This window comes from Pithys albifrons, chromosome 1 (assembly GCF_047495875.1).
Source record: "Pithys albifrons albifrons isolate INPA30051 chromosome 1, PitAlb_v1, whole genome shotgun sequence".
Lineage (NCBI taxonomy): Eukaryota > Metazoa > Chordata > Aves > Passeriformes > Thamnophilidae > Pithys > Pithys albifrons.
The window spans coordinates 16,947,305-17,512,246 of NC_092458.1; the positions used below are offsets into that span (position 1 = coordinate 16,947,305).

The 564,942-nt window shown below is 40.0% G+C and overlaps 5 protein-coding genes across 15 annotated transcripts; 2 read left to right on the forward strand and 3 right to left on the reverse strand.

Moving 5' to 3' along the window:
• Positions 1-4,011: 4,011 nt before the first annotated feature.
• On the reverse strand, positions 4,012-31,642 carry IRS2 (insulin receptor substrate 2). 2 transcript variants are annotated; one of them, XM_071567203.1, is made up of 2 exons: positions 27,754-31,642; positions 4,012-6,434 (listed from the first exon to the last, which is right to left on the reverse strand). In XM_071567203.1, the coding sequence occupies exons 1-2, from the start codon at positions 31,259-31,261 to the stop codon at positions 6,430-6,432; spliced, it is 3,513 nt and encodes a 1,170-aa protein (XP_071423304.1). In that variant the 5' UTR covers positions 31,262-31,642; the 3' UTR covers positions 4,012-6,429. The 2 variants fall into 2 exon arrangements, with proteins under 2 accessions (XP_071423304.1, XP_071423218.1); XM_071567117.1 differs by lacking the exon at positions 4,012-6,434 and adding an exon at positions 25,994-26,420.
• A 144,840-nt stretch (positions 31,643-176,482) lies between these two features.
• COL4A1 (collagen type IV alpha 1 chain) lies at positions 176,483-299,020 on the reverse strand. The gene is made up of 52 exons (XM_071567708.1): positions 298,711-299,020; positions 247,142-247,192; positions 228,090-228,179; positions 227,955-227,999; positions 226,358-226,402; positions 226,187-226,249; positions 226,048-226,101; positions 225,878-225,904; positions 224,445-224,528; positions 224,269-224,331; positions 223,620-223,655; positions 223,040-223,081; positions 221,401-221,490; positions 220,761-220,796; positions 220,552-220,611; positions 218,369-218,413; positions 218,095-218,148; positions 217,606-217,647; positions 216,344-216,434; positions 215,684-215,719; positions 214,034-214,198; positions 212,094-212,189; positions 211,080-211,163; positions 210,307-210,377; positions 206,245-206,436; positions 205,243-205,411; positions 204,799-204,891; positions 204,595-204,699; positions 202,991-203,088; positions 202,538-202,688; positions 202,083-202,196; positions 201,505-201,672; positions 200,867-200,956; positions 200,123-200,275; positions 199,159-199,257; positions 198,978-199,067; positions 198,208-198,347; positions 197,173-197,299; positions 196,991-197,071; positions 195,835-195,933; positions 195,290-195,340; positions 193,257-193,442; positions 192,461-192,594; positions 189,045-189,117; positions 188,338-188,409; positions 186,840-186,968; positions 185,363-185,461; positions 185,002-185,214; positions 183,364-183,541; positions 180,443-180,557; positions 179,642-179,814; positions 176,483-178,006 (listed from the first exon to the last, which is right to left on the reverse strand). Exons 1-52 carry the CDS (start codon positions 298,771-298,773, stop codon positions 177,925-177,927), a joined length of 5,007 nt encoding a protein of 1,668 aa, XP_071423809.1. The 5' UTR covers positions 298,774-299,020; the 3' UTR covers positions 176,483-177,924.
• On the forward strand, positions 298,432-442,242 carry COL4A2 (collagen type IV alpha 2 chain). Of its 4 annotated transcripts, none has more exons than XM_071567578.1 (48): positions 298,432-298,688; positions 299,408-299,511; positions 299,649-299,709; positions 341,525-341,608; positions 389,927-390,061; positions 390,144-390,188; positions 392,207-392,323; positions 393,060-393,131; positions 394,638-394,673; positions 394,765-394,827; positions 397,039-397,074; positions 397,742-397,783; positions 398,288-398,362; positions 400,471-400,515; positions 401,513-401,575; positions 402,310-402,354; positions 404,700-404,753; positions 405,001-405,067; positions 406,334-406,435; positions 406,823-406,978; positions 407,656-407,748; positions 408,043-408,209; positions 409,918-409,990; positions 410,078-410,184; positions 411,350-411,551; positions 412,314-412,373; positions 413,663-413,725; positions 417,165-417,272; positions 418,423-418,644; positions 422,051-422,212; positions 422,799-422,969; positions 424,052-424,195; positions 425,173-425,298; positions 425,643-425,824; positions 427,252-427,315; positions 427,690-427,764; positions 428,359-428,466; positions 429,411-429,518; positions 430,731-430,802; positions 431,206-431,331; positions 432,745-432,861; positions 434,069-434,230; positions 434,368-434,466; positions 435,189-435,335; positions 435,864-435,980; positions 436,779-436,970; positions 437,253-437,539; positions 440,548-442,242. In XM_071567578.1, exons 2-48 carry the CDS (start codon positions 299,468-299,470, stop codon positions 440,800-440,802), a joined length of 5,151 nt encoding a protein of 1,716 aa, XP_071423679.1. In that variant the 5' UTR covers positions 298,432-298,688; positions 299,408-299,467; the 3' UTR covers positions 440,803-442,242. The 4 variants fall into 4 exon arrangements, with proteins under 4 accessions (XP_071423679.1, XP_071423592.1, XP_071423432.1 ...); XM_071567491.1 differs by lacking the exon at positions 298,432-298,688 and adding an exon at positions 298,950-299,031; XM_071567331.1 differs by lacking the exon at positions 298,432-298,688 and adding an exon at positions 299,042-299,130.
• A 2,896-nt stretch (positions 442,243-445,138) lies between these two features.
• RAB20 (RAB20, member RAS oncogene family) lies at positions 445,139-478,801 on the reverse strand. 2 transcript variants are annotated; one of them, XR_011699072.1, is made up of 3 exons: positions 478,437-478,801; positions 447,776-449,343; positions 445,139-445,860 (listed from the first exon to the last, which is right to left on the reverse strand). XR_011699072.1 is itself a non-coding variant. In XM_071569709.1 (2 exons), the coding sequence occupies exons 1-2, from the start codon at positions 478,606-478,608 to the stop codon at positions 448,823-448,825; spliced, it is 693 nt and encodes a 230-aa protein (XP_071425810.1). In that variant the 5' UTR covers positions 478,609-478,801; the 3' UTR covers positions 447,368-448,822. The 2 variants fall into 2 exon arrangements, 1 of the variants encoding a protein (XP_071425810.1); XM_071569709.1 differs by lacking the exon at positions 445,139-445,860 and having other exon boundaries at positions 447,368-449,343.
• Positions 478,802-514,305: 35,504 nt separating this feature from the next.
• NAXD (NAD(P)HX dehydratase) lies at positions 514,306-563,084 on the forward strand. 6 transcript variants are annotated; one of them, XM_071567983.1, is made up of 12 exons: positions 514,306-514,580; positions 515,907-516,484; positions 517,678-518,049; positions 521,449-521,599; positions 522,835-522,880; positions 524,543-524,631; positions 538,263-538,371; positions 550,972-551,022; positions 551,104-551,208; positions 551,570-551,690; positions 560,116-560,236; positions 562,677-563,084. In XM_071567983.1, the coding sequence occupies exons 2-12, from the start codon at positions 515,926-515,928 to the stop codon at positions 562,825-562,827; spliced, it is 1,875 nt and encodes a 624-aa protein (XP_071424084.1). In that variant the 5' UTR covers positions 514,306-514,580; positions 515,907-515,925; the 3' UTR covers positions 562,828-563,084. The 6 variants fall into 6 exon arrangements, with proteins under 6 accessions (XP_071424084.1, XP_071423938.1, XP_071424255.1 ...); XM_071567837.1 differs by having other exon boundaries at positions 514,394-514,701; XM_071567910.1 differs by lacking the exon at positions 514,306-514,580 and adding an exon at positions 514,827-515,263.
• Positions 563,085-564,942: the final 1,858 nt, after the last annotated feature.

The following is a 564,942-nucleotide window of genomic DNA, read 5'->3' on the forward strand; positions in this document are numbered from 1 at the left end:
ATAAAGTCCAAAAAACAAAGTATCATAAATACATAAACAACCTCCCAAACATACCCTATCAGAAATACGTAAACAACGTCCCAAATGACTCTGAGTCAGCGTTTCAGCTGCAGTAAATCACCATGAATGCAATGGTGGCATGTTCCTAATCTGTGGCAACTGGGACCGGGGCTCCAGAGTTTATCTTTGTGTAATAGCTTGTGATATTTAGACTACAAATTAGCAGCAGTAAAAGGAAAACTGGTGGTCATGTTGTAGGTGATCTTGGTGACTGGTGTGAACTCACTTCCCAATGTCTGTATCATCACAATACCCTGATCCCAAGTGCAAGATCATTTGATGTAATCACTGGTCCATTGGGAAGATGTAAACACCTCACAGTTACCTCTGGGTTGGATTAAGTGAAATGAGAGATATAGAAGTGTTGTTGCTGTATCCCTTATTTCCCCTTTATCTACACAGCTTGTCTAAGTATATACACATTTATATGAACCATGACACCTTCACCTACGTTCATCACATAGCTGAAATAATGGCCTAATACACCCCATGCCCCCTGCACTTTCTGGTCCTTTTGCAGAATGGTCCATTTTCTTCAACATCTGCATCTAAATCAAGTCAATTGCCAGTAAAGGGCCAATGTTACAGAAATTGTAAGTTATTTTCAAGGAGTAACTGCTCTGTCAGATATGGATGCAATGTATTGTAACAATAGAAATTTAGATTATGTCTTGGAGACCTGACAGAGAATACTGGGAGACCTTTCCACAATCATTTAGTGTACAAATTTGTTCAAAAAGCTATTATGCCTTAGTGAAACAAAATATTTTAAAGTAATTAAGAGCATAAGAGCATATATTAACTCTACCATATAAATGAGATTTTCACAGAAAAATATTCTAGTGGAGATGTAGTAAATTCAACTCTTATACACAAGTTTCATCATTTGATCTGATATTTTGAATTAAGGGTACACTTCAGTTCACTTTTTGGGGGGGAGAAATCTAAGTCATGTTACAAGCTCTAAGTATGGATCCTTTTGCTTGAGCAAAATTTCCATGTTGGAGTTTTTCTGAGGTAGAAAGGTAGGCCTGGATGTTCAACTCTGCAATATAGTATTTTTCTTAGACCAAAGAATGAACGGGGAAGTAATAACTGCATTGTTGTGCACACCCACATTTTCAGACAGAATCATTACTTAATGAGAAGGAAAACTATTCCTAGGAGCAGCAGCAATTTCAAAGGTTGAGACAAAATAATATAGTAACGTTTAACTCTTGTCAAATGTGGGAGTTCAGTTTAACTGGTCCATCTGCAGCAAGCATGTTTCTAAATAAGGGAATCCTGTTCCTTTACCTAATCCCTCCTCATATTGATAGTAATAGATGTTTCAAAGTGCATCTAATTCCATCTTCCGCCTCCTCCACTAACAATATGCAAACATATCCTGATATTTATATCCTCTTCCCTATGTAAGAATTAGTATTTCAGCAATAGTGTTTCTCACCTTCAAGATACACCTTCGACATTCAGTTCAGCACTTACCAATGCATTTTTATGACAGTGTGTATTAGTCATTTTAAGCAAAGAAGAAAAGAGAAAAGAGAAGACACAAAGAGGCCCTGCATAGAAATACTGAGAGTCAAGTGAACTTTCAAAAAACTTTTGGCAGCCATGCATTCAACACATGACACGATATTGCATAATAAAATGAAAAAAATATAAGGCAATAGCTCACATGAAGCCGTATCATGTGCCATATCCATTCCACAGGCCATAGTTTCCCCATCCCTAGACTGAACATCGTAACATATGTATTTAGTCTGATATATAGATTGGACACATCATGATGACAAAGAAAAAAGGTTAAAAAAAAATCAAACCAACCAACCAAACCCCATCCACAACTGGGAACTATATTTTCAAAAGAGAATTATGACATTTTCTGTCCCTATAACTGTCGTAGGCCACTAAGATACTTCAGAGAAGTCCTGTTTTCAGAACTCAAATTCCCACTAAATGCCACAAATCATATCTTTCATCAAGAAGTATCTCTTATCAACTGGGAGTTAAATAATTACAGCTCCTAAAATGAAAAAAAAATCCCATTCATTATCATATCTGTTTGTAGACACTATGAGAAACTCGTGCCTCCCAGAAAACACCCCGTGCAAGTCAGATGAGTCTTGCACTGCACCTCACTATCTCTGCAAGACCTGGCTGAAGCTGAAGTTCCTCAATGTGGAAAAACCATCTGAAAAACACTGAAGCTATAGTAATATACTGAAAGATTTGGTAGGTGATCTCCAGCCAAACGTGTTCCCTTTACACTCTTCAGTAGTGGCTCTACAAGAGCAAACTACAGAATACTCAGGAATTCAGAATTTGCATAGCAAAGACACAGAACCTTTCCTCTTCCAATGGTCTTTGAGAATGGAAAGAAGCTGGGGTGACATCTGGACACGTATCAGCCTTTCTCTGACCCACGTACCACAAAAAAAGTAAACCAAGGCTCTCAAGGAAACTAGAAGCCACAGACTGCTTATCATTGAGAATAGTCACTGGAAAAGGACTAAAAGAGCACCACTCACAACTCATTGCAAATGTTGCTCTGCCTGAAAGCATCCTACATAACAGTAAACTGCTGTGGGGATACTGAGTATCCAAAGGTTTCCTTTATTATCTGATTATCAGAAATTGTACCTGTCAGAGAAACTGACACTGGATTTCCAGATGTCTTAAAAAACACCCTCTTCTAAGGTATCGTAAGGTACCACTTACCTGTTGACAGCAGAAAAGAACATACCCTTGGCTAGCTGTCTCTCTCCAGAGCAATTTCAAAGACTAAAGCAATTGCTTTTTCTTTTCAAGTATGTAGGCACCATGAGATCCACAACGTCCCACTTTCCTCTAGCAAAGCCTACAGCTAAGAAGGTCAGGACAAATGAGAGAAGGAACTGAACATTCTCTCTTTGGCAGTATATACATTGCCTGTGATTTACTTCTGGACTCTGTGGCTTATATAGACACTCTGGCAGCCATGGGACAATCCTACTGCTGCAAGAAATAGAATTGGTCTATTCCATTCCAGCCCCTTTCAGAGAAAGGATGTCACCACAGTGAGCCAGGTTTTGTCCTTTAAAGGCCAAGTTGTATGAGTATGGTCCTTCATCCATCCCCGAAGCATAAAGTAAACATGAAAGTACCAGCCCACTTAGTGGCAGATGTGGCCAGAAGAATATAAGGTACGTATCTCAAGGGAGGACTTCACTTCAAATTACTTTAAACATGGTAGAAAGATCATGTCTCCTCCTTGCACCAGCAGGCCTTGCATGTGATCGAAGATGTCAGTTAGACATTCGTGAGCTTAAGAAAAGGAGTTCTCAGCAAGAACTGCAGCAAAATGGACATCAAACTTTTTATGAAGCTACTGTTGTTGTTCCTGACCCCTCATCACATTTCTTGTCATGATCCATGGCACTCACATTATTTGCCTGAGTGCAAAGAACATCAAAAAAGGGTGTAGTGTCAGGTATAAGAGACATTCCTACAGACCAAAGCAGGCTACAGTGACCCCACAGTGCCTATGATTGCAACCCAGGTGCCCTGTATGCAAACTAGCAGCTGAAAGTAACTGCACAGAGCATTAGGTTCCCACTTACCTGGTACCAGTGTGACTATACAGCTTGTATAGAGCAAGTCTGTTCCCACTAAATAGGCTGCCAGAAAGACCCACAGTTTTCCACTAATTTTTAAAATTGCAATTAAAAATTAAGACCAATTTCCAGTCCTAGTTATTTCCTCACATACACAAACTTCAACTTTATAATACCAATCTTTTTAACCTTAAACAAGATTCAAAATTATTACATGAGTTTCAGCATTACTATACATGTTAAAAGCAAACAAGAATGTACAGAGCAGTTAAGATTTATTCATAGAAAGTGTGTTTCCATTTAAAAGAATAAACTGATTTCATGTAAACAGCAGAAAAATCCACTTCATCCCTAGTGAAAACAGGCACACAAATACTTTACTCCTTTCATAAATAACATATTTTATTGCATATGGCTATTAAGGAGAGCATCCATGATCAATACAGACTAAATACAATACACTACTCTAGTTCCATTTATTCTGGTCTCCAGCAGCATCACATTTATCCTTATATACAGCGTGTACATTGGAAGACACAGCAAGATAAGTTAAGTCTCTTGTCATATCACAATAGCAAGAAACATATTTAACATCTTGATATCCAGAAACAATACGTACCCAAAAAGAAAACACTGCTTAATAACTGTTAAGGTTATATAGCAAAAAATATTTTAAATTTAAGGTAAGTCAGGCAAAATGTACAAAGACCCAATATACACTGTGAAGTTATAGCAAACATAACATTTATTTATTTTGGTTCCATTCTGTAAACTAAATTAAGAATGTAAGTATTGCATATGCCTTTGTGAAATATACAAGATAGAGAATAATTGGCTATATTGTCAAGTTTTTTTTAAAGTTTCTGTATGCATTTTAGCCATTTGTTTTAGTGGCATGATTTCTTAATTGATAAGGGATACTTCAAACTAGAGATGTTCAGCAGGTACCACACTCAGTGCTGGTGGGGGCAGGGGGCAGGAGGGTTCCAACAGAAAATGGTAAATGTATGTAGGGTTTTTTTTAGTTCCAGACCTGAACAAGCAGCATTTTAGAAATTCTTAAACCATTCATAGTATTATTGTTAGAAAAAAACCTCAAACAGATCAGATATTTAAATTGATTTAGATGTAATCTTGTATTAGCCTATGCATTGCTGTGATTTAAGACTCCAGAAATTACACTGAAATACAATGTGTGTCATGGGGTAGGGGAAGAATTAGTTTACATTCATCTTTGTCTTGTAATACAATCCTCAGTTCTAAAAACTCAGCATGTAAGCAGGAAGATCGCATTGCCATTCACTGTATTTGTAAGACATTGACTCTTCTCTTCCTCAGAAAAACAAAATTCCAAAGATAATGCATTGCTAACCATGAAGTACAGGTTCCACCTAGCACAATGATTTAAATTAAAAAGAAGTCTCACATAAATCATAACTTAGTAATACTTACATGTCTATCAGAGCAGGCACTGGGAAGGTACCCTTAAAATGTATACAAACTCTTCAACAAATTTATCAAAAGAGAAGCAAGGTGGCATGACATTCTGCTAGTCTGGTGCAACAGTTGTACGTGACTTGTGACGGTAGGTGCCACATCACTCTTCAGGCCACTGGAAATGCAATGCACAGGTAGCCTTGAAAAGAACTCAGGATAAGTGACTGCAATGGTTCTTCTTCCCTGTTATAGTGCCTGCAGCTACAATGGTGCTTTCCTGGTAAAAGGCAAATATCAGGACTTTCTAGATGGCAAGATAATACTGTGTTAATATTAGCACTTGAATCTGCCCAATACCCTTTATCATCCCTGCATTCCTAGCATGCCTATGTGGATTTTTGGTTACAAGAAACGCAGCTAAGAACAGGGTTAGCTGACAAAAGTGAGCTTGTAAATAGAAGAAAAGGCTTTTGCAATCTGAAGTACCTACATAAACACCTACATAGAGAGGATTAAACAAGTGTGTCAAAGGTACAGAGAGATACCCCTAATACAGTTTGATGTTTTTAACTTATGTTGCTTCAGTTACACATTTTATACTTCTTAACTACTCTGAATCCTCTGTCCAAGTCTGATTCACAGAGTTTTATCCCATTTTAGACTTTTCAATGCCCTACTTAGGCTTTGTCTGAGAAGTAAACCCTGCGGCTAGCGATTCAAGATCCAGCAGCAGCAGCAACTGTACGTGTTGCAAGTTCAGTAAGGCTGGCGACCATTCTTGAGAGACTCAGCATAGAGATAAAGGAGTTCCTGTCGTACACCAACACCGCAAATCCGGCTTTACTTTGATCTGAGGTAGTACTGTCGTAGGCTTGAAATTATGCCAGTAAATACCAGATCTTGCTGCTTCAGCAGGTGTTACAAAATCCCCTAATATGCCAAAGAATAAATACAGTTGTCTTTCAAGAGAACGAAAATGAAGGCATTGGCCATTAGTTTAAGAGGCCAGCAGAAAAGTTCCTACAATATAAAGAGCATCTCCAACTTCCGTTGAAACAGCAGCAAAATGAGACCATAGATGCCATGGACAGGTAATGAGTTAGGCAAGTTGCTTTCCCTTCCTCCCAGATTTGTTGCACAGTTTGGCCCACAACAGTTAAGTAACTGTTAGGACCAACAATAACAACAATAAAAAGTAAACCTTAAGCAGCTTCAGTTAACAAAACCAAAACCAAAAAACAATCCCAAAAAGAAATAAACAAAAAGGTAAATGCCAAGCAGCTTCTTTGTATGTTGTACTCTGTCGTTTGAGGTCACGGTGAGAAAGCTAACTCCTTCACTCTGAAAAGAAAAATGAAAGAAAATCAATAAAAGAGGCATAAAGGATTTCATATACATGTTTTAAACAACACAAAAAATACCATAGAGATATTCAGAAGAGATCATCACATGAAAAAAAAGCTATGCAATAATTGCTTTCATATTTGTATATACCATAAAGTATCGCAGAGGCAATAAAGAAGTACTCTCCAATCCAGCATCACCTCCTTGTTTTCAAAACCTTTTAACTGTGGCTCTTCAGATCAGCAAACTACAGGAGACAAAACTGGTTAGAAAACCTGACACAAAATTCCCTCAGTTCAAGTTGTGACCATGACAGTTTGCGTCAGTGGAAAGGAAAAGGGGTTGCAGAAAGTAGCTACAAGGTCAACTGCCTTTTTTTTTCTTTGTCAGCTTGGTGTTATCAAAAGCTTTCCATTTCCAGACATTAAAAACATGTTTAGAGACTATGCTGTCTTTGGGGAAGGAGTATATTAAAAATGTAAGTATAGAAAGAACATTCTTATAATTTAGTTATTTGATTTATTAAATAACTTTTATTCCAGACGTAAAAAAATGGGTAGGTATGCAAATGGAAAGAACCTTCCCCCAGCTACTGATTATAAAGCTGCTTTAAAGAGACAAGAGAATAATGCAGTAAAATAAAGACTGAATATAATGAGACCAATCCTATTTTAAAGAATGCATCTGAATCCTTTAGTGTTTCTTCACTGCAAAGAATTAAGCAATAGCATGTGCCTAGTCCAAAAAGGGACATTATCATATTGATTAACTCACAACATTAAGATGATTTATTAACATGATCATTGAAAATCAAAATTTAATAGTTTATAGCAGTTTTCTTTGTTGTATGTTGTTGTATCCAAGTTTACAAGTAAAATGAAAATTTTAGTTAGATGATGTATTACACAAGTTTTTTCTAAAAAATTCAGGTATTTGGAACACTTGGAGATTGAACACTATCACTTAAATAAGTGTATAAAGAACACGACCTTTTTTACTGAGCTGATACAAGAAGTCTGTATTCCTGGGTATTTTTAATTCCTTTGAAATGATAAAGCCAAAACAAATGATATACAAAACCTGGATGTCAAATGAAGCACAGGGCTTATCTGTTCAAGTTTCAATCCATATAAGCCTCTGATAAACCAATACAAAGGCTTTTCCCTCAAGTCTACACAAAAACAAAGGCTGATGTATCTTGGCATGTATGTGAGAATTGCTAAATCGTTATCGAGTGTCTCAGAGTTAAGGTTTACTTAAGAAATTAGTCCTGCTGGAGTCAATAGTAGTCACTATATGATCAGATACTTAGGATATTGCTTGGGATTTTACTTCTAGACAGAGCTTGATTAATTTATAGCTCGCCAAACCAAAAGAAAAGCATCTCATTGCCCCCACCCACTGCCATTTATTTGCTGCCACTTTTTTCATCAGAAACTAAGTCAAATCTGTACAATGAATCTTCAGTTAACAAGCTTTTTTTGTTTGGTCTGGAAGAGTATTTTGAGTTAAGAACTTGAACTGGCTTATGGTCCAATCAGGGGAGTCCAAATTTGCCATCACTATCCCAAAAGCTACATGGGTGAACACATGGTAGGACAGCTCTCCGATAGCAGCAGAGATCCCTTATTTAAAGAAGAGACACCTAACAAACCCCTCTGTTCCAATTTTTGTTCAGGGAAGCAGCATAAGTGCATCATGTAGGCAAGTTAAGTGAGCATTTAAAGGTACCTGCTGACTCTGTGTTACTGCTTTCCTCCTTCAAATGGAAACAAACATGACAACTACATTTACATTCCCAAAAGTGGATAGATGATATTGAAAGCCAAATAAAGTTAAAAAAAAAAACATTAAAAAATCATATCTTCAGATAGGAAAAAAAACATTGGTGGAAAACGCAGAGGACACAAAACAAGTATGTTTCCAGAAGAATGTCAGCCTGGGGTAGACATGAGAAAAGATTATTAGCAACTGAGTAAACTTCATGTTGTATTTACAGTACAGCAGATACTGTCTGGACAGAATTAAACTGGAGTAAGTGAAGTGGCTGATGCTTCAAAGCACTTTCAAACTTAGTTAACAGGATTTTGTAGGTGGATGAGAGGACTGTGGACACAAGCCTAAGAGCCTATGAAGCAATAAATACACCATCCAATGAGTATATAATGCTAATGTGTAACTCAAAATCTAACCCAAACAATCTTCAATAATGAAACAATTTCCCCTGGCTTCAATAAGCTGTGAATCAGGTTTAGAATTAGCTTTGAAGCAAGAAAGCAAAAATAACTACTGCTACCACCTGACCCATGTAGCAGCAATGTCAGCTTCAGAGGAAGCCTATTTGCAAAAAAAAAAAAAAGTGAAAGTTCCATGCTAAAGTGAAAACAAAAGCCAACCAACAAACCAACAAAAAAAATCAACGTTATTGTTAATTTGTACCTCAGTGATTAGTATCTTTTATATATTTCAAGCCTCAGGTCAACATTTCACTCACACAGCAAGTCACACCAGCATACACCTTTTTCCAGGAACTAAAAATTCCTACAGAACATGAATATATTCTTTGGTAACTTCATTCTCCATGGGCATGCATGAACCAAAATATCAAGTCCAGCACTGCGTCAATCCTGAGGTTTCCTCTTGGTTTGGGGTTTTATTAAGAAAAGCATCCATGATAAGTGCCAAGTTTTCAAAATAACTTAAGTCACTTGGTTCTCCTACAACTGCTTCTTGGGGAATAAATCAGAGAATAAGCACACAAAACAAACTGCTAGGGAACTACCAAATACTCAAACTTTTTAAATATACTGTCAAGAGAATACAATTGTTACCCAATTAAAGAAAATCTACTCTGCTTATTAATTTTCAAAGTCAGTAAGCAATGATTTTTTTTTAATTCCTAAAAATAATTCTCATCCGCTAACAAGCACACAGGCAGAAACAGTTATTCATGTGGCTTATGGCAAAACACATTGCTGGTTGTTATTCATAATCAGTAAATTTATTGCACTGGCAGTCTGACTGCCAGAGCAGATCAGGCATCGGACGCAGAAGCCCCAGCTCTGCTGCAGGCTTCTGCCCTGACTCCAGATAAATCACTCAGTGGCTTTATTCCTTTGCTTCCCCACCCCATGGTGTCTGCCAAAGCAATTTATGCTGTGATTCTGCTAACTAACTTTTCTTGAAAGAAAATCCTACTGATACAACTGAACCTGGAGGTTAACAACACATAAGTCTGTGGGGCATTAGGCCAGGCCATTAGACAGCACAGCCCAAGGAACTGAATCCCACCTGTGGGGAGATGTCTTTGGTACCCCAGACACCTGGGAGGAGATGCATGGCCCTGGGCAAGGTAGCTGGCCACCTTGAAAGGGCTAGTGTATCCCCAATCAGGGGGTTGTACTGCCCTCCCAACCCTCCATCTTCCTCCACTATATATTGTAGCTGGCAGGGCACCCTGCTGGAGATGGGCCTGCATGGGTTGTGGGCTTTTGACTCAGCAGTGCCTTCTTCATGCCCAGAGCAGTCTGTGTCAGCAAAAAAAGTGGAGCAGGGAGGCTGGGGCTGAGGGTGGGAAGGGACAGGACGGATCCTGATGGTAATAAACGTGTGTCGACCTGGCACTGACGGCAACAAGAGATGGTCTGAACTACAGTCTCCAAGGGATTCTTTATAGGAGGGATCACAGGATACACACACACCATGAGGGTCATAAACTTGGCCAAGCATCCAAATGCAAATACAGCCTGCCTGCACCCAGGATGCTACACAGTATGAGCCAAATCCTAACCTGGCTCCAACTCTCATTAAGCAATGTAATGAATACTCTACTTAACATTATAGCAAAGTCTGCTAAAGATAATAGAACAACTCATGTGCTCAGGGTGACTCTTCACAAGTAATTCCCGGAAATCTGAGCTGCACTCAGTGGGACTCCACTTACGCAATAAAGCTGAGTACAAGTCAGAGGGAAAAGTTTCAATCAGAGCTTAAACACTGGCTTTACCAATACTTTGTAGGGAAACATGAAGTAGTAAGCTCAAAAAGTTTACAAAGCCCATGAATAATATCCATCCAAAGTAAAATGTTTTCATATTTGATGAGAACAACAAGTTTAACCATGGAATGAAAAAGACATATTATTATTTAAACAAGCTGTGGCTGATCATAATTGGAGAAAAGCTGTCCCAAGTAACTAGGCTCTTTTGATATGGTATTCCACTAAGAAACAGTATGTAATGTTATTTAGATACATCTCTATTGTTTAACAAATTTCGAAAAGCAAGCATCTGGCCAACACAGATTCTCCCTAACAAATAATAAAAAACCCCAACCAGACAAACAAACAAAAAACCCTCTAAATTTCTCTAAAGTGGTAAAGTAGGGAATTTGCAGCCACAGTTATCTATATTAGAATGAGCTTTACAGTACTTTTAACTTTTGTGTCAAATTGTTAAAAATCATATCATCTTGAATTACATTAGGACAACAACGGGGAAAGATTATCTTCTAAAATGGGAAATAAAACAGATAATCATCTGCGAAAAGATGCTGCAAGAACCTTTTGATTTTTTTATGCCCTAGCATACACACAAAAGGTTAGTGTTCATCTGATGTTATGGACAAATCATCAGAATTTATGAGTGTTGATTTTTAACCAAAGGTACTAAAAATCAGAATAATCTGTATTTGATGACACATATTTACATGACTAACACTTATTTTACCTACAATCTTACAATGGAGTTAAAGCAATTGAGTGTCTAGTAGAAGTACAGGTGAGAATGTGGGCTATGCTTAGTTGACTTCAGAATTTGATATAATTTGTGATTCATGTAATTTTGCAAAGGTTCTTATAGATTTAGTAGTACTAATAACTAAACATTAAAATGTAATTATGTAGAAAATAAAGGATTAAACTTAGAAATGTCATTATAATGAATTTACAGTGCTGGTCCAGAAATACATTTTCCATTTCAATTATAATAAATATATGCACTTCAAATTTAAAATTGAGAAACCAGACATGCTCATTTTTCCCAGGATTAATTTAATACAGCTGCTCTTGTATCTCTTAATTTGAGACCTACAGTCACTGTATACTATTAAACAAGTTTGTATAGATGTGATTTAATCCCATGATAAGGAATAAAGTAAATCAGACAAAAATCCCTCAACATAGTACTATCTAAAATACGTTCAATTTTCCTCTCTCTTGCAAGTTTGGTATACAACCATTCAAAAGCATTACATGAAATTAAACAAAATCAAGTTCCTTCCTTTGTACGAACAAAATGCTAGAAAATACACATTGAGTCATTCTGGCCTTCCACTGGGGTCTTAACAGAGGGACAGAAACATATAGGCAGAAGCAGATGTGGAAGCTATAAGGAAAATTTGCCACTGAAGAGATTAGTCTGTGGCAGTCAGCCAAAGAGCCAAGAGCTACTCCACAGTTCACACACACAGGATGCACAGGATTTAACCACTGTGGAACAAGAAGTCACATTCTTGGTTGATGACCATGTGCAAGTGGAATTGCCTCCCACCTTGCAACTGTCACACGATTCCTGTATCAGTTTAGATTCAAGACCAGCATCGCAAAAGTGGCCTCAAGTGAGGTGGTTGGCTTAAATTTTATAGCTCCTTTCACTACACCAAGGAGAGAGAATAGCTCTCCCAGGTGCAGCCTAACAGCAATATTTGCATAAAAAGTGAGACTGAAGTTTCTTAACAGACAGATTTTTTGCAAAACAACATGCTTGCTTCCAAATGACAAAGGGCAAGGGTGGAAGGGATTGGTGACTAACACACAGAACTACCTACCAATCCTATCTCTGGAGACACAACAACTGAATTAGAACACCTGCCCCAAAAGCATACACTAGGCAATACTCAGCTAAATTCCCCCAAGCCCTGTGTGTATGTGTATCTCTACATCCCTGACCCAATCACCCTACAAGGAGCTAGTCATCCTAACTCCTTAGAGTCAAGGGGAGGAAAGAGTCACTTCTAAGCAACAGTTCTGCCCTATTTCATACTGGACTCTGATGAATAAGGGTTCTGAAAGACCTCAAACTCTGTGAGGTGTACACTTGGTATTCATTTTAGGAGAGATCATATCCTTTTGCAGATCTTTACAATTCCTGGGAGCTTTGTTCAGCTGGCATGTAAAAGGCGTATTTGTCCCTCATCTAATTTATATTGGTAGACATTAACACAGCCAACAACAAAGAAGAGCTCTTGTAAGTAGAGCTTGATATTCTCACACAACTGTCTACTGAAATGCCGTCAATGTTGGCTTTCCTATTTCAGGCAGGTAACAGTGAGGTGAAAAACAAATGTACAATCAGACTTCTGGTTAGGTCCATAAGTGAGAACCTGAGTGCCATTCTAAGTATCAATGGACAATACCAAAGTTCAACAGCTTCTCCTGAGCTACTAGGTTATCTCCACCCATATGCCTGAAAACACAACACTAGAGTGCTCTCCAAGAGCTTAAAAGCATGCTTTTTTCTCTCTCACTTGGGATAAAAAGCAACCTTTTCCACTGATTAAATTCAAGAATTATTCATATTAAAAATTTAAATATTCATAGAACAGAGATAAGGACTCATGTAAGTTGTGGGAAGTCATGTTCACTCTCCCTTTCCATTACAGCGAATACCTAATTTCACAAAAACATCTTTAATAAGAAAGAACAAGAACACTCTACCAAAGAAAATATGGCAAAGACATGCTGTAAGATAGGGCGGGAGGCAAAAGGACTGAGATTGTTTTTCCAGCCAAAAAGGTACTGGACACTGGTCAGTCCTGGGTGCGTGCTCTAGCCATGCAAATATTGTGGGGAAGGGAACAGAAACATGTCATCCAGACACTCTGAAAGACTGATTCCTACCTCCATCACTACATGAGCTTAGGCACCTTGTGTCAAAAGGAGGCTTCAGATTCACTAAGCCTTGAGAAGACTGGAGCATTCCTCCATCCTAGAGGAAGACATTGATCTTCTAGAGAGCAGAGTGCTTTAAAACATAAGGCACTCCTCAACTTTCACAGTCAACCACCATCCTATTTTGCAAACTGACTTTCAGACAGGTCACCGAGGAGACAAACAGCCCTGGCATGACATACATTCACTTACGCACCTGACCTGCCATCTAAACATACTGGATGGTCACACACTCAATGTGTCACACACTAACTAAGGCCGGTTGCTGCAACTTCTGGACTCTTGAGTTAGGAGATACGTCCAGAGAGATGCATGTTCTTCCAGAAGAGGTACATGGGGACTGGAAGGAGGGAAAAAGAAAGCAGGAAAGGGCTAAGAGGAACAACTTTGCATGCACGGGAGGGCAATATTTTCCCTACTGTATTCTCTTGTTGCTGCACCCTCACTTCATAGTTCTCTCTCTACAGAAGCCCACTACGTCTCCTCAAAACCAGCCACTCTTTCTCTAACACAATCCTCCAAGAGACATTTCCCACTATTCCTTCAATAAACAGTCAAACACACTAGTAATCAAGCCAAAATGATGTGTCAAAGAACAATATTTGTAGATTTATTATTTAAAGATTGTATTCTATTCTCCCTCGTATAAAATACATCTTTAAGAAATGCTAAAAAATTTAAAAAAAAATTTATGTTGCATTTCTAAAACAAACAGAGGCACTGTAGCTTCTTATTCTGACTTTAATATCAAGATGAATTAGTGTTTCTTTCTGAAGCTGGTATGGATTTTAGTGCATACAGAAGTTAGAATTATGTTAAGACATGAAAGGAGATAATGTATTTTTGTCACATGCACATGGTAAGTATTATCCACCTATCCCTCCTGGAGGCTAACTGATACTCTGTTGGAAAGTAGAGGCAACAAGCTTAGCAAACTGTTTAGAGAATTAACTTTGATGGTTAAAATTTATCTTCTGAGAACACCAGTTTCAAAACTGGAAGCTGGTCATAAAATAATTTGTGACAGCAGAAAGCCTGTAATTACCTCCTCCTTCTTACTCGTATTTTACTTTCTTTCACAAGTTAGAAACACAGATTATACTGAATGAACGAGATTGTTCTCAGCTCCCCTAGATGCACCTTAAATCATCCCCACCTAATAGCTTACTGTAGAAAATAAAAAAAAAAAGTGAAGCAAGGCCACACTGATTTCTTCTGCAAGACAAAACAGATTCTGAAGTTTCACTTTCAAGAAAGGTAAAAGTGAATGCAAAGTGCCAAGTTTGACCTACCTTAAGGAACAACAATATCTGAGACATGCAATGAATCTCAGTTTAGCAAACAGTGCTTATTTAATTGGTTTTTCAGCCACAAGACTGATACCTTTTTCAAGAAAAAAACCCAAACTGTTAAAAGTATGAAAATACTATGCTGTCAGAGCACACTGTGCTTTCACAGCACTTTTCTCAAAACTTCAAAGGGTTTTTTTTTAAAACCAGTAAAAAAATTAATGTTGATTACCTGCAACATTACCAGCTCCAAAGCAAGATGCATTTTCTTCTGTAATTACAAGAGTTCTCAGTCAATATTTACAGAAACAGGGTTGTACTCTACTGTTTCACCAGTTTTTTCCTCCTCTCTCAAGTGCTTTTACACACGTCTTTCTTTTGTTTTATGGCTCCCCATATCCATTGCCATTATATATATTTATAAGCAACCAATTATACATAACTTCCTTAAAAAGGCTCATCAGTACCTGATACAGCATTTTTGAAAAATACATTCTACTTCTAGAAATATATCTGACCACATACCTATATAACTGACACTGTCATCATCTTTTTGAGATTGCATCATGTTGCCAGGATTGTTTCTATAAAACAGATTAAAACTCATCTTTGGCACTTAAGATGGAATACTTTAAAGTTTGGCTCTAGTCCTTCAGTTCTCAGCAGAGAATTCCTCAAAACTTCAGGGAGGCTTTCCAGTACATCAAGACCTGCACATCTTTTCTCCTATTGCCAGCATCCTAGGTATTTAAAGCTGCTTAGGATATCTCAAATAGGTATGATGAACACCTCAGGATATCCTATAAAGGAACTATGACTTCCTTTAGGATACCATGCAGTGGCTGAAATTTTATAAAGCTATGATGATGTTGCACAAGGATGCTCTATGAAGAACAGAAAGATCGCAGACAATGCCATGCAGAAACACTTTGCAAAATACCAGTATTTCCCCCAAGGCATCTGCACCTTTAAAGCCCAAGTCTTCTTGCAAGTGCTAAGGCCCTGATACTGTTGCACATATTGGGATTGACCAGGAAATATACTGAAAAGTGTTCAGTCGACAATGCAGCAGCTGCACAGCTGTGGAGGAAAAAAACCAAAAAACAAAAACAAACCAAAAACAAAAAACAACAAAACACACACACACAAATCCCTTTTAATTTCACATTTACTGAACAAGTACAATACATCATCAACTAACCAAAGTACAGTCTGGGTCAGGCTGGAATACTTAGCTACGCCAGCTGATCCACATACAAGTACCAGTCTCATTTCAAGTCCTTCTGCTTAAAAGAGACTTTGCACACAGCAAGGTTGATCTCACAAGCTGCAGATCTCTGGAAGTTAAATGTTCCATTTACGCCAAGTATATAGGCTCTTGCTATGGTCAGGGAAGACAGTTTTGTGCCCATCTCCAAGACCAGCTTTGACCAGCCTCTTCAATACTTAAAAGGCACCCGCATCCTTTTAGTGACTATATAGAGAAGCCAGATCCTTATTTTAAGAGGACTCTTTCAGTAGGCTCCTAATAAAGGGCAAGTGAAGTGACTACAGACTGGGCCAAACCTCTCAGTTCTGCATAAAGTGCAAGAACAGTGGCTAGATAAAAAAAAAAATCACCATATATGTAGAAATCTAAAATAGGAACATGGACGCTTAAGACATACTGGAGACACTTGAGCTGGAATCTGCAACACAGAAGACATTAAGCAGTTTCACTCAGGACACCTACATGAAGGTTCCTTAAGATTTGGTCAGCCTCTAGCCTCTACCTTTTAATTATAGTCTTGTCCATCAGAGCAAAACAGGAATCTAGCTGAATTCCACAAAATTTGTCAGGAAAAACATAGATAAATGGCCTCCTCTGGAATATCCTCAGCTTGCAAATAATCCCATTCCGTCTGTGCTAAACAATCCTACCAAACATTTCCGCAGCAAACATATGATGCCTGTTTATAAGGAGGAAAAAACAAGGAACCTGAGGCGCTAATAAAAGGCACAACAATTTTGACAGTGTCTTTTACTTTGATGCCTCAGTCCCTGCAACTATCATCAAAAAAGAAGGCAAAAAAAAAGCCAGAATCAATCTATCAAGACACCACAGATACACTTTCCTATACAGCAGGAATAAGACTTGAGCAAAATCATTTAACCATGTCCATAAACCACATAAAAAATAAACCCAACATGAACAGGCTTGTTCGTCCACATCACAGCTTTCCAAATTACAGTAGAAAGCATCCATGGACTGTATCAGAGGTCCTCATTTCCAGTAGCTATTTTTACTTAAAGTACATTGAAAAAAAATTAATTGAAGCAATTAATTATTACAATTCCAAAAAAATCCTGTGTAGTGACAAATGGCCTGAAAAAGAACCTAAGATGATTCACAAGAAAGAAATGGTTTTAAGCCTCCCCTATTAATATCTCATCATTGCTATGAAACACCTTGGAAACCTCTGTCAAATTAAGAGTTACCACATTACAGAAACAGCAAAGTTAAAGAATGGTGTTGCCATATACACTAAGACAAACACGCCTACTAGAAAAAATAACTCCAGTAGCATCTGATCTGATGAAGAAACAATTTCAGACTTAAAAGATGGCAATGCTGTTCATTCCAACAGCCATACCCACACTATGCTATATCCTGTACAAACATGGGTATCACGTATTTTCAATGTTTTTCCTAAACTAAATCATGAAATTTGGACAAGTTTCTCCTGCTCAAGGACTGAGAGGAATAGAAAATGCTGCAGCATTTTCTTACAATATGACAACATAGCATCCACATGGCCATTATGGCAAGATGAAGTTTGGCACATCCATGATAGTTAAACCAGACTAAAGACTTAAGGAATAATTTCAGACTCCAAATACTCTCTAAATGATCTCTCATAATTAATCTATCCCACAGCAGGCTGTTATACAAACATCCTGCGTAGCTCATTCACAGCACTGTCCTGCTCCCTCTGCATTCAGGTACAACAGTTTGACTGTGCGCAGTCAAGCGGCAACATCTAAGCAATTGTTTCCACTTCCTAGCATAGCCAAGTGTACATTTACTAAAATAAGAGTCCATCAATTTATTTCCTAATATTTCACTACTATCCAGTTGCGACGCCTTTTTTTTTTTTTAAATAACAGGTATACTATCTCATGTTACCATATCTTAAACACCTTTCAGTTCACTGTCCCTTGAATACCCATACTAATGAGGGGGCGGGGGGTGGGGGGGAGGGTAAGGAAAACAGTTAAGAGAGGACCCAGCTTAGAAATCACTTACAGTGCTGAAATACATCAGTGCATTTGTATCTGGAAATCATCCTACTGGCTAACAACCAACCAAGTACCATCTATTTAGTTATTTAGAACCCACAGAATCTACCATTTATTTAAAAACACACTGGTTAAAGTTAAAATTTTATCTTTATAGAATTATTTAAAAACACATTGATTAAAAGTTTATCTTGATAGAATTTTCGTTTGACATTTAAAGATTAAAAAGAAAGAACAGTATACTAAGTCACCTTTTGGTAGATATCCAAAAGAAAGCAATATTATCCTAGCACTTATTAGAGCATGTTAGAATCTCTTGCTGGTATTTGTGAGAGTAACTGCTAGACTGTTGGGATAATAAAACAGTAAGTAGTAACAGTTTTAAGTTTATGGCAAATTTTTTCAAGTATTCTGTGCCTTGGGATCATATATATGTTTATTCCTAATGCTCCACCACACAGTTAATTCTCTGTAACTACTGTTAAACTCGAGCACTAATTCTGTAACTTCACCATTCAGAGAACTATGTAACTTTGCACAAAGTTATACAAGATTGATACCAAATCCAAACATAAATGTCCAAAGTTTTATGCTAGATAAAAACTAATTAGTTGTAAATAATTTTATAATAAAGTGCCTTTTCATAGTTCACAAACAACTTTCATATTAATCACCAACACAAATCTTTATTGTTTCTGTACAGGACTGTTACAATGAAAGCGTTACTTTTCTTTTTGTTATGTTAAAGACACAGTATTATTATAGTCGTATTTCATTAATTTTGGCAGAACTAATTGCTCAGGACTGAAACCTCTCGTAGAAGCTGCAGGTACACGTTCCTACAATTTTTTCCAAACATTTATGAAGTAAAAATGCATGATACTAGAACACAGTTGAGTACAACTGCCTTACACAAGAACTTTCCCTCCACCTTTCAGTTCCAAATCTCATCATTTCATCACAAGAAATCTTTCTGAGGTATAAGTGAAAATGTTGTGGCGAGACATAGCACCTGACTTTTGGTCTGCCTTTTAAAGTAAACTAAAAAGCACTCACTGGAATTTTTTGTTTTAAAATCAGTATAAGAGAAACCAGTAAAAAGACTACAGAAGAAATTCACACCCTAACTTCTCAGTAATTCAAGCATAGGACAGACAGACCACAATAATTGAAGCAGTCAACTTGGTGATGTAAAAGAACTCTGCATTAACTAGGAAACTGATGAGGTTTGCAGCTATTTGTCAATACTACTCTTTTTTAAATAGTGCTAAAATGTAACATTACCTGTTCTTGCAAGTAAGTTTCTATAACCTTAGTTATCTTCATCAGTGAAGGAGGACTGAGCCAAAATCACTTCTCTTTTCTTGTTCTTGAGCAACTATTCAACAACGCTGCTTTCTATGTAAAAGTTAAGCCTAACTCTGCCTCAAAAGACTGTCAGATATCTTGTTCAATCAATCTTGTGACTTCTGATGACCAAAACCTGAGATCCAAAGCAAACAAAAAATCTTTCTAATTCTCATTCCATACAATAAGACATTTGACAATGCTACTCAGTTTACTGAGGGGTTAAATTGGACATTATGACTGCCTTTAACTCTGATATTTAAATAATATTCTGCCTCCAAGGACACAATGCAAGAGGCAAATCTAAAACTGGTTAGATCTTATTTCACTGACATGATTTTCCCACTGTTACTGGAATGATTTATTGATTTCTCTTTGACTGAAGAGAATCAAAGTCCTCTGCCTCAACATGTGCTTACAGTGGTGTTCTTAATATACTTTAAAGTATCTGTAAAACGAATTTGTAACTTGAAACTCAATGGAACAATGCATTTCATACCTTACACTCATCATCACAGCACATATCAAAGAAATTTTACTAAAGTATCACTTGGAAAATTCTCCACAGTGCTCTACGATTTCTAAGAAGATTCTGCTGTTTCTGATTATCAGCAAGTTTGCTATTTTGGCATCACACTAAAGCCCCAGTGCCTCCATTTCTGACCCCTTCAAACAAAAACAAGCTGCTCAACAATGTCTAATCCGTGCGTCATGTAATCCTGCTTAATACCCTACAAACTCTGGGTAATATTTGGGTAGTTTTTAAATTTAGCAAAGAACATCCTGGCCTAGTTCAAAGATACCGTTGCCTTGGGCAGTGTCCCCTAGAAACATCGCCCACACTAGTTTCAAAGAAAAGCAAACACACACATATGCATAAAAGAACAAAAAGGAAAAACAAGAGTTCCTGGTCTAATGACATAATAAAAACACAAAAAATTACAAATCAAATTATTGAAATGGGAATGCATTATGCAAGCAACAAACACACCACTCAAACAATTAAAGAGATATTCTGACAGTCTAACACCGCTTATGGTCCATTTACCAGCACAAGCACATCTGACTCCCTGCTTCCAGCGAGGGCAGCCTCTGCTGCAGAGGACAGTGGCACGGCCAGCTGAATCACGCAAGTCCAAGCCTTCCTCCCACCAACACTGAGCTATTAATATAAAGTTAGCTATCACTCCACCAGAGAAGCAGCAAATTCCTTCTTTGAGACATTGCTTGCTTTCTGAAGCATCATTATCTTAAAAGTGGTTCATACTGCAAACACTACAAAAAGAGGTCTAAACTAAATTCCACCATAATTTTTCAGCATAATGTCCTGACTGTCCTGCCTAAGATCTCTCAACCCCTCATTGGAGGGCAAATATGTTCCTATTTTGTTTAGGCTGTCAGGCAGACAGTCTCCAATCATTAGCCTCTTGTCAACAGCAATGCCGGGGTAGATTACTACTGCGTGGTCCTTGTAATGGCAGGTGCATGGCCCTGGGGCTGCCATCTGCCAGGAAGGAAGTGTCCTCCTCTAGGATGCTGAAGAGATTGACAAATAATGTAAACAAAACACTGAATCATTCCTAATCTAGGCAATAAAGTTATTGCATTACTCTTCTGCAGCGTAGATGCTACCATCAGAGGGGGGGGGGTGGCTTAGGTTTGTGGCTTGGGTTGTTTTGTTCCTATTTACTGAAATAAAAATACACAGTAAGAGAACTTTTATTTACCTGAGACAGGCAATTCTATATTTAAAAATAAAAAATTCTATTATCAAAGACAGTTTTTCTGGGAAGTATCTCCCCACTGTTAACTTGTAACATACCTCTTTCCAGAGTGTACTGCCCTTTGAAAGCAAGAACTGGATTTTTTAAAGTTACTATTTTTGATAAATCTACACAAAATTTGGCATCATCATACCTGATTAAAAAAATTGAGAACATCTCTTTTGAAATTTTTATTAAAAAAAAAAGAAAAATAGTAACAGAACTCCTAGTATTGTCTTTGGTCTTTTCAGTCAGTTTCTAAAGGGATTTCTCATGATCAGATTGAACATCTCTCCTAAACAGTCCTAGTTCAGTGCCTATTTGTCACCTCAGCTACCAAGCAATTGCACAACTCCATGAAAATTTGCAGGTACTTTCCTATTCTCCAGGAAAGTTACTCATTACCATTTAACTGGCAACACAAAGATTACAAACTACTGCTGTCTTTGAGTGAGCCTCAAACATTACTATATGTGTTAGCACTTTAACACTCCATGAAGTGTATTTTTAGGTGACCATCTGTAAAGATGTAAAAAATCTTTGCATTAATTTCTCTGTAGTCTGAATAAGGCTTACAATATTGAAGCCTTAAAAGCTTGCTTTAACTACAAACAGAACCCTGCAACTGAGGGATTCATTCTCCCTACATTAGTGTGGAAACCACAAATACAATCTAAACCTGTAATCCTGGTTTCCTCCAAAGCTGACAGAGATGTAGGGGAAAATCCATGCTGCTTTATAACTTTTATTTAAAAGACAGTGGGAGCAATCATCTTTGCTAGCTAGCTGTGTTTACTGCTGCTGGTTCTCCGGAGCACCTGCCAGACTGACTAATCCAACATGCTGGATAGCTAAAGGCAGTTGACACAAACAGAAGCATAAAAAAACCCAAACAAGAAAAAAACCACACAACACTCCCCATACACACACACACAACCCCCCACCCAAGAATAGTTTTCCTTTGAAAAGTCTGCCGCAAAAAAAGCCAGTCTTTTCAACAACCAGAAGTAAGGAGACTCCTCAGCTGAACTTGGCTTTTCAAGGCTGCCACTCTTGACCTCCTACATACATATGCACAAAAACTTTAAAAATAACTACATGTCAGATAACAGACACACAAACAAAACATATCTGAACTTTGGGGTCATTACACAATCCTCTGCAAACTCACAGGACACTACTGATTTTCATGTATACACAGACCCCTTCAAGCAAAAATTTTAAGACACTACAACAAAAAACAGTTGTTAAATCCACGTGCATCCTAACTTATCAATCAATATATTCACTTTAAATTGCTATTACACATACTCCACCAACTTAGTTTAAAACTTTGTTAATGTTAAAACTTTCACAAACACTGCTGGACTGCATCATGACTAAAACAACAAACTTAGACAGAAAAAAACATATGGAAAGCCAGTACAAAAAGCATACTGTACTTCAACAAAATCAGAAGAAAAAAAGCCACAAATATAGGCATTTCTTTAGGTGTTTATTACTTTAAAAGGAAATATATTAATGGTGCTTTTACTATAAATACTGATACAGACAGAAAATACCTGGATGTAACAATATTACCATTTAACTGCTGAATAGGGAGGGAAGTTAGATTACATGCACTAGCTAATTTTTTCAATGGATGCTTGCTGTGTTTCAACTTATAAACCACTTCAGAATTCCAGTGTAATTAATGCTATTTAAAAATAACAGTAAATCAAGTGCAGAGAAACATGTTACTCTCTCCTTATTAAAAAAAAACAAAAAAAAATCCAAAGCCCCCCACCATATAAAACATGTCCTAATACTATTTCTGCTCAAACACTCCTTTATTCTTTTTACTTACAAATGAATGTTAGTCTCTGGAGCTATCTTGAAAGAAATCAAGTAATCAGAAGCAATTATCAACCTAAGCATTTCCTCTGCCTTGAGCAATGACTGTACTGGTTCATTTTAGAACAAACCCACCATTCAACTTTGTCTATAACAATTTATCTTAAATGACTCAAAGTAACCATGACATTCTTTCTATGAGCAGTATAGCTAAACATAATTTAAAGTATAAAGAATAAAAGTCTAATAGATGTCATGTGTTTTCATACTCTATCTGCTTGTAACAAGCTGACATCCGTATAATCAACATAATTTAAAATATCAAAGGCTTCATTTAATCTTAGATAATTTCAGTTTATATTTAATATTTCACGAGTGGCACTGCTAGGTTCAGATCTAACCACTTTGCTTTGGTCAGCTGAAAAATGCAATCTGAAAGATAATAAATGAATTCTGAGATGTTGTAAAAGAAAACTTCAAATTTTTAATTCTAAGTGAACGTTAAAAAAATCAAACTATATAAGTTCTTAAACGTAGTTCAGTTCTTTCTCCTGTTAGTTTTGATGTTTTCACAGAACTTAACAGGAAGAGAAACTACTACAACTGATCTATTAAAAAAGACTTTGAAAGATGTACAGATTTCTAACACAGCATACAGTTATCTTAATACTTTTAAGAAGTAATTTTAAAATTGGCATTAGTTTTGTTAAAAAGGCAATTAAACATTCTCATGTCGCTCAGAGAATGAAAACTTTATGGCAGCTGGCATATGAAGAGGAGGAAAAAACCCAACGATATAATCCATTGTGCAAAGTAATCCCAAAGAAAAAGGAAACAAAGGTTATGTTTTCAACAATCTAAAATGCTATTAGAAAGACACAAGAAGAGATTTCTTCAGATAGGCTTTTTATTGTTTAGGTGCAGCCATAAAACCCTCACAAAACTAAAAGCTAATTGACAAGGCAGGGGTGGGGGTCACGATTATCAAAAATCACCTTATTATGATCTTAAGTAGATGCATTACAGATGATGAGTTCTTTAAACAAATCAAGACAAAAGAAACTAACATGGGAGGAAAAGAACTCTCAGCTTTTTTTTGCACCATTACACATAGTATCTGTTCACTTTTAGAAAACTAGACCAACTACTGAAACATTTACAAGTTAGAGCTATAGAGCACTCTGTGAAAGGCAAAGAAAACAAATTAAAGATCAGCCGCCCAGTTCTGGTGCTCTCAATTAAGCAAAATTCCCTACTATATATAACCACTAAATTTAATGGGAATCTTACTTAAGAATTTCAGGATTACACAGAAAGAGTAAAAACCCCATTGAGACAGACAAAACTACCATTTGACTTCAAGAGAACTAAAATCCACTATAAAAAGTCACATCATTATTGAGTGTAATCTGTCATAAATATACTGGAATAAATAATTCACACTACATGAAAATAATGTGTAAACATCTCCATAAATAATTAAATCCATATACAGTTCATATGTTTTTAAGCAAAAAAGCAGACATAATTTCAGAACAATGGCTAATTATTAGCAAGTAACAAGTTTTAATCAACCAGTAACAGTATTATTTTATTTACATATCAGATAAAGGCAATTGTTTCTCCAATTCTTAAATATTTGCACATTTTCAAAACAGAGTAAAACTAAATGAAACTACGATTTCAAGCAACTGTTGAGTTGTTCTGTTTTGACAGCAGCTGTGGATGCACTCCTTGCTCCTACCATGCCAGGTCAGTATGTGCAGAGATTTCCAAAAGCACAGCACTCCCTGCAGCAGAGGCAAGTTACCAATAGTAGAGACAAGCTACACGTGAAAGTTAGCCACCTTTAAATGATACAAATAATTTCTCTTAAAACATTTACCCACATGAAAATACAACTACTGCTACAGACCTTAAGGAAGAATTCAAACTGAGTTTTTACATGTATCTTACAAAAATTGAAATATTCATTTACTGAGAAGGTAATTACAAGGAACTTGTTAGTATACTCTGTATCTCAGAGTCTCCTGTTCTAAATATTAATTATATGTGGATTCTCCATTGTTTTAAAATTACTAGGAACCACTCTTGGGTTTTGAAGAAGTAAAGCTTCTCACTTTTCTAATGTAGTTAAAAACAAAATTTGAAAAAGTCCAAACTAAAGAAACAATTCTGACTATATAAGCTCTCTCTTGTGCAAACCACTAATTTTTACAGAATTAGATTTTCTCAAATCCACCTAAATTACTACTGTTAAAATAATCTTGCTTAGACAAAATAGTTTTCTTTAAATGGCATTTGTTTCTTTATAAAATGTGAGATTTGTAGTAGTCTCCCAAATCACAATGTTTGAAATTCAAATACATTAGCACAATACTGGTTGACCTTTTTAAACGGTGGCAGAAGTCTTTCCATAAACGAACTCTGGTGTGAAATCCCAATGAAAACCAAAAGGAAAATTAGGAAATTTGCAAAAGTTTATGATTTGATCCAGCTTAAACCCATAAAGTTCTTTGTGATGTATTTCTCCTTCCCTGTGCTGTGAGTTTCCCAGTTTGATGGCCACAAGTGCAATTAACCTGATGCCCCGTTTTTTGTACCCGACCCTGCACACCATTGGCTGACGATGCTGGTGGTGTGAGGTTCTTCTTTACCACCTTCGGCCTGACTCTGGTTACATCCATCTATCCCTGAGCCCCGTACACCTCCTACAGAGACGGTCAATCCCAACAAGCCTCCCCGCACCACTTCTCCACGTGATCTGCGTTTAGAAGCTTACCGGAAAGAGGAAAAACAAACACGCATGCAGATTAAATATTAAAATAAGGCAAGCCTATAACCATCCTTGGACAAACACACGCAGCAGCACTGAGCTCTCTCCGCTGTACGCCGAGTACCACATTAACACGGCTGCATTATCCTTTTGTTTACTAGATGGGAAGGACAGCGGTCGTTTCCCCCCTCCTTATCTGACCGACCGCCTCTCCCATTCCCGTGTGCCGCACGGATGCCGGCCGCGGTCCCGCGCCGGGTTTTCCCGGTAACCAGTGCCCGCCCTCCCCCCCGTCCCCTCCTCCCGCCCCCCTCCTCCCGCCGTAGGGTCAGCAGTTTGGGGAATGCTGTGGAAATAGCTCTTTCCCAACACTGGGCTTGGTTTGCAGTTGGGGCTGTAGGTGGCTCAAGGAGAGCTCCTCGTTTCTGTGAAAAATCCGTTTGCAAAGCAAAGGGCCGCGATCGTCTGCTGGAGCCCGGGAACGCCATCCCCGGGCCGGGCAAGGAGAGCGGGGGCTGCAGCATCCGCACCAGGCTGGGGCAAACCACAGGGATCCTGAAAACGACCCCAGCAAAACTAAAAGCAAGTGACAAATAAGGCTCTGCCCTCAACCTTTCCAGTCATTCAGAATAAGACTTCATCCTTTCAAACTCTGATATTGAATTCAACAATCCTCTCGTCTTAATTAGGTTCAAAGCTTGCTCTGCAAACGGTGAATCTCTCATCTTTTCCATCTTCCCGTACTTCCTATCAAAAGAGAAAATATTTTCTTCTTCAAAATCAACTAGCTAGTCAGAAAACACAAGGAAAAAAACCCCTACAGGTGGCTCTTACAATCTGTTGCTGTTCGCTTGTTAGTGATGCCTCTCTCAGCACTGTGAATACAGAAGCAATACCGACTTCCTCTCCAAGCAACTACTTTTTCGTGTATCATTTCACCCAGCTACACCCACAAACGTGTATTACATAGAGTTTTAAACGTGTATGCATAGAGCTTTAAACTACCATGTCTAGCATAAATTCAAGAGCCAAGGGAATCCTTATGGTGTCTCACCATGAACTTTTTCTGCTTGACAGATTGGCTGCTCAGTGCCCTCCTCAAGCAGCCCCCGATTGTGTGCAAACCCTCACACGTTGAGAGGAGGTGGGCTGCTGTTCTGGAGAAGGGAAGGTATTTGTTTCCTTCCTTTCTTTTTTCTTTTGTATTTTTTAACAGCATGACTAGCAATGCAATAAAGGAACAGCTACATACTTAAAACCTAAATTCACCCCAAGTTTCTTATTTCTTCAGTTTGCTTTTATCTTTGAACACCTAACATTTGCAATCCATATAAAAGCAAGCCAACGAACTGGTCACCCAACGTGCGACTAAGTTGTCACCTGGAATATAGTGACACACCACTATAGGGTGGACTCTTCAGTGAAATGTGTGATACAACACGCAACAGCTAAAGCATACAGGGATTTATGGAAATAATTATTACAATTTTTCTAATTCACATTTCATGCTCACCATGATTTACTGTTAAACTTCCACAAGAGACAATGTATTTCAAACCCATGATATTAAATTTATCCTTCCTATTTTGATATTTTAGACTTTCTCAGCTAGAGAGCCAAGGATCGTTTCTATCATCTGGTGTCCTCAGTAAACAACCCTGTTTTTGTCAATCGTTTTACATTTTTAAGCAGTATTTAGAAGCTGCATTAACATGAACTATTTTGGTCACATTTCCCAAACACTTCCCAAAATCTTATATAAGAAAACTCTGAAGTACAGCACAAACATAGTAACTGTGTAAACATCAATTTCTATTGGTGTAGACAAAAGTGTACACTCATAATAATGGCACAGTAGAATTGAAACATGAAGAAATATCCCAAAATTAAACCTTTTTTCTCATACAAAGAGCCACCAAGTTCCTCCAAAACTGCTTTTTACAGGACGTGTAGAAGGCAATACAAGTGATTTTTAAGAAAGCAAGGAGGGATGGTGCTCTACTTGACAACACACAACACTGTGGTGGCAAACACTAAGCACTAAAATGCATAGCAGGCACTGTCAGACATAGCTACTCACCTTTCACAGCACTTGCTTCTTTCAGGTTGTGAGACAGAAAGTCTATGCTGGCATAAGTGCTCATCTCTACTCCATTCATACCCCCGTTCAGGAGGTGCCTGGCTTTCAACCTGGATTTGTCACAGTTTGCCAGGGACCCATCCACCACGTCAATGGCGATGTAGTTGAGGCCGTTCTGGAAGCCAGCAGAGGTCTCTCGGCACATTGGACTGCTACCCTGCTCCTCCTCCAGGCCTTCGCTTTTCCTGAGGGACACATTCTCCACGGAGGCTGAGTTGTGTCGTTTGGGGTTGTGTGCGAAGGAGGGGGACACTGGGGTCACAGTGGTGGTGGAGGAGAAAGTTTCTGAGCTGTGCCTCCTCCGCCCCTGAGGATCTGCCCGGATGACTTTGGCCCCTCGGTTCGGGTCTGGGGGAGGGCTGGAGAGAATGAAAGCCTCCACCCCAGAGAGGGTGAGCCTCTTCACCCCAGCCGTGGGGCTAGTGACCCGGGCACTTTCTGGCTTCTGAACGATGGGTTGGGGTGGGGTAGTGGCCATACCAAAGGTCATCTCAGTGTAATCCCCACCATCTGACGGGCTGGACGAACAAGCCACCCCCACAGTCGCTTTCAGGTAGCGCCCGTTGGGCTGACTGGTGCAGGAGGAAGAGCCTGGAGAGAGAGCTTCCAAGGAGCCCACTGAAACCGTGCCCGACTGGGAGGGTGACTGTGACCCAAAGTCAATGTTCATGTAGTCAGAGAGAGGGGAGCGCCTCTGCCCTGTGCCTGAGCCGAGGGAGGAGGCTGGGCTGTCTGCAGGCAGCGACGGGGGAGAATAGACAGCAGCATCCCCGAAATCAATGTTGATGTATTCACCAGGGCTCTTGGGCTCAGGCGGCAGAGGGTGCTCATTCATGCTGGGCAGCATCGTCCTCAAGGTCTCCAAAGAGAGGCGGCTGGGCCGGGTTGCCCGCTGGCACCGCTGGCTCAGGAAGCTCTCAGTCCGGCTGTGCCGCAGGGGCGAAGGCACCGTGTGGCTGGAGGGAGCGAAGGTGCCAGCAGGCGACTGGCCCACTCCACACACCGCCTCCTCCAGGATCATCCTCCCGGGGGAGTTCATGAACACATACTGGTCACTGTCCTTTGCCAAGCCCTGGCTCTTGTAGGAACGGGGTAAGGAGCTGTATGAACAGCAGCCAGGCTTTGAGGGCTCACTGGACCCGTGCCCTGAAGGGGCAAAAAAGAAGTCTGGGGGGGTAAGGGAGGGAGCTTGGGGCCCATGCTGGGGGTCCCGAGGGGACATATTGATATAGTCGCCATTACTCAGCCTTCCATCTGAACTCTCCACAGACAGCTTGGAGCCACACCACATCCGCATGTACCCACTATCATCAGGTGAGCTCTCCCCAGGCGAGCTGGTCTTGTAGCTGCTCCCGTTCCCGGGGGATCCACCACTCACACTTGCCCGGGGCTGCAGAATCTGTTTGGGGGCAGACACGCTGGTGGGACTCATGGGCATATAATCATCTCCACCCCGGCTACCCTGCCCTAAGCCTGCGGCAACACCAGGGGTCATGGGCATGTAGCCGTCATCATCTCCCCCTCCTCCCACCGCTGCCGGCGGCCCCAGATTGGTACTGCTGCTGCCGGAGCTGCGGTGGGAGCCGATCTCGATGTCCCCATAGTCCTCGGGATAGGGGGTGTAGGTCACTTTGGGGGAAGCCCCGGATTGGCAGGAGGGGAAGAGGCGGCCGGCGCTGCCGGCGAAGGTGGCACGCATCAGCGTGTACTCGTCGAGGGAGGCGGAGGAGACCTGCGGCGGAGCGGGTCGCTGCCGGCACGGCGTGGTCAGGGAATAGGTCCGCTTCCGATGGCACCTGTCGCCGGTGGCGTCGGGGCAGGGCCGGTAGCAAAGGCGGCCGCTCGGGGGCCGCTCCATCGCCATGTAGCCGTAGAGATCGGTGCCGCCCCCCGGGTCGCGCACTGGCGGGGTCTCGGCCACCGACTCGGGGGTGTTGCTGCGGTTGCTGGCGGTGGAGGAGGAAGAGAAGGGGCGCAGGTCTCCGCCCGGGCTAGAGCCGTACTCGTCGAAGGACATGAAGCCGGCGTCGCTGGGGGAACCGGAGACGGAGGCGCTGCCGCTGGACGGGCGCTGCGGGTGATGCGGGTGGGCAGGCTCCGAGCCGAGGCCGCTGCTGGAGGAGAGGCTGATGGGGCTGGTGGCGGAGGGGGGCGAGTGGGAGGCGGGCATGGACATGGAGCGGCTGCTCTGCAGCCCGCCGCCGGCCAGCATCGGCATCAGCTTCCCCGCCTGCCGGCCTCCGCCGCTGCTAAGTGTGTGCGAGCGGCTCAGGGGGGTCCGCACGGGGCCCGGGCTCATGGGGCTGCCGGCCGCCGAGCCCACCCGGCAGCCGTCACCCTCGCTGGCCGTTCTCACTCGGCACGGCGTGCTCTTGGTGCCGGTGCCGGCGCTGGCGGCGAGGCTGTCAGTGCGAGAGCGGCGGAGGAGGCCAGTCTGGCTAGGAGGCAAGTTGACCAGGTGGTGGTGCCGGCGACCGGGCACGGTGATGGGGTGAGTGGCGGAGGCGCCGCTGCCCCCGGGCCCGCCAGCCCCCCCAGAGGAAGAGGAGGAGGAAGACTGGCTCTTGCTTCGGGGCCGGAACTCGGACAGCTCCTTCAGCGCCTTCATGGCCTCGAGGATGGTCTCGTGGATGTTCTGGGCCACCACCGAGTCGTCTGCCTGCATCCAGAGCTCGCCGGGGCCAGTGGCCGCCGAGCGCCCCACCTCGATGAAGAAGAAGCTGTCGGAGTGGCCGCAGCGGCGGATGTTCATCAGCTGCAGCGTGACCGAGGGCAGCTCGCAGTTGAGACGCACGAACCCAATGGTGCGGGCCGAGAGGCAGAGCCGGTGGACGCCGGTGAGGTTTTTACTCTGCCCCAAGCCCTTGGGCTTCAGCGTCACCTGCCAGACCTCCCGGTAAGCAGCGGTAGCAGGCGCGATCAGCCCGTAGTTGAGGTCTTCCCCAGCGGCGGCCAGGGAGGCGGCGGCCGCGCCGCAGGAGGCGGAGAAGGGGGAGGTGAGGTGGCGGTGGGGGGACCCCTGGCAGGCCGCCTTGCCCTCGTTGAGCAGGTCCGTGAGAGCCCGGTACCAGCCCTCCTGCTCCTGCTCGTTCTCGGCAGCCACGGCGAAGTACTCGTCCTTGGTGTAGAGGGCGATGAGGTACTTGTGCTTGGCGTCCGCCCGCTTGTTGATGTTGAGGCAGGAGTCCAGGGCGATGACCCGCTTGGGAGCCCCGGACTTGTTCCTCCATTTCTTCTCGCTCTCATAGTACTCCAGCCGGGCGCCCCCCGCCTCCTCCCCGCCGCCGCCCGGGCCGCGCAGCACGAAGAAGCGCTTGTGGCCGTGCTTCTGCTTGCGCAGGTACCCGCACTTCCTCACGCCCTGGTTGTTGTTGTTGTTGTTGTTCAGGTTAGGGCCGGGCGGGGAGCTCAGGGGGGGCAGCAGCCCCAGCACGGCGGGGCTCGCCATCCTCAGCCCCGCGGCGGGAGCGCCGCCCGGCTCCTCTCGCTGCTGCCGCCGACGCCGAGCGGATCTGGCGACCGAGTGCCTCGGGAAAAAAAAAAAAAAAGAAAGAAAAAAAAGGATGTAAGGAAGCGAGTAAAATAAAGTTATTCCTCCGCAGAAGAGTGCGGCTGCCCGGAGCCGCAGCGGGATCCTTCGCTGTCGCCTTTAGGCAGCGGGTAATACCGGCGGCCGCCCGGCGTCCTCCCCGGCTCGGATACCGGCGGCGCCGCTGCCGCTCCCCGGCCGCCGCTGCTGCCGCTGGTGCTGCCGACGCCGGCGGGAGTTTCGCCGTAAGTAACACATCGCGCTCCGAGTGCCCCAACTAAAGAGCAAAACAACACGTGACCGCCGCCTCACCGAGGCGCTCACACACCGCGGCGGGGCGGGCGCCGCCGCCGCCGGCACCGCCCCCATTGGCCGCCGGCCGCGCTACGGACGGCCCCGCCCACCAATGGGGCGGCGGAGCGGGCCCTCGGGAGCGAGGCGGCGCCGCGCCATTGGACGGCGAGAGCCTCGCCCCCCACCCCCTGCCCGCCCCCCCGCGCTCCCGCCCACAACCCCGGAGCCTCCCCGAGCTCAGCGGGACGCGCCCCCGTCGCCCCTCCCGCCGGTGCCCTCAGCGCACACAGCCGGGAACGTGCCGCGGGCACGGCCGGGGCAGCCGGTGCTCCCGACGAGCCCCGGTGCTGCCCATCGCAACCCATGGGGACGCGGCGGGGCGCCGGCGTGGCCCTCAGGTGCTGCGGACGCGCCTGCCGGAGCTTCCGGGCGCGCGCGTGCGGCAGGAGCCCCCCGCACACCCTCCCCCGCACACGCGCGTGTGCGTCAGCCGTCCCCGCACACGCGCGGCTCCCCCGCGCGCTGTGTCACCCGCGGCCCCCGCCCCGCCCCGCTCCGCGCGGGGCTGGCGCTCCCGCCCCGTGCGGCGGGGAAATGCCACCTAGGAGGGCGGGGGGAGTGCGCGCCGCTGTTAGTCGGGTTTAAGCAAACAACGTCAATTTATCCGAGCGTTTCGCCTTAGCGGGGAGTAAGGGCAGCGTCCCCGTTTCCTCTGGGAACGGTTCCGGCCCCGCTGGGAGATTGCGGCGCGGGGATCACGGAGCGAGCGGCGGCGGGGACAGAGGGGGCCCCCTGTCCCCGCGCTGCCGCAGCTCCTGCGCCTTCACCGGGAGTGCGGGGGCTCAGCGGCGCGGAGATGTTCCGCTTGTTTACCGGGGACCCGCACGCTCCTCACCAGGCGGGCCGCGCCCGGGCATCAATGGGAGCCTTTCTCTTCCCGCTGCCGGGGGGAGGTGACGGACGAGGGGCGGCGGAGGGGCCCCGGCCGGGGTGGGCGGCAGGAGAGGCGGGGGTCTCTCCAGCCCGTATTCTGTGTGCGGCAGGAGCGGGGGAAGGAAGGGGGAGCGCAGGGGGCCCGGGAGGGGGCTGCGAGGCGGGGATACTGGCCTCTTGCCCCCGGTGAGAGCGGTCGCGGCGCCCGACGAGGCGCGCAGCGTGGTGTGGGGAGGACAGCGATAGTAAAAACCGGGGGGTGAAGGGAGAAGGCTGGGCTCAAACCGCCCAGCCTCTACCTAACCACAACCGCATCTCAGCCCGCCTCGGGAACGGCTGGGGAAGCCTCTCTTTGCACATGCCCAGGAGGAAAAGCGAGGCTGGGGTCATGCAAACATCGTTCCGTGCTTTCCCGTCTTTCCACCCCGCGCCATGAGTGCCGCCGGGACACGCTTTCATTTGTTGTCCTGCGACGAAGCTGAAGCAGCGGGGTTTGCGTGTAAAGCCGAGAAGGAAAAAATAAAAAAAATTAATTAAAAAAACCCAACAAAAACAATCAAGGGCAAAAATACGAAAGCGATGCGGCGCCTCCAGCTGCGGCCGTGCCGGACCGTGTCCGAGCGCTCCCTGTGTCCCCGACGCAGGAGGCGGTGGGGCCGCCCGAAGCCCGCACGTACCGCTGCCGCCGCTCTGCTCCCTCCTGCCCGAAATTCTCCGCGGTTTGGGTCATAATAACCCATTTAGAAATCAAGAGCTGTAGCTCGGAGGGAGCTGTGTGACTGGAAAAGTTCACTTCACTGTAAATACCGGTACGTTGCAATAAAGCAGCTGTTGACGAAAGGCCTCTCCCTTCGTCCTACGGGAAAATATTTACATACAAGGTAGTAGTTACCTGCGTTTATTTTTTTTTAAGAGGATGGGGGCGGAGTTAGAGAAGTAATTCGAGATCTGAGGTATTGACCTCTCCGCAGGAGCAGGAAAAGAGTGTAACCTTGGGCAAGGTACCTGTGACCTCTGTGTACCCGTATGACTCTTCACAGAAAATGATGCTGACAATCTTTACTGTCGTGGTGATGTTTTTCAATTTCTGTATCTGAAAAAATGGTAATTGTAAACTTAGATTATATGTCGTGATTGCATAACAGATCTCAATGAGAGCAGTTTCATATGAAAACTCGGAAACAGTTAATTTTCTGGCTATGGCTGTAGGGGACCAGACTGTACTCACACCACTCTGAGTGATCTGCACCCATAAACACAAACTTGTCAACAAATCCCTTGGGAATTTGGAAGCATTTTCCAGACATTTATGAAATATGGTTGGTGATCTAGAGCAAGCATTCTTAGGTCTGAAATATAAAAAAAAATATTAATTCACCTACTCGATATTTTCATATATGTTATTCTTGACCTTGTGAGCAATACATATTTGATATATTGGCTATAGCAGCAGAACTAGGTTTGCAAACAATTTCTGTGACAAAGGCATTAGGATAGACTAGAACCCAAGGCTGCAGTTTATACTTTTTATTTCTGTAATGACATTGATATAAGAGGCATCTTTATCAGCTCATTTTTAGCAGTGGCCAATTCATAACAAGTATTCTTTCTTCCATAATTATGTTTGGGGTTTGGTTTTTAATGCATAACAGGGGTACAGAACACAGGAAGTGGGTCTCAGGTATGTATGAAATTCAGGTTAAAAAGCCCTATTGTTTCATGACCAACACTCTGGAATGAATGGCACCAGTGTACACAGGTGATCTGTCTTATTCGGAGTTTTCTCTGAACTCCTTTGAATCGCTTTTCAACACTATACTGCTTTTGAAATATTTTCCCAGCCAAATGTAATTGCAGGGGCATTTAATTACAATAAATTCAGTAACAGCATTCATCCATCCCATCTCTCAGCTACAGGTAAGAGGTTCTACAGACTGTCATGTCTTATGATTCAGCTCTTCCTATCTGTTGTGTAGCATGTTGGCTTTAATTTCTGAAATAAACAGGTTTCAGAGATTATACAGAGGGCTGTGAATTGGGATGGTTAAGCATAACATATTCACCTTTGTTCCACCAAGCATCTTCAAGCAGAATACAGGGGTGGAGAGATATGGGCAGCAGCATCTTCAGAAACTGCAACAGATTTGCTTAAGTTAATCTGTAGAATAATTTAATCACAATGAAAGAAAAAAATCATCCTGTTTTACCACTCCCACTCCTTTTCTTTGGTCATATCACCCTGCCCCATCTCTATTTCACTACATTTACCTTCTAGTTTGAGGTCTCGGCTGGGAATGTTTTGCTAATGTACCAAGTAGACTGACCAAATAGTACTAATATTAGCATCTTTTCTGACTGCTAAACTATGCCTTTGCCAGCACACCATGCTTCAGCCATCTTCTTTTTCCTCCAAGAAAAATAAACTATCTTGGGTAATGGTCAGATTTATCAAAATATACTATCTATGTGAGGGGCATTTGACAACATTATGTCAGTCATAAATGTTACTTCTGTCCACCCTAAACTGGCAAGACATGCCTAGAAAATTATCAACCTTGCTTTTGACAATGAAGTTTAGATATAAGAAATACAAGTTTGCCAGCACAGAGTCCTACTGATTGCACTTTTCCCCAAGTACTTGGGCTTCCTTAGCAGCATTAAAAAAAATTGATAATGTAATTTATGCATTTATGTATAAATGTATTTAAAGTTCCTGGTTTTCTTACTGAACTATATAGATGGATGCTAAACAGTGGTCAACATGCTGTTTTGCAAGCCATGAATTTCTTGAGCTGTCAGTGAATTTTGCTTGGGAAGGATATCTGAATAAGGGTTAAATGCTTGAGCTTATTACTTCTAGGAACATGCAACTGGTTTTAGTTACATGTGGAAGCTTGATGCTACAAGCCCAATACACACTGGATCCAAATGCGAGATTTCATTTGTTATATACACACCCCCTACATTAGGGGAGATTGAAGCACAAAGGCCCTATGAATATGTAGCTATATTTAAATACCACCCAAAGTCACAGCCAGTTACTCAAAAAACACTTTCTGAGAGACTGGATGCATGAGTAGATTAAATTTCAAAATTTGTGACATCCTTTAAAAACATGTTTTTGTTTGTTCTTAGTCTAGATCTCATTTTGAAATACATTTCAATTTCAGGATAAGAAGTAACCGTTGAGAGGGATGTGTTTCATGTTTGGCTTGGCTGTTGCCTTCTACCTGTTGCCAGGATCACAAAGCTGATGGTAGTGGAGCCATGGGAAAAAGGTGCAGCAAAAGATTATGTGCGTCAGCAACACTTTCTTATACTATCAAGAGCACAGTTATCGGTTCCAACAAAACAGAGTGATTTATATTTTGATGTCCTTGAACTTCTACATAAACAGATGAAGTCAGATTATTCCCTGGTACATTTATTTGCATACTCCTGATACAGTGTCATTCTGGTTATATATTTCATAACCTTACTGTAAGAGGACATGAACTCCTATCCACTTCTTTCCCTCTAACCTTTTTCAACTCCTTTGAGTGGCACTGTACCATGACTACCCAGTAATGGAGTATGTGTTATTTGGAAGGAAAGACAGGCCATCTTTCCAGATAGTTTTACAAAATAGTTCGTTGATACTACTCATTTAGTAACTCCTAACAGCTGGCTTTATTCCTCTGTAGCAAGAGTAACACTAATAGATACAGTTGCCCTTACTGGTGCTGCCAATTTTTATTTTTTTCCCCGTGGTCCTGAGTATGCAATTATGGGTGGCCTTGTAGACAAGGGAAAGATATTCAGAAATAATAGATTCTAAAACTACTTTTGTCGTAAGTAAATGTTACTTGCCTCAGTGAGTTTTGCACCCACAGACTTTCAGGTTAAATAAATAGGGGGTACGATTATGCAATTTTGTACATATTCAGTAATTCTTGAAGCTACTACTAATTTTATTAGTTATTTGAAATATATACCAAAATAATTTTGAAGTCATTAGCTTATACATTCTTATATGGAAGGGGGATGAAGAAAAATCTGGAGCATGCCTTCTTTCCAGTTCATTATTTTTTCACTAAGGCTTCGATATTTTTTCTGCATTTGGATCATTTCTTCCTCAAAATTTGTCTCTCAAGCGGCAGTTTCAGAACCCCGGAGCCCACAGGCAGGCAGATACGTTGGCAGCATTTTGGAGAAAACCCTGACCAAAGTTCTCGTGGTTTGAACAGGGAGACAGTTCTTTCTGTGACAGGTGAACCGACAAAAAGGCAGGTTTGGGAACAGCGCGTCCCCAGGCCGGCCTGTGCTCCGGGCTGCTGGCTTGGGGGGGTCGGGGCAGTCCCCCCGGTATCCCCCGCCGCGGGGACCCACCGGCACCACTGCCCGGAGCGCGGGGGCTCCGCGCCTTCGCCGCCTCTTTTTGCCGCGGAAATCACTGCCTTTGGTAACGAAGCCGGGAGCGAGCCTGGGCGGAGGGGTGGGGGCGTGCGGGGGGTGTGGATCAGCTCCTGCCCCGCTTCCGCCCCTCCGCAGCCGGTGTGAAAATTACGCACTGGGAACTGAGATGCGTCAGCGCTTCGCAATCACCAGGAATTTCTTCCTGGAACATCTATTTTTGTCGGTTGCGGGTGGTATTGTGGTTCGGCTTTTTGTGTGCGTGTGCGTGTGCATGTTGTATTGCTGGGCTTTGTTTTTTCCCCCCATTCCCGCCTCCCAAACGTTCCGGCGGCGATGGCGCAGTCGCGGCGCGCCCGGAGTGGGGGGAAGCCCCGGGACGCCCCCCCGGCCCCGCGGGGCGGGCGCCGCGCCGGTACTGCCCCCCACTGGCGGCACCGCGATAGTGCAGCGCGGGTGCACCGCGGGGGCTCGGGCGCCTGTGGGAGCACCAATAAATAGCTTTTAAGATATGGGGTGGTTGTTGTTTTCTGCTTGTTTTCTGGTTTGGTTTTTCGGCTTTTTTTTTTTTTTTTGGGGGGGGGGGCAAAATCCTGCTTTCGTTCCTTCTGGAGTGATTGCTATTTTTAAAAGTATCATTATTTAAATAAAAAAAGCCTAATAGAATATAACCAGTCCTGTCCTAGGAAAAACAAGAAAAAGTCTTCATGAAGCAACAAAGCCAAACATTTTCGGGCAATAGTTGCAGTCAATGCACCTCTTGCTTCTGAGAGGAACATATAAATATCTAAAACAATTTTTTCTCTCTTTTTTTTGTTTTGTTTTTGTAGAGAAGTTTTGTAATGTACTTTTCTGACCTGTATGGATAGCCAAGACCTAGAGTTCTTTAGAGTATTTCTCTCCTAGAAGAGAACAGATGATAGAATTCAATATTTCTTTGATGTAATATTTACAGAAAATTTGCAAAGGGTTATTTGCCCAAACATCATAGGACTCCAACAGAAGTGGTTTTGTTTGTGTGTTTGTTTCCTGCTTTTTCAACTCTATTTCTTTCCAGGTACCTTTCTGTTTGAAAATCTATTCGTTTACTTTTTTTCTCTAGGCAGTTACTCCAGACTCATTTTCTGTTTGTTTTTCACTCCTCTTGGAGTCTGTTCCCCAGCAAAACCATCCCAGGTATTCAGCTTTTTCCTTTGCTTTACAATTCATTTGGCTATTTGCCTTTGTTTCAGATAGCCTTTGCACCTGCTTTAGGTAGTAGCTCTTTTTCATCTGTGGGTGCTTTTTGTTTTGTTGTTTGGGGTTTTTTTTGTTTTGTTTTGGTTTGGTTTTTTTTTTAATTTCAGAAAGGAGCCTAATTTCCTCTGTCAGTTATCTAGACATCAGGATAATTTTCCTAACAGCAGGGGTAATGTAGTCCTGGAGTAGACTGTCAAGAGATTTTTTTAGAGTCTCTATCACTGGAGCATTTTAACCTGCAAGAATATTTCTCAGGAATGACACAGGTACAGTTGTCCTGACTCAGGGCAGTGTGGTAGCCAGGATGATCTCATGTTTACTTTCTCCCTTTCCCTTTCCCTTTCCCTTTCCCTTTCCTTTCCCTCTCCCTTTTCCCTTTCCTTTCCCTCTCCCCTTGCCCTCTCCTCTTCTATCCACTTATTTGATTGTGCAAAATAAAGAGAATAAAACTTACTATGAAGCATTGCTTACTGTTCAGATATGTTATTGGTGTCATTCTTACTCATAAGACCACTAGGAAGATGAAGAGACATTTGGGGAAATAAAGGCACTACAGAGGAGAATCTTGCCTGCTTTTCTCAGTGTACCCCTTCAACGGAAGTTTTATGTAGATAATGTAAGGAAGGCTTGCTCTCAAAGTGGGGCTTTCTGCTTTCAAGGAGAATTATAATCTATCTGCATTACTTAGACAGTGTCTGGGAAACTCACTGGAGCCTCAGGCTTCCATTGTACTAGACATTGTGTAGATGAGTAATTAATGGTGGGCCTCCTTCTGTTTTGTTTAATGTATACCTTGTGTATATGCAATGACTTGAGGAAGATTGCCGATGTGCAGAGTCAAATGGAAGAAAGGCGATTCTATAATTCCATGAACAGTGTGGCTGACAAGCAGCAGCTTCAGCCTGCCAGTTGCCTAACTGATGGACACTGCAGGCATGCTCAGCATGTAAAGAACTAAAAAGTATCAGCCTTCCATATTTTGGTGGGCTCATATGCATGGGGAAAGCACAAAAGGCAACACATGTGCTGAAGGAAGAGGTGGAGGATATTTTAAAATATATTTTTGGAAGCATATTTCTTCAGACATGCAGCTTAGGTGTTCATGAGGTAATCATGGCAAATGAACATACTTTTAATTTCATCTCTTGTGTTTAATCATACAATAAGGGAATGTTTCTGGATGCTTCACTTCATTCCTACATGCTTCTCTTTTGAGATACTCTTTCCTCACCTATAAAAACTTTCAAGGTTACGGAAATAGATTTTTTTAAAGATGTGTAACTCCAAATGCAGATGTTGTAAGAGCTGCTGTTCATCTCTTAAATGCAGCTGGTATGGAAGTGGATCAGGGAGCTAAGATTCAGTCCACTACCTTGCAGTGACCAAACCAAAGTAAGCCCTTTCTTCAGCTGGAGTTTTACAAGGACCTGAAGCCTTCTGAGGGTTTCTTTTTCTTAGACCCTCCAGTGAGCTGAAAGGACCTTTTATTTCTGGCACAAAGTGCTCTGACTTTATTTGCTAACAAAAATTCCTGTCCCAACAAACTCGGACCTGGTGCGAAATCCCTGCACTGCACCTTTGTTTTAAGCTTGCCAGCCAATGTATTTACAGAAGTTTCCTCTGGAACTATTTCCTGAGAGGGTGTCCCTCTTTGTAACAAAATTACCTTTTTTTTACTTTGTTTAGAATGGGATAAGCACAACTAAGGTGCTAAACATGTCACTGTATCACAGTAGTATAAATTACTCAGATACAATTTATTGATCGTGTAAAGATCAGATAGTTTTATAGTCAATGGTTGTCTGTCAAGCTGTTAATTGAACATTTGCTGAAAAATGCCTGTGGGTAAGTGATCTTGATATTCTTGCAAGATAATCAAGTTGAACAGTTGTCTGCCACCCGCCTGTGTTGGCTATATTTAAAGAAATACCTACAAGTTAAAAATCACAGTCCCCGAAACATTCACACTCAGACATCCTTACATTACCAATCCTTTACGCTGGTAATACTGAAATAATTTTACAACCCAATTTAATGGCTTTTTTACTTTAAGGTGAGGGGAGAAAAGTAGGTTTTCCTGTTTCTCACTTTTGAAGGCTGTGTATATTGAATTAATTTTTATTGTTGTTTTTTTTCCAAATACATGTTCAGCTTTGTAACCACACTGGACACACATATCAAAATAATGTATTACTCTAAACAGATATCTTGCCTCTACTTGGATTTTAATATCTCGAAAAATCTTGAAATCTTAGAAGCCATTCACTGAATTATGGAATCACAGAGTAAGGTTGGAAGAGACCACTAGAGGTCATCTAGTCCAACCTCCCTGTTCAAGCAAGGTCACGTTGAGAATGTTGCTTGCCAATATTTCCAGGGAAGGAGACTACACAACCTCTCTGGGCAACCTGTTCAGTACTCAGTGATTTGCACAGTAAAGAAGGAAACAATTAAGCAGAGATTTGATGTAAAACTCACCCATACCAACACTCATGAGGAGATATCTTTCTCTCAACCTGAGGAGTATCTTTGGAGAGTGTCCCCAGGCAAGCGAGGAATCTCCACCCATACACCCAAAAGAGTTATGTCAGAAGTACCTGACCTCATGGAAGTGGACTGGACTTTTTGTATAAAGTGATTGACTAGTAGTCACAGATTTACAAGCTTGCACACTAGCTTATCTGTCAGATCCTATTTCAAAAGTAGGATTTGTATTCAAGGTCTGGTGAACCAGCATGGTTTTACCATAATTTAACACCAAGACAGCATCCTGGCACCAGCAGTTGAGCTTGCAGATAGCCTGCATGATAGCTTGCATAGTATGCATTATCTGATTTGATTTTAGATCTTATCAGAGTGGGCCTATCCTGCCACTGATGTCATCCCCTCTCAAGCATGCCTCACTTCACCTTCTTGCCATTTAGGGCATCTTTGGATCTTCTGTAGCATAAAACCCTGATGCCAGCATGGACTCAACATTGTGTGCTCTGATCCTTTTCACAAAAGCATTCAAATTATTTTGAAATAAGTGGTCAAGATATGCTTAATATTTCTGGTGTTCATTTATATGCAGTTTTGGTATCAACAGTCACAATACAATGGCTTAAAAATGTATGACATACTTCCATTAGAAAATAACTGTCCTCCAGTTGCTGTAAAGGGACTCTACAGAACTAGCTTACACTTGCCCTCTGTCTTTTACATGGCCAAGATGAATATATGCATTTGATTGCTTGCCTGCCTGGACACAATGTGACCATTTTGGAATTTATTGGAAATTTTCAGGAAACATTTTAGGCATTATGGGGTAAAACACTGATGATTTTCCTGAAAATCAGAAAACTGCAAGACATTTGGACTTTAAGGTTACTCATTGGTCTCCAAGTGCTGTGTGACAGCTGTGGGACAGATGCTCAGCCAACAAGGGAAACCAGGGGAGAGCAAAGTATAGACTTTTAATTTTTTCCCTCTCCCTCCTCACAGATGGTTTGTTGATGATGGGAGAGGAAGAAGGAACACACCAGCTGTTGGGTCATTGTTTTAGAAAGGATAGAATTACAGGCTATTTAGAAGAGGGATTAAAACCAGAAGCCCACAATATCCTTGATGGTGAAGATGCTGAGGGGCATGGATGTTATTCATCAATGCTTTATTTATAGCCTGTTTTATCCCTTTTTGCCTTTATTGATCTTCACATTCCATATGAATAGCAACAGCTATTAGATTAGGTAATTTTTTGACTCCTGCACTCTCTGAGCACTGGTATCAGTCCTGCCCCAGATTTGCCTCTCAGCTCGCAGTCTGTCAGATCTCATGCATCAACCATGAGATTTGTACTCTTGCTCCTGCCTGACACTTCTCTCCATTTGGCCCACATTGCACCCATTTTTGCTGCAGTCTCTTCTGCTCCATGAATGGATGTACTAGATGCAGCTGATTGACAACCCCCTGGTTTTACTGATCAGATATAGGATCATGTGTCAGATCAGAGAGGAAAGGCTGCAGGGCTGTAAGGTAGTAACTCACCAAAGACACTTTGCACCCTTAGCTGTGTGGGATATGCACCTGCCTGGCATAAGGGCTGCAGCCTCACAACATGGCCTGATGCACTAATCTGATTCCTCATCATATCATCAGCCATTACTTCTGTCTTATCCACAGACACTGAGCAATACCAAGAGATATGTATCTCCCAGCTTTTTTCTCTTCAACTTCACCTCTGTTTCCCTACAGCAGCCTCTATCAGGTTACCAAGTTTCTTCAAACTTCAGGTTTGGCTCCATGCAGAAATGAAACCTTAACACTGAGTGGCCCCTTATCCTGATCCATAGTTTACATCTGAAACCCTGGCACTGGAGATTGGAGAAGACTAAGAGATCAGGGTCCTGTGGCTGGCTGCATGCAATCTCATATAACTTCTCAGGTCAGAATCAAACTTCTTTTATATATGCTTTCTCCTTCTTGACTACCAAAGTGAGGTGAGACCTAAAGAAAGTCTTTATCATCTTTCCCTTTTGAAGTATGCCAAGAAGGAAAAAAAAAAGAGTGGAAAATTAGCGTCTTTCTGTCGTATCCCTGGAAAAGGGAGACTGGAGGAAGAGGAGTAATTGGGGATGGGGGGAAGGGGGGGGCACGGCGGGGGGGGGATGTGTGTGTGTGTGTGATGTGCAACAGACAGCTCTGTCCTTCTGTGCCACTGATGACTGCCCAGAGAGGAACCAGAGGAGCATTTCAACTCTTACACAGAGAACACCTGGGGACTGGGAGACAGGAAAATAGGTTCCCCATTAAAAATCTCAAAAAATTTCACCACTATCTCAAGCTTCTTGATTAATTCTTGCTTACTAAAAGCAAACAACGCCTCCCCCCCTCCCCCCCCCCCAAAAAAAAAACAAACAACAAACCACCACAAAGGCTAGGAAAATTGTGCAATGTTATTTACAAATAATGTAGCCAAAGTCTTGTTTCTGCAAACACAGCAAGGAAAAATGCCCTACTGTTCTTCTGTGCCTTATTTATGCAGATATACATAACCTCTGCTAAACATTTCTTCATCTGCAATGTTTCCAATATATCCTAGAGAAATTGCTGTTTGTATAGTCCAAAACAGAGTAGCTTTTATTACTTCTGCCTTTCTCTATATAGAGCTTAATTTGGTCTGACCACTGTATCTATAAGACCAGCTGTCAACCCTGTCAGAGTAAAACCATAGATCACATTAATTAACTTTGTGCTATTTTACACTGAAGAATTGACCATCAGACTTTGTGTATCCATTTTTTTAGACTCATGACACTCAGTCCTACAAGTGTAATCTGTGTCCTCCTCTAAAAAGAGCTTTTAATTGCCAATATTTATCCCGATATTGTTTCTACTTAACTACAAAGTTGTCTGAATCCCTTCCTATTTGCCATCTGTCCTTATAATTTCTGTCCTTTTGTCATTTAGAGGTATTACTACCATTTAGCTTATGGCTTTTTTTCTCATGCCATAGGTAAAGATTTTGAATAACAGTGTCTAAGGCATGAAAAGAACTTTTCAGCAGCACATTGGCAATACTTGGTAAGTTTTAGTTAACAATTACAGATTGAATTTCTCAGTTATACAGTTTAATCTAATTTATTATCTGTTGTCTCGGTTTTGTTCTGGTGTACCATTTAATCAGAGTGTCATGTGGTATCAATGCTTAACAGAAGTCTTAAAAGACATTCTTTTGTCAACATAGTTACTTTTATTAAACAAATCAAATAATCAAAATTCTTACCTCATAAAAGTACTATGCAGTTTGTTTAACTTGACCTGTTTTGCATAAAGGTATGTTGACTGGCAGTAATTATGTTATCATTTTCTATTTCCTTATGGAAGAGTCCCATATCAGCTGTTCCTTTCTTTCACATGGATCCAAGATCAAGTTAACTGATCTACAGTTATCCTGGTCATCCTGTTTATGTTGTTGAAATATCAGCACGGCATTAGATTTTTCCCAGCCTCTTGGACTTTTCCAGTATGCCAAAGCTTTTTTGCCAATGTGCAGTGGTACATATTCTTTTAAAAGCCTTTAATCGAGTTATCTGGTCCTGACAATTAAAACAATTAATAAATGCTCTTTACCATCTGCTTTGGAGAACATCAGAATACATTTCTTTCTAAATGCAAACCAGAAGTATTCAATGAAGGCTTTTTCTTTTCCATGGCTAGTGATGGAACCATGTAATCAGTAAGATTTCTATTGTACTAAGTAGTCCTTCAAAAATTCAGAATAAAATAAGGACATGTTTTTATTGTCTTAATTGTTACATTTTCATAGTTATATTTAGTTTGCATACCAATATACTGCATGTATTAATATATGAAACTACCGCTGTTATCTATAATTGCCTTTTAATCGTTCTATTAGCACACATATATACACACATATATATATGCTAATATACTGATGTACTGCTATATGCACTAATTATAATACACATACTAATCAGCACTGAATTCTGTGTGCACAACTGTAATTAGATCACTGCTATGTAGTTCTTGGCATGAGTTAGTTTTAAATTTAGTGAGCAATCGCTTTCACAAGTCAGCATGAAGAATAATGCAGTATTATAACATGCTTTCCTTTGTGATACAGATTTCTATCCTTAAATTTTATAGGATCTAGGCCATTTTAGGGAATGTGGAACAAGAGCTTTAGCACATTCTATGAGAAGCCTTTTTTTTACAGAGGCAGTGTTTCATTCTTTATAGATATTTATTCTTGGACACAAAAGTTACATGGGGTGGAAATCATCTCACCTTATTTGATAATATAGGTATCCACATCTAAGCTAGTGATTCCCTAGGGTGACCATGCTTCTGTCCTTAGAGAAAACCAGACATTTTAGACCTCAATGAACCTGACCTATTTTAGATGCCTACATTAGGATGGTATGAATCATGCCTTAAAGTGCTTTTTCTCTCTTTCTCTGTTTTCCCCCTACAGACAATAAAAGGAGCCCATGGTGATTAGTCCTGATCCATTTCTTTTGCACAGCAGAATTCTACATCTGTCCATCCATAGTGCATTTTTCTTTTCTCCCTGGAAAAAAAATTGTTATATAATCATAAGGAAAAGAAGCAGCTGAGCCTCAGAATCTCTAAGATACAACAATTATTTAAAACCATTCTTTTTCTATACTAACTCTGGAGTTGAACACGAATGCCTCAATGTACAGGACCTCAGTCCTGCTTATGTAAAACAACTTTTAGATGAAGCCTGCTGAACAGCCCTTTGTCATTGTTACCTTTCCCATTCTACCATTCACCTCGGAGTCATTAATATCTAATGGGGCAACATCATGTGGTCTAATGAATAGAAGGTAAATTTATTGTAACAGCAGGTACAGGATTTTATGGCTTATTTTTATTACACTTTCAGCTTTGAACTGAGTTGTTACAAATCAGCCAACTCTGACTAGAAAAATATTTTAATATCTGCAGAGATTCTCAGAATTTTATATCTTTGGTGATAGTAGAATCCTGTTTATTTGAAAGATGACTTCATACTGACCCATAGGTATTAAAAAAGAAATATTCAGGCAAAGATAGTTCTCTATTTTGGAATGGATATTGTGCAATTAGGGAAAGAGCAATATTTTATTATTCTTGGCACAGAGGCCATTTCTTGAGTAATGACTACCTGTTCCTTTTTGTCTCTCCCACCCATGCCACATTATAGCAATCATGGCTGCAGGTGCTTACAGTGGATACACATCCATCCAATCTACACAAAAACGAAAGGAAATCAAGAGGTAGCATGTTTACTGATTCTCTGTATACAGCAGAGTGATAAAAAGATAAAGAAATGGAACAAAAGTGAAATTTAGGATGATTAAGAGGAGAGAGAGTAGAAGAGAATGGTCATGGCTTTTGCAGAAGACAGAGAGCTGGTAATGCTAAATATACCTTTTTTTTTTTTAAATACAAACCCCCAATTTTGTGTCTCTCAGCCTTTCTTTATCAGTGAGGTAGCACCTTTTTACAGCAGATTGCAGGCACAAGTTTGTCCCTCCACATTGCAAAGTAACAAATAGCATGTGCAGTGTGGGATCCATGATCTTATTAATCTGCCCAAAGTACAGCATATTTCTACAGTTTCACAGAATATTTTCCCCTGCTCTCTTGCCCTAACTAACTCATAACATCTGAAGTGATTTTTCTATCCTTGTTTGATTATATTGAAAGCTTTGAAGAAGTCAATAAAATCCCTGTTTTATTATACGAAAAACCTTCATGTATAGGAATTTCCCTCCTCCTGTCCTGGGAAAGCATCCATTTTGTTCACTAATCTGCACTCATTTCACCACTGAAATGTAGGGCATCCCTGACTGTTGTCTTCCTGATCAGATGGAGGAGTGCACCTTCACTACTTTTTTTACTACTCAAAATGTCTCAGTGCTTCTCTGTTTACTTTGCTGTGAAAGAATCTGCATAACACAATTTTCATCAGGTAGATATCACCTATCAAGCATCCATTTTTTGAGTATTATTAATGCTCAATCTAAAATCACCCCACTTGGCTGGGTATAAATGAGCTTTGCTTATGTTAAGCTTTCAGTTAAAATCTTCAAAAACAGGGAAAGCATGAGTGAATGGGTATGCTCAGTCTTTTGAACAGATAAGAATAATCACAGCACTATTGTTTTCTATATTTGCCCTTAAAGAGAACAAATAGCATTAAATAGTCCAGAGTTTCTAGAAATGTAGGCTTCTTGGACCTACTCATCATGTCATCCTAATATTAGGAAGTCTCGTACAGTGATCATCTGCTACATCATAGAAAAATGTTGCCTCTGAAGTGAGAATAATCTTATCTGTCACATTGATTATAGAATCACAGAATGACCTAATGACTTAAGCATAATTAACTAACTTCAAATACTTAAACTCATCAATAAGTGCCTGTGTGTTGCCAATTCATGTAAGCCAAAGTTTCTTTGTTTTGCATATAACCCATTCAAAATAAACCTGACCATTTTTCCTGTGGATTTCTTTCTGCAGAAATTGTTACCACATGAGAGCAGTGAGCCTTCAGATGAAAATGGATAAGTATATTTCACCAAGCCAAGATGAATTCTAAATACGTTTTCCCATTCTTACAGTTGTGGGGCAATTTCTCAACTTAAGGACCTTGAAAGTTAATATTCCCAAACACCATTGAAATTGCTGGCTGTCCCTGTTCTGCATTACTACTGAGCCTTACCATTTTATGCATTAGTTCCTAGTCAGTTGTCTCCGCTCAGCTTCAGCTGTGTGCACTTGTCCTTGTCCCTAAAGATATGCAAGTAGCACCAGGAACTTCTCTGGTCTTCAGTGCTTCTTGTCTGATGATGAGTAGTCCTTTGAAAATAGAGCTCACTTCGAATGTTGTGATGAAATGAGAGAAATCATGGAAAATACTCCACTACCTTTTGGTAGGATCTTTCATGATGAGCAAGCAGCATGTAAAAGACAGAGGGGCAAAGCAATAAACCATGGAATCTTCCAAGAATGCAAAGCATGAATGTTGTAACAGCTGTGTAGACAGCAATTTCAGAGCACTGTGTGTAGAAATGATTATTCCAAATGGAAATTGCATCACCAAGGACAATAAAACACCCTGGACATAGTGCTCCCTGTTTCAGAGGATTTGTCATAGATAAAACTGTCCACAGCAAATTTCAGCCACGTGTAGAATTTAGATCTCTTTGATAACCTTTATGCTGTATGAAGACTGGACTACATCAATGCTTCTGAGGTAGCACAAGAGTAGTTTACAAAGTCTGGGGCTTTGTTGCTTAAAAAAAAAAGAATACTTTTCCACAAAAATCACTTGTATATGTCAGATATGCTAAACTGGTAACACAGTCAAGTGTTGGATACTGTACCACAATGTTACTCTGTCATCTTGGGCTGGTGCTGACCTTGGAAAATTCCCCCCTAAGCATCTTATCTCTTCAACGGGTATCTCTGCAAAATCAGTGTGTTAATGATGTTTTACACATGTTACTATCTGTTACATATGCTCTTCTATATGCTCACTATTGCATTAGAATAGGTTTTGCGATCATAGTGGAGATACAACATTGCATTAGTTTGGCTGCTGATGTCTTTATGCAGGACAAGTCTTGAGAATGACAGTATGAAATAAGGTAGATGTGAATTTAAGTAGACATAGAGGTTGATATAACAGCTAACATTGGTAGCCATACAAATGGCCAGTGAGGTGCTTTGTCTTTCATCCTTTATACAGATAAAATCTCAAGGGGAAACACACTTATCATTGCACAAAAGTGGTAGAGCTTATTTACACTTCTGCACTGGTGCATGTTACATATCTAAAGCACTTTTGTTGCCCATGCAGGCTCTCCCTGTCTTAAGAGAGCTTTCTGGGAAGGCTATTCTGACAAATCTTTCCTGACATGGACTTGGCTCTAGCTTAGTATCAGAGCAAATGTTCATGTATACATTTCTATGACAGAGTAAGAATGATTTTTCCCAATTTTCTTGAACACTTTAGTGACAGGTTGAAAATGAAAAATGCCCTCCTCTATGAAGAAGGTACATAACATGGGCAAATGTTGCAGTAACTATACTGGCTCCACAGCTAGTTAAATTTACCATAATAATTTCCCCCATAGACAAACCCACAAGTGCCAACCCTATCAATCATCACCTAACTCACCTTACTGACCTATATTTAAAACTAGAAAAAATAGCTGATCAGGTTCTCTCCATTTCAATTTCGTGCTTCCCACTCTGAGATCTTTTTATGTCCTAGCTTCTGGCATGATGCCTTCCAGTCACTGGTCAGGTTCAGCAGTGGCAGCTGCTAGCAGAAAATCCTCCCATTCAAGAGATGACCTTATGTGATCCAAACGCTGCTTTCTCATTCTGCCTAAGTTGCTTCTGCATGTTCAACATGCCTGCGCTAACCCCATGATGCAGATAGATAGATTGAAAGTGTTCTGGAGAAAAAGGTATTATTTAAAAGGTAAGAGATTTTAGATTTTAAATTCAAAGTGGTGGTGAGATAGTCTTTTTTATTACAAGAAATTAAAAAAATTTCACACATAGCATCCAAATTTTACTTTGAAATCAATGTCACAGTATCCATCCTGACTTCCTTATGAAAGATCCACTCTGGAATCCTTGTGAATGCCTTGTGAATAATTTTAGTGATTCGCTCCCATGCAAATCTCTTATTTTCCAATGCAAATATTGCATAAGGGTAGCACAGTACTCTTATATGTGAACAAGACATAAACCAATTTCGTTCAGATTATGTTTGTGTCATAAATAAGACTCTGTATCCAGTCAGTTCAAATCGGCCTCCTTAAGCAGGCTTGCACTCGTTAAATCCTGTCTATGACCTCAGGCTGCCTGTTTTAAATGCAAGACTCTTGCATGTGAAGAGAGGAGCTTAGAAAATAACACTGAACTCAGCTAAGGCTAAATCTATTTGGATTCATTACATCTATGACTGGAGTGCCTTTGTAAATAGCACTTATTTACATATGTTTTAAGAACTGTCAGGTTTGCATATGGAAAATGGAATCATGAGAATATGAAAAACTCATTCAAGTATAGGTGACCCATAGCCACAAAAAAAATACCTGGGTCCTTATCCTTCATATTTTACAGACAGTAAACAGTCATTGCATGCCTACTAAAATGACTGAATTTCCCTTCCCTTTTTTTTCCCCACACCATTCTTTTTTTTGTTTTCTGCTCATCATACTCACTTGAGTATTGAGTAGATTTTACATATGCAATTTACTCTGCATGTGTATGTCTGAAATGACTACTATCACGGAGTGACAAGCCAGTATCCAGGCATATTTTGGTGCTTTTTTTTCTATATGTAACCTGTGTTTCATCCTGTTTGAGAAGGTTTAGTTCTGATAGCCATTTAATTTTTAAGCATAGGGTTTTAGTCTTTACTTAGGAGCCTCAATAAAGTGTCATAGCTAGAAATCTCTTGTGGTTGTGTTGACACAATTAAGGGATTTGACTCATACTTACACAGGACTCTGACTCAGGAGCTAGGATTGCTTATTCTGTCATGACTATAATGTTTTCTGGTGACAGTCACCTATTTTGGTTTAGCTTTCTCCCCTCTTTTTGAGTTTATTCACTCCACTGAAAGATGGGCTAGCCTCTTTTGGAAGCATCCATAACCCCAAAGTTTTTAGTCTTGTCAAAATAAATCAACACGGATATGTGGTTCTTAAATTCAGCACCATTAGCAGCTTCATTCAATGCCTTAGTCACCCTGCAATAAAGATGGCAATGGAAAACTGCACCTGTGAAATGGTCTCTCTTGCCCAATGGTTGTCACATTTCCTCCCCAGTTTAGCTTGTGGATATGCATATTTTTCCAGGGCTGTCCATGGTGTTTGAAATTACTACTGTTCATAGATGGATAACACAACCATCATTGACAGGTTTTGTCAACCAAGACAGTTTTACCTGAGAAAGATTAAAAGCGGTAATGGGGTAAAACAGTGGGATGTCTCTCCTGAGAGGATAATAAGAATCCAGGAGATTAAAACATTATCAGAGTGTGCTGCTGTTTGCAAACTATTTTGAAGATTGAGTGCTGTCCTCCAGTTCCCTGGATAGGAAAATCATATACTTCTCTTCACATTTAGGAAACGGGAATTTTTAGCTCAGGGGTCCTTCCAGGTGTTGCTTCAGAGAAATCAGAAACCTTCTCTAAAACTACAAGGTAGGTTTCAATGAATTAATTAATTTCAATTCAGTTCAATGGATTGGCAGTCTATGAACATAAATAAAAGACTTTTCTTGCGCAGGTCCTATTACCTTCAAGAGAAGGGCTCACCGATGCATTAAGACTCAAGTTTGAAATTCCTCACATGATTAGAGAAAGTCCTGTTACCACATCAAAAGCATAAGGTATCAGAAACAGTCTAGTGTGAAAAGTCATGGCCACTGATGGAGCTAGTTCCTCCCCCTTGCCCGTGGCCACATTTGCCTGCTGTCCGTGTCATGCTGGCACACAAGGTGACATGGATCCATTTTCTGATATCACTGATCTTACAAAAAATAAAAGTTTTTGTTTCACCTGGATCAGAAAAGGAAATATGAAAGCATTTTCAAGACAAAATCACCATTTCTTTGAGCAGCATAATCTTAGATGGCGTCCTCAACACAATGACTGATTAGAATCATAGAATCATAGAATCATAGAATCGATTGGGTTGGAAAAGACCTCCAAGATCATCGAGTCCAACCCTTGGTCCAACTCTAGTTCACTTACTAGATCATGGCACCCAGCGCCACGTCCAATCTGCATTTAAAGATCTCTAGGGATGGTGAATCCACCACCTCTCCGGGCAGCCCATTCCAATGCCTGATTACTCTCTCTGTAAAAAATTTTTTTCTGATATCCAACTTAAATTTCCCCTGGCAGAGCTTAAGCCCGTGCCCCCTTGTTCTATTGCTGACTTTGTGTTCAAGATCTGGTCTGCCTATGGTTAAAAGTTCTTTTGAACACTTAAAAAAAAAACGCTTGGTATATTCAAGTTGCTTTTTATAAGTCCTATGCTTTCTAACATAGTTAGAAGATTTGTTAGAGAACTTGTAAAATTTTCAAAAAATAGCTAGAATTCTAAATATTCAAGTTGTGGAGTATTTATCATGTATTTAAAATTAGTTATTTCCTTTACAATTTCAATCATTTAATAAATAAGCATGTAAAACTTCATGTAATCATTTGTATTTCATTGTCCTTCCTTTTCAGAACTAGATAAGAAATAATTAGAAAGCTATCTGCTTTGAGGCTCCATTCATTTTAAAATAATACCTATTATTACATATCTAATCAGAAATAGACTGGGATAATCTTAAATACATAAAATGAAATTACATCTCAGATAAAATAAATTAGTAAAAGGAACACTATGACTTTTTTGAAAGGACCCCTTAAAATTACTCTACAACAAAAACCTCAAATGAATTTTGTCTTGTATTTTATTATGTATCTTGTATTAGAAATATATACAATTTTTTTTAGGTTAGTTTTGTCATATTGACAGTATTGGCACAATAAACTGCCACAATAAACTGCAGAACACAAGTATAATTTTTTTTTGTTTCTCATAAATATATTATAAAATATAACATTAAAAATCTTTTTTGAGCTAGGAGTAGTTGTGACTTCAAATTTATGAAATGGAAACCTTTTTCTGAAAACGTGTTCTAGTTTCAAAATGAATGCAAAATGATTTTTTTGTATAATTAGCACACATACTTGCAAAGGTTCAGATAAAATTAGAATTCAGTCAAGATGAAAAACTACTTAAAATGCACAGAAAGGGACCCACAATTAGAGACTGGAAGGGGGTTAGGCACAATAGTGGGAATACATAATTCAAAATGTCACTCAGCAATCTACTTTGGAATAATTATAGTTGTACACTGATTCACCTGTTTGGCAACTCAGAACATATTTTGGCTCAAAATAGGAAAATAAAATGTAGTTCAGTTTGGAAGGATAGTGAAAAGTGAAACATTTTCTGACTGTTTTAGAAAACATCCTTATCAAATTAGATAAGGTTGCTTTACCTAGTTATGACTCAAAAACATAATTCATTTTTGTACAGTACTCAGTGCAGATTTGTTAAAGTCTTTAACATACCTGCCCTAACATCTCAACTCATTAAGTAAAATTAATGCAGCTTAACATGGACTAATTTGAAAGAGAGGGAGAAAAAAAGAGGGGGGGGAGGGGGAAGCAGAGGAAACAAGTTAAATGAACACATAGACATTTTAAGTCTTTTCAGGAGTCAAAAAGCATCATGCAGTTAACTTATTCTTATCTTGGAGTTTTATACAGAGGTTTCTTCAAGGCTTTCAGAGATGGAAAATTGAGGGGGAGAAAGAAGCATGCTGTGGAATAGCTGGATAATATAGCAGAAAGGACAGCATATGTGGCATGGTTATGGAAACCTGGCAGACAGTGATAGAATAGTCAATGGACAAGGGCAAAGGTCAGCATAAAAGAAATCAGTATAAAGGCCCTGAAGCACAGATAAAAATGTCTACACACTAAACAATATTGTTTACATTGCTTTGATTTATAGCTGCTGAATCATGTATTTCAGTTACTGCATAAGACAACATTTCTCTTCAATCCAGACCTTGGCAGTAAATGAAAATATCTGAATTCCAAACAAGCTTTCAGAAAGACAATATTAGGTAACACAGAACTGATGAGTATCTATAGTGTTGTTAAAATTAATCTGATATAATATACACCCAGAGTCTAATATAAGTATTAAAGTTCATTGATACACTCTGAAAAGCTGAAACAAAAAATGAACAGACCAAAACACATTTTAAAAGCCAAGTTTAGAAAAACTCAAAACATTACATAGCTCTAAGTTTTGCCTCATGTTTGACAGTAGCAATGAGGTTATTTGTTTATGAATGGCCAGTGAGGTATCTGACCCTTAGCCTTCCTGGATATTCTACGAGACATTGAAAATGCCTTGAATCCTGACTATTTATCATCAGGTAACAACATCTGACAGCTCTGTAGTTTCTTTCAACCATTCCACATTAAACTGCTCTGCAGTCATAGATAGTTGTTCAAGCAGCAGTTCTGGTCAGGGTTTGTCCTTCCTTGGTTAATCGTTTTGTGAATTTTACCCATAGCTACACACAGAAGTAGCTCTGGGGTGTTGCACTATCCAGGCTGACTACCTAAAAGTTATCTGTTTATAGGCTGAAGTTGCCTTGTGCATATGGGATCATGGTAATAATTTAATAAGTTATCAAGGTTATGTAAATATCCATAGATAATGGCTGAGGGAAGGGTAGTACAGAAGTCTTTGTCTTCATTTTTGCAAACTTGTGAATAAATGAGAATATAGAGAATGCCACTGCATGTTCTGGACTTCGAACATGTCCAATACACCTCACAGACCTTCAGAAAAATATGAAAGAAATTCTATCATTTAGAAAGTGTTTCTTCAGCACATTATCTGATGTGACTGGGCCCCCTGGCACATGAGGAGATGTTCACTGCAGAACACATGTACTTAAGTGTGTTTGACTTTGCTTAGCATCAGCTCTCTATCAGATATCATTTCCATGGCAGAGCAAACTATGTGAATATTCTACTATTGCTGAACACTAACTGCCAGTAAAATTTTTTAGCAACAGAAAGTAGCAAGTTTTTAAAATCAGTTCATTGGAATTCTGTTCTGGTTATCCAGACTACAAATGATCACTACCTACAGGTCACTGCAGAAGTCTAAAGCTAGTCATGTCTTAGCAATAGCTAAAAGTAAGGAATTTACCTCTTTAGGAGTTTCAGCTCTACTCTTAGTGATACCTGAGATGGCATTTGGAAACTGCCTTGCCTCTTATTAAGGTGACTTCTAAAGCTGTAGTGAACCTTATTCACCAAAGAGTTATCTTTGTTAGTGTCTCCTTTGGTCAGCTCTTTGATTTGTTGATTTCTTTTCAGCACAGGTTATAGGATGCAGTAGACTTTATTGTGGCAAAGTATTTGCCTGATCAGAGATACAAGTAACAGGAGTGTTTAGCAAATAAAGAAAACAAATAAAAGGACCAGCATAAAACTGCTATCTTGAGTTACAGTCAGAAAATAAAATGCAGAACTTCACCTACCATGAAAATTTTATAGAATGAATATTAATGTTATGAACAGAAGTAGGGTGGATTTGCATTATGTATTTGACTTGTCCCTGGAGCGCAGAGGCTGACACAGACTTGTGACTGCATTAACTATAGCCAAATTTTAATTGAAGATGATTGATTGCTGAGTATTCTGTTAATTAACCTCTTATTCTGTATTTTCCTGAAATGGCCTTTCCAAATAAGTTTTTAATTTAACCATAAAAAATATGGGCTGTACTTCATTTACAAAAGATATCTTGAAATAGCAATCCAGGAAAAAGAAAAGAATTAATAGCAAATAAAATACAACTGGATTTGAGCTCAGAAAGGGTTTAATGGAAATGAAAAATTATTTAAATCCAAACCAGTTATTAATAATTTCAAAACTAGAAGCCCAGTACTCAAAAACTCATAAAGGCTTGGTCTTCATAATGCAGAGGTAAGCTCTCACAGATCCATTTTAATAATAAAAGACAATAATTTTTTTTTTAAATTATGCCTGAAAATTCTCTCCCTCCATCTAAATGCAACCAACTTTGTTTTCTTTGAGCTTTTGTTTCTCTGAGTTGTCTTGCATTTAAAATGAAATACATATTCATTCACAAAATAAAATTCCTTCACCAGTTTAGTATTATATGCTAACAGGTTTGTTCAATATGTATAATTTCTCACCCCAACATAATACGAAGGTCAGATTTGTGATATGAATGATTAAAATAATTTGCCCAAGAGTGGATACTTGCCTCCTATTGGAAAACAGCTTCTTTCTAAATCATATGATTTTCTCAGTTGAGTGTACTACAAAGGAACCTTTACATACAGTGATGTAGAGAAAGGGAGGGATTCTTTTCCAGTCAATACAAGTGTAAACAAAAACAGCTGTTCTACATCTAATCAGGCTCACTCCATCACCCTCCAGCTGCCCCACAAAGGCATCTTTGAAGCACCTTGTCAGTGACAGTCTAATGCTAATTTCAGCACCTTTACTTTACAGTGCAAACCAGATCATGATTCACAGAGAACTAGAAGGAAAACAAGGCAGTTAAAATGATTTAGCTGTTTTGGGATGGCACACTGTACCATTCAGATTGAGATTTAGGGCAGGATTAATCTAAACAGTGAAGTCATTTCAGTGCTGGGGTACTAAGCTGAATTATTTCTCTGCACTCTCTCAGTGTGTGCCCTGGAAGAGATGGACACCACCAAACAGTGATCACCCCATTCTAACCCAGATGTCAGAGACAGTGTGATGTATTGCTTACTAAGGTACCTATCTCTTTTCATTGACTGCAGAAAAAGCACAGACCAGACATCTTATTCTACAAACTAAAATTAGGTGAGATTAAGGCTACCCAGCTGCTCCAAAGCCAGACAGCATTTATTTTCCTTTTACATACATCATGGGAGGTGCAGATAGCAGGATCAGAAAGGATGAACAGAGCTCAGTGAGTGGGTAGTTCTTCAATATTTCTTTTTAGACTAGTCTCTCGATGTGTGTCCCATCTATTATTTACTGCTTACCACCCGAATGTTGCACTGAATAGAGAATCACTCATTTTCTCGAGGGCTTTTCCATGGTGCTCTCATTGTAGTACTCCATTTCTTGGCAAATATTAATGAATTTATCTTCTCGACAGCCTGGTGGTTTTGTCATCTTCCTCATGCATGTTGTGAGTAAAGATGCTGAGAAAAAGGAAAAACAGTTCTGTAATCTTTTCTCCCATGTAACATGCCTTCTACCTGGATTTTTCAGAGAACCTGGCAATTTTAGGGTTTCATAAGGTCAAAGTACAACTCCTGTTCACTTGTACTGTAATTACTGGCCCTTAGCATTCAGATGACTGTTTTAAGATGGTTACCCAGAGAAAAATGAAGGGAAAGCAGGGACCTAAACTTAAAGTTCTCTGCCATATTTATGAAACACTTTTCAACATTTGTAACCAAGCAGATTCAGACTTTTTTAACTGTTCAGCTGTTCACTGTTCAGCTTTGACTCACTCCCTGTCTGAATATGGTTCCTGTATTTCCCCTGCTAGCTGAGAGAACTGTGGCTTTTTGAGCTGCAAATAGTTGGACTTCATGATCTTAGAAGTCTTTTCCATACTCAATGATTCTATAATTCTATGCTTTGTATATCCTCAGACATAAACAGTCACAGTCAAAGCCACGTCCCAGGCCCCCTGCTGATGTGAACAGGCTCTATAAGGCTGGTCCTAGACAAAGCGGAGGGTGTGGGCTGTACTGGGACAGAAGGGGCAACAGACAAGTTAAACAAAGAGGCACATAAACCAAACTTAAGCATTGGACCCCTGATCATCGACATTGCTGCTCTTCTTTCCCTGAAAGAAATTCCCAGATGAACGGGGTCATCACAGAAATCACAGAACAATTTGCGCCTCAGCACTGACACCAATCCTGATGGAGGATCTGTGCCTGGGCAGCATGGGCACAAACCTCTCAGTGCCGCTTGGTTTCAGCAGCAGGAGCTGGTCCTTGATTCTCTTATTTAGCACAAACATTCCTCCAGGGCCACACAGTGAGAGTGGCCCCACCGTAAGACAGAATGAGCTGCTGAGGGATGTGACTCCTCTTGCCAAATCTCTGCCTGCATGGTGTCAGGCTTGGAATACATGCATTGAAGAGGACATGCTTTTCCACTACTTGTTATGAAAACACTGGTGGTAGTGTTATAGTTGAGATGGGCTAAAAACACAAGAGCAGCACAGTTTGCAGGCAGAAATGAGATTTTTTATTAAGTATGGAATAATGAAAAATAAATTTTTCATCACCTGGCTCTAAGTAATGTTTGCATTTCAAAAATAAACTTTATTTTTGGGGTTTTTTTTCTGTTAAACAACTGCGACTCTTTAAAAAAAAAAAAAAAGAAGCCTTTTTTGTTTATGAAAGGATTCCTGCCAGGAAAATTTTTTTTGCCAGTGCTGTGATCTGTCCAGGCTGTGTGGCAGGAGTACATCAACTTGATACGTTAACTGAGTAAGCTTTATTATTTTGGTGAATTTCAAGTAGTCTATCAAAATAAAGCAGACTGTTCCTTTTAAGAGTGAAACAAAAAAAAATTACAGAAAAAATTTAGAATAAAATTCATCAATAACATGGTCTGATTTTAATTTAATCAAAGTTAAACCATGAAAAGCAGAAACAGTAAATTAAGATAAGAACAGTTTTTATAAAATTAGCATAAGTTTTGGCTTGTAAGGATGCAAAACCAAAAAGTGAATAGAATATTCAGTGTTGCTAAGGTAGTAGATTTACAAAGTTGAATGTGAAATTAATCAGAATCCATTGATCTTAATTTTCTTTCTGGCCAAATATAAAGAAATTTTATTTTGTCAATGTCATTGATAATTTTTACCATTTATATTTCTCATTTTGCACAGAACACTCATGTATTGCTACATTCCTGCTTTTAATGGGAATATTTTCTGTAGGAAATTCTGAAAAAAAAAGTTTGACATTGCACTGCTTCTGCCTTCACAAGTCCTTCTTTATCTCTGCATCCATTAGCCCACTGTTTGCAATATGGATTTATTTCAGTCTGCTTCTTACACCATCAAGCTCTTTAAATGAAGCTCTGCCCCTGTACATGAAAAGACTTCTTAATTTGCAGTTTCACATTATACAGAGATTAACAGTAGAAGGTTATTAACAGTGCAAGGTTATTAAGAGCATGTATAATATTATTCAAACGATAGCAGAATCCCATGGAATCCCATTTCAGTATAACTTCATTAATGACAGAAGTATCCAGCTAATTCTGTGCTTTTTCCTTGAACGATGGATAATAAGTTATTGCAAATCAGTATGCATTTTAATCTCCTTTTCAGCTAGCAGTTGACAATTTTGCAGTCTATTAGAGGCCGTGGTTGCTTGGACTAAGTGTTGAGAAATGAATGTACTTTACCACTGGCAAAGCTAATAATAGTATTACTATTATTTCAAAGAAATTTTTCCATGGTTTACATAAAATCCTTGTAGACACATTTGGATAATTTTGAGTTTAAACCTAGCATTCAGTACACTAATTTTCTAAATTCTGATGAGAGCCAGATCCTGTAATGTTTTGCTTCCGTGTAATCCAGGAAGGAGAACAGGGGAAGCACAGAGGCTATATCAGTTAATTTGGTTTGTTAGCTGCTAGAGGTGATCATTTCTGGATCCAACTGGGGCTTATAATTAGCCTCTCTGAGCTTTGTTACTAATCCTCAGCAGAAGGTCTGTGGCCCCAGAGCTCAGCTGACATCACGGATAGCCCAGGAGTGTGTTTTCCCCTGCTTTGCCAGAGGCACACAGATGGACACCAAACCGACCAGACCTGACTAGGAAATCCTTTCAAGATCCCTCACAACACCTGTGCTGAAGGATGATTCCACCATGAAACCACATGGCAAGTGAAACATCTTAAACTGCTATGACTTTATAAAGTAATCATAAAATTCTAAGCTCTTAATCAGCACCTATGCTGAAAACACCAGAGACTTAGAGGAGTCAGCTAATGTGCATTAACTGCATACACCTACACATACCAAATAAAACTATTCTCCAAGCCAAGATAATACTTCCCCTGTAAATTCTCTCACAATTGGTCTCAATTCTTATTCCTTCATGATTTTGCCACAAATTTCTTGCAAGATCAACCTATATGCAAAAAGAGGCACTTTAAAAACCCTTGTTCTAGTTTTCCACTAGAAAAATAAAAGGATTATTTACAGTTGAAGGGTAGACGAATTTTAATTTTGTAACCAAATTATCCTTAACTCTAGGAGCATTGTTTTAACAGCAATTTGTTTATATAAATTCCCTGCTGTTGTACAGCATCTATAGCATCCTGTGGGGTGCTCATATAGATGAGCCCCTCCCTGACTGCTGTAAGAGATTTTAATCTGCATATTGTCCAGCCTTACTTAGGCAAGGGTTGTAGTGTAGTTCCAGACTTCATTTTCCCTGGTCACAAAACCAATTTCATAAATTTCTGTCCTTTCTTATCCCAGTTATTCATTCCCTCCCTTGTACCACCTTGTGCCTCTTTAGTTGTGCCTGTGTTGCAGGACAATGTGTGCTCAGTGCCATACTCTTAATAAGATTAGTGAAATAATCTACATTGAAAATACCTTCTTTTTCTTTCTTTTTTTTCTTTTTTTTTTTTTTCTGGAGGATTTTTCTTAGCTTAGAACATTTTGTTGATCCTATTGAGTAAAATCTTGTCAGTGACTCCACTGGCAGAACTGAGGAGATAAATATCAGTAAGGGAATGAAAGCAAGCAGTGTGAGAGAAAAATATTGTCAGAAGGAAAATTGTTCACAGACCTCCATCCTTAGATGCTGGAGAACCAGAACTCCTGAACTCTATGATATGGAAACCCTGCAATGCAAAGAAATCTTGAAAACAAATTTAGTCATAACTGTGAAATCCACAGATACCAAGAGCTCTTAAATTCTAACAAATACTTTGGAATTTTTATTCAGAACAGAAAATTGTTATGTGTTTCCTAATTTTATTGTCTATTCAGCTCTCTGTCTGGGTCTGGAATTTGCAGATCTTTAATAGCTGACTTTGAAAAGCTACTTTTTTCTGATTCCAAAGAAGGTTTTTTTCCCTCATCACTCACAACTTTTTGTTGCCTAGCTTCTTTTTAGCTTAAGAGTGTGAGATAACTGGCACGGAACAGAAAAAATCTTGAACACATAGCCTGTGACAGTAGTGAAACACACAGTATTTCTCTACACAGTGCTTAGGAACAGCCAAAAAAGAAATGGTCCATGGCTGTGATCCCAGCCAGCAATGAAAACCCTGGAGACACCTCACTGTTAGTCTTGGGCAATAGGTGTGCAGGGCATACCTCCTCCAGCTCAGTCATGGCCACACACAGCAGGACTGTGGGGACTGGACTGTGACATCACTAGGGCAGGAAGTAAAGTTCCAGGAAAGTTGACATGGAGTCCTGGACCCTTGGCAGGGTAGGGGGAGCTCCGGGTATGGGCTGGGCAGGGAGATTCTCCATGCCCTTGGGGCAGTGAGAGGTCAAGAGTCAGGCCAAGGAGTGATAGGGTGAAGGAGCATAATGTCATACAATAAATCTACCAGAATGCATTTGTCATGGTGAGAAATAGCAATGAAAAAACCCTAGCAGATTTAACAATTTGCTGAATGCAATTTGTTATGATATTGATATAGAAATAAAATATACTCTATGCCTCCAAGCCACTGAAAAGCAATCGTAAAATTACTGCAACCAATAAAGATATCAGAATGGAAACAGAAATGTAAAATAAATTTTTAAGGCCTTGTCTTGTCTGCTGTGAAAGGAAGGGAGTCTGCTCTATTGTTAAAAAACATCACAGAAAAGAATTTAGACAAAAGTTATTGTAAATACGTTCTTTCGAGCCTGCCTGATCCTGCCTCCTTCCTGCATTCCTTATTTAAAAAGACAGGTTTTGATATGTGGGTCTCTCATTGCTTGCCTTTCCCTTTTATCTCATAGGTTTCTGTGGGTTGTTAGTACTCAAGGAGAAGGTAAGTATTTTTCCCCCTTCTGCCTTATTTCATGAATAGGTAGAGCAGTTGTTTTTTTTTTTTAAAAAAAGTAAGTAGGGAGCTAAAGAGTTGATTGGGTTTTTTCTATCTTGAAAAAATAGTTTGATGTTTTTACTGAAAGATTTTCTGAAGGACAGAAAAGCACTGCACCCTTGCCAGCAAAGGGACAGACAGAAAGATTCAGAAGGGCAGTGTCTGGGTGTTTGGGCAGGCATACATGCCCCAGTCACCCCACTGCCCCTTCCCATTCATCCCACTCACATCTCAGTCACTGTGGAGCAAAGACTGAGGAACCAGAGAGATTTACTTGCACTGTTATGTCAGTGTCCCTAACAAGCATGTCCATCTACAAACCTGTAAATGGGAGGACTTGGTCAGTAGAGGCATTAAGATGTGGGAAGGACTTGTCATACCTGCTACACAACAGCTGACTTTATTGTGCTTTCTTCTGAGCTTCCTTCATTTCAATTCTTTCAGCAAAGAAAACAAATGTTGCTTTGCTTCTTTATAAACCCCACTGTACATTGTTTGGAGATGGTTATGAGAAGAAGCACTTATTCTAAGCTACAGGGTTTAATGTTTTATTTTGTATTCAAGTAAGTGTGAGTCCTCTGTAATTCTCTTACTGCTGCTTTTGGACAATTTATATTTTATGTGAGGGTAGATCACATCTAATAGCTGAAACATACATTTTCCCTAGGTATAGTTTCTAATTACTGCTTAATTATAAAATTGAATGAGGAATTAGATGGGCAGTCGAATTACAGAGTTTGACATCAACATTCAAAATGAAAAATAAACTCACCCGGGAGTGAAGGGAAAGAAAACAACATATGCAACCCATTTTATCATTCAGGCCAGTCTTGAACATTTCAGCTGTTGCTTCAGCTTGGCAGGACTAAAGGCAAAAAAAGGCAGATTACCAGAACACCCCAGCTTTAGGGTTTATATGAGGACAAGGTGATTTATTTTGTTGACTTTCTCTACTGGGTTTTATGTTCTGATTTGTTGTTGTATAATTATGATAATGGTTTCATAGGTCTAATTCAAAAAGTCTTTAATTTCCAGATATCACTTTCAAGCTGTCATTTCACAATGTGCCATCCCTAAACACTCATTCCTGCCTCCCCATATTGTACCACCTCCACAGTTGTGTCAACACAACTGTTTGTGAAACTGCAATCTAAACTGGATCACTGAACTGATTTGGATTAAAAATAACATTTGCTTTGAAGGGGACAGGGCGTGGGAATGAGCAACTGAGGGCAAAAAAGGGCTGGCTGAGATGGAGGGGAGGAGAAAGGATGGGAACTCATTAAACTTGTCTTACCACTGAAGCTGATCTCTTATGAAACTGAGTTCATGCTCACCTTTTAGCTAGCACAGCCATGCTTTTCATCTAGTATTAATCAAATTAGAAACATCAAATTCATGTTCCCCTTACATTTAATAGAAACAGGCGGACAAATTCCATGAAGAGTTTATGAACCATCAGGCAAGACTACATTAATCCCATGTACTGTTCCTACTACACCAAATAAATCAGAAGCAAACAACGCTACTGCAAATGTCTAACCCAAATCTCAGGGAGTTCAGTGAAGGTACACCTGGCTAAATAAGCAGGGAATGAGTTCTAGCCCTGGTCTTAATCACCACCACAGTGATTTGTTAGTTTACTCCCTAGCTCTGCACTGGCTTGTCACATCTTGCTTGTGCAAGACAATGCTTATATAAGAAGGACTAACCTAAAGCAGTGTAGCTACAGGTCAGAGGAAACACGTGGACTTCAAGCCAGTCACTCATTCCTATCCCATTTTTGTTATGCAACTAAGACACCTGCCCTTCCTTTGCTTTCAGAAGGCTTTAGGTCAGGATTCAGAAAGTGACTTGCCAAACCAATTTATTCATATTTTAATGAATCCAGAAGTCTGGAGAGGCGCTTTTTACAAGGACAATGGGACAAAGGGCAATGGCTTTAAACTGAAGAAGGGTAGATTTAGATTACATATTAAGAATAACTTCTGTACGGTGAGGGCAGTGAAGCACAGGAACAGGTTACCCAGTAAAACTGCAGGTTCTCCATCCCTGGAAATGTTCAAGGCCAGGTTGGATGGGGCTTTTAGCAACCAGGTCTAGTGGGTGACATCCTTGCCCATGGTTGGGTGGTTGGAAGTAGATGACCTTTTAAGTTTCTTCCAACCCAAACCATTTTGTGATTCTAAGAATTTCACACAGGGATGTAAGAACACAAATACACTTGTAGCTCCTATGAATATTTTGCTTAAAATAAATCTGGTACTAAAGAAATTCAGGATCTGAACTAGAAACTGACTCCATGAAAGGATGATTCCTTCTTGTAAAAATCACTGATTACCCAGTGACCTGGAATAATAACTTAATGACATCAGTATGTCAAGTAAACAATTTCATAACCCAATGGTTGAGTGACCCAGATCTAATTCCCTTATTTATAGCACAAGTATCAACTGTACATAGAATTGTAATTAAACATACGAGATTGTTTCCCATAGGTTGATCAAAGAGCTGCTATAATAATTATTAATATGTTGTCATCTTGCATAATGCTTTTGACAAATCTTAAAATATTATTTAATGTATTTATGTCAGCTCTCTCCTAAAGAAATCATATCCCAGATGCCCTATCAATCTACATAAATGAAAAGCCAAAAAAATTTGCTACCTTGGAAGAGTGAGAATATAGTTAGACTTGTTATCAAAACACCCTTTGAATTAAAGCTAGAAACAAAAGGGACTCTCTTTAATAAAGGAGATAAGATCTCATGTCCTCTTGAGAAGAAAATCAGTACCAGCAAAGTAACATTATATAATTTATAATAATTATTATTTTACTAGCCATAGACCCACAAGTAGTTGTGGTTTGCAATCTATCCTGTTCTGTATTAGGATAGAACTAAGCACAATCTAAGTTAACATATCAAAGTCATGTTTGATGGAGAAAAAAAGTCAAGATTTATGATTTCTCTGAGTGTTGTGCTTGTGAAAACTGCTGATAGTGGATAGTGTTTATGGGCAGAGATATTCAGATGCTCTTAATCCTACTTAAGCAAAGGTCATTTTTTTTAAACAAAGTTATAATTGTCACTGTTATAGGCCTTTTAGGGCCCCATGTATTATCTTTTGCCAAAAGTGCTATGTATTTCTTTGTGGACTCTGGCTTCCATAGGAATAATTTGACAGTGAGTGGCCATCCAGAAATATTTAATAAGGCTTTAATTTACCAGGGGACCTACAGAGGCAACAAGTTTCCTTCTAGCACAGGATGCTGTGGTATGTAACTTTTGCCTCCTGTATAAGAGGCAGAGAAATATAACTGTGCAACTTTTGCTTCTGATCATGAATATATTTATCCTCTTAAGAAAAATCTTCACTTTTCTCATTCCAATTGTACCCATAGGCAATGGACAGATAAATAATATAATCAGAATTTACAATAGAAAACTCACACTGCAATTTTTTAGAGAAGTAATTTCCAGATTCTAATCAGGTACTGCACAGCCTTTATCCTTTTTAAGGCATGAATCTACACCCTCTGCCTCAAAGAAGAGTTGCAGAAGGGAATACAGTTTTTGCCTACCTACAAATGCCTTCACATTTTATTAGATCTGAACACAGCAGTCAAAATGGAAGTGACAATCCAGTGAGCAATAGCTCTGTAAGTGTGCTGTATCACAGAATCACAGAATCATTATGGCTGGAAAAGACCTCTGAGATCATTGAGTCCAACCTATGATCTAACACCACCTTGTCAACTAGACCATGGCACCAAGTGCCACATCCAGTCTTTAATGTATGAGGAGATATGTATGAGAAGTTCAGACAATGATTTAATTGACTCTTGGAAATGGAAGAAACAGAGCAAGATGATTTTCCAAATTCTGAAATGGGAAGGCCTTCAGTGTCTAGAGTGACAAGTAATTTCTGGGCCACGGTTTCATACTATGAAGAATTTATCTGAAAGATTTTCAGTTCCATGTTCAACCTCACACTGTGGTGCCACAAAAGTTTTTCAGCCGAGCTGAGGGTCCACTCTCAGCTATGTGGCATAGTGCAGGGTGGCAGGAATAAGAAAAGGAAAAGGGTATGTAAAGACAGTGTTTTCTTTATGCCATGAAACCACATCCTGAATGTATTTCTTTTCAGATACTCATGTTAGGCAAATCAAAAGACTAGAAAACAAGTCCTTCTCAGAAACTTCGACCTTTTAGTGACAGTTCAGACTAAACTGCCAAAGACTGACACACCAAAATTCATTAGGAAAAAAAAATTATATTTATCTCCTGGAGTTGTTGATCTAATTCCTAAAGGTAAGGCATGCCAACCAAGGAGTACAAATATTATTCTTTATGGATTTTGGTCTGGTTTAGGTAAGAAATTGTGTTGTAATTACCTTTTCTTATGTACAGGCATCAGTTTCTTCCTGCAGGCATTGAAAAGTTTTGTAGAAAAGTGGTGGATTCCATAAATAAAACAAAGAAATTAAAACCTGCAAAACATTACTGGCAAGTCACCAGAGAGTGTTTAAAACTGTTACTAAATTCATTGTAGACAACAGCTGAATTAACTGTGAAATAAATTAATTGTGGAGACAGATGGCAGAAATTGCATTCCCTTATACATGGAAAAACAAAGTGAGAGCTATTTGTTACCTAGAAGCTGTGGATTTAAGCCAGTTTTCCAGCAACTTTATAACTAATAAGATTTGTACAAATCATAGGATATCCTGTGTTTCTAAATTTATAACTAGAAAAAAAATCAGCAATACTGTCCAAACATATATATATTTTGCTTCAAAATCTATCTGAAAGGTAATGCTACTGGTTTAGATTCAGTTTAACAGTTACATTTAAAAACTCCAGCATACTGAACAGGGGGCACCACAAACTCCATTCAAGTATCAGTGAAAAGCTCAACACAGATTTATTAGTCATTAAATAGTGCTCTCAGTTTCCCAAGCATGAGTCATGAAGCCAAGTAGGCAATTATGTAAGACAGCTTTTGGGAAGTATGGAATGACATAAAATGGATCATTTTAGTTACAGAAACTTCAGACCATTTCATGAAATGCTACAGTGTTGTCTCCCATCAGCTTCTGCAAGTATTGTCTGTATCTCAAAAATTAAGGCTTGTTTTGCTATAAGTTATGTCAATAATTTTTTTAGGTAGATTACTCTTTATTGCTAAAATTTATTAAAAGTAAATTGCAAGATACCAATAAGAATACAGGAGAACAAAGGGAACAAGATGCTCAAGGATGAGTTTCCTGTTTAGTGTAAATCAAGAGTTTCTGGATTTCAAATACTGCATATTAATCCATATCTGCCAAAGACTTAATTCTGTAAGTACACAGATGTAGACAACATTTTTGGTGAATTTACTTTTCTACTGAGGGTCTACATGCAGACTCCTGCTCATCCCATCCATTCTCACCCACATTAACCTGCATGTTCAGAACCTGCCCAATGCAATTAAGAGTCAGGAAAACAAAGTCATTAATTATCAAGAATCAGAGACCTGGAACTCTGGGAAAGGAATTTTCGTTCCCATGATTTGTTGCACTTGAGGACTTACCTATTGAGAGTATTTTTCCATTCTTCAAGTAGGAGCTTGGTAGTTTTCTTTCTGAGAAGCAGGAGTTTGGCTAGAGTCCTCTGACAGCAGGAACATGATTTTTGCAGAGCACAGAGAAGCACTCAGAAACCAAACCATTGTGCTTATTTCCCCATGGACAATGAATTACCATCTGAAAGGTCCCAGACTGACAAAACTAGAAGTCCAGGTAAACAAACAGTGGGCTTATAGAAAAGCAACTAATTTTTCACTGCTTTTTACAAATATATCTGGAAGGAAATTGTGCCCATGTATGTCACCAAAGACTAATTTCTCAACAGTAAATCCTATAGAATATAGCAGCTGGTAGAAAGAAGATGAGTTTCATGTCTGAAGAAGTTTGGGAACAGTAATGACAAGGGTAGGTTGAACTATTAAGAAATTAATGTATTTCAAAGTACATATATTTCAGACATCAGGTCATTTCAGGAGGGCCTCAGGAGCAGGTTAAATAACTTCACTGGAGAAGGAGGACAGAGAAAGCTAAGTTGACCTGAAATATGTGGGTAAGTTTGTACATTCTGTCCTCTCAAACTTGCATCTGGTTAAATAAAAATAACTAGCCAGAGTCTGAGAAAAGTGGTCTCAAACATTTAGGATCAGATCTCTGTTCTTAACACTTAAATATTATTTGCAGACTGCTCTATGCTCTTTTATTATGGAAGTTCATGGCAAGAAGTTTAAATGGTTCCAAGGACCAGATGCAGACAACTTACTACAGTCTTTCATTACATAGTCTGTGAACAGCATAATTTTAATTTACTGTTGATTACCATCTAAAAATGTTTTATTTTACAGAGAGCTTATTAGACTGCTATCAATTGTCCTGAAATAAAATTGCAGTGACCAGTTCAGGTTAAAATCTTGAATAGTAGTTCATGTGATAAGGACTATTTCTACAAGGAAGTCTAGAAATAGCTTCCTAATCCCACTCCTCCAAACCACCAACAACTTTGTAGCTGACATACTAGGAATTTTATTTGCTGCCTTTGGAGCTGAGCAGGTCTTTTAACCCTATTGCTTAAATTCTTAATAATTTTAAACAGCACTTCACTAAATTATTCTTTATAAATATCTTAGCTATCCACCAGATGAATCTATCATAGAAAGGTTCATCTCTCGCTTCTTTGCTAAAATCATGACAACAATTATTAAGAGATAAAGTGAATTCTGATGAGCATTTCTATTTTTTATATCAAAATTTTTCTTCACATTTGGTAGAAAAACTAATTATTTAGTCATTCTGAGGTAGAATAGAGAAGGGAAATACACAAAAATTTGAGAAATTGAAAAACAAAATAAAATAGTGAAATTCAGTTAAAAGGTACCAACATCATGCCAGGCAGAGGAGCTGGTAGGGGACACTTTACATTCTGCATTAGTCATCTGCCACGTGTCAGCATCTTCAAGGTTACCCCTCATCACATGAGAGGCATCAGTTTCCACTCAGCATGGGAGCTACTATTACAGCAAGCTTAAACTCAGAATGCTGCCCAGTTTGTAACAGTGTTTAAAGCATCTCTGCTTATCTCTGTAGCTTTTTCTGGCCTTAAGTCTTGCTGTTTTACAGTCCAGGGTAAAGTGTGTGCTGTGCTCTGGAATATCTACTATCTGTACTTCACATACAGTTGAGACATGAATCAATCCATAGCATGTCAATTACTTACTACATTACAGGTGTTCCCTTTTGTATAGATTTCTTTCTACTGATGTTAGAATAGCTAAATCTTTGTAGCTACCTTTATGAAACATAAACCCTGCAGATATATTGTCTTAGTTGTCTTATATATTTTGTATTAAACTGAGGCCTAATAGTAATAATAATAAAAATATATTTTTTATCTTTTCTGAAAATTGATGCCCCCCTCCCACTAGAAATATACATATTCTTAAGAGACACACTTCTGAACACATGATCTTGAAAGATATTTGGCATAAAATAAGAGCATTTGAACTCTGAAACATAGTCACCTTACAAAGTCATAAATTATTGAGTATTGACATTGGCATCAAACAGCCAGTTTCTGAAGATCGAACAAACAGGTCCCTATATCTTTTGAACTCAAGTATCTTTCCACTACCAAGTTATCATAATATATTGTAGGCTATTTTGTGGCAATCACTGAAACACAATAAAATCCACAATTTGCAAAAACACCCTACCCTATTTGCATGTCATTAATTGAAAGAAGGCAATGGACTGCTTTTTAATGGTGCTTACCACCTAGCAGCATCCAGTCCCCTCCAGGTAGAGTGGAAAGATCTCTCAATGAAGTGAAAATATGACTTCAGAAGCTAAATTGTATGTATATATCCCTTAAGTGATCAGTGACAGCCAAGTAATAACCCACTATCCAGAGAAAGTACAAATTTACATAGCATTTTTCACCAATACTGAAGACAATTTCCTATATTTCTTGCTATTGTAATCAAGAATTTTACATTTTAGTTAAGGAACTACAGTTCACATTTAAATATGGAGACGCTTTGAAAACCCCCTGGTGAAAAGACAAAACAGAAGTTTATTGTATTTATTTATTCCCTTTAGACAACACAAGAGAATTCAAAGAAAATTTTCCACATATTTTGCACTGGGGTGTGATATTTCTGCCGTGCTTTGGCCCACAGATTCCCTCATTTACATTTTTATTGGTAAACCAATAGAAGGTTACTGAGCTGTGATAGTTTCCAGCTCAAACAAACCAAAAGCATTTATGTATGAGATGTATCTGTGGCTTTTATGCATGGTTTTATCAGTAGGAATTAATAAGGGGAGATATGGTTTCCCCATGCAGAGCCAACATTCCACTCATACCAATGGAGAGTAATGCTACTGAGGTTACAGACATCCCTTCTGATGTTTCAAAGCTTCAGTCTGAGATACAGTTGGCAGGCAGCAAAAGCCCAAGCAGTATAGAAGCCCCAGAGCACTGGTATAGGAGTTTAAATTAATAAAGGGTTTCATTACATTGTATTAACTCCTCCTTTTCATGGTGAATTCATGGAGCTCCTTGTTTCTGTGGAGAACAGACTTTAGCAGCAAAACTGAGCAGTCACAGTGTACAATGTGCATCTCCCAAGTTTAAAATGAGTGACATCATAGCATTAAAATTAGGAATAGTCATGAAATACAGTTGTGGATTTATGTGGGAGCAGTAGGAAGATTGTTCTGGCAGCAAGTTTTCTCTATAAGGCAACAACAAGGTGATAAAGATTAAATACATTTGTCAATAGCCATTGATGCAAACCAAACATGGTATTGTTTGAAGAAAATATACACTTGGCTGGTGACAATAGAACCCATCTTCAAGGAGTGCTGCACTTAGGTACTACACCGGTGTACAGCATTATGCCACAACACTAAGTGACTTGGAAATTTTTAGTTCCTTTTCCTCTCCATGTTTGCACAGACTTGTAATCAAATATTCTCCCTGCAGTGACCTCCATGTACAAGTTTTGTGCATTGTTTTCACTTTAGTGCTTAGATGGTAGTAAGTTAACAGCTGTAGTAGCATTATAAACAAAATGAAAAGGCTATTCCATCTCAAACAAAAACAAAAAAGCCCCAAGCAATGAATATGAGGTGAAATAAAGTCTGCAGACCATGAAGATACTATTTGTATGAAATTATAAGTTACTTGATGATTTGAAAACCTATTTTTGTTAACCTCAAAGAGCAGGCATCTTTAACATGTCAAAATACTAAATATACTTTCTGAAGCTCTTGTCCTTAGTCCAGTATGTTGACAGCAAAATTAGAGAAGAAAACAAAAATTAAAAGACTTCTGTAACTTTCATGATACAAGAATTTCAAGAGGAACAGGAGAAACTTGAAGTCAATGAATTTCTGAAATAGGTAGAAGCTCTGTCAAAATGTTGTAACTTAGAGAGAAAGGGAGAGGTACTTCTAGTACAGAGTGTAAGATACTCTTTCAACCAGGACAGGCAGTAATGATGTTGCCTGTAATGAGAAATATCTCATTAAATTAAAGTTTTCTTCTGTATTATCTGTAGGAAGTTGAAACAGAGTGGCAAATTCCTGTCCCCGCTAATGTCTAACTGTACAAGCAGCAAAATATCAATCAGAACTTCAGCTTTCATGTGATGTTTACTGCCCTTTGGGACTCAGAAGAGTTGCCAAAGGACAGTATTTCTCCATGCACTTTTTGGGCAGACTTTGGCCTTTTCCTGCAGTTCTTGACTTAAGCAAGGCTCCTGGTAGTGCCAAAATGTCAACCATGCTCATTCTGAGGGCTAAAGTATGTCTGAGCAGCTGCTGTCTTTGAGGGATCAGATCCTCTTTTGCTAACAGGACTTGTATGTGAGAGATAAAACATTTGTCTGGGTAAACAAAAATTTTCTTCCTGTCATATAGACAAAGTATCGGTGGCCAGATATCACCTTAATAAAAATAATAAAATGTGAAATACTCAGAGACAAAAAAGTATTAATGACACATTTTTGGGGGTGTCAAAAAAAGAGCTAGAAAAAGACTACAGAAGGCTTTTAAGCCTCAGTTTCTAGCAAATAATTGGCAGCAAATGTCTAACAATTTATATGAAGGAATAAAAATATTCATTGTGTGTGTATGTGTGTTGGCTTTGAATACATTGGTCACCCTCCAGCTGAGCCATTTACATCTGCCAGCCAGCAGCCAGACACCAGTGGGGAGTTGACAGAGCCCTCATGGGCTTATTGTGTGCAAGTCCAGCCAGGGGCCAGAGCCAAGGCTCCTTCTCCAGCTCTCCCCAGCAGCCAAAAGCAGTGAGCTAAAAATGACCTCCTTACCTGCTGCCTGAGCTCAGAAAGGTGCTGAGCTCAAATTCAGACGGATGCCACTCCACGACGCCTATGCAGTTCCTGTGACTGTTGGTGTACAGTCTTGCTTGGAGCTCTTTGACGGAATCTCATAGATTTCACTCAGAACTTTTCACTGCCTCAATGTTTCAGCCTATGATTTACTTGCTTTAGGTATATTACTGCAGTCTTGATACGTAAACAAGAAAAAATTATCAGAAGAGTATCTCCTGCTATTTTACCAGAAGAAAAAAGAAGCCTGGCAACCAAAACCCTGAAAACCTAGTGAACTACCTTTTTTATTATTTATAGACAAGAACAACTCTTGTCCTAGGGCAAAGTTAAAAACTCTGTCTCACAAAGCTGTAGCAGAGCTAAAAAAACGGGGTGATACCTGAAGGAAGATGCTCAGCTTGGCCCACCTGGTCCATTGACTCCACTGGACAGTTTGCTTTGATATATTTTCTTTCAGTGAGAGAGAGTTGCTGGATATAAGATTGGATGTGGCCACTTACATATGGCTTGTGTAGGGGAGCACAGGCTACAGCACAACTGCCACCTGTCAGCAGGGAATAGGGAAAAATAGATGGAGAAAAGGCCATCCGTTGAACATAGGAGATGCAGCTGCAAAAGAAGATCTTATTCTCTGCCCTTAGGCCACTAAAGGCAGCTCTATGGTGCATATGAGACAGTGTTGTGAGGAAACTTCCACAGCAATCCAAGGCCTGTTGACCAGAGTCCAAATTCAGCAACACAGACCAGCCACCACAATAACAAGATGTGAATGGGTTTACCTTTTCCAGGGAATTTTAGAAAAATCTAGCTTTTTTCCTGTTCCTTAGATATTGTCTGTGGTCACAGAATGTGATCCCTTAGCAAAATTATGATCTAAAGCAATCATAAGTATAAACATAAATATAGCTGTAGAGATATACCTGGAAATATAAAACAGCCAGGGTCCACCTCTGTAAACATAAATGCATTTTGTCAACAGATTTACAGTGTGTCACAACATTCACAGTGACAGACTTACCTGCTTCAGTCACTCAATACATTGATTGTAAGCAAACATGACTATTAAGAAGGCTATGGCACATGCCAGTTTGGAATTCAGATGTATGATTTTTTTAAACAAGTCAGTGGGACTATATTTGCATTTTGCAAGTGGAAGATGAAATGGTGACAGCAAGTCCATAATTATCACCCTTACTTGATTCAAATTTGATTTTTTTCTCTCATTTTCTTAAATCTCCCAGAAAATTTCTCTTGAGCTCAAATATGCTGCCAGATGATAATTTTCCTGCCCTATTCATTTTATTCAGATAAGTCCTTTGGAAGCAAGAAATGAAAAATAATTTTTAAACTCACTAGGAAATGACGTGGAGATCAGTAAATTGAAACTGAGATTTTAATAACTGTGAAAAATTTGTGTATTCAGAAATGGAAAAAAGCCCAACTCATATTTCAAGATTATTGGTAGAAAAATGTGAAGTTTAAATGCATTTTTATTTAGTCTTGTCAAGCACAACCGTCAAGAATCAAGCAAAAATGAATGAGATTGGCTTAAACAACAGATTTTACCTGTCATAAATTTGGAGATCTTTCAATAACAATGATGTCTAGAAAACTTCTAATAAAAAAACCAGAGACTCTTTGATGTCTAAGGGAAACACATAATGTTAAAGAGAAGCATAAAGTTACAAAACTCTGTAAAATGAAGTATTATCTAAAGTTTTGGAACAGTGTAGTAAGTTCAGTACTAGAAATTCCTTTGTGAAAAGAAATTTATAACTTTCACCACCGAAAATGCTGTTGTCAGGTTTAAAAGTCTAAAAAGTTTCATTGTTAAGGTTTTGAGGTTCACCTATAAAACAATTTTGTGCAGGGCACAGTGCAGAAAGTTCCTGAGCTCCAACATGATTAATAAAAAAGTACTGTGATTTACTTTTGTGACTAACCTTAGTGATACAGTAAGTCTAGTGTGCTTCAGAACTCAGTGCATGCTTTGTAAGTGTGGTGAGTGAGAAATCTTGTGGAAGCAGGGAAGTTCACCCTGCTCCTATGACATTTCTGATGTTCAGTGGTAACAGGGAAGAAAACAGAAAGAAAAGGTCAAAAGCTCTATGCCCTGAGGCATTTCTGGGGAGTGAAAACTATCCCAGGAGTGAGCTCCTTCCAACTTCCACAGGTTTCTGCAGTTTTACCTCTGAGAGAAATTCTTCCAGGGTGCAGGAAAATAAGCTCAAAATGGAAAATAAAACTCCTTGAGCTATCTGAATCCCTCATTCAGTAAGTGATAAGAAAGATAATTTTTAAGTAGGTAATGAATGACATTAGCAAATGGATAGATGTGAGTGGATGAGTGATGAGGGAATGACTGATAGGTGCAATTTGAAAGGACATAGCCCAGAGCTATCTCACAGACTTAACAGGACTGTCTAGGAAAAGATAAAAAGAAGCAGAAGCACCTGAGTCATCTGGAGGATCAAATGTTGTCAAAGCTTTCACCTTTCCCTTTCCCTTTCCTTTCCCTTGTCAAACCTTTCCTTCCTTTTTGTTTCATGTTGTTTGGTTTTTTTAAACATCTGCATCTTTTATGCAACAATAGTAATGATTAGGCCTCGGAAATATACTGTCAGCCCTTATTCCAGTCCAGCTAGGACTTATCTACTTGCTTGTTTGGGAATTTATAATCTCTGAATGAAGCTTCTAGATAAGCACATGGACATCTCCATCTTCAACAAACTTACAACACAATTCCTAACAACCCTCAGGCTTGTGGTTATTGGCCAACTTACCTGGGATAGCTGAGGCATCTTGCACCCACTACTATCCCATCCTTGTCCCAACATGTAAACCTCTGTTTACAGTTTGTTCTACAGTCATAAATAGAAACTGATAGTGGATTTATGTTAATGCTAACTGTACAACAATAGATCATGTTAGAAATTACAGTAGTAAAGGACTGGATGTCAATCCCATTGAAAGTTCTTTGTTATTATGGTTGAAACTTTGAGCAGGGAGGACAATTGGGATAATGGCCACTTCCCAGCTACATCTATTTCTAAATGAAAGTCAAAGCCCAGATTTAAGCAGTCTTCAGCTGAAGTCAATAATACTGAAAACTTAGGAAGTTTCAGGCTGCCTTGTGACTGAGAGATTTAGTTGCATATTACCAGAGACGGCAACAAGCACTTACAAATGATTTTAAGTCAATTCTGAAACAAAGATTTGTGAGACTGGTAGTGCAAATAATCCATGTTTATTCTGCATCAAACATTCCCATGGAAATATGACTTTTATTTCTAGCATAATTTACCTGAAGTACCATTTACTTGGACTGTGAAGTGCATAAGACCAGTATTAGAAAGCAGTGTAGTGTACTGAAACTGTCCAATTCTTTCACTGATTTCCAAAGTAGTGAAAACTACTGATAGGCTTTTATCTTAGTCCTGTGTTTCTGCTCTACTGTTGACCACCAGAAATAGAGTGCAACCTCCTTTGTAGCTGGATAGCTTACACAAAAATGTCTAAAGTATTTAAATGATCCAGAAATTCCACTGTCAAAGGTAACACCTGTTCCTTTTCTTTCTAGGTCTAATTAAATGAGATTTAAGATTTCAGGCTTTCAGAGAATAAGATTTCTATGTGAGTGTTGCCATTCAGGACAAAAGTTAACCTGAGAAGCTGCCTAATTTGGAAAATAAAGATTAAAATAGAATCTGAGCAAAAAGCAAACAAACAAACAAAAAAACCCCACAGCAACACAGTAAACTGCCAGTGTTACATGTTTTGGACTACCACAAAGTTTTTGAAGGATGGGGCAATATCACTGCACAGAGGTAAAGTGAGGATAAAATCACAACTGCTCAGCTCCATTGCTCGTTCTGTGGTCTTCAGTAACAGTGACTGTATACTCCTCTGTGGAAAAGTAGAGAGAAAAACAGAGGGAGTTATTTTCCTCACAATGGTCAACAGTGAAATTAAAACCCTTAAATGTCTTACTTTTTCTGATTTTTATGACCTCACTACCTCACCAGTGCTTACGGTAGAGAATACTGTGTATAATGTAGTCCTTCTCTGGAAGCTGCAGTGTTACTCAGGTAAGATGTTTTTGTAAGAAAGTCAGTCTGGCAGTCGTATCACATTACCTTGTGAAAGTAAATAGAAACCCACAGCTCACCATAAAAAAAAAATCCATTCTGCTACTTGAGCTTCCTCCATAAGTAAGAAAACAGAGTATGAAATAAGTCTTTTTGTGACGCACAGTTCAATATGGTTGAAGTGTTATAATGTGCTGCTTGAGTCATAACTGACAGGGTGCCAGCCTTACATTTGTTAGAGCAAACAGAGATCAGCTTTAAATTTCCGTACTGTTGCACAACCATGCAATTACTTAAAGGACTACTTGTACTCAAACAAGAAAGGCCATCTACCTTTCTGCTACGGTGCTGATATAATTGTCCCTACTACAGGCATATTGTCATACCCACACATATATATTTAAACACACACACTGCAGCATTTTAACTGCTCTTAAGGAGTGCTCAAGATCTTTCCTTTTTTTACAGAAGTTTGAGACTTGGGGTTGCTGCAACTTGTGAGGGAGAAGGTGGTCATGTAGCCCAGCTATCCATGTGATATTCTTCCCCATAAACCTCAGTAATCAGCAGGATTCACACACTGAAATGTCAGAAAGCAACAATTGTATTTGCTGCTGCTAGTTTTCCAAAAGCTGGTGCCATTATAACTTGGCTCTCACTTTCATTTATCAGTCATTAGCACAGTCATTGTATTTACCAGGTCTTTATTGGTCTTGTGGGACGTATCTGCTAATAGTACAGAAAAAACTTTCAGTAACATTGTTTGGAAACCTGTTAGCAAACAGATTACTACTGAGTGTAAGTTGGGCTCCAGGTGTCATTGGCTAGTTGGTTACCTCGCAGTCTAGAAATGCCAAATCCTAGGGTCTATCTCCAGGAAAGCCTAAGAAATGGTAGTGCCTAGGTGTCAGAAGGCAGGACAAACTGACAGAGCCTCCTGAAATCCAGAGGGGTTGGTCATGGGACAGCTGCTTGCCTTTAGGTGCTGCAGCCATCCTCTTACTTTCTTTCAGAGCTTGAATCAAGATAGCAATGCTATTCTATCTTAGCTTATCAGAGTGAATCAGATGACTAGTGATTAACCTTTCAACTATTTATCACTTCAGTAGAAATTCTTCATACTATTATTGGGATTGCACCTTCACTGTTGTGGCTCAGGCATGATTGGAGCTAACACTTGGGAGGCATCTTTCAGCAATGAGCTTAAAGAGCTTGAGGGCCTGAATACTGACAACAGGTGAGGCTGCTGCTGGCTTGGAAGCAAGCAGAGGAACAAGCCACACCAGCTGTGAGAGAAAGCAAAAGTAACACAATTTGATATCATCTCCAGACTGCCCCTTCAGGTCATCTCTGCAGACCCAGGGCTCTTCATCCATCATGATAGGAGAAGGAAAGAAGGCTGGTGGAAGGGACCTAATTACTTCAGCATTATGAAGTAGATTATAATAAATATATAAGAAGACTGTATGGCTTTTGTGGGCCATTTTAATGGGTCTCATTGAGGGATAAGGTTAGATATGGCTCTCTCCTGGCTGCTTTACCAGCAGTCTAGCATCCCATTATTTTAGTACTGTTCTTAGAAGATTATACAGGATGTGATTATATAGGATCTTTCTTGTGTGGTCTGGCCTAAAGGCAGTTAACAGAGAACACTGTCTTCTGCAATCCTCTGAATAGACATTTTTCTATTCCTAAATTCTTATCATAGAATCATAGAATCATAGAATCGATTGGGTTGGAAAAGACCTCCAAGATCATCGAGTCCAACCCTTGGTCCAACTCTAGCTCATTTACTAGATCATGGCACCCAGCGCCACGTCCAATCTGCATTTAAAGATCTCTAGGGATGGTGAATCCACCACCTCTCCGGGCAGCCCATTCCAATGCCTGATTACTCTCTCTGTAAAAAATTTTTTTCTGATATCCAACTTAAATTTCCCCTGGCAGAGCTTAAGCCCATGCCCCCTTGTTCTATTGCTGAGTGCCTGGGAGAAGAGACCAGCCCCCACCTGGCTATAACTTCCCTTCAGGTAGTTATAGACAGTGATGAGGTCACCTCTGAGCCTCCTCTTCTCCAGGCTAAACAACCCCAGCTCCCTCAGCCTCTCCCCATAGGACTTGTGCTCCAGTCCCTTCACCAGCCTTGTTGCTCTTCTCTGGACCCGCTCCAGCATCTCAATATCCTTTCTGAACTGAGGGGCCCAGAACTGAACACAGTACTCAAGGTGTGGCCTCACCAATGCAGAGTACAGGGGAAGGATCACTTCCCTGGTCCTGCTGGCCACGCTATTTTTGATACAGGACAGGATCCCATTGGCCTTCTTGGCCACCTGGGCACACTGTTGACTCATGTTGAGCTTCCTGTCAATTAGTACTCCAAGGTCCTTTTCTGCCTGGCTGCTCTCCAGCCACTCTGTGCCCAGCCTGTAGCGCTGCAGGGGGTTGTTGTGGCCAAAGTGCAGGACCCGGCACTTGGCCTTGTTGAACTTCATCCCATTGGAATCAGCCCATCTCTCAAGTCTATCCAGATCCCTCTGCAGAGCCCTCCTGCCTTCCAGCAGGTCGACACTCCCTCCCAACTTGGTGTCATCAGCAAATTTGCTGATGATGGACTCAATCCCCTCATCTAAATCATCAATAAAGATGTTAAACAGGACTGGACCCAACACAGACCCCTGGGGAACACCACTGGTGACCGGCCGCCAGCTGGATGCAGCTCCGTTCACCAGCACTCTCTGGGCCCGACCCTCCAGCCAGCTCTTAATCCAGGAGAGGCTACACTTGTCTAAGCCATGGGCTACCAGCTTTTTCAGGAGTATATTATGGGAGACAGTATCAAAGGCCTTGCTGAAGTCCAGATAGACCACATCCACAGCCTTCCCCTCATCCACCAGGTGGGTCACCTGACCGTAGAAAGAGATCAGGTTGGTCAGACAGGACCTGCCCCTCCTAAACCCATGCTGGCTGGGTCTAATCCCTTGTCCAGCCTGAAGGTGCTGTGTGATTGCACTCAGGATGAACTGCTCCATAACCCTGCCAGGCACAGAGGTCAGGCTGACAGGCCTGTAGTTGCCAGGGTCCTGCTTGCAGCCCTTTTTGTGGATTGGGGTGACATTCGCCAACCTCCAATCATCTGGGACCTCCCCAGAGAGCCAGGACTGTTGGAAGATGATGGAGAGCGGTTTGGCAAGCTCTTCTGCCAGCTCCTTCATCACCCTGGGATGGATCCCATCTGGTCCCATAGACTTGTTAGGATCCAGCTGGCTCAGTAAGTCGGTCACTATTTCCTCCTGGAATACAGGAGGGGTATTCAGCTCCCTCTCCCTGTCTACCAGCTCCAGAGGCCAGTTGTCTTGAGGGCCACCTGTCTTACTGGTGAAAACTGAGGCAAAGTAGGTGTTAAGTACCTCAGCCTTCTCCTCATCTTCCTTAACTATATTTCCCTCCAAGTCCAACAGAGAATGGAGGTTTTCCTTGCCCCTCTTTTTGTTATTAATGTATTTATAAAAGGACTTTTTGTTATCCCTAACTGAAATAGCCAAATTTACTTCAAATTCCACTTTTCTTTCCCTAATTTTTTTCCTGCATGACCTAGCTCTATCTGTAAATTCTTCATAAGTAGCCAGCCCTTTTTTCCATAGTCTGTAAACTTTCTTTTTATCCCTGATTTCTTGCAGAATCTCCCTATTTAACCAAGCTGGCTGTCTTCCCCTCCGGCTGGCCTTTCGGCACACTGGGACAGCCTGTTGCTGTGCATTCAAAATCTCCCTCTTAAAACATGTCCATCCCTCCTGGACCCCCTTACCTTTAAGGGTTGTTTCCCAGGGTATGCTCTGAATCAGTTCTTTGAATAGGCCAAAATCTGCTCTCCAAAAGTCCAAGGTAGAGGTTTTAATGGTGACTCTCCTTACATCCCTGAGGACTGAAAATTCTATTATTTCATGGTCACTATGCCCCAGGCGGCCTCCAACCACTACATCATCTACCAGCCCCTCTCTGTTTGTAAATAGTAGGTCTAGCAGGGCCTTCCCCCTGGTAGGCTCATTTACCAGTTGATGAAGGAAATTGTCCTCTATACACTCCAGGAACCTCCTTGACTGCCTCTTCTCTGCAGTATGAAGCTCCCAGCAGATATCTGGCAGGTTAAAGTCACCCACAAGAACAAGGGCTGGAGATTTTGAGACATCTGCCAGCTGCTTGTAGAATAATTCATCCCCTTCATCATCCTGGTTGGGTGGTCTGTAACAGACACCCACAAGGGTGTCAGCCTTGTTGGCCTTGCCCCTGATTCTGGCCCACAGGCACTCAACCTTGTCACTGCTGACCTCAACTTCAACAGAGTCAAGAGACTCTCTAACATATAAAGCCACCCCTCCACCTCTTCTTCCCTGCCTGTCTTTTCTGAAGAGCTTGTAGCCCCCCATAGCAGCACTCCAGTCATGTGATTCATCCCACCACGTTTCTGTGACAGCAACTATGTCATAGTTTTCCTGCTGCACTATGGCTTCCAGCTCCTCTTGTTTGTTTCCCATACTGCGTGCATTGGTGTACATGCACTTCAGCTGGGCCATTGATTTCATTCTCAACTCAGGCTCTATGCTCTTAGGCCTGTCTCTGGAGAGCCCAGTTGCCGTCCCTTCCCCCTTCAAACCTAGTTTAAAGCCCTCCTAACTAACCCTGCCAACTTATGGGCTACAGTTCTTTTGCCCTCCCTAGATAAATGAAGCCCATCTGCTTTGATGAGACTGGGCAACACGGAGTTCGTGCCATGATCAAAAAACCCAAAATTTTGACGATAGCACCATCCCCTAAGCCACCTGTTGGTAAGCTGGGCTTTCCTAAACCTCTCCTCATTCATCCCAGCTAGCACAGGAACTGAGGCAATTACTACCTGTGCTCCTGTCCCCTGAAGAGATCGGGTCAGTGCCTTGAAATCTTTTTTAATTACTCTGGTACTCCTTTTATTAATGTCATCACTTCCAACCTGGACAACCAACAGTGGGTAATAGTCTGAGGGTTGGATAAGTTTAGGAAGTTTTTTGGTAATATCCCTCACCCTGGCCCCAGGAAGGCAGCAAACTTCCCTGTGGGACGGGTCTGGCCGACATATAGGGCCCTCAGTTCCTCTCAGAAGGGAGTCACCTATTACAACAACCCTTCTCTTTTTTCTCTTACCCGTCCGGTAGGCTGGGGGTAACCAGAAGATCTTGTAGATAGATCCTCCTCCTGACTGTCCTCCAACAGACTGCCCGAGTCCAGGGCCATATACCTGTTTTTTAAGGGCACCCTGGCAGGTGAAAGGGGTCGAGAGGGGGTGTTTTTGCCTCTCTGACCAGGCACCTGTTTCCATTCATCCCCAACCCTATGGTTTGTTCCGTCTGCCTGATGGCAGGAGGGGCTGGGCTTCACCACCTCCTGCTGGGCTTCCTTAGGGGTGGAAAGGGTGTGACTCCACCAGTCAATTTCCCTTTCACTCTCCCTTATGTTTCTGAGCCTATCAACCTCTTCCTTTAGCTCTGCCACCAGACCCAGCAAATCGTTCACCTGCTCACATCGTATGCAGGCACTTCTCATACTGTCCTCTGGTAGTAGGTCCAGGCTCAGACAGTCTATGCAGCCGGAGGCCTGAGTGGCTGCATCCTTTTTAGAGGGTTCAGTCTGTATTGACACACCTCTACTGGTAACAGGAGCAACAGCTTTCATTTTTCTGGGAGGCATGACTGCCTTAAGCTGGGGGGAAAGGTAGAAAGAGACAAAGAAACAAATGAACAGAGGAGAGAAAAAAAAAAAAAAAAAAAAAAAAAGCTGCAGAAATACCTAGGCTTCTGCCCTGCCTGTTTGCCCTGCCTGTGCGAACTGCCGTGCAAACTGCCGTGCCACGCCCTCACAGACGTGCCACGCCCCTGTTTGCCCGCTCCTGTTTGCCGCGCTCCTGTTTGCCGCGCTCCTGTTTGCCGCGCTCCGGGTCGCTTGCGCTCCCTAGAGATGTTCTTAAAGCCTTCTCACTCTCCTGCTAACGAGCAAGCCCCGCCTCCAACTCCCCTCTGAGTCACCTGCTGATAGCTGAAGGAGCAGCAAACAAAGCCTGCCAGGGAATGAGCCAAGCAGCTCCCTTCCCTCCCTTTAAAGCCTTCTCACTCTCCTGCTAACGAGCAAGCCCCGCCTCCAACTCCCCTCTGAGTCACCTGCTGATAGCTGAAGGAGCAGCAAACAAAGCCTGCCAGGGAATGAGCCAAGCAGCTCCCTTCCCTCCCTTTAAAGCCTTCTCACTCTCCTGCTAACGAGCTATGTTATCTAAGGCTTTAATAAAATCTTTTATCTTTAAAATTACACTGTAAAAGTAACTTTGAAAGTATATGTTTGGCCTTAAAAAGACTTCTATCCTTACAATAATTTTTAAATGTGTATTTTCACAGCCTATATATAATAAACAAATAAATGGTGTTGATCACTAATGTCAATGTCATACAATTCTCAGTTATCATAATAATTAGACAAAATATTATAAATTACCTTTAAAATATAAAATGTGGACACACAGACAGTATATGTGTGGTTTAACGAGATTAACATGAAATTACTTAAATTGTTTTTTCACAAAGTGAAATCTGACTAATATATGCATAGCCTATTAAACCAGTCACACATAACATAACATAACAGAGATGTTTCTGAACAGATTAAGGCTTAAAAACTGCAAAGAAAAATGTGGCATCTTTAACTGGTTGAAAAGTAACCGTGATGGTTCTCTACACATCTCCATATTATTTATAAAATATTTTTATAACTACATTTCTTTAGTGGATTTTTCTGCTACTTCCTCAAGAAGCAATTGAAATATTGGGATGTGTGTATGAAAGCTCATGGATATTTTTAGGAATTTGCACTTTTCCAGCTGAAATCCAATATGGATATCATAAAAAGTGTTAGAGATTTATTTCTCTTGCTGACGTATTTTCAACAATTTTCATTCTGTGTCTGTACAATTTATATGATTCTAGTAAACAAAAGGTTTTGAAACAGATAGATATCTCAATACTATCTCTGTGCAACAGGATACTGAGATCCTTTTATAATTTGATTACAAATGATGTGGCTGAATAATGTCAGATGGCCTCATTTGATTTGGAAGTAACTGAAATAGAGACAAATGTAAAGATATATCTGTCATCAGAAGTGGTGTTTTCTGATGAAACAGCTTAAATACATCTGTATAGGAAGTCATTAAAAGATATATATGTCTACAATCACAATAACTTTTGAGAAGCACCTTTTTACAAGCTGTTACTAAGATGTTTTTTTATGAGAAGATTTGGTTTTTGTGCTTCTCAAAAATTGCTGGCAATGTCACTGTTCTTATTTAATGCTGGAGAAACCTATCAATAATTTCAGGTTAGACCATGGTATTGTCAGTGAGTGAAAAAGGGAATATGCTCCTGTTTATTAAAGAACCAATGAGGTCCAATTCTGATCCCAATTACACTACATGAAACCAGAATAATTCTGGAATAAGTCCTCAAATAATTCAAGGAAGTTTCCAATCAACCCTGCAGTCTGTGGAGTAAAAACTGCCAAAAAGTTGTTCTCTTATTCAGCTGTAATCCTTCAAGTTGTTCTTCTGAGGTGAAATAAATTCTTTTAAATCTCCTTGAAAATGCTTTTGAAATTTAATGAATGAAGTTTATCTTGTTCCACTTTCAATAAGACTCAAGCCATTTGCCTGTTCCTATGACTCAAGTTACAACAGACTTAAAGATACCTCATAATCTGTTAGGCGTTTGACTGGTCTCATTGAATAAGAAACCATTCACCATCAGAAAGAGAATCACAGTTTTTATCAAAAAGCTTTGATTATTTCTAAAATAGTTTTCAACTATTTAAAATGGCATATTAACATTTATCTTTTAAATATAATTTTTCGGTTTATTTTAACATGTTGCTTGTTTACATATTCCATTCTCATGGCTTCTCATTAGTGTTTATTACCCAAATGCAGACTGCTGATCTTTCCCTGAGCCAAGGAAATCTAAAAGAAAAGGGAAGTCCAGAAGACAAGGGAGAGGGAAGAAGCAACTCTTATGGAGTGCAGCTGCATGTTAACATTAGTTTATGTTTGTACAGTTTCTGAACCAAAAGTGTAGGGAGAGATAATTTCCCAAGTACTTTTCATGCCTTTTAATGCCTTCATAAAGGTCTGGCCATATCAACATTAATTATATGAGACCCTACCACAGTATATAAGGTTATCTTCTTCACAAACATGATGCTTTCATGCCATTCTTTCATCCTCTCCTCATTAAAATATGACATGCTTTTCAAATCTGGTCACCTTCCTTTGCCTCAAATGCCAAGAAATCTCTCCATCCCCCTAAGTCCACCTTTCCTGACGAGGGCCAGTCCTTTCTCAGAAACAAGGTTAATCAGCAAGTAAAGTATAACTTGCTCCCTTGCTGCAAATAATCCTTCACAGTGCCATTCCATCAGTGCAGCTGGCCCTGGACCCACCATGCTGTGCCAGCTGTGGGGTTCTGCAGGCAATGGGCAGCCTGCCAGCTGCCATCTGGGGAAGTCAGCAGATTTTGGGGCAAACGTAAAGTTTCTGTGGAAACTTCCAAGTTCTTCCTCCAGCCATCACTGCATTTCCATCTGTGTACATATGACATGTAAGTTTTTAATTTGACAGAAAACGTATCTGTTCTCAAGGCACCATACTGTTTGCAATGTAGGATGTCTTCATTTTTTTCCAACAACAGTTTTGTATGGCTCAGCTCTGATGGTATTCTGAAAAAGATGCTGGTGCTAAACAAGATGGTATTAATGAATGCACAGGGGAAGTAATTCAGGATACACTCTTTTCTATTAGTTTCAAGGGAGGCATCTCTCTCCTTACGTGTCTCTTTATTACTGTACCTATTGTGTAAACATAAACTCTTTCATGTCTGGTTACTTTGTTCATTACATGGTTGCTCATATACTTACACAATTTTTTTTAATTAAAAATTGCAAAATCTTTACAGTTTCATCTCCCTGGTCCTGTCTCAAAATTAATCTGATGAAAGAAAATCTGTCATGCCAGCTGTGTGCCCCACAAGGGCTTGAATAACCAAGGTGGCTCTGTTGCACACTTCCTGCAAACTTGCTAAAGCAAAACAGGTTGAACAAATACATCCTCAGTTGCCTGTGAAATGCTTCTCTTTGCTGTGGAAAAGTTCCTTCTCTTGGTTCAAGAATCCAATGCTGATACTTGAAACTCCCAGAACAGGTGTGGATGGAGAATTTCTTTGGTACAGTCTTTAAATATTTAACACTAGGAAAATAAAAAGTTCAGTTCTCCTAAGCGTGTAATACTAAGGAGGAGGCAGCTTCTATTTTCAGGATTTCAGACAACCTTTTGGTTAGTACTTCCCTGACAGAAAACATTGTTTGCCCAAATAAGCACTGCCTGAAGGCAACAGGATTTGGATCTCTCTTTTCCTTCTGGTATTGTACTCGTTTTCTGACTGTCTCACACCTGGCTGCAAAAGAGATCAGTATTGACAGATCCTGTTTCTGCAAGCAAGGCCCTGAGAAACCTAGGAGTTCACATAACTTTGGCTTTGTCTTCAATTTTTTGGGCATTATCTTAGTTGCCACTGATCAAAAGAATGTTTAATTGCTGCTTCAGTATACACTGAAGGAAAGATATTTAGTATATGTATTACCTTTAAGCACACCTGTAGCTGTTGGTAGCTTTTACCATCTTTCAGCTGGGTTTAAATCTACTCTGTTCCAGTGCACAGTGTTGTACATTAGTCCCTTAGACTGGAGCTCCCCCTTCACTTTGGACCTCCAGAACTGGAAGATACCTCATATATATGTATTGTAGGAAGGGAGAGGTTTAGATGTGAGGCTGGGAGGATTTGACTTTTTCAACACATATTTGAATTCCTTTCTGTTTCTAGTACAATTGTCCAACTGATCATAGAAAAGGCAGACCAGTTAATATTGGTAAAACAGAGAACGTGCATAAATTCATGGGATAGGGCCTCAGTGGTGGGGAAAGTGGGAATCATATGCTGGAATCAGTAAGACTTCATAACCCTTTATGATAGACCCCCGTGTTTCACTTTAGTAAGTCATCAGACATACTAAATAAGATAACATTTGCTTCTTGCCATAGGATTATTCATATTTCACTTTTGGTCTGAACTGCAAAGTAAAGTCACCCTCAATGTTGCCAATTATATAATGAAGTAAAAATGTACATATACATATAAACACACATACTTATCTTGTTGGGAGAAACATCTACAGAAGAGATGAGGCACACCCCTAGGCACCTCACATCTCCTTCCCTCTTCTGTAGGGATTCTTTCTGTAAAATGATGAGTGCCTAATGAGTTGTCTTTCATTCTCACCTATGGCAGAAAAAACTTCCCACATCTATCCAACACTGATGTAACATTTACTGAAGACAAGAAAAAAGCTTTGATTTTAGGCCTCAAGAAGGCATGCTTATCCAAAAGGCTGGTTGTGATTTGCTGACTGGTTTAATAAAAGATATTACATATAATTACAAGGTTTCCCCAACGTACCTTTTAGCCATTCCTTCTATAGCAATATAAGAACAGCTGTGCTTGACATATACTCAGGATTAAGGACCTATGCCCCTTGCAAGTGCTCTTCTTGGACTTGAGCATCTAAACATCCCTAAGCACAGTTAGGCTCCAAATGCAATATTAAGTACAAATGGTGCATAGATAAACATACAAAAAAATTCTAGAGAAACTTCTCAGCTCTTTCAGATGCAAAATGAATTCCTCAAAAGATTTTTCTAGACATCAGTTCTTGTTCTAAGTATGGTAAACACAGAATTTCATTCTCAGTGCATTTACATTTTAGCTAGACCTCTGTCACTAGTTTACCACACTAAAATTAGACTGAGAATTATAACTTCTGTTTTTATCAACTAGGTTAACTATCAACAGTCATATTTTTGTGGCTGAGCTTTCCCAAAAATACACGTTTATGTTCTGTGCAACTACTCTTATGCAAATATCACCAAGAGGAATTAATTGCATGTGTTCCTCTCTCACACTCCCAGGGTAGAGCCTGTTAGGTAGCAACAGGCTGAGCACAGCATAAGTTCAGTAATAGAGACCTCCACTTTAATGATTTCTAGGTCCCCACAGATTTCAGCTTTAAGAGGCTGACCCCACATCCTCTGCTGACAGCAGCAATGCTTCAAGTGGGAGTACCTGGTAATCCCTACCACTGTCCCCTGTGAAGATTCTCTTGTGCTAGCTCTTTTTACCCAGTTTCAGCTTTAACCTGGCTCATTTTGATGGATGTGGGTCAGGAACTGCCTGTCCAAGTAGCTCAGCAATCAGGTCCCTAAGATAATAATGTCTAGCAGTCTGGCAGTGACAACCCTGAAAGTGGGCTCTTCACCACCACCCTCTGCAGCTGCCAAAGAATGTGGTGACCTAATCATTGAAGGTCTTGGTTGTCTTTTCCCTTCTTTTAACATTTTTGCCTTTGAATCCTCTTTAGCACAAGAGCAACCACTGGTATTCTAGTGGCAATAAGTGCTAGGGAAAAGATATATGATTTTGTATAGGAAGGAAAATAAAAGGAAAAATTCAATCTTATAATATGGAGGGTTTATTTTTCCAGGCATTAGTGAGATTATCCGGCTGTGGAAGAGAACTGTTTTCATGCTCCCCCTGAAATTCTTTTCTGCAGCTCATTGAGTTTCTGAGTCATTTATTCTGTGCAAAACAGAGTGATTGCAGATTTTAAAAGCCTGTATCTTTATTGCTCTGTGTGTGTTCCCTTTATATTTTTGTTATTGTGGTTGTTGCTAAGCCAAGTGGGTAAAAAGAGTGATTTCTTTAATCTGACTGTTAGTCCAGAGCTCATTATGGGCAAATACTGAACAGTATTACATAGTTTTCAAAAGATGAAGCCTTTTTATCTCAGGTGTGAAAATGTGTGCCTTAACAAAAGTGTCCTTTTTTTTTTTCTGCAGGAAAATCTGACATCCTGCTACCTGGAGATCAGAGGAACTCAGATTTCTTCCTGCTTGACCTACAAGGGCAGACCTACATAGAGACCAGTAGACAGTTCCCTGGGAGAAGCTGGCAGCTTAGGCATGGTGGGAAGACCAAAATACCTGCTTAACACAACAGGGAAAGAAACCCCCAACAACAGACATCAACCACCACCACCACCAACAAACACCATGGAGAAAATAAATGATTCGTCAAAGCAGCATTTTCATGTCCCCATTACAGTTCTGTAGAGAGAATGAGGCAAGTGGGCAGGTGATGGCAGCATGTGATGGTCCCATTGGCCTTTTGCATTGGAGTTTGACTGGCAAGTCAGCACAAGGATGCCAGGGAAGGAAGCTACCTGGTGGCACTGGTTAACAGATGCAGAATAATTCTCCCTGTAGGTTTTCTGCCTCTGAACAGAGGTCATAGCCAGGTGAAAGGGGTGTGCAATGCAAACTACTTTGCAGCAATCTGATGCCAGCTGCTTGAGCTGGAGCTGCATAGCCCTGTGCTTCAACTTTGGCTGATACCTGAAAAGAATGAGGGAGGACAGAAACTCCACCTCTTCTCCATTATATTTCCTTTCTCTGATCATCTTTAGTTTCCTTATTTTCTCTCCACATCTCTCATATCATTCCTATTTCTTCTCATGCCAAGTGGCTACTGGGACATCACATAGCCAATCTTGGCAGTGTCTTTATCACTGAGGTTGCCCAGGACTCCAGAGATCTTTCATTATTTAGTGAAAAGTTTCAACATCTTACATTAATTTTGAATGGTATAACTATACTAAATGCTTCACACCAGCTTAGCACATTCATCAGGGGTTCTGTAACTATTTTCGGTAAGGATGGCAGGATTTCTATCATTTCTACTTTTCTTAAGGCACAGCTGAACTGAGGAAAAACCATGCAATTTGTCCATTTCATGAAGCAATTTGTCCAAGATCACACTGGACTCCAGAACCTTTATAATCACTCAAATTGAAGTTGCAATAAGATAATAGTGCTACAAATTGACATTAACACCTCTCTTCTTTTAAAACAAGCTAACAAAAAGTATGCAGATGTTTGACTTGAACATGAATTGCATGATCCTGAGGTAGCCAGGCTACAAGACAAATTACCCTTCTGAAGTGGAAGGACTCTGCATGCACTCACATCCACCAGCATAAACTTGTCTTCCCTCTTCAATACTGTTGAAGCATGAGGCCTCAAAAGCTTTGTGCCAATAAATATCCCCAGGATAAGGCTGCTTACAAGTCTCCCATTCATGAAATTCTTTAAATATTCACTGTCGTATGCAATATTTCAAAGGCATAACAGTAAGAAAATGTGTGCTATTTTACAAGGGTGAGATAAATGTATTGCTTTTGCCCTGTGCTTAAGATGAAAAGAAACCAAGGAATTAAATAAGGAAGTCTGGGGCTCATTTTATGGCACTGTATGAGACCACAAAAGGGAGAACAGTAATTGCCACTGGTGTGTGATATCCAAACTGACTCAGAGAATACCTCTGCATCTTTGAGTGCCAGTGTTTTATAAAGCCTGCGGGCACATCAGTCTTCAATAAGAGATCTCACCACATTAAAACATTTAAAATTAATTTTAATCCAGGGAATTCAACTCCTGTCTTTAAACCTTTACAAACAAGTTTAAAGCTGCCATGTGCCATAAATTCATGGTGGTCTGTAGAGGATTTTTGTAAGCTGAACAAAGCATAAGAATTGCATGGGGTATTCAGCAAGGCCCAGTTGGTGTGTATAGATAATACACTTAGAGAGGAGTTCTTTCTACCTTTTGTAATAGCTACTGTATGTATAAAGTCTACAGGAAAATGTCACTGTGATAACAACTATCCCTTAAGTCAGGCATGTTATAATGAAAAGGCAGTGCTGCTCCTTTACCTGTGTGACAATAAAAGAGCAAAGTAGGTATCCTGTCCTATAGCCAGCACATTGTAATATAGGTGAAGTGTTCCACATATCAGGATGCTGAAATTTGTCTCATTCTGCTGCAAAATATGGGAAATTCTGCTGCCTGGCCTGATGTGCTCCTTATTAGTGAAGTATGCAAACAGATAGTGCATGTTCATACCTTTAAGATGAAAAAACACATAATTTCAGCTCTTTTCCCATTTGACTTCACAATCATGAGATATTGTGCTGACAATGGATAATATGCAGCCAGTACCTAACTGAGCAGGCTCTGTCTTTCAGAGCAATTTTCTTCCTCTTTGGCCTCATATAGTAAGGCAACATTGACTCCCACGTCTTCTTTATCAAAGACTCTGACCTTCACTACCTGTGATGCTTCAAGCAAATACTCAGTGCTTTCACTGCTGTTGTTTCATTTGGTAAGACACCATAATACTACTGAGACTCTCCCCTAGAGCTGACCACTGACACTGCTACTTATTGAGCTGCCCCCTGTAACTCTGATGTGTTGCTCTTTCACAGCTGTGCCCTGTTGCAATTCCCAAGGCATCAACTCCATTGCCACCAGCAAGTCTCAGGCTGAAGCACCAACTGCTCATTGGACACTACTTGGCATCCTCACGGGCTTTCTGATCCAACTCCCTGCAAGGGTTTGAACCAACACTCCAGACCTGAAAAATGAAGTGAAAGCTAACAGCCCCCTAACTCTGCACTAAAAGCAGTGGTGGTGCTTTTTAAATGGAAACACTTCTTCAATCCTAGAAAGAAGCAGCTGACATGAAAGAAGATGGGAATCTCTTAAACCTGCTTCCCTGGGGGAATCTTAAGTGAACCCTTATGTTCATTTATTTTCTGTGGTATTTACATGCTGATTCCAGGCATAATTAAACTGTAAGTTCCTTAGGGCAGAGACTAGCCTTTTGTTCCGTGTTAATTAGCAGTTTATGCAACAAGTCCTCAGTGACTTGACTTCTGAGTGATACAAAAATCAATGTGTTATATTTTTCAGGTTTGGGGGAGGTTCTGGCAGTCTTCACATAGAGTAGATTGACAGCTGGTTGAGAATAATAATGCATGCACATTAGTGGAATGCTGCTTCTAAAATGATAAGCAGTTATGATTCAGTTGATGTTAAGCCTTGAATGATCATATTAAGGATTTTGAGTTAGTAGACTACTGTGATCTAGTCACTCCCATCTCTCCAGGCTTTATTTCCAGACTGGCTGCACAGTCGGTAAAGGAACAATGCATTGATTTACTCACAGTTCATATTTTCAGTGTTTTCTGGTGTGCTTAGGGTTGAAAACATATTTATTTTCCTAAGTTAAAGCTTGGAATCCTGGGGGATTTCAATGGGCTGCTAACTTTGTACTGGCTGCCAGGAGCAGCTACTGACCAAGTGTCTGCTCTTCTGGCTTGGGTCTCTGGATCAGTTAGAACACAGCGAGTATTTTCCAGAAAGATTTATGAAAGAGCTACAAGAACTTCTCTGAGGGGAAAAATAAATAAAATAAGGTATAATTCAAATTTTCTGTGTAATACCAAAAATTTTTAATTCTGAACACTAGAATTGTTTCAGTTGTTTAACTGGTTCCTAAGAAAAAGTGAAAGAAGAAAATACGCTACATGAAAATTTTCTTTTCAAAGTCAGTTTTTCATTAAAACATTTAAATCATCTGTATTTGTGACAAATAGAAAACACATGGAGATTTAAGTTACTGTTTGCATAATATGTCAGAGGAAGAAATTTAGAGCTTTATCCAAGCATCAGAGAAGTAATAGGAGTTCACAAACTGTCACCAATCTCATTAATCACTCTGGATTTTTAAGTATGTATTTATAACAATGCTAAACAATTAAATCAAAGTTAAGGCTAAAGATTGCCTGTGAATATGCATATGCAGTATCCATTTAAGTCAATGTGAGGACAAAATCTAGCTCTTAAGCCTTTTAACTGATAAAGTCCTAAAATAGCCTTACAGGCAAGAATTTCCTGCCAAGACTAGAGTTTTGTATATCTAAAAGCATGCAGTCATATTTCAATGTAAAATAACATATAAATATCAAGCCGCATCTTGAATTGTCGCCAAATGCAACACTACATCAAGCATGGCTCAGAAGTGCCATATACAAAATTTATTCTTTGTCAAGTTTCTGTATTGGTATATAACAGAAATTTGCAGATACATACATATCATTGTACAAAATTAAAAGCTACTTTGTTCTTTTCATCTCAGTTATAAGCTGATTTGCTAAAAGGAATATAACATTAATTTTTAATGTCAGAACAGTATGTAAGTAAAGAGCATTTCAAGGGTAGTTTTATGTCCAAGGCCAGGTCTCTGATTAGCTAACTGCCACTGTGTAGTGTCATATCTCTCCTGGTTTCTCATGAAACTCAGTCAGTGGCTTTCTAAGAATCAAGGAAAGTATAAGTTTGAGTAGCACAAAAGTTTTTATAAAAGCCTTTTATCCCCACTGTTGCTCTATCCTCAACTTGGCCAAGTCTTAAAATACAATGATAAAATTTAACACATCAGAAAGTAATAATATAATTAATCTTTCTCAGAAACTTTTCAGTTCCTATTTGGCTATTACACTCAACCTATGTATATCTGTCCTTATTTAACATTGTATACACTATAACTTCTCATTTCCTCTCCTAAATATGAAATTTAGTGTTATTCATGGCTGGAAATGTTTAGCTTGTGGACCAAGTGATTTCTCTATAGATGAAATTTGAAGACAAGTGCTTAGTCACTGATGCAACGGACAAAGCACAAGTCAAGTTGGGATGTAGCACTGAGGGTGATGTCTTCAGAGTGATAAATCAAAGCCATCTCTGCATCAACACTGTGCACAGATGTTAGGGTCTCTGGTTGAAGTCCTCTAGAAGAACAGGACTTTGTAGCAGTCAGGGTAATACGAGCCAGACTAGTGCTTTATAAGAATGGAAAACTACAAGAGGCACAAGACCAAATGGGAATAAGCTCTGAAGCCAGAGAGTACCTGCTAGAGTACCTTCACATAAATGAGCTTTCTTTCCTTGACACAGGTTACCTGGTATATGTTCACATTGTCATTCTGTATGATCACTGAAAATACTGATGATGCCCACAGTTTAGCAGTTAAGAATCCTAGAGAAAGAAGACAAAGACAAGGGACATCAGTGAACCTGTTTGGGCTGTAAACTAACTGTGAAGGAGAAGCATAACTGCTGAGATCTAAAGAGGTTACTTAACTCTGATGCTCAATGAGCTCCTTCAGCTTGAGCCCACTGATCACTTGGGTGTCAAACTCCCTCAGATCACTTCCTAAACTTCTCAGGTAAATCAAAGCCACTGACAGCTACCTAGAACCAATCAGCAGTGCTTCCAGGGTAGCTTCACAAAAGGATCTGCTGTCTGTTTGTTAGCAGAGGGTAGAGGATGGAGTGGACTGCTGGAGGTAGTCTCTCCCAACTCATCTGCTCAAAACAAGATCAGGGTTTTGGTTTGGATAAGTCAAGCTTTGGATATCTGAATGGATGGAATGTCCACAACCTTTCTGGTCTCCCATTTCAATGTCTGACCAGCCTCATGGTGAAAATATTTGTCTTGAATTTCCGGTGTTACAACTTGCATCCATCAGCTTTCCTCCTTCCACCTCTCCTCTCTGAGAAGCGTGTGGCACAATCTTCTTTATACTCTTCCATGAAGCAGCTGCAGACAGCAGTAAGATATCCCCTCTGCCTTCTCATATGGATGAGCAAACACAGTCTTTGGAAGCAGCCTGGCAGTGACCTGAGTCTAGTCACCTCAGATATCCTCAGCTGTGCCATCCCTACTAGTAAATCAGAGCCCATAATGCTGCCATGTGGGAAAATAGCATCTTGTTGCTTCCACTCTGTTTACTGAAACAGGACTTCTTATGAGACTACTTTGTAAACTAATACTTTCCTAAAACAGATGAAAAAGGCCATCGTATGAATGATCAAGTTCTTATTCTAGGTAGAACTTACTCAAGATACAGAACAACTGCTAGTCTTTCCATCAAATTGTAGGAAAAGAAAGCAATTGATTCCCATAAATCCTGCTGCTTATTTGTAAAAGCAGTAGTATGAAAAACCTGTCCTTCAGTGAAAAGGAAGTTAAAGCATATTTTGATTTATGAATGTCTTTCTCTTTCTCTCTTAGAAGAGAGAGGGTTTTTTTGCATTCCTGCAAAACAGTATGCACCAACACACTGAGAGGCTTAAAACATATATAATAATTCTGGATTACTTTCTTCTATTCTCTTTGAAAAAATAGTATCTTCTTGAAGAAGCTTCTATCAAAAACACTGGTCACAGTTATGTTCCATCTTCCACACACACATATTTGTTCTTGCATTCAATATTTAGAACTTCATAACTTCCTTAAACAAATGCAATTCATTTTATGGAATAAGTGAATGTTCTTCTCTATTGATTAGTTAGTTAATTGCATTGTAAATTTGTCTGCCAACTGACCTCATTTTAAATACCAAGGCATGGAGGTTTTTCTTTGTCTTTCACCACTGTTTGTTTAAGAATGGCTTAATTCTGTCAGATCCACTGAGGCTTTCTAGTCTAACTCCAGTGAAAGTGAGAAAAAAATGCACATTTATTGAGGCTGAAGGCTTGTGCAAACAATGCAACCATTGATGAAGATTCATGCCATTTATAAGTATACATCTATATATATGTACACACACAGAGAATATGCACAGAAAACCTTTAAAAAGGGTTAGGGAAAAATTGCATTTCAATAAGGTCTAGATTTAAAAAATCACTTATTAAAATTTGGTTTGATAACATTCAGTTTTAGTATTTTTATTATTATTCAGCTTTTAAAAAGACTTTTCAGAAGGTCTAATAATTCAAGAAGCTATTGAAGCCCCTGCATGTTGTCCCAGCACAATTCACACATCTCTCCCACTTACGACTTGGGACATTCATAGGTTTGTTACTGTTATGCAGACATGTCATCATATAGCTACTGTTTTTCTTTACTGTTTAAAAACATGTGAAGGTTTCTGAGAAGGACACTTTCTGATGGCAAGCTCAGTTATGCCCTCAGTCTTGCTGTTCTTTCAGAATCCAGCTTGGTCAATGTGTTGTCTCAGATTCAACAGCTGGTTTAAAAACTCTTCCCTTCCTCACCTTTGGCAGCTGGTTTCTATTGCTGAAAAGCAGGTCACTGCCCCCTCAGAAGTGCTGAAACAACAGTTACATCACTGTTATAACCCAAGTGCCATTTTATAACAACTTTGTGTATTGGTGGGGTTTTGTTTGTTTGTTGTTTTAAGGTTTTAAACCCAGTTTAGTGGGTGGTGCACCTCCAGAGAATTAAACAAGCACAGCTGAGGAAGTGATCGGTTAGAGCTATGGGGCAAGAATAAGCAGCAAATGCAGGAACCTCTTAAATTAGCTGTCACCTGAAAAAAAAAGTTCCTGTAACTACATCGCTGTATGATGTGCTGGGGGAGTAGAAGAGTATTTTTATGAATATAGCTGCGGTGATTCATGTGTTTGGTGTTCTGGAATGTGTTGAGCATATGGTATTGCAGGCTTTATGTAAGTGACCTTGCAAGTTTGTATTTTTTTAATTCTATTATGGAACAATTAATGAATAGGTTCTGATTTCTCCTTCCTACTGGTATAAATCTTGAGTTTCTGGTATGCACACTGTTTGGGGCAGATCCCATAACCACTCCTGTAGGAAGATGAGTTTGCCACATCTCTTGGGAGATTTTTGCTCCTAGCATATGTTTCTTTGGGTTTTTTTTTCTGTGGGAAGAAAAGATGTGAGCCATGATAGCAATGAAGAGATGTACTGTATACAAAGTCTCATCATTTTCCAACAGCACAAATAAAGTAGGAGTCATCCCACTGTTCTTATTCCTTGATAGATATAAGGCTGTGATGATATCAGTGAGTGACAGGCTACCAGGGAGAATTACTGAACCCAGAAAGTCCCTTGTCTCTTGTGCTGTGCTAGTGGACATTTCCACTATAGGATTCTGTCTTGACATTCAGAGGGTGCTGTGCTGAAGAAAACAACTTGATCGGGATTTATCACTTATCTTTTCGACCACCTTGGCAAAACCTGGTGCTGACACCCCAGGCCCAGCTGAATCTTTCTCCTGAATTTTCACTTAGCAGCAGAGGACCCATGGCACAAAAAACTTTTTGTCATGGCACAAAAAACTTTTCATGGGAACTATAAAGGCACTAATGGCACTTTGCAGGCAATTACATTTCTTTTGTATTGCACTGAAATTCCTACACTAGGCACTTAATCATTATGTACTGTGCTTAACTTGCTTGTAAATAGTGCCCTAAAAGTGTGATAACTGTATTTATTTCACTATAAATAGTTAATTCGAAATATCACATGGAATGGTGTTGAACGCTTTTAACTCAAAGGCCTCAGTTAGTACTTTGTGGAGTTCTGGACTCCTTTTGGTGACACATATGGTCTGCAGGGCCTCAGATGCAGAAATTGATCAGAGGAACTCTTCCAAAATAATTATTCCTCTGAGCCATTTTGCAGGCACTTATCCAAAATGTAAATGAGCATGTTCCAGAATAATTACTCTACTTACAAAGCAGGGTAAATATCCTAAAATGAAATAATTTCTATGCCAAATTAGATTTTCTTTATAGAGAAGTCATTGTGTAATACAGGAACAGCTAGAAAATATGTAGACTGTGTGAAGATTTTGATTACTCATATAATCCTACTGTCAGTAATTTCTCTAAAAAAATCTTATATTTCTACATTCATACAGCCTTTTAGAGTCTGTTAGGTTGCTAGCAGCACATCTACAAAATTAGATGATTATGTCAGATGTAAAAAATAAATCAGGTTTGAGTCCCCATGTTTGCATATTTACTATGGAGATAAGGGTTTTCTTTTTAGTTTGAGTACTGCATATCTAATGTAATGAACTAGTTTACTTGCTTGAATGAAAAATTGACTAAGGCCCTGTTTAGTTGAACATGTATTTTTGCGGCAAAGTGAGTTCACATGTCATATTTCCACATCTGTATGCTCTCCCATTGTACAGTTGCACAGTGAATCAGACTGAGAAACAGATAACCCAGAAATACACACTGAAAATTTATATCTTTTCAATCTGTATTAATTTCTCACTCCATTTTAGGAGTCCTGTTTGGCACTTCACACAGTTGTAGCACATGTGGTGTGCAAAAGGAAATGAATGGCAGATTGGCAATAACAACACATGTTTCTTCTATTTTCTTGGAGCCTTCCATTGCTTTAACTAAATGTTGAAAATTTCCTTCTGTTAAAGGTGGTCATGAACAATTTCAAAAGCAAAAATCAGTGTGTGTCTGTGTGTGTGCATATCCAGTTGCTGTCAACCAGTTCAAAGGCACAATTGTGAAACAGGATTATATTACTTCATCCGCTTGCAGTATATATATTAATTAGTGTTGTGTTTAAAACTATGTTAGCTTTTATTTGTTTTCTTACAATGTACTATGCTGACTTGTCAGTATTTTAGCTTCTTTTCCTCATGTCCTCTCAGAGTTTTGTTCAGGTCTCTACAAGTAGAATGCCCTGCTTGAAATTATAACACAACAGTTCTAATTATTTGCATGCAAAATTAAAATGCAAGAGAATAATTATGCCAAAAATGTTCTCTTGTCTAGACAAAACCTTTTAAGTTTGTCAGGATGGGGGAAGGCCTCTGTATTTGTCTCCAAGAAATTCTGCACAGCTACCATGAAGAACAAGCACCCCAAGTACAGTGCCTCTCAGACAAGTCAGACGTGATGATTATCGCCACACATGCACCAAGACTTACTTTTAGATGGTGTCAGACTGACTACTCACACATAAGGCCATCGTGTTCTGATTTGTGGCTTTGTTTCATGCCTGACTTTTGCATCAAAAATGACTGATTATTATTAATCACATTTTTCTTCAAACAGGCCAAAACTTTTAAGTGATAAAAGACAACTGGTCTGGAAATACGTGGATATAACAGGTCCAGTCCCACTGTAAATCTAATATTCAGAGAAGCCTTTAAGATAGAACAGTTGCCTGTGGAAAGAACCCTGAAAACGTCTTCTCTAAGGCCTCTGGCTAATTAAAGAGCTGAAATTCAAGCAGCTACAACCTTAGAAATGTTTCATGAACGTCGAGGCACATCTTTGTGCATGTGCCAAATTTTTGAATATATAACTTTTCCATTTCCAGGGATGTGAATGTGAAAATGCCTAATAAGTAAGCCTTGAGCCAAGTGTAAATGAGACAGATGAAAAAATCTGGCTGACTCAAGACGCTTTTTGATATTTCTCTCCAGAAGACATCTATAAAACACTGCATTTTAGGACCAAGGCTTTTTATCGTTCCTAGAGTGTTAGCAGGAAGACCATAGTAAAAAGCTGGCCCAATAAATCATTATGAAAAATCACTACTGAGCACACACAGAGGCTAAATTAAAAATAGGACTCTCATCACTTTATTAAGAGTCATATTTCTTTAAATGCCTGCAGGGCAGTGCTTCTTTTACTTTTTTTCTAAGACTAAGTCTTGGTTCTGCACACAGTTAACTCCAGACAAGCACACGCAAACGCTTACAGACAGCTTTATTTTAATATGTACACATACCTGGAACAGCAGAAATTTTACATGCCATGTCTTGTGTAACGTATTCTGTCCTCAAGCTTAAGCAGTCTTTCCAGGAATGCAAGTACAGACTGTGAAGTTACTTCCATGACTATAAGATACCATGAACTGGGTCAAATGATGGGTGGCCGTGGTCCAGTGTGCAGGAATCATATGCCTGATGTGCATGCATGTAGCTGTGTTGTGGGGGCATCTAAGGGCACTGTATGTCACATGCTGAGAGAGCTAGAGAGAAGAGAAGACTGTGGTGCTGGTCTGTGAGATCGCCGTGGAGACACGATGTAACCGGGGAACTAAATAACTGGCTCCTTTCCAGCTAACAAATGCCAAACACCTGCTATATCCTGAAGTAGGGAAGTAACCACGGCACTGCCCTCTATGTTCATCATGTTGGCTTGTTCAGGCAAGAGATCATCTATGTACAAACTCAGGGCTGAAAATTTCTGACCTTTAAATCATACCAGAAAAATCCCTCTTCCTGCTCTGTCCTTTTTTAGGGGGGATGTTCTTGAAAGAAAAGTTAACCCTCTGGTCTCGTGGTATTTGAGAGCATGGACTTTGGAACAGTGTCTGAATATGACCCAGAATGATGAGACATTAGATTATCTAATAGAGAGGACTCAGTTCTGAAGGGTATAAGAGGTAGAATTTGAAATTAACTTCCTCCTATGAGGATGAGCAGTTAAACACCTCCCTGACATCTGATCCCATCAGATCTCAGAAGCTAAGCAAGGTCAGCCCTGGTTACTACTTGGATACAAGTACAAGGATAGTATAAGGATAGTAATTTTACAATTTTTTTTTTAATTTCTGTTTTTATTGCACCTTTTAAAATAATATCCCAGCCTTTTTAAAGACTGAAGTTCTACTCTTACACTGAACAGATCTGCATCCCATTGTTATTGAGAGTAGGTCAGTTTGTTAGTTCTGTGATCATTGCAACACTTTTCGGGCAGCAAAATCACTGTAAATACTGTAGAACTGTGGCCAGTCAATAAAAAGATTCTTCTCTACAGGTTTCCTTGGTAAGGTAAAAGAAAACTAGTGAGCCAGAGTAGAGAAATTCATACCTCATTGCGGATGAGACTGGAGCTATAACTTTCTAATCCTTTTAAAATGAACTAGTTCATCTCTGAGAATGTCCATCACCAGATCAGTGATTTCTTCCCAATCCTCAGGGTAGGGAAGTGCTTCAGCCAGACCTCAGTTCTGCTGTGAGGTGAAAGAAAGAAAGCAAGCATTGTTCTTCCTCTTCCTTGCTTTCACAGAGAACACACCAATGTTTTGGGACTGGAAGAGAACCCAGAGAACCAAGACCCCAAGATTCCGTGAGACCCTCAGTGAACTGGAGTTGTCCACTGAGCTGTCATTGCCTCTGCTGCCAGACAGTACATTCATCAGTCCCAAGTGTGCCCTTGCCTAGAGCTCATCTGGATCAGTCTCAGGTCATTGTTGTTTTTGAAAAAGCCTGCTTAAACACAAAAGCCTATTCTGATCCTACCAGACTTTTTTGGGTAGGCATCAGTTCATTTTGTCCAAGGTCCATGCAGAACAAAAGGCTTCCAAGTTCTACAAAGGACTCAGCAACTCTAAACATTTTCTGAAGGGCAGAGCAAAATTTTGGCTTTGCGCAGGTTTCAGTCTTTCCCAGATCTCTCAGATCTTACTTGATTGTATTTATGGCATGGGAATCACCATTTGCCACCACAGCATTGATCCACAAATGGTTTGTCATCCCAGGTCTGAGAGAAAATGTTTCAGAAAAAGGTGAACAAAACCCCAGAATGAACAGATGGAGAATAATCTATCCATGGGGGTAATATCAACCTAACCCCCACTATCTGATAGTTCTCTTATGCTGTTACATGCCATAAGTATATCCTGTACATTACTTATCCTGTCTAATTAACTGTGAGTGTTCCTATTATCTGTATAAAAGTTGAATCATCTTTCAAATCCTGCTGAGCCCATTGCTTCAACTATCTTTTAGCAAGCAGTCCTAACAGATAATTACACCTTACACAAAGAGTATTTCCTTTAAGCCATGTTTAAAGGTGTTGCTTCCCAATTTCACATGCCATCCCCTTTCTCTTCTGAGATTCATAAGTCTCCCCATTTACACTCCCTCTGTTTAAATTTCCAATATTTTATTTCTGTCACTTGTTATCTCTCACTTGTCTCCTTCCTAGCATGAACTATCTCACACTCTCACAATACAGAGATTTCCACTTAATCCTCATGAGTTTAACTCATTGCTACAAAACTTCAATTCAGGCTTTGTTTTGTTTTGCTTTGTTGTTTTTAGATGTGACTACCAACCTTTCGCATACTCTCAGTTTATATAACTATATTCCTCTCCATCTTCCTGTCTATCTCAGCATTGTTTGATATCTACTATTGATGTTGCATTATGAGTAGAGATTTTCATTGCAGTGCAGATGGTAAAAAAAATGTTTTTCCTGCATGCTGACAGGAACTTTTGTTTCCAGCAGTCCCTAGAAGCTCTGTTTAATCCAAAATAGATAACATTATTTGTTATACATAGCCAGAATTATAAAAATTCTGTAACAGCCTTTAATAAATACACTTTGGATCTCAGGACTGTGTGCTTTTCTATTAAAGATTGTTTGGGTTTTCAACAAAACATTTTTATATTGAAATTCAACATTTATTTCAAATTTTCTGCCCTTCTAGAAAATCATTCAGTGGTAACCTTTCAATCTGTAGTAAGATCACATGAAATTGTGACAAAAATAAGTGTGTGTGTTCATGCCTGTCTGTGTGTGAGAACAAGACAGGGAGAGAGAGAGATTGCCAGTGCTGTAGAGTTGGATCTGTTCCCCAGGATGAAGACTGCTGAGACTCAAGACTCTGCTCAGAGTGCCAAAGTCCGTGAATGGTTCTCCTGTCCACCTGGAGTTCAACTAGAAGCCGAAATGATCTAAACTGCTCAAACATCAAATTTTCATATAATTTGCGATTCTCTTTTCTTTTTTGTCAGTCTCATCCCCTGGAATCTGCTTTCAGAAACAGACAACTTTTTTTTCAAAGGCTGCACTTATTTTCCCCTAATACATTCATCACAGCATTTTATAATTCTAATTTTGACTATTGCTTCAATTAATTCATTGGTTAATGAAGAACTGCTTTCTCTGGTTTTGATGTCATGAATATCCCTATGATATTTATGAAAGAAATATGCAACATTTACTGATGTCACATTGGCTGGTACAGAAACTGATTTCAGTACTTTGTGTCATGTTTCTGTCCTTCTTTTCTTATATACCTCACAACTGCTACCCCAAATCTAGTTACAGAATTGTGCTAGATTTCATTTATGAAGGTTAACTATTATTTGTAAAGAGAACACAAACTTCTCCTGGGAACCTTCTTGCTTTTCTATTAGAATTATATTTCTATAGACATCCTAATTTTTACATGCTTCAGGGACCACAGTAGCATATTTTTAAAAAGATTTTGCTTTGTAGCTGGCTAAATAAGAATTAAGGGAAAACTGGCAAGGTATGTGAGTTCATGACTGTTTGTTTAGAGGGGTTATACATGGAGAAACAGGCTGCTGTACAGCTGGTAGCAGAATGGACATGATTCAATGAGTCTCTGTTGCCAAGAGAGGGCTCAGCAGCAGGGATGGCAAAAGTCTGCCCCAGACATATGACACCTTTCAAGAAGGAAATACCCTGAGAGGACAGGATGGGAGGAAGGCAAGCAGCTGCTGAGAGTAAAGAAATTATGGATCAACAAGTATGTATAGCTCATGCCACCGGTTGTCTGGGGGTGGTCAAATGGTGATGGAGGTGGGTATATTACAAGCTTAATTTGCTTTTGCTAACAGTCATGCAAACAATATCTGTAACTGTAACACAAAACAACTTGAAGAGGGAGTTGTACTGCAGTGGAAACCTGAAGTGTCTCATGCTTCCTCAAATGCCTAGGTAATACTACAAATACATTTAGAGCACAGACTGTGTGGACTCACAAAGCCCCTGAACATGCCAAATCTGCACACTTACAAATACAGAAGGAATTTCCTTAAAATTTTTTTCAAGTTGTACTTGATAAGCAAGAGGACAAAAGCTGACATTATGACCTTACAGGGTGTAAGGCACCTTCCTCTTTCCAAGAGTACTGTTACATGATGTGAGGCCTCCATGAGTTCGAGCTCAGCAGGTTTCACCTGGTGCGTTCACGTGGCGCATGTTTGGCATTGCATCATTGAGGTTTTTAACACTTGTGTAACAATATCTAGTACACTGCTATGGTTAGCTCTGAGCTGTCAAGACAGTTCTCCGTGGAAAGCAGAATGCCATGTTTCCTCCACATCATGCTGGGATTTTCTCCAACAGCATTTTTCTCTAGCTCTCAACAAACCCGTGCCCTCAACCATCCCAGATTTTGACAATGTGTGTCTTTATTGGCATAACAGTGGTGGCTGTTCCTCGTGTCTCCAAATGCGCACATGCACACATACAAGTTAAGGTTGAATTTTATCTTTCTAGAGGAGAATTGATGAAGATTTCATCTTAACTGATGGTCGGCTTGCCACCCTCACTCTTGAAAGAGAGAGTACCAAAATGAAGACAGTAGAACATGAGCTTCTGGATGTTGTGTATATTATATGTATAAGCAGCACACAACTTGGTTGATTGGACTTCAGAAGCTGAATCAGCCAAGTTTTGCAGCTGCAAACCCTAATGTAATTTGATAGGAACATACTGTCCTCTAACTTCTAACCTTTCCAGGTGCAATCATACCCTGTAAATGGTAAACTGGTTGTGCTAGTTTAAAGGCGAACTAGCAGGGGAAATGAACTCACCATGAGAGATTATAAGTCAGAGCTAAAATTTAATAATAATATTACAATAAATACACTGACACAAAAGGGAAATTGCTTTCAACTCACAAAACCCCAGCAGTATAACCCAGTGTCCTGGGGCACAAACCCAAGGGAGTTTGTTAGCCCTTGTGCTGAGACCACTGTAGCTCCCCCAAGTCCGGAGCTAAAGGAAGTGAAAAACCTGTTGGTGCGGGCGAGGGCTGTGGTCTGGGCGAGAGCGGGGATCTCCTCCTGTCGAGGTCCCGCTGCTTCTCTGGATCTGAGGAGAAGTTTTCAAGGTCTTCTTACCCACCACTTATGTACCCTCAGGGAGCACCCAGTCCCTCCCCCTGGGCGGGGACTCACACAATGGGTGATTAACTCTGGGAGCCAGGGGGTATTGTTGAACTGCTGATGGCTCATTAGCAGCCACACCCCCTCAGGCTGGGTGTTAAGGTGCTAATGACTCCCTGGGCAGCTGCTGCTAATGGTCCATTGTCCTTGGGGAGTGAATAGAGGGGGTGGAATACGCAGCTTTGATCACCCCATAGACAGCGTTAACTGGTCCCTCCTGCTGAACTAGGACACTGGTGTATTGCAAGTGGACACAAATTCTTAACCACCTCTACACCAGCTGGGTGTACTCACTATCTAAATCTGCAGTGCTAGTGGGCCTTTTCAGATGCAGATCTTCTATCTGTGTTTTCCTTGTTTTTCCAGGCTCAAGGGTACATGTGGTGAGTTTGTTAGAGCAGAATCTGCTATTCTCCTTTGCCCCAATTCTTTATGCATGAAGCTTTCATGCTATAAGTGAACAAGTCTCAACTTCAATCCTTGATTAAACCTGGCAAAGGGACAAAAAAAAAAGAAACTTAACTGGAATTTGCTGATTACTAAAATTCTTTTATATATATATATTCTTAAAATTGAAAAAATTCTTTTTATATGAAGCACCAAAAGGTTAGTAAAATTCTCCTAGTCTGGCTTTTGCTCTTTCTCTATATCAGGACCTCAGAGCTTTGAGAACGAGTCCTTTCTGTTCATGTTCTGCAGCCACATCTGGAAGGTTTAATATTTGCTCAGGTATTTTCTGTGCACAGTCAGAGACCACAAGTTCTGGCCATCAATGAGCACTGGTTTAATACTGCTGCAATTTTAAATAAGGAAAATAGAACAGGTGCAACCCAGCTTTTGAGAGCAAAACTGGGAATTGCTGGGACATGAATACATAAAGGCACCTTAATTTTCTCACTGAAATGGTCAATTACAAAAAAAACCCAACAAAAATACCTTACAACAAATGAAACTTTTTACTTATTTTAAAGTAAAGTAATTAAAAGGAACAATAAGGTAATGATAAAGAAAAGATAGATATAGACATAGATTGGAAAAATGGCATGGAAAAAATCTATCATTACTTTTGCATATGCAAGATTTGAGAATCTTGATGTGTCTGAAAGGTTTTATTCCCTCCTCCATCTGCAAATGTTTGAACTCTTTTCTCTCATTAGAGAAAAAAATGCTTAAATACTCATTCACTTATTCAGAGAATGAACTCCTGGATGTTTTAGCAGAAGTTTATGCATGGCTTCAAATTGCAGGTTCAGTGTGTTTCAGGATCCCATATAGATAGGATAAGGCTCAGCTATCAGCTAGAGGGAGTGAGAACAACTTTTTTCAGAACATTCACTGCCTGTGGGGGTGGAGGTTTTTATGAAAATCGACTTAAACAGGCAATAGAGCCAAAGCTCTTACTCCTGGAGAAGGACTAAAAATGTAAAAAAGTTCATTTATTTTCTTTTTTGAAAATAAAAATTAATACAAAAACATCAGAACTCTCTTTTTGTGCTCAGCTATATTTTCTTAATATTTGGGAGGTTAATTTTATTTTAGTTTTTAACTGTTTGGATAAGGGAGAGGCTTTCTCCATAAAAAATTTTTCTGTAAGTTATTCAGAAATGGCGACAGAATGAGCTCCCATGCCAAGCTAGATGTTGGCAAGTTGGGGAATCATTTCCTTAAATACAAGTAATTTCTGGGAACACCAAACTTCTACCATTTCAAACCAGCTATGTGACTTCTCCTGTAACAAAACAAAGTCAGCCATCTTAAGTACTACCATTCACCTGTAAACATGCATGATACTTAAAAAAACCCAACAACAACAACAACAAAAAAACAAAGTAAACAAACCAAACCAAACAAAAAACACCGAACCAAAACAAAACAAAAGCAATACTTCATTTGTCACATCATAAAGGACCCTGTAAACAGCAATTATAATAGTGAGGCTGTTGGAAAATCCCAAGCAAGTGAAATTTCACTGTTTATGGGTTGTGGGTGATGATTACTAGGGTGGATGTTCTCAGACATGTCTGCTGGTTGTTGCCTGAAGCGTGGGCACTTTTACTCATTCATTCTAAACACAGTGTGAGTCACTAACCACTGTATTTACACACATACACACACACATATGCACACACACAGACACAGACACAGACACACACATACATACATATTCACACACATACCCTGAACAGCTGGGCTTCAAAAACCTTTAAGCATTGAATATTAATCATTAATTCCTTTTTGCAGCTACAGGCTCTATTTCCTTCTAAGTATTTCATAACATCTCCTAAAACCCTCCCACTGGCCTTTCTCATCAATAACAATTGTTCTGCAGGCACACCCACACATGCACACTCTCACACACGTACATAAATATGTGCAGAGTAAACTGAAAATGGCAGATATGCCATTCAGAAAGGCTGTCATGGAAATAAAGTTCCAGGGCACTGGGCAAGTCATTGTTTACTAAAACAACAAGGGGTTGTGCTTTTACGTTGGCTGTAATGTCCCAGCTGTCTGCTTGCAAAGACAAACAAACACACAAAAAGTGAATAAGCCAAAGATGGTGAGACAACTTGTGAAATATTTGTCAATTCAACTCTTTCATTAGAGAAAGTACTTAAAATAATTATTTTCAAATGTGGAAATACTTTTCTTAGGGAAAAAAAAATAAAGGAACAGGCACCTGACCAGCTGTGACATACGTCAGCTGAGAGCTTAAATCAAATTTTAAGTCTTCAAGTGTCTTGTTTCACCTAAGGTGGTAATGCATATTCAGCAAGGATTCAGAACCACAGATTTAAAGGTATTTGGGTGCTTAACTCTCATGTCAGAGATTCATATATTTAAAAAAACTATTTAAAATTGAAATGAAAAGTCTGATAATAACTTAAAAACACCATGTCTCACACTGAAGGGCATCTTCCTTCCAATTTCTGAAATTACTGCAGAGTTATTGGTTCTCCTGTCACTAGTGTATTTGCATGATCACAAGTCATAAAGTACCCACCATACACATAGGAAATCCAAAGAGAAAAGTAACACGAGGACTAGTCATAGGAGGAAGGAGCTTGTTTTGACCATGGGTCTCATTGCTTCATCATGAGAAGAGAAAGAGACATGACAGGACAGTGCTGGAGTCTGCAGCCTCCTCACCTCTCCCAGGTTGGCATTGCCCTCTGGCCTCAGCTCCTGCCTAATCTCCAGCATTTAGCATTCTTCTCACATAGGTGTCTTCTTTAAACAGTTTATGAGCCATGTGCAGCTGGCCATGCATGTTCAGAAGCTGAGAGAGGGAGAAGCAGAGAAAGAGAGAGAAAGCTAGTCTCCTTTAGTAGGCAGATAATCTTGTCTCCATTTAGTGTTTAGAGAGACTCATCTTGCAAGGCTGTGATTAACCTACATGAATAATTCCCTGTATTTTATTAACTTGAAATCATCATTCTTTTTTTTTAACTGGTTAATGTATTAAATAGTAAGATGGCAGTTGTACAGAGGAAAACTGCACTGTTTTGAGTTCTGACATTTGTTAATAATGTTGTAGGTTTATACTTGAGTATTAATAATTGTTCTTTATTGTTTGCAAATTAGAGAAGACAACCCTTTCCTGTCTTACAGAGGTTCAGTGACACCTAAAGAACTCTTGAGTTGCATTTTCAGCTGCAGGTTAAAATACTGTGTATATTGGACAAAGATATCACATTCAAACTTTTTTCTGAAATTGTGAATGTTTTTGCGGAACATTGTTTTAAGAGAACCCGAGGGCTGCGATGATGAATGAGCAGATACAGGATGTATAGATGTAGGTGGAAGGAAATAATCAGCTTTTCTTTTTTCCAAAAAGCAATGCTTCTTTTTTTCCTCTTTCATACATCTAGTTGTTATTGCTTATATCTTTCCTTAATGAGGTCACAATGGAATACACTGCTGTAGGTTCCAGCTTTCTCTACAAGGCTGTCTTTTCCCTGGTTACCATTCTAACTGTTAGCTGATATATGGATGGACAGGTAAATTCTTCTTACCCTGTCTAATATCTAGTCTGTGCATCACCATGGCTTCACACCATACACCTACTCTCTTTTTCACTTCGTATGTTAGATAACTAGTTGAGTCTACTCTAAGCGTTAGCTCAAGGGATCAGAAAGAACAGTGATTATTTCTAAATAGGATTGAGGAATTGGACAGCCATTCAGAACATCTCTAGTTATGTTTCTGTCCCCTGCCTGATGCTCAGATTTATACTACCCGTGATTGTGTAGAGGAACAGAAAAACCTCCATGGCACACTCCCAGTTCACATCTGGTAAGAAAAGTTTTGATGCTTTCACTATGATAGCCACAGCAAGAAACATGAGGACTGATGGGCAATTTCTGTAATTGCATGTTTTTGTGGAACTATGAGCCAGCAAGTAGAATTCCTGCTGTTACAAATGGAACAGGGGGAAGAAGTGTGCTGTCAAATTAAATTAGACACATCTCTGGTTTAATTATCAAAGTGGGACTGCACTGCTACTATCCAAGACTTTCTACTGAACATGCACTTTAAGTTACATGATCTAAAATAGGAAAAGGCCTGTTCACTTGAGCAAATGAACATGCAGGCCCCAGCTGAAAAGAGCAGAAGCATGCTACCCCTGCCAAACTACTCAGCAACAATGTTTTACTCATCCTCACCTCCAGCCCACAAGAAGAGCATAAAAAGATGCCTCGAGGAGGGACCTTACCACCAGTGGGCATGTTTAGTCCCAGAGCCTTGACTACAGAGGTATAGAGGCTCTATAGGGAGTTCCTTTGGTAGGGACCCCCTCAGGGACTCCACAGGAATTAGTGGCACAGCAATTGGGAAAATGTCCAGTCCTGGCATGGAAAAACTAGACTCTGTAAATACCTGTGCAACCCTACGTCTGCCTGCAACCTGCCATAGCTGTATCTTGGAAGAAAGACTCAACCCACTACTGACTTCTGTTTCATACTATGTAATGTGCCTAACTGAAGCTTTAGATTTTGGCCTTCATTAAGAATAAAACAGTATCAAAGACACGGTTCATATTTCAAATTCTTACATAGGGTCTTCCATAAGACTTGAATTGAATCTATGGGATTTGTTGTAGGGGAATAAGTTCTCCTTTAATAATTTACTCTGATATACCCTGATTTTAGAACATGAACAGTGTTTTGTACTGCACTCTTGCAGATAGTGGGTGATTTAAGGACAATAAGCATGCATTTTCCTTCCCTTTTGCATCCATCAGCCAGCATGACTATCGTTCAAAAAGCTGAATAGCAAAATGCATGAGACATAGAAAAAGCAGAAAAATATGGGAATATTCATTGCTAGAATGATAATTTCCTGAGGCTGACAAGCGAAAGGGTCTGATGAAATGAAACTCTGGTCATATGAGCAATTCAGATCAAAATAAAATCAGACCTTTCTTCTTTAGTTCACTACTTCATGGAGAGCAATTAATGAGGCACGGTATGCAAACATTCCTGAGTATCATTCATCACCTGCCTAATCTGCCTGTCAACCTGAACAGCCATACCTTTCTACTAGATGTTTCTGCTCCCTCTCTTCCTGACTGCCTCACTACCCTAATTATATTCCTTGTTTAGGAGAGTGGAGAGACAGAGGAAGGAAGGAAGGAACTCGTAAGGAAGGAAGGAACTTGGAAGGAAGGAAGAAACTCGTAAGGAAGGAACTCGTAAGGAAGGAAGGAACTCGGAAGGAAGGAACTCGGAAGGAAGGAACTCGGAACTCGAAAGGAAGGAAGGAACTCGGAAGGAAGGAACTCGGAAGGAAGGAACTCGGAAGGAAGGAAGGAAGGAAGGAACTCGGAAGGAAGGAACTCGGAAGGAACTCGGAAGGAAGGAACTCGGAAGGAACTCGGAAGGAAGGAAGGAACTCGGAAGGAACTCGGAAGGAAGGAACTCGGAAGGAAGGAAGGAAGGAACTCGGAAGGAAGGAAGGAACTCGGAAGGAAGGAAGGAAGGAACTCGGAAGGAAGGAACTCGGAAGGAAGGAAGGAAGGAAGGAACTCGGAAGGAAGGAAGGAAGGAACTCGGAAGGAAGGAACTCGGAAGGAAGGAACTCGGAAGGAAGGAAGGAACTCGGAAGGAAGGAAGGAAGGAAGGAACTCGGAAGGAAGGAACTCGGAAGGAAGGAACTCGGAAGGAAGGAACTCGGAAGGAACTCGGAAGGAAGGAACTCGGAAGGAAGGAAGGAAGGAAGGAAGGAAGGAAGGAAGGAAGGAAGGAAGGAAGGAAGGAAGGAAGGAAGGAAGGAAGGAAGGAAGGAAGGAAGGAAGGAAGGAAGGAAGGAAGGAAGGAAGGAAGGAAGGAAGGAAGGAAGGAAGGAAGGAAGGAAGGAAGGAAGGAAGGAAGGAAGGAAGGAAGGAAGGAAGGAAGGAAGGAAGGAAGGAAGGAAGGAAGGAAGGAACTCGAAAGGAAGGAACTCGAAAGGAAGGAAGGAAGGAAGGAACTCGAAAGGAAGGAAGGAACTCGAAAGGAACTCGAAAGGAACTCGAAAGGAACTCGAAAGGAAGGAAGGAAGGAAGGAACTCGAAAGGAAGGAACTCGAAAGGAAGGAACTCGAAAGGAAGGAAGGAAGGAAGGAAGGAAGGAAGGAAGGAACTCGAAAGGAAGGAAGGAAGGAAGGAAGGAACTCGAAAGGAAGGAAGGAACTCGAAAGGAAGGAAGGAAGGAAGGAAGGAACTCGAAAGGAAGGAACTCGAAAGGAAGGAAGGAACTCGAAAGGAACTCGAAAGGAACTCGAAAGGAAGGAAGGAAGGAAGGAAGGAAGGAACTCGAAAGGAAGGAAGGAACTCGAAAGGAAGGAACTCGAAAGGAAGGAACTCGAAAGGAAGGAAGGAAGGAACTCGAAAGGAACTCGAAAGGAACTCGAAAGGAACTCGAAAGGAACTCGAAAGGAAGGAAGGAACTCGAAAGGAACTCGAAAGGAACTCGAAAGGAACTCGAAAGGAACTCGAAAGGAAGGAAGGAAGGAAGGAAGGAAGGAAGGAAGGAAGGAAGGAAGGAAGGAAGGAAGGAAGGAAGGAAGGAAGGAAGGAAGGAAGGAAGGAAGGAAGGAAGGAAGGAAGGAAGGAAGGAAGGAAGGAAGGAAGGAAGGAAGGAAGGAAGGAAGGAAGGAAGGAAGGAAGGAAGGAAGGAAGGAAGGAAGGAAGGAAGGAAGGAAGGAAGGAAGGAAGGAAGGAAGGAAGGAAGGAAGGAAGGAAGGAAGGAAGGAAGGAAGGAAGGAAGGAAGGAAGGAAGGAAGGAAGGAAGGAAGGAAGGAAGGAAGGAAGGAAGGAAGGAAGGAAGGAAGGAAGGAAGGAAGGAAGGAAGGAAGGAAGGAAGGAAGGAAGGAAGGAACTCGGAAGGAAGGAAGGAAGGAAGGAAGGAAGGAAGGAAGGAAGGAAGGAAGGAAGGAAGGAAGGAAGGAAATTAATTGATAGATAAGAGAATGAAGGAATAGTTTCCCTTACAGATTGCAGATGTGTTAATTTACAGGTATGATTTTTGACTTTCACAGCTGTCTTTTTTAACACCATCACACAAAGTTTAATCCTAATGTTTCCGTTTGAAGCAATTGTTTCCCGATTTTCTACCTTAGAACATCTTGATCCATTCTAGAATGCATTTTTCAGATGTACACAAGGATGGGAAATTTTATATCACCATTGGATCACAAAATAATGCCATTAGCAGCAATAGAAACAATCTGTGAGCATTAGATGAGACTTTTCCTGAAGTATCTGATGTTTGCTGCTGCCCGGAAAGGAATTATTTGTTTTATTCTGACCACTTTTTAAATCTTTCTGATTTCCCTGTGGTATAGTATCTTCACCATTTTCCCCCTCACCTTATCCCCAGCCATGGTATCTAAGACAATAAATGGGAAATGGTTAATATTCAAATACAAATTCAGAAATACTCTTGCACTTGAAGTACATTGTGTATGATAAGAAAAGAATCAGAGGAGGCTCAGATGCACAAATGGTTATGTCAGTATACTCCCACACCTCAGAGAAGTACCTAGTTATGTAGAATATCCCTTTATAGACATGCTTATTTCCACTTCATAGACACCTGATAACATCTGATATTTTACCATAGGAAATAACACAAGTGAGCGTTAAAAACAAAAGGAGGAAGAAAAAGATGATGAGTGCATTATTTCTAAGTACATGATTAAATGTAGATAAACCATGGAAGTCCAAATCAAGTGGATCTCAGTTTCTTGTTGACTAATTCATAGCAGGAAACCCCGCTGCCATTGGAAGCTAATGGCTTCCCCCAGGCTTGTGATATAACTGTAAGAGGAGCACTCAGGGAGGAGCAGTTAGCAGGCAGCTTCATGAGCTATACTGGGAATTTTCTCCTTATCCTGCTCAAAATGTGAGAAATAAAAAAACAAGGACACCAAAGATGACTTACCAGCACAGCCAGACACTGATAACAATGGGATTTTAAATTGAATGTACCTTGATTTATCTCTCCTATGGCTCTGTCAATGAACCAGGAATGCCTGCATGCCAGAAATTACTACTTTGTGTCCCAGGTGGAGTCCTTGAACTTTCTTTGCCTCAGTGCATGTGTGGCTGGACTCTGCCAGCATCTTCCTGCAAGGCCAATGACTATCAAAGGACTTTTCACCCCAGGTCCTACTGTGAATAGGGAAAAGAGGAGGAAGTATATAACATTATTTCTCATCTGCCCTTCTGAACTCTGAACTAGCATTTACTCTTCCTTGTTTTGCAGAACGCCACTCATGCCTGGCCAATACCTTCTTACTTTATCCAAATATCTGTCTATCTGGTTTCTTGTCATCCTTTTGTTAGCCTAAAGATTCTCATAGCCTACATAGAAATGGGACTTGATGATCGTTTTGGGATTAAACCAGTCTGATTGTAAATACCCTTGTCAGGCATTTCAGGAGATTTTTGGTGCCTCAGAGTCTACCAAATCTCAGTCACTACTCATCTTGAAATACTGGAGAATCTTATTTCCAAAGAAATGAATCAAAAGAATAAAATGAAACAAAGATCTTTTATTGATTATCATCACACAATAAGTGTTAAAAAGATATATTAAACCTGAATATTTGTGTTTAATAGTTGAAGTAGATAAAATTCTTAATTTGTGTTCCTGCTAATCCCTCAGCTACAAGGAACAAAATTAGATGTGCTCACAGAGCTGAACCTCAGGCAAACACCTTGTGATGATTCTTTGATGCCTGTCCAACTGAAAGATATAAAGTAGTAAAGAGGAAATGCCAGACACCAAACTGGAAAGCTTTCGTTTCATTTTATATTAATTATAATTCTATGTCAAATATTTGCTTTTAAAATATGTGTTATTACGTGCAAAAGTTTTGCACATTATCTCCTAAAAAGAGAAAACAGAATTTATTTAAACCAGAGACCTTTGTTACACTTTGGTGAAATAAAAAAAAAAAATCCAGTCTGTTTTTTCCACTTTGTTCAGTTCCAAAAGTATCATTTAAGGAGAGAAATTTAAAAAGCTCATAGATCCAGTGGGATAAGTTTACTGTTTCAAATTACTTAGATAACTTGTGTTCAATCTTTTCAATTTTCAAGGACTTTTGGGAGGCATCTTCTCGAAGTGTTTGCTGCCTAATGGAAAAAAAAAATAAAAAGAAGAAAGAAAGAAAAAGACCTCCATATAAGGTAGGTTTGCCATCAACTTTGGGCATTTTAGCTCACAGTAGAGTCATCCACAGTAGTACACAGTAGGAGTCATCCAACTGCAATGCAGCTTAGTAGGTTCAGGAGAGGCAGCCTACAAGTCATGTGCATATTACTGAATGATAGAAACTCCCAAGTTCCAAAGTCCAAATACCAAATTTATATTGGTGTGTGTCAGATGGTAAAAAGCAACCCTATGACCAAATTCCTCAGAAAAGATGAGCATGAAAACCAGAACAGGGACCCTGTAAATATTGCACCAAGGTACAGAGTGACATCTCAGCTATAAGGGCAGGACATCAGTGTAAAAGTCTTAGCTTGCTTTCCCTCACCTGCAGTTTTAAAAAGACCTCCCTGTTTGCCTCATTTCCAGCATCTTATTTCAGATGGCAGTGATTTTGGTGCACACAAGTTAAAATCCCCTTGGAGGAAACTAAAACAAAAACTAAAATTTCACAAATGTTCCAGCACTCCATGAAGACAGTATGTTTTGAGCAAGGGCGTGGGCCACATTGCCACGAGGTGTTATATAAAATATCTGTCCTATGAGGAGGTTCTTGACTCTTCCACAAATCCCATAAAACATCTCTCCTGACATTCAAATAAACAAGTGTCATCTCTGTCTTTCTACTTATCAACAGCTGTTATGCCTCAGTTGTTTTTGCAAATGACACTTCATCTTCTACAGAGGTATCCCTGGGTTTGATATCCTCCCCTTTGGTTACCAGTCCAACCTTGCCATGGTTTCCTTTTCCAACTTGCAATCTTTTTTTGTCTGTCAAAGTATAAGACCACTGCCCAGTCTACTAGAAGATTCACACACTTGATGAAATGACATCTTTCATAGAACTGTGAAACTAAAACCTGCTTGGACAGTTGAATAACACAGTATCAGTGGGTTGCTAGCACTGTTGCATGAAATTTGAGAAAGATAGTAATTCTTCTGAAGAAAGCAATCACACTGTGAGGACAGAGGAAGATCTGTGTCCATCACAGAGAACTTTAAAAGTTCTGTGACTGGAAGTCCACCACAAAGTTGGCTACTTGTTTGAGTCTCCACAGCCCTGTGTCATGGTGCCACCAGTCCAGTACTGACTACAGAGCCCATACCTAAACCCTGCAGAAGGCATTTGAGGACATTCAAAGTGGCTTCTGTTTGGGCCACTTCCATCATGACTTGCAACAGTCATCTTCTGTCCTGGTTAATTTGAGCTCCATGCTGAAAAGAGAAGGGGTGAACCTCTGGCAGCTGTATCACAGGTATGTTTTTAAAGTTGTGTTTATCAGATTTCTGATCTGATCACTTTTCAAAAGTATTCTCCACAGTCTATAAGTTGTTGAAGATTTTTTTGATGCAACAACTGTCTCTACGTCCAAAACCTTTCATCCAACCCCTCGCAGCAGAAGCATCTCGCTCTGTCCCGGCACCCAGGAAAGCTAAGAATACAGCACACTAAGGTGATTCATCTCTCCTAGCTTACTGGAAACTGATGTTCTTGCATGGTCTCTTCCTGTATCCACCGGATTATCATCTGAAGATGTAATGAGGGCACCATGCACAAAATGCTACTATTCCCACTCCTGCTCTCAGCCATGAGACTGAAAAGTACATGCTGCAAAGTTTTCCTGTATTTACAACACAAAGATGCTACTGGGATAACAAGTGGATACCACTCATCTCCATCTTTCTTACACATTCCCTTAAAAAGGGCAGAATCTCAGGAGCAGGAGAAGTGGCAACAAAAACTGCTCCTACACTGCTCGTACACCTTTCTTCAGAGCTCCAAGCCCAGGATCCTGGGAAGAGAAGGAGCTGAAAGAGAAAGGGATTTAGAGAGGGACCTACACAACAGTAATGTCATGTAGACAATCTGGTGGAGAGAGAAAAAGCTCTGTATAGTACAATTACTGCTTCCTTCTTTCCAGCAGACACAGTTACTGACACTGTGTTGCCATTTGGATTTAGCCATGTCAACCAATTTTTACCAACATTGTCCCCACTGAGCTATGTTACAACTCAAAAGTGGTGGGCACTGTTCCCTAGGGGGATGTTTGTATTTTTGACTGTGTTTTTTCTCCCACTCCCTGCGTCTATTTCTGGTCTCTCTCTCTCTCTGTCCTTGCTCCTAAGCAGTTCTTGGCCATGTTGGCTTTCCCAACAATTTTCCTATCACATTGATCTTACAAGAGATGAGGCCTGTCAGCTCAGGAAATGAAGTCACCCATGCTAACCCATTTATGCTTAGATACAGCTATTTCACCTTGATCTAAAGCTCTGAGCCATCCTATCATGTGGACTCCTATTTTTTATTGGGTTTTGCATAGGATAAGAGCCAGGTGATGGAGAATGGACCGAGCGTTGTAGGTACTGATGGCCCATTATAGCATGGGAAGGGTATTGTGTTTCCTTGAATAGTTGTGTCATTGCAGAAAGCTTGGCACCTAAGTGCTCACGAGTGGCAGGGCAAGCACACACAGCTGGAACTCTGGCTTTAAGTTCCTCTGGGGCAAGGAACTTGGGCAATTTGTGAGGCTGGAAGGGCTCAGTCTGTGAATTGAGCATTTGAGGAAAATGCCTAGGCACAGAACATATGGGAGATTTGTCCCTTAAATTTGAAAAGAATGAAGGAGGAGTAAGACAGAGTACTGTCTGACATGGGAGGAGAATCTTCCTGCTGAGGGGTCCCTTCCCACTGCTCAGAACACACTAGATCTACTGCTCCAACATTTCTTGGTTGCCCTGTTCCCAAGTAGCTTCAACTAAGAGAGCCTTCAATAAGCTTCTCTCCCACGCCTGTGTCTTCTGCCAGTTCCTGGCAGTGTCACATGCAAGCAAACCACACTCAAGACCCTCTTCTGTCAGATCTTTCCTGAGTAGCAAAAAACATGCCCACACACTGCCCCTTACAACTGAATTGCATGTATATTCTGGCTGCTACATCCTCCAGAGCAGCTACTCCAGAAAATACATGTGAGGACAGGAGATTCATCTCAAGAGAGTGAGGGTGGTTTCCTGAGAGTTACTGAGTCAAAGTACATACTGATATGCAGAAAAAGTCATAGGAGACACAGAGAGCTAGAGAAGACTTAGCTAGACTATCCATCTTTTTACTGAAAAGGGATGCTGCACTGAGTGCCACAGGTGAGAAGCTGAAGCCCTCCACTAGGATTTCAGAAACCTCTTGTATCCTCTCCCAGAGGAAAAGAATGACTAAAAAGATCTAAAATACACTTCAGGATTTTTTAAAAGTTTAAACTTCATGATTTCCATTATGAAGTTTATTTGCTGGAAAAGATGGGGCCATTCAAGTATTTTGTCTCAGGCGTTCTACGTCAATGAAGAAAGAGATAATATCCCAAGAATGTATGTCAACCTGAAGGTTCCATAGGAGAGTGTACAGTTTTCTGAAGAAATTTTTCTTCAAAGTTTCTGTCCAGAATGTGTTTTCCCACAACCCTGTATGATACACCAGGCATCCATAATTTGGAGAGCAATGGCATCAAGGCATGGCTCTCCACCTTGCGGTGTTGGTGAAATGCAAATGATGTGCATGCACAGTAAGAAACTCCCTGCAGTAAGGGAGCGTTCTCATTCTTGGCAGCGTAGTCCTCAGCACAGACTCATGATCCAGTGATGCATGGATAAGCAGCATCACTGCGTGACCTGAGCATCGTGAATGATCCTTGTTCAGCTTGAAAATATGGTGCCGTCACCCCACCAACTGCATGGCCAGAGCTGCAGAAGGCACGAGTATCCTCAGTCCTTTTGTCAAACTCTGTCAAGACATTTTGTCCTGCATTTTGCTTGAACAAGTGGTGGCAGCCATTACAATTTAGGAGATTGTAGGTGTCATGCACTGGGAAGTAGCATGAGAAAGAAGGACCATGTTCCTCTGCCCCCAAAATGCATAGAGTGATGTAATCCCTGAATTGAAAAGGCCTCAACAATTTTGCTTATGTCAGCTATTTGCACTACGTGTAGGAAGCCACTGTGAAGAATGTTCTTGTAGAATTTCTCTGCACCCTGCCCAGGGTGGACTTGTCCATACCACACTGGTTAGCCACAGACCAGGCTTTGATGTTTGTAAGGTTTCATAGGGTTACAGCTGCTATTCTGAATACAGATATTAGCTTGCAAAACCACATGTCAGGATGGCAAGGCCCTGACACCAGCTCACAAGAGAGATTCTTGGTGGTGCTCCACTGCAGTGGAAAATTTCATACTCACTACTGGTTACACCAATGGCGATGCAGTTCCAGTAGTCTCAGCTCAACATCAATCAAGCCTAGGTAAAGTCAGGCAGAAAACTGGGAGTGCAAGTGTCAGTTCATTCTTGCTGTCCTATTGCAGTATCTGCTGAAGCCACAGGATTCACTCCTCGACTGTGGCAGAGTGCAGCAAACACTGTGAAAGCTATGACACGGAGGTGGACAGAAGTGCAGGTGGTGTCATGAAAAGCATCAGCAGGAACAGAAGGGATATGTTCATATGTTTGACCTTAGACAGACAATAGCAGTAAGGAAACTGCTGTGAGTAGTGGTATTAATCTGTGTGAGGCAGTTGGACAGTGAAGCACTTGCTAGAGGAACCCAAGCATGAGGAAGAAAGGGTCTGAAGCACAGATTTCCTCTGGAAAGCGTTGAATCACATGCACATAAGTGGTATTCAACTGAAATAAATCATATCACAAGTAAACTCCAAACTGCTTGTAAAGTATATAACACAGGAGTCTCCACACTGACTTCTTTTGTCTGCTAATCCACTCTTATTACTGGAATTTATTTTCCGGTGTAGCCAAAGTGTGACTATTCCATTAGCACCAGGGAGGGAGAAGGTCTAGCTAATCTTTCAGGTATACTTGTATGAAACCAAGTAGTATAAACTGCTTAGTAGTAAGTTATACCTGGAGAGTACGAGGTTTCCAATCTTCACTGCATTGAGATCCTGGAGCAGTTTTTCATTAGAAACTGTGGCAGCAAACAAAACTGTTGGTAGCTGAACAGGCGAAGAGGTACAAAGATTGTGACTGACTGTAACAGCACAAGACTGAATTCCAGAGCTCAGACATACTCTTTCAGGTCCACTGTGCCATGTGCAGCTAAGAAAATCCCATGGTCCATTTTGGAGTCTTCCTTCTGGGCCATGGAGGGAAGCAAATATATCCACTGCCCTTCGGCTGCCTAGGAAGACAAGGTCCAGGTCATAGACAGCATAATAGGCAGATTGTGGCAGCCTCTGGAAAACTCTTGTGTGCTCTGAAGTTGAGGTGATGCATGGGTACCACAAAGTGTCACTGCAACTCTGTTCCCACTACTAACTCATGGTGTTGATAGACTAGGAAGGGGAGAACAAAGCAGAAGCAGACAGCTCAGTTTTGTGTCTGTCAATAATCAGGATGCTTTAGTAGCTGGCAGGAGCACAGTTTCATGAGTCACGTTTGATGAATGGTTTGTGAAAGAAATTATGTGATATAGTTTATTTTTGGTTCCCCCAAATCAATGGGAAAATCTTCCAGCAATTCTAAGAAGTTTCAGTGAAAACCCAGCATAATTTTGTACATTACAAAGGAAGATAAAGAGTAAACATCCTCAGATCTATGTTTATTGTAGCTACCTTTTCCAAAATGTAATACCTAATTAAATATATATAAATTATGCATATCTTTACTGTGCATATTTGTAAGGCAAATAGTTACCCATTTTCATTTATCTTTATTTTCTGATAGTTGGCAGGAGGACATATACCTATACTAGGGCAGATTTTCTTAACTTAGGAAGACCAACTAGCAGAAGAATCTGAGACCGCTGCCCTGCTTCATAGATTTTCAAGACAATGTTTAGTCTTCTTTTGGCCGTACCATGTTAGGTCACAGGACGTCTACCTGGCTTGTTTCAACACAGCTTCTTACAAGTAATGCCTTAGATATCTTCACTAGCGATTACACTCGGCATCTGTCTTGGTTCATTGAGTCAGAGACAGAGAAAGACCATTATATCGTCTAATCCAATCTTTTGGATATACGAGTATATACTACAGAGATACTGCTTTACAGGAAATCTTCAAGTTATATTTCATTCTCTGTTTCTTCCCATCCCCCCTGCCCCCCTGAACTACCTCTGTTCACATGCTCATTATTAACATCTCTCCAGTTTAAGCCTTTGAGTCTAGTCTTGCAAAACCTTCCTACACAGCTCTTACTCAGAACTGTCTTATCTAAAAAATGAGAATATTTTCATTGCCAGGTTGGTCTGAAGATTTTTTAATTCGTTATTTAAGATGATATCTTGTTAATTAGAGAGGAAAGAGCTCCACCTAGCTGTTTTGGGCTCAAATGTGGAGACTGACATGAATTTATGCCAAAAGAACACAGAAATATTAACAGAAGGACAGAACATACCCAGTTCTGACATCTCATAACTATTTTGGCAAAAACTGACCTCTCTCCAGACACTTTATCAGCCCTGCATTAATAGTAAAACAATACCAAAATTATTAAACAAAGCTACTTTCACAAGGTATTTGGAGAAAAGCGGAATCTCTCCAAACACAAATGCACATAATTTAAGACATAATTATCCCCAGAAGAAAACATTTGATAAATTGAAGCAAAACAGTCTGCAGCTCATTTTATTTGCCGTCTTTTGTTGCATCACCTACTCTCCCGTAATAAATAAACATCAACTACAGAGCAAATAGTTTTCAAATGACTCAGCAGAAGTTATTAAGGATTCATTATTATTTCTATTGCAGTAATGTTTCAAGATCCCGTTGGGGAATTGAAACAAACAAACAAGGGCAGAGCTTGTCTGTTTCTGTGAAGCCATGGCTGTAGCACACACACACAAGCCCAGTCTAACTTTAAACTAGCAGGAGTGATGTTATTGTGTAGCTATGGCAGCACAGCTCTCAGCCTGGGTTATGCAAACCACCTAAGAAGCTGAATAAAGAACTGGAAATGTAGCCTGCACTGAATCCCATGCTGCCTCAGCTGTTTGTGGGGCTGTGTCTAAGGTGGCTACTTCAAAGCATGTCCAGATCCATCAACACAACTTGCAGTGGCAGCTCTGACTACAGCTGCTCTAACAGATGATCACATTCACTGATGAACAGCTGAAGTGATTAAAGATGTTATGGGTCTCCTCAGCTCTGTAGCTGCTTTTTCTTCTGCTGGTGATTATCACCGGTGTCACAGAAGAAACCAGGAAGAAAACCATACTCTTTGCACTTTAGCATCTTAATGTGAACCCACTGCCATCAGCAGCTTAAGTGTGAACTGAAACAGCCAAGGTGTGGGCCCATGTTTTGGTCTGCCCACTCTCTTTGCAGTAATAACTTCATGCAGGTGGTTAGGGGTGGTGGCATCCAAAGCCATCTCTGTAGACTACTCCTGAGCTCCTCTGATGGAGACCTTCAATAACAAGGGAATGAAGCAGTAAAGCAGGAAAGAAACAGCCTTTGTCGTCAAAGCATGTATTGTAGCCAACAGGGAGTGTTAGTCTCAGAACTTGTAAGAAAACATTTGTGTAAATATTTCAAAAATATCATTGAATAAACTCTGCTTTGAGTTAATTAATGAATAAACTCTACTGAAGAATATAGCTCCAACTGGGCTGACAGAAACAATCCATCCCTACACCTTGCCTATAGCTATTGATCCACCTCAAAGAAAATAAATATGCAGTTGTCATTATCAAAGTGTTACAGAGCATTAAGCATGGCACTCACTTTTTTTTACAGGTATTTATACACACACAAACTGCTGTTATCAATGCAGTTGCTCCAGATAAAGAAAAAAAAATAGAACACCTGTGAATGCAAGTGTTGCAGTATTGAGACATAAAAGAATTTAGGCAGTACAAGGGGAAGCTCTACTCAAAGATGATTCTTCCCTTCTACTCCACCCTCATGAGACTCTACCTGGAATACTGTGCAGAGCTCTGGGGGCCCCCAGCACAGGAATGACACTGACCAGTTGCAGTGAGCCCAGAGGAGGACGACTAAGGTGATTAGATGTATGGAGTACCTACGAGGAATGGCTAAGAGAATTTGCTTGTTCAGCATGGAAAAGAGAAGACTTTGGGGTAACCTTATGGCAGTGTTCCAGTACCTAAAGGAGGTCTACAGGAAAACTAGATAGGGACTTTTTGCAAAGGCATGTAGTGATAGGACAAGAGGGAATGACTTCAAACTGAAAGAGTGCAGGTTTAGTTTAGATATTGGAAGAAAATCTTTACTTTGAAGGTGGCGATACACTAGAATAGGTTGCCCAGAGAAGCTGTGGATGCCCCATACGTAAAAGGGATCAGGACCACGTTGAATGGGTCTCTGAGCAACCTGATCTAGTGAAAGATGTCCCTGCCCATGGCAGTGGGGTTAGAACCACATGATCTTTAAGGTTACTTCCAACTCAAAAAATTCTACCATTTTATGAAGTTCCTAACAACACAAGAAGGCAGAGATGGCACAAATTAGTCATCTACTAACAAGCAACACTTATATAGAAGACAGTTTTCTAAGCTCCAACACAGTAAGATTCATTTTAGATTTGTGAAGAAGCTGAAAGATACAGCTGGAAGATGGTGATTGAGAGACAATGTCTGCCTTTTGCAACACAGAGCAAACCTACAGAACTCAGCCACAGAAACTTTATGAGAGGACTCAGGCAGTTCTAGTGACTTTGCTGATCTGCCTCTGAAAAAAATACTAGGGAGCTGATCAAATCTTCAACTGGTTCTCTTACAGAAAATTCAGTTTTCAATGCAGCCTCTCCCTTTTCTAAGAAAATTAAATTAAACTTTCCTCCTCAAGTAGATTTCCAACAATACAAATATCTTTAGCATATAAATTATTTACTTTTCCTTCTCACAACAAATAGAAACCTTCTGATATTGAGAACCATGACACAAAAGAGATAGTAAAAGCTTGTTGAAACCATTAAGGAAGATCTTAAGAACTTTTAGTTTCTATTTAGTCACTCTGTAGGGAAATAGTATATTCATCATACTCTCTGTCCTGGCCACTTCTCCATCCAGTAAAAGTACAATACAATCAGGTTTTGTGTAAAATACCACAAACAAAATTTTGCATAAGGATTTACACAAAAGAGTTTTCTGCTTCTTTCTGAAGCATCTAAAGGATTGAAAATGTACACAGGAATCATGTAAATTATCTTATTGTCAGTTTGGAAAAGGTTTGAAATTGCTAAGAGACATTGGATTGTTTATATTCTCCCTTGGTGGTATTCATATTCTTTATGTGGGCCAGAAAAAATGGAATTTAAATCATTAAAGAAACATCCTTGCTTATATGGGGTGGGTTTCCATGGCATCTAGATGCCGTAGGGATAAATCATATCCACTTTGATACTTTCTAATATACATTCAGAAACCAATGTGTTATTTTAGTTCTCATATATGTCCTGATTGAAGTGTGAATGGCAACCCTACAAAGAATGCTGCTATGTTCCCCTTCCCTGCCCCCAAAAACTACACGGGAAGAGGCTGCTCATCATACAAAACATGCCTATGCAACTCCTATAAGTCTCTTTCTACATACAATTTATATGCAAGTGAGGGGTTATGAAATTCTTTCAAGTGAAGGAGTTGGCTTTCCTGAGCTAAACCATAGTTAATTCTCATTTCCTGAAGTCGCTTACTCCTTGGCTATGTTGCTGGAATGTTATACGCGATGCTGTCTTTCTAGATAGTGGGTTTTTTCCGGTAAACTTTTTCCATTCTGACCAGAGCACATGCTAAATAATGTCCTTCTTATACCAGTGTTACAAGTTTCCCCTCCTGCACGTCTTCTGCCACAGTGTTTCCAGAATTGCTTTACAGATGACAGGAACTTAAAGGAATTTAAAAGAAAATATGGATATAATTTTAAATATCCTGTTAAATTCCATTAGATTAATGTGAGTAAATCTGTAAATTGTAAGTAAGCCTGCAAACTGAGGACTTAAAAAATTGAGCTAACTTCCATTTTAGAGCTTTTTCTAGCGCTCTGAACAAATTGTATTGACCTTCATTAGTGTTATGCTGCATCTGGCAGGCATTTCAACTTCTAGTCTGAATGAAATGCATCTTTGCATGTATTTGCCTTTGGAAGCAGGTATCCAGCACCAAAAGATAGAATGTAGTGCAGCGACTCTTTATAAAATGAGCATTTGCAAATAACATGAAGAAATATTGAAACTTTAAATCTTTAATTCAACAATGATTAAGGTTGAGCTATATTCCATGACAATTTCAAATCTTGAGGAACTCTTGTAAAAAGTTCAGCTTTTTGGAATCCATTTTTATCTTCCATTACTTACTGGTTTTTATAAGGACACAAACCTTAACAACCCTCTGCGTCATCCAGATACATGTAAGTGCAATAAAATGTTTAGATGGGAGTATCCCTTTAAGATGACATTATACCCACCCAAAAAACTGTATTTAGTTTGAAGGGAGTCGTTTGGCTTCATGACAGAGATATAAGGTTCTTATGCCCAACATGGATCACAGAGCAGATGGAGGTTGCGTGAGTCATGCTTATACACACCTGGGACTTTTAGAAAGCCCAGAAATGAAAGGTAGATGATGCAAGAGATGTGGCAAATGGATGCAAGGGCTCAAAAAAATGGGAAGAAATGTTGGGGGTTATTTTAGCCTTTTAGCAGTTACAGACTCAGGCTTAGCAGTCTGCAGTGTATAGCTATATGAATGCTAAATCTCTGCTTACATGAGGTCCCTAACAAAATATCTGTGCAATACAACTATCCCTGTCAAGAACAAAGCTCCACCCTCCTGTCTTTCTGATAGTCTCAAAAAAGATACATCAATTAACTAAGATACAATCCCTTCTAAAACTTTCATCAGCATTTTATCTCCAACCATGCACAATATTACTTCCTTCAAAGAGGCCAGTGGAGGAGATGCTGAAAATGAGCACATCACAGTACAGACACAGCTAAGACATCTAAGGGTTATTTAGGGAAGGCTTTTTTCTTATATTCTCAGATGCATGCAGCTTGGTCAGTCATCTTTCTCAAGATTCACAGTCCAACATTTTCCTTACCTTTGTTTCAAAACTCAGTCAAATGAGACAGCCTGATTAGTATACACACTTCAAATAGATCTTTACAAATTTAGTTATTTTTACTGAATGGTTTTGGAGCATCCCCTTATTCACTCTGGCAGCTGAACAAAGAGATGGTATGCTCCCACCCCATGCAACAACATGGGAAGACATTTTCAACCAGTGCATTTTGATTTGGACTACCTTGAATGCTTCAGTAAAGGTACTGAAGGGAGTGTGATATCCTACTATAACAGCAGTCCAGGATGTGAAGTAATGTAATCCAGAAGCAAGGAATTTTCAGAAGATCATCAAAAGATTGCCTAGTTCAACTCTTTCATTCCTTCCACTACCTCCCTTCCAGTGTCTCTTGGCTGATGTTTTTTCTAACCTGCTCTTTAAAATCTCCAGATGATCAAGTTTCCAGCACTCTTCCAGTGCTGGTCTGACCATACTATTACAGTGTGTTTCCTAATGTCTCATCTGTCTCTCCCTTACCACAGTTTAAGATCATTTCTTCTTGCTTTGTCAGTCATGAACTTGGAAAACAGATAAACATAGCTGCTTATTAGATATGTGAAAACTATTAAAATTTTCCCCCTCTGTCTCCTCCTCTCTAGACTAAACAACCCTGGTACCTTCAATCTTTTCACATGGGTTATATTTCTGGACCTCTACTCATTTCTGTTGCTTTCCTGCAGATTCTTTCCAACTGGTTCACATCTTTCCAGAAGTGGAATGCCAAAAAAAACGACCTTCCAATATCTGATGTTCCAACTTGTTTGCATGAATAACCTAAATTTGAATGACAAGCAGTGTCTGAACCTAATAAGTCAGTAAAATTTGCAGCATAACACAAGAGTAGATTCAAAACTGGAAATGGAAAATATGAGCTTGATTTTAGTTTTAGCGCTACAGAAGTTTCTATTTTGTGTCTGGAATACTGTTATGTGTGTTTGTATGTTTCCCTGTGTGTACATTTATATATATGTTTATACATTTCTAATAATTAATTCAAACATTGTGACCATTGCTACTGTTGTTCTGCCTGTAACTGATATGGATCTATAAATAAATATTTGAAAAAATGAAATATTAACTTCCCAGTAGTAAAATCTTTGGCAGATCTCCCTGATTATTCACATATGTAATTATATTCAAAAGGACAATTTCCATTACTGCTGTCTGAAAGAAGTCAACTGCAAGCTACCATAAAATTTTCCTCCCAATAAGCTTATTTTGTATTGCTGGGGAAAAAAAAACAAATCCAACTAAACAATCTACTAAATTAAATAGCTATTTGTTGGTTTGGGAGAGGAGGGGTTGTTAATTAAAGTTTTTGTTTTCTTCCAATTAGTAATGATATTATTTATAAAAATAAAAATTTTCCTTTTTCTAACTTTAGGAAGACATCTCTGTGAATGGTCAAGGAATAACAGAAAGGACACAAAGCCCTCATTTCAACCTCATTTCAACCTCTAACTATGCTTGCCACTATCAAAGAGGTAAATACATAATGGGTGTGCAGCACTATGTGTACTTTTCCTTTCGCACATAGTGAGTGTAAATTCTCCACTACAAAATTACTGAAATTACATGAGACTGTAACAGTTTGTTCCTTTCATGGTTTGTTTTATACAGTTCTCATTCTTACATGCATGCTGCTTATAGAATGTCAATACTGTTTGTTGAAGAGTGCTGTTCATGTAATGAAGAGAGTTTCTGCTTGTATCATTTTGGTTTTGTGACTAAATTGCTATGCAATAATGTTTTATAGATCAGTAATAGCCACTCAACTTTTAAAGGCTGCACTCCACAATGCAGTGCCAAGTTCAGATATGTAATCTGTCATTAACTGATTCTCAAGAACCAGCTTGCTTGCAAGCTGGCAAATTGGAACACAAGTTTGCTTTCTGAATGCTCTATCACTGTGCAGCAGAGACATTCTGTTGCAAGTCTACCCTGAAAATCAGTGCAGGTGGTTTACAGCACTCCTTACAATCATGGAATCATTCAGATTGAAAAGATATTGAATATCAAGTTCAGCCATTAACCCAGCTGCCAAGACTGCCAAGTCCGCCACTGAACCATATCCCTGAGACACAGTACATCTAAAATAGTGTTAGGCACCTACCTATACAACCATAGTTCCATTGAAAATCTACACATGCCCAAATTTGAAAATATAGTATAAAAGTCACTACAAACAGGTTTAGAGCGAGACCTAGAGGAATGAGATTTGGGGGATAGAGGCATGAGGGAAAGTGTCTTCAGTACCAGATCTCTTGCTCTGATTCTTTTCCTTTGAAAAAAGTAAATAACAGTCATAAGTTCTCCTTAAGTTCTTAAGGAGAAAAACAGACCTTGCCTTTTTATTAAATGGAACATTTACAATCTGCTTGTAAAGCAATTTTAAACAGGGTTGAAAACTTCAAGTAATTAAGGTATCTAATCAGCTTGTTCTTACAGATAATTTAAAAATTTTGTTATAATTACACAGATTATAAAATGTAACATGCTATCAACAATGTAAACCGAAGGAATAAGTGTGGAAGTTATATTTAAGGTAAGGTAACTTCTCTACACATATCTAACCCACTGATAACTGACCTCCCCCAGTGGAAGAAGACGAAAAAATTCTTACTTTGCTTCAATTGCTTCAGACCTTCTTTGAAGGAAGCAATCCAAGAAAAAGTAAACACCCTTCTGATTTTTCATGTATTTCACTACTTAAATTTTTTGGTGACTTCACCCAAATCCATTCTCAGAGTACTTCAGGGCAGAAGGAGGGAAACAGAAATATTTCAAGGCAGAGGCAGACATAGCTTATATGGAAAAAGAGAAACATCATCCCTTTCAAAATTTAATATGTACTTGGATTGCATTAATCATCTTCACGAAAAGAATGGAAACCACAAAATCAAGTGATAAAATCCATCCAGAAGAAAACAGAGGTTCCATTTATGTGTCAAAATAAGCTCCTGACATTACTGGCCTTGCAGCTGTCAGATGTTGTAAGGGGACTCCAGTTCTAGATGCCAACCTGAGGATAACTGTATATGGTAAATGAGGTCAGCATTTTTACTGATCTGATTGCATGCATGGTCGCTAAGATTTAACTGAGATCTGCTTGTATTCACTATGTGACTTCAGATGTGAGCAGTAGGAACATGAGTGGAGGCTCACATGCCTCATGATTCACATATTAACTATTCATTCTGATAGCCATTTGCAAACCTCACATGCAACTCCACTGGTATGGTATCTTTGTCCTTTTATGTGTATACTATGCTTCACTAAGCACAAAACCCTTAGAAGCAGCAAAAACTAGAGTCATGAATGAAGTTATTCTTTCCCAGTGGAAGTTTGGATATGCCAACATAAACCTTGAAGTCCTGCTTCCAACAGGCATTTCCTGAATAGATAGTCTGCTATCCATCACAAATGAAATGTCAAGTGTAGCTCTTTTGATAATAATACTTCTAAAAAACACATAAATTCTAGGGAAATTATAATTTGACTTGTACTTGAAAAAGACATAGTCCTCAATCAAATCATAGGTTCCTAAGGAAATCCCAAGAATTAAGGGGGCAAGTAATATCCATTTAGAGATTTCTGTGAGTCCAAAGTCAGTTGAGGTCAATGTGACTTCAAAAGTCTATTTAAAAGCTTTTGATGATGGACTAGACCAGCCAAGGAGCTGGTGAGGAGGTCTGTGGATTGTCATAGCTTGCTGCCTCTTGAACTGTGATTATTGCTGTTGTTTTCTGTCTGTAAACAATATCAAAATAATTATTCCAGAATAACTTTATCAATCTTTTTATTGGACTCCTTTAGGAATGCAGTAATTACATGGGATTATAGCACAGTGCTAACCCTCTAACAAAAAACCCCAAACGACCTAAATCCACAAACATCGGAGTTGTAGAGCTGTACAGCCTTTGCCCCTAACTCACAAAGTTTTCATGTCATGAGATATCTTCCACAGATACTGGTAACTGAACTGATTTCTGAACAGTACAGCTTCACCTGTGAGCAGGAATTAGCAGTACAGATGCCAAAGCTGGCATACAAGTGAGCTCTGGAGTGGCATGAAGCATGGCAGGGTTGGGGATTTTTGAACATGACATCATGAGAAACATCACTGAAAGGAAGCAGTTCTCACCTCCTGTGAGAGAAGGAGAAGCACCTTGCTTTCTGTGAGAACCCCAGGGAAACCTTAAGGGGTTTACATGGTATGTCTAAAGTCTGGCATGTCCAAAGCCCAGTGTGAAAGAGAAATGTCTGACTTCTGATTTGCTATCTCAAGATTTCCAGCCAGGTACTGGAGCATAGTGCTGTTATCAACCACCTTGCAAAGACAGATGAACAGAATGTTTAAAAGCATCAGGATATTCCTGTGACCAGTACTAACTACTATGGATATCCACCCACACTGCATGCAAGACAATATCATGAGTGCATTTTGGCGGTTTCATGCACAGATGAGAAGTCTAATGATCACATGTAGGTGTAAACATATGGCCTGTACACAAAGCTTCATGACAGCAAATGCACCTTAGAAAATATGGGCCCAAGATCATGCAGAATAATTTTAAATGAGTTCTTGCAATGTAAGCTGGAATAATAGAAGAGGTTATTTCTCTCAACTACCTGTCCACACAGCCAGGAATTACTGTCCAAAAGCTGAGACTTATCGCAGTTTCAGTGAATCCACCAGACTATGACCTCTGTAGCTGAGAGAAAGGTATATCACCCTTTCTGCTGCCTCTGCTGCTGGGGTAATAATGTCTAGCAGTAAAATGGAGCACGTATTTTAAATCACTTCTACACAAATAACCAAAGTTCATCTTGAGGTACTCTCAGTAAAGCCAAACTAGAAGAAAAATGTCCTCAGTTTTTGTTGCACTACACCCCTCCCTGTGGAGCTTTTGTGAAATTCAGAACCTATCAATTCATCCAATAAAGTCTTTGATGCTAGACAGAAAAAATGGGGGATAAAATTATTATCTTGTGTAATTAGCCAGGAAATAAAAAAGCAGGCAACAACAGATGAATAGCTTATCAGGCATTCTCATTTTCTGGAGAGTCTTCCAGGTTTCACTTTCTTCTGGAATATCCAACATATTTCACTTTTAAACAGAGAGGGTTTAAATATAGAAATGCTCTAAACTAGAGCCAGAAGCCCAGAAGATACAGCAGGCTTAACATAGGTTCCATTTACATTCCTCTGATTGTACTCAATTCTGTAGTTCAGGCTTCTTATCTCTGTTAGTATAACTGCAAATTAGTACAATATGTTCCTTAACCAACCACGTTAGCAGATCTCACATTGCCTGCCAAATAATTATCTTCAAACTTCAAAGTCACCCTTGGAGGTTTTATATATAGCAGTGTATCTTTTAAAAATAAAATTTTATATATTCTGAATCTAAGTAATGATTGCTCACCAGCTGATAAAGAATATCCTCATGTGAATGTACATACCAAAATAACTTGCTTTGCTGAAGCAGGGTGATACCTAGATGAAGCTGAGAGGTTGAGGGCATTATTTTTCATTCAGGATAGCATCAGAGAAAAGAACGAGTCTTTTTCTGAGTGAGACAGTTGACAGGCAGAAACCACCCCTCAAAACACAGGCAAAATAAAAAACACAGGCAACACACAAAGCACAAACACACAAGGCTGGTCAGAACTGACACAGAGATAATGTCTAATCTAACAGGAATGGAGGTAAAATCAAAAGAACAATCTGGCACAAACAAGAATTATTTCCGGTATTTCCTGTAGAAGCAAAGGGAAAACCTGAGAAAATCTTCTGATGTTACTTTAGACATTTCAGTTGATTCAATGCTCAATGTTGGTAATACATACAAAGAAAATAATGATCTGGAGTCACAACATTGACAGGAGACTGCAGGAAAGAAAAATCAACAGTTATTAAAGCACGTAGCAGGACAGGTATCTAGACCCCAGCTATACTACTGCCCAAATGCACACCACTATAAGCAGGTTAGAGAATGAAAAATGCATGTTTTATTCAGAGATCATATCAAGAACTCATCTACATTGCACCAAGTAGCTAAGGTGTTTCTGGCTCAGTGATGTAGTTCCAGATGACCCTAGTCCAAGAAGGGAAATTAATTCAAATCTACAATTCCCCTAGGGCCTCCACTTCCACAATACTTACCTCAACCAAAACAAAGCCACACACAAAGTAAGCCAAGACTTTCCTGATTATCCTTCCTCCCATACCCCACACTCCTCCCAAATTTTGACCTGATTTGAGCAACCTTCCCAAAAAAACTATACCCACATGTCATAAATCAACAGTCCATCAAGAAAATAAAATTATCCTAAACTTCTCTCTGGAGCCTGGAGATAAGCTTTGTTGGGATAGGGATGAGTAGAAGACAATGAAAGTACCATCTGATGGTAGAACAAGTGTGATTTACTGCACAAACCCTCACATGAGCAGAAACACACAGAAATCTAATGGACAGCAGCCAACAAGCATCAAAGGTGACAATTTATGCCAAAGATGTGGTCCTGGCATGAAGCCCAGCAAGGAAGACTCTTTGCATGGGATATCAGTGGAGTGCATTCCCAACAGCAAGTAAAGAAACTGGTTCCCTCATCCAATTCCTTTCAAATTCATGGCAATAATGATGACGTGGGAGTTTGTCCTGTTACCAGAAACATCCTGCACTGCACTGAATAATGACTAACCCTTGATGACAAGCAGGACAACAGAATGAAGTCTGGAGCATGAGTAAGATCTGTGCTCCCCAGGACTGTTACATATAACTGGCTCACCAGTTGCCTCTGCTTAGGTAAATGTCACATGTGCTAGATAAAGGTCGTGACTAATTGATTTCTACTGAGAAGGAATGAGGAAAAACAATTGTTTTGTTGTTGTTCTTATTTTTAATACATCCAATTACTGTAGACTAGCAACAGTTGCCAGGACAAGCTGTTCCAGTTTCATTCCCTGTGCCAGAGAAACAGACCACTTTAAGGAGTGGTTCATATGGGCAAAGAAACAGAAATACCAAAAAAGCTGAAGAGTCAATATACAGTAAAGCATGTTTCAGAAAGCTGGCAAACTACTTGGCATAAAAATCTCCTGAGAGGGGCTGCTGAGGTGAATTATTACAGATTTATTGTAGTTCTGAAGTTGCAAATGGCATTTGAAAGCCTGGTAGCACATCAGTGTGACTTACCTTATGTGGGTCTCCACAGAGATCTAACGTTCTGATCAGTTAAATTGTTGAAGAATCTGCAGATTTACCCTCCATTTTCTTTGGTCTTGGCCTAATAATTGCTTTCTAAAACACAAGAAATAGAAAATTATTTCATATAAGATTTAGCTGGACAGATATAGAGCTCTGCCAGAATAGTTTCTTAACTTCCTGAAGTAACAGGAAAATTCACTTAAAGAAGGAGTTGAGCTGCTACATCCCACTTTCCCACTGTCTTTAGGGCTTCCTTTGAAATTTTATATTAAACAGAACCTCTGTGCATGAATCAGGAATTGCTCAGCACTGCTCTAACGTTCTAGATGAAAAAAAGGTGGTTTATATTCCAGAGTTCTCTCAGTAGAAGCATTTTAACCACAGCTACATATGAGTTTAGAGTAACAATCACAAATATCTATTAATTATGAATAATACTAGATAATACATCTAGGTAGGATTTCACTGCATCTTGAGGTCAAAATAGCTGTTGCAGGCCAAGTTTCTCTTTCTCTAAAGCTCAAAAAATTATTTAGGAAAATTTATATTGCTAAAGTAAGCAACCATATATTTATCTCAATAACCTTTTAGAGTCAGGAGAAGTTGAATGTGCCTTCCAGGTTATAATACTTTGGAAAAGAACCACAGATTATTATAGAATCATAGAATCATAGAATCATAGAATTGATTGGAAAAGACCTCTGAGATCATCTTGTCCAACCCTTGGTCCAACTCTAGTCCATTTACTAGATCATGGCACTCAGCGCCACGTCCAATCTGCGTTTAAAAATCTCCAGGGATGGTAAATCCACCATCTCTCTGGGCAGCCCATTCCAATGCCTGATTACTCTCTCTGTAAAGAATTTTTTCTGATATCCAACTTAAATTTCCCCTGGAAGAGCTTAAGCCCGTGCCCCCTTGTCCTATTGCTGAGTGTCTGGGAGAAGAGACCAGCCCCCACCTGGCTATAACTTCCCTTCAGGTAGTTATAGACAGTGATGAGGTCACCTCTGAGCCTCCTCTTCTCCAGGCTAAACAACCCCAGCTGCCTCAGCCTCTCCCCATAAGGCTTGTGCTCCAGTCCCTTCACCAGCCTTGTTGCTCTTCTCTGGACTCGCTCCAGCACCTCAATATCCTTTTTGAACTGAGGGGCCCAGTACTGTCAGTTTGAAGTATTTCAGAAACCAGTCTCCTCTCTTCATCCTTTCAACTAAAAATCCCCCACCCTTCTGGACCCTTGATTCTTGTTTGTCATGAAGATAAGTGCCCTTCCACAAGAGAAAGAGAGATAAAACCAGAGAAATTAAATTGCCTCATGAAAATGTGTTGTGAATCTCTTTTTGGTAAAATATTTCTATTCCACTGGGAGTTACAGAGTATTTGCTGCCCATTTTTCTCTGTGAATAAGTTTTATTTTCTAGCGTAGATCTGTGAGACAGTACATGGTCTGCTATTGGCAAGATGAGATTACATCAGTGGGACTGCAGTTCAGTTCATGAAGAGGAATTATACAGAAAGAAGATAGAAAACCCTGAACAGCCTAATAATAATTTCTGGTGATTTTTTTTCTTGAAAATCCAGGTTTCCATCTGAAACAATTTTAAAAATGTACAACTACTCATCTATCTCCTCCTCTAAGCTATTTGTCTAATTTAGATACATTTTTTGCAGTCAAGATTTATGTGTCCTATTTGTTCTGTGCAGTACTCAAAACACACATTTTTCCATTTAGAGGTACAAGTGTAAATATCTTAAATTCTGAACAGGAAAAAACCTCCACGAGACAGAAGAATTCCTTCTTTCACATGATGGCATATGCCAGCTGATTAGCCACATGGGACACTGAACACTGCAGGACACCCAGATGGCAATTTGGGGCTGATAGTCCTTCAGCAATGGAGCTGCACATTGTTTGTTGGCAGAATATACTGCCATTTTTGTGCTGATGTCTGTGGAGTAATCATAGCAGCTCTTGGTCTTGATAGTTACAGCTCCTCTCAGAACAGAGTCTTACAAACTTATTTATTATTACTTTCTTTAAAGCACAGCTTCATAAGAACAAAAAATAAATGCACTACAGCTGCATAGGGTGTGATGGGAAGATTTGAGTACTCTTTAGTTTATGGATCTGTGCAGATACTTTCACTACATCCTAGCTCTGTTTTCAGAGATGCACTATTTACTTTTCTTGTCCTGTTATCTGAAAATGGTGTAAAGAACAGGACATGTGGGACAGATACACTGTCCAACTATGACTGCAGATTAGATCATCAGGAAACCATGGTGCAGGTCACTCTATGGCACACACCAGTGCAGATTACCTATTAATTTTTTGAAAGTATAACAACATAATTATGAGTATTTACTTTACTACTTGGAGATCAATCTCTCTAATCCCTCTCCATCATCAATTAACTGATCTCTAAATATTCAGGGTCCCCACAGAAGTGGACTATCCTATACTGAGCCTGTCATTCCTAGATTAGCTTTTATATTATGTATTTTGAAGTTATTTTTAAAATTATCACAGTGCTGGCATCATTCCAAAGCTCTGTTGGTGACTTGGCACCACTGTCAATTGGTCATCATCAGTCTGATAGGGAAAACTGGGAGAAACCTTGCTCATCCTTGTGTGGGTTTTAGATACTGATCTCATTCATGTCAGGAGCAATGGAAAACAGGAAAACCTGCACTGCCTGAAAACATCCCTTGAAGACTTTACATTCATTTTCAGAGTTAAAGAAATACACAAAAAATTCTCTGCAGTAAGATATCCTTCTCATGTTTGTTTCTGAACTCCAGGGCACTTTCATGAGTTATGACTCTTGCAGAAAACTAAACTGGACCACAGACCAGCCATACTGTTGGTAGACTCCCTCACATAGTTTAGGTCCTCCCAGTCAATATTCAAGCATGATTCAGAGGAGAACGTAGGCAAAGGCATGCTGCTAGTAGAGTTAAGTGATAAGAACATCTTAGTGGGTTGAGAGAAGAAAGATATTAGTGCTATCATTTCACTGCTGCTCGCTTGATGGGCCAGAGAACATACATTGCTTTTTTTATCTGGTGGGATACAGGTATCCTTCAGGTCTCGCCTGCTCCAGTCTTCCCGGAACAAATTTGATGGGAAGTAACTTCCTCATCAGTTTGGTTTAAGTGCACCAACAAAAGCTTGCATAATACATTTAGGAAGATGGGCTTACAGGTTGCCTACTCCCAAACATAAAAATCCTTTTGCTTTCTGGTCCAGAGCCCTAGAAAGAGAATGCTTACAAGTTCTCCACCTGCTCCTGCCCCCAGGCCAGAGCATGCATCACTCCCCTTAATACCACTTCATACTTCTCTGCCAGACTCCTTCCTTCTGGAAATGCTTCTCACAATCTCTTTCCATCACACCCCTGATATTCTTCCAGACCGTCTCTCATTTCCTGGCTGTTTTCCCCAAACCTCCATTCCTCCTTACCTTGTCCACATCCTTTCACCCTTTTATCTGGTTTCTCTTTTATTATTCTGCTAGACAGATTATTTCTAAATCTCATGATGCCAACAAGCTCTCTCTGAGATTGCATTCCCCAAAATTTCATGTTATTAAATCCTCAGAGAGAGGGCTTGTAACACCAGTTCTTAAAACCTAGCACACTCAAGTACGATCAGTCTTAGATTACATTGCTACCATAAGACTGGCAGATATGCCCTCAGAGAGAAAAACAGACCACTTTCTGGACTTTCTTTTATGCTTAGCAGCATGTGACAGAGAAAACCAAGAAGGCACCAAAGCCAGACTGAGCACAGATCTGCTACAGTGCTCATGAAAAGAAGAAATGTTGTTAAATTTGTTTCAATGAGGTGTTTTTATGACATGTTTGTTCCTGCAGCATGGAAAGAAAGCTAGTTTTCTTGGAGCTCTAAGCCATGAAAGGTTACCTGCCTCCTCCCACTAGAACCCAAAGAGTCACATAAATGGGGTTTGAATGCATTCCAAATGCTGAGAAAGTAGTGTGGTTAAATATACTGAATTTGATGAAGAGACCAATTTTCAAAATGAGATAAACAGATGCAAATGCCATAGAAGTTTCACCTGCTCACACAGGTTTTGAACTAAGTGCTCTTTAAGGAGCACTTCAAAGGACAACAGATAAGTCACTCAAGCAATAGATCAGAGGGAAACCCATATGTGAAGGCAGGAAGACAAGCCAAAAGGTGTTTGCAAATTGTTTGCTTCTACTGGGAATCTGCAAGAGAAGACAATCCTGAAATGTTATTTTTAGAATTTGAAAATTTGTGAACATAACATTTAGGCTTCAAAAGTGTATGGAGGGGGGAAAAAAGACTTCTCAGGACCTGAAAAATCCCCTGTCTAGCGGGAAAACTTCATTAGTAATGAATTTTGTATTCTTACTGTTGCAGGGAAAAGATACAGAAAGATGTACTCCAGAGCTAACAGCCATTTAAAATTTCCAAGGAAAACACAGGCAGCTCTCGATAGTACATCTCACTCCATTAAGCATGCAACTGCTTTTCAAATACCAGAGGCCAAATATATTAGTGAAATGTCAAATGCTCATGGATCCTGTTACTTTTATTCAGCACCCTGCTCTTCCCACCTCTCTTTCCTTCGTCATTACTACTTAGTTTGTACAGTACATCCAGGACACAGACCTCATTTCCCACTGGTGCTGAAAACAACTTGGAACACAATTAGCCTTGTCAAGTACTTCACTGGTATGCCATATAGGGTTGCCAGCTTTCCAAGCAATTCAATAATCCCTAGAGCACTGCTGCAGGGTCTGCGATTAACAGAGGTGTTTACATGTCTGAAAATGTACCAGGCTAAAAATAGAAGTAATTTTCATAGCATCCTGTGATGTTGGGTTTGTTTTCTTCTCTTTCTTTCCATTTTCCAGATTGACAAAAAAAAAAGCATGTTTGCTTAATTCCTTCAACTGATATAGAAGATCAACAACAACAACAAAAGAACAACTTCACAGTTCTGTAGGGGTGGAAGAAAACAAATCCCAAATGAAATACTTTCTCTTGCAGTCCAAAAATAGAAAAACACCCAAGCATGCTACTACACTGGTCTTCTCTGCAGCAGAAAGCACAATTCCAAACTAGGGTGTCCAAAGGAAGGGGCCAAAGATAGTGCTCAGCATCCCCCATGCAGACATTTTTGGTTTGAAGGCTAAGCTCCACTGCTTCATAGGTTGAAAAAGCATAAGCAAGTACCAGAAGTGTTTCTGAGTTCCTGGTGTGAGAAGACAAGTAGGTAGATTCATATTTATTTCCCTTTGGGTGGATCATGTGGGGTAAAGATCTCTGGAAAAGAGAGGTGTGAAGAATTATTACACAGGGATTTCCTGGATTCTTTTGCACTGTTTTCTCAAGGTTAGTTTGCAGGGACTGAGCCATTTTTCCTCATATTTCTTCTAAGGCAACACATCCCTCAGGAGACTCAAACATGGTCCCTGCTACTCAGCAAGAGGACAAGTAAAGGAATTCAGCTGCTGAAGAGGATCATTCCCACTGTTTGGCTGCCATTTGAAAAGGTTCCCATTTGCTCATGCAACAGCAAACAACATCTAGCAGTGCTAGCCCTTGATAGGATGGACCTAAACCAGGCTATGGCACTAAGCCTTGGGCTGAGGGTTGGTTACTTTTGTAGCGGAGACGCAGCCAGACCCTCTTCCCTGTGGCTGCCTGTTTACTGGCTGAAAACAGCTCTTATGAAGTTAAGGTCATTTTTTTCCCTGGAAACAAGAACTCTGAAAACTTAGAATACTTCTGCCCCCTTCATGCCATAGAATGGATAGGAACAAGGCTACTAAAAGGCTGTGGATCCACATTTTTCCTGAAAATGTTGCAGATTCACCTAAGGTATTTATCTGCTGCATTTAGCATATGACACTCGTAGCTGACTGAGAAGTAAGTACATTCACATGTCAGTGGGTTACTATAGGTTATTTCACACATAGAGATATTGAAGATCAGAGACTGCTTCTGTCAATACAAAAATAATATCTGTGTGTTTCAGGTGGTACACACATTCTAAAAGATATAATCATCTTTGAACAATGAAAACTCAAAGATAGACTTAGGTGACAAGTACTCCTTTAATCACAGAACTAAAGCAAAATTCAGGAAAGCAACATGAACAGCTGAATTTTCCACTCATTGCTTCCAAACGTCCACGGCTCAAAACTCTGAGTGTTTTGAATGATGTTACATGGGACAAATTCCTAGTGAAGTCAGTGAAAATTTTATCCCTGTAAATTATTAATGGAAAGAGGACTTACTTTACCTCCAAATAACAGTCCACTCTCTATCTGTTAAAGTCATAACTTCATCTTTCCCTGAATCCCAGCACAATTGCTCACAGTATAATGTGATGTAAAAGAAGATGATCTGAGAACTCCTTTACCCTGAGATGTCATTAATAAAATATCTGACTGACTTTTTGTTCCAGACGACAGCATGGACAGTCATTCCTTTTGGCCTCGAGTGTCTATCAAACTTAATACAAACAACCTACTATCAGAAAATTGCTTTGACTTCCAGACTCAGAAAAACAAGCATGTGTAGTTTCTCTAGCAGTATTTGACAGAATGGCCAATACTGTCAAATTTACCTTTGTTGTGAAACAAAGATACATATAGATACTTTATAATCCAGTGTTTCTTCTGCTGTTTTTATCTCCTGCATGGTAACAGTAAAGCAGCAATTCCTGATGCCGCTGATTTCTGACTGAACTCTCCATCAAAGTACTTATCTTTCTAGCCAGAATATGAATTTGACCAGCAAGACTGGAACATGTTGAGACTATGAAGACTTTTAAATATGCTACAGGGAGTGCTCACATTTTAACAGGCCAACTTTGTAAAATGACCCTTCACTCTGGTATCTTAACCCATGATTTCTGTCACTCAACAGCTACTCCTTAATTGGGAGAACGCTTTAGCCGAAGGAGTTGACTCCACATGAACCTACAAGGTCTGATTATTCATGAAGGTGTCTGATGTGACCAGCTTTCCATCTCCAACATGAGAGCAAATGCTCCTCTTCAGATGAGTTTCATTTTTATTTTGTCTCTCCTCCCTTTCTACAAGAATACATATGGATCATACCTGCTAACAGTCACTTTGCCATGATTAAAATGTAGCGTAAGGGTTACATCCACACTGTTAGTTTGGCTGATCCACAGCTGGGCTTCATACTATATATGAAAGGATCTGGGGACATTTGAAAATGGGTTGAAGATAGACCCATGAAGAAGGTAATTTTCTGTTCCTTTTCTTTCATTTCTGCAACTTTTCACCTTTCAGACAGCTTAATAGATCTTCTCTCATGCCTGTAACGTTGATATTATCTAAATATATTATCTGCATTTTGGGTAGATTGTTAAGAAGTTCATAGAGTCTTTCATATTTATGTTTCCAAAATGTGAAACATCTTTCATTGACTGATTGCCAATCATAGGAATGATATCTTGCCACCAAAATTATTTGATCCCAAATTATAATTGCTATGTAAAAAATTAACTAAAGAAAGGAGTCACTTTAATGGGCAATCTATAAATGGTAGACAGATTGCTTTGGAATGAAAATGTGACTATTTAGCCATTATGGCAAAGATCACTAGTTCACAACTGTAGAAATGCTGAGGTAACTCAGCCTTCCTAGATGAAAGTGTAGCATAAAGGAATGGGTACTTAATCCCGTATTAAGTACCCATGCCTGAAGCTGTAGACTTATGCCATCATCCAAATCCATCCGGGTCAGCTGAAGATAATATCAGCTCCCCTTTCCTCCAACCTCTTTTGCTACCACAGCACAGCCAGCATTAGGAGCATCTTCTCATACCTCCCTATCCGCAGCTGCCTTAGGAATTCAAAAATTTGCAGATAATAAAGGTTTCCGAATGTATTTGCCCAGATTTTTACAGGTGAAAATCACCCGTGCGTCTTGTGACTCTGTATCATATCTGCAGTCAATGAGGTCTGTCAGATTCAATGCATAGCTGATGTAAAACCACAGAAAACAGATAGAGAAGGTCTGACACTTTCTGGAGTGAAGCTGGAAAATTCTATATTAAAGAATCCTTACAAATAAACAGCAACAGTAAAAATTCACTACTGCATGCATGTATTTCAGTCTTGATAGAACTGAATTTAAAATTAAAAATCTAAATGGTCTGTCCCAATGTTGCCACTTGACAGAAGGAAACCAGACTGAATTGGACTCTACAATTATACCTCTCAGGCTGCTTTTGAGCTTACCTGAAAGAGTATATAAATGTGGTGTCCTGATTTCTTTCTCCATTATTTGTTTTTCTCTAAAGACACTCGTATATTTAAGCGTATTGAAGGCTATGAAAAATGGCACTGAATATTTTGACCTATGAACCATATTCACTGGAGAAGATCCTAGAAGACTTGCTTTAAATATGATATCATCTGAGAAGTGACATAATCACTCTGTGAGCGTCAATTCCCTTTAGGTTTGATTTCTGTTAGGTCAGATTCCAGTGTATGATGTGTACTTGCTCGAAGTTCAGTGATGTATAAATAGCAAATGCTTTCAAGGTTTAGCTTACTAGTTTTGACCTTATTGAAATCCCTGTTGTGTGCACCGAACATAAAGAGCAAGCAACTTGACTCACAATCCATCACAGTGTTTAAAAAAAGTGTTCTACAGGCAAATTTACATGAATACAGTTCATTCTTGTCTAATTTTTAGTTTTTATCAGTAAACAATAACCAAAACTTTAAAAGCATTTTGTATTATGTATAGATCAAACGTTCGGTCCTCCACTTATGTTGAAGTTGAAGTTGTCCATAATATATTACCTCTTCTTATTACTATATGAATAGAAACTGCTGAATATTTACAATATCATGACTCTTGGGAGATACATGTGAAATTATTAATAACAGATAGTATAATTCATTTGGTCTTCTTTTCAGGAATAGAGGTAGAGCTATTTTTCTGGAGTGCTAACAGTATCGCACTCAAGATCATTCTGGTACAAAATTAGCACTTTAAGACCATTGAAATGGGATTGAAAGAAATAGATGAAGAGCTCTTTTTTTAGTTAAACCATTACAAGCCACTACTACCTTACATGAAAAGCCAGTTAATAATATTGCTTACAAGGGTAATCTGTGTTCACCTTGCCCTCCAGACTGCCTGCACATGCTGCTGTGTTTTATTAAAAAACAAAACAAAACGAAACAAACACAAAAAACCTCAGGAAAATCAATCAACCAATCAACCAAACAAAAACCCCAAGCCAATAAAGAAATGGTGAGCAACATATTTTTTAAACATTATCACATGATTCTGTGATGCAAATAACAGATTGACAAAGTAGCAGATTTCTGGGAGTCACTAAGCCTCAGAAGGCAGGGCATCTCTGTGTGCAACTTTTTTCCACAAATATCTTGGTCATTAGTACCTCAGAATATATACCATATTTAAATTATCTGCCTTCTATTTGTGGCCAGATTTTCATTTTTTCATTCAAAAGTTCCTTGTCTCCTCAGAGGTTGCCTGTCTTGCTTTCTCTCCCCCCACGCCCTGCAACACTTTCTGCTAAACTGATCCTTTTGCAATTATTCCTTGAATCCATCCATCTCTTCTGTTTAAGTTTTTCATCCTGCATACCTGCTTAGCAGCAAATTTCTCCAAAACTGAATTGTAAAATATACTGGGAAGATTTGAGATTTAATTTATCTCTTGTTGAAAGACACCAAATAGTAACAGAAAAATACTGCATGACTTCATCCCAAGGAACATCTCTGACAAATTCTGGCTAACAGTGCAGGGCCTGGAGTTCCTGTAAGGGAATTTCCTAGCCTTTCAATGCCTGAGGCTGAGAGTTTCCCTTTGTTCCAGAGCCTGACCTTTTTTCTCCACTACCACCAGTTTAGCCTAATGTAAATTCCTTCACTAAGAGATGCTGACACTTAAAAGCAGCATACTTTATCTCAGATACAAAGCTCTGTGCAAACAAACTCAGAAAGGGTGCAGACAGCCACACAAAATATCCTTAAGAATAATAAGAAATGTTTAGACTGGGCTCAGCTGTTGTCAGATTCTGCACCATCAGCTGAGTGGCAGTAATCCTGTATGCGTGTATGTGTGTAATTCTGCAAATGTGAGGTAATTGGATTTAATTGAGCCTGCAGTAATAAAGAATTAAGATAAGCTGAATTATCTTGCATTTCCTGCAGCCTAAGACCATAGGAAGGCAGCCACCACAGCAGCTGATGTGTGGCAGCTTGTTAAGCTCTGGAAATGAACTTCATGGTATGTTTGAGTCTGCTGTAGTAGCTTTCAAAACTGCCGATAGGATTATCTGCTGTGGTACTAGCTGTGCTAGTGGACAATAAAGAAAAAAATACCAGAATTAAAACATCAGCCCTGAAGCAGATTGAGTGTGAGACCGGTTATACCACTGCCCTGTCCTCTGCAGGCACAGGAGCAAGAGCTGAGGGCAGAGGGAGGGCCAAGGGGAAGAGAAGAGGAAGATGTCTTGCTGGCCTGTCCAGTCACCCAAGTGGGTCTGAACTAGTCCAGCCAAGCACAAATGCCCCAACAGGCACTGTGGGCCAGGGCCTGAGCAGAAAAGTGGTTCAGGAGGCCCACAAGGAGGCTTCTTGCAGCATTCTCACCACTAAGAGGTTTTAAACTGCTTTGCAAACACTTGTTAAAATAACATGCTTTGAAAGGTGGCAAACTCTCAATGTACTCTGTCCATGGGACTTGAAAAGTAAATAGAAACTCTGAAACAAAACCTGGACAGCAGAGAAGGAGCAAGGGATAGGAGGCATGCAGTATCACTTTTCTCACTCTTGCCTGGAGTTACTATATAATATAATTTGGAAGGGGCTGTTAGAGGTCACCTGTTCATCACTCTCTTCCACACCAAAGAGGAGAAACTGGGCCTGTAGTCAGAGAGAGATTAAATGGTTAGACTCAATGATCACAAAGGTCTTTTTCCAACCTAAACAATTCTATGATTCTAAGGAGGGGACATGTATTTCCTTTCCCTGGCTAACTGCAGGCTCAGGGATTCAGTGAGAAAAGTTGTAAACAGGTATACAAGCAGTATAGGGACATCTAAAGCACTGCAAACAATGAAGAATAAGATGGCAAAAAGGTCTGGATACTTGAATTTCTGAGATCCTGAAGGATATGTCAGAGGCAGAGAAACAGATTGGATGTCTTGAAGGGACACTCTGCAGCCCCAACAAATTTCTTTTTCTCACTCTTAGCATTGTTTCTGGGAAAAAAAAAGCCTTCAGGTCTTTCATGACACTTATTTTCTTAATATCTCCCACTCACATTTTCTTAATTGCTCTTTCTCCAGCGATAAACAACTTTATAATAAGGAACATGTAAATAAACACTTAGGTCCATATTCCTGTCTACTTGCAAAATAAGAAATAAAGAATGCAGTGCCAGTGAGACATAGTTTTGGTCTTTGTACTCTGATTCTACTGGGAGAGTGACCCCATCTCCAGCACAAACTGGGATAGTTGAAGTTCAGAGTAACCCAAATCTGAATTTCCAGACCTGATAAGTATCCTAAAACTGGAATAAGGTATGTTAAACCACACTGGACAAGATCACTGCCTGTGTCAGAGAATCCTTAACTCATGCAAGTTTGAAGTTCCTGGATGACTTTGCTTCTTTTTCCCCTTGGACCAGCATATATATGCAAAGGATCTGTAGCTGACACTAGGTTCCTCCCTCAACCCTTCTTTTGTAAAGACCTGCAACACCCGGAGGTGCTGAAGGCTATTCAGCTAAACTTGGGTTAGCCTGAATAAGCAATACCTTCATGTCTGCAAGGGGATAAGGAAGGGGAAACTCTGATGAGGTGATATGAAAAGGAGCTCTCTCCATGGCACCTTGAGATTTCACCACACACCAGCAGGTCAGAGCTCATACAAGGGCTCTGGGTAGCTCTTCATTTCTCAAGCCAGCCCAGGATGGTAAAAATGGTTCCTCATTTCCTCTTGTAAAACAGCCCCACCTCTCCCATCCATGGAGCTGAGTTTGGGACTTACTTTGGCACCTGGCAAAATTGGCGGCCAAGCACACACACCCTGGCCTGCAGCTGCCAAAGGGCCCAGCTGCAGCCCAGCCAGGATGGCCCCACAGTCTGTCTAGACCTTGTCACAGCAAAGATCTCTCAAACTAACCAGATTAACCACTTAGGTTCCAGGAGAACAAATCAGACTGTGCCACACACCTCTGCACTCTTTACAACCACCTGAGATGCAGTTAGATAACTGAAATCCCAAACAATATCTGCTTTTAAAGCTCTGTAAAAAATGGTCTATTAATTATACCACAGTGACTAGTTGTAGCAGCAGTATCCAATCACTCCATCTAAGGCAATAAAAATAACTTAATCACTTCTCAGGTTTTCCCAGTCAGAAAGCTGTTGTGCATTAACTCAATCCATCATACAAAGGATTTCATTTTGTTTCTGCATTTCAGCCCTAGAAGGAGGCTGTCAAGTTTTCATGATAAAAAATAATTACCTCCTTCAACAGTGGTCCCATTTAAATGGATCTTTTAAAGACACACTTGGGGTGTATTTTTCCTTTCTTTTACCTTGACAAGAAGAAATGAAACATTTCTCAGCCCATTATTTCAAATTCATTTAAAAAAAAAACTGGCCATGTTTATTATCTCTCGTATTTTATGAGCAGTTGTTTGTTCAAGTATCAAGTCAGAACTTGATAAAAAGCTAATAAAAGTCAATATGATTTTTGAGCTGTCTTAATTAAGTCTTGGATGAGGTGACATGAAAACACAGTGTCAGTGAACATATTTTACTATAATGTTCAGTAGTTGGTGTTTTAAATCAGTAAATGATTGATTTTTTTTCCCTGTACTGGGTGGATTGGTAGCAACTAGCTTGTCATGTTAATGACAATATAATGATATGATAACACACTTTACAATACTTCCCATAATAGGATTTGTCAACTTCTAACTACATGTATGAAATGTTTCAGATTCAGGTGGACACTGAATGCTAAATAGTAGTAGGAAATCTGATACGGCAAGATCCAGCAACTGACAAGAGTGAGTGTGGGGAAAAGATAGTGTTTTGTAAATTTTTTAAGACTTCCAAACCATGTTCTTAAAGCTAGAGGTTCATTCACACAAGTCACTTGAATCTAAAGGGGGATGAGTGGCTTATGTATGAAAAATGTTTTGTCTTTTTCTATCTAATATGACCGAGATAAAAGCCTTTCTAAAAGCAGTTATTTCACCTGCTGTTTAGAAATCTCTAGCTATCTAGAAATTACACCCTTCGTGCACATGTTCCAGGTGGAAGCTGCAGAGAGCAGAGCAAGATTTCAGTTTTACGTGGGCTCAGCTGAGAAGGAAACTGGAACTGGAGCAGCCAAGTTGGGGAGAGGACTTCAGGGTTAGGATGGAATGGGGCTGTGGGCAAGGGGGAAGAGGCAGAGGAATGAAGTACCTTCTGGAATAGCACAGGAATAACAAACTTGCAAAGGGAGATATGAACGTGGCCAAAGGCTGGAGCAGGGGGAAGGGAGGTGAAAATGGGTAGTTTACAGAGTGGTTTCTGAGAAGGAACAGGAAACAGGAATGGTTAGTAAAAGAAACAAAAGATGGGCAGCCTGGAGGCCAAAAAAGATGAGATGAAGAGGCCATCCTTTCCCATTAGACAAGCAATGTATTTTCTAGCAAACATGAAATCATGGAATGACTTGGGTTGGAAGGGACCTTAAAGATGGGGACACCTTCCAATAGATCATGTTGCACCAAGCACTATCCAATCTGGCCTTGAGCACTTCCAGGGATGGGTCACTCACAGCTTCTCTGGGAAACCTGTTTCAGTGCCATACTTTCTCTCAGTTTGAAGTAATTCCCCTTTGTCCCATCACTACATGTTCTTGTAAATAGTCTCTTTCCATCTTTCTTGTAGGCTCCCCTATGTACTGGAAGGCCACAATTAGGTCACTCTGAAGCCTTCTTTTTTCCAGTCTGAATGAATTCAATTCTCTCAACCTTTCTGCATAGGAGAGGTGCTCTGTCCCTCTTATCATCTTGGTGGCCTCTTCTGCACTCTCTCCAACAGGTCGATGTCCTTCCTGTGCTGAGGACAAGATTCCAGAGCTAGACACAGTACTGCAGATGGGATCTCACCAGAGCAGGGTAGGCAGAATTTGACCTGCTGGACATGGACCTGCTGGCCATGGACCTACTGGCCATGCTGCCTTTGATACAGCCCAAGTTGGCTTTCTCGGCTACAAGCACACATTGCCACCCACACGCCAAAGTCTTTCCTGTAAGGGCTGCTCTCGATCTGTTCATCCCCTGGTTTGCACCCTAACCCAGGTACAGCACTTTGCACTTGGTATTGTTAAACTGCAGGAGATCCTCATGGGCCCACCTCTAGAGCTTGTCCAGGTCCCTCTGGACAGTACGTACCTATTGGCATCACTAAATTTAAGAAGAACAGTGCTGTGTAAGTAGGATAGACAACTATGCTCCAGTACAGGATTCAAACACAAGCTTCAAATCACATGCAAGTTTTACGTCTTATCTATTTCTCCATCTTGCATCAAAGATTTTTCTCCTATCACTTGTGTTTCCTGCAGGTTCTGAGGTTCTTTTCTGCTTATCTTTACATAATGCTCCCTTTTCTGGCATTAAAAAGACAGCAGAGGGGATTGATGGACCTGTTGTGTCTCCACATGCCCACACGGCTCATGGGTAGTTCAGCCCTAAGCAATCTGTATGTTACATTCTTTATAGATTCCCACCTATACTGTATTAAATATATACCTGTACTGTAGGTCCAGTTATAAGATAACCTTGCAGCTACACAAGCAGCCAAGGAGGCATTAAATGTGTAATAAAGGTCTTGGGTGCTGAGAAGGGAGAAGGGGAACTATTTCTGCTGGACTCACAGCAGCGTCCACCATCTGTTCTGGGGGATGCAGTGAGTGTCCAAAGCAGCAGCTGCTGCTTCTGGGTGTAGCATCTGGGACTTGCACACTGGGCCTGTGTTGCAGAGCAGAGGGTGAGCTATCAATTATGCAAGATGAGAATGGGAATTAGCCAGTGGTTTGGAGAGAGTTGAGAACTGGGATATTGAGAGAGAGAATGGTGTCCATAGATTGGATCATGTCTGGGAAGGGCATATAGAGAAAAGGAGAGTGAAGGAAAAGGGTTGTTCTGGGCAAAAATTGCGTGTGAGAGCACAGAGGTTGAGAGGTGCTTGAAATAGGGACAGGGGGGTCTGATTTGGGCACTTGGAGTGCACATATCCATACAGTGTGTTGCATTTCTTCCTGGAATTTCCCAAACACAAAAGTATGTACATAGGTTGCACAGTCCAGTATTTCTGAAAAGTGACCAACTGGACAGAACTTGCATAGAAAATCTGATTCTTTCCAGAAACATGTATATCTTTGTATTTTGCAGTTATATGGCAGTGGTTGCTGTTTCTGTGCAGTGTTCATGAAATAACAGACAAATGTGCATTAAGAAAAAAGGGACAGTGTCTTCTTCAGCATTATTGAGAGAGGTAAGAGTTTATGTGGCACCAGGAAGCTAATTGTCTTTGTGTGAAGCATCTGATACACTCAAACATTTTTGCTGTTGAAGACTAATTGTCTTATCTTAATAAGATACAGTTGTGTCATCAAAGAACATAGAGTATAATATTAAGAAAACCTCATTCCAGTGCTTCGATTATTTATATGGCATTGTCCTACAAATAGCTGCATTTTTAGAATCCTGGTTTAAAAGCAGTGTACTTCATATGCTATTAATCACAGTGCATAGCCAAGCAGCCACAGTAACGTTCATATAAGCAGCTAGATGAGCAACACAGCATGACCATAAATGGAAAATACTCTATAGGATTGATTTAACATATCAGCCCTCTGACAGAATTCCCAGCATAGCTACATACCAGGAAGAAAAGCAGAAATCCTATGTGATAGCTCTGCTTTTACTCTAGACCTAACCTTGTTTTTATAACCTGCCTCCAGAGATGTTATTTGAGACCATTTCAAGTAGCTAACAAAATAGCTACAACTTTATTTTCTTGGCAAGTGCCATTTGTATTAGAGAGCTGCAAAACTAGAACAAAGAGGAGGCCAGGGAGTAATCACTATGGAAGTCAAATCACTCTTTGTCACCTAGGAAGCTCCTGTAGGTCTGCTGTAACTAGAAGTAAAAGAACTTTTGTTTTGAAAAAAATTATTCTTATATGCCACTACTCTGATAATGGGTAATTCCACAGAGGTATTTTTATATCTCTGGACAAATGCAATTAAACACAGCAACAAATCTACTGTGGAATATCTCAGAATCACAAAATGGTTGAGGTTGGAAGGGACCTCTTCAGTTCATCTAGTCCATCTCCACGTCTCAGGTAGATTAAGGTAGAGCTGGTTGCCAGCACTGACCAATAAGACTGTAGATGTTTACAAGAATGGAGACTCCACAGCCATTACTGCTTGTCCGGTCCCTAAGCACTGCTGAAAAGATGTTGTCTCCCTCTTGTTTGTGAGCATTTATATATACCGATAAAATCCTACTCAGCTTTCTATTCTCCAGGCTTCAGCTCAACTGATCCCACCTCCCTCAGCCTTTTCCTCATAGGAGAGATGCTCCAGTCTCTTCACGATCTTTTTTACTGTTTGCTAGACACTTTTCAGTATGTGTATATCTCCTGTATTGGGAAGAACAGACCAGGATGCAACACTTTAAATATGACCTTACCAACACTGAGAGGGAGGACCAGCTCTATCAACCTGTTGGCAATGTTTTTGCTAATGCAGTCCTGTTGGCCTTCCCCACAAAGGCACATTTCTGGTTCATGCTCAGCTTGTTAATCATCACATACTATTCTCCAGACCTGATTTACAGTTTAGTGGCCTCCAGCATATACTGATGCATAGTGGTATTCCTCTGTAGATTCAGGACTTGGCATTTCCGTTTCATCTTTGCCAAATTCTTCAACCTATTCAAGTCTCTCTGAATGTAATCACACCATCTGGTGTACCCACCACTCTCCTGAGTCTTGTGTTACTTGCAAACTCACTATGGGTGCACTTTGCCCCACTGTTGCAGTCGTTAAGGAAAATATTGAATATTATTGGTCTCAGTATTGACTCCTGGAGTATCTCCCAGATGATTTGTCTCAGACTAGGCTTTGTCATACTGACTGCAATCCTCTGGGTCTGATCATTCAGCCAGTTTTCAATTCACCTCAGTGTGTACTATCTAATATATATCTTGTCATCTTGTCTATAAGGATGTTGTGGTACACAGTAACAAATGCCTTACTAAGGTCAAGGTAAACATGCACCAAACTAATCCCACCATGGGAGAAGACTATCACCTTGATTAAACATAATTACCCATTTGTAAATCTTTGCTGACCAATCTTGATTATCTTTTTCTCCTTCAAGTGCCCGGAAATGATTTTCAGGATTGGTTGCTCCATCACCTACCCAGGGACTGAGCTGAGGTTGACCAGCCTATAGAACCACAGATCCTCTTTCTTTCCTTTCCTGACCATTCCATGACCTTGCAAACAGAATCAAGAGTGGCTTTAAAATTACATAAACCTCCCTCAGCACTTTTGAATACAATTTCTCATGCTCCCTGGACTTCAGTATGTCTGAAGTGTTCTGTAACATGGTTCCACTTCATTAAGTGTAAGTATTTCATGCCTACTTTAGCCAATATATATAAAATAATATATAAAATAATGAATTATATTATATCTCAGGGGGATGAGGAGTGTGAAGGCTGCAAGCAGCCGCCTTGTCTATAAATTGATAATTAAGATTTCTGTTGAGTGAGGAATCACTGAGACAAGTCTGAGAAAATTAGTAGACAGTGAGAGGAAAGACCTGGGATTCCCTGCATTGGCAAAATAATGAGAACTTTTTCAACCATTTGATATGAAAAATAAAAAGATCTTTTGTTGTTGTTACTGTTGTTACAGTCAACTTCATTTATTGTCATTGGCTAGATACAGAGTTCTTTATCCACTCCATAGTCTCCATGCTCTGCAAGTCAGAGCAGTGCTCTGCAAGTCAGAGCAGTGATTCAACACCACATTCCAGAAATTCACTTTCTCCAGTCATGTACCAGTAGGTACATTTATGAAAATTAAAATTTTGGGCACATTAGTCTGGCATTTCATAGTGGTAAAGAAAAAAAATTAATTCTTATAAAATTATCTTCCTATCCTGCAGGGAAAAATTATACTCCCTTCTGCAATGCCTTGGATTTCAACTGAGGTTTTCCAAGGCTCCAGAGTCAGCTCACATAAATCAAACAGCAAGATCAAAGCCAGCACTGGGAAGGCTCAGGCTATCAATTATGATGGAACATAATAAATGGAAGACCCAGCGACATTTTATATCACACATGTAATTGTCAGGGCTCAGTGACATGACACCACCAAAAAGTGATGTGGCTGTTCTGAAAAGCACTACTGCTTGATTAATTTTTCCCGTTGTGAGTGGTTCCATCTCTTAAAAGCCCAGGACTTCTTTCTAAGATGTTGTTTCTTCTCCCAGCATAGAAAGCATTTTGTTTGTGAACTGCCTTTCCAATTAGAAAAGCAAGCTACAGATGTTCTTGAAAGAAAGCTAAATTCCATAACTAAGCCTCTGCCCACTGAGAACATACCTCACATGGAAAGACAACAGGAGAACTGTGCCACAGCTCAGCAGTTTTTAAGCAGTCTCAATTCACTCCCATCTCTGGGACCAGAGGAAACAACAATACCATGGACTGCTCGCTGTTCTCTACTTGCCTTTGTGTTCATGCTCCCAATGTCCTTTCTTGCCACTTTTGAAGCTTAAACTTGTGCATGGTTGGCTCCACCCCAGGGCCGCAGTAAATACTCCTCACAGCATCACAGCATGGAGAAGTGCCTCATCTGACAACTAATCAAATTCTTTCTCTTTTTCCCCCCCAATTGCAGAGCAACTTGCTATCAATATGTGTCAAGACGGCTGCCAATTAATCATGAACTCTAAAATGTCCAGTCAGTTCAAAGTGTGATGTAGTAATTTCAAAGACATTATGACAGTGGCAAATTCAAGACTTAAATAAATATATGTTTAATACAGATGATATGTACTCAAACATTTGTACAGTTGAATCCACTTTTAGAGTCTACAAATATAGCCACCTTTTACACATACTCTAAGAAATTCAGGTTTCCAGATATTCATTTGCACATCAAAACAGTTATAGCAAGGAATCATGAAATTGTTCTATTTAAAAACAAAAACAGATTGCCATAATAGTATCCCACTGTATCTGTGAAATTAATCTATCTTAATACTACTTAATGCTACTACTTAATACATCTGTTTTTAATGGAACAAAAGTATCTCAGCCAGTATAGCAAATAACATTGTAAAATTTCCAGACTTTCCACAGAAGGGATTCCTTGGTAAAGGTGACTTTGGCTTCCCATGTTTCCACATTGAAGACTCTGTTTCAGACATTTCCTAGGAAAGAATAATTCTATTGGCTTTGTGTCAACAAAATGAAATGTTAAAAAAAAAAGGATCCTATACAAAACAGCTTTAAAGTTATATAGTTAGAGGCTCATGAAACAAGACATAGCAAACTAGATATTGAGAGACTGTATTTTCTCCTTCCTTTGTAATATCTTTCACAAAACCTTTTTACATAATTGTGCATCCGGTCCTTGATAACTCAAACTATTCCTTGTCTCAGCATCATTACAGATATACTGAAGCATATTTGTAACTCTAGAATGACATATGTTCTCATCTGACCACAATCAATGCCATCATCAGAAGAAAGGTTACTTCCCTGAGAGCACTAACTGGCTACTAAGTGTGAAAGACATTTTAAAGGGTTGAAACATTAAGAATCTGTTTGGAACATTCACAGGAAGATTGGTTGCTAAAATCAAATTACCTGGTTTCATGTATAAGAAACACTCTAATATGGGTCTTATACATGACACAAGCAACTGAGATTAGGTCCATCAGTTCCTCAGGATAGGGAAGTGGCAATACTGTATAGAGACCCTGTTTCTGAAAAACTGTCAGGCTTAACATTACTCTTAGATGTTGTCCCATTAAAGTCAATTAGATTATGCCAATTGCCCTGTTGTGCACAAGTATTTGGAGGATTGGAGTCTGCTGATAGTAGCAGCAAAAATGAGAAGTTTTGAGGATGGAAATAATTTTAAGGAACAACTTCAATGAAAATTGCTTTAAGCCAACAAACTGTTTTTACATATTTTCATTTTAAATGAAACATACAGTTAGTTTTCTAATAGATTGCACATCTTACAAACCAACAGCATTTCCTACTCCAGGCACTTGCCAATATTTTAATGTTTTATGAGTATGGAGTTATTTCTAAATATTTTAAGTGCTTGAGATATTTTGTTCTTGAAAATGGGACTGAATTAAACCTTGTGTTCAAACAGGCAGTTCAATGACATATTGAAACAATTTCTATCAAACAAAAGGCTCACAGTGAAATGAAAAACCAGCAAGTATAAAAACACAAGCCATTTAAAATCAAAACAAGTGGAGCCAATATTTTATCATCACTATTAGACAATTGGAAGAAACTTAAATAGTACTTCCTTTTACTACCATTTCCCATGGCTTGACTAACCTCCCCTGACATTGGTTTTACCAGCCCTTCTCTCCTTTCTTTTCTTCCACTCCCAGGCCTTTGTTTCTGGAGTGAAATGTTGTAAGTTATACCACACAGGCACACTTACCCTGGAACTGGTTTAGCCCAGCCTGGTCACAAGCAGTATAAGCAAGATTGGAAAGTGGTTCTGGAATAACAGTGTTCATACCAGTATGAAGTAATTGAGATAAAGTTGCACTATGAATTCCATGGAAAATTTATTTTTTTCTGTTGACCAGACCAGAATCTTGTCAATTCTTCTTCTGGAATTAGTGCCCTACTGTGGGTTTCACTTCATCTAGCTTTAGATGTTTAGAAGTCAGATATCAAAGTCCAATTTCTTCAGTCTTACATTCCTTTGTAGCTAATTAAAAAAAAATTTAAATGTCAGAGAGTACCAGCAGGAAAGTCTCAGTATCAGCCACTTTCAGATTACATTGCTCACTTTCAGTAGGACCCTGTTTACATGCATGCCTGTGAGGGTGGTGATATTGTCTAACTTGGAATTAGCACCTATATGGGAAACACATTAGCTTTAAAACACCTACATTTAGAAGAGCCTGGAGAGCATCCTAGAAGTTCAGTCTAAAACAGTCATTTAAGACTCAATTCAACTAGTTCATGTGTGCCTCTAGTCAAAAGTGTCTAGCATCCGTTTCAGATGCATGCAGTTAACTAAGACATCTGTGTGGGCTGCCAGAGATAATACAGACCTGTTTGTCCTGCTTGTTTCAGGAGAGACAGCTGTAGGCCAGGTTAGGGCATCTCACCTGGCATGAGATGTCTATGTTTAGACAGCTGAATCATGCCCCGGCCTCTGTTCCAGCCTCACCACTGCCTGCACCGTCACGGCCTGCCCGCCCCGGCTGGGGCAGTGACCCAGGAGAGAGAGAGGTGTGCAGCTGCTTTTGCAGGACACGTGGTGGTTTCCCACTTTCAGCTTTCTTTTTCCTTCATCTGGGACAAGAGACACAGAGTTCATCTGGGAGCTCACCACTCGTCTGTCTCGCTGGAGAGGGACTGGGAACTACTGGGAACTCACTCCACGGCCAGCTGGACTGTGACATTTGAGACTGCTTAAGTATAACTTTCCTCCTAGAGGAAAACCTGCTGGGTTTTGTTGGTTTTTTTTTTCTTTCTCTTGTGGTGTTGGAGAAGCAGTTTGCACTAGTCTGTTTATATATAGCAGTTAAGAACAGTTATCCTTCTTGTATTAAATTCCTTTTTTCCTTAAATCTGATAAAGAGTGGCGTGATTATTGTGGAGAAGGCCCCCTCCCCCACTTGCGGGTAAACATTTTGGGCTTTTTCCCCTCAAACCAAGACATGACCTTATGCCTGTGGATCTACTTCTTTCCCAAGTAGTCTGTATACTCCTTCTACTTTGACCATGAAATGCTCTCACTTAAAGGATTTTTTCTTATCCTTCTTTTTGTCATACCTCAGAAAACCTTTGACCTCCTCCTTTTTGTTTAGTGGTTCAAATATGTCCTTCAGGGAAAAGCAGAATCTGCTTAGGTGTGAAAAGTTGTCAGGGCATGGTCTCAGCCTCTTTAATGAGGCTGGGGCCAAGGCCCACAGATGCAGGAATTGTGGTGAAGTCCGGCCTCTGGACAGACATTTTGCTGTTGATATAAGAGTGTGGCTTTCACTACATAATCACGCCATCCAAAAGCACAGGAAATACTATTTTTTTCTGAACAAAGTTGTGTGAAGTAAATCACAATGTGAGGAAGAAAGGAATGAATATGTTGTTGACCACTGCCTTGCATCCATTTTGCTTAGGATTTTTCATGTAACAAAATTTATCCACCTTGGTTTCAAAACCTTTGCTTCATCTTACTTCCTTAAAATCAGTAGAGGCAAGGTGTTGCTGTTGTTTTCCCTTCTGGCCTCTCAACACCAGACTCTGCACCTTCCTCACTATTCTCTCTCACCAGATAAAAAGCACTGTATTTTACTTTTGTTCACTACTTGGTTTTGCAACTCTGAACTCCTTTCCACTATATATGTAAGTTAGAAACCACTAACTCATATACATAGTTGAAATAGAAAGGCATTATTTCCTCCTTTCTTTGACCAAAATTTTTTCTCTTTTCCTTTTTTAAATTATGCATAAAGTTACATGCTTCAGACCTAATCTTGCAAAAAAATATGAATGTGAAAAAGTTAATCACATCATAACTTTCATTTGAAATCAAAGAGTTCATTGATATGTTTTTTTCAAGATTACAGTTTTCAACTCCTTATAGAAGTACAGTCATTTAGGTTGGAAAAGATCCATAAAATCATCCATGAATGGGTTTGCCCCCTTATTAGTCTGCAGAGTGATAAGTGCATTTTGAATGTTGTTCAGCACCTGCAAGATTTATCTCACAGAACTGTTACCAGTGGAAACGATTTTTAGCTGAGCAGTACCAGGTTAAGATGAACACAAACTGAGATGCAATTGTTATTTCTAATCAGCCCTGATGTGAAGAAGTGAATTTTATTCTTTCCTAGCAGCTGGCAGTTTCACCTTGCGACTTCTTGTCTTATATAGTTAGCAGAAGAGAATGGCTGTTTCACTTGTGAAGTTATTGTGAATGTCATTTATAATAAACTAATTTGTTGTTCTGCTGAAATGGAACTCTTGCTTCTCAAGGGCATTTATTCATTGTGATTGTGATCTGTTGAATTTATGTTTAATGTTTGGTTAATCTAGTGAGTACTGTAACCTGACTTGTCCTCTTTGAGAGAGTGGTGTGATCATAACTCTGCCCTGAAGGGTGAAGTTGCAGTCTAAAGACTCTCAGAAAAGAAAAATAGATGGTATTTACCCTGGATAAAATCACTTATGGTATATCACTTAAGTATGGCCTAGTACCAAACAAGTAATGAAGAAAAGACTTCTGGCATAAAGATTTAAAAAAGCACAAAAACAGCAACAACAAATCCAAAAACTAAAACAAAACAAAACAAACATACAAAAAAGAAAACAAAACCAAAACCAAAATAAAACACCTCTCACTGATAATTCCATGTGTGTGAACATACCAATGCAAATAGAAATACAAACAGGGCTTTTGAAGGTGTTACAATTATCTTGATAGCTTTTCTGTTGTTTGAAACTGGCTGCAAAACTCTCCTGCTAAGCCAAGCTGTTTCCTTAGCAAAGCCTCAATTCCCATGAGAAGAAAATCTGTAATTTCTATTAAAAAAAAGGCTGCTTCTTACTGTTTTCATCAGTCATATAGCTGCATACAACTAACTTGCATGGTCATGGCCCTGTGTGACATATGACCGTGTATTGTAGAAGCAAGTGAAGCAGAGGAGTGAAGCCAGGACAAAGGATTCAGCAAGAAAGGCAAGAGTGGAGCAGGGAGCTACACCCAAAGCATAAGAATCAGCCAGAAGATAGAAGTCTCCTCCAGCCTTCTTTTATTTCATTGTGGGGGGTTTTTTGCCTTGTGAAAGGGTTTTTGGGTCTACTTCAGCAGAAGTCACACAGTGGCACTTCTGCTAATGTGGGTGGCCCTGTGTACTCTTTCATGCTGAGAAACTGAGACTATCTGCAGGGTGTTGTGAACCAGTAAGACTGGCATGACTGTCCTCATGCTTGTTAAAATTATGAAGCAATGAACTGCTAAATAGCTAAACATATTGAGTTTGCTTCAAGCTGAAATAATGAAGAAGAATAGCAGGTATTGATTTAACCATAACTGGTTCTGAGTCCAAGGACTTGGGATTAAAGAAATAATAAATGTTTATGTCCTGTGACAGACATTTCAGGACTATCCAGGCTGCACATAGAAGGGATCTAACTAATGCAGGCTAGCTGCTCAAGTTTAGAAATAACCTGCTTGCTCCTCACTGCCCCATCAGAGCCAAGGGCTTGACAAAGGCTTTTTGACTGTGTGCCTGAGTTCCAGCTGACAGCAGCACATTAAACCAGCTTGCATGTAACCTAGCTGATTTCAGCTGGCCTGCAGAAAAGTCCCTTGAAAAAATCATTCCCAATGCTTTCTTTTCCCAGCTAAGGATAACAGGACAATGATTACATGGTGCTAATGAGATATTTATAACCAGTCTATTAACTAATCTACATAATCTATATAGCAGCCTCACTCATATGGTTCTTGCACACTTCCAACCTATTTCCCAGGCTACAACCAAAGACCACAATTCAAACAGAAGTGGTTTGGTGTAAAGTAAATTCACACATAGATTCTGAGTTAATCCAGACCAAGCATCTCCCCCTTCCTCAGATTACCTTCAACCTACAGCATGGATGTGTAGCAATTTTTGGCTCACTACATGGTTAGAATCCTGTTTGAACAGCAGTGTGGGAGTATCAACTAATTTTTGGTCTTAAACCAGCTCTTTCTACACATTGTTCCAGTTTCACTGTGACCCAGAGATCTGGTTTTCATGCTGCAACCATATCTGTGTCTGTTAAAATACTGGGAGCAAAAAGTCCAGACTTTACCATCATGATTTTAATATGGTGTTATATTGGGCCTGACCATCATGCCTTTTCTAATCAGCACTTTTTTACATAGGACCATTTTCTACCAGGCTGGATTTATTTGGTTAAATACATGATCCTTTCCATTTGTCTGAGTTCACATATGCTGGACTGTACCCCACTGTCCAGTTCCATACCACCTAGCTCTTCAGTATCAGGAAAGGGATTCAAAATCCAGGACAAAGTTGCACTTAGAACTTAAATAAACAGATTTAAAGCAAAAGCAGACTTCAACTGCACAGTCACCTGATTTAGCCATAGTAACTTTTATTAAGATATCCTTGCTGGGAGAATAAGATTTTGCAACAGAGGCACAGGAGTTTGGTTCTATCCAATGCACTGATCTAGAGATCGGTGGTCTTTTCCAAGGATTCTTATAGGTATAGACAAATCCACTTGGTAAGACCTCTGATTTATTATGACTGACTCAAACTATATGGACCTTGCAATTTTCAAGATTGCAACATTTACTATGTTATTGTATTTAATAGTAAATAGCTTTCTACAGCTAATAAAAAAGTAAATTTATGTAGTAGCTTTTGAGTTACCAAACAGTTCTAGCAAATATCCAGTGATAACTTAATATTTTACATATCAGTGCAAATGTGTCACTTGAAGTAACATCTTTTTTTAATGTATCCCTGGACTGTCTCAAGTGTCCAAAATAATTCAGGTCAGGTTGCTCTGCTTTATAGATTCTCTCTTTGTGAGGGTGAGCATGGACACTAGTAAGGGCCTAATGTGAGGATTTGGGTTCATTTATTCTGTCTCCTTTTGAATTAGTTACTGTAAGTCATTTAAAACTTTGCCAGTATTCCTTTTCCTAATAAATTAACACATTCAGGGTATGAAAACAAATAGGCCCTGAGGGGTGGTAGGAGCTTCCCTTCAGGTCACATCAATACCAGGAAAGTGTTCAGAACAAATCATAAATGTAAATGTGCTGTATTTAAATCACAATTAACTACTTTGTTTTATGGTAGCTAGTTGGATCCAGGGGTCAGAGTCACTCAGTAGCTCTCCTGCAATTTACAGCACTGACACACAATAAAACACCACTGCCAGGCATCTCCACTGTGCTGCTGTTTCACCTCTTTTTAATGACAGTGAGATGCTGTACAAGTGTACAGGACTGCACAACATGGGCATAGAGGGCTCAGCTGGGAGTGAGTGCCTCAATGAGAGACTCCTCTCAGAGACTGAAGAAGGAAAGGAGTGCACTTTTGAATGAGAGGAGGTACAAATACATTAAAAAAGCATTCAATCATTACAAAGGCATCCTTCAGGTAAGACTCAGGCCATGTTACTTAGTGAAGTGAGGCAGGTGGTACGTGTGTTTTAATTTTATATATTTTGTTTCATGGCTTGTTGTCTCGTCTTTTAGCTTGTGTGCATTTCTTTTGCATTGGATACTGTATTCGTGCACAAGTATTTAACTTTTATCCATGTTTGCATTACAAGCATGCCCTCTATCCAGCAAGACTTGACTCCAAAATCTGACTGAATACATGACACTGTCAGGTTGGAAGTTAACTTCTTCTCGGTGATTCTCTCATAGGTGTCAGTTTACCCCATGGACTTCACCACAAGTAACATTAATTTACTGTCACTGAGATCGTAATTCTTTTCCTTTTCAACTTTTTCTCTTCTGCCACGTCATTGCTCACCACACTTTGTCCAGTTCCTTTAAATCAGAGGCATCTGCACAGCCTGAATTACAAGTTCATCAAAACTCTGATGCACACATTTGAATGGGTCATGGGTGGAGAGCTCATTTTCTGTTAAGCCCAGTCCACAGTTTCAGCTTCATAAAGAGAAGTTGTCTTACCTCACTGAGATGCAAATGCAGCTGAATCTACTTACATGTGTCCCTGTACATCTCATGGATATAAAAATAAGAAAATATAGGGGACTAAATCTGTACCCCTCTCACATATCCCCAAACAATCTAATAGCATTTAGGTAATTTGCATGAGCCTCAGAGGTCTGATTCTACTCAAAAAAGATAGGTCAGAGCCAAAATAGGTGGCTGCTTTCACAAGCCTGGTAGAGAAGTTTCCAAGATAGAAGGAGAATGACTGTATAGCTTGTAAGTCTGAAGCATCTGAGGCCAGTGGAAAATCCCTGAAAAACAGCCTGAAATTACAGCAGTTCCAATAGCTGCTGTGGGTTACACCCAGAGATGTGTCAGTTGCTGGAACGTGGTCAGTAATTGAGTGAGCACACCTTTCCCTGCCTCCTCTGTTTCTTTTTATTTCTCAGAAGATGCAGGAGTCTCTCATTCTGAACCTCTAGTGCTAAGTTAATGAAAATAGGAATCAATTATTATATAAGCCAGGTTACACTTAGTGGAGCATTTAACATTGCTGAGAATGCAGTTTCTCAACCAGTGGATTGAAGCAGTTGATGGGGAGGGGACAAAGAAACAGTAGAGCAAACAAGGAGCACTGAAGGCATCATACCCTGGTGGGATAGGTGCAGCACAGGTCTGCGGCAGAGACATCATTGGCTAAGAAAGCATGTCATGTCTCCATATATGAACAATGGTTAAGTTTTTCCTAGAAAGCTGATGAGAAAAAAAGCCCTGGGTTTTGCAACCTGGCCCCCAGTTCTGTAAGCAAAAGAAAATTAGGCTGAGGAAGGAATGACAGCATTGTGTAATATCACTGATCAAAATAAGGCCATGCTAGGAGGGTGAGATGAATACTGAAGGGTCTTCTGTGACACCAGCATTGTGATCTAAAGCAGTGAGTCTATGGGATCCCACTAAGATGTCAGATATTGCTTCTGATCCTAAAACCCAATTCTGTGAACCATAATGCTATCCAGATTCAAGGGCCTCTGAAGTACTCCATTTATAATGTACTCAGAGAGAAACATTTAAAAAGTGATAGGATAGATTTTACACAAAATTGGAAGCAATGAGCACAGATAATATTGAAGGTACAGCAGCAGAAATCACATGTACAAATAGTATACTGAGGTTGAAAGTGACCTCTGGAGTTCACCTTGTTCAACTTTTGGCTGTATTGTAGGAAATGACATATGAACATTTAGAGAAAGGACCTCAATTTTTATGTGGGGGCAACAAATAGAATAATTAAGATTTTTTCCTGGGAGTCTGAAAGCACATTAGTGGTTATGTCTAGGTGAAGAGTTAGCTAAGTTACCTGAAGTCCTTAAGAGGACCTAAAATGGTCATAGAAGGTGACAATAAGAAAGTTGTTAGAGCTCATTTTGCTGGACAAGCAAATACTCACTGCTGATTTAGAATATTTGTGCTTGCCTGTAAATCAGTGATCATGATTGAATCAAACGTAGTTGACCAGAGTACTGACACTAACCCGCATAATATTTTATAATGCTTTAAACAGCAATTTTTAAATGTTCAAAATAATTGCAACATTGTAGATTAGAATGTATAGAGAGAGTGAGAAATGCTTTAAAAAGCACATGAGAAAATGCTTAAGAACTTGTTCTTCAATGCTAAATGAAGTACTGTAGGGGTGAGTGTGAGTGCATTCCTTAAGGAAAGCTGTTTGGAGTTCTACCTTAAGGAGTACAGAGCTACTTGGAGTATGAGTGGTAGCTTGTGACCAATGAAAGGCTGCGGTGTATGTAAGGTGAATTGGTTAACCAATTATGTGATGGCTTATTAGATGTGAGAGTGCATAAAAGTTGTGGACATTACTGCGTGAGAGAGAGATTTACTAGGATGTGAGAGTCAGTCAGATCTAGATCTACTAGGATGTGAGGTGATGTAATAGGAACTTCTAGGAACTAACTACTTCTACTATGAGCTGTGAGAACTGTCTGTTAATCTATCTTGAATAAACTCTTAAGTTGTGAGCCTTCTGATCAAGCCTTCTAATGACTGCTGTGCCTGAGCTCTTCTGACCGTCAGTCCACAGCCCAGCTCAGTATAAGGGGCTACCCCTATAAAGTACTGTGATTGAGAAACTAAGAAATGCAATGAATTGAAAAGAAAAAGACACAGAGCAATAAAGAAATCCTAAAAAAAAAAAGGAAAAGATGACAGTGATGATAGGTTTTAACTTTAAAAAGGAAGGAGATAGCAGAAGCTGAAGGAATCAATGAGATGGCACCAGTCACAATGAATGACTACTAAAATTCAAAATTATAACAGAGCTTTAAAAAAAAGGACATATTAGAAACAAAATACACTCTCAGTCTCAGGTCCATTACAGGATATTGCTGGTGAATTGTAAATAGTGATGGAGAAAAAACAAAAACTTTTAAATTGGTGCTTTTTTCCATATTTGAGAAGCTTAGGGTTATTATCCTGTCAACAAATTTGCCATTCACAGTAAAAAAAATGAGCAAGAGTGTCTGCTATATTTAAATGGTTGTGAGTCAATAAAATGTACATTGATTTATGCCAGTGGTCAAGATACACGGGGTCTAGGTTACTATCCCCAGCCAGGATTTATCACCAGTGTGTAATTATGTGGGAATAACATCAAAATGAGAGTAGTATTCTTCATGTTCCTACTTCTAATACTGTTGGTTAGACTAATGGAATCATAAAGTAGTTTGTGTTGGAAGGAACCTCAGGAGGTCGCTTGTGAACCTCTGCTCCAAGCAGGGCCAGCTGTGAGGTCAGACCAGGTTACTCAGGGCTTTGTCCAGCCAGGTGTCATAACTCCCTGTGCAGCCCATCCCTCTGCCTGCCCCTGCCCTGCCTGTCCCCGTGGCAAAGGTTTCAGTGCCCACACTGAACCCATCTTGTTTCAGTTCCTGCCTGCTGTACCTTGTTGTCCTGCCATGAAGAGCTATGAAGGGCCCAGCTGCCTCTGCTCCATCCCCTCCCCACAGGCACTGGGATGCCTGTGAGGTGCCCCTGCAGCCATCTCTGCCCCAGGCTGGACAAGCCTCGCTGCCCCAATTTCTGCAAATGGGGCCATGCTCCAGCTCTGAGCATTGCAGGGCTGAACTCACTCCATGTTATCAGTGTCTTCCTGTGCTGGGGGCACCAAACTGGTGGTACCCAGATGTGCTCTAATAAGGAGTGCTGGGCAGAGGGGACAACCCCCTACCCTGAGGTCCTCATTGTGCTTCTCCTGTTGCAATCCCAGATGCTGTTGGCTGTCTTTGCTGCTAGGACTTGCTACCAGCTCCTGCCCAAGCTCACTGCCTCAGAGTCCCTTTTGCAGAGCTGCTCCCAAGGTAGTCTGTCCCCAGCCTCTATGATTGCAAGAGACTCCTGCAGTACTTCAGATTTGGTTTCTTGAATTTCACGAGTTTCCTGTTGGCCCATCCCTCCAGCCTATCTAGAAGCCTCTGAATGACAGCCCTTCCATGGAAAGTATTGACAGGCCACCTGCAATTTCATGTTATCTGAAAACCTGATGAGAGTGTGTTCCATGACCTCTTCCGGGTTGCTGATAAAAACAAAGCAGCACAGGTCCTAGGACAGACCCTATGGCACCTACCTTGTTACCTGTTCCAGGCAGAAAATTATTCCCTGACCGTGATTCTCTGAGCTTGACCATCCATCTGGTTATCCAGCTGGTTTCTTACTAATCTAATTGTCCTCCCATCCAGGCTGAAATGTTGCAGGAGACAGTGTCAAATGTTCATTTGCTCACATGGATATGTTTTTTGTATTATTTCAGAAATTCCCTCAGGCCATAGTTTCATGTCAATGTATGGTCATAACAAAGTTTAAGGTAATTGCACGTATTTCCCTTGCCTCCCATATAACCTGGCTTCTGAACAGAAGGCTTCTGGTTCACAGTTTTGGTCTTAAGATACTTCATCTGCATGAGAACTTCACACTTTCATGGACCATGACCTCAGTTATCTGTGGGTCACAAAGAGAAATTTAGGACTGACTTTTTGGAACTTCTTGCCATACTAGCCATACTCCTATGACACAATCAGCAAAGACATGCTGTAACCAGAGCAGGCTTTTTCCCATTTTGCCCAGGATGTGTCTCTCCTCACACACCTATTTCTCTCTAGGGCATCAGAGATGAGGAATAATTTTGTCCAGAATTCAGTTACCTGACCACAAATCCAAGTATCTTCACCCATTATGCCTCATAGTGTTTCAAAGAACATTCATAATAAAACGAAGGGCTCTGGTACCTCTGTGGCACAAACATTTGGTACAATTATGATGGAATGGAACAGCAAGTGGTGTAAATGGAAAAGATGGCAGCTGTTTATATCCTTAAAGGTATTTTCTTTGTGAAGTGTATGAGTAGTAGTTGAGTTGAGTGCTCTGCTATCTGCTGGTTGTTAATATAGTATCTTCCAGGCAATGTTTTATTTTTTTTTCATCACTGACAATAGCTTCTGTTCTCTTTTCTTGCACTCCATGAGCATTCCTTCGGGTAATGGACTTCATTGGACTAGATTTACAGTGACAGCGATCTACAAGTCATGCTAATGGAAAATTCATTATGGTTTGGGATTAGTTGCTAATCTTTGGGATTAAAACTATACTGCTTGGACATTCTTCTTTTTCTTTTAATTGACAGTGTTATGAACAAAGGGCACAGCTAGTATAGCACCTGGTGTATGTGTGTAATTTCTTATGAACATTGACAGACAAATAAATATGAGCTATTTTCCAAGTGACCTTCTCCTTCCATCTGTATTAGAATGTTCTGACAAAATTCATAATTGACTGAAGTCTTTTTATAGCAGCGATGAACATAATGACCAGGGACCGAGTTTCCAGGCTGCCATGTCTCTGCTCAGTGTCATGTCATAGCCATGGCTCCAGTTGGGCTACATCTGATCAGGGTAGTGCCTTAACTCTAGCAGAGTGCAAAGACTCAGCAGCCTCCCTCCACTGTGGGGATTTGACTTCATAGTGGATACCATTTCTAACTGGAAATAATGACACTTTGGAAGTATCTAGTAAACCTCAGCTGGCCATATGTCCTATTATTCACAGAATGAAGTGGAGATTAAGCCATCAGTAATAGTCTATGTACAATTTGTTCCTAAGTTATGGAAAAATTCTGCTTGTTCTTTCCATCATAGACTACTAAATTATATTGAGTTTTAGTATAGTTTACCATTCTTGCTTCATCTTACGGTAGATTTAACCTATATTGTGAACTTCCTGGCAGCTGCAGCAACTGAAACAACGTCTGGTTTCCTCATTACCATAAAAACCCCCTTGAGTTGCTGAGGGCAATGAAATAACTTCTTGCCTACCATTTTCTGAGAGACTGAACACCGTAGCATTTCAGTAATCTACCACAAAGAAAGAAAACATAGGACAGTGACTACTTTGCAATTTAACCTCTTTCTTTGTATCTTACTCAAAGTATCTTAACATTCTATCAGAAGTATCAAAGAACTATGATACCATCTAAGAGGGTACTAATGTGGAAAGAAAATTTTGACTTACTTAAAAAAAACATCATCCTTCTTTGGCAATAGGCCAAGGTGAGACATAACAGAGTGCAGTCACTTGTAAAATAATTAATGCTTGCAGGGACTTGGTTGATGTGATAGTTTGGATGACAAATGTCATTGCATTCCTAATGTACTTCTATTGACCTACACACAGACACATATCTAATAACAAGTCAGATCAGGCAATTCACCAGCATTCAGCTACCTAGGTGTCATGTGAAAGGGAGGAGGGAGACAGAAATGCAAAGATTTCTAGTCTTAACTGTATTAATATAAAGTTAATAGCTATAAGCACCCTCAGGATAACCAAAACTTTATGAACCCAGCACTGCCTGCCAGGCTCTGGACAGAACAGAGGCTGGAAAGATTTTTGACTCCCCTATGAGGACCTCACTTAAGCCAGGGAGAAATTATTAGCAATAAGTGCCTCCAGAAAATTAGAGCCTTATGTTTCCCAACACTGCCTATCAACTATGGACAGCACACAGGTTGGAAGGATTTCTAACCTCTGTTCTGAGACCACACCTAATAGCAAGAAATGAACTTTCTCCACAACAGCTCCCAAAATAACATTTATTAATACAAGTATGTGACAGTTATTGTGGGGTTTGCGTTGCTGGTGATAACATTTAGCTGCAAGATTGTATTTAATTGATAATAAAAGACCCCCCAAAAAACCAGCCACATTTTACAGAGACAAGCACACCAAACTTAAGTTTCAATACAGCAGGGTATCCCATTTTCACGACAGACAGAAACTAGCAACAAAAAACTACTAACTAGAAACACAGCAGCCTAAAACACTTATCTAGACACTATCAATAACATAGGACAATAAAATAGCTTGCACACTACTCTTTCTGTAACACAAAACAAAAGGAAAGAACAGAGCTGCTTCTTATCAACACACATGTTGAAAAAGAAACTGCACACTGAAAGCAAAGTGTAAAGCAAGTTACTGTTATTAGTATTATACTAGCAAAACACAGTAAAGAAGGTGCTTATAAAATAAGAATCAAAGTAGCTGTTAGCATAAGATGTACAATACAATGTATAAAGGAATAAGCTTTGTAAGAAAGTAAAGTTAAGAAAGTAAAGTATAGAGTATAGAAAACACATGATTTCCTCACCCTACTTTATTCCAGGAGGTGAAAGGAGGAAGGACAGGCTGCCAGCAGTTACTCACACAGAGACATGGCATTTTCTCCCCCTCTCTTGAGTTTAAAACTCCACAATTTTTATACCTTTTTTTGTTTCATGTGGTTTTGTGTGACTAAGTCAATGCTGAGGGGGTGATACAGATGCCTGAGGGTGGTGGCTCCTTGAGTGGTCATAGAAGATATCGAAAAGGAGGGTCATGTCATTCTTTACCATACTCCACCCTTTGTTAATCTTATCAGTTTGAAAGCTTTTGTCCTCAGCTGGGAGCATCCCTCCAGGGGGCTAGATGTTTCCCTCAACTCATCAAGGCTTATCAGCCCATCACCCCACACTAGGCACAGAAAAAGAAAGAGAAGCAGAAAAAGGGCCTTTAACCTTAGCTGTGATTGATTTTGGGTTAGTACAGAAGCACAAAATATTAAATAAATGTAGTATTGTCATATGGTCTTTTAAGGTGCTTCAGCAGGCTGCTCAGAGAGGTTGTGAAGTCTCCTTCTCTGGAGACATTCAAAACCTGCCTGGACACAATCCTAGACAACCTACTCTTGGTGAGACTGCTTTAGCAGGGTTGGACTGGATGATCTTCAGAGGTCCCTTCTAACCCCAACCATTCTGTGATTCTGTGAACATTTTAGAAGGAATATTTTTATACAGCTGTAAAATGCTGGCAGTAATTGGCAGTAACTGTGGACACAAAGACAGCAGCACATGTGGACATGGCCTCAGTAGGCAGTGAGTGTGTGAAGAAGTTGAGCTCCAGTTCTACTCCCAGTCCATGGCTCAAGAGCAACTTTGCCACAGCCTCTCTACCTTCAAGAAACAGGGATGATCAATCACATTGCAAAAGCCTGGAGCAAATGACATTAGGTAAGGTTGAAAGCCTGACACTTGATATTTTTGCATTTGTAGTGCACTTTGATGTGGCCACTGAGTAAAAATGAGATCAGAGGTTAAGGAAGCAAGCCAGCAGCTTTCTCGTGATACCTACATAGCAGCATGGACCATGTCAATGATGGCAAGAGAACATGTGTTTCCTGCTTCACAGGAAAATCATTAATCCAAGCAATTTGTGTTCCATGATGTTTAATTTAAGTTCATTCTTTTAAAATCTAAGAAAATTATTTTTGTTACTAGGCAAAATTAGTTATTTAGAGAGCATAACCCAAAAAGTTATCTTGAATGTATGCATTTGTTATACTAAAAAAGACTTGACCATAAAGCACTAGGTAACAAGCCAGAAGAAGACTGAAAAAACTGAAAGATTAAAAGTAGTTCTTAGAAAGCAAATCAACTTCCTTGTATAAAAAAAAAATTCAGTGGGAGTTTTTTTGCAGAGAACCCCTGGGAGATAAGCAAACGGTAAGAAGCTCCTCAATTGCACCAGGAAAGTTAATACTAAAAAAGACATTCCAAGCTAGGTTTTATTTTCTAAACTATAGATTTTGGTTGTTTGTTCTTAATATTCAAACCATTTTCAAGCAGATTAAGAGGATACAAAATTAGTTCAACAAGAAGTTTATAGTTTGCCCTTACAAAAGGGACTATAAGCAGCAGATGAAAACAAGAGAAGAAAGCCTTACTCAGCAGCAAAATTCCGGCCTTTCTGTAAGAAATTAAGATATTTTTTCTATCTTTTTTGGGGGAGCGTTGTACTCACTCTTGTGCTTCCACCCAGCTGTACTGTTTAACTTTTCAAGGGTATTTCTTTTGTTGCAGAAAATTTTTCTCTGGCCTATTGTTTCCAGAATTTCTAAGCAGGACCAGATGAACATGTGTCCCTAATACTGATACACAGAGATTACACCAATCTGAAACAAAACAGAGTACACACTACATGGTGTAGCAGTGTTTGTCTCTGAATAGTCTGTAGAGGTAAAGGACAGGAAGAGACAGATGCATGGCCTAACACATGGGACACACTGAAGAGGACTAGACTTTTGTTGGTGTTTTTAACCATAATGCTGATAAGACAACAAAGGTCAGGGTAGATGGTGGCTGAAAAAGAACAGGTCTCTTCAAGTTTCCTTTCCTTTCATCAGGAAAACACACTGTACAATCATCCATAGCTTTCAACAATGGACTGGCTAGAGTCATTAAAATGAATAATCCTTTTTAATCTCTATGAAAAACATCCTGTTAGCACTGCCATATTCTAGGAATTGTTATAACAGGAGCAGAAAAAGGATTAAGTGCTTAAATCTGTCCCATCAGTACAAGTTTATTGCAGTAGAATCTCCCTGTCAGTAATGAGTCTTCTTATGAAACCAGAGAATATTCCTATTCTGTGTTTTTTTTTTCTTCTGTAACAAGCCCTCTAGGACCCACCAATAATATGGCTATTTAAAAAAATTAAAATCTAGATCAACTCACAGTACATGCTGAGGATCACAAATTCAGCAAGACCATACTGGAGCCTGTTATCAATGCCTTTTACTTCTGCCAGCAAATCCTTTAGAGGTTATGAGTCCTGTAGACTCCCTGGTATCCTTCCTGCAACACAGTGCTGTGCCTCTTTGAAAAGGTGAGTGATTCCAGGAAGTGATTAAAATATGTAGGATGTTTTTGTGGCAAAAGGCTGAAGTCTGTGCTTTCCATACCAAATGCAAAAAGGCTGTCAGCTGTACAGAATGAAAAAACTCTCTAGCTACCTGACAGGAACTATTAGTCTCATGAGCTATGAAAATTGCTAAAGGAGGCAGATGACTGCTTTGCTTCTGTCACAATACTTAAAATGGCAAGTGCTTGCTAAAATATTTAGTGTTAATGCAAATGGATGACAAGCTCGTACTGGTCTCCTTTCCAGAAGTGAGAGTTCAAGAAGATTGCCTTCTGTGCTGGTTTAAAGGCAAACCAGCAGGGGAAATGAACTCACCACGAGAGAGATTATAAGTCAGAGCTAAAATTTAGTAATAATATTACAATAACAACACTGACACAAAAGGGAAATTGCTTTCAACTCACAAAACCCCAGCAGTATAACCCAGTGTCCTGGGGCACAAACCCAAGGGAGTTTGTTTGCCCTTGTGCTGAGACCCCTGTGGTTCCCCCAAGTCCAGAGCAAAAGGAAATGAAAAACCTGTTGGTGCACGTGAGGGCTGTGGTCTGGGCAAGAGCGGTAATCTCCTTCTGTCGAGGTCCTGCTGCTCCACTGGATCCGACGAGAAGTTCCCAAGGTCTTCTTACCCACCACTTATGTACCCTCAGGGAGCTCTCAGTCCCTCCCCCTGGGCGGGGACTTACACAATGGGTGATTAACTCTGGGAGCCAGGGGGTATTGAACTGTTGATGGCCCCTTAGCAGCTCCACCCCCCTCAGGCTGGGTGTAAAGGTGATAATGACTCCCTGGGCAGCTGCTGCTAATGGCCCATTGTCCTTGGGGAATGAATAGAGGGGGTAGAATACACAGCTTTGATCACCCCCACACAGGGTTAGCTGGTCTCTCCTGCTGAACTAGGACACCTCCTCTCTCTGTCTCTGTCACATTCAGATATCTGAAAGATGTTGAAGGTGATAAAATACAGAACCCATGGAGACATCCTCAATTAATGTCAAATAAGTTGACAAGGTTTTAGCATCAACAGGTGGCCCAGCAGTGCTTGTTTTGAACCCTTCTTTTAAAATGCATTATATTTTTCTGGGTGCTTGAGCCTCACCAGATCTGGTCCCAGGGACTAATATTGACTTGAGCAGAAGCAGAGTGGGATGATATCAGCTGTATTTTCAAGGTGGGGCAGGCGTTGTGTTTTTAAGTCAAGGACCTTGGTCATATCCCAGCCCTAGAGCAAATTTACCACACGACATATCATCAGTCTTTAACTCACTGACTGCCCACAACATGAGCAGGCTGGAGCTCACAACCAGCTTGTCCACTTTTTTTGTTTTCCTGTGCTGGGCTTCTTCCCAAAAAGCAAGCAGAGCAGAGAGGGAACAGTCTGCTTCTGTACCTCCCTTCAAGGTGGAGCTGAGTCAGAGCTGAAATTTGCACCTAGAGCTCTCCAGCTCTTGGCATAGTTCCCACCTTGACTGAGTCATTAAAAACTACTGAGTAAGAATTCTTAGCTAGTACAGATTAAGTTCACTCTTCTGCCAGGTAAATTTTAAAAATGTTTGCAACAAGTAGTAGAGATGATGGGATAATACTTCTCTAGATGTAAAGTATATATAAAATAGCTGTTGATTTTAGGTGTATGCATTATATTTATTATTTTAATATCCATATTTAAATATATAATCCATAATAAGAATCCCACCTGAACACAGAAGGGTAATATCCAATGATGGGAAACTACAGACATGGCCAAGAGTTGTGCATTTCTTTTCAGTAAGTGATAGCACAACTTGGGATGGAAACCACTCAGTATTTCAGTCCTGCTGGCATAGCTGATCCCTCCAAATACTATGCAAATTTGTCAGGCATTAACAACATTTTTTTGCACTTACATTTTTATTGAAAAAAGTCTTCAAATCTCCCATTTTTGATGGTTATAAAGGACACTCCTGACTGATTTTTTAAAATTTTAAAGGGTTTTTTGTTTTTTTTTTAATTTACTAAGTCCTTTCTCTATTAAACAGTAAGAGTTTTGAATCCCTCTTGAACCTGTGAAGGAGTTTTAGCCTTCTCATCTTGGAAAAAAGGAAAGTTGGGACAGATCAAAGTAGACATTTGTAAAAGTCCATTTGTCAGGATACCTGGTTATGCAGAATAACCTCTCCTAGTCCATGTTTCTCCTTTTACACTGACTCTTCATGGGCCCCAAAGAAAAGGAGTGTAAGTAACATGCTATATTTCTAGAAAAAATATCTTGCCTCATTTCACCTATTGTTAGTTTGCTTTGGAGGCTGTACTTTGAATACCATATTAGTGATTTTTTCCTCCTTCAAGGAAGCGACTGAAAAGACAGAAAGCAACTCTCATCAGGCATCTTTTCTCGTGCTATTTGATATCTTAAGTACAATACCCATATATCTGATTCAGCTGTCATTTTAAAACTACTGCAATACTTTGGATTCTATGTAAAATTGTATAAATTAAAGAGTCTAGTAAGTACAATGGAATATTCAACAACTAAATAAATATTTCTTCATTATTCAGCAGTGTCAGACAGTTTGGGCAGACAATAATCTAGCAGACAGACCTGGTCCAGGGTTTTAGGGCTGTCTTTCTTTCTAAATAACTGCAAGTCACCTCACTTTCACTTTTTCTGCTTGTAAAATTATATCAGTGGCATGTATTTGCAATTGCAAGCAACTTAGAAATATATTAAATAAAAATCTTGTATATTGGTTTATTCTAAGTAAGGGTTGAAGACAGTACTAAGATCCTATGGGTTTAATGTATAACAATGTACAAAAATATAACCTTTGTCTGAGTTTGTGGCTGTTCACACGTTAGTATCTAAAGTAGATTTGTTAGGGAAGCAGTAGAAAATTGTTTGTCACAGGTCTATGCTACTATATAAAATTAGATTCCTAAGAACCCATAGGAATGACAAGAATGTCCTTTGCTGAACCTTGGAGCCTCATAGAAGAGTTGACTGCATGTGAAAGGAGGTAGATGATCTTACACATTCCCTCTCCTAGTACTTGCTGCCACGTGATGAGTTAATATTTGATTAGACAGTGTTGTATCTATGACACCTGTTCACCAGGGAGACTAGGCCAACAACTGATGTCATCTACCTTATGATATACATAATGATAGAGGAGAAGTGCTGATTTTTCAGCTTCCCACGTCTGCTTTTCATTTTCTCTCCTACACATTCCTGAGGGGTCATGTTCCGTGCCTTGCAAGAGCAAACAAACAACTACAAATTTTCTCTCTCTGATTCTCTGCAGTTTGCCAGAAGAGAACACTATACACTGTTTCTGAAAAGAAAACTATTTCTTGCAAATAGTTAATATACCTTTGTAGCTAGATTTCTCTGATTACAATAAATCATGACAAAAGTACCAAAAAATGCTTTGGTACTAAAGCTACATGAAGAGTTCATATTTTTTCACTGGTGATCATGCACTTGGCCATTGTTATTAGATCCTCTTCACAAGTGTCCTCTTAAGACAACTTTGCCCTCTGACTAGTAGGATCTACTCAGTTTTTTAGGTCAGTTCTTGAAAAAGAGTGGGGCTCTTCGTGCCATCTTGCAGGAGCTCCAAAGCGTCTCATCTGAGCAGAATCCGAACTATTCTCCCTGTTGTTTGTACCTGTGATTCCCATGTTGCAGTGTCTTCCTCTAGGAAAGGTGCTTCTGGTTTTCACCACCAGCCATCATAGTAATCTTTGTAATCTGAATATAATTTTTATTTCAAATGTGTAAGGTTGTTTTCAGGAGACTCTACTCAGTCAGTGCAATTTCTGTGTTTTTTTCAATTCAGACTTCATAACTTCTGTAGTTTTCCTAGTAAGAAATTCCCGTCTCTACAGGGAATCCCTCAAATTCCAGCATAACTATAGGTAATTATAGCATTTCAGATATTGCCCTTCTTGCCCTAGCTGTTGTTATAATGTGAATATATAATGTAGAGAATATTTTCTCAAATTTCCATTTCCAATTTTTACTTCCCATTTTAAAGTAATATTTGCCTTTGAAGAGAGAAGAGCTGCAGTGGTTTTTTGGAACACCAACCCTTCTTTTCTGTGTGTTTTTTTATTGGAAATGGGAAGGCTGAGAATAAGACAGGATGTGTTTTTCACTGCCCTGGGCTAGGTCCTTTCTTCAGTTCTGGGACAATGCTAAAAGGCTTGGATAGGCTTTGAACAGAGAGAGTTTACAGTTCCCAATTGATCAAAAGTAGTCAAAAAATTAGTGAAAAAGTTGTAGTTTGTCTATGTGGAAATGAGAGCAAATGGTAATTTTGTTTGTAGATGTAACTCTTGAGTTACCAAGTCTTCATTCGCTTCTGTCTGGTACTCACCTTCCTACTGGTCGGAGTTCCCACAGACACAACACCACACCCATAGTAGGGAAATAGGAAGTGTATTTCAATATAACTATAAAATGATGCATACTGAGGCTGCCCTGGGAATCAGTGTCTGAGCATCATGGCTTGCATGGGGATTCCCACATACATTTTTGAAAGTGGTACACACAATTCTTGACATGGGATTCAGGTGAATGCATTTCAAGTCCCTATGATTTTGTTGACACTTTGATGATGTCTCACAAACAAGTTCATGTCTAAAATTAGGCTGGAAAAAATGCTGCTATAATTACTTAGAGGAAATAGGAAGAGGAGAACATCATCCACTGCCAGCTACTATGCCCATAAAGATAACAAAAGCTTTGGCAGAAGATAACACTAGGCATGTTCTAGCACTCTCCATTTTGAATCTGTTCCAGGAATTGACAGTGAGAAACAAGTACTGTGGTGCAAGACTGAGAGGAGCATTCTAGAGAAAACATGCCATGAGTTACTCTGGTCTAAAAACTGTGCACTAAGAATAACAAAAGGGTCTGATCTCTGCTCTTTAGACTGTTTTACAAGGACTTTCTTACCTGCCCAGGCCATTGTACATGCACTACATTGTAAATCATATTTCATCATGGAGTTGAGAGGACAAATGAAGCCTGCCACAATTCTGTATGAAATCTAACATGTTTTCTTAGGTGAGACAGGAGTTGACAGAGCATTGAAAGATCATGTTCCATCTATAACTTTCACTTTGTAAAGTCTTCTGTCGTCTGCATGCCAATTATAATAACTATAGTTGACTGCATATAGGCAGAGGAAAATAAAGGCCACTATCTAACATACGTAAAGGATTAAGACATTCATAAATCTGCTGAATGTTTACAATCTGTTCTGTTTGAAGGCAATAAAAAGCTGGAAAGGAATGTATTTTTACAAGTCAACACTGGAATGTAAGTAAGAATATTCAGCTCAGAGTATCATCCTCCTGTAGTGGGAGCTGAAGAGAGAATGTGGTATCAGTAAGCCCGGCGGGGTGAAATATTTACAATAGGAAGCATTCCTGAGTTCATGAGAAGTAGTAGTGATTTATCTTCCCACAGGTATTAACACCTCGAGCAACACAACAAGTTTATTATTTGCTAGAGAGAAATAGTTAAAACCCACACACCCAACTCTTCGCATTTTTTGGAGACTTTCCTCTGACACTCCAAAGGAAAAGAATGGTTTAAACAATTATACAATTTTTTGAGACTGTTCTGTTATACATCTTTCACAAAAAAAGTGGTGCTTCTTGCTCAGCTGTTAGCGCTAAGAGTTTGTGTATTATTTTTAATTTAATGCTGTAGACATATTCTCAGTATTGCAAATTCACAATTATTACCCATTTCATACTAAATGAACTATACTATAACTAATGGATGGGTGGAATGATTTCCTTCTCTGTACTGCCTTACCTTACCCTGAAAACAGAGAGGCTGAACACTTCCATGTAGCCACTGGACACTCCCACTCTTAATAATGATGAATTGTATCCCAGACCATCCATCACTGGTCTCAACATTCACCTGAGCCTGAAATATACATTTAAAGATCCATCCTCATCTCTCATGTTATCATGTTATCTAATTCAGAATGTGAAGATCATGAGAAAGATTATTTCTGTATGAAGAAGTAGAAATGCAGTGGGCAGAACATCACTGCCACTTCATGAAAGGTGGAGAGAGCGGAAGCTCCAGCGCAGCCTCAGGAAGAACACTGCTGGTCTCCTTCCGAAGGTCCAAGTGCAGGCATGGTCAACCACCGTTATTTGAGCAGGGGATGGAGATACAGGCAGATACCCAGACACTTGGAATTTCAACTAGTCAGTGGTTGTTCTTTGTGCAAGGTGCCGTATTTTCTGTTCGAGTGTGCTTTGGCATCCTCATGCCTGGTCCTGTGTTTGACATCTTTAGGTTCCACCTTGAGCAGTTAGAGCAGCTTACTGAAGATTTGTAAAACATGGAAGGTAGGAAAGCAGTTCTCAAAAAATCATGCAGCTTTACAATTTCAGACATAAAAAGGTATGGCTTTAATACAATCACTTTTCTGAGAGCCTAGACAGGGAATATTGTTCTTAGGAGTCTTGTTTCATAGAAAAAAACTGTATTCATCAAGGAAGTTACTGCTATGAAGTGGACAAAAAATATAGTTATGAACTGAAGGTACAACTAACAGGAAAGACGCATAAGCTAAGAGATAATTTGTTTCAAAATGTATATTGGACAATTTCGTTATATTCTATTTTCATTTTGCAATATGTATAGAATTATTTTTAAAAACTGAAAACTGCTCTTTTCCTGTTTCAAAAGAAAAATTGGTTGACTAGAACATGACAGAATAGAGATGGAGACTTGGGAAAACAGTCATATAGTGGATTAGAGACCAAGGTGGTTTTGTTAGTGTACAGTTGCCAGTCCCAATGTTACTGCAAAGAGAGCGAGGGCACCACCTGCTGTTTTAGAAATGTATTTATTTGGGTCACGACAGCGACTCTTCAAGTAGTGCAGTCAAAAACTAAAGAAGCTGAACTTCTTTACGAAAGCTTTCTTCTGAAATTGAAGTTTATACGAGACAATTTGAATAACTAATGCATTTTCAGTTGCTTGTTCAGACAATGAACTGTATTGTGGCCACAACGCCGGTCATAAATGACTGACTATGGGATATTTAGAGATTTTTTTAAAGTAAGGAAGTATTTTACACTTCTGCTGTAGTACATGTGCTCTTCCTCATTCAGGACATCAAAATCTAGCATTCACAAATTTCCAGTAGATCTGATCTTTGATAAGCACCAAAAAGTTGACTGACTTAAGCAGAAATAGTATTTTTAGCGTGACAATGGGTTAGGTAATTTTCTGAGCTGGAGGTTATTAAATAAATAATTACTACTACATGAGTAAGCCATCAAACTACAGTTCAAGCATTTTTTAAAAAATTTTGGAAGGACCTTGTTTCCAAATGCTCCCAGTTGAGAAGACAAGGGTTCATACACACCCAGCTGCAGTAGAGTAGTCCCTTCATTAGGAACAGGAATTGTATTCTTATGCACCAACCTGATTTAAACGTACATGAAGAACTTCATAAACGCAACTGTCTGGCAGTTCTGAGACAATTTGACCATAGCAAATTAAATCCCTAGCTGACCAGAAGACAAGCTCTAGACTACAATTACAAAGTCTGAGTAGCAGTTTGAATTCTTTCAGTGAAGAATGAATGTCTCTTAATTTTTCCTAGATGTCACAAGGAATCACCTTATAGTTTTCTCTTTTTCTGAATAACAAGTGACACTTTTGAAAACCCTGTATGAGGCTGATTAGACACAACCAGACTCTAGCATTTTATAGGCTGGTAAGGGACTATTATGAAGAATGGCCTTTTATAAATTAATGGTCAACTGTTAAAACTTCCATGAGCATTAAGAATCATTGCTAAAAGAAATGGCTGATTTCTATACAGGGTCCTTCAGCCATTTGGTCAGAGGATGTCCTTAATTATTTCACGTGAAAGTGAATTCAGAACAGCATCAGCAGCTGCAGCCTCTTCACAAATTTAGGAAAACAATATCAAATATTAACAAATTGTGTGCTTTTGCCAAAGAAGATGATAGTATGGCCCAATTCCTCTTCAACCAGAGCCAAGATTTATCTTGCCCACTTACAAGCAAAATTATATGAGATAATTTAGATGGGATGAAAATTAAAATCAGTTCTGATTCATACATGAAAAATTAAAAGGGAGAGTGAAAAATATTTGATTGACTCCCATGAGCTAAGATGAAGTTGGCACATTTTTGTAATGCATTCATATAAAACAAATTTCAGAAGCATAACTGATGTTTCATCTATCAGTTCTTACAAGATAACAATAGAGCTGTCAGTACAGTGTCCTGTCTCCCCCTTTGGAAAATGCTTTGTACATCTGAAAGATGTGCAAAACAAAAATCATCTAGGATTGCATCAAGCTTGTGCCTTTATTGGTGGCTTATTAAAAATTAATTCATTGCTGTAAATGAATGATAATAACAAATTAGTAAAAACTTCTTTTTTTCTTCTGTTGTTTTTTTTTTTACACAAATAGTTTTATTACAAACTTGTTTTCTTAAGACATACACATGTAAGAAATTACACAAAGGCCTTGGCATTTGCAAAAATATTTTGGTATTTGCATCGTAATAGCCTATAAAACATCTTTGGACATAGACGTGCTCAAACAATGGTATCATTGCATAGAAATTCTTTAGAAATATTTCTGAGGCCACTTTGAAGAATTTTTTTGGCACAATATTAACAAAATTAAGGCCTTATACTATTAAAAAATCAAGTCATTCAGTGTGTGAGTAGTGTTTAAAACCCTGAAAAATATTAAATACAGAATAAAGACTATAAGCTCAAAGCAGGATTTACTATAATAAACACAAATAGCTATTAACCTGGGTTCAGTCTCTGCAACTTCAGCACTGAAATGGTCTATGTAAAACGAACATTTCACATCATATTTTGGCATTTAAAACCTAATTCATGACACTGAAAAGAAGAAAACTTTTGTAAGCTTCTTTTTGAAATGATAAACTCAGAGCTTGATTTGCGTAATGGTTGATATCTATATAAATTACTAAAATATTTATATATCTATTTTTCTTGACCATTGCTGGATCATTCTTTGTTCCACAGGAAAGTTTGTTCTACTGCATAAAGAAGCTGCATAGTACCAACATAACAGGAACACTTACTTGCCTATTTGGGAAGCCAATTTGGCAATCTCTTCCAGATGTAGTCCCATTAGAACAGATAGCACTAAAGACTACAAACAGAAGCAAAGGTTTGCAGGATGGCACTCTATGTTGTGAAAAGATGGTTACATGTTGTTTAACCACAGTCTGTAATTCCAAACCTCTTTTTTACATTAGTATTGCTTTGTACAGGAACAATAAGTACATACCCAAGAGTCTGGAATTTTAAGACACCTAGATAACGGTAACAACAAACTTATCTGGGGAAGAAAAATGAATCTAAATATATAATACAAGAATGAGAAAGAGGGGTCAAACAGTATAAGGCAGAACTGCATACCTCTTAGCACCTTTGCATTTTTTCTGGATAAATGCTGACTTTTTATTCTATCAGTGCATTGCATTTATATAAAAAAATCCATATACTTTGATCAAAAGTGCCATTTGGCATGTCAACATTTGAAGCTTATCTTTGTTGTCTCCTTTCTTCTTTAGCAAGGACAGGGCCAGTAAAGCAGTGTGTGTTAGTTATGCAAGTTCCTAAAAGGCACTTTACTGTTTTCATATTGGACAACAATGAGGTACATACGATATATGTCTAGGCTTCATTGCTGTTAAACGAATAGCACCATATTGTGTGAAATTAGTTGAAATTCAAAAGTCATTATGTTTTTCTCATACAGACTTGACAACGGCTAACATTTGAGCGTAGATCCCCTGCTTTCAAAGTGGAGGGAGTTGGTTTCCTGTTCAAAAGAGATAAATGAAAACAGCCATTAACAATTATTGATACAAACAGAGGGTTTTCAAGTTTATAACTGACAACACAAACTTTGAATGCAGCCAAGTGTCTCTTCAAGCTATACTGAGTCAAGAAGGTGTTCCTGAGTTCTCCAATGTGTAATCACTTCCAAGTTTGGTCACAAACTATCGTAAGATTAGTTTTAAATATCACCCACTTAGAGTTACTTTAGAATTCAGTTCTGTCATGAGGCAGAACATTTCCTTAAACAAAAAGCACTATCTGTTAAAACAGTCCTTTGAAAACACAATAAAATTTGCATAGTAAAATAAAACTGGGCAAAGAAGCTGAAGATATTTGACTGTTTATGAGTTTCTGTTAACTCTTGTGACTGTATAGAAAAAGGAAAACCCAGCAAAGGAAAATATGTGATGTCATGTAGAAAGATAAACCAAAGCCTTTAGTTTCTAACCTATCATGAAGCATTTCCTAGCAACTGGAAATAAAGCATTGTCAGACAAAAATGTAATTGCATCTAATGCTTTTCATTAAAAAGGATTATGAGTTTACAGGAAATACAGAAGTATTTGTTAATTACGATAGTAGGGCAGGTTAGCTGATCTGGGATTATTTTACGAATCTGAGGTATAATTTGTAGCCAAAAAAGGATATAAAGTTGAGAGGCCCCTGGGAAGGACAAGCAACTGTAGTTCTGACTCCTCTACATTCTCTTCTGACCAGCTTTCCTCTTTCCTAGGGAGCCAGGGCTTACACCAGTGATGGGTGTTTTCAGTAGTTTTTCTGGTTGATGAGATTATCACAGCCCCAGTGATAATCAGTCCAACACAAAATTTTTCCACCTATTCAGTTGACAACTATCTGATAAACAGACTGAAAACTGCCTAAACAACCTGCTTCATTCTGACTCCAACACGCTAAGCAGTGCTCACAGTTCTAGAAGACACAAAGAGATGAAGAGTACCAGCAGCAGCAGTCAGGACTGTGGTGGAAGAGGGTGCTTGCTTGCACTCCAGAGGAATGTCTGCTGATCAGTTAAGCTATGCAGACCTAGGAACTGATCTATAGGCTAACTTATTAATAAAAAGCATTAGAGCAAATTAGATTGTTTTGAAAAATACTTATGTGCAGAAGACCAGAACAAAGCCTGTTACCACCAGCTGCATTTTATTCAAACATACTTCCTCTTATGTTAGGGAAAGGTAAATAATTGTTCAACTCACTTATTTCAACGCCTGTACTAATTTCAAGTGATTCTACTATGTGTTAACAGCCACTATGGGAAAATGTTATGCTCTAATTTAAATTCTATCAATGTCAGCCTATCCCAGTTACCACTCCATGAATACAATCAAGCATAGTGGAATTGCAAACATTATTACATCATTCTGAAAAGCAAAATACAAGGTACAAATGACACATTGTAAACAATAACTGATGGTACATTCCTCCAAAAGCTAATAATATTTTTTTTATGTTATAAAAATAATTAACTATATATACTAACCAGGCTGGTGGACAGCCAATACTTGAACCTGTACTACATTCAATTAATACTTCTTATACTCAGTGACAAGGCTCAACTGAGTCTCAAAGACTGATAAATAAACTATGAACTTACTTGAACATTTCATTCCTCTCTATAGTGGCAAGCCAGAAGCTGTAAGCATTTGCATAATAATTGCAGGTGCCCCGGCCATGGCATTCAATGAAGGGAGCGCTGCGGAACTCCTCTAGGCAGGAACCAGGAGACGCCAGGGCTTGGCCAGAGCCCTCTGCACCAGCACTGGTGTGCTAGAAAAATGCAAAGGCATTGGTCAAAGTGGGACCCTTCACCTCTTCTGCTACAATGTCTATGAACTCTCCAGCACAAATATTTCTTCACACTTCTCTCCTCATCCTCTGTTGTGTTCTTTCGCTGTTTTGTTCTTTCGCTCAAGAAGACGTAAGAAGGGTGGAGCTGAAGGGCTCCAGAGGTAGCTCTGGGTTCTCTCACTTAACAGCAGCATGACATATAAGCAAAATCAACTTTAGGGCGGCTGTATGCACAGAAATCCTTCTGGACTGACAGTGGGACCCAAGCTATCTGTATGTAAGCAACAGGCCAGGGTCAGCTCCTGGGCCAAAAGGCCTAAGGACTGGTATGGCTTATATCTGAACACCTTAACCCAATTCCCATCCCACAAAACAGTGGCCTCTCTCCCACTGCCAAGTGCTAACAGCTCTAGATCCATGCTCTTTCTCAGACCTTGCCCAGATCTTGCCTGAAAAAATGGTCAGATTCTTTTTAAAGTCATCAGAAACAGTGGTGGTCTAAGACCTGAAGTGACAGTCAGATATTAACTTCCCCAGAGCAGGAGTGTAGACCAAATGCTTGAAGCAAATGCCTTCCTCAAGTCAGAGTATATCCCAGCACACTTACCATGACAAAGGAGTAACCAATCCAAAGTGAACTCCAGCCTTCAGGACAGGGCGGTATTTGAATTGTTTGACTGTGAACGGCTATTACCATGGCAGGAGCTTCACACACAGAGCATCTAGAAAGACCAAGTCATGAATGAGCTGCATGCACTTAAGGATTAATACTTCAGAATTTGCTTTCTTTAAGGAATCTTGAAATAGAAAATGTTATCACATTCAAAAACAAAGAAAATCACAGTTTCATTTAGAAAACCAGCCAACTGTTCTTTTGTTTTTCTTTTTGTTAATTTCTGATTTTTCCCTTACTTAGGGACAGTTTAACTATTAAGTCTTACTCCTATTAGCCTTCCTATGAGCAAACAACAAGAGACCTCTTATCTGAATATTTACATGTCTTTGTCTTTTCCTAGTCCCTTTTCTGCTGTAGTTTCTAAAAGTGCTCAATGTCATGAACGTGGAAGGCAAATAGCCAAACATTGTAACTTAGCAAGTATGACTTAAAAGTGGTCTACTGTGATCAGAAACAAGTAACAGCAATTCATCTGAGTGACTTCTAGAGAAAAAGCCATCTCTCTGGAAAATGTCTTACAAAGGTAATCTCTGCTGGTCTAATCTAATTTTCTACATTTTTCTTATCTGCATTTTCCTTGGAAGTAATTTTTATTTACATTTGTGCTCCTTACCTACAGTAAGAGATTTCTAGAAAACAATGAACTTCAAAACAATTCTTCAGAAAGCCATGCAGCACCATTTCTTTTACTTTAGATAAATTCACTGTGTTTCAGAACTGCTAGGTTACTGAATAATCCAATGACCAATCTTGCCCTCACAGGAGAATCATAAAGAAAAATATGAGTTGGGCTAGAAATGTTAATATAGGGCTATTTATAAGGAATTTGGTAGATATAATCTATTTTTTCCTTATAGAACTCCTCAACTGGCTGCTGCAGTTAACAATTATGAAAATAATTCAAAACTAAACAGTCTGATTCCTGTTATCAGAGCAGTGAAAAAGATCAAGGGCAAAAGGATTGTGTTGGATTCTGAAAATTCAGAGCAGCAAAGGAATCCAGAATGAAAGCTTTCTATTTCTGCCTTAAGATGACTGCTTTCATACCTACTGCCTTCATCTTTAGTGCAGAAACAAGACACTTATTTTAAGAAACATATCAATGAAAGAGTAAGTTAAAAGAAGGAATGTAAAGCTGCCTCTATTCTTGGAGCTCTGTATTGCTTCAAGAGATTTCTGCTATTTCAGTAGAAGGGCTTACATGAAAAGATGTTCCATGACCCAAGGCAGCAAGTTCGACTTTATTTTCGACTTTTGGATTGGGAAAACTATTGGTTAGGAAGCCCAAACTAATAAAATAAATTGAAATAACAATCTTTCAGATTCTTTGCTGTTTTTTTGGTGATGGTGGTTTGTTCTTGTTGTTCTTTGGTTGGGTTATTTTTAAATAGGTGTATTACAACAAGCTCATTAACTGCTATGGCTGAAAGGAGAAAAAAACACAAACACGCACATACACACATATACATACTTATACATATACACACATACACATTTTTATGATGTAAACACTATTCTATAGGCATAAGAGAAGGCAAAATGTTGGTGGGTACCTCTTTCAGCAAGAGGTTCAAAAGTGATTGTTAAAAGCTATTTTGGGTGCACGATATGGTATAGCATAAAAGGGACATGAATTTCAGAAGTTAGTCATTTGAGTTTTTCTGAAATTCAAGGCCCTTCCATTCATATGCAACGAACAACTGAAAATGTACCAACAAAAGCCATAGGCTCTCTTGAGAATCTTGTCCTCAATCTGCCTGCTAATTTTCAAGATATACCAATTTCTTTGGCATTAAATCAAAAATAAGATATACAGAGTACAACTGTAGACACAAGATGAATTCCATTATGCAAAACAAGTATCAAATGTTTTGCAGGAGAGCCATATAGTTTTTTGAACATACTAGGATGTCAAGACTACAACACGCTGAGGATTTCTCTTGGATGGTGTATAAACAGACCCGAGAAAACATTACCAGGAACCTCCACTGCCATTCACTATATGTGACTAGAAGAGGGATCAGCAAGAGATGATACAGATTAGAATCAATGACAGGAATTATAGGAATGCCTATGTCTAACGATTATCATTTAAACTATAAGCTGAAGATTCCTTTGTCAGAATCATATGTAACAACAGTGGTACAGTTAACCACACTTTTGCTCACAAATCTGCCTTCAGCGCTGGACTCATGCCAGAAAAGTTTTTGCTAGTAGCCTTAAAACTTAAAATGGATCAAAAGTTCAACATGTTGGATTGATGCAGAACAGATATAACTGCCACTCTCTATGCTGGCTGAGAATCTGGAATCATTAAAAAAAAAAAAGATGATTGATTTTGCAATTGTTTCCTTTAATTCAGACAATAATAGCTGTATTCAAGCAGAATATCCAAAAGAATGTAAGAAGCCTGGCAGTCTACTGTATGATAAATAATGCTACCATTTTCAAACAAAAGGAAACTGAGCCCTAAAAAGCTTCTAGCTATGGCTAGTCAAAAAACCAGAAGTGTTTTGGACAAGGATCGTGAATAAATGCAAAAATTTTTTCTCCTTGAAAGTACATCATAGCTTTTGAAAGACATTTCAAAGTAAATCTTTTCATTTCAATTATGCTCAAAATAGACTACTCTATTTGTTTGGGTTTCCCCTAAAATGGATTTATTTTTGATCAAAGTCTAAACTGAAAACATGCACACTTTGAAACATTTCATCAAAGGAACTCACACTTTAAATTTAAAGGCAGTAAATAAAAATACACAGCTTAAAAATTTTTCCAGAAAAATAAAAGTACCCCATTGCTCTTTTCACAGGCTTCTTCACATTATAAGTACAGCAGAACTGAAACAATACCTGCTGATGAATGGTCTGATATTATCACCAGTGATAGGAGCCATGTTCATTGGCATGGGTTCAGGAGTGGACAGCCAGTAGGAGTAGTCATTCCTTGATGCAAAATTACAGACGTTGTTGATATTGCAGAACAAGAAAGGCATGGTACTGAATTTACGAAGACAGCTTCCCGCCGTGCCTGAAATGGTAGGTGGAAGTTTATTTGTTAACATAGCTTTGTTAAACTCTTGTCAACACCAAACAATTATTTCCAGGAGCAGCTAAAAATGTAGAGGGCACTTCTCTGGAGGTCCCAGTTCTCTCGGAGGAATGACTTCTCTTAGTTTCTTGAGGAAGGAACAGGGCAAGGCAAAGAGTAGCTCAGCCTTGCCTGCAGAATTATGGAATACATTAGGTTGGAATAGACCTCTAGAAGTCTATTCTAATCCCCTGCCACTTAGAACAGGTTGCTTGGGTCCAGAGCCTGCTGAGTTTTGAGTATCCCAAAGACAGAGATTCAACAACTTCTCTGTGGCTTGTTCCAATGGTTGACCATCAGCTTGGTAAAAAAAGCTTTTATTTATGTTTCACTGAAATGCATCTCATACTTGTGTCCATTGCTGCTTCTATCACTGAGCCCTTGGAGAAGAGCTTGACTCCTATATTCTCTACCTGCCCTGTAGATGGTTGTAGACTGCAATAAAAGCCCCCTCCATAACACCTGTTAAGGCTGAGCAAATCCAGTTCTACCAGACTTTCCACATACCACCAGCCACTTCAGCTGTTGTGTTCAGTGCAGTGTATCCACATCTTTCTTGTTCTGGGATGGCCAAGCCTGGCCCAGATGTGGTCTCACGACTGCCAAACACAGGGAAAGAATCACTTCTCTCCATCTGCTTTTTTTGCCAGTATAGTCCAGTAGGTTGAGCAAAAGGGAAAGGGCAAGGGCACACTGCTAATGCATGTTCAGTGTTGTTCACCAGGGCTGCCAGGTCCTTTTCTGCAAAGCAGCTCTCTAGCTATCTGTAGTGCTGCTACTGGCAATAGCAGCCAGTGCCCAGTCTATTCTGTTGTACCAGGTTATTTCATTCTAGGTGTACCCCTTTGCATTTGCCTTTATTGAACAACTTGAGGCTCTTCTCAGCCCTTTTCTCTGCTTTGGCCAGGTGTTTCTGAATGGCAGTTGTGCCCAATGTGGGATCAACTGTTCATCCCATTGCCCACAAACAGACTGAGAGTGCACTCTATTCCATCACCCAAGTTACTAATAAATTCATTAAACATTGGCCCAGTACTAATTTCTGAGAGACCTCACTAACCAACAACCTTCGCTCAGACTTTGTACATCGGCTCACCTGAACCTTATGAACCCACCAGTTTTTCACACACCTTATCACCTACTTAGGCAGCCCATATCTCACTAATTTGACTACAAAGATAGTAAGGATGACCATATCAAAGGCCTTGATAAAGACTTTCTTACATAAAGTGACAGTTTCCACTATACAACAAACCATTTCTTGTACCAGAATCGAAGGCATAATAAAGCACCATCTACCCAAGACTAATTATACAGATTTGTTCAATACAGTTCTACAAATAAAATAAACATTGGGTTTGTAATTCATTTTAATTGAATTGCAGTTTGTCTTTACTTACCGAGATCTTGGCCATGTGCTCTTTCATTGCCTTGCACATAAAGCAAGGAATAGCCATGGTAAATGAGCCTTGTTCCAAAGGGACAGGATGGTTCTTCAGTGGTTTGACTGTGTCTGGTAACAAGGAAGCCATGAGCAACAGATGGTGCACCTGGTGGGCCCATAGCCCCAGGCAAGCCATCGGGGCCAGGTGGACCAGGGAATCCTCTGGGCCCTACAAAACAATGAGTCTTATTTTTATTTCTACAGACAGCATACTCTACCTACATAACTAAAGAAATGAGGTTAGTTACTTTCACACTTAGTCTCATACGTTATTTTTCTATGAAGAAATCAAGTCTTTGAAGAACTCATGGGCTTACCTGGGGGACCATAAGGACCAATTTCTCCCTTTTGCCCAGGCTGACCATCAAACCCTGGACTACCAGGTGGTCCAGGTACACCTGAGGGCCCCGTCACCCCTGTTGAGAAACCAGGAATAATTAGTACTAGCTATTATTTAATGTTAATTCTGACATTTGGCTTTTAATACAGTACACCACAGGTATACCTTACCATAAACTAAAGTCATGCAGATTCAGTGCATTTGGTTCACTATCTAGAGCACTCATGAGGGTTACTGCAGGCAAAGGTAATTATAGTAGACAAGAACAGAGAAGTAAGGAGAGGGTGTGCTTCTAAAATACCTAGTATTTGCCTGGAATAGGAAAATGAAAGACAGAAATCTCTTCTCTCTCTGCTTATGACTCTGTCAAAAAGAGGCTATAAAATATAGGGTCATGAACAGTGGGAAAACTGGTATCCTCCTAGTTTCTTCCAAACAGGTTTTCAGACATATATTATGTCTTCTCTTTATCAATTTTTAGAGATGCTTTGAATTCTGCATAAAGTTAGTAATTCTGACTTAAGAAAAAGGAAGCTAACATCATCATCACCATAGCAACATTTCTGTGAACCATCAGAAGCTTTAGACACTCACAGCTGCCCTTTTCCTGATCTCTCAAAAAGCAGTATTGAGTTTATGTATTGAACTGACTACTAGTGAATAGTGACAGATCCCATACAAGCAAATACCTGTTGTGTTCAATCACTGAGATTATTCCATAACTGTTTCCAAAAGGACAGCAGTTGCAGAACTGCAACCCCACCTTCAAGAGCAAACTTCCATATATACTATATTAACTAGAAAGCAGATATTATATTACAGTGTAATTCCCCATCATCTTATCATAAATCAATCAGGAGAAAAGGTTTCCCTTAGAATCTCAACACTACTGAGCTTCCACTCTCTGTGTCCTGCCATTCTGAATGGCATGTGCCCTTGTGCCATTTCATTTGTCTTACTCTTTGATACATTCTCTCATTTTCTAATGCATTTAATTTTTGCATTTCACCTACTCTTTATAAAAATTGCTTTGTCTGGACTAAAAGAAGAAATCTAGGATCATGGAACAAGTTTACTCAGGAAGAAAACTTGAGAAAGTTTTTCCTTATGCTTGTCTTCTCCTAGAGACACACAGTAATTAAGTTTGGATTCAACACTAAAGACAGAAGATACCGTAAATACATCCTGGGGAAAGGGTGAACAGTGTTGCAAGCCATTCTGCTTACTGCTAATCTCAGATAATGATGTGATGACTGCAGAGTGACAGCCTACAAAAAATAACTGGGAAGACATCTGTTCTGGATGAGCTTCAAAAAAGATTCTCTTCCTCATTATTGATACAATTCAAATGGTTTATAGAAAGTTGGATAAAAATCTTCTAGTGTCTAGCCTACTATTGGGCTATATTTACATTACTTAAAATGTATTTCTACTGGCAAGTTAGAAACTCTCACCTTGCTGTCCTTTGGGACCTGGAAGCCCTGGGAATCCTTTGAGACCAACTGGCCCTACAGGACCAGGTAAGCCAGGATCCCCTTTAACAAGCTGAAAAGGACCAGGTGGGCCTGGTGGGCCTTGTAAACCTGTGGAAGTTAACAGAGGAAATCAGAACATATTAAATATTGCAAAATAAAATAAAATAAAATAATAAAATAAAATAAAATAATAAAAAAACAAACCATAAAGTTACCTTGTATTGCAATTTATGTAGTCAGAGACTAGAGCCTATAGCTACAAGATATCAATCTGTTCTAGACTTTATTCGTGAATTAAACTGCAAGGTTTCCGAAACAGAAGCCTATCTATGCTTGCATCTCCAGCCAAACAGACCTTCTATGGAGTGGAATAGCTGTCCAGACCTTAGGTTGCATGGATTTTTCTCAGCAGTTTGCAAATGGCATCAAGCTGAGGTGTGTAGTCAATACGCTGGAGGAAAGAGATGCCGTTCAGAGGACCTTGACAGGCTTGACAAGTGAGCCAATGGGAAGCTATGAAGCTCAACAAGGCCAAGTGCAAGGTCCTACACATGGGTCAGGGCAACCCCCAATATCAGTACAGATTGGGCAATGAATGGATTGAAAGCAGCCCCGCAAAAAAGGACTTGGACACACAGGTAGATGAAAAACTGGGCATGAGCCAGCAGTGTTCACTCACAGCCCAGAAAGCCAATTCACTTCTGGGCTACATGAAGAGAAGCATGGCCAGCAAACCAAGGGAGGTAATTCTCCCCCTCTACTTGGTTCTCATAAGACCCCACCTGGAGTACTGAATGCAGCTCTGGGGTCCTCTGTACATGGAGGGCATTTACCCCTTAGAGCAGGTCCAGAGGAGGGCCATGAAAACAACAGAGGGTTGGAACAGTTCTACAAAGCCACACTGAAAGAGTTGGGCTTGTCCAGCCTGGAGAAGGCCCCAGGACATCCTCACGGTGGCCTTTCAATATATAAAAGGGGCTTATAAGTAAGACTGAGAGAGATTTTTTACCAGGATATTGAGTGACAGGACAAGGGGCAGCAGTTTAAAACAGAAAGACTATAAATTCAGATTGTACTTAAGTGGGACATTTTTTCACTGTAAGGGCAGTGAGGCACTGGAACAGGCTGTCCAGAGAAGCTACAGATGCTCCATCTCTGGAAGCATTCAAGGCCAGGCTGGATAGGGTTCTGAGCAAGCCGACCTACTGAAAGAGGACCCTGCCCAGGGCAGATGGGTTGGAACAAGGTGACCTTCAGGGTCCCTTCTAACACAAACCATTCTAGGAATCTATGGTTCTAGGATATTATTTAAAGATTCTAATAATAACAATACCTCAGTATTCATTTTTCAGAGTAGGAGATAAATACATCCACTCTGTAACCAGTACTTAAATCTAATCTGACCTTTCAGATGCTGATACCACAATATCTAGTTTCATATTCTACCTTTTTACACAGAATAAAAGAAATATTATACCTTTAGATCCAGGAAGACCTTGGTCACCTCTCTCACCCTTAAGGCCTGGGAAGCCAGGAGATCCTTTTGGACCTGAAGTAAAAGGAAATATTTACATGAAAGTTCAGCAATTTTTTGCTTTGGAAATGTATGTGCAGAATAATCAGTATGACTCCATGATTCTGGACAGGATGTGACTTTATTTTATTGTGGGAACACAATAAAAAGTGCAGCAAGTCACCAAAGACATTATGACTGAAAACAAATTTCTCTTACTTCTTCTCTTACTTCTCTTCAAAATTGTCTTACTTTAATAATATTGTTCTATAAATTGTAAGCATTACGTTTTTGTCTATTAATAACCATATTTTTACACACATCATATTATCATGTTTATGATGGTGAAAGTAGCAGCAATATAGCCAACAATGGAGACATACTGAGCCCATCTTTCCTCACATATAGCTATAACATTTCCCTCTTCAATTCTCAAGAAAATCTTGAAGATTCTTGACTGGTAATATCTAAAATTTGATTTTACACCCACCTTTTAAAGGAAGTGCACATTAAATAATTGCAAAGCAAGAACAGACAAAAGGCAAAAAAACTCAATGTCCCATTTCAGTAATTTGTAACAGAGAGTCAACATTCTTTGAGTGTCTCTTTTGAGAGAGGAAATATATGAAAAAGATATTTTTGCATGCTTTTCAGCTAAGCTTTCTTCTCACCTGGAACACCTGGAATCCCTGGAGGTCCGAGATCACCCTTTGGACCGATATCTCCTGGTAAACCAGGACTACCCTGCATAAAAGAAAATGTGAAGTATAATTATCCCGCACTATTATAATATGACTCTCAAATAGGCTGTGTATTTTTGGAAACCTATTCAAAAATAAATAATATGAGGAAAACTATTAAGTGTAAGGAATGGTTATTCTCTCCCCTGTTTAGATGAGTGGCTTCTCATACAGGATTAAGTGTAACCTTTTTCTTACTAAACTATCCTTTGCCTTACAAAGATACCAGATCAAAATAAGGTCCCACTAGCAGTATAGCTAATAAAATGGTTCTCAGCCATAGACCATATTGTTGTGAAAAACATCAGTAAGCACGAATCTCAGCAAATACTAATTTCAGAGCAGTCCCAGCAGACGGTTGCTATTTCAATAATTAAATGGAGTGATTCTAGACCACAGCAGTCTTGAAAACTTCTACATTCCCAGGTAGACTGAAATTAAATGTGCTCAACAATTTATAATCCTCTGAAGATTTTTATATTTCAACAGGGCTAAAATACTTAAGAACTTAAAATACTTCAAACACTAACAAACAAACTCCTTCTTCGGCCTTCACCATTCTAAACTGTTCCCCTGAAATTAATGGAAACAAGTTCACTGCAGACTCATTTCAAGGAAAACCAAGCCCATATTTCAAAAGACACTTCAAACAGTCATTCAAATGACTGTTAATTTCCTTTCCTTCTTTTGTCAGTTGCAGATCATCTGCAAAAACCTTGTAAGTACACTTTAGAGTTTTTCCCTGGCTGAAGCAATATGGCAGTGATAGTCCACTATATAATGAAATGTGGAACACAGGGCGAGCAAAGAAATAAAATTCTATTGCTAAGTAGCCTACCAATCAGAGACTGGAATGTGAATTGAATATTCAGTGAAATATAATACCAATAGTAGGATGCATTTTATCATATTTGCAGAACAACAGAATAGGCAAGTAGGAGTGACATTTCATGTGATGTAAGTTAGATGTTTATATTAAGGTTAGAAGAATGGGTCCCTACAAATGTCTCATTCTTTCCACAGACCATAAAGAGAAAATGGGTATCTCATTCAAAAATGGATTTCAACAGTGAGACTTCCAAAGGTAAACAAAAGAAATGCCTCAAGAGTGCTAAGGGACTTATGAATGAAGTAAGATTGCCTGGTTTCCCTCAGTCACATAGTCACAGTATGGAGGATTATTTAAAGAAATGGCCATCTCTTTGTACTGTAACATGAACTTCTGAAGAAGAGCTAACATTCATTCAGAAGACAGCTATGAGTCACTCACATTAAAGGAGGTGTTTTTTTAACTAATTTTTTAGATTGCAATTATTAAATGGATTTATAAGAGGAATTTATTGGAAACTTTCCATCAGAATACTTTTTCCTCAACAGTACATATTTCTTAAACTTTTTCTTTCAGGTGTATTTTGGCAAACGACATCTTTTTTGGGGTCTGTTCCAAAGAGAAAAAAGCTATTTCAGTTTGTGAAATGATGAAAATCTTTCTTCTCTCATTTCAATGTTGAAATAAATAGAAAAAACCCCATGGGACTTGTATTTAATCCGATTCCCACATTCAATTTTTTTGGATAGGAATTTTGGACAGGCTCTGTCACCCCTGTTGTAACAAGATCCCTCTTCTGATGTAGGCTACCATGTACCTGAAGACCTGTGTGAGCAATTGAGTTGTATTTAGGCAGGAGCCTGTCACACTTTGGAGGATAAAGACATTAGAAACAGATCTTAGTGACTATCACCAGAGGAAGTTAAATATTTAATATCACTGTCACTGCAGCATTTCACGTCAAGTTAACAACCTGCTATAATGCATTGTGGTTCAAGGATAGTAAAACATTTTTTCTGACTGAAGGCTTGGAATCAAAATCCTTAGCCATTTTCCATTCTCAATAAATCAACAGTCTTGAACTGGAATATCAACCTGTGAAAAGCTTTACATAGGCATAGAATTTTAGCTTTCTGCAGAAGTACTGCAAATGCTTAAACAAGGGAAAATATACTGGAATGTTATTTTGGAATTTACTACCTTCAAGGCTCTTATGGTATGATATCAAATATAAAAAGGTATGAACACTGAAACAAATGTCTCTGTGAAGTGACTCTGGGTCCAGAAAAATATCCTGTGGATCTTTGCATTACTGAGAATAATGTGGACCTTTGAAGTCCTGCTTTTCATATCAGGACTTAATTCCTGAGTCTTTCTTTGTTTGTACACAAGGAATTGTTGAGTCATACATACCTACTTTCTTATTCTTTTCCCATAAATATTATTATTATTGTTATTATTGTCTCTTATTTTTCATATAATCATTAAGGTTGGAAAAGGCCTCTAAGATCATCAGGTCCAACTATTAACTCAGCACGGCCATTGAAACGAAAACTTCAAGTGCTGTAGACACGCATTTCTTTCTTTTGAACACTTCCAGGGATGGTGATACCACTACTTTCCTGAGCAGTTTGTTCCAATGCCTGATCCGCCTTTCATTGAAGAATCTTTTCCTAATATCCAATCTAAATCTCCTCTGGCACAACTTATCACTTGCTAGTTTGGAGAAGAGGCCAACTGCCAACTGTCTACAATCTACTTTCAGGTAGCTGTAGAGGGCGATAACGTATCTCCCAGGCCTCCTTTTTTCCAAGCTAAACAACCCCAGTTCCCAGTATAGTAGAAAAGAGGAAATGAATAGTTGAAAAATAGAGCATATTTTTCAGTGTGGCAAAAGGCAGCAGACATTCTGAGAGAAAGGGTATAGAAGACCAATTATTCTGGGTGAGTGTCCTCCTATTCTATTTCATTCTTCCTAATATACAGAAAAGGAACTATTTTAGGCCAGGGAAAATGAATAATATATGACAACAATGTATTAATAGCATTGCCTGTTTGCATTTCTAAATAAGAGGCTATATTTCATCACTGACAGTACTGAAAGTGCATTTTATTTGAAAGGTTACATAAACAACACAAACAGTTCAGGTATTTTCAGAAGGCAATTTATCACGAAATACGCAACCTTTAAAATTAACTACTAATGCATTTGCAGGATTTATGGATGTGCTGCAGCCATCCTGTACTGTTAAAACACTGTAAATTGTATTTTGGGTGTTGTATGTTACCACTCACTATCTATAAATTTCTAATAAGTTCATTAGCTCACTGGGGCTTATTGCTTTCCAAAGAGAGAACTGAAATGTTTTCAAACTAACTCTACATCATCAGCAGTGAGTCCAAAGGCACACTGAGCATAAAGTGTCATTACTCTGAACAAGAAACTCTATGATTAATACATTCATTAATTACAAGAACGAACTTTCAGGAAATCTGGAGTTTACCAAAAGTAACTTACTGGCAGTCCCTGGAAACCTGGATCACCTTTGACTCCTGGACCCCCAGGAGTCCCTGGCCAGCCATTGCTTCCCTGCTCTCCTTTCGCCCCTTTCTGACCTGGAGGTCCTGGTGGCCCTGTTGGACCTGGTAAACCTACAAGCCAGAAGAAAGTATTTAGTGGCAAAATTTGTGCAGAGCATGCACAAGCTCATGCTTGATGGAGCTTAAACTGAATCAATCTCCAGATGAACAGAACCAATTGTTGAAACATGTCAATAAAGTAAATAGTTGACTTTGTTGCAGGGAGGTCCATATGACTCCTCATCCAATCATCTCTCAGCCTGGGGCTGATGGAAAACAGTGGAGAGTTTTTGACATGTGTAGAACCATCAGACAGTACATCCTCAGGCATAAACATGCTAAAGATATATTTCAGGTCTGCTGTACTCTCCTCCTTAACCTTTAGCATAGGGGCCCCTGCCATGGGAAGGCCATGCTGGGCCATTTTTAAACACATTAACACTCCAGGACATAGGAACATAAAGCCATGGATGCTTCAATAAATAAAGTCCATAGGGAAACATGGAAATGAGAGGGAACTTTTCAATGTTAGAAAGACATCTGGACAAAACCAACTGCCTGAGGTCATAAAAGTAGCCTGTTCTAGGACATAAGGCCAAACTGCCTATGAAGGGAAGTTTTTCTCTGACCTGTGAGAAGAGGAAAAATAAGGATATGCAATATTGATTACATTATTAATTAGCTGGTGAGCTTTGATGAACAGCAGTACATTAACACTAAAGACAAAGAAGTACCTGGAAGACCAGGTTGGCCTTGGGGTCCTCTGTCTCCTTTAGGGCCCTCAATTGCACTTCCTGGGAGTCCAGGGAGACCTTGGCTACCCTTAGGGCCTGGTGGACCTGCATATCCTGGTTCTCCTTTCAGTCCTGGGATCCCTGGACTTCCTGGGGATCCTGGAAAACCCACGTCACCTTTTGCACCTAAGATTTGAAACAGCCACAGAACATGATTACAGAAAGAATCATGATTACTCAAACCTTCTGCTTTATTATCCACTCATAGTAAGTTTTTATTTCTAATGAAAACACTGACTTTATACATTTCTATAAAAGTGCAAAACTTTATGAAAACTGCATTATTCTCCACATTATGATATAAAGTGTGAGAAAAGTAGTTTGACTGACATATCTTTCCTTACCCAAAATGATCACGAGGCTATTTTAAGTTACTCTAAAAATAGACCAACCTTCAGCATCTCTCTATCTCTCCTTAGACAAGGATTATAAAGCGCCAAACTCTTACTCCATTACAATTATTATTGTCATAGCCAAGTAATGGATGTTTTGCTTGGCTAAGCATAAAAGGATTTGCTCCTGGAGAAAAATGGAGTATTTTTTTTCTTTAACATCTAGATTTAGAAACTTTGTACTTACTTCCAGGCTTGTGCAAATAGTTAACAATTGCAACTCAAGCTCACTTTAAATCATGATTGAGCAAAAAGAATATAAGAGAAATTAAATTTATAAAGAACACTATCCCCAGCCCTTTGCCTGAGCAGAATAATAAGGTCTTTAAATCCTGGACTTGTTTCTTTGGAACTACAATACACTTGGAACAGAAATTACATCAGTTCAATACACATCTAGTCTAAACCCAGATATTTTTAAATGAGCTGAGCTAACATAATAAGAGATATGGGAAAGGTGAGAAAAGTGTTCTCATAATCTAGCATTCTCCATGCCCTACCAAGTTATGATTAGAAAATTTGTTTATTTTATTAAGTTCTCTAATATGAGGTCTTTCTCAGTAATTAATGAATATTAATTAGTCTGAGAAAGTAAATAAAATTTATTCTAAAATTCTGATTTATCAGTTTGGATTGTCTAGACAAGTTCCCTCTATTTATAGAATGAATGGGTGAGGTAGGGCACTGATATTTAAAGCTATGAAAGTTCTTCAAAATCTGTCATGTCATGTTAATTTCACAGATGGACTAGTTGAATCATTTGTGTTTTCTGGATGGTTAAAATAAAAAATCCTGTAATTATACACAATTTCCTTTATCAGAAGCAGTTTCATATTTCTTCACTGCTGTACATCTTGCAGTCTAATGTCTTGGACATACTTATTTCATAAAATGGAGCATGGTGCATTACAGACACCTTGAACAAGCACTGACTCGAGTCAATCAAGCTATTGCCACAGCACAGTGCAGTGACCTGAAATTGTCATAGCTGTGTGCCTGTATCCAAGCTAATAAGTCCTGAGTCCAAGTAATAACAATTTTCAGTAAGATCTCATCAGGCCTCTGCTATCTTTTGCATCTCTGCACCATGCTCCTGTGCATAGCTAAGACATGATCTACTGAGCTATACAGAATAACTGTTTTAGCAATTAATAAATCTGGACTGCAAAAAATATTCAGGAAAAAAATTACTAGTTTCCTGGCCACAGAACTACTACCTATAGCTGTCTGGTGCACAGAGCCTCACTAGATTTTGATTCTTGCAAAATTAGTAGGAAAACAGAAATATTTGGGAGTCAAAAGCACAGCACACAAATACAGGAGTTATTTATATTACCTCATCACAGCACAGCTTGCAGTAAATTCCACACTATGAATAATTACCTATTTTAGGGCATATCTAACTCATGTTCCAAGATGTTGCCACTGTAACAGAAATTATTATTTGAGCCTCTCAGAGCTCTGCCTGCTCTGAGAAGTCATAACATGTAAAAGAATTAAGTAGAAAGTATATCTGCATTACAGAGTTATGTTTATAGTATGTTGGGAGGGAGGTTTGCTGCTTGTTTGAATAAGTTTTACCTTTATCTCCCTTTGCACCAGGAAATCCTGGAAGTCCTCTACCTGGAAGACCTGAAATATAAACACAGCAAAAAATTAAAAGGTGGGAGAGTACTTAAATTTAACTTGAAGTGAATATAACTCTATTAAGCAAATAAAAACTCCAAATACATGGCTTATGCAAAAGTCCTTCAGGGCAGAGATTGCTTTCGTTATGTATTGGTATTGTAATTAGCGCAATGGGTCCTGTATCACAGAGAACCCTACCCTAAATAAAGGCAAGACTGCTCTGCAATTTCACAGCTAAGCTGCAGGCTGAAAATAATGCCAAAACACAATTATTTAAAGTATTGCCAGCTTTTGTGAAAGAACTTTTTCCACGATTACATTGATTATACACAGTTGCTCATCTAAATGATCAGCTTTACAATGGTGGATGACACTAAGTAGTTTGTAAGACACCATACTGACTTTATTTTCTACGGTTTCATCCAAAGTACCTCAAACCCAGCTACTGTGTCTGTGCCTTTTCGTACCATGTAAACTTAAGATAACAGTCACAGTACCTTGTTCACCCTTTGCACCAGCTGCACCTGGAATCCCATCATAACCTGGTTCACCCTTCTGACCAATGGAACCAGCAGGACCCGGAACACCAGGTTCACCTGAAAAATCATTGACATTTTTATTTCACCTGTGACTTTTTTTTCCTCTAAAGAAATGCTTAACTATTCCTTTTGCTCCCACATAGACCTAGCAAATACTGCATGATGACTTCAGTGTGAGGTTATTTCTGAATTAAATCAATCTGAGACACGGTTCAAGTATTAAAGATTTTGACATAGTTAATTATCATGAAACTCAGTGAGTTTAGAATTCAGGAACTCCAGCAAAGACTTGTGAATAGCACAGTCCATTGTCCAATAAGAGGATGTGTCCTGCAGCCAGAAAACTGAGAAAAGAAGACTCCAAGTTCAAAAATGTTGTTATATTCTTAACAGAATAGGCAGTTAAATGCCTCCCTGACATCTGATCTCATCAGATCTCAGAAGCTAAGCATGGTCAGCCCCGGTTAGCACTTGGATGGGAGACCTCCTGGGAATACTGGGGGCTGTAGGTTCTAGTCCTGAGGACTTCACTGTCACCATCCAAGCTCGCTTGGCCGTGGCAGATGAACCTGAGGAGCAAAGAGTGGGGCCAGTTCCACACATGCAGAGCCTCACCTAAAAAATCCACTGCACAGGCTCAAAGGACACACCCACGGGGGTAGAGCCCTTCCCAAATCTTCATTTGTGAAGCCTGGCCATACATACATACATACATTCTTAACAACAATGGACTTACTCTCCTCCATACTCTATTTCCTCTTTAACATCTGTGTAAGAATGCTAATGTGATGATTCATTTGGGTCATATAGATCATTTGTATTGTTTATAAATGACTTCAGAAACAACAGACTAATGGCTACAGTAACAACCAGTCTTGTGGAGGCTGGTAAAATCTATTCTTCAAACAGTGCAAAAGAAGTATTAGCCCCCGACTACACTGGCTCAGATTTACCTGGAAAACAGCAACATCTTTTTCTGCTTATGAAATGAACAAATGTACCATGAAATATCTGAGCAAAAATGGATATAGAATGCTACAGAATTTGTTTTAGACACTGCCTGAAGGTGAACAATACTTTAAATAGCATTTGGTGGTTTATATTTCTTTTTTACCTGGTTCTCCTTTTAAACCTGGAATGCCACTTAAGCCAGGAAGTCCTTTTTCACCCTTTTCTCCATGGCGGCCGGGGCTTCCTAAAGAAAAGAAGATATGGATTTACATGAGGGATATTTTGTATGAGTTTCATTTTAATTTTTCACTGCAATTTCTGTTTTATAAAAGCATAAACACTTGCCTGGAAATCCTGCCATGCCAGGGGATCCTTTGGGACCTGGGGCACCTGGCATTCCAGGAATTCCTGAACTACCCTTTTCACCCTTATCTCCAGATAAACCCGGACTACCCGTTCTTCCTGGTTCTCCCTAGAAGAAGCAGCACACAAAAAATCCACACATTAATTCCAAAACGGTTATTCCTTTTTCCAGTAGTAGATGTCACCCCTCTTATCTATCTGGTTTTTAAAGAATTCTGTTCTTTTTCCATTCAGAAACAAACTAATTTATGATTAAATTACACATTAAATTCCACTGTCAGAGTTTTTAACTCTTCTAGCAATTGCTTAATACCTACATATGAAAATGAGCAGTTTTCTATGTATTTTTATGACTGTTATACAAAGTCTTTTCCAAATTAGACTCTTAACTTACCTATTACACTTCACTTTCTTAAAAAAAGATAAAAAAATCTAAATAAAAATCTCTTTAAAAAAAGATGTGGGGTTTTTTAAGTCTTCAGCAAGTTTGCTATCAGATTAGTAGGTATTATTTTTACAATTTTTGCTTATAAATTCATTATAACTGTCATTGTACATCTAGGAAAAGGAATATGAAACAAATGAAAATCCTTTTAAATCCTATTAGCGATTAAATTAAACTTTGCAGACATTATTAATATAGTTCACTTTTCAGTAATATCTCAGCACTGTATATGTTTTCAGCTCTGCAAAGTAACATTATTTTAGTGTGATTATTTGCTCTGTTTGTAAGATGCCCTTTTCACATTATTTACTTAGTCTTTTCTTCCCCTACCCCACATTTCTAGCCCAGTGAATTAGCCTATTCTGAACAGAGAAAATAAATAAGAACCCTGACGATATTGATCTCACCAAACAGAATGCATCTAAACCTGGGCATACATGCACCTTCCAAGTTTCTCATAAGATATTTAAATTACCATAGTAGAAAATATAATAAAACAGCTTAAAGGCCAACAGCATCTTTTCAAATGAAGTGCTTGTTGGAGACAATGAAATCTTTAGGGGTGTAAATACCTTCTCACCAGGGGCCCCTGGAAAGCCAATTCCAGGAAAACCTGGTGCTCCTTTGTCTCCTTTTTCACCCTTTTGCCCAGGGAACCCTGGTGTGCCTGGTGAACCTGGTACTCCAGGAAGACCCTTTTCTCCAGGTGTTCCTAATATGAAAAAAGGAAAATGGGTCCCTCAGGATCAGTAGTACATATGAGCTGAGTAAAACTTTATTTGAATAATTTCTAGCAGGACTACAGTGACAAACGGACCCTTCTGTAGCATATTTGATTTCTGAAATACACTAAACATAAGGTCATCTGAATGGAGACAAGGTTTCCCTGTTGAGATACAGCATATTCTCCATTTTACTCTCTACCAATCTCCTCCACAACAACACCCTTCCCAGACCACTACCGTTCATAATTAACATGCAGTACACAGCAACTCATCAAGCTTTTTAGAAGGCAGAAAACACACAAGAAACTTAATGAAGTTCACACATTAGCAGAGACAGACAAATAGGCATTACTTGAAAAACTGCTTGCCTGAAACAAATACACAAATCCTAAACAGACAGCTAAAGGATTTGCACATAGAAAATGAGGAAACCACTCTATTGTTTGTATATCACAATAGGATTGAAAAGCAATGTTCCAAAAGCCCAATATTCAGTAACTGCAAAGAGTGCAACAGTTTCTTACGTCTTACACCAACAAATATTCAATACAGGTCTCTTATAATGCTCTGTATTAAATGGTGGAAAACAATAATAAGAAATTCCTAGCAATCAGTACCTGGCAAACCCATTTCGCCAACTGATCCTTTTTGTCCTGGAACTCCTGGATCCCCTGGGTACCCTGGAGGGCCCTGATCACCTTTTGGTCCTATGGACAACAGAGAAATTAAGAGTCCCATTAGTTAATAAGGTTTAAAATACCTGACAATCCACCTCTCTTCTGTTAGTTTCAGACATACCTGGTTGTCCTGGAGTACCAGGTTCACCATCCTGCCCTGGAATTCCTGGTTCCCCATAATCCCCACGTAGTCCTTTTTCTCCTGTTGCTCCATGGTCCCCTGGACACCAAAAAGACAAACACAGTGACATAAGTTTTATCAAAATTTACTGCAATGACATATAATAATCCTTCCAGTTGATTTTTGATCACTGCTGCTGCTCTGCTGAACAAGGGAATGGCTGAGTAAAACATAACTCTCCAATCCCTAAACCAATACCGAGGAGAGGCTGCAAACTATCACAATTTTACAGGTGTCTGTGCAAATTCAAAGCAAGTTATATCTTTAAAAGAAATTGAAATAAATGTGTGTTTGACTTAGATTAATGAGTTATTTGAGAAGCGACAAACAATATCGGGTGTTAACAGAAATGATTGATCTGACTGATAAAAAGGCACATATGAACTAGATCACAAACAAAAATTTGCTGGTTTCCCTGTTTCATTTAATGTTGAAGCACCTGCACCATTCCAGCAGGCTTGATCTCTTATTCTGTGCTGTGCCCCTATCCCAGCTTTAGGTCCGCACTTTTTGGTCACATCACAAACATTCCTGTTTGTATTGCATATAGCTGCAGGACAACAGGTTATTGAAGATAGCTCACCGAATGTTTTTAAGTAAGTGGCTTTTATTAAAAACATTTCAAGATGTTCAAACCTAATTTTTTTTCAATCAACGTCACTGAAAATATGCTATAAAATAAAAATACTGCGTCTTCTCTGCACAGTTTGTACTTTGGAAGCTTTGTTTTGTGATTAATCTTTGTTTCTATGGAATTGAAAAATAGCAGAAAAATACCTGCATTTGTTGTGTGAAATTCATTAATCTTATCATAAAAACCGTTGTCTAAAACCAAGACAAAACTGAACTCAAAGTACTACTGCTTGATAGTATATGAGTGTTAATTACAATTATCCACAATTACCTTTTTCTCCTTGATCTCCCTTCTGGCCTTTCAGACTAACCATGTCCATGTTGTCCATTGTTCCAGGTTTTCCTGGAAGACCAGCTTCACCTTTATCTCCTTTGACACCAGGATCACCCTGTGGTCCAACTACACCTTTGAAACCTTGGCTACCTGTAAAGGGACAGCACTGAATACTATAGATGCATACAAAACTTTGCAAAAATATTTAGGAGACAACAACAAATTAAATTAGCTATTTATTACAATTTTGAGCAGCAAATATCCTGCTCTGGAATATCTCCTATGAAGTTTTATTTTATACCATGACTTCACAATAGCTCCATCAAAAAACTGACATATTTTTCATACTTCATAGCCATTAATTTTAGATTCTTGAAACAATAAGGGCAGGAGTTTGGCAGTAATACAGGACATTATCTGAAGCATTTAATTAAAGATCTTCCTGCTAGCTTTTTGTAATTTCAAATTCTGTGTTTTTCTTGGAGTAATATCTATAGCATCCCCATACCTAGCACAGCCTCACACTGTTGAAGAATGGATCAAAAATCATGTCTCAGTGCACAAACACGACTGCTTCTAGGATATGCTTTTTATACTGTTTCTAACTTAAAGAACAGTTACTTGACATGAACCATTTCTTAGGCCAAACATAGTTCTTATATTTGCTTATTTCTAGACTTGTTTTCTGTTGAGAAAAAGGTGGATTTTACAATTTCGATTTTGAGAAAATCTCTTTCTTACCTTTTTCACCAGGTAACCCTCGATCTCCAACTGGTCCAGGAGTTCCCGGCAATCCAGGAGTTCCCATAACTCCCATTTCTCCTTTGGGTCCTGAAGCCAAAGTGAAAGAGTGAATAACAGAAATAAAGCAAGCCGTGCACAGAAGTTTAAGAAACAGAATTATTTACTGCTTTTCATATTAGGAATTGCACTACTTAAGGAAAAATGGGACAAGGGAGATGATTAATCTTAAGACAGCCTGACAGAGAAAACAACAGTAAAAATAGTGTTATGAAAACCAGAAAAACCACAGTTTGTAATTGTTTTTTTTAGAAATTCTTAAAAATTCCTATTAGAGTAAACAATGCTGTCATTAGCAAAGGCATTATTAGAACCATACTCTGTCACTAAAATTGTGCAGATAATACCCTTTTATTATTAAGGCCAGTTTGTAAAAGCTGCTGGATTTGATCCACAAAAGAACTTCAGCAGCAGTTCAGTTACATGTCCACAGAGCTGTTTTACTCATGTCAATCTATGTGTTTTCCCAGGCTTGAGCTCTTTGATGGATCCAGCTCTAACCAAGTGAAAAGTTATGCTACCACAACTTAATAAAACAGTTGTCAAAAATGCAGGTTTCTGAGGAAAAATATGTTTACCTGCTGATCCTTTCAGTCCAATAGCCCCCTGTGGACCTGGCAGGCCAGGTAACCCCACAGAGCCTGGTACCCCTGGCTGGCCCTGGCTACCTTTGTCCCCTTTTGGTCCTGGCATGTCTAGACCTGGGATACCAGGGAAGCCCCTTTCTCCTTTTACTCCAGGAAATCCTAGGAAAAACAGAAGATACAGGATTACGAGAGAACAAGGAACACTGTTAACAAGCACATCTGAGCATGTGGTTCACAAATACCTGTGGTTCAAAAATTACATGGCATGAAGAATGAAGACTAAAAGGCAGACAGCAGAACCAGTCCCCATTTTCTAAAAGAGGCTTTGGACCTGTATATATGACCCACCAATGATTGAAGGAGACCAAACCAAATGGCAGGCATCCTCTCAGGAAGCCTTGCCCTGCGTTCTGGACTGGTCAGAGGAGGCCCACTGGTATATCCCCCCATCCACGCTCACTGACCTTACATTGCAAAACAGTTCACAAGCAACATTTTTACCAGCATCAATAACCACTTATGCCAAAATTCTGCTCCTAAGCACCACCATGTGAGTATTTTCCTCTCACCTGGGGGTCCCTCGGGTCCGGGCTGCCCAGCAGGTCCTGGCAATCCTGGAGGGCCCAGCCCTGGTGCACCTGGAGGACCCTGTAAGCCTTGGAGTCCTGGGAGGCCAGGATCACCTGTGGTGAGACAGGAGAGACATAGATAGACTGAGCATCCTCCAATGCTGTTTGACACCGTGTTTGCTGAAGATGCCAGACAAGGTGCTTTGGAAGCACGTGCCAAACAAGACCTCACTCAGCCTCCAACACCTCCAGCCTCGGCTTGGAGGAAGGGCTGCTCTTTCCTGCTAGCATTTGGTACTGGTGGGTGGTAGGAGAAAACAAGGATAAGGAAAATGGACAATTCCCAAGGTATCAGTAGGATATTTCAGTGATGAATAGACTTTTTGCTGCATCCACAGGGGAGTGATTTTAAAAAGAAACAGAAATATAGAGGTGTATTTTTCTGGCAATGTTACCTCTGAATCCTTGCTGTCCAGGTATTCCCGGAAAGCCTTGCTCGCCACGTAAGCCAGGCAGTCCTGGATTTCCCTTTTCTCCGGGGATGCCAGCTGGACCAGGAGGCCCTGGCAACCCCTTAGGGCCAGGGAGACCTACACCAGGTTCACCCTAGCCAAAGAAATACAATAGATTTGGAATCAATACATCAAAACTAAGAAATCATTAACTAGATGTATTTAATCATGGAGTATAGAGCTCATGTATAGAGCTCTATATATGATTTCAGGGGAGATCTGTAAGTCTTTCAGTATTAATGTCAAGCATTCATCCATCTACTCTGTCCCTTTGCTTGCACAGTGGGAAACATAAGATGAAAGACAGTTTGGCCAACTTTTAAAGAGCAGGATTTTTGTGCACATTCCTGTTAACATGGGCAGCCACAGATAAAAGTATGAGCAGCTGGCATCTACCTTTTGACCTTGTAAACCTGGAACACCTGGCAAACCATCCAGGCCAGGGGTTCCTGGAGTTCCTGGCAGACCGGGTGAGCCAGGCTGACCTTGGAAACCTATAAAACAAAACAAAACAATACATCATTACTGTCTCTGCCTGTTGGTGACCTCTGCTGTTTCATCAAGCCTCTAGCTGAACTATTTACATCCTCACAGGGACATGTAAAAAAAGATTGTGTAGTCTTTTATGTCAGACTTCTAGCAATGCCAGTACTCAAATGTCCCAACAAAGATTCAAACACTGAGCTTTGTACACTTGGCTTCTGATGAGAATAAACAAATGCTGAGTGTCTCCTCTTAAATGAATAGCCTTGTAGGTTCACCTCCCATCTCCCTTGGGAGAAACATCTAATCTGTAAAACTGTGTTCTCAAAGTCTCCTTCAGAAAAGACAACTTAAAATGTGAGCCATCAGACTGAGGGGTGCACAACAAAATCCACTTGTGAATCAACATCTTTTGTTCAGTAGATGTCTGGTGGCATCTCCTACATGTCACAGTGTGGGTTGCATACAGAAGGTTTCTATGCAATAGCTGGCCCATGAACTGCACCTTGGGAATGCAGGAAGGAATATTTACAACATGCAGCAAATCACTTAAAGATAGCACGCATTCAACACAGCACACACTCAGTAAGTTCAGAAGAAGCTCCTCTCAGAGGCAAAGGTCTCAGGCAGTGGAAAATACAGCTTTTAGGCTAAGTCCCAGGAAAGTCATTGCACAGAGATGAGTACAAGGAAGAGTCCTTTAAAGAAATGTATTTGATGTGCCATTCCTCTCTTGCTGACATCAAAGTGCATATAGCAATTCTTTTCCAGATACAATGGTCATTTCTGGTTTTGGTTTGTCCCAATGCAGTCTCAGAGGCGGTCACTGGGAAAAAATGTCCTTTCTCCTTATTAAGTTTCCAGCCCTTCCAGTTCATTGGTGTGTGGAATCAAAGCAAATAATAATGAAGACACAAGAATTTTTGTGATTGAGATGGCTGCTGAAATCTCTGATGAAATAGTTCTAAAGGAGTAGCAGCACTATGAAATACATCTTAGAAAAATTCAAAACTAGAATCCGAACATTTAGACTCACTCTAAATTGCTTGCATACCCTGACAATTGGCATAGAGGGAAGACTAAACTTATGTTGAGGAAGCTGGAATTCTAGCCAAACCACTCTCAGCCACTTGGGACAAAGCAGAGCTGTTAGCTCTGGCCCCAAACTGTTATGGCTATGTCAGTGTTTTATTTTGACCAACACACACAGTGGTTTTCATCTTTCAGAAGGGTCATCTCATCCCTCAGCAACCTGAGTGGCTGCAATGTAAGACGCTGTACAATATAATTTTCTACAGTGGCTGTAGCTGTGACACCATCTGTGGCTGCACCCCTTCACTGCACAGAGCAAGTGTCATCCATCAAATGAATGCTTATTGTGGTGCTTGTTGAGTTCCACAAGGGAGGTTCTTCTGTTGCACCTCCCAAACTCCATGCAGCCATGGCTGGATGACAGTATAGGCCTCCAACCATATGAAAGTCACACCAGCTCTGTTAGATGGATAACTTTATCTTACCTTTGGGACCTGGAGGTCCAGGGAAACCTATACCTGGCTGCCCAACAGCACCCTTTTCTCCTGGTAGGCCAGGTCTACCCGGAAGTCCAGGATTTCCTTTGTCACCTTTGCAAATGAAAAACAAGACAAATGTTAACACAAAGGCTAACTTCTGGGGAACAGATCCATTTTGACTACCAGTCAAAGATTAACAGGCTGCTGTACCTTGGGGTCCAGGGAAACCAGGTGGCCCAGGAAGGCCATCTGCCCCAGGAGGTCCAGGAAGGGATACAGTTCGTCCTGCTTCACCCTTTGCTCCTGTTAAGGTAAAGTTCTATTAAGTACAGCAACTGATGAAATAAGCAAAGTAGTTTCACCCAGCCAGCAATATTAGTTCACCCATAATATTGCAAGTGACTTGCTATGAAGGTTTTTTTGTAGAAGATTCACAGAAAACTAGGATGAACCTAAACCATGCCATTTGGCCTTAGAAAATTCTTCAAGAAAACTGCCTTCAAAGATTTGCAATTATGCTGAAAGCAAATACTGATTTAAATTAGAAAGTCTCTATTTCAGTCCTAAATTCTGGTGATCCTCTAAGCTGCACCACTTAAAGGGCACAACATTTTTAATTTTTTTAATATATTTTTAAGCATACTGTAGCATTACCTGGAAGGCCTGGTAAACCTGGGGTTCCAGCAAAGCCTCTGTCTCCTTTGTCACCAGGTAACCCTGCAGCACCTATCCCGGGAGGGCCAGGAAAACCTCTTTCACCACGTACTCCAGGGAATCCAGGCTGGCCAGGGGGACCACGTTCTCCTTTCAAGCCAGCTGTACCCTAATTTTTGGAAAGTATAAATGTACTTCTTGCCTGACTGGCAAGACAGAACACAGCATCCTCTCTGAATATTTTGACTTGGAATTTAGCACGAGTATCTGCAGTGTTGAAGAAAATGGATTTTTTTACTGCTGAGCTCAATGGAAACAGAACTAGATCCCATGTGAAATAGCACCTGGAAATCAGGCCTAGTGTGCAATGCAGCTAACTGGACCATGTAGGCCACGCTCCCAGTGGTGGATCTGGGAGTAGATGTGAGTTCCACATTCAGATTCACATCCATATCGGCTGAACTCTATCAGTGCAAAATTTTGAAGCATTAGTTTCTGCCAGGAGAGAAATGTGCTAGAACATATTTGAATCTTGTCTTAACAATCTCTGCTTGAATAACTGCATTTGTTCAATCACCTCCAAATTTCAGCTAAATCATTTGCACTAGTTCTCACTATCAAGCATGTGAGAAAGGGCGAAAGGAATAAAACTGTTGTCCATGTCCACAACTTTGCTCTTAACAGGTCATATTGGATGCATTTGAGTCATTGCTTATTTGCATGACACGTAAAAAGAAATGGTCAAAATCTAACTCTGAAATAGTCTGTTGTTGAAGGACTGTCTTCCTCACTATCACTAGTGAAAATGGAATCTTCCTCTGAGTAAGAATATATTACTCAAGGTAATGACAAGACATGGAAAAATGAATGAGGCCAATAAACATAAAGTATTATAGGGCACAAAAGCATGTGAATTCTGATCTGAAAGACAGAATGTATAGGACAATACATAAACATAAACTCACAGTAGCACAATATGAAAACATTACAAAACACACATACCGGTGTTCCTTTTGGACCTTGGGGACCTGGAAATCCATCTTTTCCTGGTCTTCCTTCTCTTCCAGGAATACCTGGTTGTCCTGGAAAACCGGGATCTCCCTTTTCACCTTTCAGGATAGAATCATAAGTAAAATCGCCAGGTTCTCCCTTTGCCCCGGGGCTGCCCATAAGTCCTGGAGTGCCGGGAGGTCCCTGAAATTTTATAAATTCAGACATCATTAGTTGCCTTTCAAACACTTCAAATGATACAAAAGCAAAAATATCTCCAGAAATTAAAGTGTAGGCCCAAATCAAAGGAATCACTAAGTTTTTGTCTGACAAGGTCGAATGAGAATATTTTCCAAGACAGAGTGTTGTGATTTAGGAATTCATGCCAATCTTTTTGTCTTAACCAGTTTGTTATTTATCGTATCAAAGGTACATCATTGTAGATGGTACATACCATCATCATCATGGTTAGGCCTCACAAACAAAGATTTGGGAAGGGCTCTACCCACATGGGTGTGTCCTTCCAGCCTGCGCAGTGGATTTTTCAGGTGAGGCACAGCGTGCGCAGAACTGGCCCCACCCTTTAAGTCCTGAGGTTCATCTGCCATGGCTGAGCAAGCTTGGACAGTGACAGTGAAGTCCTCAGGACTAGAACCTACAGCCCCCCATATTCCCAGGAGGTCTCCCATCCAAGTACTAACAGGGGCTGACCCTGCTTAGCTTCTGAGATCTGATGGGATCGGGCATCAGGGTGGCATTTAACTGCCAGATGGTACATATAAACTCACACCATTTACACAAGAACTGCAGGCCTTGATACCAGAAAACTACTTGGAATTTTCTGTAGATTATTTACTGGATTTCAATTGTGTATATTTATACAGTATCAACATCAAGGTAAACAAGACTTTTTTAAAAAAGCATTTTCAGAATTAAAGTGTCTGTTCCAACCTTTAAATGTTGATTTCTTGTAACACTGTGGCACCCATTTCCCTGATACAAATGCAACAAAAGTATATCTGCATTTCCATGACAATTTGTAATACCTGCAGAAGCAGTGCTAATACAGGAAAGTAACACCATTTCAATATGGAAAATCCAACTTAGCCAAAATGGCAGGTTTATACAAAGCCTACCCATGATTTCATTTATTTCAAAACTTTTTAAATCAACTTTAACACTCATCAAATATATTGATTGAATACCAAATTGAATTGATTATCTTATAGAAGACTAAATTACCCTTGCACAAGAGGCTAACTGAAGGCTGAATGCTTCTCCCTGGGTAGAATTCATGACATTCAGCTGACACAAATATATGTTTTCCTTCATTATTAACATTCATTGATTATGTACAACTGACAATAACAGTCAGTTGGTACTACCAGAATATTATCCACATGCTCAGAAAATAGTTTTGTAAGCTCTCCTGGAAAGAAATTATCTACCTAATATAAACTTACAGGATTTCTAGAACTTCCATTTTTCTCCTACATATTTTTGAGAACTTAGATGCACTTTTCTCATGGGAACAGACTCTATAATTTCAAGGGGATCAGAGCTACACAGTAGGGTAATAAAGCACAGACTTTATGGGTAATGCCTGCTGGTTACGGCTGATGTGTACCCTGCACTTAAACCTGAACCAGACATTGGTCAATGATAATCTTTTCACTAGCATTGGTGTGCTCTGGACCAGACTTTGATGCTTTGGCATGGCTCTAAACAATATCAGCCTGCAAGGTTGCCCTCTCTGTAATTTTTCGAAGTTAAATTATATGCTAGATCACTACCTGGCTACACTTTGTGGAGCAAAACAAGCTTAAAAGCATATAGAACAGTAGTCAGCCCTTGTCTGATTAAAATCACAACCAGAAGTCAAGAGGCAATAAAAGTAAAATATAAAGGTGTGCCAAAACATATGCTCAGAACACAGCATCAGAATGTCTTTCATTTTTCTTCACTGTTTCTTTCATTGATCCCATTGATACTGCAGTATATTCAGTCACTGAGGAATACAATGTTGTTTTGGTGGAAATAGGTAATGGACTCCATCTTAGTGAGCTTTCATGGATGAATTCAGGCATCTAGGCTTTATTTATACTCAATGGAGAGAAATAGATTCCTTGAGTAATAAACTCATATAGCTGGGGGTGTTTTTTAGACTTCTGAAAGTGCCTCTCCTTTAGCAGTTGTGATGAAGAGAGCTTACATAACTCCCATGTGTTTTAAAGCTAGTGCACATGAATGTCACTGAGAAGTTATGCTGCCCAAAAGGATCAGCTGAAAGGAAAGAAACGGCTTTGGGGAGAAAAGGTCTGGCAAGACTAAGTCTACTCACACTAGGACTGGTGTCAAAACACATGTTATACAATAGGAACATGTATGCTGAGGTAGGTTTTGACACAGTGTACTTAGGGACACCCATGTGGACTCTGACAATATCAAATGTAATTGTGGTAGTACCATGCTCATCTAGGAGTAATTTGTGTTAAGTTTTAGACAAATACTATGCTGTTCTCCTTCTGATATCTGGCCTTACTAAGAGTCATGTTGCACTGTGTCAACATAATTTACAATCAATCGTATCAGGATACTTTTACAGCCTTCCTTTATTTCTTCAAAAGTAATAGTAACTTTCCTGCTACCTAACTGTGTTTTAGAGTATACTGCAGACATTTCCAAAAATCTTCATTAATGACCTGGATATAAGATTCAAAGGAATGCTACATTTGCCTGTGACACCATGCTGAGCTGTCAACTCCCTCAAGGTCAGAGAAGCCTTCAGAGAGACCTCGACAAATGAGAGAGATGGGCAATCACCAACCATATGAAGTTTAACATGGGAAACTGCCAGATTCTGCACCTGGGACAAAGCAACCCTGAATTTATGTACAGACTAGGGAACAAGAGGCTGGGTGGGGTGCTGTGGAAAGGGACCTGGGGGTTCTGGTTGACGGCAGGCTGACTATGAGTCAGCAATGCCCTGGCAGCCAGGAGGGCCAACCATGTCCTGGGGGCATCAGGCAAAGCATCACCAGCCAGTCGAGGGAGATGATTGTACTGCTCTGCGCTGGTGTGACCTCACCTTGAATATTGTGTGCAGTTTTGGCCACTACAATATAAATAAGATATTAAGCTACTTGAGAGTGTCCAGAGGAGGGCAAGAAAGATGGTGAAGGGCCTTGAGGGGAAGCTGTATGAGGAGTGGCTGAGGTCACTTGTCTATTCAGCCTGGAGAAGAGGAGACTGAGAGGAGACCTCATTGCAGTCTTCAACATCCTCACAAGGACAAGCAGAGAGACAGGTACCCATCTCTCCCCTCTCATGACCAGTGACAGGACCCAAGCATGAAGCTGTGTCAGGGATGGTTTAGGGTGGATATCAGGAAAAGGGTTTTCACCAAGAGCAGGTTTGACCACTGGAACAGGCTCCCAGAGGAAGTAGTCACAGCACCAAGCCTGTTTGAGTTCAAGAAGCATTTGGACAATGCTTTCAGGCACATGGTGTGATTTTTGGGGTGTCCTGTGCAGGGCCAGGCATTGAGACTCAGTGATCCTGATGGGTCCCTTCCAACTCTCCATATTTTGTGATTCTACTATTCAAAATTCAGAAAAACTGCCAGAGTATGCTGCATGCTAATACTAGATTGCTTACACTACACTAGATGGGACTGTATCTCTCTCAATATATATGTACTAAAACACCAAAGAGTTATTGGAACCATTCAGGAGGTAGTCAGGGAAGACCTGCATCTGCTTTCTGTGAAATCCTACTGTTTACCCAACTCTATTGCTTAGGTTGCCCACACAGAAGGCTATGTGTCCCGCTTGAGTTCACATGATGAGAAAACACAGAAATAAAACCAGTATCTGACAGCTTTTTTAATCCTCATAGTTCAACCCCACTGCTTCCTACTTTATTTTATTAGGCATAGTTAATTTTACCATATCCTTGCACTGGTCACAGTTTTTAAACAGAACTGTTATACAACCACACTGATACACTGATCATCACATGTTTTTTGATCATGTGTCTAGTAGGGCATGTAGTATTTGGCAAGGCATTACTTACAGGTACCCCTGGAAGTCCATCAAGTCCAGGTAAGCCTCTTTCACCCTTGAAACCTGCTTGTCCTGGAAAACCTTATCAGAGAGACAGAAAATACAGTTTTATTTATTACATGCTTTTACAAGTAGTTCATTGTATGTGAATTCCTTGTGACCCTTCTCAAAGTGTCTCATTTCATCCCCAGTTATATGAATATAATGCTGCTAAAGTCAGTGAAGTTGTCTGGATTCATGTGCTCATGTGTTGCATGTCAGCATTCATAAACTCAGAAGATGAAGGTTCAGTTGACTCAGGAGTGAATTCACCTTACTATTTAGACTTATCATGTAACCAGTGCAGTCTTGAAACTACCTAACACATATTTATTTTTCTGAACAGCCACTAGAACAAATATGAGGTATAATATAATGTTTTGCATGTAGCACTCTCTCGTATGGTAGCAGAAAAATTACTATTTTTGTGGGGCTACCGAATTTGATGTTAGAATTGGAAATATTTGTCAAACCTGGGCACATAAGAAAATGGTTCCCACATTGTTTTTCACTTTCACAACTACCTATGAAAATATTTCGGCCACACTTTGCAAAGATCCTTCACTGTGGCAAATTTCTGCTTCCTTGGTAATGTTCATTGATTGCACTGGAAATTTGGAATCAGGCCAAAAATAGGAATTTTCACAATTTAGTAGGACAAAAAGGAATTTATTTTATTATGCATGCTGCATTTTCAGAATTTAGCCTATGTATTACATTTTCAGGTAGTTAATGTGTTTTTACCTGCTGGACCTGGTGGCCCTTGTGGTCCTGGAAGTCCAGGAGGTCCTACTTTATCACACAAGGCACAGGCTTCACCTTTGTCACCTGAAAAAAAGAAAACAACAAAGTAAATAAATAGCAACAAAAGTATTTAAGACAACTGCAAGCAGGTGGATTCAGGGGCAAATGTCAATTTAATAAACTTCAAGTAGAAAGAATAAATGTGCTACTTTTACTTACACACTTCAAAGCAAATTGATGTTCAACATTGTTTAATTTTTTTAAGGAATGGCATGAAAATCAACATAAGTCTTATCCTAGGGATAATATTTAACAGAATGGTTAAAAGGGACTAGACTGAAGAGGATCCAAAGGAAGAACATAAATATTCAGTGGGTACAGAGGAAATAAAAAAAAATTACAGCAGGAAAAGGAGAACCTTTATAGTAAGCGTAATTCTACACTTTTAGAAATGCTGTAAACAGATTGAGATTTGGAAGGAGTAATCATCATATAAATGAGTGCAGCTTACATTTTAAAATGCCTATTTATTCAATGCCACTAAAACATGTGGTCGACAGTCCTCTTTAGAGGTGTTATAATTTTATCTTCAATTATACTCATGGCAATGATTCATAAACCATTTTCATTCCCAACTCATCTGTTCCTTTCTAATTCTTCATCTCAGAATTCACATCTTAAATTGCCATGAACAGATCAATTTACACTTTGTGGGTCTATACTCATCCCTTTCTGTCTTTCAGCTCCTCTTTTAGCCCCATGCCATCCTTTATCTCTTCCCAGACACGTGTAGGCTAAGCAAAATCTAAGAGAAGTTTGTGTAACACAACTCAATACACAATATCCTTCTGGTACTCATCAGAGACTCAAGAAACATCTTCCGCATCCATGAACCATATATTTAACTAACTTTAAATATACTTTCTTTGGACCTAGACTAATTTGCCCAGTCTCTTTTCATATCTAAGCTCCAGACTACTAAACATTAGAAACCAATCACTTTAAAATAGTTACCTTTTTCTCCCATCTCTCCTGGAAATCCATCTCTTCCTGGAAGTCCAGGACTACCTGGTGCACCAGGTTCTCCCTGCTGGCACTGATCAATTCCATCTGTAATGGAAATACAATCAAGAAAATTGTTTTGGCAAGTCTAAGTTTCCATTATAGTATTGCATTTATGCAATGTCATAGCCAAAAAGTTACCTATGAAGAATGTTATGTCAGGATAGCATTTTTACTCTTTTATTTTAACTGGATTTATGTATTCTGATTCCATATGTATTGCTTAAGAAACCCTGAGAATTACAGAATAAAGACAGGCTCTGCCATAATAAGGTTATAAAAAAATTTCATATAAAATCCATTTTCATTGTCAGTTTTGGCTAAAAAAAGCACTGTGGGTGAAAAACTGCTGACCTTGAAGAGAATGGAGAGTGTTGATGTTCTGAAGAAATTCATTAAGTAGGGTTTTGGTACCCTGACTTCTGTTTTCAACATTTTAGGAAACTTTCTAGGTCAAGAGCAGTTGTTAACATCTATTTAACTTCATCATGCCAATCAAGCTTCCTGAAAACATCAAACCTCATATGTTAGGAACTGAAACGGGTAACAAATCAGAATATTTAGTAAGCTTGATATGAGAATATAAATTGTGCTTCTTTTGTTTGATGATATGGCACAGGTTCTGGCCTAATATAACATGACATCATTTTGGCCAAAGCCAGTAGTCAAAATGTGAAGTTTGGAAAACAACCGTTAAATGAAAACACAGTTTCCCATTAGGCCCTTGAAGAAAGCTAAAGAAGTATCTGGGGAAGGAGCAGAATTAAACAATGACAGAAATATGTGTGAAAAACAGGAATTGCTCTTATTTTTAGGGCAAGGTTAAGATTTAGCTATTTTTTTTTCCATATTCTACATGCTGGATTTTGTACTGCTTCATTGACAAACTAGGCATCTTCAACTGTTTTTGAACAAAGTATTTTTAGTTTAGCAATTCCATAGAGAATAATGTTTCTTTCAATAGCTTTAAGGTACCTAAACTATTGTAGTAGGGATATCATTCTTGATGTCGAAATGACAATTTAACCCAAAAAACTAATATCACCTATAGCAAAAGTTCTGCTTCCAGAGAAGAGTTAAAACATCAGTTGTAAGAAGCTATTCAGCATGGGCCACTTCCACATGTACTTTTGTTATTGCTTCACTGAAGAACAAAACTAAAACATTTTTCTCTTTGAAGTTGCTTTATCCCAATCTAATAAAGCCTAGCTGTGTAAGGCTGTTATCATTACTACTACTATTATTATATATTTGCCACATCATTAGTATCTTTCCATTTACCTCTAGAAAGCATGTCTTGACCCAGACCTCGTGGGTGGCATCCCTGCCTATGTCAGGGGGGGTTGGAATTAGACGATCTTTAAGGTTCCTTCCAATGCTAGCCTTTCTATGACCCTATTCTCCTCTAAGATAGATTTATCTTACAACAGAAACTTCTGGCAGACTAGTATCTCACACTGCAATTCTCACACCTCTTCCATCTGTTACACAGACTGGTACTGCAGACTTGTAAATTGTGATATTGAACAGCTATCTTTTATACGAACAACAATATTAGTATATGCTATTTCTACAAATATATTGAAGTTGGCACAATAGGACACAGAATAAACCAACATGTGTTAAGGTCAATTGTTTGGTTATATTAGAACAGTCTACAATGAACTTTGAAGAAATTTTAAAAACATTTATTTAGCAAAGAATTCTTGTCCCAGTAAGGAAACCAGTGGCTTCCTGCATTGTGGAAAAGCTTGGTCCAACAACAACTTAGGTATGTTTCTTCCACAACGTAGATGCCTCCTGATTATAGCTTTTGTAATCTTGTCTCTTTTTTCTTTTTTATATGCATTATTGAGTCTTCAGTATGAAAAGCAAGAAAGGGCTTTACATACCTGCTACGCCTGGAGGTCCTGGTGGGCCGGGCAACCCTGGGGAACCTGGGAAACCATCTCTTCCAGGCATTCCAGGTGAAGGGAATCCTGGAGCACCCTTTTCACCTTTTTCACCTCTCTCTCCAGGGACACCAGGTGATCCTACCCTGTCTGGAAGTGGTCGACCTTTGGAGACAGTAAAACATACATGAAAAAGTGACAAGTGAAAAGATAACAACATTGTCAACACATTAGCTTCCATGGGGTTTTAGAATGTAAAAGAAAAAAAGGGACTTTATTTTAATTATTGGTGATTTATATAAAATTGAGATTATATACTCACTACAGCTGAGTAACTCGCTTCTCTTAGATCCCTAGATAAACACACTTGCTCTGTACCAAGTGCCTTCCTGAGAGTTAGCTGAATGCACTTTTGCTGGGTAGCAAATAGTGTCAACACAGAAGCTAACTTAGATATTACAACTAGAAAGTATTACACATTTTCTTACTTCATAATAAACTAAATCTTAGACATACCTAGAAAGGGAGAGCATGTCTAATAACTTCAGCAAGTAAGTATTCAACAACACAAGGAGATTTCAGGAATGTGAAAACCAAAATGGTTTGTAAGCATACTAAGCAAACAGCCAATAAAGAGAAGCAGCTAAACAGATAGAAAAAAATTACTTAAGATCTCCTTTAAGCTATTTGTACAGACACACAGGTTTTCATATTGACTTATTTCCATTCAAAACTCATCACTAGACTTGATCACTAAACCGTTTTGAGTATTCTGCAACACTGCAGGAAGATATAAGTCACGTGAATCTCCATACAGCCTGTGGGATATAACATCTCCTCCCTAAATTGTGAAAAAATTTCTGGAAACTATCTGACTCTGACTTGCATTAATATTATATTCAGCTCACTGTCTAGAAGGAAAATGAAAGCAAAGGCGGTAGCAGTAGTATCACTGCAGGATGTGATAGTGTCATGTTTCTACAGATTACTTGCTTGATTTTTAGAAAGCAAATATCATGGTTTACTTCAAACATGTGTACACATACATATATACATAAAAACAGTGTTATCATGGATGTGAAAATGTTAAGATTATGAAAAAGGCAACATTTGCAGGCAAAAGAAATAACTTTTATCGATCAAGTGACATAGTAAAAAAAAGAGTGGCAAACCTTCAGAAACTACTTTGATCTAAGAAATATTACTATTATTTCTTCCCGCAAACCTTAGTTTATTATATTTATGCAAACACATACAGAGTTGAAGTGAGAGCAAAACAAATGATCTACATCTGAGTATACATACTCAGGTATATATGCACACATCTACAAACCTATTCATATTTAACAACTCTTCTTATCCAATGGAGCTATATTCTCTGGGCTATCTCTGTTAGACTATGTACCCTACGTTTTCAATTTCAGCAGACTGTGAACAGGGCTCTACAGCAAGAACAAGGCTGGCTCACATCAAAGACATGAGAAAAGCAAAGGGTCTGTTGGGATGATTAGATCGCAGGAGAAGTCACTGCTTGGCTGTTCGCTAAGTCAGGCAGTAACTGACAGCAACTAAGGAGAATATCTCTCAGGACTCTTCACTCAAGAAGAGCACACAAAAAATGTGAAAAAATCAGTGGTCATAATTTCATACCTGGAGGTCCTGGGATTCCTTGTGCACCAGGGAAACCTTTAAAAAGAGAAGTTTTCAATTAGGCAATGAATTCAGCATTCACAATCAAGCTAGTACTTTCGGAATCAAATGTGAAGTTAAATAATCTACACATATCTGCAGGCAATATATTCAGGGAAAAGGCCCTGCTGTGTGCAAACTTCTCCAGTGATTTTTCTTAAATAGGCTAAGGTCTGTAGTGGAGAAAACGGAAAAGCAAATGCTTGATTTTCTCTGTTTACTGAAGACTTTTTAAAATTATGCAAGCCAATTTTTAGATTAAAAATTAGCTACTGATTTTTATAAAGGAGTCTCAAGATTCTCTTCATTATTATCCTCTTTATGCTTGTGTTGATTTCCATATTTCTTAAATAATATCATTGGATGATTTAACTTCCGTAAAAACAGATCCTAGTTTATAATTTTCCATCTATAACTGAAAGGCAGTCTTGGTTATCTTGAGAAGCAGAAGTGTCCTATAAGCTACTACAAAATGCAATACCCTGGAAACAATTAAATAAATTACTGGAATATTACACTGTCATATAGAGCTCCTGAGCTCACAGATAGTAGAATTTTAATTTCTTTTAGTAAGAAAACTGAAAGTGTAATTCAATCAAAACAGGAAAAACAAATACATACCTTTTTCACCTTTTTGACCTTTCAGTCCAGGCAAGCCTGAAACTCCAGGGTCTCCTTTTTCACCAAAGGTATCTACTGGTCTATCTATCATCTGAATCACAGGACAAAGATTAGGACACTAGAAACATACAACTGTGCCTTCATTTGTACCTCCCCCATCTTGATCTGATGTTTCAGAGGCCACTTTGTTTCATAAGAACAATTTTTACCAGTTGTGGTTAAACTTGCAATTTCAGTGACAATGCAACAACTGCTGCGAGACGGTTGTAGCTGATTAGGCATTATCAGAGAAAATAAGTATTTCTTATTCTATCAAAATTCCTTCATAGGAGTCGTCACAGGATTAAGAGGAGAGCTTTTATAGCATCTTCCTCACCAAAAATTATGCCAAAAAACTCAATATGGTATAAGCACTGACCTATGAAGTTTGTATTACCTTTAATTTTAAAATATTTTGTCCTGGCAGTTTCTGCTATCATTGACCTGAGCAGGACATACAGGATGCTAACATTTACAATAAAATATTCAGGAAGCATGTGTAATTTGAAAATCAAATTAGCAAATGTTGGGAATTTTTCCTCATGTTGGAGAAGCAGCACCATTAATGATATATTAGTTGCTGACTAAATTAATTTTTCATTTGAAGTGTTAAAAACATTGTAAACTGCTCTCCCGGTTTCTTCTTGTGCATAGGGGCTGATCACTGCTCCGGGACTCACTGGACATCAGCCAGCAGATGGTGAGCAATTGTACTGGGCATCACTCGTCTTTCTCAGGTTTTATTTCTCTCTCTCTCTTCTATTTATTTCCCTTTTCCTCATTAATATTACTACTACTACTATTAGTATTTTTAACTTTATTTGAGTTAATACTCAGTGCACTCCTATCCCACCTTTGGTAGCAGTAATGAGTGAATAAGTGGCTGTGTGGTACTTAGTTGCCAGATGGGGCTAAACCACAACAACTGCAAAGCCGACATAGCATTTTGATTTCTCTTTTAGATATTATACTGATTAACAAGGCTTATAATTTTCACAGTCTGAAACATTTGAAATTCATATTCTTCAAGAGCTCCTTTCCCAAATTTCAAACATACTTTAAAAAAATTGTATTCAGTTTGCTTCCATTAAGAAAAAACAAAGACATGACTGATGAGAATGAGATCAGAACACATGTAGTCTCACTTTTTCCCCTCATTGTTTGATCACTTTCACAAAATTTTATTTTAAGTTTAAAATAAAATACAAATTTATTTTACTTACTCTTCCTGGAGGTCCTGGATAACCTCGCTCCCCTTTGTCACCCTAAATCAAAATAGAATTTACATTTTAAATCTAGATCAGATTTTTTTTTCCAATAAATTCAGATGTCCTCAACAAATGAACACTTAGATACAGATTCATACAACTTCCAAATGATAAGCACAAAGATCACTATAACAAGCTCTTTTAGTAAGTAGCTTGTTTGCAGATCTGTATGGTTTGCACTATATAAACTAGAGTTTTAAGGGTAGTACACTTGTACATATGCTGACTGGGCAAGGCGCTTGCGAAAATAAAGCCTGCATTAATCAATTCATTAAAAGATCTAAATCAGAGATACCTATACTACCTTAATTTTTGACTTCTATTTCTGAGTGATGACATACAGCTTATCATAATTTAATATTGCTTTATGTGTATTCATTGTGTTAATGCACATCTATCTTAACTCATTCTGTGTGAAGGGAATCAAGAGCTGCTACTACACACCTTCGTACCAGGCTCCCCAGGTCGTCCTGGAATTCCAAACCCACCAGGCAAACCCTGTGTGTAGAAGACAGCAAAACCAGAAGACACAAATGTAGTTGAATCTTGACCATGTCAGCATCAAAGTTTTAAATTCTCAAACCAGTCACTAATTCACTGAAAGCTACAACTTTATAAACAATTCAGAAGGCTAGAAAATTTCATCCCTTTATAATACACAGATAGTTCTTTCTTTCCAATATACAAAACAGAACTGAAAATTAAATAAAATACATACAGGTTCTCCTTTTGGTCCTGGTTCACCATCTTTACCAGGCTTTCCCTGTAAAACACAAAGTTCCACTCTGCTTAAACCAACAACCACATAAATGCAACATCTAAATATGGTGGGTGAAATACTAGAACAAAACAATCACTATTGAAGTGCATGAATCCAAGCATGCTGATGCAGCTAAACAGAGCAGAGGGTACAAAGAAGGCAAATTGCAAATGTCTTGTATTATCAAACACCCTACAAGATGCCAATTTCAATAAAATCCTGCAAATCTGTTCCCAGATCCAGGAATTTCCCTGTCAAGGAGGTTTTGAGACAAAAGACATCAACAGCACAGGAAACTGAAACCAGACACAGAATCTTTTCCCTTCATGAAAATCCCTTTCTATATATATACTCTTCTGCTTCACAAAACCGTTATTCATAGATATTAGGTAGCTCCGTTTCAGCAGAAGGTTTTGAGAGTGGCCTTGTATCATATTGTGGGGTAATCTAGTGGTAAAAACCACTTCCCATACATTGAAAGCTATAATTTCAAATCACAAGGCAGATGATAAATTGGAATTCAAAACTCCCTCCTTCAGAACAAAGTTATTAACTATTAGACCACTGTCTTAACCTACAGAGAGGATTAGATTCCACTGAAGTAATCAACAGATACGTGTTAAATGACCTAGATGGACTAACCTATGTTTTAGCATTCCCTTACTCTTTCTCTGGATCATAAAAGGACTAGCTTGTAACCTAATCTACAGCAGGCTGGCTTTTATTTGGTGTCCCAGTGCTTAGATTGTATGCATAGCATAAGCTTTGTCCCATAAACCCAAGAAAATGTATATACTTAATACACAAAGTAACAATGCACACAATTCAGAATAAAAAAAATCCCATCAGTTTAGGTCAAAAACTTCTGTCTAAAACAATGCAATTGAAGGATAAAAATGATACAACAAACATGAACAGGCTGCCACCACTGAAGTGTTCAGCTATGGTATCTTATAAAGAAAAGTTGTAAGTAATTTTTAATGATTAATTAAAACTATGATTTGCAAAGCCAAGAGAATCTTCAAATGTACACAGCAATGGGAATTAATCATATCGTTTAATTCTATTAAACCAGAATACGAAATCTTAACATCTGTTCATCTTTCAAACCCTATCTTAATTTCAGAAGTAACTATGAGTTCCTGAACAATTATATATAAAATATCTTAGAAGCTTTGTTCAGGGAATTTTGCAGAAAATAAAAACTGTATTTTTGAAAAATTCAGATGCTCTGGTTTCCTCAAAAAGTTCAAAGCCAACATGTCTCCATTCTTCCAGCTTCAAGCCCTCATTTACAGTAAGAGTAAAAATACATACATGACAGCAAAGATAATCCCATCCCATATCTTTACAGAAAGGATAATAGAGCATCTGACCTCGCAGTACAGTAGTAAGAGAGATTTCCTCTTTTTCAGATTGAAGTATAATTCAGTGCCTACAGAGGTACTGGGTCTAACAGTTTAGGAAGACATACAACCTGAGAAACTTTGAATACTTTAGGTACATTTGAATGTAGAAAACGTACAATTTTGCTACCAGCTCAGCTATAAAAGATACTGCATGACTCATGCAGAAGTTGCATAGATGAGACAACGATATAGATCAGATTAGGCAAATGTAACAGACCTTATGGCTTTTAGCATCTACAGCCAGACTAGGAGCTGGCAAGAAAAAGTACTACAGCCACCTAAATTTTTTGCTACATTCATTGTCTTTGAAAGAAACTGTACCTTTAGGCTAAGCAGGCTTATTTTATTGATTGCATGTGAGAGTATTTGAACTGAATTCAACACGTTCTATTTAGCTAAAGTCACTCCCTACAGAGTGATTTGTTTTGCTTTGGTTTTTCTTCTGTTCTGGAATGAGTCAATTTTGCTTCACAGTTGGGATCAGTGGGAGTTTTGGTTTCACTCTGAGCACCACGAGCTACTGTTAAGTGTCTTTAGTTATCTGAAATATGTTACATACAAGTATTACTGCATATTATTGCTACCTGGATTTGTACACCTGCCCTACAGCAAAACTTGCTTGTGTGAAATATACCAAATTTGCTGTTTAACTGATTGTTATTAAGCTTAATTTGCTCATGGAAACAATACAATAACTGCAATTATGGTATTGATAAAGTTGAGAATACTTACACGTGGACCAGGCTTTCCAGGTTCACCCTTTTCTCCTTTGAAACCTGAACCTGGCAATCCCTGGAAAATAAATACCACATTAAAAATACTGACAAATCCCAAAGTAAATTTGCTTTTATCTAATAGCTGTAGAAATATTCAGTGCCATGATCAGATTCTTTAAAATTTTTACAGTAGTAAAAAAAAAAAAAAATCTACACAATACTCACTGGGATTCCTTGTTCACCCTTTTCACCTGGATCACCCTAAAGAAATTATAAAACAAAAAAAAAATGTAGATTAGTAAACAAAACCTTATTAGTCATTTAGGTTATAAATCATTCTTCATATTAGCAAAAGCACATTTAATCCTGTTCTCCATTTCAAGAACCACACCTGATAGTAGGATGTGCAAGAATTTAGACAAACCCAAAATGTCAATCCATGAAGCTAGTTTATTTTACTAGTATATATTGTTTGTATTGCTTAATTCAAGAATTGAAAAATTCATTAGTACCGAGATTTCATGAATGTAATTCTGCATATGAAAAGTATATTTAGTTCAAACTTCCTACTTACTTCAATTCAAACTTCTAGACTGTTTTTAGAATATTCTATGCTTATCAATCCTCCTACCTCAAAAAGTCATCCGCAGCATGAATTACCTTTTTTTTATGCAACTATTGGTTATTTACCATTTATCATATATTTTTAGGGAGACTTCTGCAATGTCATACCTGAAGTAAAACTGAGAGTAATTTTTGAAAAATGGCTCTAGGTGAATTAATTTTTTTCCTGTTTCACTTTTTTTTGCTAATTGCTATTGATCATAGTAATTTAAACAAGAAGTTTATTCATTTGACATCTCACCTTTTCGCCCCTTATGATTTCACTCCCTTTTTCTTTCATATGTGGTGCTGGTCCTGGAGGTCCTGGGGGCCCCCTTACACCTTGTTCTCCCTGTTAACAGCAAATCCAGCACAGTCCAATGAAAACAACATGACTCAGATTAAACATTAGGAAGACCAATAACATTAGAGTTCTACCACTTCCTTTTACCATTGTAGCTAAACAGATTTTTAAAAAATTCTCATTTCAGTAAAATCAGTGAGGGAAAGGGTTACATACACAGTTACAGAAGTCTTACTGTCCAATTGGACAGACAGAGACTGCCCTGAAGAAAGATCTCTGAATTTACTCTTAGGGTGAAGATTGATTAACACCAAATATCAGGAACATATTGAATTAATTACAGCAATAGTACAAAAGTTTTCCAGTGCCTTCTTTAGCAGAAAGGAGATTAAGAGGAAAGAGGTCAGGTACAGAAAGTCAATGCCTAAAGAAAATGTTAGTCAAAATTTACAGTGTTCCATCAGCTTTACAACTGTCCATAAATGTCACCTTCAAGGTGGATCACACTTTTTTAGTATGTAGAAGTCCATTGCAGGGTCAGAATCTCATCCCCTTACATAATGCACTATCTTTTACAGCAAAACACCGCCAAAAAGGCTTCATACATTTCTGACAAGCAGTAATGCACAGCAATACCATTAATCCTTTGCTATAGACAAACCTGAGGAGTATAGGAAATATCCACACACTTCTAGGACTAACAATTTTCAATAAATTTCATGATAACAACTTAATTTCAGCTACATGTCATGCCACAAAAAGATTTATCCATTAGGAATATTATGGCTCAAAATAAATAAATAAGGTGGTAGACTGAAAAAAACCCAACCTAAGTAATATAATTATACTTCAAAAGCCTTATGTCAGTGATACTCATGAGAAGCTTCTGGAAAAGTGCTCAGACACATTATGACTTGCATGAAGTTCTTGGCTCTTGGAAACACAACATAAGGCATTTTGGCCCAGACCTCTCAGTGTGAGAGGTAACAGATTAAAGCTGACATATTACCTCCCATTTGATGCTGAGTCAGAGAATAAATGAGATCTTGGAGCACATCTTTTGGCTTAGAGTCATTCAAAAGTAAACCAGCCTGTGTGCTCTGAAACTCTTTCTGGTTGTAGGAAAACAGAGTAAAAGGGGAAAACTGAAAGGTCTGCTTCAAATTTATATACTACCAAACCAAACAAAGGCAGGCCCACAAGAGTCCTACCACAACAAATTATGATCATTCTGAACAGCGCATTAAATTTCTACCCTCAGAATTAAAGTGATTTCAAAAAATCTGATGATAAGTCCTAACATACAGAGTAAACATTTCCAGATCTGCCTACTTCAACTTAAAGTAGTTTTCCAGTCACAGCTGGGAAACAGGATAGTGACCTACATTAATATCAGATATAACATCATCATTAACAAATTCTGTAACCATTCATGACTTTTTCTTCATTTAGGTGTAAGTTGCAGATTTACTCAAGTCTTCCAAAAATTATAAAGCTGATTTTCTCCATTGATTGATTCAAACAGTTTTCTTTATTTAAAACAAACTACCAAAAGTATTTCTTGCAGTTGGTCTCTAGAAGTATACAAGAGACCTACCTTTTCACCTTTAGGACCCTGAAAACCCAAGCCCATGTAGCCCTGAAAATGTAAATTATATACACTTAGTCAATTTTTATCAGCAGTGCATACATGCATATATATACACATATGAAAGTATTTTGTACACATCAAACACTAAGAGGGAGTATAAAAGGCAGAATAAGTATTTAGAATGCATGTGTGAAACAAATAAATAATCATGTCCTAACCTCCCTGCTGTTTTTTTAGCCCTGTGTCACAGCATCTTGTGAAAAAAATTAAATATATCAGATAATTTTATTGTCAATATGCTCTTGTTTGAAACATTTTAGTGCAAAGTTCAACATTTTAAAAATAATTCAAATAACCATAGAATGTTGTAATTACTATTCATTTGACCAAGTGAGATAACAGAGCTAGACAAATTTGAAAAAAAGTGTTAAATATCTCTCTGTCTGATGTCCATTACGACATAGAAATAGATCCCAAAGCGTAAAAAATCCCACTCCTTTAGGACCATTAATTTCCAGAGTTTGGGGGATTTGGTATGCCAAATAAATAAACAGACAGACTTAATATTTATATTAAAGAGTCTTACCTTCTCGCCTGGGAGTCCTGGTGGCCCTGGGGGACCCTACAAGACAATACATTTTAGCATGTATATGTATATAGTACACTAGATGGAATAATGCCTTATTCTATGAATATAGTAAAAAGGCAAATCTTTTCATTATACCAAGATAAAAGGTCTTTTCCTGCTACTGTGTGTAATTCACAACTTAGAATAAAAACCAATAAAAAAGACAATCTGTCTGTGATAGCTCAATAATTACCGTAATAACAGACAGTTGATATCCTGCTGCCATGGTACTACTTGCTGTGGCAAGTACAACCTCAGCAAACATTTCGATTTATGTCTGGCTGATAGATTTGTAGTTGTAGTTTTACTTTCTAAAAAAAAAACTGAGGAAGAGTGAAAAGAAGGAATAACAATTACAGTCTCTCAGCCACAAAAATACCCTCCAAGAGTGCAAGAAGAGAAGACAACTGTAGAAGCAGCTGCTATTGAAAAACTATGTTGCCTAGTAGTTTCTGCCATGTTAGAGTTCTGGAGGCTAAACCACAGGCTTGAAACCACAGGTTATCTTTCCCAAATCCCAACCAAGACTTGCTACATGTAGCTTCTAGAACATTCCTGCAATAAAGCTCTATAAATAACATGCAAATCACCATGAGAGGAAACTTACTGGCTCTCCTGGAGGACCCTGTGGCCCCATTGGTCCCTGAAACCCTGAAGTTCCGGGTGGACCCTATGAAAAATCCAGATGGCATCATAAAACAAGTGATACTTACATGGTGATTTCATGACACTGATATAATTTTAATTGAAGCTCACTGCTATTCAAACATCATTTAGACTTACAGGCAATCCAGGTTGGCCAGGAAACCCTTTATCACCTTTTAGCACACCAGAAGGTAAAAGACCAATCACTTCACCTGGATCTCCCTATAATAAGTAAAGAAAAAGAACACTTGAACATCAATTCAAATATATTCAAAAACACTAATATTGAGATGAAAGTTGGAGCTATGAATAGTTTTGAATCATTTGGAAAGCTGACTTAAAAGAAAATCACCTTACATCTCTTAATTCAGCTGAAACACAGCGAGAGATATTAAAAGTTAAGACCTTAATTGCCAAACATGCTTTAAAGCCACCTGAAGAGATTCCAGTACCAAATCTTCCTTCGTACCTTCATTTCCTATACCATAATGGGTAGACAGAATGATTTTTCTGCCAAATCTATTACTAATACAGTAGCATCACAATTGGAGCATCTGACCTGTATGGTTAGAGAAATGGTAATCTCACAATCTTTCCCAGACTGAGATCTTCAAGTTTACACCTAATTTTGACATTAAAACTATTTTGTCAAAAAAGGAATCCACTTAGTCTTACTTTAGAAAACTATTCTGATCATTATCTGCCTCTTTATGTCTGTTTTTCAAAAGCAAAAGATATCATCTTTACTACATTTTTGTACAAAGTTGCAGTATTGCAAGTGATTCTGTTTCAAGAATTGTGCACCTATGCATCCATGCCTAGGGAAGAAACATTCAAGTACTTTAGTGCTTAAAGACTAAGTCAGTTCTTCCCATGTAAGAGTAAGATATAGTTTGGGTTATCATATCATTACAAAACTGAGATTACATTTAGACTTATATTAAGCTTACAGTTCCAAACAACACCCGTTAATTTTAAAGAGCAAAAGCTCTCTCATTGTCATTCAATGCTTCATTCTCCAGTTCACAAAATTCACTCAGATACCCAGTCAGTTAGTTAGTTAGTTACGTAGGTAGGTAGGTAGGCAGGTAGGTAGGTAATCTGGTTTTATTTTATTTGTGAAAACTGTTTAGTACATGTGGGATGCTTCTGATATTGTGTGGTATATGACTTTCTTTCACAAATATTATCTATGTCACATTTTTAGATAAATAAAAGTCAATATAAAAACAAATGTTTGAATTACAAAACCCATCTAAATCTTTATACAAAATCAGGTGGCCACTATATTGTTTATACATAATTAATGATATATGCTACTTTTTTTCTGTTGCAATCCATGTAATACTACACTTTCAAGACCTGCATGGAACACACATGTTCAATTTTTATTAACGGGAGGTCACTCCACTGTCTTTATATAGTGGGGTTGCAAAACAGAAAACAAAGTGAAACACAGCAAAACAATTTTTCAGTCCTCAAGCAAGGACGGCTAGTCTAAGAGGCTGTAGACTTCACCCAAATTCTTATTGTTAAAAGCAGGATATAAATACATGTAGAGTAAAACATACCTTCATTCCAGGAGGTCCTGGGGGTCCCTGTGAAAAAAAGATATATTTGATGTTATTGTGACTCAGTGTTGCATATTTGACATCTTATACTTTGTATCATTTCATATAGTTATATTTGATCCTAGAATCAGGGTTGAAAAAGCTGAAGCAGCAAAAAAGAATCTACTTACTATACTTCCAGTCAGTCCTGGTAAACCTGGGGGACCAAGTGGACCTCTTTCACCCTAAGGGGAACAGAGAAATCAAGAACATATATTTGAGGGATGCTTTTACTTCAACACAGAGGTTATAAACATACGTAAATGTCACCTTTGTGCCATTACATCCGGGAATGCCAGGTGGACCAGGAGGGCCATCTTGTCCAGGAATGCCCTACATGAGAAAAAGAAATAAGAAATATTCATAATAATCCAGGTCAGATGTCACAATTAATACTTTAATTAACACAATTAGTTATTTGTAAAAATACTTCATACGTACAGGAAGGCCTGGGTTTCCTGGAAAGCCTGATACTCCTGGGGGGCCCTGCAATTGAGAAAAACATAAACTGAAATGATAAAACCACAAAACAGAAAGGACAAGCTGCAGCCCAAGTTGCAACTCCAGTGATGACACTCAAAACCAAGTAGCATTTAAGTTTCCATTACAAAACAGATCTAATCTTCAAAACCTCTCAAACATGTCACCTTAGTCATCAATAACTGAAAGCAACTTTTTATATTTCTTTTACTTTTTAAACAGTAGGAACTAGTTCAGAGCCTTATGTACAGATAAAAAGGAATGAAGAGGTGTTGTTTTTTCACAATCAGCATTCCCAAAATGAAATTTACTGTAGGCATCTCTTCATATCAGGAGATGATGTTAATACACTGTAAAGATAGTTCTCTTTCATACCCTTCATCAGTGTATCAATTCATCATTATAATCAAAAAAACCACCTAGCTGAGCTAACTCCTTCTTGAACAGGTTTTCAGTGCAATGCATTGGGGGTTCAACCAGGTAAATCATTTTAATCATATCATCTTACTTTTTCGTGCAGTATTACTTAATATATGTATTATGAAGCAGAAAAGATGTATGGGAATCCTGTGCTCAGATAGTATATTTGCATCTTACAAAACTTTATAGTTGTTATACAGACTCCTTGTACTGCAGCACACAAACACATTTGTCAGAAGATGCCAGTTTACATTAACACTCAGGATACCCCAAGGTATAACAAACATCATGGACTGAAAATAAGGATTTCTGATCTAGCAGAATACTCTCTCTGCAATAGCTCAGAAACTGGAGCTCTTTCAGTAACTTCTGTGTGATGCAGCAACTGCAGGCAGATAGAGAACAAAATTGAGATGAGATTTTGAAAATCTATGAACAAGAGTTGAAAATGTATGCATCAGTACTGGCCGAGTCATTTGAATCCTCTTTTGTCATGACATTACTAGACATGAAAATGCTCAGAATGAGCTTGGCACCTCACAAAATGCCAAAAGACAAAGCACTGGCTAATAAAATGTGCTAAAGTACATGCAATATAAGTGTCCAAATTAACAGAAATGACAACAGGGAGATCACAGAAATATTCAGAGCCTCCTCTAGCAAAGTCAAGAGATCTTTGTTCCTGGCTTTAATTCGGCTCTGGACCCTGTGCACACTTTTAACATCTACGTGCTCATAAGCGTGTCAGCTTCTCTGCTAGAGTGCTGCAAGGAGGTTAGATGGCAAACATAAAGGAGAATTTTGCAAGAGGAAATAACATTTGTTTATACTGAAGCTGGAAAAAAAAGCAATTTGGTATGTCAAAAAGATATCAGAGGCATATTAATACCAGTGCTGTTGGTGTAATAGTAAGTATCAGGTAAAAATGCAAATGGATACAGGCACTGGCTGCCCAATGCAGCCAGAACTTCAAAGGTAAAAGTGAGAATTTTGAAATTATTATGCAGCACAAGGGGATTTCATTGATTAACTCAGGGAAGAGACTAATTCCCTCTTGCACTTGAAGGCAGCCATGGAGAGTTAACAAATAAAACAACCCAAAGACATCAGAATTGCAAAAAAGTATGCTAGAACTCACTCGTGTTCCCTTTGTTCCTGGCAGTCCTGGTTCTCCAGTATCACCCTGCAATGGAAAAGAGATAACTTTGTCTTTCTTTGGGACAACAATTTAGGGAAATCTGAGTGTTTCAAATACTAAAGATCAAGTTCTTACCTTAAGCCCTGGTGGCCCAGGGGGACCTTCAGGTCCTTGCATTCCAGGAAACCCAATCACACCCTGCAGTCCTGGCAAGCCTCTTTCTCCCTGTGGAAGAAGAAAACTAATTAGCATCTATACAACTGAAGTTGCTTCTTCAAGCCACTCACATAACCCCTGTTTCTGTGCTCAAGAAACCAGTTATGTGGTAAGAAGCTACATGTGACATTAAACAGTTCTTGTTCGTACTTCAAAGAAAGATTACTATAAATAAAAAATATATTTCTGGTTCAATAATAGATTGGCAGAGGCTGAGTGCACCATAACAGAAAAGCACACTTTGAATGTCAATGAAACCTTTTTTCTGTCTCCTTGGGATAGCAGGGCTCATAGCACATTTATACTCCTGGGATCAGAAGGTCATTTGCCCTCTAATAAAACCTACCTTCATTCCTACAGATATTGCTAAAATCCCAGTGGAAAATTTAACACTCTGAATCAGAAATTAAATTCCAGAAAACCACAAATATCACTGTTCAGTCACTATTGTATGAATGGCAAATATCACTCTTTTTACACACTATTCACAACAGCAGATTTTGGAGAGCAGGCTTGTCACTTGAATTTCAGGGTGGTTCAGAGACCGGATACTCCAAGATACAGGATCTTCCCAAGAAGCTGAACACCCAGATTGTATGTGTCATCCTTTAGATTCTTCTTTAATGCTATATGGGACATCTATGTTTTCTGTGCTGTCCATCTCCCTACAAGTCCAAATGTATTTAAATAGATAAATTTAGAGGCAGAAAATCCATCCACACTCTAGATCAATATTGCAGTTAAAATATGTACACTATGTATGGACCCGCAGTGAAACCAAAAAGAACACTGTCTGAATAAAGGCTGCAAAACCTACACATAGAGAGAGGGGAAAAAATTATGCATGTCAGTTCCTGGAAACAGCAAATCAAAAGCCACATGCTCCATGACAACAAGAGTTGTCCTTTCAAGGTGTGATGTGAAACAGAAAGAAACATTTCATATTGTCAAAAATATCCTGGCTACTTGAAGAGGTCAGCTGAGGATTGAGCACGCACAAGAACAACAACATTCGAGCCTTGGAGAGCTCAATTGTCAAGGAAGTATAACAGGTATCTTTCAAAGAACAAGTTATGACATGCAGGCAGAGGAAACTTAGTGATGACCAACAGACATTGTGCTAGTTGCAGTGCCAGAAAATGAGAGGAACTGGAAGATTTGTGGAGTTACTGGGTTGATATTGGTTTTCAGTTCCTTGTCCAGCATTTTGTTAAAATGGCTGAGGAGGAGGGCAGCAAAATATAACTGAGATGATAAGAGCATGAGAAAGTGAAATCAAATTAAGACTCATTTACTAAAAATTCCTGCTATAAAAAAAAATCCTGCTGCTTCTGCTCTCCTTCCTCCCATAAAAATTAACTTTGCAATAAAAAGGTACTTTCTGAGGCAATGATTTTTTTCTTGAAGAGCTAAAATGGCATGATCTCCTCTATTTACTATCCAGTATTCTTTGTCATGCTTTGAGAACAAAGTCTGCAAATCTGACGCAGTGCATTAGACCAGAAAACACAGCAAAACAAAGCAAACATCAGAACAGACTGAAAAAATATGTTTCAAGGTCAGCTGCAAGTTCTAAAGTAACTAAAATTGTTTCAAAAATATTTTAAGGAAGAATGTATCATGATCCAGATCTCTGAATAAATGTGTTGAAGTAATTAACAATATGTAAGATACCTGTAAGTTAATCAAATTAGTAAGGTGCAAAAATCCATACTGTGGCTGATTAATTGGCACACCTGTAATTTTACAAAATCAGTTGTTATGTGACTTCAGACCAGGACTTCATATTGAACTCTGGGCACCTGCTCTCATGACCTGCTGGGAGGTGTGTGCAGAAGAGAAAAGACACTCAAGTACATACAACAGGGTCTTCCATTGCTGAAGGAAAGTGCAATATGTGCAAATGAGAACAAAACAAGATTACTTTTGACCCACAGACATGTGAGTCATATGTAACATATGTGAGTCAGATCAGTCATGTCACACATGACTGATACTTTCTGCACTCGGAAGTTCTATCCTTCGGAGGGATTTCACCACACTTGGAACCACTTCACCCTGCAACACAGGGAAATAGTCTTTCCTCTGTTCTTAAGGCCAGATGAAACTGAGGTTTACAGATTAGATTTTCACTTAGTCTAAGGCTGCCTTAAAATCATTCTGGCACAGTAAAAGGGCCTCAACATGCCTGTAAATCACTCACTAAGGTAATGACTGCTTCAGCTTGCCAAGAAGGTTAACTAAAGTCTTAAAACAAATACAGACTTGGGCTTTCAGGACAACTACAGTCAATTCTTTCGAGGCTGTTTTCAACCTCCTAGGCTGCCCTGTCTGAGGGTTATTACATAGCTGGAGGAGCACAGTCAAGACCACACCAAGCCACTTTGAGCTAAGATACATCCAGGCTTCCCTAGAAACATTTTATTTTCCTGACTTGCACTGTTAGGCCAACAAGAAAAACAACAGTTAGTCCAGAACTTCTGGCTGTTAGTCCAGAATTTTTGGATATCCAATCAAACTACTGGATGTTCCAAGGCCTGGAAAGATTAACTCCTGAGCATGTGGAGGGCTGTACCATCCCAAATACTGCAGACTCATGGTTTCTCATACTGGAACTGAGCTCATCTTTTCGCCTGTGATTTGCTAGAGGGAAGTAAGGAAACATAAAGGCAACTATATGTCTGAGACCTGCCTGATCCCTCCCTTCATGCAACCTGCCACCTTGGCTGGTTATTCACGAACTTACACACTACGAACACCTCTCCCTCTACTCTGCCTTCCCATTTGACTTTACTATGAAGTAAGCGTTGGGTTAGAAGCCCAAACCTCTGCAGTTTCAGGCTACATAGTTAATGAGACTTAACTTCTCTACGCCACCTATGCAAACTCAGAGAACTTAGGACAAGCTGTTCCACCAAGACCCAGAAAGAGACCTAGGGATGTCTCCTGGGTTCCAGTCCCTTTCTTCAGTCCAGGTGTCAGTCTGCCTCTTTGTACAATAGCCTTAGAAAACTAGTGATGCCAAAACTTGAAAGGAAAGAAGTAGCGCTAATGAACAAAGGTCTTACTTCAATACTTCTGTTTGAGTTAGTGCAAACATACACCTTAAGATTTTTTTGGCATCAGTGACACTACACTACAGTAAAATTCTATTACTCTGAGAGTATCTACACTGTACAAGAGCATACAGAAACTTTACTATCTAGACGCTGTAAAGGCATGTCAATGCCCAGTGTCCTAATGTCACTGATTAGACCCCAGGGATCACAATGAGGTAGCAACTTCTGTACTGCTGCTTTCCTACCCAAAGTGGCTTATTTGGAACTTTAAGCTCAGATGAACCTACTATGCTATGCAGTACAGGCATAAGCATGTCCTGAAGATGTCGAGCATTGCCAAAAAACACGTGAGCAGCATCCCTTCCCTGCTTGTCTGCCTGGTTCCTTTCTTCACTCAATGTTCCAGCCAAACAGCCCAACAGCTAGTGTTTTTGCTACATTTATGCTGCACTCACACTATATAAATTGGTGAGCATCAGGTCTCCCCTGCTACTCCACTTATTTTTTGCTCAGCACTGAGATCTGTAGCTGTGATGCATGAGGAGCATGAGACTGACTGCAAGGGCTATGTATTGTTCAAGTTCCAACATTCACAGCTGCAAAATCTTGTCAAGTAACACTGAAAGAGCTTCTGCTTCTTACAAATCATTTTATGAGACTCAAAAATTAAAACAGATGTAACCCAGTCATATGTACCTCTTCTGATTCAATGCAAACTGTCAGAAAACACAAAGGCGAATTCATTACTCAGCTCACAAAAATTAATATCCTGCCATTCAGCTGCCAACAATGTGAAGGTGCTACGTAAATAGATAGCAAGTGTTCAGTCACTATTGTGCTCATTTGATGAGCAAGATGCCTGTGTTAGTCCAGTTTTTGTGAAATGCCTTTGCATTAGGTAGTTCAAACTAAAATTGAATGGACTTATAAACAGATGTGAACCTGTTGAGAGCTTCACTGCATGGGCTGACATTTTTTTCTGGCACCTACTCTTCCAAATTAGCCATTAAATGCTGTTTGACACATGTTAAAACTGCAGATTGCTAAGCAAGAGAGTCACATGAAGTAAGTAGTTTCAAAAGATTCAGCTGTAATATATCAAGTGCTGAGGGGGATAAAATAATCACCGCCCTATTATAAATTATTTCCCCTATGATTTTGTCTGGGGATTGCAGGACTGGGAGATCTTAGACATGAGAGACTGGTAACATGGATATAAATCAACTGCTTACAGAAGTGCAGGCTCACAGGGTGTCTAGGTCTGTAAAAACATGTTCTTAGCCTCTCCAGAGAACAGGCACATGGAAAATGACAATGTGCAGATCTTCCCAAAGCCATTTGAAAGATGCTTCATTCCTTAAGATTTGCCTCTGCCAGTGATCACTTTGCAGCTGAGACAGCAGGACAGACACGTGTTGGCCCTTCAGCTGAAAAGGCTTAAAATTCAGTCTTGGGGAAAGATGTCACAAGGCAGCTAAACTGGTCTACCCAGCAAAAGTGGCTTTGCTCCTCCTCCTCTTAAAGGAATGGTGCCACCTCACCCTTCTTTACACCATCTGATATGATTCCCTTAGCCTGCATCGCACCAGTTCAGCTCACTAAATGTACTCACTTTTCTTTAGCAAGTGAGCTTTCTCTGGCTTCTGTGAGCTGAGGAGCTCATCAGGTGGCCAGGCAGCTGCCAAAACTGATGCGAGCAGCACACAACAATGCAGGATACTGGGTGGAAAGGCAGCAAGAGCAGTTTCTCACACCAGCACAGTGGGATTTGCTGGAGTTCATCCACCACAGCACCTCAGCTGTGCCTTCACTGCAAGGGAAACAGCTGGGAGCCAACAAACCCTTGGCCTTGCTGGAGAGCTGTATTCAGACCAGTGTCACTGCTGATTCCAACGTATTACAAGCTCAGAATTCCTATCACAAACACATATGCTCTCTTGTTTCCAAAAGTTAACATTCACTGAACTGAAATTCTGTCAAGGATGTTTGGCAAAGAAATGCAACTGTTTCAAGACAAAAACTGAGGATGCAGTTTCCAAATAGAGAGAAATAGTGCGTGTTACCAGGAAAACTTGCCATTCAAAACATTCATCACACCTTGATGCTCCAGTGTAACCTCATAAAATCCACAGCAATGGACGATAGACTTGCAATGCACCCACGGTTTCTACCCAGACTATCTGAAGCCACATGAGAGGTAATAGAGGACAAAGGTGGCGTAACACCTTGGTCTAAATTGGTTCCAAGTTAGACCAGTAATTTCCCTGCACAGTGGGAAACATTTGTGCGATCAGAGTAACACTCTCAAGTCACAGTGTTTCCACACTCTTTCAAACAAGGGTTAGAAAATTTTAATTGGCTCAGTGCTACATTAGTGAAGACAGATGGGGAATATTCTCCTTGTTAAAAGAGTCTTTTTAACCACCAGAGGGAGCACCAGCCCTGAATATATTTCAGGAATTAAATAAACATGTACAATAAATATCATCTGTTTGTCCTCAGCTGCACTTACCATTTTCAGTATTTTATTGAAAGTGTGAAGTAGATATCAGTCAAACAGAAATATTGCTATATGCTCACAAGACATGTGTCCTCAAATGCACTGAGAATGTTTAACATTACAAAATTCCCACTGCACATTCTTCAGCAGAATCTATCCGTACTGTAGCTATACAATTCTGGAACCACATAAGTAACAAGTAATTAATTAACCAAACATAACTCTGAAGATATGCAAAGAATCTGTGTAGGAGCTCTGTTCAGATCTTGGCTCACCCAGAAGTTTTGGAGCTGAGTTCCTGACAGTATGTAGAATGGAAGAGGGGGATGAGGTCAGGGGGAGAGTCAGCAAAATCTGGACGCTTGCACTGTCAGGAAGCATCTGAAAGAGCTCACTCACACGGAAACAGGAGTTTCCATTTTTGGCATGTCTAACAGAAGGAGTAGCCATGACAGTCTCATATCACCTGCACAGCTCCACAGCCAGGCTGGCTGTGGGCTGGATGAGTCCCCTGAAGAACTTCAAACATTACCAGGGCTGCTCTGTGCTATACACAGCCATGTATGATGAAAAACAACTACCCCAACAGCTGCTGGGGAAGAGCGCTCTCCACTCATGACCTCTCTGCCATTGTGCTTGCTCTGCCATTTCCTTCTCCCTTTACTCCCTCCCCTCTTTCACCTGTGGGACTCCTTCAGTCCTGCAGTCAAATGAGCTCCCAGGCTGCATTTTGAGGGGGGAATACTGAAAAGCACCTCCTTATGGTGCCAAGGTCAGTGTCATACAGGTTCATATACAAAGGGGCAGAAGCTGCACCCTGATCACCAAATGATGGCATCTCACTCAGCTCTGTTTTTTCACTCGCTAACAGGATTACTCTTCCTGCTTTGAAAGTATCCTTTCCCTTGCATCATGAATTTACAACACTGGGGAACCTGTGCAGCTTGATACAAGTTGAGCCCCAAACTCCAACAGTGGAGGTATAAACCTCCACTATCAGCATAAACATTGAGTTAGCTGCTCAGGCTTAAGGTGCAAGGACTGAGCCTGGGCCTCTGCCTTCTAAATACAAAAGAATGCTTAGACCAAAAGCATATTTCTGTGGCACCTCGTGGCTGTACAGAACATTCCTCAGGAAGCTGCTAAGTGCTTCCCAGGAGTCCAAAAATAGAAATAACAATCTTTGATTATCCTTTTCCCTACATATCAGTATCTATGTGCTTGGCTGGTGTTCAAGTGGGTGGATATACAGCAAGACTAAAAGAAATTCAGGAGCTGAATAAGAAGTAAAATAAACTGAGTGAAGTAAAATTAACATTCAAAAGCCTAGCATGGCTACCAACACAGCCTCCATTTAATTGGGGTCAAGCAACTGGTTGCCTATCAGCATCGTACAACCTCAGTGAAACCAGCTGTAATGGCTCTTCCCAATATCATTTAACAAGTCCTCTTCATGCAATTCCTCTTCTTGCTCACCCCCCCATCCCCACCCCCTCACCCCAATTTCTCATTTTCCATATGTGGTAGCCAGTTTTTTCGATGCAGCTGCCCAAATTTCACTTTTCAGGACTTTTTGAGCCACATACACTTTACCTTAAGTTCTCAATATTTCCTTACCTTTTCGTGTCTTTGGTTGATACACATTTTGTATTATATTTCCCTCCAGTGCAGATAAACGTTACAGATTCAGAAGTAGCTAATATGCTAAGGGGGAATATATTGGTTCAGAGCATCATTCAGGGCTTGGTATATGAAGGACAGGAATATAAAACCAGAGAGCAGAAGCCAATAGACAACAAGCAATCATTATTTTCAGCTGTGGAAGCCTCCCGCTCAAAGCTTGGCAGCTTAACACCAAAGTATGTGGTTCACTGTCGACGTTCATTGTGGTTCATTATGTTTAAACTTCTCTTGATTTGGGGGGCAAAAAACCCAAACAATAACACAGAGCTCATGATGATTCAGGAGGAAGTCACAAAAACCTTTTTACAAAAGTACACATGAGGTTCTCCAAAGCTCTTTTATTTCTTTTATTTTTTATCAGACATGGGTCAAGGAGCCTCTTCCCATCAGTTAGAGTCATTAGTTAGGAGAATCTCAAAGAATCATGAGAAAAGAGGATGTTTGAAGGACAAAGGACAAATGTCTATGCACTGTAAAAAAAAAAAAAAAAAAAAGGAAATTCTATCACCTGTAGACAGGTTGAATCAAAAGGGTGCTATATTTTCCACCCCTTTTAATCATCTGTTGAACACATTAGGTCTGAGTAACTCTTCCTTTGTTTTATTGCACATTGTGTTAAATCACTTCCAGTGCTAAAGGTCCAAGAATATAAGGGGTAAAAATGTTCCCCACCCTTCCTTCTTCATTAATGAAAATTACTTAGCATTTGTTTGCATTTGGCTTTGTTTAAAGGCTCACATTTAAAGATGAAACAGCAGGGAGGAAAAAAAAGGATCTTGAACTTTACAGGGTTTTTTAATTTATTTTTGTTCAGATCCTAGACCTGGAATGAAATGTGACGTTACATGCAAGTTTTATTCTCTTGCCAAAGGTTTGTCATGGACATATTTACAGAAAATAATCTCTTCCATAAATAGTAAAAACATGGGCAGCTGGTCCTAGACAGTACAGACTGCAATAAAGTTCTCATAATGAAGTAGCTCATATCTTGGGTACATGACAGACAGTACTATTTGAGACAGTGCTAGTCTAGATGCTTTTTTGGGTTAGAATGGAAATGGCATTTCTAAAGTTTGAAACATTTTGGAAGTTCCAATAGGAGTAAAATATCTGTCCACAAAAGCTAGAGGAAATATTCTGGCTTCTGACTTTTGCTCATGCAAATACCAACAATACTGTGCCTCAAAAGTGTAAATCACTGCTTCTTCGCTTTAGTCTCTAATGTCTCTTGACTCAAACAGATCCATTGGATAACAGACACTACAATACGTATTTTTGCAGTACCTCCAGGGTTGTTCTGCCTAAATCAATAAAATTAACAAAGATACAATAATCATTAATAAGAATGAAAACAAGTATCTTCTTATTTTGACATTGTACAGTACATCAGTATCATTGTCAGTGAATGCCAACCAGAAGTTGGTCTGTTGCTTAGCTGGTGTCTCTAAGGTTCTCTTTCTGCCAAAAAAAACCCAAAAAAACCAAACAAAAAAAACCACACACAAAACCCCCCCACCAAACAAAAAAGAGCAAAACACAGACAAGGGCACGTTAAGAGGCCTGTCACAACAAATAAACGAAATCCATGATGTATGACTGCCACCCAGAGGACCCCGCGGGGAAGTGACACAGCCAAGGTCCCAGGACACTGCCAGCCCACGGCACAGCCCTTCCCCTCGGGCCCCGATCTCCCCCTGCCTTTCTTGAAAACTGATGCAGCCCAGTCAGAGCGAGGGGTCAAAGGCAGTTTTGCTATCTAAAGCTCATATTCGAGAGTTTCACTTTCACAAACACTGTATTTTCCTTTTTTTTTTTTTTTTTTTTTTTTTGCCGAGGGTGTCACTCAGTTCTCATGCCTTGGCACTGACATAAATTCACAGCATTTAATCCCTAGTACTTCTAGCTGCCTTTGTAGGAATTTCATGGGGCTGAATGTGTCCTAACTCGATTTCCAGCTTCTACCTCCACACTTTCAGACAGAAATGAAGTTTGAGTTGAGGTTTTTACAATCACATCTCTAATTCACAAATCATGTTAAAAATGCTGCATAGAGATTGAGGCAGCACTGGCTTCTCTGTTCTCTGCTCCACTATACAAACCTTTGATTTTCCTCCCTTTTTTTCACCTAACTCCTGACTCTGGAGCCAGAGGACATTTTAGACTGCTCCTCTGCACTACAGTCTCTCCCCTCCAACACCACCAATTAAACACATTTGTTTTACAGTTCTGCATCATCTTTCAGTCTTTGCTTGGCAGATAAGCAAACCATGTTATCAAAACTAAGGGTTACCAAACTCCCTCAATGCTTTTAGTATTCTGCTAACTATCCATGAAATGCTTTTGCCAAGTCTGTTTACAGTCAGTGAGAAAAGAGTAAGAGAGCATCCCATTTGAAGTTGGTGACTGTGCTCACTCACTCACTCAACTCAGTACACTGTGCACACTGATCTTTGACACAAGCCTTGGTGAGAATTATTTTTGTTGGCATATCAAAAAATTTTAATATGTTTCAACTGAACTTCAGTGGAGGCTGTCACATGCTTGCTTTATGAGCTACAAAGTTTATGGGTAGGTTTTGCCATTCTAGTCACTCTTTAATATTCTAAGGGATAGCAATAAGATTTTCCATACAGGAGTGTAAGTTTCTTTTCCCTTGGCTTTGCCTTAATTTTACTTTCCCTCTGTTATTAAAGATTGTATAGGAACGCATTTTATCTATTACTGAAAGCAAATAATTATTTTCATAATTCAAATCAATTTTCTTTGGTGTGTTACCTATAATTCAATTCATTCACTGTTCTGTAGCTCTTTCTCAGGTGTTGTACTTATTTGAAAGGAAATTTAAGTTCTTTTTAACATCTCTAAAAATGTTTTATCAACTGTACTTGCTCCTTCTGTGATATTAAACTTCTTTCTTGGCTAAATTAAAGATGTCCTCCAGCTGATTAGAAACTTGCCTGTGTGATACTCTGCTATCACTTTTTTAGCAGCTACTTCAGGTTTTCTCTTTAAAAATCCCCCTTTCACACTGCTTCTTACTGTTCTGTGTGCTTCCAGGCATACAAAGATACAAGTTTTGCTATTGCTTCTACTGAAAGTGGTTTTGAGAGCTTGGCATAAAATTCAGTTTTTTATCTCTTCTTGATGAAATCCAAACTTTGAGAAAATTCAGATCTGCTTTTCTGAAAGCAGAAATCGTATGGCCAGAAGTTTTCAGTGACTAATCTAAGTTTTGACCTCTCATTGAAAACATATTCTAAAATCTGAAATAAAAGGTAGTTAAGCCAAGAGAAACAACTAACTACCACTAGGTATGAAATAATAAAAACAAACCCTCAAAACCCACTTTTTGCTCTTGGATGGAAAGCCTAGAAAGTGATTTAAGATTGCCACATTATTGTGGTTCCCTAGTGATAACCATATATGAGGAGGTCGCTTCTTGTTAATATTGCTACAGAAGAAGTGTAGAGAGAGACCAATTATTAAATGCATCAAGTATTAAATTCTTGTGTGGGAACTGACATATTACAGAACTGTCAATTACAGTGGCTGCCTTGCTTTGAGATCCCCACAAATACAGTATAAATTGAAGAACAGAATGATTTAAAGAAGCCTGAGGGGGTAACTACAAAATGCAGCTACTGCTGTACCCCAGACTTTTGCTGTCCCAGACTCCTAAATTACACCCACAACACCCTATCAATATGACAGAGCAGTAGTGGGCAATAAGATGAACAGACAGAAATCAGAAGCAGACTGCTGTCACACATATGACTGGATTCTAAAAAACTGCACATCAGGATGAAAGTTTTGTAATAGCTATGCACCCAGCAGGTACTGAAAACATGACTGTTTGCATGGACATAATTTGAAATTTGGGAAGATACCAAGCCATGCATGGGTACTGCACAGGCACTGGGCAGCTCTCCTTCCCAAACATGAAGATTTCAGACAAGTAAAGATCTTATACATATTTTCTTATCTTACTTTCCTCTCATGTTTGGGAAACTTCACTGACTTCATTAAGGCTCACATACTTCCTGTAATCCTTTCAGAAACCATAATGAAGACATACATTAAAAGCACTTGTACAAATGTAAAATCAAGCCACATGAGCTTGTTTCAGTCACGAAGAAATGCCTAAACTCATTACACCAACACCTTTACAAGCAAAGATACACAGCTAACAAGAGCTGCTTAAAAGGTCATACTATGCCAACTGAAATACGGCTTTGTGAAAACCTTCAAAAGTCAGCTCTGAAAACTAAAGATGAGCATGTCCCATCAAACAGTATTACTGGGATATCTGCGTTTATGGCCTGCTTTCCCTAGAGATAAATTTATCAGCCTAATCCACTAGTTTGTGTTAATCGAAGATACCCACTGTACTGAGTGCAAAAATATATCTTAATATAGAAAATTTTGCTGAAGACAATGGGACGAATAGTTCCTATGACTATTTTAAACTAAGCAAAGCTGATGGTTTTAGATGCCACTTAGCCATTTGGTCTGACAGGTGGGAAACAGGAGAAAACTTTCAATATTTATCGTATTTCAATGAATATTTTTCAGTTGTTTCACATCTGTTCTTTTCGAGAATAGCAGCTCTCTATATGATACATGGATGGGGGGTTTTGCCTGATTTTAATTAAAAGGATTATTTTTCTCTGAGTGAAGGGTAAATAAATAAAAATATACTACTGTCACTGCAGAATTGACACAAACATTGTGACAATGTCCTGATTTTCAAAAATATTTATGAATCACAAGTTTCCTTATAGAACATCAGATCTGCACCTGATCAATATCTTTGTTTGGTTTATTACTGTCTTCTGATTTTGCCCTTTCAGGAATGATTACATTATTTCACGTTATTGTTAGCCCTTTCAGGACTGCAAACCCATTCTTTTCTCCCACGTTGCCTCTCACCCCTCTTCCAAACTTTATGGCTGCCTCCAGGGTATATTATTTAGTTGTAGTTTCTGTAGTGTCCTCCATTCATACTCTTTACAACTCAGGCATGTGCAGGTGCTGCACACAAAGTAAGGTCCTACAGCAGCCACTTAAATAGAAACACTGAGCACTACTTACTAAAACCAAGTACTGTCAATGAAAAGTGTTAAAAAAATTCTTGATTAAAAAACAAGTCTAATAAAAGTTTGACTATGAAAAGCATAGATCTAGTGATTGATTGATTTGCTCCACTAAAGGAACTGATTTGTTGCCCTATGCTATATTTTCAAGGAAACTCAGAAGTACTTAATAGTGATCTTCCCACTGACTGCCAGAGCTTCTCTCTAACAAGAGGTTTTATATGGTGTTAAATCATCAGTATCACAAATATTTTTCCTCTACTTTTTGATACCTAAAATGACAGGAAAACCCTCAAAGGTCCTCCCACTCTGGTAAACCTTAAAAAAATATACAGGGACACAGTCCACTGCAACAGTCAACTTTTCATTACACAGGAGAAGCACAGTCAACTGCAGACAGCAAAACTATGAGTGATTTTTAAGACTGTAGAAGTGTGCAGGGGAGAAAAGACTGGTCACTGCTCCTGTTGACAGGGAACTCCAGAGAGCTCTTATCGACTGTGAAAGTCAGAGCTACCCGGCTTCCAGACTCAAAATACCTCAAGCAAAGCCAGTTTGTGTATTTCTGTGGCATGGTCCATCCACACAGGGCTGGTGTGGTACACTCATAAGGGAAATGGAGAAGTAATTTTTATGTGGGTATCGTAGTGGTTTTAGCGAGGCCTCAAATTGTCAGGCTCAGAGAATCTATGTGGATTGGGAGACAGCTATCACCTGACTGGGTAACCAAAGGAGTATTTCATACCAGATGACGCAAACTTAAGATATGGGGCAGCAGTGAGAGGTGTTAGTTCAGTTCCACCATTGCTGGAGTGCAGAGAAGACCTGGTGCAGTTGTTCTTTTCTGTTAAGCCCTGCCCCTGCATCGTATTTTGTTTGAGTTCAGAGAAGTAGAAATATTTTGTTGTTATACTTTCTCTTTCTTGCAGGGTATCTGTTAGAGTGCTTATGAATCTAGAGTGATGGGCTTTGTATTAATTGGGGAGTGGGAAGTTATTTCTTGTTATATATGTATAACTTGTGTGTGTTATATTGTGGTTTCCTCTTAATTTTTTCTTTACTGTATAAATACATGTAGTTAGTTTCAGCATAAACCTGGTCTAGAGGGAGTTTTTTCCTCTCCCTCTTCTTTTTCCCTTAGCTGGTTGGGGGCAGGCGGAACCCTTTCTCCCTGTCTTGGACACTTGGCGTTTTGCCAGCTCAACCCAAGACAGATATAATAGTATGGCTAAAGCCTCAGAATTAACCAAACAAAAATAAGCCAAAATAAAATTCTTTGCTCAAGTTTTCTTACCTCTCAAAAAAAACCAAAAAACCAACAAAACAACAAGTCAAAAGCAGCAGTTACACTGAGTTAATTCTGTTCTTCTTTTCTATTTTCTTTCAGAGTATCCTAGCCAAGATTTTTTCTAAATCTTGCAATACTTCACGCTCAATGACAAAAATATTTGATATCCTTGTGACTTCAAATTTCAGTGGGTAATGCTGAGACAGTGAAATCATCATAAAATATTTATACTAAAGAATGAGGATTTATACTTCAGTGCATTCTAACTGATAGGTCTGAGAAGATTAATCATTCTGCACAATGTTCCAGTGTTTCTCCATTTACAGATGTCTCTGATACAGAGTAAGAGGAGTGCAAGTGATGATGAATGAGAGAATAAACGTTCTTGGAAAAAAAATCAATGTATGGAGAATTTTACTCATCTCTGTATAATCTTTGTTCTAAATGGTAATTAAATGTTTAACATGCTTTTTCTACACATACTAAAGGCTAGCACATCTTATCTCCACAGATGCTTGAAATTGTTCTCAAAATCTAGGTAGGCATAAAAGAGAAAACATAGCTGCAGTCTACTCGAGAGTAGCTCAATAAAATGTAGGCAAGCATTCAAAACTCTAATCAGTTTAAACAGATCTCACACTTCAGCAAGGCTTAAAAGAACAGCCAAGCTATTATGCAGATAACCAAATAAAAAGAGTAAGAGGTAACAAATGAAGATGTCAGGCTAATCTCTCAAATAGAAAACAGTAAGGTATTATTTATTATTTTAGGAATAGTATCCTTTTCTAAAATTTTTGCACCTTTTGTTCAGGAAATATGTGGTACTTGACATTATGTAGCTTAAAACAACAGCCTGATGTTCAGTGTAATAATAAAGGTTTTACGGGATAAGGGCCATCTGTTGCAATTATGTTCACTTTCTAAAATGGATGAAAACCCTTAGACTTTGTCAATTATATGCCCTTGATAAAGTATACTCATGTTACAGAAATTTGGCATAGGGATGCAATTTTCACGGAAATAGTCTGATGAGAAAACATATTAAATGTACTCTAAATATGGCCTTCATATTGATGAAAATCTTGTCAAATGAGAGAGAAAAATACACTAGTGTAATTTACTCTTCCCTGTCTAAAATGTTGTGTAATACTTCTCGGACACTTTACAGCTTTTAAGTCAAATATAATTTTCAGCACTTTTTCTGGTGAGATCAATAATATGACTATTTGGCCAAATGAATTTTAATTAAACCACATCAAACTGTAGGGTCTGGAACCTCTTCCCACACTATGGTAGGAAATATCTCTCCAGATGTTAAGAATTAAGGCACTAAAGGGTAAATCCAGCACCTCCTTCCACAGCTCCCAAAGCTCCCATGGCAGTAAATTGGTGTGGGTGGATTGCTGAAGAGTGTGGGTGGATTGGAAAAGGCCCTTCAGCATCTGTGCACTTCTGCACGGCATGGAAGCCAGATCAAAAGGGTTTCCAGTGTAGGCAATATGTTGGCTGTGGATGGTTCAGGGCAGAATGGATATGTGCTTCCCACACAAGTGGCTACGTGAGAAATGGAGAGCAGATGTTCTCTAATGTGGTCCCCTGGGGTACCACAAGAGATGTGCTTGGTAGCCTTCTCCGAGCCCAGATCTTGGCTAGGGCCAGTCTCTCTAATGCATCCTCTGAATAAACAACATTCACATAGATTTTTGAGGTAACACATACATGTTTCAAATCCAAATATAATGTTTGGAAAGATCAATTCTAGAAATATTACAGAGGCAAGTAGGAAGGATGCTTCCCTTGCTTTCCCTCACCAGCTTCTGTCTTCAGGCCTGGGACGTGGTAGCAAGCTGTCCTTATTCTCATCATCATCATCATCATCATAGCTAGGCTTTGCGAACAAAGATTTGGGAAGAGATTGCTGCAAGTGTGCTGGTGGCTAAAAAGGCCGATGCGGGATAGGCAAGTCTAGTCACAAAAGACATAGTGGGACATCTCCTTTGGCGATATTGGCAAGGAACGGTTCTTTCTGTGTTGTCTTTTCTTCTCGAGACTGACTCTGAGAGCGTTCTCAAAGGAAGCAGCAGCATCATGAATGATGTGCCTCCATGAATCCTGATTGGAGGCCAGGGTGGACCACTGATGGCAGTCAATATGGCCAAGGCTGAGGTGTTGTTTCAAGGACTACTTGTATCTCTTCTTCGGGGCTCCTCTCTTGCGGCAGCCGGTGGCGAGTTCACCATAGAGCACAATCTTTGGGAGGCAGTGATCCTCCATCCTGGAGACGTGCCCTGCCCAGCACAGCTACGTTCTCATCAGCATGGCCTCAATACTGGTGACCCCTGCCTGTTCAAGGACAGACACATTAGTCACGTCATCAGTCCAGTGGATGTTTAGGATTGCACGGAGGCAGAGCTGATGGAAGCGTTCGAGGAGTCACACGTAGTGGCGATACATGATCCATGATTCAGACCCATATAAAAGAGTAGACAGTACAATGGCTCTGTAGACACTGATCTTTGTACTTTTCTTCAGGTGTTTATTGGACCAGACTCTTTTATGGAGTTTTCCAAAGGCTCTGTATGCCTTTGCTAGCCTGTTGTCTATCTCTTTTTCTATCTTACCATCCAAGGAAATGATGCTTCCCAGATAGGTGAACTGCTGGACTGACTAAAGCTCTGATTCACCTATGGTGATGTGGGGATGATGGAAGACTTCCTGAGGTGCATGTTGGTAGCTTTTCCAAGCTGACTTCCAGCCCAAAAAGCTCAGCAGTCTCTGCAAAGCAGGATGTTAAGCGCTGCAGAGCTGCTTCTGTGTGAGCAACCAGGGCGGCATCGACAGCAAAAAGCAGCTCCTGGACAAGGTGATTCAGGGTCTTAGTGTGGGCCTTCAGTCGCCTTAGTTTGAATCTGCCAGTGCCTAGAGAGCTTGGACGGTGACAGCAAATACCTCAGGACGTAGGTTTGGTTAGAGTATCCTTCTCTTAGATGGATGGCCTTACAGGGCTAAGAGAGCTCCATCTGCCCGGGTTTTGGAGTTGGAGTTGTCCTTCTCCTAGGATGGTTGCCGGGGAGCTAGTGAGCCCATCCTGCCCATAGACACACTTTGTCTGACCCTTCAGTTGAGACCTGTCTGTCATGGGAGACCCTATTGAAGGCACAAAGCACTGCCAGCATAGCACACAACCTCATGAGGGCACACAAGCTTCTCCCTCGCGATAAGGAGGTGTCCGCGGAGAAGCATCCTTATTCTATACAGGCATTAAAGTAAAGAATCAGGATGAAAAACTATTCTAAGCTGAAACAAGGACAGAGAGCAGATGTTTTTAGCTAAAAGTCTGTTTTCTGTTCGAAATCCTGAATACATATTTGAAAACCTCAGTGTTAACATAATGAACAAGCATTGATCTGAATCAACTTCTGTGTTAAATGCATTCCAAAATACTACCAAATGTCTTTCTAGACTATTGTTTTATATGTATAATTATTCATTCACCCATCTTGATGTCTCAAATGTCAGAAACTGCATTTCCTACACAATCTAAAATTATGTAAATACTTCACACCGTGCTTGAAGAAGTTTGTGATGGAGTCCATCAGGAAAAGTAGAGAGTAAACTGACATGCTGGACAAGTTTCCATGGAATTTGGAATTTACTATGCCTTCTGTTACTGGACTGATATTTTTCTCTCTTCTACGTCTTTAAATCGCCTGCGTTAATGTGAGATAGTTTTGTATTCTAGCATATCAGGCAAGCATCTATTTCTTTTAAAGAGAACATTTTGAGACCGTGGACTATGAAAATGAAAAATGCCAGCAAGAGCTCTAGCAAACAGAGAGGATTGCAGCTGGAAATAAATGAAGCATAAGTTTTAATACTATTTATTTCCCCAAGCTATCATTTTTTAAAATGATCTCATTACAAGATGCTGCCATACTCTATGAACTGAAAACTAATGTCTTTCAACAGGAGTTATAACATGTCTCTTTCAATCTACAATGACTCATTTGTACTCGTTACTGAAAATTAACATCAAGATATCAAGGAATAAATTCAGAGCTTTGAACCTCTCCCAGACCTTTGCTGTATTTGTTTTTAACATATAGTTGACTTCTATTAAACAGATAATAATAGGTCATTTAAAAAAAAAGGAGACTCCATCTAAAAGATGTTTTGTATCTCAACACTTTTCATCCGTGTCACAAATTAATCTATGTTCTATTACAAAGAAAATTATCTTGCTTTGGTCTCCAATTAAGTAATTTACATTCCTAGTTCTGGAAAACACCAAAGAAAAGCTACCAATAAATGTTCTTAAACCCCTCATCCATACATATGCAGCTATTACATTTGAGACAGTGTAGAACACCAGCTATTTATTTCAAAGAAGAAAACAATCCTCAAAACAAAAAACAAACAAACCCCCCAACATTTTCTAAGCATTCCTTTGGGTGACCTAAACAACTCACCTCGAAAAATGTACCCAAAGCGGTCACAGGATGATAAAACCTTTGTTTTACAGCACGTGTGCATGCACAATAGAACACACTGTAGATTAAAATCTCTACAGCAAAATTAGAAGAGATAAGGAGAGTGATTGAATGTCTACAATATTTACAAAAGTAGGTAATTTAGAGGGAAAATTAAGTATGGTATAATTTTTCTTCACTGTTACTGCTTTAAAAGAAGACTTTAAAGATCCTTTTTTGTTTTATATATAAAAAATTTGGAATTCATTCGCAAGATTGTGTCAAAAAGTTTTAAATTTTTTTTCTTGACCTTTTTTTTTCTTGACCTGCAACAGTCTTCTGTATTTAAGTTGATTATTAACCTCCTTCTTCGTATTACAGGTCATTGCCTCCCAGGGCTAACCCTGGTCAGGCTATGTCGATTATGATGCATCACAGACTTCCTGGAGAGCAATCCACATAGTATGCTGAGAGAAGCATTTCTGAACTGAACTGCTTGCCTCAATTCCAGAAATGGTCAGGATGTCAGGCCTGCTAGCCACTGAAAAGACTGAAGATGAGGCAGAGGAAAGGTGAGAGTGATGGAGAAGCATCCCACTCGATGGGGAAGGAGGGAGGGCATGGCCAAGCACTGGGCTAGGGGCTTCACCCTGCAGTGAAGGCATTTGACTGCTTGCAAGTCTTGGCCCTCCTGCCCTCTGCAGCTGCAGACATCAAGCTGGCTGCTTTTTGGAAACCCTGCTGAAGGGCACATGTCCTGGTCTTGGCAATGCTCCTTGGAGGTGCAAGTCTTCACTGAAAGCAATGGTTCACCTGACTCCCAGTATATTATACACCCTGTAGCTGAAATAAGCAATAAAATGAAGAGCGCTGACTTACCTTTTGCCCTTTTACTCCACTGCAGTCACATTTTCCACAACCAGAACAACCCTAAAAATAAAAGGGAAATCAAAAATTAAAAGCCTGAACTGGGTGACAGGCAGAACATACTGCAATCAGCCAGGGATGTCAGAAGCACCACACTGACTGAAGGCTGGTCAGTGCAGAATGATTGCTTAAGCAAATACAGTAATGTGAGAGAAGTCAGATTAAGCGATGTACAGATAAAATCTTACAGCTACTTTGTGTTACCAAAGTAATTCTGTGAACTTAAGTGCATCTGGGCTACTCCCTAGTTTTATTCCTCACAGTCATGAAGCAATTGCTAAGCAACTTAGGAGTCTATTGCTTTTACTGTCATGCCTATCAGAAACAAACTAGGAGGAAAAGAAGCAAAACATTTCTGTCAGTGAATATTCCACCAATGCACACGAGATCCTTCATCAGCCCCTTTAAGCCTTTATTCAGAATCAGTCAGGGATGACACCTCCCCAGAGCCAGCTCTCAAGACAGATGCTCTGTGCACCTGTCCCTTTACACCTGTGGGCTTCACAGTCTACTGCAATCTCAGTATTTCTGGGAAATGAAGAGAAAATGTACCTAACCCATTATAAATTTGCAAAGCCCTCAATTAGGTCAATAAATATTCCTCCAGAAAGTTAAATAATACAGTAATATTTTTACTTGGTAAATACATTTTATTTTAAAGTAAAGCATCCAAGAGAAATGGGGGGTTGATACTCAAAACAAAAATTATTAAAGGCTGTCCAATAAAACAAAAATACCAGCCCTGAAAAATTTGTTGACATCCTTTTTTCTGTATATGTAGATCCATTGAATTTGATTTTTTAAGTCAAACTTTCTCTATATTGACATAAAGAAAAAACAATTGTAATTTTTTATCTTACATTGTTATAGCATTTTATATTTGTATTACATTATAAATTCACAGAAAGATGTTAATTAACACTGATTAGAATGAGTATTTATCATATAATTCATATAATTCAAAAGGAGAATTAGATCTGAAAATAATGTCAACACAAGCTACAATGCAACCTCAGTAAGAATCCAGAGGCAAAAGTGCCACCCACTGAATAATCAGCTTTACTCCTTGCAGTACATGGTTATGCTTGGAAAAACATTGGGTCTCCCATTACAAGAAGTGACCTCATGTGACCCTTCTTAGTTTTTCAGACCTGATGAGATCACAGCTGGAGGACGCATGCTTGCAGCTCATACTTCCTCCTCCAGCATCATGTAGAATGTTATCAGTTTTATCAACACATCCCCTAAATTCAGAAGAAGTCTGGTTTAATTACATGTGGGAATGTAATTAAAATACATCACTGAATCACTGTAAACATCTGTTTTCAAGTTAAACCCTGCATATTTCCTTCAGCCTGTTATTTAACATGCACCATTTTAGAAAAAAACTATGTTGTTATTTAAGTAGGGTTTTGTTCTTAAATTTAGCATGGCCAGAAGAATGGGCTCATGTTTTTGAGTCTCTTTTTGTCCTCACAAAAATGACTGCATTATACTCAACTTTTCCTGTTTCTTAAGCCTCAGATTAGAATAAACAAAGGTGAGGAAGGCAAGAAGGAGCAAGTGGTGTAGCCTGACGTGCCAGAGGACGACACCTGCCTCACAAAACACTGCCTTTATTTTACAATACCATCATCTCCTACTATCACGGACTGTAGCATTTGCAGGTGGATGGAAGGTTGGCCAACAAGGACAACCACTACTGGATAGCATTATCCTCAACTACTAAAATGTGTTTAGAATCTGAGGGATGTGATAAAATTTTGCCTATTCTAGGAAGAAGTATGAAGTTTTTTCTTCCTGGTCTCTGGGAAGATGGGAGGATCAGACTGGAAAAAGCTTATGGATCAAACATCAGTTTAAGGAGGTCATAGGGGCACATGAGTAACGAGACTCTGGGAGAGAGAAAGATGGTTACAGCAAGTACAGGAATAATCACAAGGCAATTAAACAGAAACTATGCAAATTATTGCTTATTTCTAAGCTTTTATGGTTTTAAATCAGTCTCAAGTTATGAACAATCCAGTTAATGATTTCTCACTACACACGACTAGAGATAATGAGACAAATAGAGAGAAATAATTTTGCCATATCTCCCAGACATCCTCCTCAAAACAATATCTTCCCCAGAAACTGCATGGAGCTTGGAACAATAACTGCTGTGCTTCAAGTGCCAAAACAAAGATGGGACAGTGCTAAGCAATAATCTTCAGGGGGAAGTGAGAAGCATAATCTCTGGTGGGGAATGGTGGAAGAAAAGGTAGGCCCTTTATCCCTTGTCTAGGAGCCAGTTACAGGCTAATCCAAAGATTTTGGCCAGGTGCACTGCAGCAGGTACCTCACCTATTTTGCATGATGTGTTCACAGTTTTCAAATATCCACAGCTTCCTTGTACCACAGGCCAGCCTCTCATATAGCATTTGAAGACATTAATTTTATCTTACTCCTCCCACAGTCCACCCAGAAACAGAAGCTCATTTTAGTGATACAAATTGCTTCATTTTTTGACAAGCATTTCCGTTCCATTTCATTCTTCCAGACTGTCTGCAACTGATAAGCTTAGTGAATCACCCTAGCAAATCAGTATTAAACTATAAAAAGATTACGTTCCTTCAACACCACACATACCAATGTGTTACATGCAGGCTGAGTGTTTGCCTAAAAGACAGTGATTTATTTATTACCACATTAATGTATAGTTCAAAAACATTCTGCTAATGAACGGGCATCCAAGTCCATACTTGTATGACCCCTGTACTGAGCCTTAGAAGCCTTAAGGCCCATTAGTGACAGAGCTGAGAAGGCTGCTAAAATTTTCTGCAGCAGATGGAATGAACTCTGGTCTGCAGCACAGCCTGTAAGACATCTGTCAGATCATAACTACAGACTTGTTGCGTTTTGCCCTGTTTTTCCACATCCAGCTACTTTCCTGGCATTTGAGGACTACTGCTTGGAACTTGCACAGGAACGATGCAAGCAGCCAAACAAGCAGCCTAGGAGGGAGACAACTGCCATATTTGGAAATGCACCATTTCTGGAGGTTACAGACATCTCCAAAAAAATACAAAGGCCAAGTCCATTCTTGAACGCTCCACTCTCTTACAGAAGTGCATTTCTCAAACAAAAAGTACGTCTCTTTCCCACAACATCACCTCAGACTCTGCTTACTGAGTTTCAGTCACTCAGCTAGCCAGCTTAGGCTAAGTGTGTAGGTATCAGTTGGAGTTCACATTGCACCCTATAAACCACACATGTAAGGTAGGAATTTCATTAAATTCTCACTGTTTACTTAACTCTGTTCATGTTAGAAATCTCATTCCAGTGAATGTAGTCACTTCTACACAAAATAAAATGTCTTGCAAAACACATAAAATCCTGTGAATGGGTGAATGGTGAAACTAGCCACAGATAGCAAAATTCTCTGACTATTCACAATATTCTAAATTCATAGCTTAAAGGCTTTATAAAGTAAAAATAATCACAATCATTTCATCTCATAATTCATTCATTATAAAATGAAATTTTCTGTTTAGATGTGATGCTTAAATGGATGATGTTTTCTGATTAAACAGTACAGATTTCCCACTCTACATTCCTTTAGTTCAAACCTCAATTTGAGTTGAATTCCAATACCAGTTTCAAGCTGCAACACAAGAATGGCTATGACAATAGGATGGCTGTTTGACAGTGACAACTTAAAGTCTGAATCTCCTCCCTCCACAAAATCAAACCCTTTCCACCCCTATGCTAACCTAGTCTCAACAAGAAAGGCCAATTGAGATTTATTTCTACAAAGCCAACATCACGCTTCTTCCTAAGTACATGTATGTACAATTCCTGTAGCTGACATGAGAGCTGGATCAATAATATCTTCATGTTTCACTTCCCACCAAATACAGAAAAAGGGCAGTGATGCCAACTGCGGGACACTTATCTTGCATTCCTCTCATATTTTCTTCTCTTTTCGGAATGTCAGTATAGCTCCCTAGCTGTATTACTATTCTTGGCTTCACCCTTTAGATATAACTATTGAATTAGCTGCACTGCTCTTTTGTGTGCAAAGTACCACTAGAGGAAATCACTGTTATATTCCAGTAAAACCTTAATATTTTGCAGTCCATTAACAACTTAAAAAAAAAATCATGTTGCTAAAATCTCTGACTTACACTTAGTTAGAACAAATAGAATAAAAAAGACAAACAGATTGTCTTAGTAAATTAGCAAAATTTAGTTATACTCCCTTGCAGGACTTGACGCAAAGCCAGTTTTCCTGGACTGATGACTTGAACTTCAACTTTTAAAATGTCTCAGAAAAAGAAACATCTGCCATTCCTGTATTTTCAGGACTTTAAGCAAAAATTGAGTTCCCATTTCATTTGTAAAACCTATCAATTTCAGACGTCTACAGAGAGAAAAATAATGGACAAAAGGGAATATTTTATCCTTTTATAATGTCAACAAGCTCCAGTCTTTCCCCCTCTACTGAGTTTTCTCCCCATTAGGAAAAAAAATTAAAACCAAAACAGTTGGCAGCTTATCTTCATGTCCTCTTTTTTTAGTTTTTTCCCAAAAAAATCATTGGGACACTTGAGTTATGACTTTTAAGGGAATTCCCCAAACCAAGGGAAGACTTAGTGGTTTTACAGCTTTCACCCTTTAGGTCACCAAATAAAGTTCAGCTCTCATCAGCAATGACTGGAACTTTCTGTCATGCAGTAGCTATTTAAAGTTCTTGGTTGTGCCATTTCAATTTTCTGTAGATCCAGTCTTCACAGAGGACAGCCATTCAAGATGTCCTGTGGGATACCACCGCTATCCTCTAGGTCATATCTGCTTGGTCTACGTAAATATTTCAAAGGGCATCAGCTGCCTATATTTAAGTAATGGAAGTAAGTGCAAGCCAATAATCTCCAAAGGCTCATTAAAGCTTGAATGGATAAAAATAATTAAAATACTCATTCTCCTGAAGACCTTTCTTCTTTGGTTGTAGGTTGATGTACACGAGTAGGACAGGAGGAAGCAGAAGTGGTCCCCACTCATGTCTCTGTCAATGCAGAGCCCTTCTCCTAATATGTCTTTTCTAGGGATTGCTTTAGACCAGATTAAAAATCACCTGGAACAAACCTGCGCACTGGAAAACTGTGGCACTTTACAGTTACTTGTATGATAGTGCATAAATTAAGTATCCCTATTAGTCTGAGGGAAACTTTTTAGTTTAGAGTCCCAAATTAACATATTCATAATATCTGAAAGGAATGGCATGTCACTGTCTGAAATATCACTATGAATGAAATTTGAACTAATTACAAAAACTCAGCTCTCGCTTTAGCTAAAAACCTTGTGGAATTTTCAGAAAATCATCTGATTTTAAGAAAAACTTCATAAAATGTAATATAAAAAAATTCATTATGGCTACTTGGACACAAGTGGGCTGTTTATATATCTTTGGCAGGGCTTTTCTGTTTAGCTGGGGGGAGGGCTGTTTTGTTGTTGATTTTAGTATTACCAGAATCCTACAGGATGTTCATACAAAAATTGCAGACAGACCACAGATTATTATCTGAGCTCTCCAGTGTACTTTAGCCAGTCAAGGCAATATTAGTAAATTTTAAATATTTAATATTCATTATTTCTGAAAGTATTTATTTTATAAATTAGCATCAGTTGGAAGGACTTCACTTAAAACATGTTTAAAAAAAGAGTCATGTCTTCTTAGTCAAAAGAATATCAGATTGCTGGAGCTGAAATGTTTTGTTGCTGGGACCTCATTTTTCACATTCTTTTCCAAATTCCCCAAGGGTCTATCCTGGAGGTAGGGTCATGGGAGTCCCCTGAAAGCTGCTCTGTGAACATGACTTCCTGTTGGTGATGTGAACATCGTTTTCACAAAGTAATGCAAATCCAGGGGGCTCCCAGTTAGTTCACAGGAAATATAGTTATTCCTGTTGTTCCCTATTTGGACAAAAATGACATTTAAAGCAACTGTTTCCTCTAACTACATTCTTTTACAGGAAGCTCTGGAAACAATCAAGGTATTTGCTTATTTAGGGAAATTTCCAGAATATCACATTATAGCACGCAGTTCTGCACAGCTCAAATCAAGTAACTGGTTTGTGAATACAAACTAATGGCATTATCATTAAAAAATAAAGCCTCCCATGACCATTATCTACTAGCAGGTCTATTTCCACAGACTATCAGATACTGCTCAGCCTCCAGCAAACAGACAAGACTATGTTTACCAATACGAGTATTGATCCAGTAGGGTTTGTACCCTTTTCCTGTTTAAGAACTCCACTTCCACTTTTATTTTTCAAAGAACTGAAAAAAATTCCAGGTGTCAGTTCTCCAGTGTTGCAGCCAGCTGGTGTTACTTCAATGACAGCTGAGGATTAGAGCATGTTTCAGGTCTTTCTAACATCCAGTGACAAGTGCTTTGAGGAATACATTTCAAAGGGCATGACCCTTCCTAAATTCGATTATGGTAATCATTGCCAACAATCCTCGCTCTGCTCTTCCACTTTGTGAATGGGCAAACTGGAGCCAGGTGATACAGGTAAGAAGCTTCCATTACTCGTCCTGGTAAATTGGAAAAATCCACAGGAAGGGCAGAAAATCCTGTTGAACCCCCCACAGCTATTGCAGAGCTCACCAGGTGCCTCATATACAACTACTTTGAAGATCACAAAACAAACTGCTCCTTGCCCCACACAGCACAGATCTGCGTCTTTTCCCTTGCCTCTTTTATGTCACCAAAACTAGGCAGAGGCTGAGGGAGTGGCAGTGGTGGCCACCAGCCCACTGTGCAATGTAGCCCCTCCCAGTCATCCTCCACCTTCCAGTGCTTCCTCAACCCACGCCAGAGGCAGAACGAGGACTGTCAAGGTAGACTTCCTGCTTCCCTCCTCTCAGAGGCAGCTGCCCTGTCTAAGTAGCACCGGGCAATGAGAAAAGAGATGGCTGACATGGTCAAACCAACCCCAGAGCTGTGCCAGCATGGGCCATGAAGGGCCCAGGACTGTCCCTGTGGCTGCAGGGATGGTCCTGGGTCCCGATGAAGAAGTCACCTTTTTGCCCCACTGTCCACAGCCATTGCTAAGTCTTCCCTTTTTATAATCAGCACTTGCCTGGCCTCAGGAAGCCCCCATTACATCAGGGAACACAGTGAAAGAGCGAGCCTGCAAGGGAGACACAGCCCTCTTGCTCCGCAGCCTCTCTCAAGGCATTTTTGTAAACCAGAAAGCAAAGAAGATGCTCAAGAGAGATATGCAGGAAGCCAGTGAAGCTATCTTGCAAATGTTTACAGCATCTCCATGAGCAGTGCTTTCCCTTCCGTTAGCTGAGAAACATGAACATAAACAAATATATTTAGAAGTAACAGCTTTGAAACAACACAGTGCTGGGAAGTGGAGGGCTTTGCCCTCTGCCATCCCTGCCTAGACTAAATAAACGGAGAAGCAAAATATTCTTAGTTGGGATCCACACCAAAGAATGTAACAAAAGTGCAGGAAGATAAACTGAACTTCTAGTTTAAGTCCAGAGCAGAAACTCAGGTGACACACAGTCTAGTACATGCACAGACTGCTGTGTCCTGAACTGACACCACCTGAGCACGACTTCCATCTGGGTGGCTCTGAGCACTGCATCTTCACGGATGCAGCTCCTCATTTCCTTTTAACACCCTCCTGCAGTGTGATCTATAACCAGTGGACGAATCTGTGTGCACTTGCAGGTAACACCAACACCCTGGGCAAGACCTTACCGGGGAGGCCTCCAGTCTCCATGCCACATATGCTGCAGGAATGGTATCCACTTGCTCCTTCTTAGTACTCTGCTTCCCATCACCAGTTCCTTACCCTTCAGCTCTCCCTGGATGTGAATTTGCATAACTTAGGAAACAATGCAGCTTTATGTGGGTATGCAGTACCTGCCACAAGGGCTCTGCACGTGCAATGGCAGCAGTTCCTCAGCACAGACAGTGCTGCTATCACTCCCCAAAGCTGTGGCTGTACCTGCACAGCATGAACATCCCCAATGCACAGCCTTGTCTGACATTACCAAGATTTGCCAAACAGCTCCTGCAAGGAAAACCTTAACTGGGAAGACCCCACTGACCTCCATGGCATACTGCAGGTATATACGACTTGTCATTAAAACCTTTCCAGGAGTACTGTCAGATAGAGTGTTTAAGGACCTGCAAATTTTACTATCATGTATCCAATTATTATTGCATAAATTTATCAGAACTGTCCAACTTCTTGAGTAAAACATGTGCAGTTGTCTTTTCTCCTAAAAAGGAGTCCCAACCTTTTCAAAAATTCTGGCAATGAAATAATAATAACAATTAATATAAGCAGTTTAAAATACATTGTTCATATTTCACACTAGCTTACTCATCTCCTCAGTAACACTGGGAAGAGGAAACAGGTAAGGTAGTGATGGCCTTACTCTGGCCAGCAGACTCAACAAAAAGTCACAAGATTGTTAATGAGCAACTAATTGGTACATTTTAAGAACCTTATAGTATTCTGGAAACAGCAGTAGTAACCACAGCAGTTCAACATCCTTGTCAAACACAGGATTTAAAAAGCATGTAGCATATTTAGTCTACTTAGCAGCCAGCCAAAATACACAAAAATTCATCCTATAAACCCACTTTTCTTCCCTGTAGATCTCAAAGTTCTTCCAAACAGGTTCATCCCATGGCAATACCACTGCTATAGTAAAAAAAGCTCCATTTAATTGCTGCAGTGAAAGATTTCAGCCACTTGTTGATGACAGCCAGTTCTAAAAACTGCAGCATCATGGGGAAGGCCTAAAATTGGAAAAGTACTTGCTAAAGTGAAAACTGTTTTCAGAGTATTTGTATTATAACCCTACCATAATTTCTATAGTGGAAGCAGAACCAGAAGTCTACGCTATGCACTTTTTCCTAAACATTTTAACAAATTGCCAGTCAACAATCCACCTGGGCATCTTCTCTTAAGCTCTGAGTTACAACTTTAGTTTAGTTAAACTAATATTTTTTGCAAGGACACTGATAGCCATTTATCTGTTTGGACTCCTAAAAAGCCATAAGGGCTTACTCTGCTCCCTAACAGGCCACTGAATCTTGTCTTTGGCTCCTGCCAAGGATGCCATTAAATACAAGCTGCTTTCTCTTCAGGACACATCAGCATCTTTTCTTCTAAAGACTCTACACACCCCAGAATTACTCCACTCATTTCAAGCTACTTTTCAAAGGACATTACTGATTATTTAAAGACTGCAGATGTATATGGCCATGACTGTTGAAGAGTCACTACTTGCAAGAGCTATTTCTCTTAAATGCAAAGCTCACCGTTTTTCAAATGCCCTTGCTCAGTACAGAAGTGAAGATTCAACTCCTGCTCAGAAGTATGAAGACAATGAAACAAAAGTCAAAAAAGTGTTTTTTCTTTCCTTTGCTGTTGCAGACAAATGACCCAAAAGGTCACTTTATTCCTCTCTGAGAAGTACCAGGGACTTGTGAGTGGTGTTGTCCTTTAAGAAAGGGTCTAAAGATAGGAAAAGAGGACAAGGAAAAAAGAGGAGAAAAAGACCCCCAAACAAACCGCAACTCTCAAACCACGTGTGAAGTTAAGCAACTGGGCAGATAATTGGGAAGCAACCCCCAAATCACTGGTTCAGTTCACAAGTTTGCTGTGCAAGAACTTTGCTCCATGGCTGAGGCACTACCTCATAACTGGAGCAAGGCACTGGCTCTAGATCCTGCACAAACAATGGCCGAAGTAGTAAATACCTTCCTCAATGAACAACAGCCTCTGTCTTTAACAAACACATTTGGGCACAGATAGCCTATGACCATTTGTGACTTCCTTCTACTAGACTTCACACATAAAAAAATTAAGATGAGCTTTACCACAGCCTTACTGAGGGACTGCAAAACTTCTCTGAGAGCTAGGAGGTATGGAGAAGAGTGCACATCCTCTCTGCTAGCTGATGAGCAGCAGTATCACCACACTGGGATGTAAAAGTTAACAGTAACTTGTATGACGAAAGAACTCAGCACTTGTGTGCATTAGGCTTATAGGGAATGGATGGATCAGATCCCTTTCAAGATGCTGCTGTCTTCCTCATTTGTCCAATGAACATCAAACTTACATGGAAAGAGGGCTTAAGCACAAATTAGATGTTTTAATCTCAGATTTTCTCCCATTAAATCCACACTTGTGGTAATTACACCTCCTATTGGAGATTCAGTTCTTAGCTAAGAGCCTTATGGCATAAAGGAGTTTAGAGAGGCATTACAAATCATCGGTGTGGCTTTTATTGCCCTGAAGTCCTGCAGCCCAAACTAACTTGCTCCGAATTCAATCCTTACATAAACACAGCAGAATATTCATATTGTAGAAATTATAATAGTCGATCTTCCTGTTACAAATTAGCTCCTTAGTCCAAAACCATTCTTGTAATCGGACTGTGACATTCTAAATGCACATTGCACAGCAAATAAGGTATCCATTAAAGATTAATTTGTCTTCAAAATCAGTAACAGAAGAATAACCTAGACTGACTGTCAAATAGCTTTTTCATTATTATTTTTCAGCTGTGCAACTAATTTTCAGTAATGTGTCTGGTCAACTGGATGCTTTTGCCATTTTTAAAACATAGTCCCAAGGAAAAACCAGTACTATCCACATGTACTCTAATTTACTTGTCTGGCCCAAATGAAAAACAGACAAAAATTTCTCCAACCCATATTTTTCCCAGATTGACATTTGAAAATTCAGTTTTAGTAAAAATTTAAATGTTTAATGGAACATCAGAGCAAAATAGCTACAGGAAATATTATTTTAGTGTGCAACATTTGCCAGACGCAAAAGGAAACAAACTTGTCAGTCCTCTCTTTCTTTTATGTTTCTTTGTTGACTAGACAGGAAGCTGACAAAAATTGATTTTTTTCCTCTTGCAAAGCATACAGCGTAATTTTTATTGCATCACTTCAGTTGCTGCCTGCATTTGGTAAATAAAAACATATTTCACGAGCATCCAGGGAAGTGGTTGATATCTGACAGTTTATAAAAATGCTATACTGATTAGGTACAAAAAGTAAATAGATTTCATTGCAGAAACGGAAATAACGTGATTTAGAAGAGAAGCTGAAAACCCATTCTTTTCTATGGCAACTTCCTGAGTGATGGAAAAGTTATAGTTGAATAAAATTAAACATTTGCTTAACCTGTATTCCTGCATGAAGAGGTCAGCAGAAATGCAAACATTGATGAACATTGAGATATAGCTCTAAATATTTTGTGACCAGTTTATTTAAAAACATTAAGAAGCAGATGGATAATGTTTCAGCAGAAAGATCTTTTCCACTGATGAAGTAGACACAACTAGGCTTCAAAATCCATGCTCGTTAGAATTTAGAATTAATACCCATAAGCTCATTCATCCAGTAAAAGGTCAATACTAAAGATGTCATATTTTGTAAAAAAAATTAATTAAAATTTTCTGAAATTAATAAACGTGGACTATTAAAGAAGCAGGCTGAGTATCCACTTTAGAGTTCTTCCAAAAAAAGTATCTTGCTAATAAGAGGCATAAACATCCAAATGGAAGGACAAAGGACATAAACAAAAGTCATTCCTCCTATGACTCTGTGAAGGGTTGGGTCATAACAGGTAAAGCCACAGGAACAGAAGAGTTGGTGGGACTTGACACAGGATTGTCCTCTCCCTTCTGCAGTCCTAGCCCTACTCTTGTCCTGCCACACATCAAACTTGTCCTGGAATTACACTACTTTTTTCCCAGTTTTTTTTAATGGTATGGTTGAGGTTATCAAATTACTTTCATGATGAGGTCAGTCAAATAAATGGTGCCATAGTGGAGGGGCAAGATAATGCAAGTAGGACCATAGGTTGAACTGTCTAGGAATAGTCTGACATAGGGGATTTAAGATTGATATATGTGTCACAAGTACTTTGATTATCAAAGGCACTTACTATTTTACCAGACCCTGAGATAAACTAGCAAACTGGTAAATTTATAAGCTACTACATGCTTGTGACAGAAAAAAGAATAGAGATCCCCAGAGTTTACCTGTAAAATGAAGTATTACTGATCATATTTCCATCTCCAATAGTCTTTCACTTACTAACAAAGATACTTCAATTTTTATTATTAGTATTAATTAAAGAGGGTTCAAAGTATCTCTACAGTTATGCTTATCAAAATTACTCTGGAAAAGAGGTGATGATTTCTTTCCATTTCCTATACCTGTATGACTTCTGTTTAATAATCCCATCTCATATCGGTTTGTAAGACATTATGTCCTTTTTTTTTTTTAAATAGGTTGACCAACTTCACGTTACTACAGATACAGATAGCAGTTACTAGCAATGTGACTGCAAGCCTAACCAGGTTTCTTACTTTATAAAGAAGATCATACACCGTGGCAGTACCTATATGGCTTTATACCATAATTTGAAAATTTCAGGGGACTTAGGCAGATGTTGAAAAGGAGGTTTCCAATGTTCTTTCCTGAAACCCTTTCAACCTGTGAACACCTCTGGAAGGCATGTCATCCAGAGAAAAAAAAAAAAATTTAAATTTCTAATTATCCTTTATCCTTACGTATACATCCTTGTGATTTGCAGTATGTTCCCAATACTAACACACGAGCATAAACCCAAGAAAATTATTCTCAGGTGATGAAAGTCCTTAAGACACATACAAAAGAGATGTCAAGACTCACACAGTCCTAGCTGATCAGCATTTTGCTAGAATTAATGCTGGTTGAAAATGATAAACGTCTAGCTGTTTCAGAACATTCCAAATAGACTCATGAATGAAAAAATGTTCAGCTTAATAATTTCACTACAAAAACGCAAATATCGACCATTTCGAGTAACAAGTGTCGACAAAAAAAAAAAAAGTGAGAAATGTAAGCAAAACCACCCAAAGGCACATCACGAGACCAACTTTGGATGCCAGCACATCTGCAGAAGTCATATTAAAACTAAAAGTTCAGAACATGTCATTCTTATGGCAACATCCTTAATGCGCCAGATGTATTCCCAAACTGCTCCCTAAAACAGACCACACTTTTAACCACACATCTAAACAACACTTTAAAGAAAAATCTCTTATTTACACTGCATGAAAAGTTGAAGAAAACTGAAGTAATTAAATTCACTACTTAATAAAAGTGCTTCATTAACCATAAGGGTATCAATGCTGCCTACACATAACCTTAAACTTGTGACTGCTGCCTTACAGATGTGTTGCAAGTGCTCATGACTATCAGAGATCCTTTCATTTTTGGCAGTGCTCCTTAGACTCAAGTTAAGTTAGTTTATGGATATCCTCTAGCTTTTTTTTCTATTTTAAAAAGTGTCATTGGTTTGACTGTCTCATAGATCAGAAATCTGAAAACCAAAGATCAACAAGAGTGTATAAATGCCACAAAAACTGAAGGATTATTATTAACAATATTCTTTTTAAATTAAAATCACATTTGCTTTGGGCTCAGCTAATGTTTCTTGCACTGGGATAGTGGTAACTTGATTTGAATTTGCTCTTGTATCATTTTTCTAGCTGATGTAATTCAGAAGTTGAAACAGTAAAAATACAACCATTAAATAATTCAAGCTTTTAGTGCAGATTCATTCTGTTTAATAAAGTTACCATTAGCATATTTTAACTAGACTTAACATAAGCAAAAGTTTTACAAGAGAATTATTCCATTAATTTCATTGGTGCTTGCTTTAAAGGATATATTTGTGTATATTAAATTTTTATAATATTTATTGTTCTCTGTATTAACAGTTTATTTGATCTTCAAGTAAAATAATTTGGGCTTGAGAAGTACCCTATTAAGATAAAGATAAAATAGTTAATTGAAGTCATATAAAGGGTTAGAAAGAAACAGAAGTTACTTTATTTAAAACCATTTTAATAATTAAACTGTGTAACTTCCAGTAGCTCTCAGACTCATACGAAATAGAAGAATTTATCCCATTTTCGTCACCTGGCATGACCTCTGTAAGCATAACTCTAGGCTGGCATTACTTGAAGCACTTAAAGTGGAGAAAGGAAAGCAGGAAAATAGCACTGCAATATAGGATAGGGCAACCCTGGATGCAGGACAGAACAGCCTTGGATGTGTGTACAGACTGGGGAACAAGAGGCTGGAGAGCAGTGCTATGGAAAGGGACTTGGATAACCTGGCAATGGCAAGATGAATGTGAGTCAGCAATGCCCTGGCAGCCAGGAGGGCCAGTCGTGTCCTGAGGGGCATCAGGCAAAGCATTGCCAGTCGGTCGAGGAAGGCGATTGTCCCGCTCTGCTCTGCACTGGGGTGGCCTCACCTTGAATATTGTTTACAGTTTTGGGTGCCACAATATAAGAAAGACACTGAGCTATTAGAGAGCATCCAAAGGAGGGCAATGAAGATGGGGAAGGGCCTTGAGGGGAAGCGGTATGAAAAGTGGCTGAGGTCACTTGGTCTGTTCAGTCTGGAGAAGAGGAGACTGAGAGGACTACATTGCAGACTACAACTTCCTTGTGAGGGTCACCTTCTCTGTGGTGACCAGTGACAGGATCCATGGGAATGGCCTGAAGTTGTGTCAGGGAAGGTTTAGGTTGGATTTTAGGAAAAGGTTCTTCACCCAGAGGGTGTCTGACCACTGGAACAGGCTCCCCAGGGCAGTGGTCACAGCACCAAGTCTGTTTGAATTCAAGAAGCATTTGGACAATACTCTCAGGTACGTAGTGAGATTCTTGGGTCTGTCCTGTGCAGAGCCAGGAGTTGGACTTCAATGAACCTTGTGGGTCCCTTTCAACTCAGGATACTTCATGATTCTATGATTAGGGATTCTGATTGACAAATAAAAACGGCACAAAGAACAGAGCCAAGCTGGAGAAAGAGGAGGAAAAGGATCTTCAGATTGCAGAACCTGTAAGCATCTGCACAAAGGCACAGTTAAGGTCATGCAATGCAATGTTATTCTATCTGTCATTTCTTTCAAGTTCAAATAAAATAAGAAAAAAAAAAAGGAAAAAAAAAAGAAAGAAAAGCAAAATGTATCTGCAATTCACAGACTTCAACAATTCCAAGCATCTGTAGTCACAAACACACTTGTGCCACAGCATCTCCAAGAAGGAACACACCCCACAGGGATTTAGAAACTTACACAGCAGCAGAATGGCTAGGAAGATGGATACAGTTTGCCAAAACAAAAAAATTGACTCAAACTCAAAGAAGATACATCTGGGTTTTTTTCCTTTTTATATGTACCCATGGTATCTGACTCCTTGGCGTAACTTCTTCAACACAGAGACAAAAGTTTTGCCAAATAGGCCATGTGAATCAAAATGCCTGCAAGAGGTTCTGAACATCTAACAAGTTTTGAGCAACTAAATAACCATATTGCTGGATAGGAACAACACTTAAAGCATCCAATTTTAAGAAAAAAAGTCATGAGAAACCACTGGACAAAACACCTGCAAAATGCAGTTTAGCAATAGCATTAACATTAGTATTAGTATTTCCTCTGTACAAATCAAAATAAGCTTCACAGCTTTCAAATTTGCAGGGCACTAAGCAGAACCAAACCACTGAAGCAGATTCTTTCAACAGTGTTGCACTTATCACATCACCTAACAATATGATGAGAAACTTCAGAGTACTCAAAAACTTGAAAAAAATCTTATTACTCACTCAGATTTGGCTATATAAGTACAAGTTTTGACACATTTGTTTAGTAAATATGACTACACTTTGTCTAAATTTCTGAGTCAAAGAGCCTTAAGAATTTAAGAGGCACTCCAACTGGCCAAAGTAAAACAAGACCACCACAAATTCTCTTACCTTCAGTGTAGGATCTAGACTTTACCACTATTTATTCCTAATGTATAAGCATTCAACATAGCATTTTTACTTCTCACATGATAAGAATTTTACATCCTCTATTAAAAACAGCATGTTATGAAGTCATCTTATTTCTCCACACTTGGCAGATTTTCTAAAATAATCCAGAATATCAATACCAAAGTTAGGAGTTGCTTAGGTAAGGACAGTATAATTGCAAAAAACCCCCAAAAAACTGGGGAAGCTGTCTCAGAAGCTGTCTTGAAATGTACACATCAACAATATGAATGTTTTTATTCTACTCAAATCAAGGCCCAACGTAGTAGCACCTTGTATCATGGAACCACCAGCTCACTCCTTGGGAAAAAAAAGCTATACAAAAACAGCCTCTGTAGGAAAATGGAAACATCAAGCAATTAGTACTACAGAAGATTCTGCTATACTCATTAAGATAGCAACCTTCTTCCTTTGGTCTTATTTTTCACATCCTTCCTTCCTTTCAGATGGCTGTGTGTCACCATTTTGTAAAGAAGTAAACATCTGAATTTTGTCTTTGTAAAACTTCAAATGTATTATTTCCAGACTTTTTCAGTAATCGTGCAAGAGTAATGGTACATTAAAAAATAATATGCCTTGAAAAAACAAACACACACACAACAAAAACCCAACCAAACAAAACCCCCAGAAAAACAAAACAAATCAAAAATACATTAAAAATGTTTTATTTTCTTTTAACAAAGGTGATTAAATTAAAATACCTTATGAAAATGTTCATTTTAATGTACAGGGCAGAAGGACCCTTGACTTTCATAATTTTTTCCTTTCTTGCAAACTCTCTTGGTCTTTTCTGAGTACTACTTGTAATATATCTGCATAAGCCCTGAAACCTCTTAAATACTTGAATCACAAGCAAACTTCAAATACGTTGTAACGTGTAAAAGCACAGAATGGTTTTGATTATTTCTGACCAGAAGATATCACTGGCAGTAAAATGTTGTCCTACGGCTACTGTTGACAATGAAAAGCTCGAGGACAAACTAAACTGGTCTCCAAACACTCAAATCGTTCTATTCTGAAGAATCCTTAGTTTGGCTTCTTTCTATATGCACACAATGCTGGACAAGCACACACCTGGGACAACAGACACATTGCCAGCTCACATCCTAATCCGACTCTTGGCAATTTGTGGTGTGCCTTGACCATGTCCTGTATGGAAGCTTTCACACCAATGACAAGTCCCTGGAGATTTTATTTCATAGCTTACTTGTATGGTACTGCGACAGATTTGTTACACCTTGTGAAGAAACACAGCACCATTAACATTTGGTTGTTGGTCTACTCTACCAATTCACATTCTTTAACTATGTACCACAAGACTGGGACTTAAATGACTATGAAGTGGCAAGAACTGTTCTAGAAATGCAAATGCAGTGCCAGTAACATGGAAAATGAACAGGAAATTCAAGAGCCTATTAGCTAGTTTAAATTCTTAAAGCAAAGCAATATGAACTGTAATGTATAAATGCACCTCACAGATTAGATTTGTAAGTCAGTGAATTAGTTGCACAATCATAAGTTTTCAGAAAGCAGAGTTGCCATATCATAAATCTCAGTTTCAAAATCTGCCTTTCTAAAGAAGTTGAGGAAAATCCTTGTGCAGAAACTATTCCTGAAGGGGAAAATAAAAAGTTTCATCTGTATCTAAGACAACTGCCAGAAGTGATAATCACTCTAAACAGAACAGAAATATATACAATGTAAGCAGCACACTTCCAGAAAGTGAATCCCGGTTTCCTACAGCAGGAGAAGCTGTTGGAAAGACCCTTCCATTTAGTTAATAGAATGTTTGGTTCTGCAGCAATAGCCAGCCACTTACTGTTCCTACTCCCAGTAACAGTGACTTCTTTAAATCCAACTCTGAAACAGACAATGTCATCTTTCGCTGTGTAAAACCCACCTGAAAAGACAAACTGTGACCACAGGACCCCACTCCTAAATGTCTGAAACATACTAAATACAATTGTTTCCTCTTACAACAGCTGTTAATCTTCTCTCTCTGACATGGTCTGTATTAATAGTCATGAAGAGCTTTGTTTTGCCCCTGCCTATCATAACACTCAGGGCATTAATGACCAGGTACGACAATCCTGAGTTCTTCACACATGGGTGACACTCAAGTGAAAGCCACAGTTTTATTTGTGTTGTGTGATTCAAATAGATGTCATGCAAAGGTGTTGCTGAGATTTAGACACAGGTTAGATCTAGCCTGAGGATGATTAATTCTTAAAAGAAATGTGATGCTTGAGAGGTGGAAGAAGATAGCTGAAGAGACTGTACAAGTAGTACAATCTCTATAACTGCTTGGTGTATGAAAACGAGAGCAAAAGAGTGGGGAAGTGTATCCTTTATAGACTACACCAGTTTTCTGGAGATGAAACTTTCAAGCACTAAAGGATTCCCATGGTTAGAAAAAAAACAAACCAACAATAAAAGGATCAAAACCCCACCATTTTCAGTTGCCTCAATACAGTTCCAATTCTCACTGAAGCTTAGAACATTTATAGTCTCTCATATCTAAGAGAAGAGTAACTCCAATCACTTTTTTCCTCAGTTAAGTCATTAGTAGGGTTTTGCTCATTTTCACAACACAAAAATATCTTAAGACCTCTACCCTTCTGGCAGCTTAGGTTCATAACAAGTGTACAATGTTTCAGGAAGAGGGAAATATGGAGAAATTAATAATTTAGTCTTGTGTTTTTGACATTCTGTGCACTGTGTATATGCTCCATTTCATCTCTCTCTGATTGAGTCCTTTTTCAATAAACTCCTGAATTGTTTGAGACTCCTCCCAAGAGGGAAGGAAGAGCAGAAGGAGTCAGGAAACTCCAACAGTTCCTTCTCCAGGTGGGTTTTACAGGAACATTTCAAATCACAACACATTCTCAGGCAAAATAAATTTCTGGTCTTAAAGATTAGCAACCTTTAAAATGCAAAATGCAGTAAATTAATTTTAAATGCCTATCAAGTAAAACAAAAGTACCCTTTCGCAGAAATATTATGAAGTATAAAGAGAGAAATATGAATGTTAGAATCGAAGCTTCACATATATTTAAGAGTCATATATAGGACTAATAAAGAATTATCAGATTCAATTTTTAATCTTATCTGTTTACTCTAAATTAATAGTGGCAGCATGTTAGCCATTTGGGCATCTAATATCTTAATTTATAATAACTTCTAGAAGTGCACATCCCATTATAAATTTGCTATAAAATAAATTCAGTTTACAGACACTAGCTTCAGAATTCTTGAAAGGTACTTTCAAGATTCAGAAAAGTGATAGTTAAGCTATTAGAGAAGTGGATTATAGAAACTGATTATTACAGAAAGGCTTTCTACACTGTCTTTGCCTTTAACTAGACAAAATAACACTTGAAAGCTGTATGTTGAACTGCTTTTCAGTGACTACTGTAATATTTGCCCTATTTTCACTTCAAGATAGAAGCCTACCCTATTTCACTTTATATTTTCACTTTCAAGCAAAACCAGATGACTTTTCATGTACTTTCAGTTTTCATAAATTAGTCCCTGGCAATGATTTAATCTCCCCTCCAAACCAAAAGAGATTAGATTACAATTATAAAGCACCGAAAACAGGAAATGTTGTAAACTCTGACCCAGTATTAAGGATGCTGGCTCAAATGACACTATGAAATTTTCTTAAATGTGGTCAGCCACCATTTGTCTACATAGATTTTTAACCCTTGAATTCCAGGAGCATTGCATGAGAAACAGCTTCCTTTAAGAGTGAAGTCATCACCAGGCCATATGAATCAAGTAGGGATATTTAAGACAACTTACAAACCATGGCACACTTGTATTTCATTACTGAAGGAATTACAATAAGATATCTAGGAAAAAAAAATAAAAATAATCCTTCATTATACTTTCTTTGTTGACAATGCTGGAAGTTCAGTTGGCCAGCTGGATATTCACACCGATGGAAGCAAAAATTGTACTTATTGTGTGGATCTTCATAATACATGCATTTCATTTTAATGAATTCCCCCAAAGACACAAATCAGATAAGCTCCCACTACCAGCATTCATTAGACAAATGGACTATCTGGTTGTATTGTCACCAGTTTACTGAAATAGTACTCAGAGTACACCACTCTCCATAGTTTCTTTCAACATGGTTTACTACAAGAAGAAACTATTTCTAAGAAAAAAGCACAGCATTCTTTAGAACAGCAGCTTCAGCAGCAAGCTTAGGATAAGCTACTCCACCAGCTGGGATGAACTCTACTCTCTCTTGGCCTAGCATCATGTATCTGGGCTTTAACCAGACAATTAACTAAAAAAATAAAATAATAAATATACAGCCATTGCAAGTATTAACATAATTAAATTACATGCAAATCAGCAGGGGAAAAAATAGAAAAAAGACAGCCCTTGAACTATGATTAACAGGATCAGCAGATAAAGCAACCTCTCAGAAGCAGAATACAATGGGCAGCATGGCAAAGGAGTCACGGGATGAGCAGGACAGGGAATACACTTGCAGGCAGTTCCAGAACCATCCAGGACTTACGAAGAAGAGCAGCAGCAACCAAAACCCTGAGGCAGCTCCCTATACTGGAAGACTGGGAGGATGGAAATAGCAAAAAGTCAAGGGGAAACAGTTTCGTTTCTGTGATTAAAAGGGCCAGATAAGAGGAGAGAATGAAGAGGCTGCCAAGATGAGGGCACTAGCCCATGGTACCTAGAGAAAGATGAAGATGCCATTGGCTGGAACCCAGGGCAGATAGAATGAGGGTGGCCTCAGCAAGGGAACCATGAGTGTCCCACTGGTAAGGCAGGAGAGGTATGGGAAACAAATATATAGAGAAGTGGAGAATAGGGTGGAGTTTGGTTCATAGAAGACTGGTGAGTAGGAGATGTCAGGAGAAAAGATGAGCTGTGAAAAAAGAGAAGTCCCCTAGATGTGCCACAGATGAGCAGAAAATTGAGACTGAGCCAAGTCTGCAGATTAAAAGATAACACCCCAGAGAGATATCTGTCCATCCCTGGGTCTTCCAGACCTAGTATGTTAACACACACATAGGGCTGCCTCTCAACCCTAACCCATGGTAAATTTTTTGGTTTACTATCAAAAAATCCTTCTCATCTTGGCTAACTTTCAGGAATCAGCATTTAAATTTCTGTAAATCTTAAATACTGGGGGAACACAAGCTAAATTTGCATCCTTTTTTTTTGGCTTCTAAGTAATGATGAAAACTACTAAAAAAATAAAGTATTTGTTTACATCCCTCTATTGAACTGTGTTTGCCTGCAGTTTAGAATACCAAAGATCTGGGGGTTTTATTATAATTACACACATGAAGTCTAAGCTCTGAAAAGAAATGTCATCTCAAATTACAAAGACATGTCACTGAAACAATACAGTCTTCTTTTTCCCACTGGGGAAGCATTATCTTCATAACAAATACGTTGGTTAAAAAAACTGCCCTGAAATACTAAATCCACGGCTCATGTAATTTAATGTAAGCTACAGATACGTGCAAGGTCATATGTTAAGTAAATTAAGGGAACAATATATTGGCTCTGTCTTCTTGCTTAACTGCCCCAATACATATGTTCTGTGTAAAATGTAGGCAGTGCCAAGAAGCTGCGCTACCTGTGAGCGCAAGCAAGGAGGGTGAGGAAAGAACCTTTCAAAACCTGGAGTTTTCTTTGACATTGGCTGGCATGTTGGCAACACAGAGCCCTCACCCTGAGAAACAACAAAACTTTTCTCTGCTCCCAAACAGGTCCTCACTCAGTTCAGCCACACTGACTGAAGTTTTTCAAAACAGCCTCATAACTCCCATGAGCATTCGGTCTCAAAGGTGACTAAAAATTTAAAGTTATGGGCAATATGAAGATTCTGGGAGAATGATAAATTTTGCTACCAAGAAAGAATAACATCAGACAGTGGTAAAGACATTTTTCATTAAGTGCATTTCTAAAATTTCCCATTTCTATGATGAAAGAAAATCTTCACTAACGTTTCTTCCCTAATTAAAAAAAAATTTTTATTCATTTTTCTTCACTGAGATTCAAAAAAAAAACCAAAAACCAAACCAAAGATCAGGAGGAATAGGCAGCTAGGCTCTCCAGTTGGTGCATGACCCTAAAGAAAGTGCTACAGAATCTCTAAACCTTTTGTACATTTATTTTTTGTGCAGTTTGAGGCAAAATCAAGCAAAGCTTTTCTGCCTATAACAATCACCCTTAGCTTCCTTCTTGAAACAAACAAACAAACAAAATATTTTAAAGGCCTTCCGTTTTTGCATCCAAAAAAAGGGGGATATGGGAAGCAAAGAAATATGTGAATATAGCATGTGAATAGGTTTGATTAGTTTTCCAAGTGTTCACTGATGCACACTGAAATTGAGTTTAATTGCCAGTGTTTGCGACAACTATAGGACATCACATAATGCCTAACAGTCCTTCAGCTCCTCTGAAGCAAAGTAAATTTCTCTGAAGGTATCTTGTTTACTGAATTTCTGCTGGTGTACATTAGCAGTTAAGCACCATGCTTCCTCTTTAAGTTGAAAAACTAGAAAATAGCTTCTACAAAAGAAAACCCAAGAAGCTACTAAGCCTACAATCTCAAGGGAGGATCAGATACACCCACTTCCTGTAGTGCTTGTCTGGTCTTTCCTACAACTTCACAATTTAATGACCAACCCGAATCCTTCTCCTAGAAATGTCATGATTCTTGTCTTACTTGAAGAGAATTTATTCTTACTCACTCATGCACAACTTTTTATAGAGCTCAAGACCTGTGCTTTTTATCTTTTCTTGCATTTCAGAGGAGTGATGTTCTTTTTCCCAGACATCCTACACAAGCCTCCCATGAAGGACTGTATGGTACTGTCTCCCTATATCATATGACTCAACATTCACACATGACATTTGCATCATGAAGTAGATGAAACATGTTAAAATCATCACTGAACTCTCTGTTATCTGCAGGTTTGCCACTGTCCACTTGCTACTGTGTTACAGAGCCACTGAACTGATTTAACACAGATGGTGCCAGCATGAGCTGCGTGGGTGTTTATTTACACGGGTGCTTCCACTCTGTTAGTCGGCCAAGGAGCTTTTTGGGGAACTTGAGAAAAACTGAGTAGTCAGGATTAGTTCACAGGTATTCCTTTGCCAGCCTTTAAAGGGGGTTATTAGAGCGGCTCTGCCCCAACTGCTACCTCACATCACTTCTCAAAGGTAGCTGCCAACAACTGTAAGATCGCTACCTGCCGAAGGTGGAGGTGCGCCTGCCTCAGCCAATTCACTCATTCACTGCCGCTGTAAGGAATCACCCTGTTCCTCCCAAAAAAAGAGAAGACAACTATTTTTAAAGGAATAATTCTATTTTCCGAAGGCTATTGAACTTGAACTGACTCAGAGTAGGACAATTTCAGCAACAAGAGCAGTAAAAAGAGTGCAGTGATATAGAGCCAATCACGTCAGGCACAACATAGAACTACACCTTGGTAGTTCTCACATGCTGGAACTTCAGGTTTAAGTTCATGCTGCAGGTCCACTAATGCTTGATGTAAGAACAGCGACCAAAAGTAGACCTCTCTCTGATTGCCTTGCTACCGGCAGCACAACTATGCAGTGGACTGGGTTTGTGAAAGACATTTTCCAAAACGTAACACAGTAAAGAGCTCTTGAAACATCAAAACTTTTGAGCCAAACCAACTCCTTGCCCTGCTTTATCATGTAACTGGATGAATTCCTGTGGTAGCACAAGAAGGGGCAGAGTTCAGGAGTGGGAGTAAGCTCCTGGGAGTGGGCAGGGGCAGGAGTGAGAGACTGCTTCGTCCAATGGCTCTGTAGCTTAAAAAAAACAAAACAAAACAAAACAAAAAACCCTAGACTGTGAGTACTGCCATGAGTCTGAGTCATGAGGGTCAGATGATTTTAAAATAACCATCTAATTTAAGTAAGTTCTAGCTTGCTCCATCCCCAAGATAGCTCAGACTCTTGATGATGCATGTGTTAACCACCTGAACATATAAGCCTCACTCATCATGAGGTTTTCATCTCCAACTACTAAGGTGCAACTTCTTGCCTTTGGTTTTCTCTTAACATCTGCAAGAACAAGAACTATATCTTTATTATGCCCCCAGCTCCTTTTATCTCATTTGTCTCTTTTCAAGTTTGTCTCTACAAGCCCATTGTACTTATAAAGGTTCCTAGCAATTTGGCCTCACTGCCATTTTCTGTGTAACACACTCCAACTCCCTCAATCTCTTTAGTGAACCTCTCAAATAGTTTCCAAATATGTTTTCTCTTTTTCCCATTGTGGTTGTTTAGTTTATGCTACTTAAAAGTACAACACTAACTGTTTAGTCTTGTTTCCAGCAAGACCTTACCAAAGCATCCCCAAGTCTATCAAAGAGACTCTACTTTATTCTTTCAACTGTTTTCTACTTCTGCCCCTTTTCAGAATTTATTAAAACTGTTATTTGCAATCATCACCAACTACAATTCACAATTCAATGCCATTTTCATAATCTCTAAAAGTCCATCTTAACAGGTGAAAACCAGATCTAAAAAACCAATGTCCCTAAAATTCATATTTTGTCCTAATCGACCAAAATTCCTAAAACATCCCTTTTTGGCTTAAAAAGTTACTCTCAATTTCCCACTTTCCTATGAAAACCACTACACCGGGCAATAGGTGTATCCTTGCGTTAGGGGTCATTTTTGTAGGATGAATGCTAATAAACAGGATATTCAGTAACAAAAATTGTACAGACTAGGAAAATATGCACTCACAAAATACAGCATTATGAAGCTTCATGAAAATTGTGGCATGAATGAAAGAGCATTTTATTGGCTGTCTGTGCTGATTTCTCTGCCACCCCCACAAATATCCCTGGACAGCAGACACAATCCCTTCTATTCTAAAGACATGTATCTAATCCATTATAGGGCATGCTTGGGTCCACAGAGCAAGCTGTAGTAAGCTGTTAGGTTGGTTACAAGCCAAACATTAACTCTCATTGAAAAAGAACCCCAGATGCTTGGGGGGAAAGGGAGTGGATGAGAAATGCTTGTTGCATTGTACACGGTGCACTGGGTAACAACATTCCTTGAAGCACATCAGGGAACAAACCTGGGAGATGCACCTTGTCCTAGATGTCCTAGCTTTAGTTCAGGTCTAGGTGTGAAATTTTGATTTTTCCATTGCCATCTTTCATCCATTTCGGTACAGCACCAAATAAACAGGGCATAGCTACACACACCACTTTCAATAAGTGCATTATCCATATTACCCCATAATTAGTAATATAAATAACTCTTTCAGTTCAAAACATAGAAGCAGACATGTCTGCTCCAGACTCAGTTTGCCCACCAAAAAAAAGCCCCATTCCTTTGATGTAAGATCAGATAATGCTGGTTAGGCTAGGCAGCTGTATGATCTCAAAGCTTATTTAGCTTGTAAATTCTCAGGCAGTCATCATCATTTGTTCCACAGTAAAGACTCCTTTAGTGAAGAACAAAAAAAAGAAAAGACCCAATGGAAACTTACTTGCCTGTTTTTGGTTATTGGGAAGACTTTCATTGATATTCCTGGCTTGGCATATTTTTTCCACTGTACACAAAGATGGCAAAGGTCATGCAATACAGCATTTAAAATTTCTCATAGAAAATAAATGAATCATGACTCATCCATGGGTACAGCACGTTCTTTACTTTTCCCCTCAAGTAAGAGATAGTACCAAGTTTTTGTTTGCAGCTGCACAATTGGAATATGAAAGATATATACTCTTGAACATATGTTTCTAAAATTCACAGTGGAACAACTGTACTCAAGTTTTCAAAACTGAGCATACACAAGGCAGTCTGGAAGAACATCAATAATCTTCAACAGTAAACATCTAGTGACGCACATCTCCAACATGTTGCAATACAGGAGATTAAGACAAAAGCCATCTTCAATTAACAGATCAATGGTGGCAACTGACCATTAGTCTTCCAAGCATTAGTCACATTTGGTCAGCCTAACAAGGCTGCAAATATTAGCACATATGTTATGTCTTCACTTGACCATCACTGTCACAGCCACATTTCTCTCCCTCTACTGTGTCCCTGCTGTCACCCTCATCCTCACAACAGCTACAGGGTCCTTTCTCAAGGGACAAAACAGTTCTCTGCTGTAAAATTCAGCTCCCTTAAACTTCAGGGGCAGTCATCATCAGGCTTACTTGATTTGGATGCTCCAGGCTAATCAAACAAATTCAGATGCACAGAATTTCATTTATTGCACCCTATATTAATTTCAGTAACTAATGTACTAACTTATTAACTGAAGGAAAAAAATTAAGGCAATGGAATATGGTACATCTGCAGGCTTAGGTAGCTTTCATTTGTTGAAGCAATTTTGTGCTTCCTGAATCAAGTTGTATATTTAACCAATTTAGGTTAATATGTATCAGGGAGCACAGCAGAGGCAGGATGGACATTTTGGCCAACCTTTTAATCAACTCCTGAGTTTCAACTATTCAATCTTCTGCCTTTCAGCCCATACTGAGGCTCACTCTGCTGTCTTCGGGCAGGCAGAAAGTTACAGTATTATGAAAGAGCCAAGGCAACAAGGCAGAAACACAAGCTAATTTCTGTTATGTCATGTAAAGTTTTGTTTAGTAAAGACATAAGTTAAATTGGCAGATTAATTTAACAGAACACAAGAGTGAAAGGCACCATGGCTTGCATTCCATTTCTGTGTGAAACAGAGTTGCCCCCATTAACTTCAAATTATCTCCTTTTATGGACTCCAATCCTTTTGTACTTTTCACAACTGTAACTGGATGACGGGTTAAATACTCGGAAGAACGCAAGAATGTTTTTTTTTCTGCAGCCAACACAGAAAGGGGAATCGCTGAACTCACTGCTTCTATGAAACAGGAAACTGTACTTTGGGTGCATCTGATTTACGCTGCTTCCCACCGTCATCCTGATGCCAGACATGGTTTGGTCCCCCTGCCCCCTGCCATGGAGGGAACAGAAAGCTCTACCAATGCTTTTGCTTCCAGTTTTCCACCTGTTTATTCTAACACTGGCATACTTCTTAAAAGTATAGAACTGTCCCCAAATTCATAAGCCTATAGTTCAAAACAGGTTCCTGAGAATTTTTAGTTTATAAGTATACTCATCATTCCACTTTCCCATAAACAAAGTCAGAATGAAAAGCTGCACAGCTATGGAAGTATTTCCCTAGCTTTTCAAAATCAAAATATCACTGACCATCAGACAGAAATAGGAATGTTAGTTCAGGTCCACAGGACAAAACAAATCAATGGGGCAAACACTTCTTTCTGTATTCCCTACCAGCACAAAGTGGAACCCGTGCCCAGTCCAGCTTGCTTGGCTTAAGCAGTTGCTAGGCTGGATGCTCTCTCCATCCATCACTTTAATTGCTGAGAAGGATACCGGGAAGGAAAATGCCTCTCCCTCCCTTGTTTCTGCCTTTGATAAAATCAAAGGCAGGCAGAGTTCTGAGAATCCATTCTCTTCACAACACCAGAGCCTAGCATTGGGAGCAAGCGGTATAGAAAGCCCATTAAAGCTCAAGAGTGTATCCACAAAACAAAAGAGTCAGAGGAAAGTGGCAAAGCAGGAGCCTACACAAAAGCATCTTTTCTCTCCTCATCTGCTGGAGCCATCTCTCACCTACAAAAGCAACTCTGCAGGCACTATTGCGCCTGCAAAGTTTTAACTTTCTCTGCAGTTCTTTCATCTAAATACGAAATGCGGCTCAAACTACAGAGGTGAGGAGGTTCAGCAAAACAAAGAAATCATTGCACTTAACTCAGGTTATTCAGAGCTCAGGCCTCTCAAACAGTTTTAGAAGTACCTGCTCTTCAAAAGACCTTGCTTCTGTGAAAACCCTTTCAGGCCCAAATGTCCTGCTTCTCAGTGAAATGAGGCCTGTGCAAGACTCAGATTTTGATCTAAATTTGTTAAAAAAAAATTAACTGAGCAATAATCCATTTAAGTACTGAAACTCATTAATAACTTTCCTGAAAAAGCAAATGCATGGCACTGTAGTACTGAGGTGCCACATTCTGCCCTTGGGATATACTTTACTCCATCTATTACCGCGTGGGATTCAAAGTAAGTTTATGGGAGAGTGATTAATACTTTATCTGTACCATACTTTTTCTTGATTTTTTTCCCTCAAATTATGCAGGTCCAGCAGAGAAGAGATGGTGGAGAGGATGGGTGCTGTTGTGCTTTGTTGTCCTTATTGATACACCCAAAGCAAACTGCCCAAAAATGGAAGTAGATATTTCAATGCCACTTTGACCTACTTTCTATGTACAGTAAATAACTGGAAATAACATCCATGCTTCCTCATTGTGGCATTGTCCAACCAAAACTGAACAGGCGTGGCCACGTCCCCAGTCAGAACAAGTGACCACTGGTACCGCTCATCTGCATACAGTTCTTCTGGGGCGGGCAGGACTGACAAGTGAAACCTTGGTCACCCCTCAGGGCCAAGGACAACCCACCTGGAGAGTTCAGAGCCTGCTCCTTCTGATTGGTTCTGCACTTCAAAAAAGCTGGTTCATAGCCATGAATGGATTTCTACAGATTAGTGAGCATCACAATATATCTCTTCATTTTTTGCTTCCAGTGTATGGCATTTTTTTTCAGGTTATCTTCTCTAACACCTAAAATCCATTTACAGCTCGTGTACTTTTCTTTAAAAATTAATGTCACACAAAACCCTTGCATATACAGACCCTTGAAGAACAGATGAAATAATTAATGTGTTACAAACACCATAACAAAAGGAAGACACAGTTTATGATACACTGCAGAAGTCACAATCTGGGCATCTATCTATGTCCCATTACCTAGAATCAAAACTGTTCTACTGTGAAAATCAGACACATCTGCTAACAAATATATGTACTACCTCACAAGACAGACGCACTGGACTCCAGCAGAAGTAAAGCCTGGCTCTCAGCACACACATCCACACATAGGCATCTCTTCTGATGAAATTATGAATGGAAAAACAAAAGCAAAGGAGCTAAAGGCAGAGCTAATAACACAGATGTACATTAGCAATCTGAGTCTAAGAATGTAAACTGATTTAGGGTGAAAACAAGATTGGTATTATATTGGCATTACTTCATTTTAGTACTGCTGCTTAATCTGTATATCTAATTCCTCACATAAAGCTTGACTTTGTGCTAAATAAGAAATGCCTTTACACTTCACCAGCAGGCTTGTCTGTTGTACAAAAAGGGAACATCCATTTAGTTCATCTAAAGGTCAAAAGTGAAATGCCTTTGGGAGATCCCATGCAACCTTAAAATAAAAGTCGCATTCCTAAAATCCGAACTATCTAGAATGCAACACAATGTCATTATTATTCCTTTGAAAATGTAAAACAATTACTCATTTATATTAAAAGCAAAACTCTTTAAAAGAACTGGTCCTAGAAACCAGTGAAATACCACCAACAGTGAGAATTTTAAATCTTGCCATTCAAAAAGCACAACTTATTTTCCTTGCAGTTTTATGCATTATGGAAGTCATGACATCCATAAACATTTAAAAGACATGTGATGTAATTTTAGTATTTGTTCACTTTGAATTTAAAAAAGCAGTTTTAATTCAAACACCAACAACAGCCAAAGAAGTCAACCTTTCAAACTTTTTTAGTGATTCTTACTAAACTACACTCATGCTATGATACCTGCCTGCAACTATTCATCAATATGTGCTTATCCCATTTAGCAAAATCAGAACACAAAACTCCAATGGAGCAGGAACTTTTGGCTGTCAGGTTTCTTCTAGTTTTCTTCTTCATTTCTAAGTCTTAGTACAGCCCTAACAAAGACCTTTTCTTAATTAATTATTTATTTAAACAGATAATTAGAGAAATGCCAGAATACCCTGAGTGTTTGATACATGTATAATGCACAGCAGGTTTACAAGTAGTTTGAAGGTGCTCACTGCCATCAGTAGACAGCTGGGGCTACCTACTACCAACAGTGTATAGAAGGCATCAAGTCTAGGAGGACATGTCTTGTCACAGTGCCAACACTGATATTCCAAATAATACTTCTCTAAAGAGAAATGTGATTAGACAAACCTCAAATTCTACATAGTTAATAGTAAGATGTGATTTTCTATTACCACAGATAATTCAAAACAGGTTGCAAAAACCTGTATCTATCTACATAAGGCCTAAAAATAACTATATTTCTGTTTCACCATTGCTTCATCTGAATTCATAGATTTTATCTTTCTCCAGTTGTTTCAACAAAGCTTTTAGCTAGTTTTAAAAGCTTCGTATTCGTGACACAGAAAGCAAGTTTGCACGGAAGTCCTGCAGCATATGACCTTTCCATTTTCTCACAGTAATTTTAAGCATTGGAGGGGACAGAGATAAACACAACACAGAATGCCACTAAGGCAAAACCCCACTGAAATATGTCCAAGGAAAAAGACAGTAATTCCACCAACTCTTGCATGTTTTCAGACACATGAGTTGTATCTGGCAGTAGCTCAACAGAAAGAAAGGAACACCAAAAGATGAGCACTGACTAAGGACTTGTAATCAAACAGATTAAGTAGCTATAAACTGGGAGCTGCCTGCTCATCAGCAGTTAAAAACACAAAATACTCAAATGTATACAATGCTAACATCAAAATTAATTTCCATTTCACTACCGCTTTCAGTAAGTAACTATGAAGCCTTTCTGAAAGGATTTTAAAGACTACACTTTCTCCTGCCCTGAGAAAGTGATAACTGAAAGCAGCAGGGAACTGGCACCTCCCATCACAATGTCTGTGATGGAACTACACCTCACAACTTTAGGATTGCCAAAAAAAAATTCTTTCTTGAAAGAGTCAAAATGGGAAAATTATTACATTTTCCAATTTTTTTATCAACTCACTTTGTTCTTTGAATTATTTTTTAAGGTTTTAGATTTACAATCTTCTCCTTCCAAGCTAAAGCAAGTTAGAAGTGCTAACTTAAGGTGTCTGTGAGAGCTCCATACAAAACTGCCCTGAGCAGAGGGTTCCTTTCTTGTTGAGCAGCTCTCTGCTTTCCTGATAGGCTGAAGTCATTGAACTACTACTGCTCTGAGGTAACCCAAGCCCTCCACACCAGCCTGGCCTGGCCAAGCTGCATCACCCCATCTGCCTTGCATTTTCACAGTCTGACAAGCCACAGCAAGGAACTGGCTGCTGGAAAACACTCATCCTTTCTGAAAGTAGGTATGAGCTGTAAGAAAGCATGGCTATTCCTGGCCAGCACCAACCACACTGAGATCCACTTTAAGAGAATATGAAACCTCAGCACTAGGTCTTGCATCCTAAAGCAGACTGCTTGCATGACTGCCATTTGGTTGCTGCAGGTTCTTCACCCAGAGTGTGATTGGGCACTGGAACAGGCTCCCCAAGGATGTGGTAACACCACCAATCCTGACAGAGTTCAAGAAGCATATGGAGAATACTCTCAGGCACATGGTGTGTCTCTTGGGGATGGTCCTTTGCAGGACCAGGAGTTGGACACGATGATTCTTGTGGGCCCCTTCCAGCTCAGCATATTCTGTGATTCTATGCATAGAAAGCTGAGGTAGACAACTGGAAAGATATGTCCCAGTTAATGCTGCTGAGTGGCGCCCTGGAGAACAGGATCCCATCCCTGCCTTTAACATGAAATTAATTGAAGATGTCACACAAACCAATTCCACACTTTTCACAGGCAGTCGCTAATTACATATTCCCCATCTTCTACATGTTGGATCTTTTCTCAGACCAAAGATCTCAAAGGCCTGGCTTCAGCTGAAGTTACTGTGTTAAAAGCTAATCATAAAATGGTACTGAATGCTAATCAGGAGATACTTTTGACACTACATTCTCTAGGCTTCCTCTCCCAAAGAGTCAGCAAATAGCTATGAAATCTTTAGGAAATGTTAAAGCACCACTCTGGCTCCCCCAAACAGAATGGGGTGAAAAATTGAGAGCAGCAGTGTGTTGCCTCCTTCCGTCTGGGGAGTATGCTTATAAAACTCATTGTCTGCTTTTTCAAAACATTCAGATATTACTGTGATAAAAGCCACAGAAAGCTCATAAGAAGCTGAAGGCACTTATTCTGCCTTCAAAGCACAACTTGATTTTGAGATCCAGGAGGCGAAGAGTAAGGCAAAAATTTATGCATCCTCCCTTGCTCAGCAAGAACGTTCTGTTCTGTATATTGAATGAAATGGTATCCTGTGAAATCCATCAAGCAATTAAAGGCTAGAATGATGTAAAAGGGGCCCAGGTTTAGGTTGCACAGAGCTTGACTATAAAAACAGAATATTCTTTAAGTATTTTCTCTGTATGAAGACATGTTAATATCATGTCAGTGTATGGACAGTAGTGAGATGGAACTGAGTATGATTACCCATCATGACTGGCCACTGCCACTCCATATGCAAATATGCAAGAGGGGGATCAAGGCTGAAGTTTGGGGAAGCCAGCTAAATAGCTGTCTGTGACCAGAAGGTCAGCCTCACTAATCCTCCACTCCTCCTCTAGGTCAGTCCAGCTCTGATGTGAAACCACACCTTGAAGCTGTGGTTACCACAGTTTCTGCAGCACAGCCCAAATCCCTGCTGCTGTTAACAGCTGCGGTCTGGCCCTGGTCCCACTCCCTCTTCTGTGCCAGCACTGACCATCATACAGCCAATGCTACCAGGAGCCAACACTGGGAACCAGTGGGGCTGAAATGGACTACAGCTTACAGCAAAATGAACACTGACACTGACATACATGAGAAAAAGGAGTGGAAACATCTCTTTTGGCAGCCCTGTGGGACAACAGCCACTTTAGCATCAGCCAGCAAGTCAGTCCAGCCTGCTTTCCTATCCTGTCCAACCCTATTAAATTATTCACAAAGCATTTACAACAGAGACCAAATACCTTGACTGCCAAAACCCAGCTGGTGTGGCTAACTATTCTCCTACTCCTACTACAATGGTAGCATGAAGGCTTGCTCAGAAGGCTGTCTTTTCTTACTACTCTTTTGGGAAAGGCAGCAAATCTTTTGCCCCACCAATGGATTCAGCAATACTTACTTCACTGCTACCTGATATTACTGTGGTAAGGAGGTAACAGTGGCTGGGAGCTCTCCTATTCAACTCAACATGGAAAACTGTCTACAAGCAAGAAATACTGCTTACATAAGTAAAATCATATTTATCCCTCACTTTATAGTCATGTTTAAATTTCATGTTTCTTCTGAATATCTCAAACACACTGCCTTTCAAGAGAAAATGAGAATAAAGCCAGCTGATCAGATGTTTGCTTTGAATTTCCATCTAGATTTTTGCATTTCAGCACCTGAATACTGAAAAATTTCTTCTCATAATGATGCAATAGAATGATTTAGTATTTGCAAGTGTATTTAAGACAGGTAGAGTTTTTAAGTGCCCACCAGAAACTGCAAGTAGTGAGGAGAATGAAGAACAGAAGCTGTCTGCTGTACTACCTAAAACAGATTAATATTAGCTTTTCTAAATTAAAAAAAAAAAAAAAAAAAACCACAAAGGACTGCCTAAAATTATTGGGATTAGGTATATTTTCATGCCTTTTATCCTGGAACTCTATATTTATCTCACCCATTCTTCAACTGGTGGAGCATACATCAAGTATTCCTGAGAGACAAAGTACTACAGTATACAGATGTGCCTATTTTGGAAGCAGCTGGATCACTTTTCCCTACGACGTCAGGGTTTTCAGACCAAAAGAATAGCTCTACTGTTTGTTATCCAGCTGAGAACAGCCTGGATTCCCTGTCTTGTTCAATGCTGTAAACTCAATCATAGAGAATAAAATCATTTCAATTAGCAGTGGGGGAAGAGGAGAACAGGTAAAATACTCTCATATAATGCACTTAACTTTTTACAATTATTTACAACAATTCAAGGCTTATCATTTGTTGGCAAGCTTTTCCTTTATTAATTTATTTCATTTCCCCTTCTTTCACAGGAAAGGAATTTCATGTTAAACCAGGAAAAACAAATAAGTTAAAAGTTAAAATTTCCATTTCCTAAAGACTATTTTTAATCACTAAAATAAATTTATATGGAGATCTTGGCTGGTTTTAGCTCATAAAAACTGATGGGCATCACAAAGTAGGTAGCTTTAAAGCTATTATGTCAGATTACTTTTATTTTCCTCCTCTACTTTTACATGTCCAAATAATCCTGTGAATACTTGCCTTTCTTATAGAGAAAAAAAAAAGATTTTTTTATTTCGAGGTCCTAAGCAGAAACAATTTAGAAGATATGCTTTAAAATATACTGTAATAAAGTTCAGAGTTGTTTTCTTCTCCAGGAGGGTCACAGAGAGGTAGCCAAAATAAAAATTTCTTTTGGAAATCCCCAGTTAATCTGGTGCACTATCCTGAACCCTATGACAAAATTCCCCTTGATCATTCACCTTTTTTCCAATTCTGATATTCAGCTTCTGTACTTAAAGTTTTTGTCTCTGTGGTTACTGCAGAAACACCTAAAAGAGCAGCAAGGGACATCACAGGAAAAAGCTTGACAACCCAGAGTTACATGTTAGGTTATGAGGGCCAGTATGTTGCCAAATTTTGTGAAGTCATTTTATTCCTGAAGCTGGTGATACTGAGAAATTAATCTTCAATCTCCATCAAATTCATTTTTATTACACACTTTCAGAATTTGTATAATCCCTATCACAGAATATCACACAATTTACTTATACTTTCCTTTGAAGATCAGGAAGCTTTGTTATCCTTCAGTTTTGGGAAAGGGAGACACAGGGAAACTAAAAATACTGCCTGCCTTAGGGCTGCCAAGGCAGCCTGTGGCAAAATAAGGACTGGATTTCTGCTCCCACATGTGCAGTCAGCCACATTCTGAAGCTGGACTGGATACTGCCTGCGACATTTCCCTCAGTTCACCAGATCAGATCCCAGCTGACCCTATCTTTGGACAGAAAAGAGATAAGAAGCTGAATAGCATTATGGAGCTAGAGATCCATGCTATTTGCTCAGCGTTTAAGCAGCCAGATGGAGCAGCTCAGGGAGAAGAGTACCTTCCATGCACCAAATGGAAAAGAGGAAAGGGAAAGAACAGTTCCAACTTGGTACTAGGCCAAGCTCCTTATAAATATGCTGGATCCACCCCTTCAGGCTGCAGTACCCGAACCTCTTTGCAATTCTGCTTGTAGTTGAGGGAGCAGGTGAATGCGCAATAGGAGAACCACTGGAGATGTAACAATTGCACTGGAAACTTCAGACAAGAAATTATAGCCCTAGAGGGGTTTGCAGCATGTAGTGTATTTATTTCTAAAACAGACACTCCACCTTTGGACACAACGCAATGTCCGTATCTTCATATCTAAAAAGGTCTGATGAACATGTCAGTGAACCAAACGTACTGGAAAATAAAACCTTCGACTGCACAGTGAGAAAGTTCATAATTTAACCTGAAAGAAGAAGGAATAAAACCTCACTCTTTTATTTTCACTACTGTATCAGAATATAGGTTATGTCAACTTTATTGGCAAGGGAAAAGACATTCATTGGAACTGTTATTCTTCCTTTATCTATTATCTATCTAGACCATGGTCCTGACTTAGCTGTGAGAAGTCTCCACAAGTTTTAAAGGTCTTGGGAGAGAGGGCAGAGGGTATCACACTTTTCCTGAAAGAAAGAAAATGGAATGAAGGGAGAGGGAAAAAAAAGAATATCTGCAAGAGATAACTGCTAATCAAAATGAGGGTTTATCTACATTATGTATAATGCATCTCCTAGTCTTAAAATGAGTGAGCAGTGCTAGATGTTTGCATGAAATGAATGCTAAAATACTTTTGAATATTACATGTAATACTGATGGGGTTCTATTAGCACATACTTCGGTGAGTAGGCACAAATGGTATATATCTAGAACAGAGAGAAAAAATGCTGAAAAAGATAAAGGGTCAGTATCAGTAACTTGAAAACAAAAATGAAGATTTCAGAAACAAGTATGTGCACAAGTACTTCACTCTATAATAAAAATAAAAGAGATGCTTCTGGTGAAAAATTCTACTCAAGAAACATAATATGCCAATACACAACAGCACACTTAGCATGGGACTGAGAATAGTACAGATTGCAGTGTACAGGAATTGTGTTTGGCTGATACTGTAAGTTCCAAAATGAAGTTGTTTATTCAAACTATTTATAATTTTAAAAATAATTCTGATAAATAAAAGTGCAGTGGTATTTTTTTTATTACCCTAACAATTATTTTACCGCCTATTCTGAGACAAAAATATATTGATGTCTAAAATCCTGGGAAAAACTTTTAAAACAACATTAGTGGAGATAAAGAATTACCTTTATTTAGAAGCTTCTACGTGCACATCCAATGTGTGCGCACCCGTGGTTGAGAAATGTTAAAGTTTTTATCACCTTCAGTAATTAGCATATTTATTATCTATAGCCAACCCGGGGTAACAATTTCCCTGGTGCCCACATATAGAGGTCCTCAGAACTGCCCCTTGGAGAGGTTCCAAGAGCTCTGGGCTCTCACTACAGTTTTGTCTCAAACCTATCTTGCAGGTATTTCTTCAAAAATTCTAAAAATCTACAAAATACACACTAAAACCTTAGGCATCAATACAATGCATATTTCTTTTGCATTTTTCTCTGAAAATTTTCCTTCTAGTGCTTCTTGATAAGGCCTGGAAGAAGAAAAAAACCAAACCAACCAACCAAACAAAAACAAAACAAAAGTCACCTTTTATTTCTATATTCCTAAACATTTTAGATTGCTTTACTCCAAAAAAAACCCAAAAGCCACATGTATTCCTGCATTTCACATGGATTCTAAATGCTGTGATTTGTACCAACTGACAGTGGTCCTTAAAAATAGAAACAATATACCTTCTGAGATCAGCCACAAAAACTTCTTCGGTTTCAGTCAACCTTGCATTTTCAGTTCCTCTTCCCTGAAAACAGCTCTGGACTAAGAAACTACCAGGAGCTCCTACCCAGTAGTCTGTCTTTGCACTGTTGAGAGCTACAACAAGGAGAAATATGGGTACCAAGAAATACATCTGCCATCTCTGAAGCCAGTTTCAAGTGTTCACTTAACAGTGGGAAATATTAGGCCAAATACTAGAGAAAAGGTTGCCTGGTACTCTACTGGTAGCATTTTAGAAGGTGTCTCTTCATTAATGTTTATTTTTAAAAATATCGCTTTGATAACTCACCCAAGAGTCTGTAGAGATACTTTCCCCTTGATAATTCACCTTTATCAGTACACCTAAGCAGTTCCTCAGCTCTCAGCACATCCAGCATCTTATAATGGCTTCCTGACAACAGGTAATAGCATTTATTTTCATGTTACATTTTAATTGACTAAGTTTGTAGGAAGTGATCGTGGGCTCATCAATGAAATAAACATGAAAAAAAAGAGATTAGAGACATGACACTGGACTTTCAGTCTAGGGAACAGGGCAAGGCTGCTTATAAGGGATGAAAACAGGCACAGAACATCTGATATTATTTTTCCACTTTAGTACTGTTAATATAAAATAATCCTTCAACAATCAAGCTGATGAAACTCATTTTACTTTGCTGATCAAGACCATTAACCTACTTCCCTGCATGTAAAAATTTTTCAGTGACAGAAGTAATTTCTCATGCCATAAACAAACCTTTGAAACACCCTAAGAGTAAGAAAAGACACATAGATCTCTCTGACATTTTCTGGCTTTTCTACAGCTTGTTCACTCCCCTTTCTCACCACCTGTAGGTTTTGAAGGGGATGTAACTCCCATTGCCCTGGCTCCCTACTGCAGTCAGCCAGAGAGTTCAGGTTCAAAAGCAGCTCCACACAGGGATGCAGCAGCATTACCACTTCAGACTCTACTGGAGAGAAAACCTCTTCAGTCCCAGCAGGACAGGCAAGGGATGATGGATGTTTGCTGGACATCCTTGAGCTCACAGGAAGCAGATGCAACCTGCTAAGTGTCTAACTTGGGATGTACAGCCTGACAGCTGATATGCATTCCTCTGTCTCTCCCCTTGGATGATGGGCAGCAGGTGCTGCTGCTGGTCCTGCAGGAGCTCATCCTTGCTGCTGACCAGTCCAAGCCTCAGCAGCTTCAAATGCAGATGCTGACAGCCAGCAAAAGGCTGTCAGCAGTGCTGATTCACCTGCAAGGCTAAATGTGTAGGAGGCTCTCGGGACCGAGGTGGGGACACGCTATCGAGATAACTCACACCCACACACAGGTTTGGTGGAGAACATATCGAAAGCACTTTATTTCCGGCTGGGGTCTGGCTTTAAGGGTTTGATAGGGGCGGGATTTGGAGGGGATTGGACAGTACATTTGAGGGCAGGATTAGGCTTAGGTACTGGGAGGAGACAAACCATGGGGCTGCAAGCAGGAGGCCAGTGGGACTCAGGGAAAAAAACTCAGGGAAAAACACACAGAGGGGGGGAAGGAACATGGAGGATGTGCTCAGTCCGACAGGAGGCATCAGCCAGGAAAGAAAAAGCCAGCATGCCTTTTTCATATGCCACAGTAATGCAGGTGTAAGGAGCAGGCTGAAACACCATCTATCCCACAGGGAGTATAGCACACACAGGAAAGTACAGGGAGATAGATGACTAAGTGTGGCCATTGGTCTTACCTAGTCCATATACTTAGAAATTATTTCTTTGCCCCACTGCTACTTCAGTATTTCATCACAACATGCAAAGTGCCTTGACTCTTTTACAATCCCATCCCTTTTCCACCTTCCCAAACAGAGGCAGGTAAATCAGACCAAAAAGGTGATGGCTTCTTTATAAACAGACCCATATTTACAATTAACAGGTCACTAAATTCCTACAACCAGTCAGATATTCAAGAATCGGCACCCAAATTCAGTTACATGACTAATTCCTATCAGCTATATCACTTGATATTGGGCTATCAGGTTAACAATTAGTACTGAGGGAAATTTACAGATCACTGTCCACCACCAGTGACAACTATGAGATGGTATGAACGTACATCATAACTTTGCCTTTAGCATGTTGTGCTTCAGATATACAGAATGCTTTCTTGGCAGCTTCCATCTAATACTATAAATCTAAGCACAGGAATTCTGTACTTTATACTTTCTAACACAGCAAACAATCATTAGAAGAAACAGATCACTTTACATGCAAACCTACAAATTTTGTTTAAACTAGTGGTGTACATTAGGGTACATTTTACCTAACATTCTAGAAATTAACCAGTTGTCCTCAGACGGAGAAAAACTCTTAAGAGGCTCACAATTTAAGTACATCACAACATTCAATAATTCAGCAGTACTTCATCCAATAATATGTACAACTTCACAGTGAAATCACTCTCCATTCTCATGACTGATTTGATATGATTTATACATATTTGGATTCAGAACAACAAAATAATTTTCTAGACAGCTGAACTACATTTACCAGAAATGTAGGGTGATTATCCTAAACAATACATGACATGACATAATTACATGTGCAGCTTCCCACATCAATCAATTTCATAATTTCCCTTGGACAATATAGACGCATACTGCGCTATGTGCAAACCCATCCCATGTAATTGCACATTACACATTGCAATCATGGCACGCATCTGAGTGAACCTAGGGTGGGAAATGCTGAACTTTCCACGTTTTGGTCATGAAAAGTTCAGACTTTAATCTATGATGATGAATGGGGATTTACAAAAAACAGAGAATTGCTTATGGGCCCTGTAGTACAGGGTAACAGTCCAGCTAAAATAAATCTGAGCTCAACAGATGATACTCAGTACACAGACTGTTTTGGTGTTGCATTAATTTCTGCATGCTGTTCTCATTTGCAAGTTAAATTCATTCTACTTAATTATAACCAAGAGAACACTATTTATTAAAATAAAGGATATTAATGTATTGACATTGAAGAAATATGAAAAGACTTCTACTGAAACAGAGTCCAGACTTACATGTCTGTCAATGCACAGATGTGTCTTGTGTGAGTGACTAAAGTTATGCACAGAATTGGTCATTTGCGAACTCTGGACCAAAACCATAATGTGCCGCTACACTGCACCATGTAAATGCTATCTCAGGCCTTAGCATAGGGTCAGTTAGTCTTGATAATATCCTATATGTGTTTTGCACAGTTGTACTGTCTGCAGGCCTGGCAAAATCCAGGAGTAGTGTGTCTAGAGGATCACACAGACCTTCTCCTCTGGCTTTCACACTGCCAAGTCCATTCCAGCAGCAGCAGCTTCTGTGGTATTGGTGAGAAAGTGTTTCTGAATGTGAGGAAGGCATTTAGAACGAACACTTTTTAGTAGATCTGTATGTTACCTTCACAAAGGTTGTGGTGACACAAATGGGTATAAGGCAATCACTTGCTAAGTTTGTTCCTTAAAAGATTTTACTTGAAGACACTAAGAAAAAAATGTGATTTGTATAATGACAGCACACAGAAGCATCCTCACAAAACAATCTTCCTCATTTTTGACCCATGTAGTTGTCTGGCTTTACTTTGTCACCATTATCTTCTTTGGTCTCCTTGATACTCCAGAAAAAAAAGTCTTTCCACATCCTTAGCACCTTTGACTACTTTAAAAATCTATTAAATGGAAATGGAAATTATTAGCAACTTTGAGGAAATCTCTCTGCACCTGACAGGACAGAAGTCACTGAGCTAGAATCACTGCTCAGTCAGCAGTTGCCTGCCTGCCTGTATATCTCAGGGGCTACCATTCAAAGCTTTTCAATGCCCTTGGCACATGCAGTCCATTTTAGATCACAAGCTCTGTCCCAACCAAGCACGTAATTCCGGGAAAATGCATCAGAAATCAGCATCCACTGTTTGTCTGAGCAGTGTGAATCACATTTTGAAAGGCACGTCTCCAGAAAGATCTATTTTTCTGCATGATATGAACTATTATTTTGGCATTCACAAGGGCACGAGTCCAGACATTATTTAACCCAATGACTTTAGGCAGTGGTGCAGTATTTGCTGGATCACCAAGGTCCATACTGGGAAGTAAGTTTTAAAATAGTAATACAAAGTCACAGACAGTAGGATTACATTGCATAAGAATTAACAGCACCAGAATCCATGTCCAAGTCTTCTCCCAGCTGGGATTTACCAGCAATGATCACAGGAACAATCCCTTCCAGGCTGAGACTGCCAGCTGGAGGGTCCTTGCAATTGGTTGCAGGGGCTAGAGCCAGCTCCCACAGTTGTTGTCCAGCTAAGCAGAACTATAAGTGCAGGATTCTAGCACTCAGTCCTTTCCCTTTTTCCTGATTTTTTTTCTTTTTGTAATACTAGATTTTTACAATTTCTTCTAAATCCTAGCTTCCAGGATGCTTCTTGCCCTGATTTCTACTCTGGCCCCCTGGGATATGTCATGCAGCCTTCACTCCTCAGAATCACTGTCACACAGCCTTGACTTCTCAGAATCACTGTGCCATTTTAAAAAAGCAGGATGAGAATACAGACTTCCTAGGATAATGTTAATCTTTCTACTTGCTTCTCACTTTCATATATACATCTTGCTATTCCTTGCTTTTCTACAAATATTTCCATGTTGATTCCAAAAACTGCAGCTGTTCTTACCAAAGATGCAGCCTCAGTCAATATGCTTCAGCTAAAACAAAAAAGGGATAGTTTCAGTAAAAAATTTACTCATACTTTTCTCAAGGAAAGCATTTATATTACAAGCATTTATGTAGTTTTATTCTTCCTTGCCTTTTATACAAACTGTTAAAAACACACATGTATTTACAGTTAAAATATCTTTAGAGTTTTGCCACAATTAGTGCTTTCACATGTATCTTGGCTTTATGGCAGACAGAATCCATCCTTTTTTATTCTGCTAGCGGATAACTGACTTACCATTGCCATAAAAGGGACAGAGTTTCAAGTACAGTATGAAAATTCCTGGAATGCTTGAATCTATCCTCACTTAGTTGATTTTTCCCTTAATATGTGCACTATGAATACAAACCATTAGTGTACTAATTTTTCTTTAAACTTTTTTTCTAATTCTTTACAGCCCCATAAGTTCATACTAGCATAATTTTTCAGCCTTATTTGGGTTACATTACAATCTTAGGATTTGTTTCAATGCTTTTAGATTAACAAACATTTCAACAGAAGTCTTCAGTAGACTAGAAAACAATTTTTCTTCAACTAGATAAACAACTGGACTAATAAGACCAAAAGACTTAAAATACACAATAAACACATAGCTATGGAAAAAAAAAAGTCTTTCTCATTTTGGTTTCTGTATACTAAAATAAGTAATCATCTATTGAAACAGAACCAGCTAATAAAATAATATATTTTCCCCTAAGTTAGTGAATATATGCATGAAAGATGACATACTTCACTATGAATTTCCAACCTATCTACAGAAATAATTCTCATGTAAAAATGGCATTGACTATATTGATGAATTAGAACATTTTCATCCACTAAAGCATTTAGAAATGCTCTACCAGGTTCATGCCTCAGTGTTAAGAAAACATCCTCACGTACAGAAGATGTACGAGAGGGTACCTTGACTAGAAGAAAGGTTGAGCATCTTTGTGAAACCACGTGTAGCCAGAGAGATTATAAATCCCACAACAGCTGAGACAAACAGGCAGAGAAAAGGCTGGTGTTTGAAGGTGGTAGAGGAGATGAATGATCGTTGCCTCAAATCATTTTGCTCTAGCAAAAGTTAAGGAACTCTACCAGACTTTTAGAATCTTTCAAGAAAGTTCAACATCTAGACCTGATCTGTGGCTTTTGTCTTATCTGAATGCAGTGATCAAGCACAGAGTCTGGAGCTGTTCAGCAAATCTCTTCTGCTCCCACTTTAACAGCTGGGCAGGATTCTCCACAGTGGTAACAGTCTTTAACTAAAAACATACTTCTGCTTCCCAGTTGTAGTATTTAGGATCTTCTTTAAGGTATACATTGTTATCTACAGACAGGATAATGAATAGTTTGTACCACACTAAATCTATAAAAGACTACATCTCTTCTGAATGCAAATGGCCTAACTCTCTAGGTTTTTAACTAAAATATTCTAGTTTTTCCTAACGATCTCAGTGTATTAAACTAATTCTTGTATTTATTTTACAACTTTGATCATTTCTTCCACCGGTTCCCTCTCAGCTGGCTTGAAAACTTTCATGTCAAAATACTGTCTCTGTCATTGCTACTAGCAGATGAAAGCCACAAAAAGATGAAAGAAAATTAATTATTACTTTGCAATGTGTTTACTCCACACACTCGACAGCACTTTGTATTTTGTCCTTCACATTGTTCTGTTGAAGAAGCACACCCTTCCTCAGACCCTGCAAGAGGCTGTCTGCCAGCAGCAGTAAAGGTGAAGGCAGCAGAAGCAGAGTGAAAAGGCAGAGGGAAAGGGGGGAACTGAGAATGTTTAGCAATTCTCTTGGATCCACCCAAAGAAACCCTTCAGCCTACATGAAATTCCATTTTAGTAGCTGAATAACTTTGTTAAAAACATAGTTACACTTTGTATGAATTAAGTTGGCATATTGATGAAAAATCTTCTGCTATTTATTTCAGAACATGTGTGAGAAAAGCATCCTTTTGACATGAAGGTAACAAAAAAAATTAAAAAGTAGGAAACCCATCCTTTTCCAGCTCTTCTCTGGCTTCCCTCATTTCATTTTTGGACTTTTTTTTTTTAATTATGTGACTGTTAGGCAAGCCAAGCAAAAAAAAAAAAAAAAAAAAAGAAAAGAAAAAAAAGGGTTTTTTTCCAGCTTTGAGGCTAGACTGACTCATTTCCACCCAAGCAGATTCCCAAGTTGCAAGCTCCCACAGCACCTGCTGCCTGCATCCATTCCTCAGCACCTCGCACCAGAATTGCACTGACATCCCTGAAACAGCTCAGCACAGGTATAAAAGCAGGAATTATTGGAATCCATGTTTTCAGATACTTGATAACTTGGCAGAAAAATAGGTGAAAAGGGGTATTACCTACCACCATCACACAATCACCTAAAATAAGAAAAGCTAATGTAACATTAAGACTTACAATGTTTTTGTCTGTGTTGGAAATTCAATGGAAAAAGACACAATGTAAGAGGTTTCCTAAAACATACATATTTTAGATATTAGATCAATCAAACCAGTAATAAGTGAACCTTGAGCTTAACAGAGTATAGCAGAAGCACAAGGAACTGAAAGCTGAAGTGCTTTCCAATATATACACTGTACCTTTCTTTTTCAATTTATATAAACTTTATCCAAGCTTCTCTTTCTGTAAGAGAATACATCAGAGGTAAAGGAAGATTAAACAGTCAGTTTTTTGATTCTTTATCTGTTTATACATGTCAGAGAGTAAAAACAGAGTGGGTTTTTTAAATTATCTACTTATACACTTTATGAAGAATACATTTGCCTTTTTCTTTACTGCAAATCACTTCAGAGTGCAACTGAATAATGGTAGTAATTGAAATATTACAATGTCTTAACTTGTTCTGTACTTTACTTGACATTGTCCAAGATACTGCTATATAAAGACTCTTGGAGGGCTAATGCCACATACTTTTCTGATGTATTAAATCAACAAGAACAATTCCAGACAGTCACAACAAAAAATTTATCTTCTCCCAAATATTGTTAAATTGCAGCAGTACTTCACACCTTCAACTACTCACTGAAGGCACAGGTTGCTCCTCCATTCAGGTAATAGCCCATGTTCCCTTTGATCAACTCTTGTGAGGTGTTAAGGGCCTTTGTGTAGGGAAAGTAAACGCAAATTCTGGGAAGGGCACACTATGTGACTTCTAAACACTGATGAAGTAAGTCAATTTATTCTCTGTTGATGTTGTTGAATCTTCCTTTGTTTAGTCTGGTTCTATAAAAAGAACAATATTCATAAGACTATCCTAAAGAGGGTTTCTGACATTTTAGAACAATCGTCTCAGTTGCCTGCAGGAGCTCTCCTACATTGCTCTACATAATCAAGCCAGCTGACAGAATATATATCCAGCATAACCTCAGGCATTGTATAACCTAATGACATCCCAGAATTATATACACCAAGAGGACAAGCTGCACTGAAACACTGCAGCAGTCCTGCAGGCATTTGATACAAACACTCAGAAGCAAAAACTGCGCTACTTGTGATGACGGTCTATGAACGCACTTGCGTGTGCTGACACTCAGCAGCTGGTTCCAGGAATGAAGTTCATGAAGATGAGTCAGGACTGACTGCTCAGGGGCTGCATTCACCAACACAGCTGGCAGCAGATAGATATGCGTTTCCAAAGCAGCCTGTCCTTCTCTCCTGCCTACAGAACCCTGTGCCATGATGCTGTAGAAGTGGCCAGAGGGGGAGGGGAAGGTGTAAGGAAGGACAGCAGGGATGAAGATATTCCTTTCAGAATAAGGAGTCACCAGGCCTGCCCTCTTGTCCCCAGAAGCACTCATGCATTTTGCTATGTAAATTTATTGAGTAAATGACTCCCCACTGCTGGGGATGGGGAGATGAACCTGTGACCACCACTTTACCAGCCAGCACTCCTCACCACAGGCTGGAAGGCCACCCTCCTGCCCTTGCTCTCATGACTCTGGTACTCCCTCAGCCACCCCTGTTAGACACCAAATCAGTTATTATTGGGTCAGAACCACCCAATGTGGGTATGTCTGTGTGTGTGTGTTGGGGGAGGAGCACAGACTTTTAGCAGTGTCCACATGGTCAGCCCAGATGGCTGCCAAGGTTTGGCCACATGGAATGAAGGCTGCATGGGGCACCTATCAGTCAATAAGGTCTGCCTGATAACCCACCGACACCACAGCCCTGGAGCCTCTGATTGTCTGTGACATCCCTCACTCTGGCGAAGGGGACAGTGAGTGGTCATTGAACCAAAGGTCCAGCCTTGGGGAAATGGCCAGTGACCAGAACTGATAAGGAGGCAGCATGAGGTCTCCATTGGACCCTGGCCTTTTTTCTTCGAAGCCATCAACATGTGACCTTCTGAGTGGTTACTACGTTCTTTCTCCCCTCTTTTTCTCAATTTATTTTTATTTCTCTTAATCTCTCTTCCTTTATTGTTTTCTCCCTCTTGTGAGTAATTCAAACATTTGTTTTCTGTAAAGTTATGGATGCCTAACTTAAGTTGCATAGAGTTTGTGTTTGGTAGGTGTAACAAAAGATCCTTACTATAGCAATGCTTGATAATCCTGGTAATTTGTTGCAATGCTTTTGTAAACTTGCGTGTTATCTCTGTAAAATCCTTTTTGCCAAAATGCCTATATTCTACTCAAATTAAAAGAAATCGCTTAGAGAAAAATGTGTAGTTATTCTCCGAACATTAGTTCAGGGTACCAAAGAACCAATGACTTTACAAGGGTTTGTGTGAGCAAAATCTCATACAGCCTGAAATTAAGATGTACACCCAGTAAAGTTGGGCCGAGTTGTAACAACCCTTAGTGACAAGACATCTTGCTCCAACAGAAGGAAAGGGGAGTGCTGCACTACTCTTCACCAAACCCACTTCCCAGTTTTCTCTGAAGCCTTTGTAGCCTGAGAGGTGCTTAACTTACTGGAAATCATTTGGGTCTCCCCTTCTGGACGTATTTTTGAAATTGAAATAACAATGTCTCCCTCCTAAATTAAGATTTGCCAGGGTTAGTTAAATGTGCTCTTGGTACTGACAATTCCTTGAGCACATTGAGGGACAAGGATGTCAAATAGCCTAGGGGAATAGATGTCTCAGCATCCAAGACAGTGGCAGCCCTAGACAGGAATGACTGCAGCAGGCAGTTGCCCAACTCTACCTTACTTCATTAGTAAAAGCACACCCAAGTACTGCCAGTTATTCTGACTCAGTCTTATTACTTCTCTTCAGCCACATGCCAAAAGACCAGGTAATTCTTTTTATCTGCTCTTGGTTTATGTGCCCTGTACATCTTCATCTCAGTAAATCACATTTTTAATGAGAACAGAAAATTGTTCAGATTAGTTGGGAGCAATTATATTATTTTTGGGTTTGGCCTAGAATTGTGTGTGTCAGACTGCATCCCCAAATATGATGTAAAAACAGGAGAAGTGACACAAGGAAGGCATGAGGACAATACAGCAGATGCCTCTGCCTGGCAACATACAGGGCAGCACTCCCAAGACGGCTTATCCAGGGACAGGAACCTCCTGGCCTCCCACCAGTGCATCCCCAGCTGCCACGACATACACAGCTCAAATAGCACTGGTGGCATCAACACTACTGTTGTGGAAAAAATTATGCGCGCTTTTATCACCGTTATGGCACACCTCTCCCTATTAGCTTGATAGAGCTTGCTCTCAGCTCTGTCTCAGCGTCCATTTTGCCAAGACTAAGACCGGAAAGGGACATGGGCTGGGAACTTGGAGAGAATGCTAAGCCCACCACTGAGCAGTGGTGGCCAAGACATCTTCTGCATTCCACCGGTCTTACATGGCACCAGCCACTTGTGTGGAAGGCAACTCAAGCACAGGTGGAAGATCTTGCTCCACTGCAGAAAGCACAGGGACTGGCGCTGCAGTAGCATGGACAAAGTACCAAAACATGAAACCAGGATTTCCATGGCATTGTCATCTCTCAACCAAGCAGTACAAATGTTAGGAAACAGACTTTCTCCAAAGGAAATAGCAGCCTGAAGAGTGTCAGAAATGAGAGCCCCTGCAGAGATCCATCAAAATAAGCTTCTCCTGTAACTGTCTCATGGGAGCAGTCTCAGCCTAACATGGAAACATCTTAAACTACTGCCCTGTTTTCCATTCTGCTCTCACTGTAATCTGAAAACAAATCTCCTGAGAAGAATGCAGAACAGTACAAAACCCCAGTTTAGCTATAATTAATATTTTAACTATAATTGGTCAACATGAAAAAAAAACCACAAAACTTCCAATGTTGAATCTGGATGCGTTTTATAGTGCCCCATTAAAACCAGTGCTCTGTTGCAGCTCCCTCTTTCTCTACTGAGGCACGTGATCCTGACAGTAGCTGGCTCAAAGTTGGCTTTGCTGTATCGGATGTCTTTGTGAGAGCAGTCCTTCCAAATCTCCTGTATCTGTTTAATCACAGATATGCTGGAGATAAAAGCTATTTTTCAGTCTATCAGCTCTGATAGACTGGAGAATCATCACCACCAGCAAAGCATGAGCTGCTTCTGCCACATTTCCTTGTACTCACAGGCATGATCTCAAGTCTCAGTTGTTACCCTGCCCAAACACAGTGCACACATGAACAATTGCTATGAGTGTGACTGAGCACTGGCACAGGTTCATAGAGGGGTTAAGTGGTCTCCATCCTTGAAGGTATTCAAAGTGTTGTGGGACATAGCCTTGAGTAGCCTGCTGTAGCTGGCCCTGCTCTGAGCAGGGACTTGGACTAGATGATCTCCAAGGTACCCACCAGACTGAGCAACGCTGTGATGAAGGCCACAGGGCAATTTAGAAGATTATGGCTGCAAAAATGCCATTTAAAAAAATTCTAGATAATAGATGCTATTTTATGGAAGGAAGGAATCAGCATAACTTTTTTTCCTGGAGAAAAGTGGTTGCTTTATTCAGCCTACTGTGAAGAGTACTGCATACAACCTTGCCTACCACACAGTTCTCTGCTAACACAACTACTCTTTAAATGTAAACAGTGGGAACACGTTCATCTGAGGACAATGTGAGCACTGAGTCAGCTCTGCCAGCTCTCCAAAAGCAGAAGGGGTCTTGTCCAGGTGTGCAGTGCTTCACACCACCCAAACACAATCATGCTGAAGCATCAGCCCAGATCAATAATCTCCAAAGGGAAGACCCTTAACCACCACCCACATCTGGTATGGTGCAGGCCAACAGCAGTCTCCATCACCTTTTGGGTGGTTGCTGGTGACAGGCAACAACATGGAGCTAGGGACAATGTCAGAGCTGAATTTATTGAAAGGCTGAAAGTTTACCTAAGACAACAAAACTGCAAGGAGGTCAAGTTCCACAGCACACTTGTGTTTCCGGGTGGCGCTGCTGAGGACCTGTAAATCCACAGTCAGCTTAACACATAAAGAACAGTTAATGATGGGAATATCTTTGTAATATAATTAACAGCTCTACATTACATTTTAAAGAAACTTGATTTTAATAAAACAATTTATTCAGCACATACAGATCACTTCTAGAACAGAGCCTCTTCAGAGATGCAACTGAAGACTTGAAATTGTACAAGTGATATTAATTTCATACCTTCTTTTAATAAGTACCTCTTACCTACACAGTTTTCTGTCTTTGATGGTTTACCTAATGACTTCACTTTACAGCACAAGACAGGAACATCTCACAAATAGGTATTTATACCTCTAGAAATACCAAATTCAGAACTCAAAAGTGAATCATTTACTTCAAAATATTCTAATTAATTAAAATTAATTATAATCTCAAAGGAATACAGTTTAAGTAGCTCAATGCCAAGTGATGATGGGCGAATCACCTAAGAGTAATTTACTACAAGAACAGTAAGCTTGATATTATCAGCCTAGGAGCAACAGATAACACATCAGAAGTTCAGTGTATTTCTTACTTCAGCTGGCACATACTACACACTATCTCCATGGTCACAAAACTCATTATAGAACTTGAATTTTATCTGAAACTGCTGAAAAGTTTAAAATAACCTGTGAGAGATTGAGATGTTCATGGCTAATGACTCATACAATCAGCCATTTGTAAAACAGGAGCATGCTTTGTTAATGATGTACAAGATAACTCCTCCGATGCAGAGGGGGTGCACACCCACCACCAGAGCTACAAGTTGGGGTTTGAGCCAGGTAAGGGAAGAGGCCAATAAGAAGCAGATCCTGTGAGGTTGGATAAGGCTTTTTATTGTGCCAATGTCCTTCCTTATATAACTGTCTCAGGTGTAAAAACTCACCTCCAGGGAAGTACTGGGACATTCACATGTAGGCCTGAAGATATTCATGCCTTCTAATGGGGCATAACTGGCTCAACTAAGCTGAACTAAGAGGCAGCTGTCATGTCTTAGAAGGTGTCATAAACCATCAAAGACCTTCACAGTGTCCCCAGATTCATTTCTTGGGCCTTCCACCAGAGGACTGTGCGTGATTCACAGTATTGCAGACAGTATAAAACTCTCCTTCTCCCCACAGGAGGGTGTACCTGGGCATTCCCATGTAAACCTGAACATATTGAACCCACTGAACTCTATGTTTTGTGACCTTCCCCCACTCCTGATAGATCAAGACTGCAACCATCACTCCAACCAACAGACATCAAAATTAAAACAATCAAGTCTCATTTCTGGAACCACAGGTGGTGATATCTTTCCTCTCCACTATCTACTCTTATCCTTTCTCCCTTTTTATTTTTCTTTATTTCTTTATTCCTTATCCTAATATATTTTGTCAAGTGGTATCTTTATACTTTTATATTGTTATATTAGTATAGATAATAATAACAAATAGCCAAAATGTCTACATACCTCCTTTCCATTGCAACGAAATTGATCTGAAATAAGCCTGCCATATATATACTGTCATCAGTCATTTGGTGTCATTTCATTCTAATCTGCCCCAAAGCATTTATTATTAACATGAACCTCAGTTAGCTTGCCTTCAGGGGTAGGTTGTAACATAACCATTTCCCATACTTCCATTATTGTTTAAGATGTGAATACAAGATCTTACATTTATAGCAGGAAGCATGACAAAAATCCACGTGCCTGCCTATGCCTAATAACAAGTTTTCTGCACTCCTGAATTTCACTAATACAGTATGAACCCAAACATATGCAAGAAAACAAGGAGACAGAAAAAATATGACCTATTTCAAATTATTATGTCAACTAGCCTTTACCTAGAGGTACAGAAGGAACTGCTGAAATACTTCAGAAGCTCCAGGAAAGAGTCCTTTCAACTTAAGGATAGCGAATAGCTATTATCTCAGTGATAAAATTAGCTCCCATAGCAAAACTTTCAGGCTACTTGCATGCTTTCGATTTTACAAGTCTGTGCCACAATCTGGCTCCATAGGGAAAAGTGCCAAAGCTCAATTTTAACCATTAACATTAGGATCCTTCCTGTTCTCCAGCCTGCTGCCCATCGCGGGGGTCAAAGGCAGCGCGCACGGCCCTTTGAATCCAAGCAACAAACACTACTTTTTATTATTGTTTTCTTTTTTGTGTGTGGAAACACAACTCGCTACTTTTAAGCCCGAGTGGGTGCGTGCTTTGTATTCCCTCCCCAGCCAGGGGCGCTCTGTGCCGAGCCGTGGGAGAGCAAGAGCACGGCGGGGCCCGTCCCCGCCCGGACCCCCCGCCGCCAGTCCCGCGCCCTGCCAGGAGCCCCGCTCTGCGTCCGCGGAGGGCCGGCGAGCGGGCACAGCCCCTCTTCAGCGACGGGACAGCCGGGCATCCCCGCCAAGCCCACCTGGCTGCCCCAGCTTTCGGAGAGCGGGGGCTCCGCGCCGCCCCACGTCGGCGCCCCGTCCCGTCCCTTCCCCGCGCCTCCCCGTGAGAGGGTCCCGCGTGGGCACCCGGTCGCGCAGCCCGAGGTAGCCGCCCCCGGGTACTCACCGCGGCGGACACGGCGCTGAGCTCTGCGCTCAGCAGCAGCCCGAAGCCCAGCCAGAGCCGCATGCTGCCGCGCACCGCACCGCGCCGTCGGTCCCTGTGCGGCGGGGCGCCGCCGGCTCAGAATGGGGCTCTGCGGGCCGGCCCTACATGCGCGTCTCTCCCCTCCGTCGCGACCGCGGCCCCTGCAATGCCTCGGGGGCGAAGGACTCGCCGCGCCGTAAACGATGGGCGGTGGCAGCCCCCTCTCCTCCCCCCGGGCGGGGACCCTGGGAGGGCGCAACCTCGCCCGCTGTCCGCAGTTCCTCCCCCTCCGCGCCGCGGGTGGGTGGCGGGCCGGGGGGGGCGCGGGCGGAGGGGGTGGCGCGCCACTTGCTCGCCGCACACTGCCGCGGCCGCCCGGGAGGGCACGGCAGCGCAACGGTGCGGAGCGGGCGCGGGGCTGGGCGGCGGAAGGGCCCGGGGAAGGGCCGGGGGCGCTGGCTCTGCTTGGCCCGTCGGGGTCCGCGCCCCCGCGGGTGGCTGCGGGACACGGCACTGTGCGCGGTGCGACACCCTGCTCTCCCCCCGGAGCGGAGCGGTGCGGCGCGGCCGGGCCCGGGCGGCGGGGCCGCTCCCTGCCCCGGCAGCGGCGGGGCTGAGCCCGGAGACCTCCGGCGTGGGGAGCGGCGTTACAAACGGGTTCTTCTCTGCCTTGTAGGGGCGGCCGTCCGGCGGGAGGGAGCCCTGAGCCGAGCCCCCGGCAAGGGAAGGAGCGAAAATGGACATCTCGCAGCTTCCCAGTGCACGTATTTTCCTTTGTCAGTAAGTAATTCCGCTCGGCAGGCTTTTGGAAATAACTTTTTTAAAGTCGTATTGTTACCTTTAACTGTAGACTGTTATCACGTGGTTGTTTTGTGCTAGCTTAAAACAATGTTGTCCTTATTCACCTTTTCCTGCAGGGATGTGAGTCTTCTGCTGATCCTGATGGAAGTTGTGCTGTCAGCCGTCAAAGTAGATGCTGTAAGTAAAACGTCTTACGACTTTACTGAGAAGAGAGAAGGAAAAAGCAGTTTCCTTGGTACCAGAAAGTGAGGAACTGCATTTGCTTTGACAGATGGCTTATCTATCATTCTATTAAAAGAAGCAACTAACAAATCTCTGTAAGCCTTACAGATTCTTGCCTTCAACAGAATCATGTTTAACAGAGAAGCATAAGGCTTCAGGTGCCAGATTGTTTGAAGTGTTCCATTGTTAATTTTGCTCAGACTGGGTAATTGTTAAAGCAGTAGTGAAACAAACCCAGCAACTTTTTTTTTTTTTAAGAAAAGCACTAAAAATGCAGTGCAGTAGATACCAAAGACTGCTTTGGAAAAGTTAACCTGCAAATGAATGTCTCCAGTTAAGTACACACCTCTTTGAAGACTGTGAGGCTTATTTTTACAAATCAGAGCCATGTTGATTAATAAATTGTTGTTTCAATTACTGTTAAATCCAAAAATAGGTTTTAGTTGCTATATAGGTTGTAGCTATCCACCTGAAGGGTTGATGTAAGCAGAAGTTATTAAACTCTTGCTTCATTGTCACAAGGATGTGAAAGATGTGAGAGAAGAATGTATATAGAAGTACAACATTTTCCTTTTACAAAGCTTGGTGAATTTCGTGGAAAGGTTGTTATTAATGCAAGTAGGTTTTGGATCAGGCCTCAATACAGCAGTCTGACGTTGGTAAGGCTTGTCTTGTGGCTACATTCACTGGTCAGCCACAAAGTGTGGATAAGGCTCTGTGGTCATGTACAAGTGGGACCTTGATTACAGTTTTTCAGAAACTATCCTACTTACATTACTGTCTGCAACTTATTACTTTATATTCCTTACAGATATCTGATGTGGTTACATCTTTGTGGTGAAATGTCATACTGTGTTAAGGAATGGGAAATAGTAGGGCTTTTGCAGCAGGTGTTGTGGCACACAATAATCCTGCGCTTCAGCTGCAGTTGGCACGTAGAACTTGCCCATCAGTCTGTGTGGATGACTGGTCTCTCCGTAACATATCTGAGCAAGAGCTGTCAGGCTGAGGACCCACAGCGCCATGTGAAGGGACAGGAATGAGTACTTCAAGTGTCATGTGCTACTTGTCTTTGCCACATTTAGATACAAACATTGTTCTGCGGTGTAGTGCTGAATGGATGATAAAATTGCCATCTGCTATTGAAACAAGGGCAGGCTGGTGATATTGCAAATGTTTTGTACCCAGTAATGATATCACTGGGATTAGTTGACATAAAACTGTGGCATTTGTGGTATGACCCTTTTTTATGAAGTTGTGCTAGAGTGTGTGTAGCATGATATCTCAGTTTTAGCTATAGCATGAACTGATTCCTTGTCCTTCATGTTCTTGTTGTAGACTGCAATCTGTGGTGTTAAAATAGAGATGTACTGAAGAGGTGTTCGAGGATGCAGTGTATGCAGTCTGGTCATGGCTGCTTGAATCTCCACATGCTGGTTTTCCCAGAGAATCTTGGAAGAGTAAATTGGCCTGCCTGAACATCTAATTTCCCAAAAGTGACTGTTCCTAAGGTGGTGGTTCTGTAGGAGATGAAACGCCACTGTGAATGTGAATGGGGAAGCTTGGTCATGTTTCCATGAAAAATTGAGCTTCACTGCCACCAAAATATTTATCCTATTTTCCACCCATATGCTGCTTCCTTCTGTTGGGCAGCCCAGGTCTTTCTGTAGTCATGTGGTGAACTGAATTGGAAAATTCCTTGTTTAAATTAATCAGTACCCCAGAGGAGAAGGGGAGTGAGAGCTAACTTTATCCCAGATCAGATCACCACTTGTATTCATAGAAACTTGGGTTGGCGTGGGACTAGGAGCAGGCAGCTGGGTGTGGGAGGAGGCTTGGGCTTGCTCCTTGCAGTGACAGCTCCGGTCAAATGTGTTTGCAAAGTGACAAAATAGGTGTCTATGGGAAGCAGCAGCACCTGAGTAATTGCGGGTGGGTTGCTGACGGTCATATTCTTTATATTGTAATCCTGTTTGTCATGCTGAATCTTCTCCAATATGTTACACAGATTAATGCTAATGTTTTGAAGTGTGTTATTAGCTTGGATTAAAAAAATATATGCTATGAAATATTAGTCTGTTGGCCCAGGTCTTAGAAGTCACGGTTCCACCTATAATGAGACAAGCAGTGCTGCTGAGTTTGACAGCCATATATATGTGAATGAGTTACAGCTACGGGAGATAAGTGCTGTTGAATGAGCAAAATTGCACATAAGGAATGAGATTAAGGAGAAAACCAGGAAGGAGGGAGAGAGAAAGAGAGGAACTTAGAGAGTTTGTCTGACTGTCTTGCCTGGCAGGCTGCTGCTAGCTGTTAGGGAGATGGATGTTTCTCAGCAGAAAAAGAAATGAGAGGAAGAAAAAGAAGGAGGATGTTTAAGATATCTGAGAACTGGGAGAGAAAAAATGGTGTTTCTGGCAAGAGAAGGGGATGCAATCTTGAAGAACTAAGGAAGAAAAGTCCCTGAAGGGAAATACTAGGACAGACAGCCAAATGGAGCAGATCAGGCCCCAGTTATCTTTAGCACTCTTTGGCATATGCTGGGTAGTGATGTTAAAGGCCTCAAATAACTTTAAAATACCCTGAATGGTAGATTTGAGAATTCACATGGCTTAAATAAAATTAAATAGTATTAACTACCTGAAGTTTGACCAAGTTTGCAGATTCCTTCTCCCTTTCTGTCCCTGCAAATACATTTAGTCCAAATTTGATTTTTTCTCTTCAGAGAGAATATACCTTCTGCTAATACTGATTTTTTTCCTTTTGTCTTTCCAAAGCACACTTCTTCCTAATTAATTTTGTAACATTTGATTACTTTATTGGTGCCCCCTTAGAATAATTTTTTAACTGCCTCTATTGAGAATTACTTTTTTCTCAAGTTATATTCTGGTGGGAGCAATAGAATTCCAGAAAAAGAAGAAAATAACTGTCAGATTAAAGAAAGAAAATTGAGAGACAATAAGTTTGAAAAACATTTGCAAAAATAACTGCAAATAGCAGATGACAACTCTTATTTTAAAAGGAGAACATATATAGATACATAGAAAGAAAACAGAGTTCAAGTAATTCATGAGACATAATTCACTTCTGTGAGATTGTAAGGGGATATGTCATGGGGAATGTCATCAAAGTGGGAGAGACAATAATCCTTAAAAAGAGAGAGTAAAACCAACAGGAGTAGGTATTTCTATTGATTTCATAGTGAAATTAGATTGGTGACATGGGTGCCTAAGTTATTGCTCGAACTTAGGATGTGTCATTGCTCTGTGCCTGTCTGACATCCAGGTTTTCCCAGATGTGTCCTGTTTTATTCCATTAGGAAATTTGTCTGGTTGAAGCAGGAGGACTTTTTACATTAACAGGATTTCCAGGCTGAAAGAAGCCAGGGTGGAGTAATCATTTGGCCCATCCTGCTCAGCATGGCCGCTGTGAGTGTACACACTGGGATCACAGTGTGAAAAATGTGATAGGGCAGGCATACTGCCCCAGTGATCTGGGAATGAGGCATCAGTCCAATGTATTGATTTTTCTGGCACATTACTTAATGCAGGCAAAGCGATTCCATCTCTTCCTGGAAATACGAGGCTCTGTGTGCTGCTACCAGCACCTGTGTGGTGCTTCAGAAATAGCTTTGTCTAGGACTTCCCCAAAAAGAAACATAACAATCCTATTTTAGAAGAACTTCATTTGAGGTATTTTTTCACACTGCCTGTTTAAATAAGCATACATCTTGGCCCATCTTTGAGTAAGAGTGATGTTGCATGAGAAAATCCGACAGAAAAATGATACCTTGAAAAAAATGCCAGCATTTTGGGGAGCCTCCCAGCATATCTGATTGCTTTATTCAAAATTTCTTTGAACCCTGAGAGAAGTCTTGGATAGTTCAGAGAAGACTCTTTCACGTTCAGTCATGGAGCTGTCAAGAAAAGACAACTCTGTTAAGGAACTATGAGAAGTCCTGAATAAAGTAGGTGGCATCCAGACAGCTACAAAAGGCAAAGCCCTTCATTTTCACCAACAGCAGCAGCCATGCCTTGGTCTGACAGTGGTGTTTCAGTGATGGGCAGCAGAATAGTAACCCAAAGGGAAACTGTTTTTTGTTTCTTTTATAAGATTCATGATTTCTCCTGTCAGCATTATATGATGCCAGGGAGACAAACACATTCACTGCAAGTATTGGATACATGGAAATGTAGTCACAGTTGATAGCTTTAAATTCCTTATTTTTGTTCCTTCCTTTCTTGTGTGCTGTCTGCTCCACTTATAAGTGAGTTCCCTTCAATGTCTCTTTCCCTTGTTATTCCTCAAATTCTTCCTTGAAATTTTTTTTTGCTGCTATGCCTATGAAACTGATACAATTCTAATTTCCTATTAATTAACCGTTCTTCCTAGGAAGATATCTTTAAGTGCCATTTCTGCTATGTCTGTGTGGACTAAATTAGAGACTGTGTTTCCTGTATACAATCATATCCTAACACTAATTCACATTATTCATTTAAAGACTAAAGATAGGTTACACCAAAAGCAAAATATTGTGCCTTCCTGGACTTAGTGATGAAGAGGAGGAGGCTCTTGCACAGGTCTATGTTTTTTAATCTCTCAGTGTAAAGTCATGTACAGATTCTTTTCTTACTTTTCCTGGTGAATAGAAGTATGCTCAATGAATATCTACTATAATATATTCAAGTTAATTCTATTTTTTTTAGTTATTAAATGGCATATCATATGCATGCTGAATTTGATAGAAGATTAGATGAGTTCTATCAGCCTCACAGATTTCTCAGAGTTAAAATGTTAATACTGAGAGACAATAACCCTGACAAGGTAAACTATCATGTAATAAAATGATCTTGCAATTTTTGTCATCTGACCCTGAAAGTAGCTGAAGCAGTTTTACAAATTAAGCATTGTTTCTCCTTAAGCTTTTAAAGTAGGACATCTGGGTTTTATTGTATAGTAATTGCACCACAGGAAGTCTTTAAGCATTATAATACTAAACCTAACATGTATTTTTTAAATTTTGTGCAAAAAAATATTTATAATCCAACCATATTTGCCTTACCCCAAACGTAAAGCTGCATTGTGGCTTATTCTGTTATACTATAAGCAAACACATTTGTTATAAATATTTTAATTCAGTAGCTCAGAGCACAGTTTATTTTAGTGGATCTTTTTTGTTTTTCCAGTAATGAATTTCTTTTTTGAGACCAGACTATTCTTAATTAATTCTGTGCTTTTGTTTTTCCAAGCCAAAAATTGGTCAAGAAGTGGAATGTTCTTTGTACTGTATCATACTGATTGAAGAACTGGGGAGAGTTCAATGCTAATTTAGTACCTTACAGTTATGATGTCTTTGCTTGCTGAAGGAGGCAGCTTATCTTCTCATGCTTTGCTTCACTTTCACTACATCATTTGCTCCCAAGGAGTAAAAAGCAAGGTGAAATTTGCAGTATTTCCTGATGTTTATCCACAGTGATTTTCTTTAAAATGGCAGCAGCTAGTTGACAGCAGTTGTTGACTCAGCTCACAGGGAAAGTATGTGATCTTTATCATGCAAACTCTTCTGAGTGACCAAGCACTGACATTGTTGGTTTTCAGGTGCCCTTTTTTGTCCATTTGGAAGCTGAGGGTGCTGATGTTAATTGAGTGCAAGGGTAGCTCCTTGTTTTCAGACCCTAGAAATGATGCATAGCAAGAGGAAAGCTCTCACAGAGAAGTTCATGAACAAAACTTGCATTTGTGTGATTAATTTGCCCTACTTCAGCAGGATCATGTTTTTGTTGCAGCTTCCCCTCTTTGACAAGTCTCAGTGTTTGACCAGGCTGCTGCATCTTCTGAACACGCCTGGTTTTGTACTATCTTTCCGATTCTGCCTCTGCTTTTGTACTTCGCAGGAATGAGGGGGGATATGGATGTGGCTTACCCAGTGGAAGCACCGTCTGCTGCTCCATGTGGGCATGGGAGCTGGGAGGCAGGAGACAGAAGCCAGGGCAGGAACATGGGCAGGACTACCACCTTCCAGTGGGTCAGGGTCCTCCATGTGGTCACCGAGGTCAGATACAGCTCTGGAGGGCAAGACAGGGCCATGGGGAATGAAGCTAGGCAGAGGCCAGGCTGGAATGTTTGGAAGAGACCAGGTGGAGGAGATCAAGGGGAGCCATGGCACAGGTGTGGCTGACCACAGCTCATACCAACACCAAGGCCCAGCATTCAGCCAAGCTCACAAGCTGCTGACAGGCCAAGGGGGAAGCCCCACTTCTCACAGCCCTTTTCCCACACAGCTCATTTCACACCCCTCTGAGAGCACAGCTGCACCAGGAGCTGGCCCTGTGCCCAGTGGCCAGACCTGGGGCTCCCCTGGGGTGGGATGGGGGGAGTGGGCCTGATGCAGAGGCAGCCAGTGCATCCCAGTGCATCCCAGCTGTGGGGAGGCTGGAGAGCTGGAAAAGCAGATGTATAAGTTTAAAATTCAGTGGCAATTTTAGGTAAAGCAGCATGTTTTAGGAGGGCCGGGGCAGAATTTCAAAATTGCCTGGAGCCTTCTATGTGAATGGAAAGAGCAGCATTATTTGGCATTTCTCTCCTAGGAGAATTTCTCAAAAAGGGAATTTTTTTAAGAAAACCCCTTGATGTTCAACACAAATTTACTAACAAGTTCTATTTTTATTTTAGACACAGGAGATCAGAAGGGCATTTAGATGGTATCAGTTACCAAGGATGCACACTTACTGGGATATTTCAGGCATCCTATTTATTTGCAAATGATCCCAACCTTTATTTTGAAGTAGCTTTCTGAAGTTAGCAAGTAAAGATCATTCAGAGAAATAGGGCTTGGCTTATTTTTGGCAGGTCTTAGCTGCAGATCCTACCCACCTCTTCTCACCATTGGTTGATAGAGCCAAGTGATAAATTCTTTATTCTAACTGTATTTTTCCTATATACTTCACTAGGCCTTTAAAGGTTCTTTGAGGGCCAAAATTACTCACCTGTATAATCAGGCTGTATAAAAAAAGGAAAGTTGAGCAAAATGAACTATCATTGATACATTACATACCCTTCCATTTGTCCTCTTCTGCAAGTGTTTTTTTGGGGGGGTTTTTTTTGTAGTTTTTTTTTTTTTATGTCGCTACAAAACAACTCTATGCCTTAGGTTTGAGCTGTGTTCCAAAGCACAGCTCTGAGCTTGTGAGTTTTTGTATCTGATGGAGCTTGTGTGTCACTCGTTGGTGCATGAGCAGTGTGGCTGCCTTTCTGCCCCTTCTCTGGAGGACTCAGCTCCTGGCTTAGCAGGAAGCTGAGATCTTTGCTGCATACCCCCGGCTCTTCCTTCCAGGCTTGGAACCAAACCTGCTGTTCATCAATGGTAAAAATAAAAGAAAGAGAAAAAAAGAAGAAAAAAAAAGGCATCTGTACAAATTGACAGTTTGCTGCCTGTACCTCATGAGTCTTCATTCTCAGGTCCTCCCCATGCTTGCTATGCAGCTCTGGGGAGTAGGATCATTTCTTAAGGCAGGGATGGGAAACTGGGAAAGCTTTGCAGGGTTTCCCTATCTCACTGGTGTGTGCCTTGCTCTCAGCACAGTATTGACTCCTGCTGCTCTGCCTGTCAAGTCTCTAGACGTGCTACAAAGAGATGACGAAAGACATTTCTATGTTGGAGCTCCAGCCTCTCTGACCCAGTGTAACTGATGTTCAGACACCTGGTCAGAGTCTTACAGCATCCCAAGCACATGTACAGAGATCTCAGGGAGGAATTCTGGGAGGAGAGTGGAGCTTGATCGCCAGGGCTGCCGGCGTGTCCTGGGCTGAGCCACAGCAAAGGGAGTGGGCAGAAAGGAATGCTGCTCCCGCGCAAGGCTGGGAATAGCCGTTGGGGCCACAGAGCATGGGAAGCCTGCATATCTCCCCAAGCCAGCAGTCAGAGAAACAGTCTGCTGGAAACAGCCCAAATGTCTCTGCATAAAACTTAGAAAATCTGAAGTCACACCGGCTGGAAGAAGGAAGCAAATGGGGAAATTTAAGCACTTTCTTTGCTGCATGGGGCTAAGGTTAGGTTTTGCCAGGGTCCTATGCACGTTTGTGGTAAGAATAGGTGTGAAGGAGTAAGTTGCCCAAGTCTTCTGTCCTCTGTACATGTAGCCAGCACATCTGTTATCTCTTAACTCACTAAAGCCCACAGGCTACTTCCTCTCTGGCTGTGTCCCTTATAGTAAACCACAGAGTCCCAAGTGTATTCTCTGCCTTGTGGTCAGTTGGCACAGTTTGTCCATGTCCGTAATGGTAATAGCCTCCTTAGTTTCCAAAACAGGATGGCCCCTTGGAGACTGCCTGTGTTCCTTACATTATGCTGAGTCTTGCATCACAGCCAAAACTGTCTGTGCAAGGAAAGCAAGTGAAAGCTTCCTAGCCCAAGCAACAGGCAATCATGGGATGTTTCTTACAGCAAAATGGTACAGATAATCAAGTTGTGGGGCACAGGGTCACTTAATACATTAATATGGAGCATGTGTGCTTCAGACCGTGACATTGACTGGCTGGAAAACACAGCCCCCTCTCATTTCTCACATGCATCAGTGTATTGGGTAGTTCTACCTGAGTAGGGATGGAATAGAAGAACTGAGCAGCACTGTCACTCATTTGAATAGGAAATTTTTGCCAAGGAAGACCAAAACCCCTCCTCATAGTTTGAAGTTTTATGTGATGATTCATTGTATTATGCCCTATTTCTTGATATCTGCATCATCTAAGTAAAATCTGAGACAAAAATAAGCATGTAAGTAGGTGTAAATGGCAACAGGTCTCAAGCCAAATCACAAAAGCTATTTCCTAGTGTTATTTACTGTGTTTAGTGTTTAAGTGTTAGGAAAAGTAGTCCATCCCAAAGAAAAGACAGTGACTAGAGTATGTAGCAATTGGCTTGTGGTGCTGGCTTACATCACACACCTCAACTGCACTTGGATCTGCCCTTGAAGAGTGCAGTGCATCTTCTTCAACTGCCTCACTCTCCAGAGAGATTTTTCATCTATGTAGAATGGTCAGATGAGGGGAATGGCATAAATGTGCTCCTTTATCCTATAGTTTTAGAATAAAGTCAAGGACAGGTGAATAATAGAAGGTGGTAATGGAAGGTAAGGTTTTTAATTATCCTAATTTGATATGAACTGGGGTTTTAGCAATTGTCAGTCACACAGTGCCACCTTCCAGACTAGATTTCATTCTCACTTTTCTATTCCAGTCCTTTCATATGGCAAGAGTTTTTATTTCTTTGGTGAATCAGCCTTGCTGCTTTATCTATGAAGCTACTAATACTGTCTGTGTCTTTAAAAAAAAAAAAAAAGAAAAAGAAAAAAAAGAAAATGTCTACCATAAGATCATCTGCTTAGCTTTTGCCTCAGTCTTAGGGAATGAGACAATTTTTTGTGTGTCCGTCCTTGCAGAGACCCAGGGACTAAAGAGATCAGTACCCTTTTCTTCTGAGACTTAAATAGACTTAATAAGACTCAAAGAGAGTGAAATATGGTACTATTTCCACACATCAAACTATCTATACTTGAATCCCTTCCAAGGAATGATTATTTAAGCAAACTAATATGGCTCATGAACTGAGAAAAATCCAGAAAAAAATTATATTTCTCTTTTAACATTGATTTCCTTTTATGAATTTATGCCATCAAATTAGATCCAAACATGTTATGCCATTGATCCAGTGCATGCTCTGCCCAACATTGATCCAATTATTTTTCTGTACAAGAGGGGAAGCTTTGAACTCTCCTTGTTGTTACTTGTTCATAATAGCTGTGTTTGTGTCTTCTAGGGGATAAGATAGTAGTCATTCTTTAAGAAAATGTTACCTGTGCTTTCACAAGTCTAATCTCTTGCTTGAGGTTTGTATTGTCCCTTGGGGACACAGTATCATATAGAGTCACCAGTGAGTAGATGGGTGATTAGTAAGGTAGCTTGAGGCTGGTTCATAAATCATATTGAAGATTGGGACTATAGTCTTGAATTTGTCAGGGTAAGGAATCCTGTGAGCCCTACAGCAACATGCTTGCATGATTCTGTGCTGCTTCATGCTTTGAGCCAACTGATCTGTCAGGTTTTTTCCCAAGGAAAAACATATGATTACTATGACCAAATCATGGGCAGCCAGAAGCATCGTACTGGCATGTTGGGAGCTCTTTGTGTATAGAATCCATTTCCATGAGGTGGACTCCAGGACTGTCAGCTGCTTTACTGGAACTATACCCTCTCAAATTGGGGATGATGTAATTTTTGCTACTTCTTCAAGGTATTTAATTTTCATTCAACATGATTTCCATGTTAGTCATGTATCATTCACTGTCATCCACAAAGGCAGTAACATGTGTAAACAAGGAGAGAGGAACTGAAGTGTAGTCGTCATTCATTATGAATGAGATCCACCCTGGACACGTGTTCTTAGCCTTAAGGCTACTGGTCTTTCAGTAGGCTTTAAAAAAAATGTTCCATTAAGACAAGGACACATAACTTCATGAAATAGCACAATTAATTTGGGGAGATTAAAGTCATCCTTCTCAGTAGATAAAAGGATGTGAAAATGTACTTGCCAAGTAGTTTCACTGCTTACCCTGCAGACATAGTCTGTAGAGAGATTACAGTGCTGTATGCAGGTAATGGGCAACCCCATAGTAATACATTCATCCATGCCAAAATGTCAACTCCCCAAACCCATTTCTGCACATACAGAAAAAGTAGGATTTTTTTCTTTCAAGAGGGACAGGAACCATCCTGAAACTATTCAACTGTCACCTCAAGATCCCCCATTATTTGCAACTTTTCTGTAAATAAGAATTTGCTCTTTTCTTGAGGAAAGTTCTATTCCTCAGTAGCTAAGAAGCAAGACCTTGGACTATTCTGTTGTCTTTTTGTGATCAGACTGACCTGAAGTTGTTTGAGCTGCAGCAATCTTGCTGTTTAATCTAAGAATTTCTACTGTATCTTTCTACTTTCAACTTTTTCTAGTGTAAAAAGTGAATACTATTTTTCTGTGGCATGGGGAAACAGTGGATTAAAATAAAAGTGCAATGTTATTGCTTTCTTTTCCTTTTTTTTGTTTTTGTTTGTTTGTTTGTTTTTGTTTTCAGATGAAAGAGCAACTAGGTTTTGCCTTAGCTTCGAGAAGTGTCCTTTTTTGTCATTTCAGAACCAAATGTAATTTTAGTCTGTATAGCCTTTGCATGGAGTCTAGTTAACAATATCAGCTGTCCCTTGCGTCTTTCAAATAATGATGTACACAAAGACTGTACTTCAGAGCAGGAAAGACTTCTGACCTTTTGATCTGATGATCTGTTCTCAAAATCTCTGCATGTCCAAAAGCAGCAAGAGAAATACCAGAAAACTTGGAGACCTGAGAAAAAGGAAAGCTCCAGGATTTCACAAACACAAGAAAAGAGCATCTCCCTCAGGGGTCCAGCTGCAGCACAAAGCTCGCAAATGAGCCTGTGAGAGACCTGGAAATGCTGGCTACTGTGAACCCATGCAGCTCTCCTCCTTCAAGCATGAGTGTCAGACTGTTCATCATCCTCTGCAGCTGCAAAGCCACACAGTCAGTCTTGCAGTACCTAAACAGAGCCTAAAAGAGAGACAAAGACAGACTTTTTATAAGGACCTGTAGTGATAGAACAAAGGAGAATGACTTTAAACTGCAAGAAGATTAGATATTAGGAAGAAATTCTTTACTATGAGGATGGTGAGGCACTGGAGCAGGTTACCGAGAGAAGCCGTGAGTGTCCCTTCCCTGGAAGCGTTCGAAGTCAGGTTGGATGGGACTATGAGCCACTTGTTCTATTGAAAAATGCCCCTGTCCACAGCAGAGGGTTGGAAGTAGGTAATCTTTAAGGTCCCTTCCAACCCAAGCTGCTCTATGATTCAATGAATACATAAGAGCAATATGAGATCAATAGTTGACTAAGTAGGGAGCATAAGCAAGCCAGGACTCACCGCCTGTCCATCCCTGTGATGCTGCTCTTACTGGGGCCATGGTGCAGATAAGGTGTGCTCCAGTCTACACAATGCAGAATGTGTGCATTGCCTGGCCAAGCATATGGGGGAGAGGGAACTCCTTCTCCCTTTTGGCACCTAAGCAGGCTGTTAACCATTTTCTCCTTGTCATTCAGTATACACATCTATGCCACAGTTGTATTACATTATCAGTTTCAAAAATAACAGTGAAAGAAATGTTGTATCCTTGTACACTCACAGTAGCATGCTGTTGCCTGCCAGTTTCGTTACTACAGGTTACTGAGCTGGGTGCCTCACTGAGATAATAGTTACTTTCAGGAAGATGAGTGTTTTTGCAGCTAGAACGTTCCTAATGAATTCCTCTGGATTTTACAAATGTACTGTGACCCATGCTATTCAGGCCAGATAAAGTACCCAAGGTGGCTCACTTGAAACTCAATTTTTGGATCTCTGTGCTGTATTGCTGTGTGCTGCATTAGACAAGCCCCAAAAAGTCACATGTTTCCAAAGGGTATATTCAGCATGATTTGTAAAGACTTAGTAGTGTGAGATTTTGGTATATTATTGCATGGATTCTGTCTAATTATTAAGGACATGTGACCAGTTGCTTTAAGTCTAAATAACTAAAGCTGAAAAACACAATACTTTCCCGGCTTTACTGTTTTGTAATGATTAACTGCAGTGTTATGAGAGCCATTTCATGCCACCAGCTTTTAAGCAGAAAAACGTGATGTCTTCAACAGAAATTTCTAATTTAAGTTTGTGCTATTAAATAGTCTAATGTTTTCAGTCAGTTTTTAAAGTGAGATTGCAGCATATTCTAAAACTCTCTTTAAATGAATGGAATTGAACACACTGGTTCAGGCTGTAAGTATTTGACCTTTTTTGTTGGTTGCTGGGAGGTGCAACAGAACACAATAGGATTGACTGGATTGAGCGTTCAGGGTAACAATTAATAGAAATTCTCCCTGTGTGAGCTGACAGTGAGGTTTCATGTTAATCTTTACTGAACTTCTGCTTTACAAGCCTCCCTCAGGTAATAATGAGTGACTAAACATTGCATATGACTTTTGGCTTTCCTGATTTTGTAGTTGTATTTCTTTAGTTGTCATGTTTCTTTGTTTGAGCTGAGAAATATTTTACCTCCTTTAAGGAGGTTCAAGTTTAGTTTCTAAGAACTGGAAATTGAGCACAGGGTCCTGGAAGAGTGAGTCAGAATATGTCCCCGGATTGATCACCTATGTTTGTTATCAACCAGTGAATTTATGTCAGAGGTTTGCCTTAAAAAACAATCATGCAAGCAGAGAGCCAGGAATTCTATTCATTACAGTCCTATGACACTCCACCACATTACACTTTCTTGTGTAAGACTTACAGCAATAAACTGTTAGGTTTTTCGTCTCTCATCTTCAGTCCTTGCCTATCATAAGCTGAAAGTAGAGAGTCAGTTTGATAAAGGACACTTGAAATGTGTGGTGTATTGGTGTAAAGAAAAACATGGAATGTTTTAGACTGATCTTTATAAAGTAGGCTATGAGAATTTCCTGAGTTTAATTCATGTTTGAATTACAGTGCCAGTTCTGGAGAAACATCCCATCTGTATTTTTTTCTTTTCCAATGCCTGAGAGCCTATCACAACCTTTTCTAAGTTGTTCCAGGAGTCGATTACTCTTAGAATAAAAAACCCCAGATTTACTTGATCGCATTGATCTAGCTTTCACATCAGTCTCTGAGCTTTTGTTTTACCTTTGCAAGGTAAATGAAAGAGTTCAACACTATTGGTTTCATTAATGTAGGTAGCGTGTGTGTGTGTGTGTGTGTGTGTGTGTGTGTGTGTGTGTGTGTGTGTGTGTTTGTGTGTGTGTCTTGTAGCATTTAACCCATTTTGGAGCATTACAGGGCCAGACATGGAGCTGGGACAATGGCATGTCCGTGATGTCGACCACCATTACTGATGACAGTGGTATCTGGTGAAACAATTGTTTTAAACCCCTATTCTCACTGTACTATGAAGCTACCTAGATTAACTTCCTGTAATTTGTCAAGTCTTTCTGTCAACTCTTTGCCCATTTCCTAGGACTTTTCTCCAAGTCCCCTTCCATTCAAACTTGAAATTGTCAGTCACAACACAAGCAGTCCATTATTCTTAACTAAGAAAACTGCATAACCTCCTTATTTCTATTCAGTACTACTGAGTTCATATGATCAAATGTATTATCTGTTTTTATTGAAGAGGGGATCCTGGGACTTCATATTGATCTGATGGATTATCAAAACCCTGTTATGCCTCATGTCAGAGAAACAGATACCCCAAAAAGAATCCCTCTTTTTTTGTGTGACCCAGAAACTGTTCTTTATTTATGGATAAGAATTTACAATGGGGAGCACTAAAATGTATTTTCATTGCTCCCATTTCAGCATTCAGTCTAGACTCTACTTTATTGTGCCCCAATTTTATGAAATCAGTTAACTTTGACAGTGAAAATGTCTCTATGTAACTTATACAACTAATAAGTAGCAGTTTTTAAATCACAGCCAATGAAGGAAAAATAACCTTTCCTTTCTCATTTCTTGCATACCTTCCGTAAAATCCATGGACCAGGTTATCCTGTCACTGATGCTGTGCAGTTTCCCTGTGAATGGTTATTGGATTTTGCAGATGTAACTGAACGGCAAATATGGCCCTTTCTGTATATTGGTATGTAAAGAGCATCAGAAGCGTTCTTGCCTTCAGGGTAATTGCAAGAGTGTTTCCTTTTTTTTTTTTTTGGTCATCCACCCATGATGCCATCTACATTTTATGTTCCTTGGCTGCTAGCTGTTAGCCTCATTAACCTTACTTGATAGAGCATTCCAGCATTTATGATTCTCATGTGAAAAATGCTTCCTGATGGCTGGAATTTGTTATTCTTTAATTTCTACCTTTGCCCTCTTGTTCTATTATGCATACTAGGCTGAAAATAGTAACTTGAGATTGGTGTGCCTACTCCTTACAGTGTAATGAATTCCAGTTAATTCTCTTGCCTTTTCTTTCTTTTAAAATAGGCATGGAGATTTAAAATTATTTAACTAACAATCCTACTTATTTTCACTTAAGTCTCTTGTATTTTTACATTTAATAATAATTCTTCTGTGAAAGGAAAGGAGGAAATTCAGATATGTATCATTCATCAGTTGGCCTATTTCCACAAAGTAACGTTACCCTGATGTTAACTTCATTGTCTTATTTGGCATGTGGAGTAGGGCCAAGGTAATGTTCCTGTGGTCAGTATAACTTGACATTTGCAAGGTTAAAATTTCATCAGTCAATGCAATTTTACTCTGCAGAGTAGCAAAATTCCAATTCACATAGCCGTGATGGTCATTGACAAATTTGCGGTCATGGGAAGTAGGAATTGATTCCACATTCACAAATAAAAGGTTATTTTCCCCTTTTTGAGGTCACACGGACTCCTGTATACTTACATTCTACACTGGTAGCAACAAATCTTCCCCATCCAGCACAGATCAGCACTAGGAGTACCAACATAAAGGCGGTTTATTTTTGTTACATTTTCTTTATAATGTTGACGTTATGAAAAGGTTTGATATAGGTCTATTAAGGACTACTAATACAAAATAGGATTGGTCCATAATGCAGCATCTTCCCTTTATAAGGATGTGGATTCATTTGAAATTTTAGGTGCTTTTGAGACAGAGTGCACTGTATTCCAAGAAACCTACAATATTATCTAAAGATTAATCAGAAAAGCCAAAACAATATTTCAATTAACTTAAAGATTATGTTAGGTTCTTTTAGTTAAGCTGGTCTAGATCTTGGTGGTTTTCTTCTTTTCTTGTATTGTTTACTTTGTTGTTTCCTAGTACAGACTTCACAGGGTGAAGAGAGAAGTTCAAACTGTGACAGCTGATACCTAGGAAAAGAGGTCATGACATCAACAGAGAGAATTGTTTGAATTGTTTACAAACAATTCTCCCAGTTAGACTCTTTAATTAAGTTTATACAGGGTGACAATGGTAATACAAAGAGGAAATTGTGTATTACCTAACTGGGGTGTTTGGTATAGAATAATGCAAAGAAACAATCATAGTGTACTTAGTGCTGCTGTTCTTGGACTGAAAGGAGGAGATTATGGTTACCATGCGCTGACAAGTTTTATGTTATAAAGTCCATATCTCTGGATACAATTGCTTTTAGGGCTGTTTCCTTTTTTGAGTTTACAGTTTTCCAGATCACGAGTTTGTTTGATGGCCTCTGTCTCATAAAAGTATCGTGTATTTCCGTCTATGAAAATGGTTCATCATATTTTGAAATATATACCTCTTTGTTTGAAGTCATGAAGTAGCACACAGTAAAAGCAGTTTTGGCTTTACTGTCTATTAAAAAATCTATTCTAAAGAGTCCACATTTTGGCAGAGGTTCTACTTTCTGTATAGAGAAGGTATTCTGTGGAAAGTTACTTTGTCTGTGACAAAGTTGGTGGGTTAATCAAACTGGAAGTTTTTCATATCTGTATAATCTTTTGTAATGTTTGTCATTCATACTACATGGAAAAATTATCTCCTCTGTGGCATTCTTTAATTATACACTAAAAACTCACAAAATTTACTATCTTTCAAAGTGTCCTTTTAGGGAAAGTATTTGTATTTTTTCAGTCTATTAAAGAATACTATACAGATAGATAATTCCAAATTTTTTTCGTTTGCAAAAATAACCAAAATTCACACTTTTACTGGAAAGAAGGTTATACTACCAAAAATAGGCATTTACTGAGGCAAACATTCCAGTGCCAGGTACTTGAGAGATCTTCTAAGAAACAGAAGAGAGCCTTCCCTGAAGAACTATGAATTCAATTGTTGTGATGTAATAATATGATTCTTGAAACTCCATTTTACAAACTTATTTAAAATGCGTCTTCTCAGGTAGGTTGAGATGTTATGAGGCATGCATTTCTACTTTGCATTTCTTTTCATACTTTTGAATGCATGCTGCACATACATCCCTCCTTTTGCTAGCTACTAATCCAAGAATTTCTTCACATTGCCAGAGAAAAGTGAATACTATACCTGAAAACCTTGTTGACTACTTGCTGATGCATATTGTTGACTTAATAAACTCATTTATGCAATGTTTTCACCTTCATAGTAGTCCAAATACTACCAATAGTAAATGTCTAACATGAGGTGCTTCAGAGAAATCACGTTTTTAAAAGACTTGGCTTCCCCTCATCCAGTGTTAGCCATGGGCAGGCTCTGTAGTAGGTCTAGGCTGGCTGCTTGGGAGGAGGTACCTTCCGGGCACAGCTTGGCATGTTGTGTAGTGAATGGGTGTCTGGAGGCACCACAGATGGAGCTAGCTGTCCTCTGAAGATGTTTATGTCTCTTCCCTGGTTGCACAGGCAGCAATGAGTGTGAAACAGACCCATCTAAAGTGTTTGAGCAGCACATCTGATCTTCCAGGTATCCGTAGCCTCTCGTCATTTAGAAAGCACAGGTGGCTTGTGCATTTTAACATGGTCTCAAGTCTTTGCCTCCAAGCATATTAAATCCCCAGGCACTTATTTATTGCTGGGAGGCTTTCATTTGTTATGACCCTGCAGGGCACAGCTTAGCTGTGTTTCATTGCAATCACATGCCAGTAACAAGAGGCATCTTCTACCTTCTCAAATCCATCTCCCAGGTGAGCTGCCCGTCTGGGGAAGCTGCTGCCAGCAATTATCAGTATCTGCCTCAGCCTTTCCTGAGGCAACTTTGCCTTAGCTGTTGGCTGATGCCAAGGGACAGGGCTTCCCCAAAGGATATGTGATGCCCCTGCTCCACACTGCATGGTGATCTAGGGTCAGGTGTAGGAGGGAGCGTGCCTGCGTAAGTGAAGTGTGTGCATGTTTGCTGCCTGGCTCAGCACCTCAATCGACAGGGAAGTTCCTTTGCACAAAGGGACACTTAAGAGGATAAGTAAGGATAAAGTGGTTCTTTTAATCATTTTTAAGCCTGAGTGCATCTCAACATGGTGGGTTTTTTGCTGAAGTTTGAGAGACAAAAAGATGAAAGAAATCTAGTAAGAAAAATAAAAAAAAAGCCCAGAGAAAATGAATTCTAAAAAAGCAGCAACAGGAGGAATAATAGTACTTTGTTTATTCTTTCCCTTTGAGCTTTGGAGACATACAATAGATTTCCACTTTGTGGTCCTACTTTATATTTTTTCCTCCCCTGCCCTCTGTCCTGCTTCATCTTTTCCTATGACCATTAGCACTGTGAGAACCTACCACCCACAGTGTCCTTTCATTAACCCTCCAAAGAGGCCTGAGAGTGCAGCCACCCCACACAGACTAACCTGGACTCAAAAAGCAGCGTGATGTTGTAGCCTGAAGCCACATGCAATTTGTATAGCAACATGACATCACAGGAAAAGAGTTCAGTTGTGCTCAATTTTGCTTCTGGTATTGCAAAAGCAGCTCATCAGTGGTAGAATTGTGCAGATTGGATGGAACTAAATATATTAAATTGTTCCACTGCAACTTTTTTGAGAGTACTGCATATAGAAGAGCAGGCTTTTTTGATGTGAAGTTGATTCACATGAGGTTTCATAGAGCATTTTTTTTTATCTTTAAGAGTTCAGGTCACCTTCCATGAGAAAAACAAGAGAAAGAAATCTTTACCAAATTCTCTGTAGAATTTCCTCCCCATCTGTCTGGGCATTTTCCTTTCCTAGCCTGGAAGAAACAGGCTGCACAGATAGCATGAAATGTGTAGAGAACTCACTTTCATCTCCCTGAACAACTGTATCCCCTGTGACTATCTTTAGGAGTTTAATTAAGAAGAATCATAGAAACATTAATATTGGAAAAGGTCTTTTAGATCAAGTTCAACTGTTAACCATGCACTACCACCATTAAACCTCTGTAGGATAGAAGCTTGCCATCTTAAAGGTCCAACGACTTCAGCTTTTCACTCCTAGCTGCTAGTTGGATGAGAGGCAATTTCTTTTCCCATATATTGTATTTTCCAGATACAAGGCAAGTGCTCCTAAAATCTCATACTAAAGACTGGCGAATAATTTATAAAGGCTTTTTATGATTTGAAGGTATATGGTGGAATACTCTTGCTTCCCAGAATTCAGTCCAGATTGTTCCCCTCGGTCTTAGATTTTACTGAAACCACCAGAACACTGCTCAGGGCAAGCAATTATCTTTTTTCATCACTAATGATGACAACTGGGTTCCTAATGTCACAACACTGTTACTTATTTTCCCTGATAAGGCTTCATCGTGCTTTTAATGAACATTAGTTAAAAACATCTGCTAGACAAATTCCTCTGGAAAATTCCATTTACAGCAAGTATAGAGATAAGAGATAAGTTTAAAGCTACTTTGCATACTTCTGCTTAAGAAAAAGCAGCAGCGTAGACGTTGGTTTATGTGACTTTTTTAATGTAATCAGAAGATTCAGAGTAGCCATCAAACTATATTTCTTTTGTTTTGGTTTGGGTTTTTTTTAATGTGTTTCTTCAGATTGTAGGTTTACTAATTCTGTTTTCTACAAGTCATCACATTTTTTTTCTCCAGCTTAGTTTTGCTCTTACAACTACCTCATCTTTATAATGGTTGTAACACATGAAATATTCTAAATATATCTGCTTTTATTGTCCCCAAGCCTGCGTCTCAGGAGTTGCACTGATGAACATTTTCCCTTCATGGTCCGACACAAGTGACAGGACTCCAGATCTCTAGTACCAAAGCTCAACTTGAAGACACTTTACTTTGTCCTCTGTTTTGTGACGTGGGCTGCATTAAGGATCCAAATGTTTGTGACTTGTTTTTCAGTCCATTTTCTTCCTATTGCAGTCTCTTGTGTGATTCCCAGACTGTATTTTATGAAATAGCCGAATAGGCACACTGCTTTAAAGTGGTATGTGTGTACCAGCTGGAGGCGGCGCCTTCCAGCTCTGCTCTCTTGAGTCTCCATGTGCACACAGGCAAAATCAGCGGCACCTATTTCTACTGTTTCCTGCTAGCACAGATGTACCTGGAAAGAAGCCTATAGGATATCTGCATCTCTGACTAAGGAGGCTGGAGCTTGGGTCTTATGGGAGTGTGTATGTCACAGGGAGATGAAAGAAGTGATTGCGGGGATCTGAATTTGTGGATTCAAGCTTGTTTTTAAATGCAAAGAATAGATATACCCACTTGTTGCCGTCACCCAAGTAAGTCTGAGAATACCCTTATGTAATATTACTTCAACGCTGAACTTCAGTTTCTCTCAGTTCTCTCCTATATTTTTTTAACTTGGATATAATTCAGCTCCCTGTTTCTTAGCTACAATTTTCCTTCCATCTACCTGCCAACAGTTAGAGATGTAGCAAAACAGGAAGAATGGAGGAAACCATTCTTCTCATTATTTAATTAGAAAACCAAGTCCCAGAAACCTTTCTGCAGTCTTTGTTTTTCTATTTTTAGAATGCAGCACACTTCCAGAGAAGACATTTAACTTTGCTATTTTTGAGAAATGAAAGAAAGTGATGTTATGTCCCTACATACCCCTTGAGTCTGCTTACATTTATCAAGTAAAGAATGACAAATATGCTAACTTGTTTTGTCATAACAAGATAAGTGGTAATGGTGCTGTTCTCTAGGCCAGGCAACCCACAATTATTTCATATTCAGCCACTCTGGAAAGTTCATTTTGCTGCCGGCTGTTCACCAAGGATCAGTCACAAAGATAACAGAGTCTTGGGAGCTCTCAGCAAGTGAGCAAGCAAGTGAAGAATGTTCTTCTTTTCTGCTCTGCTAGCCAGGAGCCTGTTCCTCATGCTGCTTATGGTATCTTTTGTTTTCCTCATGCAGTAGGTATTGCTGTGTCCCAAAGAACGGGAGACATTAAATGCCAGGAAAAAAGTCTTGAATGCAACAAAGGATTTTAGTGAAACAATATAGAAATCCAATATGGAATGGCTGTAGCCTCAATAAGATGAAATAGCAAAGTGATACCAAAACTGCATTTCATATTCTGTTGGTGTTCCTCTGCTTTTGACTAGCAATCTGATGCAGAAGGTAACAGTAACATCTGCAGCCTCCAACTGTACTTGGGAGACAGATGGAACAGCCTTGCTGGTCTTCATGGCTGGCAGTCTGTGTTAGTCCGACATGCAGCCTTACCAGTTTTCCTGAGCAGAGCGAATCTGGGCAACAACCTCCGTGAGGTGGCGGAGTCTCAGGGCACGGGCGCCTTGAGTCTGTGTGGAGGCTTGGAGAAGAAAGTTGCCTGACCTTTCTGTTGCTGCTATTTTCCTAAAGGTGTGGGCAACTTTTATTATAAAAGAAAGCTGTGTTACAAAGGTATTAAATAAATTTCATGGGAAAGTGTCTGGAAAACATATTTTTCCTTTCCAGAAAGAAGAAATTCATAACTTCAGTGATTTGTCATTTTCATAATGAAATTTTCTACACTTCATATTTACATGGAAAGTATTTTGCATTCCTATTACTTTTTCTGACCTGATTCTATAGAGCTAAAACATGTATCAAGGTTCTTTGTAATCAAGTTTACATTTTTGTTTGAATTAAAAAAAAAAAAAAACAAAAAAAAAAAACAAAACAAGAAACACAAAACAACTAAACACACTTTTATGTGTTTTGCTGCTGTTACTCCTCTCCTACCACACGGAATTAATTTTTGCTATTTTTGCGCCCAAAGATATAAAAAAAACAATAGCAGAAAGCAAATGAATGTATTTTGAGGCACTCTATTGAACTTTCAGCCTATGAATTACCAGAAGAATCATAAAAAACAGAAAAGTATTTGGTACTACTGATCTTGATCAGGTCCTTAGGTTGATAGAGATATTTAGGCAGGATGGACGCCTGCCCTACAATAAGTAAATGCAAAGTACACGCCTGAACTTCGGGACTGAATCCTGCCACAAAATACATGCTACAAGGTACTATGTTATGGAAGAAGACTTTCCACAGAGAATGAAAAAAGTGACTGATGGACTAATGCAGTTTCAGCATGGCAAATTAGGAGTAATTAATACTTTTGGAGCTACTGTAGAAATATGGGCAAAGAGGATGTTTTAATCAAAGCTGGATCCAGGCTGCAGACATGGGGCAAGGAGTATTAGGATGGTGGATTGGGTCAGCTTGCAAACTCTTCAATCCCCATGGCATCTCAAACACTCTTTGCCCAGTTTTTTGAAGCTGTCCAAGCAGCATCCTTATTCATGTTTTGAAAAGTCCTGGAGTCAGAAAGCGGGTGGTATGAAAAACGTTGCCAGTGCCTTTCCTAGATGATAAATATTTCATTAGTGTGTTCTGCACTTGAACAAATGGATGGTTCTAGTGTTAGAGACTAAGAAAGTTTTATTATGGGCAAGCAGAAAATTCTGCATGTTTTCACAGCTAACTCTCCAAAAAGAATAAAATCCTGAGATATTTCTGTTTTCCCTGGAGTTTATTTCCACAAATGAAAATAGAGGAATAATTTTTAAAAAAACAACCTATCTGAATTATTATGGAGAATGAATTAACATAGTTGATATGCTCTCTCTTAAGACCGAGAACTCAAAACCATGTAATATCTAAGCATGTACTTGTATAATCCTATTATGATATTTAATATTTACAAGTAACTTATATGAAGCGGTGAACCATGTTGCATTGTGCCATCTCAGTTGCATCCTTTTAGTCACCTAGCTAACTTTAAGGTTCCATTTAAGCAATATTTACCCAGGTCTGCAATCCTGCCATCATATATACATATATATACATATATACATTTTGTTGACAAAAGCCTCTGTTATACATAAAGCTAGAAAGGCAAAACCTGTGCTGGTGCCAGTTTGTGGGGGTTTTTTCATAAAGGCACTCTACTGGCAGCACTGTGATTTGATAGTGTGATCACAATAGCATCCTTTCCTGGCTGAGCTATCCAGGTGATAAATTACCCTTCATTACATTCATCTATGTACAAGATAGCTATGCTTCTAGATTTGGTACCTGCTTGTATGCATTGGTTCTTTAGAGATCTGTATCTACCGAGATCATTCAGGTAGATTGGTGTCTAACCCAGCAGGGAATTCAATGGGAGGGAAACCCCCCTGGCAAGAAGCAGTATAGGTCAGAATCAATTTTAGCTCTCCTTACCAAAGAAAAACAACCCATCCTGCAGAGTCAAACAAGCTGCACCAGTTTGAGCCTCCACCCAGAAATCTGGCAGTCTAAATTATGCTCTCTTATTGAGCAGTACTTCCCTCCACAGGAACAATGAATCAAACCAAAGGGCATAAATAAATAAAACTTTACACTTTCCTGTTCTTTCTACCTCCCAATTAATCATACGTCATTTGGAAAACCTAAGGAATCCACAGCAGCAGGCAAAGCTGCCATCCCAGAGTATGTTTGCAGCGTCATACTGTCCTCCAGGAACTGGGGGTGATGGCTATGGTGGCTTCCTGTTTCCACTCCACCACCCCCACCACACAGGAGCAGAGTGCCAGGTCTCACAGGTCACTCGCTCTGACCCTAACCCCACATGTGTTCTGCCACACTGAGCTCTGCCACTGGTTTTGCCATTAGTCACTGCTGCTGCTGTGAGCTGTGCCTGCTGTGCTGGCAGCCAGCTTCCTGACTACTCCCTTCTCTGGTCTCTCCAGCTACTGCACAGCCAGCCCTGCCGTGTTTCTGGTCCTTTAGAGAAAGTTCAGTGGTGCAGGGATCCACGCAGAGCCTCAACCATGCAGAACAGTCTTACTGAATTAAGTCTTTTTTCTTTCCTAAGGAAAAAAAAGGAAAAGAAGAAATAATCTGCTTGGAATCTTTTTCCCCACATAGACACATTTTTATACTTCTCTGGACCAGAGCAATTTATTACAGCCACTGTTTACTCCAGAATAGTTACCTATTTTTTTCAAATGTGATTTTGCATACCATTGTGTACACTTTTTAACTTAGTGGTTTTTAACACAAAGGCCCAAAATGCTAGAAACTAAGTGTTCAGTTAAACCTGATAAAGCCTGGTCCATTGTTCCCTTCCTTTGCTAGCAGATGCCAAGAGATGATGTTTCTTTTCTAGGCTATGGAGAAGATTCATTGTCCACAGGAGTTCTTGGGCAGGGGCCGCTTTTCAGACCATCTACTGTCGCAGGAGAAACTGACTGATTTTGTCCAAGCTCCTGTTGCTGCATGAACAGTTTTGAGTTCTGAAATGCCTGGCTAGCAGCTCCATGACAGAAGTTTCTAAAGTTACTGGGTTTTGAGTTCTCATGCTATGCTCTCAGCATTACACAAGGTCCAAGGGTGAGGTATTGTCACCAAACAGATCAAGTTTCTAGGCTGAAGGAAGTTCTGAATTTACTGCAGGAGGCCTGCTGATACATGATTTTTGGTACTGTTTCACAAAGCATCAAATAGTCTCAATAAGCTTCAGATAAGTACTCTACATTTTGGATGCTTATCTTTGGAAGTTTGCCCCTCACACATTTCAAGTCTGTGTCCTTTAAACAGAGCTTGTTCTAAATGAGATAAGTAAAACTTCTTGGTGTCTTCTCAGAGAACCCATGTTCATGGTCCCCAGAGGGAAAACTAAATTAACCCTGCTGTCATTTCTTGAAGTATTACCAAATGACATTATTTATATTAAATTTAGCCATAAGCCCCTACTTCCAAGGGCAGTGTGTCCTGGAATAGTGCAAAAAGAATGTTTTTCTTTCTTTTCTATCTTTGAGGCTGGAATAACATAGACAGATGCATCTTTAGGATCTCAGAAAACAATCACTTTTGACAAGAAGTGTGCAGACCAAAATATTGTAAAATGTCTTTTTCAAAAGGGCAAAGGATAGCGGTTCAAAGATATTTTCACCAAAAAGTTTTCTTTTTCAATCAATGAAGGTTCATTAGCTCTTCATTACCTACAGCATTCTTGTCATCACAACCAACCACCCCACCCTTTTTCTGGTACGTAGACAGTAGTTCCTTCCAACACTCTAAACCACAGAGATTTCTCTGTCTTTTCTCTGATTTCCTTCCTTCAAATTCTCCCTTCACATTTCAGTGATGTAAAACAGCCAAGATAAGAAATAGCTGTCTCTTCCCAGGAGGAGGCGGACGGATGTGCAATTCAGAAGAACAATTCCTTTTTTCCTACTGCCTTCCTGGGATGGGGGGTGATGGGGGGGTGGAGTGGAAGTGAGAAGTAAGTTAACCTCCCTTTTGCTGTGTGTGCCAGCTACTGCCAGCAAAACAGACACACAAAGCATATGAGCATTACTGCTCTCCCTCTGAGAGAATAGAATTGTTAAGAAAAAGATAAGATTGGGAACCGGGGTGGCTAATAACTTGTATGTTTGGCCAAAATACAAACCCAAACAATTGTTTGTGTACTTTTAGCATCTTGCATAAACTGTTGCCTTCGGTTATGTTTCATCCAGGTCGGCTGCTGCTAGAAAAAGATTACAGCAGAGTTATACTGTTACCACCATGGGGTAATAGTTACATTTGTTGTGGGTTTGTACAAAGACTAGCATACTGGGGTTTGGGTCTGTAAGAGTTAAAGAAGTAAATCTATGTTAAGTATGAGGGGTTAGTTACTGTGAGATTTTAAGAGTAGCTGTTTACATTATTTTTATATTATTGCTATGGCTTAATGAGGAAAACACAAAAACTAATGTTTTCTTAGTTACCGAAATATAATAAAACTAGCAGAAGCAGAAAAAACTTTCTCACTTGCCTTGGGATCTTAGTTACATTGTAGCAAGAGGTCACAGCCAAAACCATCACATTTTATTATGGTAATTAAGTTCTCCAGTACGCAACAAGAGGCTGGGTTTGCATGATTAAGGCAAACAGTTGAATTTAGTGGGATAACTGAGTTCAGACCAACTGACTGTTTGCAATGGAAGCTTTTGGGTTTGTTTTTTTTTTTTTATAAATAAGAAGCAGGGCATTGAAACGTTGCAAGAATTTCTTGGAAATTTGTTACTATAAATACCCTTAATCTTTCTCAGTAAATAGGAGAAGGGAAATATAGAAGGGGACTTTATTAATGCCATACTAAGATCTTTAAGGATTCTTTTCATCATGCCCGTTTTCCCAGTATCTTGCCTAGCTGCAACAGTGGTGACCTAGACCCAAAATCTAGCTTGTGTACAATAAAGGACAGGAACACCAGCAGGAACAAGCACTCTCCCAAGATACTAAAACCAGTGTTCTGAATAACAGTGGGCAGCAGGAATTGCTAATGCCACAAAATAGAAGTTAATGTTAGTGTGACTGTATAATCTACTTTAGGGAGTTATCCAAATGATCTGGTGACCTACTGTACAGAGACAAGGAAAGAACATGTGAATACATAAGGAAGGTAACGGGCTGCACTCATTAAAGTCTGGAGAAACTGAAATATTAGGCTTGGATTATCAGAAATCAGAAATAAGAGCAGTAGAATAAATGTTCTTAATGGACTGTGTGAACAGTTAGCACCATGAAAACTGAGAACTGTAGAGAAATGGTCCAACTGTGCTAAAAGATTGTGCTTGAGCAGGGAAATTGAAACAACATTAGCAGCTGGTCTGGGATCTCTTGCTACTGAGAAGCAATTGCCTGAGTGGAACCCAGTTCATCAGAGAAAACAGAAAAGCAAAGAAAAGAAGCCAGAAGAAAAACTATTATACTTCACAGCAGGGAAATGAATTACACTTGTCTGTGTGTAAGTACACACTAAGGAAATATAGTGGATAAGGTCTGGAGTAAATGCCTCCAAGACTTCTTTTAGGAGCTTTCCAATTCATTTAAACAGATTCCAGGATCTGACGACTACGGAAACCCTCTTCTTACCATTCAGGATACAAAAGGGAAAAGATTACAAATTAAGCAATATAATAAGAGAGTGGGAATTTTTGAGGACTGTTGCTTATCTTGCTGGATGGAGAAATGAAGTTCTGGTTATGCAGCTTACAGGTGCTGAACCAACAGTGCTCAGCTCCTCAAATGCATGCTTGGTGAGATCCATCTGGGTGAACAACAGCTGTTGTTGATGAAGTGTTTCAGGACTCAAAACTTCATTATTGATCTAGCATGTATTGTTAGCTTTTCCTGAAAAAGACCTGCGTTGCAAAATCAACTGGAATAATTCAATAGATGCTGGGGAAAAAAAGAACACAGAAGGAAGGGATCTAATGCAGAGGCAGAAAGAAAATTGTTTTACCATGCTTTCAGCAGGTGAAGCATTGAAATATCTTCTATAAATTAAATGGTGAGAAATCTATTCTTCTAGGAGGGGAAATGTAGTAGAATTCTTCCAGAAACTTACTGCATTTGAGATCTATCCTGCTAACAAAATACAGCATAGATATTGACTTTTCCATGATTATGGAAAAGAAGGACAAGAAAAATATGTGATTTTTCTGTTATCTTCTGATGCCTGAAAATAAAGCTGTGGCTTTGTGACGTAGAGCAAAGGGCGCCTGGAGAATGGTGGTTGAGCCATACCTATGGTAATGATTCACCAGAGGCCTGATTCCTCAGTCTACATATTGAGAGTTCTTTTCCTCTATTAGACTGTGAAGTTTTGCAGAGTCTTGCATCTTATGTCAGGGAAAAGCCACTGGGTTTTGTTTCAAAGAAAACAGATTTTTGTCTTCGAGAGGCTAGGCCACTTCAATAATAAGGTGGTACCTTCCCAAGACATTACTGGTCTCTGATTAGAAGATCTCTTCCAAACAGAGTCATGAGATACAATCTCTGAAGTTTGGAGAAGTTAGGCAAGGAGTTAGAGCTTGCAGGGCTTTTATTATTTTCTTGGCAATACTGTAATCCTTGAACATGAACATGGCAGTCCTACGTTATTTGCACACCATTTCTGTTGAAGTATTTGTAAGATCTGTTCTTGGGCTTTTGGCATTTTTTCTCAAAATCAACATTTTGAGCTGACATCACCTATGAGGAGTTCCACAGAAAGCTGCATATGGCAAAGCTGAATGCATACATCCAGTCTTCTGGTTGCCTCTGTTGGATTTTGAGTTTAGGGCTATTGTTCCTGAGTTAAGCGGGGTGTGCACGTTATACAAGATTTGTTTGCAAAAAGACAAGCATATAGCAAAAAAGGATGTTGAAAGAGAAGCTAAATTACATCCTTTAAGTCAGTTTCAAGAATCTTGATATTTGATTGTTTATATTCTCAGTATGTTAGTTGTTTGTACTATGATAAGAGCATTTTTGATGTGGAGACTGAGCCACAAGACTTAGTGCAGCAATGCAGACAGTGTTTGTCTGTTGGGTAGGGAAATGGACTGGAAGACAGGAATGTCCTGGGTCCTAGACCAAGCAGAACCAGTGACTCATGCAACTATAGAAAAGTGCATTTAACTCAGTTCTGCAACATTGCAGAAACCAGCCCAGCTGCCAAACTGAATTGAAACAAAAGGGGCATATATGGGAAAGCTGAATCCTCTTTTTTTTTTTTTTTATTCTGGGTAAATAAATGTAAATTCTACATTATCATCTCCTGAACTAATGGTATAGCTGTGTTAATATTCTTGTATAGTCAAAGGCATATTTCAAAGGAAATGGAACGTCCCCCCACAAAAAAAAACCCCTTTGCATTCCTCTCATGAAAATTATGGGGAAGCAGATATGAAGGATGAAGAAATATCCAGAGAAAAAACCCTATCATTTATATTTTAGGGTACAGGATATCTTAATTCAGTCATTCCAAGTTTCAGATTTTGTAATCTACAGATACAAGTACATTCTATTAAGTTATAGATATTTTTTCCCCCTGAGTAGGTAAGCAATTAAAAGAGGTTTTGGGTAGAAGTTGGAATGGAAATATGTCAGGTGAGTATTATGAGCAGGAATTATAATGCTTCTTCTGTTTGATTTTTTTTTTGGTTGTTCTTAATGTGCATTGGAACATGTTAAATTAAAAAAAAAAAGATTTTGCAGGTCATTCTTTTCTCATATGAGATATTTCACTAATTAAAAGTACAAGGGTGAGAAGAGATTATCACTAATAATTGACTGTCAGTTTTTATATCCACAAGAAAAAGCTTTCTTCTGTATTTTAGATTTCTGTATTGACTCCATTGCAAATAGTAAAACTTTCACAGATACCTGCATATAGTCCTGATATGTCAGATGCTCTACTGTACTGCTAGGTTTTTATCAGTGGCAAGACTGATCAGCTCAGAGCAGAGAGAAGGCGGCTCAGGGAGAAGGTTAAGTTTTGAAATCTAATGTGAAAAGTTAAATGGGTCAGTAGGAAAGCCAGTTCTCATAAGTTTTTTCTTGACTAAAACAGAAAGGAAATGGTGGGTGTTGCATCTGATCAAGCAGTTAGCAGTAAACACTTTCATCATCAAATGCAGTTCTTTTTGCAGTTTGCAAATCTCTTCCCCATTCTTCTTACTTTTAAGGAAATACCAGTCCAGTCCCAAGAAGCAGTTCTGGAAAACTGCATAGCAAATTTCCACATTTAATATTTCAACTAGAGTCATTTGTCTAACAGCCAACTCTGAAAACAGAGCCAGAGCTGTAAGAATTATACTGTACTGGACTTACCCATGAGCATGTATGATAAAAGCAGTATCAGTCAATGTATGTCATCACTGATAAACCTGTGCAGATCCATTCCTTTGAAATCATGCTCTAGGGGTTAATTCTATACTTACAGTTGTTGCTATATATGTCTAATGGCAATTCTGCAGGAAGAACTTTAATTCAGATCTCTTTATTTCTCTACTATGTTTAATCCTGCAGGCACAACAAGATTAAAAAGGCCATTAAAAACTGTAATCAACCTCATCCCTCCCAAGGGAAAAAAGAACCCTCCCAGGATCTCTTAAGCATTCACGTAAGAACCAGGTCAGCAGGTTACGGCTGTAAACAGTTACCAGAGGAAAACAAAGTAACTAATTCAACTGGTAAAGCAGTTCATACACAATCAAACATTTTAAAGTAATTAGAGAAAACATGAAACAGGAATGAAATCTCAATGGTTATGCTCACATTTCAGGAAACCATGGCACCATGGCACTGCAGTGAACAAATATAGATGCTGCAGCCATGCAAACAGCTGTACAACTGGTTTCTCTCAGTCCCTTTCCCATAAGCTGGACTAGTGCAATTGCATTGCTGCTGGTTCAAAAGCAAAAATCTTTCCTACATTTGCAGGCTGATTTGTTCTTAGTGTAATAGGTGCAGATGAGTTTTCAGAAATACTAGTTGCCTGTCTGAAGTATGATTTAGCAACTTTTAAGATTTACCAATCACTAAGAATAATGTGTTCTTAAGTAAATTTCCTGAGTTTGCCAGTTTACGTAGGTGAGTAAACTAGACAGGTCAAATAACTGGCGTGGTTTATAAATAGACTAAAAAAAATATCTCCATATATAGACTAGTATCCAGACTTTCTATTGTTTCAAGCAAATGATATCATTATTTGGATGTCTTTCCAGAACTGAAAATGACTAGACTTTGGAAACCAGAAGTAGTTAAATATAGAAATTGCTACTTTAATGAGTGGATGCTGTGTTTCCTTATTATGCTACTTGTATGTGAACAAATGTCTTTCTGTTCTTAGGAATGGGAAAGGAGATTTTATTCCAGTAATATAAGATATTGGACAAAAGCCAAATTCAGATTAAGGATTGATAGTGTCTTTGACCTCATTCCTTTATGGAAAATATTTTGATCCACTGTGCAGTGTAACTGCACCTATGAGATGATAACACTGTCCACTAACTTGCACCTTGCATAAGCCTTGTGCAGATCAAATGCAAATGCACAGTGGTTTGCATAAATAAAATACTAGAATAAAAATTAAAAGAGAAATAATCTGTGCCTTTCAGTTTCAGATTCCCTAGCAAGTGTTGCATCTACTTTGGCAAGTCAGAGGACTTTCTACACTGCTGATAACTAGAAAACACTACTTATAATTCCTGTAATATTGCTTTTTAAAACCACCTATGTAGCTTCTGTGGAGATACATTTAATTTGTAGGGATGGCATGTTGAGAGTAAGAACTGATGTTGAGATATCCCAGCACTCTTTCTCTAAAGACCACCATCCTTTTAGATGAGGAATGCCATGTTGAATGTTAGATAACAATCTGTTGTCTCATAAGAAAATGTAACAGACTAAAAGAATATGCATCTCTAAAAGCATGCATTTACAAAGATGGCATCAAGTTTAACAAGATGTCAAAACAAATATTAATTTACCAGTCCAGATTATACTTTAGCTACTGCTGCATCCTTTTTCTTTCAGATTTAGCTAAAAGCTTCCATTTGAACAATGAACCAGTTGACATGAAGTCATCTAAATTTCGGCATTTACACATTCACAAGGTGTCTGAGTATTATAATCAAGGAAGCCAATGGGCTTGCCTTAATTAATAGCAACAATTAGTGTACCTTTGTTTACCTTTATCAATGCATTTCTGGCTTCAAAATCTGTCCTAGTTTTCTCGCAGTTGTCAAGAGGGGAGCAAAACATAGAGCCCTGTGGGCATGGTTAAGTTGCTATTCTATGCCATCCATGTCCTCACTGGGGAGCATGGCTTCGGGGGAAGAAAAAGGAATACACAGTTGAAATGGTGTCATTTTGTTCCTATTTCCCTCACGAGAACACAATTCCAAGCAGCAAACACAGCTGAGCCTAGTGGAGCCAAGCCAAATGTCGCCCAGCTGAGCCCAGCCCAGCCCAACCCAGCCCAGCAGAAAACTGCCAAACCCAGTGCATGCACCATGGGCGCCAGTGCCAGAAGGAGCTGTGATGGAGCAGCACAGGCAGTCTGGCTTGGGAGGGGTGGTGTCTGTCATTGGTTTTTATTGTCTTGGTCTTGGGGAACAGTAAGACGTGTGTCACCACCAGGCTGCGGTGACATCCATCATTCACTCCTTTGTCTCTGGAAGTTGCGTGTCACTGCCAAGCTGCAGTACCATCTGCCTCTCACTCCTTTGTCTCAGGAGGCAACGTGGCACCAGAGACAGAAACATCCACCATCTTGTCTTTGTCTTGGTGGCTGTGCAGAATTGGCTCAGGGTGGTGAGCACCTTTTTGTGTGTAAATAACTCTCTCTTTTGTATACTTTTGTTATTAATGTTGTTGCTCTTACTGTCAATTTCTCATACCATTGCTGTTCGTGTTCAGTAAATTGTTGTCTCAACCCATAGTCTCTGCCTTTGTCCCTCTCCCACCAGAAGGGAGTGGGAAAAAGGGGAGCAGCTTATTTGGAGGTTAATTCCCAGCTGGTTTTAAACTACAGCAAAGGTTTAGCAGGCTCATATCTGCGGAGGGGTTTTTTTCTGCAAGCAAACCCAATTCTGGCCTTGGTAAAACTGAGCAACACTTGTTGTCATTATGTAATGTTGTCGTTATGTAATGGGCCATAGGAATCATTAGATGACTGTGAAATATTTGTCCCTTTGTAAGATGTAAGAGGTATTTTTAACTGTGGCTACACACTCTTCAAAGAGGTTAGTTTGCCTGGAGCATCACCTCTCTTTTGCTAGCACATGCTCAAGCCTTAGTTGACAACCAAGACAAAATTTGTCACTTCCTTAGGCAGGTACGTTTCCTGTCTCAGATAAAGTACCAGATGACATTTTTCTTTCTTTTCTGGGTGCAGTTTTGTTCTAGGGTAAGACCTCTGCATCTTAACCCTTCTTCATTAGCTCCTGAAAACTGAGGCAGAGACCTGTGGCTGTTTTTTAGAGCTCACTTTCCTATGGTGTTAAAGCTTCTTCAGAAATAAGGAGGAGTGATATATTTTTTATAGTCATGGCTACTTTTTGTCGTTTGACATTTTAAAGTGTTTTAACTGTGTTTTCACATCTTATATTCTAGTCTTTTTCTTAGGATAACATATAATCATCTCTCTGAGGAAAAAAAGGCATAGCTGAATTACCTGTAAAATATGAGACTCCCATTCAGTGACTGCTTGACAGAAAATGATGTCACAGCATACACTACTTGCTTGGGAGTGTGCTGTTGGCAAACAAATTCATGTTGGATGAGTGGGCAAGACCCCTGGATGTTTATTCTAATATCTGCACTTTATTTTTGGGCAGCTTTTAGGAATTAGTCTCTGACTTAACCTCTTAGAGACCATACTTTTTTGGGGTTGTTTTTAATGCCTACTATATCACAGCAGCACCTTCTGGATTCCATCTGTTTTACTGGGTAAATATGCGTTTGGATGAAAGCCACAAAATTAGAAATAGTTTTATGAAAATGTGAAGAATAAGTGTTCACACTGTATCTTGTCTCGCTTCTGCTATTTTTCCAAGGCAGCGTCTCCAGCTGGCAACAAGAGAACTTTTTAGTTTGAAGAGGGAATGGTAAATTAGTACCTCAAATGAAGAGAACTTGTGGAGCCATGAGATTCCACTTGGAAATGAAACAATGCAACCTTCAAGTCAAGGCTTTGTGCCAGAAGGTTCATATAATCAAGAGTCACAAGCCAGTCCATAAGAGGAAAGTCTTTTATAGCTTCACTTCTGAGAGATACAGAATTCATGTCTCACATTGCTGACTCAAACATACTTACTGAGTTTCTGTCTGCTGGGGTCTTTTCAGGATCAGAGACTTCATATTCTCTTGCCCTTCCTTACCTTACCTCTAACATCCAAGATGGGCATCTCAGTCCCTGGGAGCAGTAGTACTTTTCAGTACTCCTCCTCTGTTGAGATTCCCATGCCCATCCAGACTCAGGACTGAAACAAGTCACTTGCTTTCTTGGCATCCTGCCTTCCGATTTTCTATATACTCTCCATCACAAGAGGAATACAGCATGTGAAACTCCACAGCAGTTGATAATATATGATTGACTGCCATAAGTATTGCTCTATTCATTGCACTGGGAAGGCTTCATTAGGCAGTGGTTAGGAGACCAGCTCTCATTGTACAAGTGGTGGTAAGTCTCTTCATGTTCCTTCTGAGACCAGTTTCCTCCTCCAGTTTGTTTTTTTTTTCATTGAAGGATATTTAAATATATGGCTCCCCCTGCTTTTGGTGGGAAGTGTAAACATTCAGAAGATTTTGAGGTCACACACTAAATTATTCCAGTTGCCATGTATCCAGTCTAGAAAAGGTCCTGGCTCCCATTCAAATATGAAAGAAAGAATTAGTTCTTAGCGAAATAATTCTCTGAACAGTTGGAGAGAGGATCCACACCCACATCTTTTCCTTCCTCTCTGACAGTGCCAATTTATCTCTCCCTTTCCCTTGACAGTTAAGGTCTTCACAGTGGTCTTACTGTCTGGTGCATTAGTAGCTACTGGATTGGGGGCAAGTTGGCTGGTTCCTTTGACATTGTAACTTTGAGGAGAGACCAAGCCTGTTACTGAGCAATCCAGGCCTCCGCTGCTGACAGTGATCTCCATACTTCTTTTGAATGGTTGTTTATACATGTTTCTAGAGAAGTAAGCTTGGCAACAGGCAACAAATGCGTTCAACCCTAAGGAGTAAAATGTTGCTTTTGAGTAAGTACAACTGTGCTGTCACATTTGAATCTGATGAAGTTGTTCTCTGTCTGGTTCATCAACAGCAGGACTAGTCTATCGTACTCCTATTTTATTTTGTCTTCTTTCTTTTGAAGGAAGCAAAAAATTAATGTTTCTAAGTCAGGGATATATAAACTGAATGTGAAATTAATGTCCATTTCAACAGCTGAAGGTCAGATATGGAAGCAGAAATTCATTCTGGAGGTGTGGGCTGGGCTGGTCTCCCTGGTGGTGACACAGAGGGCTGCCTCTCAGGCATGCCAAGAATTCCCTCGGGACTTCCAGTCTGGAGTCTCACGTGAAGCATTGGAATGTGCAGTTCGAATGTGGTGTTCGTTGCCCCACTGCAGAGGCATGCAGTATGTCAGCACCACAGTCATAGTTCAGTTTGGGTTCAGCAAGCTCTCAGACCTTCTAAAACTTGTCTTGGTGAAACTTACATGAACAGAATGTAATGTCTGCCAGGACAGACATTAATGCACAGCTGCAACCTACAAAACTTTATCAAAGAAGACGTCAGTGCGTGGAGTCTTTGATTCCAATTTGCAATATTTTCATTATAATTTCCGTAATTTTTTTGGTCTGTATGTGAGGAAATGGCTTATATTTCCTGGTCTTTCTGTACTCATAGAACTGTACTTTGAGGTCCATCCTCTGGTTGTCTTTGTTCTTTGTTAGAATACCAACCCTTGAAGTGACGGCACTTGAATGGGCATGCAGGGATGACGATTACCCAAACATGGCCAAGATTAGGAACAAATAAATCATTAATGTGTGGAAAAATTTAAAGAAAACTGCAAATATGTTTCTGGGATTTTTAGGAATTTGGCTGAAGGAAACTGCATTTAAGTTTTCTATTGTTGGCTGAAGGTATATAAGTACAAAGATAATATTATTTGGGGACAAAGAATCTATGAGAAAACAGGAGGGCAAAAAAGATTTTTTGTTGGGACACCCATATTTTATGCTTGCTGTTTCACATACATGAAAAAATGAAAAAGTATTAACACTAGGCAAATATACAAACTTTACAAACATAGGTGGCACTTACTTACATGTTTTCTCTTACTTGTGTTTAAGTAGTGTTCTTGTTCCTTGAACATGATGAATAAATGTATTCATCCCAGTGCATTGATTCCATGATGTTAAAAAGAGAATTGGAAAAGACTCTCCTCTCCCTTACTATTAAATTGCTTGCCTCATTCCCTTTCTCCATCCATTCTGGTCTAGTTCACAGCCTGCTCCAGGTGTTTAGTTGTCTCCACCAGAGACCTGCATTTAGTTCTCCAACTTCCTAAGAGACTGTTCCGACTGCTTTGCTATTGTATGCGATGAATGGACCTGAGTAAAGCTGCTCCGCTCAGTCTTCTTCTACCCCATCACCTTCTCCAGCTATATTTTAAAAATAAAGGGTATGTAACCACATTTTCCATTAGGTCAGTCTCTGTGAGCTGAGCCTCTGTGGAGGTAGCTAAGCTAGTAGGTAAAAGAGGTCAGGGAGTGAATTGCAATTGTTCTGGACTGCTCTGACTTGATCTGCATAAGGTAAACCAGCTCTAGGGAGAGATGCCTAGCTTTGGGCATTGTGAATGTAAGCAGTTCTTAGCCACTTGCCCAAAGAGCTGGAGGTCTGTCTCCAGCCCCTCATGTGTGGTAGTTTCTGCCTGGTTTTCAGACCCCAGGAAAAGTTAAAACCAGAATCCACATAGCTGGGTCAACACAAAAGTATATGTGTGACCAGAAGAGAAACTGTCTTCCTGCCAGCAGGAGGAGGAGATGGACAAGATGTTTTGGTGCCTCTGGGATGAAGTGGAGGCTTTGTAGAGGGCTCTTACTCCGTAAATCCAACTCCCTCCCTTTAGAATGGAGTTGTTAGACATAACTTAAGATTTGCTGATTAAAGCAAACACCTCTCTCTAAGAACCTAATAATTCTTTAATTGGCGAAGTAGCACATTGCTGTTGTTATTAGTATTAATTCACAACTACATCACTGTTAAGAAACTCTGAATTACAATTCTGTATCTTATTGTTCATATTAGTATTTGTACAAAATCACTATAAAGAAATCTGATAAATTACACAAAGGCACTATTGAGTTACAATTCGATTACCTTTCCTCCTGCAATTGATAGTCAAATTTCCTTACAAGTTGATCCCTTCTTACCCCACCCTCCCACAGTAAGCCTTTCAGGGACTTGCCTGGTTGGAAGACCTGTGGTCTTTCCCATCCGAGCTCCTAGTGGGCTTGTGCACACAAGTCAGTACCACCACTGCCTGCAGGAGTCCCTCCTCTTGCTCTTAGTATATCCTCACCACATTCATTCTTCAGCTAATTGGATACCCTATTCATCTTTTCTTATTTTTCCATTTTACCTCCCCTGCATGTCAGTTTCCCTGCCTGAACTCCTCCCAAATATACAACCTACTCCTAGTTTATTTTTCCTCACTGGTCCCATTTTCACTGGTCCCATTTTTTTATGCTCAAAAGTTGATGTTTCTATTACCTAGAGTGTTAGTTTTGGTTTTAATTTTAGCCAGGCCTCAGTTTCAACAGGCCCAGAGAGTCTACGTAGATTAGAGGGAGCAAGCCTCGCCTGACTGAAGCAACCAAAGAGATATTGCATATCATTTGATGTCAAAATCAAGTATAAAAGGTGTAGGAGGTGCCTAGCTCAGTCACTTGATAGCCAGGTGCTGAGCGGACCTGCTATCACTGTTGCTGGGGGTGTTTGTCACCACTTCACAACTATTTGGTTTGGGAAGTACCTTATTTTTTGCTGTTGATTTTCTCCTCTCTTGCCGGGTATCCTTCGAGGGGAGCTTGTTGGAGTGTTTTTGTGAGCTGGGGTGGTAGAGGTCTGTGTTGTTTGGGTAGGTGACTTGGTGCTGGTTGTTGTTTGTGGCGGTGGTTTGGTTTTTTCCCATATTTGTTTATATATGTATTATATCATATCATATTCTGTTGTTGATTGTCTTTCGTTTGTATAGTATAAGAAGCTTGCTATTTCAGGTTTGGGAGGTTTTTTTGCCTTTTTTTTTTCATCCTCCTCGGTTTTTTTTCTTCCCTTCTCTTTCCTTGGGGATAATGAGGGGGTGGTGGATTCTCTCTTTCTGTGTTAGCATTTTGCCAGCTCAACCTAACACACCTAGACAATATTTTCTCAATAGGGTATTACTATTACAGTTGGCTAAATGAGACAGCCTTGACTCCAAGGGCTACCTTCTGACTCTGTGGTTCTAGTTCAGAACACCTATGTTACACATTTCTGGACAGAATTACCACACTTTGGGCAGTCCCATGGTGTAATGGAGAGCACGCCAGACTCCAAATCCCAAGGTCCTGAGTTCGAGTCTCAGTGGGGACTGTCTCCTGGCAGTTCAATGCCTCCCTGCCATCCCATCCTGTCAGATCTCGGATGCTCAGCAGGGTCAGCCCTGGTTAGTACCGGGTGCTATGACAGTCCCGAGGACTTCCCTGTCACCATCCAAGCTCGCTTTGCCGGGGCAAATGGACCTTAGTACTTAAAGGGTGGGGCCAGTTCTGTGCACGCTGTGCCTCACCTAAAAAATGCACTGTGCAGGCTGGAAGGGCACACCCATGTGGGGAGAGCCCTTCCCAAATCTTCGTTCCTGAAGTTTGGCCATACATACCACGCTTTACTCTTGATTTTCCCAGCCTAATTCTAATTAAGCAGCACCTCACCTTACACAGAGAGAGCCTGCAAACCAATGCAATGGTATAGCCCAGTTTGTGTTTGCACCATATGTCTGTTCTTAAATAGTTTTCATCACACTCCATGTTTCCTTCAAAGGCTATAGCTAGATGTGAGGGTGAGATTTGGACATAAGATTTAGCATAAGGTTCATCTCATGTGAAGGTGGGCATCTGCCCTGTGGACACGTCTCAACCAGTTACCCTGTGCTACATTTCAAATCCCTTTAGTTTTCTATGATGAGATTTAGCTCAAGTGTCTGAAAGAGACCTGATAAGGTTCTCTGGATGGTCTAAAATAGCAGCCTGATGTTGTACCCATATTGCATAAATCTTATATTAAATTCCATAAACACAATTTCTAGAATCTGCTTAGACTCTAGACCTTTTAGAGATTTGTGGAATTAGGCATTATCTGAAGCATGAGAAAGTTCAGGAATTGAAAGTTTTCTCAGCAGACCACTTCATAATTGAGGGCCAGTTCTTCCAGCTTGATTACACAGATCCTAAAATATCTTTCTGTTGCAAGCACACTTTTCTTCATTTAACTGCATACTGAACAAATCAAGAGATTCATCTCCCCATTCTCACACTTCAACAGGGGATGGATATCTGTATGTAAGCTGTTCACCTGCACCCACCTTTAGGGTTGAGAGAACACAGTAGGTACTTTCTGGGAGAGATCCAGTCAGTCAGTTTAGATGCTAGTATTAGGATGGGGAGAATTGTGTCCTGGGTCTTCCTGTTGTCCCCACTGACCAAAAAGGCTCCTCTTGCTCAGATCAAAACAACTGCATCGAGTTGTCACCATTGGTGTTATGTTCCCACGTATATTAATGGTGGTCTCAAATGTTTTCCCATTATGTTCCCTGCCTTTGGAGAATCTTCCAGATTCTTATCTTCATTATCTGAAGAATCTGTATGCATAAAAGGATACAAAATGAGAAAATAATAATAATAATAATTTTTAAAAAGCTTCCTAAAATAGTGGAAAAAGACAATTGTGTCCCCACATTTAGCTGCTGGTATTGTTACAGCATGCAAATTAATTATGTTGTATGGTGGATAGTACACAAACTATAGACCTTGAACTTCCATTTGAAAAAAGCATTAGCAGCCTCCTTTTTTTTTCCACAAGTGCACAAATATCTTCATGTACTTCTGTTTTCTCCTTAGCAACAGTTTACCAAATTTAGAGTCATTCTGCTAATTTAAAAAACAAAACAAAAAAAAACCAACCACCCTTATTGTTCTCTCTGTTTTTTTCTCAGTAGGCAAAATTGAAAACTCACATGATCATCTTACTGTATCTGTCTGTTACTGTTAGGCTGGGATATACTGTTATTTACAAGACCAAGAAAAACAAATCTCTAAAAGTTAAAAGTAAAACTCTAAAAGTTCAAAATTGATTGTTCTCAATTGCAGCACTACTTAGCACACTTCTCCTTAGAGGAAACACCCATTCTGCAGAGGAGTATGTTCACACAGGCTGTACATCTGCATGGCATCCATAAAATTTAATAGAACTATTCTTAATTTCTGCAAAGGAACTGAGGAGGTAACTCTGTAAAATGAAAGATACTGAGAAAAAGAAACCACACAGAGATAGTGAATTTGTGACCATCCAAATATTTAACTAAAAATAGATCAACCATAGCCAGCTGCTGGAGTTTATAAAACTGCCTTGGTTTATGATTTCCTCTAAACAATAGCTTAAACATAAAGCAGAATTCATAACATGACATAGAACACTGTTACATCCATGAAATAATTTCCTGAATAAAACACTTAATCTTTAAATAGCTCAGGGCATGGTTTCAGTTCCGTGGACCTCTTTTATCAGTATGAAAACCTTACGTCTTTCATTAAACATAAGAATTAAATATAATGTTGAAAAAGGTATTTTAATTTATAAAAATAGTTAAGGTATAGACATGAACCTTCTCATGCTTGCATGAGACCTTGTTTTGTAAACTTTGTGTTAGTACTTGTAAGATTAAGAGTCTGCTATACAAATGCAACCAAAGAAGGTTTTAGGCAATGCTTGATGCCTGCTCCATACTTTTTATTCATTTGTCTGCCAGGGAGCAATACAATTCCTGAAGTTATGTTTTCAGGTAGTGGAAAGGCAGAAGTGGATAACTGAGAAGTGTAATCCAAAAACCTCAGGTGCTGAGTAGGGAATTGCTTGTCGTATGAAAAATGCTAAGTGTGGCAGCGTTAGTCCATCTCTGTGTTTTATATCCTTAAGTCAGTGCTAGACGCAGCAATGGTAGCATCACTGCCTAGTTAAGCAACAGCATAGCAGTTCAGAGCACCCATCCTGTTTTGGAGGCTTGTTTATACACCTTTCACCTCCCTTTCATGAGGTGATGTGCTCAAGCTATAAAGGAGGCTGAAAGGGTGAAGGGAGTGTTTGATCAGGGTTATTCCAGCCAGGAGGTGAGCGAGTGATATAGAGCCTGATTCAGTACCCTACAGGTGCGTTGCCTTGAGGTTTCACCTAAGGAGTGGTGCATGTGAAGTGCCCTGAATGAGTGCCTGTGGCTTCCTTTAGACAATAGACTTCAGTTCTTCTCTCTTTTGATTCTGACTGTATTAATTACTCGCTGTGGGGCAAGCCAGATTCAGAAGTAGTGACGAGAAATCACTTCCTCCTTTCCCAGATTACTTACTAGTCTACTGGGATGCTTTCAGCATTCAAAACCCTGGGCTTAGGTGGGCTGTAGGCTGGTCTTCACAGTATTCCTAATTATTAAATTACAGAGCTAAAAGTCACACCAGAGCATGCACAGCAACTCCGCTGTTCAGGTTTCTGAAGATGACTGTGGCTGTGGCATATCATGCAGGCACTTACTAAATATAAGATGAGCTGACTTGCCTGTTGAAGCCCATCAGAGGATTTGCATGGAGTGGTGATATTTTGTGATCCACGTGTTTGCAGCCCAGGCCAAGCTGGTTCAGGATAGACAGGAGAGATGTAGCTGAAGCCATCGACTTAAGCTGGGTCTGACTTGTAAATTACAGTGGTTCGTTGTTAGCAAGTTTTATGTGCCTGCAGAATAGACAGCCATTGAAGAAGAGAAGGCAGGAGTTTGGCTTATGATTTTGAACATGATATCTACATCTTTCTTTATGTTCACCCATAAGTATTCCAAAACACAGCAACGATTTAGAGCATGCATAGAACGATGTGCTGCATTGTGACCTGGGACTTAGTCCCTGTCCCTAAAGAATGCAAACAGCTGCACTTCCATGATACGATATGTGTCAGAAAGATGTGTGAGATGCTACTCAGCATGGAGCTGCAATGTTTCAAAAATGTGAAGGGAAATGAATGAAGTAACTTTTTATTTCTTGACGCTGATTTCCAGGAATTGGAAAGTTGCTCATGTCTGCTTCTAAGCATAGATTAAAGAGGTTTCAACTATGAGTCCTAGATCTGATCCTAGTCTTTGCTTTAGCAGTTCCTAGAGAGCCTGCTGATCAAAGCTTATTGTTCTGTGCCATGTATTCCAGCTCATACCTTTCAACTTGTTTTGTGTATGTTCTGGTTTGCAGGGTGGAAAGAAGACTTACACAGGACCGTGTGGAGGCAGAGATTGCAGTGGAGGATGTCAGTGTTTCCCTGAAAAAGGAAGCCGTGTAAGTAACATTTTTTCCTGTAAAACATTCTTGATGATACCAGTTTAATGGTGATTGTATCAGACTGCTAAAGGGTATTAAAACAATTCTTTTTTTCCAGGAATAAGTTATTGCCGTTTCATTTTACTTTCTCAAAGCTTCTAGAGTTGAAGAAATACATTGTTACAAAACACAGCAGGTTCATCTCTCAAAGATCAGAGCCCAGGAACCTGAGAGCCATGACAAGCTGGTCAGATCAGAATTTTAGGGATATTGTGTGCTATTGCATCAGTGAATTCTGTATTAAATGAATATGCTAAATTAATATAGACAATCTGACTCAACAATATTCTTGAAGTCTTTCTGATGAAATCATATCTAATGAAAAGATACCCTCCCATACATGCATGGAATACATATATTAGGTCTTAGAGGTTTTTCCCAACCTAAATGATTCAATAATTCTGTGATTCTGTATGATTTCCACTAAAGCAAGGACTCAGGCATGCAAAACCTGAAATCCTTGCTGAAAGGGAGTTGCTTAGGACTTCCAGCATTATGTTGCGGCTCATAGTCTGTTCTTTGTTTTGGGGACTAGTGAGGAATGAGGCAGAGGAAGGGAGATGGGGTGGAGGGGATTAGCCACCTGCCACAAAGAGTTCTGAGAAATAGGGCAGTTCCTATCCTGTATGGCTTGAAGCCCTGGCTGGCAGGCTCCTTCTGTACAGCTTGGTCTTCTGCAGCTGAGGCAGTGACTCAGCCTTTTCCATCCACCCATCTCTAAGAATAGGTCAAGCAAGAGATGGGGTGGCAGATCATGTGCTCATTCTGCTATCACAAACCTCATAAGATTTTTTTAGTTCTCTGCCTCCCCTCCCCACAGCAGACCAACAGTCCCCATTTTCATTGCATTCCTCAAGCTTGACTCCATGTCTGAGTGGAAGGAGAGGTGGTAGGAAAGTCACAGTGTAGGTGGGAGGCAAGGAACACTCTTGTTTACAGCAGAAGTCTTGATATCTCCATGGAAGTCAGATGATCCTGGAGTTATCATGCCATTAGGACTGTAATGGTTATACTCCCATCCCCTGACCATGAGCTGCTCATGATCTGCTTCCCATTACAATAACCCAGTGATGAAGTTGAGGGCAAACAAGCTCTCCCCCGAGACACAGTTTCCCATGGGGCTCCCTCCAGCTGTTACTGCTTCACCTTCATCATCCACCACACAAAGTTTGGCAAGTGCCTCCTGTCACTTCCCACTTTTGACTCAAAGTCAAAAACTGATGTTGTAAGATGCTCACTAGAGCATCTGTTGAAAATATCTGTTGCAAAACTACCAACTTTTGTGACTTAGATATTGTTCATGTTACTCCTTGACTGAGTAACCTTGAATTTCAAGTTGCCTAGTGTGCAAGAAAAAAGAGGTAGTTAAACAGAAGTAACTCCATGGGTCAGAAAAGCTGAAAATGTGAAATTGCCAGAGTAGAGAACCAGACAGGTGCCACTGATGAGAAGCTCCCTGATCTGCTTACTATCTAGACTGAGAGGTTAGGATAGATTTTATGTGCTTGCTTGCCATGTTCCTGGATTTATTTCAGGAAAGTAAGTAACTCCACTTACTAGTCATACTGGCCTCCTTTTAATCAGGTACTCAAAAAGAGAAAAGGAGTATGTTACAAAACAAATTATATTTTGCTCCTTTTAGTTAATTGTGCAGGATGTGAAGAAGTATTGAGAAAAGGGGTTGGCAGAATCTTACAACACTTCAAAAATTATATTTTACGTTTCTGAAATTATACACCTCATTCTCATTTAGCATACACTGCCTAGGTTTTGTGTCTGCTGATCTCTTCAGATGTCACAACCTCTGTTAAACATCTGGTTTAAGGAACAAGATTGGCCTTTAGAGTCTAGTCAAATTTGGCATAGCTTCTGGTCTCATGCTAATCCTCAATGGGAATATTTATTTTCACAAAACCTCTGTATAATCTGGCATGACCCACATTTTCTGTTCGAGGTGACTCATTACATGCACAATAGACCTATTGCGTGTTTGCACTTGTAAGAATGCCTGAAGCAGTCTGTCAGAGCCTGCTGCTGCAAGGACTCTCAATCTTTGGCGCAGCAGAGTCACTGGCAGGGCACTTGAGCTCAAGTGAGAGCAGTGCTGTCAGGGTCTGCAGCCAGCTGTCAGCCCTACCATCCCCTTGAAATTCATTGTCTGTTTGTGACAGGTCGCTCAAAACCAGGGAAATAAAAGCACTTTCTTTGGATTCCTGATACTGAATACACATCAGCAGCTGCTGGTGAAGTGAGTCCATTGACTGGCAAATACAGTTGCAAACTATGAAAGGTGTAAAGGTCTGAAGAAATGCCTGCTCTTTATTTCTGCGTTCTTCTACTTCATTTGGTGTTATTGCTTCAGTTGCAGGCTTAAGAGACAGCATTTCTGTGAAGGAAAAAGGGTTTTTTGCAAAATATGCCCACTGATACCTCCTGGGACTCTATGCTAGAGGCAGAGAGGCACTGTCCAGATGTGTAAGGATTCGGTCAGGCTTTGGTAATTTCTGCCAGGTCTTCAGATACAGTCAGCTGAAAGCCTTGTACTTCTGTCTACACTGCCTTTGGTTCAAGACTGATAAGGGCAGGCAAGAAGGCACAGGAAAGCTGAATTGTTCTTCACACAGGCAGTTTCTAGGGACAAAAGGCAATCTAGCACAAACTGATGCATGCACCTAGCAGGCCTGCTGGACAGATGTATGTGGTTTTTAGATTTTTATCCACTCTGTTTTGGCTGGGCTCAAACTTGCAACTTTGTCTGTGCTCAGACACAGCTAAAATCCAGTGGGGACAGAAAAACAAAACATCAGAAATATCATCTGCCCACTGTAGTGGTCAGGAAGCTCCTGCAACTACACAAAGGCAGCAACTAACCTGCAACCTCCTGACTCTCATCCAAGCTGTTCCCAGAGTTGTAAGAACAACTGCAAATGGCACTTTCTGCCTTATTCCCAGGAGGAAAACTGGTCAAATTCTAATGTTGTGAGAATCAGGATGTTGCTGATAACCACATTTGCAATTCACAGCAAATGCTGAGCTGCTGCTTGGAGAAAATTGTCTAGAGAAAGGTTTCTTGGGCCACACACAATCCCCTTAAAGTTTCCATCTCCTGTCTTGCTTTTGCAGTCACACCTTCAGAGTTGAAAGGGTAAAGGGAATTGCCTCTGTAAGTTGTTTTTTTTGTTTCTAGCCTCTAATGACACTCTAGTCTTTGTTCTTTTTCACTACAGCCTAGTTATTTTCCAGTTGTATTTACTGTTAGCTGGTTAAGAATATCCAGCCTGTCTAACCATACCTTGCAATTAGGCAGGAGATTGGAGCTTGGGCTGCAGGAGCCAAGCTTGGGGACCAACCTCAGCCTCATCTTCCTTTCTCACACCTGGTAAAAAGCTCAGTGGAGTCGCAGTGAGAATCGAAGCTCCTGCAGAAGTGTTCAACTCCACATGTAAGGAAGCCATGGTATAAGCCTCAGTGGAGGGCACAGAGTGAAAAGGGAGGGGGAAGACAACAGACTCATCTTCTCCCTAAGATGAGATGGTTTCTCATTCTTCTCATTTTCTTCTAAGACAATTTCTCCTAAATTGTTCTTCTGAGACAACAGACTCACCCTTTCCTTAAGTTACATGTGGAGAACATAGGGAAAGGAGTACCCAGATGCTTGGGTAAGAGGAAAAAGAATAAAGGGAAACACAGATGCAGTATTGAAATTCTGTTTTGAATGAAACAGAAACACTGGATTAAAGGAACCAAACCAAAACAAAACAAAAAAAAAGGCACCACACCACCAAATTAAAAACATCTGTTTTCTTTCTTTTTCCTCTAGATTTTTATGGCGGTTCCTAAAATCTTGATATTTATAGTTCTTGGCAAACCATATATTGGTCAGAGAACAATATATGTGCCTTTAAAATTTGTTAAACATTAATGCATTTATGTAGGAAATGATAACTCCTTTAAGTACAATAGCCAACTGTTTGACCTGTTGAAGTTCATAATCAGCCTCACTTCATAACCAACTTACAAAGCTTTATAGAAAGTGGAAGTGAGTGGAAATCTTTTTGATCTTTCTATAGAGTGAGAAAAAGTACCCTTTTGAAATCTTGCTTTGTACTTTCTGAGTCAAGCATCTAACAGTGCTCAAGCCATTTAGGCATTGTTATTGCAAGGGGCTGGAACAATGGAAACTGAAAAGACAACTTTGTGTCCCCCCATAAGGGCCATTTTTGGAAATGCCTAAACATTCATTTTTAGCCAAGACTGACATGAGGGTTCATTAGAACACCTTTACAGATATCTGTTCTATTTCTTTCACTCATGCAGTGAACAAGAATAAGCTACTACTAATTCATCTGTGATTATTTCTGTCTGGTTTTAGATGCTATACAGTTGTGAAATCTAGTGTCTCACAGTCACTTGCAAGTCTTTTCACACATGATTAACTCTTACACAAGGACTCGATCTAGATGGGTTTTTGTTATAATTAAAGAAAATAAAACCCCACACACATACTAACAAAATATAACACATAAATATCCTGAGTCCACTGTTATGTCTTAGGGAAATTTTTTAATCCAATAAAATAATTTTAGCAACTGCTAGTGTAATTCTTGTATATCACAATTAACTGGCTTCTAAGCTGGTATAATGGCAGTAGCTCCTTGTAACTCTTCATTAGTATAAGCTGATATATCTAATTTACTCCTTTTTTTTTACAAAATAAGAACATAAGAAGCATCTTCTCAAACTGGACCAGTAATACATATAGCCCACTACTCTGTTCCCACCCATGGCAGTAAAAGATGCTGTTTACAGGAACTGCAGAGTTGGCAAATTTCTGCAGTCCATTTCACTTATACCCAAGATAACCCACTTTATGTGTTCCTTCAGTATCTGTGTTTCTCCCTGAATTTGTCTAATCTTTTTTTGAAGCTGCTATAATTGTGTGTCTTTACAGCTTCCAGTGGCACAATGAAGTTCACTATTCAAATGATATAAAGTATGTAAATCACTATCTGACCTGTTCTAAACAAATCTCCCTTTGATTTCAAGTACATCCTATTTCTAGTATTGTAAGACTTGGAACAGTTCTGTGTTTATGTTATTGACTGCTTCCCTAATTTTGTAAATCTCGGTTATATTCCCTCTCAGTTTTCTCCTATCCAAAAGGACAAGTCGTGGCCTTTTTGAAGGTGGCATTCCAGCCTTTAGTCCATTTATCCTACTCTGTTCTGCAAGATATCAGACGTGTACACAGCACACAGGATTATGGATGCATTAAGCAAATTGACACCCACAGTTTTTTCCCAGGATCATTCCTGATGCTCCCCAACACTGAAGCCTATCTGCCCACCCCATTTAGTGGGGTCCGTCTGGATCTCCCAGCATGGATATCACCAAGTCTCCCCATTCCTCATCACCAGCATCATTTTAACAACCTGAGAGGAATTAATATCATCTACAGACTCCAGTGTTTCACAGTTCAGTCCCTTCTGTAGATCACTGTTGAAATCTTTGCTAAAACCAGTTACAGTACACATCTGAGAGGACCCACTGCTGTTGTCTCCATTTTGAGATGTGACCGTCAGATACTATTCTTTTCTTCCTAACAGACAACTGTTTATCAAAACAGTTTTGAAAATCCAAATATATTATGGTCACTAAGGCTTGCTTTATCATGCTTATCCTTGTGCACAGCTATTTTGTTCTTTAAAGTGTACTACTGCTTTGTCAATCAGGAAATTCAAATACACTGGCCAGCAGTTCACAGGGTCTTCTCTTGAGCCTCTTTTCCACATGGAAGCTTGGTTGGCACCAGCCCACTGGTGCAGCGGCAGTTTCTAATGTTGGGTTACACACTTTGGCCAGCAGTTCTGCAGTTTGTCACTTGAGTTCCTTCAGAAGTCACAGGTGAATGCCCACACTCCTGTTTACTTAGTAACACCTGCCTTACCTGTTTTGTCTTCTACTTCCTTTGTATTTACCTGAAATTAATCTTTCTCAAGGAGTAGATTGGATTTGGGACCTTCTCAAGCACCTTCAGCAATAAAGACCTATGCAGACAAGACACTGAGTTTCTCTGCTATGGCCTTATCATCCCTGAATACACTTTATAAGCCTTTGGCATCATATGGTTCTGCTATTTCCCTTGATTGCTTCTTGTTTTTCTTTAAACAACTTTTTACTATCAGCGTGATTATCTTCTGCGAAATTTTCTCATTCACTTTTAGCTATCCTACTTGCTGTTTAGTCTTGATCTGGGTTTTTATGGGCTTTTCTGTTCATTTCAGCAATTTTTAAAATGCCAACCATTTTGCCTACAATAGCCCCCTTAGCTTTTTTTATGAGCTATGCAGGGTTTTTATTGAAGCATTTTACTTTCTTTTTGATATGTGACACATAGTTTACCAGGACTTTTAATGCAGTGTTTTTGAAAAGCCTCCAGGTTACCTTAGGCTTCTTGCCTTTTTGACTGCTTTTTCAGGCTTTTACTGTTTTTGTGATTTTTATGTATTTCCTCTTCTTAAAATTGGATATCTGTGTGATGTATTTGTTTGGCTTACTACGTCCCACTACATTATAGCATCAAGTTCAGTTTTACTGTGCAGCTCTTACAGAGCAGTTCTTCCAATAGTAATTCTGAAAGCAAGTCTTGTGCAGCACTCAAGACTAAATCCAGAGCATCATCCTGTCTTATGTGTCCCAGGGTTTACTGCACTAAGTTGCTGTGCCCCAAACTTTTACCTCCATATCACATCTGGATGAGGCATTGTGCCTGACAGTATGATGGTTGGAATTGACCAGTATTGCTACCTGACCTATTTTTGCATCTTCTCTGAGTATTTAATTATTGGTATCTTTAACAGAGTCCTACTTTTCTGTTATTTCCACCCACAAGGATTCCCTAATGTGCCACTCTGTCTTGAATTTTTTTTTTTTGTTACGCTTTGTTGTAGTCTTCACATACTGTGCCATTGTCCTGCCTGTGATATTCCATCATTCCTGTAAAGTAGACAGACTAGTATAGTAACTTTGTGTGCCACTGATTATCCTCCTTTAACCAGCATGAGATGCCTGTTATATCGGGGTTGTTATTTGTTGCCAAGTGGTATGATTCCATAGTCTTATTTTGTAGATCTGTAGCATTTCTGTACAAGCATTTACAAGTTTTGACCATTCATTTCCTCCCTTGCCTTTTCAGGAATGTATTGAACATCAGCTATATCTCCCTCACAAATTCATTCAGTCTGAACTGGGTGCTTCATGCTTGTCAGTCTTCCCCCATTTCTAGTTTAACTATTTCTCTGTAAGTTTTTAATTTTCAGTATTAGCAGCCTTGTTCCATTTTGTATGTAACAAGTCCAGCCTATTCCTTCCATGCAGGTCTCTCTTGTTCCACAGAGTTGGCAAGGATTTCAGTGTCCCACACAGCTGCCTTGAGTTAACCCCTAGGACATTCCCATCCTACTTTCCTCACCAGTAGATTGTGAGAAAGTAGCATAGATTGTGACCACTGGTTCCTCCATTCTACCAGACTAAATCTAGACATCTTCTGGACTCTGCTACTTTTGCACTCAGCCAGCCTTCCAGTCTTCTCAGCTGTCCCAAATCCGGCTGTGTCAAGTCATCCAATATTCCGCTGCCATCACCTACTTTATCCTCTCGTGGAGGATTCATCTGCCCCAGGAGCATCCTCACACCAAGCAGACTTTTCAATCAAGTAGAGGGTAGAGTTTTCCACAGATTTGGTCCCTCATTCCAGGCTGATTATCCACCTTCCCTCTGACTGAGTACCCCTAAATACTTCTTAGATCAACATCAAGGTTTTGTGGGGTTTTTTTTGATGGTGGCCTTGTGAGGGGAGGCACTACACCCTGGCAGGCTTTGCCTATGGACCTGTTTCCATCCAGCTCAGCTAGTCTTTCCCACAAGACTTCTGCTAGGACCAGGAGCTGCACATGCAAAACCTGCCTCTGGGATCAGCAATAACACAACTTGTACTCTCTTTGCAACAAACTGAGAGATCTCTGCTCTGATCTTTATCTTCTGTCTGCATCCTGAGCTTGCAATTTGTTAGCTCTTGAAAGTTTGTATTAGTATAACTTCTTGTTTGAGAAATGAGTGGGATTACTTTTCCCTTTCCCTGGTCTGCCCATGTTAAACTTAGCAACAAGGAAGATCTGGCCTCACTGAAATGTACCTAAAAGTCATGAGGAGAAAGCACACATAGTTTACCAGGACTTTTAATGCAGTGTGTTTGAATAGCCTCCAGGTTACTTTAGGCTTCTTGCCTTTTTGTCTGAAACTTGATACCTGGTTTATGACCTAATCCTTTATTTAGTGAAAATTGCTTAATCTCGACTACCTTGAGTAGCAACCAACCATGTAGTGGGATAGTTATGTTGGTTGCTAATTACTGTCCTTTAGTACATTTGTCCTGACATTTTTTGAGTGAAATATGCATGTTTTCTCTTTTTTTTAAGCTCTGTTTATACATGTTTAATCAACATCAGCCGTCTTTTTGAACTGGTGGAGGAGGTTAGATAACTTTCCCATGAGCAAGAAGCAGTCAATCCTCCTTCCATATATGCATTCTACACAGAATCTGAGATTTGGGAAGTCAGTGAAAGGTCTTCCTCAAAATCAGTTTCAAATAAAAACCACAAACAATTCAAAAATATAATAAAATATATTAAAAAAGCAGAGGTTTGTTGTTTTGGGGGGTTTTTTTTGGTCGGTACATGCAGGAACACAATTAAATGTTCATGCGAGAATCACATTTTCATTTGTAAATGTTCAGAATATTATAAAGAATGTTTAAAAGATGAAATGAACTCAAATGGAGACTTTCAAATCAAACAGAATATGCACAGTGACTCAAAATTATTTCTTCGCTCCTTGTTATTCTGTTGCAGAACATTTCTACTGCAGCCAGATATTAAACATCATTTGATTCCATAAGTAACCTATAGAAATTGTATTTATTTGTAATCTAAAGAATTACAGTGTTGTTAGGCCCATCCCATGCTAACAATTTGAACTCCCTGACTTTTGCTCCAGTCCTGAAAGCAAAATTCCTCCAAAACCTTTTCAAATCAACCGCACTGGAGAAAAAGAATGATGCTTGACTGAAAGGTAGTGAAAATGACACACTCGCCTTTTTATTTCCATATTCAGTCTAATCTTTTTAAACTTTCCTGTATTGACATATGCTATCTCCACCTAAATAAATGCAAGCAAGCGGAATTCACACAGATACTCTAAAGCCTGAGGTTAAATCTGTGCAGATACTTCTCCTACAATCTTGTATAAAAAAACCTTTGCAATCTCAGCTGGTGTGACGGGAGAACAATTCAATAGCATTGGGCAAAGCTCAAGAATTAGTTTAATCAATCAAAATGAATACCAAGGTTGTAGTTTAAACAACCTTATGACTGAAGTAAATATGCTGTATTAACTCTTTGTAATGTAGATTCAGCTCTTCTGTTTGAAATTATTTGATGCCTTTTGCATTACGTATGTATTCTCTTGATTTATGGTCTTGTTACACTAGAAGAGAACAAATCTTATGTCAGTCTGTTAATAAATTGAGAAGATATTTCACTGGCAATTTAAGAATTTATTTTAAGTGCAACATTTTTAGCAATGGATTTGTCTATCTGCACGTCACAAATTTGATTGAGACATGGAGGAAAAAAGTGAGAGAAATCACAGTAAGGAATCAAGAACCACTTTATTGCAGAAGATCAAAGAATTAAAATTTAGCTCCAGAAAATGTAACTGTAGTGAAGAAATAATAGGAAGGAAACTTGTTGGAGATGAGTAGTGCAAAGTTAGCTTTGGTCACAATAGCCAATGCTAGGATAAGAACCCTTTTCATATGCTTAACAACTATTTAAAACTATTGCCATACCTTTTTTCATGAAGAGCATTTTTTTCCTGCATGCCTTCCTATTAAATCCTGCAAGTATACTTTACTTTATTTACAAAGTGAGTACTGCAGTTTAGCAATTTCCTGACTTTCCATAACCTATCTACTCATTCTGGTCAATGGTGTCTGCATAGCACAGTAGGTTCTCATGCATCATTGATCTTTTTGTTTGGTTTCACATATGAATTACACTTCATTACAGAAATGAAAGGCACCATCAGGATTGTTTTCGGACAAATGTACTGACCATTTGTTTAAACCTTTTTTAAGTCTTTGACTTCCAGCAGTCAGATAGTTCAACTACCATACAAAAATATTATTGGTGCTTTCAACCAAGTTTTGCAATTTCTGCTTACTGTGAGCAGGAGTTTAAGGAAAGATCAGCGAGTGGATGATGGTTTTACTCTCTGACTGGATAGCTTACACAGGCATCCAAGAGGGGTAATCCAGGTCATCCTTTAGCACTTAAATTATACTCCAGAGATTGTAAATGTTTCTCATGACATATGTCTGAGGCTTTACAAATTTCTCAAATGGTGCTTGTTTCTATTTTCTGTGCTTTTGTCACATGGGAGCAAGTAACATTGACCCATTTTCCTTTTGTCTGCTTTGGTAAGTACCAAACTATTAGTGGAATCCTTTGAGTCTGACCTGGAGAGACCAGGAATGTGGGAATGGGCAGGCTGTCATCACAAACAGTATCTGCTGAGGCAGACTAAGCCTGTTCTCAGCATTTTCTTGCTGACACTTAAGAGAATCCGTGTTCCGTATTTACCTCAGTTTGTGCAGAATTTCCATGTTTCCAAGTAATTTTCAATGCATAATGAACTGGATGGTTGAAGTATACATAAGTGCTACCATTATATTGATCTTGAAAAGGATGGCAAGTGTTAAAATATCTTACAATTAGATATTAACTTTGGGAGTATGTAGAATGAAGATCTTGAAGAATAGCCATTGGTGTTTGAGGCATGGAGAACAGCACTAGACAAGGAATAAGCTGCAAACCCAAATAAATAAAACATCCATGCAGCATTTTTTCTTCCATGGGCTAAAAGTATTTTTCTGTGAAAAGACTGTATTAGTCTTTCAGATCCCTTTCTGTCTACTGCTATCATAGATACTCAGGTTTTTGTGGGTTTGGGTTTGGGTTTGGTTTTTTTCACTATGGGTCATGGTGGTTCAGTGAAATTCTGTGTCTAACTATTGCTTCTCTTATTACTTGGCAAAACTAATTTTTACAAATACAGTATCACTAGTTAAAGACATACTACATACCCTTATAAACTTGTTTAAAAGCAGGTTTATTTGTCCCCAAAGTTGTTGGCAAAGCATTGTGTAAGTGTAAGAGCAGAAAAGAAAGTTGTGCTCACTATCCTTCCCAGTACACATGTTATTTCACTCCCTTTAGAGTATAGTAACCTACATTATCTTCTGTCCAGTCAAATAAAACCTGGGATATTCTCTTCTGATCCAAATACTCTTTTTTTCTCTATAAACCTCCTTTTGGCTGTTTCCCACTTTCTGGGTCCCCTACTTCTCTCTTTATTTGATGACCTTTCTCTTATCCACTCCCAAGCACACATCTCCTTTTCCATTTTGCTACTATTTTTGTGTTAAAGACTTTCCATAAGGGACTTCCTTTCTTGATAGCCCAGAAGAGGAATGAGAGAAGCTGGTTCTGTGAGATGAGCTCTCCCTTCTGTAATGCGGGATGCTGTAGTCTTCACAGCTGTCAGGGCTTGTCTGTGTTAGGATGTAAGCTCCTTGGGCAGGAGCTGTTTGCATGTGGCTCTTTGTATGGTGCCAAGAGCATTGCTAGCACTTCCAGGTTTGTCTTGCAGAGGGGCACAGTGACAACTTCTTTCCAGTGGATGGGGACTCCAGCAGCAAAGTGCCCAAAGGCACCAAATGACGCTCTGAGTGTTGGGCCCACATATGTTCATTATTCCAGTATTTAATGAGGGTATGCATTGGCATGTGGATTTATGGATAGAATATTTTTTCCACAGGAAACTCTTCAGCTCAAACATGACTGTGCTGCAACTGCAGAGTATCCTTTACTACTGTAAGACTAACTCCCTTTCCATTACAGAGCACACTCCTGCATGTGCTTGACACAGATGTGCCATGTAACACCATCTTGCACCCTTTTTCACAGCTTTTATTTTACTCAATTTTTATTTACTAGGGACTTTGCACCATGGGACCATTCCTCCACCATCAGTGGTGCCCTGGAGATGGGATAGGCTATATTGCATAAGCCCAGTTTTGTCCTTCAACCTCTCCTCATAGAGCAAGGCTGCAGGATAGAGGAGGGGTGGGCTACCCCTGCATGACAGGGAAGTTTCTGTTGCTGTCCCCTGCAGCTCCTTGTCCTTAACCCCTGCCATCAGATTAGAGGCAGAGGTAAATGCACAGGCTGAGGACAGATCCATTTGTTTTTCATGTTGTTACCAAGCCTCAAAAACCAAACTGCAGTTTGCACTCTGCTAGATCATACCTGGTGCTGCCAACAAGGTCTTGTCTGCACTGTACAACTGCTCGGGATTGCCTAAGCCACAGCTCCCCGTACAGGTCCGCCCTCTCTCAGCTGGCTTCTTTCTTTCAAACAGTTGCAGAGTTGGTTTTACTAAATGACATAAGGTTATAATAAATCAAGTGAGAAGATTTGTGGTATGCTTCCTACTGTATGGGAGAGGTCCATATGGTTTAATTACTTCCTCTGTACATCAGATATATGTATATAAAATCTCTGAAGTCATGTAATTGCCAAGATCCTATGGTGTGGTTTGAAACATCCATGCAGTGAACTCTTGAATTCTGTACATGTGCTATGAAATATAAAAGTAAAATAGAAGAAGTCCATTTATCTAGATAAACAACATTAAAATTAGAAAAATAGATGGAGAGATCCAGATTTCAGCAGAACAGAGAAGGGGGAAGGGGCCAGAAAACTTTCTCAAGGGGGAATAGAGTTTTATCCTCAAAGGGGATGGGAAAAAAATATTATAGCCCCCAGGAAAACAGCAGAGCAGCCTGAGGAGAGGAACCATGTCAAAGAAAGCCATCTGATGAATTGTAAAGCCATTTGAAAAGTGTCATCACAAAATATACCTGCTACAGCTTTAGCCACCAGAGAAAATTCTGTTTAAAAAAATTAACTGTTGCTGTGCCTTCAGGCAAAAGTGCAGAGGAGGGTAAGTAGACCATGTAGACCCGTAGACCCAAGATCTTGGAGTCCATGCACAGAGCCACAGCCAGTGTCTCAGCAGGGAGCTACTCACCCCTGCATCTGTAGAACTATTTTCTCAGGACCTGGCAGGCATGTAGTGGCATATTTTCAAAATGGCACAATCATTCAAGCATCTCTTGAGAAGGAAAATGGTATTTATTGGAGTGATGTTGTTAAAGGTGCAGGGCACCTCCGCAAGATCAAGCATGTCCAGGGCCTGATCTGCAACGGTAACCTTACTCAAGTGCACTAGAGAACAAGCTTCCTTCTCCTGCCCCAAGCTGCCATCCTTCTGTGTCATGCTTCTAAAGCTTCCTGAGCTATTCCATGTACATGGGAAGTGGACAACAGGTCTGTTGGGGTTAGTCTGGACCCATGATTACCATCAATACTAAGGAAGATGGGGTTGCTTCATGCGAAAGAACTCATGGGAAGAATCAGGTTGTCTTTGGACTACTCCTGAAAGTGACCCTGACACTGCCCCAAGGTACCAACACTCACAACTTAGCAAGACACTTCAGCCCATGCCCCACAATGGTACACGGTGTGCAGAACATGAAACATGTAGAGGGGTAAGGGTCCTCCTCCTCAGGGGATGGAGAACCTCCTACCCCCTGCATCTTTCTCCTCAGCATGTCCAGTCCTCCCTGGAGGAACACATAGAGTATTTACTAGAGCACTCTTTAGTAAAGTGCATATACAGCCGTGAAAGATAGTCATTGCTTTTCACAGTAGTAGTTTTATTAAGTACTGTTTTCTACCAGCCAGTGATAATTGTATCAATCATATATACATTTAGTCAGCAAAAATCCTCTACATAATTTGTGTGTCCTGCCTAAGCATGACAGTTTGTCCCCTCATGTTTACCAAAACTAAATAAACACAAAATACCATTCTCACTAAGTACACTTTTTAAAAAAGATTATTTTTATCTGCTTAAAAAAATCACAACACTCTGGTATAAATATACTCATCATATTGTCTGCCGAGTCTGTGGCTTGGTGCATTTACACAGCTGCAGTATGCACTGCTGTTTGCTCTCACACTCACAGACATTTTGTTCCGCCTTTTCCCTATAAGGATTTTCCTTCTCTATCTGTACTTAATCCTAGACAGTGAACTATCCTGACTTATATATTTTGTGTAACTTAAGTGACTTCAGAGATGTTTTGTGTAGTGTAAATCAGAACACCAACTGGCTGAATAAACCCTTCTGCAGTGAGGCATAATTGTAAAGCTAAATGTGTTCCTGCCTCTGGGTACTAAATCAACAGGAATCCTTTTCATTTTTGTGGGATAAACATACTTCTCTGTCGTCTGTTTACAGTCGCTGGAACACCCTTGCAGCCACTTAGGAATACTTTGCTTCAAGAAGAGATTTTTCACACTGTAAATCCTGATTCTCTAAACCAAACTCTGCTGAAAATTTTGTAAAGTGTATTCAGTTAGGGGCTACATAGCTGTTATCCATACCCAGTGCAGTACAATTTCATTTTCAATTCAGTTAAAAGTATTCTCATCATGAAATTAGTACTAGTTTATAATTGTTCATCTGTTCCTGCAGTGTGTTTATTCAAACATCTACCACAGTTTTCAGAAAGAAGATTGGTCAGCTTGTTTTGTGTCCAGTAATCTATTCTTGTCATGAATTGAAATACAGGTCAAACTTAAGCTTATCCCTTAAACAGTAATATAGTTCAAGGAAGAACTTCCTCAAAATTCCCTCAGTATGAAAGCAAGTCATTCCTAGGGTCTTGTAACCTCTCTCAGTTAACCTGCATCTTTAAGGAAGTACATGATACCTTTTACAGAATTTGGTGGAAGCCCTGCAGGAAGAATATTTAGTTTGATCACTTGTTTTTGTGGTTGCTTATCTAATTGGCTTTCAGAACTGAAATTTGGCAAGAAGTAAGCTTTGGCTTTTTAAGAGCTAACTCAGTATCTGAGAATTCATGAGAGGCTCAAAGTGTGTTTTGTAAGAAAGCAGAAGCATCCCAGGCAAATTATATTGTGTTTGACCAGAGTAAGACCCAGGTGTTTTAAATCAAAGCTACAGGAATAGTGAAGACATTCCAGAGGGTCCAGGAGGGAAATGCTTAAGCTTCCAGCTTAGCCTTCTGTGAGAACCTTTCAGTTTCTTGTAATGGAAATAGGAAATGGCTATCTATGCTTAAATTTGACTGTCAGGGGAGAATTGAGATCAAACCATCCAGAGATATTAATCTACTACTCTCCAAAGCAAACAACATCAAGACTTCCTTCCTAGAAGTGCCTCCTTCCATGGGCACAAAGCTTTTGGCATAATCACAGAACAAGCAGAAGTTTCCTTGAGTTGGTTAGCATGGGCTGGAAGGAGGAGAGGGTGGTAGTCAGAAAGAAAAATTACAGGAGTACACATAGTGATATGTAAACCAAACAAAAGGCAAGTCTTTCAAACACTAATATTTAGATACTAAAGTGTCATGAGGTAAACTGAGGCAAAGTGAAGAAAACCTCAGTAACAAACTGCTATTAAAAACTAGTGATTGGAGAAAGAAAATATTTCATTTTGTCTTATAAGAAGTATTTTTTCCCCAGGAGAGGAAATGTTACACAACTCATAAACACTCCAGGATGCAGGAACATCATCCAGCTGATGACTGATGAATTTCATTTGCTTCCTATCTGACTTCTGAATATTTGGGCAGATGAAATTGCTGAGAATAAATTCTAGTGTGGGCTGCAAAACAATCCCTTACTTTGTTTAGCACCCTGAAACTTTGGCGAGTTTAGTCTATTGCCAATGCATGTGCTTTTGTGTGATACCATGATGCTTGTAATGCTCCACTGGCTCTTACCAACTTTCAGCCTGACACTTGTGCCACTCCAGATTCTCTTACAGACAGTCAGATGTGTCCCTGAAATGATGTGATCTCCTCTGTTGCTGTCAGTGTGATATGTGTTTTTCTGCTGTGAGGCTGGGGGATATGGAGCCAGAGTAATATGAACTGTACATTTGCTTTGTGTTATGTGCAACTGTGTGTGTTCCTGTAACCACTTCAGAATGATGTTAATTTTATCTCAATACTACAGGATTGTTTTCTGTGTTCTGCCCTTCTCCTTTTGGTCAGGGTATTATGTGTCTCAACTAGGTGAGATACCTAGGGATAGCCTCCTTGCACTTTTTCCTCCAAGATTTTAACCTGAATATTTAGGATGCAAAATCAGTGTCTCTTGATATTCAAAGTGATTGAGCTGTGGATTACCTGAGGTTTTTTTAGTGTTCTTTTAATGAAGAACTCTGAACAAAATTCTTTCCTTGGGTGAAAACTAAACAAATACAGAAATTAGAAAACTGAATAGCTCATTTGTGTAAGCTTCTCAAGGGGAATTTACCCCATCTTACTCCTCCACTGAGGTAGCAGTCACCATTTATTCTTCAGCTACTCTCTACATTTTCTTCAGAAGACACAGCAGTCTGCAGCACCCTGGTACTGCTGAATTGCTCTTGTTAGAAACACAAATTTACTTACAAAATCCTGACCTGTTTGTCAATTATTTATCTTGTGTAGTACATCTCTTATGCAATTCAGAATCATGTATAAAAAAATTTAAAATTACAGCTATTCCAACTGTTATTCTCTCTATGCATTATTCTGTACTGAAACTTCAGCCATCTGCATCCCCATTTGACCATGAAGTCCCTCTTCCACCAGTTGCACATGTTGTTTTGTTTGTTCGTCTTCAAAAACTTAGCCCCTTCTTGTGCTGGTACTCTGAGTCCCCATCTTCCTGTCCCACCAAAGCCCATCTTTCCTCTCTGACTCTCATTACCAATCATTTTCTGGTATGAAAAGAAACTTTGCTTCTGGTTTCTTAGACACCTCCAGCTGGCAACCTACAGTGACCTCTTGATCCAGCCAGCTTTCTCCCTGCATGAGCTACAGGCTACTCCCTGCATGTGGCAAGAGTATGCCTCAGACACAGTAACATGAGATGCTCTGTCTTTGCAGAGCCTGGTCCTACAAAGAAGCTGCAAGGGTTTGGGCACACTGCAAAGCAAACACAGGATCTTCCCATATTCCAGCCACTGAAAGTAAAAAGCTTTGCTGAATGTATGCAGCTTTACAAAGGTTTTTAACTTGCCCAAGTCAGATGAAGGTCAAAAGTTGCATGGCTGACACAGAATCCTTTTCCTTAATGGAGCATGGGGAAGGGAAAAAAATCCTTCAAAGAAAGAGATCCCCAGGAGACGCACCCAGAGACTAAGGCAGACCTATACCATGACCCAGTACCAACAGTGTGGGCAGTGTAGGAGGCTTAAAGAGTGTCTCAGCTCTTCAGGTTTCTGTATGTACCCTCACATCAGAAAACTCAACAGGAGAACTCTCCTAAAACTAGTAACTAACGGCATGCACCAGCTCAATAATTGCTTTCTGGAAGCCATGCTATTGGGAAGAGGCATATCACGTAGACAAACAGATAACAGTTTATGGGGTTTGCAGTCTGAGATGATGACATATTTAATTCCACTCACTGCACCTTGTTATTCAGATGTCACCATTCCAATGCATTCTTCACATTACATTTGAAATTTAAAGGGAAGAAATGCGGTGATCCATGTTCTGGATTGTATGTTGCAGTTTTGCGCATTTGTTTCTTTGGAGAGAAAGGATGTGAATCATATGCTTAGGGAACAAATGAGTGATCCAAACAGGTGCTGCAGTTTAAAACTATATGTGAAGAGGAGAAAAAAGCCCCAAATCCCACTTCTCTTCAGTGTTTTGTCCTTTTACATCTTTAGCCAGATGTCATGCAAATACTTTGATACTGCTTTTATGAATACTTTCTTGAAGTTTTACAGAAAGCTGAGAAATGGAAAGACTATAAATGTATGTGCATTTTCCAAATGAATTGGATTTGTGAACCAGTGCATAGGAACAACAAGAGTTAAAAGTCAAAGCAGAGAAATTCCTCTGAGCCTTTTGATTATGAGAAGATTTGTAGAGCTTTACTTTAATAACTATAAAATACTTCAAACTGGTTTCTTAATGTCAGCGTTATTTATTTTCAGAGCAAAGTTCAGAAAATTTTGAATTATTGTATATAAATTTTTACATGTCGTGGCTCCTTCAAATACACATACATATACTTCTTTTTTTTTTTTAGAAGTGGTATATTGCCAAGTTATCTGACCTCTCAAGAGAGGAAATTGGGAGGACAGTTTAGTAACATTTTCTTTCGTTCCCTATGTGGAGTAGATCAAAAAATATGTATTTTAAATTCTGTTAATAGTCTTATCTTTTCTAAACCATAAGGTACTGGCAAAATAACAGCACAAGTAAACATGGCTCTTGATGCACCACATTAAAAAATGGCTTTTGTTTACGAAAACTTTTTTTGTTGTAGAAACTTGTGGGAATAATGTTGTATTAATGGTAGGATGTTGACCTTTTCCAGCTATGGAAGATAGTCTCAGAACAGGATCCAGGAAAAACAAACATGGAAACTACTTAACTCCTTAGTTGTGTGCCTGAAACTTTGTGAGGAAGCATTATTTAAACTCAGGCTATTGTATTTGCAAGATTGTGTCATTACATTCAAGTGCCACACACACACAACCATTTTTGCTAAGCACTAAGTTATCAAGAGCTTAAGGGAACAAATAACTTCTGTGAGGAAGAATATTGCTGTAATTTCATGTAATATATGTAAAAATATGCAGTCATCTGCTATTGTCTATGTTTTGTCTACATTTATTTAAAGTCTCCTAGGTCAAAAGTAGTACAGACTTTCACCAGATTTTAGGGTACACCATGTAGTGCTACTGAACAAGAAGTTATACTGAGAAAAAGAGTGAAAACAAACAAGTTTCCCTTTACTTTAGACTTGAGCTCATGTTCCTCTTGTAAGCTAAAACTGTCTCCTCTGATTTTTTTAAGTGAAAACCTCCAAAACTCAGGTAAATTCTGTAGAACTTGTGCATGTGGCCTTTGCTGTACAGTCCACCTTCACCTCTGCTGAATTTACTTCAGAACTGAGAAGTAGTCACAAAACTTAAGGGCTACTGACATCCACTTAGGATCTTGAAATAAGGCTTGGGAGATGTATAAGTCACTGTTGGTGGTTTCCCTGTGATCTGGAGAGAAACCAGTGAAGGCCTATGGTGGGAAAAGAAGAGAAATACTCTCTGATCTGTCTGTGCACTGTGTCTTCCTGTTTTTTATTACCAGTTGTAGGCAGATGTCCTATAGCTAGTTTCTCTTACATCCCCACCCCTTTACCCATGTGTTTATTCCAAAACCTGTCTGATGATAGTAGATACAGGAAAAAGTATCTGTCACATCTTATAGAACAACTGCTGACTATCAGCAGCAGCTTCAAGAAGAAAATGGAGCTATCCCAGTTCGTATCAGCTGGGCAACTCACCTATGGCTTTCACTAGATCTCATTCTCCATTCTTGTCAGTCAGATTGTATTTGTCTTTATGAACAAAAACCCAGAAAGAAACAAAAAGAGGCATTTATTAACATCAGGCAGTTTTAATGCTTTCAATAAATAATAGATCATGAATACACAGAATGAAAAGTGGTCATTAGTACAGTGTACTAGTTCACCTTTACAGTGATATATAGCCAGTAAAGCAAAATCAGAAATGTTGATTTCAAAATAGTGGGTTTTTTCCTCCAAGGAGATTAGATTTCTGTACTGTGTTAGGAGCCTTTCTGGGACTCTTAGGCCTGTTCAGACACAAGGTACTTCAATACACACAGTATCTGTCAGTACAGAAACTCAGTAACAGCTTTGCATAACATGGAAGTATGTGAGGAGTTAGTACCAAAAACAGGGAAGCATAATGTGTTTCCTTCTTATGCATACTGTATCAATTTTTCCCTACTCCTGAGGTGGATAGCAGCCAGTTCCTGAAGCAGCGGCTAAACCTACAGCTCACAGTTCATCCTGCTGCAGTGAATCAGCACGGATTTCAGTCCAGCTGTATGTACTGATAGGTCCATCATTACTGCATGGGTATCGGAGTTGTGCCCACACTCAGTGCATGAGTAGAAATGAGGTGCAGGAGGTGCTGCAAACTCCAGGGAAGCTGTCCTGCTTACAGCCTTGGGCTCTCAGGAAACATTGCTTTTCATCTTGGATTAGCCACAGACTCGTGATCTGTTGGAAGTCATGTAAGGTCAGTCTCCCAAGATGTCAGTTCTCTTTAGTTACCTAAGTACAACAGTTTTCTGGAGTGTTTGAAAATGAGTTACACCCATCATGTGCTGATTTTTGGTCATCATACTTACTTACTGAGAAGTAACTAAGTGGGAGTCTAAGCCACCTTAGGGATTCTGAAGTCAGAGTTTGGTACTGACTATTTCTGGAAACTAGGTTCTTGTCTTTTGGATAATACCACTGTGGTTGAGGTTCTCAGCCTTAGTAAAGAAAATGACAGCAATTCGCTCCTTCAACCACCTTGTTTATCAGCTGTGCAAGCTCTCTAAACAGTTACTCAGTGAGCAAATAAGTGCCTCTCAGAGGCCTTGAACTCTTTGAGACTCTGTAGACAGCACAACTAATAAGCACTAACTACATTTGACAGGGCTTTTTTCCTTATGCCCCAGGAAACTGTAAGGTGTGCCGTTTCTGCTACTTTTGCCAACACAGACAATCTTAACTTTCTCCTGAAGTCCTCCAATGGTGAAGATTCCACAGTCCGCGAGTAAACTTGTCAGCATATCTGAAGTTCCTGTGCTGGTATCTCTGTCATTATACCCCACTTAGTCTTTGCTACTCATTCATTTATTACTTGTAGGTAAAGTTTCTTGTATTGCTGATAATTCTTTATTGTTTTTCTCTTGACTCTTGAAGTGCAGCAGCCAGAAGTGAACTTAGACTATCTGACCACAACCGTATCAGTACTGAAAAGAGCATAGGGATTATTTTATATGTTTTATGCATGTCTACAGTGTTCAAAAACTCAGAGGTGAGAAAGGTCATTGGAGGGATTATTGGAGGTTGAACTAGATGACCTTTGAAAGGTCCTTTCCTATTCAAACTATTGTATAATTCTATGATTCTTTGAGACAGTTATAATTTTCCTCTTGGATAATGTTTTTTTCTGTGGCCTCTTTTCAGATTTGAATCTGATTTTGGATGAATGTGTGTATACCTGAATATTGCAGTTCAATATTTAGTGCAACTACTATTGCCAAGTAACTCCTGTTAGTGGGAGCTATACCTAAAGGATATGTGTGAGGAGGTGGGAAATTATTCCACGAACTGTCTCTGTAACCAATCCTGCAGAGACTGTCAGTCATTATGACAATTCTTTTTTCCCCCATCACTGGAAGGTTTCTTCTGTTCCTAGTCAGCACCTCAACGTCTGGAAGGCTCTGAATATTTCTAGGAAAGTGTTAGAAACTTCAATCTGTAGTTGGTAAAAGCTGTGGAGCATGAGAAGAATGTGACATTCACCAGGAGTTGTGGAGATCTGTGTATACCCCTCAGATTTTAATATCATTTACCTTATCAAAGTTCAGACGGAATGCTTGCACAACAGTACATCTTGTTTTCATAGCTGGGTAGTAAATCAGAGTGAGGAGGTATAAGTGGCAGCCTGTAATTGCACAGCACTGTGTGGACACAAAATAGCTTCTGCATGTGCAGTACAATACCTTCTTGGCTCCCTAAGCTTCCAGAAAGTGAGAAAAGCTTGTTTAGGACTGCCTTTTCAAAGCCAGTCAAAACAAAGTAAAAATAACAGGAATCTTAATCAACCCTTGCCAATTGGCCAAAATGGCTGGGCATGCTTTGCTTAGGTCAAAATTTTGCTGGAACATATCAGTGAGAAGTTCATTTGCAATGTAACTATGCCAATAAATAGCCAAAACATAACACTTGGAAACTCAGTAAATGGACAGCTCTCTCATTTGTCAGCAGCTACTTTTCCCGTACAATGAGAACTGTGGGTGGCGTTGGGGGGCCTGTGGGAAGGTTTGGGGAGGGGGGGTTGATTGGAATAGTTTTAGTATGATGAGGACTGTCTTATAGCTAATCAGTTCTTTGAGTGGAATTTTATCTCTACTGGGAGGTGAGCTCATTCGCCTTTATCGACCTCAAATCCATGTTTAGAAAAAAAATCAAAGTAGGATGCATTCCTCTTCTTGATGGCTTATTCTTGCAAAACACAACTGTTTCTTACCACCCAGTGTCTTGTGAAAATGAGCTGTGTTTTGATTTCAGTCTGGTTTGTACTTTCTTCTGCTGAAGCAAAAAATGCAAGCACTCAGATTAGCTCCTTGTATTTCTGGACGGTTTTCAGTGACAGATTTTAGAGCATCTCACAGCCCATAAAAATTTTATCAAAGTACTGCAGCCTCCTTCTTCTTGTTTTCTTTCTTACTCTTGTTTAAGACCAGGTTATAGAGTAGAAGTAAGGCAGGAGGTTTCACTCCTAAGTTTCACTGAAACCCAGCTGGCCATCTGTACTACCAGGCATGGAATTTCCAAAATCTCTACATTGCTTTCGTACACTGATTTCATTATCTGTTTGTTTTTCTCCTTGGCTATTCCATGCCAGCCCCACCCTTCTCTTTTAACTGATGCCTTTCTCTCCCGGAATGTGCACCTGATGAACCTGAAGCTGCTCTTCTTGCCAAGTGGCTGTTTGGTGAAGAGACTTTGGGAGTTTGTGGGAGTGGACAGTGCAGGAGAAAGAAGGAGGAAAGTTGTGCGTGTGATTTGTCTAGGAACTGGCACCAGATGGAGGGACTAAGGCCAGGAGAGGAGAGGAGCAGTGGGAGCAGAAGGGAACAGTGATCTGGGCCATAGAGAAAAATGGTCTAAAGACAGCAGGGCTCCGGGTTGCACAAGGGGAAGGGAACTTTAGGTCATTCTGTGTCAGCGTTTACGTGGTGGGCATGATCCTTACTATGCTCTTACAGAACAGGTTGTCATGTTTGTATTCCTCTCCCTGTTTGAATAAAGTTGCTGGAAATGGAGGGAATTGGGGTATTGTCAGTGTAATGTTCTGTTTGTCTGAGGGCTAGGTTAGCCTGTGAGGTATAACAATGCCCAGCTCACTCACTGTGGGCAGCCAACATGCTGTGTAAATAGGCGGCTCAGTGCCATCTCAGCCACTCTCACCATAAGGACTGAGCACCCATCCCTCTCCCAGTGGTGTTGGTAAGGGAATGAAGGGGCCTTTCCTGCCATGTTGCTTCAGGGGACAAGGTGAAGGAGTTAGGGCATGAGGATTATTTAATCACATGTCGAGTTGGGCCAGTCAGCAGCAAATGGCCTTTGCTTCTTGCATACTTGTTTCAAAGAACGTTTCTGCTAAGCTAAAATGAGTCTGGTTCCTGAGCCAACCTGTGGAAGATTTTCAACAAACCACTTAAAAATGCATGGAGGACACAGTGAAATAAATCTTATTTTAGTAAACAAATGGCATCACAATTTTTCAAAGCCATTCTGCAAATGATTTCATAAGGCTTTCTGAGTGACAGAAGAAGGTGGTGTGCACCAGGATCCAGAGCTCTCTTCCTTGGTGTTCCCAGGCCACAGAAAGGCTTCAGGCACTCCATGGGCTGAGAATGGAACTGCGTGCTTTTGTGAGATGGAAAAAGTGACTCATCCATCCTCCTTATTAAATACTGCCCAGGAAGGACAGCACAGACAGGATTACTCTGCCTGTCCATTGCTATAGAGACCTTTCTGTAATAGAAGTTGGCTGAAGGAAAAGGGAGGGGTTTAGAAGAGATGAATCCTGGTCTCCCCTGCTCAAAAGCATCTGTATAGCCAGGGGTGGCCCCACAGTTTGCCCCACAGAAAGGCTGTCTATCCTGCCAGCTCCATGAAAGGAAAACTCCTTACACAAGTGCTCACAAACTTCTCCCTTCTTAATTTGTCACCTACAGCTCTCCCAGCTGTCACACTGGAGGGTCTCCTACAGTCTAGTCTCATATTTCGATATCAAGCATGAATGTGATGCAGAGAAGAATTTCTTAAGAGGGTAACAGAATAAGAGATGTTATATTTTGTTGGTGTTTCAGATAGACCTAATCCATACTGGAAGGACCAATAAAACAAGGAAATTCAAAAATAGTGGTAGTGTTACACTGTAGGACACACTGTAGATTTTATTCCAGTAGATAGAATATAATACTCTTTTTTTTTTTCAGTTAGGCAGTTGTCAGTATGAGGCTCAAACTTGCGATTAAATTGTAGTTTGTAGAAAAATGTTAAACCTCTTCAACTTACACACATTAAGATAATAATACAGTTTATTCTAAAAGAACTTAATGAAGGAATTCAGTGAATGGGAATTACATAAACTCTACCATTGGTGTTGAAGGACATGATCTATAAATTAGTAGACAGAGTAAACAGGAAATTCCACAGAACAATTTCAGGATAAAGAAACTATAGCAGCAGATGGAAAGATGTTTCTGTTGGGAGATTTTAGAAGTTGATTTTGATACCATCTACCTCTTTTTAAAAGAAACAATCATGTTCTGGTTGCGAATTCCAGCTGTGCATTAGCAGAGCAATGCTAGTGCCAGTCAGAGCATAATGCTGCACAACTTTTGTCAAAATTTCTTGTTCCCATATACAGGACATGACTTTTTTTTCTTGTCTGCATTTAATGACATTGGCAGCTTTGAGGGCATTATATGTCTGAAGTACATCCTAAAGTGTTAACATATGGACAAGCATGTTTTAATATGTTTGGGTTTTCCTTATGTCTAGAGCAAGATAACAAATATAAGGTAACTAGATCTTGCAATGAAAAATAATTGAAACCCTTATGCATAATGTGTCATATAATGTAAAGTAGATGGGGATCTATTTTCTGCTTATTTTAGTAATAGGAATCAGGCTGCAGTATAACTCCTGATAGCAATTAGTCACAAAAAGACTTATTCAGTCTTTTTATTTCACCAGCATTTCAATCTCACACCAAAATTAAACCTGCTTTCTACAAGGATATCCCCAAGATACATTAGCATTCCTAGAAAATAAAAACAGGGCCTTTCAATATTAAAAACATGGCCAGAAATGTTCATGTCCACAGGTTGATATTATTTCTGTTGCAACTACTCTGTAAAACAACAAAAAGCACTAAAAGAAAAAAAAAACACAACCAGGAGACCAATTAGCAAATACTTTGAATGCTTGAGATAAGGAATCATAATGGCTACAAGGAAAGAAGAAACCTCATGTTTAAGATAGTTTCTCAGCAAGCTGCATAATAATGTCCAAACATGCTTCCTTTTGGCACATACACAGAAAAAGAAACAGGAAAGGATTTTTCTTTTTAGTTCCCTGTGTCTGAAGCATACACTGATGGAGAACTCAGCCATAAAAGTACATTATGCTTACTAAAGGAAAAAAATAGCTTTGGGTTTGTGCAAAGTGCCGTTACAGTTGGAGCAATTTAAGTGAAAAGGATGCTTTGGTGGATGGGGTTCTGGTGTTCATCTATACAATGTCTTGGCTCAGTATTACTGATGTGCTCAACAAATGCCAGTGGTGAATAAGCCAACTCATTTGACAAAGAAACATGTGCCTTTGCTGTGCAGAACATGAATTTTCAAGGCTGCTGTAGACATGGCAATAAAGAAGCTGTTTGGTGCAGCTGACATTGGGTTTCTCAGTTGTTCTCAGATCTAAATATAGAAAACTGCCCATATCACATTTCTCTCACTGGTGATGGACCTCCATAGAGTGGAGTTCAGTAGCCACACAATAAGGATTATGAGTAGCAATGTGAAAGAACTGTGGTTCCTCTCCTCCTCAGAAAGGGTCACCTGCATGCTAGGCACAAAGACCTTTCCGTGTGTGTGTGTGCCTGTTGGTGTGTGTACATATGCAAGACTCATGCTTTTACTGAATAAATCACTCTCACAGTTACTGTGAAGAAATCTCATGCAAATAACTTTAGTGACATATTCTTTGCAATATAAAATAATCCAAAAGGCAAGCATGGAATTCTTCAATGGACAGTTCCAAATTAGTGTGATGGACTGAGTTATAGATACACTACTATCATCATGACTCACACAGAAATTTGGTCCTAATCTGAAAAGATGGCCTTATCCACTAAGGTAAATGCAAATAGTGACAAAAATATATGAGTTTGACACTGCAAAATACACAGAAACATACTTGAATAAAGGAGGTCTTACCCACTGATGCAAGTCCAAGAACTTAACCAGTGTTAAGAAGGACAGCCATGATGAAGCTGACAATTAAACTGCTCAGGTCTACAGAGTATTAATCCAGTATCTAAGCTATGAAATAATGGTAGTGTTCTTAATTTCTCCTTGTTGTCTCCTTGTAACTGATGGGTTCCAGCTGTTTCTGAGTGGTGTCTGATTTGAAGTATACTGTAGGTCTTGTTGCAGCCAGCTTCATGCTCTTCCAATAGAGTATGGAGCAGAGGAAGGAGAAGAAGGAATCAAAGAGGACCTTTGTCTCATGCTGATACACAGTAAGGAAATGGGTGGGTAAACATCTGGATCCAGGGGCTGGGCAACTGTGTTGGGTTCTTTCAGAGACCAACAGCAATGGAGACCTTCCCACAGCCTCTGTGGAAATTCCACAGCACTCAGTGTTAAAAATCTGATTTCTTGTCCTGTTGAGGTGTGTTTCAAATAGCCTAGCTGAATCGCTCTGCAAGGATGCTGACGCCACTCCAAACAAAACTGCGCAAGCAGTCTGGCTATGATGCCACATTAATCTCAACAAGTATATTCTTCAAGTGCAGCTGCATATTAAACCTATCACAAGAGCTCATGTAGGAGAAGATGATTGTGCAGTAGCAACTTTGTTTAACATTTCTTCACGTCTGTGGTTAACAGCGAGTTCTTGAGTGCGCTAGACACTACTAGAAAAGGGAAGAATTTTGCAGCTCCTGGCACTGCACATTATATACCAGCAGAAAAAGCAAAGATTTATTTTTGCTTGCTGAATGAGAGAGAGAATGAAGTGCTGAGAGCTCTGTAACGTTTCATGCTCTCTTAGACGCGAAGAGCCAGATGAATATTGTTGGAAAGAATGTGTTTATACAAGAATCATATTTATCTCAGAAGCTGGGGTCCTAACATTAGGTAAGGCATCGAGTGAAAAAGCTGAGCATGTAATAACTCAGCAAAATTCCTGTGTCTGCCATGTATTTGAGTAAGCTTTAATTACTTATTTTTAGGGAGCTGTTTTAGAACAGCTCGCATACAATTTGTTTGCAGTAAACATTCATAAATAGATTGACAGAAATAAAATCTGTTCCTTATGAAAGCATTGTTTTCCAATTTTGCTTAACTGTCCTAAGTAAATAGCCACAAATGGTGCTCTTTAAATGCCTGCATTGAGCCTTTAAAAAAAAGTAATCTGGACTTTGGACAAAGCATCAGGCTTGGTCTCAACTGTGCACTACATTGCAGGTTGTTGATAGCACAATCTGGATGGATTCTTCTGGGATCTCAGACTACATTCCCATGCTCTTTGACTTCATTGATTTAACGTTAAATGGCACATTCTTGGAATGCTTTCAGTGGAAGGATTCTATATAATATGGATAGCAATAAGCATGTGAAGTAGTTTGTATTTTAGGCAGAGCAGTTATTCCCTCTTGTTATATTAGTGTGGTTTCTTTCATTCCCATGTTATTCCTAAACTTGTTCTTGTGGCAGATTCTGACCCTTGAGAAACTGAAGTTAAACTAGTTTTTTCTCTAAAATGCTTTCTAAGAAAAAAATGAGAGATGTTGGAAACTTTCCCATCACACATCTGTTAGATGTTAGACCCAAATTTGTTCCCAGTTCAGCTGCACTGGTCTAGTACTGGGGTGGTGTAATTGAACTCAGTGGAGTTAATCAGAGATGACAAGGCAATAGCATTTATTGCAACACACTTACTATTTAAGTAGCAGTGATGGCTGTGTACTGAAAGCTAAAATAATCACAAATTGAGAAAATCTCATAATGAGAGGCAGAGAAATCTATGAATCATAGATTTTAATGTAAAGAAACTGTAAACAGCCAGAAGTTGACCCAGAAAGAACCTTATTCTAGCCGACTTCCACCATCAATTTGTCTTTGCAGTGGGAACTTTTTCTGCATCCACTGCTGCAAGCCAGTGAATATCTTATTCCATCACTGTATTCAGTCTGTACTACCTTTTGAATACCCTTTCCTTTTTCACTAATTCTTTCAGAAAGAAGCGTATCTAAGTCTGATTTCTGATTTGCAGCATGTACACTTGCATTTCAGTTCGTGTGAAGATTAGGGAAAATAAATTACAACAAAATCACATTTAATTAAGATGAGCATTCAAGCTGTTACCTCCTTTCCTTTGGTTATCAAAACTGTCTTAGTAAGAACCTATACTGTTGGGAAGAATATGAAAAACTAGGAAGAGTGAATTTCTGCTCAGTGATGTTTTGGTAAACTGTAGCAGGAGAAAGGGGAATTAAAGTTGCTCTGTAAAAGCAGCTGAAGAGGTTCCCTCCAGCATGAGAAAATCTTGGGCTGGAATAAGGCCAGGAGAGCCAAAATGGTGATATAGACTCCATTCATAGCATAGCAGATAAAAAGGCAGGAGACAGCAAGGTCCAAACATGCTGTTCCCCAGCATAAAAGCAAGGAGACTGCTCTTAGGTAGTGTATTGCAAAACAAATGTTAACAGAGTCAGTTTTGCTGACCTGAAATATCTTTAAGACTTGTGATATTTTATTCCTAAATAAGGCAAAGCTTGGAATTTTTTTTTTTTTTTAGGGACGAAGATGAGAAACCACTTTTAGAAAAAGAAATACAGACATGGCAATGCAGCTATTCTCTAGGCATGAGCCTGAACTTCCCATATCTCCTGTGAGGGCTGTAGCCATTCAATAGCACGAGAGTCGGCAGCTTTTCTCATTTTGACCAAAACCCTCATTTTGGAATTGGGAATTCTGTCCCATTTTTCCTCCCCAATATCTTCTAAACCAAACCATTCAAGGAACCCTTTCTGACAGATTGCTGTTTTCATTCAGCAAAATAATCCTACACAGCTCTGGTTTTAAGGCTGCTAAGTCTGGTGTTGAACCCTCTTTGGGCTGTCCTCAGGATGAGTGGCTTCTGTAGCTTCATGTTTCCAGCTTTGTTTAGCCCTGAAGATCTAGAAAAACTACAAGTATGCAGTGGTTGAGCTTATGTTTCACTTCGGTTTTCTGTGGTAAGTACAGTGATAAGCTCTTATACAACCACTTGGGATCTGTAGGACTAGTAGCACTTAATTCTACAAATTTCTTTGCATTCATGTCCAGCCTTCAAACAGTGCATCATGACCAGAACTAACTGCAGTGTATTCATTGCTTTACCATCCATGGGCATAACACTTCGTTCCAACTAGTGCTGTTGAGAGCACACTGTATTCTTGTTAATATTACATGACAGCTTCAGATTTTTTATTTTTTTGAAACCTCCTCTCCCAGATTGTTTATCCATCTGCATTGATATTTAACTAGAGATATGTTTTGCAGTCTGTTCACTTACTGATGTGTCAGAAATTTGTTTACCAATAAAATGTGGATAAAATATCTAGTATGTGTGCATCAGTTGCCAGTGGTTTTTTTTCTACCCACAATTTCTTTAAATGATAAAAATATATGAAAATGCAGTGAAGACATTTCAATGATAAGAGATATATTATTTATTGGGCTATATTCAGTTTATTCTGATATGCTTTAATCAAAGTAAACTGACCAAAAAAAAGCTCATTTTCTCCATTCAAACCAAAAATGTGCACCATTTGGACCTTATTTCCAGAATCTTTTCTCATGAGAATTTCCCACTCATGTCGTGGATAGTCTGTGTGAGCAACAACTGTACAATCAGACAAAACCACAATGGTTGTTGCAGGCATCTGATTATAGTTAGTAGCAAAACTTTTAATCCTTATTTCTCCAGCTATAGCTCCAAGTGTTTAACCAATAACACCACATACAAACATTATGATGATTATTTTGGTGGGTTTAGGCACTGGGCAGCACAGACAAATTTGGAGCAGGTTCAGGAAAGTGACTCAAAAACTCTTTGCCCTGACTGCAGCTCACAAAGAATTTTGCAGGAGGCAGAACAGAGCCTATGAGCAGTGATGAAAAATTATCAAACCAACTTATCATAAATGAATAGTCTTTCAGTGGTGACAAAGAGAAGCGAATAGACTGGAATGGTGTAGGAGAACTTAAACAAGGAGCTCTGTATTTCATGTTTGGAATAGCAAGTGGCCTTGGGACGTTCATTTTTTGCAGTATTTATTCTCATTTTTAGTATCATGGTCTTCATGCAGCGGATTAAAATTCATCTCTCCAATTGTTCTGTGAATTTTATGTAACTTTGTAAAGCAAAGGGAGTGCTGCGCATGAGGTGTTAATTTTTTGACATTTGTAGGGCCTGTTCTAGATAATCATATGAAGATGGAAAGCCTTTGTTCAGGGAAGATGGACAGCACTGACTGGAATTGTAGAAATAGAAGTACTGGGTTCTGCCCCTTTCTTCTCAAGCCACATGAAGACCAATGGAAGGAAGACCTGATAGTGCAGTGTCACCAAAGACTTCCCCAGGCAAGGCAGATCAACACCCCACCAAGGAAGATCTGCGTTCACTCCTTCCTTCCACCTTACAAAAGAAAATACACTCAGAGAAGGTGTTACAGAGATGGCTATGTTGTATGCCTTGTTTCTGTCTCCCAAAGAAAGCTGAAAAAACTTTTCTGGCAGATGCTGTGAGAAGCAGCTGACTGTTTTGAACAGTCCCATTTTTGGCTCCACCAAAACTCACTGGTTTCGTTTTTAAAGTTCAACTGTCCCACTGAGTTCCTGTGGTTCTTAGGGGTAAGAGCAAGGAAAGCAGCCACTCTGTGCATCACCTGTCTCTCCCTAAAAGGAACTGATGAACTTCAGCCAAGAAATTGGCATGGACTAATTTAACCAGATGTAACTCATCCTTTGCATTTTTCAGACTGAGGTAGCAGGGCAGAGAAGTGGAACCAGTGGCTTTCTGACTTCTAGAACAGCAGATTGGCCATGAACAGTGGCCCTTCTGTGCACTGATGTGCACCAAAAATAACAGTGGTGCAAGACTCTCTGCAAGATGAAATTTAAGCTTTGGAGAAAGGAATAGCTAAGTACAATTTTTTGAAGTGTTCATAACACAACTTAATTACAAATAATTATTCAATGTTATACCATTTATGTCTCCTGGAAGATATAGGAGGATTTGAAAAGAGGTACTTGAAATTGCTTCGCAGATTTTCCCATGCAGCTCTGACACCCCTCAACCACTGCATGCAAAAATTTAAGTAGGTGTGGCTGCAGGCAACTGACCTTGAATGAGGCTTTGGCAGTCATATCACGTAATCTCATGTAATGCAGTACTAAAGTTACCTGAAAAGATAAGCATATTTTTGGCCATATCTTGAAGGTCATGAAAGGACTGTCTGTAGTTAATTTTGTTTCTAGCAGGTTCCCTGTTTAATCCAATGAGCACTCCACAGTTCAAAGGCAGCACTGTCATTGTGGGAGATGGAGGTGTTCTGCCATCAAGTCTGTCTCTATCAGTTTTCTTCATGGGGATCTATGTGCAGCTTCACATCTCTTCACAATGGCCCTCCACCTCAGATATAAAATTTTTAACATGTCTAAATAGGATTAATGGCTGACGTGGTTGCCAAGGTGCTGGAAATGCTGATGTCCCTTGGGATGACTTCATGGAACATCTCTTGCCCCAGTTTGTTGGGGTTTTTTTCCCTAAAACTTCTGGTTTCTTAATTCTATTAATTTGTTCAGCTGTAGTGAACAAAGTGATCCCTGAATAGTATCAGGGTAGTGTCTATTTCTCTTTCTAAACTGAAAGCTCTGTTCCTGAAAAACATACCAATTAATAGCTGTATCTTACAAATGAAGGAAAGTAATGCATGTGCTTTGTGAATAGCACAGACTAGAAAATTCTAGAAAAAAACAGTTTAACTGAACAGCCTTGTGGTAATAGCATTTGAAGGAGAGAATCAGGAATCCTGCTTGTGGTCTTTGCTGCCTTCCCTATGCTGCCAGAGCCTTCTGTTCCTTCTGCCTCCCCCTTCCTATTGCTGTCTCTGCCATTTTCTACATTGATCCAACTACTCTCAGCAGTTTTGTTTTATACCTTCATCTGTTTCTGCTACTTGTGTTGTCCGTGGCAGTCTAAGGCAGCGGTGTTCTCAGTGTGATGGAGAACCTTGTGTCCTGTTGTCAATGAGTTGTTTTCTCAAGTCATTGCTGATTTCTCCTGTCAAGGAATAAGTGTTTGATTCGGTAACAAGATCATCAGTTCTCTAAGATATAAATTCAATGATGCAGCATGTTGCTTAGTTAAACAGCTGAAAAACAATGTAAGTCTGTGTTTTGCTATTCCATGAAATACATTTTCAGCTATTTTCCTCAATGCTGTAAATAAAAACTACAGTAATTTTCCTTTTTTTTTCCCAGTTTTTCTGCATATTGTTGAATTCATTGGGAAAAGTACTCTGGGAGAAAATTCTGCAGAAATCTCATAACTATATTGCATAAAATAAAAAATTATTTGAATTTCTGTAGTAGTTTGAAATCTAAGACATCCATAGCTCATTGACTAGTCAGGCCTTTATAAATAACCACAGTTAACTGGGAAATTATAAGAAACCATATTTCTCTTCAGAATAAAATAGTTATATTGAATGCTGAAAGAAAATAATTTCAGTTATTTTTCTGTCCACAGTCTATCAGATTCAGTAATGCAAATGCTTCCTCTATGATGCTTCATTAGAATTCTTCCTGAATTGCATAACTCAATTAAGTAATTGGGTTACTAAATTGTAATTTGTTAGAATTAGTTTCATCTTTTCAAGACATCTAATATGTGTAGAAATTAGATAGATAAAACATCAAGGCCAAAATACAATATGCAAATTGGCAGATTGTTGGTTTTCTTCATTGCTCTTGGGTTAATATTTGTGGAACTTATGTTGCATTAACCCAACCAGCATAACTATAAATAAGTTTCCATTGATTCTTAATACAGTCCTTGTTAGTGGAAACTTAGCATCTGAGAATTCTGTCAGTCCTATTCAGAAAAATTTAATTTTTACTTGGGATTTTTTTTTATTTTTCTATTCCAAAGTCTGTTTTAAGTTTCTTGTTTGTTTGGAGGTATCAGGGGAAGTAGAAAGAGGTGTATGATCCTAACTCAAAAATACTCAGTGGAAGTTGAATAACTCCATCATATTTCTTTCTCTGCCTCTTTCTTCAAAGCCCTCCTTTTAACTGTACCCTCTTTTTCGTGGCAAAATGTGCTGAAATATCAGATTGGGTTCAGATTCAGGAAAAAGTAATTTTTTTTCCTCAGGATTTCTTGCGGATGTCTTCCTGTGGAAACAAATAACAGCAGAAACTTCTCCAGTCTAGTTCAGAACTGCAAGTTCTGCATAAAGCAGTAGAGTAATAGATCTGGCAGGGTTCTAGCTTAGGTTATTAAAGTATTGCAGAGCTAGGAGTCTGGTTTTCCATATAAATACTGTAACTATCCATCTAAACTAAAGATATGCAGACCTCACACATACATAAATATGCCCACAACAAGCACACAGCTATTGTATCCACAAGCAGATAACTATAAACTTGCATCTTGTCTTTTGTTAATAGGATCACTTTATTTAGTAGTTCATAGTAATTTTCAGTGTTTAACAGTAAGAAATTATTCTGTCTCATGTCAGTGACTCCCTCTCCTTATCTGTTCTGCAGAAACTATGCTTTATGGCTTGTGTTAGATACCGAGAAATATGAAGACAGCAAACCAAAGGGAGAATAAACATGTACACAAGCACAGAAGAATTCTACAGACATCATGGAGATGAAAAAAATCTAAGCAATAGAATGGGCCACAGCTAAATTACAGGATTTGAAGGAGGATTTTGAATATCAGATGTATTCCAATGGGATGAAGTTCAATAAGGCCAAGTGCCGGGTCCTGCACTTTGGCCACAGCAACCCCCTGAAGCGCTACAGGCTGGGCACAGAGTGGCTGGAGAGCAGCCAGGCAGAAAGGGACCTTGGAGTATGAATTGACAGGAAGCTCAACATGAGCCAACAGTGTGCCCAGGTGGCCAAGAAGGCCAATGGGATCCTGTCCTGTATCAAAAATAGCGTGGCCAGCAGGACCAGGGCAGTGATCCTTCCCCTGTACTCTGCATTGGTGAGGCCACACCTTGAGTATTGTGTTCAGTTCTGGGCCCCTCAGCTCAGAAAGGATATTGAGGTGCTGGAGCGAGTCCAGAGAAGAGCAACAAGGCTGGTGAAGGGACTGGAGCACAAGCCCTGTGGGGAGAGGCTGAGGGAGCTGGGGTTGTTTAGCCTGGAGAAGAGGAGGCTCAGAGGTGACCTCATCACTGTCTAGAACTACCTGAAGGGAAGTTCTAGCCAGGTGGGGGCTGGTCTCTTCTCCCAGGCACTCAGCAATAGGACAAGGGGGCACGGGCTTAAGCTCTGTCAGGGGAAATTTAAGTTGGATATCAGAAAAAAATTCTTTACAGAGAGAGTAATCAGGCATTGGAGTGGGCTGCCCAGAGAGGTGGTGGATTCACCATCCCTGGAGATTTTTAAACGCAGATTGGACGTGGCGCTGAGTGCCCTGATCTCGTAAATGGACTAGAGTTGGACCAAGGGTTGGACTCGGTGATCTTGGAGGTCTCTTCCAACCCAATCGATTCTATGATTCTATGATTTCACTGAATCACAGAACAGCTGAGGTTGGAAGGGGACTCTAACATCATCTAGTCCAAGACCCACTGCTCAAGCAGGGTCAGTTAGAGCAGGTAATATTTGGTTCATAGTTATTGTCCAGGTAATTTGGGGGTTACCAGTCTCTAGACCGTAATGACTCATTTAGCCATCCACATCATTGCAGTCTGTACTGAGCACTGTAGCCTCCATTTGCTTTCATATAGCAAATGTCCTTTGCCTCTTGACAAGGCAATAAGTTAAAAAAAAAGTGTTAAATTGCATAGGAGAGCTTGTGTTGGCTCTTTTCAGTAGCTAGGTAAAAGCCATAAGTTCTCCCAGATGCAGAAAAGGTAAGAAATTTGAAGTTCAAACAATTTTTCATTAAAAAATTAAGGAAGAGGTGGGTCAAAAGCTCAAAAGAACTACATGAAAATGAAGTGCACTTGTTACTCTGTCAAAATTACTCACACACCCTGTGGTAATTGAGTTCTTCCTAGGGATCTGGAGGATCCAGAACTATAAATCTAGGGTACAGGTATTCCAGCATTAGTTAGTTGTTGGATTGGAGGAAAAGCTTCAAATTTATCTCCTGCTTCCATTCATCCTTGCCTGTAGTGGATATGGTAAAGCAGAAGAGGCATCCCAGCAGAAGTTCAGGGTCATGGTTAAGCTGCAAACTGCACCATTCTGACCTTTCATCACCAGCAATTCAGTTTCCCTGTTGGTAAATGCAGCCTCTCCCATCAGTCTGATGGAAGTATCTCTGCAAGTACATTATGGTTTCACAAAGACAGCACATCACTGCACATCAGGGGTTCCTTTGGCACAGTTAATCCTGTAAGCAGACCATTTTTAGTCAAGAAGGCACTAATTTAACAAATCTTGGAGACACTGTAGAATCAGAATCTGAAATACTGTGGAAACTTTCCTTAAGCTGAAGCCTGAAACCAGTCACCAGTGAAGGGACCCAGATGAGTAGTCATGACAAATTGTTTAGCAGTCTGTCTGGTATTCTGATAGAACACAAAAGCTCCCTCTGCTATTTCTTGTTGTCTGGAAGGCTTCTCTTTTCCTCCACATTACCTGTATTTACTATCAGTTAGAGAGCAATCTGGCATATCGTTCAAGTAAAAGCAACTTGCCATTACAGTTTAGCAGTACTTCCACTCCTTCAGTGCCTGCAGAATGAAAAGGAGTAAAAGATCCTTGTCTTTAAACTGGAGAGACATGGATTTGACAGGTGGACCACTTGATGCATGAGGAATTGGCTGGATGGTCACACCTAACAAGTTGCAGTCAATGACTCAATAGCCCAGTGGAAAGCAGTGATGAGTGATGTTCCTCAGGGGTCGATATTGGGACCAGCACTGTTTAACATCTTTATTGGCAACATGGACAGTATGATGGAGTGCACCCTCAGCAAGTTCAATGATGACTGCTGTGTGGTGTGAGTGGCATGCTGGGGAGAATGAATGCCACCCACAGGGGCCTGGACAGGCTTGACATGTGGGCCTGTGCACACCTCAAGAAGTTCAACACAAGTGCAAGGTCCTGTATGTGGGTCAGGGAAATCCCAAGTCAAAATACAGGCTGACTGAAGAATGGATTGAGAGAAACGCTGAAGTGAAGGACTTGGGGGTATTGGCAGACAAGAAGCTTGACATGAATTGTAAATGTGCACTCACAGCCCAGAGGGTAAACAGCATCAAAAGCTGTGTGACCAGCAGGTTGAGGGAGATGATTGTCCCCCTCTACTTTGCTCTTGTGAGATCCAAACTGGAGTGCTGCATCCAACTGTGGGGCCCCCAAGATAAGAAGAACATGGACCTGTTGGAGTGAGCCCAAAGGAGGGCAATGAAGATAATCAATGGTCTGGAGCACCTCTCCTGTGAGAACAGGCTGAGAGAGTTGGGGCTGTTACGTCTGTAGAAGAGAAGGCTCTGGGGAGACCTTATTGCAGCTGTCCAGTATCTAAAGGAGGCCTGTACAAGAAAGCTGTAGAAGGACTTTTCACCAGAGCATGTAATTATAGGCTAAGGGCTAATGGCTTTAATCAAAGAGGGCAGGTATAGATTAGATATTAGGGAGAAATTCTTTACTGTGGAGTGATGAGACACTGGAACAGGTTGCGAAGAAAAAGAGGTGGCAGGTAAATACCCCATCCCTGAAAATGTTCAAAGCCAGGTTGGATGGGACTCTGAACAGTGTGTTACAGTGAAAAGTGTCCCTATCCCACGGCAGCAGAGATGGAGCTAGATATACTTTATGGTCTCTTCCAGCCCAAGCCATTCCATGATTCTATGATCAGACAAAATGGTTTGCTCCGATTCTTATCCCAGTCCTCTGCTGAATCAGCTGCATAGCCCCCACCATCTACAATAAACTGTTAAAAAAATTTCCGGTAGCTTTTGAAATAATTTCAAATGATAAATAGACTTTTTCCTTGTACAGCTGTGGGACTGTCTGCTGCTGATGTTCTCTAGAACATCCTTTCCCCTGAGAGATGAGATTTTGGAATCTGCAGATGTGTGGGCACTCTTGGCCCCCGTTAGTGCTACCTCAAAGCAAGTATAACAGAAAAACTAGATTTTTTTTTTTAGTCAATCTGGAGAATCTTGCTATTCAATTTTATACTCCACACTTGACCTTCTCCTAGACTGTCATCACAGTTACATTCATTTTTTTCAGGTAGATGATACAAAGCTATTTACTTCATGATTCAAAGGAAAATATCTTTTACTCTCCTCTTGTCTGATTTTGAGGAAAAAATCACAGAGAGTTCTCCAAGATGCCATAACACTTAGCCCAAATAATTTAGGTTCCCTAGATCATTCAGCTTGATCTACTACTCCAAACTTGTAAAAACCATCTGTGAGTCTGTGCATACAAAAGACAAGAAAGTTAATTGTATGATATAGAAGAAAACTGCTGATAGTTTTCAGTATTCATATTTAGTACCTTAAAATGGTAAGACTTCTCATAAATTTCTTAGACTGTTTAATTTTTTTTGGAGACAAACCCAGGCCCAGCTTTAAGACTGTCAAAGTAAATGCATGAAAGTATTTGTGATGTTAACAAGCCACATAATCTGGAAGGCATAAGGGTTCATTTAGCTTCAGTGCAAGCTGACTCAACAGCAGGCTTCAACAGAATCCCTGAAATTTCTAGTACAGCATCTGCAATGATACATCAAGGATGGGAAATCATGTACAGAAAACAACTGTACAAACTCCATTCAGATGATATCACAGCACCCTGCTGGTCTTGAGACACATCTGTCTAGAAGTGTTGGGAGAAAAAAAGATGTCTCTGATTCTTCATCAACAATGACTCTTCATATTCCTGCACACATCTGTCTTAAAGCCCCCCATCCTTCCTGGTGGTTCAGAGCCAATCATCTGGCCTTGCTGGGAAGTCAGAGACTGTCCCAAACTGCAAATTTCCATGACGAGAGTGTGAGAGTCTACACCAAGTCCTTTGTACATTCTGCTAGAACATGTGTTCTGGGCTACCATGTGGAAAGGGTATCTCAGTACACAACTTACACCCTCTGTAAGAGAATTAAATTCTTTCTCCTGGATGATTAAAACATCCAGTAGTAACTTCTATTTGCATGATCAAGTCAGTTTTGATAGCTGTTCCTACCACAAGAATAGTTATGCTTTTGTTTAAACAGAAGAGGAGCACAGAGTGGAAAAGTTGGCATACGATAGACTGAACTCCTGGAGGGGTTTTAATTTTCACATACTTAAACTCATGGAACTTAATGCGCTTAACATTTTGGCCAGTTGCACAATTTGGAAATTTCAACAGTGAATGGTTTCTGGACCCAAAAAAAAAAATGTTCTCACAAATAGGAAAAGTGAACAGATGTTACTATTGGTGCTTCCAACGCCTACTGACAGAAAACATCTGTGTTGAACTTCCTGAATTTTGGGATCTTGAGAACACTCCCACACATGACTGAAAGACATTTGAAAGCAATTGGCTTGGCAGATTTGCTCTCGGGTCTATGACTGAATGTTCTAACGCAAGCAGGTGCTGGTTGTTGTCTTGCCTTGAAGAGCCCAGCCAGCCAAGCAGCAACCTTACAGCTATCTGACCAGCTGTGTTATCCAAGTTTTCTACAGCTTGTGTGAACTGTGCTTTTAAAAAGCCCCAGGAAGCAATTGATCTTAATAGTATGGTGGTAATAAAAAGAGTGGAATTAATGGAAGGAAAAAATATTTTGATGCAGATGCTAGCAGAATAGAAAGATTGCACTGCATTGTATGGTGCCCTGGAAAGTTTTTGCCTTTTTAATCCTGTAAAAACCCATGTTGAATGAACAAAATTTTCTTTTGTTCTGAAAATATACTCATGGTGCTAAAAGTGTGTAAGGCATTTGCCATCCAACCAAATGCTCAATCAAATATTTAATAGGTACCATGACAAAGTCTGCCCTTTCACATGAGCATGATACAGCAGATGTCACAGAGTAACTGGGAGTTCCCTGCTTCCTCCTGTTCCTTCTCCACACCCATCAGCTTGATATTTGTCTGGTTATAAGAGCATATTTGGCAAGGTGATTTTCCTCTCTGGTGAATTTTTGGTTGGCTATCAAACTAACTTTCTCCAATTAATTACATAGTACAAAATGTTTGGCAAGTATAAATCAATGACATTTTAGTGTTCTGTCAAACATCATTAGCTCATGATCTCAGTTTTGAGTTCTTTCAAAGAAACATCTCTAAATTTAACGTTAATTACCTCTTTCTTAAAGACAGAATTTAGTGGAACCCAAAGGGACAGTATTTAGATGTCATTTAAGTAGGGGTTTTTTCTGGTTTTGTAGTTGTCTTAGCTTGGTACTCTTAGTTTAACTGACATAAAGTGAGTAGCTCTGTTAACCGCACTTTAAGGCAAACCCAAAGCATCTGTCCAGGTTGCAGTGTCAGGTCAACGTCAGCTCTGCAGGTTTCTGAGATCAGATTTCCTCTTGATCATCTTACATCCTGAGAGAGCATATATCAGAATCTTAGCAGAGCCCAATGTAACCAAAAATTTTGTTGTGCCTGGAATAAAGATGATAGATCCTGACCTAAGAAGCTGCATAGAGGTGCTGGTATTTTTGTGGCTCCTGGCAGCCTGAAAGAAACACGTATCTGAGTAGCCAGAAAGAAAGCAAGGTAGGGGCCAGATGATATACTTGGAATAAATGACTATTTAAACACACATTATCATCTGATCAATGTTTTATGCTGAAATGTTTCCAACTTCCAAGAAAATTGTACTGTTTTATGCCACCAGTAGCAACGGTTCTGGCATATTCTGCCTGCCAAGTTAAGTAAATTTATATCCAGCTCCTTTTTTGTGCAGCCTTCTTGCATAGTTTAGAAAGCAGTGATGTGGAGGTCTGCTTTTGAGCTAGGGACCTAGGCTCCTTTTACAGAAAATTAAGAAAAATGGACGTGTTCCGGGTGCATTTGTTTGACCTAGTTTGAGTATCTGCATTAGGATATATCATACCATGAGATGTCACCTGCACCTGCACCTGATGACTACACTGCATATAGATAAATGTCTATATCTGTTCAATAAGTAAAATCCTTTAAAAAACATTCAGTGCCTTTCATTCCAAGTCCTATCACGTAATTCAACAGAACATTCTCACTAGAGAGATACATCTGCTAATGTATGTGTTAATTCTGATCCTAAATTTACCAGTTTGTCTGTGTAGCCATACTTCAGCAGAGATTCTACTTTGAACTTTCAGACCTATTCCCTTACTGAGTCTGCAAAGAAAACCACTCTTCCCCTCTGCCCACTGCTTCCTTCCCACATCTTGTCCTCCTTCCTCTTCTTCCTTCCTCTACACAATAACTTTTTGAAGATTCATCATGGAAACCCTTGTGAGGTTTTGTCTAGGCTTGCTCTTTCTGATTCTTTTCTTTGAGAGATCATTACTGTAGTCCCAGTATTGTTCTTACTACAGAAGCTTTTCAAAGCACAGAAAGCATTTCTGACATATATTCCTATGTATTTTTTGACATGAAGGAACTATTAACTGGTTCTTTTGAGTTCTTGACCTACATTCCAGCATATATTTTCTTTTGCATGTGTTTTATCTTCTTGGATGATATAGCAACTTTCTGGAAGAACACAAATTGGATCAAACCGTGGGAACAGAAAACAGTAAAAAATTATTTCATTTACTGACTGCAGAAAAGGGATGTGGCTTCTGGTAAAGAGAATCCTTTCATAGCTGTTTTTTTTTAATGAAGATTTAATGTGTAGTTCTTCCTTAATGAAAAAAAAAAAAAACCAAACCCAAAACACTTTCCACAAGCTGAATCACTGCTCTGGAATTAATGTCATTTGGTCACCACTGTCCTGAGAGAAAATGTATGTCCAGACATTGTAGTTGAAAAAGCAGCAGATTGTTACCATGCCACTAGGCTGAACTAGCCTCATTTTTAAGTTATTTTTAACTTAAAGTGAATTTCATAAATTTTTTGTTTACTTTTCATATAAATAAAAAAGCTTTTTCACAAATGAAGAGGAAAGTGTTGTCTGAGAAAAAGAGCTGGAATGTAAAACTCAGCTAAATAACCTCCTCTGAAGTAGCACAAGAGAAATTAAAAGTAGAAATAGCCATTATCTGTGTACTTCTTTTTAAAGCCTGCTGACTCTTTCAGTGCTACTCTGTGTTTAAGAATTGACTATCACACAATTAAGGTACATGAGAAAGGTTTGCTTCATTTGCTTATCAACACTTTAGTTGGACAGCAGAAGTCCATCCCTCCCTAACAGTGGTAACCATGTAGTGGCAGATACTAATGCCAGTCCTACACTAAAAATACAGATTCAGAACAAAAATTGGAGAAGATTCAGGCCTGTGACATTATATGCAAATTTAGCAATCCAGTGGAGAAATAAAATAATAATTTTATCTCATTCCTCTTAGAAAACCAAGTCCATCTACTACACGAAATCAAGGTTGAATGATGGAACACCTTCACTTCAGAAAGCCATGCTGCTCAGTTGCATGATGCATTTCATCCCATTTCATTTGCACTTTGTCAGCTATCTCACTGTCAGACATTTTACCAGAAACCTTTTGCTTTCATCACCTTAGACCTCACACAAGGATGGTTTGACCCTATTTGAACTTTTTATCAGGTTTCCCAAAGGTTGTACCATGCCCTGGAAACCTGCACCTGCATTGGTGGGGGCTGTGTGCCGCAGCAATGGCTGGTGCCATCTAGTGAGGAGCTTCTGAATGCTCACTGCAAACTGAGATAGATCTCTGTCATTTAGAAAATAGTCATTAGTACAGTCCTGGAGGCACAGGAATAAAGTAACATGCTACGTATCTTTAACAACCAAGTCTGCACAAACTTGAGGATTTTTTCTCCCAGATAATCTTTCTCTCCAGTGGCTGGCATTAGCTGTGTTTTGCCCTATGTGTTTGTATTTCCCACCATTCCATGGATTGTTTTGATCCACTCTTCCTAGGTGGAATTGCAAAAGTGTTTAAATCTTGCTAAACCAGAACTCATTTTTGAGTTGCTGAGGTACATGGAACCATTCCAACTACATCATCAATGTACAACATAAAGATGTATAGTGACTCCTGTAGCATGATAGATGTACTCACTCATCAGTTTCTGGAACTCTCTGGAGGTCTGTCCGTACTGAACAACCTAATGCTGCCAGAACCAGATGCTGAATCGAACTAGTCAGGCCACAGCAGCATGGTGCTCTGTGTGGTCTGCTTTTCTCTGCCTCTCAGCCCAAAGTGGTGCAGCCCCGTGTCTGAAGTATTTCTAGCACACTGTGCACTACATGGAGCTGAAACTCCAAACTCTACCCACATATTCTCCTGTAATATGTTTAATCCATAAACTCTTGGTTTTATACTCCAGCAAAAATGCCAGGTGATATGCCCATCTCATTCTGACTCACTGTGCCACAGGAGGGTTCTTCATGTTGTTCCTTGTCGTTTTTATTTTGGGGGGCAGTGGGAGCGCCAGGATCAAACAGTTTTAATTTGAGCTCAATGATTGTTTTAGTATGCCACCTCCATGGAAACTGCTTCAGAGAATCACAAATTTCCTGCATTTCCCCATTCTCCACCTTTTGCTAGCATTACATTTAAAAACTTCAGTTTCTTTCTTGTGTGCCTGCCTGGGTTAGCACTTTTAATCAGCTGAGAAGTTGCTCATTTTTCTTATAAATTATTTTATTCCCTGGAGGGTTGCTTTCTGTTCCACTTGCTGATCTCGCTGAGTAGGATTGCATCGAGGTCCTTGCTGTCACATCCTTTCCCCATCTGTTTTTACAGAGACTATTCCAGACAGAGTGCTCTTACAAAAAGTCCCAGCTCCAGCTTGTCTGTCATGGTCAGATCACCCTTCCCACAGGAAATGAACTTGTCCTTTCACCAATGACCTTTTTAAAATGTCAGGGAATCAACCTCCTTTCTTCTTGTCCACTGTTAAATAAATGATGGCCTACAAGGATCATTTTCATGTGGGGAATACTGAATCATCACATTCCATGTACCAGAAGTAGTGGCAGAATGGAAATCTCTAATGAAACATGGAGGAATGAGTTCAATGACTGTGAAGCTCTGTAGAAACTCTGGTTCTGTCCTCTCTTTATTGCAAATAAACATTTTCTCCTATCTTTATATCTCCACCCTGGTAGTTGGATTTCTCAGCAACTCATGATGATGTTCCTGTGTTTTAAAACCTTTGGAGCAGGTACTGTCATTTATTGTGTCTTTATTTGTATAGAACATCAAACATTTGGTTCCTCTCAAAATTAGGACACCCTCCTCTGCCAGTTTTGTTTCCACACTGTACATTTAGCAGTAAATTAGAAGAAAGAAAGTATTGCAACATGACATCTCTTTCATCTGACTGATCATAAAAGAACTGGAAATTAAAGTTCAAGATGCAAAACATGAACATTCTTAAGTCCACTGGTACTTAGTTGCAAAATACTTTTATTGAATTCAGTCATAACCCCGACAGCATATTCTTCTATGCACATCACTGGAGAAGTGACAATAACATGGCAAGTGTTTTCTGGGAAGATTTCCTCCAGACTTCCTAATTTCTGACCTTTGCTCTTCTCTGTAAATAGCTTTTGCAAAATGACTGGACTGGCCACATGAATTCTGCTAGACCTCTTCAGTCAGCTAAAGTTGCAGAAAGAGCAAAGCAGGGGCTGCAGATTTAGGTGTGTATCCTGATACTGGAAGATTTGTAATTCAAGTAAACAGTTACAAAAACTTTGTATAAAAGCAAAGAAAAAGCTGTTTCATAGTCTTCAAGATATTCCATCAGCCCACGTTTTCCTGTTCTTTTTGTGTGCTCCCTTGGAGGTGCTGACCATAGCATTCCACACACACTTCAGTGAACCTTTGAAACACTGACCTGTAAATCCAGTGGTGGGTGACAAGGGGTAATTGTGCCATGGTCTGCCTTCAGGAAGAGGTCCAGTTCATCCCAGCCAAATGGGAAGCCTTCTGCTGGAGAGCACTATGGGCCAGAGCACATTCCTGCAATGCTTTATCATTTAAGGAAAGTAAGCAATACAGAGTTTGAGTTGTCTAAACTATGACAGGGATAGTGTGTTTCCCTAAGCTTGACATTTATTTTGAGGGTAGATTTAGACCTGGAAATTTAATCCAAGTACAATTTCACAGCTTTGGAAAATTTTCTAGGATTTCTGTCCCTCCAGGAGCACAGGCAGAGCAGTATCATGTGTGGCATGAATCACACAGGAGTATTTGGGACTCTAATAATTGAGTCATGCTTTATTTGACTGAACCTTTCAGATTGATTGTCTTTGCTTAAATCTCCTCGGTGACCTTTACCACAGAGAGAATGTTCTTAGGTCACTTGCTAATGAAAAGGGGACATACTTGTTCAACAAAGGATCTAACATGAAGAAAGCAAGAGTAAAATCTGACAAGTCTGAGTTAACGAAGGTTAACAAAGTTAATTCGGTTAACAAGCCTAGGTACTAATTGTCTGAATAATTACATAAACATTGTCATGATATTAAGTACTTCCCCAGTTCTGACTCCAGCATCATGCTAAACTGGTCCCATACGGATCAATTTTCTTGTCTTTATTGCAAATAATATTAAATAACTCCTATTCCTCGACAAACAAATAACCAGACAATTAGCAGGAAAACATGGGGAAGGGGCACTGGTGCCCAGCCCTCTTCCTTGTTTTCCATTCCTTGTGTACTCTTTTCTCCACACCAGATAGGAAAACAGGACTGGAAGTGGGAAAGTGGTATCTGGTATAGGAGTTAGAGTGGTAACCATGTCCCATAGAATACCACTGTTGAAGTGTACAGCTATGCATGTTCCCTGTAGAAAGCCAGGCACAGATTTGACAATTCTGAAAATAACCAGCATTTTACCAGAAACGACAATGAAAAATTTTACATGTGTTTTTCCTCCAGACAACTGCCCACAAAAGGGGTGTAGATCAGCACTAAAGAGAGGGTTTGCATATCTCAGGTGGATGAGTGTTTTTTGGAATATATTTGGTTTCTTTGGGCTTTCATGTACTCCAAAAACAAAGTGGCATTACCAGTGTTCAGAGTCCATGTATTCTTTGCTTTGCAGAAGTAACTGAAACATGTGTTTTGAGACCCTGTCAAAGTTCAAATGCAACTGTAAACAACTCAGATCTCTATAACTGATTTTGAATCGGTTGTCTGTGTTCTTTGCAGATGTATAAGATATGTTTCCGTTCTTTTTAAACCTTTTTAAAGGTTCCTTTCTAGATTTGGGTGTTTGAGGGAGAACAAATTACCTTAAACATTTAATGAAGTTTTAAGGTTTTATGGTAAAATGGAACTATTTTATATTGATATTTGCTTAAGTGTTGATATTGCTCTACTAAAAAAACAAAGCCCAAACCAGTGAAACAAACAAAAATTAAGAACACAGACTCCATTTTTTAATTAATGATATGTCTATTATTTTCATTAAAAGGCAATTTGATGGGGTATGCTTAATTTAACATGCTATTATTATATAATATGTATATATATTATATATATAATTTATATATACTTAAATTTTGAGCCATAGTAGGTAAGAAAAATTGAGAAAATGTGACATCAGAAAGAAATTATTTTTCCAGTCTTGGTACTCACACTGATAAACACTGGTTCAAATTTAAATCATTACTCTAGTGTTTCTATTCAGCATCTTTCCACTTGGGTCAGGCAGCTAAGAAAATATGTGTGCTATGAATGTCTTTAGACAACGATCTGCACCTCCATAGAATAACTTCTAGAGAGTCACTGTTTTTTTAAAAAACTAAAACCTACTGCTGTGAAGTTAGATGCATCTATAATAGCTGGCTTTGGCTGGAATAAGAAAACGAGCAGCTGCTTGTTTAGATGCATATGCCACCTGCCAACATGAGTTATATTATGTTCTAGATATATTCATAAAATCTTTGTTCCTTCTCAGTTTGTTAACCTGAAAAGACCTTTGCTCCCTAGCATCTAATAATCCACATGGGCAGGCTTAGTTTAGAAGTAGGGATGCTAGATAAAGTTGAACTTGATTATAAGCAGAGGGAATTTATGCTAACAGCTCAAACACTTAAATTCATGCTGTCCTTTGGCAATGCTCCTATACCATCAGTATTAATCGTAACGGAGTAGCAAAAGATCCATCCTGGTGGCTTGTCCCAAGAAATTCCATGTAATTCAGCTGTCATATTGGCTCATTCCCAGTCTTCTTCCAAGGAAAAGACTTGCACTGAGTTCTGCACTGTGTTTGGCTGTTTTTTCAGCTTCTTAATATGGATTCATTTGACATCATATAATAAGATTTAAAATATAAAATCCTACTCCAAGTGTTGTGTTTATTTTCTATGAAAGCAGCATGGAAAACTGATTTGTTTTTAAAACTACAAGTAAGTTGTGTTTCAGTCATAGTATTTGGTTTCGGATATGTGGAATGAAGACAACTGTAGCATAGATAAATTAATTATGGATAGTTGTTGACTATGAAATTTTGAAAGTGTATTACAAATGAGCCTATCCTTCATTATGAGAATAAAATAAATGTTGCCTGCTATCAGTATGTCATTGTTTAGTATCTTTGCTACAACTTCTTGATACAAGGAAATTAGGATATCTTCAGGTTCATTTCTTCAAGTCCCCACACCCTCTTCCTATCTCAATGGCATTAAATGAAGTTGAACCATTAGCCTTCTTGGACAGGGATTGCATTCATCTTCTAGCTCTTTCTTTGCAGGCATGGGTGACACTGTAAATAAAGACTGTAAAATTTTATACTAAAACAAGGTATTATATTTTATCAGCTCATTTTTATAAATACAATCTGTTCATGTTTTGCTGTAATTCTTTCTTTGTGAGATGCTGATGCTCTTGCAGCTACTTTATGAAAAAATTCTAATTGCATTTTTTAAAATCTTTAATTCTATTTTACTTAATTTGAATGTCATGGTAAATGGTACTGTTCCCTATTTAAAGCATATTTCTCTAGAAAATATTGTGGCAATTCACTATTTAATGTCATTAGGGCAGTGAGTACTGCGGAGCATGAAAACATGTGCCTTCAGTGATGCTTCGTCTGGAATGACACTCAAATGCTTCGGTTCACAGATGTCAGATATATTGCCACAATCCATTACTTAAACTACCATTGTGCCATTTCAAAATTGTTTTTTCCCCTTTTGAGCCTTGTGATGTTGGCAGTCAATGGGGATTATTTTTAAACAGTGTTTGAAGTGGCCTGCAGAGCAGAACCGGTGCTGGAAAAGGAGGATAACAAGTGAGCACTGTGTGCAACTCCTCAACCTGTGCAGATACATGCATGTCTCATTTTCAGGCTCCACTGCTGAATAGAAATATCATCCCTAAAGAGGCAGAAATTCCTGCCATTAAATATCAAACTCCACTTGAAATAAATACAGCCACTAAGCTGATTTCACTGTTAAGCATATTTTACTTGGTTGGAGCATATTTGGTTATGTTTTTGGAGAACGGGTCTTGAAGAGCATCATTCCAAAGAAAATATTTTTTTCATAGAGTAGCCATGAATATTCAAGTGATGAATGTTGATTTAAGTGTTAATATCCATGTGTTAATTTTGTGACCTCATGCACAATGTGGTCACTGCTGCTGGAGTTTCTGTGTGGTGTTTCCAGCTAACATTCGTCAAAGAGCCTGGCCTACTGGAATGGAAAGAGATTCTGTATTTATTTTCTCTTTGAGAGATTGACTCCAATGCAGCAGTGATAACTAATCCAGTTTCATGCATCACAACTGTTCCTATATAAATGCTGTTTTATTCTTTTTATCAGGGCCAGCCAGGACTCCTTGGATCACAGGGGTTCACTGGACCACCAGGATTGATGGGGATCCCAGGAGTGCAAGGTCCCAAAGGTCACAAAGGTGAAAGAGGATATCCAGGAATAAGTGGACCCAAAGGAGAAGTGGTAACTTTTGAATATCAAATGTTTGAGCTAATAAGCAAAATACTGGGCAGAACTTAATTTTGATTGTTCTGTTTCACTCTAGGGACAAAGAGGAGTCACTGGATTTCCTGGGGCAGATGGCATTCCTGTAAGTAGCAGGTTACTTCATCTTTAAGAAATCACCAACTGCAAATATTGCAGGCTAGTTTAAAGCCTTTGTACTTTAATTAAAATGTCTGGGTTAAATTCTACATCAGCCACATACACACTTTTCAGTTCAAGGCATTTACTGAAGTGAGCAACAATAGAGTAGAATCTGTGCTTTCTCTCATTTCCTCAGATAGTTAAGGTCTATTTGCTTTGTCCCATGGAAAATTTCCTGCATCTGTGGAGGTTACTCAGCTAAGTATGTTCTTTTGTAGGAAAGACCTGTGACGTAAGTACTTTACATCTCTTAAGCTTGTGAATGAAGAACACGAGTGGGTCATTCCTTAATTATTTCAGATTTGCAAAGCACATAGAAACACCAGTGATTTTAAGAATGCTAACCACTGTTAATTTGCTATGTAGCTAGTATGGCACACTTGAGATAGTCTTAAAAAACTTACTGAGAACTAAACAGTGTCAAACTTTGAACAAATTGACCAGGTCCATGAAGCTGAAACACTCCAAGAGGAAAACTGGATAAAGTTCACAACACAGTGTTTTCCCAGCTTACACTTCTTTACATCTTGTGTCATAAAATAACAAAGAAATCTGAGTCACTGGAATCCCTGGACAGAGTTCCCAGGCTTGGGTTTCCTTTATAGTGCTCCCTGACACTGGGGCCCCGCTTTGCAGCCCACGCATCCACATCCACTCTCCTTTCACCCTTTTTTGTTTCCAGAAGAGCTCCCTATCAAGTTTCAGGGATTTCTCTCACACAATCTTCTTCATCTTCCTCTTTCTCACTCTGAAAGGAAAAGAAGAACCATTTTTCCCATTTCTATTAATATTCCTGAGCCAAGGATCTTGTTCATCTCACTGCATCTTGCTGGGTTTTTTCTGAGCACTGTAACACCCTGGGAAGGAGAGTAAATCACTTCCCCATGAAGCCCAGTTTTGCTATAGCTGGACTGCTTCTCTCACCTGAGCAAGCTTTCTTTTTTGGCCCTGCCTTCCAGTCAGTACTTGAACCTGCATTTTCATTGTGTCCTCTCCTCAAGGTCCCTTGCCCTTCTTACTCCCTTACATTCTCCAATCAGTTTTCTCAGGCCAAGACTTGACATCAACTATGGGAGGGCTGGTAGACAGACAAATGAATGAACTGTAATGGCACAGTGCTAGGACGTGGGGCTGGGGGCCAAGAGAGAATGATGGCAAGGCTGAATAGCTTCTGGGGTGAGGAGTGCCGTGCTGAGCTGGGTAGGGACATGGACAGATTTTTTCTAAACAATGGAGAAGATCAAAGAGAAAACTCTTGCCATAGATAAAGGAGAATGGAGAAATATTTTATGGTAGTTTCTGTTGTTTCTGACTGAGCCCCCTGGATAAAAGCTGCTCAAAGGAAAATTTGCTTCTTATTGGCCTCAGTGCAAACCAGAAACAACAGTAATTAAGGTGAATGTGGGTACAGCAATGGAAATCCAGTTTGAGATAGAAGTAACTTTTCAGAGACTCTATATCAAGGTTCTACGGTGCCCCTGTCTCCCTACCTTTCAGCACTGCTGTTTTCTTCCATACTCACAGCCTCATTCTAACACTCAATCTAACTCCAACAGCGTCTCTGAGTTTTTTCCTGGCTTAGAATGTTCAAAGTCAGTGAGGAACCTTTCTTCCCACTCTTGCAGTGTGAAGAATGCTTCACAATCTCACTTCTTGGTGGTTCCCTGCGCAGCAGCCTCATCTGGCATAGTTCTTTGCTTAACAGAGCCTGCATTGAGCATAGCTTTCTTACCCTCTCTGAAAGGTCCTTCACTACTCATTTTTTCATGCTGTCTGGGGCATCTGGTTCAAGCTGCAGCTATATTAAAAAAAGGCACTGTCTGTTTCTGTCTTTGAAAATCCTAGTTTCCCATGGATCCAAGCCTTGGGCTTAATGTGAGAATGTCTAAATACTGTGTGACTACAGGAAAAGGAAAACTAGAAACAGATGGATAGATAAACACTTTTTTTTTTTCTCAACAGGGTCATCCAGGGCAGCCAGGACCAAGGGGGAAACCGGGTCATGATGGCTGTAATGGGACAGCAGGAGACCCTGGTGACCCGGGAACTCCCGGACACTCTGGTTTCCCTGGTACCATTGTAAGTAGCTGGCAGTAAGTGAGTACCTGAAGCCAAGAACGTTGCTGAAGTGAGTTTCATTCACACATGTGTTGGAAGCCAATGGAATATCCCCTAATGCAGCTCCCTTTTGGCTCAGCAGAGCATTCCTGTTGACTTACCATGGACACACTGCCTTATGCTTAGTCATTAAATTGCAGTCAGTGCCAGAAGGTCTGCTCAGAGCTATACCTGTCACATAGGTCTTGCAGAGAGATTACTTTAGGAAAACCTGTACAGCTGTGATCAACAGCAATAAAATAATATTAAACTCACAATTTCTGATAAAAGTTACCCGTTCTTCCCTGCCCCACAACCAAAATACTGGTTTTCCATGGTGGGATATGTAGGATCATGCTGAGGTGAGCAGAGGGGCTCCTAGGTTTACCAGAGGGGCTCCTAGGTTTACCAGCACAGGTGTCAGCCCTGAGAAGCTACAAAATCAGCTCTAACTAAGGAGGTGCTACTCCATAATACCGCTCCCAGGTAATGGAGGGTTCCTCCCCCAGAATCAAAAATTCTGTGTAGTTTGAAGGTTTACACTTTTTTCCTAAACCATAAATTTCTAAAGCTAGGCATAGTCTCTGCCTCTGAACAGCAGTATGTATATGTATACTTATGAAAACACCAACAAATATTTTTCATTACTGTTAACTGTTTATGTGTTAACATACATGATATGAAAGCTTACATTTTGCTTTCTTTTGGTCACCTACAGGGAGTCCAAGGGCCAAAGGGCCAGAAGGGGGAGCCGTATATAATAGCGCCAGAGATCATAAGTCGACACAGGGTATGTCTGTGACTTCTATGAGCTATTCATGCTCAGTACTGTTTTGCAAGCAGATGATGGAGCGTGATATTTTCTTACACTGTGATGAGCATGTCCCAAGAGGCCCACTTTGATTTTGTGTAGGCTTTGCAAGGCAGCAAAGTCTATCTGATATCGCAGGAAAGAAAATCTCCACTCAGTTATTTGCAAGCAATTCCAGCCTACAGGTGGAGTGCAAAGGCACTGTAGATGATGTAGTTCAAGTATTAACCCTCTTTATTCAATGACTACATTTGTATAACGCTTGGCAAAATCCTTCCTTTGCCATAGTTTTGTCCATTGAATGATTCTGGTTACTATTAGCATCCTTTCTGTAAAATTTTCATGCAAGAGTTTGAGTGAGTTAGGGTAAAATATACTTCAATTTTTTATTTAGCTATTTATTAAGCCCCAACTATTCTTATGGGTGCTTTATTGTGTCTAATCCTTAAAACTAGTTAGATAATCACTTGTACCTTTTTCTTATTTGTACAGTCTTGTATAATTTGAAGATATCAGAAGGAGATAAGGGATTACATATGCTGATAGAGAATAAATTGTGACCTATTTAAAAGCAGCTTCTGAACCATACTCAGCACAACAGAGATCTGCTGACATTGTTTATGTGTATTTTGTGCCAGAAATGAGTGCCAAAATAGGGTTTTCTGTTGACATATTTGTAAGTTGCCTGTATTTTTAATGGAACCTTCTTTTCCTTTTAGAAACTCTTCAAATCTGCACTTGTTAATAGTTAGGAATGATTAAGTAATGTTTAAGAAATGCTCAAGTATGTTGTGGCCAAGGATGGATACTGACACCTGTGTTCATTTCAGAAAGTACACAAATTATTATGTTAACTAAGCTCAAATTAACTAGATAGTTAGGATGCTACTCAAAATGATTGGAGGTGCTTGGACTGAATACCACATTATTTATGGGTATTGGAAGATCTTTGCGCTGGAACATTTTTTGGATACAGTTTCCAAAAACATTTCAGCATGTACTGCAGTTAAAATATGTGGTCACTGAAAACAGTATGTTCTAAATGCTTTTAGTGACTCAGAAGAGAATAAAAATTATTTGGTAATTCCCATGCAACTTATGAAAAATGAGCTTGCACATTTCAGCTAAAGTTATAACCCTAACTAAGCCACTGGTTAGACAGGACTTTTCTAAAGAGAATTCATTGTTGTCTGTTGTATATTCCAGCCTTGTAGTTTGGATCCCTAACTTTACCAGCCAACTTTGTACCTTCCTACTGCATTGCATGCAACTACACTATATATAGAAAGTACAAAATCTGTGTGGCCTACATTAAGTAATCTCAACATCTGTATGGAATGCATCTGTATGTAAGAGTTTGTGTAGCATTGTATGCTGTAATTAGTTTTCTGAATGAGAAACAAATTGAGTGAGGAAAAATTCTATTGATTTTATATATAGTATTTATTGCATGTCTTACTTCTTTGTTGTTGGATTTCTTTTTAGGGTGATCCTGGGGATCCAGGATTCAATGGTTTTCCAGTAAGTAGTATTACTGTGAATGTGATAGTGTCAACAGTAACTGATATCAGAACAACATTAATTCATGGTTGGTGTTTTCTTTTATTTAAAGGGACCTCCAGGTACACTTGGTATTCAAGGACCTATGGGTCCAAGAGGAGAGCGAGGAAGACCAGTAAGTATATTTAAAATATGTTCTCAAGAAAACTACCTTAATAGAAGAATTATGTCAACAAGTTTAATTTGTTTGATTGTAACCTAGGTTACAAATAGCAAGTAGGTGTCAATGGACGTAAAAGCTTTTAAAAGGCATACTGAGACAGATTCTACAGAGATGAATACTGCAGAAAGAGATATAGTTTCTTTTGTCCTGTGTTGTCAGAAGCTTTTGATTGATATTGTAGCTCTTTAACCTTCTTGGAAGAGCCTTGTTTGTAAGGATTATTTAATGCTGCTCAGTCTACACATCCCTACAATGAGTTATCAGAAATATCAGGATTTGAATATGTTACCTTTTCTGCTCATAAAGAATATGTATATCAGCTCCCTACACTTTCCACAGGAGATTGAATAGTATTTGGAATGTTATTTTTTTTAACTGTTTTTCAGTCTTTTTCTAAAATCAACATTTGTGGCACTGATGTGAACAACTGTGTCTGTAGAGTTCTTTGGGAAGACTGTGTTCTCTCCAGATACCATTTTCTGCATTACTTATTTCTGTGGTTAATAGTTTTATGGGTGAGAAGTAGATGTCGAAATTCAATATATTTCATTTTCTTTAAGATTATTTTTCTTTTCCTGTAAGACAACTTCATAGTATTTGTTTTGTCAAAATTCAGTTTGGACAATAACTTTGGACCTGCTCTACCTCACTGATCTTAGGGGGAAAAAAATAATTCAGGGCTTCTTACACACAGCCTCCATAGCTGTTTTCAAGGACATCCTCCTCAAAAAATAAAAAAAGTAATTCTAGGACTAAATCCACAGCACTAAGCCTTTACAAAGTTAATTTTCTGCAGTAGCCTGTTTTATTACTTGGAGTAAACTGCACCTTGTCTTTTTCTTCTGGTCCTCCTGACGGGACGGGCAGTCTCCTCAGTCCTTTGTTCACTCTTCCTTTAGAGCAAACCCACAAAGTTCATGACCTTCACACAGGAGCTCATCCTGCAATGACTTACATTTCCAATGCTTTTTCTTGGATGTTAGGAGTGCTATGAACCTTACATTTGCCGAGCCCCATGACTGCATCCCTCTGGTTATCATATTGGCAATGTGTCTTTTTAATAAAATACATCCAACTATATTTACTGCCTCTAAGGCTGTGACCCACCTGTGAGAATGACTTGGGAGCATTTCAGAGGTCTGAATTTGCATCATTCCTCTTCTCTAAGTCCTTGGTACTGCACAAAGGGAAGCTTGGCTCCCACAGGTCCCTGCAAGGTCTCCAGGCAGAGGGATACACTGTGCAGCGCATCTGCTCAGTAGGTTAGGCAGTGACTCACAAACTACTTGACTAACGAATACTGATTCAAAAGCAGCTTTTTCAGAACAAGTCTTGTGTTCATGCACATAAAAGTACATAGCCAGGCAGAGATGCCTAACACATTCAGGTCTCACCTGAAGTTACTATCTTTTCCTTACAGGTCAGGCTTGGTTTTGCATAATGCGCTTGCAACCCCTTTGGGGCTCAGTAGGTGGACAGTTCCATCTGCAGCCTTCTCTCCTCTCTACATCACTCATTCACCATCTTCTCTGAACAGTTCATGCTTTTTATTCACCCCACCTTTCCCTCATTTGACAGAGTTTTTAATGGGTAGAGCCTTTTGGAGTCTGTTAGGTAACACAGGTTCCAAAGCAAGGCGTGTTGTCTCTCCAGTTAGCTGCTTTCCTACTGCTTGTAAGGCTCTGGCACATTTATTTCCTGTTTCGGTTTCAGTTTCCACAATCTCCCTTTGATTTCATTCTGTACAATCCCAAATAGGTAATCTGAGATGCATATGGTAGTTCAATACCCTTTACAGACTGATGCAGTACCAAGACACCAGTCTGGTGAAGCACATAACGATGTGCTTAATTTTAATGACCTTCAAACATTACTAAGTCAGGATCCAAAAGCACAAGTCCTTATTACTTGATATAAAAATGGGTTTTCATTAGGTCTAAGCTGGGAAATTGTTATTCTGTTCAGAAAGCTTACAATGGGACTTAGGAGGTTGTTTTTCAGAACAGTAAATACAGCTAGTATAGTGAGGATAGCTCACGGAATGCTGAGGAATACACTGCCTACTAAATGTATACTTATGTTTCAGACAGAAAATAACTAGACTCCTGCATGCATTGATTAGAAAGCAACAAGTAACTTGCTCTCCCTATTGTATTTCCTCAGGGACGACCAGGGCCCCCAGGACTACCAGGACCACAAGTAAGTCTTTGTGTCAAACTAGTTAATGTTGATTTTGTGTTGCTGAGGTTTATCCAAGACCCACTTGAAGGCGGTAAAATAAAGAACCACAGGCTGCACCAAAGACTGTGTAGCACAAGACTTTCTGTGTTGGCTGTATACCATGAGAAGTTAATCTTACACTGGGATCGCCTACCCTGAAAAGATTAAACCAGTTCTAGAGCCAAATTTAATTTGCTACTGTAGTCACAGTAGTTTCCCATGAACAGAGAATCCTTGCAGTCTTTACAATATTCAATTATATCTCTGTGGAAAAAATACATGAGTTCATTGTTCCAGCCCACTTAAGTTTTTTTTATTTAGCATTCAATGCTATTAAAAATCTTGCAAAAGAAATGCTTGATCGTTTTACAACATTGCTTAGTGGATGACTCAAAGTCTCTTGCAAGAAGCATTGGTAGCATGAGATTTAAATTAGAGTTATCTCTCTGAAAGTTTGTCTATAAAAACACTTCTAAATCTATAAAAATACTTGGAGGTAAACCTAGACTATTATTTGATTGAAGTTCTTCAGTGGTGTCCTACAGACTTTTAAGACTGAAGAGGTCTTTAAGCATGTTTAAATTTGAATTTTAGGTTTCAAAATTGAGTTGTACACTTGGTAAATTTTGACCTATTGTTTTTGCAGGGCAACAGGGGCCTTGGCTTCTATGGAGAAAAAGGTGAACAGGTAAAGGAAAACTAACGAATTAATATCACTACTAAAGGACAGGTTGATGTTATCTGCTGTTCATAAGGAAACCTATTTTAGATTTTCAGTTGGATTATGTAATTATAAGAGAAAAAACAAAGTGTAACTTTGACAGTAATCATCCATAAGGAATGTCATAGCCGAACCAGCTTTTACATGTCTAGGTCTATCTGTGCCTTCATTTACGTTGACACAGAGGTAACACTTCTGAAATGTATAAAGCCAGGCCACTTTATAGAAAGTGATAATCTTTGCTGTTATTCTGGAAACATGCAGGGCAAGAGCAAGTATGTTAAACCAGCATAAAATAAATTCATCTTGCCATCAATTTTTTTGTTATCGTTGTATGTGGTTTAGATCCATACTCCTAGCTCAGGCAAATCTGTATTCCTGCTTTTTTGCATTTTCCCAGACCCTGTGCTGATCAACAGCTTGACAAGGTTTATAACCATTAGTCAATGTACTTTCATGCTTTTCCTTCAGGGCGCCCCAGGTCCTCCAGGTCCACCTGGGCTTCCTACAAGAGAACTGACGGGTGTCCCGTCTGACAAACACAAGGTAACTAGAGGGTATTGTGATGAAATAAAAAAGAAATTAAGAGCATTGCAGTACCAAAACTAAAATATTGTACAAATATGCTTTTACATATATAACTTAGAAGACTTTAGTATATCAAAAGAGAAATGTGCTACTTTTCCACAACTGTGACCAGAAAGTATTGATTGAAACTATGGTGGCTAAAGTAATTCAGAAAGTACTTCCCAAGTCTAGAGATACCTTAGGCAAATTTGTTCTTTTTGTTTAAGTATGCAACTACTGGCCATTACACATCTGATTGTACAAGCAGAAATACCTGCTGAGAAATCATTACTGTGTTTGTTTTTATAACTTACCTCTGTGGTGCAGATGTTTGGGTACTTAGAATTTATGCTTGTTCATACGTGTTGGAGAAATATTGAACAGGAGGATGCAGTTTATTCTTGTCTACTGCTTCTTCATGGAAGCAGAGATACTCATACCCTGTATGTGTATATCCTGTATCAGACACCATCCTCCAGACAAGTAATTTTTCATCCCATATTTGAAGTTAGAAAGTTTAGGTGGCTCATGAAATTTCTGCAGTAAGATAAGTGTTACCACCGACCCCAGAAGGGGAAGGGTAACCCACGTTCTTGTTAATAAATCCCTTGAGGTGGATTAGAGTGAAATGATATGAATAATCAACATTTGTAAACATATATATATATGTAGGGTTTACTTTAGAACAGTTTTGTTTCAAAGGTAAACAGATACGTTGCCATTGTAGGTGTTATCATCTATAGTAATATAACAATATTAAAGCATAAAAATGACACTTAGGAAATTTATAAGGAGAAGGAAGAGAAAGAAAGGATAAAGGTCCTTAGATGTTTATAGTCATGACCCACTGGATCCAGCGATTCAGCTTGGTAGTTGCAGCTTCCATGTCTGTTGATTGAACTGGTTATCACAGTCCTGTTGAAGTAATGGTCTTGATCCATTGGAGCTGGGGGAAACCTCCCAAACTCAAAGATCTCATGAGTTATGCACTTCAAACTCAGGTAGGAACACCTTGTACCTCCCCTGGGGTGAGGAGTGTTACAATGGGTGGTGTCATGGGACATGTCAGGAGTCTCTGGCACTTCCTAAGATGTTACAGCGGCCTGTTATGTCAGCATCAGTAATGGTCCATCATGGTCCAACATTTGAGATGAATAGTCCAGGCCAGATGCAAAATGTCTTTGAGGTTCCCTGGAGGGATTTTTACAGCAGAGTCATCATATAAGGGAGGACATTGGCATGGTAAAAAGGATTATCCTACCTCACAGGATTTGCCTCTCATTAGCCTCTTCCCTTATCTGGAAATCCAGTTTATTTGCTTCAGGTGTGCATACACTTCTGCACCTGGGATAGTTGAACAATGGCACCTACTTACCCGACCTGAAGGTCCTTTCACAGTAGGCATATTCAGGGAGGGCTCAGCTTTGCTGTGTGAGCAGCTGTTTCTTTTCCATCTGCTACAGTGAACAAAAGTCTTTCGGTGATCTTATAATGTTAAGGCATTAACTATGTCAGTCTCTTGCAATGAGTAAATTTGTATGATATTGGAAGATCTAAAAATGCTTTTAATGCTCTGCAGTCTGCATTAAGTAACATACATGTTGGGATTTCCATGACTAAACAGAGATGTCTTCACATGAGCTACTTACCTGGAGAGCTGTTAAAGTCAATGGAGATGTCATCACTATAGTGAGTAGACTTTAGGCCATGATTTGTCTCATCCTAGAAGCTCTTGATCAAATAATTCATATATAAACATTAGGTAAAAATGGAAGAATGTGCATTTGTTCATAGGCAGTATTTAAGCACTCAGCACCCAGACATCTCATGAATAAACCTGGAAACAGCCAGACATTCACATTCCTAGATACTTTTTCTGAAAAATTATCAAATATTTTTTTAAAAAGTGATTTCCAAAACTTTTTATGAAAACGTGTATTTCAGATTCCAAGTGTATTAATAAAGAACAGCACAAAAGTGGTGTTTTTTCTCTCCTGATAAATATCTGGCATTTTATGTTGCATAAAAGTTACTGAAATGTAAACAGGAATGCCCAACATATCGGAATACTTTTTCTTTATTGTTAGGGTGAAAGAGGAGATCCTGGACCAAAAGGGGAACCTGGAATTCCGGTAAGTCAAGTGGAGAAGAACAAAGACAAATAAAAATATTGGATTCAATACTGGTGCTCTCTTCATTGAAGTGATACAATATGGACATGGAGCAATTTAGATGTGTTAAAAGCAGAGACACTAATTCTAATGTTTTAGGAAAACCGAACAACTTAATGTATAATAAATTCACAGCACAATCAATTGTTCTGTTACTGGTGTAGCAAAATAAGATTTCCCTCACGCATCTTTAATCTTAGTCTTAACTATTAATAAATCTCTTTACTTACTCTTCTGATCTATGTTTTAAAGTTTCACTAGATTTCAATAATTGTAAATATATGGAATATTTTTCAATACGTTTTAGTCTACTCTGCAGTACATACAGACTTTTGGTCTCTTGGGTCTTTATATCTCTTGAGTAAGTGGGTAGTAATCCTGTATGTTGCTGTATCCACTGGATAGAGCTGTCAATGAGGCTTGACTGAACATGGTTTAGTTATAACTCGCAGGCAACCTCTAGACTGACTAAATAGCTTTGCCATTGAGTGGTTCCTTTTGAATTCCCAGAGTGATTTAAAATACAGCCTTTACAAATCAGGGATGCCTCACTGAGCATTTTGCAGAGCTTTATTTTCTCAGATGGTCTGGTCAGCAGCTCCACAAGGTTATGGGAGAAGGTCACAGCGTGAGCCTGATGCCCTCCATGTGCAGTTGCTAGCCAGTTCTTCAGCTGCTGGTCATATTTTACACATGTAGGATTTTTACTGCATTAGGAAAACTGTAGATTATATGCTGATGTAGCTGTCCTTTCCCTAATGGCCTGGTCCTGGTATTGTAACAAAGCAAGCATGTTACACTTAATTTTAAGGACAACAGTTCTTTCACATGCAGCTATTATTAGATCCTCCATGTGTTACAGTGATGCTTTCTTCCTGTTTAGCTTACATAAAACAGTGTTGTCATTTTTTTGCACATAATGAGGAAATATGTTGAACTGACTTGCAATGTTTCCTAGGGTGTACTTCTCTATGCTCCTGAAAAAGGTGAAGAAGGGGTAATAGGCTTCCCAGGACAAAGGGTAAGTCACTTATTAACAGTAAAATTCACCTAGCTGAATGTGCAAATCCAAGGTGAGAGTTTGCCTTCTGGAACAAAACACAGACAAACAAACTATAGAAATTACAGTTCTTCAGTCCACCAAGTTTGGCCAGTTCAGAGCTGCCTGATGTAGGAAAGCAAAAAGGCCATTTTGAAATGGTAGCGGAAGGGCCCCACGGGGCTCACAGGAGTGCCTGCGCCATCACTGGGAAGCCTTGTGCATCTCTTACCTAAAGCTCTGCTCACTAGCCACAGCTACTGTCCTTGTCCCCACCACAGACTGTATTTCACTGTTCCCATCTGAGCTGTCTTCAGCCATGGTTAGCAAACATGTTGTAAGCCCAGAAACGACAGCTAATTTAAATCCTACCTTGTAGCATCTATGAATGCTTGTTTTGGGGCAGTGTTTCTGAAGTGCTTAAACAGAATGAGAACAGTTCTCAGCATACATTTTAAAAGAATTGGTCATCTTTGAAATCTTCACGGTCCATTTACAATGTACTGACAAAGAGAGAAAAAATCAAATGCCAGATTAGATTCAGACCTGTTCTGTTTGCACCATACAAAAATCTCATTGAAAACTTACCTGAACTGTGACTGTTAAGAGTTTCAAGGTGTCAGATGTATTTTATCTAAGAAATAATAGTGGTTCTTAGCCATGAGGATGTTAGGATGTCACTTTATGCTGCTAATTTATTTTTTTTTCCTTCATAGGGACTGCCTGGCATCAATGGTTTTCCAGGACTCAGTGGAGAAAGAGTAAGTCTTTCACATAAGACTCTTGTTTCTATTACATTTATAGACAATCTGTCTGAAACGTAAACTATAGAGGACAGATTCTGCCTGTAATTACACCAGGTGTAGTCTAACAAATCTTGTCTGGATTCATCCATCATTGTAATTTCGGGTCAGTTATTTTTCTCATCTGTGAGGTTATATAATTAAAGTCTGGTTTTGCTTAAACCATGAGCATCTTTTAAGAACACTGCGAGGAGTTCCCATTACTGTGACCATGATTTCTGTAGCTTTCTTTCTACAAGCAGAAATTTACTTTATTGAATAACTTTCAGTGGATGTGGTTGAGGTATGTGGTTATCTTGGATATCACAAAAGAAGAAGAGAGGGAAACTGATAAATATACCAGTTGAATCTCTGTCCCCATGGAAACGCACCCAAATATTTAAAATAGCATTCTGTCAGACAGAGAAGATCTCATACTTTCTGTTTGGTCTCAGAAAAAGGCTTCTTTAGTCAGCATTAGAAATCACTTCCATGAGGTAAATAGCTGTGGATGCATGACTTTTCCATGTTTTGCCATCTTTAGTTGTTTAGGTTTTGTCCTGCCACTAAGGCATAACAATAATAACATGAAACACATGGGACATGAAAGTACATGTAATCTGAAAAATTACATTTGCATAACTGTTCAGTCCCATGCCAAAACCTGGGGGTGTGGAAGGGAATTTGCTATTAGTAATACATACATGGAGAGGCTGATGCAAAACCCATTAAAGCCCACTGTTTGACCTCAACATAGGTTCATGCTCCAATCAGATGTGGTCAGTGGCTGCCCTTTATTTAAGGGTGAATTTTGGCAACAATTTTAGCAAAAAGTACATTGGTTTGGGTGGAGTGTCATTGTATAACGTGTGTGCAAGAGGGGACACCCTATTCTATGTGCTCTTCACAACAACCTCCTTTTCATTGATTTTTGAGTGATTTCATTCTTAAGAAAGAAAGGATTGTTCAACCCTGCCAGCACATGGATGAAGTTGCAGTTAATTAGGAAGTTTCTGGCTTCGCTTTTAGACCACCAGCTCCACCTAGTGTAAAGAAATTTTACACATGGTACTCAGGAGGCTCCAATTGGAATGGTGTGATGTACAGTTGCCATTGGAAAGGCCTCTGAAATGTATGGTCCAGTTAGTGGCATCTTGCTGAGAGCTGTGCTACTTGTATTGCTTCAAAACGTCTTCAAACGACTTACAGAGCTCATTATAAACATTTGACTTCTATGTAAGAATTGTATCCTCTATAAAACTTAGGAGATACTGAATTTTGAAAAAGCACACTAATAATCTAATTATAAATGTGAATTACACCAGACTACTGGTTTCAGCAAAATCGTGTTGATTAATATCATTTGTTGATCTGTCCGCTGTTTTCTACTAAAAGCACACCTTTTTTAACACTAGTCTCTTTCCAGAGTACATATGAACATTTTCTCTAGAGAACAAAAGTTGTCAAAGAATTGAATAAAGAACACAGATGATATCATCTCACCCGTATCAGCATCTCTGAAATCTGCACTCTTCTATTCACCCCATTAACTGAAATACACTCTCATGGGATAAGATGTACCATGTTTTACCATACATGTTTTAATCTGTGTGGTTTGGATTTCAAACCTTTTAAAAGAATGGAGTGAGCAAGACCTTAAATATTGTAACATTTGCTGGAGAAGGGATGGAAAATTTTCTCTGCGATATGGCATGCTGAGGAGTGGGAGAGTAGAATGAAGGTGTCTTCAGGGTGGATCCTGGGTTCTCATTTATCCAGGGAACCCTTCTGTGGCTAAACAATCCCCAGTCCCATGGAAAAGTGCGAAAAGAACCTGTGCCCTTCAGTGCTATATTGCTGCTCACTGTGAAAATTCCAGTGAAAATATGTCCATTTGTAATGATTCCAACTTTTCTAGTCTTCTTGCAGCAGACTGGTGTGTTCTGGCTTCCTGGCCCATGTGTCTCAGGGTCAGCTGGCACAGAGGGCATCCCCTTTCTCCTCCTCCATCCTGCAGCGTCCATGGAATGGTGTTGAGTGTAGGTGCTCCTTTCATCTGCACTATTGCCTGGAGCAACAGACCCTGAGGCAGAGCAGGTCCCTCTGGCCTTTGTTGAAAGTTAGGATTGGTCCAAGAGGTGGAATATCAGAACTCAGAAAGTCTTACAGTTGTTACCCAAATTACTACGCCTCAGGGAAACCATCTAAGCAGCTCTTCTGCATAGTTTTCACACTGACATCGCAGAAAGCCAGATGATACAGTTAAAATAGTTGGAGTCTCTTCTTGATAAAGGAAAAGACAATCATTTTTATGTATATTACAGGGTTTTCCAGGATTTGATGGTCCACCCGGTGACTATGGTCCTAGGGGAAGCAAGGTACTGCTTTGTTTTCATTTGCCAGAAGCAATATACCAGATGTCATTTTTGCTTTCTTTTCTGTCATGTAGCAGAAATTGTCTTTATTGTCACTGTAGGACAGTTATGTGCTTTGTTAACTGGAAATCTCTAAGGCCTCTTGAATGTCACATTAGTTCCTTTGAAAGTTTGTTTCATACCTTTCCATTTTAAAAGAAATTCTCTAGAATAATGTGCTTAGGTGTTATACTTCCACTTCTGTTAACAGGGGGAGCCTGGTGAGATGGGTCCTCCAGGACCAGATTCCTATTTTCCTTCCGGCATCCCAAGGAAAGGTATGTCTTCTTTGCTTAGACTGTTTATCTTAGCTGTGTTTTACTACCTTCTGCATAGATCAAAAGCAGGACATTCTGACAAAGCAACTCCTAAAGCACTCTGTGTTTTGATGAAGTGTTCCAGAAGCTATAATTGCCTTCTGAGAGTGCCCTAATCACCTTTTTGCAGGCAGGTGAGTTCTTTGTCTATCCTGCTGAAGCTGGATTGCTATACAAAAGGCATTCATGCATGCCTGTATCCACAGAGAAGAAACAAGCAAAAAAAACATGTGACCTTGTTGTCCAGTGAAAGGATGAATGGGAGAGTCTGTCTTCTGCATTCTCTTTCAGAGACTCTGGATAAAGTGGAGTAATGGCAGCACAGCAGAGAGTATTCTTATCATCTAATATTTAGAAAGAAAGAAAAAACTCAGACATTAAAAAAGCCTTGAGGAATAGAAGAGGATTTTTTTTCCTTTTTTACACTGACAAATTTCCTTTGTGCTCTTTTCACAAAGTTTGTAGCATTAAGCATTGGCTCTTCTGCAGAGCTAGGGTGGCTCTGGCTGGCCAGACTAGAATTACATAAAAAGTGATAGCAGTTTGCCAAGGCCAAAACTCTTCAAAGGAAGGTGCCAGCAAACAGCAAATGATCACATGCCATTGCCCCAGCCTTTATCCTTGTGCCATTGATTTTACTAGTCTTGCTGAAAGCCAGAGGAACTAGGAATGAATATTTCCCTGACACCCAGAGAAAGGGAGCAAGAGGCCCAAAGTAGTGGTCAAATCACCCTGAATACCCTGCCAGGCTTTTAGGAACAAGAGAGACTGTGTAGAGAGAGGAAAAACCAGGCAGGGGGCCGGACACACCAGATGTCTTCTAGTATCACTGACCTTTGACAAGAGCATGATACTTTCTGCAGGCAATAGCTGTGCCCAGGCAGATGCTTTTCATACTGGGAAGAAAAGGAAAGCTCACATATCACACATCTGTTAAAATAGCAACTTTCTGTAGGAAAAGGAGGAACTCTCCTCAGAGGGCTGATCTTCTGGGCTTCCCTGGAGCAATGTAGCTCTGGCTGCATATAAGTAAAAGCTGAGAGATACCATCCTTCTTCTTACTCTTGGTGGCTCCATACCATTCCAGTCATTCCATTTCTAAAGCTACCTTTTAGAAACTATTGTAAATTCTAATACTCTGAAGCCCTTGAAGTTCATAATGTTTGCTTTTTTAACATACAGCAGCATTGCACTAACACATTTTGTGGAACTGGGGATGTCTTTCAGGTGCAAGAGGTGATCCAGGCTTCCCAGGAGTTTCTGGAATACCAGGAGACCGAGGAGAGGAGGGAGATCGTGGGTTGCCTGGTCTCCCTGGATTCTCTGATGGTAATATCCCAGCAACAAACATATGTTCCGACACCTTAACTTTATAGTGAGTTTTATCTAATACAAGGTCAGCGTGGGGGAAGTGTATATGCAGACCAATGTAGAGTGGTAGATAATAACTGGGGGGGCAAAAATGAGAGAATCATTTTCCTTCAGCCCAATAGGGCTCTAGCAATTGAAATACAGATGATGAGAGAGCCTTGCATCAGTAACAGCTATTGATTTGCTCCAGTGAAAAGTGCAGTTATTTTTGCTCTGTGATAAATATCTGTATTTTTTCTCGCATGTTAGATGCAGTTGTATGAACTTTTCCTTCTGTTACATTACAACTCTTTGAGGAGCGTTGTTAAGAAATGTTTCTGAACTTCTTCCCTGGTTCTGTTTCAGCGGATGGGGATAAGCCAGGGTTACCTGGAGAAATGGGACCAAAAGGTGAAAAAGGTGAAAGAGGATCTCCTGCTTATTTTGCGGGACCACCTGGGCTTCCGGGTAAGGATGGATCACCGGGACTCCGTGGTCCACCTGGTCCTGTTGGAGCCCCTGGTAAGTGCGTGAAGAGAGATGGTGAGAACTCACAGGACCATCTGCTTATTTTAAAGACATCTGTTGTCAAGGCATAGGGAAATAGTAGATTGACAGAATGAAACTAAATGGGCAGTGGGGGGTACACACAGAGGAGACGCCTTGTATGCTTATTAATGAAGGAAAGGGTTTACATGAGTTTTAGACATTCCTGAGAATATTTGAAAGAAAGGTGGTCTGTTTTGGGCTGGGGAATGGATACGAATGTCAAGGAGGGTATGAAAGAACTGGATTTCTCTGACTGAGATTGTGCCATGCTTCTGTGAGAAGCACCTCTCTGCAGTGTGAGAGCAGGGATGGAGAAGAGATGTACAGATAATCCAGTGTTGTCTGCTTGTGCTAATCCAAAGTAGGTTGGGCTGAGTAAGAGAAACAAAACAACTCAGGGTGAGAGAAAAAACAAAGAATGGCAAGGATCATCTGCCACAGGAGGTGTAAGTTAGAGTATGGGTGTGAGAAGCCCTGAGAAGATGGAGAGAAGAGAGAGTAGAACACATCACACCAGGCTGGGTTAGACGTAAGTTATATAAGGGGAAACAGAAGAGCATAGGTGCAGTGCAGCTCAAAGAAATAGGAAGGAAGGAGGAGAGTAAATCTCTATTAGGTTAAATTGTATTTTTATTTGATTAAATTTCTAGGTCCTCTCTTTGGATTAAAAGGACAGGAGGGAATGCCAGGTAGATTTGGTATACAAGGTTTCCCTGGGCCAAGAGGACCAAAAGGACCTAAAGGTAGGTTGTAACAAATAACAGATGATCTGCTGTTATGTATTATGGAAAGCTCCCACTGTATTGATTCTGAGATTTTTGAACAGTGACATGCATGGGAATCAATGAATTTGATCTGAGGCTAACACAACAAAGAAACACTGTTGGCTTCTTGTAAGGGAAAAAAAAAAGAGTACTTTTCTCAAGTATCTGAGAAACTACTCAAGTATTCACAAGTCTATAAATAAAATGGATACAGCTGCACATCTCTTTGTTGTGACAGAGCATTCTTTCTTGTCTTTCCAATCCTTTCCTTAGGCGAAGAAGGGGATTGCACTACATGCCTTTTGGGTGAGGAGCTCAGAAGAGGCTCTACTGGCCCCCGTGGCCCTCCTGGCTTTCCAGGAACCCCTGGCCAGCCTGGGAGAAAAGGAGAACCTGGTGATCAAGGACCACATGGTCTTCCTGGCTACCCTGGAGCAAAAGTGAGATAGTTGTTTCTTTATTGCTTAGTTTTATATGCCCACTAGAAGTAAAAACAAAAACAAACAAAAAACCCTCAAGCTAATGTCCATGGGAAAACAATGAAAAGTACAATTTATTTATTTATTTGCCCCTTCAATAGCTCTCAAGTTGCTATCTGCAAAATACTGAAAGCCAAAAATTGCTAGGATGGAAGCTAAAACAGGATGGCTTGGGAAGAGTAAAAGATTTCCACATAATCCTAAGTCCACTTTCTATTTGAACAAAGAACCCTCTCAAGCATCTGTAGTACTATCAGAAATCAGAAGCAACTGCAAAACATTTTGATAACACCTGTGCACTAAATTGCACTATACTGAACGTCTAAACCTTGAAAACAAAATACTAGCAATGTGAAGATCATACTGTTAATGTAGCATTACTGCTGAAGGTTTCTGCAGGTATGTAGTCAGTGAAATAATTCAGTATTATATTAAGTTCCTGAGGTTTCTTTTGGCCTGGAGAAAATGAATGTTCAAAAGAGACATCTTCACCATGGAGTACAGATGTGGCTTCGGTGACCATTAAAATAGTTTTAAAATATGACTCAGTTAAAGCAGGATTCTTATACTCAATTCTGATCTCCTCCTTTAGACTAACAGAAGTGCAAACCTGTATTGTTGAGATGACCTGCAGCTGAGATACAGTTTCCACACGTGGTTTTCACTCAGAATGTCACTAAAAGGCAGTGATGCAAAAGACACCCTTTTAAATAATATATGGCACAGGAATATTTTAAACAAAAAATTAATTTATCCAGTACATCTCTTTCGTTCTGTGTCTGCCCTGGAATTCAGTAAGAGGTGGCTGATGGAAATCTATCGTGCACAGCTTATATATTAGAGACCATGAGTGTAATTATGCAGAACTAAAGCTAACTGGCATAAAATAGTCAATGGTAAATGAGTCTGTAACCTCTGGTCTTGGCACCTACGATGGGTTTGATCCTGGCCTGCAGCTAGCAATATCACTTTCAGATGAGCTGTTCAGGAAGAGATTTCTGCACTCTCACAGAATCAGGAATGCCAGAGACTGATCTTTACCACAGTTTGCCTTTGCAAGAAAGTCAACTTCCTTGGAGATTTTCAATGCATGGCTAGGCAAGGCCCTGAGCAACCTGCTCTATCTCCAAGTACTGAGTTGGACCAGGGAGCTCTGGGCCTCCCTTCTAACCAAAACAATCCCACAGGTCTGCGATTTGGGGCAGGTCACTTAATCCCTCTGAAGCTGTCCACATAGGTAGTGGTGTGCAGGAAGAGTTGCATGTCAATATAGCCCTGAGTGTTGTTTCCCAAGTGCCAGGAAGTTGCTTACAGCATTTTCTTTGGTGGCTAACACTGAATAATTTACCACATATCTCCAGTTCAGTTCTGCAGCTGCAGCACCTGCAGGACTCTAGCTCATGGAAAGACACAGATGTCCTAGTCCATCCTCATGCAGAAGCTTCCCTACCATGCCATAGAGACCTTGCTCCTATTAATTAATTGGTAAAGATTCTGCACAAGAACAGGATTACTGAATAGGAAATCATTCACAGAAAGTAGTGGAAAAGCAGTAAAATTTAAGGAGACCTTTTTTTAAAGCAGGACAGTGGAAATGCAAATCTTGATAATTATTTCTTAAACAGTTCTGGTTTGTTTTGTTGTTTTTTTTTAATGCATGTAACACCAGGGATTTTTGGGTCCACCTGGATTTCCTGGACGTAAAGGAGAAAAGGGAGATTCTTTACATATAACTACTAAAGGTAGAGTAAAAATTCATATCACATGTATTTTTCTATTGTTTATACCTTTAATGAGAGTTTAGTCTAACAATGAAAGGCCTTCTTTAGGCACCAAAGGAATCCGAGGAGATCCCGGGCTGCCTGGTATCAGAGGTGAAGACGGTTTCCCAGGCAGAGATGGATTAGATGGTTTACCAGGACAGCCTGGCCTTCCGGTAAGCAGCAGATACAGCAAAATCATTTCACCACACCCAGTTACTGGTGCATTTAATTCTGAGGGGTTGCAGTCACCAGGCTGTCCTTCTCTCGCAGATAATGATACACAACTGGACTGGCTTTGTTAGTTATCAATATTATAAAAATCAGGTTTTCTGTCAAGGGTTCTTATAACAATCTTGCACATTTATTTTCATTTTGTTTAAACAACTGAGTAGTAGTGTATAACTCATTTAGGTCATCTTGTTATTAATGGTTAGTTTGTGGTAATTAGGGATCTATTAGTAACTCCTTCTAGCATTGGCTAAGAGATATTCTCTGTGACTGAACTTCAACAGCTTTGCTTCAACCGAGTTAAAGAAAAGCAAATTTTACTCCAATTTTCTGTTCTTAAAATGTGCATTGTGTCATCATATATATGCTTGATAGTAACTCACCTAACTAACTGCAGCCGTCATTTAGTCTTTGCCCATTTTCTAAGCTCCTTCTCTAGGCAAAAATTAAATACTTCACAAGAGGAATTCATCTGGCCCATCATACACACTGTTTTTAACCACTGGGATGCTCCTACATCATATTTGAAGGGGGGCAAGAGCTATACTATGCACTCTACACTGTAGTGCTTTTTACTACCAGTAAAGATGGTACTTTATATTACTTCTGAGGATGGCAAGGTTTTCCCTGATGATGCTGATAACATCTTGATTCAATAGTGTAGAAATATCTCTAGAGGAACACAGAGAGAAAAAATTCTACCTTTTTGGGTGCATTTTTGTGTTAGATTTTCTCAGAAGTAAATGCCAGAACAGAACACCTCTAGCAATGCATGTGGTCTCCCCAAAGCCACTAACAGCTTTTCAGAAAGGACTCTGAGCCTCTCTGTAACACTGATTCATTTTGCCCAAGTAGTATTCATGGGCCAACATTTTTAGGGAAATGTCCTTTCCAGGAGCACTTCTCTCATGCCTTTTTAGCTGTGAGGTCTACATTAAAGTCAGATTATTTCAAAAATACTTTATTTTCAATTTTGATTTAGAGATCTGGGAGGCAACACCTGAAAAATTACTGCCTAGAAGATGTTATTCATGAGAGTGGTTACACAGTTTGAGTTGTGTTTGTTTCTCAGCAAAGTCAGGAATGACCACCTCTGTTCACTTCCCACAGGGTGATGGTATCAGGGGTCTCCCAGGTGATCCTGGTTATCCGGGTGAATTGGGCCCAAAGGGCTTTCCAGGAGAAGCAGGCCTGCCGGGTGAAGGATTTCCTGGTCCAAAAGGTTTCCGGGGTCCACCAGGTGACCAAGGACAAGCTGGAAACCCAGGAACTCCAGGTCTACCTGGTCTGCCAGGAGAGCCTGGCCAGCTAGGTAAGAGACATCACTCTGTCTTAGATTAGATACATGCAAGATCATCACTGAATTGTATGCAGCATTTGTACAGCACATTGTTGAAAAGGTAGAGCTTGGTGAGGGTTATGTGAGGAAAAACGAATTGTGGGTATTGTCCAGAAACCTTAAAGAAGGAAATACTTCAGAAGCCCCAGTAGTTTTTTGTCAGGTATTGAAACAGTGTAAATGAACGTGTTAGTGCCAGCAAGTAACACCTTTCAGGTTTCAAGCAGTTGGAGGCAATGGAGCAATGTCCTGCCTGTCCAATACTCACAAGTGGTTTTCTCTTATCTTTCCCATCCAACGTAATCTTTTAATTGCCCAGAGAAAATCATGTAACCATCCTTTTGGACTCTTCATATCATCTCTGCAGGTTTTCAAGTCCCTTCCAAGCATAAGAATGCCAGGACTACATTCAGAAAAGCTCAGGCTCAGAGTTTTATTGCTCAACTTTGAGAAGCATGGTAAAATATGTCACATATGGCACATGTCAACCCTACACAGTGTGTGGGACACACAGCCTCCTAATTCAGATAGGCTTAGGTTTTAGGCCTGGATCTAATTAATATATGGATAGAGAGTTGCAGTATATTGCAGCAAATAAGTTGTGTTGTATGTGTGCATAATACAAAAATTATCTGCTGTTGTAATTGACATTTTGGTTAGAAGTGAGAGCATTTTTTGCTTTTTGCAATTTTTCTCTTTTAAATAATAACTATCTTTCCCCATTTTTGCTCACAGACTGTGGACAGGTCACTGAAGACTTTCCTAGAGGAGATGGAACTGAACCAATATGGTCAGGTACTGTACATACAAATGGCTTCAATATCTTTTAATATTTAGTCTTATGCTGCTTTGATGAGTTGATAATTTCTTTCTGATGACTGCTTTAGTTGCCCTTGGTTGTAAACTATTGGAACTTCAGTATGAGGGTTGGTTTCTTGTAGCCTCGTTATGCTGTGTGCTGAAGGAATCTGCAATGATACGGAGTCTCCTGGTCCTGGATTATCAGTCCATTAATGTAGGAGAAGTGTGTGCTCTCTGCTTACCCCGCCCATGTGGTCTCTGAGAGCCCCCAGAAAGGACACACAGGGACCACCGGCGAAGGCAGGAACAAAGAGGAAGTTTAATCAGGGGTACAGGTTTATATGGACTTTGGAGGCATACAAATTTACCAATAAGGGACAAGAGGGAAGTCTGGATTTGTGCCAGTAAGAATAAGGGGATTTACATTCAATGGGAGGGGGTGACAGGAAATATGAGGTCACTGTCCTTCTCCCAGCCCCCTGGCCTGGCAGGGTATTCTGGGAAGAAGAAGCAGTGACTATGCACTTTTTACATTTAGTACATTTAAACCACATTAAAAACATCAGTTGTTAAAGCATTCTCAGTGGCTGGCATATTTTCTTCATCAGCCCATTTCTGGCATGACTTCCTCCAAGCCATGTATTGAGAATGCATTGCTACACTTCAGGTTGCAAATAACCACGTATATACGGTATATAGCTCTAAAGTAATCAGTCATATTCTAAAATTACTGCACTTTTGCTCTGCAACTCAGAAATTCTTTATTTCATTGCTTCTGAGTGTTTATTGCATCAAAACAATGGTTACTGCTCAATCTATAACAACAATGCCAGAAATTAGGTGCCCAAGAAAATTTTAGCTGCTTTTTTAAAGAACTCTGAGTAAAGATTTTCATCTAAGAAAAATCCCCTTATATTGTAACAAAAATTGACTTAATTGCTTCCACCACAGGAAAACAAAGTGTCTCTCTTATTCTGAAAAAAACAGTCATCTCTGAGGCTGGACTACCCTTCCTGTGCTGGCCTAACTGGAGCAGCCACCATAGCCCCTGTAAAATATGCAGAAGGGCAACTCTTGAAGTGAAGCTCAGTTTGAGTGCTCCCCTGAAAATGCCACCCATGGCCAATTTTTTTTTTAAGAAGAATAAAACTTCTTTTAAATTTAAGGGTTTGCTGTTAATTTCAGGCACCTGCTTTAATGAAGTTGTCTCAGCTGCAGGCACAGAGACGAGGAGAGGCAGCAAATTAGCATGTGTGGTGTGACTAACTCTGGTTGTTTTGCAGGTGCAGGCTGTGTGAGGCCACCAAAGGGATCCCAAGGCAAGCCAGGACTGCCAGGAGCCACAGGTAACGTTTTGCATTCTCTTGTGTTTCCCACGTGCACTACATGTGAGGGATATCTTGCCATATCTATGAAAGCTGAGCCTTAGCACACAGAGAGTTTTAGAAATTACATTGGAGCACAGTGTTACCCTAACACTGTCAAAGAGATCTAAACATGCAGCCCAGGTGACTGCACCATTCCTGAGCAATTCTGTCCTTGCTAATAAGTGTCAGCCAGGAAACAGAAGACATAAGGTAAAGCCCATATGCTTTTTTTCACATGTAAGTAAGTAAGAGTACACAGAGAAAGATGCATTTTTTATTGGTAGAGGAAATACTGAGGTCTCTCAGAGCTGACTGGACACGTCACAAGGAAAATCCTATTCTCTCTGAGCAGGGTTATAAAAGGTTGTGTGGAGGACTGTGACAGATCCTTCTCGCTGTCCTTCCTCAAGTTATACACAGAGTGCCTTAAGCAAGTGTGAGCCTAAAGTCTCGAACGCGGCTCAGTGTCACAGGCCAGACTGTCTGTCGCAATGCTGTTGTGCTGTCTGTAGCCATGCATGACTTCCTTGAAGAGCTGGTCCACCCTAGCCCAGAGGAATTACTTGGTGATCCTGGGTCTTGCCAGCACTGATGGTTCCAAGAGGAGGAGGAGGTGAGGGCAGAGTCCAGTGGAATGTGTAATATGGAACTGAGAGACACGTGGGCAAGGTGTGCTCAGTGGTCATAATGATTTACCTTAAAGACAGAACCTCTGATCAGCATTGATATTTTCTATAAGCTTATGTACTCCCATAACTGGGTCCTTCAGAGTTTGGGAAATGTAAAATTCCTGATGCATCTGTGCCTGTGCTCCAGTATTTTAGCCAAGGTCAGAGATTTGAAGTGTAAATTTTAAGGTCAAGCTTTTTTATTTTTTCCACACAAGGGTTATATAGCATACATGGATTAATGGATTGATTTATTGCAGAAATAATGGATCTTAAAAGGGAACATTTTATCTCTGTTGAAAGATGACCGCTGTTTCCGTAGTCCTAATGTCTGAGTTTGTTATTAAGATCAGTGCTTCTGAAAGTTGTTTTCTTTACCATCTTTGTAATTTTTTGTGAGTATGATGATTTGTTTATTCTTTCATCCATATGAGCTTGAAGGATTTTCTTTCAGTGAGTACAGTCAGATTTAACTCCCAGCTGTAAGACTGCTGTAACACAAGTGATGCTGTTTTGTGTGTTTTATATTTTATATTCTTTGTTAGTTCTCTAACAGATATCTCTGTCAGCTTATATGTTTTAGAAATTTTAAGATTTGTTTTTTATCCTTTCTCTCCAAAAACTAGAAAAGGCTCCTTGCTAAGCCAAGTGCAGAGCTCTGTTTGTACCACTCTGTTTGTACCTACCTTTCAGTCTGAGGCTGTTCTGGACCTGAAAACCTCGGAGGAACAAGACCCATTTCCACAGCTTCTTTTTGCCATAGCTGTGTCAATTGAGTTTTCTGAGGCATCATTCCTACGCATGTTGTCTGGCCTGATGCAAAAGCACGAACACTTCCTTTACACCATTTTCATTGTCTGCTTAGAGTGACATGGTTTGTCCACAAGATTTCCCACCTTCTGTTTAGCCAGGATGGAGCTCCACTGTAGTGTCTCAGTGTCCTGGGTGCTAATGCAAGGAGCTGTCTATAGTTTCAGGCCCTCCTGTCCTTGTTTTCCGTTGAAATTCCTGACATCACAGAGAGACCACCTTAAGTTACATATTGGTTATTCAGGAGTCTCAAAAGCTACACAATGGCTGTTGAATAAAATTTTTAAGCTCTTTTCTGTTTCAAACATACAGCTAAAGCACTTGCAAACTAAATGTTGGCCCCTCCTTGTGGGTCCCTTCCAACTCAGAATAGTCTGTGTGTGTGTGATTCTGTGTGAAAATAAAAACTTTTTCTCTCTGCTGTTTAGCACAACATGTCAATACCATCTAACATCACATAACAAGTTACTGAAATATGTGGTAAGCAGTGGTTGTACTCTCCATCTGCTGCCTTCTTTCTGTAACATGACTTTTTAATGAGTGCAATACTGAACAGAATGAATCAAAGTCAGTTATTGCAGATGGGGAACAATACCAAGATGCTATTTGAGTAAGAGGCACATTAGAATTTTTTGTTGAAACCTGAAAGCCTAGGATTTTTCTTGTAATTTCTTTCTGAGAAGTTATTTTTCATATAAGGTGGAGAATGGTCCTGTGAAATGCTGTTCACACTGCATTGGCTGGTTATGTGCACCTTATTTCTGATCTTTTTTAAAGGTTTTCTCCTCCCTTTGACAAACAATAACTAAAACTTCAAATGCTCATGGTTAAATAATGGAAATTCAGAAACCTAAGTGCAAAAAGGTATCAAAATTCAAGTGAAATTTTCCTTGGTTTGTCACAGTTAAGGGTAGAGAGAAACTTGCTTTCAGCATAATAAATAAATTCATGGTCATGTTAAGCAACAACGCGTGAAACATTAAAGCATGTTGCTGACCTTCAGGCTTGGGCTGGAAACTTTTAAAGTTCAAGTGCTGGGGAGGTAGGGAAACAAAGCATTCCACAGGAATTATTTTCAAAGAACATTACCAAAAATTCTTGGTCTTAAAATACAATAAATTAATGAGACTCATGTAATAAATTATTGTGTAGAAAAATAAATATAATTTTTGAAGTGTAAGAAAGAAATCCTACAAAACGTTTGCAGGTTTTGAGATATTAAGAAACAGTAATATTTGCTTTTACTGAAATGTCAAATACTAGATCACAAGGAAGCAAGGTCTCATTTCACTTGTCAGGAGAGAACTCAGTATGAACATGAGCTCCATGGCAGAAGAACACTTTTTCAGGGTACAGCCCTTCTTTTACTAGCACATCCCTAGACCTGTAGTGTTACAAATATAGTAAGTAGGCTAGTTAATTTGTATTCGGTTTCTAGAATGATGAGGTCCAATCTTTAGCCTTACATTTCTGTTTCATGGTTATCTAAACCAGTCTGCTCTTGTTCTGTGATCAGTTTAGCAGGCAGGGGAAAAATTTGTTCCTCCCATAGCGTCCCATCTGTGCCCATTTTTGTGAACACTCTTCTTTGACTTGCCTTTTGACCTAAAACTAAAAGCCTTAATTTACAAAATATTAAAAGGCTCCAAAAAGTCTTGGAGACTAATTATTTTCACCCTAGTAGTGTCCATATCATTAGTCTTTAAGTCAGGTTAATCCGTGTTTGTAAAAGCAATTACCTAGATTTTGGTCGTTGCTTGGGGATCTAGAATACTGCCAAGGAGCTACAGTATAGTCCCATTAAATCTTTTAAAACATTTCATCTTTGCATCCAGAAACACATTATGGTGATATTTACTACTACATTTTCTTGCATTGTATCCATATTTCTGTTTTGTTTGTTCAAATCACACTTTCTTACTTTCTTTTATATAATTTAGGTGCAAAAGGTGCAAGAGGATTCCCAGGTGATCCAGGTCCAATGGGCTATCCAGGGCTAAATGGTACACGAGGTGATCCAGGTCGGGAAGGATTCCCAGGTCCTCCAGGTATCTTGAAATAATTAGTTGTTCTTCTTCAAATACTTTTGACCTCTTTGCTACGGTACTGAACACAAAAACTTGATTCCAGATATGTTTTCACTTGTCTTCTCTTCTACATTCAATCAATAAGCTATTAGACAAAACTGTGACTTTTCAAATCCAAAAGAATTTCCTGCAACTTCTGTAATAATGGAAAGTGACATAGATGTCAACATTTTAAAGTCTGCTTTATAGTGCAAAATTATAAATGTGGCAGTAAAAATTCATGATATTCACATAAAAAATTCAATAACAAGGTTTTTCAGATTTCAAATAGGTTTTACTCATAATGATGATGCAGAAAGGAAGAAAATAATAGTATTGGTATTTCTATTTAACTCTTTCTAACATTAGTATGATACTGGACATCAAAAGTGGAATGCCTAGTATCTGTTCATAAATAGTAACTCAGATGAGCTTATATGTGTGTGTGCCACTGCACACACATGTAAGCTGCAGTAGTTATATATGTTCACAGATCATCAGTCAGTCGAGAATTACCTCTAGAACCTACCACTTCCCTGCATTTGACCAGATTAATTTGGTCAGAGAAATGAACACTGAGGGGGTTTTCTTCTGTAGCACAATACAGAAGCCATTGATGGAATGTGTCTTATCTTTTCAAAGTCCTAAATCCTCACAGATTCTGAAGTGCTGCAAACTTTCCCAAATCCAGTACTAGGGGCTGCTTCACCCTCAGGCAGCACATGACCTGATAGTGTTCTCTGCTCATCTACAGCATCTGTAGTAGCCAAAGAGAAAGCAAAAGAAGAGTTAATGCTTGCCCTGGTCAACAGGCAAGGAATGCATAGTAAAACATGGTTCTGTGCAGCATAGCGCAGGACCATGAACCTCTGTTTCCCCTGCTAAGCTCTGCAGAGTGCTCTAAATGCTAAATTATGGCTCCCAGGATGCAGGGAACAATTTTCTGCAGTCTTCTGTACTGTCTTTCACCAGTGCTTGGACTCAACTTCCAGTCCAGGTCCATTTTCCCAGTTAACACGAAGTCTTTTCCCTGTCATTTGTGGTATAGAGGGCATTATGGTGGTATATCTAGGATTTGAACTCCAACATTTGTAGTGAGCTCTGTGATCCCTAGTCCCTGTTTTATTTATAGGTTTTACTGGACCCAGGGGAGACAGAGGCCCAAATGGTCTACCTGGACTGCAGGGACACCCAGGCCTTACAGGAAAATCTGGAGCTCCAGGAACACCAGGACCGAAGGGTCTTCCTGGTGATGTTTTTGGAGCAGCAGCAGGTTCCCGAGGGGATGTCGGACTACCTGGCTTCCCAGGGTTGAAAGGCGCACCAGGGGATCAAGGAGTACCAGGAATTCGAGGTAACAGCTTCTTCAAATAAAGAAATGCTTGAGTAAGAGTGTCATACAAATATAGCCAACTTACAGGGATGTGAGAGTAGTAAGAGACCATGTTGGGACACGTCAGAGGTCCCAGCTGACTGCAAGTTGGTGATTATTGTCCTGATTTTCAAGAAGGGCAAGAAAAAAGATGCCAGAAACTACAGGCCTGTCAGTCTCACTTCAGTGACTGGTAAAGTTATGGAGAAGATTATTCTGGGAGGTATTGAAAAACACCTGAAAGACAATGCAGTCATTGGTCACAGCCAGCATGGCACCATGAGAGGAAAGTCCTGCTTATCAACTGATTTCCTTTTATGACAAGATAACTCACCTAGCTGATCAAGGGAAGCCAGTTCACGTAATCTTTTTGGATTTCAGTAAAGTTTCCAATACTGTCTCTGACAAGATCCTTCTGGACAAAATGTCCAGCACACAGCTGGATAAACACATCATGTGGTGGGTAAGCAATTGGCCCACTGGTTGAGCACAGAGGGTAATAGTGAATAGGGTGACATCAGAGTGGTGACCTGTCACTAGTGGGGCTCCACAGGTCTCCATCTTGGGCCCTGTACTCTTCAACATCTTCATAAATGATTTGGATACAGGACTGGAAGGGATACTAAGCAACTTTCCAGATAACACAAAATTGAGAGGAGGTGTTGACTCCCTCAAGGGCAGAGAGATCCTGCAGAGAGACCTTGACAAATTAGAGGACTGGGTAATTACCAACCATACAAAGTTCAACAAGGGAAAGTGCTGGATTCTGCATCTGGGATGGGGCAGCCCTGGATGTGCAGATAGACTGGGGAATGAGATGCTGGAAGGCAGTGCCACAGAAAGGGACCTGGGGGTCCTGATTGATGGGAAGTTGAATATTAGTCAGCAGTGCCCTGGCAGCCAAGAGGGCCAGCCTCACCAGTCGGTCGAGGGATGAGATTGTCCTGCTCTGCTCTGCACTGGGGCAGCCTCACTTAGAATATTGTGTGCAGTTTTGGGCATCATAGTGTAAGATATTAAGCTTTTAGAGAGTGTCCAAAGGAGCACAGTGAAGATGGTGAAGGGCCTTGAGGGGAAGCCATGTGAGGAGCAGCTGAGGTCACTTGGTTCATTCAGCCTGGAGAAGAGACTGAGGGGAGGCCTCATCACAATCTACAACTTCCTCGTGAGGGGCAGACTCTGATCTCTTCTCTGTCGTGACCACTAACAGAACCCAAGCAAATGGCCTAAAATTGTGTCAAGGGAGGTTTAGGTTGGATATTAGAAAAAGATTCTTCACCCAGAGGGTGGTTTGGCACTGGAACAGGCTCCCCAGGGAAGTGGTCACAGCACCAAGTCTGATAGAGCTCAAGAAATGTTTGAGTGATACTCTGGGATACATGGTGTGACTCTTGGGATGGTTCTGTGCAAAACTAAGGGTTGGACTCAATGATCCATATGGGTCCCTTCCAATTCAGCATATTCTGTGATTCTGTGATGACCCCACTATCAGTTCCCAGTGCCTGATGATCTCCTGTCCTTTCAAAATCTCTGTCAGCTGTTACCAATATGCCTGGCTCCTCCGAACACCTTCTGGAGATCCATTACTTACGTTCAGTTCTCCTTCACATTGCTTTACGTGAAATCAGCTATAGTAATATACCAGAGAAACAGATTTTGCTCATCTTTCTTGCATTTGGATGTACTGCTAATTTTTTTCCACTGTAGTTAATGGAATGGTGACATAGTTATTATCCTGACTTTTCATTACCTACTGCATAATACTGAGATTGTTTCCTATGCCAAAAGTTGGCTGGGTAATGCTGAGTAAAAGATGTCTGGCCTTGCTGGTCAGCACATTGAACTAGTGCTGAATTTTTAAATTTTAGCTAAGAAGACTGTGTTAATAAGCCATTTTACATTGTCAGTGTTTGGGCACTGGGGAACAATAAAAAGATAACATTGTATACTTATTCATAACTTCAGGGTGTTCATTTTAGTTTATTTCACAGACCTCAAAACTCCTGCTAAACTCCCCAGAGAAAACAGAGAAAATGTAGTTTCTCTGCAAAATCTGACTTTGTTACTCTGTTGAACACAGTTTCAGTAGCATTTGGACACAAAGTTAAAGTTAGAACTGCTGGTTACTCCCTTGCCTAGCGTGGAAGTGGAAAAAAAAGTAGTAATTGTGTGATTAATTCAAAGCAAGGGGGGTTTATCACAGGAACTTGTTTTGGATATTCTCCTGATTTTTCAATGCAAATAAATAAAGAAGACCATCCTCTTCCCTGAATTATTTTAAGTGAAGAGAGCTGGTTTCACCTGCAGTGGAGCCCCAGAGTGAAGGAAAGGGATGAAAGCAACTCTGTGACACTTTTCAAGTTTTAGAAAAAGCAGAAAACATCACTAATACCTCTAAAAAATGGAAGAAATTCAAGGTAAAATATTGATTGTAAACAAAAAAAAGTTGATGTGACTTTGCACCCTCTTTGTAAGTATTTCTGTAGAGCTAAGCCTTCATTGATAACAAAAAATAAATACAGTGAAAAGGAAAAGCATTACCAATTTGTCTGTTCTTGATTTATTTTACAAGTCTGACAGAATGGCTCCAAATGGTATGTGAATTTTTGTATGTTACCTTTCTTTTTGTTTTATGGGAAATGTGTAGGGATTCCTTTATGCCATCTATGCCGCTTCAGAATAGCTAAAGTCTGTATTCTGTTGTTGAGAAAACTCATTTTAAGTGATCACAGTTATAAAGCGCTTCAACTACAGTCAAACCAATGGACCTCCCCTAATGTAAAACCTGGATAAAGAGAAGTAGATCCACTTGACCTGGATTTTAAATGCCATGTACTACTTGTACACTGCTGCTTCTCCAGTCTAAATGAAAAACAGGCACTGGCTTTTAAAACTTGACACCCCAATTGCTCTTATGTGGTAGAGACATACATTTTCACCCAGTGCATTAAGTCATATAGAATCAGTGTCTTTTTGCTTAGCAATTTGTATGAATCTTATATTAATGCCTTGTAACAAGCTTACCTGAAAATTTTTGAACAATAACACAAAACACACTGTGTGCCTAAATTTTACTATTCCTGTTTATAACATTTTAGGACAGATACATAACATTATTCCAGTGGCTCAGTCAGGTGCTTTATTCAATTCTTACTAAAATATATGTGTTAGATCAGGTATTACAGACTTACTGGGATTAAAAGTGAAAGAGACCTGCTCTATTTATACCTACCAGGGGCCAAATCATTACCTTTCATTTGAAAGAGCCAGTCAACCTTTCTGATGCAAATATTGAGATCAGTACTCATCATGTCAATTATTTTAAAACTGATGAGCAGTCCTTTAATTTGCTTTTGCTGCTCTCTAATGCATGATAATGGTCTTTTAGGAGCGGATGGTAGCCCAGGTTTGCCAGGACCAAAAGGAGATCCAGGGCCGCAAGGTCTCCCTGGTTTGATGGGATTACCAGGAATACCAGGAACGCACGGATTCCCAGGGCCACCAGGAAACCGTGGACCTGCTGGTGGGCCTGGCTCTCAAGGACCTATTGGTGAGGAAATATTGCTGTCCTACGTCACTCCTCTTGCCAGCTCTCTGTGTCAGGGTAACTGTGTGGTTTTCACAGTGGAAAGTTAAGCTTGGGGCTGTGGGACATGTCAGGCTTTAATTCCCAGAGAGGGAAATGACAGTAATAGTGCAGTCACTGTGATTGCAAATTGTGCTGATATCACATGTGGGAAATAGTGGTGATGATGGTCCTCACTGGCAGAGATACTGCTTTTCAGTCTATAGCCAACTACCAAACCAGCTCAGAGCTTGGTGCTGGCAGAGTGGGAGACAAGAGCTACCAAATTGAAGTAGTCTTATGGAAAAGGGGTGTAATTCTTGAATTAAAGAGCAGGGGAAGGTCCTGTTGGGAGTGGGTACGGAACCAATCTGATAGACAGGTTCACACTGATGAGCTGCTTTATCTTTACAATAATTTCTGTGGTTCTTTGATGAAAAAAAATCCCAATTTCCTCTCAAATATGAAGGTGGTAGGACAGCAGTTTTCTCCCTCTTGAGCTACCTTGTATGAAATCATCATATATGTCCAAACACTTTTTAATTTCCCTGCTCTCATGTGCATGCTGCAGGTCCACCTGGTGCTAGGGGACAAGATGGTGAGCAAGGTTTTCCTGGCCCTGTGGGCCTGAAAGGTCTGTCTGGTGACAAAGGTGATGCTGGTCATGCAGGATTACCAGGTATACGTGGCGTGACTGGTCCTCCTGGCATAAGTGGAATGGATGGCTTTCCAGGAGATAAAGGTAAGCTCTGGACTTCTGCTTTGAAAAAAGTAGTTGTTTAAAGGTGTTCTGTGCTGAGATGAACTGGACACATTCTCTGATTTGAAACAAAATAATCAGGATCACATATTGCAAAATCACTGTCCATTTTCCCCTGCATTGTGCTTGTCACAATGCTAGATTGTTATATGCAACCCTATTTAGAAACGCAATGGCTGTTTTATTTCTCATTTTAAAAAATATACAATATTTACTCTTTTCTCTCTCTAAAAATCTTTTCCTTGTCTTAGTCTCACTGGTCTCACTGGTCCTCAGTGAAATTTAAGACCCAAACCCAAACTATGGCTTTTAAAGCTGAGTCTATTTGAACTGAGCAATGCCAGACACAAGATCTTGTTGTTGGCTTTTAGAAGGAAACTAATGTTATGTTGAGAAGGTGAGATTCTCGCCTGCCAGCCATTATACTATGTATAATGTATTTCGCCTACACCACAGGGAGTTTCAAGGGACTTCAATTCCATGTGAAGCCAAGTTAAGCACAAAGGGGGTGCATGCTTAAAAATGCATGTTGCAATTTCATCAGATGGAAAGACAGGACTTTTTTTCCAGGGACAGCTCTGGAGCACTGATCAGATCTCATCTGAGAGAAATTAAGATCTATTTCTTGTTTAGAATTTTTGGTGAGAAAGGGTCAGCCAGTCTTAGACCCATAACTTGTATCTCTGCATGTAGAGTAGAACAGACTGTCTGAAAACCTGGTGTGAAACTAGGTATCTTTCTCTGGCTTATCTCTAGAAGAGGGGTTGAACTGATCTTTCAGAAGAATACACTAAGTTCTGATCATCTCCACAACATCACCCGCCTCGTGGCCAGCTGAGGCAGGTTAGTGTACTCCTGAAAGTACACTACCTCAGGAGCTCTACTACCTCTCAGAGAGCTCGAGTGCCTGCTGTAGATTGCCATAGGCATCAAGGCACCCAAAAGATAGGTACTGTTGCACTGAAGTTTTCATGCTGTTTTAGTATTGTGTTGCTGGTTCATGTTTATTCGGTTTGCAGAAATCTGAGTGAAGTAACGGTTCTCTTTCCCTTATTTCTTTAAAGGCTCAAGAGGCTCACCTGGCATAGATGGTTTCAAAGGCATGACAGGCCTAAAAGGAAGAGCAGGCATCAAGGGAATCAAAGGAGAATTTGGCCCACTTGGGCCTCGAGGCGATAAAGGCTCACAGGGTGCACGTGGTTTCAAAGGTATTGCTTATGGATGGTACCAGTGTGTTTGTTCTTCACATCTGCAGAACTATTTTACAAGGACATAAGACAAAGAGGACACATTTTTCACATGGTAAATTTAGCTCAGACATTCCTCCACCTATTTCAAACATGGGCCTCTGGCCAAGATTCCTGGATTTTAGGCTCAGGGAAAGGTTGCTTTTTTGTGAATCTTCACATGTTTAAGGTTGGAGACAGACATTTTCATTCAGACATTATTCATCTAAGCTCAGACAATTGCACCTCTGGGCATGTACAGAAGTCAACAGAGCCTTTTCCCAGGAAGTGTAAAGTGTTTAGGGGAAAATACTTGGATTTTGCTCCAGTTGCATTTTAAAGGTACTGAAATATTCAGAAAACAAGGCAATTGAGTAGTTAAAAGTCACAAACACATCAGTTGATATCATCACCAGTGACATACACACTGTAACTCAGTCCTCTTTTCTTTGCATATGATTATCTTTAAATAAATGCTTTGCCACAATGCCAAAATATTTCCTTTCAATTCAGAGGCTACAGAACAGTGATCCCAGTAACTCAAATGAGGTCTCAGCAAGAGACAAGTGTGAAAGCAGCCCCTGCAAAGAGAAGTGCAAATATACTTCTTGGTGAAGAAATACAAGACAGTGCATAATTACAGTAGATGAGTCTGAGTTATTGCCCTGTCTCTGCCCCCCACAAAGAACTAAAGATAGTCATACAGTCTATGTGGGTCCTTTCTTCAGGCCATTATTTATTGATGTCACCAGTAACCATAAAGTCAAGAAAAGTAACAATATAACTGGTAACAAATCCAAGCACTTTCCTTTTTCCGAAGGCTTTTTGACTGAAAATTTCCCTTCCACTGCAACTAACCTGCTTTTCTGTGCTTTCTCCAGTGTGCTTTTTGGGGTTTTTTTATAAACACATGATTCCTAACTGATCTGCTGCGATGTAACTTACCTATCACCCTTTAGGTGACCGTGGGGATCAAGGCCCTCCAGGAGAACCCCCAAAGCTCATGCCCAGCATGATGATGGAAGTTAAAGGTGAAAAAGGAGATGCTGGAGAAAGGGGCACAAAGGGATTCTTTGGCATAAAAGGTGAGTGGTCACAGCAAAACAAAGCAAGCATATTCAGGGACTATCAATCAGAGCTTTTTCTCAGATACTATATTAAATATTCTCTGCTCATTGTACCACTGTACTGCAGCACCTCCAGCAATGTCTCTGACAGCAAAAACTGTTTCCAGCTGCATTTCACAGAGTCACCTCTGAAAAAAGCTTTGAGGGGTGATGTTGTCTGTGTGTGTGTGTGTGTGTGTGCTGCCTTGTGCAGCACATTATGGTGCCATCTTTTGAGAAGGCTGCTTGCAGGAAAACTTCTTACACACAAACAACTACATGTCAGTCTTCCCTTATTTATTTTTCTTATTCCCTGCCTGCAGGTAGCAAAGGAATGCCAGGTCTTCCTGGAAAGCCAGGAATCCCAGGGTCCCCTGGGCATCCCAGCTACGTGGCTGGTGTGAAAGGGGACATCGGTGCAAAAGGGCTGACAGGTCTGAAAGGGTATCCTGGCCCTGCTGGCTCTCCTGGCATCAGAGGCTTCCCTGGCACCACAGGAATCAGAGTGAGTTCATGCCCATGAAGGAATATGGGTGTCCTCGTGCTGGCATTCAATTTCTCTAGCAAGTGGCATTCATCCCTCAAAATTGTGCTGAACAACCACAGTGCAAAGATAAAAATGCAATAATCATTGACTAAATAGATCAAATATTTTTGCTTGATCCCTCCAACATTCATTAAGCACAGTAATTTCATTTCTCATTGTGAGACATCCAAATTTCATGTACCATCTTTTTGACAATGAGAATCCAGATAATTTCTTCTAGGCCCTTAGTGCCGTTGCTGTAGCTGTTGGTAAAAATTATTCTCAATGCCAGCTTTCTTTTCTCTTTCTCCCAGAACCTATGGTATTACTGGCAAAAATTACTCAATGTCACTTATCTAACAGCAGAAAAGTCTAAGAATCTTAGCTTGTAAAGGGTAATTCACTGTCATACAATTTGGCTGCAAAATAATTTACACTGGAAGAAATAAACACTTAGAAAAGATGTGACAGTCAACTCACAAATAGTGTTTATTCAAGAGAGACAAAACCTGTATTCCTTTCTCACATAGCTTTGCCCTTAGGTTTCAATAGGACTTTTTTCTAACCAAGGACTTCAGAACTGTTACAGTTTAACCCCAGCCAGAGGCAAAGCCCCACACAGCCACTTGCTCGATTACCCACCATGCCCCCAGCATGATGGGGAGAAGACAATTGGAAGGGTAAAAGCAAGAACACCTGTGGTTTGAGATAAGAATCATTTAATAATTGAAATAAAATACAAGAAAAAATAATTATTAATAGATGAAAAGGAAAATAATAATGAGAGAGAAATAAAACCCAAGAAAGACAAGTGATACAAGTGAAAACAATTGCTCACCAGCAACTGGCTGATGCCCAGCCAGTCCAAGTAGTGTTACCCCCAAGGCCACCATCTCACCAGCTTTATATGCTGAGCATGACACCAAATGATGTGGGATATCCCTTGGGTCAGCTGGGGTCAGCTGTCCTGGCTGTGTTCCCTCACAACTCCTTGTGCACGCCCAACCTGCTCTCTGGTGGGGTGGGGTGAGAAGCAGAAAAGGTCTTCACACTGTGTAAATGAGGTTCAGCAGTAGCTAAAACATCCCTGTGTTATCAACTGTTTCCAGCACAAATCCAAAACACAGCCCCATACTTGCTACTATGAAGAAAATTAACTCTGCCCTTGCCAAAACCAGCATAAGAACTTACTCCCATATATGCATAATAGGATATCCTGAATTTCAAACTTAAGTCTTTGCAAACTTAGTGTGTCCTTTGGTTCCTACTGGTTTAGCTTAACTGACCTGCAGCTCTAAAATGGTAAATGTAATAGTCTTTTTCCAATATTTCCAAACTCTGCTGCTTGGAAGGTTGAAAAAATCCTCAACCTCATTAACTGATACCTGTTTTCAATCATACGATAGGGAGAAAAGGGTGTTCCAGGAATTTCGGGCCATTTTGGTACTCCTGGCTCACATGGAGAAATAGGTGAGTTTGTTGTCTTATCTGAGTATTCTTTGTAATCACTACCCATCAAATACTTGACATTAAGTTCTGAAGGGTCTTAGTGGATCTTCATTCTTAAAGACTCTTCACAGTCTTACAGAATGTTACTGCAGATGTGGGAGACTATGAAAAGGTTAATACTGTTAATTTCATGCAACATCTACTGTCCATGGATAAATCCATCCATGGCCGGGAGGCTGTTCTAGAAACATTTTTGCCTTCTCTAACTTACTCCTCTTGTGTTCTAGAAAGATGGTAATTGCTGAATTTTGCCTTGGGAGTTGCAATTCCTTCAATGCAACAGGAAATAGTGTCTAAAGCCTTACTGATCATGTGTTCATTTTCACTTGAAACAGGTGATCGGGGAGATACTATAAACTTACCAGGAATGCCAGGCCTCAAAGGGGAAGTTGGTGTGCCAGGCTTAACAGGTATTAATTTCCCAATTGCTGTCTCCATGTATTTTTTTTCACATACTAGAGTCCACAGAAGAAGGGAGGGGGAGCTTACCATGGACTTTTGATGGCTCTTTAACTTGTGCCCATGTGACAATTCCTGGAGAGCTTCATCTTCTCTTTATGGAAATGAATATGTGCTATGTTTGCCTCTTCAACTGAAAGTATAATCGTAGCAGTAAACATCACATGCAACTAGAGGAAACACTTCTATATAATTTTTTGCCATTGATGACAAAAGGAGTGATATCAGGAAGATGGGATAGCAAAGTCTGGTATATTTTCGATTGGGTTGGTTAAGTAAGGTATTAAAATTTCCCTGCACATGCACAACACTTGAACATCACTGTCACATTCCACGTAATTTGGGGAGTACTTTTAAAAACAAACTTAATGATAGTTTGGCCAGATGACTATTCATTCTCCCAGATTATGCAACTATCCTGACTAGAAGAATGTCTTTATGTGGCAAGACCAGGACCCATTCAGTAGCCAAATTCACATTATGCTTGTTAGCTTGAGATCATATCAAGATTATTAAAAGAATATACTGGTTTTGTGGTTTTCCAGGCATAAGAGGAGGCGTGGGACAAAAAGGTGAAGGTGGTGATCCTGGTTTCCCTGGCATTGAAGGCCTCAAGGGTACACAGGGTGACCCTGGCTCTGTGGGACAGGAAGGTAAAACATTCTTTTTAACACTCCAAACATAAAACAGTTTAAGAAGAGAAAGAAAAAAAATATTGCCCCTTGAAAGAAAATCATTAGGATTTTTAACATGTTGATCATTCTATTGGTGAAGAGCAGTGACAAGGATGTGAAACTCACAGTAGAAGTTAAGAGGAAATGTCAAAAGTCAAATTCTGCTTCATACCAGTTTTGCCTTTTTTATAGCAACCATATGTCCAGTCAAGTGTTGTATTGCCAGCATACTCAGGTATTCTGATATTGTCACAATACTACAAGGAAGTGGGCTCTTCAATGATCTTTTCTTCCATGAATTAAGTCAGTATCCCCCGGGACACAGTTATAGAGCCAGTGATCCAGGCTTATTGGCCAACTGTGCAAGAGAAGCCAAGTCAGGTTCATCTGTGGCTGGATCGTACACTCGGGGCTTAAGAACATGTCTTACTGCAGGAGGTCATGGAAATGCACTTTCAGAGCAGTTGCTCTCCATATTATTCCTAATTATGGGGCTTAGAAACTCCAGCCAAGACGGGAAGAGTTTCAATAGGTACCTCACTGGGAAACAGTCCTTGTCTGATAGTTTTCCAGTCATAGAGACAAAACAGGTGGGGCAGAAGGGGAAACTGAGGTGCATAGAAATGAAATTACTTACTGTAATTGGCAATAGAAGTCAAGTTACCATTTTAATAGGAAGAGCCCACTGTTTTCTAAGGTTGTTAGAAACCGGAAGTTTGTAATGAATTACTCTTTTATACTTTGTCTCTCTTACCTTTGCTCTCCTTAGTTTTCTTCCTCTTGGATGGGCAGTGTCATACAATGACATTAGGAAGGGAAAGTCTTCATTTTGCTGCCTGGGAGAATGAAAGTAGCACAAGTGCATGTGTTGGGCTATTGGTTTTAAGGACACTCATTAGCAATGGTTCGTTTTTGTCACACAGGTTTACCAGGACTAGTTGGCCCACCAGGGCAGCAAGGAAGCCCTGGAACACCAGGATTTCAAGGTCAAAAGGGAACTCCAGGCTGGCCTGGCTTACCAGGACAAGCAGGTATTAAAACAGCTTCAGCTATTCAATTGGTTCAGTGTAAGCACTTGCTATTGTTCCTTTGGTGTGAAGAAGAAGAAGGGGGGCCTTTTGCAGTTCTGAGTGGCAGCTTCCTCTGCTAAACATTTGTTCCTCATAAAGTCCTCATTAACAAAGACACATCTGGTTGCTTTCTCCTTTAAGGCTTCTGGTGCCTTCTCGGCTCACTTTAACTGCTGATGACCTCCTTCAACCAGGAAAGTTTTCAGGAAACAAAAAAAAATTATTAAAAATGCAGCAAGTGTAGTGATATACACTATGAGAATATCTAATGTGGCATTAGATAGCGAGCAACAAATTTGTCCTATATCATTACCAAAAACTGTGAATTGATCCAATATCTGGTTTTGAGAAAAAATTACTTATGACTTAGACAGAATTGTGCTATCAAAATGCAGATGATAGTTTGAAATGAAGGTGTTTGTATCACAGCATACAGAGTCTCATCAGTTGCCATTTAATTCCTCAATAAATTAAGTTAGCAGATTTTTTTCCACCTTACAGTCAGAAATTACCATGCTTTTAGTAAGATTCTTTTTTCTGAATCTGCATCAAAGGTAAGCTAATATAGTTATGAAGGCTGCCTGTATAGACAGAGGAGACACTTCTTTTTCTGATATTGAATTGTCTTCCAGCGCTCTGGCCATTGATTACAGATACCTGTCCAGCTCTAACATCATGCTTACCACTTTGACAAGTACAAATAGATGGAATAAATTTTACCTGTACCAACAGTAACAGCAGCTATTAGACATTTTGTTGGGGTTTTGTTGAGGTTTTTTAAATAACACAATGAATTTCTCCTGAAGACATCTTTATTATAACCACATTTAGAGCCTACAATTATGCCATAATTGCCTTGGTTCGAGGATTTTGGAGAACTAAATGGATATTAAAAAAAACTCTGGCAGCAGGACTGGAACTAGTGGCATGCTACCAGATGGATCAGAGATATTTTAAAAAACATCTCCGGAGTAAATGAGTTTGTGATTTGCCAATCACAAAACCATGGTTGGTGTATTTAATAATACACTTATTGTAATTAATTAATTTCCATATAATACACTAGATTTTAACACAGAATAGTATTTATTCAAACTTTTTAATTTTTTGCCTAGAAATTTATACAAACTCATATAAACTATCATGAGAATCATGAATATTATTTTAAAACAGGCTTGCCTGGCTTAAGAGGAATCAGTGGACTGCATGGTTTACCAGGCACTAAGGGCTTACCAGGATCACCAGGTAAGTAATACTCTTAGTCTGCCTGTTCATAGGCACAGTATTGTGTTGGCTGCAAGTTTGATTGGTGAGATCTTTATAATGTGACTTTCTTAACTGTGTTCTCCAAAGCCCAATGTGGAATATGCGTCATTGTTGTAGATTTGGGCAAACAACTTCATACACAATGTACTGCCCCACAGACAGATTAGAGCACAACTTTAAATAATAACTTATTTTCTCTTATAAAGTTAAAGCCTCGAGGCCTTTTCTTCCCCTTATGAGCCTTTTTTTTCAATAAGCCATTATATGACTCGTGTATTTTATAAATCCATATGCTCTTGTATATGTGTTTTAGCATGCTGATGCATTGCTATATACAGAAACATTTCAGATTTCCTCTTGATTTTGAACAACTCCACAACAGGTCCAGATGGGTACGGCTCTGCAGGTTTCCCAGGTATAGTGGGGGACAAAGGAGAAGCAGGAGAGCCAAGCAGAGTTGAAGGCAGCCGAGGACCTCCAGGCCAGAAGGGAGACAGAGGTGTTCCAGGTATGTATTCCAGAGAATGGGATCCACTCTTTATTTGTTTCATCTGTGGGTGTTAGAGATGTCACAAAATGCTGTGTGGTGTAGACAGTTTTATAGAACTCCCAAAGCTGGCAAGGTCACTGTTTGGAGTTTGTACTGCTCAGCCAGCCTTTGCTCAGAAAGAGCAGTGTGTGTTCCCTGGTGCTGAACAGCCTGGGTCCTTCCCCATGGTACCAGCACCTTGTAGCATCCACTGAGCTTAGCAAGCTGCAACTGCCAGAAGCTACTCTGAGCCATCAGCTTCCAAAATATTTTTAATCAGGTTCACATTACACAAACACTATGACTTTTCTTTCTTTCTTTTTGTTGCAAATCTGTCAATGCTTACCTTTCTCCTAAAAGCCTCACTGTCCATCAGTGTGCTGTTGTGCTGCTGACACTTCGGGGCTCTGTTCCCATGCACCATGCTTTGCTGGCACCATCACCCCTTGTACAGTGTAAGCATACAGCCTTCCAGCTCCAACCCACCATTCTGTAACACGCTGTGCTTATCTCAGGATGGGCCACCACCTGGTTTGCTTCCATCCAGAAGTCACCAGACTGATGTTACAAACAAATAACTAATTACAGGGTTTTGTGGTTGTTTTTTTTTTTAATTCTTCCAACATTTTGGCTCTGAAAGGATTAAGGACTGATGTAGATATATAACTTTACTGCCTTTGCCTGCTTGGTTCAATGGCTCATTCCTATTCTTTTGTGTTACACTTTATTGTTACTAACATGCTGTGCCACCTCAAACACCATTCAGGGATTTATTACCAAGCATTGGAAGAAACAGCTTACCTCATTCAGGTAAGGTGCATTTGTTTGTCACAATTAAATATTATTACCTTTTTTTATAATGAATGAACAAAGGGATTCTTTCTGCTTCCTGACAACTTGAATCTACTTAAAAGAATAATCTGTTGCTGGTGGGTCAGATTTTTGGCCATTTAACAATTTTTCATCTATAGGAAACTTCTTGGATTCAAACTTTTGGTTCTAACTGACTCAAAAAAATGCTAAGTGTCTGTGAGCCCTGACTCTGCAGACACAGAAGAACAAATCTGCTTTCTCACCTGCTGCAGTATAACTAGCATATTTTGAGTACTTTCTATCTTGAAATAATATTTTACCTGGCAGACACAAGATTATTAGCATTCCACACAGTGAGATATAATTAGCTATACAGAGAGCTTTGGCCAAGAACTAGTATTTGGTTCTTTTAAGAAAATATTCCACATCATCTGAAAAAACTAAAACAAAAATCAGCAGGAACTGCAGGTGTTTTCCATTTTGAAAATCCCATTCTTTACACTTAGTCTAAGATGAGTCCTTTTAATTGCAATTGTGCGTTTTCCCTACAATACTGATTATTTCTTCTCTTCTTTTCAGGCATCCCAGGACCTTTTGGTATTCCTGGGCAGGAAGGATTTCCAGGCCCTCCTGGGATTTCAAATATATCAGGATATCCTGGTGATAAAGGCTCCCCAGGTCTAGATGGAGTGCCAGGTAATTCAGCCTTGTTCCCCTCAAACAACAACAAAAGATTAATTACAAGGTTGTGCCCTCAGACTACAGTAGAAGATTAAGTACTGGGTTAGCAACAGCAGTCATTGTTATTTCTGTCTGATTCAGTAAAACAGCCCTATTAAACACAACATTAAAGTGTATGAATAATTGTTGGACAGAACATAATGCATACATAATAGGGACAGACCTCTTGAAAGCAAAAGACAGTTCCTACAGGTTGTCTTGATGGTAGGGTTTGATTTTCATCCAAATAACAGATTTAATAATACAGAATTCTCTTAAGAACTTTCAAAAGCATTATGCTAAACTACCACTTTAAAATCTGAGTTCTGTGTCAGTCTTAAAAGTCTGTGGAATATTTTCTTAATCATTTACAGAATTCTCCTATGTGAAATGACAGTTCAAGAAAAGTTACACTGGGAGACATTAACTCGTCCATATAAAAGTCCCTGCTATGACCATGCCTCTCTCACACATATGCATATGTCTTGCATTCATATCCACATGTGATCCAACTTCAACAGGCAGCACAAGAGATGCCCCACTGAAAACCCTAGTTAATAAGTCACTCTCCTCTTGGAAACAAAGTCCAAATGTCTTGTAATAAGCAGAGGTAAGAAGAGAAACCTGCTAGGTTTAGCTTCAGGCAATATGAAATTCTAGAAAAAGAAGCTGTTCCCATAATTCCCAAGACAGCATGAAGTACTTACTTGGTTCCAGTTGTTTAACTGAAGCACTGAGATACACGGAACAGTAAGTCCTTGGCTTATTTACCACCTGGCACTGAATCAGGTACTCACTGCTCTCTGATTTCTCTATAGTTACTTAGAGAATTTAGGATGAAGCATGGAGGCACATAGTGACGTGGGGCATTTGCTGGGGAAGGAATAGCTCATTGAAGGCTGTATCTCAGCAGGCACCTCACTGCTGCTGAAATCTGCCTTGAGATGACACTGCTTTGTGGGACCTTCTTGTTCTAATTCTTCTGCCACCACTGCAGAAGGGTATGCCAGCCTGAGAGCAGAAACTGGAGTGCTGAATAAGTCTGTTAGGGAGCAAAACATTTGCTCCCTGCTTAAATTAAGGAAATGAAACCTGATGAGATACACTTAGATAGTTCTGTTATTTTCCTCTGTGCCCAGGTTTTAAGTATAAACAGATTACAACCTATATGTCCTCTAAACAGGCTATCCAGGACCACAGGGGCAGCCTGGAATACCTGCTCCACCAGGAAGCAAAGGAGAAAGTGGACAAATAGGTGTAATTGGAGAAATTGGCCCAAAGGGAAGCAGAGGGGATCCTGGATTAGCAGGAAGACCTGGCATTCCTGGATTCCCTGGGCCAAAAGGTAAGGATGGGAAATGCTGATCTTGACCAGGAGCAGGGGAGCTTCTTATGCTGCTGCAGATAAATTACTCCATAACTTTTGCACTCACTTGATCTGTGTTGAAATGTGACAATGCCACCTGTCATTTTGCATTAAAGGTCGTAAGGGTGAACAAGGTGTCATCGGCTTTATGGGCACAGCAGGCTTTCCGGGTGATTTGGGACCTACTGGACCCAAAGGGGACAGAGGAGTAACTGGTAAGTAACTACAGTCAGATGTGTGACTCCTTTTTAAACCACTCATTTTTGCAGCTCATCTAACTGGCCCTGCTTTGAGCAGGAGGTTGAGCTATGTGACCTCCAGAGTCCTCTCCATCCTTCATGACTGTGTGAATCCTGACAAATTCCCGTGGAGAGATGCCTGAATTTAACATTAGTAGTCAATTTTTTGCCTTTATGAATTTAATTTGTATGAGGTGCCAAGTCAAAATAAGGGCCACTTTTGGGGTCAAAAAAAAAATTTATGATCTAAACTGATCTTCTGGAGTAGACATACTGGATATTTAGAAAGAGCTTTAAAGTCCTTCACTCCATCATATTTTTGTATCTCTTGAAGCCCACCAAAAGATGGTGCTGCCATTGGCTTTTTGAGTGATACTTCCCAGCTCCTTGTGTCATAAGTGAAAGAGCTGTAGCATCATTCATTACCTTCTGCTTACCTCTGTACTGTCCAAGAGAAAAAAATCTCTTGGAGATTATCACATACTAGGAGATTGTCTTGTCTTGGACATCCCATACTCACACACATTCAGCCAATATAATACAGCTGCTATTCCCAAAGAGGTGAGTTGCAGACCATAGTCCCTCTCATATATATCCAGCCAATTGAGAACAATGTGGATGAAAGCACATAAAGGAAGAATACAGGGTAGTTAGGTTTCTCTTTTAATCAAACTATCTCATCTTGCTTCTAATCACAGGCTTCCAGGGACCTCCAGGCTCTCCTGGGCTGCCCCCTCTTCCTCCAAGACTGGTTGCTGAGCAAGGTTCACCAGGTCCCCGTGGAAATATAGGACCTCCAGGAAGCCCAGGAGATATGGGCCCTCAGGGTCCACAAGGGGATCCAGGTAGGAATTGCACACTCAAACTGAAAGGTCAGTTCCCCTTAGCAGAGTGAGGCCACTAGAGCACTGCTTTGAGTTCTGACTACTCCTAGCAGTCAGAATATAAGCAAAACAGGAGAAAACTTTGGCAATGCTCACATAGCCAAAGCAACATCAGATATAGATCTCACTCAAATCAAGACTGAATGTCTTTGGTGGAAATGTACACATCTTTGTGGGTGTCCTGCCAGCCCAGGGAATAATGTATGGACCCAATGCAGTGCACACCTCACTATGAGCCTAATCAGAGATAAGTGGTACCCAGGGTGAAGGATTAGGCTTGTGGGGTTCACAAAGCCTTGATCCCAGCAACCTTTTCCAGTGAAGTTCGTGCTTTTTGCCTGAGCAAGCACTATAGGATCTTGCCTTTAGTGAAAATTACTAGACCTGGCAGATAGAACCAAACACATACAAGTAAAGCACATGTTAAAAAAAATGGGTAGCATGTTGGTATCTCTACAGTCACTGTCCTTACAACCATTGTTATGCAAGGTTTCAGAGGTTCACCTGGAGAGCCAGGACTCCAGGGCAGGGGTGGCATTCCAGCTCCTCCGGGCTCAAGAGGTGAACAAGGAGGAACAGGATTTCAGGGTCCGGTGGGATTTGAAGGTAAGAGATACCACATAGCACTCCTTCCCTGTTCCCATTTCACTGCAATAAATAGCTGAGTAGTTACTGCATCACTGGAGGGGAGGGGAGGGGATAATTCACAAAGGACAACTAACTAGCTGTTAACATTTATCTTAAAACTGTATTTTCAGAATAAATTTTTATAGATGTAGGTGTCTATCCACTCATGAGTTTGTTTTGATCTCAGTATTTTTTTATATTCTCCTTATGTATCTTCAGCCTAGTGTTTTACTAACAGTTACATTCATGGAAATGAATGGCTGGATAGGTGATATTTGAAGAGATGAAGTTTAAGGGGATGTATTTGTAAAAGAAATACCTGTGTCCTTATCAAATCAAAAAGCAAAACTTTTACTATATTAATTAGCTAAGTACACAGAGAAAAAGGTATTTGCAGAGCATAACTTCAAGGGTATGAATCAAATTCAAGCAATTAAAAAATCATTGGTTAATCTTGCAGTAAGAAAACATTTTAAAGGAAAAATATGCTTATCTGTATTATACAAAGTATGCTCAAATTCATCAGAATTTTATTTGTGGCTTTCCTTAGCCATGACATCATCTTGGAAACCAAGGAGCCTGATCCAGCACCAATCTAACTCAAAAGCAACTGTTATAGTCCCAGAACTGCAACTCTTAACAACCACTTACTATAAGAAGAGGCATCATGCAAAAAAGCTTTATTCATCAGCAGCTTAGCTGGAATATCAACTATCATCAGATCATTTGTGGGAGCACAAACTAAGCTGTATTCTTTCTTTCCTCCCCTGTTCTAAGGCCAGCCAGGCCGCCCCGGCAGCCCCGGGCCACCAGGCATGCCAGGTCGCAGTGTCAGCATGGGCTACCTACTGGTGAAGCACAGCCAGTCTGATCAAGAGCCAATGTGCCCAGTTGGCATGAACAAACTCTGGAGTGGATACAGCCTACTGTATTTTGAAGGGCAAGAGAAAGCACACAATCAGGATCTAGGTACGTACAGATATTGCTGGCAGAAGCTTCAATTCCAAATGCTGGAACTGCAGCAAAAAGGCTTAAGAAACAACCTAATGAGAAGATAAAAACTTCTTATCTTCATAGAGTGCCCCTGAGAGAGCTCCTGCAAGTCATTAGTGTGGTTCAAGGGAACGTGTAAAGCCACTGAAGCTTTCTGGACCACAGGGGTTTTACTAGCAGGTGCTTGGGAAAGAGCAGGAAACTGAAAATGCACATTGTCCTCTGTAAGAATGATTTCTTCTTGTTCTTTTTTAACAGGGCTGGCTGGCTCGTGTTTGTCTCGTTTTAGTACTATGCCATTCCTCTACTGTAACCCTGGGGATATTTGTTATTACGCAAGTCGAAATGATAAATCCTACTGGCTCTCAACAACAGCACCTCTTCCAATGATGCCTGTGGCAGAAGACGAGATTAAGCCATATATCAGTCGCTGCTCAGTTTGTGAGGCCCCAGCTGTGGCAATTGCTGTCCATAGCCAAGAAGCTTCCATTCCTCACTGTCCTGAGGGCTGGCGCAGTTTGTGGATTGGATATTCCTTCCTTATGGTATTTGGTGTCCAGTGTCACATTTTGTGTGGCACTGGGTTTTAAACTTGAGTCCTAGATACTTGGAAGGCTGCTCTGCTTTAAAGCCAGAAAGATCAAAACCATGCATCATACTGGGGAACCAGGGAACTACAAAACTAGTTTCTAAGAAGCAGAAGAGGAAGAACATAATTTCTATGAATTTTAGAGAAAATTGTTGCTTCTCAGAATAGCATCTGGAGACTTTACGTACAAAATAGAGCTGCAGAGCAGAACAAAGCTGTGGATTAACAAATTAAATTGCACTTAAGCACGACACTAGCCAACAAAGCATTTTCACGGCTAAAGATTGGTAGTTACTTATGTACATCACTATTACGGATTTAATCTAGGGGGGAAAAACCACAACAAACAAATAACTTTTCCTCTTCTTTTTGTAACTTAAAAATCATAGGTATTTGGTTGAAGCCAAAGTCCTTCACTTAGTCTGTAGAGACAGCCTCTAGTTGTTTTTAAAATTAAGCTTTCATGTTGTATCTCTAATGGCAAGAAGAGATGAGCTGTATATCCCAAGACTTATAGGATCTCTTAGATCTTGTGATCTTATAATTCAGAAATGGGATGTTACAGAAAAAGTTAGTGCTAGGTGTGCAGCAGCAGACCTACTGAGTGGCCTGACCTGCTTTTCTTGCAAGACAATATAAGGGATCATGGGAACATGGGAGGGCTTAACATGGTAAAGAGCAGCTACAATGTCTGTGAATGGTCTGACAGATGCTCGTGTTTCTGATTTGCGTGATGTACATAAGAGTCAAAAATCTGCAAGACTGTGCTTATGTTGTTAACTCATTGAAGAGTGGGCTAAATCCTGAATTAAACAGTATTGGGAAAAAAATAAGATTTCTGTGGCAGAAGACATCATAAAAGACAATAGTCAATCTTACCCACAAAACCACCTGTATGTCAAAAGCCAAACCTTAAATTTTTCAGAAAATAAGGTAAAAGGGAAATCTGAGATTAGTTACAGAAATACACCCTTCATTTTTAGAGACCTTTCTTTTGCTTCTATAAAAAGTCCTGATACCAATCTCATAGTTAATTCACAAGAATGCCAAGAATTAACTAAATGTTTGCAAAGCCTTGTGTAAACACTGGTCATTTTTAAGAGTGAAGTTGTCACCTTAGCAATAACTTTTTGCCAGGACAAAATCTGTCAGCACTATGGCACACACAGTGAGAAGAGTTCACATTTTCCCAGCTAGCCTTTGGAACAAATGAAGTGTTTGGTGTACGCATTTTTGCTTTTCAGGCAACTGTGAAAGAAGTCAGCACACTTGTGATTATCTCAGAGTACATACTGTTTTACTTCCTTGGCTTAAATTTGTCAGCTCATTCCCCTGAGTAAGGTACAACATCAGTCAGCACAGACCCCTGCTCAAACAGCCACAGAAGTCACTAAGTTTTCATGTAGTGAGGGCACTCCACTATCATGCATCCTATACAAGTAGAGTGGAGTAAGCACTGCAGAAGGATAAAACATCATAGTCAATACCAAAAGAGATGCTACAGGCCTGAGTTGGAGCTTGTACACTGAGCATAGGAATGCCAGTGCTCATCCTGATGTTGCCAGCTGGGTCTGATCCCAAGCCAGGGCTCAAATAACATGAGCAGTTTTTCTGACTGCTTTACAGCTCCAGCTGAAGAGGCCTTAAAGTTGTAATAGTTTATGCTGCTTCTTACCAATTTTGTTCTTGTAAAGGAATGCTAGAACAGTTTTGCTCCTGAACTTCATAGCTTAGCAAATCTTGCCAATTTGTAAGACAGCTGGTAGGCTGTAAGGTTTAGGTAGGGCCCTTTGGGGAGCAGGGAGTTGTTGCTTTGTGGTTTTGGTTTGTTTGTTTTTCTTTAAACACAACTATCTAGTAATCACAGTGGTGTTGATCAAGAGTTGGACTTGATCATCTTGGAGGTCTCTTCCAACCCAGTTGATTCTATGATTCTGCCTAAACCTCAGCACCATATGACACCAGCCAGAGATCAGAGTCCTTTACTGTACTAAAAGATGGCCATTGCTGTTATTTGTCTAACATAGTGGGCCTTTTGCAGCATAAGCCAAGCCAGTTACAGCTTTCATAGTATGTTGTGTATTAAAACATAGGCAGGCAAACCTATTGGATGTGTCCAGATTTCTCACCACATTTACAAAACTGTTTAAGAACTTTACTTTCGAGCTGCTTTCTTTTATATTGTAGATTCTTTTTCTAAGAGAAAATTCAACAGTATCACTTAAAAATACAGTTGTGCAGCTCTTAAAGGGACAGAGAAAATGCCCATTTTGTTAGCAATGTCTTTGACAGAAGAAAAGTAACATTTAGTTTGTCATCACAGTATCTGTCAAAGGTAACAGTTGAGTGGTGTAAAGATGAATGATTTTGGTATAACTTGCTGTCAAAAAACTTGCCATAGAGGGCACTAGTTATTTGTATAGAAGATAATTTTGTTTCTACAGTGGTCCTTGTGTATGATGCAGAGTAAGATGGACTTTATAACTTGGCAAAATCAAGTTAGATATATGGTGAAAAGTTCCTGTTAGTGAGAGTAATAAAACAGAGGAACAAGTTGCCCAGAGAAGTTGTGGGAGGTCCATCCTTGGACGTATTAACAACTCAACAGTGCCCTGGAGTGACTGAGGGTAACTTTGGTGTTGACCCTGCTTTGAGCAGGAGACTGGCTGAAGTGACCTCCAATGGGCCTTTCCCACCCAAATGATTCTCCAATTCCAAGACTTCCAACAGTGAAAATCTTAACTATAGAAAGGAAGTTTGTCAGATTTTAAAGTGGCACCAGCATATGGCCTAGCTCCTCTAGATAGTTGTAGCATAGACACCCGCTGCAGGATTGGCTGACTTTCTGTACCGGAGATAAGAATTAGGAGCAATTCTGATGGTTTTTCTCTTTTCGTATGTGTAAATTTATGACAGCATTGCCTAAGGTTGCACTCTGAATGCTTCCCTCCTTGTCTCCTTTAGCACACTGCTGCTGGTGATGAAGGTGGAGGGCAGTCACTGGTTTCTCCTGGGAGCTGCCTGGAAGATTTCAGAGCGACTCCTTTCATCGAGTGCAATGGTGCACGCGGGACCTGCCACTACTTTGCAAACAAATACAGCTTCTGGCTCACCACGATCGACCGACCCTTCCAAAGCAAGCCCTCGGCAGATACGCTCAAGGCAGGACTCATCCGAAGCCATATCAGCAGATGTCAAGTCTGTATGAAAAACTTATAGAAGTCTTTCACAGTGCAAGGAACAGCATTATCATGCAGTTCTTATACAGTGGAGCATTCTGTGATGGTTAGACAATTAAACAGATCCTGTTGGTGCTTTTTTTAACTTATTACCTCAAAAGCTGAATGAAAACAAATTTTTGTAATTGTCTGTAAAAGCAAATTAAGACTAACACACAGATCTAGTGCTGTTCTCCTACTATACAGTATATACACATTTTTTGCTAGTCTAACATTACATCATTTGCCAAATGATAGAAATACTCGCAACTTTGAAACACCAAAAAAATTTCAATAATAAATGGTTACCTTGGACAGATACCCACAACATTTACTTTAACAGAATATATGTATCTTTCTATTTACTGCATTTGTCACAGCAGTAAACACTAACAGCTGCAGTTCCATAAATTAACACAGAGTGATCAAAGTTAGTAAGCCCTTGCAAAATACTGAAAATATACTGTGTCCCAAATGCTTATGTCCAGCATTGAAACCTAACTTTAATTTTAGTACTTTATGCTTGGGCACGTCAAACACACACACAAAATGTTCATCTTTTACTGTATTTGTTTTTTTCAAGTCTCACCATGCTTTAACAGTTAATCACTGCCAATAGCAGAGAGGCCCACAGGCCTCCCAGAAACAGTAACCACAAAATGCAACTCTTCCTATTTGGTTAGGAGTCTATATGATGAAGATCAGCATTTTATTTTATAAGCTTTTGATTTTTTTCTAGACATACCCCAGGCCAAAGGAGCTCTTGTTCCACCGTGCTGTGGACATTTCATCTGTGTCACACCACCCCCACAGCAGCACCAAATGCTTTTTTCATTGCAGCCTTCCCCCTCTGAAATCAAACGACTCATCGCAGGCAGACTTTAGCCACATAGTGTTGGAGCAGCTATTGCACACAGGGTAAGCTTTGCAGGAGAGCACATTACTTGATGCCCCATAACCTTCAAACAAAGAACTTACAGACCTACCAGCTGGCTGTCTGAAGGTATGCTGTCCTGGCAGCTGGAGACATGTGGCAGTGGGATGACCACCATCCCACCTTGCACACATCCATCCTTGCTAAAGCAAAGGGGAAGGAAGCAAGGCACTTATTTGGCACCATCACTTCCCACAGAAAAGGCTTGATAATTGTACAGAATGGCCAGCTCTTTCCTTCTGTGGAAAGAAGTAATTTAGCCCAAAGTTATCTGTCACCACTGCAAGAGAGTGGAAAAAAATGGAATCAGATGAAAATTTCTTATTTGCATAATCTGATTATATACCTGAATGTTTAAAATTGAAGTGGAAAAAGAGACTTTTATAGAAATGACAGTTGATTTTTTCAATAGCTCACCTCTCCTGCTTCAGGTGCTTCTTGGCTTTTATAATTACATTCCATCCTTGCTGTATCATAAATAAAACCTGGATTTTTTCTACACCTTTATTTGCTGGTGATTTCTATTTTGTAAACTGAGGCTTTCCATGCAGTGCATATGGACTCTGTTGTATTACTTTGTTTGCACATAAGGAGTTAGAAAAGCACTCCCAGAAAACTCCTCCCACCGAAACTCAAATTCTTTAACTAGGAATATGCCTATTTATTTCATGGCACCTAAAAAGATCCAAGAGCACAGCTGTGTGTCTAAATTTCCTTGTTTAAGCGGAACAACAAAAAAAGTATTTCATCTGTTGTTAGAACAATTTATGCAAAAAAATTGTGATGTTGCAGAGTAAAACAGCCTATTATTCATCCTATTATTCATCCTCTACAATGTTCAGGAAACCAACATTTACCAAATTAAACAAATGTTACCTTCACAAAAAAATGTAAAGTATAAATTAAGTTAAAGTTCCTAGAATCATAGAATCACAGGATGTGTTGGGTTGATAGGGACCATAAAGATCAACTAGTTCCAACCCCCTTGCCATGGACACGGACACCTTCCACTAGACCATGTTGATCAGAGCTCCATCCAACCTGGCAGTGAACACTTCCAGGAATGGGGCATCCACAACTTCTCTGGGGAACCCGTTCCAATGCCTCATCACCCTCACATTAAAGAATTTTTTTCCTTACATCTAATCTAGACCTGCTTTCTTTAGGTTTGAAGCCATTCCCCTTCATCTTGTCACTGCATGCCCTTGTAAAATCTCCCTATCAAGGTTTCTTGTGGGCTCCCTTCTGGTACTTAGCTAGCACAGTGTCTAATCTAGATTAGTTGCATATATAATTAGATGTAATGGAAATTATCTGAGCTTGAAATGAACTCTCTGGCCATACTGTAACTCTGAAAGGCAGCCCCTAAACAAACTTAACAAAACTATTATTTGTTTCAGCTAAATAAAACTTTTAGAACAGAAAATGTTGTAGCCAACATGAGCTAAATCTTTTCCACATTTGCCAATTCTTTTAAATTACATGTGGCAGTAACAAATACCTAAGAACAGACAACTTCCAAGTTGTTGCTAGATACCAGTGGTTGTGGGATGATCACACAACTATCACTTGTGAGTTGTACAGTGTGCCACTCTGGCAGTGCAGCACATTCAGTGTGGAGGCTGTACAAATCTGTGAAAACAACAGCAAGCTATGTGGATTTTCATAGATAATATGTTGCCTAATCTTCCTATGCATTTTTGTACATAAAACTTGAGCAGACAGGTCTTCCACCAACAGTTGCTTTGCCTCTCCATTTTCTGACTCAGGCAGCCAGTTCTGAAGTTTGTTCAGAGTGGTACCAGTGCAGCATTCAGTTGAATGCACCACCATGGTGTGGGAAAAAAATAAACCAACCATAAAACCCCCCAAGGTGCCAAGCAGGCTTGAACTCCTGTACTTTGCGTACATCATGTGCTTCAGGTCTGTGTACTCACAGCTGTGTTTCTCCAAAGCCTGCGCAATCACTTGTTTGAAAAAGGGAGGGAGTTTTGCACACAAACACAGGGAATACTTGCAGCAGACAGAGGATTTCACTTCGTGAGCTGATCTGAAGTGCTGCATGAAGGAGAACTGACTTAAATTGCCTCTTAGTGGCAAGGTCACTTCCTCTCCTATGAGAGACAGAGGCTCCAGGAAGGCTCCAGAAGACCTTATAGCAGTATTCTAGTACCTAAAGGCGGCTTATAAGCAATGTGGAGAGGGACTTTTTATGAAGGCCTGTAGTAACAAGCTAAGGGGCAGCAGTTTTCAACCTATAGAGGGTTGGTGTAGAGTGGACAGAATGAGGGCATTTATTCCTGTGAGGGTGGTGAGAGACTGGAATAGGTTGCCCAAAGAAGCTGTTGATGCCCCATCCCTGGAAGTGTTCAAGGACAGGCTGGATGGGGTTCTGAGCAATGTGGTCTGTTGGAGGGTGATGGCCAGGGGATTGGAAGCAGATGATTTTTAAGATCCCTTCCAATCCAAAACATTGCATGATTCCGTGAGTCTAGAACCCACTTTCAGGAAGCTAAAACATTCTTTTACAGGAAAAACTCAGATACAGCAAAACAAAACAGTATTTTTACTGAACTATAGTGCTCCAGCCTAGGATGTAAAAAACATGAGTGTTTTGCCTCCATTTGACCAAACCTTATGCTTCAAAGCATGCTGTTTGCTTCTTACACTTTCCTGTTTGAAAACATGCTGAAATATAACATGCTTTTGAACCTGGAGAAGGTAAATGAGATTATATTCCCCTTCTGTAGGTAATAGTGCATCAGTATATCAATAGATATAGTGAAGTCAACATAGCAACATGAGTTCACACCACACCAATTATTTCCTCAGGGCATATCAACCAAATCAGCAGACTTTGTTCACACCCTACATGACTGGGCTTGTCCACGGCTGCCAGAAATAGAAAATTAGCGAACAGCAAGCAGTAAACATGACCTAGACACAGAAGGTGTCAGATTGCTGCCAGGGCAGAGGCTGAGGGATCACAGCTGAAGTACCAACAGCACCCCCAGTGCAAGCAGCATCTGACCCTGTAACCACATGGGGACCAGCAGCACCCCCAGAGTGGCCACCTGTCCTCACTGAGTGGGGGTCTGGCCCTGCAGCTATTTGGCACACAATGGTGCAAGACATACTGGACAAGGGGAAGAAGTAACATCAGTGCTCCCCATGACCCACAAGCAGAAAAGCAAAAACTGGCCGGAGTGCTTCCCGCTGTGATATGGGCAAGAATGTAACTAAGCCAAAGCAGGCAGCTGAGCAGCTCTGCCAGCCCTATGGGCACTGAGGAGGTTCTGGCTCCTTTTGTGGCCCCCACAAGACTTGAAGCCTTGTTGGACTTGTCAAGGGCCAATGGCAACCTCAGTGTTGCACCATCAGTGTCTGTGAGTGGCAAAAAGCAGGATGGATCCTTCTCAACCATTCTGGCACAGATCCTCACCCGCTCACCCTGCCATCCCTTCCTCCCCCATGGGTCACAGCCTGGCCCAGCCATCACCTCAGGCACAGCCAGGCCTGTAGCTTACATCCACTCAACATGGCCAAAAATAACATCTCCTTTATTTCACTATCCAATCACTTCACACAATCCAGACATAACAGGGAGAGAGGGGGGGAAAACAAATGTTTGTAAAATGAGTCTTCCCTCCCAGGCAGGGCAGGCAGAGTTCCTGGTCCATGCCTTCACCTGCCTTCACTAGTTCTGGCAAGGAGGGTTTCCCTTGGCTTCAGCAGCACCACCACAACCAGCGCAGCTCCAGGCAACACAGCGAGGTTATTAATGGGGAAAGCGACTTCACGGCAATGGAGGAAAATGTGCTGCAGCCAGTGTGGTGCAGAAGTGCTGGCACTGAACCAGGGCATGGCACAGCCGCTCTCAGCCCCAGCCCAGCGTGACTAGTGGCCCAGCCTACAGCTGCTGTGCTAAAAGTACATCAGCTGCAAGGCTCTTAAGGCAACAAGAGTTAGAAACAAGAGTGCTTATGTGCAGTTCCTATGCTGCAGCTTCATTGCCCTTCCCCATCAGTAGACCAAGATGAATTGCTCCAGTAAAATTATGTAAGATGGAAGTGGCGGGGAGAGCAGCAAAAAAAATGTCAGTAGTGCTGGAATATCAGGATCCACCTGCAAAAGCAACAGGGAAATTAATGGCCATATTGTATTGCTTCTCTGTGGTGTTAAAACAAAAAGCCAAAACAAAAACAAGACAAAACAAACAAACAAATCAACCACCACTAAACAGAAAAAAACGTTCTATGCAATTTCAGTGTTGAGGGTTGAACTATGCTGTCTAATAATGCTTTTAGACATGCATAGTCACCACTGCAGCAGACAGAGCATCAACACTGGGCTGTAAAAACAGAGCTCAACCACATCACTTTAAATCATTAGTAAATTTAAAAAAAAAAATCCTACATCAAATTCTAGAAACTTTCAGGTTTTTCTTGAAGGCAGAATCTGACTTCAGAAGGTAGCAAAAAGAAATGGGGCCAGCATGCACATTGAGCAATCCAGATCCCCTTCTGGCCTCTCATCAATAGCTCCCACGCATTATGCAACTTTCCAGGTTTTGCTGTGCAACCCCATGATCTCTCACAGGCTGGTAGAGCAACAACCCATCATAACCCAGACATTTTTTGAGGAACAATAGTCAGCAACACTAAAAAGCCACAAACATCATGCCAGACAGGTGTAGACCTTAGGGCAAAATGCAGCACAAAAGACTGGTTCATGTGTCATCTTTGGTGAAAACATCCAAGTTGGAGCTCTCAGGAGGACTGTAAGAATTCCTTAAGATGTTATATGAATCAAAGGCTGGTGCAACTGAATAATTACACCCCACAAAGTGCTGGGACATTAAATTTGCAAATATTTTTCCTGTTCTGTACCTTTTAGGTGTACCTCCCCCAACCACCTCCCAAAAAAACCTGACCTTGCCATCAGTGCACGCTGCAGGTCAGATGTCAACAGACACCACAAGGCAAGGGCCGAACCTCTCACAGGTGTGTCAGATCACTTCGGTCACAAACAAGACTGAGGTTGTGGCCTGCTTGCCTTTTCCCAGCCCTGAGGGAAGACTAGATACTGACCCTGGAATTTTGTTAATAGCTAGGGGGCTTCTAATTTTACATGTTTTTATATACCACAGTTCTGGTGCTGTTTGATCTCTGACAGACTGGTAGGTGTTAAACTGCAAAGCCCTAGAAAACCCCAAAGATGACAACCCTTAGTAGGGCCTGTAGCAATAGGAAAAGGGGTAATGATTTTAAACCATGAGAGCACAGATGCAGACTAGATATAAGGAAGACATTTTTTTTTAAATGAGGGTGGTAAAAAAAATGAAACAGGATGCCAAGAATGTTGGTAGATGCCCCACCTCTGGAAACATTCAACTTTAGATTGGACAGAGCTCTGAGCAACCTGACTGAGTTGAAGACATCCCTGCTCAGTGCATCATTTTAGTTGACATTAAAAGGTTGCCTTCAACCCAAACTATTCTGATTCTATTGTTTAATGTTCAGTGGTTTTTCTCTCAAGCTATTATTGTCCACTACACATGTACTGTGAATTAATTTGCAAGCATAAAATAAAGGTAGTACTCTGCAGCAATTTGCTCAAGAGGATGTATTTTGGGAAAAAATGCTTTAAATATACTTACTAATAATTTAATTCATTATTCATTTAGGAATTATCTCCCCATGCACAAACAACTGTGATTTGGGTGGGACAGAGAAAGGCAATGACAAAGCATAAGAACAACTTTTTAGAACATTACACCAGAAGCGTCTAAAGGAAGGGGAAGGAATTCCCACACAAGAACATGCAGAACTGAAAACATGCAAGCTGCATCTCTGGGATTTATTGCCTGGGAGGAGTAGGGTTTTTTTGAGGGGTGGGTGGGTGTGTTTATGAAGTAGAAGTACTTCCCTCTAGTCACAGCTCCTGGGTTACTGTACGCATTCTTTGTAGCCAAGAGCTGTAGAAGCTTAGTAAGTGTTAGCCCCTCCTTTTTACTGCAGTCAGGAGAGAAATCATGTACCTCATTACTGCTGCTTCATGTGCTTTTTACTCCACAAAAGGCAGTTTGTCTTCCCTTCCTCCTGCATTAGCCAGTTTCACATCAGAAAACACCAGTCTTCACTTCCCTCCAGGCAGAGGTAATTACTACTCCAGGTAGTAATGTCATGCATAGCTGATAAAAATCAAAGCTGCAGCTCTGCCTGAGCACAGCTAAGGAGGAATGGGAAAGGAGACAGACCACAGGTACTCAATGCAGTGGTATAACTATAGGCTGCTAGAAAGAGGTCTCTACAAAAATGCAAACAAAACAGACTACTTTTTCCCAAAAAAAAACCACTTTGCTATCTACATTAAAAATAATTACGAGACAAAAATTAAGCAAAAAAGCTTCCCCCTGCAACTTACAATTAGAGTACCAAGAGTTGTGATGTTGCTTGTTAATACATGGAAGCCCACTATGGAAGGAGAATTCACATTAAAAAAGTCTCCAAATAAATAGTACATATCCACTGTAATTTTAATAGTTCAGCTTCTGAATCATACACTGTCATGTCTGACATAAAAAGACTGTAGTTGATGTATTAGCTACAAATATAAATTATACCTGGATTTTCTTTTTTTCTTAAGAATAAAAAAGTACCGTGTGTTCAATCATCCAAAGTTAGAATTGTAAGGGCAAAGATGATAATCATATGAAAGTTGTCAAGAGTACACAAACAGATCATTTACATGCAACATGAAATGGCAAGTCACTAAAAATCAGACTCCTTCAAAACTGTCCAAATGATTGTTGCTACAAATTGTACTAACACATCATTGGTATTCAGAGCCCATGGAAACTGGCAAGTCTTACTCCATAATTTCACTTGCATTCCCATTTTTATACACAAAGCTTCCCAGAAGCTTTTAATGGTCAGAAGATTTTTTCTTTCTCTTTCTTTCTTTTCGCATACACAATTTTAGTCTATTCTTTGACTTTTCCTTTCTGGTGAACTGCAAGCACTTCTTACTCCTTTTTTTGCTGGAGTGATCATTCCCTCCCCTTTTCTTAGATCACCTAAATGGTTCAAGCACAACAACCTGATTTAGTCCTTTTTGCTGGCTTGTAGTCTGTGATGTCTACAGTCTGCGGCGGCCCCTCAGCTTTCTGCCGTGCAATTATTGGAACTACCATCTCAAATACAGTTTCAAAGAGGTAGTCCACTTTGTATCCTGTTTTTGCACTGGTCTCAAAACACATCTTCTCAGCTGCTGGAACATCCTTCTCATCTAGCATTTTGTATTTCAGTATCTTTTTGTAGAGCGCAATTGCATCCTCTACACGGACTTGTTTTCGCACCTTTGAGCCACAGCTGGCAACAGACTTCTCGGGTCTATTTTCGTCTGGTGGTAAAGCAGAGTCGTCGCTGAGGTCAACTTTATTTCCAACAATAGCAAAAATGCAGTCAGCACTTGCACTGTCTGTCAGTGCCAAGAATCTTTCTTCCAGCTCTGTCAGACTTTGGAAGCTGTTCACATCGTACGTGAGGATCACAGCAGCTGCTCCTCTGCAGTACATAGACCCAAGACCATGGAACTGCTCCCGTCCTGGCAAAGGTTTAAACACAACAAAGTGTTAGTGTGCTGGAAGCCACATTATTAAACAAGTAAAAGAGCTTAAGGAATTTTAACCCAATTTCACAAGTCTGCATGAAGCAGTGAAGGTAAAAAATACATTATTTGTAGCATTTTCAGGTTTTTTCTTCTGCTTTTCCATAAGAGTGCAGCTCTGATCATTGCTTGCTCAGTCTCAGAGCAGGGACTCTGTAAAGACAAGTGAGCGAGAAAGCTCACACAGCATTTACACTTGATAAAAGCAAAAAAAATTGGGTCTTTTTAATAAATTGCATACTAGTTGACTTATGTCATATTAACTACTACCCTGCTTGCACCCACAGATGGTCCATTCACTTAATGAACCATTTATAAATGAAAAAATTCTACTATTTCACATTTATTACTCCTATAAATTCAGTACACATTTTCAAGTACAAGCATATCATAAATCTGGATCAAAAGCAGTAACCAACTTCTTCCTAAGTTCTGAAGGATTTTGTAAGCTATTTAGTCTGATGCTGCATGCCCACAATTCTCAGGTACATTGGCTTTGCAGGAAAAGACCCTTGTTACGGTACATAGCCTGTATGGATAAGCATCTGTACCACCACAAGTACTCCTACTCTTCTACAGTAGTAAACACACCTAAAATAGAAAACCCTAAATACATTTTAAGAGTAATTTATCTTTTAAGTTGCCATGACCATCACTCAATAACCAACAGCTAAAACATTTCTTCCTTGTCATTCAGCAAGTATCTTGCAGCACCTCCTACTAAGCCTTGATGGTGTCCTTCAAATTCATTTCTTGAGAGACAAAATTGAGTCTTCTTTAAATTCTGAGAAGCAATGTTCCTCAGTAATTGCAATGGGACTGTGGGAAATGAGGCAGAAGAAACACTGTGTTCCTATTGAGAACTGGTACTTTCCTCACATACCTGCTACATGTAGAATATGCTGTAGTCCATTGACTTACTCCCCAAAATTTGATCAAGAAACAGATGAAACACACTAGATTTCAACTACCCATCAGCATCAGCCTTAGGTCATTAGAGAAGTGTGAATAAACAAAGAAGAAAAAAGAGAGAGAGAAAAGAGGCAACTACACTCTCTTTTCATACAATCTCTTTCCATAGAACCTCCATTTATATAAAATCTGGAAGGGAACTGCTTACATTCATCTTCTGCACAAAGCTACTGACCACCACGAGTTACAACATCATGAAATCCTTGTAAATGACTGTAGAATAGGAAAGGCAGAAGAAATTCAGGCTGAAAAATGTGGGTCAGCACATAGCAGGAAAACACATCTGCACATGAACATGCACACTGCGAAAGGAACTCAGAATCTGCTTCAGTTGGGAACGGAACCATCACTGCGGTAAATCCTTCAACAAACATCAGGACTCTACTCCAAAGGAGAGACAAAGTGTTCATCGTTATTTGTAAAACAAGACTGGAAAATATCAAGATAGAACATGAAATCCAAAGTTCACTGCACCTTTAACACCAAGTGAAACTCATAATGGCCAGAGAAATAGATTTGGAAAGGGGTAGAATTCACTATAAAAAGGTGCAAAAGGAAGCTGGTGACAATGTTCAGAAGTATGTGAAACATTTGCATGAGGAAAAATTGTGGGATTTCTTAGGCTGGTGAATGATTTAAAAAAAAGGGTAGAAACAGATGTCTATAAATTCAGGCCTAATACTGAGAAAGTAACTGAGAACAACTATTTACTCTTTCTCATCACACAGAAAATGAGAATTTCACAGCAAAATCATGCATGTAATTTAAATACTTTCCTGCAAAGTGACTAACTGGTAGTTGGTATTATATGACATTACAGAGGTCAAAAGTTCAGTGTACAGCATTCAGAAAACCATTAGGCAAAGTTTATGGAGAGTTGCTTCTGTGCAGTTTTGTACAATTTCCTATTTGCTTTCCCTGAACAAAAGATATTCTTTAACAAGTGACCTCATAGGTACGAAAGAAGGAGGTGGAAAAAAAAGCATACCTATGCCCTTGTTTAGGTATGTTGGGTAAGGGCAAGGGAGATTGGGATACAAGGGAGGGAGGTCAGTGCTTTTGCAATTTTTGCTCTAATCTCATGTTTAAAGTTGTGCTTTCAGTTGCACTGCAACTGAGTCTTTAAATGTATCCAGTTTTTCAGTAAAACTTTGTGCCATGACCAATTTTGTTTTCATCTGAACCCTGATTACACTGGAAACCACAATGGAACACATATTCTCCCTTGCTCTCCCACTTCACATGCCTACGCCATAAAATCCAGCCCCCAGAATCATTTGCTACAACTGAGTAGTAGAAAAATACCATCGTTTGTTTTATGGAATTCATTTGCTAATCTAATCTTGCACAGCATAATATAAACCATGACACTTTTACATGGTAACTACTGACTGATTACTTCTACAACTAATATATTGTTGAAAAGGGGAAAGAAATAGTAAGAATTTACCTGGCATAAGGAATTAATGCCAGAGAAATAATGGATAGCCTTGCTCACCCACCCCCACAGAACAATCTACATGCAGAAAAAAAGGCATAATGCATTTTTTGCAGCAGTTTCCTTGTACAGACCACTTCTGACACTTAAGGGCTGGAACAGCTCTAAGTGTGGAAAATAACCCCAAAACTACACAAAATATTTAAACTAATATCTGTCCTCAAGGTGTCAAGCAAAGTATTATCAGACATTAAGTTGAAAAACCCACTGCATGAAAACAGACATCACCTTCTTTCAGCCATTTATTTCTTTCCCTAGATGCATCTGGTCCCACTCCAACCACATTCCTTTTTATATAGTTAGCTAAATGAAATGGTAAGCTCTGGATCCAACAATCAGACAATTTCATCTTTTCAAAAAAATACAAAGATAATGCGAAAGAGTGGTAGAACTATCAAATAATTTGCAGTCAAAGGAATTGCAAGAACCACCAAATCAACCACAAAGGCAGAACATCAGGGAAACTTTTTAAAGCAAATCAACCAAAAACTAATTTCCATTTTTCTTTGCACCTTTATATTTTGCCTTATTTACAGCAGATTGACAACCCTACAGCTGTATACCTACCTGCAGCACCATTAACTTTTCAGAGGCTCTTCCAGCAAGTATATGAAGTCCTGTTGAGGACTTCAAACACTCAGGAGCAGTGCAGCCTCCAAGCATTTTCGACGTCCTGTGACGGTCATGATAAAAAGACCAAAGAATTTTGAGCCAAATAGATCTCAGTGCCATACAGTTCATAAGAAACCCAGGGAAGAAAGAAGGCCGGCCTGAGAAACAAGAAAGGCTAGATTTAAAGTGTGCTGAGACTTGAATTTAAGGCCTAGGCTTTGGTGTAGCCAACCTCCCACAGCACTCTGACCTCTCAGCTGGAAGGCAGCAGTCCCTGAAGATGCTTTCTCTGGGTGGGACCACAGCCTGACCAAAGCATCATCATTCCTTACCAACTGTGGAATCCACTCACAGCAGCAGTGCCTCAGTTTCCCTCTTGGAGCTCTCCTCCTGCCCGGCCGCCCCAGGGGTGGCATGCAAAGCAGCATGTGAAGTTGCTGTGGATGTTTACGAGAACAAAATACTTCCTCCAGCCAGATTTGAATGCTCCTTACCTACTGCCTCTTCAAAGGCTTTCACCACAGCTTCTGAAGTGGCACAACTTCCCACACACAAAGTCTTTCAAGAAAACTTCTACCAGAAGAACAAGTTTTAAAGCTGACAGTGTTGAGCACATAGAAGAATGCAAAACATCTTGTTACTTTTAGTCTTGAGGAGTAAAACACAACAAATACTAAAGAGCTAAAGAGATCTTTCATAAAGTACTGAATAAAGTACTGTTGCTACTCTGATATTAGTCAGAGCTGCAGCCTAAATTCTGAGTTCCTAAAGTAACTATGTAGTAGGGAAAAGTACACAAAGGTGGGCTGCAGAGGCACATTAACATTGCATTAAAATTGAACAAGAGTGCTAAGTTATCCAGGAAGTTCTCAGTTCACAAACCAGGTGATTTAAACAGTATTGTAATCTGAACAGTAGAGAGAAATTCACACAAACACAAGGGATCGGCTGGGCTTTGCCTTTCAAATTCTATTTCCCCTTTAAAAGAGAGTCTGAACTTCAGTGTACATGGAGAGGGACAGGAACTGTGCCCCAGGGAGTCAGCTAGAAAAGAGAAAGTACAACACCCATGACACACCACAGAAATCAGTATTAAAAAGAAATGAACTTGAGGATTCAGCTGCAATGGATGGAGGTTCAAGGGCTGAACCTTACGCTCTTGAGTTACCTCAGCAGGAACATCCGCGTGATCACAAGTAGACAAAGAAGCTCCCTTTAGAAAAGGGAACAACGTTTCCCTCTGTTTGCAGACAATGCAGTAAAGTTGTGATCCTTTAAAGCACGTCAGGGAAAACAATTTTGCTGGGAACTGAGATTTCTGTTTGTGCACATATACTCAGATACGTACTGATTATCTAACAAACCACAAAGGTCCCTAAAGGTTTCAGGAAAATTCTCCTGCCCACATGTGAGTCAGGCTGTCAAGCTTTGACAGTGATGAACTCAGAGTTCTTTCTTACCTTGTTCAAGACTGGTATTTATTTCTTGTAGGTGGCTTTATCACATTTCCCTTGAAGTCAGGAGCTTTATTAAGAAGTGGACTATGCCTGTGGTTACTTGGGGATAAAAAAAAGCTCTGCATCCCAAAGGATTAACATGGAGGACATAAATAGGAATTAGTGGAAACATGAGTCAGAAAGCACTGGAGAGTTCAATTTCTACATATCCAGGACCTGTCTGAATACGTGATTTCCTGATCTCTCAGAAAAATGCCAACATTAGATTTTCTTTTAAGACAAAATTCCCCGTGGAAAGAAAGTCTCTGTGAGAGAAAAAAGCTAAATAATTAAACCAACAAACCCAAGCAACCAACAACAACAACAAAAAAACAACACCCTTGATGACCCCACAAAAAAACCCTCACTGAAACAATTACAGAAGAGCAATTAGAAAATCCATGTAAGCTCCACCTTCACCCACTATTATATATTCACAAAGCTGCATTACAGAAGATACTTGCATATGAAGTTTCAGAACGCAACCAATGTCTAGCTCTACTAAAAAACAAGAAGACTTTTATTTTGTTTATACTCATTACTTAGATATGAATCAACATTCAAGGCATGAACTGTGCCCTATTTTAGGAGCTTCTATTTAAGTTATTAAAATTAGATGTGGATGTCTTGGCCAAAGCAGAATATAACATAAACATAGGCAAGTACTGATCCTAATGCCCAAAGGGCTTCACTTTTATGTTTTGAAGTAGAAAGAGTTACACATGGAAGAAGAAAATAACAACCACATGGGTTACGAGAAAAATGAACAAAAGAAAATTCTTTAATACAGCTCTCCAAAGGAAAAAAAAAAACATCAAAACCAGCCAGCCAAGAAAGTGAGCTCAATGTAATATATGATTGAGACAAGCTTACTCCACTTTTAAACACAATTTACTCTGAATTGCTAAAGCAGGAGTCTTTATCTCATAATAAAAGATTTTAAATTGTGAAGCACACCATCTCTCCCCTTAAATCCATGCATTTTTGGTTTAATGAACAAATACTTTGGTTTCTGAAGAAGTTTGAAAATTGCCAAGACCCTGCAAACCTCACCACTCTACAAACATGAATCATTTTAGTCTTATAAAGCTCCTTCTGCAAAACAGCAGCTCAGTGTGAGAAACCAAGCCATATAAACCAGGAGCAATCATGTATTTCTCACTTAGGCAAGACAAGAAATCATCATCAAACTGAGCCTTGATCTTCAGTCAGCTTTAATTATTGCACTAGAAATACCACACTTTCACTAACATATAGATCTCTTGGACATAAAAATTGATTTCTAGAAAGTCTAGAACTTATTCACTGCACAATCATTATCTATGAATAATGCCTCCCTGACATCCGATCCCGTCAGATCTCGGAAGCTAAGCAGGGTCAGCCCCGGATTAGTACTTGGATGGGAGACCTCCTGGGAAATGCCAGGTGCTGTAGGTTCTAGTCCCGAGGACTTCACTGTCACTGTCCAAGCTCGCTCGGCCGTGGCAGATGAACCTCAGGACTGAAACGGTGGGGCCAGTTCTGCGCACGCTGTGCCTCACCTAAAAAATCCACTGTGCAGGCTGGAAGGGCTCACCCTCGTGGGGACAGCCCTTCCCAAATCTTCGTTCGTGAAGCCCAGCCATGCACACTTAAACCCCTCAGATCTGGTCTTAGAAAATGGAAGTTATTCAAAAACACTTCTACAATAAACAGAAACCATCAACACAACTTCAGTCTTTATAACATTTTTTCTTTCCACTCTGATTTAAAACATAAAAACACATAAAAGCACCATTGTGTTGCACACATGGTTCTTTCTTCCAACCAACACACACACACAGAGTCCTTCTCACAAGGTTATTCCCAAACTTAAATCCAAAGTTACTAAGAACCAAACCTGACAGCATTTAGGTATTTATACTGCTGCTTTTGTATAGATAAAGGAAATGTATTGCATAAGCTGCTTCTCCTCCCCTAGGGATTGGCATTCAGGAAGGCAAATATACTCAGGACATTATTTTCAAGCGCTACAAATATCTTCCCATAAAAAGATCACAATATCCAAATGAAGGAAAGTCCCATATTCCAAGGAACCAATGATGTATTTGAGCTAACTGCAACAGATGAAAAAGCCTTATGAACTGGAAACAGCAAGCAGAAGATGCTTTCTAATACATTTAACTCCATGACATTTGAATAAAAGGCAGATCTCAAGAGTTCAGTGTGCTTTTATACAGGAGGAATGTAACATCATTTTCCTGATCTGGAAGTGGCTTTACATTATGACACTATAATCTAGTCCCCGCCGAATTCACATTCAGAACTCTCATACAATCTACTGGCAGACTATAGAGTAAAAATCTACCAAATATTAAAATAGATCTGATGTTTGTCTGGGCAGCCTGATAAAGTTATTCAAGAAAATCCAACTAGTTGTCTAACTGGAAGCAGAGGAAGGTTTTGATAAAACAGGAAATGCCTTGGCACTATAATCACAAATTTATGAGCTATGGTTCCACAGTATGACTTTATCCTGAGAGAAAGAGCTGTATCCTTCAACATAAATAAAAATATTAAAGTGAGATAAATTTTTTAGAAGCCTACTAAACTACCATCAGTGATCCAAGAGTGTCTGGGATAAAACACAACTGAAAATATGCATAAACTGTGTTATTAGGGTATCTACATTATGACAGAAATCAAAATGTAGGAGAAATACAGAGTGATGAATAACTGAAGGACCATAGGAAAGAACTAAAACGAATTTTAGTGAAAGAGCATAAATCTTTTCTTTTTGGAGGCAAACTTATCACAGAATCTGTGTAGCTAGAAGGGACCCACAAGAATCAGGAATATTTAATAGATATTAATATATTCTTCATGGAATAAGAGGAAAACGTACAATAGTATTCAAGAAAAGCTGGATGAGATTATTAGCATTACCAAACATCAAGGCCCATTACTAGGGATTCTGTATCCAACTTAATACACAAGGGAAAAAACAAAACTTGTCCTTTATTTCCATTCCTTTACAAAACAAAGCCAACATTCTTTCAGGCATCTGAATTAGCTATTAACATTCTGACAAGGGAAGAAAACCACCCTCTGGAAGGCCAGTCTACACCAGCAGCTACTAGTGTGCATTAAGGAAAGCAACTCACTCTTACTTCCCCTGCTTTTATCTAAGGGTACAAAGACCACAAATCTCGTCTTGCTACACCTTATTACATTTAAAAAAAATCCAAAACCACAAAATATGTACAGGACAGGACAAAGATGGAAAAATAATAAGCTTTTAAAGAGTATAAAGACAAACTATAGAGGAAAAAAATGAAATTAAAATAAACCACCACGGTCCATATGCTGTATCAGGTTTTGCTCTTTTTGCTTGTTCAAAGGCAGCATATGAATTCAGTCTTTTGAGTTGCAATCACCACCAAGAAGGCAAATAATCATGAATCTTTGTAAACAAAAAAGAATCACTAGAAGGCATCCAAAATAAAGAAAAAGGGGGTGCTTACTTAATGGAAATGGAAATTCCACTACACTTTGTACCTAAAAATAGTAATACATTTAATGAAAAAAGATACAATCAGATTTCTTTTAGCCTACTTCTTTCCCCTCTCCTTTAAATATAATAACTAAACTAAAGCTACCTAATATGCCATAAATAAGATTTGTTTAAATAAAAAGGGCATTACAGAAAGGACCAACAAATATGAAGTACAAATATGAAGTATGTAAAATATTTTGCCCTAAAATTCTTGCTATTTCACCTACCATCTGAAAGATGTCTTCCCTTAAGAAGGATTAATAACTTTGATAGAAGTAAAGCTCTCTATATTTCTTTACAGATTCAAGCTTATTGCTGGTTTGAAGGCTTGGAGATCATCCAGTCCAACCCAGATGCTGCAGCAGGCTCACCTAAAGGAGGATGCACAAGATCGAGACTAGGCAGGTTTTGAATATCTCCAGATAAGGAGACCCAACACCTCTCTGGGCAGTCTGTTTCAGTGCTCCGTCAACCTCGACATGAAGAAGTTTTTCCTAATATTTAGATGAAACTCCCCATGTTTTGATTTGTGCCTGTTGCCCCTTGTCCTGTCACTGGGCCCCACTGAATTGTGTCTGGCCCTATTCTCTTGACACCTGCCCTTAAGATATTTGTATGCAGTGGTAAGATCCCGTTTCATCTTAACAGCCAGCTAAAATAAATGACAGCACCAACTATTATTAATTTGCTTCTATTTAGGGTTTTCATCATTAAAAAGTGTTCATAATTCTATTTTCACTGTGTTTTCTGTTTTTCTTGTTTTCTATGTACGTCCAGAACAATAACAGGCCAACCCCTCCAGGGAAGCCCTGATTCACTGAGAGAACAACTCCCTTCAGGCTTCTGTCCTTTCAGAGAACATCTTTCCCTCTCAAACTATACCAATAGGTCAAGCAGTTTCAACTGACTCTTTAACTGTTATTAGAACACCAATTCAATTAACATTCCAAAAGTGATACTTTGTCACAACTCACAACAAAAAACAATTCTTCCAAAGAAGTTCACTTCAGTAGGCCTTTTATTGTTAGGACAAATAGCACACTGAGAAGTTATGCAAGAATGTCAGCGTGGTGTGTTGCACATCACATGCCAAACGCAGTCAGATGTGGTTAATAATCTACAGGATGATCTGAGTGTTATCTGAAGAAGCTTGTTGCAATACGCTTTTCTTCAGTAAAAGGGCACAGACAAAAAACCCTGTTTAATAAGAATGGCAAAACAGAAAATAATGGGGATTTTTTGCTACAGGATTAGTTTTATTTCTCCAAGGTTATCAATCTAGGCATGTCCTGATAGAAGGTCCAAAATAAAAGCCTAGTCACCACATTTTCCTGATGTGCTGAAGAAATGCCTCAAAAGCCATGTAGCCTTAACTCACAGCACACCTCTAAAGAACCCACAATTAAAACATGGGTAAAAATCTGGTGTGTTTTTTTAACAGGTAACAGTGTGATAGCTTATGGAGACATGTGCTTTTAAGTAAAAGCTTAATTTTCTAAAGGCAGATACACTAAAAGCAGATGTCCAGCAGCTCACACTGGTGCCAATCAATCCGCTGTTACATCCCGCAGAGCATTCTGAGCCCAGAGGTATCCAAAAAAGCTGATTACTTCAGATGAAGCCTTCTCACCCACAGCTCATCTATAATAAACATCTCTCTGTCGTCTTGTTAAATCCTGTACTATTCGGTCATGAACTAGTTTAACATTCCCAGAAACTTTTTTAATCCAGCCCTGAAGAGTAGTTTGTCCATTTTTGTTCCATAACTGGTAGTGAAGACTTGAATTTCTGGTTCCCAATGACAGACCCACCAAACACATTCAACAGAAGGAGGGAATCCAGTTTACATGGGAGAGAATAGAAGAGGAAGGAAAAAAAATTTGAAAAAACATTTACAGAGCAAGACCATGGGCCAAGTATAATCTTCATTCAAATCTGATCCCCTGCATAACAAAGATGATAGAATTTCACTCAGTCATCTTGTGACTGAGGAGGAATTTGTATTCTATAAAGCAGCCAAAGACAGGGAAGTTAGTATCCCACAAATCAGGTTGTTGTAGTTCAGCTTTCAGATTCTGAACTTTGATAACTTTCAGCTTCATGAAATATCCTCTTCGAAAAACAAACAAAAAAGACACCTCAAAACCCAAACTAAAAAACACCATATTCCCCAAACTCCAGAAAAACTCCACACTCATCCCTAAAAGGTATTCTCCATGACTTAATTTCCTTCCTGTTAGGTCAGAGAAAAGAACATTTTTTCATATTCATACTTTTTGCCTCTTGCATATTCCTCTAAACTAATAACCACACCTGTAGCTCTTTTCTTCAGTCTTTCCATATTATATAACCAACAATGTAAGAGACTCTCACTGAAGCTATGACGTTACTTAAATTCTTTACTACTTCCATCCCTCCCTACATTTGCTGTACTTTCCGGAACAGGTTGTAGGTTCTAGAACACCACAAGGCACCAAGAGCTTGGTCTGCCATCTACTACCAACTCAGTGGACCTTGCAAAAGATATTGTTTCCCAATGAATGCAGCTTAACTTGTTGCCAGAACCCCATAACATTGGTTTCTTCATTTGCAGCCTTATATATTTGTTTAATCTGTGTCTTTCTAGCTGCAATCATCTTTTTATAAAGAGAGACTTATAAATGGAGTGTCTTTGAACTAAATGCATATTTAGGGTATCTATGACCAGCAATGCTTTCAGCTGCACAACTCCTATATAAAGGAGAAGAAATATTATCAGAAAAGATTCCTATTATCTATAAGACTTAGGCCATTAACAGGTTACTGCTTTTGTGGAACAAAAGAGTACCTGGAACATGTTCTGCTGCATAAATACAAAAGTTTTTTTCTTGCTGGCAGCAATAAATCAGACCTTACCATTCTAACAATGAAATTAGGATCAAGCTTCTAAATTCACAAGAATTTTGATTTCAAAATAAAAGTTCTCATATAAACACCAATTTTACTCCATGAATATGCTTTCTACCCAAGGTTTTAAGCTGAATCATACTATGTCTAGCAACACAAAGCATTACATAGCAAAAAGCTCCTAACCACACTACATAGCATGGTTTTGCCAACAAAAACTTTGCCTAAATCTGTAATAAAAATGAAAAATAATAAAAATATCCCCAAATCTCCACAAACCCATCTGTAGCTAAAGATCCCACTGATGCCTCTACAATCCTGAATAACTTTTACATTTAGCTACATAAGACTTACTTTTTTCAAACCACCCATTTTATTTAGTTCTCTTGATGTACTGTGGTTATTCCTTGAAAAAGGAGATAACCTCAGAAGCTTCGAGCCTTTCATGTATTTTCAGCTGTCTGGAAGTGTAGTGCCTTGTAAAAGAAGAACAGAACTAACCTTAGCCACACCAAACCAGCAAGCCTATCATGAGTGCATCTTCAACACAAACTGAAAGAATAGCACCAATATTTATCTATATGCCTCTGAAATCTCACAGTTGTGCAGGAAAATGTTTTATCTAAACACCTATATCTGACAAAAGAAATTAGGGCATTGATGGGACATTACCATCCTGTTTATGAGCAAATGCTCCACCAGAACTTCAGCTGAAATCTAGCATCAACACCATGTCTACTGAAAAGAAAACATGGCAGGGTGCATGAGAGCTAAATTTACAAAGCTCCTGTATGCTTGTACTGAAATAAGAGCAGGAATGCAAGAATGAAATTAGACATTTAAATCTGAGTAGGTAAAATACAAGCACTGATATAAAATTCACCTCAAGCTTTGTGTTTAAAAGATAATTTTACACTGCTATTTAAAAAGAAGGGGTCATTTTGCAGATTTCCTTAAGAAAATATATGATTGGAAGCAAACCACAAAGTTTAAAAAAACCCTTCAGATTTACTTTGGAAGAATTCTGCAGGAAGCAATAGCACTGAAGACTTAACTGCAGCAGCAGAGCTTGACAGTCAAATATTGCTCAGCAGAGAGTAACAAAGAGGCCAGTTGGAGGCCAAGGCTGTAAAACAACCTGACCTGGGCCAGACAGTCACTTCTGGCCTGCAGGAGAAACCTTTCAGCTTTAACACACCCTGGAACATCAACCCATCTCCTCAAAGAAAAGTCCTTTCTACAGAAAGCCAACTCATGTCTACAGGTTGAATTCTAAAAGTAGCTGGTTTTTCTTTCCAGTCCCACTAAATGTATACTTTTTTCGTAAATTTACAATTCCTTTCCACAAGGGAACAGGCACTCCAGATGACCCCACTTCTCTAAGCAGAGAAGCTTTGCTAAGCAGAGGCTGTTACCAGGTCCTTAACTTCACAGACACTCAGAAAGGAGATCTTCAAAACCCATCCTCCCTCCCAAAGCTTGCCTTTCAAACTGAGAAGTAGGTCCTTAGCTCAGGCAGGAATGCATGGCCAGGTGTATTTTAGCACAGTTTGACTGGCAGTGAGGGCCAAGAGGTCACTCTGCACTTACTGGATGTTTTATATTGCTCAATAAGGAACTGGCAAGTTAACTTGGTGTGCAGGTTTCACTGGGGCAGAGTTTATGGGGCTGTGTTTTGGATTTGTGGTGAAAACAAAGTGGATAACACAGGGATGTTTTAGCTGTTGTTGACCAGCCCTTGCACAGCATTAGGGCTTTTTCTGCTTCTCATACACTTCAATACATACTTGAAATTTAAGTAATACATACTTTAAGAAAGAATTCTTTAAGGCACAGGACCAGGCTGTTCCTGTGTGCCAAAAAAAATGAGCCGGTGGGGAATACAACCAGCCTGGCTGAGCAGGCAGCTTTTGCAGCTACTCAGGGAAAAAAAGACGGTGTATCACCTTTGGAAAAAGGGGCAGGCAACTCAGGAAGTGTTTAAGGACGTCATTAGGTCATGCAGAGAGAAAATTAGAAAGGCAAAAGCTCAAAACTTAATCTAGCCACTCCAGTAACAGATAATAAAAAGTGGGTTTGTAAATACATTAATAGCAAAAGGAGGGGCAAGGCAAACCTCCACCCTATTGCACGAAGAGGGGTACAAAGTCACCAAAGATGAGAAGGCTGAGGTACTTAACACCTATTGTTCAATCTTCAGTAGTGAGGTCGCTTATCCTCAGGGTAACTGCCCACCTGTGCTAGTAGACAAGGAGCAGAATGGAGTCCCTGTAATCCAGGAGGAAGCAGTTAGTGACCTGCAGAGCCACTTAGATGCTAACACGTCTGTGGGGGCCAGATGGGATCCACCCTAGGGTGTTGAGGGAGCTGGCAGAAGAGCTTGCTAAGCCACTCTCCGTCATTTATCATCAGTCCTGGATAACCAGGGAGGTCCCAGATGACTGGAGGTTGGCCAGTGTTATGCCCATCCACAAGAAGGACTGGAAGGAGCATCCAGGGAACTACAGGCCTATCAGCCTGATGCCAGTGTCCACCAAGGTTATAGAGCAGATCATCTTGTGTGTGATCACATGGCACATACAGACAACCAAGCAATCAGACTCAGCCAGACAGGTCTAGGAAGGGCAGGTCCTGCCTGACCAACCTGATCTCCTTTTATGACCAGGTGACCTGCCTGGTGGATGAAGGGAAGGCTGTGGATGTATCTACCTAGACTTCAGCAAAGCCTTCAACACTGTCTCCCTTGGCACAGTCCTGGAAAAGCTGGCAGCCCATGGCTTGGATAGGGCTGGGTTAAGAACTGGCTGATGGCCAGGGCCAGAGAGTGCTGGTGGACAGTGCTGCATCCAGTTGGTGTCCAGTCACTAGTGGTGTCCCCCAGGAATCACAGTTAGTCCCCGTCTTGTTTAATATCTATTGATGATCTGGATGAGGGGACTGATTCTACCATTAGCAAATTTGCAGACAACATCAAGTTGGGTGGGAGTGTCGATCTGCTGGCTGGTAGGAAGGCTCTGCAGAGATACCTGGACAGGATGGATCAATGGGCTGAGATCAAGAGTATGAAGTTCAACAAGGGCAAGTGCTGGGTCCTGCACTTTAGTGATGCCAACCCCCTGCAGCGCTACAGGCTCGGGGCAGAGTGGCTGGAAAGCTGCTCAGTGGAAAAGGACCTGGGGATGCTGGTTGACAGTGGTGGAACATGAGCCAGCAGTGTGTCCAGGTGACCAAGAAGGCCAGTGGCATCCTGGCTTGTATCAGGAATGGTGTGGCCAGCAGAACTAGGGAAGTGATTCTTCCCCTGTGCTTGGCACTGGTGGGGACACACCTCAAGTACTGTGTCCAGTTCTGAGCTCCTCAATTCAGGAAAAACAAAGAGATGCTGGAGCATGTTCAAAAAAGGGCAACAAATCTAGTGAAGGATTTAGAGTACAAGTCCTGTGAGAAGCAGCTGAGGGAGCTGGGGTTGTTTAGTCTGGAGAAAAAGAGGATCAGGAGGGATCTTATTGCTCTCTATAACTACCTGAAAGGAGGTTGTAACCAGATGGGGGTCAGTCTCTTCCCAGGCAGCTAGTGACAGGATGAGAGGACATGGCTTAAGCTGCACTGGGGAGGGGTTAGGTTGGTCATTAGGAAGAAATTCTTCACAGAAAGAGTGATTAGATATTGGAAGGGGTAGCCCAGGGAGGTGATGGAGTCAGCATCCCTGAGGTGTTTAAGGGAAGACTGGATGTGGCACTGAGTGCCATGGTCTAGTTGACATGGTGGTGTCTGGTCACAGGTCAGACTTGCTCTCAGAGCTTTTTTCCAACCTGTTTCTGTTGTATCACCCCACCCATGAGCAGACTGGAGGTACACAAGAAGTTGGGAGGGGACACAGCCAGGACAGCTGGTCTCAAGTGACCAGAGGGCATCATTGGCATATAAAGGTGGAGGAAAGAGGTAGAAGGGGGGTATGTTCAGAGTGATGGTACTTGTCTTCCCAAGTGAACATTATGTGTGATGGAGCCCAGCTTTCCTGGAGATGGCTGAACACCTGCCACCCAATGGGAAGCAAGGAATGGATTCCTGGTTTTGCTTTGCTGGTCCACGTAGCTTTTGCTTTACCCATTAAACTGCCTTTATCTCAAAACACAACTTTTCTCACTTTTACCCCTTCAGTTCTCTACCCCACCCCAGTGGGGCAGAGTACAAGAGGCTGCGTGGTGCTTATTGAGACTACCCTCCTAAATTTATCTCAATAAGCACTCTGAAATGCTACCACTTGTCAGCATTCCTGCAGAGTTGCTGGGTCAGTCTGCCCACTACCTCACAGACAAGAAATGCTTCCTGTTTTTCTTCATTTTTTATTCCTGGTTTAAGTTTACATAGGCTTTTCAACTTCCTCATTAGATACTTTGCTTTTGGTTTAGATAGATCTTTACAACCTTTTTTTTAAAATCCAAATTCCACATAGGCTTTTTTGCAGAAGAGTAACTGCATACATACCAGGTCAATCAGTACAATACACCACACCATTTTTTTGAGTAAGGAAACACAATGAACTTAATAAACTTCTTAATTAAAGACATTGACATTTTAGAGAAGACAAAAAAGAGTTTACTGTTACTGATTGCAGAGCTTCTTTGGATTAAGTTTTGTATCCAACCAGAAATAAAATTAAATGGTCTACTCTATTAGAAACATTCTTCTTTTTCCATATTACCACTTTAACCCCTAACACATTATATGTACTTCTGCCTCCTTGGCTGTCAGTCGTCAATTCCCTTCTGCCCAAGTATAAGAAACCAAGCCACCAACAAGCAGCTATAAACTTTTTTGTGCACACCCACCCAAGGAGAGTCACACATGATGACAGTAAGTTACCTTTCTTTCCCAGACCCACAGGAGAGCTTCAGAGCTTGCTGCTCAGAGAGTTTGTGGATGTTCCATCCCTGGAAGTATTCAAGGACAGGTTAGACAGGATCCTGAGCAAGCTGACCTGGTGGCTGGCATCCCTGCCCATGGCAGGGAGGTTGGAGCTAGATGATCTTTAAGGTCCCTTTCAACCCAAAACATTCATCTACAAGAATGTTAGCTACAGCACAACCTATTTTGTATCAGCCCCACTTCCATGACAGGTCTTTCCATCAATATTTCAAGAGCATCAGCACCAGAGACAGGCCAACAGAGCTGAGAACTGGTCCTTAGTGCTCTACTTTAGGGCCACCCCGAGACACTGGCCAGAGGCTTTTAACACAATGCAAGAAGCTCAATATTTAGACAGTTTCGGGGATGTCCAGGTTGTTTCTACCACAGCATCAAGCCACCAGAAGCAACTTTTTTTTGCCTTCAGTAATCAGCCTGGAAGGTCACATATCCCTGGAATTGTACCTTCCAACCCTACCTCACAGCCAAAGACCATCCACTTCTTCCACAGCAGCAGCACAACTTTGTTTACTACAGGCACTGGGACACTACAATACAGAGAGAGGGACCCAAGCACATGGGCCATTATTTCATTTGGAGATAAAATGAATTACTAGGCTCATATGTAGACAGCACTTCAAGCACTATTTCTTTCCATAAATGCTCCTACTAGTACCTTTACAGGTTGATTAGGAGTAGAGGACAGAAAGAGAACTAGAATTACTTCTAGATGGCCTAGCTTTTACAAAACTGAAGTTAGTGCAAGACATCACTGATCACTATTTGAAAGGGGAAGGGAAAGTCATCTACAAATCACAGCACTCACATTCTGAAAAACAGAGTCCAGATTTCGCAAAAACACATTTGAGAGCTGGCAGGCTGTTTTGTCAGAAGTACCTTCTGTGTCACATGTTTCAAAAGGGAGGAATGATTCTTGGACACCTAATGATAACAGAGTTGTGCAAAACACCTGAGGAAGCTCTTGTTACCAGATAAATAGAAGGCACCCACAGAGGGTTTTCCCTTGCAGATACTTGCTAAGTGCCTCTTATTTAAGGTTAAACTATCTTCTGGTGAAGTGGAACTGAGGTGTAGTAGATAACTGAGCTAGCTCCTGATTTGTAACACTGAGTTTAATTTCAAACCACCCCTTAATAGCAATTTGATAAATATTTAAACCTGGCTAAATGAGTAGAAATAAAGGCCACGGACCTTGCAAACTGCTTGAAAAAAGCAACTGTTATATTGGAAGGGAAACTCACATTAACAACATGGGACATAAACCGAGGTCCATTCAATAGGTAATTTTCAATTATTTATAGGCAGGTTCTCAACTTAAGAACACATGCAATGAGTGAATGAGTAATTAACCTTCAAGAAAATTACAACTCCCTCTACTCCTTAGGAACCATCATCAGTTTTTATTCAGCTGAAATCTTCTTCACTGAGTGCTTCTAAATAGTTGCTCTTTGTCAAAAGCAGGAGGCAGTTCTGGTGATCTGCCTTCAGCAAGTATTAGAAGTGGGAGACTGTGCCAGACATAGTGCTGCTGCCTGGGTTTTGTGGGAATATGTTTAAAACTTGTTCATCTCATTCAGTTAATTTTATCACAGGACATGTGACTTGGGTTTACAGAACTTGTGCTGGCTAAGATAACACATGGCTTTTACATTTCCAGCATTACTTCTCCCTTTTAATTCTACTTCCAGCTTCTCTGCCTACAACTTAAGAGCATCCCCTGTTTAGAGGCATTGATTATTTACCATGCCCATTATGCAGTTTTAGTTTCTTTAATCCTTGAATTAATCTCATCTCATTAATATTCTCTAACCTTGTACAAAAGGGAGTACCACTAAAAATCATAAACAACTCAGTTCTGAACTTTCTGTACAAAATCAGCTGCAAAAAGAAAGGTTACCACTGTCCAGTGTCTGCCCATTCAACCCTCATGACAAGAAAGGAAGCTACTTACGGAAAGGGAACTGCCTATAAATTTGCTTGCATTGCATCCTTTTCTTTCATAGTTAAGGCATACTCTAGGTCACAAAGTGCTGTGCTACTCAAAAAGAGGATAGATGCCAACTATTCCACTCCCACTGGGCTTCCAAGGCTTGAAGCAAAAAAAGAAGTTGAGCAGGACAACGTAGAAACAGCACACAATATTAGAACAGGAAAGGAGATAAGAAAAACAATACAAATGTGATACATACAGCTATCTGCTGGGAGAGGGAAAGCTCATAGTCTAAAGAAACTCTTATAGTCTCACAAAAATTAGAAGCAGTCATGCTGGAGGGGTTGGAGGAGCTGAGCAGTTTGAGACATTTTTAGTTTCACAAAATTAGAGATATATTTTTTGAATAAACACCAGCCTGTATTAGGAAGGGGAAAAAAAGTAAAAAAAAAAAATTTTACTGTCATTATACCAGTGGGGATTTTTTTGTTTTGTTTTAAAACACCTGAGTCTCACGAACACGAAATCACAAGATTTGATCCTTTTATGAGGCTTGGAAGATGCCAACTGAACTACACAGAGCTTTTCCTTTCATTTATTTTTGCTACTATCTATAAACTACTACAGATTCTGGTCATTCCTCCTTTTCTGAATGAACTAAAATCTTTGCTTTTTTTTTTTTTTTTGAGAGCCAATGACTGTCAGGGATTAAACAAAAAACCCTCTAGAATATTACTGAAAGCCTAATTTCCACCTTCAACAATTAAGAAGAAAGCAACAACAGATTTATATGTCCAGATCACAGACCCCTGTGAAGAACAGAAACTGAATTTCCGAGACCTTTCACAACATAGGGCATTAAACTGCATGAAGCTTCAGTCCAATCACTGAAGTAACCTGCACAACCAGAAAGGGAAGTTGGTCAGCCCAAACCTGTCAGGGAAAGGGAAGCAGGGAGCAGAAGCTCAACTGAAGGTCATTGCAACGAGGTCACATCATCACACATGTGTATCTTTATACTGCTGTTCTTGAGTGGATTGGGAACATGAGCTCAAGCAGAAATCAAAGTTTGTTGATCCTATGTAGAGAAATTATTACACAACCAATAAGCAGCATTTAGACATTTTTAAAGGCTATTTCAATCTCCCTGACTTTTGCTTTACATTTCTCAGAAAGTGCCCTACACATTCATTTCTCCTGCCATGCCTCCTAAACTGTTTCCCTGTGGTTTCTAGTTATATTCTTAGGCATTTTCCTCAAGGTCTAACTAAGCTAATCTTCATTTTCCAGATAAATACACCATGAAAAGTAAAATTTCACATATTTAAATATCTATGGTTGAATATTATACATGACTAAAAACACATAAGTAGGCATCAGCTGCAGAATGTAAATCAAAAATTATCCTATTTTAACCGCACTGAAGACGCTATTTTTTAACTAAGTCTGTAAGAGTAGTTGAATGGCCAGACAATATCCTTTCTCTGTATTTTGTAAGAATTTCCTGAGCTACATAGACAGTAGTTAGGAACATTAAATCATGTAACAGAATATAGAAAAGATGCCAGTGTATCAAAAGGAGAGGCTGAGGGGACAGGGAGAAGTAGCTACATGGCATGCTGAATCATTATTGAGCAAAATTATTCCAATATTCCACTCTTCAATTAATTAATTTGTAAACCAGAAAAAAAAAGATAAAGGACATTCTCTTTAACTGAGGACACGATGACTTATTTTTATGACAGAAAAAAAATACACAAAAACTCTCCCACCAAACTTATGAAAGGCCAGAACAGAAAAAAAACTGAAAGCACAGAAGCTTTAATTTTTAATAAGACATTAGTCTTTTTGAGTATTGAAAGTTTTAAGTGTGTCTCCTCCTGGAGTCCTGTATGTGAACTTTCTACCATGCTACAGACTAGACTGAAACATACTTTTGCTGCAATGGAATTGGTGAAAAGGCAAAACCTGATATACGCATTTCCTGGTTTAGCTTTATCTATAAAACAGTAATACGTTCAAGCTCACACAAGGCTTTAGGCTGTCATCAGAGCTCTTCCATGAATGGCCCCTTGGTGGCCCATGCAAAGCCAAGTTCAATTCTTGCCTGATTCCTAAGAGATGGAAAGATATACAAGAAGACTCATAAACACATCTGATTACATATCTCCTTTAAAAACCATGTTAAGAAGTTTTCTTCTAGATTTGTTTCCTTCCACACCCAGGTAGGCATGGAAATCTTGTATGCTTATTGAGTTGGTTGTCCTAAAGGAAGTTATCCTGGATCTCCTGTGATGAAGGATAACAAATTACTTATGTTAAGAATTCAAATTAAGAGCAAAAAACCCATTTATTTCCTTTGACCACCTCTGCTTTCTGCAGCACCACCTGCATAAGTTAAATTTAATCATCAAGCTGAAATCTCATTTCCTAGGCATATCTACAGGTACTGAATATGAAGTTAGAGTTAATATGACAGGCTCAGGAAAAGGAATTTATCACAACTTTGATGCCTTTTCATCAATCCAATGTTCCCCTGAAAGAAAGGAAATCATTCAGATTTGTAAAAGAATGTGATTCTTACTGTTCTATAATTTTAATGGCTCCAAATATATCTACCACAAACTCAGCTTCTTTCTAGATGGACACCCAAACAAGGGTTACTTGTTTGGATATTTTGCAACAGCACAGCGTGACTCAGAGGAGGGATTACTAAGGGTACCTTCAGTTCAGGCAATGAAACACTGCCACTTGGAAGCTCACATGGTTAGTGGCTCCAACACCAAACAATAATGGCAGTGAAGCAAACAACCAACCCATCTAGACAGAAGATGTGATTGCAGTTTAGATACTCAAATTAGCCTAAAGTATCAGAAGCAGCTCAGCCAAGGCAATGGGAGGTTAGAGTCTCCCCAGCTTTGACATTTGTACCATCATAGCGTGCATGTAATGAGATGAAACAAGAAATGTCCTCACCATACATGAGCACTCAAAGAAATAATAGTAAAACCATACAGCTAGCAGTGAGTTCCCTGCCCCACACGTGTACTTTAAGCACCCTTCCAACGGAAAGACTAAAAGTTCATTGCATAGTCAATAGAACAACATCATAACCCTGCCTGCCTAAGTTCAAGCACCTAAACATATAAAGATAATTTTAAGAAGCTATTGTTTTTTCATTATGGAATATGACTGGTAACCCAGAAAAAAAAACCACAACTGAGTCAGCATGAATTACTTTCTACACATTCATCTCTACTTTACTGCCTATGAAACTTTATGCTGTTATGTGCAACACTATTTACTCAGCTAGAGAGAGAACTGCTCGCCATTCACGTGTTTTCCCCTCACGCTTAAACTGTTGAAAGAGCTGGTTTTTCAGACAACTCAGGTATGCATTTAACAAATACTTAAGTCAAACTGACCAGTGCAACAGGGCAGTAATAACTGGCTTTCCTGCACAGGACACCTGTTTTTGCCTTTACATAGACCTTACTAGGAGACCAGTTTTACTGAAGCATATAATCCAGTTCTTGGACGCCCTTCTGAAATTTTCTGCAGTCTCTCATACCTGCTCCCGATCCACCAGGAAGATGAATTTCCATGTCTGCAAGTTTTGTCAGAAGCTTTGCCATTGCATTTACATTGTGTTACTAACCATTTTTCTGGTTCATGCCTCCCTCCCTCATACATTTTCAGTACTGCCACAAAGCAGGCAATCAGTACTTGAACTAACTTTTCAGCTGTCAAGTCAATTTTGACAGATATATCTGGAAAATAAACCTCTTCCTTCAGTAACCAGGGACGAAAGAATGCAATGTCAAAGGCCCAAATCCTTCATTGTCAAGATTCTCACTATTGCCCCAACCTAGGATCTGTGACTTAAAAACAGGACTTAGCCAATCAATTCAAGAACTCATACAAACTCATTTGTCCTGCTGAGGACTCCAAAGTTGCTCATGCCTTTCAAGTCACAATGTCTTGGCATGACACTGGACAGCTTTATCCACGCACAGACCTCAGGTCATTGATACTGCCTGGGGGGAGTCCCACTTGAATTTGCCACTTAGGCTAGAACAGCACAGTCACTTGGCGAGCTATTATTAAATACCACATGCAAAGTGGGAATTTAACATGGGGCTGGAATACAGAAGGTATCACAGAGGTTCACACATAACATTTATCCTGGCCTGCATCAAGTACTCACAAGTTGGCATAACCTCCACATTAGTTTGACTTCACATTAGAAATAAAATTCTTCCTTCAATAAAGTGAGTTAGCCATAGCTGAATAAACAAAGCGTGTCACTCTGTCTCCTGTTTCTTTTTGAGATGTATTTTTCACAATTCCCTCTGACAAGGTATTTCCATATTTTTACTTCATTTGCATATCAAATCACTTTCTTGCAGGTGCAATGAATTTGCTACCTTTGACTTTACTTGTATATCATTATATTTTTGAGTTGGGGGACAGAAAATAGAACTTCTCCCAGAACATTCTCCAGACAATTCATTATTTCTTCATATTCTTAATCACTTCCAATTTTAATCTGCTCTTTTCAGAAAACACTCATTGCAGAAAAAAGAAATCTGGTGCACTGTTTCACAACAACAAAATCATGCTTCCAGCAATGGTCTAAAGTTAAACCTTTATTCCTGCCTCTGAATCTGCTTCAGAGGCTTTAGATACAGAGCTCACTGACAGTGAACTCTCTTCAGGGATTTCCTCATGTACACAAGAGATTTTTCTCAGCAGCTTGTCATACTGTCCCTTCAAACTTACAATCTTAGGATTTCCTTTTCAGGATATGAAAATACATAACCTATAACCATACACAATAATCCCAGGGAAGCCATGGTATGTGTGTATGAGGCACTGGTCCTCAGACATCATTGTTTTACATACAACAATTATGAACAACTAACATGCAGAGGCCAACACAACATTCTGCAGAATAATTTTCCCAAGGGCAAAAAAGGAAAGAAAAAAAATAAAATCAGAGTCTTGGTGGTATTTGGCCCCTGAGCCACAACTCATCAGCAATATGATTTCCATTTTTTCATCTTGTATGTTGTTTAGCCCCTGTCTCTTGAGCACAGGTACACACTCAGCAACCTTCCTCGGTAAATGATCTCTGATGCCCAAGACACTTTTTAAGGTGATAGCCCCTGTGTACTTCTAACAAGCAACCTCCTCAACTAAAGATACCTCACTATACATTCAGCAACACTCAACCCCAACCGCTGTCACCATCCCACCAGGTTCAGAAAGGCACATGCATCAGTCTCCTTTTTGGCTTTGACTAACCTACCCAATCGACTCATTTCCTGCTTCTTTTCCCTTGCTGTAATCCTCTACTTCCAAAAGTCAAAACCCGCAGAGTATCAAATAAAGCAGCTACTATAAGTCTTCACTTGTGAGGAAAATACGTCATTTAAATCCTACTCTCTCTTGATTTGGTTTCAACATGATGGAGAACCATGCTTCCACCCTCCCTACTGCCAATTTGCTTTCTGTTCACCACAAGGGAATGTTTGGCTCCAGGGCAGCAGGGAGACCCAGCCTGCCTGGGCTGGTCTCATATTACAAGAACCAAGTCATACCCCATCCCATGTTTCCCCTGAGAACTTAGCTAGGTCTCCAACTTTATAAGGAAACAGAATGAAGCTGCATCAGCAGAAGGTCAGACTGGACATTAGAAAAAGGTTCTTCACTAAGAGGGTGGTTGATCACTGGTACAGGCTCCCCACAGCATCAAAACTGTCAGAGTTGAAGGCATGTGGAGAACATTCTTGGTCACATGGTTTAGTTTCAAGTAATCCTGCAAGGACCAGGGAATTGGACTCAATGATACTTATGGATCCCTTTTAACTCAAGATATTTTATGTGCAGAAGGAAGTGTACATCAACACATACAAATTCTAATGGGAAAAAAGAAAAAGAAACAAACAAACAAAAAAACCAACCAAAACTCAAAGCCAAACTATGCAAGGGAGGAACCTAACACATCTTGCAGCTAAATATTCACACCTCCCTTGAGAAAGCTCAGCACAGGCAGCTGCCTGCACTGCAGCCTATGAAACCTTAGTGGTCAGAAATCAGAAGCTGTGAGCAGCTCACACATGCTCACCAGCACTGATCCATCAGACATCAGCAAACCAGTCACAAGAGGTGCATGCATTCATTAGGCAGATACACTGCAGTTGACCCAAGACAAAGAAAAGCCTTTCCCAGGCTATGTTCATCCCCTTTGCCCCTAACTCTACTAGGTCTGACAAGTGGAAAGAAAAACCCTGCAGGTGCAAAATAAAGGGGTGGAAGGTGTAAAAATGTGAACTGATAGCTGAATATTCACAGAGTAGTGAAGTCAGTTCTTGTAGGCAGGGAGCTCATGATCAGAGGAAGGAAAAGAAGGAAAGTTTGTTTTCCCAATTAACCTTTATGTATCTCCATTATAATGTTTGTTGGCAAGTCCAGAACTCAGCTTCTTAAAATAGAATTACAGGATTCTGATGTGAACTTTCTAAAATACTTGTCATTAAATTTACAGGTTGGATGCTTTAATACTAACCCAGCAACACAGGGGACATGACCACTAATAAATAAGAAACCTTGCTGCTGGAAGCACCACTTATCTGTCAGATGAACAAATGTCAACCTAGAGAGACTGCAAGCTAACACACAAACAAGTTTTAGCTTTTGAAATACACAGGCATCAGAAAACATGCCTGAACAACCAAAAGACCCCCACAATATTATTAGTTGCAGCCACCTCACATTATTATTTTAGGTTTAATGGTGGTGTAGGACCACGATCCTCAAAACTTCAGGATGCTTTCTGCTGCCAGAGACAAAAGATTACATGCTAGCTCAGAGCTGCATGCCATCAGCACCCAGCAGGAAATTTTGGTTCACTCTGCAGCTGCTGTCAGCACTGTCTAGAAGATATATATATATATATATATATACACACACACACACACCATATATATATATAGCTTTGGCATCCTGAGTGTCCAATGTGTCTCCATGTGAGAAAGTTCTTCTGGACAATGCTATTGCTTACTTTCCTTGTTCCAAAAAATACTACTTCAAAAATACTAGTATGAAGGTCTCAAAGCATGTACTTATATGCCTTAGAGACCCTATCCAGCAGACTAGTCCTTTAAAACACGCTAAAATGTAGTCTCTTTTTTTGTATAGTTTATACTTCTTTTTTTTTTTAAATCCCTTTGAATTAACTGATCCAAAGAGAAAACAAAGATAATATGTAGCATCAGAATATAAGGAGTAATAAATAATTCTCTGCACCAACCAGAAATACAACAACAGCCATACTAGGTCAGACACAAGACCATCTATCCAAGCCCCTGACAGTGAAGAAACAGTCAAAAGCAGATGGCTAAGAAAAAAAAAAGAGCTTCCAAACATGGCAAGCATATGATACTTCTCACAAGCATTCTTCCATCTGTGGCTCATTTGGTTTTTGAGTTGAAGGCAATTTCCAAATAACTTCTCTCGTAATCATCAACTGGAAAACTGGAAATGTTGAACTATATGCCATGAGCATTTATATTAAAAAAACTAATCAAGTCTGACAACTTACGCACATCCATTTACAAGACCTGTGGATAAGAACATGAAAGATTTAGACCAGACTAAGTATCTGTTTTTTCCAAGATAAGGAGAGGTGTGAATGTACAGTCAAAAGAAAGAGTCCTCCCTGAAATAACTGATTTGCACTTCGGACCTAACCTGGTAGAACAGGTCAGTCGTGCACACTGTGATTCACTGAGTGATAACAACATAGAAATACACATTTTAAGCACTATGGCAAGCAAATTTAATTATTCCTGGTAAAATGACAGAAGTTAGGCAATATCAAGGGAGTGATAAGTGAAAATGACACATATTTTAAATAATTCAGAAGATGGGCAATTAGACTTGTGTAGTACTAATATCCATCCATACTTAACTTTTGATCCATCACCACTACACAGATATTCTCACCAGTCACTAAAGTCTAACCTTGTACAAACAAAACTCTGTATTACAGGAATGAAGCTTCACTGTACTGAAGCTTATGTTGCTACAGTCAAATGCCTAACACATACCAGAACAACAAATAATCATACAAACCAAACTGTAAGTAAAATATAGGGCACTACTCTGGAGATAACAGTCCCCAAAATAATGCTGATAAGCAACAACAAAAATAAGCATACATTCACATACTAAATATACCACAAACTGAGAAAATTAAAAAAAGAAGATGCATTCCAGTTTACTTTGTTCAATTATGTATTGAACTAGTACAGTAGTTACTACCAAGCACTCCCATTTTTCTAGGCCAAATCTTCCATATTTCTACACTGTATATGGACATCTTGAGCTGACACTCAGATAGGTAGGATGGGTGAAAATTTTGAACCATACTTTTGTCATATTGTTGTGCTTAAACAATTTTAAATCTCCTTGATTATCATTTCTTGCAGGATTCTCTCTATATTTACACATACGTAATTAAAGAAAACAATGTATCTGTGTTTGACAAGCCTGTAACTGCTTCACAAGAATTCAGTAGTAAGCAAGTCAGGTTAATAGACAGACAAAAAAGCTAAAATTTAAACTCCTCCTTACTACACAAATTCCAAGCTTAGTTGGTACCCACCTGGCAGAGATAAGACAGTGAGACTATAGAGAGATAAGAGCCACAGGCCAAGGTCTCCAGACACACTGAGGCCAGCAAAAGCATAAGGGCCACACAAAATTAAAATAATAAATAAAGAAATAATACAGACTTTTGAATCCCCCCTGTGACTTAACATCAGTTACACATGTCCACAAGGTCCCTTCCTGCTTCACCAGGACAGAAGAAAGCATACATGTGCCCTGGGAGCTTCTATTTCTTCTAACATTAATGAGAGTTGTTAATAAACTAAAGCCCACAGGCCCCAAAGCAGTCCAGCCGAGTCTCAGCAACTTCCATTGTTTTGCAGCACTCCAAGTTAACAGAGAGATGGTGCAAGAGTTCATGCCTGCCTCTGGAAGACAAGAGGAGGGATAGCTGGGCTCAATGCTAGCTCCAACAACGAAGAAGGGTAAGATGCGTTATGCCTCTCCTCGTACAATGCAGCAACAGTTTTCAACAGGCGTTCTGCAAATACAGCTTCAGCAATCCAGCGACAGAAGTACTGCTGAGTCTGGGAGAGCAGCAGGAGCTTCTCCTGCAGTGGTACGCAGGCAGCAGCATCGGCAGTGGCCCTGCTTCAGGGTGCAGAAGGAACCACGGCCACTGGGAAGGCAACTGTTGAGCTCTGAACACTTCTGTTGCCCTGAGAAAGGACTCACCTGGGTGCTTCATCTGGCACATGGAGAACCCACCTCTGCAGCTCTCCAGATCCCACACCGAGCTGGAACCTGAAACCTCAACTAATATGGCCCAAAATACTGCAATTAAAAAAAAATTACTGAAAAAAGGGTTCTAAACCCAGCAGACAAGTCTTGGAGGGACTTATTTTACTGTGCATGAAAACAAAAATCAGAAGGGTGTAGTGGAAATTACCAAAGAACAATCTAACCAAGATAATTCTTCTGTTGAAATAAAACTCACTGTTAATCTCTGCTGTGGGTCTGTCTTGCTAGAAGAAAGCAACAGTTGCCCACAGGAGACTCTTCACAGTAAAACACATCAATTCCAAAACTGAAGCAGATTTTCCCTTCAAAAATACTGTAATGGACATAGAAAGTACATTTGAAACAGAGCTACTGGTAGAGAGCTTTCATCATAGTAACAGATTAGGAAATGCAAGAAGCAAAACTTCTCAAACACCTCCTCCCCAACCCCCAAAAGTGTTTCTTCACAACTTCTCAGCAGTTTCATCTCTCCCCTTTCATATTCTCAATTCCTGAACTAGAAAAAGACATTTTGGACTAGATTGTGACATGAAGTGACACAGCAAACTAACTTCCCTCCCAAATGTCACCAAGAGGAAACTGGAATATTGCACGATGCTGCAGCTCCACAAGTTTCATAAGGACTTATAATCTACATTCTTCACGTTGCAACTAATAGATCTTTTAAAATTCAGCTAAACAGGAAAACAAAAAAATAATGAACAGGATTATTTTTCCCCAAGAGCAACTTAACAGGCAAGAGTGTTCACAGACCTCATTTATCAGGACAGTCCTGGCCCTTTACATGACAGAGGCAAGCTTCCCGACTCAATAATCAAGAGCAAGACACTCATATGACTAAGACCACAAACCATTTCTCCAGTCCGTGCTCTCCCACCTCCTCCAGCCCAGGCCTCCAAACCACAGCCCATGCTCCTTCCTGCATCCCAGAGATGCTGCCTGCCACAATACAGCGGGCCAGACAGCCCCTTGCTGAAACTGCCTGCAGCCCACGCTCTCTGTGCATTAATTCCTTATGCTCTTACTGCTGCGGTGAAGGGGAACGCCACGTCCGAACGGCTGGCGAGCGGCGCCTTTGGAATTCCGAGTCTGACACCAGCTGATATCAAAGGGATACTCAACACCACACGCCGAGAAGGGATGAACAGAAGCTGTAACCTCCCTAATCCCTACCTGAAACTGCCATCAGTAGCAAACTACTTGGGCAAAAGAAAGCAAACCGACGCCGCAATCTTCCATGTCCAACCACATTTTGCAAAGCAAAAAAAATACCAGAGATGGTCCAAAAATATCAGAGAGAAGCTGATGTAAGGCCCCTTGTGGCCCGTCAAAATCGTGCATCTTTTCAGACTTTGTCCTACCGCCAAACCCTTGTGTTTCAGGCGACTGACTTTACCGTGGTGCCGCAACAAGGCGCTAAGCAGCGGGGCAGAGTTCCCGGGGCCGCCCCGCCGGGGCACCGCGGGGGTCACCTCTCCATCTCCTGCCCGCCGCTTCTCGGCAAGGGGAGGCTGTCCCGAGCCACGTCCCCCGCCCGTAATCACTTTCCTCAACAGCACATACATTAGGGTCGAGCCAAAACTAGGGAAAAGAAAGCCACGGGCATCGTGACCAAGGTATGGAGGGTGCGGGGGCAGCGCCGCTCTCCCCGGACCCGGAGGAGAGGGGCATCCTGCTGGCAAACACCCCCAAGTTTTTGGGAGCCCCGTTCCGCCGGGAAACGCCGGGAGCCTGCGGTGTCGGACCCGCGCTCACCTGCGGTGTCCCAGATGGAGATGTTGTACGGACCCCACTGCTTCAGGTAGAAGGCGCCGCCGACGGTGCTGACCGTCTCCTGGAAGCGCCGCTCCATGTAGCGGTGCAGCAGGGAGGTCTTGCCCACGTTCATGTCCCCCAGCAGCACTACTTTCCCGTCCGGCTTCTTCATCTCGGCTCGGCTCGGCTCTGCTCCCTGCCGGCGGCCACTCTCTCGTCCTGCACCGGCCGCCCGTCGGCCCGGCCCGGCCCCTCCGCCCGGCGGAGCCCCGGAAGCGGCGGGACGAGCGCCGAGAGCCGCCTCCGCCGGCAGCGCAAACTTCGGGAGCTCCGCTGGAGCCGCCGCGATCCACCCCCGACTCCGGTCCCGGCTGCTCCTCCTCCCGCGGCCCGGCCCCGCTCCCGCCCCGCCGGGGGGAGGGGACGCGGGCGGAGCGGCCGCCGGAGCTCCGCGATCCCCGATCTTCCGCCCTGGCCCTGTTGCGGAGGAGCCGGCGATGTGTATCGGCCCGGGGCAGCGTGGGGGCTGCTGGGCTGGAGCAGCCGCCACCTGCGGGGGTGTCGGAACCGAGCGCGGCCGCGCTGAGCCTTCGGGGCATCCCGGGCTATCCCCGTCCTTCCCGCCGGGGTTACCACGGCCACCAACCCGCGCATCGCGCTCCCCTCCCGGCGTGTACGTGGAGGGGCAGAAAGTTGCTCTGAAATTAGGAACAGTCAGTTTGCCCAGCTGCTCTAACTCAGATTAATTCCATTTCATGTGACAGATTTGCCATCGTTTAAATTACCCAGAGATCTAGCCTATCGTTTTTACATCAGTCCTTTGCGTGACAAACAAAACTGGGGAAAATATTTTAATAGGATATAAACATGCTACAAATTTGGGGTAAATAAAAGGATAATGTGTAGACCACATTGTGGAGGGAAAATAACCCTTACAGGATTTTTAAGAAAACTTACCAGTTAATAATTTCCTCTCTCTCCCCACATGATAGCAGCACTTTTCATAATAAATGAACATGCACCTTCACTCTTGCATGACTCATATTGAAACTGTTAGAATTTCTTTAGCCAGTCTAGGCTTTGTTTTTATGAGATGGTTTGATTTTTACTTACTTGCTGAAATGGATTAACTGTGTAGAAGTGTGGGTTCTTAAAGCCATACCTGCTTCATTTTGCTTATTCTGCTTTTACTGCCCAGATCTGTGGTTTTGCAGTTGTACCCAATGATAAGTAATTTCAGTCCGGAATCAGATACACTCCAGATATTAAAGTACTGGAAATACTCAAAGAGAGAGAAGATGTTAAATTGTCTGTTAAAAAAAATCTTACTAGTGACTCCAAAATATTAATATGGGATCTTATTCGGGGCTGTGTGAAATATTAGGGTGGGGCATGTTGTTGCACTTCAATAATTTTGTGGCAGTATTTTTCTATGGTATGAGACCTTTGTCTGAGATTCCCAAATGCTTCTATTCCTGTCTCAATCCCAGAGTTGGGAAAAATATATTCATTGAATAAAAGTGCTTCTCTGAGGCAGTACAAAGCAAGTAGGGTTCTTCTGGGTACTTGGCATGTAAGTGTAAAAAGAACAGATGTTCTCTTTGCATGGTTACTGCTTGCAAATTCCCACGTGCAATGCAGGTTACAACCTTCTGAAGTGGCAGAGGCCATTTTAGAAAGAGAAAAGAAGAATTTTTTATTAAAGAGTTTAGACCATAAGGATCTGTAGCAGCAAAAAGATTCTGAGTTTATATACTCTCACCTTATGCATTGTTTTACTGTCCACACAATAAGGAAACACCTAAAAGCGTAAACACAGTTTGCGATTTACATCAGTGCTTCTGCTACCAAATCCTAGCAAATAAAACACTTGAAGCAATTATTTCTAAATTTTACCTTAATTCTCCTGTATTTCAATTTTCTTCATGTACTAGTGAAATGTTGGTCTTTCTGGTGTTCAAAACAGGTATCAATAGTTTCTAACAGTGACACAGAGAAGTTAGGACAGAAAACAATTTCAATAATATGGTGAAAATGCAACTGAGATTTTAGGTTTTGTTAGGTACAAGCACTACAAAAAAAGAAGCCCACTCCCTTCACAGATGTTTTCCACAGTTTCTTGAAACACATACCTACATCCCCACATTTTTGAGTGTGTGTATTTCCAGCTAGCAGCAGTCAGACAGACAGGGGACTCTCCTGAAAATGTCAGCAGCTGACTTTACTGGTGGCAATGTATTACTTTTGTATGTTAACCATGACCTAGCTAAATGAGACACCAAATCCATCTGTTCCAGGACTCATTTGGACCTGGTGCCATAGCTGACAACTCTCACTCAGTGAGGGATGTGCATTATCCCAGTAGCATGCATCTCCCATTCACCACTTACTTAAAGGTTCATCTCTGTCTCACAGCAATCCATGCCTAATAATCAGGTGCAATGGATTGGAAGGAACTGGATGTTGTTTCAGATCCTTGAAAGAATTTAGAAAAATCATGATCTGGGTAGGTTCCAGGTATGTAGAAGGGCTCTTGAGGTAAGCCCTTAAAGACTCAAGTTTGTGAAGTCCTCAGTAGTCTGAGCTCCCACTGACCTCAGGAAAACACCTTCATTAGGCACAGCACAACGTGTTTGGTTATTACTGCCAACATCTCCTTGGATGAATGCACTCCAATCTACAGCATAAAATTTAAGTCGCCTCTTGTTAAAGTCAAATGGCTCAGGATAGTCTATAATGCAATATAAATAATAACACAGCATATGTGAAAATATTTGGGAAAACATTAAGAGTCTGTAATTTGCTCTTTAGCACTCAGATGAATTTGCCTGTTGCAAGATAATTTCCCAAAATCACTGAGTCGTCTGTAGCAAGAGATCTCCACAGTAGTAAGTCTGGGAATGAAGAATGTCAAAAGCTGCTTCATAGGAACAAATACAGAATACTTTACTGTCTGAGTAGTGAATGTATGTGGACTGCACATATTGTCGGGTGTTTGTTTTTCACTTTAGAGCATCTGAAGATGTCTTTAATTATAGTAAGGTTGGTCATTAACCTTCCTGACAGTGTGACAGTGTGGTCACCATGGTTAGTCTTCAGGTATTCTGAAATTTAGACATTTGTGTGAGGATACAAAGGTGCACAACACATGAAAATTTCTTAACCATTTCTGTGCTAAAGTAAGACCCTCCCAAAATAAGAATGTTAGCCTTGTACACAGGCCAAAAACCTGAGCCAATAATGACTGTACTGCCATTAGGGTAACTCAGCCTTTCTAGTCTCCCTCGGTATGAAAACTGCTTAATGTTGCAGGAGAAAATTAGAGCCTGTTTATTTGTTTCCTTGCCAGCCTTCCCTAGTTATTTATATACATTGTCCTGCCTATGGGCCTCACTTGGTCTCCAGGCTAACAGTATTTTGTAAGTTCACATGAGGTGAGTTTGCCACAGAACAGGGTTGTTTTTTGTTGAGCTGATCTTATTTTGGAGGCAAACTGAGCAAGTGGTTGAAGGCATATGTCGTGTCAGCTACTAACTGCTGCTCCCAACGTGTCACAGGTATGCTGTGGCCTTGGTGTCCAGAACAACATGCTTCTTGGTTTTGTCCTCTGGCAATGTCTCTGTCTTTTGGGATGTTGAATCTCCATGATCACATGCATATTTTCTGGAGATACTACCGGGGACCTCAATGGGACTGTTTGTAACAACAAAGGCAGTACAAACTCCTGAAAGAAACATGCTGCTTTTTAAACATGGATGAATCCATAGCTTGGAGGCATGTACCTCAGTTATCTAGTGAATCCTAGACAAGGCTTTATGAACCAAGGAGAAGGGCAGTAAGAGAGGCTGATCTCTTGCCCTAAATATGTTGATGCCATGAATGACCCCTCCCCCCAAAAACAGGACTTCGAGCCACATTAGTGTAGGGTAAGATAAAAAGTAAAGGTCCTTTAATAACACAGGGCCTACAGCCCACAGGAATACAGGGTGACATGCATGTGTCCCAGTTCTTGTTTCCATGGCTTTTATAATAAGATCCCTCCAATCATTGCTTTACACATTTCTCAGTCCAGCCCCAGTCCCACCCCTGGACCAACCCCTGGAATTGGGTCTGGGGTTGTCAAGACCCTCTGTCTTCATCAGCTCTTCTTCCTTGGAGGTCTCTTGGAGTTCATCCAGTTTTGACTTCTGGGTCACTCTGACCTATGTTTATGTTTCATTCTGTAGGGCTTCTGATATCTTTCAGCTCTACCTTGGAAAGGAGTCTAAACAAGATTAATTAACTAAAGGAATTTGAGCTCCTTGTTCTGGGACAGGGGTAGTGATAGAAAGGCACTAAACTTAAACTGTTAGAAATATTAACCCTCTAAAAATCCACAACTACTGTGTTCCTAAAATCTACAAAATGTGAAAATCAGAACAAAAACTCCTTTGGCATTATGTGCTGACACTCCAGTGCTTTGTTTGTTGTACCTCTTTACAAAGTATGAGGTCACTGCAAAAGCTATGAACAGGTACCAGTTGGTGAACCATGGCAATTTCTGGTTTTGTTTCTGCTTATTGCCTTCCTTTATGACTTCTTTCTTCTAAATGAGCAAATGAGTATGTATGTTAATTAAACAGAAATATTTGCACTCATCATCTTCCAGACAGCCCTAACTAGACCTCAGTCTCAAGGAGCTCTCTTTCAGGATATGAAGCCTGAAATATGTAGACTCAGCAGTGGCAACATGATGAGTAGCCTGAAAGAGCCCTTCATCACGTTGCCACTGCTCTGCCTAAGTATTTATCCTAACATATGCTAGTATCTTCCTCTTCCCCCCACAGATTAGTCCACAACCCTAATCAAGGGTCATTGCCCTGTTCTGCATATCAAGAGTATGTTTTCTCTGGGGGTGCAGTTCCACACCTTTCTCTCCTTTTCCCAGCCTTTTCCTTAGGCTGGCACTGGCTTCTGTGTGACGGTTCCCTGTGCCGATTGAGCTTGATGAGCTGACAAAAAAACTAGCTCAACAGTGACTGTGTGTAGTTTTCTGCTGGTTTTGTGATCAGTCCAGAGAAGGCTGATGAGGCAGTCCATGGTTGGGCCCACTGAGCTTCAGTTCCCTGGGGCTTCAGCTGGTCAGCGCTGGCTGCTCACACACCTCTACTTTCGCTTGGGAAGTGTTCCTGATCTGCCACCTCTTCAAGCCTTGCATATTTTGGAGCAACTCAGTTGTAGGACTGTTCTCGTTCACCAGGATTGAAAAAGTTTATCACTGTATTCCTTCTGCCTGGCCAGTGTCTGAACCACAAAAATGAAAATGACATGGGTAAACCAACCAGCTTAAGACATCCCTATCACAGAAAAACCTGACCTGTGTGATTAGAGTTTGCCTGTGTTAAAGGCAGTTGAAGAGAAGGTCTTAGATGGAAACCATGAGGCAACTTGAGCTATAGATACAGCCCCTGAGTGAGCAAAAGTGAACTCATCCCTGATGCAGATGCTAGAGATGCAGATGCAAATAGGGGGTCAGGAGGAATTCCCCATACACGTCTTTCACAGGAAGTTAGTTTACCCTGTGTTGCTCAACTGTGAGTCAAGGCCTTAAGTCAGCTTTCTGCAGTGAGGAATCTGAGTTTACGAACAGCTAGCAGCTGGCACTGTGTGGAGGGAGCAGCTCTGCTGTGGCCACATCATCAACCAGGTCCATTATCTCCTTACTCATCGAAATCACATATGCCTACAAGAAGTTACAGAATTATGGCCTATGAAAAGATATATTAGGTTTTCACTCTTCATGAAAGAGTAGTAAGACAGAATTTGTTTTGGTTCTTATAAACTCCTTAAGATTTTTGTCTGTGATAAACAGACTCATATATCTATGAGGTATCCTATGGATAGCAGCAGCCCACAAATGGGAATCTGAGTCCAGATTTGGCAGAATCAGATGTCATGGTCCTAGTGATTAATAATGGCATGGGAGCCAAAACAAATGCAACTTGTGATCTTTAAATGTGAACTTATTCTCACAATGGAACTTGGGACAGTTGAAAGAATTTAATTTTCATTTGCAAGTTCAATAGCGTCACCATATGCATTGCTAAAAAGTGACATATACAGAAAAACAGACATGTTTTCAGTTGAGTTTACCTCATCATTAATGACATTCAGGCATATCAAGTATCTTTTACATACTATACCTTAATTTTAAGTAATTTCTCTAGGCTGTAGCCATAGCTACTCCCTATGAAGAAATTCACATTGTGCCAAGTATGCCATCACTGTTTCTGGTCAGGAAGAAAAGGCCATTGAAGACCATCACGCACAAACTTGTGCCAGGGCAAAATCACAGTGTCCTGGTTCCAGCCAGTCAGGGTTGATTTTTGCAGTAGCCAGGAGGGTTCATGGCTAGAACCCAGAGCTTATTCTTTACCATCTCACATCATTTTCTAGGGACAAAGGAAATGCATGTAGCGTGGAGGCACACTGGGGTATTGTCAGGGGTTTCTACATGGTAAGCACTCATGTGTGAATTGTTCACCTCTTGCAGACTTTTTTATCAACATTCTTGCTTTTACTGATCATTTTCTTATATCATTCCTATTTCCAGTAAATTGTTCTTATATCAACCTGTGCTCTGCACCTTCTGTGTCTCCAATTCTCCTCTCCATGACATCACAGGGGAGAAGACAGGGGGGCAGGGGAGTGATTGAGCAAAGCATAGTTTGGAGTGTTTCATTTGGAATACTAAACTGAAGAATACCATTTCTAAACCACAACACACATCCAGTCAGGAGTTACATCTTGTCCTGCCTCTAACCCTGTTACCGCACTTGTATTTCTCTTCTTGGGTGGATAAGCCATTGCAATATCCTTTTCTCCTTTCTCTGAAATCCTCCACACGCATACTGTCAGCATACAGAGGGAAGTGGGATTTCTCCTCCTGGCACTTGTTAAAGGTCAAAAAAAAATCGATTGAATTTGTCAGGAAAGAACAGCCATCCTCTTTTTATCCCCTTAAAGAAAGATAACATTGTGACCTTCAAAGTATAAACTGATCACTGTGAAATGAAATTTATCACAATGATTTCTCCTGAAAGCATTTCATCCTTTCATGGGCTCTTTTTTCATCCACCCACATCTGGTCCTTGGGTGAGAGATGCACCAGCTATTGGTGGATAAAGGAGCTTATTTAGAAAGTAAATATTCATGCAATTAGGAGTGTAAAGATAGTAATGATTTACTTATATGTGTGAAGATGGGCCTTCAAGATTAGGAGAAGAAAGGATGATCAAAGTGGAGTTTAGAATATGCAAATATAATTGATACTAGCTTGTTTTTGGAGAGTAATACTGGAAATTTTTGCCTAAGTTTGAAGTCTTCATATTCAAAACTTAGTGCACAAAATGTTCCAGTCCTCTACTAGTTCTAGTTCAGAATTAGAAAAGAAGGAATCTATGATGATTTTCTTAGTAAGAGTTGTTTCTGTAACAGATAATCTTTCCCTCGTAAAATATGAATGAGGACTTCTTGGCCACTTCCTAAATTGCATAGAGAGAAAAAAAAACAGAATATTTCAGATTTGTGTTGATAGCTCTTTAGTTGGACTTTCACTGTATCAGACTTTATATATAGGCACTAAAACCTACTGAAACAACAGTAAGGTTTATTAATATAGTTTCAAACACAGCATAAGGGTGACATCATTACATTTGAAACAATGCCATACCTTAATATCTGGTAGAGAGTTTACTTTAAAATGATGCATTCAGAATTTCCTATTTTTTCTGTATCTTTAACCATATATTTATGACTAAAATGAAGTGCACAACTCCCTAACACCCCTTTACATCACAGTGTTTCTGGGAATTAATTCCTGTCTCATTATTTTGAATGCATTTTCAATTTCATAATTTAAAATTTTTCTGTAGAGTGATCTTAGGAAACAGTTGTGTTTGCTTCCATCCTTTCATTTTTAATAACCAGGTTTTTCATCATTACTCACCTTGGGTCCTCCTCCAGAAATCTTATTGAGATCAGTAAAACTATTCATAGCCAAGGTATAAATAAGTATGATGGGATTTGACCTTCAGACATCTCAAAAAATATTATTACATCTAATTACATAGGGAAAATCCTGCTCTAAATTCAAGAGGGAAAATACTTTAAAATTTCCTCTGACAAACAGTGTCTAGTGTTTGCAGCTGAAACTTAAACTTTTTTTCTCCCTTGTTTAATACAGTTATCCTCCATGTACTTCTGTTATGGGAAAATTTCATGCAAGTGATGTTTGCTGAAGCAGTATGATTTTTGGCACTTGGTTTCTGAGTTGCTAGGAATTGCAAGCTACTACTTTGACATCTTTCCAGACTGTGGATGCTGCTGTGTTTCTTGGGAACTGGAAAGTCATCTAGAAATGAAATCTGTTGCTGGTGATTTCCTTTATAAAAGCAAGTTGCTGAAGTAATTGCTTTAGTATGTCCTAATCTGGCTTCAGCTCTGAAAATATTATTTGAAACTCTGCTTGCTTGGTTTTTTTCCATTTCAAATACCAAATGAGAGGTAAACATAACTGTGGATTGGCTTTCTTTGGCTAATTAGTTATCAGTAATAATTAGTATTGTCATGATGTTTCCATATTCAGAGAGTTGCAGAAATACACCATTACATTCTGTGCTCATTTACACTTACACCAACTAAAACATTACCTGAATCGTTTATGGGAGAAAATCAGTTCTATGTTTGGTCTGACATATCACTGCTCAGTTCTAGTAGCTTTGATTATAAAGTATCCTAATCCTCCTTCACACCCAAGACAAGAAACTCTTAAATCAGAGAGAAAACTTAAAACTATAAAGGATGGAAGAAGAAGGAGAATACTCAAGGAAAAAGTTTCTCTCTATTATGAGATTTTTTTTTTCACAAAATGAGAATTTTATGTGTTCTTTTAAGATACTAAGAAAATAGCTTCTGCAAGATAGAGGAAATTGCAGAAATTATTAATGCTTGTTAATATTTAATCTAAATCACTAATTTAAACAGAATTTCTTGGTGAAATTCATTCCAGATTTAATATTATATAATCTAATTTACTTCAAACATCTGCTTCTGTCAAAGCTGGTCTGTTTAAGGAGTAAAAATAACAGAGTAAAGAGAACTTTCAGAACATATTAGAGATGTTAGCATAAGATATTATTGTAGTGAGCTTATTTATATTTAATTCAAATAAAGAAGCTTATAATTCTCTAAAGCTCAGAAGAGATTACTATAAAGTAATATACCAAGATTGTTATTCCTAAATCAGAAAAAGGAGAAAGGTGACGATTAATTTAATATAGACAAATTGCTCTGAATGGAAAAAACGTGCAATTAAAAGGTGAAACAGACAGAGGTTTGTCTAAAGGAGAAAAGAGGGCATACAAAGTGTAAAACAAAAGCTTCATTGTGGAATATATACATGGAAAATGAGAATGGAAGAGGGTAAAAGAAACAGAAATAGGATTACCCTCTCTGGCTATAAGTCATCAGTGACTTTAGAAAAAACTTTTCATTAGCAGTGAAGCAACAAGTGCAGACCTGGCCTATAGCATGGTGCTGGTCAGCTGGAGGCTGAGGTATTTTCTTAGCTCTTAGGAATACTATTAACAGTTAAAAACATGCCTAAATGCAGCCTATGCTAAAATTCTGAAGTGAAGAAAGATGAACTTGAATTTAAATTCTGTTATGAGTTTTTGATTAGGGTTATAAATTATATCCCTTCTGAACAAAGGGATAACAGATAGTAATGAAAGGAAATAAAGGAGAAATTGCAACAAACACTCGTTAGCTGTGTTCTTCAGAGAGAGTAGGGAAAGATCCATCCATTTCAGTAAACATCAGGTCAAAGCCTGTGTTTTGATGGATAAGGCACACAAGTTCACAGTGTTCACTGCAAGTACATCTTGTGATCATGAAAGAGAAAAGATCTGTAATAAACCTTTGCATGAAGGCACAAGAATGGCAACTGTTTGAAACTCAAGGACTTTTTAAAATAAAGGAATTTAGGCAATTCAAGGGATAGAAGTAGAGTTTGTGCTTCACATAAAACATTTACCTCATTGTCTCTGTCCTCAAATTGTCAATACAAAGGATGGAAAACTATCAGGAAGTTACCAATACTGACAGAAGCCATTACATTCTTGTGGTAGAAGGTTTAAAGGGGAAGGAAGCAATTGGTTTTTTCTCAGTGCACGATTACTTTGCAGAATTCCTTGCCTTGTGGAGTCAAAAGTTAAAAAAGAGCTTAGAGTAATGAAAATCAGGAAGTCCCAAAGCTGCTAATTCTCTGACACTTGCAGCATTTACCAGGAAAGAGCTCCTGTACACTTGCTCTGTTTTCCACTTGAATCCTCCTCACCTCTGTGAATGGAACGGTTTTATGAGGCAGCCTCTAAACCACTGCAGTTACATATGAACATAAACTGAAAGTGGGGTCAGCTTGTTTTAAAGCATTAGTCTAAAAGCTGTGACATTTCAGGAGATGAAAATGATGACTCATTTGTCTCTTCCATGAGACACTGAGAATTTAGGGTGTCGTCAGAGTAGGAGATGACTGTAGAGAGGGGCTGCAAAGGTCTGCCAGACTCTGACCTACCACATCCTCTAGTATAAAGGGTACTAGACTCACATGACCTACATGAAGGCTTTTCAAACTTTTGAATAACAATCTCTAGGTGCTCTCTTGTTTCTTGATTATCAGCTGGAAGGTTCCTAAAACTTATATTGACATGATCCAGGTAGTCAAAAGGAAAAAAGAAATTAAATAGTGTGGATTTTAGGAAGTAGTATAATATATATTAGATTTGAGCAAAGACATATAGACATAGCAGTTAGAGATCATAGAATGGAAAAGGTTTTGAAGAATCTGCATAATTTGATCAAAACTTAGCTGAAGGTAGATGTTTGGCCTTGAACTACCTTAAACTACCTGATTAGCAGTGGTAACTCATTATTCTGGCCTTTGTAGCTTCCTCCCATCTGGTCTTCTATTTCTGAAAGATTTTTCTGACCAGCTCTTCTATTGTGTCTCCCTGGTATGGTAGGTGGCTACTTGTGTCCCATTTGTTTCATGTGGGAAATAAAATCAAACCACAAGAGGCTACAGAAATAAGTGGTTCATACTTTCACCCTGCTAAGATAAACACTAACTCTGAGCTCTCAAATGTTTTCAGGAGGTCTGACACAGAATTTGTCAGGCACTTGAAATAAACTGTTAACTATTAACCAGTAGATGGAGGCTGTTTGGTCACATTCTGAAATCAGTCACTGCCAAGGAATGTGGTCATTCATGACCTTGATAAACTCAGCTTCTGATGACAGAAAAAAAAATTAGCCACTTCAAAGAGAGTAGTAGATCAGCATCTACTATTTATGCATATTAATTACACTAACATAATATGATAACAATTGCAGAAGTAAAAGTAACTGTTCACCAGGATGAACTCAGGGGCCAACAGTCCAGCCTCCAGTTTAGACATAATTTATCTCTATTAACAGAACTGTATTCTAGTCATCTTTACAGTCCACTTTTTTGCAGAAAGCACTGAGGCATTGAAGGTCTGCAAGGTGTCCAGGAAGAGCAACAAAGGTGGTGAAGGGTCTAGAGAGTAAGTCATATAAGGAATGGCTAATGGAGCTGGGGTAGTTTCACCTGGAGAAAAGGAGGCTCAGGGGTGACCTTATCATAGTCCACAACTACCTGAAAGGAGGTTGTAGGAAGGTGGAGGTCAGTTTCCCAAGTAGCAAGTGACAAGATGAGGGGAAATGATCTGAAGTTGTGCCAGGGGAGGTTTCAGTTGGATACCAGGAAAAATTTCTTCACTGAAACTGCTGGTTTAACAGTTGGACTCCATGATCTTAGAGACCTTCTCCAACCTAACGAGTCTATGATCTGAACAGAGCTATGGATACACGGTGTACCTGGTCCTGAAAGCAGGCTGTTGTTTTCTTTCAGCCTGTGAGCCACACTTCTTCATCAGTTTCCATACTGAATGGTTTGGGCATAGTCAATGAAGAGAGGTGTTTTTGAAGGCCTCCTGTAGGAGACCCTGTCAGGTCTAGGTGTCCTGAGGGTGAATGATTTCTCATTTAATAACAATGAGGTTCATCTACTGCTGTACTACCCCTTCAGTTAAATACAGTTAGCATTCTCTGAACTTACCAGAATGTTTTGTCTGTTCTGGATATGGGTAAATAAAAGAACTTGAAGGAGAAGGATATGATTTGGAAAACAGACATCCTTTTGGAAGACAGCCTTGAAGAATCAACAGTGTAAGTTGGTGCCTAGTCTCATACTACAGTATGTGGGAATTTTGCAATTTGTGTTGTCACGCCTGGAAACATGAACTACTCCAATTACAATAGAATGTTCAGGATGTCACTGCATTGTGGGGCATGGGGACATCTCTCTGTTGTTTAGTATGAATGTTTAAAAAATTGTGTCCTGATTTCATGCTCGAAGCACCATTCCTGTCCTTTAGCTGCTCATCTTTTTCTGTGTGAAAAAAAACTTCAGACAGGAAGGAGCTGGTGCAATCTCAGTCAGGTGCCTTTATCTGAACAAGTAGGAAAATCAAGACTGTGACTTATATACAGTGTATATGCCCCAACAGTGCTGGCACAGCCAGAAAATGCAGTGATTACTTCTGAAACAAGCTCTTGCAAACAAAAAGAAGTGATTATCATTTCTCTCAGACATATTTTTTCCCAAATCTCCTCTGTTAACAGGCGCAGTTATGTGATGTAAATATTTACCTTAAGAAGTAGGATAAAACACACTGGATGTAACGCGAATGCTGGGAATATGCGCGGACCCGGAGAAGTCCGGAAAACTGAAGGTGCCGTAAGATACCCCGTGTTGCTCCCGGAGCGGCGGGGCCGGTTGTCGCTGCGGGACCGGGTGTCGCTGCGGGGCCGGCAGGCGGCAGCACGGGCAGTTCGTACGGGAGCCAGGAGCGAGCGCCCCGCGCTGCCCTGGCCGCGCTGCGGGTCCCGGCCGCGGGCTCTCCGCTCGGATGCACCGCCACGGATTCTGGAGGTCTGCTCTCTCCAACCTTCTAAAGCCGGGGAATCGGCAGAGATGCGGCGGGAGGCAGCTCGACTGTCCGCGCTTCTCTCGTCTTCCTCCTCAGAGTATCATTTCTCGAGACGATACCAGGTCCCAAATGTGAAACAGCTTCTGGGCAACTCAGGCCACACCTGTAATCTTGTTGATGGATGGAGCCCTTTCGTTTTTGCTGTGCTGCAGGAGCTTTTTGCTATGTCTGCACGCTTGTGTGCTTGGGCACTTGAACTAAGGAATGTGAACAAGGAGCAATGGGACAGAGCACCCCAGCTGCTGATGGCCAGGGTCAGGTCTTTCTTGTGAAAACCAGGTGATTGCTAGCTGCAGTCATACAGGTAAGGGAAATGTGAATGCTATGACCCAAGGAGAAAGGTGGACTATAGGCTAAAGGGTCAAAGCATACACTTCCTGTGGAAATTAAGGGGCCATAGAAACCATATCTAATGGGAAACCTGTGTATAGTGTTTTAAGTTGCCACTCCATTACATTTAAGTAGTCTGTTGCAATGCTAAAGGTAGCAGTATCTTTGGCAGAGCTCCCATCCCTGCGTGAAGGCTGCCAGACCCTCATGGACATTCTGAGCCTCTGTGTGCCAGCCCCGCTTTGTGGGAAAGGGAAAAATTCTGGTAAGTACTGACACATGGTTATTATTATTCCTGTTTCCCAGCAGCTAATGAATGAACAAGCTGCAAGAAGTCAGGGAAATCCCCTTGAATCTGAAAGTCCATGAGATTGGCTGTCTCTAAGTATTTCTTCACTGCTCTTTGCTCTCTAACTGTTTAACCTGAAAGCTCAAATATGAAACAGTCATGTGAGTGCAATAAGAAAGCTTTTATTTAGTAATGGATTCACAATCTCACTTTCCAAAGAAGCTGGCAAATGAAGAAACCAACAATCAGGCTCAGCAGTTGCATTTGCAACAGCCTTGCTTCTGGAGGGGGAGACCTAGAGCTGCCCAGAGTCTGTGTCTGGGTCTGCCACCACTGCAGCTGCTCATGGGGGGTTCACACCAGGGGAGCAGTGTCAGTGGCTGGTAGGGGCCCTGGTGCAGTTCAGTGCTGGTCTTGGTGATGATGAGATGATCTGGGTGAGCAGGGGCTGCTTTCTTTCCTTGAGCATATACCTGGTGTGCCAGTGGAGGACTACAGAATCCCTTTCCCCCTAATTCAGGGAATGGCAGCATCAAGAAACTGCAGTGATATCGTGGCAAGTAAGAACCAGCATTTATCCTGTTTGGATACAGCTCTGCTGTCATCGCTCTGAATATGAATGATCCTAATGGCAAATCAAACCGAAAGCTTATCACAGCAAGAAATACTTGACAAATTGTTCAAACAGTAGAGATCACCTAGATTTTCCACCCGTTGGAAAGGCTCCGCTGATAAGCTCTATGAAGGTGCCGTGGTGGAGATGGAGACTCTCTTTCCCTGAACAGTCACAAGAAGAGCCCAAAAATAATTTGTATTGCAGTCACACTGCACTGATATGCTGACATGCTTGGGATATTGCTGTTCATGTTCTCTGTCACCACTAATAATCCAGAATGTCTCTGAGCTTAGAAAATAAGAGGTTTTGGGGCCACCACTGAAATGAAAGAGGCAAAAGATGGTATACTATTTTTAGGCCATTGAATTGTCAACTGATAAATTATTTCCCAGAATAATCTGGTACCATTAGTAAGAAAAGTATCATAAAGTCAGCAATACAAATGAACTGCATGGTGGAAATTACATCCCATGTTTTCTGAACTGGAAGAAGCTTTGGCAGAGGGCAACAGTCAGCTGATGGTAAAGGATTAGTCACAAACCCAACAGCCATGCAGTGTGTGCAAGTGTCCAGAGCCCGTGGCCATAGCCCTGTGGTTGTCATGACAGCCCAGAGTCTGCTGCTCCGTGGGGATTCCCCAACCAGTGTGAGACCCTTCTTCATGCCAGCTGGAATGAATATGAGAGGGTTTTCCTTCTTCAGTGACTTTTTTCTGCCCTGCTTTTACAGTAAATCTCTGTTATGAAGTACTCATCCCAAGGATGCTTTATATAAAAAAAAAACATAGAAATTGTATACAGAAAATGTTCACATGTGCAGTCAAATGCTATTTAGATCACAATAACTTTCCAGAAAACTTATTTACAATCTGCTTCTGATGAGCACAGAGACTGACAGAATTCCTTAAAGACAAGAAACCAAGTAACTTCCTTTAAAGTGCAGGGTCTCTTGCCTGCTTCCACACCTACAGTCATGCCGGCACAGCATATCCCTCTGCTCCTTCTTATGCATGCTGGTACCTTGTTGAAGCCTGTTTTGAACAAAACCTGTATCAGATGTCCCATTGTTTCTGGCTGCATAATTTTCAGGTTGTGTATTACCACCTGTCTGTGCAGAGGGTGCTGCTGTGCATATTTTTTCCTCCTGTGCTTACACACTGGAGGAAAATATAGACTCTGCTGTTCCTCGTTAACAGCAGGTGATAGTCTTGGTGTGTAGGAGCTCTGCCTGCAGGCTGCCAGTGCTGATCATGCTGGCACTATTTGGAAAAGGGAGGCAGACCTCTGTCAGTCCTTCTTTTCCAGTCTGCCCTGGCACTGATAAACCTCAGGAGGGCAGCATGGCTGATGCAGAGCACAGCACTGCTAGCTCTGCACACCTAATGCCAATGAAAGGCCCCTTTGTGTGGAGAAAGTTCTCTAGTCACGTCCAAGATGTGCTGGTGCCCTTTGCTGTTGCCTGAGCTGTGCACAGTGGCCAGAGCAGAACAGAAAAAAACCCGGAAGGCTGCAGAGCAGTGTCCTGGTGGATGGAGACTGCTTTGGCCACAAGAATCACAGGGGCCTTCACCTTGCAGGAGTAGAAACTCCTGATGGTGTTTCTACAGCTTTGAGAAGAATTCACTTCTCCTTACTGTGCATAGCCTCTGGGAATGAGTAGGTGTACTGGATTAGGCTGTCGGGAGTGAAGGTTTTCAAGTAAGTTTCCAAGTACTTTGTCAGCCACTAAACAACATTTTTCACCTCTGCTTCCTTGGCTTCCCAAATCATGATTTATATTTATACACTATGTCTGTATATCTACAGCAAAAAAAGTCTATTCATGTTTCCTCACATATATCAGAAATTACCTTCTGACTGAACTAAGCACTCTGACAGTGTGAAAAAATACAGCCATTTTTATAGTAAGAAAGTATACAAAAAACTCTTAGTTAGCCATGGTCTAAATATCATACTGTCTTACCCAAATCTGGGTACATACGTAGCATAGCAATGGTTGCAGGAAAGGAAGAGCAGCTGGGGGTCAAAAACAAGGTGACAATTTCCTTTGATGCAAACTGAAGTGCTGAGAGTTTGAGGTAATTTGGGGGTTTCTCATCCATTTTTAATTAAGCCTAATGTTGATGTTTCAATTCTTGATGGTTTTTCAGTGGCTGTTCACGGTGGGTAAGAAGCTCTCCATGGCTGCTGTGGAGATCTGTGGGGCAGCTTCTGCCAGCCCAGGCCACAGAAGCAGCATTGACACAGCCAACATTACTCTTGTACCTACAGCTAGTTAGAAACATTTTTGCCAAGAGTCGAGCCACCTTGTTTTCAATTTATCAGCAATGCCCTTATGTCAGTGGTATGGTTAGAAAGAAAAGCTGCTTTTACTTTTGCTGCCTTGAAGCACAGATGACAATCAAAATCCAAAAATGACAGAGAAAGAAGATTCTTAGTCAGGCACATTACTGCAGTGTTGCTAATTTATTAGAAATAAAGCAGTAAAGTGACTAGCCAAAAAGTTGTCTTATTTTCAAGGAGCTACTGTGTGACAAAATCTGCAGTACTGTTAATGTTGATACAAACCAAATAGTTTCAATGCAACAACTATTGTACACCGATGGAAATTGTCAGTCAAGTCTTCTGAAAGTTAAATAATTTTATATGGAGCATTTTGAAGCCTGTGTAGCTATATCTATAGGAGAACAGAAGCACCAGTGAAGTCTGGGTGAAATTAAATTTTGCATGAGTTTTGTTGGAGTTTTTTTAAGTAAAAAAAAAAATTAATATTAAAAAATCTACTTTTATCCATATTGAAAAGGGATGATAGCACTTTTTCAGCCTGGACACAGGCTGAGTCTTTTAGCAGAGGCATAAACTAGCAGAAAAATCTTCTATTGGTTTCAATTTAATTTACCAATTAAATGCACATGCTCCAGTCACAAAAATGTATAACATTTACTTCAATACCTATAACTAGATCAATACATCAAATGGTCTTGGTAGGGCCAATAAGATAGCTGTCACCTTCAATTAGTAGTTCTGGAGACTATATTAAAGTACATTCCACAGGGCCAACCCTGAAGCCGTCAGGGTGGTACTCTTCAAGAGACTCTGGCTGATTATTCATTTCTAGGTTTGCTTTCTTCCTATACCTATACAATGTTCATTAAAGAGCAAAAATTTTGAGCTTCAAAATTATTTCCTTTAAACCATAGAGCAAAAATTCATGGAAAGAAAAAGTGCATATGTGTATGTTTTCTCTAACAAGGGCGTTCTGGTCCAGGGGTAGATACTGCCTTTTTACATAACTGTGGGAAGGGATCTAAAAGAAAAAAATACCCTGTGTAAAGTACATACATTAATTAAACCCAGTGCAATCTGAGCCATGGAAAGAGTAACAGCAGTTGTGCAAAATACATTGTATTTCATCTTGATCAAAATAAACTGTTCCATGTCTATTCATCCAAATTGTACGTTCCAGTTTCTGAAAGCAAAGTGAAGTAATGAAACTGTAATAAACATGTTTACTTTGTTTTTCATTTATCTTATAATCACCAATCTATGAAATGGCTTTATAAATCCCCCAAAGCTACATATATTACAAACTTTTGATAGTTCAGGTTACAGACTCATTCACACGACTGAGACAGGGTTCCAGAATGTCTCTATTAATTTTTCCAGGAGCAGCCCTCTGCAGTCTTCCCTGCTCTGCTGAACACTCCTAATTTTGATTCATTCACTTGGCATTTTAACTTGAAGGTATCAAGGAAAAAAAAAAAAGTGTTGCAAAGTCTTCATTAGCTCACTGGAAAAATGCAATCCTGGCCAAAACTTTAGGAATTACTTTATTCATATTTCTTCACAATTTCATCTTAGTTTATGCCTGCAATAAAGAGAATAATGAAGCTCTGGTCTTCAGCAGTTTATTTGACTATCTAAGAGACCTGGGATACAGGCAAATGACTATCATATTCCATAAATTTTACTCACATGCACTCGACGGGTTTTAATGGATGTGTTAGTGATGCTGCCTGTGGTTCTGGAGCAGGTTCCTTGGTTAGCTCCCTCAGCTACAGAAACAATTCCAGAAAGCCACTGTGTTTCCAAGGGCTGAAGGCCAGGAGTGTGCAAAAAGAATGGGTAAGATCAAGACCCTGTTTTCAGCAGGACCCAAATGAGGTTAAAGTATCGGGCTGACTTAGACCCATTGCTCTCATCATTGTGAGCAAGGAAATGCTTCCACCAGAATCTGGTCCCCACTGAGACGTTCTCCAGGTCCACAGGAGTAGGGCAGAGGGCAAGCAAATCAAACTGGCTCCAAAGGCTGTGCTAACATTACCAGTGACAGATCCTGTGGCTCCTGTTGGGTGACACCTTCATGGTGCCACAAAGCATAGAAGGTAGCACAAAAACCAACCTTGCATTATTTCCACATTACAGGAGTTCCTCCACTGACCCCACCGCTCCAAAATTGTGATAATGTGTTGCCCTTGTTTCTGTGGTCAAAAGTTCTACTTTGCCAAACCATTTAAGGAGCGTGTTCTGGAAAACCCAAAGCATTTCTTCCATGCTACTTCAGCTTTCCAAGGAATGAAGAACAGGTTTTTTTCCTAGCTTACTCAGTTGCATCCAGATGCTTCCTAGAAAGTTTAAAAAGAAGCATCTGTGTCCCCAGTCAACCTCAGAGGACCACCTGGTCAGTGCAACTGTTCAGGCATTAGGGTTTCTATTTTGTGTGCCACTGGCCAAATGTTCAAGACAACATACTCACAATGGCACGCTCATGGCTTTTTTCCAGGTTCTAATATGTCAAGAGGTATAAAGCATGAGCAACTGCAACCAGCTGCACTCCTGTCCTACTCCATGGACACCAAAAAATGCAGAACCTGAAACCCAGTAAATGGATGTATTCCAGGGATTTGGATGAAGAAAACAAATCCTTTTTCATTCCATGAGATACTTGAATACAGTAATACTGTAGGAAGGTTTTGCAGCATAGCCGGGTGACATGAGGTTTGGTGAAAGCGAGTGCTCATCTCCAAATAATTTTTTAGATATGTAGCATGTTGCTAATTAATTCTACACATATTTTATAGGAATTGGCTAATTCTCTTTTAATTCTGTCTGATGGTAGTACACAAGAAAATTTTATGTGTTGCAGTAACTCGAACAATTCAAATTTAACCTCATTTCAGACTGATATTATTACCCTTTTCTTCCTTTCTCTTACAGGTTTTGATTAATGATAGAACAGCTCCTGTAATGCTGTGGATTTCAAGTTTCTTTTACTGCCTGTTGTGTGAAAGTTTGACCAGTAAATTATTTGCCTGGTTTTCTTTCTCCCTTCCTTTATTCATTTGCTACCAAAAAACCACAAAAAAACAAACAAACAAACCAATAAAAACAACAAAAATCCCCTAACAAAATTAGTCAGAATTTCTCTTCACAAAAGCTGGTAATTGCTCTTAAATTGTAAGCAACTCAGTATTTTGTCATTCTCTCTGTGTTTGTTATTACTATTCTGGTTGATACTTGGTATTTCTTTGGAATTTCGCTAGCATGAGTTCAGTGTTAGCAATATTTCTGTTCTTCAGGACCATGGAAAAATAAAATATCTGTAACTTAACTGGTATTTCTAGGGCTAGAGTTGGAGTCAAGTTTTAGGCTTTCATCTCAGTGTGGCATAATAAATTTGATGAACACTTGCAGGTATTTATTAACAAGTCAGCTGTTCCACTCTTTATCTCTCCTGGAGGAGAGCCATCCAGTCCTGATAGTCACTGTAAATGTCTGTCATCTCAGGTCCTTCTATCCCATATACTTCTGACTTCATAGTTGTGTTCTACTTCTGTCACCTGTGAAGAGGGATGGCTAGGCTCCATAAATATTGAAATATTGCCACCAATCCATGGTCATCCACAGCAGGCAGAGCTGTTCTCTTCCAGTATAGTGGAAGGAAACAGGAATTGTCTCTCTTACTTTCCCGGCTTTTCACAGGCATTCATTTTCGGATGACATGTATCAACTTTGATGGTAAATTTCCCTATTCATTGCTTATAAAAAGAGTCTACAATGTCAATCTAAGGCTAAATACTTTACCTTCAAACACCTAAATTAAAGTGCATGAAGAGCTCTTTCTTGCCTTTCAACCTTCATAAGGAATGCACATCAAGAGATTTTGGGCATGTACTCACTCAAATACACTCTAGCATTGTCACAACCAGGGGTATAAGCTCAAATCTGTCTACAATAAAAGATTGAAACTGGTGTGCCCATATTTCCTCACAAGGAATTTGTGTAGAACGGACCTGACTAGGTCACTACAGTCACCAAAAAACTTTCCAGTCCATCTGCACACCTCCAGAATAGTATCAGTGTAATCGAGCACATACTTTAGGTGTTCCAGTTCAGAGCTTATTTTAACTAAAAAGCAGATGAAGTGCTGTGCTCTCCTGACCTATGGACTGCAGTAGACTAGCCAAAAGAATAAATTCTGTTCGTCCTGGCAAGCAAGAAGCAGGAAGCAGGGAGCTGTTGAAATACTTACACGTTAAATCCTCTGGTATCTTCACAAAGTAGGCAAACCTTATTATTTCTGTAGCAATAATACCTAGAGGCTCTTGGCAAGGTCCAAAGCCCTGGTTGCACTGGACACTGGATAACATCCAGTACCTACCCCAGTAATCTCCCCTCACCCTCACTCAGGGGAGCTAACTTCAATCCAGAACAAGTGCAGATGCACTTATGAAGCACCATCTGTAGCCAATAAGAATGACCAAGAGACTCAAGTGATGTGCCAGTAAACATAGCTACAGGAGTTTTGGATGAAGGCATGCTCTTGACAATATATAAACCCAGCTGCCTGGGAATGCATGTATGTTCCCAGTTTGGGAAGTTCTTAGCCCTCTGCCTACATCTGAGTACTTCAACACCTCCCCACTTCACAGTGGAAATCAGTTCTCACACTTGAGATTATACAGGTGTGTATGCCCGTGCAAGTCCTGCCCTAAGAAAGCACTTGTGGTGAAGTATAGAGAGGCAGTGAAATGCATTCCCTCTTACCTTTGTGTTGATGGTAAATAAATTTCCCCATTTGTTCCCTTAACATAAAGAATGATTTAGCAAACTATATGAACACATTCACATTGGCATGTAATCATAGAATCGATTGGGTTGGAAAAGGTCCCCGAGATCATCAAGTCCAACCCTTGGTCCAACTCCAGTCCATTTACTAGATCATGGCACTCAGTGCCACATCCAATCTCAGTTTAAAAACCTCCAGGGATGGTGAATCCACCACGTCTATGGGCAGGCCATTCCAATGCCTGATTATGCTCTCTGGAAAGAATGTTTTTCTGATATCCAACTTAAATTTCCCCTGGCAGAGCTTGAGCCCGTGCCCCCTTGTCCTGTTGCTGACTGCCTGGGAGAAGAGACCAACCCCCACCTGGCTAGAACATCACTTCAGGTAGTTATAGACAGTGATGAGGTCACCTCTAAGCCTCCTCTTCTCCAGGCTAAACAACCCCAGCTCCCTCAGCCTCTCCCCATAGGATTTATGCTCCAGTCCCTTCTCCAGCCTTGTTACTCTTCTCTGGACCTGCTCCAGCACCTCAGTATCTTTCCTGACATGAGGGACCCAGAACTGGACACAATACTCAAGGTGTGACCTCACCAACACAGAGTACAGGGGAAGGATCAGTTCCCTGGTCCTGCTAGCCACACTATTTTTGATACAGGACAGGATACCTTTGGCCTTCTTGACCACCTGGGTACACTGTTGGCTCATTTACTAGTTGATGAAGGAAATTGTCCTCTATAAACTCTAGGAAATTCCTAGACTTCCTCTTCTCTGCAGTATGAATCTCCCAGCAGATATCTGACAGGTTAAAGTCACCCACAAGAACAAGGGCTGGAGATTTTGAGACATCCGCCAGCTGCTTGTAGAATAATTCAACTCCTTCATCATCCTGGTTGGGCGGTCTGTAACAGACACCCATGAGGATGTCAGCCTTGTTGTCCTTTCCCCTGATTCTGGTCCACAGGCACTCAACCTTCTCACTGCTGACCTCAAGTTCAACAGTCAAGAGACTCTCTAACATATAAAGCCACTCCTCCACCTCTCGTACCCTGCCTGTCCTTTCTGAAGAGCTTGTAGCCCCCCATAGCAGCACTCCAGTCATGCGAGTCATCCTTCCATGTTTCTGTGATGGCATGACACGCACGTATTGTGTGTTGGAAAGAAAGCATTTTTAGGACTAGAAAATCATCATCTGCGTATGTACATATTCAGTATTCACAGTGGGATGGGAAGCATTCTGGGTGCAGGTTACCACCCCAGAAAGATTCTCTTCTCTGGATGCTCACCCAGCAGGGACTCACCCATTCAGGGACTCAGAAGCTCTTTAAATTTCTTTATTGTATATGGATTCCAACACTGCTGTTTTAATTAATCTCTCAGGCATTTTTTCTAGTCACAAGCTTTACCTGTTTCTTCAGTAAAGAAATGAGACCTCACAGTTCAGGTGCTGCAGAACCAGAGATGCTTCATACCTGTGTGGATTCTTTAGCAGCCCCTTGCCCATAACTCTAAGCTTGCGTTTCATTTTCTTACTTCTGCCACCTGTGGCAAGGGAGACAAGGAGTCATATAGATTTGCAGGCACCCAAAAATTATTTTTGTTTTAAATAAAGAAAATGTTGGAAGAACTGTGAAAAAGCTAAAAAAATAAGTGCCAACCTTCCAATTCAACCTTTTGTTTTCAGAGGGTGTGGCACACAATCAAGGATGAAAAAAGAAGGGATGAGGAGATGCTCTATGATGAATAAAGGCATCGACTCAGTTCACAAACACAAAAACTGGACCATTTTCAAAAAAATCAGGTGCACAGTGAGTGGAAGCTGTTCCAAGTCTCATGTTCATACAGCAGCCAACAGATGTTGTACATCCATGTCTGAGCAGCCAGCTGTCTTCTCATCAGTATTAAGAGTTCAGTTGACATTAAAGGGACAGGCAGAATTAAATCTGATAGCTCAGAAACATAAACAGCTTTTATGAAGTTTGCTGTGCCTACAAATAATTGCACTTTTTTTCCTCAAAGGTATCAGTGAACATTTTGAAAATTATAAGAATCATGAGAACAGCCATGAACACATAAACAGCTCGATAATAATATATAAATATTCTCAAGATATAGATCTAGAAAATATATTTGAAAACAACATAATAAAATTTCAGGAGATTAGGATGAAAATACATGAAAGAGACAGAAGTAGCTGTTAAAGGCCTTTGGATATAGTCCTATTAACATCTTCCTGGTCCTGGGTTTTGTGACCTGCTTTGTGAAGAAGTTACAGATTTGTAAACCATGTCTGACAGCTCAAAAAATCACACCACTGTTACAGAACTAATATAGAGACATATTACTTGGTATAATACGTCTTATATCAAAGAACATTGGAGTTCAGATACCCACTCTGACTCCATGCTGACTGCATACTTGGGGGAAAGCCAGATATTTGTTGTCCTTCTCCTTTCCTGAGGCTCTTTTCTACCTGAGGAAGACCTACACACATGAGAAAGGAGTGGGTAGTGATGTACTCTGATGGGTCCCTGATGTGGGCAATCAGTGACTATTAATACAGGATTTTCCTTCTACTGTACCTGAACCACATTCTTGATATCAAGGCCAAGAAAAAATTGAAGCGCAACCTTAGAGGACTTAAAATATCTTTGCAAAAATAAGTGCATACTTATTTGTACGGAATTAAATTAACTACTCTCTCAATAGATTGACTTTTAGATCATTAGGCTAACTTTTAAATTACAAGAATAAAATGAAAATAATTTTACTGTTCAAGTTTTTGGTTCAAAATTTCTTTTATTTTATATTAAGGGTGGGGAAAGCCTGAGGGGAGATGAGCAGCTCTGAAGGCAGGGGTTCTCCAGAGGTATCAGATTGTAGTGCAAAAGATGGTGAGTGGTTGGAGGGGAAACTCAGCAAATTTAAGAGACACTTTGGTATCTTGCAAATAATCTAATGTGGACTGTGTGAGAACAGGGTTTATTTGGATACAAGTGTCCTAGTCAGATGTCACAGTTTTCTTCTAGCCAGCTAAGTAAGTCTAAGAAAATTGTAACTGTAATACAGGTAAGTTTCTGGTGTTAAATCCTACGTCCTATATATGTTCTTTAGTCTCACATTTGGCCTGGTAATAAAACATGGCATCTGAGCTCATGCTCTACTGTTGGTCATTAGGTGTATTTAGAGAAAATAATGTACAGACCATTAGCTTTCAGTGCAGTTTCCAAAATATTTGACAGTACGCATGCCTAACCCTCCTTACAAGACTTCTCCCTTGTATTTACCTTATCTTGCACTCATTGAAATCACTTGTGGAGTTCCAGAGATGCTCATAGTATGAGCAGAAAACTAGAAATGTAGAGGGTTCCTTTTTTTATTCTATAGCCAGCAGAGCAGGAGCTTGCTCTGATAAAGGTTTCACCCTTACCACCTTATGTAACAGCTTCTGCCCTCAATTTGTTTCTTTCACTTCCTCTCGTATCAGTTTGTCTTTAAACCCCACATGTTTATTCTCTGCTCATTTTTCTCATTCATCAAATATATCTTTACATTAATTTTCAAAAGCTTCCTTTGTGTGTTTGCAGTGTTGTAATCCCTCATTCTCTATAAAGATGCTGATTCCAGACAACAACTGGCCATGTGTTGCATGTGGCACTTCCTCCCTTGCAGCCATCACATATGAGAAGGATGCCAGAAGCATTTGTGAAGTGAATATATTGTGTTTTTCAAAGTTTTCCAGCTAAAATATTGAAACTCCTATGCTGGAGGTATGCTGAATGTACTGCCCTCCACATGTTGACCAACAATGACTTCTTGATTCTCTGTATTCCTGTCTGCTTCTTTGTAGACATTGAAGTTTTGTCTCAGGTTATAAATCTAATTGACAACCAGAAGAATTTTGCTGTCAATAATGATTACAAAGAGTATAGGAGAGAGGAAATATTTTGTTGGGTAGCACAGTGATATATATGTGTTACAAGAGATAAATCACTTCTCTTTCAAGATCTCTTGCTTAAAGGTAGGAAAAGGACACAGTAACAAAAGGAGCACAGCAGTTCACCATGCTGCTTTGTGTTTGCATGAACAGTGGGCTGTACATCAGGCAATTTGTTCATCTCGGGAATGTAAGAGGCTCAGAAGCTCATGCCCAGAAAACTCTGCAGGTTCTGATAATAACAAAGGTAAAGGTACACTGTTAAGTATTCAAGATGATCCTGCAGTCCCTAAAATTCAGCACTGACAGCTACTGTTTTTGTGGAGAACCATTTCTGTAGCATGTTGCCAAGGGACAGTGAGAGTCTTTCAGAGGCAGATTTTGCCCACAGCAGATGGAAGTAACAGCCCTTAGTTTCAAGCAGAAGCCTAAAAACAGCAGGAAAGGGCAAGACCATCGAAGTACAGTGACTGGCACAGACAAAGCTGATGATGCTCTTAAGGCAAATGCATACCACAAATACCATGTGAAGGGAATGTGCAATGAGCAGTGAGGAACCAAGAACCTTCTCATGAAGTGCAAGTCAATTACTTCTGCATATATCCTCCTAAATTAACTGACAATATCTATTCTTAATATCTGTTGTTAAGTATTTGTGTGTTGACACATTTTGTGTTCATCTGTATGAACATACTGCATTTCCCCAAATGTTATGTACTTAGCTTATGTTCTACTGTAAATCCCTTAGTAGTTCAATTCTTGTAGTCCTTATGCAATATACCAAAAAGACCTGTAGCCTTCTCAGTGAACTCTACAAACAAAAAGGTAAAAACAAGCTCTGATAATGATAGTGTCATTGTGGGTCTGTTTGTGTGGTTTGGGTTTTTTTTTCACCTTTGAGGTTGTGTAGAGGGTTAGCTAAAAGGAAAATACATGACAAAAGTGCCCAAGTGCCCCTCCTTTTGTAAAAAAGTGAGCTATATATGTTAGTGCTTGAGCTATAAAATGTTGTGTTAGCCTTTCCTATATGTTCCACAAATACTCCACATGTATAAAGTGCCAGGGTTGTCCTGCCACCTCTTTGCAATTAATAGTGTTTACTGCAGAGATACCTAACCACTGTGATCAAAGCCCTGAGACCTACATCTCATGTCCATAGCCCCACCAATGAGACTACGACCATGATAGTAAGCCTGGCAGAGAGACTCTGAACTGACAAGGCTTTAGGGCTTCCCAGGAGAATGCTTATGTCCTTCATGTGCCTACCATGTGAAACAAGGAAGTATATGAGGAGCTTTTGGGACATTCAAGGAGGCTTTCACTAATGCATGCATTACACTCAGTTGTTCCAATCCTCTGGCGTATTTCTGTCTGGGCAAACAGGTTCATAGTTACCCTCTGCCAACACAGTTACCAGAGAGATATGTGTGATTCTTCTGCCTTCAGGGAACCCTAGGCATCTGGGTATATGCCAAATAGACTTGTCAAAGTTTACAAAGTACCTTAGCAGCAGCACGAGTAGGTCTTTGATTGACTGGCCTGATAGGTGTCTAATATAGAATGAGCTCCATAGCTCTCCAGGCCCCAATAACTCTAAGGACTTGATCTCCATTGCTTGAAATGGAACTTGAGTTATGTGGCTCACAGGCAGTCACCTACATTTCATACCTAAATTTAGATGTCTGTGATCTGGAGCTGAATTACACTCCATATTTCCCATTACAGCTGAAGGGGGGCAAAAATACTCAGCCAGAACCATCTTCTGAAACTCTTTGACCTCCTTTATTTCCATTTTTTCTCACTACTCAGAAACAGCCCTCACACACCTCCACAATTAGGTCATCTTTGTTGTCTGTCAATTTGACCTCCAATTCTGACCCTTTTTACTCACACCAAATAGCCTAAGTGTCATTTTTTGTAATACACATGAGACTTAAAAAGCCCAGAAAAAGCAAAAGCTGTATCTCACAGAATCACAGAGTATGCCGAGTTGGAAGGGACCCACAAGGATGATCAAGTCCAGCTCCTGGCCCTCAACAGGACCATCTCCAACAGTCACACCATGTGCCTGAGACTATCATACACATGCTTCTTGAACTCTGTCAGGCTTGGTGCTGTAACCACTTTCCTGGGGAGCCTGTTCCGGTGCCCAACCACCCTCTGGGTGGAGAACCTTTTTCTAATATCCAACCTAAACCTCCCTTGATACAATTTCAGGCTGTTCCCTCAGGCCCTGTTACTGGTCACCACAGAGAAGAGATCAATGTCTGCCCCTTCTCTTTCCCTCATGAGGAAGCTGTAGATTGCGATGAGGTTTTCCCTCAGTCTCCTCTTCTCCAGGCTTACAACTGGCAAACAAGAGTGGGAAGCTTCGTGCTCTGAAGAAGCTTGCTTATGGATTCTGGCTCAACAGGACAAAAACCAGGGAGGGAGAAGGGAACAAAGACCAGGCACCTCTGAACAAGGAAAGCCATGCCGAAACACACACTTGATAGAACAACTGATAACCCCAAGCACCAGTTAAACCTCATAAACAGTATTTTTTTCATTAAATATTTACCATCATATTACTTAGTAGTATCTTTGTCATGAAATAATGCAATGCTTTTGAAAGGTAACTGTGTAATCACAATTGCAACAGATCAGAAGCTCTAATAAATTCAAACCAAGAGGGAGAAAAAGGGGTCCTCCCTTACAAAGGGAAAGACCTGAGGCCTCAGCCTTGACCTATAGGTATCAGAAGGACGGTTAGGCCCAAAGCTGTGGTACTTCTTTTCCTTTAATGAGTTTGATAACATTGGTTTTGAACCTGATAAACACAGGGTGAATTAAGACTGTGTGCACAGCTGCAAATGATTCACATTTATCACAAAGGAAGGCATTCAGTTTGCTGATTTTGCTACCCAGCTAACTCCTGTCTGATCTGAAGCATTATAAAAGAGCTCTTCCAGAAAAAAACCCAAGAGTGATTAATTTTTAATTCCCAATTTTCCTCCTGGTTACACAGTTTCTTTGTACAGAGACAGCTCTGAATGCCTGAGCAGAAGGGGCAGTCTGTTACATCCTTTTTAGGTTGTTACAGCCTTAAAATGTGCCACTACAGTTGCCAGAATAGAGGCAGGACCCGTTACTAGAGGCCTCAGGGAGGTGACTTTTTGCCCATGCAAGGGAGATCTTTCTGCTTCTTGTGACAGGTGAATTGATAAGTGGCTGGATGGGGACTGCAAGTGACAGCAATGGAAGGTGGATGCTTGCCATGCCGATATATCTCAGAGACCAGATGGAGCTTTTGCCGAGCAAAATGTATATTTTATTACTCCCTAGGAATGGATCAAATAAGTTCAGCAATAATCTGGTTTCCATCTAATGCGAGAAAGCCTTTGCAGCCACTTGGAAGGCAGTGCCTTAAAAAAGACTTTTTTGCAGCAGGTAACTCACCAGCTGACAACTGGGCTGAAGGCAGATTACAGACTATTGTTTTGGTCCTATATTGTCACCTGCACAAACTGCTCTCTTGTGACACATGCAGTATATTGTATGGAAATGTACAGCAATCTGGTCAAAGTGTGGGAGGCTCAGTGCCCAGCTGTGATGCTTGCTCCACTGCAAGATGTTCCCTCACATTCAACATAGTGCTGGGATCAACTTTGCAAAAGAAAACACAGAGCAGAGACCAAAGTGGGCTCTGCAGTGGGACAAGAAGGTGTTCAAGAGAAAAGAAGGGGGAGAGTGTAGATGCATTATAAAGGGTGCTAGCCTGAGGGAGTGAGATGTATAACTAAAGAATGGGGAAGGTAAGAGGAATGTCCTGGAATTCTTACTGGAAGAATGCTGGTACCAGAAGAGGGCTTTTAGCTCTCCTCTTCCTGCACAGTGTTGAAGAGGTGGGTTAGTGTGATAGATCAGCCAACACTGCAGGCTGAAGATGATGCACAATGATATTGCACTCTCACTGAAGCTCTGCATCCCTTGCTGAGCTTTCACCCCTCAAGACACTCAGTTATCACTCCGCCATCTGCTCCCCCCACCACAGTACCAGGGGTTGGCACCTTGCTAAGGTGTCTGGGTTTCACCACACACATCTTCACAGAATCACAGAATATTCTGAATTGGAAGGGACCCACAAGTATTATCAGGTCCAACTTGTAAGTGAATGGCCTTTATGGGGATCAAATGCACAGCCTTGGCATTATTAGGACTCTGAGCTAATCTCAGGGTCACTCCTCTTTCCTCCATCAGGATCCTGCCTGGGTGGATTTTAGGAAAGTCCAGGTTGTGTCTGTCCGACTGCCAGTGGCAGGAGCCACTTCTTGTACAGGGAGAGGGGGAGCAGAAGGTTGCTGTGGACAGTCTCAGGGTATGGCATGGGGAGGCTGGGGCCAGCTGACACCAGGTGCAGAACCACAGTACAGCCAGTGAGGGAAGGGACTGAAAACGGACAGAAAAGTAGGGAGAGGAAAGGCCCTGGAGCTGGGGAGTAACAGCAGGATGTCCTCAGGGCAATGAGACTTTTCCCTGACTGCAAGGGCTCAGAGAGCCTCTCACCTTCAGTCACTGAGAGTTTAATCTTAATTTAATCTGTGAGTGAGACTCAGTTTTGATGGAAGACATTGTAAGATGGTGGGAGAGTGCAGGAAGGTACAGAGTGGTGGCACTGGCATGGGTTGCCTGAACTCTTAACATGAACCTAGAGGTGACAGCAGGAGCTCAGGGGCAGAAGGGCTACCTGCCTCCCTTCTTTCCTGGCTATGCATCCTCTTTCTTGACATGTTAAATTTGGCAGTCCTAATCCCGGTGAACCATGAGTCAAGGCTCTATTTTCCACACCCCTACACAAAATTCCTATCCCTCCCGATCTTTACTGCTCCTTCACTAACTACACATCATGAAAATGTGATAGTAAAAATCCAGGATTCATTGACGTGGTGTGTTTTTCTGGAAAAGTGTTAACTGTAATGAAGGATAGAAAATGGAAATGAGGGGTTGAAAATTTATTTCATGTGAACAGACAAGTTTCTTTGTGGAAAACTATTTGCCAAATGAAGTAATTTCAAATTTCCATGTTACCTGGGGCTTGTCTGTCAAAAATAGTTCCCATTTTAATTATCATTATAGAAACAAAGCAATGCAATTTCCATGTTATCTCAATGCCTGATATGTCATGTCTATAACTGTATTTGTATAAAGGTGCTTTATACTGGGATAGCTGTTCCCTAACAGCAAGGAAAATCATCATTCAGATGTGTCATCTTTATAACGACATAGTTATATCCTCCCTCTCACCCTACTTTAGCTTTTATTTTTACATGACCTTCTCCTCCCCCTGTGGGATTAATTATACCAGTAGAACTTACAGAGCTGGCCTTGGCATGAAGAAAATGAATTGTTGCTGCCCATACACTTATATAGCCGTGGCAAGGACAGGAAGAAATAGTATACATGCATATATGCTGACTTTCAAGTAGAGAATGCTGTATTCAAACATATGTGTGGTAAATTTTAACACCTGTAAACTGAAGTGCTGGCATATTAAGGACTAGAATATATTTTCCATATATGAGAGCTCAGGAATATGCAATAGAACAACTCTCACAGGGAGGAAAGAGACCTACAGCTTTTTCCTTTGGGCAACAAGATTATGTGCAACTCCAGAAGCAACTGGAGGCAAAGACATCACCTGTGGCATTACAGCAATCTGAGCCTGACTACCCATGTAAGGCTTAGCAGGCTGCAGGGAAAGCAACTACAGAGTCTTCAGAGAAACCTGGTGACACAACTATTAAAATTCTTATGCTGGATGTATGAGATAAGCAGCAACACAATACACGGAAATAAAAAAAAAAAGGGGGGAGCAAGGTGCCTGAGAGAGCTGATAGAGGAACCTTTCTCTGTTCAAATCCCTTCGCAAATATAGCACGAAGTCTTCTTCCAGCAGTCATGTTCAATATACGCTAAGTATTGCCAAAGCTGAACTGAAGTGTGTCACTTAAGGTAAAACCAATTTATTCTTTACAAATTTGCCCATTGTTCTGGATACCCATGTCTCTCTTAAATACATATAAAACTGGGTTTTGAGCAAGGGGTTGACATTTGTGTATGTACAATGGATATGACAATACCCAGGAAAGCCTCCAGGCTCAGCTACAACACAACTAAAAAAACCCACTGTGTTTAAATAACATTATTGAACAGTTAAAAAGTTATATAAATGAGTAGCATATTACATAATAATAGCAGTGTTCTAAATTGTGTAAGTTAATGGATTTAGCAAATGTTACCTTCTGCCACCAAAGGACAGAATAAAACAGTTTTATAGAAAACTTTCGAACTCCACAACATTTACTTTCTGAGAGTCTCATTATTCCCTGTTGGAAAAGAAGCCATTTGTTTTAACTTTTTGGATGTTGCTTAAGAGGTTATACATGTTTGTATGCTCTAGATATCAGGAACTTGTTTGAAGAGGCTGGATGAGCCCCAAAAAACCTTCTTCACTTCTGTTGCACTACATTCTTATTGCCTCATCTAAGAAGTGCTTGATGTTTGTTTTTTTCAACATTAATACTCAGCAAAAAGATTGTTCACTTTGAGTAAACCAAAAATTTCCCAGTGAAGCACAGGGCTTGACATATATTACTAGCCCGAATGTCTAGAAGTCATAGTACCTGTACTGCCCTGATAAGAATATGAAGAATTACAGAAGCTGAGGGGACAAACTTATTACACAGTATTTAGTCAGATGTGGGTACATTTCTTCTCATATACGGTTTCCTTTTCCTCTTTCAGCACATGTGATTCCTGTTCGGTACAGGGAAACCAAAGCACGTTGATGTGCTTTTGTAGTGGCTTGATGTTGACTACTTGCTGTTACCCTTTCTCTTTAACATAAAAATGTGCAGTAGTGTAGTGATAGGAATAATTATGATGGCTTCGGGTTTTCTTAGTTTCTTTGCAGCCTAGAGAGACATCAAACTAATAAACTAAAATTTACACCATACAACCAAATGTTGTCCTGTACTAAGATAAACATATTGTTGGTGTAAAACATGCTCATTCCACTCACTGTAATGACAGTAAATAGCATTGCTAATAGCACCTGCAGGATTGGCTCCCTTTTTGTTTAAACATGTACACCATTACTGCCTTCTCTATTACCACTATCAATTCTGGCTCCTCTAAGTTATCTAGGTAAAAATTCAAATGAAATTAAGACTTTTTGTTTTTCATCTTTTTCATAATGACAAGTGCTTCCAGATTCCCATTTCAACAATAAAAAAAATCTTTTGTCATATTTCAATTAAAGCTACTTATTACTTCTGAGTTCTTCCATTCCCTTTCTCCATGTGAATGCTTGAACCTCCTGTTGCAATTAACAACATGCATACGTTGACATGGATATGTTTATAATATTCATGATATTGAATGGTAATTCCAGTACAGGCTGACAATTATCTGAGTGGAGAGAACACAATCCTAGGATGTTGCAAGCTCTGCTATTGCCACCTGCTGTCCACGTTCACCTTGGAATGGCTTGGGTAGGCAGGGTTGCACAACAGTTACCACAGGGATGGCAGGGACTAAAGTGCTGAGTGGATACAAAATGATCAGAAGCAAAGGGTCAAAACATTGTGAACAAAGATTCACCAGAAAGAAACAATGGTCCTGAATGGTCATTATTTTGGGGTTTCCACCAAGGGATACCTAGCTTACAGTCCATCCCTCACCCTATTTACTTACATACATTCTGTTCCCAGCAAGCATCAGCTGTCAGTGACTGCTGCCATCTACTACAAAGTCAAACCACCAAGCTCTTGCTGCCTCGACAGCAGTAGGACACTCTCAGGCTGGCCATTGATGCCTTCTTTGTGTAGAAGGGGAGGGACAGGTTGCAGTAATTATTCCACTAACGAGGAGGATATATTGCTGTGACATTGCAGCCAGAGGAGTTAAAATGCTGGAACTGGAGGCTGAGATCAAGAACTAGGGAAGAAGGAGTAACGCTCTGATAAAGAGGTAGGGGTCAGCAATGGAGTAACAAGCAATGAAGCTAGAAGGATTTTGTCAAAAGCATGAAATTGAACTCTGCAGGGTCATTCCTCCTTCCACGTAAAAGGGACCAACAGACAAAGTAACAGGACAGTCAGAACAGGAAGTACTAATTAAAAAAAAAAGCACAAGCATTTATGCCTTATACACCTCTTACCTTCTATGGTTCTGTTAAAGCCCTTTTTCCCAACCTCATGACCTGGTTAAGTAATATCACTGTTGCTGGGCTCAGAGATGTCACTAGTCATTATGGATTTATACTGTAAATGGCATGGAGATGGCAGCCACTACTATACCAGTAGAAGGTACCTTGAGTTAGATGCAGCGCAGGAGAATGTTGAGGACCAGCAATGTGTTCTGTTCAAAGTCTTTACGCTCATGGTGGCTAACAATAGTAGCAAGACTGTTTTAATGGATGCCAAGGTTGTCCATAACAACCTGAATAACTGTGGAATAGGAGAAGCCCATAAATACCCTTAGGTTTTATTCTACACATGACCTGAGAATTGAGTCCTCCACAAACAATTTCTGAGGGTGCTGCAGCATCAGAATTCCCTTCCATTTCTGCTACAAAGGAAATCAGAGAACCCAGAAAAAAAACACCATCACAATTGTATCTTTTTTCCTCTCTTTTTTTGGGCATAAGACGTGCTTTTAGTGGAGCTAAGGATATCTGACGGGATGGAAAAATATCCACACCATACTTTCCCTCCTCTCTTCCAGACATTGAATCAGTGCTGGAGTTAAGGGAATCTACCTGCTCTTTATCGTTCTAGCTGGAAAAAAACATGTGTGCGCAAAATGTGGTGTTCAACAACATTGTAATCTTTATTTCTGGGTTAAAATTCATGTAAAAACTGAATGTGATTGGCTGTTTAATCTGCCTTTTAGGCTGCCACTCAGATAATTAAAGGATAAAAAGCATTACTTGTGCTGACTTGTGCAGAGCAAATTTTACTAACCTGGTATTGGCTTTAAAATATTACCAGATACCAGGACCTATAGAAGAGGTAACTTTTCAATAAACAAGTTAATATCCAACAGTGAAGTTGTCAGGCACCCAAGTTCCTGCTCCAGAACCTGGGTTACTGTTCAACCTGGGTTACTGAAAACTCAAGTTTTCTATCTTGCAGTTTGCAGACAGCATGGCTGTTTTAGGTGATGCTTCTGAAGCTGAAGGACCCAAGTTAATCTCCTGCTTGGGTTTGGTCCAGGTAAAACCAACAGGTCTGTTTGACTGCAGCTTACATGTAACAGCACAGCAAAGGAAACCGTTGTCTGTCTTCGCCTCTTCAAAATATCGAAACATTGATATTTTACTGCCATAGTTTAGCAAAGAGCTCTTATGAGTTAATAACAACAACCTTGCTTAAAATACCCAGGAGTCTAGAGCAGAAATTACAGTCGTTCTGAGCTTTAAAAAAATATTCAGATTTCTCATGCATATAATCCCATTTAGTTTTTCCTGGATGATGCTGCATTTTGATGCATTGTGTAGATTAAGCTGATGCCACAGGACCAGAAGTGAACATCAGATGGTATTTCAGCTCTGGTGTGTTTTAGAGTAAAAGAAAATATTACAGGAATACCACTAGAAAAATCACAGAATCAATTAGGTTGGAAAAGACCTCTGAGATCATCAAGTTCAACCTGTGACCTAACACCACCATGTCAGGTAGACCTTGGCACTGAGTTCCACGTTCCGTCTTTCCTTAAACACCTCCAGGGATATTGACTCCACCATCTTCCTGGGCATCTCCTTCTAATACCTAATCACTCTTTCTGTAAAGAATTTCTTGCTAGTGACCCCTGGTGCAGCTTAAGACTGTATCCTCTCATCCTGTCACTAGTTGCACAGGAGAAAAGGCTGACCTCATCCAACTACAACCTCCTTTCAGGTAGTTGTAAAGAGTGATAAGGTCATTCCTGAGCCTCGTCTTCTCTAGTGCTAAACAACCTCAAATCCCTCAGCTGCTTCTCACAGGACGTGTGCTCCAGACCCTCCACCAGCTTTGCTGCCCTTCTCTGGACTCGCTCCAGGGCTTGTATGTCCTTCCTTCACTGAGGGGCCCAGAACTGGACATGGTACTCGAGATATGGTCTCACCAATGCCAAGCACAGGGGAAGTGCAGAGTACAGAGGAAAATTATGTATCTAAACTAGAAATAACAGTTTAGAAGTGAATCACACAAAAAAGGAATTTGCTCAGAAACACCCGGAGAGGCGAAGGATGTGAGGAGTTTTAAATGCCGGGAGCAATAAATGGTAAATTCCTAGTTTTTAACAGCTGCCAAATAAACGGGCCGGGAAGGGAGCCCCAAAACTGGCCGGGTGCTCCAAGCTCTCCCCGCTCGGGCCGAGCCTCATATACAATCTCCCGCGCCGGCCCCGTCCGGCAGTGGCTGCGTGAGGTGCGGCGGAGCCCGCGGAGCGGTGCGGGGAGGGTGCGGTGTGGGACGCGCGGAGCAGTGCGGGGAGGGTGCTGTGCGGACACGGTGCGGTGCGGGGAGGGCACGGAGCGGTGCGGGAAGGGCGCGAGCGGTGCGGCGGGGAGGGCGCGGAGCGGTGCGGGAGGCGCGGTGCGGTGCAGGTGTCGTGCGGGGGAGGCTTGGAGCGGCGCCGGGAGGGTGCGCCTGCCCGCGCTGCCCTGCCCGGCCCTGCCGGCGCGGAGCGGAGGCGGAAGCCGCTGCCGCGCCGATGAGCTGTGCGCGCTGGGCCGCGGGTGTGCGGAGCCCCGCGCTGCGCCGAGGTAAGAGCAGAGCGCGGAGCCGGCCCTGCCTTGTCCCCCGCGAGGATGTGGGGACGGGGCGCTGTCACCGCGCTGGCTGCGCTGGCCGTGGCCGCGGCGCTCTGGCTGCGGCGTGGCGAAGGTACAAACACCGAGAGCGGGCTCCGGCGGGCACGGGGTCGGGCGGCCCGGGGGCAGGCGGCGGCGGGAGGGTGGGCGCCGGGGCGGGGGGTGCTCCCTACGGAAGCAAAGGCCGCCGCGCCGGGCCGGGCAGCGGGAGGGGGCGGCGGCCCCCGATGCTCCCGCCGGAGAGCGAAACCAAAGCGAAGGGGCGGCCGCGGGGCCCCGCACGATGCAGCCCACCCCGCCTGCCGCGGGGGCCGGCCAGGCCGCTCACCTGCCCCGCGGAGGGACGGCCGGGGGCGGGGGAAGCGTTCGCAGACCCGACCCCCAGCACCGCCGCAGGGCTGCCGAGCACAGCGGCTGGCGGGGCCTGCGGGCGGCGCCGGCTGCAGCGCGGCGGCCGTGGCGGCCTGCGGGGACAGCGGCAGGGACAGCGGCAGCGCTGCCGCGCGTGTGCGGCCCTGCGGGCGGTGGGGGCCGGCCCGGCCCGGCCGGGTGACACTGCGGGCAGGGCAGGGCGCGGCGATGGCGCTGCCCGCGTTGGCGCGGCGCGGCCCTGCGCGGCGGTGTGCGGGGGTGAGGTAGGCGCCGAGCTGCAGTGCCCTGTGAGCGGAGATGTGTGTGTGTGTGTATGTGTGCAGGGATCGCGCTCCACTGCGGCGGGGAGGGAGGGAGGAGGAGGAGGAGGAAAAGAGGGAGGCAGGCGCACTGTGATGAGCAGGGCCTCCAAGTCCAGCCAGCGCCGTGGTCTTGCCGCTGCCGGCGGAGCCCGGGGCGGGGAAGCGGCCGCGCAGGGATGACCGCCTGAGCGAGGCGGAGGAGGGGGCGCGGCTCCGCGCCGGGAGCCCGGTTGTTATTTTTTATTTATCACCATCGCTTTCGGAGGGGGCGAGTAGAGAAGGTGCCTTTTTTTTTTCTTTTTGGCCACCTCACCACCCCTCCTCTTGCAGGTGCCCGCAGCGCAAGGCGGCTCCTGGAAACTTTAGTGTGTGTGCGTGCGGGCTGCGAGCGGCGGCGGCGGCCCGGGATGCGGGGCCCAGGGCTCGGCGCTCCGCCGCTTCCCGCCGCACCGCGGCTGCCGGGGCTGGCGTAGGCGCCCCCTGGGAAAGCCGAGTGCGGGCATTAAACCCCCTCCCTCCTCCCCGCCGCCCTCCTCCGCCCCCTCCGTCCCTCCCTCTCTCCCTCCCTCCCTCCTTCCCTCTCCCCGGTGCGCGGCCATTGCAGTGACCCCGGCCGGCCAAGGATGATTACGAACACGCGGGGCTTCCTGTGGTCGGACCTGGAGACGCGGGCGCTGCTGGAGATCTGGGGCGAGGCGGACGTGCAGTCGGCGCTGGACGGCAACTTTCGGAACAGCCATGTGTACCGGGACGTGGCGTGCCGCCTGGCCGAGCTGGGCTTCGAGCGCACCCCCGAGCAGTGCCGCATCCGCATCAAGGGCCTCAAGCGGCAGTACTACCAGGCCCGGGACGGGCTGAAGAAGAACGGGCACGCCCGCAAGATATGCAAGTACTACGACGAGATGGACCGGATTCTGAGCTGCCGGGGGGGCCCCGACGGCGCCCCCGAGCCGCTGGCCGCGCTGGCCGCGCCGCCCGACGGCGCCCCGCCGGCTGCGGGGCCGCACACGCCGGGCACGCCGCACCACAGCCGCGACGTGGACGCCGAGCTGGACGAGGACGCGGGGCCGGAGTCTCCCCGCGACAACTTCACCGAGGACTCCGGGGAGTGCTCTTCCTACGCCGACCACCCCATCAAGGTGGAGTGTCCGTCCTTCGCCATCCCTGTGCCGCCGGCCGACGGTGAGTACTCGCCGGGCTCCTGGCGCCGGGTGTCCTCCGCTCACCCCGCGGGCTCTCGCAGCCCCACTGTCGGCACTTCCCCCCGGTAGCGCGCTTCGTCTGGCTTCTGCTTTCCCTCCTCCTTCCCGCCCCGTCCTCTGCGCTCTAAAATCCGGCCGTGCCTCTCCCAGCCTTTGCACCTTGCCCGTCCCCGTGATCTGGGGAGCCCGAAGGCGAGTCCACATGCTGCTCTCCGAGCAGGGGGAGATGCTGCGGACAGGGACCCTAGGGAGTTTTTATCGGTACGTGTCCGTGGGAAACCGCTGGAAAACTAGCGCAGAGATCCTGAGATAAAGTGTCAGGTAGCAGATACAAGAAAATAAGCATCCCTCTCGTTGGAGAATTTTCCCGTTCCCTGCAGACTCCATGCAGTTTTGCTAATCGGTATTAAAACGATGATGACAATAATACCTGAAAAATCTGCTTATTGTTGCAGATGGGTCAGAAAGCTAGGGGAGAGCTTTTACGTAATTAATTGCATGGGTTGTTTCAGAAACACTGCTTCTAACTTCAGCGGCTTTGTGGACAGAAGCAGCACTGTACTAAAGCCTGCCCTTTCCCTGCTAGATCTTTACCCTCCACTCCGCATTTGTTTTGTGGAGGTATGGGGAAAGTGTTACTCGTTTCTTTTAAATCTAGATTAATGCGGGGATTTTAATATAAACATGAACCTGTCTTCAGAAGTTGACATCACTGAGGAATAAGCCAATTGGTTGACGTTTAACCAACCTTCTTTTTACACATAAACCCCATCAAAGAGTTGTTTACACTAATGTTCTTTTGAAATGCAAATCTAGGATGCCAGAAGACTGAAACTCAATTTAGATTAATGTAATTACTTGCAATACACAAATGAGCCTATACTATTTAATAGCCTTCACTTAAACCTTTTTAGAAGATCAAAAAGACTCCTATTATTGAAGTTCAGTACTACAACAGTTAAAAGATGCCTCTGTGATTTTTGTGTTACCTTTGCAACTTTATAGAAGCTTGTCTTGTTGCTTCAGTACTCTGAAATACTTGTCCATTGAATAAGTGTGACAACTTTTTTGTGGTGCATTGGGTGCACATCTCGTAGGGGAATTTTTTGCTGTTTTCTTCTTAAAAAAATTATTTTTCATCAGAAAAAGTAATTGTTTCTTTCCTTGCTTTAGGCTTTAAAGAAGTCAATGCTCCAACTATTACCCCACCTCTTAATCAGCCCAAAAGATCAAAAAAACGCCATACAAATTTAACATTGGATAAAATGATGGAAAAATTCCTGCAGCAGAGCATGGATACAGATGAGAAGTTTTACAGATTTGAAGAGCAGAGGCTCAAAATTGAGGACAAGCGTCGGGAAGCTGAGCATGCTCGAGAACTCCAGATGTTACAGATGTTGGGACAGATGTTGGCAGGAATTTCCTCTACAGTATCACAAAGGTCACAGTCTATACCAACAAGTCCACCTCGGAGACCGAACCATCGTTCATATGCGGATAACTTTAATTATAATGCTATGACAGCAACACTTTCTCCACCGATAGGTACTTCCTTCTACAGCATAAATAAAAGCTAGGGGTTTTTTAATACTTCTGTGTGAAAGCACTGGGAGTAAGCAGCTTTTGAAAATAAAAGCTAATTGGAATCATTTAATATTGTGGTGAAGGTGTCTGTCTGATGTAAAATTAAATTAAATCGTCATTTGTTCCGTTTTACTGATTATTTAATACAGGTACATTAGTTATAACAAATTTCAGTGAGCAAAATCATACCTTTCAAATCCTGTAAACATTGGGAGCTTCTTTCCGTGTTCATATCTCTGTAAAGTGAAGTTAGGAGAAGCTTTTATGTATCAAAGGCAAATAGCACAGTTGTGAAAGCTACTAGAAATATTAGGTACTGTGTAGCAGAAATTTTGTTGCTGTTCTGCTTGAAGTTACGAAGCATAACCCAGTATATGAAGTTAAGGTTGTGCATATGTTTTTTCAGGGCTGAGAAAAAAATGGAGTTTTGCCTACACTGAAGTAAGTCAGAAGTTACAATCAAGCTTCTTTAAAATAAATGTCTTTACAATGAAATTCTGAATCATATCAATTAATTAAACATGTATCATTGTAGTAGGTGTAATAGAAGCTGAAAATACTGGCTTAGGTTTTTCTTCTGCACCAGCTCATTTATAAATTCTTGGGTATCTTAATTTACTTCAAAGAACAAGGCAAAGCAGTGGCTCAGGAATTGGTATTTATGCAGAGACTTTTCATTCCAGACCAAATATGTGGGCCAGAAGATGATAGCAGTGATCACTAACAGACTGACTTCTTGGGATCTGTGGGTCTTTGGCATTTATTTTTATCACAGTGTCTTTGTATGTGGAGGGTAAACTGTGTGGGCAGGAGGAAATCAGGGATACTCTGTCAGTGCTGGAACTAGAGTCAGGTTGAGGCTTTGTGGTTTTTAGCATGCCACATGGAAATTAAACAGGTTCTAATTCTCTGTTCTAATTCTGAATTTCACATTGCTTGGAAGATAAAAAAGTGTAGTTTGAAAAGAGGGAAAAAAACCCATCAAGTCTCAGTGTTGAATAATAATCTGGCCTGCCAGATCCTAATGGGCATTCTCTGAGTCCTGAGAGGATTTTAGAGCTGTTTCAGTTCTGCATTACGTACTGTGTTTCCTTGTAAAGTGCTTGGGAGGCTGCGTGGTTGGGTCTGCTGAGGGTTTAGGCTGGCAGATCTGTTGTGTTTCTTCTTGAGTGAATAGTTGGTCTGTAGCATTTCTAAGTGGCAGCAGACTTTGATAAATTACGGCATACAAATGATTCAGTGTTTTAAATGCTTTCACTTTTAAATTTAAGGGAAAACTGGAGTGCTTAAGAAAATCCCTTAGGAAATCATTTAAGGTTCTAGACTGGAGTGATGGCACCTACCAGGCCTTAACATTACTTCTGAAAGGTTTTTCCTGAAAGTTTAATTATTTGTAATGACTTGAAGCTGAAGTTCAGTTTTTCTTGCTGGATTTCATCATGTAGGTGTACATAATATTGCACTGTGCAAAAACCCATTTATTTAACTGTAGCATGAGGAATTCAAGACACTAATCTTGTAATTGGTGACGGTGTAACAAAGCATTTGTACTAAAAAGTGAACATATGCTTCAGACAACACATAAGGAATTAAGATTCCTGTTGTTTATAGCTGAATATGCCTTAGTGATTATGTAGGTAGAGTTCTATTAAGAAGTGTTTTTTGCATAATTATCAGTTTTATCTCCATTTATTATGCAGTCTCTTCATATTTAGGTATAAAGGAAAAACACCAGCAAAGAAACACAGAGCTGTCTTGAAACGTTGCGCTTTAGGGGCTACGAGCTATGTTATACTCTTGTGTGGTTGAAAACCAGGGAGTGTCTGAAGTGTGATTTAAAGAAAATAATCTGCCCTATTTCCAGAGGAGATGAGCATTTTGTTCTCCTCTGGGTCACTGCATTGTTATTTTGGCTGTAATCCAAAACAAGTTGAGTTTGGGTTTTTTTATTTTCATTCCTTTCCTTTTTCTCCTTTTTTATTTTGTCTAAGTAGGAATGGGATGCCTGTGTTATAGAAGAATTTAAAAAGCAAAAGATCAGCCAAGATTATTTATCATTATTGAACACCAAAACATTTTATTACTGAAGATTAGTATGTCTTAGGTTAGATTCTGTGGAAGACAGAGAAGATGCTTTTTGCTGATAGTGTACAAATGTGGAGTTTTCTTGTTTATTACATTTTTTCCCCATTATTTTGCCCCAAATTTCTATAACAGTTTTTCTTCTTTTCTTCCTTTTTTTCCTCCTTTATATTTTGGAGTTGGTGGGTGGGGCTATGGAGTTTTATTCGGCTGAAAATGAGGAGTATCATGAGAGTTACTTTCTACATAATTCTGTTACACTGTATAGCAGTTCCTTGAAAGCTTTTTAGAAGATCTGTAAAAAGGAACGTAATGGTGGCTATGGTCTAGGACACTAATATTAGCGTTGAAATAAACCACTGTTCTGAAAGGAATTGTCCAGTTAATGAGGAGGAGCTTTCTTGAAATACAAGAACTTACTCTTTTAGCCTATTTTCTGCAACTTACAGTTGACACATTGTTGATAGAAGTACTGATCTTGACATTTGTCCTGTGTTAGGTAAATGTTTTAATTCTCTGTAGTTGTAATGGTTGGAATACTTTTTTATTCTAAATTTTTGTAGCCTTTTCAAACAGTAATTTGCATGTGTAGCCTTTTGAGTTGTTTCAGTATGTGGCTCGACATGTAGTTTTGCATCAGAGATCTGGAGTTGTATTACAGCTAAAATGATCTTTGTGTGATATTTGTGATGTTTGCATCTAGTGCGTTGGATTATAGTTTTGCAGAAAGACTTCCATTATGCTTTGTAACCGCCTACCAAAATAAAAAAGCAGAGAGATAGGCCCTGATTCTGCTAAGAGATGGAAGTCTTTAAGGGGAAGCGAAATATAAAAGGTAGGGTGTATGTTTAAAATTTGGTTTTAGTTGCTTTGTGCTTGCTCTGTGTCTGGATGTGTTTAGTCCTTACCAAGTGTACCTATTTCAGTTGAGCTTAATTATGGAAGTAATTTCAGGCTGAACTAAGAAGATATTTCTAGTTACAAATTGTTCATATAACTAATCTGGGTGGTTGTTCCATTCTGTACCTGAGCCCTAAATTAGGATTGTGAACAGTCAGTGAGAGTATTTTCTGCATCAGACCCTAAATTAATTTTTAACATCATCACCTTCCCTAGTTACTGACTCTTTTAAAGGCCTTTAAATGACAAAGCATTTGGTTTTTAGAAATATGTCACTTTGTATATCTTTCTGTGATTTTATTACTGTTCATGAGTGCTTAAATGCTTAGCAGTAGTTTAGGAAAGATCATACTTTAACATTTATTTTCTTCTTTTCAGTTATAGAGAGATCTTTTTCACTGCACAGAACACACTCTCTAAAGGATATGGAGAATATTTTTCAACTGGTGCGCAATGTTATCCCTCCTCTAACAGGGAAAAAGCATAAAGGTCAAGATGGTCGTATAGGCATTGTTGGAGGATGTCGAGAGTAAGTTAAATAGAAATTTGATTTTTGCTTGTCAGAGAGTTTGAGGATGTCACAACTACTTGCAGAACTCAGTCAAATTCACATTTAAAACATGAGTATTTTCCAGAGAGCTTTACCAGTCCATCATCATGACCCTTCATGCTTAGGAAAGAAGATGTTTTCTTGTAGATGTGTTGCAAAACTTCGGTACAGAATGTGAATGAAACTTTAAATGCTGTTTGTATCTATGTCTACCTTCTCTGTCTTTTTTGACCACCAAACTCTGCTTTCAGTGTTAGTCTTTTCCTATTGCATGGTGAAGTTATAGAATAAGTAGACTGGAGTATGACAGTGGCACATCTGAGGTGTTTTGGGTTTCTTTAATCTATTTTGGTACCTCGAGAACTAGGTCTATTGAATCAGGAATAGAATACTTTCTTACTATGGCCTTTTTATTTTGATAAATTGATAGATTCTGTCAATAATTTGTTTTATGTAGTGGAGTAATAGAAATATCATGTTTCAGGGGAAAAAAGAGATATAGCATAAATCAGTTAAGTGCTGTACTGACCTAGTAAGAAAACAGGCTTTATATTCTTGGCCACAATACTTTGAATGAGCCACTACACCTTCCTGTTTTTTATTTTCCCCTTTTGAAATAGAGACAGCATCTTTCTGCTGTAAGAGAGATCTGCTGTTGGACATGTGCCATTAATAAACTTTCTATACAGAGCAAAGAACTGCTGTCTTATAGCTGGGTTGAATAGCCAGGGGTGGGTTCTTGCTGAACTAAGCACCTCTTTAGGGTGATTCTCTTCATACCTCCCTTCAGTCTTTACAAAGAGAATTTAGGGCAACTGGAATCACAGTTTAGGCACTTTAGTTAAGCATTTAAAACCAGATGGGATTGATCCAGGTCACAGATCCCAGATTTAGCTTGCAAACAGTGCTGGGCTCTTGTTTTATTTGTCTCTAAACTTTTGCCTTGGTTATGTGAAATTGGCATGATGTTTGTAAATATTTCTATGAAAAATCAGATGGCTAAGGTGAAACTCTATGCTTTTGAAATAAGAACAAGGTTTGAGATTGACTTCAGTATTGCAGGACTTTTTCCTGTCTTTTACAGCAGGCAGAAGGGAAAGCAATTTTAAAAATCTGCTCTTGAATTTGGGATTTCGTTATGGCAGACTGATTTGATTTCCAAATTATCTAGTCTCTTGACTGTGTTTCCTAATCTAAGTTTTATTTCATTCTAGGTACACTGGAGCACCATATTTTGCTGCAATTACAGCTCTCAAAGTGGTATGTATTCTTCTATACCAGACCAAAATGAAGTTTTCAGCATTTCTGTTGGCTAGGTGCCATTTTTAAAAAGCATTCATTCTGTGCTGCACATGAACTTTGAGTTCTAAAAGGTCTTCTCATGAATAAAGAAAATCTTTAGTTCTGGATTTGCAGAAATACTTTGCAAATATGTCATTCAGTGTGTTTTCTCTATCTGTATAAGGTGAACTTAGAAATACATCAAAAATTGACCATTTCAGAAATGGACAGCAAATTTCAAAATTTGATGAAATATTTTCTCCAAAAGTGAACCATAAAATAACTTTAAATTATTGTTCAAAGTTATGTCTTTGGTGCTGCAGCGAGTTCCTTGGTAATTTTTTCTGGATTGGATAAGTGTGTTGAAACAAGTAACTCTCTTTCAGAACTTGAAATGTTAGCCTAGATGGATTCTTTTTGCTGTAAGTCTAGAGACTGTTGGTTGAATTTAATGTAATTTTTAGTAGCCCATTGTATTTGCATTCTAATATTAAAAAGAAGTATTTCCTATGCTTTTTTTCCTAGAAATGTGAATTTATCGACTTATTAACTGGCTAAATATATTTACTCCAGACTACATAATTACAAGGATGATTTTCAAATCTAAACGTCATGCTCACATAGTACATCTGATTTTAAGTATTTTGTATATAGTGCATCAGTGCTTTCAGTTCACTCTGTGTGTTTTTCTTTTTGGAGATTTCTTTCAGTAAGTAGGTAACCAACCCAGGTATTTCCAACCACCTCTCCCCCATGATGCAGTCCCACAGAGTGTTAGAACTGAAAAGATACTATTTGATCATGGGGTTATAAGATACCAAAGTCACTGAGCTTTCTGTTCATGTGCAAATATTGTGGCAGACAGGAGGTTCCATATTGAAGTCACCTGGTCTCAGATCATTACATCTGCACATAAAGAGTCATAGGATCAAATCTCAGCATTGCTTAGTAGCTTGAAATGTTAAATGTGTAGTAGTAAAGCAGAGGAGACACTTCCTTAATCCTGAGAGATTTCAGTATGCACAACATACGAGAGAGATCAGGTTTTCTGGTCACCACTTACATAATTTCTATATGTATTTCTGATTTTTTGAGTGATAACAGAAGCTTGAGACTCAACTCTTCAGCATTAATGTTTATTTAATTTAAGGGGTGTTGTTGAAATTGTGCCAGCCTTGTGTGAATTTGGCCCACTGAGTGAAAGTGGAGTGCAAACATACCCATAGATGGCCATAGCCACATTTTGCAAGCATATTACAGTATTACTATGGCTCTCTAATGTAGCTTGTGTCATGTTTTTCTGTGTTCTTTTGCCTTTCTTCTTGTTCTACGTGCGACATTTTAGTCCTTGTTCTCTGCAAATGAGAAACATTTCTCAAGTGAGTGGAAATTCAAGGTTTGTGTTTCCAGTCATCCTATCACTGAAAACCAGAAAAAAGTTATATTGAAAGTTTGATACAAAAGAAAAATTTCTGCAGAACATTTCATGGTAGTCTAAGTAAAAATAGAAAAATAATGAAGTTTGCTTTAACTATTGAGAAGTAAGAATTCATTTGAATTATTTGTTGAATAAACTTTCAAATTACAAAGTTACTATAAACTATTAATTTGATAATATTGTTTGCAAATTTTCTTTTTTAGGGTGCAGATTTATCCCATGTGTTTTGTACCAAAGATGCAGCAACAGTAATCAAATCATATAGTCCAGAGCTGATTGTTCATCCAGTTCTGTAAGTGACGTTTTATTTGAATGAGCTAATCAGGCTTAGTAGTTTGTACATTTCTGTCTAATAATTGATTAATTTGTATTATTTCTTTTCCTGAGTTACTGGGTGGGTGAGCTATGCATCACAAAAACTCTGGGGTTTGTCCTTTCGTTACAGTTAGACATTTAATACAGGCAATCAGTTGTGAATCTTTTTCATGATTATCAAAGAACTGTTTTTAAAAAGCAAAGGTCTTGCTTTCTGCTACTTGCTGACACGTCTTCTATGATTGTAATGCATTTAACTGTGAACAGTAGCAAAATCCAGAATAAGAAACACTGCAAGTCAGCATTTTGAAATCTGCATCTGAAGGGCAAGTGGAGTGTGTTCTCTTGCTTCTTCAGTCCTAACAGTATTTACAGTAGTGAGTCTTTCCCCTCCTCGCTACTGTGTGTGTAGGCACCTGTGCAAAATGACTAGGCAAGATTCTCTTTTTCCTTCATGAATGTGTTGCTTTAGATACACACCTGTTCTTGGGAATAAGTGGATGTTCCAAAATGATATAAAATGCAGGGGTTATTAACAAGAAGATGAAAGGTTTAATGAGCAACCGTCCCCTTACTTAGGAAGATCAGTGTGTGCTTTTCCGAATTTGTGTTGTGAAATATGTTACTGATTGATCAACTTTCACAGCATAAATTTTGTTTCAATGAGGTGTTATGATGGTTTACAATGAGCACTGCAACTGAGAATTAAGATGTGTGCCTCAGGTACATGCCCCTGGGCTGAGCTTGCACTAGTGTGTGTCAGACTCTGTTGGTGTACACAGCAAAGCTGTGATTAAGGTAGAAAAAGCATAACTTAAAAGCGCGTTTGTCAGATATTGCTGTCAGGAAGGATTTATGGCAGAAATATTTGGTGTCTGAGAAGAAGAATATGAACTTCCCGATGGGGATGCCTGTGGTAGAAGCCATAAGTTTATCACATTCTAAAGGTGGGTTTCATTCCTGTCGCTGTAGAGAGAGGTGCTTGGAAAGAAGACAGTTAGACAGGGTTGTCTTTTGTTGGTTGCTTTTGCCCCACCCCACCAAAGATAGAAGAAACCCATAACTTTATGGATTTTAGGCAACATTAAAATTATATTTGAAAGCAAGGGAGAAATACGTGGATAGTGTTTTTACCAGCACAACTGTGTTTGCCTCTGAAATCCTAAAGGCACATCTTCAGTTGATGTTTTATCTGATATCATATGATAACAAATGCAGTGGAGAATCCTAATGGCAGTATTAGCATTTAACTTGGGTTGTCTTGTTGTATTAGACTCAGAATTCAGTGTATGGTTGTCTTGCATGATAATGAGTTGACCTTGCCTTGGGAAAAGCATTTTTTGTGTGCTCAGGGGTTCTTGATGTCTGGTAATAGAAAAGTTCAATAGGGGAAACAGAAGCAGCATAGAGAAAAAAGGAGGTAAAGAGTAAACTTTCTGTTCATGAAGAACCAAACTGTGCCTGCTAAGCGCAAGAGGGGGGTGGGTTTTATGCACAGATCTCTGTATCTTCTCTGGAATTTAGATGTCAATGAAAACTCTGATCTTTCTATTCACAAAGAGAACTTTGGATTTTAAACTTCAGCTATGTCTGTAAATTCCTCCAGATGTACTGAGAATCTTGATATTTTCATATGCATATATCTTTAAGTCTTCAACTTAATACTTTTATTAAAACTCTGATTAATTTCACCGAGACAGCTGGGCTAATTGCATGATGCAGTGGATCTGTAAATGTTGTTTATGTGACATTCAAAATGAATAAGTGCAAATATCTGAATCTTTATGTGTTAAATTTTCTCATAGTTTTATCTCTTCTGGTTCATTTGAAGGAAAGAGAAAACAGAAAGGAAGAAATCTTGACTGACTCTATTGAGTCCAGATTTTATTTAAATTTACACTAACAGCCTGTTTTTCTTGTAAGGTCCTTTGTGTTCAGTGTCACACTTTTCATATGATCTTTCTTATGTTGTGGAGCCATTGGAGTCCCCTGGGCACGGCCGGCTGCTCTTGATTCAGAGCCTGATCTCTTAAACAGTCTTTGTACTTTCTCTCGGGCTGCACTTCACGCATGGAAGAACCTCCGGGAAAAACCCACCGAGCAGCTATGTCATTGTTTTCTTTTGTGTCTCTCCTTAAAACTTTGCTTTGTTATGATTTCTCCATGACCCTTCAGAGTAACTAGGTAGCTGTTGTACCACTCTCTTATTATGCTAATCATAATTATGGCCCTGTGTACTCAACTCACTGTTTGAACAGCTTGGCATTTTGCCAGGGTTCAGCTGCCATTTTGTACTGCCAGGAGCCTGACATTTTATCATCTCGGCGACTTAGCTGCCACTACCTTTCTCTACTGCCTTCACCTCTTGGGATCACCTCAAGGCAAGAACATGCTCTTTTTTTGCCCCTCTCTAAATGCGAGGGCTTTTCTGCCTCGTTAGAGCTGCTGTTGTGGATCTTGGCCAGCGTGACTAGTGAAGATGTGTGAGAGATGGAAATTGGACTAGAGTGTTTCAAGTCCTTTGCAAATGTGTGTCACTTCAAGGATGCAAGGAATGGTATGTGAGAAGGATTGAGCAGGATTGCAGAGGAGGGTTATGAAAACAAACATCCATCTTGCAACATTGCCAGGGCAATTCCATGTGACCCCATCTGCAGACCATCTTGAGATTCCTTTTGGTGTAACATCCCATGCTGGGGACACCCATAATGCAGCTTTCTCAGTGGTTTGTGTCTCTTGACTTCCCTGTGAGTCGGCGTGATAGAGCTGGGACTACACATGGCAGCTGGAGATCTGGAAAGGAGGTTTTGGCACCTGGCTCTGTGTGTCCTCGATGCCATTGTGGGTGTCTAGGGGCCATGAACAGTTAACATTATCAGTAGTAACTTTTCCTTTTTATTCAGGGATTCTGTCACATCCATTATGGCCCCTTCCACAATGACCTGGTAATACTCGAAAACTGACCCACTAACCAGTTTAAATTTTTGCTGTCTGACGTTTTGCTTTCATGTGGAGAAGTGTGAAGTGTGCATTGCAGGAGATGAGGCCTTTTGAATAGTGGAGTAAACTGAGTCTTGGTGACAGCTGCCTTCCTTGGTCTTATTTCTGATCCCAGTTTGTGCTGCATTTTTCTGTTTTCTCTGCTAACATGCTCCTGCTATAAATGCTACACAAATACTGACATGATAAAACTTAATTTTTGCATTTTACTAAGTTTTATTGCTGATGGTTTCTCGATGTATTTTTGCTGTTGATGTGTGCATACTTTCTTCATGCGTTAGTGCTGGGAACTTTGTAGAGAAGAGTTTTCTGTGGCTTTTTTGTATTTCCCTAGTTACTTGCCTGGCTCAGGTCAGGTTGAATAGACTTCTTGGATACTTGTGTTGGGTTAGCTTATCCTGTCTTGGTAGGCAAATGATCTGTTTGCTAAATGAGCTGTATGAACCCAACTGGTTATATTTTAAAAGAAGATAGAATGAAACTATTGTGGTAGATTCCCCTCTTGCAAGGACTTATTCATAATAAATTATACAGAGATTTTCTTCTCTGTAGGCCAGGAGAGATCCAAATTCTACTGAGTAGCTCTCTTATAACCTGGTTATCAGACAGATTGCAAAATCAACCGTTGATATACTCCATGATCTCCGGAGTTTTATCAGAGAAGTAGAGTGAGATGTCAGGGCTTGAAGAAGTCAGGTAATTTTTCCATTATCCACAAAAAACATCACTCTTGAACTATGTATGGATTTAAAACTAATACCTTCCTCTCAGCTGGTTGTATCTATGTGTCTGTGTGGATGAGAAAATATTGCCACAATTACTGAAAGTCTTACAGTTAATTGCAGAGTCGGAGGTTTGGGTTGGATTTTGAAAAATATTATTCTTTTGAGTTTAAACTAAAAATAACTGGGGAGAAAATTCTCATGAAGCTGGACTATGTGTTGAGGCCAGTCCCCATTGATGAAGAAGCTTAGTGAAGATGGGGTTTCTGGAAGATATTTTGCGTAGTTTTACTGAATTTTGTCTATATTTTGACAATTCAAAAAAGTAATGAATCATGAATAGTGAGCTCCTCATAAGCTATTTGAGCACTTTTAACCAATTCAGGTTTCTTAAAGAAAGCTCAAGGATAATTGTTACGACTTTTAACCTCTTTATGATTCACTATGTGGAGAGGAGATTAAAAACCATCATTCCATTGTGGGAGAAAGCTCACACTTTTCAGTTGTGTTGGCTAAGTGTAGCTATTAAACACTACGCCGGATTAATGGTGGGACTGAGTTCTCTTTTGGATCAGCTGCTGGAAGGAAGTGCAGGAGTTCTTGTCACCAGCGAAAGTCAAGGAGAAAAGAGAGGTTGCTCCAGTTATCAAAAAGATGTCTCCCAAGTGACTTGGCTGCTGGATCCCTATTATACCTGCAGAGAAGATGAAGGAAGACATAAACTTTGTGGTCTTTCTCCCAAACCTAATTTAGACAGCAGCCTAGCTAGGAATCACATGAGAAATCTTTTGTATTTTTTTCTTAAGTACTTATGGAGAGATAAAGGTCAGTTTGTGTTTGCTGACTACGACAATTTTTATATTTAAATTGTTTCCAGTCCTGTTGTGCAATGCCATGTCCTAAACTTGCTTATGGACCTGTTTCCTGTGTCCAGCTTTCTTGGCAAAAAGCTGCTGCTTCTTTACTGTGTGTTGCAGACTGAATACAAGCTGGGAGGTGTATTGACCCCATGCTATAGTCCCTTTCCTCCCTGTTGTTTCAGAGGTCCCATGTCATACTGACAGAGGTTTTCAAAATGTGAGAAGTAGCCAAAGGTCTTTGGCATTGCTGCAGTAATAGTGCTGTTCTTGCTGCTTTCTGGTACGTCAGAAAGAGATGTTCTCCAGTTAGATCGTGGCCAGATTCATCCTTCTGAATGTTTGCCCATACTGCTGTGATTTGAAACCAGAGATAAATTTCTTTGGTGTTCAAACTTCTTGAGTGCTCAATTTTTCTTGAGTTTGAGTGAAGGCAGGTGTGCCTGGCGTTTGATTCTGCATGACTTTTTTATTGTTGTTTGAAGGTTTTAGCGTCTCATTCTTTGGTGTTTGTTTTTTCCCCCAGATGACAATAAGCAATGCAGATATTTAGACTGGGGTTTGTTCTGTCTTCTCATGTGTGTCCACAGCTAAGTGGAAGTATTGTAGCCTCCTGGGTATTAATTCAACTATGATCTGTGCCTTAAGAGTTGAATGAGAGGGCTGCTAATGTGATAAAAGCTTGTAACTTTATTTACTGGTTTTAAACATTAAAAAAATAGTGCATTAGTTTTTCTAGAAACATTTTAAGTGTGTTTCTTTCTGAGGTAAATCACAATTTCGTCCGCACTCTGTGGCTTTTAAAGTCACAGGTTTGGTTGATTGCAGTCCATGAAGAGTATTTGTCAGATTCTACTTTCAAGTCAGTTCACAGGAAGTATTGATGGGTCAAGATCACTTCCATGAACTCTGAAAATAGGAAGTCAAGACATTTGGTTATTGTTACACTTTGGGCGAGAATTGTCATAATACACATTGGTAATATCGTTGAAATCAAAACAGACTACAACTGCTTCAAGTATTTGGATATATCTAAATACAGGTCATAAAGTGACTGTATTATGTAGCTGTGGTATCTTTACAAGGGTAGATAAGGTTGACCTTCAGTGCTGTTGCCATTTCTGTGTGAAAAATCTGAGAAAATAGTGTCTTACAGGATGCTGAGGTGTAATGCAATTGGGTTCAGTACTAAAGAGGCTGTTGTTAGCTCTGATGCCTGTAGCGTGTGACCACCCAATTCCTAGTGAAACAGAACATCTGATACCTAAGTGAGAGTCTGGTGTCCAAAGAGGACCCGCGGAAAAGATTTTCAGTGTTTTGTTGTTGTCATTATGCAAAAAAAACCCAAAACAAGGATATAGCAAATATGGCTTTCTTGCTAAATATGTTCTTCAGTAGGTCATTGAAGGTAGAGTATATAATGGTGTAAGTAAAGACTCTGGTATCTGCATATTAAGAGCAGTCTTTTCCTATTACCTTGTGACACCCAAGCTGTTCCTGCCTCTGTGTTTTTAATATTCAGAAGAAGCCTACCAGGTTCACTTCTAGTGTCTACATTAAGTTACTTAATGGGTAGAAAGGAAGACTTGATTTGAATAGAATTCAATCCCTTTCTCATTAAGGTCTTTATTTTTCTTCTGTTTTCTTTAATCAAACTGTAAAAAATGGAAAATATGTATTGTCTATCCAGTGTTTGCAGATTGTAGACTATTCAAAGGTACTTAGGCAGCCTGATAGGTGAAAATAACCATTTTGTCTTCTAAACTTTGGGGGGGGGGGGCATTTTAATATGCTAATTTTAATTTAATAAATATATCTGGTTTTGTTCTCTAGTTATATCCAGCCAACTTCATGCCACTGTATTGTCACTGAGATTTGCTCTGCCTGATTGAGGTCCTTGGTAGAAGACAAATGAGTTGATCATGAGCTCAATAAGCTTCTCTAGAATAAAAGTTACTGTCTCCAGTTCTTTTCATGGGGACTGAAAGAGGCTGCCTGAAGCCCTTGGGCTTCTGGAAATTTGGCATTAATTTACAAGAACAATGATTTCAACATTGGCAAATAGAGCTAGTCTTGGAGTAGAGAATTAGTTTAATTTTATGCTCAATATTTTTTGCATATTTTCATGTTTGAAATAATTCCTGTGACCTAACCTCTCCAGAGTAATCTTGCTCCCTATCTTAACTACCCAGTTTCCAATAAAGACTTCACCCAAGGTTTGTTTATCACAGTAGTTAACAATTAGCTTTCTGAGATAACTACATGAATTCCAGAGCTACACATTATGTCCAGTCTTTTGCTCTTTTGATGTGTTGTATAACATGACAGGTTCCAAGTGTCAGCAGGTCTAACATTTGATTCACATTAATTACCTGCAGTGTTTAGACAACCAAAACTGAAGCTCTTTCATCCTCAGATCAGAGACTTTTTCCTATCTTTGTAGATAAGTCTCTAGGTTGGCTTTTGAAACTGCCCACTTAAAGTGCTTTGTCTGAGTTTGCATAAACAGATTTCTGCAATGGTACATTTTAATGCATTTGAAGTTGCCTTAGTCACACCAAGTGTGCACAGATAATGAGTAGAATTTGAATAATATACTTTCCAGTGAGTAGCCATGTAGTTGATCAGGTCATGGCAGTCTTGCTTTTGTCCTGTGTTCTTCTCTAGCAGGAGGTCCCACTTGATTGGCATTTTGTGATGTCCAAACCACATCTCTGATTACTAAGGTGTTTCCAGCTCTGCCTAAAGTGCATGTGAAGAGTTGCAGTCCTGCTGCCTCCTGTTTGTGCTGTCATTCATGCTTATCTACCATTTTCGTAGCTCCTGGTTACGCCCTTGCTGACTTGGCTTCACATTTTCTTGTTTCCATGTAAAATTTGACAAGGCTGCACCTTATCACTTGTTCCTTTCCCTCCTCTAAAAAGCAATGACAGTAACTGTCACTCATTCTGAATGAGGAAAGCTGCTGTGTTTAGAGCTTTCTGTAATAATGCAAAGCTATTGCTTGGTGGCTTTTGATCATTTGGTAAAAGCCAAACTTAATAAAAAGCAGTGTAGAGCAAATTTTTTGGGTTTTTGGAGGGATGAGGATGGGAGTGGTGTTTCAGGCCGTAGTTGTCAGGTGTCCTCCCGCTCTGGGCAGTGACCAGTCTAGAGCAGCACACTTTGAAGCAGATCTCACCTGGTAGATAACCTGTTACAAACTGCTCTAGAAGATGTTTAGAAACTGTGAATGATACTAGGGCAGTAACCACCATGTTTTTCTCAGATGGGTTTTTTAAATTCTGTTTTGTTGGTGGTGGTTTGGATAGGTTATTATATCAAGCTTTCCCTAAGATGAAGATCTACAGAACTGTGTTTATGACAATTTTTATTATGTGATACTGAAATACAGAAGAGTCCTGAAGAACAGAAAGCTTAATCTAAAGTTTTCCTTTCTATGTTAGCTCTTTACCTCAGGGCTGCTCTCAGTGACTTCTCCCAGTCTGTACTGATACCTGGGATTGCCCTGACCCAGGTGCAGCACCTTGCAGTTACTGAACTTCATGAGGTTCATGTGTCAGAAGTTACACAGAGCTACTAACAGTTTGCAAAGAAAATTTGTCCTCGCCATTTTAGAGACTCAATGCTGTTTAATTTGAAGAATTTTTGTCTATCTTGTCATGGAAAGTACTTTTCTCAGTACATTCTGGAAGAGCAAAAAGATAAGCATGTAAGATGCCGAACACCATGCTTTGATCCTGTCTGCACAGCGGTTTCACGGATGTGATAAAGCTGTTGTGTCTGGCTTCCCAAGAGATCACAGACTGCTCAGCCTTCACTGAGTGAAGCTTTGTCTTTCTCCCATTACCTGTCACTAATAGCCAAGGAAAGTTGATCAGACCTCATCTGTGGGGTCCTTTCTCATTGTGTGCCCCCTCTGACACCCTCTGTGTGCTTGCTTGTTTGTGTAGATCTGACTAATGGACAATGCATGAAGTTGATTTGATGATTGTTGACATTAGCTTTAGACTCTTTCTTACCTACTCCACAGATATGACACAAGTTACAGAAGCTCCTTCAGTTTTCTTTATTAATTATTCTGTTGTCTTTCAGTTGTTATTTTTCTGTTTGTGCTGTGATAGTCTGTGTCAGGAATTAAAACTCTTGACTTTTTGGTCTGTGTTTTTGCCAATGCCACCTGTGAAAAGATTTATCCTTTGCCTGCCAAGTTCTAGGGAACAAAAGCTGATACAGTGAAGGCTTCGTCCTTGAAGAAAAACTTTGCATAAACTGAAGTTATTTGAGTCTCTCCTATTGGTTTGACAGCCTTGGGAAGAGATCTAAGGGGGGAAGAGCTTGGAGAGGGAGAGAGAGCAGCAGGGTCTGCGACCTCTTCCTGGGGGGTGGTGGCCTCACCTCCCTGGGCAGACACCTCCAACAGGGTCAATAGAAGGTGAGAGGGCTCGTGCTCTTGGTGTTGGTGGTTCTTTCCCCAAAAAGACAGCAGGGACACGGGCTGTCTGCCAATGCTTAGAAGATGTAGCCTCTGCCTTCAGGGGAGTGTTCTGAGTTGGTAAGACAATCTTACATGAGTAACTCTGGTTACTGGGGGGCTTACACGTTTGGGCTTAGTGCTTAAGTGTTTCTTCTTCTCTCTTTAGGTTCTTGCTATTCGGTCACTCCTGTTAATAAAGATACTGTTTTTCTGAACTCTCTATGGTGCTTAGCCTCATTTTCCAGCAACTGTAGAACCCACCCTGTTACATAGTTCTGTGATAGCGCAGTCAAAGCTTTATTGGTTGCTTTGCGAACAAGCTGAGATACTGAGGAAGCTTTTGGGGGTCTGAGGGGTGTTGGTTGGTTGCTTGATTTAACAACGGTGAGCTGTCATAATCTGGGTTTGCATCAGAATGGCATTTAATAACATGTCACATAACACATAGGGATTAGCTGGAAGTTAAGTAGCTGTTGGAAAATCTGTTTGTTCCCTGCTGTGGATTGTCACTGAAATTTTTAATTGCACACATTTAATTGCACCGTGGTATTGCAGTTCAGTCTGCATGTTTACAGGTGTTACTGCTTGGATTCAGCTTCCCAAATTATTCCTGTTGGATGTGTCCATGGTGCAGAGTTTGTATTTTTAAGTTACAGGAAAGCCAGACTTTATCCCAATTTTTGACTATCACCTTCCAAAAAAACTTGCTTCATTTTGGAAAATTACAGACTTTTAGTTAATCAAAGTCTCTCTTAAAGGTTTTTACCTTCTTTTCAGAAACTCAAATCCTGTTTTCTGCTGTGCTTAGAAGAGATTTTCAGACTTTTCTTTGTATTAATATTATTAATATGCTTTAGAGTGAGAGTATTGCATTTGTGACTTCTCTTTTGGAAAAAAATCAAGTTACATATCATATGGCTCTGGCCCTGTAAAGGCAATACTGCTTCTTGCTTACTTGGTCCATGAAGATTGCATGTGAAAAAGGGGACGCCTTCTTCATACCTCATACCTTTCTAGATAGGTGGGTTTTTTTAAAGACAGTGCTAATTTCAATTGCTGTTTCAAAGTCTTGGGCAGTGGAGGTGGTAATTAAATGAAGAGGTTTGAGATCAGGTTGATAACCAGGCACAGAAATTGGCATGAAGTGACAAAGGACGTTAACAATGTTCTTTGTGTGAACATAGTACACAGTGAACAGCTGAGGACCTGATGGTGTTCTGTGCTGATGCCTCCAGAGTCTTCAGAGGTTTTTGTCGGGTTTTCATACACAGCCAAGCAAGAATGAGCAATGGCTTTTTATGTAGTAATAAACTAAACACTGCCAAGGAGTATTTGTTCCTCAGTACCCAAAACCATGATTATCTGTACAGGCAAATTATCCAAATGATCCTTAATAAGAATTTTGGCCAATGCCATCTAGCCTTTCCCAACTGCTGTTTCCATTCATGAGGACCGTGGTCCAGGAGCTGTGCCTGACAGGCGAGTTGAGCTTTGCTTGCTGTGAAACCTGAGGGTGTAGAGGCCGGCTGACCCCAGTGTCAGAGAGCTCTTCTGGGCATGTTTAATCCTTGTGTACAGACTGTAGCTCTTAAGAGCTGGAAGAGTTTCTCTTTGTGTGCTAAGTTCTGTTGTCAGGTACATTCAAGGTGACACCCCTTAGTGAAGAGAGTTACCTGTTGATAATTTGTACCCTATCAGCTTCAACATGCTACTAGTTTGATGTGTGGGCATAAACAGTAAGATAACACAACAGCCCTTCCACTTTCAGAGCAGCTGTAGATACAGGGTGTTTGTAAGGCATCTGTAGCTGCATAGCCACAGCTGTTGTGTGCATCCAGAGACTCAAAGTTGTCATGATGCTTCAAAGGTGGTCCCGTAGTGTAAAGGAGAGCACTCTGGACTCTGAATCCCAAGGACCTGAGTTCGAGTCTCAGTGGGACCGTCCCCTGGCAGTTCAATGCCTCCCTGCCATCCCATCCCGTCACATCTCGAGTGCTCAGCAGGGTCAGCCCCGGTTAGTACCGGGTGCTGTGACAGTCCCGAGGACTTCACTGTCACTGTCCAAGCTCGCTCGGCCGTAGCAGATGGACCTCAGGACTTAAAGGGTGGGGCCAGTTCTGTGCACACTGTGCCTCACCTAAAAATCCATTGCGCAGGCTGGAAGGGCACACCCACGTGGGGAGAGCCCTTCCCAAATCTTTGTTCTGGCCATACATGCATACATATGCATGATGCTTCCATGACCCAGTGTTTGTTCTGTTTTCTTTATGAAGAATCACAATCCATCATTTACTTTACAGCATGGTTGTATAGCTGATTTTGCAATGTAATAGTCATTATCACCATTTTTAATCTCTTGACCCTTCGCATCTTGGGTTGCTTCTTGATGTGACGTTGCAAAGGAGTTGAGTGTAATGTTTGCAAAATGCTTTGAAGATTAAAAGCTCCACAGTAGGTTTTTATTATTACCAGAGGCAAAGTTAACAGGAGTGGCTTAATACTGGACTGTTCATTTCCCAAGAGATATCTTTGTTTTGCAAAGTGCACATTATGAACTGGGGAGTAGACAAAATTATCTTATTTCAATCCTGAGTATAAATTGGCAAACTTTCTACATTTAGATTATTTGCATGACATATTTGTAGAAGAGCAGAACATTTATGGTACTACCTATGGCTCCGTTCTTAGCTTATATTTACTGAAGCATTTTTTAAAATGTCTTTTGCTTCTACTATCCAAAGGTATTCTGAATTTAATTCATTCACACATCCTTAAATATACTGCAGTATTTTTATAAAATATGTAGATATATTTATTTGAGACACATATATTTGAGATATATATTGCTCTTCAAAGATAAAATCAGTTCAGCATGTGAATAAAAAGAAATGGTCTGCATTCAGAAATGGTGATGTTTTATTAGAGTTTGGTCTACAGGCAGTTTTTCACATGTTCAACCTACCACATATTAAAGAGCTGTCTTTTTTTCTTCCTATGGTGCTTTAAATATTTCTTGAGGCATTTTTATTTCTAGCCTGTATCTACATCATAAACTTACAGGTGATTGTACAGAGACAAATAAAAAATAAAAAGTGAGCTGTTTGGCAATTCTCAAACTACTGCTGTTTCCTTGCAAGTTAGAGAAGGGAGGAAGCTGCATCATGCAAATGGGAATTCAGCCTGCTAAAGCGGGGGATGCTTCAGGGGCACTGCTGTCCTCACGTGGTTCGCTGTTTGCCTTGACCTTGCGGGGGGTCATCGCTTCCCACAGCAGCCTTGTTTTGACAGAGCCGCTTTGTGGTGTCAGCACAGGCGCCTTTGGGGAGCCCGCGCTGCCGCAGCCGGGATTTCTGGAGCAGCTTTGTCCGTGGAGGGGCTGCTGGGCTGCGGCCAGCCGGGAGGCACTTCCATCCCCGCAGCCTGGAGTGGGCTGCCTCGCTCCCTGCAGCTGCAAAGGCTTTGGGCTCCTGCCTGACACTTGCAGAAATCATTGCGGAATTTGCTGATTCTGCCAGATGCAAGCTAAACACTTGTTCCCAAGTGGTGTGTCCCATCAGTACAGCTGTTGGTTATGAAAAACACGCAGGGGCTTTCATCCGTAATAATATGGCTTTGTTGAGGTATTGCAAGCTTAAAATATTCCAAACAATACTGTGGAGTAGAACCTCCCTGCTCAGCCTACAGGGAGCTTTATTGACCGTGCTTCAGTTAAAATGCCCATTTATTGTTGTTGCTGAGGTGGGGAGAGGGAGAGACTAAATTTTCCCTACATACTGTCAGTAAGGATTAACTACAACTGTTGGGCAGTGCTTTCAAAATATTCTGGCCTATTTACACAACAAAACTGATCAGAACAAAATAAACAGTTCTGGTCAGTGGCTGAATGCTGTATTGTGGCAGCTATATTTGGCAGCGGATTTTCTCATCATTTTTCCAATGTAGACAAAAACCTGAATGCTGCAGAAATCTTAAGCAGTACAAGCACATAATACCCCCACTGAATAGCTTGTTTCTCCTGTTGCCTTTTGGGGAAACGGGACAATTTGGCTGTAATTCAATCAGAACAAATGCTTATGAAGCAACTGGCAAAAAAGCATATGAGTAGATTTATCATTTTGCAATGTAGGGTAATAAATAAGTGCGTCATTTCCAGCAAGCCACAGTACATACCTGTGAGATGGTGGATCTCTCTCCAAAGCATAATCTCTGCAAAGAAGCATTAAATAGGAATTGTGACAGACTAAAAATTGTTGGTGTCTTCCTTGGGTTTTATATTTTTATTTTATAACAACCATAGTGGGTACTTGCAATTACCTACTCATTTTATGTGGTATTCCCCTAAGGAATGAACTGAGAGAAATATTTCATTTTAGGTATTTGAACAATCATTCAGTGTTTCTTGGGTCATAGATTTTTGGTAGTTTGGAGGATAAAATTGCCTGACACTCAAGATATGAAATATCTCTTCCTATCTTGCATCTTGAACTCAATTTCTGAGAATACTAAAATGAAGCCTTTTTAAACTTGTCTTTTTTTCACCCTTCCATTGTAGTGATAGCCCAAATGCTGTCCATGAGGTGGAAAAGTGGTTACCACGACTTCACTCAGTTGTCATAGGACCTGGCTTAGGTAGAGATGATGTTCTACTTGAGAACGCTAAGGTATGTGCATTCTGATACTTTATCCTGTGTCAATATGTTGAATTTTACTGACGAGTTTCCTATATTTTGCATCATTACACAAATGTTCTTGATAGAGTTGCTAAATGATGAATTCATTAAAATATTGTTGTCTGAAAATTGCAGTTACTACTCATGGTCTTCATTATTATACTCAATCTTCACTCAGAATTTTAGGCACTCGTTTGGTCATTTTGATTTGGTTTTGTTTTGCTTGTGAAAGTCACTAATTAAGAAATAGATGTTGGCATATCTAGATAAAGGGCTCTGTGTTTTCTTAGGTGCAAAGCTCCTGTACTGTAAATGCATAAATACAGATTTGAGTTCCTAATTTGTGGAACCATATTTGACAGCTTTTATGAAATGTACCAAAGAACAGCAATTGTGTCCTCTTACAATAAGAAATAATACTCTTAATTATAAAATGTTGCAGATTTCCACTCTAGATAAAGAGGTAATCCTATTTTCTGTCAAGTCTTAGTGCAGAGCTGAAAAGAGGAGCTTAGGTAGTTCTGTATGTTAAAGAACACATAGTTAGACAGTCTCCCAGATGATGTTTTGTATTACTGGCAACACATCTTTGCATGTTTGAAGTGTGTGTTTCAATCTATTGTCAATCTAATTTTGTACAATTTATTTCTTTTCCTGAGCAGTATTACTGAATTAATCAGTGGCTCCAACAAGTAGAATTAATGTAATTTACAGAAATGTTGACAGTTACACAGTGAAATTGCAAAACGGGGGAGGCAAGAACCTGGAGTCCATACTATCCAAGTGGTTTAGAATACCTTGAGAACTAGGAAGGGTGGCTTTGCCAGGATTTTTTCAGAGAAAGTTGCTATTGGAGTTTTTCAGTTCTTTAATTCTCCTGCTTCCTTTTTGGAAGGAAAATATGCAAAGCTGCAAAGCTAATAAAGATGAGAAAATAAAGAAAAAAATCATTACACCAGATGAAGGAATCAATTTCTACTCTATCTGAACTATTTAAACAGATTTTATTATTTTTAAATAATTTTTCAGAATTCCTTCTGCAGAAAAAAAATTTTGGTCATTGATTTTTCTATTTCCTTGGTTTAGAAAAACAAAATTTTTGTCTTCTGTTCCTAAAAGGAAAAAACTAAACAAAAGAAAATAAGATTCATCTGTAATACCTAAGATATCTAAAATAAGCTTCTTTTGTATCAGAATTCCATCGGGGGTTTATGTGCTTATCTATACTGCAGAAGTATCTGGAAGATTTCTTGATTGTTTTTCATCACTGCTAAAAATAATTTGCTTTCTTAGTGAATTACAAGCATTCTTTTCCTTCAGCCTGACTGTCCCATGTAAGCTGGCTTAAAGAAACAAACCCAGCCAATAAAGACAAGGAATTTGGAAGCTACTTCATTCTAAAATCTCAGGCTACATTCATACGAGCCAAGGATCTGGCCTTACTAATTTCAATTCACATTAAAACTCAAGTTCTTTGTCTTCACTGTAGTTATGTAAGTGTTCATTATACCCAGTGTTGTGGGTTTTGACATGTCACTGAGGACAAGTGAACCCTGGTTGCTTGCTTGAGCAAGACTGGTGTTTCTCTGTGCTGAGGGAGGGCTGAGTTGAAGTTGAGCTCTTGCTTCAACAGTCAATTTTAAGCTTCAATAAAAAAAGCAAGAGATGATGTCATTGCTATTTTAAATTTTTATAGGAGGTTGGCTTGGTATGTAATTTTCTGGTTTCCCTTTAAGGTAACCATATGGTGTGTGTCATACGAAACAGGGCTTGGAAGCAGGTGAGCGTCTGCTTTTGGGTCAGGGTTTGCATCAGAGTGGTAGTGACCGTGGGAGAGAGCTTCCCCTCTTCCTCCCTCCCTCTGTCCCCTTAAAGTGCTGAGGCATAGTGGTTTGTCACCCCTCTGATGCTGTTTTATGTCAGTTCTTGTCAGTATTGTGCCAGTACATTGCCAATGAATGTGCTGCTCCAAACAGTCACGTGTTTGGGCTGCTTCTCTCTTCTGAGCATTGAGAAATTAGGAAATTAACTAGTGCAGTAACCTGCAATTTCTGGTATATAGTCCAGGGACAGTGTTTTATTGTGGAGTAGCCTTAATACTTATTGACCAGATGGTTTATCATCTCCAGATCAAAGAATGCTTTGCTTCCTCAGCATCTTTAGTATGTCACCTGTGTCCCCCATTCTTAATGCCTGCAACGTGTGTGCACTGTGGCATTTGAGCTCCTTTCAACAGTCTGATTTTAAAAAAAGCCACCTTGTGATCAGTTTCCTTTGATTTTTTTCCCTTGGAGCACATAGTGATGTTCTTTGAATACATACTTATTGGCTTCCTGTGATTTTCTGGTTTTAGCTATAATTCTATTTACAAGTCCTATTACAAGAAGCCACTTTATGAGTTACACCCCTCTTTCTATAGGCCACTTGTGTGGGTCTGTGCCGGAACCCTCACATGCTGTTACTCAGTTGCTTGGGTGAGGGCTGACGGTCTGCCAGAGCTTCCTAGCCATGAGTTTGAAGGACCAGGAACTGCAGCTTCAGAAAACTCTGTGTCCTAATATCTGTGCACCTGGATTCCTTGCAGATGTGGCAGCTGTAGTCTTGGCCTGATTAGACCTTCCAACTCTGGAGCAAATAAGCAATCCAAGCTGTTTCTCTTCAAGAGAAAGGAGCGAAAACACATCTCTGCTCCTTCAAGAACATCAGGAATACCAGCCCAGGTGTTTTTTTTGGCTGAGGCGCTACTCAGCTGCCGTTTGTGCCTATTGCTGTTGCTGTTTCTCTTCTTTCATCCCCCTCACTCTGAAACAGTACCCTCAGCCAGTCATTTGCCCTTAAAGATTTCTGCTATCTCTTGGAATATAAATTTCAGAAATCTCATTTTCCAACCCTAGTGACATCATCTTAAGGTTGTGTTGAGAAGTTGTCTTGGCTGTTGTTAACATCTATATGGTGAGAGAATTTTGTCCCATTGTCATGGGGTCACCTCCAGCGAGTGTGCCCCGAGAGAACCCATTTGAAATTTTGAAATGGGTTGGATTCTCAGTTTCACCTTGACTGAAGCATCAGCCTTTCTGTGTTTGGTTAGTTGCATTAATTTCCCCCTTTCAAGCCTGATGCTTTCAGGATTTAGGCAACACTTCACAGCCTTACTAAACTGTGAGAATGGGACAAGGTGTTTCGCTATACTATCTGCACTAGTTTTTTCAAGATCAAGAGGACTGCAGAATACAGGGCCACCTGTTGTCATAGCAGTCTGTTAAAGCTAAATCTGCCACTGTAGACCTTGAGAAGCATTTTCCTCTTGATATCTGAGCAGCCCAACCAGTTCCATTTGTACTAAGACACCTGAGAAACATCCCAGGCTAGCGCTGCAGGTGGCAGATCAGGTGTGTTGTCTGTAGTACCCACCACCATGTACAAATGTGAACAACTGGATTTATTACTCTTTGGAATCACTACTCATAGTAACTCAAATTAGCAGAAGTATTATTTTCCAGAAACTTTATTCTTCAGTATGTGTCATATGGATTTGGTTTCTGCCCTGTTTGTACCCTCTGGAGATTCTTGCTCTGGGATTTCAGCAGTTCCTAGAGAAGTCACGTAGCAGTGAGGACTTGGCACTGTCTGTTCTCAGCACTCAGGACAGGGTGAAGTAGATGGTGTCTTGGGCCTGTGGTACTGCAGAGGCAAACCCCAGAGGGCATGTGTGTGTATTTGCTGTGAGAATGTGTGTGCAAACTGTGTCCTCTTAGCCTTCCCACAACCCCCAATACTGATGCAGGTACCACAAGCAGTATCCAATGAAACAATAATGTCTTACTAGTCAAGCTTCATTGCTCTCAAAAGGCCTGATGAGAGTCAGAATTTGTGGATGGCTTCACCTGAGATGAGACACTTGCTGGGACAAGATGCAGTTCTTTCTCTGGGGTGATGTTACTGGTGTGGATAAAGCTTGGCACAGCAGCTCAAAGCAGAGAGATCCTCTTTGTTATGCCAGGAACTATTGCTGCTTGTGCTAAGAACTATTAGTATTCTTTGGCTTCCTCACAAATGTCTTGATTAGAAAAACAGTGTTTGAATATATGCTAACAGGACCTTAAATACAGGTTTATGCAGCTTGCAAACAGAATTTATTTTCTAATATATGTAATGAATCTTGATGAAAGTCATTCACAGTGAAGTGCGATGTTTATTTGCTTTCTGTGTGTAGACTTATATTGTTTTTTAACTTGATTTTGTTACTTAGAAGTATTTGTAAGCAAAAGGGTCGAATTGGATACCTTTTCAACGCTTCTTGAGCATCATTCAGCTAGAAACTCTACAAAGAAATTGGCAGTGATAAATTACAGAGTTCATTTTAAGTTCATGTTTATTTGTCTTAAGACAAAATGCCAACAGCTGACCATGAATATCTTAAGCCAAATCTAACATTAACATAATCAGCTATAAATTGGAAACCTTGTAGAGTTTGCATTGTGAGTGCAAATATTCAGTGGATCAAAGCATGAGAAAAATTACTGCTTTTATTTATTCTGATTTAGATTTTTATTCTTTGGATTGCAATAAACCAGATTAATGCTTGAAGTGCATTGGATGTGTTTAGGGCTGAAAGTGTACAAATGTAGCTTCTTAAGTGGTGTCTGGTTGACCATAATTTTAAGGAGCATAACTGAAAAGGAGTGCACTGGGGTTTTGCCTAACTAGGACAATATTTCAGAGGACTCTGCTTTGTTTTCTTGTGTTCTTTATGTTCAAGTGTTACTTGGGATGAAGTAACTTCTTTAAGAATTTAGCACGACTGAAGCTGAACTGGTAGCTGCAGTTTTCCTCCATGTTTGAGAGCAAGTGATCTAATTTGAATTCAGAGGGAATCTACAAATGAATAATTTCTTTTTTTTTAATGTAGAATAGAACAGTTTTGATTAGCTGCCATCTACAGGGTCTTTTTCTTAGTTGTATGAACAGCTTTCAATATTTCCCAAAGCACTTAATGAGCCTGATCATGTAGCAGGGTCCTCTTCAGAGTCCTCATCACCCTCAGCCTGGCTTAAATGGCATATTTTGCTGTGCACCTGAAAATCTGCTTTGGAAAAGAGCCTAGCATGAGGTACTACAGTTGAAAGACAAAAGACCAACTTAAATTGAGTGTTTCATAAGCCATGAAACAAAGAAGCTGTTTGTTTCAGGGAAAGCATATTCCTCTCTGTTATGTGACTCTTCATTCAAGAGGAGTGGTCATTCCTTGTGTGAGGTTGGAGAGTTTAGTGCAGTGATGAATGAATTAGTGATAGTTATGCGTAAGAAATACATAAAGTAAAACTCAGGCAATTAGGCTAATTAAGGGTAATTTATATATGTCTTGTCCACAGAGAGAGCTTTTGTTGGTATTTGCTGAACTTTGCAAGGAGGATGCATTCTTGAATCAGTTTATAGAAACTAATGAAAGCATGTCTGAGTTTAACTTCATGTTTTCACCAATGAGTAAATAAAACCCCCAAAACTAGTTACTGAAAATATGTCTCTAATGTGAAGAATCTCAAACAGTAGAACTGCATTCTTAATGTTTTTTAAACTCCTTGCACCAAATGGAATATATTTAGGGAAGCTTCTTCGCGCTGCCAACCCTGACTGTAACCTTGAGCACATCCTGTGCTTGGGATATTTGCCTACTTCTAGCTGTGCAAGATTACAAACTTCTGCTTGCCAAGCCCATTTTCCAAGCATCTCTGCCACAGAGCTGCATCCTGACCTCTATTGCAGCTGAGTCCCTGCTAACTCTGCGTTTATCCAGATTTGAAGCAAGCAAGGCAGAAATGCTTCCTGGGGCTTTCAGTGCCCTAGGAATTCTGTAGGAATTGATTTTCAGTGTGTTAGGGTGGAACTTATTTGTTCCTCCCAGTCACCTTGGGAAGGAGGGTGTGCAGAAATGCTTCCAGCTGCATCATCTTTAGGGAAATTTTGGCTATTTCTTTCTTTTTATCTCTCTATTCCAGACAAAACCATGGATTCAGGATTGCTGGATGAGAACAGCATCTGTGTGGAAAATACAAGCAATTATAGGTGGCATTTCAACAGCAGTTTTTGATCCTAGCTTTCAATAGAAGTTCTTTTTAAAAGGGGCTGCTGCTTCTTTTTGATTATTTCAGGTTGTATGAGATGTTGGCAGCACCAAGTTATGCACATTTGCACATCTCTACCAAACCAGAGTGTGTAATTACATACTTGGCATTTGCAAGGTGCAGTGGAGTGCACTTTGAGTGGGCTGATGGCACTCTGAGTGGGCTGATGGCTGCTTCCTGAAGTGTTTGGTGATCATCATGGCTAATGCTCTCCACTATTATGGCATATTAAGGTTTGAACTTCTTTTTGAGAACATGAGTAAGAATTTTGACCACAGTAGGCCAAGACATGACTCTCAGAGGGACCGAGGAAGTGCAGTGTTCATTGCTGACATCTGTAAAGCATCTTTCCTTTGCAAGGTAGAAAGATGACAATGTGAAAATTACTGTTGTGGTATAGGTGTTGCTTTATATAAGCTGTTATTGTGGTTTTCTGTTAATTTCATTAGAATTCAACTTTTTATTAAAATGACTGACTCTAATTTCCTGATTCTTCCCTTTTCAAACACCAAATGCCAAACTTTTGTGTAGCTGAATCAGTTCATCAACAAAAATGCAAGTAGTGATAAAACTAGTAATATATTAAAAGTCATTGCAGGCATTCTGCTGCTAATCCATATGTAGTTACAAGGCTGAGAATTATACAGGTGTGGGGAAAACTACATAATTGTCTTTTTTGTGGAGCTGTGGAGAAGCAGCTTGTGTACTGTTACATGTGGGCAGAGTAAATGGGATGTGGGATGCTGCCTCATGGACTTGGGTGGAGAAATCCAGACTGACTGCAGATTTTCTTTCCAAGAGACTGTGGGTACTTGCTGTCAATGTATCACTTGCTCTCTGCTCCTGGTTCCTCAGGATGGCTGTGCTATAAAGACTTCCATGACTGATAAGATCTGTTATCCCTTGATTGTACTTAGGAGCCCCATAGGAATTTATTCCTCCCTCCCATGTCCCCCTCCATTCTCCCTCTAGCTGATTTTTGCAACCAGTGTCTCTCGCTGGCTCATCTCAGCCCTGTTCCCTTTTTCCATGATAATTGTGCAAGTGTGCAGGAGTCCAGATGTCCATTTTTTTGTTTTGAAAGATTGGAATTTGGTTTTGGGAATCTGTTTTAAAATTCCCATGTGAAAATTGGGACAGACAACACAGACTTCTACTGAAATGACTCTATAGCATTTCAGGGAATAGTTTCCATGGTAATAAAAGAAAACACATAAATTCTTTCTCCTTACTTTGTAAATTTTTGTAATTTAAGTCCCTTTACCTAGATAGACCAGTGGTTTCTACTGTGACACAACTTCATTTTCAGTTCTTACCTAGAAGGTTGGTTGCATTCAAGTCCTGGATAACCAAGCAAAGAATGAATTTTTTTCAGGAAATTGTGCTTTTCAGGACTAGAAATAGATTCAGGTTAATTTTACCCTGTCTGACATTCCTCCCCTCAATTGCCTCCACCAAAACCTGCAATCACTGAAATAGTATTTTGGACATTCCTAAATGTCAAGTGCTGGTAACAGTTGATGGCTGTGTGAGAGGCTGTCCCGTACAACATCTTTGTGAGATGTGTGAATCCCAGGTAATTCCTCTTGGGTTAGTGAGGATACAAGCTTCAAATTTGGTCTTCAGTTTTTAAGGAGAGGAAGCTCCTGTTACAGATTTGTTGTAGCATGAGTCCTGCCATCTTCTAATGCAGTTCATCTTCACTGATTTATTTTTAATAAGAGTGGAGTGATGCCTCTTTCCCTTTTCTCATGCAAATGTAGAATCACTGTTTCAGAGAGCTGCCAAGTATTTAGCTAACTCATGCAGCAGAATATCTCTAGAGATTGCCCAAACCCCCATTATTAGGACCCTACATGAAAGGTAAGAAACTGAATTTTGGGGCTGTGAATTGCAGTGTAAGGATGTAAATTTCAGTCTTTGATACCATAGCAAAGCAGTGTGGCTGAAGGTCATAAAGTTGGATGACAACAGTGTATCATCCTCTCCTCATCATCATTGTCATCTCTGTATTGTGACTAGTGCCAAGATTGCCCCGTGAGTCCAATCCTTTTTTCGGATGTCCCTGAGTGTTTAGGAGTCAAGTGAAAGGAAGTGTTCTTGCCTTGATCTACTCCAAGCTGAACTGCCACCACTGTAGTATTATACATTCAGTGCACAGAAGGATTGTCCACTGGGTTATCTTGAAGCTGGAATCTTCAAAATCTTAATAATCAAAATGCTATTTGAAGGGAAGGGGTGATGTGTCAGGTTTGTCATTGATGTCTGTATGTGTTGCTGTTCACTTGCTATTGGTGTTTGGATTTCAGCTTTTGTCTTAGTAACATTTCTTAGTATTTTTAATCCGCAGCATTCTCTTCTAAATCCTTTTCCATATAAATAATTGTTTCATTGGATAAAACTGAGCAGGTGGTTTCTGCTCATACATAGAATTCTATCAGAAACAGTTAAATAGGTTTTGGTGTGAAAGCAGAGTTAGTCTGAGCTGTATTGATTGTGCAATTAACAGTGAAAGTTCTTCTGTATCCACCAGTGTTAGCCAGAAAAGTCCATGTCAATATCAAGGTACAAATACAGCTCAAAATTGATTTTTTGCTTCCAGGAACAAAAATATCCTGCATAGAGGATGTTGCCATTATTGCTGAAAACTGCTCTTAATGCAAGTATTTTTATTTTTTTTCAAATACAGTATCTGCAGTAATAGAATGTTTAAAATTTGGCCTCATCTCACTAATTCTTGGTGTCTAATAATAAGTCAAGTGTCTCTGTACCCTCTGTGATAGCTGAGGAGAGACAGGTACATGTGTTGGCCGTCCATCCCACCCTAAATGTGATGTCTGAGCTGCATGGGATAAACTGCTCTCCAGTGTTGAGCCATTGGACCTTTTTAAATGGCAGCAGGTGACTTGGGTCCTGTCCACAATCAGTAGGAAACAGAGGTTCTCCTATGGATATTGTGCCCTTCAAAGGTGTAGCTGTCTTACCAGGGTTCCCTTATCTTTGTTACTGTTTTATTACAGTTTCCAAATGATCCCTTCCCCCGCTAGAACTTCCCCTTGACAGTTCCTTGTGTGTCTCCAAGCAGTTTCTGTCTGTGTTTAAGGAAGGAAGAGGAAAGGAAAATGACTGATACAGTTTTTGGATTGGCTTTTTTTCTTGCTTGGGGATTTTTTTAATGAAAAAATAGCTTTCTAAATAAGACAAAGGACTTTGTATCCCCTGATTATTTGTTTTATAAGGAGAGAAAGAAAAAGCAAAGATGATTCAGTGTTAGATTAGAAACTGATCAGAGACTTGGTACAAAATGGAAGTTGCTTGGCCAGTAGATTTTACTTAGCAAGGTGAAATTTCTCTTCAGAGAAGAGGTCAAATGTTTCAGGATTGTGGAGGATGTGCTGGAGAGTTAGAAATTCAAAACATTATTGGAAAAATACACCTCATTTCTTTGGAGTGTACCAGTGATCTGCCTTCCAGATGCTGTTTACCTGTACATTCACTGTCATGCTTTGTAACTTCCACTTTTGAAATGGATCTTCAGGATTCTTTATTTCATCTGTTGTGTGAGAGAGAGTGAGACAAAAGAGAAATTCTAGCCAGTAGTCAGGATGACAATTATGAGGAAACATGAAAAGGGGCCAAAAAATTACAGCAACTCTCAAACCTTAACTGCTTTGGAAACAGAACTTTGGCAAAATTTGATCCTTAGATTGCTCATAATGCATTTAAGAGAACAGTTTGAAAGAGTGAGTTCTGGTGTCTTCCTTCATACTTCCTTATGAAATCTGTTGGGTAAGTCGTTTTTAGTTTTAGAAAATTGTCATAAAAGAGTGACGTACTAAAACTGACATACTGGAATAAACTGGTGATTCCTATTAGTGAGAAGTGGAGCAGCAATCATTTTAAGTGTACTGATGGAGTTCAGTAAAGCTGCTAACGAACAAAAATATTTTAATTATAACCAGTTAGAAAACAAGGTTTCAGTAAATGATATTTGTATCTTCAAAAATTGTGGAAGGATGATCTTGCTGAGCTCTGGGTCACAGTGCCATATGATATCTATTCTGAAGAGCCTTGTATGGTTCAAAACTAATTGGGTTGTTGAGTGTATAACATTCATTTAGACAAGGAAAATACAAACAGCAAAACATATACCTGGTTGCCAGAGTCACAGTCTTATTTTATTGTTACAAAGTGAAACAAGTTAAACATAATTGTTCATGAACTTAACACTGCAGGGGCAAAGCAGCACAGTTTCTGTGAAGGAAAACTGAGCTGGGCATGTCTGTACAGATTAACATTAATGAATTTAGAAACTACTCTCTCTGACTCTCTCATACATTTCCTAAAAGCTTTGAAAGTAAGGTGCTCTGGTTTTCAGTATGCCACAGCTAATTCTAGGTTTGTTTTAAGATTCCATCCTCATGTAGCTGTTGAATATACTTACTCATAAATTTGAGTAATTTAGTAGTAGCTGAACAGTATGAGTTGTGTAAAACTTGCCATACAAAATTATTTAAGTAGCTGAATATAAGAGAAGACTCAGTGGTGCTCCCTAGGAATCTGAAAGAAGGTGGGCACTTGACAGTCTGACACACAGCCCAAGCTGAGAGCTGTGCAAGTCTGTGTATGAAGGGTTTTCATTCTGTAGTAGCTTCTAATGTAGCTGCAGGTGTGTGTCAAGGCAAGTCCCCAGGCTTGGAGCAGTGGGTACTGTTTCAAACAAACTGGAAACAAGGCCCAAATAAAAAAAAAAAAATAGAAGGGAAATACTTTTGCTGATACTGGGAAAAGCAGAATCAGGAAGTAATAAGTTTGTGTGTGTCATATTTAATAATTTACAGGAAGCAAGGTGGGAAGTGTTTATTTTGACCATAGTACAAGAACAGAGAGACATTCAATACCTTGAACATTAATTAAAAACTGCTTCCCTATTCCTTACATCATGTCTTGCTAACCTGTGAAGCTCAGTGCCATGTGCTGCCTTATCCAAAGTTTTTAATAACATTCAAAAATAATGACTTTTGGATGGATAACACATTGTTATCTTACACAGAAAAGATAAACTCTCCAGCTTCAAAGATGGGTTGGTAATGACCAACCCTAAAAAAATCTTGACTGTCAGCCATTGCTCATTAAAAAACTTGAAGATCAGTTGTTGTTGCTGCTGGGTTAGGAGAGAGAACAGAAGGGCAGATTCTGCTGGGAGATAGATACTAGTTGCTGAAAAAAACACTTTTACAGATGGTCTGTTGTCTGGGCCACCTTAGTTTTGCTTTCAAAGCATAAAACCTCCCTGACCAGAGGTGAAATGCCATCATGGGTACTGCTTGTCTTGGATGTTGTTTGTACATGAACTCAAATGCTGCAATGGAGCCATCATCAAAAAGCAACTGAAGTTACTGTTACAGTTACTGGTAGATTTCTATCATGGCAGGGCTCATTGGTCTTTTTCTGGAGTTTAATTGGAGCTGTATGTTTACTATGTGTGACTTACGTTGGCATTGCATGCCTCCTGCAGCAGGGAGAGTGCTGAGATTACTTGCTTGTTTGCATATTGTGGTGGGTTGACCCTGGCTTGATGCCAGCTGCTCACCAAAGCTTTCTGTCACTCTCCTCCTCAGCTGGACAGGTGGGAGAAAATACAAGAAAAGGCCTGTGGGTTGAGATAAGGGCAGGAAAGATCACTCGCTTATTACCATCATGGGCAAACCAGACTCACCTTGGGGAAGTTAATTGAATTTTATTACAGATCAAATCAGAGTAGAATAATGAGAAATAAAACCGAATATTAAAACCACCTACCCTCCACCCCTTCCTTTCTCCCAGGCTTAGCTTAACTCTGAAACTCTCTACCTCTCTCAGTGGTGCAGGGGGATGGGGAATGGTAGCTGGGGACAGTTCGTCACACATTACCTCTGCTGCTCCTTCCTCCTCACAGGGAGGACTCCACACTGTACCCCTGCTCCAGCATGCAGTCCTTCGCACAGGAGACAGTCCTGCATGAACTTCTCCAGTGGACTTCTCATGGACTGCAGTTCTTCACAAACTGCTCCAGCATGAGGGTCCCTCTCATGGAGTGCAGTCCTTCAGGAACAGACTGCTCCAGCATTGGCTTTTCTCTCCATGGGGCCACAGGTTCTGCCAGGAACCTGCTCCAGTGTGGCCTCCCCAGAGGGTCACAGCCTCCTTTGGGCATCCACCTGCTTTGGTGTGGAGGTGGAAATACCTGCTCACCATTGGCCTCCATGGGCGGCAGGGGGACAGCCTGCCCCTCACCGTGGGTTGCACCATGGGCTGCAGGGGAGCCTCAGCTTACATTTGTCTTACATTAGTTTGCAAAATGTAACAGATTTTTTTCCTATCACTTTATAAAAACAAGTTATATGGTCAGAATTATTGTATGAATTTGGTTTGGAGCCTATGAGATTTAAATTAGCAAACATCCTAAAGTTGTCTGCATTTTTTGCAGGGTATTATAGAGAAATCGAAAGTGAAAGGAATTCCTATCATTATTGATGCAGTAAGTATTTTCTTGATTTCAGTCAGTGGTTTGACATTTAAGAATCTATTCAGTAAATGTTCTTCTCACTGTGTTGTGCAGGATGGACTGTGGCTCATTTCCCAGCAGCCTTCTCTTATTCAAGGCTACCAGCGAGCTATTCTTACTCCAAACTATATGGAGTTCAGTAGACTCTATGAAGCCATGGTGAGCTGTTTTCCTTTTTGATATTTAAGTATGTGCAAGTTTAGTCTTTTAGTCTTTAAAAATAAATAACTTATTACTGACTTAAATATTAATGCAGTTTCTTACATGTGAGACAGGCACTCTCTGGGTTTTTATTCCATGGGATAATTGCCACAACAATGCATATTCCTCAACAGAGCTCTTATTTAAAAAAGACCCATTCTCACGCATGTTTCAGCATGGCAGTGGGTATAGTAAAAAATACCTGAAAAGACTGATGATTCTGCCTGGTTTTTCCCCCCATGCATATGCTGAAGTAGAGTGTGTTGGAATATGTTCTGGTAGCAAAAGATGTACTGTGTATGGAATTCTTGTGTTGTAGCTTAGAGACCCCGTAGACAGTAGTGATCATCATGGATGTGTATTAAGACTCAGCCAAGCCATGGGGAATTTGACAGTTGTTCAAAAGGGAGAAAGAGATCTTATTTCAGATGGAGAGAAAGGTAAGTGAAGCCTTTTGCTTTTAATGATGTGATTGTTTTGTTTTCTTTGCTTCCAGTCATAGTCCAGTGATTGGACTGCATAGCAATTGGTTGTATTTTTCTGAAGATTGAAATGGAGGGATGGCTGCCTTTGCAGATCACTTTTAGATGATTTGTGTAAATTGATATTTTAAGAGTGCAACTCAACTTATTTGCTGAAAAAAGTTGCTGATTTTATTTGTCATTTAAATGACTGTAACTTATGTTTTACATTACACAGGTATTGAGAAACTTGTCACTTACTAATATGGTTAAAGTATACTTAATAGAATTAGCTGCCTGTCTGATGCTTTTCATACTCATCATTTACTGTTATCAGTTTAAAATTAATTCACAAGAGCCTCTGTCGCATTTTGACTGCATGGTCTTACTTCACGTGCATAAGAAGCAGCAGCTCTGCTTCTAATTATTTAAAGTGTTAATCTCTAATAAATGTTTATGCTGCTTCAAAACTGTTTTGTATATACAGTCAATTTTTCTTTATTGGGAGCCATGGGAGTATTTTATAACTAACAGAAAAACAGATGTAATATGACAACGGGTTTGTGCAGAGCCACCTTCCAGGCACCCCAATAGTGCAGATCCTGTAACAGGCTGTGAAACAGCTGGTACCTGGAAGCAGTATAGTTACACCTGTATTTGCACTTGGGTCATATAGTACCCAGGTTACCTCGCAGGAAATCTGCTGTCATATTTGCACCCACAGCAGGCTTGATTTGTAACCTTGGACAGTCAGGCCAGGCTTAAGGGAAGATGAAGAATGCTGGAGGATAAAATGTCTTGAGTCCAGTTCATGCCAGCTAGAGAATTTCAGAAGGCTGTAGGTGTCTTCTTCCTCTGATTTTGTGTCAACAATGTTCTTTTTATGTAGGAATGTTGCTTTTTTAATGAATGTTGGGAAAACTGGTGAACGCTTTAGATGGAGCACATTATCTGCTTTATCTCTGTTCTCCTTTTGAGCTGTAACTCTTGAAATAAGTGTACCCCCACAATTTCTGGAGACAGAGGTCACTGTCTCCAGTGTCTCTTGTCATGCAGGATTCAAAAAAACCAAGAAGCAACTGAAACTCTTTACAATTTCAATTTTGAATATTCTTAAGTGGTGTATATCTTAAGTTTGGTGTATATCTTCTGTGGTTTGGGGGTTTTTCATGGGCTTTATTTTTTTTACTCCACCTTGTTCTTTTTTGTGTTCTGATAAATTTTTTCAATTAGTGAAGTGGCTTTTGAATGAAATAAAACCAGTTCTGTGCCTTTATAGCCATTGATTGATGTCCAGCTACAGGCTGCTTTCTTGTTCCTATCTTGTTTCTATCACTGATGCTTTGTCTCATGGATTATAGACATTACAGGCAGCATTGCTGAGCTGTAAGAAAGCAATTGCCAGGTTTAATACAGGTTATAATGTCTACTACAAAAACTGTTTTTAGAGTTTGCATGACTTGCAAGAATGTTCCTGAGAATTTTGCAGAAATTATAGACTTCAACTTCCTTTTATCAAGAATGTTCTCTGAGTCTGATCTGTCCTTCATTTTTTTAGAAGCTTGGCAAATGCAAAATTACAGTAAGAAAGGAGATTCTACTGTGTGCTCTGTGCCACAACATGGAATATGTTGTCATGTCACTGACCTTGAATTCTCTCCCAGGTTTTTTGCTCTTAACTTTTTTCAACTGTGTCTTCTTTTGATCTGATGTCATTTTTTTTCAGCTAAGACAACATGCCTCATGATTCCTGTCTGAGGGAAATGCAGATCACTGGATCAGGCCAATGTCCTCTGAGCACAAACATTATGAAAAGATCTGTTTACTCATCTTTATTTCTCATGTCATCATCCATTTGTAGTGCTTAAGGGCTGCCTATTTTCAGGCATTTTCTACTTGAGCTTCTGTGCTTAGCATACTGACACTGTAGTTTCTATATATCACTTTCTCCTTTGGGAATACATTGCATGCAAGCTTTCCAGGAAAAAAAGAAGGGTTGAGAGGGGGAAAAGTAAGTCCCAGTGCTCTCCAGGAAAACCAGAAACTGAGACATTGCAAACTTAACTATGTAACTTCTGTGTTTTGTGCTTGGCTGTTGTGGAAGGAAGGCTTTTTGAGGGTGCCAGATTTTGCAGTAGGGAAGATTGGCTTGGTGAATACTTTATAGCTTGGAGTGATTGTAGTGGTTATTTTCACAATACTTCTCTTTATGAGTCTGTAGGAAATTCAGCAGACAACTTCTGTTAGCTGAAGACAAAAAGGGTTACCAGGTGATTTGGTATAAGCTGGAAGTACAAGTGTCATTGAAGGATCACTGTCACCAAATAGCTTTGTAATCTAAGCAGAAAGGCTCAATAAATTCTGTTTGGGAACTGAAGCTTAATAAATTCAAAATAAGGCACATTTTATTAATAGACAAAGAATTTAGCTATTACAGTAACATACCAGGGACTTAGATTGCTAAACTGTGAAGTGTCTGGACACTTTTGAGGTTTGTTTTTGCAGATCAGGTTAGCTGGTGCAGGTGGTTCCCTATGGCCTCAAAGTCAGTACTGAATCACACACATGGCCTCTGTGACAGCAGTAGCAGTCCTCCACTATAAAGGAGGTTTGTCTACAATTTGTCTTCATTTCAGTTATGAGCTGCCAACTGCCCTGTAAACGTAATCACCAAGATTTTAAATTAAGTTTTATATACTCTTTCTCTCTTTCCTTTTGCAATTTCACATTATAGCTTGGTCTACAGTTGTTGATTCCCTGCTCTACAAAGATGAGGTTCACCATGCTCTTGGTAGGTGATATCAGTGCCATCACTGACCAGGGTAGGAATGAGTACTCAGCCTGTGGGTAAAAGGTAAGTCAGCTTTTATTCACTATGGCACAGCTCTCTAAGGTTATCTTTTTATTATTCTTTGGAGAACTGGTCAATAATAAAGTGTGGTTATACCATTCTTAGTTCCTAACATGTTTAAAATTTGGTTAGGTCCTTGAAGTAGAGGATTTGGATTTTGATATTTAAACGTTATGATGAATTTTTCTGTATTTTCCCCAGCACCTGTGTTTAACCCTCCCCCTTCCAAAACGCAGGCTTTATGGGTAACCTTGCTGCTGCTGCCTGTGGCTATTTCTACTTGAAACCCATAGCCAAATACAGTCTCATTCCCCAGCTACAACTGTGGTCAAGAGAAGCAAAGAAGGATGCAAGAGGGAGTATTGAGTACTGACTCAAAAAAAGCCAACTCTAGCCATAAGTCCCCAAGCAGCACTTCTGATTTCTGTCATTCGTCTCCCTATGCAGCTGTAAAGGAAGCTACTCAGTGATTGTCACTCCCTGGCTTGCTCACAGCTGCCAAGCTAATCTTGCCTGGGTTTTTAACTGAGAGGCAGCACCTTTGTCTCCAGTGCTGCCTCTGCAGAGTGAGCAAAATGGGAAGGTCTTGGTTCCTGTCCATTGTGCCACTATTGCGTGTGCAGCCCAGCCTGCTGTCTCCTTGGCACTGCTCACCCGTCATCATGTCCATTCCTTGGCTCCTGTGCCTGTCCAAGGAAACCAATGTAAAACTTGGGTCATTTTCTTACCTAAATTGCCTGGTGTCTCACATTCAAGGACTTATCTAAGTTTTAAAAGTGTGATTAGGGAATATAAAAGTATAAGCACCCTTTATATAAAAGCCAACTTACATTTTCCACCTCAGTTGAGTTATTTCTCCAGCCAAAGTCATTAGATTTGGTTTCCCTGTCTGTAAGCACTCTGGGACATGTTTCTGGGAGTCCACAATCTCCAGCTATGTGTTTTTGTGAACTAGCTTGCAAAGGGAAAAAGATTCATTTCTTAATAATATAAGTGTCTGCAGGTCAGAGATGTGTATTGGTACAACATTTTACTAAAAATCTGATAGTGGTCTAAATCTGAGTCTTGCATTTCATGGAACAAAATTATTCTTGATAGCTACATTATTTTGCATAGAAAATTGAAATCTTAAGCCTTTTCATTAAACTAGAGCATGTTTGTTTTGTGGAGTGGCTGGCCTTAGCTGATCCAATCCAGTTGGGTTGTATCAGAAATCAGAATGGCCATATATTTCATGCATGGATCCCTGAGCACATTAGTGTGAGTGTAAAGCTCTTTCTATGCAAGAGGAAAACAAGTGCAAAGAACTTGTTCAGGATGTCTGAGATGCAGGAGTTAAACTTTAATCTCTGGGCTGTCTTTCAGTCTGCAGTCCCAGTAAAATGGGATGTTTCACGGCCTTCATTACCATCATCAGTACTACATGTTTAGCCTTAACTAGCTATCCCATATTTCACATATTGTGTTCTAAATACAAACACAGAAGAAATGAATCCCTGGGGTGGTTTTTTTTCACTGCACTGTGAACATGGTAAATCAGGAACAAGCAGACATACATGACTTCTACTACTACTGTTGTTTTCAAAGTGTGACGTATCTAGGAGCTGGCACTGTAAATGGTGCTGCCTGTGTACAGACATACCAAAATCTGTGCTTCCCAGTTAACTTGTAGTGCTTGGGCTCATCAAAACTACTGCACTATAATTTTTTTCCTTCAAAGAGAGGACAGCTATTTTCAGTTACATAACAGACAACTGTTATTTGTTTTGTTTTGGTTTTTGTAATTAAGCATACAATAACCAAAAATAGGTCATTCTTCTGGGCTTTGATCTACCAGCAGAATGTGGGCTGGGAGCTTTTTCAGCTTAGAACTTGGCAGTGGTGCAGTTAAGTGAGACACTGTGGTCTGAATGCTTTCCCAAATACTAATGTGTATTAGTATCTTCAAGGAGTATCTTCAAGGAGTGCTGAAAAGGGAGTGATGGTATCTTATTTTATGGCCTGAAATGTATTAAACATAGAGCTACTAAACGACTTGGCCATAGTTACCCAAAAGGTCTGGAGCAGTTTTGAATTGTTTGGAGCCTAAAACTCTTGAATTTCTACTTTCCAATATTATGTCAGTATTACAGCCTTCAGTTTTTTGTTTCTATTGCACTCATATTTCATTACAAATTATTTCTATGGATTTAGGTGTGCAAGGAATTCATGTTACTATATGTGAGGGATGTGCTGTATTTGCTGCCTAAAGCTCTGGCAGAATTTATGTGCTGTTTACTCGCTGGGACTGTGTAGAAACTACTGAATGGAATGTGGTTGTTCTGACTGTAGCAGATCTCCTTGCCATATTTCATGCAGGCATTTTTTCAGCAATGACATTTTTATTTCATTTTGCCTTTTCTTATGCTAGTACATGTGTGCTGCGTGGATAAGTGCCAGGGAGCTGGGTAATTTTACTTTTTTTTCCATAAAGTTATTTAGCATAAATAAGTTTTCATTAAAAATATGGTACTTATCCTGAGGTGGGTTTTTTCTGATTCATCACTCTGTGAAATAATGACATCAGATTTGGTTGCCCAGACTTATCAGAAAACAAAACAAGACCCTGTGCTGACAGTGGCCACCTTGACCAGCATTAATTGTCTGTTTTTCTTTCTTAAAGTCTGTCAGTTGAATTGTGGCTGAACCTTCTCCATTATTTTGATCTGACTGGTGTCAGACTAACTGACCTTAAGTGACCCTGGTTGCTGTCTTTTAAAATTGACACATTGTGGTGACTTTAGTCTTAGTAGTTTTCCTATTTTCCCACATCCAGTCATGCTGGTCTCCTCAGCTGTTCCAAGAATCATGTTTTCTGATGTCTGTGTCCATCCCTAGCTGAACATGCTACAGCCTCACTGAGCAACAGACCAAAAAATGCTTCATCCTCATGAAAATACGTCATTCTTCATATCTCCAGGGAATAGAACTACCCACCTTCTTGGCATCATCGCTGACCATTCAGTCATGTCCATCTAATCAAGGTCTTGTAACATTCCCACTGGTTGTCACTGCTCCAGGCAACATAAGGACATCCCCTCTGTGGTCCTGAAAGAACTGCTGGAGCTGATTCCCAGCAGGGCTGTCACTTAGTGGGGAATGTTGCACTGGGGGAGTAGGAAGACAGCAGTTTTATTTTGTTTTCCTAGGAGAAGGCTGGAAAAAGCATCCAGAAGACTTTGTCCTATGCTGATTTGGCAGTATGCCAGTTTGTCTTGGTGGTAGTTGGGATTCCTTCTTTTATTTTAAAAGCTTTAAATAGTGACTGTAATTCAGAGGAGCTTTTAAATCCTTTTCCCATTGCCTGTTGTAATGTTCATCATCCTTTTATTTTGAGATGTTCTTTGATCAACTGAGCTCGTGCACAAGAATTGCCCAAGTGTTTTACCTTTCCCTCCTCGTTCAAATGAATTTCCTGTAGTTCTGCTTCTGTATTCCATGGACTTGTTTTCCAGCATCTCTGTGCAGAGTACAAAGGTCTGCTTTTGTTGTTGCCTGTGAGATAGTCTGCACATATTTGAGACTTACTTTTTAAAACCACAAACAAGAGACCACTTTTTTGAGGGGTGTGGGGAGTTTGTTGTTCTTTTGTTTTTTTAGCAGAGTATTATAATTGGCCTAGTTTGAGGAGATCTTGCTTTCCTGTACAGCTCAAAAATGACTGGAAGGTTGTGGGGCTACAGAATAGTGGCAGATGGTGACATACAGCTAATAAGCAGGGGCTTGTGCTCAGCTGTCAGTCAGAAGGCCCCAAAGCTTTTGAACAGAGGATTTCCATCCTGCCTCCTGCCAGGAGTTCAAGCCCTCAAAGTGAAAATCCTATGAGATAGCATCTTCAAAGTAGCAGAATTAGAGGTAATTTCTCCAAAGCTCTGTTTTTAAAATAAAAATAAGAATAAACCATGCCACCTAAAAGGGCATACCTTCTTCAGATAGATAACTCAGAAGGGCATTTCACTTGTGAAATTTGACATTAGCTACTGCTCACGGAGAAACACATCCAGAATCTTAATTTGAGAGGGGGAGGGGGAAGGGGAGAAGAGTGATTGGGAGAATGAACTGCTGGCAACGCTGCAGTGGTGTCTGCTGTTCGTGATGACTAATGAATCTTTGCCCTCTCAGTGGCAGCAAACACGCACAACTGCCTGGCCTTCCAAGCCCAGCAATTACTGCTGGAAGAATCGGTAGGAAATGGAAGTGAAGTGCAATTCTTTGCTGTTCCACGTAACAAAAACCAGAAATGATGTATGCTAATTGACCAGAAGGGGTTTATTAGCATTATGTAGTTTTTTACCACTTGCTATTTAAGAAGATTTATCTTCATGTCCTTCAGTTTTGTGCAGATTTTTCTCACTAGTTTATAAGAGAAAAATTCATTTTAAAAATATGGATAGTACTCCCTCTAACCCACCTGGGCTGCTCTGATCATACACTTTGAAGAAACACAGCCCAGGTGACTTGAGGTGAGAACTGTTGTCCAAACACTGTCTCCCTTTATCCTTTGCTTGTGCCTTTGACATGCTCAGGGAGCACATGAACAATTGTGTGCCCAGTCCTGAACCTGAGTAGCTCCGCAGTAGCTGCCTGAAGATGCTGAGGATCATTACTTGGCCAATGGTGATTCTGCCAGCTCTTCTGTTCTAGGAGAGGAAAATAAATTTCTCCTGGGGTTTTTTCAGAGCCAGCAAGAATAAAAGCATAGCTACACAACAGAGTTTGGGGAAGAACTGATGCTCCTTTCTTTTTGTGTGCCTTATGTATCCTTCAGCCTTCCTGCTTGGGTTCATTGACAGTGGAAAACAAAGGAGTTAACTGCAGTGAAACTATTTGCATGTTTTTCGTAGTTAAAGCTCCACAAAGAGATCAGTTTGACTGAGGTCTTTTGTATATTTAAAATAGAAATGTAACATCTGATATCCTGACAGAGCTTATCCACAATGACACTGCTGACAGAAACATACACGGATGCTGAGGACACTGTTGATTGGCAGAAAAAATAAATCTGTCTTGCATATGGTTTTTAAAAAGTCTACAGTACAATACAGTACAACACCTTTGTGGTGGGCATGGTGGAAGATTTTTTAGTTCTATTTTGCATTTGCTCTTTGTAAAATGCCTTGGTTTACATTCGCAAACTCTGAAGGTCAGAGACTGAAGAGCTGTGTTTGTGTGATGGCTTTGTGGAAGGACCTGGCCCAGTTTGGGGTAATGGCTCATCATGACATGAGAATCACTAAACTCGTCTGTGCAGGCTGAGTGAAGTGGAGAGAGTGTGTGCATTGTGTGATGTTATTTGTAACATATTAAAAGGTAATTAAAAAGTATTTTTAAAAGCATTGATGCAATAATTTATTTTTTTAAGACTAGTGTATTTCAGTGTATGCTGCTGTCTGTGATTATTCTCTCACCTGTTATCTGCTGTGTGCCTCAGGTTAACCCTTGCAGCTGCAGTGGTGTCATTGTAAATTGGAGGAAAAAAGTACCTGACTTTGTTTTTGGTTTGTCTGTTCATAGTACTTGTATGCAGTCATGAAGGAAGCAGCCGGAGATGTGGCGGACAGGGGGACCTCCTTTCTGGTTCTCTGGGAGTCTTAGCACACTGGGCATTTGTTGCTGGAGCTGAAAAAACAAATGGGTATGAATATTAATATTAATTAATAACTTAATTGTTGTGTGTCTGTGTTCTCCTATGGCAGGTGTTGTAGGCCTGCTGTGTGAATTTCCAAATGAAATCAGAGTTGGTACGAAGGTATCCATGTACTTTTAAAAAATATGAGGGTGTTCTAGAGCACTCTACTTAGTAGTAATAAGTTTAATAAGACAAACCCTTCAGTAATCTGACATCCCCAAGTCTGAGGTAGAAGAAGAACAAGAATCTGGATCTATTCCCAAGGACATTTATGTATGAGATACGTATTTTCAAAATAATTGAATGTAGGCAGAAAGCATGAAGAGTAGTCACTGGCAGTAGCCTCTCTTTAATTCAAAAAATGTCATTTGGCTTTGTTTTTGTCATTTGGTGAATCCTCCTGCATTGAGCCTAAGTAATTAAGTGGGGCAGGTAAGTTGAAAGTTGCAAATAAAATACAATTTCAGAGTGTAACTCTTCCAAGGCCAAATGGCAGTCCAGTTTGGTTATACATAATAGCCATGCAGCTGGCTGTTGGCTTTTTTTGTTACATTGCATCAATTCCTGTCCAACTAGTTGGTCCATATAGTCATGTAGTCTGGGAAAGCAGCTGCTTTCCATGAAGTTGAAAGGAACCCTGACATAAGCAGTCAGGAAGTTGCAGTCTCTCTTCTCTGTAGGTAAATGAGCTATGAAAGCTTGAAGAGTGGAGATATTTTGTCATCTTTTGGATGCTGCGTGCAGATGCACCAATTAGATGTTCATGGAAGTTAACTAATCTGTGTTTTATCACAAGGGCACTGCACAAGGTGCCCCAGGAGGAATGAGGGACCAGTTGAATCAGACTTTAAAATTCTGAAGTCTAACATACCCAGAATGAAAGAGTTTCAGCTGTCACTAATGGAGGAATTTTATTTTAATTCATTGAAAGGGTGACTTCATTCTTGCTTGGGGTGGAGAGCAGTATTAAATTGCTGGAGAGACTAGCAAAGGGAGAACATGTTCTTGAGGTTCTCGTCTTGAGCTCCTGTGGCTTTTCCAAACAGCTTGCTCAGAAATGCCTTTATTTTATAGATGAAGGAAAAGTAGAATTGGCATCAGGAATACATTGTGTCTTCTGTGGTGGTGTTAAGGTGACCCTTCACAAACACCTGCTGTGCCAGTCCTGTCTACCATGCGTGTTCCAGGAGAGGAGGAGGAGTGTTCTGCGTTGAGTCAGGGCATCTGCTTGCAGACTGCACTGCAGGCAGTCCAGCCACAGCCCTTCCACACCTGTGCCTGGCTCTGTCCTTTCAGAACAGATCTGTGCAGAGTGGGGATTTGAAGCACTGATAGGGCTCTGGCTTTCAGGGTGCTAATGCTACAGTAGGTGGGATTCTTGACTTAAGTAGAGAGGATTCTGATGTCTTTGGAGTATGGGGTGTGTCAGACTGATGATATGGTGACCTTAGGTGTTTTAGCTCCTTGACCTCAGGAGGCTGTGCACAGCTCTTGTTTCAGGGCAGTATTTGGGCATCCAGGGTTGACTCTGGGTGGCTTAAAGACTCCTGCACACTGATGAGTGTGTGGAGTTGCCGCTTTAGTAACATCTAATTGTGAACTCACGTCCTGCTTTGCCTGTGTTTTCCATTGGGGTCCTTCTGAAAACTCACTCACAAGCAGCGATGCCCCCACAGTGGCTGAGCTTTGTGAGGTTTTTAGTCAGTCAGACCCTGGAGCCCAGTGCTGGCTACTGAGCTCTTCTGCAGCTGTTTTTGTTGCAAGGCAGCAGAAGTAACTCCCATGGCCCAGCCTGTGAAAAGGTACTCTAGAGGTGGCCAGACTGTGCTGGCCTCTCCAGGGGAGGTTCAGAGTTTGAGGACTGGAGCTGGGTACACTCTTAGGCAGTTTGTAAGCGTGTAGGAGGCATTAAGACAGTGTGCCTCAATTTCTGTTATGGGCTGTGGCTGTCACTGTACCCCTTTTAAGCTGGTCTCATGAAGGCCCTGGAGCACTTACTGTAGCCCTGTTAAAAATCATCTCTGCATCTCCACATCCTTCCCCCCCCCCCCCAGAAGACAAAACTAGATTTACACTGAATGGAGAGTGAAGGGAGTGAAAAGGCTGTCAGGTGGTATTTAGCTTTCCTCTGTAGGAAAGAATGAAGCATCACATCAGTAAAACCAGACATGGATCACCCTCTTACCCACTTTTTAAGCCTGCTTTCCTTTTGCATCCTTTGGCCCTGGTGGTGTTTCTCAGTCAGATGGGTAGGGAAGTATTTGTTAAAACAAAATTCAAATATGTTCTGCAGTGAGTCTGAGAATTACAGATACTTGCTTAAGAGGCCTTCCCAACAATGCTGACAAACATTTAGGGGTACAAAGATGATGTTCACCACCTTATGAACTGCACAAGAGTGTGTGGATTCTCTTTGTAATGTTGTTTTTGTGTTTTTTCCTTTCAGTCAAAATCCCTTTCTAGTGGCTGCATTTGGAGCTTGCTCTCTTACAAGGCAGTCTAACCACCAAGCCTTTCAAAAATTCGGACGTTCAATGACAGCCTCTGACATGGTTTCAGAAGTTGGAACAGCTTTTAGCAAACTTTATGAAACCTGAAGCCAAAGCAGGAGAGAAGAAAAGGAAGAACAGTGACTGCAAGAGTAATTACGTGTACCGTAGAATTTGCATAAGTAATGCACCCTTTCAAGTGCTGTAGCAACATTGGTATGTTAGGTAGATATTTTTTATTTTTAAGAATAGAAAAATATGATTAATGTAGATATTTTTTAAGAGTTTGGAATACAAAAATGTTTTGGCTGAAATAAACTGTAGTTGCAGATCTGTTATAATATAATAAAACTAAACTGAAAGTATTCCTCTGTTCTTTTTGATAGTTATTGAGCAATAACTAAAGTGTGAACAGCAAAAAAAATGCACTTGATATTTAGATAAAATTCTTCCACCAGCTCAACTGAATTTCTTGGATTGCACCAAGGTTGTCACATTGTCATTCTTAGAACCTCTGTCTAGAATTAGCTATTGCACTTCAGTTTTTTGCCATGCTAGTAAATTAAGAAGCAAAAAGTAAGCCTCTTTGGAAAGGGAATGCATGAGAGTTGCTGTAGATTTTGAATGTAATTAGTTGCCTTTTCCCATTCCTGGTCCCAGAGGCAGCATTCATTTGGACAGGACACCCCTTCCTGCAGTGTCTTACCTTGTTATTTTTTAAAAGGTTCCCCTCTCCCGGCAGAATAAGGATATACTGTAGGTATCTCAGCAGTAAAATTAATTAAACAGTAATTAGGCTTACTTGTAAAAAAAATTTCTTTATCCAGTCTTGACTCGTCTGGAACTTGGTATGATGAACTTGTGAAGTTATCATTTGGCGAGGTGCTGGGCGGGGCAAGAACTCAGTGATACCCAACAGAACTGTCAGACTCTCAGCGATCATGGGAGAGTGAAGTGCTTTGCAAACTGCAGTTGCCTGCTGGGTTAGAGCTCAGAGAAGACCAGCACACAGATCTGTAGGTGGATAATGATTAGCCAGTAGGAATACAAGTGGAAGGAACAAAAGACAGCCCACAGCACGTCCCTGTACCCTCGTAGCTGCACGCTGCAGATTAAAGGCAGGAACAGAAAAATGGTGGTTGGTGTTTGAGCTTCATGTGCAGTACTTAGTACTTTTACATTTTTAGAGACAGACAGGACACGGTTAAGGTCACCCTGATCTGGCGCATTGGCAGGGTATAAAGAGGACTTGTGTGGGATTTTTGCACAGTGTAATTTCTTAAATATTTGGAGATTCAGTCAAAACTTGAACCACTACAGAGGGGGGGCAAGTTCATGTCAAGTAGATTTAAGTGGGTACTGCCCTTGAACCTCCAATCCAGCTCCAAATGTTGATGCTGATTGGTGTGCAGGAACAAGCTTGGTAACATGTTGGTTGTTGCAATAGGTTCACCACAGCCACTCCTTTGCAGTGCCCCAGCTCTAGGCTGCAATGTGGTGTCTCACAGACCAGTCAGTGTTCTGTACCTTGCAATAGCTGCCTGCAGAAAGCACCTGGAATCAGAAAGGCTGCTCTGAGTATTTCCCTTCAGCCCTTAGAGCTGATATTTCTGGATGCACTGTGACTACTACCTCACCCCGATGCATTTTTGTTTTTCTTTCTAAACCAGTTTCCTATTTTTAAAATAGGTTTTTAAATGTTTGCTCGTGTTGCTCTATGAGGGTTCACAGATTACTCTTAAGAGATGAGGGTTTAGTGTTTAATTTAAACAGTTTTGTAAACTGTCTGCATCTTTGGGGAAACTTAAGCTACTTCTATTTTTCCCCCTAAATCTATTTGAGAAGCCTGACTACTTTTAAATGAAATCAGCAAGTTAAAACTGATTTTAAAACAACTACTGGCTTTCTTTCAAAATAAGTAAATTTTTTTGGGTTTTGTATTTAGAAATCAGTACTATAATCTAAATGGCATTTGTAGGCAAAGTCAATCAATTAACAGTGCTCAGTACAGATTTCAACCTGCGTGTTGGTTTTAAATCTACACAGAAGTTGTTAACTCTGTTATTCACTAATGTATACAAATGGGTACAATTTTTAAACATTCTGGAAATGTAGCAGTTTCTTTTGGTAGGAAATAAAAACAATAGCAAATTGACTGTGTGGACTTTATTTGGTGTGTGCCAATCACGTTTCTCAGGGCTGCTGAGCTGCCTGCTCACCCTT

What these genes read in the sequence shown, in the direction of transcription:
- RAB20 (XM_071569709.1), bottom strand. Translation starts at nt 478,608, where the DNA reads ATGAAGAAGCCGGACGGGAAAGTAGTGCTGCTGGGGGACATGAACGTG. An exon ending in CTCCATCTGGGACACCGCAG is followed by an intron (nt 449,344 to 478,436) that starts GTGAGCGCGGGT and finishes AACCTTTGCCAG; the next exon opens with GACGGGAGCAGTTCCATGGT.
- COL4A1 (XM_071567708.1), bottom strand. Translation starts at nt 298,773, where the DNA reads ATGCGGCTCTGGCTGGGCTTCGGGCTGCTGCTGAGCGCAGAGCTCAGC. An exon ending in AGGTCAAAAAGGTGAAAAAG is followed by an intron (nt 215,720 to 216,343) that starts GTATGTATTTGT and finishes CTCTTTTTAAAG; the next exon opens with GTTTCCCTGGTGCACAAGGA. An exon ending in AGGAGAGATGGGAGAAAAAG is followed by an intron (nt 211,164 to 212,093) that starts GTAACTATTTTA and finishes TCTTTTTTTCAG; the next exon opens with GTGACAAAGGTGAAGCCTGT.
- NAXD (XM_071567837.1), top strand. Translation starts at nt 514,529, where the DNA reads ATGAGCTGTGCGCGCTGGGCCGCGGGTGTGCGGAGCCCCGCGCTGCGC. An exon ending in CTGGCTGCGGCGTGGCGAAG is followed by an intron (nt 514,702 to 515,906) that starts GTACAAACACCG and finishes CGGCCATTGCAG; the next exon opens with TGACCCCGGCCGGCCAAGGA. An exon ending in AACACTTTCTCCACCGATAG is followed by an intron (nt 518,050 to 521,448) that starts GTACTTCCTTCT and finishes TCTTCTTTTCAG; the next exon opens with TTATAGAGAGATCTTTTTCA.
- COL4A2 (XM_071567578.1), top strand. Translation starts at nt 299,468, where the DNA reads ATGGACATCTCGCAGCTTCCCAGTGCACGTATTTTCCTTTGTCA. An exon ending in AGATCATAAGTCGACACAGG is followed by an intron (nt 393,132 to 394,637) that starts GTATGTCTGTGA and finishes ATTTCTTTTTAG; the next exon opens with GGTGATCCTGGGGATCCAGG. An exon ending in TGGCTCTCAAGGACCTATTG is followed by an intron (nt 422,213 to 422,798) that starts GTGAGGAAATAT and finishes TGCATGCTGCAG; the next exon opens with GTCCACCTGGTGCTAGGGGA.
- IRS2 (XM_071567117.1), bottom strand. Translation starts at nt 31,261, where the DNA reads ATGGCGAGCCCCGCCGTGCTGGGGCTGCTGCCCCCCCTGAGCTCCCCG. An exon ending in AGAAGCAAGTGCTGTGAAAG is followed by an intron (nt 26,421 to 27,753) that starts GTGAGTAGCTAT and finishes CTCTTTTGATAG; the next exon opens with GAAGTACGGGAAGATGGAAA.